Raw genomic sequence first — 522,567 nt, 5'->3', positions numbered from 1 at the left:
AGTGCCCCCAAAGATGACAAAACAAAGTGAATAGGAGCCCAGAGGAAGGAAACAGTCCTTGTGGTCTGGATGCTTAAGGAGCAGGTAGAGGTTACACCATCTCTACTGATACCCTTGAAAGATAGGGAGATTTTTAATCAGGGATGATGGTAGGGAGAAGGGAGGTGCTGGAAAATGGGAAGATGGGAAAAATGAGCATGCCAGGGTGGGGGAGGGGGGAGGGGCACAAAAGCGCATGCAACACAAGTGATGTGGGTTTGGGAAAGGCAGGTATCCTTATTGGATTCCTACGATAATCTCTTATCAACATGAAGCCATAAATAACATCAAGCAAGTGCCAAGTCATACAAGGAGGGAGCAGGACAAGGGCAGCTCCCAGGAAGAGAGACCTGAGCTGTCTGTGTAAGGAAAAATGTCCATGCATGAGCAGGGTGGAGCAAACAGGGCAAGGGGTCTGGGGAGCTGGCCCAGTTTCATGGTTTACAATCCCTAAATACCATTATTAAACAGAAACAGTTTCTTCAATGAATAAATTGCAACAACAACAAAAAGTCATGGAGAGAGAATCTATTGTTGAAGAGAGCTAAAGGACATATCAATCTATTGTAATGTGTGGATTCTATTTGAATTGTGATTCAAAGTGTCAAACTAAAAGAATATTTTATGACGTTTATGAGACAATTGAGTACTCAGTATTTGAAGATGTTAAGAAATTATTGTAATGTTTTAGGTACTGATTGTGGTTATATTTTTAAAACGAGGCCTTTTCTTTTGGAGGTATATTCTGAAATATTTATTGTTGATACGATGTCTGGGATTTCAGACATGAAAAAAATACAGGGAGTAGAGGAAAGGTATAGATGAAACAAGATTGGCCATGATTTGATAATTGTTGCAGGTTGGTGTTGAAGGTTAATCATACTATTCTGCCTGTATATGTTTGAAATTTGTCATAATAGAAAGTGTATATGTTTGAAACTTGTATATGTTTGGAATTTGTCATAATAGAAAGTGTGAAATGAACTATATTACAGTAGGATGTCTAGGACTGAATGTCCCTCGGGGAAGCTCCACCCACTGAGCTTGGTAGGCCCCGCCCCCTTCGGCCCCGCCCCACCCCTTCAGCTTCAGCTCCGCCCCGTCAGCTTCAGCACCACCCCCTTAAGCCCCGCCCGTTTCAGCCCAGCTCTCCCGCCATCTGCTCTCAGGGTATGCAGTTTATGGTGTGTTCCGACTTCCTCATGTCCGCTCGGGAATTCGTTGTCTTCACACGCTATAAGTCGCTCTCTTTGTTCTTTCCCAGGCCGCAGAGACTGCTCCGAGTCCCCAGAACTGACCCACGGCCTCCAGACCTCCAGCAGCGGCCGCCCGGGTCCCCCCACGTCCCAGGGGAGTTTGGTCGCGTCCGGTCGTGACCCAGGGAGCGCGTCCGCGTCGTCATGGCGACGCTCGGGGAAGGTGGCGGCGCCCTCGGAATCCCACCCGGGAACCCGCTCCGGGGTGAGCGGCCTGGGACCTGGGGTCGTGAAGGCAGCCTGAACCCCGGACGGGTGTCCAGCCGCAAGTCAGCCTGGGTGGGGGGCGGAGGAGAGCTCGGGCCCAAAGGGTTAAATGAGGATGCGGGTGGCACGTGGGTCTGGGTTCGACCCTGCTCTGGGGTAAAGGGGTGCTGAGGGGAGCAGGCGTTGGCCAAGGGTGAGAGGGCCTGCCCCGTAAAGCATGGGGCCGCAAAACCGAGGATGCCTGGCGGGGGGGAGCGGTGGGGAGGTGGGGGGAAGGGGGACAGTTCACCTTGGGGGTGAGTGACCTGGGATGGGAGCTTGGATGACAACGGTTTAGCTATTGTGTCTCCCTGAAGTACAGGCAGGGAAAGTGAGGGGAGGGGCTGGAGAGTGAACCGGGGCGGGTGTTGAAGGGGTGGAGGGGAAGGAGCTGGGCGAGGTGAATCTTCAGCCATGCTGGCGAGAGGGGATGGGCCGAGAGTAGAAAGGAGAACCTTCCTTCAGAAAGTGATTGTTAAGCACCTCTTCAATGTGGTCAGTGTATTTTGCTTGATGCTGTACTCTTTGGGGACTCTAAAGCTATGAGCCTTCTCAAAACAAAAAACAAAAGAACACACGTAAAGATCCACACGTGATTTCACGTCAGTCTCAGGGGCTTCACAGAGCAGCCCCCAAGCTTAGAGACGCAGCTGCGGGAGATATAAAGATGTGTGGGATTTGTAAAATGCCATCACAAGGCAATACATTATTAATGCCAGAAGTAGTGGAGGCAGCAATTGCTAAAGAACGTTAAGGGGCATTGGGATCAGTGTGAACTTTATGAAGGCAAGCCTGGCAAAGGGTGTGACGGAACCGGGACCCTCGGTCCTAGGACAGAGCTCCTAGGAAAGCACCCAGTGGCGGGGGAGGAGGTCTATGGCTCTCCACCTCCTCTCCCCAGAGAGGGGCCCAGGAAGGTGGCTCAAAAATGCCAGTGTCTGGGCTTCCCTGGTGGCGCAGTGGTTGAGAGTCCGCCTGCCGATGCAGGGGACACGGGTTCGTGCCCCGGTCTGGGAAGATCCCACATGCCGCGGAGCGGCTGGGCCCGTGAGCCATGGCCGCTGAGCATGCGCGTCTGGAGCCTGTGCTCCGCAACGGGAGAGGCCGCAGCAGTGAGAGGCCCGCGTACCGCAAAAAAAAAAAAAAAAAAAAAAAAAATGCCAGTGTCTCCCAGTGTTGAAGGGTTTCATGGTCACGTCCATCCAAGAAACTGATTCGGAGAAATCTCAGAAAGAAAAGCTCCGTTTAACTGCTGACTTCAATATTTTCCAAACTTCATCAACTGTGAGAGCCTCAGGAAGCATCAGGGCTACATTTTGGGAAAAGCTCTTGAACAGAATGAAGGACCACGGAAGGGTTTTGAGCAACGGCACAGCACTGGGTTCCATGTGTGACACAAGATGAATGGGACCACCTGTGTGGGAACGGAGCGGCGAGAGAGGAGAGGCGGGGGTGGGGGGGGGAGCCCTGAGCCACAGTAAACCACACAGTGACAAGAAGTACATTTGTCAAGGGTTGAGAAAAAACAGTGTGTGGTTTCCTGTGGATGATTATACGACTACTGTTTTCTTCCCAGGAAATGACCTTTGGCTCTAAAAAGAAGGCTCCATTTTTCATAAAATGGCAGCGGTGAAAACCCCCAGCAGAGAAGTAAAGAATGCTGAAGAACCATTTCATGATGTATCGCCCCTCCTTTTAAGGAGCCTAGTGGAGGAACCCAAGAAACCAAAAGAAGTACCTAATCACCTCCTGGAATCAAGTAGGTGGTTAGGAAACAGATTTGCTTTACAACTCACATCTTCCCAGAGGATCCAAAGTCCAGAAAGCATAAAGGAATGTTGGGTGATTTATCTGTATTGTTTTACAGGCTGGTGATAGTGTTCATCAAGAACAATGGTTCCATTTAGATCCATCCACTTCACTGGTAGACTTTTTTTTTTTAATATTTATTTATTTATTTTTGGCTGCATCAGGTCTTAGTTGCAGCACATGGGGTTTTCCGTTGCGGTGTGGGCTCTTCGTTGTGGTGCTCGGGCTTCTCTCTAGTTGTGGTGGCGGGTTTTCTCTCTAGTTGTGGCGCTTGGGCTCCAGAGCGCGTGAGGTCTGTAGTTTGCGACACGCGGGCTCTCTCTTTGAGACGCGTGAGCTCAGTAGTTGTAGTGCGTGGGCTTAGTTGCCTGGCCACATGTGGGATCTTGGTTCCCTTGACCAGAGATCAAACCCGCTTCCCCTGCATGGGAGGAGTGTGGAGTCTTATCCACTGGATGGCAGGGAAGTTCTGTAACTGGTAGACTTTTGTGGTGGAAATTGGTCGCCAAGTTCTGCCACCTCCACTTCCTCCAGTATCTTTCCTCTATGTCCCCATTGCATCCTCAGCAGGTCACCAGGACTATTGCAGGGCCCTCCTCCCTGGCCACACTCTTCACAGCCCTGGCATTGTCCTTCCTAGAATCCATGCTGGCTCCTGCCCCCATCCTGTTTGGATGCTCTCAGGGGATCCCCTGTGTGCAGTTCCTTTGCTCGGCACTTGGCCCTCTTTGCCGTCGGTCTAAGCCTGCCCACCCAGGGCCCCTCCAGTCCCCCAGCTCCGGCCATGCCTGTTACTCCTGCTTCTTCAAGGATACGTGCCTTTTCCCACGCGCATCCCTGAGCCTGGAAAGCCTGTTAAATCCTATGGCTGTTGTGCAGAAGGCTAATCATTTTGCCTGCGGTCTTCTCACTGAATCCATCACATCATCATGATACCGTCTATGTCCATTTTACTGTTGGGGAAGCTGGGGTGGCCCAGCTAAGCGGAGAGGTGGTGTTCAGCTGTTGCAGCCCAGTGTCCCGCTCCCTACGTCCCACTAGCTTGCTTCCCACTTGCCGTTCAAGGCCCATCACAAATGCTGGAAATGCAGCATTTGCTGTGGCTCTGTTGTCACTGAAGAACACACTGAGTGCGAGTTAGTATACTTGACTATTTCTGGGCATTAACAGAAAAATGCCCATTTTACATCTGTTTTGTGGCCCTACAAACAAAATCTTCAGCATTAAAAAAAATTACCAAGGGACTTCCCCGGTGGTCCAGTGGGTAAGACTCCACGCTCCCAATGTAGGGGGCCCGGGTTTGATCCCTGGTCGGGGATCTAGATCCCGCGTGCGTGCCGCAACTAAGAAGCCCACATGCCACAAGTAAGACCTGGTGCAGCCAAAATAAATATAAATAAATAAATTTTTTAAAAATTACCAAGTAATGTTCAATACTTAAAAGTAATTACCAATACTTACAAATTTACCAAATAAACTACGGAGATCATAATCCCCCTGAGACCCCACCCTTACCCCAGTCCAGCCCTTCAGTTTGGCCCACAGTTGATGACAGTGACCATTCGCCCGCAGAGGAGAAAAACACCAAATGTTTCACACCCACTGTAGATGGGTACGAAACATGGCGGGCGAAGGGTGGGGTCAGAGTGTCAGTAACTCACAAGATTTAGCTATAGCCAAAGGGGAAAGGTCGTCATTTGTAGGCAACTGGACAGGACATTCATACCGCAGGAGGCAGTTTACTGGTCGGAACCAGGCCTGGGTTTGATTTTTAAAAAATGGAAAGAACGGGGGGTTATAAACAGATGCCTGGCGTGAAGCACGGAAGGCACGGAAAGGCTTGTGACCCAGTGTCTTCTCCACACATCTCAGTTGCTGCTGCGTGAAGAGCCGGGACAAGTTCTGTAGACCTGGACTCTTCTGTGAGCTCAGCTGTCCTAACCTTGTTCTCAAAACTGGGAGCAAAAAAAGACACTCACGTGACAAGAGCAGTTCGAGACTTTACCGTCCAGAGGCATAATTTTTCAGAGCCTTAGGATTACTCTGTATGGCACTGTAATTCAGTTCAGAGGAAATCAAATGATAGCAGTTAAATACGCAGTAATAAAATTAAACCCTTGCTGTTTGGATTCTTTGAAGTGGATATTCATTACATAATAAGCAATTGCAGCGTTATACAGAGAAAACACAGGGTGTGTGCTCTTCACAACCTTGTTTTATTATGAAGACTTGTATAAAATGTGTACAGAGCAAGTTATTTTAATAGATAATAATAAATGTGAATTTGTATTGTGATGATAATATCTCCCAAGTGATGTGTAAAAATAGAGGGAGAAGCAGTCCAGTTCTTGTGGAACAATCATTAATCTTGTTGACAGCTGTATCCTCTGTCTGAAACCTTTGTATGCTTAAAATACCCTAGATTAAAGGGAGCTCATGTTGATAGGATCTTCTTTCATTTAATATACGTTTTTATGTCTAAACTCATGATATACTTAATCTGCATTGTTTTTATAGAGGTTTATGCAAATCTTCTGAATAATAAGGTCATACAGGCAAAACCTGGCATATTGCATTTTGGAGGCTATCAAGTAGAAAAACAACACCAGCAGATACTGGTAGGTACTTTAAAAAAAATTTTTTTTTTAATTTCGTTGAAATATAGTTGATTTACAATGTTGTGATAGTTTCTGCTGTACAACAAAGTGATTCAGTTATACATATATATACATTCTTTTTCATATTCTTTTCCATTATGGTTTATCCCAGGATATTGAATATAGTTCCCTGTGCTCTACAGGAGGACCTTGCTGTTTCTCTCTGTAATAGTTTGCATCTGCTGACCCCAAACTCCCGATCCATCCCTCCCCCACCCCTGGGTAGGTACTTTCTAAGTGGGATAATTAATCATAATAATGAAATGCCATGAATGTTCTACATTTATATTACTCATTCATCTAAAGAGAAGCATAATCAGCAGAAGTGCAGATGTAAATTGGACCAGAAAGGTAGTTCTAGGATGAGAAATTTTAAAGTTGCATCAGTGTCCTTGGACAGCTTTCCTCCCCCTGCCAAAGGCTCCTCCCATCACTCTCTCCAAACTGGTGCCGTTGCTGAGTGACCGTAGGGGCCAGGAACTGTGCTTTGCATCTCACGTGGTCCAGTTTAGTCTTTATACTAGCTTTGTGGAGGTTGTATTGTGGCTCTCTTTGTAGAGATGAGGAAACCGTGATTCCAGAATGTTAAATACAGTACTTGCCTCAAGAACACAGGGACAGAGACAGAGTGACTCTTAGGCTGCCTGCCTCCCAACCAGTGAACTTTTTTTTTTTAGATTTATTTTATTTATTTATTTTTTGGCTGTGTTGGGTCTCTTGCTGTGTACAGGCTTTCTCTAGTTGCGGCGAGCAGGGGCTGCTCTATTGCGGCGTGCAGGCTTCTCATCGTGGTGGCTTCTCTTGTTGTGGAGCACGGGCTCTAGGCGCACAGGCTCAGTAGTTGTGGCGCACAGGCTTAGCTGTTCCATGGCACGTGGGAGCTTCCCGATCCAGGGTTCGAACCCGTGTCCCCTGCATCAGCAGGCGGTTCTTAACCGCTGCGCCCCCAGGGAAGCCCCTCAGGTGCACTTGCGCTCCACGCCTCTACCACCAGGGAAGGGGTGTCCCTTTCTTAGAAGCGCCCAGCAAAGCTTCCGTTTTGCCTGCTCAGGTCAGATGCCCAGGCCTAAATCAGTCACTGTGGCCAGAGACACTCTGGCCTGACCTGGGGCAGCAGCTCCGCTGAAAGGGCTCGGGAAGGGACAGGTGAAAGGACGCACCGAGGAGTGGCTGAAGCTGTGGGGACAGCAGTCCACCGCAGAGCCACATGAGTCCGGGCCTTTCTGGCTCCCCGTCCTTGACCCGGATGTCCAGACTGGGGAGGGCCCGCAGTGGCTACAGCACTCCTAATCCGCCACGAAAAGGGGGCCTGAGCATTAAAGCAGCTGTAACGCCTCAGAGACCCCGCCGTGACCCTCCAAAGTCACACTGAGCAGGACGTCAGAACTACGGCAGCCGGCCGTGGAGCTGGGCTAGACTGGGCTGCGGGCATGTGCTGGAGTGGGGCTGATAGGCGTGGGCCCTCTCATGTGGGCCCTGCGGCTCCGGCTTTGTGGATGGCGTCCCCTCCCAGCGCAGGCGTCTCTGCGTTTACGCGCAGTGCGTTCTTATCAGCCATGTCTTTCACTTATTTATTTATTTTTGTTTTCACATAGCGTCTTTTCTAAAATTTTTTTAATTTAATTTTTATTTTATATTGGAGTATAGTTGATTTACAATGTATTCATTTCAGGCGTACAGTGAAGTGATTCAGTTATACACATACGTATATCCACTCTTTTTTAGATTCTATTCCCATATAGGTCATTACAGAGTATTGAGTAGAGTTCCCTGTGCTGTACAGTAGGTCCTTGTTGATTATTTTATATATATAGTGTGTATATGTCAATCCCAAACTCCTCATTTATCCCTCCCGCCGAAACCGTGTCTTAAAGTGGATCATTTAGAGCCAGAATTCCAACTATGGTGTTAGACTCATCCTCAGAGTGAGGAAAATCGCTGGAGGAAACTGACAAATGGTAAAGCTGTCAGGAAGTGAGGCCAGGTTCTATGGGGCAGACCCCTGCCGACAGAGAATGCAGCTTCCAGAGAATGCAGCGTCTGCAAGTCCTTACGCATCCAAGAGGGTGGAGAGAGAAGGGATCGGGAGAGGAGCTGTTAGATGCCCAGTGCTTCCTCCTAGGAAAAGGGTCAGGATTCAAAACTGCAATTGGGAACTTTACCCCTCAATCTATCGGGACACATTCCTTAGAACACAGCATCAAAGACCAAAGTTAATCATTCATTTTGGAACTTGCTTTTCCTGGTTATTAGGTTTGCTATCTAGATGATGGTAGGGTAAATCTAAAATAATTATTGTTCATAATTACTCATTGTTTGCAATGAGTGAACAATTCACTACCCGTTCCCACCCGCCTCACTCTCCTCATTCCTTTACCCACCCACCCCCAACCTGGGCAGCCACTGATCCACCTTCTGTTGGTATAGATTTGCCTATTCTGGACGTTTCACATAAGTGGAATCACACAACATGTGGTCTTTTGCGACTGGCTTCTTTCATTCAGCATGTTTTCCAGGCTCATTCAATTTGTAGCATGAATCAGTACTTCATTCCTTTTTATGGCCAAATAATATTCTGTTGTATGGCTTTATTACATTTTGTTTTGTTTAAAAAATTTTTTATTGAAATATACTTGATTTACAATGCTGTGTTAGTTTCAGATGCACAGTAAAGTGATTCAATTATACATATCTATGTAACTATATATATTCTTATTGTACATTCTCTTCCACTAAAGGTTATTGCAAGATATTGAGTAGAGTTCCCTGTGCTATACAGTAGGTCCTTGTTGTTTATCTATTTTATATATAGTGGTGTGTATCTTTTAATCCCAAACTCCTAATTTATCCCTCCCCCACCTTTCCTCTTTGGGAGTCATAAGTTTGTTTTCTATGTCTGTGAGTCTATTTCTGTTTTGTAAATAAGTTCATTTGTATCAAATTTTAGATTCCACATATAAGTGATATCATATGATATTTCTCTTTCTTTTTCTGACTGACTTCACTTAGTATGAGAATCTCTAGGTCCATCCATGTTGCTGCAAATGGCGTTATTTCATTCCTTTTTATGGCTGAGTGGTATTCCATTGTATATATGTACCACATCTTCTTTATCCATTCCTCTGTCAATGGACATTTAGGTTGCTTCCATGTCTTGGCTGTTGTAAACAGTGTTGCTGTGAACATTGGAGTGCATTTATCTTTTCAAGTTATGGCTTTCTCTGGTTATATGCCCAGGAGTGGGGTTGCTAGATGATATGGTAGCTCTATTTTTAGTTTTTTAAGGAACCTTCACACTGTTCACATTTCATCGGTTGACGGACGTTTGGATTTTGTCTTTGGGGCTGCTAGGAATAATGTCATCGTGGACATTCGTGTCCATGTTTTTTTTTTTTTTTTTTTTTTTTTTTTTTTTTTTTGCGGTACGCGGGCCTCTCACTGTTGTGGCCTCTCCCGTTGCGGAGCACAGGCTCCGGACGCGCAGGCTCAGCGGCCACGGCTCACGGGCCCAGCCGCTCCGCGGCACGTGGGATCTTCCCGGACCGGGGCACGAACCCGCGGCCCCTGCATCGGCAGGCAGACTCTCAACCACTGCGCCACCAGGGAAGCCCTATGTCCATGTTTTTGTGTGGATATATTTTTAATTCTCTCGGATATATATTAAGAAGTGGAATTGGGTTGTATGGTATGCTAGTTTTCTGTGGCTGCCATCACAAATTACCACAAATTTAGGGGCTTAGAAAACTAGAAACTTATTCTGGAGACCAGAGACCGAAGTCAGCCGGGCCTCGCTCCTTCCACGGGCTCTTGGGAGGAATCTTTCCTTGCCTCTTCCAGGTTGTGGTGGCTCTAGGTGTTCTTTGTTTTGAGGCTTCATGACCCTAAACCTTGGCCTCCATCTTCACGTGGCTTCTCCTCCCACTCCCTTTTGTCTTCTCTTCTGTCTCTAAAAGGATACTTGTCGCTGGACTTAGGGCCCATCCGGGTAATCCAGGATGATCTCATCTCAAGGTCCTTAAATTAATAGCATCTGCAATGAGTCTTTTCCCAAATAAGGTCCCATTCACAAGTTCCAGTTGTTAGGGTGTGGCTGTATCTTTTTGAGTTCACCATTCAACTTACTGTTGTTCTATTTGCATTTCCTTAATCACGAATGATGTTGAGCATCTTTTCATGAGCTTACTGGTCACATTGCACCAAAGGCTTGTGGTGGAGAAGCCATTTGGGATAGCCTAAGAGCAAAGTGAGAGGTGGGGAGCTGACACCCAGGGCATAGAGGGAGACGAGGAGAGAGGCTCGGAGGGAAAGCATGTGGCATATTTGGAGACCAGTGTGAGGTCTGCTTTACCCAGATCGTAGGCTTTTTGGAGGGAGGTAAAAGCTTCATTCTGCTGAAGAACAGAGGCCGTCTCTGTCTTTTGTACAACACAATGCCTAACACACACAAGGCACTCAATAAACACTTGTCAAGATATTGACCTCACTTTATTGGAAGAGAGTGACTTGGTAGAGACTCGTGAATTCCAAGTAAATACAGGCTAGCATCTAAATAATCACACTGCTTCTATCAGACATTGAAACAAGCAGAAATGGATACAAGTACAAAATTATTTCATCTTAATAGCGTTCTGGGAGAGCCAGCCTCCTGTTTCTATCAGCAAACTTAAGCAGAAACCTAAGGGAATTACCTTGAGACTCTTGCCAAACAAGGGGGGGAAATCCAACTCTGCCTTTATCTTGGTTTTGTTACAGGAAACGGTGTAAATTACCCAAGAATGGAATGATTGAACGTGTATTTAAAAGGACAATAAATTGTTCATTAACATTTGAGATTGATCCAGATCTGGTTAAAGGCTTTAAAGCCTTTTACTTGGATTCATATCAAAATCAATCTTTCGATTGAAAAGTTGAAATAATGGTTCCCACTTTTCTCAAAACCAAGACCTCTTAAAATCCCTTTCCCTCTGCGGAAAGATGTTGTCTGGGAAACTATATTTATTAAGGAAATAATTAATCCGTTTTCCCATGAGACAACCAGTGTTACTGTGGCCAGCCCCAAACAAAGTTGTCAGCCTCTACAGCCTTATCTTATGCAGAGCAGCATTCCCTTCAGGCTTTCTGCAATAATTGTATTCGTTTCCAGGCCCCCGTTGCAGCATTCAGAGACACCCCTGCCCCAGGATCTTGGTTCTCGAACTGGAGCCACGAATCCCAGTGGCTTCTAGTCAGTGTGCGAGGGTGGGGACTTGAAGCTGCAGTGTAAAAAACATGCTGCATCCTTCTGGAGCATCAGTTTTACTCTCCCATTTCGGAGAAATGCAGTATAGAGCAACATTTTAGAGTAAAATCCATTACCAACCTGCATTTTAAGGTAAAACTGTTACTGACCAGGGTTCTTGGACTCCGCAATCAGTAGAAATTAATAGGGGCCAGAGGAGACATTCAGGCAAGGCTTTACTGGGGCCCTTGCTGTAGCAGGGGGGAGCGAGAACAGGTAGCCGGTCCCCTGTTCCCATTCTGGCTCCTCGAGGCGGTGCGGGCTGGTCCCTTATATGGGGCGAGGCTGGGGCAGGTCCAGGGGTCGGGCCTGCGGGGCGGCCTAGGGGCTCTGCCCACCCCCTTGGTGGGCCGTGTGCAGGCATCCTACGCAGGGCCCTGCCTTTGCTCCTGGCTCCTCAGAAGTGGCACTTGGGTTTTTTGGTCTGTTTGTGTTTTGTTTTTCTTTGGTCTTTTTGTATCTTGTCCACAATTTGCCCCAGCTACACATGCACGCGGTTACTTTTAGTCCCTTATAGTTTCTCTGTATCTGTTGCTCCAGGAGACGTCTGTCCCCATGCCAGCACTGCAGCAAAGGGTCCCAGGTCCCAGGTCCCAGGTCCCAGCCTGTCTCAAAACACTTTAAAGAACTTATAGAGCTGCTTGCACTTTGCCCCCAGACCCCTGGCGTTGGGTATTAACCTCTGAGAAGCTGTGTCCCTGAAGGGAGGGGTCGAAGGACCCCGACTTGGAGGCTGAGCTGTGTTTGGAAAATACTACGATTAGTGCCCGGGGTTGAAGGTTAGGCCCGGCGCTCTGCCCGGTGGAGGGGCTGGAAGGAAGGAGCAGAGTGGGGACGGAGGGGCGGGAGCTCTGAGCAGCCCTTGGGAGAGCCCTGTGACCCTTGAGTAAAAGCTGTTCAACCCGGGACTGCCTGGTTGGTGGTCCCATGCTTGCTTGCCTGTTCTGGGGGCCCGTTCTGAAACCCTGAAGCGGGGGCTGTCAGTTGGGGCCCGGGGGGGTCAGGGGAGGGAGTGTCAAGGTCGTGAGGACCCACGGGGCCAGGAGGAGGTCAGCTCCCAGGGGCGCAGAGAGCTTGCGGGGGGAAGTAAGGACATCTATTGACCCCAGAATTGCGGGACAGAATAGGGTTTTAGGTGAGTTTATCTTGTCTCGCCTCAAGGGCAATCCTGGGTTGCTCACGTTTTCAAATAAACTTTCAATATTAATTTAACATACACTTTCTAAACACTTGATCTTCCCAAGGCTTTTTTTCCCCTTTCAATGATGATTATTTCACCCCCAGTTTTAGTTATAAATGAAAAGGCAGGAATGCCATTTTAGCCCTGAAAGCATATTACTTTTTAAAAAGAAATCAAACTGACCTGCTGACAAAGTGTAAAAAAAAAAAGATAGATAGGGAATGTAGTTTGGGTACTGAGACATCCTGAGCTCTGAGACGGGAAGAGCCCTAGGTTCCAGGCTTCCTGGGCTCCAGCATACCAGTGTCTCCTGGAAGGACCATTCTCCTGGGTAGGAGATCCAGGAGCCCACACCTCACCAAGATTCCCCCATGCAGAACCCCTGGAGGTCAAGAGAGGCCTGGGCAACTTTTATTTTTTCAGGCTTCTCACATATTAAAGAGATATGCCAGACTTCCCCGGTGGCACAGTGGTTAAGAATCTGCCTGCCAATTCAGGGGACACGGGTTCAGGCCCTGGTCCGGGAAGATCCCACATGCCGCGGAGCAACGAAGCCCGTGCAGCACAACTGCTGAGCCTGTGCTCTAGAGCCCGCAAGCCACAACTATTGAGCCTGCATGTTGCAACTATGAAGCCCACATGCCTAGAGCCTGTGCTCTGCAACAAGAGAAGCCACTGCAATGAGAAGCCCGTGCACCGCAACAAAGAGTAGCCCCCGCTCACCGCAACTAGAGAAAGCCTGCGCACAGCAGCGAAGACCCAACACAGCCAGAAATAAATTTTAAAAAAAAGTAACTTTAAAAATAAAATTAAAAAAATAAAGAGATATGCCATGTTGCTGCAAACGGCAATATGTCCTTCTTTTTTATAGCTGAGTAATATTCCATTATATGTGTGTACCACATCTTCTTTATCCATTCATCTGTTGATGGACATTTAGGTTTGCAGCAACACGGATGGACCTAGAGATTATCATACTAAGTGAAGTAAGGCAGAGAAAGACAGATATTATATCACTTATATGTGGAATCTAAAAAAAAAATACAAATCAACTTATTTACAAAACAAAAACAGACTCATAGACAAAGAAAATAAGCTTATGGTTACCAGAGGGGAAAGGGGATGGGGGAGGAGATAAATTAGGAGTTTGGGATTAACAGATACACACTACTGTATATAAAATAGATAAATAACAGGCTTTTACTATATAGCATAGGGAACTATTTTCATTATCTTGTAATGATCTATAATGGAAAAGAATCTGAAGCTTGAATTTGACACTTGAAACTGACACAGTATTGTAAATCAACTATAGTTAAATTAAAAAAATTTTAAAAAGATATGCCAAAACAGGGTCACAAAAATTGTGGTCCTTTAAGAATATTCACAGGTGAACAGATAACTAATAAGAACCTGCTGTATAAAAAAATAAAATAAGATAAAATTCAAACACATATATTCACAGGTGACAAATGAGAACTTTTAACAAATGCAAGCATTGGTATAATCTCATCAAGAGATTGTGTCTTAAGTCTGACTTAGGGCCTCAGTGAACTCGAGGCCTTGGGCAGTGGCCGTGTGACAGGCTCAGCCTCTGGCCTGGACTTTGGAGACCAAGAGCCTCTTAGCTGTCCTCTGGCCCAGGTGAAGGCCACATCCCAGAACCCAAGGTCCTTGCTCTCCTTTCATGTAGAGGAAGGAAAAACCCCTCTACTCAGAGACCTTGTTAACTTACCCAGCAGGTTGTCCTGCCTTGAACGAGGGCCTCCTCCCGACCCCATCAGAGAACTCCTGACTTTGTGTTCTTTTTTATCAGCCCTAGCAATGGATTGGAGGCTGTCCTCTCCACACTTCTTTTCCTGATTTTTTGACTGCCTTAGTGTCACCAGGTCCCCAGGACAAGTGGCATGTAATTAGAGAAACTGGGAGTGGGTGGGTGGCTGGCTTCTTAGCTCAGCTGAACCACAGGACTAAGTTGAGTTCAACAAAAAGGTGCACAGGTAACCAGTCAGGGCAGGAGGAGGGGAGTGTGCAAGGCCATGCCGGGGGGTACCTGGGGCTGTAGCTCTGGAAAAGTCTTAGGTTGGGCAGAGACACATGGGCATATTTCAGTATTCTTTAAGTGGTGTTGTGTTTATTTTATTATTCGTTAAGTGGTGTATGATAGATTTTGAATCTCTTAAAGCGTTTAAACGTGCACTGAAGCCAGAGCAATCTTGAGAAAGAAAAAATGGAGCGAGAGGAATCAGGGTCCCTGACTTCAGACTATACTAGAAAGCCACAGTAATCAAAACAGTATGGAACTGGCACAAAAAGAGACACACAAATCAATGGAAGGGGATAGAAAACTCAGAGATAAACCCACACACATATGGTCACCTTATTTTTGATAAAGGAGTCAAGGATATATAATGGAGAAATGACAGCCTCTTGGATAAGTGGTGCTGGGAAAACTGGACAGCCTCATGTAAAAGAATGAAATTAGAACACTCCCTAACACCATACACAAAAATAAACTCAAAATGGATTAAAGACCTAAATGTAAGGCCAGACACTGTAAAACTCTTAGAGGAAGACATAGGCAGAACACTCTCTGACGTAAATCACAGCAAGATCTTTTTGGATCCACCTCCTAGAGTAATAATGAAATAATGCCATTTGCAGCAACATGGTTGGACTTAGAGATTATCATACTTAGTGAAGTAAGTCAGACAGAGGAAGACAAATACCATATGATATCACTTATATGTGGAATCTTAATGATACAAATGAATTTATTTATGTACAAAACAGAAATAGACTCAGAGACATAGAAAACAAACTTATGGGGACTTCCCGCGTGGCGCAGTGGTTAAGAATCTGCCTGCCATTGCAGGGGACACAGGTTCGATTCCTGGTCCAGGAAGATCCCACATGCCATGGAGCAGCTAAACTGGTGCGCCACAACTGCTGAAGCCCACGCGCCTAGAGCCCGTGCTCCGCAACAAGAGAAGCCACCGCAACGAGAAGCCTGCGCACCAATGAAGAGTAGCCCCCGCTGGCTGCAACTAGAGAAAGCCCGCGTGCAGCAACGAAGACCCAATGCAGCCAAAAAAAAAAAAAAAAAAAAAAAAAAAAAATCATAAAAAAAAACCCTTATGGTTACCAAGGGGAAAGGTTGGGGGGAGAAATAAATTAGGAGTTTGGGATTAATATATACACACTCCTATAGATAAAATAAACAACAAGGATCTACCGTATAGCACCGGGAACTCTACTCAATATTCTGTAATGACCTAAATGGGAAAATAATCTGAAAAAGAATAGATATATGTATAACTGAATCACTTTGCTGTACACCTGAAATTAAGGCAACATTGTAAATCAACTATACATCAATATAGAATAAAAATTTAAAAAATAATAAAAGTGCACCGTATCTCCTCACATCCCTTTAGGAACAAGATGAGGTAAAGATAAATGAGGAGGTGCATGTGCAGGTAGATAAAGCAGTGTATTCATGTGAATGCTTCTTTTTCTCTCCAGCACGTGGTCAATATTTGCAATGAAGATTTACACGTTCATATTTTACCCCCACAAACCAAACACTTTCAGATCAAATATGTGAAAAAGGTAAGTGTCCCTGGGGGGCATATTCTCCCAAGGTGTTCATTGCCAGGTGTGGTTTTGTGTGCCGCAGGTCTGCCCGGGGCGGCATGTAGCGTGTTGTCCCCGTGGTCCTGCTCCCTTGGGCGCTGGGGCTCGTCCGGACAGGAACCCCCTTGTCTTCTAGGAGCACCGCCTTATCCCTGGCTTGTCCCTCACGGTCACCGTTACATTTACTCCAGATGAGTGGCGATACTACTATGATTGCATCCGCATTCACTGTACGGTATGTCCCTTAATATCGGGGGTTTTTTGGGGCTTGGGGGTGGCATCAAACCTTACATCTTCAAGGGAAGAAGAGAGATGGAGTGACAAGTATGAAGTTTCTCAGCCTGATGCCTTGGGCAGCCGGTCTGAGTGGCTTGAGGGTCCTGGTCCGGTGACGTGGGTCCCAGCTGGGGAAGCTCCAGGCTGCCGAGAACTGGGGCAGAGCCAGAGACACTGCTTGCTGCAGGTTCCCACCTGCCCTGGCCTAAAAATCTCATCTATCTTGTGGTGCTGGGAGTTGAGGAAGGCTTGTCAAATAACTTAAACATCGTCCTTTAAGAGCTAGGTGAGAAGATCAGCAACAACCCCGAGTTGTCACTGGGCACCAGCAGCAAATGTTCTCCGAGGCAGCCCTGGGGGTCTGCAGGGAGGCTACTTGTGTGGTCCGACCCCAGAGGCTGTGCTGTAGGAGCTCCCGAAGGCCTTTTCCAGGTCACCTAATTCATCCGCGGCCTCCAGCCTCCAGCCCCACGTGCTGTCAGTCCTTCCCTTAAAACTGGCACCTCCACACCCCTCCGCCCTGGGTTCCACGCCCAGCCCTTACAAGCTGAGAAGCCTTAAGGTCAAGGAAATTTGCCTTTTCAAAATTGAAGTGGAAGAGTGTGCTTTAGTAACAGATGAGTCTCAGTTTTTAAAAGGAGGGGGAAAAAAAACTAAAAATGAAACCAGAATAGTGCTTTCAGGAGGAATATTCTGTACCAAGAACAAAAATCCTTAGGACAGGCATTGCGTAGAGCACCAGGGCAGGCGTCCTGCTACTTCATAGCAATGCTATTAGTACCTTGTATTTATGTGGTGCCTTAAACTTTTTAAGGCCAGTGTCTGCTTTAATTCTCAAAAATACCTTTAAAGAAAGGTGGCCTTATCCCCACTTGAAAGCAAAGGAAGAGACGAGCTGTGGAGAGGTCAGAGGTCTTACTCAAGGTCACGCACTGTGCAGGTCTAGAAGCAGGCCTCTGTGCCTCTGGCTGGTCCAGTGCTTACTGTTCGGCACTGTCTGGATCAGCTGATTCTGTGCTGGTTTCTGTTTATCTCAGGCCGCTCACAATTGTGTTTCCCTATAACTTTCTGAGATCGAAACAGATGACTGTTTTCATCTCTACGTGAAGGCATCATTAGCTTTCCTGGATAATATTGAATATCATTTCAGTGAAATACGCTAAAAATTTTCTATACTTTGTTTATAGCTAAGAAAACTCAATATTTCAACTGTTATATTTAAGCACTCAGTGTTTTTTTTTTTAAGGAAATGTTTTCCCTTTTTTTCTGGAGGTATTTTTTAATGATAGAAAACAAGATAAGAAATAAAGGATCTACAAATTCATCTTTGAAAATTATAGTCTTGGGACTTCCCTGGCAGTCCAGTTGTTCCAAAGCAGGGGGCGTGGGTTCAACCCCGGGTCGGGGAACTAAGTTCCCACATGCTGCGAGGCGCAGCCAAAAACAAAGAAAAAGAAAAAAAGAAAATTATAGTCTTAAGCATGGTAAACTTGACTTTTTTCCCATTAATTTTAGGGAGATGAGACTTTGCTTGTCCCCATCCACGCCTATCCTGTCATAAATAGACTGGACTTTCCCTCATTTATAAATCTATCAAATGTTCTACTTGGTGAAAGGTAAGTTATCAAAATGAATTACCAAACTGTCATGGGATGTGAAAAGTTAAGAGAGACTCACATAGATAAAAACTTAGATTTCTGTTTTTCCTAATGGAAAGTTTTCCTTCTAGCTGAGTTAGACTGGACTTGTAGTTGCAAAGGCAAAGCAAACAACCAACAAACAAACCCAACCGAGTCAAAATATCGTTAAGCAAGAAAGGAATTTATTGGGTCATCAACCTGAAAGGTGCAAGATGGCACGCACCTTCAGGCATGGCTGCGTCTAGGGGTTTAACAGGGGTTGCTGGGACCTGACCCTCCCCGGACCTTGGTTTTGCTGCCCTGCGCAGGCTTCTTTCTCCACAGGCTCCCCTTCACAGGGCAGGGTAGCTGCCAGAAGGTCCAAATACTGTTGGCAACAGCGGTAGTTGGAGGGCCTGCAGGGTTGGGAGTATTAGTGTCGGAGTCCCAGGGAGGCATCTCATGCCTGTGCATTAACCAGCATGTGTTTTTGGACGGAATGGCCACAGGGAAGGCCAAGACCCTGGACAGTCACTATGGAAGCCAAATCTCAAATCCACCCTCCTTGTTGGGAAAATAGTTGATGACTCTAGCTGTATTTCAAGGTGTGTCTTGTTTCAGCAGTAAATATTTACTAAATACCTACTACCAGGCACAGTGCTGTCTGTCCCTAGGGACATAAAGAAGGTGACTGTTGAGCTGTTAGATACCGAGATACAATGGCCATGCCGGTTGTTAAAATCTTGTTAAACGCTGAAATATTTCTGTACTGGTTGGGAAATATATACTGTCCTGAGCCCCCAGTCCCTCCCTGCCATCTGCTTGGCCCCTCTCCTGCCGCCCCTCACCTCCAATGATTCTGTAACTAAGTTGTTAATACCTAGCCATCTGGTGGTGGTGGGGTGGGGGGGAACGGACCTGCAGGACCTGGCTCCAGCTTTGTATCCACACTAGTGGCACACTGCCCGTGAAGTCCTGTTTGGGTGATATTTGGAATATCACCTGTGGTAAAAAGATGAATAGACAAAAGTTCTCATTCTGAAGGTCTTAAAGTCTGATGGGGACAGAACCACGTCACTGATTAATTACACCGCGTGCCCGCGTTGTAATCAGGGCACACGCGGGGTCTCGTGCAGGAGGGATGGGGAAGGTCCTCACGCCTAAGCAGGGGACGTCCGGTTATCCTATCTGGTTAGCCACCACGGGGCGGGCTGTGAGGGTGGCATTCCAAGCAGGGAAACAGCACGTACAAAAGCACAGTGGTGGCAAAGAGTGTGGACTACGTCTTGCAGGTGATGAAGTCACCCAGTAGCTGGTAGATACTAGATGCCTTGTGGTCTAGGCCCAGACAGTGAGCAAAGACTGTGGGCTTCAGTCTGTGTTTGGGGGTGAAAGCAAGTTCAGGTGCCTGCAGGCAGCTCTGAGCAGGGGATACAAGTTGCTAGTGACTGGGTAGTAGAGGTAGAGAGGGGGCGACTGAAGCTTTTTGGTGCTGGCGGGGGACCAAGGTGTGTGAGCTTCAGAGCCCTTGAATGAAACTCACCATCTAGATCTGAACAATCGCGTTGGTTCAGCTGACGTGAGATCCCATCCCCCGCCCAGCGGCTTCGCATGAGCTTCTGATGCACCATCTCTCTTTACTTATTTTTTTAAAAACAGCTCTTTAAGAATTGTCAATAAGGGACTTCCTTGGTGGTCCAGTGGTTAAGACTCTGCACTTCAAATGCAGGGGATGTGGGTTCAATCCCTGGTCAGGGAACTAAGATCCCTGCACGGTGTGGCCAAAAACTAAAATTAAAATAAAATAAAATAAAAATTCCCCCCAAAAATAATTGTCAATAAATTATCCATACAAAAGGGGCTAATAGAGGTGAATCCCTCCTGGCAGGACCCACTCACTCTATGCGTTTTGAGGCCAAACATAGCTATTTCCTTTAAATGGGTGAATAAGCAATTTTTAACCAAAATTGAAGTGGCAGGAAACAACTAACTTCCTAGTTCATCTGTCTTCCTCCCTCCCTCCCTCCCTCTCTCCCTTCCTCTCTCTCTCTCCCTGTTTTTCTTTCTTTCCCTCCACAAATCACTCCTTGTCTGGACCGTAAGCAAGGCTGTTGAGGTTGAGAGCACTGGTCCATAGGCAGGAGGAAATGATGCAGAAATCAGCCTTGGTTCTTCTTCTTATTTTTTTTAGTGGGGTGTAATTGCTTTACAATGTTGTGTTAGTTTCTGCTGTACAGCAAAGTGATTCAGCCATACATATACATACATCCCCTCCCTCTTGGACCTTCTTAACAGATAAATCTGCCCACTTCCCTGGAGGCTTCTCCCAAGCTGTTTTATACATCATGCCCTTCATTTGTAATCAGAATGAAAATTTCAGCTAAACAGGTTATGAAGCTGAGTTACTGTGTGTAACACTGTGATATTTTAAAATTTTTGCAAAAGATAAGCGTGCTACTTTGTTTCTCCAAGCATTCTGGCAGCAGCGCCTTCCCAAGACTTGATGCACTTGACTTAATGGCTTTTCCCCAACCTTTAACTATGCAAACTGCCCAGCACTGCATTCCATCCACAATGTCTGGCGTCGGGGGCGGTGGTGGTGGTGGTGACTATTTGAAAGGGTTTTCACCTGAAATGTCCTCTGTTAATCCTAGGCCGCCTTGGGGGTTGAAGGTATTATTTGGGTGGGTTCTTTATTCAACATTCATTCATTTAACAAACCTTTATTGAATGCCTACTGTGTGCCAGGCACAATGGTAGGTACTAAGGATGTAGAGGTGATTAAACCCTCATCTCATGATTAAATAGACAATTCTTTATTTGTATTTTATTGAAGTATAGTTGATTTACAATGCTGTGTTAATTACTGCTGTATAGCAAAGTGATTCATATATACACACACACACACACACACACACACACACACACACACACACACACACACATTCTTTTTTTTTTTTTTCTGGCCGCACCACATGATATGCGGGATCGTAGTTCCCCAACCAGGGATCAAACCCGTGTCCCCTGCAGTGGAAGTGTGGAGTCTTAACCACTGGACCACCAGGGAAGCTCCCTATACACACATTCTTTTTCATAGTCTTTTCCATTATGGTTTATCACAGGATATTGAGTAGAGTTCCCTGTGCTCTGCAGTAGGACCTTGTTGTTATCTATCCTCTATGTACTAGTTTGCACCTGCTGACCCCAAACTCCCACTCCTTCCCCCCACACCGCGCTCCTCAGCAACCACAAGTCTCTACATCTGCAAGTCTGTTTCTGTCTCGTAAGTTCATTTGTGTCATATTTTAGATTCCACGTATAAGCGGTATCATATGGTATTTGTCTTTCTTTTTCTGACTTACTTCACTTAGTATGAGGATCTCTAGGTCCATCCGTGTTGCTGCAAATAGCATTATTTCGTTATTTTTTATGGCTGAGTAGTATTCCACTGTATATGTACTACATATTGTTTATCCATTCCTCTGTCGATGGACACTTATGTTGCTTCCATGTCTTGTCTATTGTAAATAGTGCTGCTATGAACATAGGGGTGCATGTATCTTTTTGAATTACAGTTTTGTCTGGATATATGCCCAGGAGTGGGATTGCTGGAGCATATGGCAGCTCTATTTTTAGTTTTTTAAGGAGCCTCCATACTGTTCTCCATAGTGGCTGCACCAATTTACATTCCCACCAACAGTGTAGGGGGTTTCCCGTTTCTCCACACCCTCTCCAGCAATTATTGTTTGTAGACTTTTTGATGATGGCCATTCTGACCTGTGTGAGGTGGTACCTCGTTGTAGTTTTGATCTGCATTTCTTTAATAAGTAGTGATGATGAGCATCTTTTCACATGCCTCCTGGCCATCTGTATTCTTCTTTTTTTTTTTAAATAAATGTATTTATTTATTTTTGGCTGCTTTGGGTCTTCGTTGCTGCACGCGGGCTTTCTCTAGTTGCAGCGACTGGGGGCTACTCATCATTGCCGTGCGCAGGCTTCTCATTGCAGTGGCTTCTCTTGTTGCGGAGCATGGGCTCTAGGTGCATGGGCTTTGGTAGTTGTGGCACGTGGGCTCAGTAGTTGTGGCGCACGGGCTTAGTTGCTCTGCAGTATGTGGGATCTTCCCAGACCAGGGCTCGAACTCATGTCCTCTGCATTGACAGGCAGATTCTTAACCACTGTGCCCCCAGGGAAGCCCTGTATGTCTTCTTTGGAGAAATGTCTATTTGGGTCTTCTGCCCATTTTTCGATTAGGAGGTTTGCTTTTTTGTTGTTGAGTTGTTTGAGCTGTTTGTTAACTGGACGATTCTAATTTCTAATTCAGTGTGTTCTGAGGAAGGACACGTAACCCAGCTCAGTGTGAAGTGAGTTGGGGGCAGGTGGGACGGCGGAGCTCAGACAAGACTTCCTAGAGGAGAGTGCACCTGCCCTGAGCTTTTGAAGCGTGACTAGACATCAGGCAGCGGAAGGGAGCAGGAGGGAAGAAGGGTGTTTCAGGCAGTGTGGAGGCTTGGGCACAGGCAGAGGTGTGGAAGGAACGGCACCTGTGGACTGCTCTGGGGCGTTCGTGAGCCTGGACCTGGGTTATCAGCGCTGTGGCAGGGCAAGGGCTGAGCGAGAAGGGCCTCAGAGGCTTTGCTGGCAAAGGTGGATTTCACTGAGGCCACCACTGAACAAGGGAAGCAGAGAAATGCACGGTCGTGTGTACCTTGTAGAAACTGCACTCTGGGGACTTCCCTGGTGCTCCAGCGGCTAAGGCTCGGTGCTCCCAATGAGGGGCCCAGGTTTGATCCCTGGTCAGGGAACTAGATCCCGCATGCATGCCGCAGCTGAGTCCACGTGCCGCAGCTAAGACCAGCGCAGCCAAATAAATATTTTTTAAAAAGAAACCGCTTCTCTTTGAAATTTGGGCCATATTATATTGCATGTGATTGTCAGACTTTTAAGAGTTTGACTTTTCAAAGCTTACATTCACGTCATATTTGTGTGGGCTTATGTGACTATAGTAAAACTGTTTTGTGCCTTTCTTTAAAATTTGCTTATAAGAGGTAAAAATACTACAACGATCATCAGAAGTATAATCATTTCACTGGTGTCTTTGAGCTAATGGATTGTATCTGAAAGCTATGTGAAAGCCAGGCGTTGAATAGAAGAGATTGTGAATTGAAACAGTGTTTTTATTTATTTACTTATTTATTTACTTATTTATTTATTATACAGCGGGTTCTTATTAGTTATCTATTTTATACATGTTAGTGTCCATGTATATGTCCATCCCAATCTCCCAATTCGTTCCACCCCCACCCCCCGCCCACTTTCCCCCCTTGGTGCCCATACGTTTGTTGTCTACCTCTGAAACAGTGTTTTTAATTAATTATAAATATTGCTGACATATTGTTTATTTTAAAATTTGGATTTTTTTTTTTTTTTCGGTACGGGGGCCTCTCACTGTTGTGGCCTCTCCCGTTGCGGAGCAACAGGCTCTGGACGCACAGGCTCAGCGGCCATGGCTCACGGGCCCAGCCGCTCCGCGGCATGTGGGATCTTCCCGGACCGGGGCACGAAGTCGTGTCCCCTGCATCGGCAGGCAGACTCTCAACCACTGCGCCACCAGGGAAGCCCAAAATTTGGATTTTTTTATACTCTTTACCTACCTCAGTGAGTTTCAGAAGGGGGCTTTGAAGTATAATCTTATGTTCTACTTGATACTGTAGCAATTTCTATATATAGTATAACAACTCTATTAAATAAATACATCATGTACTTGACACTGCTGTGGAGATGGGCCTGGGACACCTCAAAATCAGGCACTGATTGCAAGTATTTAAATGTAGTCGTGGGGCCTTAGGTTCCTTAGAAGCAGAAACAAGGATTCGTTGCACCTGACTTCCTAAGGCATAACCCATAAAGGAGTGCAGGACAGGGATGGGGTGCCCAGCCCCTCAGCCAAGGGCACTTCTCTGGAGAAGGTCAAGGGTGAGTCCTCAGCGCCAGCCCTCCCAGAGCCGGGCGATGGGTCCACCAGCTGGCCAAGGGGAGGGCACGCAGCAGCACCACAAATCCACAGCAGGCGGACAGGCCCTCGATTCACACACTCGCCTGTCCACCCTCCGTCCGGCTTCATCGGGCTCTGGAATTGTCCTTCTCTGGAGTGATGGTGTGGATTTGTGCGAGGTTGAGCTGATGTGAGCTGCTGCCTGGCAGAGGGGACGGTCTTCCGGTGGACGGTGTCATGATGGAGAGTGTGGGGTGACTACGTGGCGGTCCATCTCTGGGCTGCCTTCCCTCCCTGGGGCAGAGGGGCGTTTGAATGTGACCATGCACCGTTCAAAGGTTATTTATTGTTTTAGCTGGTATAACACTTGGGTAGTTGCTGCGTTATTTATGTAGATTTTTCTTTTTTACATTACATGGCGATGTACACTCTTCTGATACATACAGTACATAAAATAAGATTCTTTAGAACGGTTATGCACAAGACATGCAGTACTGGATTTATACATTAGGTCCCAGGATGTGATTAATTGGAGGAAAAAAACGTTGGACTAGGCATTTTGACTACAGCAACCAGAAGTTATATAACACAGAGCAGACACACATCTGGTTTGAAGGGCAGATGCTAAACATTATCCGTGAGAAAACACTCCTCCCACAAGGGCGGGTTGGCTGCAGCCACTGCTGGGTGCATAAGAAGCGGCGATGCCTCATCTGTGACCTCCAGTCTCACTGTGGTCCCAAGGTCCCAAGCGTGCCACTCGCCTCGGAGCCCATCAGCCCTCACCCTCGAGGCTGCATTGCAGTCCGGCTCCTGCTGTTTCTCTGCCTCAGGCCCGCAGCCCCCAGTCCCACGCACACACGAATACCCCCGCTCTGCTCCGTCACTTCTTCAGGGGCTGCTGGTGAGGCCCGGCTGCGGGACCAGGAAGGACACACCTGCAGGTGCTGCGTCTCTGTGCTTGTCCCAGCTGCTCGGCAGCTTCTGCGCCCAACCTCACCCACTGTCGCCCCCACCCCGCCCACCCAGAGGACCAGCACGCCCTCCAGCAGCACCGCCAACCTGTCACTGTGTCTTACGAGGTGGGCATCTGGCTGCTGGCAGCTGTACCTCTGGCTCCTTCGCCCATCTCATCCCCTCAACCTCAGTCTTTCCCTTTGTAGCTCCCTGTGGGGAGTAAAGTCCAGGATGGTTCTCTGAGGAATTTTTAGATTGTTGGGGAGAGTGGGGAGCGTCCCACCAATCCTCCTGTCTAGTCTGGTGCAGACAGTTTATCCCTCAGCCTGCCAGCCATCCATCCGTTCTGAATTTGTGGCTCTGATCTCATTAAACTGCTGACCTGCTTCATTTGTTCCACATGGTTGGGGACCACATGATTTATTTTTTGTAAACATTTCAGGCTTGTGGTTGCCAAAGGGGAAAGGTGGGGGGGGGGTGGACTGGGAGTTTGGGATTAGCAGATGCAAACTATTGTGTATAGAATGGGTAAACAATAAGGTCCTACTGTAGGGCACAGGGAACTATATCCAATCTCCTGGGATAAACCATCATGGAAAAGAGTATGCAAAAGAATGTATACATATGTATAACTGAGTCACTTTGCTTACAGCAGAAGTTAGCACAACATTGTAAATCAACTAGACTCCAATAAAATAAATTTTAAAAATTTCAGTTAGTTGCCAACATTTAGAAATCAGAAGATTGCACATGAAAATTTAGATTTCCACTCTTCGTTAAAAGAAAAAAAAAAGAGGAAGATCCAGCAGTACTAGGCACACATTCCTGCATGACCACAATCGGTTCCTCAGGGACGAACTGGAAGCTGCCCCGTCAGAGGGCAGTACCTTTGCCAGGCTGCCGCAGTCCCCACCACTCCCTGTTACCTCACACGTAGCCCTCTCCTCTCACTGTTACCTGCCTGGCCTGTGAGGACCCTCAATAAAGAAACTAAAAAGGAGACGAGGCAGTGCAGTGTCTAGATTCCAATCCAGGCTCTGCTTCGTGATGGCTATACGACCCTAAAAGTGACCCAAAAAGTTAGGGGTTTTTTTCAAGTTTTTCTCACAAAATGTTGAATCCCAGACTTTTGACTCCTGGAGAAAGCCATCAAAAGGCTGAAAAACTGAAATTTGGGAAAGTAATACTGACCTTATTAGAACCTAGCTTGGAAATTGTAATACTGGATACTGCTTTTCTCCCTTTGATTTTGTGCAAATTTTTTTAAATTTTATTTATTTATTTATTTATTATTTTTGGCTGCGTTGGGTCTTCTCACTTAAAATTCTTAGAGACTGCAATTTCAGAACCAAAAGTATTTGAAAATACGCTGCTTTGCTTTAAAAATTCATTTCTTATTCCACTGCCGAGTGATTTTTTGTCCTTATAATTGCTGGTGGGTGAGCGGCAGGGACTTGGAGCTGTAGCTGGGCGCCCGGCCGGCAGGACAGGTCATTCATCTCCAGCCGAGTGTGTGTGTGTGTTTTTTTTTTGTTTTTTGTTTTTTTGCGGTACGTGGGCCTCTCACCGTTGTGGCCTCTCCCGCCGCGGAGCACAGGCTCCAGACGTGCAGGCTCAGCGGCCATGGCTCACGGGCCCAGCCGCTCCGCGGCATGCGGGATCCTCCCGGACTAGGGCACGAACCCGTGTCCCCCGCATCGGCAGGCGGACTCTCAACCACTGCGCCACCAGGGAAGCCCCAGCCGAGTGTGTTTTTAATACCTTCAGTGTGGGCTTGCTTCTCCCTTGTCTCCTAAAAGAGGAAAAGACCGTCAGTAGTTCTTAGTGTGTCCTCTTATCATCTCCCAATAAGTGCTATATTTTTCTCAACTAAAAAGGAACTCGATCTGCAGGAGGCTTTTCAAGCCTTTTCAAGGCCTTTTTGGTGACGGTTGTATAACAGTGTGAATGCACCTAATTCCACTAAAGTGTACCTTAGAAAATGGGTGAAATGGTAAATTTTATGTTATGTACATTTTACCACATTTTTTTAAAAGGTGTTTAACCAGTGTGAATAGGGTACATACTGTCTCTGCAGACGACATGTCATCTGGTCACCTCTAACTTTTCCAGAATTCAGTTACCTTCCACCTCCCAGAGAAATACCGTAACTTCCTTTACCAAGTATGCAAAGGGGACCTCATTTAATTCCCACTGTTCCCTAGTGATTTCAGCAGAACTCCACCTTTTCCTAAACTACTGGGGTGTGGGAGAGGGTGAGGTTTTACCAGTAGGAAGAACTAAGTAGGGTTGGGGAAGGAATTGAAGTAAGGGCAAGAAAGGAGCTTGAAGGCCAGGCCAGCAAGAGAAAAAACATCCAACCTCCCTGACACTTTGATTCTTTATCGGTCTTTGCCTCTAACACTGGTCTAAACCTAGTCTGAAATGAGTGTGGCGTTTAATTCTATAAGGGAAAAAGAATAAGAAAGAATAGACGCCTGTTCCCTGAACGTTTCTTTATGTGAATTTGTGCTTGTCTTTATTTGACTATATCATTAGGATCATGGGTCCACTGTGCTTCTGGTTTCAGGCCCCAATCCCAGTGAAGTTAATTATGTCTTTGAAAACAAGATAAGCAGCCTATGAAAGTTCACAAGAACATAAATCATCTGAGATAAAAGAGCGTACTTTGAAATTTGAAACATAATTTACTCTCCACTCTTTGTATCTTTTCAAATTGTGGCCCATTCGTTTGGGGGTTTGGGGGTCTGGTTTATCCGGAAACTAATCATTATGTCTGATTTCTTTCTGTTTTTGTTGGTCGTATTCTGAATACAGCAATGTACATCTCAAGCTTAAAGGAAAATAACTGGCCAGGCCCCAGATTTCCCCCTTTCTCTCTACATGCATGCCAGGACTTGAGGGGAGGTGGGTAACATCTGAGAAAAGGTCTTGGGACTTTATAACCCTTTGTTGCTGATGGGCTAATTAAAGGACACGTCTTTCAAAAAGCTCAATAAATAAAGCACAGAGGGATCAGGGTTTTTTGTTTGTTTTGAATTTTATTCTATTTATATTTTTATACAGCGGGTTCTTATTAGTTATCCATTTTTTACATATTAGTGTATATATGCCAATCCCAATCTCCCAATTCATCACACCACCACCCCTCCCCCTGCCACTTTCCCCCCTTGGTGTCCATACGTTTGTTCTGTACATCTGTGTCTGAATTTCTGCCCTGCAAACTGGTTCATCTGTACCATTTTTCTAGATTCCACATATATGAATTAATATACGATATTTGTTTTTCTCTTTCTGACTTACTTCACTCTGTATGACAGTCTCTAGATCCATCCACATCTCTACAAATGACTCAATTTTGTTCCTTTTTATGGCTGAGTAATATTCCATTGTATATATGTACGACATCTTCTTTATCCATTCTTCTGTCGATGGGCATTTAGGTTGCTTCCATGACCTGGCTATTGTAAATAGTACTGCAGTGAACATTGGGGTGCATGTGTCTTTTTGAATTATGGTTTTCTCTGGGTATATGCCCAGTAGTGGGATTGCTGGGTCATATGGTAATTCTATTTTTAGTTTTTTAAGGAACCTCTATACTGTTCTCCATAGTGGCTGAATCAATTTACATTTCTACCTACAGTGCAAGAGGGTTCCCTTTTCTCCACACCCTCTCTAGCATTTATTGTTTGTAGATTTTCTGATGATGCCCATTCTAACTGGTGTAAGGTGATACCTCACTGTAGTTTTGATTGCATGTCTCTAATAATTAGTGATGTTGGGCAGCTTTTCATGTGCTTCTTGGCCATCTGTATGCCTTCTTGGAAAAAATGTCTATTTAGATCTTCTGCCCATTTTTCGATTGGGTTGTTTGTTTTTTTAATATTGAGCTGCAACAGCTGTTTATATATTTTGGAGATTAATCCTTTGTCCATTGATTCGTTTGCAAATATTTTCTCCCATTCTGAGGGTTGTCTTTTCATCTTGTTTGTAGTTTCCTTTGCTTTGAAAAAGCTTTTGTTTCATTCGGTCCTATTTGTTATTTTTGTTTTTATTTCCATTACTCTAGGAGGTGGATCAAAAAAGATCTTGCTGTGATTTATGTCAAAGAGTGTTCTTCCTATGTTTTTCTCTAAGAGTTTTATAGTGTCCGGTCTTACATTTAGGTCTCTAATCCATTTTGAGTTTATTTTTGTGTATGGTGTTAGGGAGTGTTCTAATTTCATTCTTTTATATGTAGCTGTCCAGTTTTCCCAGCACCACTTATTGAAGAGACTGTCTTTTCTCCGTTGTATATCCTTGCCTCCTTTGTCATAGATTAGTTGACCATAGGGTGTGGGGTTATCTCTGGGCTTTCTATCCTGTTCCATTGATCTATGTTTCTGTTTTTGTGCCAGTACCATATTGTCTTGATTACTGTAGCTTTGTAGTATAGTCTGAAGTCAGGGAGTCTGATTCCTCCAGCTCCGTTTTTTTCCCTCAAGACCGCTTGGGCTATTTGGGGTCTGTTGTGTCTCCACACAAATTTTAAGATTTTTTTCTTCTAGTTCTGTAAAAAATGCCATTGGTAATTTGATAGGGATTGCATTGAATCTGTAGATTGCTTTGGGTAGTATAGTCATTTTCACAATATTGATTCTTCCAATCCAAGAACATGGTATATCTCTCCATCTGTTGGTATCATCCTTAATTTCTTTCATCAGTGTCTTATAGTTTTCTGCATACAGGTCTTTTGTCTCCCTAGGTAGGTTTATTCCTAGGTATTTTATTCTTTTTGTTGCGATGGTAAATGGGAGTGTTTCCTTAATTTCTCTTTCAGATTTTTCATCATTAGTGTATAGGAATGCCAGAGATTTCTGTGCATTAATTTTGTATCCTGCAACTTTACCAAATTCATTGATTAGCTCTAGTAGTTTTCTGGTGGCAATTTTAGGATTCTCTATGTATAGTATCATGTCATCTGCAAACACTGACAGTTTTACTTCTTCTTTTCCAATTTGTATTCCTTTTATTTCTTTTTCTTCTCTGATTGCTGTGGCTAGGACTTCCAAAACTATGTTGAATAAGAGTGGTGAGAGTGGACATCCTTGTCTTATTCCTGATCTTAGAGGAAATGCTTTCAGTTTTTCAACATTGAGAATGATGTTTGCTGTGGATTTGTTGTATATGGCCTTTATTATGTTGAGGTAGGTTTCCTCTATGCCCACTTTCTGGAGAGTTTTTATCATAAATGGGTGTTGAATTTTGCCAAAAGCTTTTTCTGCATCTATTGAGATGATCATATGGTTTTTCCTCTTCAATTTGCTAATACGGTGTATCACATTGATTGATTCGTGTATGTTGAAGAATCCTTGCATCCCTGGGATAAATCCCACTTGAACATGGTGTATGATCCTTTTAATGTGTTGCTGGATTCTGTTTGCTAGTATTTTGTTGAGGATTTTTGAATCTATATTCATCAGTGATATTGGTTTGTAATTTTATTTGTAGTATCTTTGTCTGGTTTTGGGATCAGTGTGATGGTGGCCTCATAGAATGAGTTTGGGAGTGTTCCTTCCTCTGCAATTTTTTGGAAGACTTTGAGAAGGATGGGTGTTATCTGTTCTCTAAATGTTTGATAGAATTCACCTGTGAAGCCATCTGGTCCTGGACTTTTGTTTGTTGGAAGATTTTTAGTCACAGTTTCAATTTCGTTACTTGTGACTGGTCTGTACATATTTTCTATTTCTTCTTGGTTCAGTCTCGGAAAGTTATACCTTTCTAAGAATTTGTCCATTTCTTCCAGGTGTCCATTTTATTGGCATAGCATTGCTTGTAGTAGTCTCTTACGATGTTTTGTATTTATGCAGTGTCTATTGTAACTTCTTTTTCATTTCTAGTTTCATTGATTTGAGTCCTCTCCCTCTTTTTCTTGAAGAGTCTGGCTAATGGTTTATCAATTTTGTTTATCTTCTTAAAGAACTAGCTCTTAGTTTTATTGATCTTTGCTATTGTTTTCTTTGTTTCTATTTCATTTATTTCTGCTCTGATCTTTATGACTTCTTTCCTTCTACTAACTTTGGGTTTTGTTTGTTCTTCCTTCTCTAGTTCCTTTAGGTGTAAGGTTAGGTTGTTTATTTGAGATGTTTGTTCTTTCTTGAGGTAGGATTGTATTGCTATAAACTTCTCTCTTAGAACTGCTTTCGCTGCATCCCATAGGTTTCGGATCATCGTGTTTTCTTTGTCATTTGTCTCTAGGTATTTTTTCATTTCCTCTTTGATTTCTTCAGTGATCTCTTGGTTATTTAGTAATGTATTGTTTAGCCTCATATGTTTGTGTTTTTTATGTTTTGTTCCCTGTAATTGATTTCTAATCTCATAGCGTTGTGGTCGGAAAAGTTGCTTGATATAATTTCAATTTTCTTAAATTTACTGAGGCTTGATCTGTTCCCCAAGATGTGATCTATCCTGGTGAATGTTTCATGCGCACTTGAGAAGAAAGTGTAATCTGCTGTTTTTGGATGGAATGTCCTAAAAATATCAATTAAATCTATCTGGTCTATTGGGTCATTTAAAGCTTGTGTTTCCTTCTTAATTTTCTGTTTGGATGATCTGTCCATTGGTGTAAGTGAGGTACTAAAGTCCCCCACTATTATTGTGTTACTGTTGATTTCCTCTTTTATAGCTATTAGCAGTTGCCTTATGTATTAAGGTGCTTCTATGTTGGGTGCATATATATTTACAATTGTCGTATCTTCTTCTTGGATCGATCCCTTGATCATTATGTAGTGTCCTTCCTTGTCTCTGGCAACATTATTCATTTTGAAGTCTATTTTATCTAGTACGAGTATTGCTACTCCAGCTTTCTTTTGATTTCCATTTGCATGGAATATCTTTTTCCATCCCCTCACTTTCAGTCTGTGTGTGTCCCTAGGTCTGAAGTGGGTCCCTTGTAGACAGCATATATATGGGTCTTTTTTTGTATCCATTTAGTGAGCCTGTGTCTTTTGGTTGGAGCATTTAATCCATTCATGTTTAAGGTAATTATTGATATGTATGTTCCTATTACCATTTTCTTGATTGTTTTGGGTTTGTTTTTGTAGGTCCTTTTCTTCTCTTGTGTTTCCCACTTAGAGAAGTTCCTTTAGCATTTGTTGTAGAGCTGGTTTGGTGGTGCTGAGTTCTCTTAGCTTTTGCCTGTCTGTAAAGCTTTTGATTTCTCCATAGAATCTGAATGAGATCCTTGCCAGGTAGAGTAATCTTGATTGTAGGTTCTTCCCTTTCATCACTTTAAATATGTCATGCCAGTCCCTTCTGACTTGTAGAGTTTCTGCTGAGAAATCAGCTGTTAACCTTATGGGAGTTCCCTTGTATGTTATTTGGTTATTTGTCTTTTTTCCCTTGCTGCTTTCAATAATTTTTCTTTGTCTTTAATTTTTTCCAGTTTGATTACTATGTGTCTTGTTGTGTTTCTCCTTGGGTTTATCCTGTATGGGACTCTCTGAGCTTCCTGAACTTTGGTGGCTATTTCCTTTCCCATGTTAGGGAAGTTTTTGACTATAATCTCCTTAAATATTTTCTCAGGTCCTTTCTCTCTTCTCCTTCTGGGACCCCTATAATGCAAATGTTGTTGCATTTAATGTTGTCCCAGAGGTCTCTTAGGCTGTCTTCATTTCTTTTCATTCTTTGTTCTTTATTCTGTTCTGCAACAGTGAATTCCACCATTCTGCCTTCCAGGTCACTTATCCGTTCTTCTGCCTCAGTTATTCTGCTATTGATTCCTTCTAGTGTAGTTATCATGTCAGTTATTGTATTGTTCATCTCTGTTTGTTTGTTCTTTAATTCTTCTAGGTCTTTGTTATTCATTTCTTGCATCTTCTCGATCTTTGCCTCCATTCTTTTTCCAGAATCCTGGATCATCTTCACTACCATTATTCTTTATTCTTTTTCTGGAAGGTTGCCTATCTCCACTTCATTTAGTTGTTTTTCTGAGGTTTTATCTTGTTCCTTCATCTGGTGCAAGGTTGCCTATCTCCACTTCATTTAGTTGTTTTTCTGGGGTTTTATTTTGTTCCTTCATCTGGTACATCTGCCTTTTCATCTTGTCTATCTTTCTGTGAATGTGGTTTTTGTTCCACAGGCTGCAGGATTGTAGTTCTTCTTGCTTCTGCTGTCTGCCCTCTAGTGGATGAGGCTATCTAAGAGGTTTGTGCAAGTTTCCTGATGGGAGGGACTGGTGGTGGGTAGAGTTGGCTGTTGCTCTGGTAGGCAGAGCTCAGTAAAACTTTAATCCACTTGTCTGCTGATGGGTGGGGCTGGGTTCCCTCCCTGTTGGTTGTTTGGCCTGAGGGGACCCAACACTGGAGCCTACCTTGGCTCTTTGGTGGGGCTAATGGTGGACTTTGGGAGGGCTCATGCCAAGGAGTACTTTCCAGAACTTGTGCTGCCAGTGTCCTTGTCCCCACAGTGAGCCACAGCCACTCCCCGCCTCTGCAGGAGACCCTCCAACACTAGCAGGTAGGTCTGGTTCAGTCTCCCCTGGTGTCACTGCTCCTTCCCCTGGGTCCCGATCCACACACTACTTTGTGTGTGCCCTCCAAGAGTGGAGTCTCTGTTTCCCCCAGTCCTGTTGAAGTCCTGCAATCAAATCCCGCTAGCCTTCAAAGTCTGATTCTCTAGGAATTCCTCCTCCCGTTGCCAGACCCCCAGGTTGGGAAGCCTGACGTGGGGCTCAGAACCTTCACTCCAGTTGATGGACTTCTGTGGTATAAGTGTTCTCCAGTCTGTGAGTCACCCACCCAGCAGTAATGGGATTTGATTTTATTGTGATTGCACCCCTTCTATCATCCCACTGTGGCTTCTCCTTTGTCTTTGGATGTGGGGTATCTTTTTAGGTGAGTTCCAGTGTCTTCCTGTCAATGACTGTTCAGCAGTTAGTTGTGATTCTGGTGCTCTCGCAAGAGGGAGTGAGAGTACGTCCTCCTACTCCACCATCTTGAACCAATCCTCAATTGAGTTTTAAATCGAGGGATCGGTTTTAAAGAGAAAGTCAATAGGGAAGAAGACGGCAGTGCTAACAGTGAGATGTTCTTAGCTCTTGGTTGCTATTAGAGACTGAGAAGAGAGGTATAGTATCGCAGTTAAGGGTCCTGGGGTCCTGGCTTTAATTTCCACCTCATCTCTTATTAACTGTGTGTCCTTGGACGGCCCCACAGATCAGTTTATTTGTCCATGAAATGGGCATAGTAATAGTACTCACCTCACAGGGTTGTTAAGAGGGTTAGCTGAGGGGCAAGCACAGTGTGACTGGGACATATGAAGGGCTACTACCAAAAAGAGAAAAAAGACTTAAAAAATTGCCAAATTATTATTCCAACCAGAAATGGGGTAAGGTAATCATTCACTAAAGGAGAAATGAGATGAGAAAGAGAGAATGCTGTTTGGGTCCGTTTTTTCCTTACTGCTGTGTAACAAAACACCCTACAAGTAGTGGCTTAGAGTAACAGCAGTCGTTTTTTTTGCTCCTGGATCTACTATTTGAATATGGCCTGATGGAGAAGGCTGCTTTGCTTCGTGCAGAGTTAGCTGGGGACTCAGACATCCACTTCCGGAGATGGTCCACTCACACGCTGGCCATTTTCTGGGCTCAGCTGGGTGGAGGGCGGGAGCCTCAGTTCTCTCCACATGGGCCTCTCCACAGGCTGCTTGGGCTTCCTGAGGGCATGGCAACGAGGTGAGTATCCAGGAGGAGCGAGAGATAGCAGTTTCCCAGGTGTGGCCTTTAGAAAGCAGTATGGCATCATTCCACTGCATTCTAGTAGCTGAGTGGCCAGAGAGCCCAGATTCCAGGGAAGGAAATCTCTCAATAGAAGAAATGTTGAAGAGTTCATAGACTTTTTTGTTGTTGTTTGTTTGTTTTTTAATATTTATTTATTTATTTATTTGGCTGTGCTGGGTCTTAGTTGCCACATGTGGGCTCTTAGCTGTGGCATGCAGGATCTAGTTCCCTGACCAGGGATTGAACCCAGGTCCCCTGCATTGAGAGCACAGACTCTTAACCGCTGGACCACCAGAGAAGTCCCAATAGATGCGTTTTTAAACTGCCATAATATGTAGTCCCAAAGCTTGCTCAGATTTGATTTTCCCATGAGTCTTCTGTACATTTGGTAGGGAATGGATGTCACACAAACATCATTGCTGTCCACATCTTCTGATCTATAAATGGTTCCTGTATCAGTGAGTAGTTGACAAAGGAGAAGTCCTGCTAAATTGACATGTTATAGTCTACGTTATAGTTTAAATTATACATATGTCTCTGTGGGAAGGCTTCCCTTTTTCTTGATGGTGTTTCTCTCAAAGTTTTGTACATGTGTAATAGCTAATGATTAATTTATTGTGCTGTCTGAATCCAGCATCTTGTAATAGTTAGCATTTGTCATGCTTATTATTGTTATCGAACCAAGCTTGGATCTGCTCACCCATGTGCAGCAAAGCCAATCTACAGACACCGGGTCGTGGTGAAGGAAAGTGCAGCATTTATTGCAGGTGCCAAGCAAGGAGTCCAGGCAGCTAGTGCTTAAAAGGGCCAAACTCCTTGGAAGATTTCAGAGAAAATTTTTTTAAAGACAGAGTGAGGGAGGGGGGTTGTGGGGTGTGTGATCAGCTCGTGGGCATTCTGCTCGGCTGGTGGTGAGGTGATTTGGAGTCAGCGTCATCAACCTTCCAGTTCCAGTGGGTCTGGGGTCTATGTGCTTGTGGGCAGTGTGCAGTTAAGCTCTCCCACTTGGCGGGGGTTTCAGTATCTGCAAAACAGCTCAAAGGACATGGCTCAGAATATTCTCTACAGCCCTTGAGGAGGAACTAAAGATCCTTGAGATTGTATAATGGCTAAACTATTATTGTTTTGTCTTGCTTGATGGTTTTCCTTCCTTTCTGCATTTTCTCACTTCTCTTATTAAATTTACTCTTTGGAACTCAGGGAAGGCCTAGGAGGCTACAGGTTTTCTACAGCAAAGAAGCAGGTAGAGGACGTGAGTGGGGGGGTGTCTGTTCCGGGAAGGCCCCATGGTGTCCTGCTCACTTACATTATCAGTTATTACCATAATTCTCCAAAAAGGAGTCCAGCGCTATTGATGGCAAGATGGTTCACTCATTCCACTCTCTAAACATTGAGACTTTTTAATTAGGGAGGAAATTTGATTTTATGTTATATACAATAAGTTCACAAGATGATTCATTCTCTCAGAAAAACCTTGATTACTCCTGAGACAAACACAATGTTAGATTTTAGGGTAAATGATAAAATAAGATCAGAGTAAAGTAAAAACAAATGTTATATAATTTACTAGAAATTACTGTGGTGTCTGGCCCTCTACTTGCATTTATTTAGAGAAGGGACAAGAAAGAAATTTGAGTTTATGTTAAGTTATTTTATAATATTTCCTTTCTGTGAGGCAAATTTATACTCTTTTCTTCTAATAGGCACAGAGTTTGTACATGATCATAATGTATACGTCTAGTATTTAAAAGGTGTGGGTTGGATTTTACTAAAAATAGGGAATAATTCTTTTAAAATACTTAATATATTTTTATACAGAGCCTTAGCATGTTTGGTTAAATGTTTAAATACTAAAGTAGCAGGGGACTTCCCCGGTGGTCCAATGGTTAAGACTCTGCACTTCCACTGCCGGGGGTGCAGGTTCGATCCCTGGTCGGAGAAGTTCCGCATGCCTCGCAGTGCGGCCAAAAAAAAAACCACATAGAGTATCAGGGATAAAAGTTGTCATTACCTCCAAAAGGACTAACTTCTACTGCTTTACTATGTTAATTGACTGCTTTCTATAAGTTATGGAAGAACGCTTAATTCAGGCTCCTATTTGCATCTGAAGATTAGTAGGCATAAGATATGTATATTTATTCACGTTTCTTCACTGCAGATCAGTTTTAATTGTATTTAGCAATGGGGATTTCGTTGATAATTTTTAAGTTCCCCCAGGATTTAACGGTATTCTGTTTCTTGACATATGGAAAACTTCTAAAAATACTAAACTTCATATTTGCCAAAATTGCTCTTGACCCAAATTAATCTAGACTGTCCTTGATTTATGATGAAGGAAGCCAGCCACACTAATTTGACATCCGTAATGTGAACAGCAGCAATGAAAGCAAAGGTCAGTGCTTCCACTGAATTGGCATTCCTTGCACTGCTGTGTCTCTTTCTGAATCAAGGCCCTTGGAATTTTGTGCCCTTAAGGAACTGTTTGTTTTTCCAACTGGTTAATGCATCAGGAACTTGGCTTCATGTAATCATCATTAAACAAATACTCTGACACTTTTTCTATGGGAATTATCAGAGCTCTGAAATTAGCTACAGATTAGGCATACATAAAAAGCCCTAGCGGTTTTTGTTTGTTCAGGAAAATGCAAACGTTCAGCTTCTAGCAGGAGAACCCTGAGAAGCTGCTGGGGTAGCTCTGAGCAGACCCCTGGGGGTACCAACTGGAGGGCCACGTAGCCCAGGTGGCCTGGGGGTCACTGGCCTGATCTTCAGGGACCAGGTTTGGGCAGTTTCATGCTTCACGTTGACCATTACCCAAAGCTGCTTACATCTTGAGAGGCATGTGTAATTTGTAATGTTAGTTTTATCTACCCAGTGCTGTAAAGGACCTGATGCTCAGTGGGGCCTGAGTGTCTGTTAGGTTGAATTGCCTTGAAAATGTAACGACTTTTATGTACCCTGTATTTCAGAATTAGAAAGCGTCTCAGAGTGTTAAGATGGATGAACTGATACTTCTAGTAGAGCCTGATTTAGGACAGAGTCTATGAGTTTGGTAAGACAAAACAAAACAAACGAACAAACAAAACTATGAAGTATTCATCTCACTGTTGGCTGAAGTGATTACTCTCTATAATGACCCTTGTCTAGAATTTATACCAATGGATGTAATTGACAAAATGAATATCTAGAATTTCCAAATTAATAAGAGAACAGAACAACCCAATGGAAAAATGGGCAAAGAATATGCACAGACAGTTCATAGGAGAGCGAACCCAAATGGGTACCCATGAGCAGAAGCTCAACCTCAAAGAAATGAAAATGAAAATAACATGAGATACCATTTCACCCCCATCAGGTTGGAAGAAGTTAATATGTCTGAGAATGCTGTGCTGGTAATCACATGCTGCTTGTGGAAGGATAAATTGGTCCAAGTGCTTTGGAGGGTGTTTTGGCCGTATGTAGTAAAGCTGATATTTTCACTTTACTGCTAACCAGTAATTCCATTTCTTGGTTATAGCTAGAGCAGCTCTGGTCCAGATGCATAAGGAGTCCCACCCAAAGACTGTCCCCACCACATTGCAGTAGCGAAATGGTGCAAACAACCTAAACGCTTTCAGCACGAGAGTAGAGAAACAAGGATGATGTCGTCATACAATGGGCTACTCGTCACTGGTGAAAACGAACCAACAGAACTTCATGGGTCAACCTCAAAAGCATAGTGCTGGGCAAAACCAGCACGTTTTAGAACCATATGGTTGAAAAGAAATAGTAAATATTATACATTTTATGGGTACATACGTATGTGGTGATAGTATAAAAATCTGTGGGATTGATGGTGCATCCAGGTGAGGTCACCCCCGGGAAGGCAGGAAGGATCAGAGGCCCCAGGACAGGGGGACAGGGAGCTTCAGCTGTTCCGCAGTGTTTTATTTCTTTACGAATATGACATTGATTTACCCAAAGCAGAAGATTTGATAGAGGTTTGTAGTGGATAAAGGGATCTTTATTTATTCTTCTCAATATTTTTCTTTATATTTGGAATATTTCAGAAATGTTTAAAAGATAAGGAGTTTAAAGCCAAATAAAAATGCTCTTGGCATCGTTTTTCAAACCATGTTTGCACTGTACTGTATCCCCAAAGTCCTACTGACAAAGGGTGATTTCACTTTGCTCCAACAAATCCTCGTTGGGCTCTGTGCGGGACTCGGGGGCTTGGCTGAGGCCGAGCAGGGGAAGCCAGTCAACTCGACTGTGCCTTCAATGAAGCTTGGAGCTCCCAGGCAGACGGGCGCTGGCCGCTGAGGGAGTGGGCCGCGATGTGAAAGCCCACAGCCAGCTCGGCGGCAGCACGAGAGCTGCCCAAACCCCCTGCGATCGAGCTGGCTCTCCCGGAGTCGGAGCCGGGTGCGAGGGGCAGAGCGGCCGCGCGCGACGGCGGGCGCTTTGGGCGTGCGGAAGGGAGCACGCAGCCCCGGAGGGGGAGGAGCTGCCGGACGGGCCGGGGTGACCTGCCCCAGCCGCGCTCCGGATGCCACCGAACGCCTGGAGGGCTCTGTTCTCCTGCAAACGCGTCCCGCACACTCGGGCCGCCCGGGCGCGCCCCGTAGAAGGAGGGGCCGTCAGGGGAAGCGCAGGGCTCTCTAAGGAGAGCGGGTGGCCTTGTCCGCGTGAGAGCATTTCTCTCCAGCTCCTCTGCTGGTTTGCAGCTTCTAACCGAATAGCCTCTAGCATATTTCGGCCAACGAAAGCCACCGTGTGGTTTCTTCAACACGGGCCAGTTCCAGGCTCTGCAGGGGCCACGGCTTCCCAGGCTGTCCATGACGCCCGCTTTTGCAGCGTCCCCAGGCTCCCCGGGGCCCATCGTGTGGCAGAGACGCCCTTTCCCTGTGACTGAGCACCCGTAGGTTAAAGCTGCCCGACTCGACAGGTGGCCGACAGAGCTGTTGTCGGGACAGTGGACCTGCACTGAATCCTGGTTCTGTCGCAAACCAGCTGTGTCCCCTTGGACAGGACAGAAACCTGCGCGGCGCCTTGGTTTCCTCTTCTGTCAGTGGAGAAATCATCTTACCACCTGACGGGATTAGCCTAGTTTACTATCGGCTAGCCGTCACCCGGGAATTACTGTATGAGTGTTGGCTGTCCTCATGGTTGTGATTGTTTATTACATAACCTGAGTTTCTTTTCCTTGATACCAAAACATCTAGTTATAAAGAAAAATAATATTTTCCATTTTTCTTTTCTTTTCTTTCTGCAGCAAAAGCTATGTGATTCCTTTGCAATGCAGTTGTCCTGTAGATTTCGAGTTTCATGTTGCGTTGGTTCAGTCTCATCAAGCCTTTACTGTTGAGCCAACGTCAGGTAAGGAGAATTAATTCTCAAGTTGCCAGAGTTCTCAGATCGAAGATGATTTGGAAAGTAGCTCTCAAGTTATGGAGAAGAATAAGCCACATTTGAATAGTTATTTTCAAATGTGTAAGAGTAGCAGACTTTACATGTCTGACATAATGTGAATTGGAACCAGCAATTTGGGAGTAAAAACAGTTTGGGATAATTTGTGTCATGCAGATAATTTATAATAATGCCCAGGTAAATTTCTCCCAGAGTAAAAACTTGAAATCAGAAGTTAACCCATTCTAATTCTAGTTTTGACTCTTGGTACATCCTTGGTTTTGTAGTCACCTTTAATTCATGTTCAAATAAAATGGGAATATTATTTCTTTCCAAGCCTTCAGAATCTTAGTGAAGGGTCTAAGGAATCTGTCTCACAGGTGGCGTAGACCATCTGTCTTTGCACGCCCCAAAGGATATAGATCCCAAAGATGCTCAGGACCTCTGAGAGTGAAATCTCCACCTGAGCTGACTTCTGCTTCCCAGTTTCTGTCTCTTGACGTTTAGGTTTCAGATTTAAATATCTGCCCACTGTGATCTGCTGTGAATGCTAAAATCGTTTTGTTTTTATTTTGTATTTTTTCTTATTTTTTGAGGTATAGTTGACACATAAAATTGTTATCTTTTTAAAGTGTACAATGTGATGATTTGGCATATGTACACATTGTGAAAGGATTCCTTCATTGAGTTAATTAATATATCCATCACATCACATAGTTACTTTTTTTTTTTTTTGGGTGAAACATTTAAGTTCTACTCTACTCTTAGCAAATTTCAATTATACAGTACGATGTTACCAACTATAGTCACCATGTTTTACATTAGGCCCTCAGACCTTATTCATCCTGCAGTTGGAAGTCTACACCCTTTTATCAACCTCTCCTTTTTCCCTCACCCCTCAGCCCCTGGAAATCACTTTTCTACTCCCTGTTTCTAAGAATTGGGCTTTTTTCTTTTAGATATGCATATAAGCGATACCATGCAGTCTTTGTCTCTGTCTGGCTTATTTTACTCAGCATAATGCCCTCCAGGTTCATACATATTGTCGTAAATAGCGGGGTTTCCTTCTTTTTTAAGGCTGAATAATATTCCATTGTATATATGTACCACATCTTCTTTTCCATTCAACTGTTGATGGACACAGATTGTTTCCATACCTTGGATATTGTGAATAATGCTGCAATGAACATAGGAGTACAGCTATCTCTTCAAAATAATGATTTCATTTCCTTTGCATATATACCCAGATGTAGGACTGCTGGACCATATGGTAGTTCTATTTTTTTTTAACGTTTTGAGGAACCTCCATACTGTTCTCTGTAGTGGCTGTGCCAACTTGTATTTCCAACAGTGCACAGGGCTCCCTTTTCTCCACACCCTCACCAGGATTTGTTATCTCTTCTTTTCGATAATAGCCATTCTACTAGGTGTGAGGTGATATCTCATTATGTTTTTATTTACATTTCCCTGATGATTAGTGTTGTTGAACACGTACCTGTTGGCCATTTGTATATCTTCTTTGGAAAAATGTTTATTCAGGTCCTTTGCTCATGGAAAAAAATTGGGTTATTTGGGTTTTTCTGCTACTGAGTTATATGAGATCCTTGTATATCTGGGGTGTTAATGCCTGACTGGATATGTAGTTTGCAAATATTTCCTTCCATTCCATAGGTTGCCTTTTCATTTTGTTGATGGTTTCCTTTACTGTGCAGAAGCTTTTGAATTTGATGTAGTCTCACTTGTTTATTTTTGCTTTTATTGCTTTTGCTTTTGGTATCAAATCCCCAAAATCATTGCCAAGACCAGTGTCAGGGAGCTTTTTTCTGTGTTTTGTTCTAGGAGTTTTATGGTCAAGTCTTACATTCAAGTCTTTAATCCACTTTGAAATCATGTTTTTTAATGTTTTAAATTTTTATTGAAATATAGTTGATTTACAATGTTGTGTTAGGGTAGGGTGTACAGCAAAGTGATTCAGTTATACATTCATATATATATTCTTTCTTAGATTATTTTCCCTTATAGGTTATTACAAACTATTGAGTAGAGTTCCCTGTGCTATACAGTAGGTCCTTGTTGGTTGTCTGTTTTATATACAGTAGTGTGTACATGTCAATCCCAAACTCCTAAGTAATCCGCTTCCCACATTCACTTTTGTATGTGGTATAAGATAGTGGTTCAGTTTTGTTCTCTTACATGTGGCTGTTAAGTTTTCCCAACACTATTTATTGAAGAGACTGTCCTTTCCCCTGTGTATGTTCTGGGATCCTTTGTTGCCAATTAATTGACCACGTATGCATGGGTTTATTCCTGGGCTCTCTATTCTTTTCCATAAATCTATTTATCTGTCTTTATGTCAATATCATTCTATTTTGATTACTGTAGCTTTGTGATAGGATTTGAAATCACAAAGCATGATGCTTTAGCTCCATTCTATCCCAAGATTGTTTTAGCTACTCTGAGTCTTTTGTGATTCCATACAAATTTTAGAATTGTTTGTTCTATTTCTATGAAAAGTACCGTTAGAAGTCTGATAAGGTTGCATTGAATTTGTATATCTCTTTGGATAGCATGGACATTTTAACAATATTAATTCTTCTAATCCATGAACATGGAATATCTTTCCATTTATTTGTGTCTTCTTCAATTTCTTTCATCAATGTCTTATAGTGTACAGGTCTTTCACTTCCTTGGTTAAATTTAGGCCTCATCACAAGAAGAATTTTTTCTTTTCTTTTTATTGTATCTATTTGAGATAGTAAACATTAATTAAACCTGTTGTGGTCATCGTTTCACAAATATGTAAATCAAACCATCATGCTGTGTACCTTAAACTTATACAGAAATGTATGTCAATTATTTCTCAATAAAACTGGAAAATATTTATTCCTAGGTATTTTATTCTTTGTGTTGCTATTGTAAATGGGATTGTTTTGGGGGGTTTTGTTTTTAATTTTTATTTTATTTTTGGCTGTGTTGGGTCTTCATTGCTGTGTGCGGGCTTTCTCTAGTTGCGGCGAGCGGGGGCTACTCTTCATTGCGGTGTGTGGGCTTCTCATTGCGGTGGCTTCTCTTGTTGCGGAGCACGGGCGCAAGGGCTAGCGGGCTTCAGCAGTTGTGGCTCGCGGGCTCAGTAGTTGTGGCTCGTGGGCTCCAGAGAGCAGGCTCAGTAGTTGTGGCTCACGGGCCCAGCTGCTCTGTGGCATGTGGGATCCTCCCAGACCAGGGATCAAACCAGTGTTCCCCGCATTGGCAGGCGGATTCTTAACCACTGTGCCACCAGCGAAGTCCCCAGTGGGATTGTTTTCTTAATTTCACTTTCTGATGGTTTGTTGTTGGTGTATAGAAACACAAGTGATTTTTCTATATTGATTTGTATCCTGCAACTTTACTGACTTTTTAAATTAATTCTAACAGGTGTTTTTGGCGGAGTCTTTAGGGTTTTCTGTAGTTTTCTGAAGCACCGTGCCTGGGATCTGGGAAGATAAAAGAGCTCTGGGGCCTGGTGTCTGCCTTAGGGGCTTGCAGTCTAGTTGGGTGACTGGTAAACATAGCAGGGTGACAGCTGGGGTGGCACCCGGGGATCGCAGGGTGATGGAGTGTCGGGGGTGGAGGCTCCTGGGGGTGGTGCTGTAACACATAGGCTGACGCAGGCTTTGAAGTTTTATTTACGGAGCTGGGACACCTGTAACGAGCAGGCACTTGCTTTTGTGAGGCTTAGTAGGGGAGGCAGACGGCAGAGAGATGGTTTCAGGGGTGGGAATCAGCGGCTGAAAGAAGACTTGGAGGAAGGGCTTTCCAGGTCGGGGAACGGCGATGCCAAGGCCCTGGGGTGCAGGACCCCGTGTCTGGGGATTGGAGCAGAGGCCGCTCTCCTCTTCACCTGAGCCTGATGTCCCCGGCGCTCAGACAGCTCCTTGTGCTTCACTTGCTTCCCCAAGTCCTGCTCTGTACTCATGCCATGACTTGGGAGTTTATCTTCACTTGCTTATTTCTTTTTGTTTGCTATCCCGACTAGCATGTAAACTCTGGGAACTCTGGGACTTTGCTTTGTTTCTTGCTGTATCTCAAATGCCTAAAAGAGTGCCTGGCACCCAGCAGTGCTCAGTGAATGCTTGGATGGCGGTTGGCACAGAGAGAAAGGCAGAGAGTGTACCACGATTCAGAGACCATGGATGGGAAGGGTGGTGCCAGGCATTTATGAGGGGGTACAAGGCCTCTGCAGGGGCCATAGGAAGGCCCGATGCACCGGACAGAGGGAACCACCTAGAAAGCAAACCAGAGAGCCTTCAGTGGAAGTCAGAAACATTAGCCCCTCTCACACTTAGGGCATGGATCCTCCCTCCCTCCCTGCCTTTTATTTTCCTTTCCATGTTTTTTGAACACTTACTGGGTTCCAAGCCCTGCTGGCGCCAGAGATACAAAGGAGAAATAAACATCGTGTGATATCTGACTTTGGAGAGAACAGTCATCCATCCTGAAGATTTGAAAGGAGAGAAGCAAATTACACAAAAATATAGGGAACTGAATAATTTGGACACGAGCTTTTATGTGTGTTCCTTGCTTTTCCTTGTGGCTTACAGCATGAACATTGACATGTGGGAATTAGCTTAAAGATTATGGTTCTGGGAATTCACTTCTGAGTCAGTAACGCTGATTGATAGGTATATGTTTATATAACTGACACAATCGAGTTATTATTATAAAGAATTAAGGTAGTAGTTGGATAAATAAGATCAGTGTAAACATGCAGCAGTTGATTCACGTGTATTTAATGAAAAGACTATATAAAGGTAGTAGAAACACTGATGCTTCTCACGGGGAGAATGTATTTGTGTGTGTGGTGTGTGTGGTGTGGTGTGTGTGTATATGGTGTGTGTGTGTATGGTGTGTGTGTGTGGTGTGGGGTGTGTGTGTGTGTGTGTATGGTGTGTGTGTGTGTATGGTGTGGTGTGTGTGGTGTGTGTGTATAGTGTGTGTGTATGATGTGTGTGTGTGTATGGTGTGTATGGTGGTGTGTGTGTGTGTGTGGTGTGTGTGTGTATGGTGTGTGTGTGGGGTGTGTGGGGTGTGTGTGTGTGTGGTGTGTGTGTGTGTGTGTATGGTGGGGGTGTGTGGTGTGTGTGTGTGTGTGGTGTGTGTGTGTATGGTGTGTGTGTGGGGTGTGTGGGGTGTGTGTGTGTGGTATGTGTGTATGGTGTGTGTGGTGTGTGTGTATAGTGTGTGTGTGTATGGTGTGTGTGTGTGTATGGTGTGTGGGGGGGTGTGGGGTGTGTGTGTGTATGGTGTGTGTGGTGTGTGTGTGGGGTGTGTGTGTATGGTGTGTGGGGGGGGGATGTGGGGTGTGTGTGTGTGTGTATGGTGTATGTGTGTATGGTGTGTGTGTGTTTATGGTGTGTGTGTGTGTATGGTGTGTGTGTGGTGTGTGTGTGTGGTGTGTGTGTATGGTGTGTGTGTATAGTGTGTGTGTGTATGGTGTGTGTGTGTATGGTGTGTGTGTGGGGGGTGGGGTGTGGGGGTGTGTATGGTGTGTGTGGTGTGTGTGTGGGGGTGTGTGTATGGTGTGTGTGTGTATGGTGTGTGTGTGTTTATGGTGTGTGTGTGTGTGTGTGTGGTGTGTGTGTATGGTGTGGTGTGTGTGGTGTGTGTGTATAGTGTGTGTGTATGGTGTGTGTGTGTGTATGGTGTGTATGTGTGGTGTGTGTGGGGTGTGTGGGGTGTGTGTGTGTATATGGTGTGTGTGGTGTGGGGTGTGTGTGTATGGTGTGTGTGGGGGGTGTGTGGGGTGTGTGTGTATGGTGTGTGTGTGTGTGTGTGGTGTGTGTGTATGGTGTGTGTGTATAGTGTGTGTGTGTGTGGTGGGGTGTGTGTGGTGTGTGTGTGTGTGTGTGTGGTGTGTGTGTATGGTGTGTGTGGGGTGTGTGTGGGGTGTGTGTGGGGTGTGTGTATGGTGTGTGTGTATAGTGTGTGTGTGTATGGTGTGTGTGGGGGTGTGGGGGGTGTGGGGGGTGTGTGTGTGGGGTGTGTGTGTGTATGGTGTGTGGGGGGGTGTGTGGGGGGTGTGTGTGTATGGTGTGTGTGTGGGGATGTGGGGTGTGTGTGTGTTTATGGTGTGTGTGTGGTGTGTGTATGGTGTGTGTGTGTTGTGTGTGTATAGTGTGTGTGTGTATGGTGTGTGTGTGTATGGTGTGTGTGGGGGGGTGTGAGGTGTGTGTGTGGGGTGTGTGTGTGTATGGTGTGTGTGGGGTGTGTGTGGGGTGTGTGTGTATGGTGTGTGTGTGGGGATGTGGGGTGTGTGTGTGTGTGTGTATGGTGTGTGTGTGTATGTGTGTGTATGGTGTGTGTGTGTTTATGGTGTGTGTGGTGTGGTGTGTGTGTATATGGTGTGTGTGTGTGTATGGTGTGTGTGTGGTGTGGTGTGTGTGTGGTGTGTGTGTGTATGGTGTGTGTGTGTATGGTGTGTATGTGTGGTGTGTGTGGTGTGTATGGTGTGTGTGGGGTGTGTGGAGTGTGTGTGTGTATGGTGTGTGTGTGTGGTGTGTGTGTGTGTATGGTGTGTGTGGTGTGTGGGGGTGTGTGTGTATGGTGTGGGGGGGGTGTGGGGTGTGTGTGTGTTCATGGTGTGTGTGTGTGTGTGGTGTGTGTGTATGGTATGTGTGTATAGTGTGTGTGTGGTGGGGTGTGTGTGGTGTGGGTGTGTGTGGTGTGTGTGTGTATGGTGTGTGTGGGGTGTGTGTGGTGTGTGTGTGTGTGGTGTGTGTGTATGGTGTGTGTGTGGTGTGTGTGTATAGTGTGTGTGTGTATAGTGTGTGTGTGTATGGTGTGTGTGTGTATGGTGGGGGGGTGGGGTGTGTGGGGGGGTGTGTATGGTGTGTGTGGTGTGTGTGTGTGGTGTGTGTGTATGGTGTGTGTGGGGGGATGTGGGGTGTGTGTGTGTGTTTATGGTGTGTGTGTGTGTGTGTGGTGTGTGTGTGTATGGTGTGTGTGTGTGTATGGGGTGTGTGTGTGTGTGTATGGTGTGTGTGTGTTTATGGTGTGTGTGTGTGTGTGGTGTGTGTGTGTGTGTATGGTGTGTGTGTATAGTGTGTGTGTGGGGTGTGTGTGTGTGCGTATGGTATGTGTGTGTGTATGGGGTGTGTGTGTACGGTATGTGTGGGGTGTGTGTGTGTGTGTCAGCCTCTTTGCTGGGACTTGGCAGGAAGAGAACGCATCACGTTTTCTCATGTCTTTCCTCCCAGGAATAATACCAGCGAACGGGAAGATGGATGTGACAGTGACGTTTACCCCCTTTCAGTGTGGGATCGCACAGATAAAAGTGCAGCTGTGGATTGCACAGTTCAACTCGCAACCATACGAGTGTGTCTTCACCGGCACGTGCTACCCCAACATGGCTTTAAAGTACGGCTGCCTTGGGGGGCTTCTGTGTATTCTTCAAAGTTTTTCAAAACCCCAGGTCTTCCTTCCTTCCATTCTGTGTTTCTTTCTTGTAGCAGAATGCCATCAAAAGCGTACTTACTATGCCTGAAACTAATATACTGTTTTCTGTCAATTCTATGTCAGTTTTAAAAACTTATTTAAACGATGAACCTTCATAAAATACACTTAAGATACAACAGCAATGCAGAGGATAGCTCTGCACTTGTAGCCGTAGTTGCTTCTGGCAAGAGGGGAAGAGATGACTGAGGAAAGGAAAATTTCACAGTATAAACCCCAACCTTGGAAAACCCTTACAAATATTTTGAAAATGGTAAAGAAAAAGTTTGATTTTCTCCCCTCCACGCACAGGTACACATCACACAGTAGCATCATTAGGCATATTAAATAAAGTGGAGTAACAACCTAGTATCAAAATAAGAACTAACTCCACGGTTTATTATATATTTATGTTATTATTCTTTTTCTAAAGAGCCAAAGCAGCTCAAGTCAACTATAGACTCTTCGTGTGGCCCGCTGAACCCAAATCTTGGAAGTTCCCACAGTAGAACTAAAATGAGTCAGCCGATGAAGAAGTGGCATTGGATGTAACTGAAAAGCAGTGCTCATTCTTCTGGTGTCAGTTACTGGCCGAGCAGAACACCACTGGCCAGCTCGGGTCACGTGCTGCGACACACAAACTGCCTCCTTAACGGCATCGCCTGAGTGGGACGTTGACTTGCCCCTCTTTGACCTTGACTTCCACAGGCGTGTTCGTACATACAATGGCGCAGTGCGCGGCCCAGGCTCCGTACGAGAGTGGGAGCAGACCTTTCCTAACTGATGTTTTGGTTTCCCAACTGGAGTTTAACGTCTTGTTTAGAGCACTCTTGATGTTTTCCAGGACTGTGTCTCCCCAGGCTGCAGGTGGGGCTAGAACAGACATTCCACCAGGAAGGTGAAAAGTGACCCAGCTGCAGTGTGTTCTGAAGGTGTCATAGTTGCTTTTTTGTTTCAGGGTTGGGTACGTGATGGATGCACTCACGTATGTCCTGACTTTGGCCCTGCCAGTTCCACATAACTCTTGGGTTTCTCGTTTTCTCATTTCCATCCTTAACACTAGCAATTAGACTTCCTAAGGAGACTGGGTTTTTTGCTGTTGCTGTTAATTTTCATTGGAGTATGGTTGCTTTAGGAGACTGGTTTTTAACACCCTCAGAAATTTGGGGTTGTTTCCCAGATATTTACGGCAGAGGTGGTATCAGAGCTCTCTTGAGATGCAGATGCCGGGCCACAGCTCACTTGTCCCTGCACCTCACAGCGCGTCAGTCAGTGTGGACAGGTTCTCCCGTGCCGTGACCTTTCAGGACTCTCACACAGGCCACGTTAAGTTTGGGATCGCAGGCCTATGGCCCGTGTTGTGCAGTGGGGCCGGGTCAGTAGGCGCTAGGCCAATGCACCTGGCATGTCAGAATGCATGAATGGTCGCAGTCTCTCATCTTACCTCTGTAACGTCATGGACACGTGTCATCCCACCAAACACGTGTTCACACATTCTTGCTTAAGAAAATGCTTTCATGGGTAGCATTCATAAACATACGTGGTTCTACTACATCTCATGATAAATAAGCAGCTTCTGCAGACATGGAAGCAGCCCTATCTATACCTGCCTATGTTTAAAGCAGTTTTCATTCGCAGAAAAGATCTCAAACATTAACCTGAATCACTTTTCTTTTTAAAGATCTTGCTACAAACAGTGGGAAAAATTATTCTTTTACTAGGAACATAAATCAATGTAAGAGTTTTTCAATGTGGTAAGTAAATTTAGCTGTGGAAATCCAACAGCCCAGAAATGATTATGCTGGACGCTGAGAGCATTTTTCAGCATGTCCTGTTTTCCACTTGTTAGGTTCTTTGAGAACATAAGGAAAACAGCCATCGAGCAGCTGTTTGTATATGATTATGCTCTGTTATCCTGACCTTGCATTTATTTTAGTAAACCACTGTTTTAGCACTCAGATTGATTTTTAGTTTAGATATAGTATTGATATTTAATGGACTATAAGTCATGGTATTATTGGAAAGAACTAAAATTAGGAGCCTTGAGTTGTTGCATTACATACTAATTTAATAATCTGTTTTCAACTCTAGGTTAGAAGAATTTGAAAGATTAAATACTCTTTCTAGGAAAGTAGTTGTTCCTCCAGAAAAGGCAAGGACACATGTACATTTTCACCGATTGCCAGCAAAGGCAAAGCCTCCCAAGATTAAGGTAAAGTGGGCGTTATGTGAACCACGATGGAAGGAATGACAGAGAAGGCAAATAATGACTTTTCCCTCCTGGTTTGGTCTCAGGAAATCGAATATCAGAACTTGAGATTTCCAGTAGATTTATCGAATCCATTTGCTGTGGCAACTGTTCTAAACCAAGAACCAGGAAAATTGAAGATTAAAGAATTAAGAGAAGGTAAGCAGTTGATCCTCCGTAAATCAGCCCCTGGGCAGAATCTGAAGCAGCAGCAAAACTCAGTTAGATCGCTGTTTTGTTTTGCCATTAGAAATGTGTTTTTCTCTCAGCCAGTGATTCTGATTTGATTACTGGTATAATCGTGTTTGCTCCCTCCCTCAGTTTTGGACCAAGGCACTGAGGTTTCAAAAACAAGACAGATGAAGGAAACACTCTTTGAACAGAAAGTCAGACAGAACACTTACGAAGAGCTCAGAAATCACCTTAAGTGGTAAATATCGCACAATTATTTGCATCAAGTGACGGTGGTTTTGGTAATCCATGAGACATGAGACACAATGAAATGTAATACCTTTTTATGCCCTTTGAAAATTTTGATTATTCTCTCCCCTTTAATGGACCTTCTGTTTCAGAGTGAAGTTTCTATTGGGAATAAACTAATGTGACCAAACCATGCTGTTTCCTAAGCATGACCAGTGGCAGAGCCAGAGTGCACCCCCCTTGCTCAGGACCGATCTGGGTGACAGGCACCCCGGGTCTTGCCCCGTCACCTCTCACCCCAGCCCGAGCCCCCTGTGTCCTGGGCTGTGTGCCTCAGAGGCCATCCGGGGATCCCGGCAGTGCAGGCTGGGCTCGGGGAGGCTCCCGGTGGAGGTTTTCAAACTCAGATGCGAGGCTTCTTCTTTGTGCTCCTGCAAACAAAATGGAACCCTTTTTACAAATTTTTACCAGATCATACCAGGCATATCTACGTGTACAGATTCAGCTGAAGTAACTTTAGAAACTCTTAAACTGAGTTCAAAAGGAGACTCCTGGAGGAACTTCCCTGGCGGTCCAGTGGTTAAGACTCTGGGCTTCCACTGCAGAGGGTACGGGTCCCATCCCTGGTCGGGGAACTAAGAGCCCACATGCCGCCCAGACAGGCCACGCACCCTGAGCTCTGGGGCCGGCCCAGGTGTCCCCACCCTGCCACCCCCTCAGGAGAAACAGCCCCTTCTGTGAATTCACAGAATCCTGTGTGAGCCTGTACTCGGGGTCTGGCCTCAGTTGAACAGGGCGTATGCCAGGTTACCCAGGACCATTTTTTAAAAATACTCTTTCCCTGTTGTAAAAAATGTGGACACATTGTCATTGTAGAAACTTGGAGATTTTATTTTGAGTGTAGAAGAGGAAAAAAAAAATCACTGTTAGTACAGTGACCACTGTTAACCCTCGTGTTTTCCCTTCCACCTATGCTTCTTTGTAACAGACTCAAAATCACATCCTAAATTTTGTTTTTTGTTTATTTATTTATTTATCTATTTATCTATCTATTTGTTTTGGGCTGTGTTGGGTCTTCGTTGCGGTGCGTGGGCTTCTCATTGTGGTGGCTTCTCTTGTTGCAGAGCACGGGCTCCAGGTGCGCGGGCTCAGTAGTTGTGGCGCATGGACTTAGTTGATCCGCGGCATGTGGGATCTTCCTGGACCAGGGCTCAAACCCGTGTTCCCTGCATTGGCAGGCGATTCTTAACCACTGCACCACCAGGGAAGTCCCTAAATTCACTTTTTTTTTTGCAGTACGTGGGCCTCTCACTGTTGTGGCCTCTCCCGTTGCGGAGCACAGGCTCCGGACGCGCAGGCTCAGCGGCCATGGCTCACGGGCCCAGCCGCTCCGCGGCACGTGGGATCTTCCCAGACCGGGGCACGAACCCGTGTCCCCTGCATCGGCAGGCGGACTCTCAACCACAGCCCCACCAGGGAAGCCCCCTAAATTTACTTTTGATCATGTGTTGTTCACTTACTACTTTCTCCCTACTTTTTTGTTAAAAGATTTTAACCCCGCCAGTAAGAGGCACACACATTGATGTAGGGTCAGTGGTTAACGCCACGCGCGTGCACACGCGCACAAATGCACAGGCGCAGACACACCCTTTATCCCCCTGAGCCCTTTGAAAGCGAGTTGCAGGTACAAGTGCCATGAACCCTCGCCCCTAAAGGCTTTAGCATGTAGCTCCTAAAAGCAGGGACATTCTCCAACATCACCATAATCACTACCAAGAGGTTTACCATTGATGAAGCACCAAATAATCAGCCTATATGCAGATTTACCTTGTTGTCCCAGTAATGACTCTTATACCAGGGGGTTTTGGGTTTTAAAGTGGGGAATCCAAGGTCCAATCAAAGATCATACAATTTGTGTGTAGTTTTCATATCTCTTTAGTTTCCTTTAATCTAAGACAGTTCTCCAGAACTTTAAAAACCACAGCTACTGTACCCTTGTTTTGTTCTCTTTTTTTTTTGGCCACGCCGTGCAGCTTTCGGGATCTTAGCTCCCCAACCAGGGATCGAACCCAGGCCCTCGGCGGTGAAAGCCGAGAATCCTAACCACTGGACCTCCAGGGAACTCTGCTACTATATACTTTGAACACATATCAGACTCCATGATGGGTACATTACATACCAGAGGTGTTTTAAGTGTGATGAAATTCACATCACATAAAATGAACCATTTTAACCATTTTAAAGTGTACAAGCCAGAAATTATTAGCACGTTCACGGTGTTGTGCAACTGTCACCACTTTTTTCCAGAACATTTTCATCCCTCCAGAAAGGAAGCCCGTCATAAGCATGAAACAGTCACGCCCCGTCCTCTTTCCCCAGCCCCTGGCGACCACTAATCCGCTTTCTGTCTCTGTGACATTGCCCCTTATTTCACATGAATGCAATCGTAGAACACATGGCCTTTAGTAACTGGCTTCTTCCACCATTCGTGTGTTCAAGCTTCATCCACATCACAGCACCTGTCAGTACTTCATTCATTTTTATGGCTGAATAAGATTCTATTTTAGGGACATACTACATTGTGTTTATTCATTCATCAGTTGATGGACACTTGGGTGGTTTCCACCTCTTGGCTATTTTAAATAATGCTGCTACGAACATTTATATACAGGTTTTTGTGTGAACTTATCTTTTCAGGACACTTGGGTGTATGCGTAAGAGAGGAATCGCTGGGTCGTACGGTCATTGTATGTTTACCTTTTTGAGAACGGCCAAGCTGTGCTCTACGCGGCTGCAGCAGTTTACATTCCCACCCGCAACGTGCGAAGCTTCCAGTTTCTCCCCCTCCTTGGCATTCCTGTTATTTCCCTTCATTATGATTGTTGTCACCATCATCATCATGAATTGTCACCCAAGGGGGTGTGCAGTAGTGGTCCATCACTGTGCTTTTGATTTGCATTTCCCTGATGGCGACTGGGGTTGAGCATCCAGGTTTCTTTATTCATAAATATTTTGGTGTGTGTCACTAGAAGCTGAGCTTCGTCTTGTGGAACACATTATTCACCCGAGTTGTGTTGCTGTGGTCTCTGCAGCTTCTCTGCCCCACGGTGTGTCCTCCCTCTTCAGCTGTGCAGTATGGCTAAGACACTCCATCCTGAAGTCGACTGTGGTATTCTGATGGGTTCTGGAAGCTGGTTTTTTTCTCCCCAGGCAGGTACACCTCGGTAAAGATCACATGTCCCTTAAATTTAAAAAAGACCTTACTGAGGAGCGGCAGAGAGTAAACAACAAATACAAGGTCAGGATCACTGCTAATTCGATGTCATTTATTTCACTAAATATTGTTAATTCCTGCTGTATGCAAGATGTCATATAAGGAGAGAAAACCTTACAATTAAGTTGGGACGGGAGGCTGATAACCAGCCCTTGGTTAACTGTAAATCGAGGCTGCCTGTAACTGTCACCGAGACCGCTGCTGAGCAGCGTGGGGCTTCAGAGTCCAGCTAGCAGGGGACTCATCTAGCTGGAAAGCTTCCTAGAAGACACGGTATATGTTTGAAAAGCAGTAAAGAGGAGAAAGGCGCCCAACTTAGAGGCAGGGAATGGCTCCGGTTTGGGCTGGAATGCTGGGCATGAGCTGCAGACCACGAAGGTAAGAGAGACCCAGAGACGGTGACCAGGAGCGAAGCCAGAGCCAAGTCCAGACCAAAGCTGGAGGCTGCGCCCTGTGGCAGGAAACCGAGCAAAAGCGAGAGGGAGGGAGGGTGCAGAGCAAGTGGGCACGGGAACCACGAGGCCCAGACCCTCGGGGGCGGCGGCTTCTTGCTCAAGGGAGACGGCCAGTAATGCTACATTCTGAATGTTCATCGTAAATGAGTAGAGTCTACATAGAGGTACAAGAAGTTTCCCTCCTCTTTCGTCTAACAACGCATTTGCCAATCCCTTCTTTAAATTCCCTCTATTTTATTTGACTTTTAGTCGTCATGGAGTTCAGGGTCTCTCCCCACGGAATCTGTATTTTGAACCTAAGGTCCCCCGTCTCAAACTCAACCTCCTGCTGCGTGCAAATCAGACTGGACAGCTCACCACCCTGGTGACAATCGTAGACATCTGTTATTTCTTGTTTTCTTTGATTGCAGTAGAGTTGATTTACATTGTGTTAGTTTCAGGTATACAGCTCAGTGATTCAGTTACACACACACACACACATACACACACACACACACACACACACACACACACATCTATTCTTTTTCAGATTCTTTTCCCTTAGAGGTTATTACAAAATATTGAGTAGAGTTCCCTGTTCTCTCCAGTAGATCCTCTCATTTTCGAGTAGGGTGTTAATGTTTTGGTCAGATTTCTTCCGATTTAGTCTATAAAAATGTTTGTGAACAGCATACCTGAAAGCCAAGCTAGTTTTAGAAGTTACCTAACACAGAAATAATAAAAACCCAGAGAGGCAAGAGCTAACACATGTGTGCAGGTGCACGGCCCTCTTACCGTGGAGGCAGGTGTGGGGAGACACTGAGCCAAGCCCGGCGGCCTTCCTGGGAGCAACCAGGCAGTGCCAGTGGCTCCGGGGTAGGGGAGATGGCTCGGGGGCCAGGGAGCAGGCGGCGGGGACACCTCTCCACGGAAGGGACAGACCCCCAACTTCCACCACCCAGGAAAGGGAAGGGATCACGTGCCTTTGACCAATGGCTTAATGGGTTTCTACCAGTTTCAAAGAGAAATACAGTTGTGTGCCTTTGTATTCCATTTTAACATTTTTGATGATTGAAAATCCCAGCTAGATAGAGGAGATCCTGTTTTGGATGACGAATTCCAGCGACTCAAGACAGAAGTTCACCCGAAACGGGTTGTACGCGACCTGGAAGAAGTAAGTAACTTTCTTTATTTGGAATCTAATTATCAGGAGCTCTTTATATGCTTATTTTTTAAGCATATAAACAATTTTATAGAAATCCTTTTACCAAGAGATTTTTAATAGTTTTTAATTTGCTTACCTTTCGGGGTGTTTTTTCTTACGACATATCCACAAGTCAGGCATCAATTTGTAGTTGTTTCCCTTGAAATTAACAGCCTTGTATATGGGCCCCTGCTTCCCACACCTCCGATTTCTCCTCTTGGTCTCCTTTGTTCTTCCCCTTTGCTGCCCATGCCCCTGTCCGCAGGTCCTCAGGGTGGGTCCCTGGGTGGGTTCCTGGCCCCCTCCCCTCCCCTTGTAAGAAGACAGCCAGTCAGACGCCAGAGCTCTGGTCCCAGCTCCACCTCAGATTTGGGACCCGGGAAGAGCCCTCTGAGCCCTCGTGCCCTGGTGTCCTCAAGCGTGAAGTGGGGACAGTAGCCACCCCACCCCCTGGAGTTTCCTCTGTCATGTGATAGTTTCTGGTTAAAACCCCAATTTTTAATCTTTTTTACTTAAAGAAATTTTTTTGAAGCATAGCTGATTTACAATGTTGTGTTAATTTCTGCTGTACAGAAGTGATTCACTTATACGTATATATATACATTCTTTTTCACATTCTTTTCCATTATGTTTTATCACAGGATAGTGAATATAGTTCCCTGTGTTCTACAGTAGGACCTTGTTGTTTACCCCAATTTTTAATTTTAACAACGAAAAAATGCTTCCCAGTCTCCCCACCTCCACCATTCTCAGTTTTCTCTTCTGGGTCTGCACGCCTGCACTGTTTTTACCTCTTTCCCCCCCCCCCGCCCCGCCCCATCTCATCTGGCCACACAGTTGTGCTAATCGCTCTTCCACGAGGCCATCCGCCGGTCCACCTTCACGGCTCACCCTCAGCTCATCCTGCAGGTGAATCGTTTGTGTTCCGCCCCTCTGCCCTCTCCTCCATGGCCCACTGCCCGGGCCAACGCAAGACTGACTCACTTCCGATGACTGTCTTCACGTTGCTCCCCTGTTCAGTGACCTGCAGCGCCCAAGGCTCTGGCCGGCGTCACGACACCCCCAGACACCCTTTCCTTCCCAGTCATTACTGATCCACACACGCTTGTGCCCCCGGTGCGTGGGCTCCACTGGGGACCACACGGTCTGGCCTCCTGCTTCTGCAGCATCCCAGCACCCGACGCAGGGTTCTGATTTCTGTGTGACTTTATTCTTCCTCTCTAGACTGTACATTTCGTTCTTTCTTTTTTTTTTTGATGTAATAGTCACAGTTTTCTAAAAAGAAAACTCTTAACAAATGAGGGAAACAGAAGCTTTTGTAAACTCATAAATTGATTTTTCAAAAAAATTACAGTAAAAGTCATTCTAATTGGCGAAAAATTAGAGGTACTGTATATACAAGCAAGTACAAACTCTTTTATTCAATATTGTGTTAGAGGTTCTGGATAGTACAGTATGATAAGAAAGATACAAGAAAAGTTATAAGTATTGGAGAGAAAGAAATAAAAAGATCATTGATTTTTATATGATATAATTAACTATGATTGTAGAAAATCTAAAAGCGTCTATTGCCAGATTAATTAAACCTACTGAATTTGTAAGAGAATTTGGGAATTGCATATAAAATCATTATACAAGAATATCTACTGTATTTTCATATACAAGAAATGAAACGTTAACATATACTTTAATAGACATGTAATTTATAATAGCAAGCAAGTACCTAGAAGCAAATCTAACAATTACAAACTTTACATTAAAACAATAACAAAGATCTAAATAAATTGAAAGATATTTATAGATGTCTTATGGAAGAGAATAAGCATTGTAAAGATGTTACCTTTTTCCAAATTGATCTACAGATTAAATGCAATCCCAGTTAATACCTCAGTAGGCTTTGTCATGGAATTTTATAACTCTTTAAGTACATATATATGTATATATACACAACACGAACATGAATATTATGTATATATACGTATATATATGAAAGAACAAAGGCTCAAGAATTTTTTTAACTTAAAATGAATAAACCGGGGGAGAGGACTTTCTCTGAAGGAGACAAAGCTTTTTGACCAAGTTGGATCATTAAGGCAGTGTGGTATTATTGGCATACGGATAGGCAAAAGAGAAATGAAACCAAATAGAAAGACAGAAACAGATCCACGTATGTATCGAGTCTTGATATATGATAGATGTGGCATTGTAAATCACTTGGAAAATGAGATTAGATTGTACATTTCTTTTTTTTTTAATATAAATGTATTTATTTATTTATTTTTGGCTGTGTTGGGTCTTTGTTGCTGTGCGCGGGCTTTCTCTAGTTGCAGCGAGGGGGGTTACTCTTTGTTGCAGTGTGCGGGCTTCTCATTGTAGTGGCTTCTCTTGTTGTGGAGCACGGGCTCTAGGCACGTGGGCTTCAGTAGTTGTGGCTCGTGAGCTCTAGAGTGCAGCCTCAATAGTGGTGGCGTACGGGGCTTAGTTGCTCCGCAGCATGTAGGATCTTCCCAGACCGGGGATCGAACCTGTGTCCCCTGCACTGGCAGGTAGATTCTTATCCAGTACGCCACCAGGGAAGTCCCTAGATTGTACATTTCTTGAAACCCAAATCTTGTCTTCCACTTTTGGTCCCTAACCCAGGAAGTATTCCCTATAATGCTGTGTACACCAAAAGTGCTTAATAAGTGCTCATTAAATGGAAGAACAAATAATAACTTGGTTTGGGATCCAACTCTGAAACATTTTTATTAAATGCTTTTATGCCAGGAGTTAAAATTTAAATCTAACATGCACCTATATTTTGTGTTCACAGAAAACCAGGGAATTTCATCCTAATTTTGATCCGCTCGTAAATAACACTTGGGTCAACAGGTTCTGGGCGCAGAGACGGTTTCAGCAAGCAGCACGCAAGGTAAGTTTCAGCACCAGGTTGAAAATTTAATTTCTTTAGTTATCAGCACAGGGAAATTGAACAGTGAGTTTTTTTTATAGCAGCTTTATTGAGATGCAATTCACATGCCTTAAAATTCACTCCTGTAAAGTGTACAGTTCAGTCGTTTTTAGTGGAGTACGGCCATCACCGCTATCGGATTTTAGGGCGTTTTTATCACTGCTTAAAGAAGCCTGGTCGCCAGCAGCAGTCGCTCTCCACCCCCCACCCCCTTCCCTGTTCACTTTCTGCCTCTGTGAATTTGCCTATTCTGGACGTTTCGTATACACGGAATCCTACAATACATGGCCTTTCGTAACTGGCTTCTCTCACTTAACATGTTTTCAGGGTTCATCCACGGTGTAGCATGTTTCAGTACCTCATTCCTTTTTCAGGATGAATAATAGTATTCATCCTTGAACGGAGATACCACACTCTTTATCTAGTCATCGGTTGAAACATTTGGGCTGTTCTCACCTTTTGGCTGTCATGGTGAGAAAAACGGCGCTACAGACATTTATGTGCAAGTTTGTGGACATGTTTTCAGTTCTCTGGGGTGTGTACACCTAGGAGCAGAATTGCTGGGCCATATGGAAGGATGCTGGTTAGTGATTTCTAGAGAGGACAGTGGGGTGCTCCTGTGCCCCTCGGCCTCTACAGTCCACAAAGGGTGTGAGGTGGCCCCCTGGCCTGGCTCCGCTCCCCCCGCAGCTGTCCCAGTCCTCTGTGTGGCCCCAGTCCTCTTCTTCTCCCAGGACACCACCTGAAACCCCATCCCATCTCCCTTCCCTCCACCCACACCTGTCCTTCGGCCAGCTCAGCCTACCCCTCCTCCAGCAAACAGTCCTGTAAGCACTAGCGCTTGGCCGTCTTGGGGTGCCTCTTGCATCTTATGCTGCCTGTCGACCTCTCGTCCCAGCCACTGGAGCCTGGCTGCCTGGGGGGCAGAAGCCCTCCTGCCCCCACCCCGGCAGGGAGACCAGCGGTGGAGACACGGACTCTGGAGACAGACTGCTTGCCCTTCATTCTTTTTTCTTTTTCTTTAATAAATTATTTCATTTTTATTTTAGATAATCATTTTACTCTTTTTTTCCACTAGTAAATGTATTTGATTGATGGATGGATGGATTGATTGATTTTTGGTCACACCGTGCAGCATGTGGGATCTAGTTCCCCAACCAGGGATCAAACCTGTGCCCCCTGCAGTGGAAGCACAGAGTCCTAACCACTGGACCACCAGGGAAGTCTCTTGCCCTTCATTCTTGGTGCTACTTCTTTTTTTATGGTTTTTAAAAGTTTTTTATTCAAGTATAGCTGATTTACAATGTTGTGTGAATTTCTGGTGTACAGCAAAGTGATTCCGTTATACATATATATTCTTTTTTTTATTCTTTTCCATATGGTTTATCACAGGGTATTGGATATAGTTTCCTGTGCTCTACAGTAGGACCTTGTTGTTTATCCGTCCCTTGGATAATAGCTCACATCTGCTAATCCCAAACTCCCAGTTCTTCCCTCCCCCTCCCTCCCTCCCACTTGGCAACCACAAGTCTGTTTTCTACGTCACTGAGTCTGTTTCTGTTTTGTAGGTAGGTTCCTTTGTGTCATATTTTAGATTCCACATGTAAGTGATACCATGTGGTATTTGTCTTTCTCTGTCTGACTTACTTCACTTAGTATGAGAATCTCTAGGTCCATCCATGTTGCTGCAGATGGCATTATTTCATCCTCTTTGATGGCTGAGTAGTATTCCATTGTGTATATGGACCACATCGTCTTTATCCATTCCTCTGTTGGTGGACATTTAAGTTGTTTCCATGTCTTGGCTATCGTGAATAGTGATGCTATGAACATTGGGGTGCACGTATCTTTTCAAATTAGAGTTTTGTCCGGATGTATGCCCAGGAGTGGGAATGCTGGATCATTTCACAGCTCTATTTGTAGTTCTTTGAGGAACCTCCATACTATTCTCCATAGTGGCTGCACCAGTTTACATTCCCATCTTGATGCTACTTCTCATGAGTTTTCCAATCTTGGACAAGTTCCATGACCTCTGTGCCTTCGTTTCCTCATCTGTCACTGAGGAGACCAGTAAGACCTTTCTCAGGGCTGTCATGAAAGTCAGGTGAGTCAACACATAGAAGACTCCAAGAGTTTACGTTGCAGGTGATCTCTCAAGCAGTGCTTGCAGCCTAGGCTGATGTCTGTAAACCAGTGTCCCTGCTGGGGCTTTGTCTGGGTGGGCTCTGCGCCTGTGCAGGACAGAGGTGGCTATGAGACACTCGTGGGACAGCCCCGGCCACTCTGGAGCCAGTCCTCCTGGGTCAGCAGCTGTGTGTCTGGCTCTGAGTGGAGGCTCCGTCTTTCCCACACACTCCCCAGCAGGTGCTGCCAGTTAGATGTGCCAACACGTCCCCAGCCCGACGGCCCCTGCCATCCCCCCGGCCCAGTCACAGCCCCATCCTCTCTGCCTGGGCCACCGCAGCCAGAAGAGGCCTCCCAGAGCTTGGACGTGATCGGACGTTGCCCCTGGGAAAACCTTCCAAAGGCCCCCCATTGCAATTGGAATAAAAGGCGCAATTTTTATCGAGGCGACAAGGCCATACTGGGTTTCTCTCTGTCCTTTAAGCATGTCTCCTTTGTTCCTGAATCAGGATCTCTGCACCTGCTGCTTCCTCTGCTCAGAACTCTTTCCAAGGCCAGTGTCTCCTCATTGTTCAAGTCTCAGATCGAACCTCACCTCCCAGAAAGGCCTTCCTTACGTCGTCCCTGCGGCAGTGGCCAGACCCCCTCCCAGCCCCTCAGTCACGCCCCCGTGTGTTTAGTCTTCTTCATTTGCTTCATGGTGTTTAGCTTGTGTGCTCGTTTGTCTCCTGCCATCCCACTCCACACACACGCACGAACAGGACGTCAGCTCTGTGCGGGCTGGACCCTTGTCCGCCCCCCACTGTGTCCGCAGTACCTGAACAGGACTGTGCGCGGAGCGGCCACCTCTTCACACTGGATAAGTGGCAAGGCCGTGGGTGGATGGGAAGGAGTGGCCCCAGCTCTGGGCGCAGGGAGCGCTCACCCCCAGCAGCGCCTGCTCTGGACGCAGAGCGTGCGGTGTGCAGCCAGCGCCGCCCAACCCACTGCCCGATGTCTATGGAATTGTCTGCTTAGTTTGTCCTTCAGCTCTGAAAATAACATGGCAGCAGTGTCACGACTCAGATATACCGAGAAGAAAGACCGTAGAACTAGTCACTCTTCCACTCTGGAAAGATGAGAAAACTGGGGCTCATAAATTGGGAGGGTCAAGACCAGACGACAGCCGGGTCTCTGCGTTCAGGCAGGTCTGCACTTCCCAGACCTCGATGCCCGTGGCCTCGTCCAGGGCACTGTGACCCTCCCTGGGAATTCCACATAGATCCGTGGCCTCAGCCCCTGGCTGTGGTTGAGGAAATTGAGCTAAACTAAATGCCAAACTGAGCCCCGACGAACAGTGTGAGATCATTCTTCTTTCTAATTCCAGGTCGTGATTCAGCGCCGCTTGCTGAACATGCTGACTGCGATCCGTAACATGCACAGAGACGCCATCAAGAAAAGGTTCAGTCACGGAGGACAGGCCATAGCACAAGGTAGAGCCGGCTGCGAACAGCTGCGCTTCCATCCACATGTGTCCTGAGCAGCGGGCTTCTCTGTTAGGAAGTCAGCTGGGTACAAATGCACGGCTTCCTCAATCACATGTACTGGATTTTTAAAAGTGTTACTGAAGTCTAGTTGATTTACAGTGTTGCATTGATTTCTGCTGTACAGCACAGTGATTCCGTCAGTTATACACATATGTTCATATTCTTTTGCATTGTGGTTTATCCCAGGATATTGAATATAGTTCCCTGTGCTCTACAGTAGGACCTTGTTGTTTAGACATCCTCTATATACTAGTTTGCATCTGCTGATCCTAAACTCCTGATCCTTCCCTCCCCCAGCCCCCTCCCCCTTGGCAACCGCAAGTCTGTTCTCTATGTCTGTGAGTCTTTCTGTGTCGTAGATAAGTTCATTTGTGTCATATTTTAGATTCCACATATAAGTGATACCATATGGTATTTGTCTTTCTTTTTCTGACTTACTTCACTTAGTATGATAATCTCTAGGTCCATCCATGTTGCTACAAATTGCATTCTTTCATTCTTTTTTATGGCCGAGTAATATTGCATTGTATATATGTACCACATCTTCTTTATCCATTCTTCTGTCGATGGACATTTAGGTTGCTTCCATGTCTTGGCTATTGTGAATAGTGCTGCTGCGAATATAGGACATTTTATTACATTTTAATTATCCTTTTTCCTCCTATATTATTTTATCTCTGATGCTGATGTTTCTAATAAAGAAACTCTTTTAAAAAACATTGTAGGGCTTCCCTGGTGGCGCAGTGGTTAAGAGTCCGCCTGCCGATGCAGGGGACACGGGTTCGTGCCCCGGTCCGGGAAGATCCCACATGCCGCGGAGCGGCTGGGCCCATGAGCCATGGCCGCTGAGCCTGCGCATCTGGAGCCTGTGCCCTGCAATGGGAGAGGCCACAACAGTGAGAGGCCCACGTACCGAAAAAAAAAAAAAATTGTAAAATTTACCTGTGAGTTACATATGGACACCTGTAAAATGTCTTTACATGCTTCTTAAATTTGATCTTTTTCTTTGATGACAAGGGCAAAGAATATTCATCAGAGAGACTTCACTATGAATTATAGTTTTTTGGAAGTAAAAATAAAATTTTTAAAAAATTGGAGAAGGGGTTGGGGTAAAGAACAAAAGAGAAACTAAAAACGAGACTACACACATACATACGTACACACACACGTTCTTTCTGAAACGGTGTGTGCCGAGGACGCAGCAGCTGGTGTGTGGCAAACGCACACACGCACACAACCAGAGACGGTGGTTTCGCACGAATACCTTACGATTCTCCCAAAGCGCTGTTTCGTTTTTCACCCGCAGACGAGAATTCCTCCAGACACCTTCCGGCGCGGGTCAGTCAGGACGATTACTGCAGCTGCTTCTCTGTGTCACCCCAGCAAGTGCTGCCCTTCGCCTTCCCGGCCTACAGCGCCCCCCAGGGCTCCGACGAGCTGGTGGGTGTGCAGGGCTGCGGTGGCCCAGGCTCCATCAGGGTCGCAGGCAGGTGCCAAGGGGAGCCCCGCCCTGTCTCTGCCCCTCCGCTGCCTCCTTAGAGGCTCCCAAGTCAGACCTGCGTCCAAGTGATTGTGATGAACGGGAAACCGAGTGGCCCCTGCTGCCCCCTGCCTGGCCCCCGGGATGCCTGTGCTCAGGCTCTGCCCAGCCTGGAGGCCGCCGGGCCCTGCCACACTGCCGGGGAACAGGGCCTGAGGGCCGCGGCAGATGTAGGACTAAGAGGCAGGCCCAGCCCAGCCGAGCCCTCGGGTGCGTGGGGTCTGCGGGGGCCGGGGGTGGGCGGCCACAGCCTCTAACAGGCCAGCCTCGGACTCACAGGTCCATCCCTCTCTCCCTCTCGGTGGCAAGAAGTGTGACAGTTAGCCAAATGATGCATCGTCATAATTCAGATCGTGGCCAGACCACGAGTCAGGCAGTTTCTTAAGCGCTTCAGTTCTATCAGTTCATTTAATCTTCAACAAGTCCACATGGTAGGTTTATCCTCTTACAGCTGAGAAGGAGCCTGGGACACAAGGTCACAGAGCCAGTAATGAAATGTTGCCCGAGTTCCCCAAGTTCACGTAGTTAGCAATAAAAAGTGTGTTTTAATCGATAGTGAAAGGGCACAAGCAAAACAGTTTTTTGGTTTCAAAGAAGGAACTTGCCATTCACATCCTGTAAAATGATTTGAGCCTTGCAGGTTAATCTACTCAAGAATTACAGGAGTGACTTTAGAAATTCCATGTGTTTTCCGCATTAGAAAATCAAATGACTTAAAAGATGAGCATATTTAGTTCCTAGGAAATGATAAATCTGAGATTTTCAAGCACTATCAAGAATTATCTGATACTCAATAATTAATGGGTGGAAAGAGTGATAGGGATGCAAAGAGATTATCACTGTGCTGTGGAGCCCGTCTTTTTTTTTTTTTAATAATTCAAAGCTTATCATTTCATTTGGTACTTGAGTTAGTGCTGCAGAAATTTCTGTACTGCTCAGGGTTGATGAAAAACAGAATGCTCAGCATTCCTGTCCATAAAGAATTTTGTAATTCATTCCATAAATACTGTATTTCACCTATTCTAAGGTCACGTTTTAAAATATACAGCACCTTTGAGGTTGGGAAATGTCTCATAATTGGTGGCACATTCGCATTGCATCGTATCAGTCTGACGACGGTGTCTCAGCTCGGTGAGCCGTAGTCGTTACTGAGTGCCTGTCACAGGTGGGGGCTGTTGCAGGCTCTGGGTGATGCAGCAGATCCGCCTGCAGGACATTTGTGAGGTGGTGCTTCGGGATTAGCACCCGTGGAAGGGAAGCGGCCGCAGTGGGCAGAGGAGAAGTTAGGCTGCATCCTTTGACAGAGGCCTCAGCTGCCGTCCTGAGAATCACACCCTAAGAGACAAGGGGGGCGGGGGCCCACGCTGCCTCCAAGCCACTCGCAGGAAGCAGCAGCTGTGGTCACGGGAAGGGTCACTTAGAGGGAGGAGCCGTTCGTGTAACGTGCAAAATGTGGAGAAATAGAAGCATAGCTGCCCTCGCTCCGCGATGATCATGTGTCACTTTTTTGAATTTTCACATTTTAGGCTCCTGGTGGCCTTGGACCTGTTCCAATTAAACCTTCAGAAATTCAAATCAAGCAGGCCTATTCCTTCTTCAGTCTGCAGGTTAGACCTGTCATGTGGTTTTGTTAATTGGGTTTCTTATGAAATGAACAGAATAGTCTTGAATTTGAACTGCGCTATTTTTATTAGTTTTGTTCTATGACGGATTATGCCACGTAGCATACTGTGTGTTTTGCTCTGATGTTATTTTATGCGACGTGCGAAGTGTAGCAGATTCTCTTTTCCTAATGTGGCTTATGGAAACCAGGGTCTTTATTTGTGGATATACCATATAGTATGCATATCTGAAGCTGTCTGAACTGCATATGTTAGAAACTTGAAGAAAAGACACAAGTGAACAAAAGTGAGTCAGCCTTTGTGTATGACCACTTCTGTTTTTGAAAATATGCATGCTTTATTTCTTTCTTCTTTTCTTTTTTTTAATTGAAGTATAGTTGAATCCCAATATCTTGTTAGTTTCAGGCACACAGTGCAGTGAGTCAGTTACACACACACACATCTATTCTTTTTCAGATCCTTTTCCCTTTTAGGTCATTGCAAAACGTTGAGTATAATTCCCCGTGCTGTCCAGTAGGTCCTTGTGAAATATGCATGTTTTAAACTGACGAACCAGTGTTCAGTGTATTGCAGAGTTAAGCCCTAAGACAGGGGCGAGGAACTGTGAACACCGCTGTGTGCTGGGACCCAGAACGGGGCCCAGGACGGCACTGACAAAGCTGCTGCTTAAACGTGGCGCTCGTCTTCCTTTTACCCCCAGGCGGCTGGGAAGTGCCTCCCAAGGGCTTCGAGCGCCTGCCTTCTCTCCCCCAGGTTCCTCAGCTGTACCAGATCAAGAGGTACCAGCCGGTCTCTGTGCAGAGGTCTTCAACCAGCTACTGGCCTCAGAAGCTTGCCCGGGCCCTGAAGCCAGGAGCTGAGGTGACAGGTCCCCACCCTTGGGAATGTCCCATCTTCCCGCCGCCCTGGCGCGTGGACTAACGTGCTGTCCTTGGTCTTGGTCCAGGACGAAGCCACCGCCGTCATGGCCCTGCCCAAGCAGGACTCCGCGCCCCAGCTCCCCGGCGAGACCTCCGTCCTGAGCATACGACTCCCTGAGGCCTTGGCCCGGGCTCCAGAGTACGACCCACTTTATATCTTTGTAAGTGACATCAGCAGAAGTCATTGTTCCCTGTCCCTTTATCCAGCAGTTACTTCATAAGAAAGCAGAAGGGGAAAGGGGGGAGGGGTAAGCTAGGGGTGTGGGGTTAGCAGACACACACTACTGCACGTAAAAAAGATAAGCAGCAAGGACTGACTGTGTAGCACAGGGAAATGTACTCACGGTCTTGTCATAACCTGTAGGGGAAAAGAATCTGGTAAAAATATATATATATAACTGAATCACTTTGCTGTATACCTGAAACTGACACAATATTGTACATCAACTATACTTCAGTTTTTTTAAAAAAAAAACATTGAGAAAAAGAAGACAGAAGCACTAATTGGGAATATTTTTCTCTCTTTGGAATTTCAAGGGTTAAACCATATCTCATCTTTGAAATTGCTTTATCATTTGGAGAATATCAATGTTTTTGTCTTTTAACAACTCCAGCACTTATTTTTTTATGACAATAGCTTTATGATCTTTTCTAATTATCTATAATATGCACCTGTGTATTTTTGTGTTTCTTTTAAGTATAGTTGCTGTGCAATATTATGTAAGTTACAGGTGTATAATACAGTGATTCACAATTTTTAAAGGTAGTATATATGTATATATATGTGTATATATATATATATATATTTTTTTTTTTTTTTTTTGCGTTACGCGGGCCTCTCACTGTTGTGGCCTCTCCCGTCGCGGAGCACAGGCTCCGGACGCGCAGGCTCAGCGGCCACGGCTCTCGGCCACTGCGCCACCAGGGAAGCCCTGTATATATATTTTAAGATGAAAATACAACAGAAAAAAAGTAAAGTCACCCAGCCCCGTCCCGCGGCGCCTAGTTGATTCTTTATCCCATCTTCGGGCACCGTGGCCCTGCCACACCGACGCCTGATTCCCTGTCTTCTACCAAATGGAGTCCAGTCTCCCAGCGATGTGGGGTCCAGCCGGTTCTTCCTCCTCCCCTGCGTGTGTCCTCCTGTCACCTGCCCTCAGGGGCACCCCCTTCCCCCTTATCCTTAAGGATGCAGTACCCAAGCCCTAAGAGACTGAAGGCCAGACAGGAAATCTGAGGAGGTTCTATGTAAGAACGGAATCATCGGCGAAATGCCACGGTAGTTGCCCTAGTTACAGTCTGTTTTGTAAGGACACGCACACACACACACACGAACACACACGCACACACGCGCGCACGCACGCAGTATGAGGAAGGGCCTCAGACACTACCTGAGAAAGGCTCCTCTGGGAGAATCTACACGTGAGCCTCTGAATCTCTGACAGGGCAGAGATGCCGGTGGTCGCACCCAAGGGCAGAGCAGGGACAGACGCCTGCCTGTTTCCTGGTTGTTTGCCTTGGGGCTACTCCTCTGAGCTCTGCTGCTTTCCTCCAGGGAGCTGTGCTGTTTGTGTTTTGGCCAAACACAAACACAGCGTGTTCTGGTAGTCTCATTGCGGGGTGGGGGAGGGCTGTCCCTCACAGACATAGAGTCAGGGCTGGGATGGCCTCACCGGGCATCTAACTCGGTGATTTTCAAACTTCACTTAGCACCAGCACCCTGTCGCCAGCTGAAATTTTACACAGCAGGGCAATATGTAAAATAGGGTCCCGGTTGCTGGGCTGGCAGTGGATAAGGGGCTTTCCTGAGGAGGGTATCCCTGCAAAACCCCAGGGTCTTCACAGTCTCCCCCAGACCCACCCTCTACCACCCCTCACCACTCTGCAAGTGAGAAAGCTGGTCTAGAGACCGGTTTTGCAGATGTAACATACATCAACATTTACCAAATTACATACTTTTCACATGGGCAGTTTATTGCATATCACTTACACATCAGTATGGCTATAAAAGAAAGAATTCGAAAAGCCTAAGAAAAGAAAGAAAAACAAAAGGCAAGCAATGCTGGTCGCAACGAGTAGAGCATTGCAGTGGAGTCTTGGTTGAAGTTTTTGTTTTTTTGGTTTTTTTTTGCGGTACGCGGGCCTCTCACTGCTGTGGCCTCTCCCATCGCGGAGCACAGGCTCCGGACGCGCAGGCTCAGCGGCCATGGCTCACGGGCCCAGCCGCTCCGCGGCATGTGGGATCTTCCCGGACCGGGGCACGAACCCGTGTCCCCTGCATCGGCAGGCGGACTCTCAACCACTGCGCCACCAGGGAAGCCCCACAGTGGAGTCTTGGGGTGATATCTGTGCGCTGTCTGCAGGAGATGGGGTAGAGGGCTCTGGGGAGGAGATGTTGGGGCAGTGTGGACCCCATGCACCGACGGTGCAGCTGAGGCCGTGGAAACGCTGGAGGGTTTTACAGAGGCGCGTTACTAAAGCAAAACGCAAGGCCGTTATAAACTCCAGGGGGGAGAGTCAACTAAAAATCCATGTATGTTCCCAGTAGGAAGCCAAACTGAAATCGGCATGATTTTTAAGACTTGATAGAAAATTGAAAAATAGAATCCACCTGGCCTTGATACTAGAACTTCCCTCTGCCTCTGACCCAGAGGTCGTGATAGTGAACCTTCACCAGAAAGCTATAATCCAGGCCTCGGCTTGGCCTGGCGGAGCGACACACTTAGACAGTTAAGACAAACTAAGTGCTGTTTGCCAGTTCCAGCAGAGACACCTTGCGAGCAAAGCGCGCAGGTCTTGGTGCGGCCCCAGAATGCAGCTGTCGGCGCTCTCGGGGGTGAAATTGTGGGGGGGGGAGGGGCGGGAGAGCACGGGGCGGGCTGCCCTCACTTCACGGGGAGCTGGGGTACGCAGCTAAAGATGATGAAACAGCGAGCAGGTGGATCGGTGGGCCACTGCAGGCCGCAGCCAGACTAACAATAACCATGTGATTTTCAAAGCCCACAAGGAGCATCTGTGCATGCGAGCAAGACCCTTACCTTACGGGGTAATGAGTCAGCAGATGCTGTGAGGTCGACAGGCAAGAGGAGGAAGAAGCAGCGCGATGCTCAGAGTTAGTGACCATCCCAGGCACAAACCCAGACCCGAGCCTGGGGTAGGAGGGGCCCGCACGAGCCCCCTTGCTCTTCACCACGAATCCTCCCAGCCTGGGTGAGCCGCTCCCATATGCACGCGGTGGTCTGAGGGAAATGAAAATTAAAATAGTCACGGGCTGACCGCTCAGACCTCCTGCTCTGGTAGCGATGGCCGCCCTGGGGGAGGTGAGGTGTGACAACTGTTAGAGACGGTGGCATGGCCATTTCCAGAAAGATTTCATCCGCTGCACTTGACCCAAGGCAGGTCCAGAGAGTTGGCCACACGGCGGGTGTCCCCCCCACCCCAGGGCTGTGCACCTTTGCCCCCCGTCCCCGTCCCCGTGAGACTGCCAGCCCCTCCCCCATCAGTGACTCCACCTCTTGGTCACACTGTGACCAGGCCCAGCTGGGGTCTCTGTCATCCTGCCCCGAATCCCTGAGGCATCCCTTCCCAGGGGCTGTCCCGATTGTCCTTTGTCACCACAGGGGTGACTCCTGGTGGCGGAGGCCAGCAGCCTCCAGATTCTGGCCCTCGCCCCATTTCTGGGGAGGTAGTTGTGCCCAGAGCACCTGGGCGGCTCCGGCTGGGTGCTCACCCTGCCTCCTGTCCTTTGCCCCTCCTTCCGGCACGTCCTCGCACGCTGGGGGATTTAAGGGGCCCTGCGCGGCGGCAGGACGCGTCCCCCACTTGCCCACCCACACCCGCCTTCCTCTGCATCCTCAGTCTCCCCGGCTTTGTCTCACCACGCCCCACCTTTCCCCTCGTTCCCTCCCAGCCCTCCAGCCCTGACCTGGGTCCGGGTGGGGACCCAAGGTTTGCCTTCGCCTCTGTCCCTGTCCCCATTCCGTGCGGCCCTGTGAGGGACGGGAGAAGAGCTGCTGTGGACACACAGATACTCCACTCCTGACTCCCTCGAGGGGTTATCGCCTCCCTGCCGTCCTGCTGCCTTTACGTCCGTGCGTCGGCGCAAGAGCTTCTCCGTGGCCCTGGCTGCAAGTCAGCCTCCCTGCATGACTGGAGGACAGGCAGCCCAGCGTTCGTGGCCGGGACGCCTTCATCACACGCACGATAGCCGGGCCCTCCTCTGGGTGCTGTCACGTCGTCTTCAAGTTGTTGGGGACATTTGTTTCTTGGCGCTGAGACTGGGTTCCCGTCAGTCGTGTGGAGTTCTGTGGGTTTTTAAAAAAAAAATTTTTTTTTTAATTCTTCAAACAAACAAAAAGAACAGAATCTCAACTTAGTGGTTCCTAAACATCTGTGAGTAAACAACCACAAGGGAGCTAAAAGCTATGTTGTCTGGGAGAAGAGCTGGGTTTTTGTTGGACAGGCCCCAGAAGGAACATTAAAAGGCTCCACATTTTTGTACATTTTGATATAATTGCTCTGTGCCTCCATTAGTTCTGCTGGAAAATTAGTAAAAGACAGGAACTCCCTTAAAGCCAGATACTTCATCCAAATGGAGCCTTCCTGAAGTAAAAACATCACCAAAACAATGTTAAATGCTGATGTTTCCTGATATATCACATGCCACCCTCTCCTTTGTCTTTTTCTTTTTTTTTTTCTTTTTTGCGGTACGCGGGCCTCTCACTGTTGTGGCCTCTCCCGTTGCGGAACACAGGCTCCGGACGCGCAGGCTCAGCGGCCATGGCTCACGGGCCCAGCCGCTCCGCGGCATGTGGGACCTTCCCGGACCGGGGCACGAACCCGTGTACCCTGCCTCGGCAGGAGGACTCTCAACCACTGCGCCACCTGGGAAGCCCCTGTCTTCTCTTTAAAGTTACTTTTTAGAAGCTATTCTTTTGTTTCCAAAACCAGAAGCTCATTGCTTTTTAAAACCAGTTTCCTTATTTAATAAATCCCCCTAATTGATCAAATTCAGAAACAAATACTTTAAGCTCTTTAAGCTGCAGTTTCATTTGTACTCGTTTCCATGGAAGATCAGTGAATCCGCGTGGTATGTAATGAAGCGCTTCAACCGGAAAAGTGACATTTGTGAATGACCGTGACCACTGCCCATCTGAAGCCACCTCTGCTCTCCTGCTTCTCTTTCCCAGACGGGCTGACAGAGGCGGGGTCAGAATGCGCGTGCCGGGGGAGGGGGGGCCGAAGGGAACCTTAGCTGACGCCTGTGCTGTGGCAGAGGAGGAAACCGGTCAACAAAAGAGACCCCGTTTTTCGTCTCTCCCGCAGAACCCCAGCCCAGGGTTATTTGCCGTGAAGCACCCGCTGACCTACGTGGAAACCTCGATGGATTACCATCTGTGCACCCACCCCAAATACAAGTTCACTAAGGAGTCCCACTGCAGCTCCAGCATCCCCCTAACCCAGAAGCAGTTTCTCCATCACATGGTAAAGCCATCCCGGCTCAGCGGCAGGGCTGGCTCTGGGCTGCGGGGCCGGGCAGGGGACAAGGAGGGAGGGTCACCGCTGGAACCGAGGAGTAGAGGGTTTGCTGCCACAGCTGCAGGACGAGGACAGTAACCGTGGCGCTGTGGACCCTGTCATGCCCCAGCCCTGAAGGGGGGCAGGTGGGGACTCAGCACGATCCCCATCAGCCCGTACCCAGCTCCCAGGCTTCACGTTGCCCCCTTTTCAACGTTCTTAGTCTCTTTTTCCTTGAAGGTCATGCCTAATATTCATCTTATCCCCGCTGCAACCATGGAAAAACAGTCACGTGGCGGCCATAACCCTGTGGGATGACCCCCCTCTTTGTTTGATCCCCAACGAGGACAGAAACGTCATAATGGGCAAGGTGGTGATGTGACAAATGCACAGTGAGGAAGAGGCCCCCGAGAGCTCCTTCTTCCCCCAAATAACCAACCTGACCTCAGCCTCCAGGCACCTCCTGGGTGGCCCGCACCCTCCGCTCGGGATGAAACCCTAACTTAGGTGGGTGGCTGTCTCAGCCCTGGCCCCGCCAGCTCCGCCTCATGCCTCTTCCCGCATCACCTTCCTGCCTCTTGGTTCTAGGACTCCAGCCTGATCCCCGTGCTCCTTGCTTGCTCCCTCTTCCCCAGCCCCACAGGCAGCCGCCCCTGGGCCCTCCCTGGATCCCACCGGCTGGCCTCACGCGCCATGTGACTCCCTGTCCTGCACCCCAGGGCCCAGCAGCGCACCGTCACCCTCCTGAGAAGCCTTCCTTCCACACAAATCCGATCCAGTCGTTTTCCAGTTTGGAAACCCTCCGTGGTCCCTGCTGCCCCTGGGAGCAGCTCCAGGCTCATTAGCTTGGCCCACGAGGCCCTTCACAACCAGCCTGCCTCTCCAGCCTCATTTCCTGTCACCCCCGTCACCCGCCCTGCACTCGGTGCTCTCCTGATAGCACCCTCCTCGCATTTTCCATGCCTTTGCGCGCGCTTACCCCTGCCTGGACAGCCCTCTGATGAACTGACCCATCCTCTGAATGTTGCATTAGCATCACATGCACAGTAGTCAAAACGGGTGGAAAGGCCAGACCTGTCCTCCAGCACCAGGGCCGTTGCCCCTGTGCCACATAAGACAGGGGCGGGAGCCTCTCCGTCCTCCCTGCCTTAATGCCTGTTGCCTTGTTGCAGCAGTTGCTGGAGCAGCTGTCGTTTTTAGCCTCAGAAAAGTTCTACTAAACTTAATGGAATGATACATTTTGGAGCTCAACTTGGATTGAAAAATATTCAGTTGAATGAAACGGAAGTCTTTCCTGAACTTTACATGTGGTCCCCCTGTGCCGGCTCTATTACAGGATGTCATTCCTGGAGTGATGACCTGGAAGAGGTTCCAGTGCCCGGTCCTCTCGTCCCTGCCCGAAACCTCGAAGACAGAGGTGACGCAGAGGTAAGCCCAGCTCCCCGTCGCCTCACGGAGGTGTGTGTGCCCTGCAGAGTGCAGAGGCTGCAACCTCAGAAGTTACCTGCCGGTAGTATGTCAAAGCATACTTTTAGTGCATCGTGAGGGAAGTCTGCTCACCAGAGGAATATGATGGTGTGTATAAAGTCATATCTTGACTTTATCTTAATTGAGATATACTTTATTTTTTTAACTTTTATTGAAATATAGTTGATTTACAATGTTATGTTAGTTTTGGATGTATAGCAAAGTGACTCAGTTATATGTGTGTGTGTGTGTGTGTGTGTGTGTGTGTGTGTATATATATACATATATTCTTTTTTACATTCTCTTCCTTAATAGGTTATTACAATATATCAAATATAGTTCCCTGTGCTATGCAGTAGGCCCTTGTTGTTTACTTTTATAAATTAGTGGCGTGTATCTCTTGATCCCAAACTCCTGATTCATCTCCACCCACTTCCTCCACCCCCTCTCCCCCCTGGCAACCACAAGTTTGCTTTCTAGGTCTGTGAGTTTATTTCTGTTTTGTAAATAAGTTCATTAGTATCATTGTTTTAGATTCCACATATAAGTGATATCATATGACATTTGTCTTTTTCTTTCTGACTTGCTTCACTTAGTATGATAGTCTCTAGGTCCATCCATGTTGCTGCAAATGGCATTATTTTGTTCTTTTTTATGCCTGAGTAATATGCCATTGTATATATGTACCGCATCTTTTTTTTAAACATCTTTATTGGAGTATAATTGCTTTACAATGGTGTGTTAGTTTCTGCTGTATAACAAAGTGAACCAGCTATAGGTATACATATATCCCCACATCTCTTCCCTCTTGCATCTCCCTCCCTCCCACCCTCCCTATCCCACCCCTCTAGGTGGTCACAAAGCACCGAGCTGATCTCCCTGTGCTATGCAGCTGCTTCCCACTAGCTATCTATTTTACATTTGCATTTGGTAGTGTATATATGTCAATGCGACTCTCTCACTTCGTCCTAGCTTACCCTTCCCCCTCCCCGTGTCCTCAAGTCCATTCTCTACGTCTGCATCTTTATTCCTGTCCTGCCCCTAGGTTCTTCATGACCTTTTTTTTTTTTTTAGATTCTATATATATATGCATCAGCATACAGTATTTGTTTTTCTCTTGCTGACTTACTTCACTCTGTATGACAGACTCTAGGTCCATCCACCTCACTACAAATAACTCAATTTCGTCTCTTTTTATGGCTGAGTAATATGCCATTGTATATATGTGCCACATCTTCTTTATCCATTCATCTGTCGATGGACACTTAGGTTGCTTCCATGTCGTGGCTATTGTAAATAGTGTTGCTATGAACATAGGGATGCATGTATCTTTTCGAATAAGAGTTTTATTCAGATACACACCCAGGAGTGGGATTGCTGGATCACATGGTAGCTCTTGAGATATACTTTTAAAAAGTCAATGTCACAGGTGGCTAGTTGTCCATGCTTCCATAAAAGCAGACACCAATCCATATAATTCAGCCGAAATAGCCATGGTCCATTTTTAACATTGTAGAGTTGCCAAGATTCGCCGTCCACACCCTCCATATCCACTCCCAAATGATCCACCTCTCTCCATGCCCCAGCCTGGCCGTCTACCGGGCGGCCCCACAGCTGTCATCACACAGAGACAGAGCAGGTAGATGAGAATATTGTTAGACCAAAGAAGGAGGAAATTTAGAGTAAGCACATTTTTGCTAATTTGCTCATTTAACACCTCTCCAGAGCCCTAGGATCTCAAACAAGTAGACTGATGCCTTTTCTTTAAGACACGGCCTGGTCAGTGACCTACTCCTGAGCCCTGGAGTTTGCTTCTTTGGCCCATTGTCCTTATAAAACGTAGTGAAATGAGTCGCTGGTGAGCAGATGTGACTAGTGTCCCAACACAATGACCATCAGCAGCGACATTCTGCTCAAACCCTTCGATTCAGGGTGAGGCCCAGCCCAAGTGGGGGCAGAGCCCTGCCACGGCCCAGGAGTGGCCAGCTCTGCCGGAGCACCGCCGCCAACCAGGGTCGGCAGGGACACGCACCCTTGACTCCCACCAGCGAGTGCAGGCTCTTCCCCGTCACCAGAATGGCTCGCAGCCTCCCGGAGCTGTGTGGCCCCGGCCACGCTCTGTGGCCAGCTCTCTGGGCCCAGTCCTCTCGTGCAGAACACAAGCCGCTCGGGCTTGCTGTGAAGACCCCGCTCAGCCTCGACATTTTCGTTTTAGCAGAGGTAGGAAGGCTTACCCCGATGTGCACCTACCCCGTATGTACCACCCGTCACCTGCCCCTCCCCGGGTATTTGAGGAGATCGTTGCAATCCAGTTTGTGACCCTGGAACACTTACCTTTACTTCTTCCTGCACTGCCAGGCAAAAAGCTCTTCCTGAATGAAGCAGAATCTAGGCTTGTCCACCTGCTGTTCCCTTCGGGTTATTTCCTCGGTGCTTCCTGCCCCCCTCTGCCTGGAGATTAACATGAGACCAAGATTTGGCCCATGGTAGGGGCTCCAAAATATTAGTTCCTTTTCTGTGAGTTCATGTTACCGAACCAAACTTGGGTCCACTCGCCTGTGCACAGCAAAGCCAATCTACTGACACCGGCTCGTGGTGGAGGCAAGTGCAGCGTTCGTTGCAGGCGCCAAGCAAAGAGTCAGTCAGTTAAAGGTCAGGAAGCCCCAACTCCCCGATGGCTTCCAGGGAAGCATTTTTAAAGGCCAGGTGAGGGAGGGGCATTGCAGGGTGTGTGATCAGCTCGCGCACAGCTCTCTGGGTGGTGTTGAGGTTACAGGGTGGTGTTTCATCGTCAGTCCTCAGGTGTGGGGGCTACGTGCTCATGGGCAAGTGGTCAACTTCCGCTTGACGGGTTTCGGCATCTGTAAGACAGCTGAGGAATGTGCATCAGATACTGTTATCTGGGTACACCTCAGAGAGGAGCCATGGCAGAGGACATAGGGAGGGGTCTGTACCTCCCCACCAGCCAGACAGAAGACGGTCACACACCCTGCAGCCCTCACCCCAAATTTTGCCTTTAAAAACGCCTGCCTGAAAACCACTGGGCAGTTCTGGGTTTGGGGGGCACAAACCACCTCGTCTCCTTGCTGGCCCTGAACCTCTCTCTGCTCCAGACTCCGACGTTTTGGGTTGCTTGGCCTTGCTGTGCGTCAGGCACACGAAATTGTTTGGTAACATTAGCATATTTCTAGAATCTGAAAACTCCAGAATCAAGGGCTGGGTGGAACAGTGACCTTGTAGGGAGAAGGAATGCTTTGGTGTCTGAGAGACCTGCCTCGTAACCCGCTAGCCCTGTCACCCACTCTGTTTCCCTGGGCCACATTTACCTATTACTGAAGCCCGTTGAGCAGTCATTTCCTCATCTGTGAAACGGGGACGGTGAAGGGGTCCTCACGGACCACGTGAGTTGTGAGGACTCAAGTGGTGCATCTAGCCCCATCCTTAGTAACCCTTCCCACTTCTGCCCTCCCCCACCCACTAAACCTTGCGGTAACTCTGCTGCCACCATACGGCGATGGCCCGCCACCAGCTAGACACACGGCCTCATTTTGCTGTGGGGTGAGGGCACTTCCGAATGGACCGCAGTCATCAGCAGACCAAACACAGCTGGTGTGGGTACCGTCCAGAGGCTGAATACGCACATCGAGCAACGGCAGGCAGTGGACACGCCGGGGTCCACCAGCTGTCGGCAAGCACTGGTCTCGGGAATTAAGAAAAAAAAAGCCTGTTTTTTTTTCCAAAGCAATGTTCTTGGAAAAATCTCACGAGGCTGTTCTTTCAAAAGGCACTCAGAACGCAGTCACCTTGGGCTTGAACTAACCATGAATTAAATGTGAATTAAACAAGAAACTCCCCAACTAGGACTTGTTACCTCCAGCTTCTGTGCCCAAGTGCTCTGTTGGCCAATTTGTTTCATAATAAACCATAATTGCACCACAGATTATAAAATCAAGAGAGGATTCTTTATTTCTTTATCATGGATTTCTATGATGTAAGACCCTAGATAATGTTTTTATTTCTAAAAGAGTTATAGAATTATAATAGTATTCCCTTTTAAACTTCCTACACATCTGCTAATGATATTTCAACTCTGCGGTCATTTTTCTTGAATAGATTACCTATTTCTTAGCTGCTATTTCCCCTGTATTTCTGCCCCTGAGAGTTGCTGTTAAACCATGCAGTATCCTTAGTTAATGTTTATTCACTCCAAGTTATTTTTGCATTCGTAATGATCAAAACAGCTCACTTGGGTTCTTTGCTCATTAATAAATTCAGAGAGAATTTACTGAGTGTCTGTGACTTTCATGCAATCTGAGTAAGTAGCGATAAAGAAGTCATCTAATCCAGTGGTGCCCAGACTTTGGGGTTTTATAGACAACTGAAATTTCCAGAATAATCTTAGGAATTGACTTAGAGTTGTCGGCGTTTTACTTTTCCAAGAAAGGCATGAAACAAAACAAAGCAAAACAAAACCCCCAATCTCCGTCCACTGCCACCACCCTTTCAATTCCAGAGGAACATATTAACACATGGAAAAGTAAGCAGGACATGGTCTCAGAATTTTAAAATTAGGTAAGTTTGATCTCATGAAAAACCCTTGGTTGTTGCCATTCTGTCTTCCAGACCACCCTGGCCCCTGGGGAGTGGTCCAGGCTTCCACCTTCTCCCACCCTCCTCTCGGCTACACGCGCTCTGAGGTCTCAGTGGGATTGTCCGTTAGAACCTGTGTTCTCTGTCACCAAGTCAGTAAATAGGACTAATCTCTGGGTGGTGGAAGCCAGGTCCCTTTCCAGTGAGGAATGGTGTTAGAGACCAAAATCTGGGTTCCTGGTGCACACATCATTACTGGGGGTGGAGCGGAGGAGTCATCTCTTGGCCTCCTCGGCGGACAAGCCGGAGTGTGTACGTGGGGAAATGCATACATATATATGCACACACACACACGTATGTACACATTTATACAAAAATACATGACTGCATACATCTACACACATATGCACATGTCCATGTGCACGTAGGCACCCATACACACACCTACACCCATTTTAGACATCATGAATCCACACCGGTGCCTGTAATCCCAACCCACATTCATGGAGTTGCTGCTTGCTTTTCCCCGGTCCATAGTTGTCTGTCTCTTCTTTCCCCTGTGAGAACCCCTGGTCTCCTAACACACTCACTCCCTCAGTTTTATAGAACGTCAAAAATAGTTTCAGAATTGCTTCACCTATAACCACTTTAATAAACAAGCATTTTTGCTTATTAAACAAGGAGAAGAAACTTATCTCCAAGACGTATCTGCACGCACCAAGGAGGCTTCAATTAACCTCCTGGCTTTCCGTTCCTGCCGCCTGCCTTACCCTCTGCCTGCAGCCTTTCTAGAGCCTGCGAGGAGGTCAGTTTCCTGCTGTGGGTCATTCTTTACTCTCTTCTATGAGACAACACTCCTCTCAGCTTCTAGAAACTTATTCCAGAAAATTATTTTAAAAGTTTATCCATTTGTGACTCTTTTCCTATTCTCTTTGCTGTTGTGGGTTCCTGTAATATCATTTGAGAGGCATGTTAAGAAGGTGTTGAGACCCAAAAGAGGGGAAATTTTTTTAAAAGGTGAGTGTTTGCTCCACCAACTTGAAACAGAAGTCTGCCGCCGACTTTAAAAATAACAAAATGTCTTTTCTCCCCATCTCAATTCTTTTGATGTCCTCAACACCCAGTAATTTGTATATGAAGCTGTAAAATCATGATACCAAACAATATATAAGGGGGTGGGGAGGAGGTTTGAAACTGAATAAACAGCTAAGGAAGAGTATAAACGTGGGAAAAAATATTAAGAACAAAAAAAGCGAACTAACTGCCCCACGCCAGCCCGACCCCCGGGAAATAGCGTAAGTTTAGACACCACAAGTTTGACAGTTCTGTTTCTAAACTCTGGGAAATGTCTTTCTCAAAACCGAAGTATAGTTGATTTACAGTAACACCGGGAAGCGTCTTCTTTGGCCCCATTCTCTTGGGTTTGACTGGTACCTATCGCAGCCCCGCCTTTACCTCTAGGGAGACATGAGTGGGTTTGCAAGAACGAAGCAGGGCAGAACAGTAGCGTAAAACACCAGTGGTGGAAAGGAAAGTGCTTTAGGAAATTGTGTAAAGACCCCGAGACTACAAATGTGTGATTTTTCCACAGCTGCGATTCCTTCAATTTAGCCATGCTTCCTATAGACGTCCCTGCCGTTCTTGATGCCTTACCAGAGGAAGACAGAATGGAGACCCTCGAACGGTACTCTTTTACTTTTGGTATCTCGTGATGTCTATTTTCCAGAAATAGTCCCGGTGCTGTGAGAGATTTCCAAGGAGCGCCCAGTGCCCGAGCTTGCACCCCGGCCGAGACACGGCTAACACCCAGCCATACGCCCAACTAGATAGGATGCTGGATTCGTGGTGGAGAACAGCCTAAGGTCTCACACTGGCTGATCTTTCCGTGCTGCAGGCGCTCAGGGGAGGGGTGAGCGGAGGGGGAGCTGAGTGGGCTTCCAAGGCTGCAGAGTCGCCTTGACTGGGGTTAGTACTCGAAGGGTGGGTGGGGTTTGGAGGGGCATAAAGAAATAGAGCGCCCCCAGATAAATAAAAAAGAGAAAAAAGAGAAAAACGAAAACAAAGGAAATTTTAAAAGAAAGAGCAAAAACAAACAAAAAAAAAAAGGAAGAAAATAAAAAGAAATATCAGCCCCAAACTAAGCTGCTTAAACTTGACTTTACTGATGAGCATCCAACATCCAGTGGGAATGCATCCTTGAATCTCCTGTGGCTGTACCCACTCGACCATTTTTCCCTGTAGATAATCAGTGAGTGAAGTCCTGAATATCTGAGGCGTGTGTCGGTTTTCGTGAGACCTGCCCCCACCCAAGTGTGACACTTGAGCGCCTGAAGCTTGGAACCCAGGGTGAACAGGGAGGTTGAGTGTCCGCCACTCAAACCCCGGAGCACGAGGGCGTTTCCTGAGGACACTGTAGCCGGGCGGGCGGGGATGACACACGGTTACTTGAGGGTCAGCGTTGGGGACAGCTGGGGAGATGCTCGGCAGACCCCTCCCCCATTCAGCACTGATGCGCGGACCCCTGGGGCTCGGTTCCCTCATCTCTGAAATGGGAAGAGTAGTACCTGCTTCTCAGGGGTTGTCACCCAGGACGACGGCGGGGGGGGGGGGGGCGGTGACCGACGTCTACTGCGCACTAAATGGGCATCTGGCAAAAGCCTCGCTCACCCGCAACAAGGTCTTGCTATTTTCCACTCTTGAGGGGTGAGGAAAGCGCTAAGGGGAAGGCGCTCTCCGCACAGCGCCGGCTTCACGCGAGACTGGCCCGGAGCCGCTGCTCAGCGAAGCTTACGGATCAGAACGACCCTGTGGGTTTCAAGGTGTTTTCCCAACAGAAAACTGCTCTGCCCACCTCTGTTTACGCATCGCTGTCAGCAGAGGGTTCCTGCTGCTAATTCTAAATTTTGAAGCCTTCGTTGATCTTGGGAGCATTTCTCTGAGTGTAGCAGAGACGGCCTCTCTCAAAAAAACTGTCCCTTCTAAAGAAATAGACTTGTGGAGACCGGAGGCTCACCGTCCCAGCCTCCCCTGCAGTTACGTCATCCATGTCACTCGGCCTGTGCCAAAGGGACAGGAGCAGACGTGAGATCTCCTCCCGAGGGCAGGGCCAGGAATGGAGTGGGCTCCTGCACCCTCTCGCTCGCTGCTTCGTGGAGCTGGAACCCACATGTGCAGGGACCCAGCTGTAACCATCCAACACCCAAGCTCGAGGCCAGCGGTCCGCAAACGGCCGAATCCGGCCTGCCACCTGCTTTTGCAAACCGTTTTATTGAAATACAGCCACACTCATTCATGGATGTGTTTTTCCATGATTCCTTTCATGCTGCAACAGCAGCGCTGAGTAGTTGTATAAGAGACCCTACGACCCGCAGAGGCCTTTACAGGAAAAGTTTGCTGACCCCTGCTCTAGGGGATCGCAGAGCCCAAGATAAAAATAACCTCGGTCCCTGCGATGTCTTCTCTCACCCATAGGTTATTTAGAAATATACTGTTTCATTTTTAAAGCAGTCGTGGATTTTTTTACTCTTCTTTGCTATTGATTTCTATTCGAATTCCATGTGGCCATAGAACATTCTCTGAATGATTTCAATCTTTTGAAACATTCATGCTCTCCTTATGGTCCAAGGTATGGTCAATATTGGCAAATGTTCCACGTGCACCTGAAGAGAATATGAATTCTGTAACCGCATTTCTAAACTGCTTTTTTTTTTTTTTTTTTCGGTACGCGGGCCTCTCACTGTTGTGGCCTCTCCCGTTGCGGAGCACAGGCTCCGGACGCGCAGGCTCAGCGGCCATGGCTCACGGGCCCAGCCGTTCCGTGGCATGTGGGATCTTCCCGGACCGTGGCACGAACCCGTGTCCCCTGCATCGTCAGGCGGACTCTCAACCACTGCGCCACCAGGGAAGCCCCCTCTAAACTGCTTTTTATTCTCTGCTTATAAATAACCATTCCCACTACTGTGGGTTGGTAAAAAGCTATTTGTCAGCCTTATGCTTTTTAACGTAGATTCCAGAAGAGTAGGTGGGAGGAATGGTGAAAGAATTGCGTAACTCTTAAATGACGACAATATTTCTCGATTTTATTCCTTTTCAGCGAGCTCTGTGAGCAGAGTATAGACATCATGCTGACCCCAGAAATGATGGCGGTGGAATTCCCTATGTTGAACTACAAGGACACCAAGAAGGAGAAGTAAGTGGATGCTTTGATGGCTTAGGAAGAGGCAGCCAGGATAAAGTTCACCCTACGGGACGCACAGAACTGCCGTGCTGTTTGGATCTAAGAACGTGTCAAAAGGGGCACGTTTCCAATGCTTCAGATGTTTAGATGTGTATTTTATGCATAGCGACGCTCCCTCAAATGTTGTTGGCAAATAAACCTTTAGAACAGAGTCCAGCATTCCCATTTGCTTATCGTGTGATTTCAGAGCTGTGTTTGTTTCTTATGAGTAGCTGAATGAGCTTCATGCAGTATAAGAGGCCCAGGCTCTGGAGCCTGGCGAGACCCGGGGCCGCAGCCCATTTAGCGCCCGTGCCACCTCCAGCTGCATTGCTCATCTTAAGTAACTGGGCAGTTGTGAGGGTTAAATGAGATGCCAGTGCGAAGACACCTCTCCAGCTGCTCGATGTGAACTCGCTTGGCACACGTGAATTCTTCTCTTTGCCTCTCCCTCAGGGGCCAACTAGCCGAGCAAACCGTCACCCTTCAAGAATTGGTTTTGAAGAATACTTTGGTAAAGTAAATAACCACCAGAGTTCATATGGTTTGTCAGTTTGAAATTCCAGTTATCCTTTTTAGAATTCTTTTTCTCTTTAAAAAAAAAAAGTCTTTTTTGGGACTTCCCTGGCGGTCCAGTGGTTCAGACTCTGCACTTCCACTGCAGGGGGTGCGGGTTCAATCCCTGGTCGGGGAACTAAGATCCCGCATGCTGCGTGGCCAAAAAATAAACAAAAATAGAAATAAACAAATCAGTGATTTTAAAAAAATTCTACTGAAAAAAATAAAAATAAAGCCTTTTTTTTACTATTAAAATGTTAGAAAATACAGAAAAATATAAAGAATAAAATAAAAACAATAATCCTACCACCCAGAGGCAGTAACTTGTACATTTTGATGTGTGGTCTTCCAAGGATTTATTTGTTTGTTAGTTTAAATAAACCATAAACACCTATTATATTTTGTTAAACCGTACATACAGTCATCACTCGGTATCCACAGGGGATTGGTTCCAGGACACCCCCATCCTGAGTACCCAAATCTGTGGATGCTCAAGTCCCTGTATAAAATGCTGTAGAATTTGCACATAACCTACGCACATCTTCCCAGATACTTTAAGTCATCTCTAGATTACTCATAATACCTCATACAATGTAAATGACTTGTAAATAGTTGCCAGCGCACGGCAAATTCAAGTTTTGCTTTTTGGAACTTTCTGAAATTTTTTTTCATCCGGGGTTGGTTGAATCTGAAGATGCAGGACCTATGGATACAGAGTGCCAACTGTATGTGTTGACATATATTCATACATGCGTACCTTATATATATATGAATTCAATCATATTGTTTTATCTTCTAGAATTTTATTTAGCAGTATAGCATAAACATAGCTGTATAGACACAGACATACACCTTTGCATCTCATTCGTGGATGTGCCATCGTGTGTTCACACGCCCTTCTGATGATCACATCACCTCTTTCCAATGTTCTGCTGTTGCCAGTAGCGCTGCAACAAACCTCCTTGTGTCATAATTCCTTGAAAACTTATCAGACTGTCTCCTTGGGATAAATTCCTAGACACATAAATGCTAGGTTCATGTTCATTTTAAGGTTTTAATATATAGTGCTTCACCACCATCCAGAAAGTTCATCAACAAACCTCCTACCAGCAGAGGTCAGGATGCGCACATTCAAATGCCCTGAACAACGTGTTACGGTATCAGGCTTTTTTCTTTACCAATATGATAGGTTTTTAAATGACCATATCATTGTTTTAATTTTAAACTTCTTTGTTTACAAGTGATGGTAAAAAATTTCCTATGTTTATCAGTTGTTTTTCTTCTTTTATGAAGGGATTTTTTACCTATATTGTAGAAAGTGTTTATCTTTTTCTTACTTATTTGTAAGAGTCCCTCATATTTTAGGGATAATTACCCTTCCTGTGTATACTGTAAATTTCTCAGTTTGTCTTCCTTGTTTGGGGTGTTTTGGGGAGGCCCTGCCTTGTTGGAAGGGAATACCCACATATCTTAGAGGAGCATGGGGTTCCTTTGGTTTGTTTGTGATAGTAGCAGAGGCCTACAGCAAACCAACACTCTCAGAAAGTAGACTGGCAGTTTCCCGTAAAAGAAAATCGAGGAAATAAAAATTTTAAATAGAATTTCAGTGAGCATCGGTTTTAAGCAGCTAATTAACAATAAAATATCATGTTACACTACATAGCACATAGAACCTCTGACACCTCAACAAAGAGATGTACTTTGCATTCTGTTTCAGGTTTCAAACAAACAGTTGACTAAGAGGTTATTTTTCAATTAATTTTTTTAAAATTATTTTATTTATTTATTTTTGGCTGCATTGGGTCTTTGTTGCTGCATGTGGGTTTTCTCTAGTTGCGGAGAGCGAGGGCTACTCTTCATTGCAGTGCACAGGCTTCTCATCGCGGTGGCTTCTCGTTGCAGAGCACGGGCTCTAGGTGCGCGGGCTCAGTAGTTGTGGCTCGCAGGCTTAGTAGTTGTGGCTCGCGGGCTCTAGGTGTGCAGGCTCAGTAGATGTGGTGCACGGGCTTAGTTGCTTCACCACCTGTGGGATCTTCCCGGACCAGGGCTCGAACCCGTGTCCCCTGCATTGGCAGGCAGATTCTTAACCACTGCGCCACCAGGGAAGTATCCCTGACTAAGGGATACTTTTTTTTTTTCAATTTCAAAAATTACCCCTGGACTTAGAATGGTTTGCCCCATGAGTGGGGCAATATCTAATACCTCTTTGCTTACTTGGTATTTAACCTGGTTTTTCACCATTTTCACTACAGAAGCTAATACTGAATGCCATTGGATTATCAAATGATTATTGAATGAAGTAGAACTTATTACTTTATATATTCACCCAAAGTGGAAGATCTTCTTTTCTTGTTTAATGTATTTTAGCTACTTTACCCAAAAAAACAAAACAAAAAAAACCCAACAATGAACTCTAAACATTTTCTGCACAACTTAGCTTCCAATTTTTTTTTCAAAATACACATACATTTCACACATTTTCAATAAATAGATCCATGGCCATTTGAATTCATCTATTTTGCAGTTTAAATTATTTTTTGTACGTTTTTTCATGTGTCAAAATTGTCAATGTAATTATCAGTTTATTGGCTGCATAGTATTCCAACTGATTGATATCCCACAGATGATTTTGTTTCATTTTTTTCAAATTTTTATTGAAATATAATTGATTTACAGTTGTGTTAGTTTCAGGTATACAGCAGAGTGACTCAGTTATATATATATATATATATATATTCTTTTTCAGATTCTTTTCCCTTATAGGTTATTACAAGATACAAGTAGAGTTCCCTATGCTGTACAGCAGGTATTTGGTTCTGAAATTCTCTCCAGCGCATAGCAGGCATGACCCAACGCTCAGCTCTGTCTTCTCTCTCCTTGTGCCTTTTCCTCACCTCCTTCAGCCTCAGCCAGAAGCAGACAGAGTCAGACACACACACACCAGAGCTTGGTCAGACAGGGATAGAAATAAAGAACCCATCAGTGGGACTTATTGTCCCCATGAAGACTGCTGTCTATTGGGTTTGTGGCAAATATTTATTTTCACGGATGCAGAGAATCATCTGCTCTCCCTCGATGGCTGTAATCAACCCGAGAGATTCTTTGCTGCCTTGATGGTGATCGCACCCTCTCAAGACCCGCTAAGGAGAATCATATTGCAAACGTCCAAGGAACTGTGAGAGTGACTTCAGTTGCCAACATATCATTCAACTCCCCTTAGATTATCATATCACTCAATCATTAATATCTTTAAGGGCTGACATGATCTATATATTTTTACACTGATTCCATAAGGTGGTGCCAATTTTTTTTTTTAATTATACACATTAGGGAACATTTTAGTTCTTCATTTTCAGATATTTCTGCTTTTTCAAAACTTTCGGGTATTTGCCAAAACTTCACATTTCACCCTCTTTAGGAAATGTTTCAGAAGCACTTAATTTTATTTTTTTAATTTTACTGAAGTATAGTTGATTTACAGTGTTGTGTTAGTTTGTGCTGTACAGCAAAGTGATTCAGTTATACATATATATATATTCTTTTTCATATTCTTTTCCATTATGGTTCATCACAGGACATTGAATATATCTCCCTGTGCTATACAGTAGGACCTTGTTGGTTACCCATCTTATAGCTAATAGTTTGCATCTGCCAATTCATCCCTCCCCCACCTTGGCAACCACCAGTCTGTTCTCTATGCCCATGAGTCTGTTTCTGTTTTGTAGATAAGTTCATTTGTGTCGACTTTAGATTCCTGCTGCTGTGAATATAGGGGAGAAGCACTTAATTCTGTATTGAATTCTTCTATCTGGTCAGATCGTATAGCTGAGCTCACAGTCCTTAGACATCTGTGCTTCCAACCAAATACACTCATCACGTCCTCCCAGATATTTGGAGAGTTCTACCCCTCGCCACACCGGCGACATCTGGCCTCCACATCAGCCACTGCTCTACCCAGGTGCAGAGCCCTCCCTCTTGATTCCCACCTTCTGGAACTATGGCCAGAGTCAGAGATACTATGCGTCCACTCAACTCATAAACATGAAGAACCAGAGACAATGTGCGTCCACTCGACTCATAAACATGAAGAACCGGCTCCCGCCAACTGAGCCTTCAGAAGCCATCATGCCGGGATGTGTAGGAGTAAGTTCTCGTTTCCCCTTTGCAACAATCCTGGGGGACGGGATGCACACCAGGTGTGCGTCTGGAAACGGCGGCTGAGAGCTTAGGTCACGTGGCTCTGCTAAGATACTGGTGCGGCTCAGACTGGAAACCAGGCTTGAGCCACTTACCAGTTGGGTGTTTCCACTGGTAACTAAGTGATCGCTAAGCGGGGTTTCAACTGTGTATGCGGATAAACAGCCCTCCGACCTTCGCAAGGCATCTCTCGCACCGCTGGGCCCGGCAGCAGGTTGGTGGTGTTTCATGAGGGCCCCGATGCGCCTTGCCGGGTCTGTGTTTGATGGATATACTTAGAGAGGCGAGAGACCAAGCACAGCCACTGGAGAAGGCAGGAGAAAAGGTGTTTGAGGAGATGAAGACCCTGCGGGGCAAAGCTCTCAACTCGTTGACTCTAGAATAACAACAGTCACCGGGAGGTCAGTTCCGCTCACTTGCTTTCTGCAGGTCACCGTGGTCCTCTTGGTCTGTTTACGTTCCAGCCATTTGGGGAATTAACGTTTCCAGAGGGAAAAAATAATTGAAATGTGGATGATGTATATATTTTTAAATTATTTTTCTCTGTAACAGTAAAATGTCATCAGTATGATGGCAATGTTTGGAGCTCCTGGCTGCAAGCTTTAGCGTGGGAGCAAAGGCTTCCGGAGTGCGAGAGGCCGAGCGCCCTCTGGGGGGCGGGGGAGGGGCTGCTCCCCCCCCCCCCGCGCCGTGACCGCCAGCTCCCACGGCCCCCCAGCACCAGACCCTGGCTTTGGCGGCCGCTCCCGGAAACAGCAGCTCCCCAGCGGCTGTGACGGGGGCAGACCCAGGCGGGGGGCGACCGGAGCCCGCAGACTGGCTTGGGAGAAGAGGGTGAGGCCTCTGCAAGGGTTCTCGGGAGCAGCTGGGGCGCGAGGGCGTCGCCTCGGGCCCAGGAGTCCCTGCGAAGGGTCAGTGGCAAGCAGGCCTTTTGACCGTGTGTGGCAGCATGACTCCAGTTCTTATGCATAGGCTGGCTGCACGTCAGAATCACTTGGAGAGCTTCAAAATCAACAGCTGAATCACTGCTATTCTTAAAATGGATAACCAACAAGGACCTTCTCTACAGCACGGGGAACTCTGTTCAATATTCTGTAATAACCTAAATGGGAAAAGAATCTGAAAAAGATTAGATACATGTATATGTATAACTGAATCACTTTGCTGTACTCCTGAAACTGACACAGCACTGTTAATCAACTCTACTCCAATATAAAAAACAAAACAAAACAAAACCAAGAAACAGCTGAGTCAGACTTCCTGGGGTAGGACCCAGGCAGTAATCATCTCTAGAGCTCTCCGGAGGATCTGATGTGCAGCCCAGACTGAGACCCACTGGCCTCCAGGATAAAGTCCAGATTCCTCACGGGGGGCTGCAAGCCCCTGCGTCTCTGGGTCCCGCCTCTAGCTTCCTCTGCCCTGGCGCCAGGCTCTCCCTGCGGGGCGGTGGGGGAACTGGCCTGGGCAGCCATCTGGTCCCAGGTGAATCCTGGTCCTGTTCTCATCAACCACACGGCTTCCTTAGTGTCTGTGAGCTTCCACTTTCCCCGTATGACCGGCTCCAGGGCTCGCCTCCCATGGGGCTGTGAGGATTACATTAGGAAATGCGAAAAGTGTACCTGGCATTAAACAAGTGTTCAGAAATCTGAGCTCCCCTTAACTCACAGGGCAGGACCGAGGCAGCAGTAATTTCAAAATTCTTTTTAATTTTGAAATAATTTTTTTTTTATGTTCCCATATCTCTTCCCGCTTGCGTCTCCCTCCCTCCCACCCTCCCTATCCCACCCCTCCAGACGGTCACAAAGCACCGAGCTGATCTATGTGGCTGCTTCCCACTAGCTATCTACCTTACGTTTGGTAGTGTATATATGTCCATGCCTCTCTCTCGCTTTGTCACAGCTTACCCTTCCCCCTCCCCATATCCTCAAGTCCATTCTCTAGTAAGTCTGTGTCTTTATTCCCGTTTTACCCCTAGGTTCTTCATGACATTTTTTTTTCTTAAATTCCATATATATGTGTTAGCATACGGTATTTGTCTCTCTCTTTCTGACTTACTTCACTCTGTATGACAGACTCTAGGTCTATCCACCTCATTACAAATAGCTCAATTTCGTTTCTTTTTATGGCTGAGTAATATTCCATTGTATATATGTGCCACATCTTCTTTATCCTTTCATCCGATGATGGACACTTAGGTTGTTTCCATCTCCGGGCTATTGTAAATAGAGCTGCAGTGAACATTTTGGTACATGACTCTTTTTGAATTATGGTTTTCTCGGGGTATATGCCCAGTAGTGGGATTGCTGGGTCATATGGTAGTTCTACTTGTAGTTTTTTAAGGAACCTCCATACTGTCCTCCATAGCGGCTGTACCAATTCACATTCCCACCAGCAGTGCAAGAGTGTTCCCTTTTCTCCACACCCTCTCCAGCATTGATTGTTTCTAGATTTTTTGGTGATGGCCATTCTGACTGGTGTGAGATGATATCTCATTCCAGTTTTGATTTGCATTTCCCTAATGATTAATGTTGTTGAGCATTCTTTCGTGTGTTTGTTGGCAGTCTGTATATCTTCTTTGGAGAAATGTCTGTTTAGGTCTTCTGCCCATTTTTGGATTGGGTCGTTTGTTTTTTTGTTATTGAGCTGCATGAGCTGCTTGTAAATTTTGGAGATTAATCCTTTGTCAGTTGCTTCATTTGCGAATATTTTCTCCCATTCTGAGGGCTGTCTTTGAAATAATTTTAGACCTAAGGAAAAGCTGCAAAGCCAGAATGGAGAGCGCGCGTACACAGTACTCAGCTTCCCCTGGTGTTAACCCCTACTGTGGCGCAATCACCAAAAGCAGGACATGAAGACGCTCTGCGCTGTCGACTCGGGCTTTCACTGTTCAGGAGCCACGTGGCGTTTAGTCTCAAGTCTCCTTACCTTCTTCTCACCTGTGACAGCCCCTCAAGTCCCGGAGCCAAGCAGTTCCCAGCCAGCCCGCTACCAGGGCCCCGCCTCACAACAGCCCCTCTTTTCTGGAAGAAGTTTGAGGGCGTCCGTGTCTTACACCAAGGAGCTGAATCAGATCTCAGGACTCAGCCAAGACATGGACACGGGGGTCTGGTGACACGTTCTCCAACAGTGGTGTCTTCAACAAATGTTTCTTTTCAGATACTCTGTTTGCGGGAAGTTTGTTAAAGCCCTTGTGAAAAGAGGGGAAGCGATGCAAAGGAAAGAGCTAGAAGCATATACAGAAGATCAACAGACAATACTTAGACTCCCCAAGCCCTTGTGTATGCACACACACATGCCCTTCCCAGGTCCAGCTCAATGTCTCGCCAGCTAGAGGCCCGCAGAAGGTGGGCCCTTTTTGATACACTTCCTCTCCCTGATGGTAGAGTTGACCTGAACCTGAGGACAGGCTACTCTTCAGGTCCCCACTGCCTGGAGCTCGGCCGGCCACCCCTGGGGCACCAGTGGCCCTGCTACTCCCCCTCCCACCCCGGCCTTCCAGAAGCTCTCCCCTCTGCGTCAGGCTGATGCGTCTGAACTGCAAGCCTGCACAGGATGCCCAGGGCCTGTCCTGTAATTACTGTCCAGCGAACTACTCTGCACCTTTCCCTGGATCCCACGTCTAGAGGACTTACCAAGACTAATCTCCTCCTGCCTCGCAGTGCCGAGGCACCTTTAACCTCCAGCACCGCCAGAAGTCCAGCTGGATTAGCCGAGATGGCTACAGCAGAGACAGGAAGGTGGTTACCACCAGCCTCGGCTGTTCACATCATGACCTGCAGGAAGGAGGGCCGCCAGTGAGCAGTCGTGGAAAGAAACATCGTTCTTCCTCTTTCTGTCTTTCCCACCAGCTGAAGAATCCCTAGGACAAGCGCTGTGGGCGAGAGTGCAGAGCCTCTGTGCCCACCAGAGCCAGTGGAGCCACATGTCTAGTCTTTACTGGGGAGGGTGCTGACATGATGGGGGCAGTGCTGGGTGAAAGATGAAACTGAAGTTTCAAAACAGACAACAAGCCTCAACCAAAATGATACTGTCCCAGTAACTGATACTGACTGACAAATTATAGATTTGGACTGTGTGTCCTTAAGGGACCCTGTCAGTAAGCAGGGGATCAGTGAAGAGTACAGCTGGTAGCAATCACTGGAGAAATAAAGTCATTTCATTTATCCCTCAATGAGCTGATATCACTCAGTCAAACTGTCCCCACTACAGTCACCACCAAAAGTACCAGCTTCTGATGTCAAAAAGATACCAAGGAATGACAGTCAGTGGAAAACTAGGATCTCAGAAGTGAGAGGGGGCTGTGCAGTGCAGCCTAGGCAAGGGGCCCAGGGTCTGATTTGGTCTCCGCGGGTCGGTATTATAATAGACAGCATTCACGTTAAAGTTAGTAAAAAAATGTTGTATTTGTGGCAATAGGGAAGCTGGTATTCAAGAAAAGACAAAAAAAAATTTTTATATTAGAAGGTTTAAGTAGTCCATTAAATTGGAGTTAAATTTAAAATGATATGATTCCATGACATGTTAAAAATATCTTTTCGGGGCCTGCCTCTAAAGTGGCCTCCGTGCTCTCACCCACTCCCAGGGCCAAGCAGAGTGTGGTCTAACATATGCCCAAAGCGCCTAGAGTTTGGATCTCAAGTACAGCTCCCCAAAAGGAAGCCAGGAGCCGTGGAAAGTGTCTGATCCTGTGTCTTAGGGCAAGGATAATTAAGGTGGGCCTGGAGTACCAGTGTGTTGCCAGAAAGAAAGTATGCTTTCAAAATGATCCAGGGCAATTTTAAAGGATAAAGGAGCCAGTTGAAAGGGGCTCCCACTGAGCAGCTGGTGACAATTTGGGGACTAGAAAGAAAGCAGTAGTTCTCTGCAGAGCCATACGAGGCATGCTAGAAAAACAAAAGAAAAGAAAAAGAAGGCATGTACAAGTTTATAATGATGTTTACAGTATGTTGACAAAGCCAGACTGTGTGTATACCATATACTATATTCAAGTTTTGGTCAGCATCAAAATTTCATCATTACAAATCAAACAGCTAAAATATTCATTGCACCCCTAGTAGGGGATGTAGAATCTTATCAGCTCTACTCAGGCAATGAAAAATTATGGAAGATTTCACTATTACAAAAGAAGACACAGGCTTGGGAAGTCCAATTATCTCCACAGTGACTCAGCCTAATAAATACTGACTCATGATGAATCATCCTGGAAATCATGCTGGACCCCAGTCCTGGGCAAGAATATCCCACCAAGAGTTCAGCCTCCAGCACCTCAGTGTGAAATGGCCCGAGAGGATGGCTCTGTGCCCTTGGGTTAGGAAAGCACATTTGTGGTGTCCAGATGAATAAAAGCATCTGCCTGGGTTGATATTTGGGTGCTGGGTAGGCTATCTGTAATAATGAGTTTTATTCCACTGTTTTATATGTACTTCATTTAAGATGTTTAAAACAGGTAAGAGAATCTGTTAGATTTATGTCTATTTTATTAGATTTATAGGAGTTGCTTAATGGTTTAGTAAGGTTTTGCTTATTAGATTTGGCTCGGGAATTAAACTCCTTGGGACGGGGTGGCTATTGGTGTATTTAAGAGTCGGCTAAGTCAAATTTGAAAGTATGGTTTGAGATGCCCGAGGGAATTTGATCAACTGAGTACAGAAGTGTGGGGTAAAATTAAGGAAGATTTAATCTGTAAAGCCCGTGGTTAACTGAAGGCTAACCAAAGAACACGGAGAAACAAAATCTTATTTTCATACAAAGATCACTGAATTTATTAAGATAACGGTATTTGCAAACTGACGTTTTAGGCTTTTAGGCTTAAGAGATATGAGATATTTAAACTTGATACTTTAATCAACTGAATAGTAATTAAAATATAAGTGGGCTTCCCTGGTGGCTCAGTGGTTAAGAATCCACCTGCTGCCAATGCAAGGGACACGTGTTCGAGCCCTGGTCCGGGAAGATCCCACGTGGCGCGGAGCAACTAAGCCCGTGCGCCACAACTATTGAGCCTGCACTCTAGAGCCTGCGAGCCACAACTACTGAGCCCGCACGCCACAACTACTGAGCCTGCGCTCTAGAGCCCGTGAGCCACAGCTACTGAGCCTGCGTGCCACAACTACTGAGCCTGCGCGCCTAGAGCCCGTGCTCCGCAACAAGAGAAGCCACCACAATGAGAAGCTCATGTACCGCAACCAAGCGTAGCCCCTGCTCGCCACAACTAGAGAAAGCCTGCACGCAGAAACAAAGACCCAACACAGCCAAAAGTAAATAAATAAATAAATTTATAAAACATAAGTAACTCTTTAAGTATTCCTTTCATGCCCAAAAGCCCCCTCAGAAAAATTTTTAGGAAAAAATAGAAAACCTGAAAAGCCCTATAACAAGTGAGGAGATTGAATCAGTAATCAAAAATCTCCCAACAAAGAGAAGCCCTGAAGCCTACGGCTTCACTGGTGAAGTCTACCAAATATTTAAAGAACTAACACCAATCCTTCTCAAGCTTTTCCAAAAAACTGAAGAGGAAGGAATGCCTCCTGATTCATCCTAGAGGCCAGCATCACTCTGATACCAAAGTCAGATAAAGACACTACAAGAAAAGAAAACTTCAGGACAATATCCCTTATGAACATTGATGCAAACGTTCTCAACAAAATAGGAATTCAGCAGCATATTAAAGAGATTATACATCATGACCAAGTGGGATTCATTCCTGCAATGCAAGGATGGTTCAACATATGAAAATCAATCAATATAATACACCACATTAACAGAATGAAGTACAAAAACCACATGATCATCTCAACTGATGCAGCGAAAGCATTTGAGGGACTTCCCTGGTGGCACAGTGGTTAAAGCTCCGTGCTCCCACTGCAGGGAGCCCGGCTTCGATCCCTGGTCAGGTAACTAGATCCCACATGTATGCTGCCACTGAGAGTTTGCATGCCACAAATAAGGAGCCCGCGTGCCACAACTAAGACCCGGCGCAACCAAATAAATATTAAAAAATAAAAGTATTTTAGGGCTTCCCTGGTGGCGCAGTGGTTGAGAGTCCGCCTGCCAATGCAGGGGACACGGGTTCGTGCCTCGGTCCGGGAAGATCCCACATGCTGCGGAGCCTGCACGTCTGGAGCCTGATCCCACATGCTGCGGAGCCTGCACGTCTGGAGCTTGTGCTCCGCATACGGGAGAGGCCAAAACAGTGAGAGGCCCGCGTACCACAAAAAAAATAATAATAAATAAAATAAATAAATAAATAAAAGTATTTTAAAAAAAGCATTTGAAAAGTTCAACTCCTTTTCATTAATAAACACTCAACAAACTAGGAATAGACGGAAACTGCCGCAACATAATAAAAGCCATATTTGAAAAATCCACAGCAATGGTGAAAGACTGATTTTTCACTAAGATAGGGGACATGACAAGGATGCCTACTTTCACCAGTTCTATTCAACATAGTACTAGAAGTTCTAGCCAGAGCAATTAGGCAAGGAAAAGAAATAAAAGGCATCCAAATTGGAAAGGAAGAAGTAAAATTATGTCTGTTCATAGATGATATGAAATTATGTTTAAAAAACCCTAAAGATTGCACGAAAACCTGTTAGAGCTAATAAGTGAATTCAGCAGGATACAAAGTCAACATACAAAAGTCAGTTGCTATATACTAACAATAAGCAATCTGAAAAGGAAATTATGAAAACAATTCCATTCACAACAGCAACAAAAAGGAAAAATACTTAGGAATGACCTTAACCAAAGAGGTGAAAGACTTGTACACTGAAAACTACAAAACATTGCTGAAAGAAATTAAAGAAAACATAAATAATGGAAATATATCCCATGTTCGTAAATTGTGGACTTAATATTATTAAGATGGCAGTACTACCCAAAGTGATCTAAAGATTCAATATATTCCCTGTCATTTTTTTTGTAGAAATAGAAAAACTCATCCTAAAATTCATATAAAATCTCGACTGATCCTGAATAGCCAAAATAATCTTGAAAAAGAAGAACAAAGCTGAAGGATTCATACTTCCTGATTTCAAAACTTACTACAAAGCTACAGTATTAAAACACTGTGATTACCAGCATAAAGACACACATATATAACTGAATCACTTTGCTGTACACCTGAAACTAACACAACATTGTAAATCAACTATGCTCCAATAAAAATTACAAAAAAAAAAAGGCATACATAGAGACCAATGGAACAGAATAGAGAGTCCAGAAATAAATTCTGGTATATATGATCAAATGATTTTTGACAAAGGTGCCAAGACCATTCAATGAGGAAAAGACAGTCTTTCAGCAAGTGTTACTGGGAAAACTGCATATCCACATGCAAAAGAATGAATTTGGACCCTTACCTAACACCATGTTTAAAAATTAACTCAAAATGGATCGAAGACATAAACGTAAGGCCTAAAATTATACAACTCTTAGAAGAAAACATAGGGCAAAAACTTCACGACACTGGATTTGGCAATAATTTTCTGGATATGACACCAAAGACATAGGCAACAAAAGAAAAACAATTTGGACTCTAAGAAAATTTAAAATCTTGTGCCTCAAAAGACAATATCCTCAGAGTAAAAAGGCAACCCAAGAATGGGTGAAAATATTTGCATCATACATCTGATAAGGTATTAATATCTAGAGTATACTGAGAACTCCTAAAACTCAACCACACACAAAAAAACCCAAACCAATTCAAAAATGGACAAAGGTTTTGAATAGAAATTTCTCCAAAGAAGATATACAAATGTCCAATAAGCACAGGGAAAGGTGCCCAAAATCGCTAATCATTAGGGAAATGCATATCAAAACTACAAAATACCACCACACACACATGAGAATGGCTACTATCCAAAAAAAACAGAAGATAAATGTCGGTAAAGATGTGAAGAAATTGGAACCTTGAGCACTGTTGGTGAGAATATAAAATGGTACAGCCCCTGTAGAATACAGGATGCCAGATCCTCAAAAAATTTAAAAATGAAATTAACACATTATGCAACAAGTCTACTTCCGGGTACATACACAAAAGAATTGAAAGCAGGGTCTTGAAGAGATATTTGCACACTCATGTTCATAGCAGCATGATCATAGTAGCAAAAATGTGGAAGCAACCCAAGTGCCCATCAACAGGTGAATGGATAAGCAAAATCTCCCATATTCATGCAATGGAATATTATTCAGCCCTAAAAAGGAAGGAAATTCTGACACATGCTACAACATGGATGAACCTTGAGGACATTATGCTAGGTGAAATAATCCAATCACCAAAAGATAAATACTGTATGATTCCACTCCCATGAGATACTTAGTGGTCAGAATTATAGAGACAATGTAGAACGGTGGTTGCCAGACAGTAGAGGGAGGGGAATGGGAGTTACTGTCTGATGGACGTAGAACTTCAGCTTTACAAGATGAGTTATGGAGAGGGACAGTGGCGATGGTTGCACAATGTATTTAATACCACTGAACCATACGCTTTAAAATAGTCAAGATGGTAAATATTATGTGTACTTTACCACTATGGAAAAAAAAAAAAGCAACCATCAGATGCCCTGTAATCCGTCATTCCCCAGGTTCTTACCCCTGTATTTATTTCCTGTTTATCCCCTAATGTAGTCCCAACCACCCACACCTTGCAGACCTCCCAAACTGCGCTGTGACTTTACAATGTTTGGTCCATCACCAGCAAATTGCCCACACCTTCACCTGTACTTCAGGGGTCCACAGACCTTTTCTGCAAGGGGCCGGAGAGTAAATGTTTTAGGTTCTCTGGGCAGACTGTCTCTGTCCTCGCTACTCGACTCTGCCCTTCTAGGGAAAAGCAGCCACAGACAGCGCAAAAAGGAAAGGCCTAGGAGCAGGCAGGGCTGACCCCTGACCCTCTCACAGAGCAGCTGGGAAAGTGAGCTGACAGGTGTAACGCTGCTCCGTGGACTGTACAGTGCGGATCACCTGGGAGGAGCCGGGAGCAGAGGCCATGGTAATAAAAATCCTGCTCAGAGCCTCCGCCAGCAGAGAGTGCTTCCCGACGGGAAAGGACGGGACCCGGCGGAAGGACGGGGCCTGGGTTCCGACGGGGGTTCCGCCAGTGGCCACCTCCTGACCCACGCGGAGACGCTGGTCCTTCCAGAGCGAGACGGGAAGGTCCAGGCCGCCTGTGTGGAAGGACGCTCAGCCCCGGCCCCGAGCGTCCCGCCCCTTTGCCTCCGCCCTCGGGGCCCCGCCCCCATAGCCGGGCCTGCGTGCTTTGCGCCCAGCCCCGCCTCCAAGAGTCCCGCCCTTTTGTCTCTCTCCCGGGGCCCCGCCCCCAGAGCCGGGCCGGCGTGCTGTGCGTCCCGGCCCCGCCCCCAAGAGTCCCGCCCTTTTGCCTCCGCCCTCGGAGCCCCGACCCCGGAGCCGGCCGGTGAGCTTTGCGCCTGGCCCGGTCTCACCCTGCGCATGTGCTCGGCGTCCTGGGCTGCTGCGGAGGCGGAGGTGAGCGCGCGGAGCGGGCCGGGCTGACGTGCGGCTGCGGGCGGGCTCCCTCGGAGGTGTGTTCCAGCCGCGGGGCGTAGCCTAGGGGTTGGGCGTGGAGCGAGGGTCCTGCGGCCCCTTCTCGCCGGGCTGCCCGCAGGATGGGCGGCACCACCCCCCAGGCCTCCTTGGAGCGCGCGGCCTTGGCGCTGGTGGTCCTGGGGACGTTGGGACCTTCGCCTGGCACCTTTCTTCCCCGGCCTCAGTTTCCTCGTTGTCGAAAAGGCCCAAGTGATGTGACTCCTCAGGACTCTGCTGCCCCCTTGTTTGCAGCAATTAGTTTGCTGATTAAACACTTCTCGGACAGGAGGACAGGGAGCTTCAGCTAAAGTTAAATAATTGTGAATTTTTACTGAAATATTTTCGGATGAAATAATAGGATGCCCCGAATGTGTTGCAAAATAAACCAGTTGGAGGGGAGTATGTGTGGGATTAGAGGCAAAGCAAGACTGGCCATGACTTGATAGACTGAAGTTGGTTTATGATGTACTATTTTGTTCACCTTTCTGTATGTTTGTAATTTATCATCAGAAATACTCTATAATGAAAAATCTGCTGTGGACGCCTGTGTTCAAATACTGGGCCTGTATTAGTCTGCTAGGGCTGCAGTGACGAGAACTGGGTGAGAGACATGTCTTTCAAGGTGTCAGCAGGGCTAGTTTCCTCTGAGGCCCCTCCCACTGGCTTGTAGATGGTCACCTTCTGGCCTGTGTCTTCATGGTCCTTCCTCTGCGCCTGTGTCCTAGTGTCCTGTTCTCGTAAGGACACCAGTTATATTGGATTAGGGCTCATCCTAATGACCTAGTTTTAACTTAGTTGCCTCTTTAAAGATCCTATGTCTAGATACAGTCACATTCTGAGGTCCTGGGGGTTAGGACTTCAGCATATGAATTTGGAGGGACACAATTCCGCCCACAGCATGGCCGCTTTACGTTTGGGATTTTGACCAGTTAGCCTGTCTGTGCCTCGGTGTTCCCTGGTGTAATGAGTCACAGAGGTGTAAGGAGTCCGTCATTAAACAATGTCTGCAGCGCTCTCAGAAGCGTGTCGAACACGTAGTAAGACTGAGTGAGTGGAACATGCTTCATGTGTCAGTTAGGGATCGTGCTCAGTAGGGGTGGGTGGTGGAGTGAGGGGTTGGTTGCTTGGTGCTGTGCCTAGCCAAGGGCATCAAAGTTGTAATCACAGCCATTTCCTCAAGGGTGTCTGCTCCTTGCTGGGCACCGATTGTTGCGTGTGTGTTCACTGACAGCACAGACACCCTCTGGTGGGCCGCTGTCACGGGCCCATCTGACCCGTGGGGAAGGCGATGCAGAGATAGAGCTGGAGCCTGTGCTCTGACTGCCGTGCGTGCGTATTGCCTCCGTTAAAGGGGATGTGGCCCTGGGGGTGTTCCGTCTGCAGGTAGACCCGAGGAGCTGTTGGCTCACTTCTCTTTCTCTTGGCCCAGGTTTACAGAGGTGGCAGCCCTCATGGCAGGTCCCCTGTGGCGGGCCACAGCCTTTGTGCAGAGACACAGGACGGCCCTGTTGGTGGGTTCCTGTGCAGGCCTGTTTGGGGCTCAGATCTCGTACCACCTCTTCCCGGATCCTGTGGTCCCGTGGCTGTACCAGTACTGGCCTCAGGGCCAGCCAGCCTCCCTGTCCCCAGAGCTGCAGAGCCTGTTCGAGGAGGTGCAGCAGGATATCGGGGTCCCCTCGGGCCACCGCTTCAAGGCCTTCACCACCTTCACCTTCCAGCCTGTGAGCGCCGGCTTCCCGAGACTCCCTGCCGGGGCCGTGGTGGGCATCCCCGCCAGCTTCCTGGGTGACCCAGTGACCAACACTGACCGGCCCGTGGTCGTCCACGGGCAGCGAGTGGACTGGCAGAGCCCAGTGGGTGCCCGGCTGAGAGATGCCCTGACTCTGTCCCACGACGCCCAGAAGTTCGCCTTGGCCAGGGAGGTGGTGCACCTGGAGAGCGGGGCGGCCGCCCTGCAGGCCCTGCCAGCCCCCGCCTGCCTGGTGGGCACCTGGGCTCTGGGCGTGGGAGCCAAGCACGCCCTGGGGCTCTACGGAGGCCCCATGAACTTGCGAGCCGCCTTCAACTTGGTGGCGGCAGTGGCGGGCTTCGTGGCCTATGCCTTGTCCACGGACTCTCTCACTCACTCCCTGGAAGCCTGGCTGGACCGCCGCACGGCCTCGCTGTCCGCAGCCTATGCCCGGGGCGGGGTGGAGTTCTACGAGAAGGTTCTGTCGGGCAACCTGGCCCTGCGCGGCCTCCTGGGCCGGCCCGGAGAGAAGCTGTACACGCCCAGCGGGAACGTGGTTCCCAGACACTGGTTCCGCATCAAGCACCTGCCCTACACGGCCCGCCGGGACTCGGTGCTGCAGGTGTGGAGGGCGGCGCTCAGCCCCCGCAGCCCCTGAGGGCCTCATGGCAGGGGCGGTTCCAGCTGGAGCAGGTACCACCCCGCCCTGGACTTGGGGGGGGAGGGGGGAGGGGCGCTTCTGGGGCCTCTGCGCCCGCAGCCCGGTGTCAGCAGACCTGCCGGCTGTGGAGCTCAGCAGCCCAGATTCTCCCGCCTTGGGCCTGACGGGGAGAGAAGGTGTTGCTGGAACCCAGCAAGACCTCCTGGTAGGAGCGCTGGCCGAGGGAGGGGAAGGAACAGGCCTGCGAAGCCGAGGCCCTGCAGTCAGGAGCCTGGAACGCGCAGAGCACAGAGCGGGCTTGGGGAGGAGCTGCGGTGAGGGACGATGGGGGCGAGGCGAGCGGGGCTCACCGGGAGGTGAGGAGGGCGGAGCGGGGCAGGTGGGCAGTGGGCCAGGCCTGGTGTCCCGCTTGGGACCCAGCGGAGGCTGCGGCCTTGCCCGCTTGTCTGCCTCCAGCCCTCTGGATAAAGCAGACCCCACTTTTTTTTTTTTCCTATTTTATCTTTTTATTTTATTTTTTTAACATCTTTATTGGAGTATAATTGCTTTACAATGGTGTGTTAGTTTCTGCTGTATAACAAAGTGAATCAGCTATACATATACATATATCACCATATCTCTTCTTTCTCGTGTCTCCCTCCCTCCCACCCTCCCTATCCCACCCCTCTAGGTGGTCACAAAGCACCGAGCTGATCTCCCTGTGCTGTGCCGCTGCTTCCTGCTAGCTGTTTTACATTTGGTAGTGTATGTATGTCCATGCCACTCTCTCACTTCGTCCCAGCTTACCCTTCCCCCTCGCCGTGTCCTCAAGTCCATTCTCTGTGTCTGCGTATTTCTTTTTTTTTTTTCAGTACGCGGGCCTCTCACTGTTGTGGCCTCTCCCGTTGCGGAGCACAGGCTCCGGACGCGCAGGCCCAGCGGCCATGGCTCACGGGCTCAGCCGCTCCGCGGCATGTGGGATCTTCCCGGACCGGGGCACGACCCCGTGTCCCCTGCATTGGCAGGCGGACTCTCAACCACTGTGCCACCAGGGAAGCCCTATGTCTGCGTCTTTATTCCTGTCCTGCCCCTAGGTTCATATCCTTTTTTTTTTTTAGATTCCATATATATGTGTTAGCATACCGTATTTGTTTTTCTCTTTCTGACTTACTTCACTCTGTATGGCAGACTCTAGGTCCATCCACCTCACTACAAAATGACTCAATTTCGTTTCTTTTTATGGCCGACTGATTGTATATATGTGCCACGTCTTTATCCATTCCTCTGTCGATGGACACTTAACGTTGCTTCCATGTCCTGGCTATTGTAAATAGAGCAGCAATGAACATTGTGGTACATGACTCTTTTTGAATTATGGTTTTCTCAGGATATATGCCCAGTAGTGGGATTGCTGGGTGTTATGGTAGCTTTTTTTTTTAGTTTTTTTAAGGAACCTCCATACTGTTCTCCATAATGGCATTCCCACCAACAGGGCAAGAGGGTTCCCTTTTCTCCACACCCTCTCCAGCATTTATTGTTTGTAGATTTTTTGATGATGGCCATTCTGACTGCAGACCCCACTTTTGATCCTTGGGCAGGAGACCCCAGCAGGAAAGGTGAGGAGGGTTGTGATGAGCAAGCCAGGCTCACTTGGTCATTTATGTGTTCTTTTTTTTTTTAATATTTATTTATTTATTTGGTTGTACCGGGTCTAGTTGTGGCAGGTGGGCTCCTTAGTTGCAGCACGTGGGCCCCTTAGTTGTGGCACACGAACTCTTAGTTGCGGCGTGCATGTGGGATCTAGTTTCCTGACCAGGGATCAAACCCGGGCCCCCTGCATTGGGAACACGGAGCCCCATCCACTGTGCCACCAGGGAAGTCCCTCATGTGTGCTTTTTTTAAAATTTATTTTATTGAAGTATAGTTCATTTACAATGTTGTGTTTATTTTTGCTGTACAGCAAAGTGACTCAGTTATACATATATACACTCTTTTTTAATATTCTTTTCCATGATGGTTTATCACAGGATATTGAATATAGTTCCCTGTGCTCTACAGTAGGGCCTTGTTGTTTATCCGTCCTATATGTTTAATAGTTTACATCTGCGAATCCCCAACTCCCAGTCCTTCCCTCCCCCAGCCCCTTCCCCTTGGCAACCGCAAGTCTGTTTTCTATGTCTGTGTGTATATTTCTGTTTTGTAAATAAGTTCACTTGTATCATTTTTTTAGACTCCACATATAAGTGATATCATATGGTGTTTGTTTTTCTCTGTCTGACTTACTTCACTTAGTATGATATTCTCTAGGTCCATCCATGTTGCTGCAAATGGCATTGTTTCATTCTTTTTTATGGCTGAGTAGTATTCTATTGTATATATGGACCACATCTTCTTTAGCCATTCATCTGTCAATGGACATGTAGGTTTCTTCCATGTCTTGGTTATTGTGGATAGTGCTGCTGTGAATATTGGGGTGCATGTAATCTCTTCAAATCAGAGTTTTCTCAGGGTATATGCCCAGGAGTGGGATTGCTGGATCATATGGCAGCTCTTAGTTTTTTGAGGAGCCTCCATACTGTTCTCCACAGTGGCTGCACCAATTTACATTCCCACCAGTAGTGTAGGAGGGCTCCCTTTTCTCCACACTCTCTCCAGCGTTTGTTATCTGTAGACTTTTTAATGATGGCCATTCTGACCAGCATGAGGTGATACCTCGTTGTAGTTTTGAGTTGCATTTCTCTAATAACGAACCACGTTGGGCGTCTTTTCAAGCCATTCATGTATTCTTTTTGTTGGTGGTTATGTTTTCCCTGGAAGAGTTGAATAATTCAGGCCTGGTGCCTGTGTAACTCGGGACAAAGGGATTAAGCCACACCCAGGAAGGGCACAAAGCCAGCCCAGGAGGCCCACTCAGAGGCCGGGCGGTCCCTGCATAAGACTGTGGATGCAGAGAGCAGGCAGGGGTGGCCTGATTCCTGCTGGGTCCTTGACCGTGATCTGGGCTCAGCACTCTGGCCCCATTCTGGGTGAGCCTTGGGGTCCCCGCCCTGGGCCCCGGCAGACGGGTTTCTGAGGGCAGAGCATCCGCTCTCCCAGGGCCTGCTCTCAGTAACGCAGGAGCCGGGAGGAGGCCGGCGTTCCTGCTACTCCGTCCAGGTGGGAGGGTAAGGGGCCCCGGCGTGGGTGGGGCGGGGAGGCGACCCCCTGAGACGGCCCCTTAGTTGGCTCCGTCCACCCCAAGTCACCAACTTTGTCTCCACTCAGGGGCTGTTCCCAGACCTCACACGCTTCCCGTGGCCCAGCCCCAAACCTGGGCTGGCCGCGAGCCCCGACTCCCGGGCATCCGCGCAGCCCCGCATCCCACGCAGCCCTGCCATCTGGCTCAGGCCGGTCCACTCCCAGGCAGAGCTCTCCCGCCGCAGCCCTGGCAGGCAGCTGTTGCTGAGAACCTGCTCTGGGCTGGACCTCCCCCCACCCACCCCTCCATCCCACCTCGTGTCTAAACCAGGTCCCGGCCTTGTGATGTCCCTGCCCAGCGGCTCCCGGCTCCATCCCTGCCCTCCCCAAGCGGTTCCTCATGTGGGCTTCCTGGCCATTCTCCCCACCTCCCCCAGCTCTTAGAAGCTCAGGTCTGACTGGGTTCTCTCCTGCTTAAAACCCTTTGCAGGCATCCCTTTGTTTTCGGCCAAAGCCGAGCCTCCAAGCCTGGGCCGCTCTGTGGAATCCGGCCCTACAAGCATGTGGGTTCCTCGACTGCCCTCCCCTCCCCACATGGGCCTCCGTCTGGGGCCCTCTCTGCTGGCCTGCCCTGTCCTGGAATTTTCGGTGCTCCCTCGGCAGGAACCCTCAGGGACCGAGCCCACCGCGCCCTGCACCTCTTCGTAGCCTCTGCTGCCAACGGTGATTAAGTAAGGGAGCGCGGCTTAGCATCTCCTCTGCTGAAATGTACTGTCTGCAAGAGCAGCGTATTGTGTGTCCCGTTGACAGCTCTGGACTGAAGCTCTCCACGTTTTTGAATAAATGAATAAGGCTCTTAAGCTCCGACACACATGGGCCTGGCACCTTAGGGTCTCTGAGCAAGTACAGTACGGCTGGCTGGATGCCCCGGGCAAGGCCATTACGAATCCTGTGACCCTGTCCTAGTTTCCCAACTTGGGATGCTTTCCAAGGGCACGGCCTGGCCCCGCTCTTCCATGGTTGCTGACTTCATTGGGGAAACCAGGACACTTGTGGTTCCCTTTCTTTCCTATAGAGCACAGATCAGTTCTCAGAGCACCAGGGACCCCAAGAGGCTTTAGGGGAGGCTGACCCCCCGAAATTCTGTGGTATTTTGTGCCCCTACAGGCGGTTCAGGGTCGATCCCAGAAAGGCTTTGAAGCTGGGCCAGGTGGCAGGAATTTACCCTGTAAATGCTGCCCTGCACGTTTCCTTCTCAGATGCCTGCTGCAGACCTTAGTCGTCAGGCTCTGCATGGGACCCCAGAGAACGCTGTTCTAGTGTGTTATGCCCCCCACACATTCATGGTTCTCGGAGCTACATCAGCACGCAGGTACTCCCCCCTTCCCCCGACACGGTCAGAATGCGGGGAAGGGAGTCCCAGGGTCCCGGCGCCGGCACTGGCCCTGACCCTAGCAGGCTCCACTGCCTCTGTCCCCACCAGCCACTGTCCACGATACAGGGCCGCGTGCAGCACGCCTGGAGCTGGGCGCATGCATGTGGGCTCCTGGTCTCCACGTGTGCACGTGTCAGAGGCTAGGTCCCAGATGGGTGCGTGGTCCCCACCCCGTGAGACCTCCTGCCTGTTGCATCCCCGGAGTCATGTTCATGGGGCCTTTATTGGGCACCAGACACTGTGCTAGGTTCTTAGAGGTATTTTCTTAAATTTACGCCCAAATTGGAACATGTAGTTGGTAACATCCTTTTGATTTTGCAGGCAAGCACATAGCACAGAAAGGTGAAGAAATTTTCCCCAAATCTCAAAGCTTTGTAAGTGGCAGAACCAGGATTTGAAGCTGGCAGTCTGGCCCCAGATCCCGTTCTCACAGCCCTGGACTTACACTGTCCTGTTGATCCTGAGGGCTCCATGGTGCAGACTTGTCCTGTGGCCTCTCTAGCCTTTCTCCCCATGCCACTGAGAGGTGACTTTGCAGCCTCCCCTCTTTTATCAGGAAAAAATGGTCCCGAGCCGAGCCTTCTGGAGCTTCCAGGGGAGACCCTTCCAGCTAGCTGAAGAGGGGCCGCCCAGTCCATCATGCCTAGGGCTGCGGTGGGGATGGGCAGAGGGGAGGGCTGTTACAGAGCCTTAGGAGGCCTCAGCTGAGGAACAGGGGTGCTTAGGAGGTGGAGAACACGGGGGGGCGCAGCCGGGGCGGGCTCAAGTCCTGGTCCTGCCGCTTTCGCGGGGTGACCCCAAGCAAGGGACTTCACACCTCTGGTCCTGAGTTTCCTGTCTGTACAATGCGGACATTAATGTGTATCGTGCAGCATTCTTCTGACAAGGAAAGTAAAATAAAACTTGCAAAATGTGAATCCCAGACAGGGTTTACAGTAAGCTTTAAAAGAAGATTGGTTCCTAAATGTCAGTGCTTTTAAGCGGTCCAGGTAGCAGGGTGTTCAGGTCTTGCAGTTGTGCCCAAATACCAGCAGTTTCTTGTGGCTGGAACCTTCCCAGGGAGCCCTCACCACCTCATACAGGGCTCCACTTCAAGCTCTCAGAGCCGCGGTGGGGGCAGGTCCCCACCTTGCCCTCAGCTGACGCCTTTTGGGAAATTACTCAGCAGCAGCTGAGAGCAAAGGACCCAGGGGGCCCTGGGGAGACAGCAAACGGGAGAAAAGGGCATTAAAATAGGAGATGGTGGGCTTCCCTGGTGGCGCAGTGGTTGAGAATCTGCCTGCTAATGCAAGGGGACACGGGTTCTGAGCCCTGATCTGGGAGGATCCCACATGCCGCGGAGCAACTAGGCCTGTGAGCCACAACTACTGAGCCTGCGCGTCTGGAGCCTGTGCTCCACAACAAGAGAGGCCGCGATAGTGAGAGGCCCGTGCACCGCGATGATGAGTGGCCCCTGCTTGCCACAACTAGAGGAAGCCCTCGCACAGAAACTAAGACCCAACACAGCAAAAATTAATTAATTAATAAAGTCCTACCCCCAACATCTTCTTTAAAAAAAAGTAGGAGATAGTGGGGTTTCTTTAATTGAAGTCTAGTTCATTTACAATGTTGTCTTAATTTGCACTGTACAGCAAAGTGATTCACTTTTATATATATACACATTCCTTTTCATGTTCTTTTCCACTATGGTTTATCACAGGATACTGAGTATAGTTCCCTGTGCTCTGCAGTAGGACCTTGTTGTTATCCATTCTCTGTGTAATAGTTTGCATCTGCTCATCCCAAGCCCCCAGTCCATCCCTCCCCCAGCCCCCTCCCCCTTGGCAAACACAAGTCTGTTCTCTATGTCTGTGGGTCTGTTTCGTAGATAAGTTCATTTGCGTTATATTTTAGATTCCACATATAAGTGATTTCATATTTGTCTTTGTCTGACTTCACTTAGTATGAGAATCTCTGGGTCCATCCATATTGCTGCAGATGGCATTGTTTCATTCTTTTTTATGGCTGAGTGGTATTCCATTGTATGTGCACCACATCTTTATAAAATGGGAGATGGTCTTTTACACCTACTACACAGGTAATGTTTAAATCCTAGAACCTCTGGATGAGTGAGGGTGTGGTAAAGTCGGTACAGCGTGTGCCCTTGGTGACACTGTAGGAAGCAGCCTCCAGGGTGGCCCCCAGTGGTCTCTGCTCCTGCTGTTCTCAGCCTGTGTCATCCTTTCCTCTTGCTCTTGGTTTAAAACAACAGAATAAGGCAAGTGTGATTATGTTACAAAGACTGGCTTCCGTCTTACTAGCAGACTGTTAATCTTCTCAGACACGTGCTTTGATGAAGCGTCTTGCTGCGCTGGACAGGCCCACGTGGCTCGGAAGTAAGGGCGGCCTCTGAGCCACAGCTGGCGGAGCGGTGAGGCCCTCAGTCCAGCAGCCCACAGGGAGCTGAATCCTGACAACAGCCGTGTGAGCTTGGAAGAAAATCCCTCCCCAGTCAGGTCTCAGATGAGACCCCAGCCTTGGCCGGTGCCTTCACTGCAGCCCGTGACACCCCGAAGCAGAGGACACAGCTAAGCTATGCCTGGATCCTCAACCCACAGAAATGCTGAGATGGTCGTCGTGGGTTATGTTAAGCCTTCGTTTTATGGTAATGTTTCATGCACAGTAGGTAACTGACCCACATGGTTAATTGACATACTATGTTTAGGAAGCAATTTAGCAAAAGTTGACACGCCACATGGGTAACTTCAAACCTAGAAACTCATTCTAGAGCCATCATCCAGCAGAGACTAAATCAGATATGCCCAAAGATGTGCATAAGAGCACTACCTATAATATAAAAAAAATAGGGATAATGGAAATACTGATAAATAGCGACTTAGGAAACTTTGGTATATTCATTTGTTGAATATTGGTCAGTCACTAAGAAGCATAAGTATGAAGACTATGGTAGAAACATGTAGAAATAGTCTAAATATCAAATGTTCTTAAAAATATGAAGTACAACGTGCAAGAGGATTGCAATAATGTAAATATGGTAAAAGACCTGTAAGGAAATTTGCAAAATTTCTGAAATTCAAAATTTCATAAGAGAAAGTAATTCTGTAATGGTGGAATTTTGAATGGCTTTATTCATCAGTATATATATAAGGACTTACCTCTATAGCTGTATTAATATAGATGTGTATGAAGGCTCCCTCAGAGGGGTCCAGGGACCCACCCCCTCTCCCTGCATCAAGGTGACAGATCCTGGCATCCCTGCTTTTGGCCTATATCCTTGGGGTGTGGCCAAGCTTCTGCCTGTCAGTTACCACAGCAATCAGGAAATGTGCTGCTCAGATCTGCTGTGGGAGCAGAATTGACTGACAGTCCCAGCTGCTGTTTCTCTAGATCCACCACCATGCTTTCCCTGAGGCCGTGCCTCTCGCGTGCTGCTTTCAGGCAGGGGTTGATCCTGGTGCAGTACTCACACAAGCCCATTCTGGTGAACTGTGGGGCTCCTCCAGTGGCGGACTGTGGCTCAAGGACACCCTAGTGGCCTGGGCAGACCTTTCTTAGAACTGCTCTGAGGTCTGAGACCCTTCTACCCAGGCCTCCTTCCTTCCCCCCCTCCTTCACAGATGTCAGCCCTGCTTTGTGGTTTGACGGCTCTCCCCGCATTCTCTTCCCCCCAACTCTGTCCTCACAGGCATGTCCCCCAGCACACCTCTTACTCAGGTAATCCCGTCTCGGTGTCTCTTTCTCAGAGGATCTGAACTAACAGTTACCCCTCCCTCAGTCGGGTGCTCTGTGAGGCCCGGGGGGCGCACCCTGCCCTGTCTGCCTCTGGGGTTCGCAGACCTGCAGAAGTAAACCTGCAGTGACAACACGGTGCAGTGAAGGTTAGTGTGGAAGCACAAGGGAGGGTGTCTAACTCAGCCTGGGCTGGAAGTGGCCAGAAAGGACTCCCCAGAGGAGGGGCCCCTGTTGCTGAAACCCTCAGGGTGAGTTGAAAGAACCCAGTGCTGATAGTTAATATTAAATATGTATGTAACACAGATGTGCCAAACCCTTTACATGTGTTAATTCACGTTATGCCTGCAACAGTCCTCTTATCCCCATTTTACAGATGGGAAGATCCAGGCATAGACAGTTGAAGTGGTTTTCCTCCAGCCAGTGCTAGACTTGGGGTCTGAACCCAGGTGGTCTGGCCCTAGAGGTTGTGTTCTTAGCCACTGGACCATGTTAGCCAGAGACAGGCTATGGGAATAGCTTGTACAAAAGCTAGAAACAAGACAGTTTGTGTGGTTTTTGTGTCAGCCAGAGCCCAACTGGGAGACTGAAAGCCCACAGTAATTTGAACAGGGAAAGCTTAACATGAAGAATTATTATTGTTGACAGTGGGTTGAGAGGCCCAGGCAGGAGCAGAGAGACCAGTTTGCGGGGCAGGGGGCGGGGGGGGCACTGCGATACCAGAGGAGACATGAGGCTGGCTTGAACTTGGCAGTGGAGGTGGAAAGAGGCAAGACTCAGACTACATTTAGGAGGCAGTATGGGTGAAATTCGGTGATAGACTGGGTCTGGGGGGTGTGGCAGAGGAAGGTCAGAGGTCAAGGGTCAGGAATGTCTCCTGGGTTCCGGGTTGATAGATGGGTGACTGAGGTCTGCCCTTCTCTCTGCTGCAGAGCTCACAGACACTGGATCCCATTCTCCTCCTGTCTCCTGGACATCCCTCCTTCCTTATTGATTATGCCTCCTTGGAAACGCAGTTTTGTTGTTAATGATGATGATGGTGGTGATGATGGAGATGATGATGGAGATGATGGTGGTGATGATGATGATGATGGTGGTGATGATGGTGGTGATGATGGTGATGGTGATGGAGATGATGGTGATGATGGTGGTGATGATGATGGTGATGGTGATGATGGAGATGATGGCGGTGATGATGGTGATGATGATGGAGATGATGATGGTGGTGGTGATGATGATGCTGGTGATTGAAGCCTTTCAATGCACTGGGAGCTTGAGAGTTCCCAGGTTGAGGCAGCACCCACAGATTGTTCAGAGCAAAGGCCAATGGGGATGAGTAGCTGTGCCCATAGGCTTGATCCTGCTGATCCAGCAGGCCTGGGGGACACAAGCTTATCTTTTGCAGTTCCTGGGGCCACCTGGACTCAAAACCATCCTGACTCTGGACTTCTTCCAGTCCCACCCCCGTACAGCCTTTGTTCCCCAGAGGGCCCTCTACAAGTCAGAGGTAAACTGCATCAGTGGATCGACTCATGCTGTCGCCCACCTGCACATACCCCTCCCCCGACCTGCTGCAGGGACAGTTGCCCCTGCTGGGCACTGCCGACCTTGTCAAGGGCTGGAGGGTGCTCAGCTGGGGCCAGAGCCTACGTGGAGGGAGGGAGGGGGCCGGGCATCCACACGCTGCACAGACAGCAATATCATTGCTTTATAGTCAGACCCTCTGTATTGATAGACTTTACTGCTGTCACCAAACAAGACCAACCAGAGTCTGATACCTTGACACTGACCCTTTGACCGGCTAGTTCAACACAGACATTTCCAGCATGACTGTAATTAGGCTCTCACACAGCACAATCTGGTGGACGCCCTGTATCTGCTTTCTGGCTCGGTTTTCCAAGCACTCAATATCAGTTTTGAATCTTCCCTACATTATCCACACGTGGATCCTAGGCCTTTTCCCCAGCAGAGGGTCTCCCTCACTTTCCTGGGTCGCTGAGCTTACCTGCCCTGAGCGGGTCCCCTTCAGAGCTGAGCACACCAACTGGAGGCCCCTTCTGGTTCCCACTGCTTGTGCGCAGCCCTGTGGCCTGAAGGAAGTGTGTCTTTGTCGATGTGCTTAGGTAAGAAAACACGGGAATCAGGGTCCTGGGAGACTGGGGTCGACGGGGGGGGCCTCGGCCAGGGGCTGACCCTGCAGGTGCATCTCCAGGAAGCCTTTAGCCTCAGGACCAGCCCAGAGCCTGGTTGTGCAGCTTACTACCACGGGCACATTACTTACCTTCTCTGTACCTTGGTTTCCCGTCTGTAAATGGGAATAATGGCAACGCCCATCTCCTGGAGTTTTAAGAGGTTAATGAGTTGGTACTTGTAAAGCACTTCGAACAGTGCCTGGCACAGAGTTAAAGCTAAGGAAGTGCAGGATGACTTGTATTCCCCGAGATGCCACGCGGAGCCTTTGGAAACGTCTCCGGTGGTTGTGATGGGGGTCGGGCTGGCAGTACTGCCCTGCACAGGGCTCTCACCCCCCAGCAGAGCCTCATTCGTGTGTCTGACACCTCCACCAGCCCCCGGCCTCTCTAGGGGCAGCCACCGGGCCACCCCAGCCTTTATTCCCTGGACCTGACATCGTCTTCGGGGTTCAGGAAGTGTTGGCCAAATCCAGGACTGAGTCGCGACTGGCGGGAAGACCTGTGACAAACGGGCAGACAGACCCCAGCGGTGCTGGCCTGTGAGGGTTGGCTCAGCCCGCGTTTCTCAGGGGTGCACGGGGGAGTGGCTGCTGAGCAAGGCGTCTAAACCCCAGCCTTGTCCCCTCTGGATAAAGCACCTCCAAAGCGGGCCCAGTGCCTTCGGACACTGCTCCCAGCGGCAGCTGAAGGCTGCCTCGGCATCAGCCCGCAGGTCTGGACCGGCTGACTGCCCTGTGCGGGCGCCTGCAGAGGGAGGGTGTCCCAGGCCTGAGACCTGGACTGGGCCCCTGCCGAGGAAGCTTGTCAGATGCCCCGGGTGGCAGAGGGGCACATCTCAGAGCCCCAGTGGGAATCAGGCCAGAGCTGCGCCCCCGCCCGCGCCGCCCCTCCTGCAGACCCAGCGCTTCCCCGCCTCCAGCTCCTGTCCAACCCGTTTTGGATCTGGGCCCTAAGGCTCCCCCTGCAGGCCGAGCGAGTGCCAGGAGCCATCTGCTGCGTAAGCCTGCGGGCTTGCATACGCACCAATTGATTCTGGTTTGCCTCCTGATGAGGTCTTCAGTTGAGCCAAGGTATCAGAGGCTACGTTAACCTGAGGAATGCAGGGGAAGGGCGGGGGCAAGAAGCCCAGGGACAGCCGAGGCAGCCCAGCAGGCAGGAGGCCTGCGAGAGCACGAGGCCCACGGCCCCCTGCCCCTGCCTGGCCTGACGCTGGGCCGGCCCTCCGCAAAGCTGGCAGAGCCCCCTGGCTTCCCCAGGGCCTGGCGGGCAGTCGTCCCCTAGGCCTGCCCGGTCCAGTCCCCCGTGGAGCTCCCTCCACAGATCAGTATCACCCCCGCACGTAGGAAGCAGCCGCTCCACTCCGGCTGTTGCCTTACATTATCTACTTAAATGACCGCAACCCCCTTAAAGAGACGCAGGATTACGCCCCTGGTGCAGTTGGGAAGCAGCGGCTCAGAGAAGCTAGGGAACTCGCCCATGGACACACAGCTGTTGCTGGTGCAGCCACTACGGGCCCCCCGGAGCCCTGACATGATGCCTGTGCTGTTTCCTCTGTCAAGGCTGCAGCCTCACCGGGGAAGCAGGGATCACCCTGGGTTTCCACAGCTGGGACAGCAGCACCCTTTTGTGAAGCAGCAAAGCCTCCTGCGGACCCCAGGGAGCCCCAACCCCTCCTGGGACATCCGTGGTGAACAGATTCGGAGGAGTAGCGCGGGGGGCACCCAGGAACCCCGACTAGAGCATTTCAGTCGCCAGGTCACTGCTTTGTCCTCTGGGGATACGATGCTGGCCTGAGGTCTCTCTTTGAAGCACAGTCCCCCTAAAACCGAGTTCCCCTGCCGAGTTTATGAGTGATCTCTCAGTCCCGGACCTTATTCCCTCTCTCGTCTCCTCTGACCTCAATCCTGTGCTCACTGGACACCGAGCAATCAGAGTCAGATGAGAACAGTTGCTGTTGTCGGCAGTGTGATAACAGTGTTAGTGAACTCAAATTACCGGTGTAGACGTCACCGCTGAGGTACACACGCAGGGTGTCTCTCCAGCACAAGATGAGCTCACACACCCGTCACTGCTGGGAGTGGGTTGTGCTGTGTGCATTTGTGTATCGCTGTGGCCGAGGTGCTGTCCCCACCTGCTCCCTCCCCCTTTGAGGGCGGCTGTGAGCCATGAGGGGTCGCTTCCCTGGGAAAGTATCTGACAGCCAGGGGTCTCCATCCCCCCTTTACCCAGCCCGCGTGGTTTTACAGCCCAGATTTGGGGGTTACTTGTTACCACTGAATTAAGTCCTCCTTCCTGCCACTAGACCACACGGAAGAGCCCAACTACAAGAGTCAAACTCTCTTGGCTTAGACAGTTCATGTTCACTGGGGGTGCGAGGCGCTCATGAATAGGAGGTGAGGCTTCTGCTCACGGAAGCAGCCTGCAAATCCTGCAAATTCTTACCGCTCAGACCCTCACAGCCTGGTGTCAGCTGATGCCGCAAAGCCTTTCTGAAAACAAACGTCAAGAAGTGATTGTGCAAGACAGAGCCGCTAGAAATGCCTCGTTTATGGGTGTGTGAGAAGGTCTTTGTGTCTTTCTTTTTTTTCCATTGGAAGAGCATAAGCTCAACTAAGGTGACAGCCCTGGAATGCGAACAGAACCGGCCGGGTCCCCCTCCCCCCCCCCCCCCCCCCCCCCGCCACCCGCCTTCACACCCAGCTCTGAAACGCTGAAAGCAGACTTGAGGGGCTGTCTTCCTGCACGCGGTTCGAGCACCACCCCCGCCCCGTTCCCATGGCAGCCTGGCACGTTCCACTGCACTCTTCACACTGCACCCCGTCTGGTCCCTTGTCAGTCTGTCCCAACTGGGCTGTGAACGCCTGGCGCCTGGCGAGCGGGGCGAGCCTTCCTGCCTCTCGGCCACCTGGCTGAGCACCTGGCAGGCTCTAGGTGGGAGCGGGGGTGGGCAAGAGTGGAGAGGCCAGAGGAAGCCCCAAGAGGGGAGGACCCCCTGTGGGCCGGAGGGCCACCACAGCCCAAAGCATTTACTGAGCACCCTGGGTACCGTCGCAGTGCATGGCTCTGGGGAAAAGTCCAGCTTCGTAAGGTGGAGGCATCAGCTTACAAACACTTGCACGTGTTTTGAACTTCACACACTGTCATGAGTAGATTGTACACAGTCAGCTTGTTTACCTGAGAGGAGAGTGGTTCTGCAGCGTTCACATGGGGTGTAACAGAAGGGGCGGGAGCCTTGGGCCACGCACGTGTTTTGAGCCCCCAGCCAGCCTCGGACCTGGCGGAGCTTCATCGCCCGGGTTTCTGGGGATGGGAGCTCTGCAGACACACCCCTCTTACCGTGCCCCAGCCTGGCCTGGGACCTAGGACAGCAGGACTTGCCAGACAAGACGTGCACGGGTGCCCTGAGTCAGGGCTGGCCCAGGCCTGCACCACCTCACGCCCAGGTCCACAGAGCACCCTCCAGGGCCCAGCCGAGGAGGCAGGCAGCAAATACATGCAGGAGCCGGGCAGCCTGGATGGGGCGTGTCTGGAAATCCCAGGGCCCAGAGGCGAGATCCGACGCGAGGGGCCGTGCCCTGGGAGCTGGGGCTGGGTGGACAGCGGCTGAGTTCGTTGCTGAGAGCCCTGTGTGTCCTAGGACTGACCCGGGGAACCGTCAGTTGCCAGTATTGTCACCCGCCTCACGGTGACCACGGGGGTAGCCCGACCCTCCATCCATCAGCACACAATTCTCAAGCCCTGACCATGCACCAGGCTGTGTTCTGGGCCCTGCAACCATGGCGATGGAGAAACATCCCTGCCTTTACATTCCCTGAGGGGCACAGACAGTAAGCAAGGAACAGGCCGTCGTGGAGCCTGCGAGACCACGCGCAGGGCTGCTGTGGGACAAGGAGGCAGAGGTGCCGGCTCGGGGGGTGAGAGTGGCCGAGAGAGGTCCGTATGGAGGAGGGGACCTTGGGGCAGAGCTGAACGGAGTGAGGGAGCCAAGTGGACACGGGGGTGGGGGGCGTTCCCAGCAGAGGTAGGGGCCGGGCCAAGGCCCGGGGGCAGGGGCGAGCCTGGCACGCCTGGGGCAGCGGGAATGGGAGATACCGCGAGAGCCGAGGGGGGCGAAGCTCAGCGCCCCCCCCTCGCTGGGGCGCCTTCGTTGCTCTGCGCTCTGCGCTTGGAGTCAGCTGTCTTTGGCCAGGGAAGCAGCCTGCCTGGACGAAACTCCCCACGGTTGCCTGTGGCCTGAAGCGGCCACCTGCAGGCCGGTGCTGAGCGCCCGGCGCACCTTGGGGTCATCCAAAGGCGCGGCCCCCAGGGGTGCCCGTCTCACCCAGCTTGCGCTTGAACGGAACTGCCGCAAGCCAGGGAAACCTTGGAGGGGTGGAGGGCTTCTGCCCCTGCTCCGTCCGCCGCCTGCCTTGGTCACCAGCTCCATGTAACCCCGGGCTGTCTTCCTCACCTGCAGGCGTTTCCTCTGCAGCCTTCTGGCCTGCTCTCCGCCCCCTGTCTGTGCAATGCAGCCCTCCCCGTCCTGCCAGCCTGGGGGCTCCTCTGCGGGCAGCCTCCCGGTCTCTCTCCTTCTCCTGAGGTGCCTGTTTCGTCCCCTTGTACGCAAGCACCCAGCATTGCTGCCGCTGCAGGAGAGAATCTCTAGAAATTCTGGTTGAACAGCGGGGAAAAGAAGCTGGCTGTTGGCTCGCTGGTTCTGGTGACCGGACCTCAGGGTGGACGGAACCGGGAGATGGGGACACAGGCCGTGGAAGGAGGGCGGGGACAGGAGGGGGCCGTGCAGGGGTCTGCAGGCTCCTGAGGTGACGCATCCCTGAGTCCGCAGTTTCCTTGTGCTGGCTGGGAGCCTGAGGGTCCCGCGGCGCTGGCCGAGGCGTCCCCAGACACTCAAACCAGGCTTGTCCACCTGGCGGGCATGCACGTCTGCATCTGCCAACAAGTAGCCTGTGGTCCCTGCTCATCTGTGCTCATTTATCCTCACAGCAGCACACAAAGCAGAAATTCTGGACTCCTCAGAGGTTACATGCCGGCCCACGTCACACCCGCCGCGGAGCCACGGCTCATGGGGCAACGTCAGCTGCAAAGACCAGAATTTCTTCTGGCTCCCCTCCCGGACTCAGTGTGTTCTTGGTTGGCCTCAGCCTGCAGCGGCTTGAAGCAGGGTTTCGGTTCCCGGCCAGAGATTGAGGTCGGGTCGTGGAGGTGAGAGCACCGAATCCAAGCCACCTGACCGGCGGTCAGTGACAAGGCCCTGGCCCTTCAGCTTTGCAGAAAAGAATTCCCACAAAGACAGAAGGTAGAGAAGCAAAGTGTTTATTAGGAGAAAAGAAGAGTGCAGTACGTGTGGATAGACACACGGGCGGGCTCAGAGAGAGAGTCGCGCCCTTGTGGCCATTTGAATCACTTTTATGGGGCATTTCTGCCGGGTTTCCTCTGGCCAGTCATCTCGCTCTGCCTGCCTCTGTGTCCGTATTTGTTTATCTCAGGGTCCTGGCCTGTGCGTGCGCATCTCTTAGCCGAGGTGGATTCCACCGCAGAGGCCTACGGGGAGTTGCCATCACCTACTGCGGGGCGGTGCCCCTCCCTTTTTGACCTCCAAGGAGCTTCCTAGCCGGGAATGTCTCCTTGACTTCGAGAATGAGGAGTATGTGGTCTCTTATCTTCTGTGGGGCAGGGCCCAGCCTCCTCTCTCGATTGTCCTGCTGATCTCGTCTTGGAGTATTGGTCCACAGGGAATGAATCTCCAGTTGCTTACCCTGGGGCGGCCCGTGGTCAGACCTGGCTCCAGGCGAAACTGAAGCACGTGTTCAAGGTCTCACCGAAGGGCCCCAGCTCGCGGCAGATCTCTTTTCTCCCTGCGCTCTTCTCTCTGCCGCTCACCTTCTCGGCCTCTCTCTTTCACGAGCGGATTCCCTCCTTGCTCTCTCTGGTCGTCTGAAGATAGCTCCTGACAGCAGGCACGGCCCTGCAGCTCAGAGCTCCAAGAGGGCAAGTCCCCTCTGCAGCCCCGACCCTACAGGAGGGGTGAGGGAGGGCAGGGACGCGGGGGCCGTGCCTTAGGAAACAAGCTCTCTCTTCCACCCCCTCCTTTACTCTCCTTCCGTGCTTCTCCCCATTTAGCCGCTGTGCCCCGGCCCTCTGGAAAGACAGGCAGATATACAGAGCAGAAAGCAGAATAAAAGCAGTCGCTTCCTCCCAGACCATTAGGGGAAGAGAGTCACTGGGAGCAGACAAAAGATCTGGGAGGAAACCACCAGGGAGTGGGAGCTGATTCCCTGCGGAGGAACTGGAGCGGAGGTGAGAGGCGGACCTTGGCCCTGGGCTGTGGCAGGACCAGCTGGGGCGGTGGGATGTGAGGGCAGAGCGGACCTGCCCTCATCTACCTGTGAGGCACTGGGTGTGGGGAGGGAAGAAGTTGAAAAGAGCTGAGCTTTTTCTTTTCCTTAGCTGTCCTGTCAGAAAACCAGGTGCCCCTGTGAAGTGATGGAGCCGCAGGCAGATTCCCGGGAATCCAGAGGTAACCAGCGAAGGAGTCCGCTAGCGGGAACGTGGGCCCTCTCGGTGGGGACTCCCTGGGTGCTGCCTGCAAGGACAGATGACAGGAGGCGGCCCGGTGGCTGCACACCGTCTGTCTTGGCTTCACGAGCATTCCCTCTTCCCTCTACCTGCCTCGAGGACATAATCCCAAGGAGAGGGCAGAGAGAAACCCTGAAATGATGGAAATCAGGTTGCTACAAATACTTGGTGAAATTGGAGTTCAAAAACAGAGCAAAATAAATTTACTCTTCTTGACCTGGGTCAGAGACAAGCAAAAACGCTGCAGGGAAAAGGGGCATAGATTACACTGCAGGGAAAAGGGGCATAGATTACATAGATTACAAAGGGGCATAGATTACGCTGCAGGGAAAAGGGGCATAGATTACACTGGGGAAAAGGGGCATAGATTACACTGGTTGGGGGTATGTGGACATGGAAGGCTTCCTGCAGGAGGTGAGGCTGGATCAAAAATTGAAGGCTCTTGGGACTTGAAGAACCTGGTAGCGCAGTGGTTAAGACTCGCGATCCCAGTGCAGGGGGCCAGGGTTCGATCCCTGCTCGGGGAACTAGATCCCACATGCATGCCACAGCTAAGAGTTCGTATGCCACAACTAAGGAGCCAGTGAGCCACAACTAAGACCCGGTACAACCAAGTTAATTAATTAATTAGTATTGAAAACATTTTGAAGGTTCTTGATATGTATGCACGTTTACATTTCCACCAGTGTCCGAGAGATCCTGCTCTAACCAAGACAGCTCTCGTCCCCAGGGATGTGAATCCAAGCATCCCTCAGGTGCTCAGAGCCCTGTGGGAGCTCTTCAGGGGACTAGTTCCAGAGCCCGCGCTCATGCCAGGGACTGTGCTCAAGGTGGCTGGTGCTTGGCGCCTGCAGGACCAGCGCTGGCAACGTTTCTCGCAGATGCCTGGCTGGCCGGCAGGGGGCGCAAGCTCGCCACAGCCCGGGGCCCAGGAGCCCCCGGGAGCCGCCGGGTGGGTGGAAGCCAGGATGCTGAGTCTCCTGGCATTTAATAGCCTTCGAGGGCCCACCCCAAGGCATCCCCCCCGCCCTCCCCCAGCGCTGAATCCAGCCCTGCGTCTTCTGAAGAACAGTTCCTTCAGGGGCCGCCCAAGCCGCCTCCTGACTCGTAATTCGAAAGGTAAGAGGTGATGACCCAGAGTGGTTTCCAGGGATCACGGGATGGCTGGGGAGTGTTCTCACCTGGGCTCTCCAAGCCTGCAGAGTGTGGAGAGACCTCCATGGACTGAGTCACTTAACATGGCAGTTGTAGAAAAATAATTCCGGGCAAAGATGCTGGTTGTAGTAATTGAGCAGAGACCAATCTAAGTATCTTCTAATACTACTGCTGCTGCTACTACTAATAATAAGTCATAGACCGACCAAATGATGAAATAATTCTTAGCCATTGAGAACCCTGTCTTCCATGGAAGCAACCTAAGTGTCCATCGACAGATGAATGGACAAAGATGTTGTTCATATGTACAATGGAATATTAGCCATAAAAAGGAATGAAATAATGCCATTTGCAGCAACATGGATGGACCTAGAGATTATTATACTAAGTGAAGTAAGTCAGAGAAAGACAAATATCAAATGATATCACTTATATGTGGAATCTAAACTATGACACAAATGAACTTATTTAAGAAACAGAGGGCTTCCCTGGTTGTGCAGCGGTTAAGAATCTGCCTGCCAATGCAGGGGACATGGGTTCAATCCCTGGTCCGGGAAGATCCCACATGCCACGGAGCAACTAAGCCCGCAAGCCACAACTACTGAGCCTGTGCTCTAGAACCCATGCTCCACAACAAGAGAAGCCACTGCAGTGAGAAGCCCGCTCGCCGCAACTAGAGAAAGCCCGCGCGCAGCAACGAAGACCCAATGCAGCCAAAATAAATAAATTAAATAAATAAATTTATTTAAAAAATAAACAGAAACAGACTCAGAGACATAGAAAACAAACTTATGGTTACCAAAGGGGAAAGGGGGTGGAGGAGGGATAAATTAGTAGTTCGAGATTAGCTGATGCAAACTACTATATAAAAAATAGATAACCAACAAGGACCTACTGTGTAGCACAGGGAACTATATAAAATATCCTGTAATAAACCATAATGGAAAAGAATATGAAAAAGAATATATATATATCTCTGAATCACTTTGCTGCAGTCCTGAAACTAACACAACGTTGTAAATCAACTCTAAGAGCACTGTCTTCAAGAAATCTCTAATGACATAGGATAAGGCTCATAATATCATATGCTAATTCTCCATGTGTCTTTCCAGAATCCGTTTCTGCTCTGCCCTGCACCCCAGTGCACTGCTTCATCCCAGTTCCCTTTGCTTCTGGCTGCAAGTCAGACACACCAGAGGGAGGCGTGGGAGGAGAGAGGCTGGGCAGGGTCTTCTCCACTCTCTCCTTGCCTCAGATGCCTCCAGGACTACAGCTCCCTCTGGGCAGCCCGTCTAAGTCTGCACCCTCTCTGGACTCTGATACCTCCATTTTCTTCTCTTGCCCTTTTGGCCCTGAGGGTGGTACGAGCTCTCTGCTCTGGACAGCTCCTGGGTGCCTCAACATCCTCCGTTTGTTCCCTTAAAACGGAGGAGGTAAACTTGTCCGTGTCTCTGCAAGTCGTCCTTCACTAAGCGGCTCTCCGTTTGAACCATCAGAGCAAATGCTTTTCCTTCCAGGGCTCTGAGTGACACACATGTTAAGTGTAGAGAGAAGAATACAAAGCTGTGTACAGGAAAAAAAAGGCCTGGTGCTTCATCTGCATCATTTCACTGCACCCTCACAGCCATGCAGCAGAATGCAGTCAACAGGAATGTCGACACCAGATTCAAATTCAGAAAGCGTTTGAAGGAACATTCTAATCATGCCTTTATGGAAGGGAAGAAGATGCTGACAAAGGAAAAGTGAAAAAGGCACACTAGATATGTATTCCGTTTTTATTTTTTAAAGTTTATTTATTTATTTATGGCTGCGTTGGGGCTTTGTTGCTGCGCGTGGGCTTTCTCCAGTTGTGGCGAGCGGGGGCTACTCTTCATTGCAGTGCCTGGGTTTCTCATTGCGGTGGCTTCTCTTGTTGTGGAGCACAGGCTCCAGGCACGCAGGCTCAGTAGTTGTGGCACGCGGGCTCAGTAGTTGTGGTTCGCAGGCTCAGTAGTTGTGGCTCACGGGCTTAGTTGCTCCGTGGCATGTGGGATCTTCCCAGACCAGGGCTCAAACCCGTGTCCCCTGCATTGGCAGGCGGATTCTTAACCACTGCACCACCAGGGAAGTCCCTATTCCATTTTTAAACTGCCATAAGTTACTACTAGATTGCAACTTTTAATGCATAATATTTTAACTCTTTTAAGAATGAGCCTCTGAGAAGAGGAGGGGGCCACGTGAGCTCAGATGACCTGATTTTTCCCAACGCGATATTCTAACCCCACTTAGAATGGGAGGGACTGACTTAACTTCTTAGAATCCCAGCTGTACCGCTATGTGACGTTATGCAACTCTGTGCAGTGATGATATAAACCCCTGCCTCCGGGGTCACTGTGATGGTTGACGAGTCTGTGCTGTGAAGCGTCCGGCCCTGTGTCAGGTCACAGTGGGGACTCGGCTGCCTTGTCTGGAGTGGACTTACCGCAGCAGCTGCGTGGTGAAGAAGAGATGGGGTGTGAGAGGCAACGCTTCGTGCCGTGACCTACGGCTGGCACATAGCAGTGGCCCCTAATAAGCTGTGGACAAGCCAGTGGTGAACAGATGGATGCTGTGCCCAGATCTGCCCTCCCCAGGCTGGGTCCCAGCAGCACTGTGCAGCCGCCTCTGTTTCACAGGAGGGTCTTCATTCTCTAGGCCACTGTACCAGCTTTTATTGCTGTGTAAGGAATTTCCTCAGGCGGTGGCCTGGGACGTCATGGATTTATTATCTCGGACTTCTGGGCACTGCCCAGCTGAGTCTGCTGCTCAGGGACTCGCAGGCTGTGATCAAGGTGCAGGAGGGGCTGCACTCCTACCTGGACACTTGACCAGGGCTGGCCTCAGGGCCTCGGCCCGAGCTGTCCACCAGCCTCAGTGCCTTGCAGGCTCATTCTGGTTGCTGGCAGAGCCCATCTGCTTAGCTGCAGGACTAAGGTCCTTGTTCTCATGCTGGCTGGCAGCGCGCGATCCTCTCGGCTCCTGGAAGCCGCCCACACTCCCTTGCCAAGTGGCCCTCTCACCACATGGCAGCTTCCTTCCTCAGAGTCACCACGAAGGAATCTCTCTCTCACTCCAGCCTGCTCAGAGCTGTGACTGTGTGTGTGTGTGTGTGTGTGTGTGTGTGCGCGTGTGAGTCTGTGTGTGTCGTGTGCACACACACATGTATGATCACCCTGCCGTATGATGTAATTTATCAGAGGACTGACAGCCCATCGCTTTTGCCATATCCTGTTGGTTAAAGGCAAGTCCCAGGTTCCACCCGCACCCAGGCTGTGATTCACTGGGGGTCACCTTAGGGTGTGTGTGCCACACCTATCCCCTCAGAGTTCTGTTATCTGTTGGGTGATGAACAAATTTATGTATTTTCCTTCCACGTACACTATTTGCATTTTCCCCAGGATGTTCAGGAAGTAATTTCCTATCTCCAGATAACGTGATAACATCGGGTATCCTGGCAATGTTCGGACTGGTTTCCTTTGAGGCAGTGGAAGAGGTGGCCTCACTACCAGAAGCCTTCTCACTCTTCAGGTTCACTGCCCAGGTGGCCATCCACTTGCCATATCAGTTCACCCATTTACTGGTTTATATTTCTTGAGCATCTGCTGTGTGCTTAGCATCGTATGCAGAGATAATGCTAGTCTCTTCCTGGGGAGCCGACTTCTTTACTTCCTTCTTTTCCTTCTGCTGAGTAAAAGCATATTCCTTTGCTTTCAGTCAAGATACATGTTCAACCACAAATCACAGAAAGCCCAACAGTGACTTCAATAAGTAAGGATGGATGTTAATCACCTAACAAGAAGCCCAGGACCAGGCAGTCCAGGGCTGGTGCAGCTGCTCAGAGATGTCATCCTTGTCCCAGACTCCTTGCTCCAGCGTCTAACTTAGTCTTCAAGGTCACAAGACTGCTACCACAGCACCAGCCGTTGCAGCCATATTTCAAACAGGAAGAAGCAGGAAAGGCAAAGAGACTGGCCTTTTTGTCCTAGAAGGATCACCCTTCCTCAGGACTTCCGCCTACATCACATAGGCCAGAACTCGGTCACATAGACACTAGTAACTCCGAGAGAACTGGGGGAAGTGGATTTTGTAGCTGGGCACCTCGTCATCAGGAAGAAAATCAAGCAGGAAGATGCGAAATGGATTGGGGGTTGGTCACCTGCGGGACCACTGCGGGGCTTTGGGCCCAATCTCACAGCCTCCCAAAGCTCAGAAAATACATCTACAGTTTCCTGCAGTGACAGCGGCTGAGTCTTTCTGGGTCCTCGTCGACAGGCTGTGATGACACAGGGGTGTTCTTGCTTTATTTGCCAGGAAGGCATAATCTGAGCAAAAGCAGGTGTCTTAAAATGGAACTCATGGTCTTGTGGCCCAGGAGCCCTGCCGTCCAGAGCTCACTAGGGCAGGAGAGGTCTTGCGCCAGCAATGCTTAGGGGAGAGGTCTCTTTTCCTTTTCTTCTGAAAAACATGCACAAATGTAAGGGAATTCTGTGCAGGCCCTGGCCCTGTCTGCCCTGAGAGCCAGCCCACTTGCTCACCCCTGCGCCGCCCTGGGTCCCGGCGGCGGTGACCCCTGCTGGCTTTGTTGTGATTGCAGCCTGAGCCTGGCTGAGGGACCCTGGCAGCAGAGTCGGGGTTGGGAGGAAGGGAAAAGCAGGGGCTTTCCTCTCCCTTTTGACCTCGGGCCCTGTCCCCACCGCAACTGTAGCTCCACCGTGGCCCCAGTGTCCCCAGAAGGCCTGCTGAGGTTTCCACTTTGCTCAGCGACCCCAACCCCCGAGCCCAGTGACACCACCGTTTTGTGTTGCTCTCTGGCCCGGGGCCGGCAGCTGCTGGCATTGATCTCGGTTCTCTGTTGGCTTCCTAACCCTAACCCGAACTCTCCCATCCCCTCGGTGTGACCAGTACTTCGCCTAAGTCCCACTGCCTTAAATATTCAAGTGGGTTTTGCCCGCTGGCTAGATCCCAACTCAGGGAAACAGTACAATAAACACCCATCCCTTTGGTTTGACAATGATTGCCACTCCACGATACTTGTTTCATCTTTTTTTGTTTCCGTGGGAAAAAAATCCGAGCCCTCCTGGTGTTGCTTAAATGAGTTCAGTATGTATCTCTCAAGAATAAGGACATTTTCTTACATAACACGTATATTCAAACTGCTCCCCCCTGTGTTCACACATTAACACACCTAACAAAAGGAGCAAACGTTCCCTGTGCTCGCGCACTCCCCAATACACAGTCAAATTCTCCCAGCTGCTCTGAAGGTGACTATTTTACAGTTGGTTTGTTTGAACTAGGGTTTAAACAAGACCCACACATTGCGTTGGGTCGATGTGTTTCCCGGGTGTCTTTTAATCTGAAATGTCACAAGATGTCACACACGCTCACAGTAGGGGGCACAGCCATACTGAGCCCCCGACTCAACCTGTGTGTGCCCGCACCCCCCGCAGAGCCCCTTACACAAACTGCTTCCTCTCCCGGGACATCTCTGGATGCCACAGCTGCGTACTGAACTCTGCTCCCTGCCGCAGGCAGTAAGGGGTACGTTGTCTGTAAAGAACTTAAAAACAAATAATAAAACCATTTGCTATAGGCTGAAATGTGTCCCTCCCCCAAGATTCATAAGTTGAAGCCTTAATCTCCAGTACGATGGTGTTTGGAAGTGGAGCCTTTGGGTAACGAGGTCACGAGGATGGGGTCCGCATGATGGGATTAGTGCCCTTATAAGAAGAGAGGACAGAGAGCTTGTTTCCCTCTCTCTGTCTCTGTCTCTCCCTTCCCCCTGCCATGTGAGGACACAGTGAAAAGGCCAGAAGAAGGAGCTGAATCTGCTGGCACCCTGACCTTGGACTTCCAGCTTCCAGGACTGTGAGAAGTAAATGTCTGTTGCTTAAGCCCCCCAGTCTGTGGTATTTTGTTACAGCAGCCTGAGCTAAGACACCACTAAAAGTCAGTCAGCTTTTTGGTACCAGCATGTACCAGCAGTTCTAAAGAACATCAGTGATAAAATACTCCTTCCTGCAGCCTACAGGGCTCCCATCACCCCCTCTTGTTATGTCATTGGTCAATGTGACTCTTGTTAAGACTATGCCAGGGGCTTCCCTGGTGGCGCCGTGGTTAAGAATCCGCCTGCCAGCGCAGAGGACATGGGTTCAAGCCCTGGTCCGGGAAGATCCCACATGCCACGGAGCAACTAAGCCCGTGCGCTACAGCTACTCAGCCTGCTCTCTAGAGCCCACAAGCCACAACTACTGATCCCATGTGCCACAACTACTGAGCCCATATGCCACAAGTACTGAAGCCTGTGTGCCCAGAGCCCATGCTCTGCAGCAAGAGAAGCTACCGCAATGAGAAGCCCACATACCGCTATAAAGACCCAATGCAGCCTAAAATAAATAAATTGAATTTTTAAAAAAGGACTATGACAAAAAGATATTACTGAATCATCAAGAAGCAAAGTTAGTGTGTTGAATATGTGACTAAAATGTCAGTAGGTAAATCTGATAAGGATACGTACCGTAAATTAACATTTATCTAAAGTCTAAAAGCACACAAAATAATACTATTATTATTAAGATATATATACATATATAACCAAAGTGTAAGGACTTTCCTAGAAATACCAGACACCAAATTTAAGACAGTGGTTGTCTCTGGGAGAGATAGTAAATAAAAGAGGAGAGACAAATAAAAGAGGTCCATAGACATAAAGGTAGCTTTTCCTGTCATAAGCTAGGTGGTTTGTTAAGTTATTCCCCACACATTTTTTTTCTAAGGTATAGTTGATTTACAATATTGTGTTAGTTTCAGGTGTACAGCACGGCAATTCAGAGATATATATATATATATATATATATATATATATATACACACACACACACATACATCTCTTCTTTTTCAGACTCTTTACCCTTAAAGAAGGGTAAACTCTACCCATAATATTGAGTAGAGTGCCCTGTGCTGTACAGTAGGTCCTTGTTTATCTATTTTATATACAGTAGTGTGTGTATGTTAATCCCAAACTCCTCATTTATCCCTCCCCCCCTTTCCCTTTTGGTAGCCGTAAGTTTGTTTTCTATGTGTATCTCTGTTTCGGAAATAAGTTCATTTGTATCTTTTTTTTTTTTAGATTCCACATATAAGCGATATCATACGCTATTTGTCTCCCCCTACGCTTTTGCATGGTTTAAATATCTTATTCAAAGAATGCCCGTTGATCAGCCGTGTGCTGGTCAGGCCTACCACCAGGCTCGGTTTCCAGTTTCTATGACGTGGCTTCTGTCCTGGCCTGGGGGCATGACTGAGCCTGGTGCTTCTGAGCCCAGGGCTGGAAACAAGGCAGGTATGTGGCTGAGCAGGTGGGCAGTGGCCAGAGCTGGAGGGTGGTGGTCACCATATTGGGACCCTGGGAGTCATTGGGGTAGATCAGTGGCTGGGCGCCAGGGAGGTGGGTGACCTTGAGAGCACACAAGGGACAGTGAGGGTGGGGTCTGCAGGAGTGGAAGGGTGTGGAGAGAGGGGGGATGGGCATATCCAGCCCCGTGGCTGGTCTGCTGTAGGAGGGCAGCCGTGGTAAAAATGGAAGCAGCCAGAGATTGCTATTTATAAGAATAACTACAAAGGCTTGACAACCCAGAGAGAGCGCTGAAGAAGTAAATTGAGGGCTGCTGGGGAAACGCTCAGGGCTTCTCATCTTCAAAGCATTTCTGAGACACGAGCTCATGAATCCTCCGCCCAGGGCTCTGAGCGAGACACGGGAAAGAAGGGAGGTGGGGACAACGCGTGGGTGACCTCCCCAAAGCAGCGGGAGCTGGCGGGTGGCTCACGGAATGCGCGCTCGTCCCCTCCGGCCGGCTCCGCGCCCTGGGCCTCACCGGCTGCCAGGCTGGGTCACTGCGGGCCCGTCGATAAAGGCAAGCCGAGGCTGCTGGTCATGGGTCCAGGTGTGGGTCCAGGTGTGGGTCCAGGTGTGGGTCCAGGTAGAGCCCTGGCTGAGGCCCACGGGACTCAACACACGGGCGAGGGCTGCTGCGCAAACCCCAGGCGGGAGGCGGGTGTGAAGCAGACGAGGCGCCGGGGCGGGAAGGAGGGCAGAGAAGAGCCAGGAACGTGTGCCCCTACACTTGGACGGGGGGCTGTCTGGGACTTTGGCTGCACTGCCGGGAATTCTAGGGTCCTACAGCAGGGAGGCCGTGATCACGCTTCCCTGGAGGAAGAGACCGAGAGAACGAGTGTCTCTCAGGGTGGCAACGGTGGGGTTTGAACCTGTGTCCCTTTGCACGAATCCCCTGGCCCCTGGCAGTCCCCACTCATGCCTCCTTTCTACCCAAGGGCCTCTCCTCTGGAGGCTTTCCCGGCTGCCCCAGGGTGTCCCCAGCGGCTGATCCGAAAGCACCCACCACGCTCAGCTGGAAGCGGCTCGTCGCTCGTCGCCCACTGGACGAGGGGCGGGCTTTCCGCTTTCCGCTCGCTGGCTCCCCGCCCTGGCAGCAGCCGGGCTCGCCCCCGGTATCCTGCGGGGTGACCTCCAAGTGGCAAAGCCTTTCCCTGCGTCTCAGGTCCAGGGGAGAAGCTGGGGGTCAGAAGTGACTGCCCTGCGGCCGAGGGGGGCTGGGCGGCCCAACAGGCAGGCGCCCCGACCGATGGTGCGGAACAAAAACACGCTGTCCCCGCGGTGAGCCCTGTCCTAGTGTCGACGGAGCGTCCAGGTCCCAGATGCGCGGATGCATCCACGAACGAAACAGGGACGGTGGTAACAAACTCTGCCCCACGAAGCACCATACCCAGACCCAAAGGCATTGCCGCAGTTTCATGGTTCAGCACGTTCTCCCCCGGCATCCGTGGTGAAGACTATTCCATCGTCCTCCACAGAAGGCGTATTTGTGTGTGCATATGCTTGAGAGAAATTTACTGCAAAGATACGGGTACGAGGCCAGCTGGCAGCACTTTCCAAGCCAGGAGCCTCTTTGAGCAATCTGCCCTAGAGTTCTTGTTTGCAATGCTCAAAACCCCGCCGGGTAAGGAATACACAAGCGCAAAATTGCACTTACCCCGGAGCCCCTCACCCAGCAAAGGAAGGGAGGGCCTGGCCTTGGAAGGAGGAATGGAATGGTGACTTTGCAGGGAAATTTAAGGGTCTTGGGCAATTCATTTGGTCCAGAGCATACATTTCACGTTCAGAAGTGAAAGACAGAAATGCAGTTATTCACAAGGACCTGCTGTATGGCACGGGGAACTATACCCAATATTTTGTAATAACCTATAAGGGAAAAGAATCTGAAAAAGAATATATATGGCAAATATCATATGATATCACTCATGTGTGGAATCTAATATTTTAAAAAGATGAAACAAATGAACTTGTTTGCAAAACAGAAACAGACTTACAGATACTGAAAACAAACTTACGGTTACTAACGGGCAAAAGTGGGAGGGAGGGATAAATCAGGAGCTTAGGATGAACATACAAACACTACTATATATAAGATAGATAACCAACAAGGACCAACTGTATAGCACAGGGAACTCTACTCAATATTCTGTGATCACCTCTATGAGAAAAGAATCTAAAAAAGAATGATTTTATATATATATATAACTGACTCACTTTGCTGTACACCTGAAACTAACACAACATTTGTAAATCAACTATACTCCAATAAAATTAAAAATTAAAAAAAAGAATATACATATATGTGTGTGTGTTTGTATGTATAACTGAATCACTCTCTGTATACCAGAAACTAACATGATATTGTAAATCAACTATACTTCATTTAAAAAATGAAAGAAAAAAAGAAATGCAATTGTTCAAGCGTCTCTCTTATATTCTCTTTCTAAAAGGCCTTTTCTAGGGCCTTGGTTGTTTTCCCTGCTCAATGAACATAATTCCTACCACCTTCTCATAAGTGATTTTTTTAGCTTTAAAATTTTGCTGATCTTGGAATATGTCAGACATGGTAGCGCTAAAAAGAGATGGAGATGGTGAAGGGAATAGCAAAATGCAAAACCGTGAATTGAGAGGCTGTCAAAATGTTCACCAATTCCTTCCCCTCCCTACCCCCCTTTTTTATTTTTAATTTTTATTGGAGTACGGTTAATTTACAATGGCGTGTTAGTTTCAGGTGTGCAGCACAGTAATTCAGTTTTATATGTGTGTGTGTGTGTGTACACATATATGTATATACACACATGTATACATATCTATCTATTCTTTTTCAGATTCTGTTCCCATCATAGATTATGATAAGGTACTGAGTATAGTTTCTGTGCTGTACAGTAGGTCCTTGTTGTTTATCTGTTTTGTATACAGAAGTGTATATCTGTTAATCCCAAACTCCTAATTTATCCCTCCCCCCCACCTTTTTCTCCCCTTCCTTTTTGCATCAGTTTCTCTTTAAGGCTCGTTTGAAGGAGCTTCATGGAAAAAAAAGCCCTGGGCAAAAAGCATGCCAAGGGTTGAAGAAAGAAGGATAAAGACACAGTGACGTGGGCAGAATAGTGACCCCTCCGCCCCTCGGCCACCAAAGACGTCCACATCCCAATACCTAGAAGTGCGAATGCGTTGGGTTGTACAGCAAAGGGGAATTAAGGTAACTAGTCAGTTGACCTTAAGTGGGGAGATTATGCAGGAGGGCCCGACATAATCCCAATGGTCCTTGAAAGTGGAAGAGGGAGGCCGTAGTGATGCGTGTGAGAAGGGCTCCCCCGCCCTTGAAGGCTCTCCCTGACGCCTTGAAGGTGGGTCTGGGAGCCAAGTTGTGTGGCTGACCTCTGAAGCTGAAAAAGGCAAAGACGCGGATTCTCCCCTCGGGGCCTCTAGAAGACACCTTGGTTTCAGCCCAGTGAGAGCCATGCGGGACTTGTAACCTAGCCAAGGCCTGAAGCAGGAAGCTGGGGAACAGAAAGGCAGTTCTAGGGGCAGGAAGACACAGGAGCAATTGAACTGGATTCTTCACAGAGAGCACCATGGGCCTCGGGGCAGGAGGGAGGCTGCGCACCTGCCTCGGCTGGCCCTTCTCATACTCAGGACTGGCTGCATAGTGTGTGGAGCTCACGCACAGTGAAAATGCAGGGTCCCTTGTTCAAAGTTAGGAAGACTTCTGAGACAGTGACAGGGCTCTTCTGAGCCTGGGGCCCCATGTGACTGCACAGGTCACGGGCCCACGGAGCCAGCTCTGCTTATAACTATCTGTCACTTGGTACTGATGGAGTACCAGGGTATTCAAGAGCTTCTCCTTGGGTCCCCGGCTGCTGACAAGCTGTTTGTCTGGTCTCAAGCCACAGCTCCCTTGAATCTCACCCAGTTCTCCCATGGCTGTCCTTTGCCCCAGACTTTAAAGGGAGGATGTGCCCGGCACATATTAACAGAAGCCCCTGTCTGTGCTCCTACCTGCCTGGCCGCCCTCTGAACTGGTTCCTTCCGCTGTTGCTAAGGACGTTTCCACATCCACAGGTGGGGCCCCAACAGATCTGAGAGAGCTCAGATTGGAGACAGGAATCATAAGCAGAATTTTTATCTGAAATTGGAGCAAAAGGAATAAACTGCACAGTTCCTAAAATGCCCATGTTTCTGGCATTTAGAATCCCTGTTGACATTCCTCCTGGAAAAACCTATATTCTTGCAGGACCCACATAAGATTTACCCACGTGTGACTCCACGCACCCACCTGCCCGGGCTCCCCGTTCCCGCCTGCCCAGGGTCTGGGGCTCTGTGTTCAGTCTGCTGGATCCAGCTGAGGTGGGCCCGAGTTCACCCCGTAATGATTTTCCATTGCTATTTTCCTTGGGCCTGAATTTCTACTTCTATTTTTATTTTTGTTCTTCCCAGGAGCAGTTTGCTGTGTCCTTGCTGTAAGCCATTTTTTTGTTGAAAGAGATAGGGCAAAAACAAACAAGTAGACAAACCAAATCCTAGCTTTAAAAACAAAAAGGCCGCTGAAGACATGTCAAGGCCTTCCTGCTATTATCGAGCGAACTCTTTCCCAGGCTGGTCTGAGTTGCACCCAGACTTTACATTAGGCTTTGTTCCAAGGGGCTGGAGGTGCCAGAGGGGAGACTGCAGCCCGAAAGAGGTTCAAGGAAAAAGGCTCCATTTACAGGCGTGCCCACATCATACAGTTGGCAGTGCTGAGCTGAACGGTCTCCCAGCTTCCAGGGGAAAATGAGAGACATTCCCCCTACAGCTTCCCTTTCAAGCTCTCACAGCTGGAAGGGCCGGACAGCCAAGTTCCTCCCTTTTCAATGCGGGTCGTCACTCGGATGCCAGGATCTGCTGATCTATTCGCCAAACACCCAACGCGAGATCACGTCTTCTCGCTTATCCATCATTAAACGCTCCATTTAATGCAGAAGAACCTCACTTTCCCTTTTCCTCTTCTGCCACAGCTAAAAGAGAACGCCTCCACCAAGAGATAAAAATTACAAAGGAAGTAAAAGAAAGGAACACGATTTCTGAGCAGGCCCCTCATTTGTAATTCCGCACCAGAGGCTATGCGTTTCATCGAATCTGAGAACAGGAAGGGGGCTTGGGGACCCTCTTGTGTAGCCCCCTTATTTTACCGATGGAGAAGCAGTCGCCTGGAGAGGTAAAGTGGCTCACCCTGGACCACACAACTAGTCAAGGACACGGGCAGTACCAGATGCACATCACCCGACTCCAGCCTTTACCCGCTGCACCACGGACATCTTTATCAGACCACAGTCACAAACTCCTGTGCGATTTAATGCCCTTGAAGAAGAACAAGGTGAGAAATAGCCCCGCTGCTTCTAGGCTATTTTAAACCAGCAACCCCAGCAGTCACGCTAAAGAGCCCAGCTTATTTTTCTTGTCACACGGAATCAAAGCGTTTCAGGCAGACTTTCCTAACTCACAAATAAGCTGTGTTCCAACAGTGTGTTTGGAATTTGCTATTTAGGACGCAGCATGTGTTTTCTTCCCGGGAAGTCACATGATCCAATGTGGTTAGAACCCCGGGCCAGGTCACAAAGGCTGACTTAACCAAGAAGTAACCACAGTGGAGTCGAAGCAAGCCTTCACCCTATACTTTCCAAGCAAAGGCACATTCCAAGTTTCAGATGGAACTAGTGGGAACACAGCAAGCCCACCAGGGCTCCGGCAGGAAGAGGTCTGGCTCAGATAAGAGCTAAGAGGCCCCAGGGCTTCCCTGGTGGCACAGTGGTTGAGAATCCGCCTGCCAATGTAGGGGACACGGGCTCGAGCCCTGGTCCAGGAAGGTCCCACGTGCCGCGGAGCAGCTACGCCCGTGCGCCACAACTACTGAGCCCGAGTGCCGCAACTACTGAGCCCGTGTGCCGCAACTACTGAGCCCACGTGCCGCAACTACTGAAGCCCACGCGCCTAGAGCCCGTGCCCTGCTACAAGAGTTGCCACCGCAATGAGAAGCCCGTGCACTGCAAGGGAGAGCAGCCCCCGCTCGCCGCAACTAGAGAAAGCCCACGCGCAGCAACGGAGACCCGATGCAGCCAAAAATAAATAAATTACTGAATTATTTAAAAAAAAAAAAAGGAGCTAAAAGGACCCAGAGAACCTTGAAACTGGGCACGCACTTCGGATGAGGCTGCAGCTGGGGTCACCTCTGCTAGTGAATGGCTGGGCTAGTTCCTCAGCTTCTCTGAGCCTCTGGACAGATGAGGGTGATTATAACACCTCACAGGTGAGACAGAAGGACAAAAGGAGACAATGCACAAAACGGCCTACTAAAGCGTCTGGCGTCTGGAGCAAGCTATCGTTTATTACTGTAGCTGCTCGGCGGAGGGGAGGGGTGGCCCTGGCAGTCTGAGTGGCTGGGGTGCCCCACTGGGGCAGGGGCTCTGTGGTGGAGTAGCGGACCTGAGGTGGCAAGGGGGCCCTGCGCTCTCAGCCGCACGCCTGCGCCTCGGGTAGCAGCGGTGGCAGCAGCCGTGGCTCCACCCGGCTCGGGCTGCGGCGGAGCGGGGCCCTCGTGGGCCCTCCGCGGCGACTGGAGGGACCTAGTTATTGAAGGGCCAGGCCCCACGGTGTGCAGCCTCTGCAGTCATCCGCCCATCCCCAGGGACGATCTCCCGAACCTCTCACCGTGTTTCTGGGCCCTTTCAAGTCTCATTTCAGTGACTAAATGCACCAGCCAGTGTAATAATCAAACTCGAAACTGTGTTAGATTTAAGCTCTGCTCCCTCTTCCTGCAGAATGAGGCCTGCTTCAGGCCTAGACACCTGCTTCTTCTCTCCCCCGCTCCACCCCAAGCCCCATACTCACTAACTGGGTTTCAAACCATCTGGGGTCACACCTACAGGTGGAGGTCCTGGGGGCTCTGGCACTGACCCCTCTGGGTCGTGGGCTAGAACTGGCCAGACCAACTTTATGGTCCCTTAGCAGGTCCAGCAGAGGGGGTCTGCCTCGCCCTAGGGTGTAGATTCTTGGCCTCTTCTAAATGGTCCTCTCTGAGACCTCTGCTTAAATGGAAACCCATCCTCAAACATGGGCCAGAGGAATTTTCAGTGCCGTGTGCGTCCTGAACTGTACGGTCCCTCTGGGTGCTTAAGGACACCTCAGCAGGGATCTTTGAGAGAGAAATTTTGCAGCTGGGTGTAGGCCATGGCCTGGGTTCAGATCTTAACTCATCCTTTCATTGCCTTGGGCTGTGTTACCTCGAGCGGTTTATTTAGCATCTCGTGCCTCCATTCCCTCACCTGTGAAATGGGTTGACAATGGTCCCTACCTCCTAGAAGACCTAGAAGATGACAAGTTAACCCATGTAACACAGTGTCTGGGACGTGGGAACTGCATAATAAATATTAGTTCTATCGACATTATTACAGCAAGCTGGCATTGGGTAATAAAAAACTATAATAACTTTCAAATCTGTTGCAGGCCTGTTTTCTCAAGCTGTTTTCTCAATTTTAAAACAAATTAATGAGTCAGTGTTGCAAAGGCTCCAGGGAAAGGGCATGCACTGCTGTGGGGAGTTTTATAGTCTCCCTGGAAGGTCGTTTAGCAATAAGTTTCAAAAGCCCTACAAATGCCTTTGACCCAGCAATTCCACTTCTAGGAACTTATCCTGAGGAAACAGAGAACTGGCTAAAGATTAATGTGCATGAGTATTCACTGCAAATATACTTAACAAGGAAATGCTTGGAAACAATCTAAACATTTTAAAGTAGGAGATTGGTTAAATTTTGGTTCATATATACAATGGAATGTAGTACCATGCGACTATTAAAGGTGATATCATAGATCTATATTTATTGACATGGGAAGATGTTCATGATATGTATAGTGTATGTATTTATAGAGTGTACATTTAAAAGTAATGTGTATTCCAGGATTTTTCTGAGCATAGGGATTATTACCATCTAGCTGAAATGAGAATGTATATATAATTTTGTAACTTGCTTTTAAAAATTTTTTTTCGCTTAACATTATGTAAGAACAATTTAGCACCATAAAACAAGTTTGCGTCTGCAAACTTCAACAGTAATAATACCCATCAAGTTGATGTTGCACGATTTAGATAATCATTTATTATTAGAGCAGGTTATTCCAAATGGTTTTTTGTTAGCAACATATTGTTAACATTTTTGTGCATAAAATATTTTTTCATTTGCAGGAGTAGTATTTTCTTAAGAGTAACACCCCAAAGTCAAATCAAAGTGTGTTTGAGGGGGATATAAATATTTTGAAGGCTTTCAATGTATGCTGCTTTCCAACATGGTTATCCCAGTTCACACCAAGCCTAGGTCTGGAGTCCATGCTTGTCCATTTAATATAGCTTGTCCGCTCTTCTCTGCAAAGAAAGGAGGTTGCCCTGCTCACATGATGCCTTTCAAAGGTTTTCTGTTTCAGCTGAGGAGATCACCCTGAGAGTGACGCTCCTATCCTGATGAACTCTGGTGGTTCCAGATGAAACTGTGCACCAAATTACCACAGGTACAGAAAAAAAAGTATCCCACGGTAACCAAACCCCTACACATACTCACCAATAGATGGGTCTATATAGAAGAATAATTGATTATGCAATATTAACTCAACAAAACATTTCAGCAACTTTTCAATACTTCTTTTTAACATCTTTATTGGGGTATAATTGCTTTAAAATGGTGTGTTAGTTTCTGCTTTATAACAAAGTGAATCAGTTATACATATACATATGTTCCCATATGTCTTCCCTCTTGCGTCTCCCTCCCTCCCACCCTCCCTATCCCACTAAATACTTCTTTTTTAAAAAAAATTTCAGTTCAAGCTATCTTAAGCGCTTTTGGCTTGCTCTTGAGTAAGCCTTTATTTCTGATTAATTTTGTATATTTTTTCCAGAATTCCTTTTTTTTCAAGACCAACTTTAAAAAAAAATTTCACTGGACTATAGTTGCTTTACAATGTTGTGTTAGTTTCCACCGTGCAGCAAAGTGAATCAGCTATACATATACATACATCCCCTCTATTATGGATCTCCTTCCCATGTAGGTCACCACAGAGCACTGAGTAGAGTTCCTTGAGCTATACAGTAGGTTCTCATTAGTTATCTATCTTATACATAGTATCAATAGTGTATATATGTCAATCCCAATCTCCCAATTCATCCCACCCCACCCCTTTTCCCCCTTGGTGTCCATGTGTTTGTTCTCTACATCTGTGTCTCTATTTCTGCTTGAAAAATAAGATCATCTATACCATTTTTCTAGATTCCACATATATGCATTAATAGATGATATTTGTTTTTCTCTTTCTGACTTACTTCACTCTGTATGACCGTCTCTAGGTCCATCCACGTCTCTCCAAATGACCCAACTTCATTCCTTTTTATGGCTGAGTAATACTCCATTGTATATATGTACTGCATCTTCTTTATGCATTCCTCTGTTGATGCACATTTAATCTACCCTTTTTATTTATTTATGTATTTATGTATTTATTTTTTGGCCATGCCACACGGCTTGCGGGATCTTAGTTCCCTGACCAGACATTGAACCCGCACCCTCAGCCATGAAAGTGCGGAGTCCTAACCACTGGACCACCAGGGAATTCCCTCAGAATTCTTGGTAATACAAAATTCACATGCATTAAGAAAGAAGCATCTTAGTGGAAGCCTCTGACAAAAATTGACTAGAAGCAGCTTCAAAATGTCAAAAACCCTCTTGTTCTATCACAAAGGAAGCTAAAAAGTCTAATTGACAAAAGCATGTAATTAAGGGAAAGAATCGTATAAAAAATCACAACTAAGAAAATATAAATCATGAAAATGACAAGACAATATCATAAGAATCAGATCATGCCCAAAGCAGTACTTCATTAAGAGGAAGAGAGAAGTTTTGAGCATAAATAACGTGTTTGAATAACCCAATTTAATGAGGAAGAAAGAATCTTATGGATATATTTTTTAAAGATTTGCATTCTTGGTGATTTGATCACAAAATATTGACATTAACAAGGATAGCACAGACTCATAATAGGCCACTACTAAAAGGACACTGACCAGACAGTGTCAGAAAATAATCTAGCAGAAAATGTAGCTTATATATAGCGCATTATAGCGATTTGTCCTTTAGTTGAACACTACAAATATTATGTTATTTTTCTGGATTTTATGATGTTTGTTGGTATTTGTTAGTTTTTAAAATGTTGTACTTCCTTGTGATTTCCCCTGAATCAATATTCACATTTATGCCTAATTTGGACTTCACCATTTAATTTTCTTTTTCTCAGAAAGGGTCCCAGTCTGTATAAGCCTCAGGTCCTCCAAACGTGGATCTGCCCCGGCTGAGAACATACATGCCTGCAAACATTCTCAGAGAAGATTCCAGAGGCAGCTCTTCTCCGTCATCATACTGGGCGTGCTTTGTAACAAGAAGGCTTAGCATAGCCAAAGGACCTTTGTGAAGGAGTATACAATGGCAGGAAAACTCTCTCTCCATAGCTTCTGCAGGTGAAATAAAGGGTTGATTCACTGAAGGCCTTGACGTTCAACACTCAAACATTTACTGAAGATCTTCTACGTATACCAGGCACTGGAGACACAGGTAAATAAGAGGATGCTAGTGAAAGAGATGAATACAACGGAGAAACCAGCCTGAGACACAGCGTCCCCAGCAAGGCACAACCACAAAGCAACTCTATTCTTCCAGCCGCTGTCATTCAGTCCAGCGCCAGGGTCTGCTCCTTCCCCGGCTCTGCATGATGCCTCAGGCAGACAGCGTCCCTGGGTCCCTTTAAGTCACACGAATAGTGGCTGTTTGGGAGTCTGGTCCGGGTGATTATCCAAATACTCAGTGTCACTCCAGGTGTCTCCCTCCGTCCTCCAGCTTGGAAGCGGCGGTGGTGGAAGGGTGGGGGGTCATCTCCTGCAGGGACCCTCCCTCCTTCTTCCTTCTCCCACCCACCAGCCGGGGTTACTGATGAGGGGTGGGGTGGGGGAGGGGCAAGGAGCAGCAAGGATCTTATTTGATTGCTTCTGCAGTGACATGACCTTGGGGTCCAAGAGCTAACGTCCATTTGGGCCACTTCTGTGGATTTCCTGGAGAAGCCACAAGGATTTCTGCCACAAAGTTTCCAACTCAGTGTTGCCAGATAACATACAGAATGGCCAGCTAAATTTGAAGCTCAGATAAACAATACTGATACTTTTTTTAAAGTGTATCTCTATTTGAGATACTGCATGTGATGCATTAAAAATGTACTAAGAGCCCATTCATCGCTTATCTGAAGCTCAACTTTAAATGGCCACCTTGTGTTTGTGGCTGTTAATTCCGGCAACCCTAATCCAGCTGCCGTTTTCACTGTGAGGTCGTGGGGTGTGTGTGTGTTGGGACGGGGTTTGCAGCCGCCCTCCAGCTTCTGGTTTTCTGGCGGTCCGTCTCCCTGCTGGTCCCTTTGCCCTCCCGGCCCAGGCAACCCTCTGGGGTGGGGTCCCTTTCAAGGAGGCTCCAGCCAGTCTCCCCACTAGTGACCCAGGTCTGGTCCACGGGAACCACACACCTTTGCCTCACTGCCCTCAGGGACAGGGCAGTGTTGGCCCAGCGCAGTCCCGACTACTTGGACCGGTCCTCACGTTTCCCCAAACACTTAAAGGTGCAAGGAAACCCCCCCCCCCAGAAGCCCCTCTCACTCACCTGGAGGAGAGGGGGAGGCAACTGTCTGCCCTCCCCCACGGAAGGGCACTGGGGATGTGGGAACACAGCCTCCAGCCAACCCTCTCTCTCCAGGGAAACCCTCTGACTTGTCCTTCAGAGGCTGGAAGTGGGGAGGGGCTAGTGCTGACAGATGGAGTTTCACTTTCTCTGAGCTTGACCTGCATGGGGTCTCAGCACCCCACATGGAGAGGGGGCTTCTCTCCCTTTGAGGCCTCTGCTGAAACTTCTAAATCACAGGAAAAGTCCCCTTTAACATCCAGTTTTATGCCCTTCCTATGAAAGTAGTCCAAGTGGAGCACAGTGGGAGCTGGGGAAGAGCTTAGGTAGCTGGGTCTGGGGCAATCAGGAAGGGCTTCCTGGAAGAGGAGCCACCCGGCAGGCCAGCATCCAGTGCCGCTCAAACCTTAAAGCGCCTGTGATCCCAGGAATTCAATGAAAAAGCAGATTTGAACAGATACACACCCCTATATATAAAACAGATAAACACCAAGGATTTACTGTATAGCATAGGGAACTATAGTCAGTATCTTGTAATAACCTATAATGGAAAATAACCTGAAGCTGTACAGCTGAAACTAACACAATATGACTTTTTTTTGTTGTTTTATAAAGACTTTTTTAAAAGATTTTTTTGATGTGGAACCTTTTTTTTTAAAGTCTTTTATTGAATTTGTTACAATATTGCTTCTGTTTTCTGTTTTGATGTTTTGGCCCCGAGGCACGTGGGATCTTAGCTCCCCGACCGGGGAATGAACCAGCAGCCCCTGCACTGGAAGGCGAAGTCTTAACCACTGGACCCCCAGGGCAGTCCCCTAACACAACTTTGTACATCAACTATAGTTAAAAAATAAATAAATGGGAAAAAATTATTTTTAAATCAGATATGGCTTCGGTAGGCCTGGGACTCTGCATTTCCCGCAGCTCAGCTGCTGTCCCCACAGGCACATTGGGCAGAGAGGGGGTTGCTCGGTCCCTGGGGTGGGGTGGGAGGGGCCGGCATGGCAGTGTGAACACAGGAGGAGTTCAGGGTGGGTCAATGCACCTTTGTGGGCTCAGCCTGCAGGTCAGAGGCTGAAAGGGCCCCAGCCACGCTGGTGGGAGGGGGATGGGGGGTTAGCAGTAGATGAAGGTCCAGGAGGGTCCAAACTACACCCGGCAAGGCTAGAACAGGAAAAGCGGCTGAGCGGGCCCTAATTGTGTCAGATCTTGTAAAAAACCACTTTACCAGCGGGCCTGCTTAATTGCGTTTCACAAAGCCGTGTGAGTGTTAATTACGTGGTGAATCTGACGGCTTGACTGCAAAGTGCCTGGGACGCTGGCATTCAAGTCTTACTTTGCACAATGCCCTGGTTTGCCTGGGTTCATGCAACACTGTGCCTCTCAACACGCGTGGGAGACGCAAGTCACCTGCTGCAGGTCTACTGTCACAATGTGACTGAGTCCTACCCACACATGAACAGGAAAACGGATACTCCCCTGGAGCCTCTGGAGAGGAGCACGACCCCGAGGCCACGTGGGGACCCGTGTCCGACTTCTGGCCGAACTGTACGTAAACTGTGTGGTTTGCAGCCACTAAGTCTGCAGTGATTTGCTGAAGCAGCAGTGGAAAACCACTGCCCTGCCAGGAATGACGTCCCTCTTACTTGACAGAGGAAGGCCTCTGGCCTAACTCTGGGGGAGCTTCCCTGGACTGTCACACCCAAAGGCTGAAACTCCCGGAAGGAGCTGCTCTCTTCTCAGAACAATGAGTTGCTTGTCAGCCTGGGAGAACAGGATGATGAATCCGCACCGGCAGGCCCTCCCTCGAGGGCAAGTTGGTCCTTGAAAGCTCTCCTTCTGTCCTGCTCCCCACCTGGCTCATTTGGTCTTCTAGCTTTGTGCGGAAAGCCCTCTCAGTTCTTCTTGGAGAGCAAAGCCGTGTGGACATAGCAAGCGGAGTCCCCACACACCTCCCTAGGTGACTTTGGAGAGGGACCCCTGCCCGCGTGTCTCGAGGGCACCTTCATTAGACCCATGGGGCAGTCAGAGCAGGAAGGGATTTGGAGCTGGTCCAGCCCCGCCATGTCATTTTGCACAGAAGGAGGGAAGGAAGGAAGGGATAAAAGGAGGAAGCTGGGGTCAACAGCTAGAAAACCCCTCTTCCAGGGGCAGGATTCCAATGGATGGCGTGACATGGAAATTAAGAAGGCAAGGAGAGCTTCCCTGGTGGCGCAGTGGTTGAGAGTCCGCCTGCCGATGCAGGGGACACGGGTTCGCGCCCCGGTCCGGGAAGATCCCACGTGCCGCGGAGCGGTTGGGCCCGCGAGCCATGGCCGCTGAGCCTGCGCGTCCGGAGCCTGTGCTCCGCAACGGGAGAGGCCACAACAGAGAGAGGCCCGCGTACCGCAAAAAAAAAAAAAAAAAAAAGGCGGCGAGGAATGTTGGGAACTGCGGGACATGGTGCCATCAGCCAAGAGGGCATCCCGGAGGGCTAACAAAGCCGTCACCCCAGGAGCCACCAGGGCTCAGAGAGTCGAGCAGCCAGGATGGGCTGGTACAGGGCTTCAGTGGCTTCTGTCACCTCCCTGGCGACCAAGGTCACGCACCAGATAAACAGAGCTGCGAGGACCTCAGACTGCAACTTCCACGAATGGTCAATCTGTTCAAGCCACGAAATGGACACACTGTTTCTTCCACATACATTGTTTTCTAAAGGTTAACTTAATCTCTCCAGAAGTGAATGAACGTCCACCTGCTGATTTTCTGAGCAAATTCAACTTTCTCTCTCTCGCTCTCTCTCCATTTATAACATGCTTTCGAGCCTGTTTGTGAGTTTAAATCCCCCAGCATTGGGCCAGTGTCCGCTTTGCCCTTTGTGGCCGGCAAAGGAAGGCTGGCTCAGGTACCCTCTTCTACGGGGGCGGCTTGTGTCCTCCGAGGGAGGCCTGAGGTCCCCCTTTGGCGGAGTGGCCATTGGTGAAGGGGCATCGCTTGGGCTCAGAGGCGGAGGAGCCTCGACGCTGGGCTTTGCGGGGCCCCCGCAAGGCTCCGCCGCGCGCCCTCTGCAGAGCCTTTTAGGAGCCGCCCCGACCTCAAAGACTCCTAGGCTGCAGAAGTATTAAAGTAATTCCTTCGGCACACACTGTTCGTCTCCCCTGTGCCAGGCACGAGAGTCCTGGCTCCTCCCTTGAATCTTCGTCCCTGCGGGCTCAGGACACCGACCCCCTGGACCCCAGTTCTTCGACCTCCCAGCCTAGCACAGGAAGCGGCCTCTCTTCGTCCGACCTCTTCTTCCTTCCGGGATCTATTTTTGATCCTCCTCCTTGGCTCAGTGGGTGCACGGAGCATTCCAGGCCGGCCTCGCGCGCAGGCGCCTGACCTCCCCCGCCGTGGCCCGGATCCTGGTCCCCTAATAAAGCCCTCGGAGCTGCAGGCCAGGCTCCGCAGGGGACCGCGGCAGACCGCGCGCTCGCCCTGGCACCGCCGAGGCCCCCAGCGGGCCCGGCATGGCAGCCCCGACTTCCCATCACCGGGGGCCCCAGACGGCAAGCACGGGATGCACAGCTCCCCCCAGGTAGCTCCCGTCCGCCGCACGGCCAGGCCCCGCCAACCCGTGACGCTTCGCGCCGGAGCTCCCTTTCTACCCCGCGAAATGCTTTTTCAGCGGTGCGTTCAGACAAAGGCTTCTGCAATCTGCAGCGGGTCTGTGCGGAAATGTGGGGAAACGGCCATGCGTTTATTTCTGTCGCCCATTGTTCGCTAAGAATATCCAGGTGTTCTCATAACGGAGGGACCAGCCAGCACAGGAAAGCGTGTGGGATGGTGGAAAGGATGCCGAACTCAGGATGAGGAAAACAAGCCCCACAGCCCCGAGCTCAGTGGCCTCAGCAAATCTCTTAGTTCATGAGCCTCACTTTCTTCCTGTGGGGAAAAAAATGAGCCTCCGGTACGTGCTGTGCCGATCTCAGAGGGATGTGCTGGCAACCCAGCGCGGGTCCCACCTTCTCTCAGGCCCCAGCGGCTGGAAGGACAGATGAATCCAAGTTAAAGACGTCACAGCTCCTGCTTACAGCACTCCTCCACGGAAGTCTCAGTAGAGATATTTGGGGCGAGGCTCCCGGGGGTGTCTCAGGAGAACCCCCCAAAGTTTCTCAAGCGCCTGCGAGGCCCTCCATACAACTACCCATATTCCCTGGGGAGGCTGAATTCCAGGGTTCTCAAAGCTGCAGATACCAAGAGGTGTCAAAAAGGATCTGTGCGCTCTCCGGCGCCCCACCGGGTCCTACGGCCTCACCGCCCCAGCAGGGCGCGCCGGGAGCGTGGAGCCCAAGCACGGGGCGAGGGTGCAGCACCAGGCCCTGGGCTGGGGTCTCACCGTGCCCTCACCGAACCCGGACGGCTGCCCCCTGACATGAGCACCCACGTGTCCTCACTCAGCTGGTGGTAGTAGGCGGCGGGGCCATGTGGTGAACGTTGTCGTTTTGGCTACTTAGCGTCTGGATGTACTTACTCTAGGCTTTCTTCCAGAAGTTTTGTACTTTTCTTTTTTTAAAAAAAATTCTTTTGTTGACGTAGAGTTGATTTACAGTGTTGTGTTATTATTTGGTGCACGGCAAAGTGACTCAGTTATACATATATATACATTCTTTTTCACATTCTTTTCCACGACGGTTTATCACAGGATATTGAATATAATTCTCTGTGCTCTACAGTAGGACCTTGTTGTTTATCCATTCTGTGTATAATAGTTTGCATCTGCTGACCACAAACTCCCACTCCATCCCTCCCCAACCTCCCCATCCCCTTGGCAACCACAGGTCTGTTCTCTTAAGTCTGGGAGTCTGTGTTTTGTAGATAAGTTCATTCATGTCATATTTTAGATTCCACATATAAGCGATATCATATGATATGTGTCTTTCTCTGACTTACTTCACTCAGTATCTCTAGGTCCATCCATGTTACTGCAAACGGCCTGATCTCATTCTTTTTTATGACTGAGGAGTATTCTATTGTATAGGTACCACATCTTTATCCATTCATCTGTCCATGGACATTCAGATTGCTTCCGTGTCTTGGCTGTTGCGCAAAAGACACACTTCTCTTAGAGGGTCTGAGGTTAGAGAACACCCTAGACGGCGTGGACCCCTCCCGGGAGCCCCCAGCAGGTTGTCTCCAGCCACTGAGAGCAGAGACGGAGGCCCAGCATGTGGTACGACAAGACGCGGACAGGAAAAAATGAGGCGGCTCAGTTTATAGTGACGTGAAAAGTTCTCCAAGATTTACTGGAAATGAAAAAAGCAAGCATGATTGTTTGATCAGATTTGTATAAAAAATGAATAGGTATGACTTAGCAAAACACAGATGGATAACTTCTGAAAAGAGACACAGAAAACAGCGAACAGGATTAGGATAGCAAGGAGGGAGATTTTTTACTTTTACATTTCTTATTACGTTTATAATAAAAAGTGAAACTGATTTGTAAACAATCCAATTTCTATGGCATTTTCCCCAGATCTGGGATGGGTGTGGCTTCAAAATCTTTTTATTTTTTTTTTATTTCTGTTTGTTTGTTTCTTTTTCTTTTTTTTTTTTTTTTTGGCTGTGCAGCTTGCGGGATCTTAGTTCCCTGGCCAGGAATCAAACCCACACCCTCATCAGTGAGAGGGCAGAGTCCTAACCACTGGACCGCCAGGGAATTCCCTATTTTTTTTAAATTAATGTATAGTTGATTTACAATGCTGTATTACTATCAGCTGAACAGCAAAGTGATTCAGATATATATATATATATATATATATATATATACTTTTCATTTTCTTTTCCCATACAGGTTATTACAAAATATTGAGTAGAGTTCCCTGTGCTATACAGTAGGTCCTTATTGATTATCTATTTTATATATAATAGTGTGTATATGTTAATTCCAAATTCCTAATTTATCCCTACCCCCCTTTCCCCTTTGGTAACCATAAGTTTGTTTTCTCTGTCCGTGAGTCTGTTTCTGTTTTGTAAATAAGTTCATTTGTATCATTTATCATTTTTTTAGATTCCACATATATGGATGTGGAATAAATTAAATAAATTCTCCCTATGATTCTCATGTGAAGCCAGAGTTGAGAAACCCTGTGTTAAGGTCTTAAGGTCCCCAGCGGTGTATTAACTGGGAGAGGTGGCGTGATCTGCTGCTCTTGTAGGATGAGTCACCCTCTCAGATTAGCTCCTGGGGGAAAAGGAGGCTGACAGAATTCAACAGACCTATGTGATGTGTTTCAGGGGACAGAAGTGAGTTTCTCAAGTAGGGCACCCCAGGGGCAGCCAGAGGGCACTGGCCTGTCAGCTGGGGCTGCCAGGGCAAAACATCACAGACTGTGTGGCTTAAACAACAGAACCTTATTTTGTCACAGTGCTGGAGGCTGCAAGTCCCAGACCAAGATCTGGCAGGCTTCAGTTTCTGCTAAAAGCTCTCTTCCTGGCTTGCAGACGGCCACTTTATCGCCACATGACCTTTCCCCTGAGTGTGATTGGATGGAGAGAGCGCCCTGCTGTCCTTTCTTATAAGGACACGAATCCTGTGGGATCAGGGCCCCACCCTTAGGACCTCATTTTGCCCTAATTACCTCCTTAGAGGACCCATCTCCAAATACAGTTCCATTTGGGGTCAGGAGTCCAACGTGAATTTGGGTGCCGGGGGACACAAAATTCAGTCCATAACAATGCCCAAGAAGTGGAAAAGGGAGAAGTGGAAGACAGGCCGGCCCACAGGGACAGCCTCAGAGGCCTCACTTTGTCTCCAGAGCTGGCCCTGTTGGCCTCCATCTTCTGTTCTCCCCACCACCAAGCAAGGACTTGTAACTTTGGAACCCACAGGCAGTTAGGGTATTTGTTTTATTTGGAAGCCCCCAAATTATGTTTAAAAATAATTCTGCGTTTCTTAAGAAAGACAGGTTGGGGGAAAACATCTGGAACGAAATAACATCCAACAGACCATTGACATAGACCAAAAGAGAAAAAAATAAAATAAAACCACTCCAAATTATGCTGTTCTTAACAGTGCCAGGAAAGGCATGAACGCACGGAAGGGGTAGCAGTGGGAGGGAAACAAACTTCTAACCAGTTGCAAGAGAATGTGGCGGAAGCCAGCGTGTGGGTAGGTGTGGAAGCCAGCGTGTGGGTAGGTCTGGGAGCCTTCACTCTCACATTACTTAAAGAAAGAATTTTCATTTAAGTCATTTTGAGTCTTTCTCAAAAAAGTAACTTTTATGTGTGGTTCTAAATTACAGACCTGAGTCAACTCTGAGGAACTTCACACAAGAACTTGGTATCCAAGTTCCCCTCCTCCCCAAAGCCCTGGCTCCACGGGCTTTGTCCTGCCCCCAGTAATACTGGTTATCCTCTAAGGATAAGTGTGCTTCTGGGAGACGTCCTCCTCAACAGCCGTGTCGCTGTGTGAGGCTCTGATATAATAAGGAATATATATTCGCTCTTTATCCCTGGTTCCTGGCACAAGAGCTTCTAAAACCCCTGGAATTTCCTGCGTGATTGAGGTGCCTTTGGTAAACTAATGAGTTGACTCTCAGCTGAGGGGCTCCTAGGTGGCTTCAGGATGGGGGCCTGAAAGATCAACCATGGATTAGAGGATTGGAAATTGCAGTCTCACCCGTGGTCCTCCAGGAAAGGGAGAAGGCCTGGGGATTCAGTTAATCATCCCTGGTCAATGACTTAACCAATCATACCTATATAACGAAACCGTCATAAAAACCCCTAAACCGGGCTTCCCTGGCGGCGCAGTGGTTAAGAATCCGCTTGCCAATGCAGGGGACACGGGTTCGAGCCCTGGTCCGGGAAGATCCCACAAGCCACGGAGCAACTAAGCCTGTGTGCTGCAACTACTGAGCCTGCGCTCTAGAGCCTGCGAGCCACAACTACTGAGCCTATGTGCCACAACTACTGAAGCCCGCGCACTGCAACGAAGAGTAGCCCCCACTTGCTGCAAATAGAGAAAGCCCGCGCAGCAACAAAGACCCAATGCAGCCAAAAATAAATAAAGAAATTGATTTAAAAAAAGAAAACCCTAAACCACAAGGTTCAGAGAACTTCCAGGTTGGTGACCACAGTAGGGTGCTGGGAGGGTGGCGTGTCCGGAGAGGGCATGGAAGCCCCATGCCCCACCCCAGACCTTATCCTATGCACCTCTTCCATTTGGCTGTTCCTGAGCTGTAACCTTTATACTAAACTGGTAATAGTAAGCAAACTGTTTTCCTGAGTTCTGTGAGCCATTCTAGCAAACTATCAAGCCCAAGGATGGAGTCATGGGACCCCCTCTTTATGGCTAGTTGATCATAAGTACAGGAGGCTGGTGACCTGGAATTGGCAGCTGAAGTTGGGACAGTCTTGTGTGACTGAGCCCTTAGCCTGTGCGGTCTGACACTCACTCTACGTAGTTAGTGTCAGAATTGATTTAAAAGGTAGGACACCAAGTTGGTGTCCACAGTGGTGTAGAACAGGGTGTTGTTGCTGTCTGAGAGCTGGAATGTGAAAACCACCTTCAGTGCTTCCACGTGTCCAAGGTACTGATTGAAAAGGACTGACAGCGGCAAAAACTCTTTCCAAAGGGACAGTGAAGGACCCCCAAGGCCATAATAGTGATTCCTCATTGCTAATCGGTCCATCGGGGAATGACCTTGGGGACAAACCTTTCCCGAGAGCCTACTGCCCTGAAAGTCTGTGTTGACTACTTTAGAAGGGAAGACAGCGGGAAGGGAGCCTCATTGTCGGGCATCTGTTAGGGGCCTCATAGAAATTATGTCTCATTCTTGATCAGTTCCACAAGGTTGTTATCACTGTGCACATTTCACAGATAACAAAGTTGAGTCCCGGAGAGTCTGGGCTCCAGAATCAAGCCCTTCCAGCCCCTCCACCCACTGGCTGTGACTTTGAGCAAGTTACTAAACAATCTATGTCTTGGGCTCTTCATCTGTAAAATGGGGAGAACGATACATCCTCTCCTATAGGGTGCCTGAGGGGACAGAGCTAATACATTGTGTTTAGCAGACTAATAAGCGATCAATAAATATTAGGTACCATTATTGTCATTGTTATGACTAAAAAGGTGACACAGCTTGCTCAAATTCAAATTGCCATTAAGAGCTGAAGCCGGGGGACTTCCCTGGTGGCTCAGTGGTTAAGAATCCGCCTGCCAATGCAGGGGACATGGATTCGAGCCCTGGTCCGGGAAGATCCCACGTGCCACGGAGCAACTAAGCCACAGTTGTGCGCCACAACTACTGAGCCTGAATTCTAGAGCCCTTGAGCCACAACTACTGAGCCCGCGTGCCACAACTACTGAGCCCGCATGCCACAACTACTGAAGCCCGCGCGCCTAGAGCCCGTGCTCCACAACAAGAGAAGCCACCACAATGAGAAGCCTGCGCACCTCAACGAAGACCCAACGCAGCCAAAAGAAAAACAACTGAGGCTGGGATTTGCATCACTGCCTCAGTCCAAAGCATGCATTCTCCTCATGATTCAGCACTGTCTTTCTAAGCTGAGGATGAAAGACAGACAGGCAGAGACACCCCATCCTCTTCCCCTAAGGAGAGTTACAGTAGCTAAGGGTATGGATTTGGTTGATGTTACCTTCTGGCCACAGGGTTTATTTTGTGGCTCTGGGTGGGAAAGGGAGGCTGGTTCCCTGGCACCTGCTGTAACACAGGCCCAGGGTGAGGCCTGGGAAAACCGGGCTCAATGGGCAGGGCTGGAAGCTGGGCGGTGCAGGCCCGGTGCCAGAGGGGGTACAAGGCCCAAGCACTGTGTCTGTGGGCCCCATGGGCCAGCAGCCCAGGACCGTCGGGGGACGTAGTCGGAAAGGCAGGCCGAGGGGGGACTTGCCGGAGTCGGCGTTTATGGTTGAGCTGGAGGATCTCGCCTGTGGCGCTGAAAGCCGGTGGGTGACCTGGAGCAGTGAGGGGTGGGGTCCGTGTCTCCTGGGCACCCTGGGGGAGGGCGGCGCCGGCTCCCATGTCCCTGGCCACTCCTAGCTCTCCCAGTGAGGGCGTAGGGGCAGTGGGGGCGGGACGGGGGTGATGACGTGGGTAAACACCCCGTGGGAAGAGAGAAGCCAGGCACCGTCCCTTACACGCCAGGGAATCCACTCGCGCCGTCTCAGCCCTCACCACGGGCTCATTTAGCAGCTGGTCTAACCCCAGGGCACCAGCACGGACACCAAGGCTCATACAAGTCAGGTAATAATGCTCAAGGTCAGTGTCAGTCTAACAAGCTATTAAAAGTCTGCTTAGGATACTGCAAAGTAGGAACATGTAAAAACAGAATGTCATTCTTTTTTATGGCTGAGTAGTATTCCATTGTGTGTGTGTGTGTATTATATATAAAAAATATATATATATATATATATATACACACACACCATGTCTTCATTTTTGCTGTTGTTGGTTAAATTAATTTCAGTTTATTTCTTGTACATCTCAGTCAAATAATTACCCTCACTTAAATAGTAAGATGCCACTTTTGTTAAGAACAAATTTTTTAAATTTATGTTTTTAATTGAAGTATGGTTGATTTACAATGTTATCTTAGTTTCAGGTGTACAGCAAAGTGGTTCAGTTATACATATATATGTATTCTTTTTCAGATTCTTTTCCCTTATACGTTATTACAAAATATTGAGTATATTCCCCTGTACTGTACAGTAGGTCCTTGTTGGTTATCCATTTTATGTATAGTAGTGTGTTTATATTAATCCCAAACTCCTAATTTATTCCTCCCAACCCCTCTCCCTTTTGGTAACCATAAGTTTGTTATGTCTGTGGGTCTATTTCTGTTTTGTTTTTATATAAGTCCATTTGTATCATTTTTTAAAATTCCACATATAAGTGACATCATACGGTATTTGTCTTTCTCTTCCTGACTTACTTCACTTAGTATGATAAACTCTAGGTCCATCCATGTTGCTGCAAATGGCATTATTTCATTCTTTCTTATGGCTGAGTAATACTCCATCGTGTATATATACCACATCTTTTTTATCCATTCATCTGTCACTTAGGTTGCTTCCATGTCTTGGTTATTGTAAATAGTGCTGCTATGAACATAGGGTTGCATGTGTCTTTTAGAATTAGTGTTTTCATTTTCTTCAGATAAATACACAGCAGTGGAATTTCTGGATCACATGGTAGTTCTATTTTTAGTTGTTTGAGGAACCTCCATACTGTTAAAAACTTGCTTTTTGAAATAATTTTCAATTTGAATTCTCTAAACATGCATCAAAGGAATCATTGTTGGAAAAAAATCACAACCTTGTTGGACTTCCTTACAATTATTTTTAAGTCCTAAACAGAATGGAAGGAGAAGGATGGAAAAATGGCTTTCTCCTCATTTTCCTCTCTTTTCAGGGGGTGAGGGAAGAGGAGGAAACCTTTTCCAGATGCCCTCAGCAAATTTCCCCCAGCATCTCACAGGTAGAACTGGGTCTCTCACACACACACACACACACACACACACACACACACACACACACACACACAGCAGACCAGTTACTGGAGAAGGGAAACAGCATAACATTAAATGTCTTAGAACAATCACAACTTATACTATGGGGCTGGGCAAACTGTCACACCATAAAATTGGGTTCCGTTAGCAAGAAGGAGGGGACAAAAGTTGTTGAGAGGCAGGCGATGGAGCCCTCACAACCCTCCAGGCTGCTCCAGAGTCACTGGGGAGCTGGTGAAGCGCGACTATTCGTTTACCAAAAGGTTACCTTGGGTTAACGTTTATTAACTGTGATTTTTTAAAAGAGACTATTCACTGACTCTCATGGAAACTCGAACCCCATGACACAGCAGTGTTGGCACAATGTTCTAAGCAAAGTTTCCCCTCAGTCCTGTCCCCTCCCTTTATTCCTCTCACTTCCCTTAATCAACGCAGCTGCCTGTAAGCTGTCTTCACTCTGTCTCTGCTTCCCACTCCCTATTCAACTCAGTGTCGTCTGCCTTGCACTCCCACCTCTTCCCTGAAGCTGTCTAGCAAAGGTCATGAATGAATATTAGACTCCCAGTCTCGGGCATCCTTTTCCACCCACAGCTTCCTCGGCTCCGGAGCACATTGTGCTGTCAACCTCTGTGGTGGTCTGGACAGGCTCTCCTCCCTTGAAGCCTGTGACCCTCCTCTCTCCCCACCCCGACTGGTCCAGCACAGGGGCCTATTCCCAAACGCTGGAGTTCACTCCGCAGGATTCTCTCCCTTCCTTCTTCTCGTCCCCCTCCAGACACTGTCCTTATGACCTACCAGCTCAAACCTCTAACTCCGGTGCAGGCTGGAGACGGGGGCTGGGACTCTGTATATTTCATTGACTTCTGGATGGTTCTACCTAGAATCTCGCAGGTATCTCCAGTTCAGCTTCTTCTAAATTGGATTCACCGTAATCACTTTCAAATCCGCCCCCCTTGATCTTGTGCTCCTGACCCTGGGGACTGACACTGTTCCCATCCAGCCCCCGGGCAAGCCAGAAACCTGGGTCTCGCCTGGGTCATGTAATAAATGATTGAGTCGTCCACTTCATATCTCAAGGACCTCTGTTCTCTTTTATATCCACAATTTCCACCCTGGCTCAAGCACTTATCGTAAACCTCTGGGACGTTACAAGGGTCTGACCCTCCTCACCCCCCAGTCTGTATTCCCCTATCATCACAGTGGCCTGTATAGAACATCCAGGTGGTCACACCTCCTTCTATGGCTCTTCTCTGCTGTCGACACCAAGTTTATGACACACAGATGTGAAGGCGGTCCACCTCTCCATCCTAATTCCTGTTCTTTCCTCTTGGCTTAGGCTCTCTCCATGCTGGCTGCGGACAGCACACTGCTGTACATTTGACAATGTGAGTGGCTTACATTCATGTATAACACTTGTCAATTTTTATAGCTCCATGGTGGGAGGTCAGTATTAAATGGGATTGGGCTTGCTGAAACCTCCAACTTCGAATTTCCTTATCTGCAAAATGGGTATATATGTCTTGCTCAGAGGGGAGATGGGAGCCGTAATTTAATAGGCATGGCACATGGTAAGCGTCCAATCAGTGCTAACAGGGCTAGGTGCTTCGTGTTTGCTAGTTCCCTTCATCTTCATAACAATCCTCTGAGGTAAGTGCCTATATTATTATTCCCATTTTGCGGATGCAGAAGCAAGCACAGAGGGTTGGAGTAGTGTATTCGTTGTCTAGGGCTGCCATAACAAAGTACTGCAGACTCGGTGGCTTAATCAACAAAAATTGGTTTCCCCACATCTCTGGAGGCTGGAAGTGCAAGATCAAAGTGTGGGCAGTTTGTTTTCTTCTGAGGTCTCCCTCCTTGGGGTGCAGACGGCCACCTCCTGCAGCGTATTGACCTGGTCCTCTCTCTGTGCGTGTCTGTGTCTAAACTTCTTCTTTTTAAAAGAACAGCAGCCACACTGGATGAGGGGCCACCTTACGGACCTCATTTTAACTTACTTCTTTAAAGACCCCCATCTCCAAACACAGTCCCATTCTGAGGCATTGTGGATTAGGATTTCAACATACAAATTTTGGGGAGGACGTAATTCAGCCCAGAACAAGTACCTTACCTAATAGCACACAGATGATGTCGGGGAGGGGACACCAGACACCATACCCTACATAGTTAAAGCAAATGGATTAATTTGAATGGTCTCCAGTCATAAAGAGGTAGGGTTGCTTTAACTATATGCACCACTGGAGTTTCTAATAAACATGTTACAAATTATTTTGGGGGGACACAAAAATCTAAGAACTAATTTCTAGAATGTTAGTATAAAGTCAATAACATGTCCTCAACCATAACAAAAAAACCCCCACTTCTTAATCATTTAAAAGCTCTTTTCCTCCACTGAATTGATCCAGTAACTAATTGGTTTGATGTCATTGATATCAAAATAATTCAGACCAAAGTTAAATCTCTCATCCTGTGAATGGAGGATTTTGAAAACTGCCTCAAAGCGACTTTGACATTTTTTTGGTCTTTTCAAAACTGCCATTTTACATTGCCTTCATTTCGTAGGAGCTTTAAAACAGGGGGACCTGCGACTGCCCATTTGCATAAACTTGGATTTTATCTGGAGCAACATGCTCCACGCTCACGGTTGGATTTTAGCCAAACTTTCAACAATCCGAGGGTGACTTTAAAGGCATATCCCAGGAACTGGAGTCTGTGCCTTATGTCAACACACACAGATCTCCCATACTTGGTCTCAGCTCCATGAATACTTAGAGACTTTACCCCATGTAAAGAGAGGGAGAACGAATGTACAGGCTTTAGATCAACGCTTTCTCCACTGGTCGGCAAAGTCTTTGGGGGGCGGGTGCTGTGTTGTATTCATCTCTGCAAGCCCAGATCCTGGGGTGGCGCCCGGCACACAGAAGGCACTGAAGTAAGTCGAGTGTTCAGTCCCGCTGGTGGGGTTAGAGGTCCTAGGATCCCTCCTGCTTCAACCAGGATTGGTTCAGAATAGGGGTTGGGGTGGCAGAGTACCTTCAAGGGACAGATCACAGCATCCTCTCATAAAGGAACTTGGGTGGTAGAGATGAACTTAGAGGGAGGTTGACGGTATTTGAGAAACGGTCAAGTTGTTGGAAAAACATATAGTCTCCCCGAATGAGGAAGTTGGAGGACTGCACTAATTTAGATATGTAGATTCTGATAATATATGCTTGTAAAGAAAAGAGATACACCTTACAGTTATCACCCTTTATAATGACACCTGCTCCCTCTTCTCTACAAGCTAAATGAAGATACAATTGCAGATCTCTCCTGTTTGGATTATATTTCTCCTACTCTTTTTCCCATAATGACCATACCTGTGATCCTGAAAAAAAATCCTTCCTTCCCTTCCTCATCCCCTAGGCATATAAAACATCCATGGATGGAAAGATTCTGATACGTATGATCATTACAAGTGTTGTATGCCCAAAACAGAAACAAGGCACGGGGGACTTCTCTGGTGGTCCTGTGGTTAAGACTTTGCCTTCCAATGCAGGGGCTGGTCAGGCAGTTAAGATCCCACATGCTTTGTGGCCAAAAAACCAAAACACAAAACAAAACCAATATTGTAACAAATTCAATAAAGACTTTAAAAATTGTCCACTTCAAAAAAAAAAAGATAAAGCAAGAAACAAGGCACAGCCTTGGAAAAATTCTCAATTTACCACTGTGATTAAATCGGGGTATCTTAAAGCACTAAAAAAAAAAAAAAAGGCTTAGGACAAAGATCCAGTTGTAGAAGCAAGTGGTAACTTAATCTAGTGTATTGAGCCTGCCTGCTGGACAGAGGTACAGCTAGAAGTGACAGCTGTCAGTGACAGAAGTACAGCCGTCAGTCTGCCTGTGTTTATTTATTAACCACTGTTCAAGAGAGAGACACCTGCGGGGAGTGGGCGTGAGCATCGCATCGCTGGACGGAATGCGCCATCACGGGGCAGGGAGGGCATCACCCTCTGTTTCCTAAAGAATCATCTCATGCCTGAGGACCTTCATCCCGGAAGGAGGGTATCCTTACAGCAAACATCAGTGTCTGGTCCCTGGAAAGGAACATTTGCTTTAAAAAGAGAGTGGAGTGACCTTTGCTTTATAACCAGTTTCCAAAAAACTTCTGGCCCATGGACAGTGCCAAATGCCTGATCGTGTGGGTGCTCTGATCAGAGCAAAGTTTGGCTCCGGGGAGCTGAGGACTGGCCCTCGGCCCTGGTGGCCCCATGGGCTCTGCCGGTGGGTTTTGCATCCTGTCTTCCCCTCGCCCCCACCTCCGTCTAGGGCAGCGGTCCCCAGCCCTCCCGGCACCAGGGACCGGTTTCGTGGACGACAGTTTTTCCACGGTGAGGGGGGCACGGATGGTTCAGGCGGTGATGCGAGCCACGGGGAGGGGAGGAATGGGGAGCAGCAGGTGAAGGTTCGCTCGCCCGCCCGCCGCTCACCTCCTGCTGTGCCGCCCGGCTGCTAACAGGCTGCCCACCGGTACCAGCCCGAGGCCTGGGGGGTTGGGGACCCCTGATCTAGAGCATAACCAAGCGCCGTCCTGCAGGTGGTTTGTCACCAGCTCACAAGTACATACATTCAGATTAAGCTGTCAGAACCTTTTAGAGAAATTTAACCAAGAAATTAATTTCTGGTGAATCTAATGAACATTTGGGGCTTGGATTTTATTATATGTCTTTGCCTTCTCATATAATTTTCTAGGAATTTCCTTTTATTTGTATCTTACGGAAATGTGTGTCCACAAAGACTGGTCCTTCACCCCAGGCAGTTTGAGAAGCACGGATCTCGGAGGCAGACAGTCCCGTTTTACACTGATGCCCCATTACATCTGGTGCCTGTCCAAGTGGGAGCTGTGGGTCTCAGCCCTGCTGCCCGGTAGGATCCCCTTGGGAACTGAAAAAAATTATATACCCGTATCTATAAGAGAAGGCTGGGATCCACCCCGATCAACTAAGTAATCATGGAGGTAGGGTAAGGGGGGGCAAAGTCTTCTATATTTATTAAAAACGCCCTTGGTGTTTCTAATGTGTGGCCGGGGATGAGAATCCTGAACGTGGGTGAGAGCCAATCTACGAGCACAGGTTGAATGAATGATTAAACATGTCAGCCACACACCAGCAGGTGTTTATTACACACCTGAACCACACCTGAAAGTGCTGTCCCAGGTGCTGAGTAACAGGCTGCAAAGGCGTGAGGTTTAATCAAGATGTTCTAATGTGATGAGCAAGCCCCTTCGGACAAAGCCAACACATAAAAAAAGAGCACAGACCACTAAACCCACAGGATTCATCTACAAATAAAGGAACACTTATACACTGTGCAGGAATGGAGCCCTTTTTTTCTCTTCCCTTTAAAGCAAACAGCTTATCCCATATTACTCCACCTAATGGGGGATTCCTGAGGCTGGTGCCGCCCATTTGGTCCAAGAAGCCACTAGATGTCACTCAAGGTCCCCCAGGCTTCACTCTGCCCAGCCTTCAATTCTGCATCTGATCAAGTTCCTCTCCAGACCTGTCCCCACAGCCCTCAGCTCCCAGAGGAGTCCTGCAAAGGTAAGGACAAAACGTGCTCGTCTTCTGGCCTCCTACTGCTTTCCCTGGCACCCCAGGCCCACCTCATTCATCCATTTACTCGGGAAGAATAACCGAGGGCTGATTATATATCAGACATTAGGTCAGGCTGTGATGAGATAATGGTGAGTGACACAGCCATGGTGCCGCCCTCATGAGGATTAATCTATGAAAGCACTTCTCATACAGATTTGTATTGTTTGTGTGCTTATTCATTCTCCCTCAACTAGAGGCTCTCAAACTTTTTTGGCCACCACCTCCAAAGTAAGAAAGACATTTCACGTTTCATGTCGAAGTTCACATACATACAAGGGCACAAACACATACCTGAAGTTTCACAGTCCCATGTTTACTTTCGCTTTGTGCGGTGCATTCTGATGTTTTCTGGTCTGTACTAGTTCATTTCTCTTTTAAAATACTAGTTGTGATCCACCAAACTGATTTCACAGCCCTCTGATGAGTCACAACCTAAGAATGAAAAATTCTTGCCTTCAGGGCAAGGGCCACCTGTTACCTGCATTCCCAGTGCCTCGCAAATAGTATGTGAGCAATGCATGTGTTTTTAAATAAGTGAAAATTATGACAATTAAATTTGCATTACTATTTAAAATAAAAAGACTGAGATACAGGTTAACCAGCTTATAGTATGGATGACCAGTGTCCTATGAATGCACTTATATGGATTATATTCACCTACATTTACAAATAATTTTTTTCAGATAATATATAGATCCCACACTAGGCACACCATATGTGCCATTGATGTAATTTAATATTTTAGTCACATTCTGGGACTCATATATTTTATTATTTTTTTCTTTTTTAAAAATCGATTTTATTGAAGTAGAGTTGATTTACAATGTGTTAATTTCTGCTGTACAGCAAAGTGGTTCAGCTATATATATATATATATATATATATATATTCTTTTACATTTTCTTTTCCGTATGGTTTATTACAGGATATTGAGTATAGTTCCCTGTGCTCTACAGTAGGACCTTGTTGTTTATCCATCCTGTATATAATAGTTTGCATCTGCTAATCCCGAACTCCTAATCCATCCCTCCACCACACCCCCTCCCCCTTCCCAAGCACAAGTTTGTTCTCTACGTCTGTGAGTCTGTTTCTCTTTCATAGATAAGTTCATTTGTGTCATATTTTAGATTCCACATATAAGTGATATCATATGACATTTGTCTTTCTCTTTCTGACTTACTTCACTTAGCATGATCATCTCTAGGTCCATCCATGTTGCTGCAAATGGCATTATTTCATTCTTTTTTATGGCTGAGTAGTATTCCATTGTACATATATACCATATCTTCTTTGTCCATTCATCTGTCGATGGACACTTAGGTTGCTTCCACGTCTTGGGTATTATAAATAGTGCTGCTATGAACATAGGGGTGCATGTATATTTTTGAATTATAGTTTTGTCTGGATATATGCCCAGGAGTGGGATTGCTGGGTCATATGGTAGTTCTATTTTTAATTTTTTAAGGAACCTCCATACTGTTCTCCAGAGTGGCTGCACCAATTTACATTCCCACCAACAGCGTAGGAGGGTTCCCTTTTCTTCACACCCTCTCTAGCATATATTATTTGTAGACTTTTTCATGATGGCTGTTCTGACTGGTGTGAGGGGATACCTCATTATAGTTTTGACTTGCATTTCTCTAATAATTAACGACGTTGAGCATCTTTTCATGTGCCCCTTGGCCATCTCTATGTCTTCTTTGGAGACATATCTATTTAGGTCTTCTGTGGGGTTCATATATTTTAAATTCATATGACTAAAAATATGTTCATCTTGGAAAAAGAAGTCATGAGAAGAAATTCACTCTTTCAGATATTACAACTTATTTGAGACTCTAATAGCTAAAAAGTTTGGTGTTAGAGACTGTGACTCACCGAGTAATGGTTTCCAAAGATGCTCACACCCTCATGCACAGGGTGATTGTGTGAATACGTAGCTGACATGGCAAAAGAGACTTTGCTGATGTGATTGTAAATTAAGATTACAATCTCAAGATTGTAAATCTTGAGATGGAGAGATTGTCCTGTGTTATGTGAGTGGACCCAATGTAATCACAGGGCCCCTATAAGAGGGACGCAAGAGGGCTTTGGAAGACAGAGAAGGTAACAAGACAGAGGGACGTGAACCTGCTAGGCTGCTGTGTCTGAAGACAGAGGAAGGGGGCCTCTAGCAGCCGGAGAGACGAGGAAAGAGACTCTCCCTGGGCCCTGTGGAGGAGCACAGCCTGTCAACCCAGTTTGGATATTTCTTATGTCCAGAACCGTAATATAATACGTTTGTGTTGTTTTAAGCCACTAAAGTTGTGGTGATTTGTTACAGCAGCAAGAGGAAACTAATACAGACTAGATAGCTCTGTGAACTAAAAAATTTCCAATTCAAAATTTAGAATTTAGTATTTGAAGAAAAAAATTTACCAAACAGTTGTTTGTGTGTGTGTGTGTGTGTGTGTGTGTGTGTGTGTGTGTGTGTAATGGATTATTCAATAAGGTGATACTGAGACAACTGGAAAACCATTAAAAAGAATTACGCAGGATCCCTATTTCCTTACATCAGCATTATTTCCAGATGGGTCATAGATTTAAGTATTAAAAAAAAATACTAAAAGTACTAGAAGAAAATGTGGGTTTGCTTCTTTTGTCATTGTTGTTTATTTTGGTTTGAGGAAAATGCAAAACCTAGAAATGATACAGAAGAGATGAATAATAATAACTCACACATAGTTGGTGGGTGCAATTGGTAATGAAGTTGGCAACATTTATCAAAATTAAACATGCCCGTACACTTCAAGCCAGCGACTGTATTTCAAGAAATTTGTCTTAAAGAAATGCAAAAGCTTTGTCGTGAAAATGTTCTTTACAGAGTTGTATATCATAGCAAAGAACCAGAAATGGCCTAAATACCCATTTATTAGAGAAGATTAAATACAGTGTGATACAGCCCTTAGAGAGAATGACATATATCCGTATATGTCATTAATGACATTTGTAAGTAAAATATAGTATGTATGGGAAAAAGACGTTGTAGTTGGGGAAAAAAGATACTAAGCTTACAGATGCAGAGAAGATTCTGGAAGTATACATAAGAAGCTGTTAATAGTGCTTACCTTTGGAGAGTGGGACTGGGAGTAGGAGGAAGCCTTTGCTTTTAAAAATTTACATTTTAATGCATAGTGCTTGATACCAGGGATTGCTAATTGGGGTCTTCTCCTGCTATAGACAGGAAGGAAGGGAGGAAAGAAGAAAGAAAGAGAGAGGGAGGGAGGGAGTGGGGGGAGGAAGGAAGGAAGGAAAAGGGAAAGACTGAGAAAGAAAGAAAGCAGGAAAGAAAAGAAAGAAAGAAAGAAAAGAAGAAAGGAAGAAAGAAAAAAAATTGCTGGCAAGAGAAGAGGGAGAGGGTCATATCGACAGAGTGACTAATCTGGGCCACCTTTCTCAGAGATACATGTAATTTTTAAAAATAAATACCTATTTTCAAAAGTACATTTAAGGGAGCCCTGTGATTAAAGGAAGCCCAAGCCATAGGATTCTGAACTTCTTGGGAAAATGCATGACACTTCTTCAAAGGTTTAAGTCTAAATTTGTTTGTCTTGTTTTGCTTTGCTTCAAGTTATGCCTGAAGACCCCAGACAGGAGAAAAGATGAAATTCCCCTTCATTGTCCAGCTAAGGCAGACAGATATCCAGTTAAGGCCACATGTCAGAAAGCAGGTGTCTGAAAGCCAGTGTACCTTGTATGTCCCACCTCACCTCACCAGCTTAGGCAACAAAGTTGAGTCACTTTAAGTCTTTCTTCCTTTTTTTTTTTTTATTTGGTTGCACCGGGTCTTAGTTGCAGCAGGCAGGCTCCTTAGTTGTGGCATGCAAACTCTTAGTTGCGGCATGCATATGGGATCTAGTTCCCTGACCCGGGATTGAACCCGGGCCCCCTGCGGTGGGAGCGTTGGAGTCCCAACCACTGCACCACCAGGAAAGTCCCTTAAGTCGTGTGTTTTTAATGTTAAATTCATATCACTCTTGAGTTCTACCCAGCAAGCTGAGTCCAGCTTTCCTGTGGGGTTCTCTTCCTTGCAGATCCCCAGTGACCCAAGGGCTTATCATTCTTCCAAAGGGGTCCTCCCAAGTTGCTGATGTGGAGGCGGGGGTGGGGGGAGCACAGTGGCTGGTCAGTTGGCCACAAGACCTGGTTGAAGCTCCCTCCCTGCTGCCTTGTGGCTGCCAGAGGTCACCGCCACAGCCCAGACAGCCTGGCTTGGCTGCACAAGCTAGAACGAACGCCTTTTCCCTTCTGGCTATAGCTACCCGGGGTTGGGCGTCAATCACACAGTGCAAGGCCAGTCCTCTCTGCCAACACCCTCCAAGTGTGGACACAACCCTTGCTCTTAACTCTCCCAAAGCACAGCCAAGGGCAGGCACAGACAAAGGGAAAAAAATCAGGGCTTCCCTGGTGGCGCAGTGGTTGAGAGTCCGCCTGCCCATGCAGGGGAAAGGGGTTCGTGCCCTGGTCCGGGAAGATCCCACATGCCGCAGAGCGGCTGGGCCCGTGAGCCATGGCCGCTGAGCCTGCGCGTCCGGAGCCTGTGCTCCGCAACGGGAGAGGCCACAGCAGTGAGAGGCCCGCGTACCGCAAAAAAAAAAAAAAATCAGTTAAGAGCAGTGTCTGTCAATATCTAGTGATGTTTGAGGCCACTCTGAGCTGAAAAAAAAAATCTTGCCAACTCTCAATTTAAATTCTTTAGATTATGTTTCTTCATTTTGTGTAAATACAAGATTAGGTATAAAGTCCTTATTCTCATAGCCTTTCTACACCTATAAAACGACAACAACTTTGCACATTAACAAAATTAAAATTTCAATTAATGTTAGGTATGTAATGTAGATGAAATTTTGCTGAAATTAAATTGTTCTTTGTGATGAGACTATGAAACTCACTGCTATGGTATGGTGTTTTTTAAAATTTTTATTTTTATATTGAAGTATAGTTGATTTACACTGTTGTGTTAGTTTCAGGCATACAGCAAAATGATTTAGTTATACATATTCATATATCTATTCTTTTTCAGATTCTTTTCCCGTAGAGGTTATTACAGAGGATTGAATATAGTGCCTTACGCTATAGTGCCTACTTGGGCCTTACAGTAGGTCCTTGTTGTTTATCTATTTTATATATGGTAGTGTGTATATGTTAATCCCACCTCCTAATTTATCCCTCCACCCCACTGGTACGGGATTTTTTAGGCGAGCTTATAATTGACTTAATTACCCCAATATTCTGTATTTGAATTTCTGTGAAACTTTTGCACAGTGTGCCATGAGGACGCTTGACCTTCGTCTAGCTGGAAGGCTATCTCTACAAGGAGTATTCTATTTTTTTTCTCATTAGCCCAAGAAGGTTAAAATTATAGTTCTTGGTGCCAAGTACTAAATCAAGTGGCAGTGTTTGGTGACAAGGTGGTCATCAAAATGATCCAGAATAGGCATCTATTAATTTTTTAAAGGTTATAATTTAAATAAAAGCAAAAATGTACGCATTTTCAGAGAGAATTTGCAGAACGTACGATTCCATTTATACGAAATGTCTGAAGCAGGCAAATGCCTAGAGACAGAAAGTAGATTAGTGGTTATCAGTGGCTGGGGGAGGAGGGACTGGGGAGTGACTGCTAACGCGTATGGGGTTTCATTTTGGGGTGATGAAAGTGTTCTGCAATTAGGTAGTAGTGATGGCTGCACAACTTTGCAAATATACTAAAAAGCACTATAGTATGTCAGTTATATCTCACTTTTTGAAAAGTGACTTCACAGTTTTCCTAAAGAATAGTAGACAGATAGGAGGCTTCCATCCATTTACCTTAAATGATTCATCCTGTGCCGTTTCCCAAAGCAAAGGGTATCCCCCTCCTGTCCCTCCAAGGTTGAGACTCCAGCTATATTTATATTATAAGTGAGATTTCTATTTGTATGAAAGGTCACTGTGGTTTACGGATGAGGGTAGGAAGAAGGGGCTGAGGGAGAAGGTCTGGAGGTAGGCAGGTTAGTTGGGGGACTAGTTACAAGGCTCTACAGGGCATCAACAAAGACAGATTCAGACCAGATGTGAATCGCTCAGAGACACAGCAGTTTACCAGGTTTGAAGCTGAGTAAGAGCCTGCTCTGTCTCAAGTACCTTCTCGAAATCCCACCAATTAAAGTTTTAAGCATTTCATTCTTTCAACAAACTTTTTGGACACCAGGCAATGTCACTGTCATCAGGCATAAGAGGGACACAAAGACGGCCAAGACAGGGTCCTCACCTCCAGCAGCTCCCCATGGATAGCGGCAATAAGACCCACACGGGGATGAGGATCCTATATTCATTTTATTTTATTCATTGTTTCTGGCTGTGTTGGGTCTTCGTTGCCGCACGTGGGCTTTCTCTAGTTGCGGCGAGCGGGGACTACTATTCTTTGTGGTGTGCGGGCTTCTCATTGCGGTGGCTTCTCTTGTTGCGGAGCTCGGGCTCTAGGCTCACAGGCTTCAGTAGTTGTGGCTCGCAGGCTCTAGAGCGCAGGCTCAGTAGTTGAGGCACACGGGCTTCGTTGCTCCGCGGCATGTGGGATCTTCCCGGACTAGGGCTCGAACCCGTGTCCCCTGCATTGACAGGCGGATTCTTAACTACTGCGCCACCAGGGAAGCCCGGGATCCTATAATAAAATGTAATAAAATGTGATAAGAAAAAGGGAGGTATAAACCTAGAAGTATCATGTCAGAGGAGGAAGAAATTCTTACTTCCGGTGGCAGTCCTCTGTGATCTGCGGTTGGCGGATGACTTGACTGTTGACAGGTGGAGATGAAGGGAAGAGCATTTCGGTAGAGGGAATAGCATGAACAAAGGCACAGAAAACGGAGAAGTAGAGGCAGGAAAGCCTGTCTGGGAAGGACGGATGAGCACGGGCTGGAACTAAGCTCTGGGAAGGAAAGTCATTCGAAGAGGTAAAGCAGAGCAATACGGACTGACAGGCTGTCTTCTTAAAATGGAAAAACTGAGCCGGGGTGCGAGGGAGAAGAGGCTCAATGGAAAATGCCGTCTTTCACACATTTGTACAAATTTGCAAGGTTTCATCTTGCAAAAACCACCCCTGATTAGCGGACAGGCCTTTTGTCGGCTTGGAGGGAAAGTGATTTTTGAAAGGACGTTTTAAGAAGGCCGGCCCTGGTGGGGTGCTGAAGCTAAGGGCGAGGAAGAGCACGAAGGTGGCATACGACAGGAAAGGGCTCTGACAAGAATGAATTTGGAAAGGAAATGTGACCGCCCCCAAATTCCCCCTGGCATCATTTCAGCTACCACCCAGCCCGCAGGCATCTGTCTCACCGCCAATACATTCGTACCATCAGTAAGATTTTAGAATGCACCTGGCTAAAAACCCCGGCTGGTAACACCCAGTTCATACGCGTGTTTAGAATGAAAGAATTCCACCTTTAAAAGCACACCGGTTCCTGGCACACAGAGGCAACCAAACGTTTGTTTTAGAGATGAACGCTGTTTGTTCTTTGTTTCAGGGTCTATATTTAGGAGAGGAAATGATTCAAAACTGCATCCTAAACCTGTATCCTCTTTCAGCATTGAAGTGCGGACCACCTGGGGCCAAGAGGTCTGGTTTTCCTCTTCAAACTTGGGTTTTTGCCCCTCAGGTCAGTCGGTCCTGCGTGGGGGGGGCGGCGGAGGGGTTTCGCAGTTTCAGTGACCAACAGCCGCGGGGCCAAGGGGTGGAGCCACGGCACTCCACCCCCTCCTCCAGCCCCTCCCACCTACCCAGGTCCCGCCTCCCTCGCACCTGCGCGTCCCCCGCGCTCCGGCTTGTGCAGCCGCTTCCAGCCCGCGCCGGCGGGAGGGGGCTTGGCCTCGCCTCTCGCGAGATCGCCTCCCGTGGCCGCCGCCGCTGCTCCCGGCCGCTGACTGGCGGCGTCTGCGCAGCCGCCATGTTCGGTTGCTATGCTGTGGCCTGGGAGACGGGGTGTGCTTGAGGGAGGAGGAGACGGCGGGGGGGGGGGGGCAGGGGGAGGAGGAGGAGGGAGGGGCCGAGCGCCCGTTGCACGCTCGCACACAAACGCTGCCCGGGATTGCTGTCCGCCCGCTCGCGCCGCGGTGTTCCGCTCCTCCTCCTCGCGGCCCCACATTGTTCTCTCAGGACGCCGGGGTCCCCGGGCCGCCTTCTCCGCGGCCCCACTGCGGGACTGGATTAGCTCGTCCCCGCAGGGAGGTGCGGGAGCGCGCGGCAGCCCCGCAGTATGAGGTGGTGCCGGCGGCTCGGGGCCGTGGCGCGGCCGCTGCGGCGCCGGCTGCTGGGCGGGCGCTGAGGGAGCCCCGGGGGCGGCGCGGCCGGGCCTCCAGGCTTTTCTTCTGCAGCCGGGAGGACGCGGCTGGGGCACGAAGGTAAGAGGCTCTGGGTCCCCGCCGGCGGCCGGCCCTGCGTGGCGCGCGAGGCTGGTACCTGCGGCCGGATCTCAGGGGAAGATGATGCTTTTGGCCCCCTCCCTTTCTTCGAGGGGCCTCTGCTCTCCGACCTCCTGCGGGTTTTGGTTGCAGTCTCTGTTGTGGGGCAGCCGGGGGGAGAGGGGATGGAATGTTCCAGGGCCCCTAAACTCGAGGTGAGGTTTTAGAGTCTTCTGAGTTTTCCATTGCTGGTAGGATTCTTTTTTTTTTTTTTTTAATTGGCTCGTTTGAGCGCTTCCTGCACGGACATACCGTCCCTACCCTTGAAGTTTTAAAAAACCTTTTATGATTCTGCCGGTGCATACTTGTATTTAGGCATCTGCAGTTGAGCCAGAAGGAAAAGTTGAGGACGTGCGGATGCGTGTCTCATGGTTGCCTTAAGATGAAGCGGTTTACAGTGGCACGCGTGCGTGTACGACGGTTCTGGGGAACTTAGAAAAGGAGACTTTATGCCTGCGAGGCGTTAGACAGCGAACCACGGTGGACCAGTGCGATGTGTAGGATTTTCAAGCGCCTTTTCTAGGACAACCGGTACGTCTGCAGTATACCAACTGCTTTTAGAGTCAGAGGTTGGAGTAATATTGGGTTGATGTGACCGGATCTCGGGCCCAGTTGAAACAGGACAGTTTAAGCCGTGTTTATGGAGAAGAAAAAAACCAAAAAGCCAAAGTATCCGACTTGTATAGGATGGTTTGCGTAAAAAGAAGACTGGAACAGGAAAGCCAGGGCATTTTTTATCCGGATTTATATACTTCTCATTTTTTTAAGGGGGGGGAGGAGATGACCTTAAAATAAATGATTACTCAAATCCCAAAAGGTGCTTAATGGAATAGAGCTAAATATTCGAGTTAAATCTTGAATTTGAGAAATTCAATCTACGGATTTTTTTTAAAAGGCTTTTTGTAAGCAAAAGTTTGTTTTCTGTACAGAGCTTTATTACTAACTCATAACGAAAGAGTGCAATCATTTTGTGGATCCCACCATTTTTTGTCAGAATAAATTTATGCTCCAGTTACCACAAAAGCCATTTTTATGTCTCTCTTTTTTTATGGCACACATATCTCTGTCACCGTTTTTCACTGAAACATGCGCATGGTCCCACAATATCATGATCTTGAGTGGTTTATAAGAAGAGAAACATGGTCTTTTTTTTGTATACGGGAATATTTGTAATTTAGCTAATCTGTTTCGGACATTTGGCAAGAGATTTGAAAACACAAGGAGCCATCACTCTTTTGTAGTTTTATTAATATTAATTGAGTAGGTTAAAGTTTAAGTTAGAAAAATCACAGGTTCCTCCAAAGTAGCAATGGATGAGGTTGTGGCTTTCTTATTGCCTCTAACCTGCTTAGATTCTAGGCTGTGGGTATTGAATTGTTTAAACCTTGTGGGTTTTTTTCTTATCTTCTAATTGAATATCTTTAAAAATGTCCCTAATAACTTTGTTACTTTAAATTTGTGACACCCAATTTCTAATTTAGGCTAGTCATAAAACCAGCATTGATTGAACACACTTGCTAAAAATACTTTCTGGGTCAGATGTACTTAGGATGCAGCATCAGGAAAATTCAGTTGAACTGTTCTACTGTGACCAATGTACATTTCATTATTATAGAAGTACTTTAAAAAAATTATAGACTCTCACAATTAGATTTCATCAGTTCAGGCATAGAAGCCTAACTTTAATGTATAAAGTACTTCATGTGGGATAGTAATAAAAACTTTTTAAATGCTTTTTTTTTTTAACTTATGTGACCCTCGTAGACTTCTTAAGCTCTGATTTGTATACTTGAAATATTTTAGTTTTGTCTGCTAAACATAATCAATTTGTATTTTAGTGTGACAATACAGTGTGCAGTGTTATCTATTTAGTATTTGTTTATGACTTATTCTGAGCTCTTTAAGGGGGGCCGTCTGTGGTCATGTTTTTGAGCAAATTATCTTTAAGGAACAAAGTAAGAATGCCAGATAATTTCAAGGAGACGCTTTTATTAATTGTTATTGAGAGGACTCCCTCCTACCCGCCCCCCTTCCCCACCCCCCAAATTTATATGGTCAGTTTTAAACAACAAGGAAGCTTTAAGAATATGGAGAAATCTTGTTTGGTGGATGTTTAAAGACAAATGTTTTAAAGCTGTCCTTTAATTGTTAGTTATTAGGAATGTAAAATTAGTGACCTCACTACAAATGGCAAGTCTGTGTGACTTAATGTGGCTAAGCATGAATTGTTGCTCCTAAATAAAATTTACTATTGGCAGAAAGTCACTGGTTCCAAACTGAGTTGAATTTTGTTGTTTTTCTGGGTAATAACATGCATGTTATGAAGTAGTTTATGCTGTAGTCTAGATTTGTCAAATTAGTTTACTGCGTTAAGCTGTGAAGCCTTGAAGATTGGTTTAGCATTCTGGAAATCCTTTTTATTGTTTGCCAGAAAAATACTGTAGGAGGAAGGTGTTATTTCTTCATTTAATATTCAGTTCGTAGCCCAGATGGTGAGAAGGAATATAGTGAAGTATTGTAGGATCTTCTCTAGTGGTGTGGAAGTATGGTACCTAGGAGCAGTGCAATTTATTTCTTTAACTTTGTATGATCGGTCAGTACAATCATATTTAAAATAGGATGGGAAACGAGAGGGGAAAATTATTACATTCTCCTCCATTTCATTAGAGGCAGTTTCCCCCCCACCCCGTTCATTCTTCATTTCATTATTCCTGAGCAGAAACGCTGGAAGAGAGGTGCAAGTATTTGGTGGGAACAGAATGAAAATTAGGTACTGTGGATTACCTTGCCGGGAAGATATTAATTTGGGTGAGTTATTGTGCTTGTATGTTTTAACAAGGAGGTTTTATAGAGGAGTAGGAAGAGAAAAGGATCCAGAGGGATGTGTTTATTGTCTGTTACGTGCCAGACAGTGTAAAGGGGCTTTTCATGTTATCCCACATAATCATCAAGTACACTATGTGAGGTAAGTATTATTAATCCCCTACTCCCCCTCCCCTCCCCCAAATGGGGGCCAAGGGAAATTAAATAACTTGTCTAGGATCCCCCTGCTAGTAAGTAGAATTCAAGCTAGGTCTGTCTGACTCTGAAGCTTATTCATTAGATCATGCTGTCCAGTTAAACTTTCTGCAGTGGTGGCAGTACTCTTATTTGGCATCGTCAGATGTGGTGGCCATTAACCACGTGTGGCATGGAGCACTGGAAATGTGACTGTCGTGCCTGACGACCTGAATTTTACTTTATTTTATTTTTTAAAATTTTATTTTAGTTTATTTTTTTAGGCTGCATTGGGTCTTCATTGCTGCACGTGGGCTTTCTCTAGTTGCATCGAGCGGGGGCTACTCTTCGTTGCGGTGCTCGGGCTTCTCATTGCGGTGGCTTCTCTTGTTGCAGAGCACGGACTCTAGGCGTGCGGGCTTCAGTTGTTGCAGCACACGGGTTCAGTAGTTGCGGCACATGGGCCCTAGAGCGCGTGGGCTCAGTAGTTGCAGCGCGTGGGCTCTAGGGCGCATGGGCTTCAGTAGCTGTGGCGTGCGGGCTCAGGAGTGTGGCTTGCGGGCTCTAGAGCGCAGGCTCAGTAGTTGGGGCTTGCAGGCTCTAGAGCTCAGGCTCAGTAGTTGTGGCGCACGGCTTAGTTGCTCTGCGGTATGTGGGATCTTCCCGGACCAGGGCTCGAACCCATGTTCCCTGCATTGGCAGGCAGATTCTTAACCACTGCGCCACCAAGGAAGTCCCCGGACTTGAATTTTAAATTGTATTTAATTTTAATCAGTTTAAATTGAAATAACCAGATGTTACTAGTAGCTATAATATTGGACAGCACAACTTTAGATCTTTAGATCTTGCTGCCTAGAAAATCTTAAGTTTTTTTTTTTTTCTTTCTTTCCAAGCTGCACCGTGCAGCTTGTGAGATATCAGTTCCCCTGCCAGGGATTGAACCCATGCCCCCTGCAGTGGAAGGGCAGAGTCCTAACCACTGGACCACCAGGGAATTCCCGATAATCTGAGTTTTGATATTGAATCTGCCGCTGGCTCGTATATGACATTAGGCAAGTTACTTAGTTCATGAGCCTCAACTTGATCCCTTGTGAAAATGAAGAAGAGGTTATCACTAAAAGATTATCTCCAGCATCCCTTCTTACTCTAAAGTTCTATGATTCTTATTAAAATGTACAGTAGCGTTTAATATTTGCAAGCATTATATCTGAAGGTCCCCTTCTCCTTACACTCCTTATATAAAGACTTTTGTTTGTTTAGTCAGTTTCTCTTTTTGAAAAGTGTATGTATTGATATAAAGCACACATAAAGGATAATGGATTATTTTCCCCCCAGTTGTTTGGCGAAAACATTGTGTAACCAAAGGCAGTACTTTACCTTGGAACAAAGTTTGAATCTTTAAAGATCTTATTTTCAGCATGCCACTTACCATTTGAGAATATATTACAGTTCCCTGTTGCTTATCAATTGATTCCAAACTTGTTTGCTTGTCCTTAAAAGTTTTTTACCAACTTCATCTCAACTAACCCTGCTTCTCATTTTTACTTAAGAAGAAAGCATTCTTTTTCTTCCCCTTCTGCCCTTGTTTCTTCAGTTTAAACATTCCTGTCTCCAATCCATATGCCTCTTCTTTAAGTCTTCCAGAGAATTCACCTTTTTTCTGGAAGAATGCTGCTTAATCCAGTCATAATGATCAGCTTTTGAATACTGGTAATAAGTACCCTGGTGCTAATATATGATTGCTTAGATGTAGTTAGTTGAGTTTGTACTTTTTAAGTTTTTATATGTTACCTACTGTGTGTCCTTAATGAACATGTAAAAAAATTAAAAATGGGGGTTGTTTCTTTTGTATTGCCTTACGAATTTAGTCCATTGCTCAGCAATTCTGCTTTTAAAAAGTTGCTAATAAAAAAATTATAAATACTGTAACAACATTCACCCTTAATCACTACTCTAAAAGATATTTTTGTTTCCTTCCAGGCCATTGTCCTATTGTATTTTTTTTATAAAGTTGTATGGTAGAGATAACAATTTTGAGTTTAATATATTGGAAACATTGTATTGTAGAGGAAGAGCAATGTAGGGAAAAGGTGACAGACTTGGGGTTGGAATCTGGTCTCAAAAACCTTGGACGAACTGTTTAACCTCTGTGCTTACTTTCTTGTCTATGAAATTAGGATAATAATACTTGCCCTTGAATTGTTGTGAAGATTAGGATAATATATGTAAAGCATCCAGCATTATTCTTTATTTTTTCATTTTTAAAAAAAATATTTATTATTTGTTTTGGTTATGCCCTGTCTTAGTTGTAGCACACAGGATCTTTGTTGCGGCATGCAGGCTTCTTAGCTGTGGCATGCAGACTTCTTAGTTGAGGCATGTGGGATTTAGTTCCCCGGCCAGAGATCGAACCTGGGCCCCCTGCGTTGGGAGCGCGGTCTTAACCACTGGACCACTAGGGAAGTCCCCCAGCGTTATTCTTTAAATAGAAGAGATGATCAATAAATGGCAACTGGTATTATTTTCCCATCATCATGAATATAATTTAAACAATTGCTTAGATATTCAGGTGATTTATCAATCAGGTGATTTAGTCATTTACCTCTTGTTAAATATTTTGGTTGTTCCTAAAGTTTCCACTGTTATAATCTGCAGTGAATACCTTTGTGCTTACAGCTTGTTTGTAGGTTTGTTTCCTCAGTCTAAAACTCTACGACTAGGATAATAGTTTGAATATTTCTGTGCCAAGTCTCTCACAGAACAGTGGGTATTCTTGTTTAGGAAAAGATGCTAGTTTTATTATAAAATTATACTTCATTGTTTTAGTTAATGTATTTTGAGAATTTTGGTTTACTGGGGAATGATATAGTGAACATTGATTTGTGTGTTAATTAAACAGACATTTGAATGTCTGTTATAGGGATCACTGGTATACCGGTAAATAAGAAATGATTCTTGTCCTTGAGCTCAAATTCTAGGGTGGTAACATATGTCAACAAACAGTTACAGTTCAGAATGACAAGTGTAATAAGATCTGGGGAAAGGAGAAGTGGCATTTGAGCGATGTCTTGAAGGATGAGTTGGAATTGATCTCTGGGTATAGAGAACAGCAATTGCAAAAAGACAAGTATGAAAGGATGCATAGTGTGTTTAGAGAAATGGTCTGTCTATGAGATGCATGTTGGTGTCTGATTTTGTGTGTGAATACAAATACAGATTTGTGAATCCGTGTGCTTGTATATGTGTGTTGACTGTGGTGGGAGATAAAACCTTGTGAGAGTCCTGTTTGGTCTGTGAGCGCAGTCGTATTAAGACCTTTAGAATAGAGCTTCCCAACTGGGGTGCCCTGAATGGTTTACCATTGTGCCAGAGAATAAGATATCTGTCAATGTATGTGACCAGAGCATATTGGACCCACCCAGGGTGGTTGCTTTTGACCTAGAATAATCTCTTTGACTTGTCCTAGTGTGCTAAAAATTATTATTTTCTTTGGTGCCAAATTGGGAAAAGCATGGTTTTAGAGGCTCTTAGTTTTGAAGAGTTGATGGTACCCACTCACCCCCTGGCATTCTCAGTATATATAATCAATAATAAAACCAATACCAAACCTGAGAATAAACATAAAGAAAGTCCAGTCAAAGTCCTCCACTTTTCTCCTTCTCCCCTCCCTGTCCCCTGCAGGAATTGCTTCACTGTTTTGTGTGTGTATCTGAGATACCCTTTTTGGTGCTCCTGCCTGTCTTTTTAGTGCCCTACGGTTGGGAAATCAGCGTTTACTTTGGGAGCAATTACAGGTATTTAAATGAGGGACGATAACTCCTGACTTCTAGATGATGATGCAGAGATACAAGAATGGTGCCAAAATGATGTTAGAAGGAGCAGAGAAGAAACCAGTTAGGATGCTCCTGCAGCGGTCCAGGTGAGAGATGATAAGAGCCAGAAATGAGCACGTAGGCCTAGAACTGAAAACTGACTAGGCAGTTTCACGAGAACTGAGAGTCCATTTGGATGTAGTGAAAGAGGAAGGCTGATGATGATGCTAAGATTTCTTCTTTGGGCAACTGGAAAGGGAAGACCAAATAATTTTCATTGAGTACCCATAGTGAGCCAGGCGTTTGGCTAGGCACCAAGGTTGTCATGAGTGCTCGTTGAATTTTAAAAATTAATTTATTTTGAAATAATTTCAAACATACAGAAGAGTTGCAAGAACAGCACAAAGAGCTCCTGAATCCCCTTCAACCAATTTCCTTTCCCTTGAACTATTCTTGCAACTTAAAAAATATGTTTTTATAAGGCTTTACTTTTTTATAGCACCTTTAGTTTCACAACATGATTTAGGGGAAGGTACAGGGTACACTCCTTATATAAAGAAGGTACACTCCTTATATAAAGACTTATATAAAGACATTTCCCATGAGTCTCCTCCCACCCTCTCCTGTTTCCACACATGAACTTCAACCAGTTTTTAACACTGTACTACGTACACTGTGTGTATATGGAAGATAAGCCCACATCTTGCTGTGCTTGGCTCTCTGTAGTGCGTGCAGTGAGGCCTTCCCTTTCAGATGCCCGAAGAAGGAACCTTGACATTGTCTTCAACCCTTTTCCTCTTCTGTTATTGGATTCTCAGATTTCAGTGAAACTACCTAATCATCTTATTTCTGGTCTCTCATTTTCATCTCTACTTCTGTTTCAGAGGAATGCACCATTTCGCATCTAATTAGACTTTTCTGAACCATTTCAGAGCAAGTCGCAGACCTGATGCCTGTCATTCCTAAATAATCTAGTGTGCTTTTACCAAAACATGGGCAGTCTCTTACATAACTCCCAAATCAGGAAATCAGCATTGATACAGCACTACCTTCAAAACCCCAGATGCCTACAGCTCAATATCAAAAAAAACCAAAACCAAAAACCAACCCAATCAAAAAATGGGCAGAAGACCTAAATAGACATTTCTCCAAAGAAGACGTACAGGTGGCCAAAAGGCACATGAAAAGATGCTCAAAATTGCTAATTATTAGAGAAATGCAAATCGAAACTTCATTGAATATTACCTCACACCAGTCAGAACGGCCATCATCAGAAAGTCTACAAATAATAAATGCTGGAGAGGGTGTGGAACATTCCCACTCTTGGTGGGAATGTACATCGGTGCAGCCACTCTGGAGAACAGTATGGAGGCTCCTTAAAAAACTAAAGAGCTACCGTAAGATCCAGCAATCCCACTTCTGGGTGTATATCCGGAGAAAACCATAATTCGAAAAGATACATGCACCCCAGTGTTCATTTGCAGCACTATTTACAATAGCCAAGACATGGAAACAACCTAAGTGTCCGTCACCTGATGAATGGATAAAGAAAATGTGGTGTATATGTACACAATGGAATATTACTCAGCCATAAAAAAGAATGAAATAATGCCATTTGTAGCAAGATGGATGGACCTAGAGATTATCATAATAAGTGAAGTAAGCTAGACAGAGAAAGACAAATATCATATGATATCACTTACATGTGGTTAGGGTTACCAAAGGGGAAAGTGGGGCAGGGGGAGGAATCAAGAGTTTGGGATTAACAGATACACACTACTGTGTATAAAATAGGTAACCAACAAGGACCTACTGTACAGCACAGGGAACTATACTCAATATTATGTAATAACCTATGAGGGAAAAGAATCTGAAAAAGAATATATAGGGACTTCCCTGGTGATCCAGTGGTTAAGAATCTGCCTTCCAGCGCAGGGGACGTGGATTCGATCCCTGGTTGGGGAAGGAAGATCCCACATGCGGTGGGGCAACTAAGCCCGCGGGCCACAACTACAGAGCCCATGTGCTGAGGAGCCTGCACGCCACAACTAGAGCTCCTCCACACCGCAACTAGAGAGAAGCCTGTGCACCACAACTAGAGAGAAGCCCACGCGCAGCAACGAAAGATCCCATGTGCCACAACTAAGACCCGACACAGCCGTAAATAAAGTAAATAAATATTTTTTTAAAAAGTATATATATACACACACATATATAATTGAATCGCTGTGTTGTACACCTGAAACTTACATAATATTGTAAATCAACTGTACCTCGATAAAAATTTTAAAAACAACCCAGAGGCCATTCAGAGTTTTCCACCTCTCCCGGTAGTGTCTTCCTTTCCCTTTTGGTCCAAGATCCAGTTCAGGATCACACACTGGGTTTAATTGTCATGTCTCTTTAGTTTGGAACAGTTCCTTGATATTTCTCTGTCTTTTATGGCCTTGACTTTTCTTGTTCTGTGAGATGTCCCTTAACTTCGGTCCACTCAGTAGTTGCTCATGTGTGGACTGAATGCGTTGTTGCCAAGAATTACCATAGGAATGGTGTGCTCTTCGTAGTGTATCACTGGGAGGCATACGGTGTTGTCCCACCACTGGCGATGTTTAACCTTGAGCACCTTACTGAGTTCATTTCTGCTGGGTTTCTTTATCATACAGTCATCATTTTCCTCTTGTAATTGGTAACTCTTTTGTGGGAAGATTTCCAAGATTTTGTTAATGTCCTATTCCTCATCAGACCTCTGCCCACTGGCTGTCGGTCCACTGATGCCTCCTGCCTGGATCAACCACTGCTATGAAGGTTGCCACCTGCATTTATTAATTGATTTTTTACTGAAAAGTTTTCTTTCTTTCATGTATTTGTTCATTCATTTATTGATGTAAATAAATAAGGGAATTTATTTCTTTATTTACATCAATATATACCCATGGATTCCTGTTCCTATTCAGTGGGTTTTATTAGTTATTATAATTTTATATTTTATTTTGATGCTTAAATTGTCCTAGATTTGGCTAGTGGGAGCCCCTTCAAGATGGCTCCCATCTTTTTGACACATCCCCATCCTTTGAGTGTTTCCTTACTTTCTGGCACATCAAGATGTTCCAGACTCATTTTGTACTTTTCCTGTCCCAGCTCTGGAATCATCCATCGGAATCCTGATTTCTTTTAGTGGAGGTGGTATTTAGAAACCAAGGTTTGGATGCTCAGTGTGCTCATTTCTGCTGGGGTGTCCTTACATTTAGGGCAGACAGAGCTAGGAAATATGTGTATATATGTACACATCTGAATCTCTTTCTTCATCTCACTGTGTATATATTTTAAAAGTTCACACTGATGTATCCATTTCCAGTCTAACACTCCAGGTTTCTTTCTGTCTTTCTAGTCTTCCCATCTCTATATTTCTACGTACCATCTTCAGCAGTGAGATTCGGCTCCCATTGTCCTCAGTACATTTACTTACTTGCTCAGTCCCCTTGTAACTGCTGGTCTCCCTGCCCCAAGCTAGTTGTCTCCTGCCTGCCACCTCGAGGCCCATGCATGGGGTCCTCAGGGCATGCTGTCAGTTCTGTGCTAGGAAGGGAAGGGAACTTCTCATTTAACCTTTTTATTTCCCTCATTGAATCCAAACAAAAATTTGTCAGAAAGGTGTTATCCCCAGTTTTAAAGGATAACAAAGCTGAAATTCAGAAAGGTGTGTGACTTTGGACGTATTACCAGTAAATAGCAGAACAGATATTTTGAATTCAGATGTGCATGACGTTGAAGCATCTTTTTTTCCCCCTGTACTGACTGAATAGCCTCCAGCTTCCTGAAAATAGTTGGGAATTCAGAGTGTCAGAATTTAGGGTTGTATAGGTGGTAGTTGAAGCAGTGGATGTGACTGTTACTGCTTATGAATGGTGTGTAAAGTTAGGAAGAGGGCCACTGGCAGGGCCCCCACCAGCATCATTTAAAGGATAAGGGCTCAGAAGAGAGAGGAGAGTCCAGTTGTGTGGGGGGAAGGTGATGGAGGAAGGAGTTACAGGAAGGTGTCAGATGCTGCGGAGAGATGAGAACAAAAGTGCTTTGAATTTGACTGATGGAAAGTTATTATGACCTGAGCTAGTTGGTTTTCAGGTGTGTTCAGGCAGGCCACCTGTATCAGAATCAAATGAGCTACTGAATAAAAAATACCCATTCCGCAAGTTTCATCTCAGACTGTATAGATTTTTTGAAAGGATGAGTGAGGAATGCGGAGGTGATCACACAGGGAATCTGCCTTAATGCTACTGTTGCTACAGTTATTCTGAGGTATAGTAAAGTTTGAGATTCACTGTAGCAGAAGAGTTACAGTAGGGGGTGTGATAAGAAAGTACATAGAGGAAACTAGACATATGGTGAACGTAGACTAGATAACGCTAAGAAATTTGGTCATAAGGGGAAGAAGGAAGATCTCTTAGGTCATGGAGGAATAGGGAACAGAATCAAGAAAACTGTTTTTTTTTTTTTTTGGTCGCGGCTTGCGGGATCTTAGTTCCTTAACCAGATATTGAACCCGGGCCCCTGCAGTGAAAGCACCAAGTCCTAACCACTGGACCGCCAGGGAATTCCCGAAAAAATATCTTTTTTTTTAAGATTACATATACCTTAACATTTTGGGGGGATTAAGAGAAAGAAACTGTAGTGATTATTTGAAAGATGGGTAAGAGAAACTGTGTAGCAACACCTAATATCAAAGAAATGCCCTGAATGAACTTCAGTAGGCATCTGGGCTAGCTCCCTGCCCCCATTTCAAATGATTACCATCTTATGGTGAGTTTCAGAGTTATTCAGGAGTCATTGTTAATCTTGTTTTATTATTAATTTAATGTATATATTGCCTTTTTGTGAGACAGTTGTTAAGTATGGCTACTTCATTCAAATTTCAAAATAATATAAAAAAGCATATATTGAGACTTCTTAGTACTACTCTGTCTCTGTCTGTCCCTCCCTTCCCTGCTCTCTATAGGTAAACACTTTTGTTTTCGTGTATTTTACCAGTATTTATGCTAATAGAAACAAAATATAAATTATTGTTTCCCCCTACCTTTCTATGTAGAAGGTAGCATACTATATTAATGTTTTATTTAGTAATTCTTTCATTTAAAATATACCTTGGAGATCCTTTGACTTCCATATACAGAGAACTCCCCACTTTTTTCCTTCTTTTTTTATGTAAATATAGTGACATATTCTGTTGTGTCGGTATACTATTAGGCTAACTGATCCTAATTATTTAAACTTTTACTCTGCTTTAGTTTTTTATGCCCTTTTTACTTGTGTAACTCCCTCACTTTCACCACTTCTGTATGAACTAGTGCTCCCATGAGACATTTTTCATTAATGACCTGCCTTACTTTCTTTACCTGAAGTCCTCTGATGCCTAGTTGGATAAAAGTTGCCTTTCCAACTTTGTGGCCAAGGAAAAGACTTCCTGATTTCAGTAGCTCAGATGAAAAACTCAGTAAGAAAAAGAGAAAAGGACAAAACTAATATTCATTGAACTGTACTGGATGTTTTAATGTATGAGATTGCATTTAGTTCTCCCACCAACCCTGTGGAGTAGGTAGTGTTATCCCCTTTTTATAGATGAAGAAGCTGAGGCTCAAAAAGCTGAGTTGTCTAGACCTTCACAGCTAGAAAATATCAGATTTAGGTTTTGAAAGTAGGTTAATTTGAGTCCAGAATCTGTGTCTTTTCTGCTGCTGTCCTATTTTCTGTCTCCTACTTTTGAATTCCTGAACTCCAGTCTTACAGCTGGAGTGCCTTTCATCAAGAACCGTGAAAAGAGACATGTTTCCCTACTGTGTGTTTCCGACTGCTGGGATGCCACCTGCTTGTCTGCCCTCTACAGCTAAGGCCCTGCTGGCCTGGGGCACTGCCTTGCCTGCTACTGTAAGCTGTGGATATCATTTTCTCATTGCCTGTCCCAATAGCCTCTCATCAGCACTGTTGAGTTTCCCTTTCTACCCTCATTTACCTTGTTGTAGCCCTGTCACCACTTGGCAGTATGAAGCTTGGGCACAACTTATGAAATTGTGAGGGATGATTTTTTTAAAAGGTCATCGTGTCTTGTCTGGACTTTTGCAGTAGTCTCCTTAAAGTGTATTCTGCCATTGGTTTTGCCCTTTTTTTAACCCTCCTCTATACTATAGCCAGAGTGATCTGACATGCACATCTGATCACTTTATGCCCCTATTCAGAATTTTTTTAATTGCCTTTCCATCTGTGTGTAAGATAAAATCTAAACTCATGGTCAGCCCCTATCTACCTCTCCAAACCTCACTCCTGGTATTATCTGGTATGCACAGTGCCTTGCATATGATATGTGCTAATTAATATTGACTACACTTTGAGTGAATAGAATAAATGAGTTTTCCAAGGAGATTAAAATTTGGGAAATAATCAGTTTTTAAAGTAAGGTTGGTGTTCCTTTTGTCTGTTTCTTTTTAAGGTATTTCTTATTGCATGGAAGTAAAATATTTTTACAAACTCCAAGGATTTCCGAATTGTTTTACTTACATTGGAATTTTACAACTCTACTTGGTTTATTTATATTTCCAGCTGGATCCATACTACAGTCAGTTACTATGGCGACAGAAGCTACTAGGGAAATGGGGAATCTTCACTGGAAAGGGTTTTGTGATTTGGAAAAGTTCTCCCAGGTGATTCTGATCTTGTGACCCACCTTGCGTCCGGTTATTTTTATGGTTTTTGGTCTATGTTAGCATAATTGTTTACAGAAGAATTGTGTAGGTCAACAGTTCCTTACATGAAATTCTGAGATCCCCAAGCCCCTGAAAAACAAAAGTTTTTGTAATTAATTTGGCAGCCAAACTTGACATATACTGATGTGAGGCTCTTTATACATTATTTATTCCACCTAGAGTGAACATTCTTAAGGTTCTCTACAGAAGTTTTAAATAGCAGTATGGTTAATACAGGGTGTTACCGAGACAGACCCAACCAAGAATGTTACTTAATATAAGGTAGCTGTGCAGTATCACCTCTTTATAATTTAAATATTCTGAAGTTCAAAATACTTCTGAAGGGGCTTCCCTGGTGGCGCAGTGGTTAAGAATCCACCTGCCAATGCAGGGGACATGGGTTCGAGCCCTGGTCTGGGAAGATCCCACATGCCGCGGAACAACTAAGCCCGTGTGCCACAGCTACCGGGCCTGCGCTCTAGAGCCTGCGAGCCACAACTACTGAGCCTGCGCGCCACAACTACTGAAGCCCGTGTGCCTAGAGCCCGTGCTGCGCAACAAGAGAAGCCACCGCGATCAGAAGCCCGTGCACCGCAATGAAGAGTAGCCCCTGCTCGCCGCAACTAGAGAAAGCCAGCAATGAAAACCCAACACAGCCAAAAAAAAAAAAAAAAAAAAAAAACCCACTTCTGAAAGTGTTTTGAAACCAGAGGTTTCAGATACAGGATTGTAGACCTGACCCAATTTTTACTACCACCAGTTTCCTTAGCAATGGGTGATAAATGGCACTTTGTTTTATTTTGAATGTCTTTTTAGTGATAATGTAGTTGGGCTTTTTAAAAAAAAATGAGTGATTTCATTTCTTCTTGCAAACAGTCTGTAAATTTTTTGTTCATTTATCTGGTAGAGTCTTAATTTTTTTTTCTTACCAATTTATAATGTAGACATTAACTGATTTTTCTGTGAGCACAGTAGCTTGCTTGTACCATATTCTAAGCTTTTTGTATGTAGCATATCGATAGGAAATGCTGCAAGTCGAACACCCATGTGTCACTGCTTGTAGTGTAAGGGAGGTGACTGTGTTCCTTTGCTCAAATTCCTGTGTTAGAGTGAAAACTAAGGTTTTCACCATGGCCACCAAGGCCCACGTGACTCGAGGCTCCTGCTTTCTCTCTGACCCTGTCTCTGACCCCTCTCCTTATCCACTTTTCTCAGGGTACACTGGCCTCTTTGGTGTGCTCCAGGTCACGTCTTCTTGCTGTTCTTCCCTCTGCCTGAACACCTTTCTAGGCACGGGCTCCGGGCCAAGCATCCATATGGCTCACTCTTTGACTTCCTTTCAAGTCTGCCAGAAAGTGAACTTCTCAGTCATGCCTGCTCTGAATACCCCATCTATCTAAAACTGCTCCCTGCCCCACATTCCCTGCTCACTACTTTATAACATTTATGTCATTTTTTTCCTTTCCTCATTAGAGTGGAAGCTCCATAAGGGCAGGAGCTTTTATCTTGTTTTATTTGTTGATACAGTCATGTTGCTTTTCTCTGTCTGGCACATTATGGAACATTCAGTAGATAACCTGAACAAGGGAAGGGTTAGGGGAAAGTAAAGAGGAACATTAATTGTCTAACATGTATAGACACTCTATTTGAGGCTTTTATTTTGTATAAATTTCACAAATTTTTATTGATGAAATCAAAATATAGTAATTGAATATAATATTTTGTTGTATTGGTCTAGTAATGAGAAGAATATAATCAGTTTTTATGGGATAATATTTCCCTTAAGTAGGGTTCAAAGTTAGCATCCCCTCTCATCAGATCAATTGAGAATGTTCATCTGTAAAAACCATTCTTAACTCGTGACCCCAAAACAGACAGTGAGCAGGTTTGGCCTGTGGGCCATAGTTTGCTGGTCCCTGGACTGTGCGACTTTTGCCCAAATTAATGCAAACTCCTCCTCGATACGGTCCCAAATATCTTTCCACCTATAATTGTTGCTGTTCCTCTGATGAATTGTTTTCCATCTAACTGGATTACTGTTGTTTCTTAGATTTCTCTGGTTTCTGAGGCTTTTAATAATACTCTGTTTTAATTCTGCTGTAACTAGAATATTTTAATAAAAGCATAATGTGCAGTTCCAAATTTTTTCCTAAAGTCAGTTTTGACTATTTAGAGGCAGCAATGATGATGATAATATGGCTAACAGTTATTAGATACTTTTAAGTGTCAGGTGCTGTGCTAAAGGCCTCTCATGTATTATCTCATTTCACCTCATAGCGACTCATTTTATAGATGAGGTAACTGAGGCACAGAGCGGCTCAGCAGCTGTCCAAGGTCATATAGGTAGTAAGGATTTGAACCTTAAAGCAGTCTGATTTCTGAGCCCACAGTCTTACCTATTACGCAGTATTCCCATGTGTACTAATAGTTTGTATTTTTATAGTCTTGGCCCCTTTGCAGAGTGCCTTCTCTTTTAATCTAACTTTATTTGTGAAAGACTGATAATCAGTTCTTTACAACCAAAAAAAGGATCCATGAGAACATGAGGCAATAAGTAGGATTGGATGGTATTATGAGGAGATGTAAAGTCAGTAGCTTTCCCACTGTTTACGCTTTACCCCAATTAAGAGGTATCTTTTATATCATGCTCTTGATAGCTTCTCTTTTACACTATTCTATTTTGTTAAAAAACGTAGGTGTTTGATCCACTAATTTGATTTCATAGCCAATGAGTTTCAAATTATAGTTTGAAACATTTCATTACAGTTAGATGCTATAAACTCTATTGTTTGTGTTCAGTTACAAAGAAAATTCTGCTTATGTGAAACAGTTGCTTTCTAAAGGAAGGATAGAAACTCTAGAGGCCAGCTTTCTTTCTCCATTTCTTTCTTTCTTTCTTTCTTTCTCTCTCTCTCTCTTTCTTTTCTTCCTTCCTTCCTTCCTTCCTTCCTTTCTTTCTTTCTTTCCTTCCTTTCTTCCTTTCTTTTTTTCTTTCCTTTCCGTCTAAAAATGCTCTACGCTAAACCCCTAACTAGTAAGAAAATAGTTTTTGCTTAATAAGAGGGGAACACCAAAGCCCAAAAGATGATAACCACATATACTACACGGCTGGCCCTTTTTAGACAAGAAGAAAGCAATTTGCATTGGCTGTTGGTACTTTTGAAGGATTGACTTTATTTTTGGAGTCTCCTATAGAAGAGACTAGATCAGAAATTTAGAAAGTGAAGATGGAAAGAACTAGCGGCTGCTGAAGTTGTTTCTAGTACTTAGGCAACGAGCTACAGACAGGAGAGACAGTAGTTCTTTGACTCACTAGGACAGTTTGTTTTATATCTTTTTTTAGTATACTGTTTCACTGAGTTATTTAAAGTCTCTTTCCCAACTAGACTGTGAGCTCATTGAGGGCAGAGAGCTAGATGTATATATATTTATATCTCTAGCATCTAGTGTTGTGTCTAGTAACTAGGAGCTGCTGACATGTTTACATGAGTAAACAGGTGTATTGAGGGCCCAGGATTAGGGAACTCTTTAGAGGCCTTAGCGGGTTAGGTCTCTCTCTCTCTCTCTCTCTCTCTCTCTCTCTCTCTCACTCACGCACTCTCACAAACACACAGTACTTTCAATGCTATAATGTATAAATAGGAAATAATGAAATGTAAAATATTAAGTAACAGAAAAGGAAAAGCCTCAGGTAAATAAATTTGATGCAAGAAATAGTTCGGATTAGTCCTGTGTTTATAGTTCACAATGAATAGGGTATTTATTTTGGCATGGTAATTCAGCATTCTTAGAGGTCAGTAGCAGTTGAATAAAGGGTATCAGAGGACATTTGGAAAATGCTGCCTGTATATCAGCGAATCAGTGTGCATGTCCAGTGCTCATGTCTCAGGTGATTGGTTTGTGCATGATTAACTGAGATATTTTTTTGCTGTACTATACCATTTGTTAAATAAGAAGCTTCTTGTTTAAGTTATTGTATAATAACTACTATGCGAATGTGTTTGGTATATTAAATATATATAGAGAAATTTTAGATCAAAACTATTGCTACATTTGATTTTTTTTTTTTCCCCTTCTACAGGGTAACAGTGTTCTAGCTCATAGTATTTATTTATTTATTTATTTAGGCTGCACTGGGTCTTAGTTCCAGCATGTGGGATCTTAGTTGCGGCATGTGGGCTTTTAGTTGCGCATGTGTGCAGGATCTAGTTCCCTGACCAGGGATCGAGCCCAGGCCCCCTGCATTGGGAGCACGGAGTCTTACCCACTGGACCACCAGGGAAGTCCCTATAGCTCATAGTTTTAACAGTACTGTCCTAAGAGAATCTGGCCTATTCAGTGTTATATTGCCAAGTTAAGTTCAGAGGGCTGAAGGAGCCTTCACTGAATAAGTGTTATAGCAATAAGCTAAGTTATGCAGTCCAGTACTTACAATACCAACATTTTAATTTGTAGTTACATCCATATAAGAAATTAAGATTGTAGCAAAGCATATGGTTCATTGGAGAACATCCCATACAAAATGATAATGGTAAGGGATTGTCAGTTATCCTGAAAACTTTTTGTGAGTGGTTAATTGCTTCATAATTTTGGATAACAAAGGTTTTGTTTTTATCTGCTTCTTTTAAGTGTGAAAACAGAATTTGAAAGGAATTTCTTTTTACTCTTTCCTCACAACTTTTTATTTTGAAAAATTTCAAGCTTACAGAAAAGTAGCAAGAATAGTATATTGAACACCTGTGTACTCTTCATATAGATTCACCAATTGCCAACGTTTTGCTACTTTGCTTTATCTCTCTCTGTGTTTATATATTAAAAATTTCTGAACTGTTTGAAGGTTGCAGACATCATGATCATAACACTTTACCTCTAAATGCTTCAGCGTGCAAACATGCATCTTCTAGAAATAAACACATTCTCCTGTATAACCACATGATCACACTCAGGGAATTTAACATTGACACTATATTATATAGTACATTGACACTGTACTATAATCTGAAATACATTCTATGTTCAAATTTCTCCAGTTGTCCAAGTCCCATAGATATAGATACAGATATAGATATGACTTTTTTTTTCTGATTCATGATTGGATCAACGACTACACGTTGCCTTGCATTGTTACGTCTCTTTTAATCTACACTGCTTCCCCAGCCTTCTTCTAATCTCTTTCTTCTCCCTTTTTCCTCATCCCCCTCACATTTTTGAAGAATCCAGGCCAGTTGTTTTGTAGAGTGTCCCTCAATTTGGATTTGTCTGATTGTTTTAATTTATTTTTTTCATAATCAGATTCAGGTTAAACATTTTTGGCAGGAATATTACATAGGAGTTGTGTTCTCAATGTGTAACATCATGGTGCCTATTACGGTAGTTTTGGTGAGGTTAAATATGATCATTTGGTTAAGGTGGGATTTGACAGATTTCTCCATTGTAGGGATACCTTTCACCCTTTGTAAGTAATCAGTGGAAAAATACTTTGAGATTATGTGTGTATCTTGTTCCTCAATAAAATTTCACCCAGTGATTTTATCATTCATTGATGATTCTTGCCTAAATCAGTTATGGTAGTTGTAAAATGGCAATTTTCTATTTGTGTTATTCTACATTTATCATTTGACATTATTCTACAAAGAAGAGTTTTCCCTTCCCTGACTTAAATTAGTATCAGTTTAGACCTATGGATTTTTGTTTTATTCAGAGTATTATCTATTCTTGTTACTATTTACCTTAAAACTTAAGTTGTCTCATTTAACTGGTGGGAGCCCCTTTTAACTGCCTCTCATGTTTTTTTATTTGTTCCCATCAGATTTTTAGGACTTCTTTACTTACCAGCACAAGAGATTTAGCCTGACCTTGTATCTTCTCTGCCCCAGCTCTGGAATCAGCCTTTTCTCCCAAGAAGTCCTGGTTTCTTTTAGTGTGTAGTAGTATATAGGGCGTTATGTACGTTCAGTGTTATTGGACTATTGCTTCTAGGTTCTAATAGTGGACAGAGATAGCAAATATATATAAATTTTAATTTTTTTAAAAAAAGTTTTATTTGAAGTATAACTGATTTACAATATTGTGTTAGTTTCAGGCGTACAGCATAATAGTGATTTGGTATATTTGCAGATTGTACTCCATTATAGGTTATTACAAGATAATGAGTATAATTCTCTGTGCTATACAGTATATCCTTGTTGCTTATCTATTTACATGCAGTAGTTGATATCTCTTAATCCCATATCCCTCATCACTGAGTATATTAGCAGTGGGTTTGTCATAAATAGCCTTTATTATGTTGAGGTATGTTCCCTCTATACCAACTTAGATTAGTTTTTATCATGAATGGATGTTGAATTTTGTCATATGCTCTTTCTGTGTCTGTTGAGATGATCATGTGATTTTTTTCCCCTTCCTTTTGTTAATGTGGTGTATTACAGTGATTAATTTGTAGATATTGAACCATCCTTGCATCCCTGGAATGAGTCCTACTTGATCATGGTGTGTGATCCTTTCTATGTATTGTTGATTTCGGTTTGCTAATATTTTGTTAAGGATTTTTGCATCTGTATTCACCAGAGATATTGACCTGTAATTTTTTTTTTGGTAGGGTCTTTGTTTGGATTTGTTATCAGGGTAATGGTATCCTCATGGAATGAATTTTGGAGGGAGTATTCCCTCTACTTCAGTTTTTTGGAATATTTTGAGATGGATAGTTGTTAGCTGTTCTTATATGTTTGGTAGAATTCCTCTGTGAAGCCATTCAGTCCTGGACTTTTGTTTGCTGGGAGTTTTTAAATTACTAATTCAGTTTCACTACTAGTGATTGGTATGTTTGGATTGGTTCAGTCTTGGAAGATTGTATGTTTCTAGAAATTTATCCATTTCTTCTAGGTTGTCCAATTTGTTGGCATGTAAATGTAGTATTTTCTTATGGTTTTTTTGTATCTCTGTGAGATCAGTTGTAATTTTTCCTCTTTCATTTCTTACTTTATTTAGGCTCTCTTTTCTTGATGAGCCTGGCTAAAGGCTTATCAATTGTGTTTATCTTTTCAAAAATTCAGCTTTTGGTTTCATTGATGTTTTCTATTGTTTTTTGTTTTGGTCTCCATTTATTTATTTCCTGTGATCTTCCTTCCTTCTGTTGTCTTTCAACTTTGTTGTTTTTCTAATTCCTTTAAATGGTAAGTTAGGTTGTTTATTTGAGATTTTTTGTTTTGTTTCCTGAGGTAGGCCTGTATCACTCTAAACTTCCTTCTTAGAACTGCTTTTGCTGTGTCCCATAGATTTTCGAAAGTTGTGTTTTTATTTTCATTTGTCTCCAAATATTTTCTGGTTTCCTCTTTCACTTCTTCATTGACCTAGTGGTTTTTTAGTAGCATGTGTTTAGTGTCCACGTGTTTATGTTTTCCCATTTTCCTGCCCTGTGATTGGTTTGTAGTTTCATACTGTTTTGGTCAGAAAAGATGCATGCTATAATTTCTGTCCTCTTAAATTTGTTGAGACTTGTTTTGTGGCCTAGCATGTGATCTATCCTGGAGAATGTTCCATGTGCACTGGAAAATAATGTATATTCTGCTGTTTTCAGATGCAATGTCCTATAGATATCTATTAAGTCCAACTGGTCTAATGTGTCATTTAAGACCACTGTTTCTTTACTAATTTTCTGTCTGGATGATCTGTCCATTGATGCAAGTTGGGTGTTAAAGTCCCCTAGTGTTATTGTATTATTGTCAATTTCTCCCTTTATGTCTGTTAATATTTGCTTTATACATTTAGGTGCTCCTGTGTCAGTGCATATATGTTAATGAATGTTATATTCTCCTGTGTTGATTTCTTTATCGTTATGTAATGCCCTTCTTCATCTTTTGTTATAGACTGTTTTAAAGTCTGGTTTCGCCAGCTTTCTTTTCATTTCCATTTGCTTGGAATACCTTTTTCCATCCCCTCACTTTCAGTCGTTAGCTCTGAAGTGAGTCTCTTGTAAGCAGCATATAGATCATTTTAATCTAATCAACCACCTCATGTCTTTTGATTGGAGCTATTTATTGATTTATTTCTGGCTATGTTGGGTCTTCGTTGCTGAGTGCGGGCTTTCTCTAGTTGCCGCTAGCGGGGGCTACTCTTCGTTGCAGTGTGTGGGCTTCTCATTGCAGTGGCTTCTCATTGCGGAGCACGGGCTCTAGGTGCGTGGGCTTCAGTAGTTGTGGCACGTGGGCTCAGTAGTTGTGGCTCGCGGGCTCTAGAGCGCAGGCTCAGTAGTTGTGGTGCATGGGCTTCGTTGATCTGCAGCATGCGGGATCTTCCTGGACCAGGGCTCGAACCCATGTCCCCTGCATTGGCAGGCAGATTCTTCACCACTGTGCAACCAGGGACGCCCTTGATTGGAGCTTTATTCCTTTGACATTTAAAGTGATTATGGATCAATAAGTACTTATTGACATTTTTTTTACTTGTTTTCTGCTTGTTCTTGTAGTTATTCTCTGTTCTTCTTTTAGTTTCTTCCCTTGTGATTCAATGATTTTATTTAGTGGTATACTTGTGTTCCTTTCACTCTGTTTTTCTGTATCTATCGTAGGTTTTTGAATTATGTTTACCATGGGGTTCATATATGTTGACCTATAACTATATCTGCTTGTTTTAAACTGATAGCCTTTTAAATTCAAACACATTCTAGAAGATCTACATTTTTTACTCCCTTTCCCCACATTTTTGTTTTTTGATGTCATATTTTACATCTTCGTGTTTATCCCTGAATGGTTCATTGTAGTTATGGTTGATTTTATAATTTTTGTCTTTGAATTTTCATACTAGCTTATTTAAGTGCTTGATCCACAACCTTTACTAAATATTTGGCTTTTCTAGTGGGGTTTCTCCTTTCCTATAAATTCTTCTTGTTGTAGCCTTTTCTTTTCTACTTAGAGAAGGTCCTTTACCACTTCTTTTAGGGTCAGTTTAGTATTGATGAGTTCTTTTAGTTTTTGCTTGTCTGAGAAATTCTTTATCTCTTCTTCAATTCTAAATGATAATCTGGCTGAGTAGAGTATCCTACGTTGTAGGTTTTCCCCTTTCTGCACTTTAAATATATCATGCTACTCCCTCTGGCCTGCAAAATTTCTGCAGAAAAATCAGCTTATAACCTTATGGGGGTTCCCTTGTATGTGACTCTGTTTTTTTCTTGCTGCCTTTAGAATTCTCTCTTTATCTTTAACTTTTGCCATTTTACTATGATATGTCTTGGTATGGGTCTCTGTGTTTATCTTGTTTGGGACTCTGTGCTTCCTGTACCTGGATATCTGTTTCCTTCTTCAGGTTCAGGAATTTTTCGACCATAATTTCATCAAATATTTTTCAACCCTTTTTTCTCTCTTCTCCTTTGAGACCTCTATAACGTGAATAGTATATGTTTGATGTTATTTTAGAGGTCCCTTAAACTGCCCTCATTTTTTAAAAGATTGGTTTTGTTTTTGCTATCCTGATTGGGTGATTTCCATTATTCTATCTTTCAGAATGCTTATGCATTCTTCTGTATCACCCAGTCTGCTGTTAATTCCTCTAGTGTGTTTTTCATTTCATTTATTATATTCTTCATCTCTGATTCTTCTTTATATTTTCTAGTTCCTTGTAAAATTTCTTACTGTCTTCATCTGTTCTTTTCAGGCAGCATTTTTACTATGAATGCTTTGAACTCTATCTGGTAAGTTATTTCTCTTTCATTAGGTTTTTTTACAGGGCTTTTTTTTTTTTTCTCCTTGTTCTTTCACTTGAAACAAATTTCTCTGTCTTCTCATTTTGGTTAACTTTCTCTGTCTATGAAATCAGGTGAAACACATTATCTGTCACAGTCTTGAAGGAGTAGACTTGTGTGGGAGTGTCCCTGTACAGCCCGCAGACAGTGGCTTTGGTCGGAGAGCTGGATCTGAAGTGAGCACGGGTCACACCTCAGGGTGGACTCGCAGCTGTCACCTTGGAAGGAGGTGGGGCTGGAGATGGGGGTGCTGGAGCTAGAGCCAGGTTTGAGCGAGAGCTTCTGTGCTCAGTGGTTGTCACCGCCCTGTTTGGCACGGGGTCAGCTCCCGACATGCTGGAGCAGGAGCCCTGAAGTTTGGGTGCAAGGTGGTTCTGTTCCCTTTCAGTGTGAGCTCTCTCTCCTCTCAGCAGCGGCACGTTCGCCCCAGAGGGGAACAGCCCTGGAGCAAGAGGGGCTGGTGCAGGCCAGGACTGTGCCAGGGTGGGCCCAGTGTGCCAGTCAGAGCTCAAGACAGTTCCCCGTCTGACGTCTCTGCTAGTAGCAGCAGTGGCCGCTCCCTCCCTATTCAGATGCAGTGTCTTGTGCAAGCCACTCTGTCCCCTGCCGGGTGTGCACTGCCTTTAGCAATGGCAGCCCTCACACTACTGCTGGAGCTGGAGGGGCTGGAGCGGGTACTTGGTGTGGGTTGGGGCATGCCCTGGGCTGGTCAAGAGAAACTTTCCGGACCCCTAGGTGGTTTCAGTCTTCTCCCTCCACCTTGTTCCCAGGAGTTAGTAAGCGTGTGTGTGCTCTTCACAAATGGAGTCTCGATTTCTTACAGACCTCCTGTAAGTCCTACTGGTTTTCACACCAGCTAAGTGGTGTTGGACCCCAGGGTCGGAGTGCTCAGTGTGTGGTTCAAATAGCTCACTCCTCAGGGAGGATCTCCAAGCCTATAATCTCTCTCTTCTGTGTCCCCTCCTAGGGTTGTGGGTCCTAACCTGATTGCTTCTCCTCCCTTCCTACACAAGTCCACGTGAATCTGTCTTTACAGCCTCGTTGTAGAAGAGTCTTTTTGCCAGTCTTATTTGCTTTTAGTGGGAATTGATCCACATGTAGGTGTGTTTTTGATGCGTTCACATGAGGGAGTTATGCTCAGCACTCAAGAGTCGTGGTACTCTGCCATCTCCTCCCACAGGATGTTTTTTCATCTGTATCTTCTTTAATTTCTATGCCTCAGTGTTTTGTAGTTTTCACCATATAAATCTTTTGCCTCCTTAGTCAAATTCATTTCTAAGTATTTTATTATTTTTGGTTTTACTGTAAGTGAATTGATTTTCTTACATTCCTTTTTGGATCATTAATTGCTAGTGTATAGAAATCCACCTAATTTTTTGAGTTAAGTTTGTATTCTCCAACTTTGCTGAATTTGTGTCTTAGTTCCAACCAGACTGATTTTAATAGTTATTCTAGCTCTGTTGTTACTATTCTTCTAGTATATCTTTTTACATTCTTTTACATTCAATTTGTTTGTGTCTTTGAATCTGAAATGTGTCTTTTGTGGAGAGCAAATAAATGGAGCAGGGTTTAAAAAAGGATCTATTCTGCTGGTCTGTGTGTTTTGATTTGGGTTTTCAGTCCATTTATATTTAATGTTGTTATTGATAAGATAGTGCCGTTTTGCTAGTTTTCTTATGTCTTTTGTTCCATTTTTCTCTATTCCTCCGTCTTAGCCTTCTTTTATTTTAACTAGATATGTTCTAGCCTGTCATTTTAATTCTGTTGTTTATTTTTACTTTATTTTGAGTTTATTTCTTAGAATAGTTGTTCCTCTGTATCTGTGGGAGATTTGTTCCAGGAGCTTCTGCAGATGCTGAAATCCATGGATGTTCAAGTCCTTTACAGTTGGGGTTCCACATCTGTGGATATGGAGAGCCAGCTGTATATTTGTTGAAACATATTCACATACAAGTGGACCTGCACGGTTCAGGCCCATGTTGTTAAGTGTCAACTGTTGTTTCTCTGGGGGTTTACTTATAACCATATAGTTGGGGATAATACACGTTTAATTTCAACATCACATAGAAACTGTTCCTATATGGTTCACTTTTCCTTCTCCTTTTGTACTATTGTCATACAAATTACATCTTTTTTTTTTAACATCTTTATTGGGGTATAATTGCCTTACAATGGTGTGTTAGTTTCTGCTTTATAACAAAGTGAATCAGTTATACATATACATATGTTCCCATATCTCTTCCCTCTTGCGTCTCCCTCCCTCCCACCCTCCCTATCCCACCCCTCCAGGCGGCCACAAAGCACCAAGCTGATCTCCCTGTGCTATGCGGCTGCTTCCCACTAGCTATCTACCTTACGTTTGTTAGTGTATATATGTCCATGCCTCTCTCTTGCTTTGTCACAGCTCACCCTTCCCCCTCCCCATATCCTCAAGTTTGTTCTCTAGTAGGTCTGTGTCTTTATTCCTGTCTTACGCCTAGGTTCTTCATGACATTTTTTTTTCTTAAATTCCATATATATGTGTTAGCACACGGTATTTGTCTCTGTCTTTCTGACTTACTTCACTCTGTATGACAGACTCTAGGTCTATCCACCTCATTACAAATAGCTCAATTTCGTTTCTTTTTATGGCTGAGTAATATTCCATTGTATATATGTGCCACATCTTCTTTATCCATTCATCCGATGATGGGCACTTAGGTTGTTTCCATCTCCGGGCTATTGTAAATGGAGCTGCAATGAACATTTTGGTACATGACTCTTTGAATTATGGTTTTCTCGGGGTATATGCCCAGTAGTGGGATTGCTGGGTCATATGGTAGTTCTATTTGTAGTTTTTTAAGGAACCTCCATACTGTTCTCCATAGTGGCTGTACCAATTCACATTCCCACCAGCAGTGCAAGAGTGTTCCCTTTTCTCCACACCCTCTCCAGCATTGATTGTTTCTAGATTTTTTGATGATGGCCATTCTGACTGGTGTGAGATGATATCTCATTGTAGTTTTGATTTGCATTTCTCTAATGATTAATGATGTTGAGCATTCTTTCATGTGTTTGTTGGCAGTCTGTATATCTTCTTTGGAGAAATGTCTATTTAGGTCTTCTGCCCATTTTTGGATTGGGTCGTTTGTTTTTTTGTTATTGAGCTGCATGAGCTGCTTGTAAATTTTGGAGATTAATCCTTTGTCAGTTGCTTCATTTGCAAATATTTTCTCCCATTCTGAGGGTTGTCTTTTGGTCTTGTTTATGGTTTCCTTTGCTGTGCAAAAGCTTTGAAGTTTCATTAGGTCCCATTTGTTTATTTTTGTTTTTATTTCCATTTCTCTAGGAGGTGGGTCAAAAAGGATCTTGCTGTGATTTATGTCATAGAGTGTTCTGCCTATGTTTTCCTCTAAGAGTTTGATAGTTTCTGGCCTTACATTTAGGTCTTTAATCCATTTTGAGCTTATTTTTGTGTATGGTGTTAGGGAGTGATCTAATCTCATACTTCTACATGTACCTGTCCAGTTTTCCCAGCACCACTTATTGAAGAGGCTGTCCTTTCTCCACTGTACATTTCTGCCTCCTTTACAAATTACATCTTTATACAGTATAAGCCTGTCAACACAGTGCTATAAATATTGCTTTATGCAGTTGTCTTTTAAGTTCCATAGATTAAAAAAGAGTTACAAATACAAAATAAATTTATACTGTTGTTTATATTTAGCCATGTAGTTACCCTTACTGGTAGTCTTTATTTTTTCTTATGGATTTTAGTTACTATCTAATATACTTTCATTTCATCTTTAATTTTTTTCTAATATAGATCTGCTAGTGACAAATTCTTTTTGTTTATCTTGGACTATCTTAAGTTCTCCTTTATTTTAAGTATGGTTCTACAGGATATTAAAGTCTTCTTGATAGTCATTTTCAATTAGTAATTTGGATGTGTCATCCTCTGCCTTCTGACCTTCATGTTTCCTAATTAGATATTGTCTATTAATATAATTGAGGATCACTTGTAGGTGATGAGTCACTCTTCCCTTGCTGCTTTCAAGATTTTCTTTTTCTTTGATTTCTAACAGTTTGACTACTGTGTGTCTAGATGCAGATCTCTGAGTTTATCTTTTTGGAAGTTATTTGATTTTATTAAAAGTCAAATTTGGGGACTTATATGCCATTATTTCTTCAAATATGTCCTCTGCCCCCTTTTCTGTTGACTTTCTGAAACTTCCATTATGAATATGTTGATATGCTTGATGGTGTCTTTCAGGTCTCAGGCAGTTCTCATTTTTCCTCATTCTTTGTTCTTTCTGTTCCTCAAACTGTATATTCTCAATTGACTTATCTTTTAAAAAATTTTTTTAAAAAAATATTTATTTATTTATTTATTTATTTGTTTGTTTATTTGGCTGTGCCAGGTCTTAGTTGAGGCACTCGGGATCTTCGTTGCGGCATGTGGGATATTTTAGTTGCAGCATGTGGGATCTTCCGTTGTGACATGCGGGATCCTTAGTTGTGGCATGCAGGCTCTTTTAGTTGTGGCACGCAAACTCTTAGTTGTGGCATGTGGGGTCTAGTTCCCTGACCAGGGATTGAACCTGGGCCCCCTGCCTTGGGAGCACAGAGCATTAGCCACTGGACCAGTAGGGGAATCCTTCAATTGATTTATCTTCAAGTTTGCTAACTCTTTATTATATTAGCTCAAATCTGTTAAGCCCTTCTATTTTAAATTTCAGTTATTTTACTTTTTAATTACAGAATTCTGAATTGCTTGTTTAAAAAGTAATTTCTGTGTTTTTATTTATATTCTCCATTTGGTGTGATACTGTTTTCAGCTTTCTTTTTGTTCTGTAGTTGCGGTTTATTTTATTTAACATATTTATAACCCTTGATTTTTGTTGAGTAAGTTCATTGTGTGAGCTTCCTCAGGGACAGTTTCTATTGAACTCCCTTTTTTTTTTCTCTTTCTCTCCTGTATGTAGGTCATTCTATCGTGCTTTTTTCTTTGTTTTGTGTTTACATTTTTGGAATTTTGCATGTTGAATTCTGTACTTTTAAAATAATGTTTTATCAGCTCTAGAAATCGGATTCCTTCCTCCCTGGTCTTTTATTGGTGCTCTTTTTGTTTTTGTTACTGTTTGTTTATTTAGTGTTGCTTTGATTATTTAGTTTGTTTAGTGGCCTTCCTGAACTAATTTTATAAAATCTGTATGTCATTGTGTTGCTGCACTGTTTTTGCTCAGTTAACTTAGTAGTCAGCTAATGAATGGACAGATTTTCTTACATACCTCGAACGACTAAGTTTTCCAACCTTTGGTGACGTGGCTTTCAAGGCTTTTACAGCCCTGCTTTAGCCTTCACATCTTGTTTTTGCAGAGCTTCAAGGTTATCAAAAAGTGAGAGATTAGGGCTTTTTCAGCTCTTTCCTGGGCATGTGCATAGTTCTCACATGCTGATGGCCTTCTGGATTCCCAGGCATCTGTTGGAGCTTCTCAAAACCCTTTGTGAACATCCCACTCCTCCAGTTTTGGGGGTTTGTTTTTGGTCATCCTCTTTTTCATCCCAGCTGTACTTAGATCAGTGCCTGGCACAGACAACAAATTTTTGTTGAATGGCTGGATGAATATATGAATGAATATACTGGTAATCTACTTAGAAATTATTCTTAGTGTTTTTTAATGGAAAATATATTTTTCACATACATGAGTGTAAAACTCAGTTTATTCTTCTAAGTTTTTTTTTTTTTTCAAGAAATTTTTTTAAAATGTAAAAATTACTTGAACGCTGGCGAGGGTGTGGAGAAAAGGGAACCCTCTTACACTGTTGGTGGGAATGTAAATTGGTGCAGCCACTGTGGAGAACAGTATGGAGGTCCCTTAAAAAACTAAAAATAGAATTACGCTATGATCCAGCAGTCACACTCTTGGGCATATATCTAGAGAAAACTGTAATTTGAAAAGATACATGCACCCTAGTGTTCATAGCAGCACTATTTACAATAGCCAAGACATGGAAACAACCTAAGTGTCCATCGACAGATGAATGGATGAAGAAGTGGTATATATATATATATATATATATATATACACACACAATATATATATATATATATACTATATATATATATATATACACAGCCATAAAAAAGAATGAAATATTGCCGTTTGTAGCAACATGGATGGACCTAGAGATTATCATACAAAGTGAAGTAAGTCAGAGAAACACAAATAATATATCACTCATATTTGGAGTCTAAAAAAATAATACAAATCAACTTATTTACAAAATAGAAACAGCCTCACATTCATAGAAAACTAACTTATGGTTACCAAAGGGGAAGGTGGGGGAGGAATAAATTAGGAGTTTGAGATTAGCAGATACAAACTAATATATATAGGATAGATAAACAACAAGGATTTACTGTATAGCACAGGGAACTATATTCAGTATCTTGAAATAACCTATAGTGGAAAAGAATCTGAAGCTGTACACCTGAAACTAATACATTATTATAAATCAACTGTAGATAAATAAAATTTTAAAGAACTTAAAGATTACTATTTGATGAATTTAGTTTTTCCTCAGTGGTTGGAGGTTAACATCAAACCAAATAATCAAATAAAATTATTTAAAGCTCTCAGCAGGGTCTAAATTAAAAAGGTTTTATGGTAAATAATAGGATACCAACATCTTGTGACAATCCATATTTGAGAGTATTAAATATTTAGAACAGATAGTGCATTTCTGTAATTGGGCTGAGCAATGCAGATTTCTCCATTCTTTTAAAGTTAATTTACAGCTTAAGACAACACACATTTATTTTCTCCCAGTTTTTGTGGGTTAGGTGTATGAGCACAGCTTGGTTGGAGCTGACAAAGTTGCAAGCTAGGTGTCGACTGGACTGTGGCAGCTTGGGAAGTTGAGGTCTTCAGTCCCTTGTTGACTGTCAGCCCACAGAGGCCCTGTGCTTCCTTGCCACATGGCCCTGTCACGGGCCCTCTTGCTGCATGACAGATAATGTCTTTAAAGCCTGCAGCAGAATTCCTTTCACTTCAGGACCAGTCTTCGTTTTAAGGGCTTTCACTTGGTTAAGTCTGAGTTCTGATCTATATTATTTTCTTTTTATCTCTAAAGAACTTCTTTTAACATACCTTGCAAAGGTCCACTGGCAACAGATTCCCTCTATTTTTAAACTTTTGTTGGAGAAAGTATTCGTTTTTCTCTTTTGAAAGATAATGTTGCAGGGTACAGAATTGTAGGTTGAGGGGTTTTTTCCTCAGCATTTTAAGTATCTCACCCCACTCTCTTCTTTCTTGCTTGGTTAGGAAGTCAGATGTACTTCTTATATTTGCTCCTCTATAGCTAAGGTGTTTTTTCCTCTGTCTTCTTTATCTTTGATTTTCTGTAGTTTTAAAGGATATGGCTAAGTATAGGGTTTTTGGTCTTGGATTTGGTTCTTGTGGGGGTTTTGTTTGTGTTTCTTTCTCTCTTGCTGTTGGTGGGAATGTAAATTGGTGCAGCCACTATGGAGAACAGTGTGGAGGTCCCTTAAAGAACTAAAAATAGAACTACCATATGATCCAGCAGTCCCACTCCTGGGCATATATCTATGCCCAATATATCTATTGGTGGCTGCACCAATTTACATTCTTCTTACATGTATGTTACATCATTTGTATTTGTCCCACAGTCCTTGGGTATTCTGTTTTGTTTTTTTCAGTCTTTGTTCTTTTTGCTTTTGGGGATTTTATTGATACATCCTCTAGCTCATAGTCTGTCTACTAATAAGTCCATTATTATAAAAGGCATTTTTCATATGTGTTGCAGTGCTTTTTACCTGTAATGTTCCTTTTTAGTTCTTTCTTAGGATTTTCTTCTCTTTGCTTGCATTGCCTATCTATTCTTGCATTCTGCCTATTATAGCCTTTAGCATATTATTATTATTATTTTTTTTTTTTGCGGTACGCGGGCCTCTCACTGCTGTGGCCTCGCCCATTGTGGAGCACAGGCTCCGGACGCGCAGGCTCAGCGGCCATGGCTCGCGGACCCAGCCGCTCCGCGGCATGTGGGATCTTCCCGGACCGGGGCATGAACCCGTGTCCCCTGCATTGGCAGGCGGACTCTCAACCACTGTGCCACCAGGGAAGCCCTTAGCATATTATTAATCATAGTTGTTTTAAATTCCCTGTGTGGTCATTCCAGCACACCTTCCTGTCTGGTTCTGATGCTTGCCTTGTTTCTTCACATTGTGTTTTTTTTCCCCTTTCAGTATACCTTATAAAATTTTCTCGATAGGCAGACATTATATATATTGGTAAGAGGAAGTTCAGTAAATAGGCCTTTAGTAATGGGGGGGAAAGGAAGCACTCTGTAGTCTTGTGGTTAGGTTTCAGTATTTTAGTGAGCGTAGGCCTCTGGACTATGAACTACAAAAGTATTTCTCAGTTTTTTCTCTCCCCTTATAGGGGGACAGGATGGCTAGTGTTGGCTGGACTTGGGTATTTCCCTTCTCCCTCTAGAAGGCTAGAGTCAGCTGGAATTGAGTATTTTCCTTGCCCCAGGTCAGTTAGGTTTTGGTTAACTAGTTTTCTCCTAAGAACAGCCCTTGTTAAGAAGAACAGAGTGCTCTGGTGTACAGTTGACCCTTGAACAACCTGGGGGTTCAGGGTGCTGACCCTGCACAGAGTTGAAAAATCATGTAGAGTCGTCCCACGGGATCCATGGGGGATTGGTTCCAAGACCTACTGCAGATAGCAAAATCCACCAATGCTCAGTCTCATAATCAGTCCTCTTTATCCATGGATTCAACCAACTGTGAATCATGCAGTACTGTATTTATTGAAAAGAATCCACGTATAAGTGGACCCTTGCAGTTCAAACCTGTGTTGTTCAAGGGTCAACTGTATTTCATAATGGTCTTGTGTCCCCCACCTCCACCATCCCACCCCTTGTGGGAAGTTCGGGTACTTTTCTCTGATATTTACTGTGGGAATCTGACGGAGCTCCTGGAGGTCAATCTCACAATATTGTGTGAGGCCTGCTATGACTGGCCCCCTGGAGTTTTTAAAAAACTCTGGGAATTATCCACATTGAGCTTCCAGCAAATCATCAGTTGGATTCAGGCTTTCCTACTCATGTACTGGTTTCTGTGGCAGTTTCAAGTAGAGGTTTGAAGTCTCTACTCCCATAAGCTGTGACTCTTTGTGTTCACCTGTCTCTCCAGTCTTTGGGACAGCAGTTTGCCCTGTGTCCTCTCATATGGATCCAAGAATGGTTGCTGATTTTCCAGTCTGTTCTGCTTTTTTTTACTTGTTATGATGGAGTGGGGACTTCCTGAGCTGTTTACATGTGAAACTGGAAACTGCCAATCACTGTCTTTTAATTGGTGAATTTCACTTGGTTAGCCTCTCTCTGTCAACATGCCAAAGCTATTTTCCTCTATACCATTTTGTTTTTTGGGGGAGGTACGCGGGCCTCTCACTGTTGTGGCCTCTCCCATTGCGGAACACAGGCTCCGGACGCGCAGGCTCAGCGGCCATGGCTCACGGGCCCAGCCGCTCTGTGGCATGTGGGATCTTCCCGGACCGGGGCACGAACCCGTGTCCCCTGCATCGACAGGCGGACTCCCAACCACTGCGCCACCAGGGAAGCCCCCTCTATACAATTTTTATACGTGTGTAACATTGACATTTACTTTTAGCTTGAATCCTTTTGATGTTAACAGTACGATGTCAACTGCAGTTACTGAATACCATGTATTTGAATTGCTATTTCTTTTTATTATTCATTTTTACTTATTAAATTTCTTAGTACTTATTGCTTACTTACATTTTAAAATTCTATATAGTTGTGTTTGTAGTGTAGTTTGTTTCCTTTATCCAGTTGTGTTTTATTATTTTTATATTTTAAAAAATATTTATTTATTTATTTGGTTGCGGTGGATCTTGGTCGCGGCGGATCTTTGTTGCGGCGGGCTGGCTCCTTGGTTGTGGCAGGCGGGCTCCTTGGTTGTGGCACGCGAACTCTTAGTTGCGGCATGCATGTGGGATCTAGTTCCTGGACCAGGGATCGAACCAAGGCCACCTGCATTGAGAGCATGGAGTCTTAACCACTGCGCCACCAAGAGAGTCCCCCAGTTGTCTTTTAGAGGGAAGTTTTATGGATTTTAAACTTCGAATTTTTGAATGTCTGAAAATGTCTGTAACTTTATTCTTTCACATGAATGCTGATTTGGGGGGAACATAATTCTGTTTCAAATAATTTTCTTTCAGAACTTCAAAGTTACATCTTCATTGTCTTTTAATGTCAATTGTTGCTGAAAATGATGTGATACCTGTTTTTTTTTTTAATAAGCAGTCTTTGTTCCCTCTTAGGTTAAAAAATTGAGAAACAAAGATCTGTAGTCTTAAGTTTTCTATTTTGTTTTTGTTTTCCTAAGAATAGTTCTATTAGAATTAGTTTTCATTTGAGGATAGTTAAAATGAAAGGGTATTGTTATATTAAAAAAAAAAACCCAACTAATAAACTCCCGTGTTTCCCCCAAATCTTAAGCTTGAATAAAAGGAAAGGCCCTTGAGAGGTGAATAACCTTCCCTCCTGTTGCCATCCTCCAGTGTCTTTTTAATGCTTGCATCAATGAGTAATGCCCGGCTTCCTGAGGTAGCATATTTTCCTTCCTCCTTTTTGGCTGCTCCTAAATTTATATATTTTGAATTGGAATATGGCTACCTCCGCAATTTGTGTATTGTCTTCTTAATGGGCAGTTCAAAACAAAACTCCTCTTCCAGGCAATTGTAATTTTAGTTTACATGATGAACTATATATGGTGTCTTCTTTTATACTTACAATTCCTATCCAGGTGTTTCAAAATCTGTAACTGCTTTTTAGCTAAGGTAAAAATATGTAATAACTTTGTACCTTTTTATATAAATACTTTGTATCTTCAGCTGCCCCTTTATTTAGTTAATTTTTTTTTTCAACTTAGACCTTGTGTGGACAGTAATGACCTCACGTTTCCGATTGCCTGCTGGCAGAACCTACAATGTACGAGCATCAGAGTTGGCCCGAGATAGACTGCATACAGAGGTGGTTTGCAACATCCTTCTTCTGGATAACACTGTACAGGCTTTCAAAGTTAATGTAAGTATTTTATGTCTTTTTTAATTTTAATAATCTGGTTATAAATCTGAATTTAGATTAAATTTTAAAACTAAAATTGTTTAATCATAGTACAGTTTGAAAAGCCTTCTTCAAAGAGGAAGGTCTTGTTAGTTTGGTTTTTGTAACTATCAAATACACATTCTAATTCAAGGTCTTTTAAGGGGTTGACAAACCAGCAGCACATTATTAGTGGAGCAGGTCAATAGTATGTAGGTGGTTTTTATAAATGTGCTTGAGGGTGCGGGAAAGGAATCTTGTTCTCATAAATAATTTATACATTCCCATTGTGATCTTATTCTACTGTCTGTGAAGAACATTTTTACTAAACAAAGATAAATAGCAGCCCTGATCTTATCTGAGCCTTATCTGCAACATTTATTCAACAAATGTTTGTTCATCCTACCTGTGTCCAGCTTTATTTGCTCAACATTGTGAGTTTCACCTGTGTGGTGTGTTAGCAGTAGTTGGTTCATTTTCATTGCTGTGTAGTACTCTCTTGTATGAGTACACCACAGTTTACTTATCCATTTATTTATCTCCATTTATTTGTCCAGTTTATCGTTTGTGTATATTTGGATCGTTTCCGCCCTGGGCTCTTATCAGTAATGTTGCTGTGAACATGTCTTGATATATGCAAAGGCATTCCTCTTTTTTATTTAGATGATTCCACACCTACAGAAAGGGGAGAGACTAGTGTCATGAATACCCACTTACCCTTTTCCTAGATTGACCTGTTGTTAACATTTTGCTCATTTCCTTTATCTTTCTTTTTTTCTGTGTGTGTTTTCTGACCCTTCTGAAAGTAGGTGGTACACTTCACCTGTGTTTCAGCAGCCTCAGGATCTCATAAATTACAGCTATATCATTATCACACACCAAAATTTAATATTATGAATATAACAGTATCTAATATATAGTCCATATTGAAACTGGAATTCCTCATTCCTCATTTCCACATCTCCAGGATAACACCTTCATTTGTTTCCTGCTATGTTACACAGGTATTTCTAGACTTTGAAATCTTGAAGTAATCTAAAATATTGATCTTCTGAAATCCTGCCTTTTGTGACAACATGGATGGACCTTGGCATCATGCTAAGTGAAATAAGTCAGACAGAGAAAGACAAATACAGTATGATTTCACTCATATGGGGAATCTAGAAAAGCTGAACTCAGAATGGTGGTTGGCAGGGGCCGAGGGATGGGGGAAATGGGGAGATGTTGGTCAAAGGGGACAAACTTCCAGTTGCAAGATGAATAAGTTCTGGGAGCTAATGTACAGCATGGTGACTAATGGCGACAGTACTGTGTTCTACACTTGAAAGTTGCTAAGAGAATAAATCTTAAATGTTCTCACCACACATTATGTTTATGCTGTATTTCCCATCTAGCATAATTTTCCTATTGGGCACTTTAGTTGATGATAGTATTGTATTTTTCAGTGTGGAAATCAATGTGCTGTTTAATTACCCTTATAGGAAGACATATTTATTTTATTTTGGTTTATATTTAGATCTTTTAATATATATTATATTGATATATTTATTGATTTTTTAAAAGATTTATTATTTATTTAATTTATTTTTGACTGCGTCAGGTCTTAGTTGCTGGCACACGGGATCTTTGTTGAGGCATGTGGGATCTTTTTTTTTTTTTTGCGGTACACGGGCCTCTCACTGTTGTGGCCTCTCCCGTTGCGGAGCACAGGCTCCAGACACGCAGGCCCAGCGGCCATGGCTCACGGGCCCAGCCGCTCCGCGGCATGTGGGAGGCGGACTCTCAACCACTGCGCCACCAGGGAAGCCCCCATGTGGGATCTTTTATTGCGGCGTGTGGGCTTCTCTCTAATTGTGGCATGGGGGTTTTCTCTTCTCTAGTTGTGGCCCACGTGCCTCTGTAGTTATGGCGCGCAGGTTCCAGAGTGCCTGGGCTCTGTAGTTTGTGGCATGCGGGCTCTCCAGTTGAGGTGTGAGAGCTCAGTAGTTGAGGTGCACAGGCTTAGTTGCCCTGTGGCATGTGGGATCTTAGTTCCCCGACCAGGGATCGAACCTGTGTCCCCTGCATTGTAAGTATGTCTATTCCTCTGAGTGTCAGGGCTGGAATCATTCAGAGTGTCTGAGCTGCTTTGCATTTTTATTACAGATGCTGATTATTTTAATCTACATGAATGGTTCCCTAGTTATGTAGCTTACAGCCTGTGCAGTGGTTCATGATAGGCTGCAAACTAGTAGGGGAGCTTGAACCTCTGCTAGTTATTCTCTCATGTCCATTAAATACCTTTAAGTCTCAGAAATCCTCACTGTTGGCAGCTGCTAGGCTCACCAGCATCTCTGTTCACCAGGAAGGAGAACCACTTAGTTTCCTTTGGAGACTACCGGCGGATGATTTGTAACGTCTTAGCTGTTGCAGGCATTGCTTTCCCTAAAAGATTTCTGTACTACAGATCAAATATTCATTGTTGCCAAAGCCTGCTTTTTTTCCATCTGGTGTTTATCTCATCAGAGTTTTTCCTTTATATTTTCCTGAGAGAAAATGCGGTACTAAAGGAGTTGATACAACTTCATGAGTTTTTTTTCTCTTTCTCTTTCTCTGTTGTGGACATAGGAGTGAGGTAAGCCCATAAGTGTTGCTTCAGCTTCAAGTTCTGTTTACACAGCCATTCTTTTTACTGTAGCCAGCCTATGGAATTGTCTCCCTCATGCCCTAAATTCATCATCAGTTCACCAAAAACTTGTTTCCATTAATATTTTTAAATGTATAGTATCTGTACTGCCAGGATTGATTTCACCAACCTATGAGGATTTTTTGCCTAAATTTTGTTTTTATTTTTACTTTGGTACACCTGTATAGCAAGCAGTAGGCTGTGTGATAAGGAAGAGTTCTGTAGAACCAACCTGTTCCAGTTATTAGGACTGCATAAGAAATTACCCCCAAACTTAGTGGCGTATTTATTATCCTCAGGGATTCTGTGAGTCACAGATCCAACAGGGATGATTTTTTTAAAAAAATTCTTTATTTTTTTGCGGTACGCGGGCCTCTCACTGCTGTGGCCTCTCCCATTGTGGAGCACAGGCTCCGGACGCGCAGGCTCAGTAGTTGTGGCTCACGGGCCTAGTTGCTCCGCGGCATGTGGTATCTTCCCAGACCAGGGCTCGAACCCGTGTCCCCTGCATTAGCAGGCAGATTCTCAACCACAGCGCCACCAGGGAAGCCCCTATATATTTATTTTATATGTGAATGTATATGTATAAAATTGACATATATAGAGTTATATTTGGAAAAACTGAAATAATATTCAAAATGTATGATCATTTATTCAGCACATGTGATTCAGTGCACAGTTCTGAGGCACTTCATAGGTAGCAGTATTTAAAGACAAAACTAAACTTGTGCAGTGAGGATTTTTGTTTGTTTACTTTCATTTTTGTCCACATTGCATTTTCCCTCAGTTTCCTTTTTGTTCTTTGTAATGTATCTCTTATGTACTCAATAAAGAATAACTGATAACTTCTTTTATTGAAGTACAATTGATTTTATAATATTGTGTTGTTTCTGGTATGCAGCATAGTGATTCTGTGAGTCTGTTTCTGTTTTGCATATATATTCATTTATATTACTTTTTTAGATTGCACAGATGAGTGATACCATATAGCATTTGTCTTTCTCTGACTTACTTCACTTAGTATGATAATCCCTAGGTCCATCCATGTTGCTGCAAATGGCATTACTTCATTCTTTTTTATGGCTGAGTAGTATTCCATTGTATATATGTACCACATCCTCTTTATCCATTCATCTGTTGATGGGCACTTTGGTGGCTTCTTTGTCTTGGCTGTTGTAAATAGTGCTGCTATGAACATTGGGGTGCATGTATCTTTTCGAATTAGTGTTTTTGTTTTTTCCAGATATATACCGAGGAGTGGAATTGTTGGATCATATGGCAATTCTATTTTTAGTATTTTAAGGGATCTCACCAATTTACATTCCCATCAACAGTATATGAGGGTTCCTTTTTCTCACACCCTCTACCACATTTGTTATTTGTAGGCTTTTTGTTTGTTTGTTTGTTTTTTTGTGTGTGTTTTTTTGCGGTACGCGGGCCTCTCACTGTTGTGGCCTCTCCCGTTGCGGAGCACAGGCTCCGGACGCACAGGCCCAGCGGCCATGGCTCACGGGCCTAGCTGCTCCGCGGCATGTGGGATCTTCCCGGACCGGGACACGAACCCGTGTCCCCTGCATTGGCAGGCGGACTCTCAACCACTGCGCCACCAGGGAAGCCCTGTAGGCTTTTTGATGATGGCCATTCTGACAGTTGTGAGGTGATACCTCATTGTGGTTTTGATTTGCGTTTCTCTAATAATTAGCGATATTGAGCATCTTTTCATGTGCCAATTTGTCATGTGTATGTTTTCTTTGGAAAAAATGTCTATTCAAGTCTTCTGCCCATTTTTTGATTGGATTGTTTGTTTTGTGATATTGAGTTAAAAGAGCTGTTTGTATATTTTGGATATTAACCCCTTTTCAGTCGTATCATTTGCAAATACTTTTTCCCATTCCATAAGGTTTTTTTTTGTTTTGTTGATAGTTTCCTTTGCTGTGCAAAAGCTTAATTAGATCCTATTTGTTTATTTTTGCTTTTATTTCTTTTGCCATGGGAGACTGAGCTAAGAAAATATTGCTACAATTTACGTCAACGAGTGTTTTGCCTATGTCCTCTTCTGGAAATTTTATGGTGTCGTGTCTGGTATTTAGGTCTTTAAAGTGTTTTGAGTTTATTTTTGTGTGTGGTGTGAGGAAATGTTCTAAATTTATTGTTTTATGTGTAGCTGTCCAGCTCCCAGCACCACTCACTGGGGCAGCACCAGGCAGTTGAAGAGACTATCTTTCTCCATTGTATTACGTTCTTGCCTCCTTTGCTGTAGATTAATTGACCCTAGGTACATGGGCTTGTTTCTAGGCTCTCTAACGGCTAATTTTTAAAAATGATACCAGTACTTCAGTTGTTAGTGTAAGATGCAGTAAATCATAGATTTTTCCCCCTTGAAATAAAATGAAATTCAATTAATAATATTGTAGTTATGTTACAGCTTGGGTTGATGAATATTTAGTTGGCTGAACCTCACCTTGTTTCATCTGGTAAACTACTTGTTAACCACATCTGTAGTACAAACTGGATTATAGAGTTGGGGTTAGCAGGTGGCTGCTGATTGAAGTGGGAGGCAAAAGGAGTGTAAGGATGATGGATTTACCTAAACGGAACATACTTGGAATCATTTTACAGTCATATTTGTAAAGGAGGATAGGGTTTGGGGGATTTTTTCCTAGTTATTGTTCCACTGTCTTTATTTTTCACATGAGAAGATAAGTTTAGAGTCATTAGGTTACTTGCCAAGTTGGTAGCAGAGCCAGTAATGTGTGTGTGTATGTGAGAAGGTGTGTTTGGACCTGTTATTTTCAACACTTAACCATTTTATTAAGTATTATTTCTAGCCCTACTTACATTTGATAGCTTTTTTTTTTTGGCCACACTGCGTGGCACACGGGATCTTAGTTCCCTGACCAGGGATCAAACCTGTGCCCCCTGCAGTGGAAGTGTGGGGTCTTAACCACTGGACTGCCAGAGAAGTCCCTAAATTTGATTTCTTAATTCCTTTAAAAATACTATCGTTTACACATCATCCAGATTCCCTAAGAAATTTTTTGTTTTTACATTTATTGGTTTATTCATGTACACAATTTAAAATAATTGTTCTGTAAAGTGTCACAACAAAAACTAACAGAACCCTAAACCTACCCTGTTGCCCCTTAGAAGTAACTGCATTTGACACGCTTAGTTTTTCTCTCGTATTTATTACCATGGTTCTAAGAAACATCTTACAGTATGTCTGGTTTTGTCTGGTTTGTTTTTTGTTGTTTGTATTATGTATTGACTTTGGAGGATGAGACTTTACTTCTCCTTCCCCTCCATACACACATACTTCCTCTCTATCATCCTTTCAATAAACAAAGTAGTTATATAGTAATATTTGGTTAGTTCAGAATGTCTTTTCGCTAGAGGGAAATCCTTCAGTCATCTGCCTGGAGCTTGTGGAGCCCTGACTGGGACTTCTTAGAGCTGAGGGAGAGAAGGGGACTAGGGAGGTCTCAGCTCTTCCGTAGGTAGACTTCCATTTATCATGTGGATTTCCCCTGTTTTCAGCTCAGTGAAAATTAATCAGCTGTACCTGATGTCTCTGAGTCCAGATTATCACTGGCTCATTTTCTTCAGAGAGTGACTCTCTAGTTCTTGCATGATTGGCAGAGGGACGGGGAGTGAGAGCTGGTCATGAAGAGCTGTCTCAGACTTGCTCTGAGTGCTGCCCTCTCAGCATCGTCGTGGATCTTAAGCACACATTTGTGTCCAGTCTGCCTCGTTTATTAACCTTGAAGTCTCTCAGATTGATTTGCAACATCTACTCTGAAGGAGAACTTACTATTTACGAAGGTGTTTTGAGGAAAATCAGATGTTACAATGGAAGTGGACATACTTAGTGCAAAAAGATGTAATAATTGGCCAATTGTCGTAGTGTTTGAAAATTCCAAGATTGTAGTATGTGATAGGTTATTAAATCTTTTCTCTGTTTTGAATTTTTTTCCCTAAACTATATCATGTTAAGCACAAGAAAAGTATCAACGAGATTTATAATTGTGCACAAAGTTACCATATTTCTTGGTTTATTCTTTGATTGTTTTTGTTTTTATCAGGCATGTATAGTTCTTAGGTCTTAATATATTTGTCATGCATAAGTCTTTACTGATAAAGACATTTACTTCTATTGAAAGAATTTCCTAGGCAGTTATCCAGTGATGAATTTATAGGTTTTTATTTTGAAGATTTACTGGTCCTGTGATGATACGCAAGTTGCTCTACCTTACTGTATTGCAGATTCATTTGTTAGGAAAGAACACCTGTCTTGCATAGGATGTTTAGAATTAAATGAGAGTATTTTGAAGTGTTGTTTATGTGTCTGACTCACATTACACATTTAGAAAGGTTGATTCTTCTTTGCTTTATTGCTTGTGATCCAGTCGACCTATTCTCTAGTTCCAGAAATGTTTTCTTGGAAGAATATTATTATTAAAATTTCACAAAACAGCAGTCTCCTAATTGCTTTATGTGTATATATGATATTCTTACCTGTGTACTGTTGTACATGTACAGTTTCCAAAACCCAGTTTGTTTCTGGCATATTGATTAAAAATACATGTACATGGGAATTCCCTGGTGGTCCAGTGGTTAGGACTGTGCTATCACTGCCCAGGGCCCGGGCTCAATCCCTGGTCAGGGAACTAGGATCCTGCAAGCTGCACAGCATGGCCAAAAAAAAAATAAAAATAAATAAGAATAAAAATACATGTACATGGAAATTGTAAAAATGCAAGTTTATTCTTAAAGCGTAAAGAGGAGGGACTTCACTGGTGGTCCAGTGGTTAAGACTTCGCCTTCTAATGCAGGGGCTGCAGGTTCGATCCCTGGTTGGGGAACTAAGATCCCACATGCCTCGTGGTCAAAAAATCCAAAACATAAAACAGAAGCAATATTGTAACAAATTCAATAAAGACTTTAAAAATGGTCCACGTCAAAAAAAACTTAAAAACAAAAAGTAAAGAGGAAACAGTTGTCAAATATTACATTTTTGAGGACTTCCCTGGTAGCGCAGTAGTTGAGAATCCGCCTGCCAATGCAGGGAACACGGGTTCGAGCCCTGGTCTGGGAAGATCCCACATGCCGCGGAGCAACTAAGCCTGTGCACCACAACTGCTGAGCCTGCTCTCTAGAGCCCGTGTGCCACAACTTCTGAGCCCGCGTGCCACAACTACTGAAGCCTGTGCACCTAGACCCCAGACTCTGCAACAAGAGAAGCCACCGCAATGAGAAGCCTGCGCACCGCAACGAAGAGTAACCCCTGCTCGCCGCAACTAGAGAAAACCCGCTGCCCGCAGCAACGAAGACCCAGTGCAGCCAGAAATAAATAAATAAATAAATAAAATTTAAAATATATTACATTTTTGAGAATTAGGTATATTTTATCTTGGCACTAGTACAGTAAATTAAGTTGTCATTGTTCATGTACTTTAATGACAACAGTTATTTAGTGCCTCATATATTATGAGAAAAAGTTTCAGAAAATAGCTGTAAGCCATTAAAATTTTGATAAATATATGATGGATTCTATTTAGAAAGATTCTGTAGCCTAGTGTCCCCTACTCTAGAAATTATGTATAGTTGTTGTTTATTATAATATGTATAATACATTATACACTCTGGTGCACAGATCTTTACTGTACAACTCAATGAATGTTTATGTATGTATACATCTGTGGAACTACCACCAGATTAAGGTATTGAATACTTCACTCACCAAGAAAGATTCCCTTGTGCTCTCTAAGTATTTCTTACTCCATTTTATCTCCTTTATTAGCTTTTCTTGATTAACCTTTTAATGTCATACTGTTAGTGATTACCTTAGAAATTGCAAAATGTGTCATGACTTACAAAAGTCTGCCTTTATTTAGTACAGTTGACTGTTGAACGTGACAGGTTTGAAATGTGTGGTTCCACTTATACGTGGATATTTTTCAATGAATACATACTTCAGTGAATACATACATATTTTCCAGTGAATACATACACAACCCACATTTGGTTGAAACTGCAGATGTGGAACCGTGGATATGTAGGCTGACCACAAAGTTACACACATATTTTCAACTGTGTGGATGATCAGCACCCCTAACCCCCAGGTTGTTCAAGGGTCAACTGTACTTCTACCATGTTCCCCCCCAAATGCAAAAACCTTAAAGCAGTTTGAATCCATTTACCTGCCTCCTACTTTTTTGCTATTGTTCTTATGTATTTTTGCCATCCTCCTCATATGTTATAAACCCTACAAGACATTGCTATTATTGCTTTAAATAGTTAACAGTCTATTATATTTCCCTTTATATTTAAACTTTTTGCAGCTCATTTCTTATATATCCATGCTTCCATATAGAATCTTTTCCCTTCATCCGAAAGAACCTCTTTTATTATTTTCTGAAATAGAGACTGTTAATACAGTTTTTCAACTTTTTGTTTGTCTGAAAATGTATTTACTTACTCCTTATTTTGGAGGATATTTTTGCTGGGTATAGAATTCTACATTGATAGTTTTTTTTCTTCGTAGTTTAAAGATGTTGTTTCATTGACTTTTTCTTGAGGAGCCATCTTGAGAACTCATTTTTCATTCTTACTGTTCTTGAGCAGGACAAGAGATATGTCCTTTCTTCCTCTGTTTTTGAGCTTTTTCTCTATTTTTGACTCTAGTGTCTCATCTATAATATACCTAGATATGGTTTTGTTTTTATCTTGCTTGTGTGTTTGTGTGTGTTTGTGCATTTATCTTGCTTGGTATTCACTGAGCTTCTTAAATCTGTAGGTGGTGTCTTATACAATTTGAAAACTTCTTGTCCTTTACAGATTTAAATATTGCTTCTGGCCCATTTTTTCCTTCTCTCCTTCTGGACTCCATTACATCTGTTAGACTGACTACATCCCACACCTAACATATGTTCTATTTTGTTGTTTATAATTTCTCTGTGTTTTGAATAGCTATTAACTTGTTTTTGAGTCTGCTAATTCTTTTCTTTTGCTGTTAAACCATCCAACAAATTCCTCTGTTTCACATATTATATTCTGCAGTTCTAGAATGTCAGTATGATCATTTTTATAGATTATAATTCTGTTTTGAAGTATTTTATATTTTAATCCACTTTCTCTGTTCTCCCTCTGTTGTCTTTAATATGTAATCATAATTACTTTGAAGCCCTCACAGACCAAGACCAATATGTAGATCCCTTATAAGTCTGTGTATTTCTGTGGACTGCTTTGTCTCTTGATTATTAATCACTTTCCCTGCTTCATGTACCTACTAATTTAGCTTCGTATGATTGATATTGTGAGCGTAATGTAGAGCAGCAGATAGCAAACTGTGACCCATGGGCCAAATCCAGCCTGGTGGCTATTATTGTGTGGCCCATGAAGCTGAGAATGGATTTTACATTTTTACAGGTTTTTGGTTTTGTTGTTTTTTTTTTTTAAAGAAGATGTTGGAGGGTAGGAGTTTATTAATTAATTAATTTATTTTGCTGTGTTGGGTCTTCGTTTCTGTGCGAGAGCTTTCTCTAGTTGCGGCAAGTGGGGGCCACTCTTCATCGCGCTGCGCGGGCCTCTCACTATCGCGGCCTCTCTTGTTGCGGAGTGCAGGCTCTAGATGCACAGGCTCAGTAGTTGTGGCTCACGGGCCTAGTTGCTCCATGGCATGTGGGATCTTCCCAGACCAGGGCTCGAACCTGTGTCCCCTGCATTAGCAGGCAGACTCTCAACCACTGGGCCACCAGGGAAGCCCGGTTTTGTTGTTTTTTAAGAGAATGTGCAACAGAGACTATTTATGGCCTTCAAAACCTAAACGTATTTACCTGCTGGTAATTATAATTATAGTACACTATGTGGCTTAGCAGTGAATTACCTTGCATAATCACAAAAAGGTAAACAATGAAGTCAATTAAGGAAGAAAGTGCTAACTGCCTCTGTCATAACCCGTTTTCTTGTTTATTTATTTATTTTGGCTGTGCCAGGTCTCAGTTATGGCATGCAGGATCTAGGTTCCCTGACCAGGCATCGAACCTGGGCTCCCTGAATTGGGAGCCCGGAGGCTCACGCACTGGACCACCAAGGAAGTCCCTGTCATAACCCATTTTCTATCATTTCTTTATAATAAAACTTCAATATTGTTTGGGATAGCAACAGGAATATAAAATCCCAGCCCTGCAGCCCAAATGAGGGCCTGTGACTAAATTTTGGTCAATAAAATGTAACTAGAAGCTGCAGGGTATAACTTTTAAGCAAAGCTCCTTAAGCTTGGGAAGGAAACGCACAGGTGCCGTTTGTGCTTCTCCACCCTCCCCCTCTCTGCTCCCCAGCGCTCCTCCCCTTCCCTCCCTGCCTCCACCTGCCTGAAAACTGACCTAACTGCTAGGGGCCTAACAGCTATCCTGGACTGTGAAGTGGTCTTACAGAGAGCCATGCTCTCAGAAGAGTGAAGGGAAGAACACGGAACCTGGTTCCCTGATAACTGTGAAGTTGCTATCCCATTTCTTGGACTGTCTGTTTCTAGAATTCTTTTATGTGAGAGGAAAATGAACTTTAGCTCATTTAAGTTACTGTTATTTCCAGTTTCTTTTACTAGAGCCAAATGTAATTCTGATACATAGAAAATTTAACTAAAAATTATGACCTAAGAATTTGAGGAGGGGGAGTGAGGGCATAAAATAGACTAAAAATTAAATTAAATTAAATTAAATTTAAAAAATTGAAACCTGCATAATAGGAAGTCAAGAGATAATGTCCAAAACAGAAAATATAAACTGAAACTGAAAACGGAAGAGGCAATGCACGTGATTTTCTCTTTACTTTGCTCTATTAATTATTCAAGGAAGAGTGTTGAAGTCTTTAACTATAATTGTATAATTGAACACTTGTATATTTCTCTCTTCAATTGTTCAATTATAGTTTAAGACTTCAACACTCTTCCTTGAATAATTACATTAGGTTCACTTCATGTATTTGTATTACTTAACCTTTTTTGTTGTATTACCCATTTTTTCTTGGTTATTTGACTCTTTTATCTGTTATTTTATCTTGGTTATTTGACTCTTTTATCATTATGTAGCGTCCCTCTTTATTTCTGGTGATTTTCTCGTTCTGACATATGTTTTGATAGTACAGTCCATCTTGCATTTGAGTAGTGTTTGCATGTGATATCTCTTTTCATTGTTTTTGCTATCTGTGTACTTTTTTTTTTTTTTTTTTTTGGTACGTGGGCCTCTTACTGCTGTGGCCTCTCCCGTTGCGGGGCACAGGCTCCGGACACACAGGCCCAGCGGCCATGGCTCATGGGCCCAGCCGCTCCGCGGCATCCGTGGGATCTTCCCGGACCGGGGCACGAATCCGTGTCCCCTGCATCGGCAGGCGGACTCTCAACCACTGCGCCACCAGGGAAGCCCTCTGTGTACATTTTTTTTTCCCACAGTACGTGGGCCTCTCACTGTTGTGGCCTCTCCCGTTGCGGAGCACAGGCTCCGGACGCGGAGGCTCAGCCACCATGGCTCATGGGCCCAGCCGCTCTGCGGCATGTGGGATCTTCTCGGACCAGGGCACGAACCCGTGTCCCCTGCATCGGCAGGCGGACTCTCAACCACTGCACCACCAGGGAAGCCCTGTGTACATTTTTATATTAAAGTGGATTTCTTATAGACAGCATATAGTTGGGTCTTTTTAAAAAAAATACAATATTGTGATAGTCAATTTCTTTTAATGAAATTACTGAATTCCAACGTTTAATTTAGTCCTTCCATTTTTAAACTTTCCATATGTCCCTCTCTTTTATTTGTTCCTTTGTTCCTTCTTTCCTGCCTTTGGATTATTTGAATATGTTTAGTATTCCATTTTAATGTATCTGTTGGCTTCTTTTGTTTGTTGCTTTTTTGAGGTTGCTCTAGGGATTATAATATATATACCTATTATTACAGTCTACTTAGAGTTCATCTTTTACTACTTTAACTAAACCTGGACTTTCATTTATATAGTTCCCTGTTCTCACCCCTCCTTTTTGGTTATGGTTGTGGTATGTAATACTTTTATATAGAATGAAAACTCCTTAGACATAAATTTTGCTCTCAATATTAAAGCATATTTTAAATAATTTAGCAGGAGAAAATAGTCTATTGTATTTACCCAGATATTTACCATTCATTTTGGTTGAAGTTCCAGATTTCCCTCCAGTATCATTTCTGTTCAGTGAAGAACTTCCTTAGCATTTCTTTGAGAGCAAGTTTTCTGGCAATAAATTCTCTTAATTTTCCTTTATGTGAGAATGCTTTGAGTTGCCTGCTTTCATACCTGAAGGATATTTTCAGTGGATGTAGAATTCTGGGTTGCTAGCTTTTTTCTTTCAGTACTTCAAATATGTAGTTCAACTGTTTTGTGACTTCCAGTTTCTGATTCAAACTCTGCATTCATTCAAATAATTGTTTCCCTATGTGAAACGTGTTACCTTTTTTTGCGGTCTCCTTTAAGATTTTAAAAAATTTATTTTTAGTTTTTGGCAGCTTGCTTTTGACAGGTCTGAGCATGGTTTTATTTAACTGAGATTTTTTGAATCTTTAAATCTATTCCACCAAATTTGGGTACTTTTCTGCCATTACCTTTTCAGTTATTTCTCTCTTTTTTTTGTGGTACGCGGGCCTTTCACTGTTGTGGCCTCTCCCGTTGCAGAGCACAGGCTGCGGACGCACAGGCTCAGCGGCCATGGCTCACAGGCTCAGCCGCTCCGCGGCATGTGGGATCCTCCCAGACCGGGGCATGAACCCGTGTCCCCTGCATCAGCAGGCGGACCCTCAACCACTGTGCCACCAGGGAAGCCCTCAGTTACTTCTTATGTACCATTTTCTTTCTCGTTTCCTTCAGGAACTCCAAAAATGTGAATTTTAATTTTGTCCTATAGGTCCTGAGTCTCTGTTCATTTTTTATAAACTTTCTCTCTCTTTATTTCAGATTAGATATTTTGTTCATTTACTTTCAAATTGACTGACTCACCAATTATCTTCCTTCTGCTATTTAGCCCATTTGGTGAGATTTTTATTTTAGATTCTGTATTTTTCAGTTCTAAAATTTCCATTTTACTCTTTTTTAATAGTTTCTATGTTTTGCTGAGAATTTCTATATATTCCTTCATTTTAAGAGTGCTTGCCTTCCTTACTTATGGAGGATGGTTATAATACCTGTGTTAAAGTCTTTGCCTGATAATTCCAACATCTGAATCATCTCAAAGTGTTTGTCAGTTGACTGCCTTTTCCCTTGAAAATTGTTCGGTTTTTCCTGGTTCTTAGTGTATCAAGTAATTTTTATTGTCCCTTGGACATTTTGGAATGTTATGTTGTGAGACTATGTGCCCTGTTAAAATCCATCCTATGATGTTGATTTTGTTGTTGCTGTTGTTATTTAGTGGGAGACTAACCTGGTTCTCAAATTCTGTCTCACGTTTTCTGGGCAGTGGTTCCAATGTCAATTCAGTTTTCAAAGCCTCTGCTATGCTGCTTGGGTCTGATCGTTGCCAGCAGTATTCGACGGTTAGTTTGAAGCTTGCATTGTAGTTCAGTTCTCAGAGTCATTGCTGTGTTTCTTTGGGGGTATTCTGCATATGTACAGTTTTGGCATGAGCCCAGGGCTTGTGTCAATTTATAATCTCCTGTACTTTGCAGGCTTTTCCTCCACACTCTCTGGCTCCCAGCAGCCACTTTTCACAGTTACTCTAGCCAGAAGGACGAGGTTCTCTGAGTTTTAGCCTTCTGTATTGCTGTGTAGGCCTTCAGGATTGGGGCTGCCTTAGGGTGCAATGCTGAGAGACGAGGAAAGAAAAAACCAAAACCAAACAGAGACTACTCCCTACTCTTCCACAGACCAGGTACCTTTTTTCTGGTTCTCCTGTGCAAAGAGGTGGGTGTCCTCTTAGGGTTTCAGTTCCCCCAGTGTCATCACCAGGGCTGGGCCTTTCTGGGACTGGGGCGCTCCCCTGGGGAAGGTTGGTGGACACCTCTCCCCCCCAAGTTGATAGGGCTCCTTTTCTGGTCCTCTTACCAGAAAATTCTGTTTCCCTGTCTCTCTTGCTGCCTGTGCTCACTGTGCATTTCTCTAGTGCAGCCCATCTTGGAGTCAAAGCAGAGGTACAGAAAGTTAAAGGAAAGAAAACATAGAAAGTTCACCATACTTCAATCTGTGATTTCTTTTTTCTCTCTATACCACCTGCTATAATTTACTGCTTGGATTTCTCATATAACTGCTTTTTGTAATTTTATCTGGAGTCTTAGTTGTAATCACTGGGAAAAGCAGCCTCTAGTGTGCTTGTGTCATACTGGTATACACTGGGAACTGAAGATAAGTCTTTTTTTTTTACTACATTATACCAAAGTAAGTTTTTCTTTGGTAGTTGTGCAGGATCCTTCCTACTCACTTAGTTGTTTCTGTACAGTGACACCTGACTGTCCTGTCAGCTTCTCATCTGTAGAAATTCTCTGAGAACTTATTAGTATGTTCTCCATCTTTCAACTTTCTTAACCTAGATACCCTGTGAATATGCTTTTATTTTTAATAGTTTTGAGTAATATTTAGGATATATTTCTGCAGACACAGGTTTTTTTCATGTATCCTACTTAATATTGCATTGGATAATTTTACTGGAATATGGCTCTCAATTGTAGCTTTGAATTAATACCTGTCAAGTGATAACTAATCTTTCTTATAGGTGCTGTATAGTCTCTCAGAGCTTTCACATCTGTTTTTGGCCCTTTTTTTACAATGTGGTACAGCAATTATTTCTTTTATACGGACAGAGAATTCAAACCCAGGGATTTTGTGCCTTGCTTATAACTACATGCCAAGTAAGTGGTAGAACTAAGGCTAGAATCCTGGTCTTTGACTGTTCACACTGGTGTTTTATTTTTCACACCATCTGCTATCAGTTGAACAGTCTTCTGTTGCTTCTCCTTGTGATCAGTGACACAAATTTAAAATGTATTGAAAGTGTGGTCATGAAAGGTTGGAGATAAGTAGCCTCTGGTGCTGTTTTTCTTACATTTTTATATTTTATAAGACTTTAATGGTGAGGGCTTCCCTGGTGGCACAGTGGTTAAGAATCCGCCTGCCAGTGCAGGGGACAGGGGTTTGAGCCCTGGTTCGGGAAGATCCCACAATGCTGCGGAGCAACTAAGTCCGTGCGCCACAACTACTGAGCCTGCGCTCTAGAGCCCGTGAGCCATAACTACTGAAGCCCGCATGCCTAGAGCCCGTGCTCCACAACAAGAGAAGCCACCGCAGTGAGAAGCCACGCACCACAACGAAGAGTAGCCCCTGCTTGCCGCAACTAGAGAAAGCCCACACACAGCAGCGAAGACCCAGCACAGCCAAAAGTAAATTAAGAAAGAAAAAAAAGCGTCTTGCTCCTTAAAAAAAAAAAAAAGAATTTAATGGTGAGTTCTTAAGGAAGACTTACTGGAAGTTCACATTGCCTGCCCCACACCTCAATTTCATAGGTCTGTTGGGGCTCAGGAATCTGTATTTTAAATGCGTACACAAGGTGGTACTGATGCATGTAGTCTGGCCTTGCAGAGAAACAGTTGGGAGGGATGGAGATTGTGTGGCCTCATTAACATTCTATTATTAGCCATTCGTCATAGAGCACATTTTCTTGTTTGTTCACTGCATATACTAAATGGGACAGAATCAAAATTCATGTTAAATCCCAGCCATATTATACTTCTTTTTGCCATCACTCATAGAGTAGGGTTTTCTGTTTAGTATTTTTCTAAAACTGAATGAGAAACTAATCTGTAGTTTTTCAAGGGTAGTCTTTAGTAAGAGGTTTTGAGCCCAAATCCAGAACTGTAAATGTACCTCTTTAACAGTGATTTTCAAATAGGACTGATTTGGCAATGTCACAGCATTCTGGGTTGTTTAAGTTGGGTGGGAGCTACTGGCATCTAGTGGGTAGCAACCAGGAACACTGCTAAATGTCCTAAAATGGACAGGACTGTCGTCCTCCCCCAACCCCCCACAATGAAGAATTATCTGACAAAAAAATGTCAACAGTGCCAAGGTTGGTTGAGAAAACTATACCCTAAAGTTAATGTTTAATAAATACTTTTTGATGAATACATTAATTTTTAAAGAATCTTCTCTTAGCAGCAATTTTCTACCAGTTAGGAGTTTTAACTTTTTTTTTTTAAACACTTTATTTATTTATTTGGCTGCTCCGGGTCTTTAGTTGCAGCATGTGAACTCTTAGTTGCGGCATGCGGGATCTAGTTCCCTGGCCAGGGGTTGAACCCGGGCCCCCTGCATTGGGAGTATGGAATCTTAGCCACTGGACCACTAGCAAAGTCCCAGGAGTTTTTACTTTTGAAAGTTGAAAGAGTTAAAACATTTTGTTTTATCCCTAAAAACACCCGCATACACAAACGTTTGCTTCCTAAGTTGATAGTTTGCGTTGTGCATTTGCATATTAATCATACTGTATAAATGGGAATGGCTAAATTAAGACAGATCGATGTGCAAATCTGTCATCTCCCTGTGAAAAAATCTATTTGAGTTCAGCTTTTAAAGAAGGCAAAATAGGAAAGTAGAATGTTTCAGGTATTAATTTTGAAGTAGGGGGTTTCTAATAGGCAAAGAGTAAAATTTGCAAGTTTTGTGCGCATCAGCAGTACATGAGAGTTCCCATTGGGCCATTTAAAAAAAAATTTTTTAAAATTTTTGCGGTATGCGGGCCTCTCACTGCTGTGGCCTCTCCTGTTGCGGAGCACAGGCTCCGGATGCGCAGAGCCCAGCCGCTCCGCGGCACGTGGGATCTTCCCGGACCGGGGCACGAACCCGCGTCCCCTGCATCGGCAGGCGGACTCTCAACCACTGCACCACCAGGGAAGCCCTCCCATTGGGCCATCTAATTGCTAGTTTTCCTTGGATAAACAGAAAAATTTTACCAATTTGAATGAATATGAACTGTTATTTCTTTGAGGGTTTTGGTAGTGTGTGAGGGGTAAAAATAACTTTTTATTTGAAGTATAGTATACATACAATAGAAATCAAATCTTAAATAAATGTAAGATTGGGACTTCCCTGGCAGTCCAGTGATTAAGACTGCGCTTCCACTGCAGGGGGCGCGGGTTCGATCCCTTGTCGGGAACTAAGATCCCACACGCCACACAGCGTGGCAATAAATGAATGAATGAATGAATGTAAGATTGATAAGGATCGCAAAGTGCAGTACTTCGTGAAACCACCATTGGCTCCAGTTGTAGAGTATCACCAATACCTTAGAAGGGTCCCTGTACTTCCTCCTTGTTAGTATGCATTCTTTGCCTAAAGTAGTCACTGCTCTGACATCTGTCACCACAGATGAGTTTGTTTTTTGAACGTAGTTAGGATAAACCATATGAATTGTTACATATATAGGCCATCATGTTAACAGCAGCTTCATTTCGGGTTAAACATAAACATCTCTTTTCTTCCTCACTGCCCTATAGTACTCCATCTGTGGTGGCTAGTCTCCGAAGACAGAACCCCACCTCCTGCTGTTCACACCCGTGCAGTGTCCCTCACCCTTGAATCTTGCCTAGTCTTTGGGACTCCCAGGAAAAAGAAGCCTTCTACCTTCTAGATGGATCTCTTAGGACTCCCCTTCTGGAACAGTTCATCTCAGACTCTAGCTGTTGTGCTGTGAGAAGTCCATCCCATATGGAGAGGCCATGTACAGAGGCTCTCTGGTTAACAGCTGTAGCTGATCGTCCGGCCAGCCGTCTGCATCAGTTTTCAGCCACGCAAGTGGGCTGTCTTGTATGTCAGGTCCAGTCAGACTTCAGGACTTTAATAGCTGCCATCTAACTGCAGTCAAAAGTGAGAACCAAAGCTGGGCTCAGTCAAGCCACCGAAGCATGAGAGATATTAATACTTAAAAAAAAAATTTGGGTGTGTATTAGCAATGGATAGTGAGACATCACTTCATTAGTGTATGAAAATTTATCAAATTTACCCTTGGTTTTTTCATAGTTTAGGGCTGCTATGAATACTGCAGCTCTAAACAGTTCTCGTACATGTGTATATTTGTGTATATAGGTACTTCTGTTGGGCAGATATCTAAGAGTGGAAATCTGGATCAAGTGTTATGAAACAGTTTTCCAAAGTGGTTATATGTATGTACATTTTCACCAGCAGTTTATGAGATTTACATTTGCTCCACATTCACACCAACACTTGGCATTTAACTTTTTTTTAGCCATTCTGGTGCTTGTGTTATAGTATCTCATTGTGACTTTTCCTTCTACTAATGAATTTTTCCGACATTTGAAGAATAATATCACTCTCACGGCTCTTGCAGAGAATAAGATTCATAACTCATTTTACGATACCAGCATAACTCTCATGTTAACAGCTAATAATCATTATACAAAAAAGGAATATTATAGACCAGTCTGTCATGAACAAGAATTATAAAATTTCCACACACACACACACACACTGTCATATAAATGTGTTAATACCAGGTGAGGTTTATTCAAAGAATGAGATGTAAAATAAAGGAGATAAACCATATCATTTTCTTCAGTGTATAAAACAAACAAAAAACAACAAAACAAAACAAAACTTAGTGCACTAGAAATAGAGAAGAATTTCTGTTAACTTATGAAGGGTATTTACAAATATCCTAAAGCAGACATCATACCTAGAAATGAAATACTGAAAATTTACCCCTGAAACTGGAAACAAGACAAGAATGTCCACTATCACCACTTCATTCTGTGTTTTATATATTTGTGTGTTTTTTTCCATATAATTATTGATTATTTAGGTTTCTAGCTCTTACCTCACTCTGTAGTTCATCAGTAATTTGGTTTCCCTTTGCTAAAGTTTCCTATGAAGGAAGATTTATCAGTTTTTCCTTATAGGGCCTTTCAGCTTTTTATACTATGTATTTTTTAACATCTTTATTGAGATATAATTCACATTTAAAATATACAGTTCATTCTTTTTAAGTGTATAATTCAGTGGGTTTTGGGGTATATTTTTTGGTATTTACAATATTTTTAAATATTGTAATATACATACAAAACATAAAATTTATTACCACTTTAACCATTTTTAAGTGTATAGTTAAGTGGCATTAATTACATTCACACTGTTGTTCAGTCATTACCACTGTCTATTCCAAAACTTTTTCATCACTCCCAACAGAAGTTTTGTAACCATTAAGCAATAACTCCCCATTTTCCCTGACCCCAAAATCTGTGAATTTGCCTGTTCCAGATATCTCATATAAGTAGAACTATACAATATTTGCTGTTTTTGGAAGAATGTCTGCTTGAACCCCTTGCTCATTTTGTAATTATCTGCCTTTTATTGTTGAGTTGTAAGAATTCTTTTTATATTCTGGATTCAAGTCACTTATCAGGTATACAATTTGCAAATTTTTTCTCCCGTTCCATAGGTTGTCTTTTCACTTTCTTAATGGTATCCTTTGAAACACAAAAGTTTTAATCTTTGATGAATTATACTTTATCCTTTTTTCTTTTGTCACATGTGCTTTTGGTATCATATCTAAAATACCATTGCCTGGTCCATGATCACAAAGATTGTTTTTCCTCTAAGACTTCTTTAGTTCTAGCTATTAATTTGAGGGCTGTGGTTCATTTGGAGTTCATTTTTTATTTTTTTTTTATAGGGGTCCAATTTCATTATTTTGCATGTAGATATCCAGTTTTCCCTACACCATTTTTTGAAAAGACAGTTCATTCCCATTTAAATTCTTGATACCCTTATCACAAACCAATTCACTATACTCTCTTCTATTCCAATGTCTATCCTTACGTGAGTACCCTTTTGTTTTGATTTCTGTAGTTTCATTGTTTTAAAATTGGGAATTGTGTTCTCCAACATTTTGTCCTTCTTTTTCAAGGTTGTTTTGGTACATACACATTTAAGGTTGCTGTGTCTCACTGGTGGACTGACCCTTTTGTCATTATATAATGTCCTCTTTGTCTCTAGCATTTTTTTCCTCTGAGGCTTACTTTATCTAACATCAGTATAGGCACTCCTCCTCTCTTTTGGTTAATGTTTACATGGTATGTCTTTTCTATCATTTACTTTCAACCTACCTATATTTTTATATTTGGAGTTTCTTGGAGACAGCATATAACTGGGTCATTTTTAAAATGTGCTCTCTACCAATCTGTCTGAGTCCTGGTTGAAAATTGATTTCCTCCAGAGAAGACTTTTATTTGCTTTTGCCAGTCACCTGGGGGCACCATCATCCCAGGGCCACGTTTAAGTTTATTGTTTAACTTGGGGTTCTCAGGCCACATTGTAGCTGAATTCTGACCAGATAGGCGAGTTTTATTTTTACTTTTTTATTTCTTGTTTTGTTTTTCTGTGCTATTCTGCATGGCATGACTTTTTTGTTCTTCACTTTTACTCTGTAAGTATAGCCAATATAAAGTTTGTGGGTCTCTTGTTATATTTCCATCTTGGAGAGAACCTGGTATCACTTCTGATTCCTATGTATCCTGTGGTCAAAGTAGAAGCTAGAAAATTTAAGGGCTAGAAACTGACTTTAACATTTCTGAATAGCTAGGCTTCCTGATTTCACTTTGTTTTGGATCTTTGTTTCTACCTTTTTAAAAAATACTAGCTCAGGGCTCTCCTGGTGGTGCAGTGGGTGGTGCAGTGGGCCCCCCAATGCAGGGGGCCCGGGTTCCATACCTGGTCGGGGAACTAGACTAAGAATTCCACACGCCACAACTAAAATCCTGTGTGCTGCAACTTAAGACTCGGCGCAGCCTAATAAATAAATAAATAAGCAAACAAACACACATACATACATACTAGCTCAGTAACAGATTAAAACAAAAAATTTTCTGAAAGTTTTTACCTAGTAATTTAGCTGCATTTCTATGGATTTTTCTAGAATTTATAATCTACTCTACTACCAGAAATAGAAGTCATATTTATGTATTATTTGCACAGAAAGTTTTTATTTCATAGTCACATATTCTGATGGTGTGTTCTCATCCAAGGAGGTGATCAAAGGCTACACTCTACTAGGAGTCTGAAGAGGTTCACTGTTAGGAGTCGTTACATGCCTTTGGCCTGAACATTGTGGAAGTAGCTCCTGCAGCCTTCTAAACCTTCTGACCTGACTAATCTGTTACATAATTGGATTTTTTTCTTATGTGAAAATACTTGTTGTTTTCATCTTCAGGAGAGCATCTTTAGAAATAAGGAATCTCAGAGCCACAAGGGAGCTCAGAGATCATCTAATCCAGTTGTTCAGACATTTTAAAAAAAGAAATCCTTTGTATCACTATGTCAATATACCTGAAACTAATATAACGTTGTATGTCAATTATACTTCAATTAAAAAAAGTATGGAATCCTTTCTTCCCCCGTGATGACACACACGCACGCACACACGTCTGTGTAAGTGTGGTGAGTGTAATGGGTCAGTTATAGTTACTGTGGTTGAATCGGGAAGCTCAAATTTGCCTTTCTTGGACTCTTCTCCCTCAACGCACCAGCCCCTAACCCTGAGTACACTCACTGAGCAGCCCTAAACACTGCACAGGATAGTTCTGTAACTCCTGACCTAGTCTATCCCGTAAGGTAAAGCTGGCCAAGTAGAAACGAAATTCACCCAAGACTACATACTCACTGGCCAAATAAGGACTTGGCCTGACCGTTTGCTATTTGCATTTTACCATTCTACTCTCGGGAGTACTTACCCTGCCGCAGGTCTATAGGGAGGCTGCTTAGCGTTTCCTGCAAACCTTTCTCTATCACAGCTGTCCTGTGGTTGGTCTGCAACAAGAATCTCGGTTTTGCCTGGCAGTTGTTATTGACTTAAAGTTCTGATGGTAAACCTAAATAAGTTCTGTCAGGGACAGCCTCTTCATCTTTAGAGGAACTATTTCCAGTGAGTTCGTTTCTCTGCAGATGTACTTGTGTGTTTTAGAGATTCCCTCAAATGCCTTGTTCTCTAACTGGACCTCTTGTGAAGTAAGAAAAACTGAAGGACCAGGAATGCTTGCAAAGGGACTTGAAAACCAATATACTTAAAAAAAATTTTCTGTAGACTATTTTACCATTCACTCATTCAGCTAACCAAATATTTGTTGATTGCCTTCTTTGGCAGTACTGTTCTGCCTACTAGGGATTTTGGTACATGTCAGGTGTTCTCTGTTAGCTGTTCTCTTGCTCTTTCTTCTGACCCTGGGTAGTTTCATCTGCTTCATGGCTTCAGTATTTGTTTTACTTTCTGTGATTGAGGTATATAGTCTTTGCCCTATGAGGGAGGCCTCCAACTTCTTGGCCATACCATCCTGTGATTTAAAATTTGTAACAAAGAATTGGAATGCATGAGAAATGCTGGCAACTTCCCCGTCCTGCAGAGATGCCATAACCCTTGACTGGGATGTGAGGGTAGAGGGATTCCCAATTTCCTGGCCACACTTTTCTGGAGCAGAGATTACATAGTGTTGGTCTGGGCGGAAGAGAGAGGAAGTGGATGATGGCTCAAGTGCCATGGACTCTCACTATTTTTACCAAGATTTAGTAGACTGTCTTGAATAAATGCTGTTTTGTACCCTTAGGACAGTTCCCCAAGACTTTAAATTCTTGGGTTTTTAAATTATTTTCACCAGCAATAGTTGTTTTGCTGGGGAGCAGGTCCATGGCACTGCTTTCTGGGCATCACTAGGAGATTGACTCTTGAGCACTAAACCAGCCTTGTACCTCTGGAAATTCCATTTAGTGATTCTGTATCATCCTTTTGAGATACTGCTCAATTCAATCTGCTAATATTTTATTAAGGAATTTTACGTCTATGGTCCTGTGAAGGATATTTGTAGTTTTTTTTTTTAATACTTTCTTTGTCCAGCTTTGATATCAGGGTTATCCTGGTTTCATAGAGTGAATTGATTGAGTAGATTAGGTAGATTTGTTCTTAATTCTTGATTAAATGTTTCCTAGAATTTTCCAGTGAAAGCATCAGGTCCAGGAGATTTCATTTTGGGGGAGGTTTTTTTTTTTAAAGTATTTCGTAAGTATCTATTTCATATTGGGTGAATTTTAGTATGTTTTTAGGAGTCTGAAGAGGTTCACTGTTAGGGGTTGTTACATGCCTTTGGCCTGAACATTGTGGAAGTAGCTCCTGCAGCCTTCTAAACCTTCTGACCTGACTAATCTGTTACATAATCCAGCTTCTTGAGGAATTAGTTTATTTCATCCATGTTGTCAGGTTTATCTGTGTAGATTTGTTTCTACCATTTACTTACCTTGTAAATGTTTTTGGAGTGTGTAGTAAAATCCTGTTATAGCTCTGTAGCTGGTCATTTGTGTCTCATCTCTTTTCATTACTCTTGCTATAAGTTTGTCAACTTTATTGATTTTCCAAAGAACCAGATTTCCATAGATTTCTGCTCTTACCTATATTGCTCCCTTCCTTCTGTTTATTTTGCTGTTTTTCTGGTTTTCATTAGGAGGGAGTTTAGACTATGGATTTGAGACCTTTCCTTCCCCCCCCCCCCCGAGTCCTCTTTATCCCATAGGTTATTTAGAAATGGGTCTTTTTTTCTCCCAGGTGTTTAGTTTCTAAATTTTTCTTCCTGTCTTTCTGTTACTGTTTTCTATTTTGATTTAATTATGGTTATAGACCATGCTCTATATGATTTCAGTTTTCAATTTAGTAAGGTTTGTTTTATGACCCCGGATATGATCTGCCTTATGGATGTTCCATGGACACTTGAAAAGAATGGGTATTCTGTTGTTGAGTAGAGTGTCCTATAAATGTCAGTTGGATCCTGTTAATGTATCATTGAGTTCTATATTCTTGCTGATTTTCTGTTTAATAATTCTAGCAATTGCTTAATTGTTGACATCTCTAGTTATACTTACGCCTTTTCTATTTTCTACTTCCCATTCTGTTAATTTTTGTTTCATTAATTTTCCAGCTGTGTTCTTTAGTGTGAGAACATTTTGTAATGTCCTTTTTTCCCTTGGTAAAGTTACTTGCTCTCAAGCCTACTTTTTAAAATTAATGTTTACATGGTATATCTTTTTCTATATCCCTTTACTTTCAAAACTCACGTATATATTAATATATTTGAAGTAAATTTCTTTTAGATAGTATATAGTTGGATCATGGTTTTTTCCCTACTCTGTCAATCTCAGCCTTTTAGGATAAGCGACAAGGTCCTACTCTATAGCACAGGGAACTATTCAACATCCTATGATAAACCATAACAGAAAAGAATATTAAAAAAAGAATGTATATATATGTATAACTGAATCACTTTGCTGTGCATCAGAAATTAACATAACATTGTAAATCAACTATACCTCAGTTAAAAAAACTGCCTTTTAATTCATGTATTTGGACCATATATTATACTTTCCTGTAATTATTATTATGTTAGAGTCTAAGTTTGCCATTTTATTACTTTGTTTGTTATGGTTTTCATTTGTTTCCTTTTTCCTGCCTTTCTAATAGATTATGTGAACATTTGCTAAATTTCATTTTTATTTATTTTAGTGTTTTTGAGTAACTCTTTGGGTAGGTTTTTTTTTTGTTTGATTTTGGGGTGTTTTATTTTTGGTGGTTGCTCTTGTTATTACATTTTACATATATAAATTATCATAGAATATTGGTAACAACATTTTACCTTGAATGACGTATAAAAAACTTACCTACCTTTAGGTACTTTTTCCTTCCCACCTTCATAATTGTCTCAATTTTTTTCTGTACACACATTTGGCAGCATATCAGATAAAGTTCAATTTTTTGCTTTAACCATCAAACATAATTTAATTTAATACTGAAGAGGATAGGCTTTTATTATTTTCCTCAGTTTCTCCCATTTCATTGCTCTTCCTTCTTTTCTGTTTTTCCAAGTTTCTTTATGTTATTATTTCCTTTCTGGTTGGAGAACTTCTTTTAGGCATTCTTTTAGTGGTAGTCTATTGGTGACAAATTCCCTTAACTTTTCTTTTTTTCTGAGAATGTCGTTATTTACCCTTCATTGCTATGCAATATTTTCTGTTAACAGCGAATTCTGGGTTGATAGTTCTTCTCATTTAGCACCTAGAAAATGTTGTACCATTTCCTTCTGGTCTTACGGTTGCAGATGAGAAATCTATTCTAATTGAATTGTCACTCCCTATAGGTAAATTCTTTTTTCTAGTTGCTTTCAAGATTTTTTCCTCTTTGCTTTGTTTTCAGTAGTTTGATTATGATGTATCTTGGGTGGATTTGTTTGGATTCATTTTGATTGAGGTTCACTTGGATTCTTGAATCTGTGTTTTTGCTTTCTGCTAAATTTGTGAAAATCTCAGCGAATGTTTCCTCAAATATTTTGTCATCCTGAAGCTCTTTCTCTTCTCTCTTAGGGACTCCAGTGCCATGACTGTTATACCTTTTTTTGTTGTCCCACAGGTCTCTGAGGCTCTGGTCATTTTTTTTTTTAGTTTAACTTCTCTGTCGTTTAGATTGGGGAATTTCTATCGATTTGTCTTGAAATTCATCGATTCTCTTCTTTCTCATCTTCGTTCTTCTATTGAGCACATCTAGTCAGTTTTCATTTCATGACTATGTTTTTTAGTTACATAATTTCTATTTGGTTCTTTTATATCTTCAGTTTTTTGCAAAATATTCTATTTTTCAAACAACCTTTATAATGGCTCATTGAAACATTTATATGATGGCTGCTTCAGAACACTTGTTAGGTAATTCCAACATCTGAGTCATGTCAGTGTTGGTGTCTGTTGATTGTTTTTTCTCATTCTAGTTGAGATTTTTCAGGTTATGATTGGTGATTTTAGGTAGTATCCTGGACATTTGGGGCAATGTATCATGAGACTCTGGATTATACTGAATCTTCTCTGTAGCAGGGAGTCACTCTGGTGTAGTATCCAGGTCCTGGCCTGCCTTTGTGGGTTGTGGTTCTAATAACAATCTGGTTTCCAGAACCTTTGCATTACTCTTTTGGTCTACTTCGTGTGTGTGTGTGTGTGTGTGTGTGTGTGTGTGTGTGTGTGTGTGTGTGTGTGTGTGTGTGTGTGTGTGTGTGTGTGTGTGTGTGTGTGTGTGTGTGTGTGTGTGTTTTATCCAGAGACCTTACTGAAAATTTTGCACGTATTCCACACTGTAATTGAGTTTTAAACCTTTGCTCTTTTAATTTTGGTCAGTTTCACTTGTGGTTCCTTATTTGGATTTTACTTCCAAGGTTTAACTGTCCCTTTTTCTACCTACCTCCTCTCCCAAATCCTCCTGTTTATTTCTGTTTGGCAGATGCCACCTGCTACCGCTGGGTGGTGGTGGGAGTGGAAATCTAGGCTTCCCTCTCAGCTTCTGCTGTCACCACTCCCATGGGGCCGTCTGAGCATTGCCTGTTACCGCTAGGCTGAGGTTCAGACTGCGCACTCAACTTCTGCTGATACCACCCCTGGGAGAGACTGTGTATTGCAGCGTGCTGTTGGCTGGCAGAGAGTAGAAGAGCAGGCTTCCCACTTGCTGCCAGCAGTACCAGGAGGCACATGGAACCCCAGGCCCCTGCTTGGTTTCCATGGCGCTGCTGGAGACGGGCTCAGTTTTTTTCCACTGGGTTTGGCAGGATTGGAGTCAGCATTGTTAGTAAGGTTTCTGTCCTGCATAGAGACTCTTTTCCTGGTCATTTGCTTGAGAAAGCAGGCTTTTTTGGTCTCTTTCCATCGGGCCTGTTGGTGTTTCTGGGTTGTAGGATTCTCCAGTACCAAGTCTATGGTATGTGTGAGGTAAAAAGAAAACTTGATTGAGAGTCTAGAAATAAACCCCTACATGTATGGTCAACAGATTTTCAACAAAGTTACCGGGAGCATTCGGTGGGGAAAGAATAGTTTCTTCAACCAGTGGTGCTTGGACAATTGGATATGCACATGCAAAAGAATGAAATTGCATTCCTACCTAGGTTCTATACCTACCATATACAAAGATAAACTCAAACAGGCTGAAGGAACTACATGTAACATTTAAAAGTATAAAACTTTTTGAAGAAAATATATGGTTAATTCTTTATAACCTTGGATTTAGCAATGAATTCTTAGATATGACACTGAAAGCACAAGCATCAAAAGAAAAACATGAATAAGTTGGGCTTCAGAAAAATTTAAAACTTCTGTGTATACAGGTAGTGATCAAGAAAGTGAAAAAACACCTATGAAAAGGGATAAAATATTTGCAAATCATATATCTGTTAAGGGCCTAGCATCTAGAATATAAAAAGAACTCAACACACAACAACGGAGAGATTATTAACCCACTTTAAAAAATGGGCAAAAGACTTTATTAGACATTTCTCCAAAGATATACAAATGGCCAACAAGCACATGAAAAAAATGCTCAGCATCATTAGTTATTATAGAAATGCAAATCAAAACCACAGTGAAGTACCACTTCATACCCAGTGGGATGGCTTTAATCAAAAGAATAGAAAATAACAAATGTTGGCAAGGATGTGGAGCAATTGGAACCCTCATGCATTGCTGGTGGGAACATCAAATGGTACAGCTGCTATGGAAAAGTGTTTGGTGGTTCCTCAAAAAGTTAAACAGAATTTGCATGTGATCCATTCATTCCACTTCTGTGTATATACCCAGAAGAACTGAGAGCAGATACTCAAACAGATAACTCGTACGCCTTTACCAAAAGGTGGAAGTATCTCGGGTGGCCCCAGCTGCAGTGGCTTGAAGCAGGATTTTGCTTCTCCAGCCGGAGATTGAAGTCAGGCCGTGGCAGTGAGAGCACTGAATCCTAGCCACTAGGCCAGTGGCCAGTGACAAGACCCTGGCCTGTCGGCTTTGTAGGAGTGAATTTCCACAAAGAGACAGAAAGTAATGAAACAAGTAAAGTGTTTATTAGAAGGAAAAAGGGTTCATGTGGATAGACACACAGATGGGCTTAGAGCAAGAGCTGTGCCCTTGTGGTAGTTTGAATCACTTTTATGGGGCATTTCTTCTGGGTTTCCTCTGGCCAGTCATCTTGCTTTGCCTGGCTCTTGAGTCCGTATTTGGTTTATCTCAGGGTCCTCCCCTGTGTGTGCATGCATCTCTTAGCCAAGGTGGATTCTAGCAAAGAGGCCTATGGGTAGGTTGACATCACCTACTATGGGTGGCGTCCCCTCCCCTTTTTGACTCCTGAGGAGCCGTTCTGCGCGTGTGTAGTCAGGAGGGTCTCTTTGACCTCGAGAATAAGGAATGGGGTATCTTTATCTCTTATCTGGTCAGGACTCAGCTCTTCTCTGCTCCCGCTATTATCTTTGTCTTGGAGTATCTGTCCACAGGGGACAGACTCCAGCTGCGCAGCCTGGGGCGCATCTATCTCCTGCCTCAGAAACAACAGTACCCAAAAGGTGGAAGCAACCCAAGTGTCCATCAACTGATAAACAAGTTGTGATATATTCATATAATGGAATATTATTTAACCATATAAAGGGATTAGATGTGGATACATGCTACAACATGGAACCTTGAAAACAATGCTGAGTGAAAGGAGCCAGACAGAAAAGGTCACATGTTCAATTCCATTTATATGAAATATTCACAATAAGTAAATCCATAGAGACAGAAAGCAGATGTGTGGTTGCCAGGGTCTGGGGCAGGAGATACTGTTCAGTGGATATGGTATAGTATTCTTTTGGTGTGATGAAAATGTTTTGGGACTAGGTAGAAATGATGGTTGCACAGTATTGTGAATGCACTAAATGCAGAAGGATTGCGCACTTTTAATGGTCAGTTTTACATTATGTGAATTTTACCTCAATAAAAAGAAATGGAAAGAAAACCCAAGGAGTTCCCTAGCCAGGCTGCTACTTTTATTTTTTTGGTACGCGGGCCTCTCACTGTTGTGGCCTCTCCCGTTGAGGGACGCGCAGGCTCAGCGGCCATGGCTCACGGGCCCAGCCGCTCCGTGGCATGTAGGATCCTCCCGGACCGGGGCACGAACCCGTGTCCCCTGCATCGGCAGGTGGACTCCCAACCACTACGCCACCAGGGAAGCCCCAGGCTGCTACTTTTATCTTTCAGAGTTTAAAAACAATTTTTCTGCATTTTGTTGTTGTTCGTTGGTTTCACTCAGCTGGAAGTATAGGGAGAAATGCATCTACTCCATCTTGTCTCTAGAAGAGTACCTTAGGCTCACCTTAGCAGCTTTTTAAAAAGACTAATGCTCCTTCTCCACCCTGGGCCAATTTAATGAGAATGGGAGACGGGTGGGGGAGGTGAGTTGCATCAGTACAAAAAATGTTCACAGGTTATTCAAATGGGGACCACCATTGTAAAGCATTGTTTGAGGCACATACTTCCTGCCATTGATGAGTTTTGGAAATAGCTATTTGACACACTGAGACGTGAAGGGAAGCTCTTTACAAGGAAGGTCGTTCTTTTGAACATTGTCATCTGCAGGTGTGAATTTTGAAATAGCTCTGACCATCTCACTAACAGCCTATGAATGTAGCTGACAGCAGGAATGTGGATTAGAGAGATGAAAGAAACCTGGTACTTGCTTACACCGTTCATCTACTGAACTAGCCAACTCTGGAGTCTGTCGTCTCTCTCTGCTTTCTGCCGTATGAAAAAAATACTTACGTCCTTATCGTTTCAGCTCTGAGTTTTGATTCTAACTTGTAGCTGGAAGCTACCAAACTATCATAGCTATTGAGAGGCGAAATTGGTGGAAAAATACACCACTGTTCGCTAATGTGTTTTCCTAGTATTTGTCTCATGTAAATAACACTGCACTGAATGTGCTGGGGTGTATAGCTGTTTCTCCCAAAGTTGGATTTTATTTTTCACTCAGGTTAGGATGACAGAAGTAGCCAATACTGTTACCGCTCTTGCTAATGTTTCCAAAGTGCTTTCCCAACAGATGATACCTGTCCACAATGTTAGCAGCGTTAGTTTTTTTTTTTAATTTAATTAATTTATTTTTTATACAGCAGATCCAGCATTAGGTATTTTTTATCTTACTAGATTTTACTTTTTGGATTGTTGTGTGTTCATGGTGTGTCATTATGGTTTCCCACTGTGATTTCTTTTATTGCTGAACATGTTAGCAGTTTCTCCATGTTTTCAGTGATTAGCTACATTTCTTTTTAGGAAAGTTCCAATCATGCCCTTTGTGCCACAGCTTGGTAGCTACGGGACTTAGGGAAGCCACAGCATGATGCCCACATGATAAAATTGGTGTGAGATGGAAAAGAGACCTTTTCCTAAAGTTCTCTGTATTCTTTGATAATTAGAATGTTATCAGTTTGCTGCACATAATTTTCACTGTTTTATTTCCCTTTTTGTGGCATTATCTATCTTATACACACAAATTTTAAATTGTACTTAGTCAAATATGTCACTTTCCAGCCATAATTTAAAGGTAAGAATAAGACAGTAAGACAAATGATATGGATACATACATGAGTTAATGTGCTAACAATATAAAATTACAAAAATGCCACGAGAATAGCCTAAAAGCAGAAGACATTTTCAAAGGCTTCCCTTATATCTTCATCTTTATTATGTACCCCTTGAACCAGTTTGCCCAGAGTCAGACTTTTCTAAGTACGATGTAACATGTGGAGTCTTTATTGCTCAACCAAGTCGTTGGCGTGGAACCAGTTGCCAACTTAATAAAAGAGGAGAGTCCAAGAGTTTCAAAATGTGAAAGGATGTAGCCTGTCAGTTTGATTTCCTGTTACTTTTCTTCCAGAAACATGATCAGGGGCAGGTTCTGTTGGAGATGGTCTTCAGGCACCTTGATTTGACTGAGCGTGACTATTTTGGTTTACAGCTGGCTGACGATTGCACAGATAACCCAGTAAGTGTAAGCTGCTGTTTTTCATTGCCATTGCAATTTTTCTCTCTTCATAATAAGTCCTTTCTGATTTATAATGTTCACTGTTTGAGTTTTTTAAAATTTTTAATTTGAACGATTACAGGTAATTCTTTTGCCTTTGAACTTCAGTTTCTTGATATTTTAATCTGTTGGGTTATTAAGGTTTTTCTAATCGTAAGTCAGTCTATAGATCGAGTGCCAGTTTCTTTCTCTACTTGTCTCAGACACTGAGAAGCAAATCTTGGAGAGAAAATGGGCATAAAGGTTAAAATGTTAACATTACAATATTGAAGTAAATACTTAATGTATCTTGAGTGTTACATAAATTAGCCTGCATTAAGATGAAATTAGTTTTTCATCTTAAAATTGTGAATTCTTTGTAAATTTATATGGTTATACAGTGAGGGTTTTTCACAAACGAATATGATATCCTTTTGCCTAGTACAGGAGAATGACTGTTTTGAAGGAAATGTTTTGTATAGTTGAGAAAAATTGGGAGGCTGAAGAAATGGTTCTCTGAATCAGTTCTTTAGAAATCAGTTTGTAAGGTCTTATATGGAAAATACGAGTAACGATTGGGAGGAAAGTAGGGCTTCTATCTCTTGCTCTCGTTTTTTCTCATGGTTACGTCCTAGGTCTCTGAAAGAATGGTTAGTGGAAAGTAAATGTGAAATGTTAAATATTACTTTTTCTTGGCATTACTTACTGATTTTGTATGAAAAACTGTGAAGATGAGGTGGATAAAATAAAGCAAGGTCCAGCTAGTCTCAGTGGAAATAAAGCCTTTTACACTGAACTGAAATAAAAACAAACTTTCCTCGTACTTCATCAGATGACTTGAGCTGCTCCAAGGCCTAGAGAAATAGTGTTATTTCTTAATAAATGAACGCGAAAATATTGATAGAAGTGAGTAGAAATGTCAGTAATGCTACCTTTCACAGAAAGATAAATTGTTAGCCAGGCAAATACGTGAAAGGTGTCTGCTACTATGTGCAATATTGAGATTTAAAAAAATAGATAATTCTTAGATTATCTTGCTGACACTCATAGGTCAGACCGTTTAGATAGAAGCCTGTCTTTAGATGGTTTGGAGAAGTGACAGACAACAAAGAAGAAAGAGACCAGTTACTTATCACCATAGTCACTAAGAAAGTGTTCCAGAAGGACTAATAATTGAGACCACATACGTTACAAGAAGTAAAAATTCTGTCTCATAAATTTGTACACAAGAAGACATTTCTACTCTAAAACAATTACAGCAGGATAAATGTGGGGAAGCAGAGGTATCAGTATTTTGAGCTGCGTTGATCTCTTGGCTGTAGGAGTACTTTTTCTTACTTTGTCTTACTTTTCCATCTTGAGCATCCCTTCTGAAATAAGGTATTATATTTCCAGGTCCCAGGGACCAATTGCTGATGATCCAGAATAATTCTTCCCCCCAGATTAGAATCATACAGTTTTAAAGACGCAAAAGAAGCCTTAGAGATTATTTTGTCTCACCACACTTATTTTTCATGAGAAATTATCCCAATCCAAGGAGATAAAGCCCAAGCTACTTTGCTGGTATTAATGAAACTAGACTTGGGTCTCCTAACTCCCCCTGCAGGTCTTTTCCGTACACAGCACTACAACTTCAGTATTTAAATATTCAGAAGAATCTGTGAAATGCCAAAAGGTGTCTAAGGAGGGGCCTTTAGAGCACAAATGTAATTATTGTCCCATTTCTGGTTGTCAGTGTGAAATATGTCAAGACTTTGAGGATAATTAATGGACTGAGGAAAAGAGATGCCATTTTAAAAAAGAGAAGGAGTCAGGGTGTAACGTTTATTAAATATCTATTGCGGACTTGTTAGTAAACCAAATTCTCACAATAATCTTATGAAACTATCGTTAAAATTCTCTTAAAGATGAAAAACTGAGGCTTACAAAACTCGTTTAATCACACAGATAATTAAGTAGCTGCAGAAGGATTTGAAGTCATATTTATCTGACTCCAAAGCCTTTATTTTCCCTTCCCAAGAGAGAATGATGCAGATGCACAGGACTTATAAAAATGAGCATATGGAGGAGAGGAGGTACTCATGCCATAAAATTACCAGCAGTGACCAAAAGGGACTTGGTAATATCCCCGAAGAATTAACCCCTGTCAATTCTTACTAGTTAAGAGTTTCTTCATCTTAAAGCTCATATATGTTATATATACATGTGTATATATATAGTGTGTAAATGTATGTGCTGCATATATATTTTATATGTATAGATACTGAATATTCGCCTTTGAGGATCAGCATCAGTATTGTCTTAGGCGTGTAGATGCTGAAATTAGTTTAATTGGATTTATAACTGATAAACTGAAAAAGCACCTGGCATTTGATTGTAGTCTTATATGTAACAAACACAGAATCATAGTTGACTATCCTTTGCTTTAGAATCTTCCTCGGCAATGAATTCCAGTGCAACAAACAAAATTACTTAAAAGAAAAGCTTTGGCTTTTTGAAATTTCTTCTGCTTTCATTTAAAACCTATTTATCACAGCTTTCGCTCGTAGCATAATGTCTTGTATAATAGTTGTATTCAGTAAATGTGTATTGAGTGAGTGGGCAAAATAATGAGTAACATGGTTGTAATTCATTACCCATAATTTCTTTAATTTTATAAGCACTTCGAGGTGGCTGTACCTTAGTGGCTTTTATCAGCGTGATATTCATCAGAGCCTCGAGATTGTTACTCCTGTGCATCATGAGTAATATATTTACTTTCTTTTTTTTTTTGGCCCCCAGAGTGAATTACAGTGCCCTTCAGTGGGACAGAGAGTAGATTATGATTACTGTTGACTTGTTCTTTCTGCAGTTTCATCCTTCTGAGAGTTTTGTTGTGGTTATGATATTTACTGGTTTACTACTGTTTCCGTATCCCCTAACCTTGTGACTTTCAAACTTGAACTTACATCAGAATTACCTGAAGGCTTCTTACAGTACAGATTTCTGGGCCCTATGCCTAGAGTTTCTGATTCAGAAAGTTAGGGGTGGAGCTCCGGTAATTCACATTTCAGACAAATTCCCCTGTAATGCCAATGCTGTTGGTAGTTCAAGGCACCACATTTTGAAAACCACTGCTCTAACCCAGTAGACTGTTAATTAGGTAAGAAATGATTCATAGAGAATAGCTTGGTCTACTCTTTGAAGATTAATTTCATATAACTCAGTGTTCTTGAATTATTTCATCTGGTTTGAAGAAATATAGAAGTCACATAGAGAATGACTTATTTCAACAAACCATGTTTTAGTACCACATGATTGCTAAAATGCTTGCTTTTATTTCTCTCATGTTCTCATATGGTATTTCTCTCATGTTCCTTTCATCTGTTTCTACTGTAATACCTTAATTCAGGCTCTTACTACCTACCTTTTGTATAAACCTCTTCGGTAGCCTGCCAAATGATAGATCTTTGTTTTTGTTCTCTTTAAACCCGGTTCCATTTTGGGAGGGAGTGACAGAGGGATCTGGGGTGCAGAGAAGTATTTCAGAGAGAATCAGTAGCATATGCAGGGTTCCAGAGTGAAGAGAGAGGACTGTTGTATTTGAGGAACTGAAAAAGAATTTTTTAATACCTGTGGCTGGAATATAGAGCAGGAAGAGAAGATGGGTCACAGATGAGATACGAGTAGTGCAATAGATCATCAAGTGCTTTTGATCTGTGTTAAGATTGTACCAGCCTAAGGATTTATTTACACAATCAACATGAAAATTGTATTTTAGACATATCACTCTGGGTACAGTATAGCCAGTGGCAAGTAAAGTGGCAAACTAGAGACAGGTGAGAGATTGTTGCACTAGTGAGTTACTGGATTGGCTCTGGTGGTGGGTAAGTGCTCAAGAGAGTCAGGAGAGAAAGTCAGCAGGGCTCATGAGGGAAAGAGTGAACTCAGAGAGTCTGGTATCTCAGATTCTGTCTTTGGCAACTTGGTAGATAGAAGAACCATGCAAATGGTATTGTTGGTTTTCTTTTTCAGTTACCAGTTTGTTTTTTTCTAGCATATAGAAATACAGTTTATTTTTTTTATTGTGTAACCTTTCTAAACTCACTTATTAATTCTAGTCACTTTTTGTAAATTCTGTAGGATTTTCTACATAGAGAGTTTCTGATTCAGAAAGTTTGGGGTGGAGCTCCAGTAACATGGGGTGGATGGAGCTCATGTAACATGTTTACATGACAATCTTTCTACATAGATTGTCATGTAAACATGCTTTTTTCTGTGTAAATCATGTCATATGTGAATAGGGAGTTTTACTTCTTCCCTCCCAGTCTTTATTCTTTTTTACCATTATTTTTTATTCTTTATTACATGAAAGCTGAGGCTACCAGGACAATGATGAATAGAGGTGACTGATGGCAGCACACTGCCTTACCTGTTCCCTGTCGTAGGAGGAAGGTACTCAGCGTCTCACCATTAAGTGTGCTTCTGGCCTCTAGAATTTTTCTTTTAAATCAGTGTAATTGAGGCATAATTTACATAGAATAAAATTCAGCATCCATTCATAATGAAAACTCTTAAACTTGGAAAAGGACCATTCTCACTGTGATAAAGGACATCTGCTGAACACAGGTGCATCAGGGAATTGTAAAACCACAATGAGATGTCACTGAACGTCCATTAGAATAGTTAAAAAATTAGAGTCTCACAATACCACACTTTGGCAAGGATGTGGAGCAATTATTAAGGATTGCTGGTAGGACTTTAAAAGGATACAACCACTTTGGAAAGTAGAGTTTGGCAGTTTCTTGTAAAACTAAACATAGATTTAATATATACCTCCAAGGAACCCCTCTTTTGGATATTTATCCAAGAGAAATGAAAACATGTTACACAAAACCTTGTACACAAATGATCATAGTAGCTTTATTCATAATAGCTCATTCCTGAATTAACTTTAACATCTGTCAATAGTGAATGGATGAAAAATAATTGTTATATTTTTGCATGATATACTCTATTATTTCATTTATATTAAATTGTAGAGCAAGCAAAACTGGTATATAGTGACTGAAAGCAGATCAGTGATTGCCTGGGCTTGGGGGACTGGGTGCAGAGGGACACAGGGAACCTCTCAGGGTGATAGAAAGAGCTTGGCTATGGACAGGGTAGTGACGTCCTGTACGACTTGGACTGTGTTATTGAGGACGAGTGGATCTGGACCCACAGTCCATACCCTGCTTCCCTTTGGGCGAACGGTTATGTCTATTCATTTCTTTACGTTTGCAACTGCTTCTCTTTCCTGGGGCTTTGGGGTCTTCCTGTGCATGTAGAAGTTGAACTGTCAGCCAGAGTTGAGGTGGCTTTTATATCCGGATTTTAGAGTTAAGCCCTTCTGCTGCCTCCCTCTCTTTCAGGATTTCCTCCTCAATTTTCTGGGTACCCTGCCACTCCTGCCCGAACTCTGTCCACTGACACCTCAAGTTTTAGTGAGGCTGTCCCCTGCCTGGTGCAGGATTTGAGATTGCTCTCAGGCAAAAAACTGCAACTATAGAAATCTCACCCGTTGCAGTTTTTGTTTTTCAAGAATAGACTTAGGTCCAATTTCTTCTGCCTGCTTTTTGTTGCTTTCCAGTGAGTGCCATGAGCAGACAAGAAGTGTTAAGGATTTCTTAGAAGATTCAGTGCTTGCAAGGATTGGTGGAAAAATCAAATAGAGGAAACCGAAAAAAGAATGTAGCAAAGAAATACAGTAGAGGCGGAGAGTTTTCAGGGTCAGGCAGCACAGTTTATCAAAACGATTTGAAACAGCTACGCTGCTTAGCCCTCTTCTCTTTCTCTGGTTCAACGAGGGCAGCAGGTGCAGTTCCCTGTGGAATAAATATGTTTGTGTGTTTGGGATGAAGGTGCAGAGAACTCATTTCTTCTTAGTGATAAAATGAATCTGCCTTGAGAGTCCAAATGAATCATTTGGAAAACTTTTTACAACTAGTAGGACTTAAAGCTGAAGAAACAAATAAATATCAATATCTTTCAATATATCAATTAGGGAACATAATCCAACAAAATAGCAAATTAAATAAGTTTTCTTTTAAAAACCCAAATCCATTGAATACCTATGAATAAACTTTTGACATTAGGGGTGTCAAAATCTATAGGAAGAAAACTATAAAACTTTACAGGAAGAGATAATAGAAGACACGAGTAAATGGAGAAATAACACGTTCAGGATGAGGGAGACTCACTGCTGTGAAGATTTCACTGGTAAAGTCAGTGCAGTTGCTAGTTAGAATCTGAACTGAATTTTGGGGTGGCATGAGTGAAGTTGACCCTGTGACCCTCAAGTTCATCTGGCTCCATCTTCATGGTTTAAGCCAAGAACCTACGTCCTATCTAATTGACGTCATTGAGGAAGTATTACATTTCCCAGTGCTTGTTAGTGTACTCCTAGCTGTGTCAGCCTCACACATCTACTTGTGTATGTAAATATGTCTGCATTTCTGGTCAGGAAGGCAGGCTTTGGGGCAATAACTGGTCCCAAATTTCGATTTTAGACAGACATTAAAATAAATGTAATTTATGTTATTTTTTTTCTAGAAAGTATGGAGGAAGCAATCACCAGATTGATAGATGGGTGAGACTATGGATACATGGGTGGATACATAGGGGGAACAGATGTGTTAAGTAGGGGTGAAAACCATCTGATTATTGGCACAGAAACAGATTCCCCCGTCCCACTGAGTCATTCAGCAGGGTTAGTCCTTCACCAGGTATTTTTAGTAGGTGTTATATGCCATGTTCTGTGCTGGGTACTGACCCTTCAGCTATAAATCAGATTTTATTCCTTACCTTAAGGAGTTCAAAATCTAAGAAAGGAGATAGGCAATAAAAAAGTAAAACAAATATGTTGCAATTAAGAAAATGTTATGAAGGAATTTAACGTTCCTTACCCGAAGGAAAATAACTAAGTAGATAGGAGCTTTGTGACATACGATACTTTTGATAGATAAGGCAGTCCATGAAGGCCTTTCTGATGAGGTGGAATTTAAGCTGAGACTTAGATAACGAAAGACGTCAGCCATGGGAAAAGCCAGAGAGGAACATTCTGTGCATAAGGAAGCTTAGAATTGAAGGCCCCAAGATGGCATCTTGGGGAAACAGAAAGGAGGCCATTAAGCTGGAGCTCAGTAAACTGAGGTGGAGGAAGTGAGGAGAGAAGTAACACATGATATCACTTACATGTGGGTCTGCAAAAGGGTACAAAGGGACTTACCTACGAAACAAATACTCACAGATGCAGAAAACAAACTTATGGCTCCCGGGGGGAGGGAGAGTAGATTGGGAGACTGGGATCGACATGTACACACTCGTACGTATAACATAGATAACTAATAAGGACCTGCTGCACAGGGAACTCTACTCAGTGCTCTGTGGTGGCCTACATGGGAAAAAAATCTAAGAAAGAGTGGATATATGTATATGTTAAAAAAAAATTGTGTTAGCCACAGATTTGGAACTGTCAAAACTGAACTGGACACCTATTTTGATTGGTATTTTAAGGCTTCCAAAACTTATCAGGAGTCTAAAATTGCCTCTTTGAAATATATATTTTTAAAATTAACTGAGGCAAATAAAACATTAAAGAAAGACCAATAGAATAAAAAAAGGAAGTAGGGAGAGACCATGTAAGCCACAGTAAGGCCTTTGGACCTTAACATTGAGAAATTATCAAGAGATGTTAAGCAAAGGAGTGAGCCTTTTAAAAGACTACTGTAGCAAAAAAAAAAAAAAAAAAAAAAGACTACTGTAGCTTCGGGGGGAGGGAGGATGATGGTAAGAGGCAGAGCCGTAGGTAAGAGGCTGTGGCCAGGGCTGTCCCAGAGACATGGATGGTGGCAGAGTAGATGGTGAAGAATTATTCAATTCTAGGGACGGTTTGAAGGTAGAATTAGTTGGATTGGATATGTTGGATGTTATGGATAATGGAAAGGAAGGATTCATGGATGACTTTCAGCCACTTGTTACTGAAATCTGTTTGTGTGCTCTGCATGGAATCAAGTATGGGTGGTAGGAGGACAGTTTATAAGTAACGATATATAAGCTTATATTTGTGTAGTGCTTTGAAAATACTGCCACGTCTATCACCTCATTTTGGATTCTTTAATTTTTTTAACTGAACGTTGGCAGTTGAAATGTTTTCTGAATTTAGTTATAGTTCGCCTGAAATAGAGCTTAACTGGCATTCAAAAGTGTCGAGACTACTTGAAAATTTCATATACAAAAAGCAGTCCTTCCCCAAACTAAACATTGTCTCTTAAAAAATTAGTATGGGGTGTTATGGGGGGGGGTATTTTGTTTTTTGTTTTCTTTTTTAAGGGAGTTAAAACTTTTCATAAGAGTAGATTTTCATGATGTGTAGTTAAATTTTGTCTGAATGAGAGCATAAAGCCAAGCATATTTTTATGAAAGATAAAGAGAATTTTAAAAACTTGATAGACTATTATATAATATAGTTAAATTAACAGAATCACTTCATATTGCAGTGATTATTAAGCATTTTTTACTTTTGGAATGGAGGTTATTGCACACTATATAACTTAATGAGAAATTGAAATCAAAATCTTAAAGCACAAGTACATTCAATACTTTCTAGCATAATTTTGTTATATTTGATATGAGTCTGTAATTTAGTGATTCTTTTCCCCCTGCCTAGGCCTTTTCAAAAAATGGAATTTTTAGCATTAATCTTCAAATGGAACAGACTTGCAAGAATTGATGTATTAGTTCCTCCAGGAAAAAAAGAAATCAGTCTTATTTATTTATTTTTCAGAGGTGGCTGGATCCAAACAAACCAATAAGGAAGCAGCTAAAGAGTGAGCAAACATATTTATTTGATGTTATACAAGTATACTTTATAAAGATGAAGGACTAATATAATCTAATTAATTAGAACTGCTTTTATTAATTCTAGGAGGATCTCCTTACAGTTTGAACTTTAGAGTCAAATTTTTTGTAAGTGACCCCAACAAGTTACAAGAAGAATATACAAGGTGGGTTTTTATGGAGCATGTTTTTACTTGAAAATATTGTCAAAACCATTATGAAATTTTGAAATTAATTAGGTAAAAATAGATTACCATGACATCATTCTGAGCTTCCCTGCCAGCACACAGAGTGGGTTCTAGACGTTTCAAGCTAAGTCTCCTCCTCTGTTGGATGGCTGGGAGGGCTTCAGGAGATTGAAACCCCAGGGCCACCCCGTCCAGCCACAAGCAGCTTCCCGAGCCATATCAATATTAACTTCTCTACTTGTGAAGAATGGTTCAGAAGCACTGCTGTAACTAACTGAAGTAATTAGATGATGCTGCAGTTGTATTCAAGGCATTCTGCATAGTGAGAATTGTCTGCTGTTTTTTTTCTTGTAAAAATATATTCTATATATACGTTATTTCCATGGAGGGGGGACATAGGCTTTATAAACTGTACGCCGTTAAGTGTAGGAGTGCTGCACTTTACAGAGCACAGCAGGCATCTTTGTAAAGGGAGTTGGCAGAGCGCTCTAGCATGTTCAGGCCTGTAAATGCCCCCTCTACTGGCCGTTGTAGGTCTAGTATTAATTTACAGCTGATTTTGTTGTCCCTTCTACTTGACAAAGTACACACAAGAATGACCCAGATGAGCGTTTTGGTAGTGTGTAAATGTTAGGTGAACTGTTTAAGGTGGAAATAGTGGGCAGTGATCACAGTGTGGTAACTGTCATTGTTTAAAAAAACCTGAGTGATAACCTTGTGTATTGCTTGAAAGACAGAATTAGTAATTAGTTTTTTTAAAAAAAGACAGAATTAAAAATTAGCATATTATACCTTCCTTAAGATATAAGAATATAGGTAACACTATATTCAGAATTACTCTGAAAGATGGGCGCCAAATTAAAAACCCACACCTAAAGCCACCTGTAGGTAGGCTCCTAGATGGTAATGTATTGGTTACCCTTTAGAATACTGTGGTGAAGTGGAGAAACAAAGAACTTTTGAGAGTCCTTTTCTGTGTGTTTGTTGGGGGTCAGGCTGTCACCTTTCTTCTAACAGGAGGACTCAGGAATATAGATCTGGGATTAGGCAGTCCTAACATTTGACCCTAATAACGCCCAACCTAATTTATCTTGAAAAGCCAAGTTGTATCATGTAAATATTTAGTTTAATATTGTAGCTCTTAGTCAGGTTTTGTTGTTGTTGTTAAATAATTAAAATAACAAGATCTTTTATCTTAAATAATTCTCAGTGGAGTCAAACTTTCCCTAATTTTGGAGGAACTTCAAGGAAACTACTCTCAATTACTGAAAATTGTGAATTATAAAGGATTTTAAAATGCATTTTTTTTTTTTCCCCCGGTACGCGGGCCTCTCACTGTTGTGGCCTCTCCCGTTGCGGAGCACAGGCTCCGGACACGCAGGCTCAGCGGCCATGCCTCACGGGCCCAGCCGCTCCACGGCATGTGGGATCCTCCCGGACCGGGGCACGAACCCGTGTCCCCTGCATCGGCAGGTGGACTCTCAACCACTGCGCCACCAGGAAAGCCCAAAATGCATTTTTTACTAGTACTTGTAACTTGAAATCAAGTAACAAAGTATTCCATAATATATATTTATGTAATTAGATTTTTAAATTATAAGAAATATTTGTAAATAAAAGACCAATAATTTTTAATTGGATTTCTAATGTATTTAATGCTTATGAAAAGTTTGTTCACATAAGCAATTAAAATATTATCAATTGTAGCCATATTCGTAATTTATTTCACTCAGAAAACTGTCTTTAAATTTCTTAATGAGCTTGAATCTGTTGGTTCTTTTATGGCCTGTGTTGAAAACATAACCAAGGAATAAATGTGTCTCACTGATAATTAAAGTCAAACTATCTTCATGAAGTAGAATAAAGTAAAATCACGTTTGGTAGAAATTGAGGAATTGTGCTGTCCATCAGTCTAGAATATTATCTTTGTTCTGCCTAGAAATAATGCATTGTTTCAAAAATCCTTTATAATGGAATGTCCTGGAACCTTGTAACTGGCGTTGCTTGGTAAAATGGAGTGAAGGGCCGATCTTATTTTTATCACCATTGTGTACATCAAGGATTCTCTACCCTGATTACAAGTTAGAATCACTTACAGGGGAGCTTTAAAACGTGCTGATGCTTTGGCAACGCCCCTGGAAACTGATTTAATAGGTCTCAGATGGGACCTGGGCATAGGCTTCCAGGTGATTCCACGGTTAAAAAAATACTCCTTTAAAACTTTAGTGCTTGGGTAGCCTTCTTGTTATGGTCATGATTAATTAATTAATAGTAGGATACCCTTAGCCACAGTTAGCGGCTAAATTTTAAGGACTAGTTTAAACCCCACAAAACAAGAAATTACTGCTACACCTCCTTGCCTTGAGATTCTATTTTGGATTAGTGGTAAAAAAAGAAAGTAGTTACAGACCTTTCGTCAGGTTAAATGTCATTTGTATTAACAGGTGCTGGCGTAATTAGAATTGGCATTTTCTTAGGAGTCATCAGAATACAAATGACATTTCTTTCATATCTTTTTAGTGCTTAGGTGTACTCAGTACGTAATAGGTGTTTAGTGCATGGTATGTTATTGTATTTTTTTTATAGCTTAAACATATTTCTGCATTTAGCTCAATCATTATTAATCTACCTTAAAGGTCTTAATTGTCTTTAAAAATTGGGCTTTTATCACCATATATAGGGCCCCTGGGATACATATACCAGGCAAGTGATGTTACTTCCTTTTTACAAATAGAGAAACTAAGGCTCCGCCCAATTTTAAGTAATTTGCCAAAGATCACAGGCTGGTTTAGCTTAGGACTTTTAATTCCAGTTTCTGCTCTATCAGTCCTTATTGCTTAGTGTGTAAATCAAATTCAGGAAACATAGGTGTTATTTGTGTAGGATTTACAATATTATGTCAAGGATATACACATTTCAATCCTAACTGTAAAACTTTCCCACCAGGGACTTCCCTGGTGGTCCAGTGGGTAAGACTCCAAGCTCCCAATGCAGGGGACCTGGGTTCGATCCCTGGGCAGGGACTAGATCCCACATGCCACAACTAAGAGTCCACATGCCACAACTAAAGATTCTGCATGCCGCATTGAAGATCCCAGGTTTCACAAGAGAGACTTGGCGCAGCCTAAATAAATAAATATTTTTTTAAAAAAAGGACTTTCCCACCAGACACCTTTAACTTTTAATTATGAAGCCAAGTAGGCCAGATAGAAATATGTTGTCTTGGATTGAGTACATAGATAATAGTGTAATACTATGTATTAAGCCTAACAGAGCGTTTATATACTTCATTCATTAATATATGAAGCCAGGGTATTTGTATCAGCTTTTTTTATCTGATTCTCTGAAAACCTTAATTACATTCTTTGGTAATTTGAATATTGTCATGGAACTCTTTAATGACTTTAATCAGCTAAACAACTAAAATTTTAAATAATTTTTGCCTCTTGGAGTATGTGAACTTTTTTTAGTTGGGTGAAATGAAGGTCTTAAGATTCTCTGTTTAAACATTAAAAGCCACAGAATTTTATCTTCTGCCAACATGATACAGCACAGGGGACTTTACCCAGGCATTGATAAATCTATGAAGGGATGACTACCCACTAGCAAGGACAGAAGGGGAGTGCCATCTTGTAAGCAACTTCAGCAGTCTTGTTACAGGATACTTACATTTTTGTTGGTTTTAAAGGAAATTGGGTACTTGGCAATTTTAATAGTAGAGCAATAGTAGGGAAAGGAACTTACCTTTCTTTTCTGTTTTTTTTTTTTTTTTGATCAAAGAGAGCTTTCTTAACCCAAATGAAGATGGAAAGTGCTTTCTACAATTAGCAGCTTCCTGCTGCCTGATGATACGGTGATCAACACATAGGCCTGTCCTTGCAGCTGGCTTCCTGGCTCAGCTGGAAGAGTGATTTTCTTTAGTTGGTCTCTAGTGTTGCTACTGTCAGCTCTTCTATGTCTCTGACTTAAGTTTTCTGTGCTTCCCAGTTCTACTTTCTGCATACACCAATCTTTAGAGTATTTGTTTTTTTGTTTTTTGGGGGGGGAGGGCTCTGCATTGGGTCTTCATTGCTGCGTGCGGGCTTTCTCTAGTTGCGGTGAGCAAGGACTACTCTTCGTTGTGGTGTGCGGGCTTCTCGTTATGGTGGCTTCTCTTGTTGCGGAGCATGGGCTCTAGGCACATGGGCTTCAGTAGTTGTGGCACGCAGGCTCAGTAGTTGTGGCACACAGGCTTAGTTGCTCCGCGGCATGTGGTACCTTCCCGGACCAGGGTTCGAACCCGTGTCCCCTGCATTGGCAGGCGGATTCTTAACCATTGCACCACCAGGGAAATCCCACTTTAGAGTATTTCTCCCTAATCTCCCTCAGTCATGTAATTCTTAAATTCGTGAAAGTTTTATAATAGAAGCTAGGGAAACAAAATGTAAGTATCAAATTTCATTTATCAAAGAATTCTAAATGTTTGGATTCATGTATTTATGAAAGTTTATTTTAAAATATCTTTACGTGGGCTAGTATGCATATTATAAAAGCAAATACTTAAATGTTTCAGTTTTATTTGTTAATGTAAATATACAGTTTTTAAAACTCTAAATGTTATAATTCCAGTAAACGCTATCTTTTTTTTTTTTTTTTAAGGTACCAGTATTTCTTGCAAATCAAACAAGACATACTTACTGGAAGGTGAGCTGTTTTAAGTTTTTAGTAATGGGCTTTAAAAATACTTCCAATTCTGTATTAAGTAGTTCATGATCATTGCAAACAGATTATCTACTGAAAGATGGCTACATGTAGCATGAATTCCTTTCATCAGATAAGTTCATTACTTAATAGTTAAAATGTAAGTCACACAGAAACTTCAAGTGTGAATAGTATAATATAAATTATATTGCTTTTAAAATTATTGTGTTTAACCTTGAGTTATTTTCTGTTTTATTAGATTGCCCTGTCCTTATAACACTGCTGCTCTTTTGGCTTCATTTGCTGTTCAGTGTAAGTATCAGTCCACCTTTGGGCCAAATAGCATGTGATTGCATGGTCTCTGTTGGTAGTACGGCCTTTAATGTATGAGTTATTTAAACATATGTTACTATGCAGAAAAAAGTGACTACACAGAAAGTGTAATGAAACATCCAATTAGTTAGCACTTACTTTGATTCCTGAAAATAATTTTTCTGAAGTTGTTTAAGACCTAGGAGAACGTTAAATGCATTGTTATAATTTGCTTAAATGGTAACAGTAGAAACAAATACTTTACTTCCAGAAATATAAAGGAATTCTTGACATTGCTGATTTGGCTATAAACCTTGAAAAATGTGTTTATTGAAGTGTGAATATTTTCTTTCCATTTATTAGCTGAACTTGGAGACTACAATCAATCAGAAAACTTGCCAGGCTACCTCTCAGATTATTCTTTCATTCCTAATCAACCTCAAGATTTTGAAAAAGAAATTGCAAAACTACATCAGCAACATACGTAAGGATTTACTTACTTTTCTGCTTACTTGATAAACTTCTTAATGGCATCTTTTCTAGAGAAATGTTTTAAATTATTTCTAATGTGATTACTTAATATAGAATAGTTACTATTATATAAAATAGTATGATTACTGTAAAGAAATGTAGGTAATCTATACTAAAAAAAATCATAGACTATATGAGGCTTGTTTTCATGTCTGCTAAGAAACACAAAGCTGTATGTAGACAGACATGTATTGGCTATTATACAAAGTCGCCAGTTCTTTAAGAAGGAATTTTAGAATATTAATAATATGTTCACAATATACAGTTCAATCTCCTTAGCAATTCTTTCTTAGTTTTTAGCTGTGTGAAAGGAATCTATTCTGTTTGGTAATGAGCCAAGAGAAGAAAAGGAACTTTATGTAGTACTAAATTAATAAAAAAAAAATTCTTTTAAAATAGTAGCATTTTTTCATTTATAACAATATTCAACTTTGATATTTTATGAGTCTGATTTTCTGTGACATGAGTTTTCAAGAAGAGGTTTATCGCTTGGAATAGAAAATTGTATTGTTTCTTGGTTCAGAGTTCAGTTTTGCTTTACCATACAATTCAAAATACTCATGGAGGAACTAAGGCAGTGTTACATATTGGCTGAGAATCTGAGCTAGACTCTAAGAATCTGAGCCAGACTCATTTGGCCTCGTTTGAAATTCTGATGAGGCTACTTTACTTACAATCTTGTAACCTCAGCCGAATCACTCTATGTCTGTTTCTGTTTCCTTACATGTAAATTGGGGATGATAAAACTATCTACCTCTGGTGTTATTATAAGGATTAAGTGAGTTTATATATACAAAGTACTCAGAACAGTGCTTGGCACATAGTAAGCACTGAAGAAATATTAGCTCTTATTAATAAGGAGACTCACTTTCATTCGGTAATGGCCCATGTGTCTACAACATGTTGGCAAACTATGGCCTGTTGCCTCCTTTTGCATGGTCTACGAGCTAATAAAAATGGTTTGAGATAGTTGAAGAAAATCAAAAGAAGAAGAACATTTTGTGGCACATGAAATTTTGAGAAATTCTACTTTCAGTGTCCTTACGTGAACAGTCATTGGAACACAGATTCCCTCAGTGGCCTACACATTGTCTGTGGCTGTGTTCACGTAACAGCAGAGCTGAATTGTTGCAGCAGAGGCCATGTGGCCTGAAAGCCTGAAGTGCTTACCAGCCAGCTATTTCCAGTAAAGGTTTGTGGACCCTAATCTAAAACAAGATTAATGAGTGAGAATTTTAACGGACCGGCTTCATGTGGTATGGGGGCTGTTGTGGTCTAAAAGCAAATGCCATTTATTGTGGAAGTTCTACACATTGCATATCTGAACCAAGGGTTTGAAGATAAACCAGATTTTTAAAAAAAATTTACCAATAATGACAAGTCTGTTCTGTCAGGAAAAAGTTTGTACATTTCACAAGGTATTTATTATATATTTCTATTTGCTTTAAAGAAATGGTTCTGCAAATTTTTAAAGAAAGAAAAAATAGAATCATCCAGTTTATAATGCAGGAGGGTGGGGAAGAAAGTAGAGTATTTATTTAACTTAATTGAATTTTATAGAAAACTGAAGTATATCTCTTTTTTGAGGAATCCCATTTTTATGATCATACATTGGCAGGCTGCTTGCTCCCTGATATCATTCATGAATGAAGGGTGATATCTTTGCATTTTTAATTTGTTGCTTTTGCTCTGCTATAGCCTGATAATATCAGATAACCAAGGTTGTTAGAACTATATATAATATAGCCTTTTTAAAGGCTTTGCATTTACAGTAGTAGTCCTCAAACTTGTGTTCATAAGAATCACCTGGAATATTTCTTAAATATAAACAATTTGGACCCATTTGTTCTATATCAGTTTCTAAAGAACAGTACATCTGAAACTACCTGTGATGAAAGACCGGTTTTCCCCTCAGTCTCTCATGGAATGATGCTTCTGAAAAATATAATAAAAATGAATTACTAGAAAAATAAAATAGAGAAATAAACAAAGGCATAAAAAATTAACACGTACTTTTTTGTTGTTAGATGCAACAGACATAAAATTACTCTGCCAAAGTGCTACAAAAGGCTGTGACACTCTCAATTTCTGTTCTTGTTATGAGTCAACACCTGTCTGTGCACCACACCCTGAGAAGCCCTGCTCCAGAGTTCGCCCCAGAGACTGCATGTGTCAGAAGCACCCTGTGTGATTACAATGCACATATGGAGTGTAGACCAAATTTTGAAAAATATTTGTTTTAAGTCTGAGAGTGGCTTCGCAAGTCTGAGAGTGACTTTTTTTTAAGTTAAGTCTGAGAGTAGCTTAGAACTTTAAAAAGCTGGTGCCTTCTTGTGTTTCTGGAAAATAAGAAAATATGCTACAAAATAATAATTTGTGTTACTGAAAATGTACCTTCCAGAAAAGTTAGATGTTACTGCACAGAACTAAGAGGAGCGCCCTTGCACATGGCGTTTTGTAAAATAGTCAATCAGAATGCTGGAAAGTTTCAGACAAATCGCCTTTTTGTAATTTGGTCATATCTGTGATAGTGATAATTTTTAACCTAATGATGTTTTTACAGAGGCTTATCTCCTGCAGAAGCAGAATTTAATTACCTGAACACAGCACGTACCTTAGAACTCTATGGAGTTGAATTCCACTATGCAAGGGTAAGTGAAGAAAATGCATTTTGATATTGTTGAGTTAGGCACCATTATTCAGCAAAAAAAATCTTTAATGCCCTGATAGGATTAGGCAACAAATGGAACAGTGAGTGCTGCCAGCATAGTCGCACTGAAAATTTCCTCTGAATATAAGTATTTTCACAGTTACAATCACTTAAGATTCAATACCTGACAAGAAGAGTGGTTGAAGTGGATTTTTCATGTTATTTTTCTACAAGGTAGTGTTTTATGTTATAAGGATAATTTTTGCTGACCATAAGAGACAGTACCTTTAGAATTTTTATTTTGCAAAATAAAAACTGTTACAGTGGGCTTCCCTGGTGGTTGGTGCAGTGGTTAAGAATCTGCCTGCCAATTCAGGGGACACGGGTTTGAGCCCTGGTCCAGGAAGATCCCACATGCCCTGGAGCAACTAAGCCCGTGCGCCACAACTACTGAGCCTGCGCTGTAGAGCCCGCGAGCTACAACTACTGAAGCCTGTGCGCCGAGGGCCCGTGCTCCTAACAAGAGAAGCCACCGCAATGAGAAGAAGCCTGCACACCGCAACGAAGAGTAGCCCCTGCTTGCCGCAACTAGAGAAAGCCTGCGCACAGCAAAGACCCAATGCAGCCAAAAATAAATAAATAAATTAAAAAACAAATTAAAAAAACTGTTACAGGAAAAGTAATTTGAATTTTTAACTTTTATGAAATCATTATCATAAAAGATGCTTTCACCTCACTGAGGCCTGTATTACTACACTCCTTTCATCATTTAGTAACATCATTATAAATTTTTATTTATAAAGCACAAAATCAGTTGTATTTACATATTTTGGTTGCCCCTCTGCCATTCCTTTGTTAGGATGGAATTCTATAATCACTGGCTTTTCCTGTACAACACCCTAACTTTTTTTTTCTTTTTTTTTTGGAGGAGATAAAGCTTTTATTTAGTTTATTTTTTTGATTTAATTTATTTATTTTTTGTACAGTGGGTTCTTATTAGTTGTCTGTTTTATACATATTAGTGTATATATGTCAATCCCAGTCTCCTAGTTCATCCCATCACCATCCTCCCTGACTTCTTTTTCATTGTGTCAATTTGCTGCTTCCAAAAGACTGTTATCCTCCTGCCATAAGCGTATTTGTGAGTGACTATCCTTCATTTGTGCGTCTCTTCACCTAGATTCCTTCTCATGATTGTTTCATCAAGAGATTATATTCCTTTAGAAGTACCTGAAGTACAGCTATTCTCTATACCTAATGAAAAGTGGAATTATAGGTAATCATCAGTTTAATTGGTGACAGGTTTTATATTTTCTTGGGACAAACTACTAAGCCTAATATGGATCCCAGCCTGAAAGGGAGTTAAGTTTTCCTTAGATAGTTATTTTTAATTTATTTTAACATATAGACATATGCAGACCCATTCCTTTTAAAAAACCAAATGACTTGCTTTCCTCACATGACTGGATCTGGTAATTCTGAGCATTTGTGACTTGGAAGTCTGTCTGGTTCCATTTAAAATGTTTAAGTCTCCCTTGAACTTCTTGTGTTCTTTAGAATGGGCCCTTCACCCTCCCTCCCTCTTTGCGGGCTATTACTTTTGAACGTGATTCTCCAAAGGTAACGTAGTGGTCACTAGATTTTGTTTTTATTATAGTACAGTCTAAAACAAATGGAACCTTAAATATGTACACTAGACTATGGTTAACAGTAAAAAAGACCACTAAAATCAGTCATTGTAGTGCTAAACAGTTTTCTAAAGGTGGTTTAGACTGCTGTTATCGTTGACTGCTGTCAATATAATACAAAGAATCTTAGACTTTTTTTAACTTAAGTGACATGGCTGGATCTCATACATAATTAACCATATCATTATTTATTGATTTGTTTAAGTTGTTTTTTTATTGTTTAAATTAGTAGATTGTAAAACTCTTTCTCAGAAAGCCGTAAATGTAGAGTGCCAAATTAAAGGAATTTAAATTTTAAATATTTTGTACAGACCAAAAAAAAAAAAAAGAAAAAAAACCCCACAAAACAACCCAGCTAGGAAAAGGTGTTTCTGCTGTATGTGGATGTGGAGAACTTCAGAAAATGTGCAAATGTTCAGTGAACATGAAGGGAAGTTTTGTAGCCTCAGGAACAAAAAGGACAAAAGGTAGAGGGGAGAGGACATAAAGAAAATACTTAAGTTTTAATTGAATATCACAAGCAAAAGTATGTTTGAAATAATATTTTATTTTGAAAAGCAAGGTAAGATCTTTTCTCTCTGCCTCCAGAATGTAGGCTGAAAAAATTAGAGTAGAACTAAGTTATTTATAGCAATCTGCAAGATGCAAATAAGTCTTAGAACCGTCATAGCAGTGCATCTGTTATGTGCCTTGCACAGTGTTGGCACTAAGGGTGACTTAGTGAACAAAACATCAATTATCCCTGCCCTCATGGAGCTCACAAGATAGTGAGGGGAAAGAATTAGAGCATGTATGAACAGGTAAGTATTTGAGAATATGAAGGGGCAAGTACAGAATGCCACGGGACCCTGTGGCAGGAACTTCTAATCCAGCCTGGCAGCAGAGGGTAGGGAAGGCTTCTTAGTAGTAATTTACTGAAGCCAGAAAAGTTAATAAGAACTAGCCAAGGGAGTAGTTTTCACCATAGAGCCATCAGGATGAAGGAAGACCGGGAATCAAGAGAGAACATGGCCTATTTGACAAAACAAAACATTTAGTACGCCTGCAAGATTATATGAATAAGGGAAAAGGAAACTATAGAAAAGAAAAGAATGAAGGACAGCTTCAGGATAAAAAGGAAAGAAGAAAAGATTTGAGGGGGCTTCCCTGGTGGCGCAGTGGTTGAGAATCCGCCTGCCAATGCAGGGAACACGGGTTCGAGCCCTGGCCCGGGAAGATCCCACATGCCGCAGAGCAGCTAGGCTCATGTGCCACAGCTACTGAGCCTGTGCTTTGGAGCCCGTGAGCCACAACTACTGAGCCCACGTGCCGCAACTACTGAAGCCCGCGCGCCTAGAGCCCGTGCTCCACAATGAGGGAAGCCACTGCAATGAGACGCCCGCGCACCGCCACGAGGAGTGGCCCCCTGCTCGCCGCAACTGGAGGGAGCCTGCGTGCAGCAACGAAGACCCAACACAGCCAAAAAAAAAAAAAAATATTTGTTTCTTAAAATAACATCATAAATCGATTTTTTTCTTGGTGTTCAGTTGTATGAGTTTTTAACACATGTGTAGTGTTCATGTAACCACAAACAGAAACAGAGCAGTTCCATCACCGCCACCCCCCACCCCACCCCAAAAAAATACACTGCCTCGTGCTGCCCAGCCTCCTACTGGTAAGTCCACCCTCATACTTACCCCCGGTTCCTGGCAACCCTGGTCTGTTGCCTGACTCCATAGTTTGTCTTTTCCAAAATGTCTTATAAATGGAATCCTGCAGTATGTAATCTTTTGAGACTGGCTTCTTTTACTTACAGTAATGCATCTGGGATTTATCCTAGGTACTGTGTAGTTCAGTAGTTCATGCCTTTTATTGCTGAATTGTATTCAGTTATATGGATGTACCATGGTTTGTTTCTCCAGTCACCCACGGAACGACATCTGGGTCGTTTCCAGTATTTTTTGTTTTGTTTTGTTATTAATAGTCCTACTGCAAACATGCATTTATAGGTTTTTGTGTGAATTTAAGTTCTCATTTCTGTAGGGTAATAATCCCAAAGTGGGATTTCTGGGTCATATAACAAGTGTATACTTAGCTTTATATGAAATTATGGAATTGTTTTCTAGACTGACTGAACCACTTTGCATCCCCACCAGCATCTTTGCAAGTTCCAATTGTTTTAGATCCTTTTAGCATGTGGCACTGTTTTGTTTCTTTTTAAGCTTTTCTGATAGGTGTGTTTTATCTCATCATGGTTTTCCTTTGCATTTCCCTAATGCCTAATGATGTTGGGTATCATATCTTTTCTTTGATGAATGTCTGTTCAGGTGTTTTTCCCATTATTTAATTTGTTCTTTTCTTTTTTTACTCTTGTGTTTTGAGAACTCTTTATATATTCTAGATACACTTTTTTTGTTGGATATGTGATTTGCAGATATTTTCCCCACTCTTTGTTTTGCCCTTTTGTTCTCTTAACAATGTCTGTCACAGAGCAAAAGAAAGTGATAGATTCTCATACCCCTTATTCAATCACTGATGGAACAGACATTTTAAAAATCAGCATAATATAGATTTCAGCAACATAGCAAACTGTAGAATACTGTATCCGACAAGTTTGGAGTACATATTATTTTTAAATATGCAGAATATAATTTCTGTTCATGGTACATTTAAGCTAAAAACAATAACAAAACGATGACTTTAAAAATCCTCCGAGTATTTGGAAATTAAGAAATATACTTCTAAACAAGCCATGGGTACAAATACTATCATTATTTCTACCCAACAGCCTCTGTGCACTGCTCTCAGACTCACCTAGAAAGAATAATAATTAGTTACCCCTAAGTTTGTGGTTAGGATCAATTGATAAAATAACAGATATCAAATTAATCTTGAAAATATAAAATAATTTGAACATATTAAATTAATACCAAGGAACATTGTGGGAGCTAAATTTAAATATTTATAAAGAATTTCTGACCTCTAAAAATGGAAGAAGCACTATCTCAGGAGTAATTGTTGGCCTAAGTGACTTGTTAAATGAATGGCTTGAGGGCTCACTAAATTCCTATCATCTTTACTAGAAAATCAGTCAATATTTATTACACTGTGAGAGTGGAATAAAATAGCATAATAGAGCTATACGATATCTATACCGTAGATCTTCAAGTTTAATCTCTGTTTTATAAAGAAGTTAGCATGATATAAACTCTTTGTTTTCCTAAGAAACTGATTCCTGGTTATCTAGATGTAAATGTAATCACAGAAGGCTTGGCCTTAGGTTTTTGTTAGGTATAGGATGCTCTAAATTGACCCTAAAACAGTTCTACCCAAGTTTTGGGCTTAATTGTGAATATCTTATTTCCATAGGTGTTTGTAATAATGATGAAGATAATTCTACTGAAAAATAACTTTTGCCCTTCAAAGTTTCAAGAAAAGGAAAGCTTAATGATGCTATTTTGATTATTCATTTATTCATTCAGTGAACATTTATTGAGCACCTTCTATGTTGCAAGTCCTGTTTATAGACACCATGGATACAGCAGTGAGTAGATAAAATCCTACCCTCATGAAGCTTGCATTCCAGTGGGCAAGACAGACTATAAGCAAATAATTGAGTATCTTAGAGTACATAGTATGTGATTCCATGGAAGTAAAGTTCAAGAATAGGCAAAATACCAGTCTATATCAGCAGAAGTCAGAACAGCAGTTCCCTCTGCAGAGGTGTTACTAGCTGGGAGGCTCCTGAGGGAGCCTTTTGGGATTTGGAAAAATGTATATGTTGGTTTGTGGTGGTTACATGTAAGTGTATATACTCAAGTTATGCAAGTTGTAAAATTTTGAGTTGTACACTTAAGGTTTGTGCATTTTACTGTATATTCTATTCAGTTTTCTTATGATTAATTAAAAGGTAATATATCAGATTGTGATAGATGCTGTGGAGAAAAATTAAGGTGAGAAAGGGGAGTGAGACAATCAAAAATGGGATATCAGAGAAGGCCTTCTGAGAAGGTGTTGTGCAGATGTTGAGGAGTTGTGCAGATATCCGTGGGGAGAATGTTCTAAGCAGAAGAAACAGCAATAAAAGGCCATGAAATAGTGTGCTTTGCACCTTAAGGAACAGCAAAATTCCATACCAAACAGTATGGCTGGTACAGTGAGCTGGAGTGGAGCGTATTGACATGGTCCAGGTGGACCAGGACTTTATAAGAATTTTACAGACTTTGGCTTTTAATTATAAGCAAGGCCAGTTGAGGGTTTGAGGAGATAAAAGACATGGTGTGATTTACATTTTTTTTAAACTGTTTTTGGCCACGTCGTGTGTCTTGCGGGATCTTAGTTCCCTGACCAGGGATCGAACCTGGGCCCCTGCAGTGGAAGCGTGAAGTCCTAACCACTTGACTGCCAGGGAAGTTACCCAATCTACATGTATTTTGAATATGGAAGTGACAGCACTGACTGATGTATTGGCTCTAGGGTGTGAGAGAAAAAGGATTCAAGGAATGATTCTAACGTTTTGGCCTGAACAGCTACAAGGATGGAGTAACTTCAGTAATTTGTAACAATCAGAGAGAAGCAGATTTGAGAGGGTGGGTCAGGAGCTAGTCTTGGGACATGCAATTTTAGAATACTTTTATCAATCGAAACGAAGGAAGGCAGGCAATTCAGTATATGGAACTGGAGTTCAGAGGCGAGGTCTGGACTAGAGCCATACATTTGGGAATTGTCAGCTTACAGATAATATTTAAAGCCGTGACACGGGAGCACTGAAGGAACATAGCTAGTAGCAATTGAAGATTAGAGGTCCTCAGAGCTGGAACACTTCAAATTTTAAAGGTTAGATGAGGAAGAAATAGCCATTTAGATAGAAAGAACGCCTTTCAAAAAGAATGCCTTTCTTTCTGTCAGACACTTGTGTGTCTTTGAAGCCAGGTGAATCAGGCGTGGTCAACTATGTCAGATGAGAATTGGGTTAGAAATGTGGAAGTTATTGTAATATTACCAGTATTGACTTTGTAATAGCAATTTTGGAGCTATTGTGATGGCCAAAGGCTGATTGATTAGAGAATATTCAAGAAAGACTGTGAGAACAGTAATTTTGAGAGATTTTACTGTGCAGGTTACAGATAATAATCACAGGAAACACCTTTGTAACATTTACTATGTGCCTGACAACTTTCTTAGGGCTTATATATATTAATCTCATTTAATCCTTAAAACAGCCCTGTGAAGTAAGAGTATTATCATCCTTACTCTCCAGATGAGGAAAATGAGACACAGAGAAGTTAACTAATTTAATCATATGATATCTGTTTCTGTTTTAAGGTTCTTCAAAAACCTTGTTTTTAACCTGCATATATTTGAGGACTTTTGGACATATTTGTTCGAATAATCAAATAATTTAAAAATATAATCCCTTGAAACAGAGAAAAGAATCTCTTCTGTACAATAGAGCTATATATATGATTTCATCTGTGTCACCCTAAAATATTCAGATCACATAGTGATTTTCCATATTCTGCTATGTGCTTTTTACTCATCAGGACCTGTCTAGACATAGCTTTTTTTTTTCTTTGCCCTTTTTGATTCTTCTGTATCTTTATGAAAGTATCAGTAGGTCATTACTTGTATTCACTTTCATTGAATAATTTGAGAGCACATAACACTGTTAGACCTATATAGGGCACACAGAAATATTTTTTAATTATTAATGAGTGTGTATTATGGCTAACTTTATACCTAACTACATGAAAAATATACAAACATAATAATTTTAAACTAATGATATATATAGGGGAAAATCATAAAGCTAAAAGGTAAAAGTGAAAACAATTTCAACATATATTACAGAAAGTTTTTTAGTATTCATATTTTATAAAGAGTCCCCAAAATAGAGTCATTTTTTAAAACATATAAGTAGAAATACAGGAAAAACAGAGATGAGCATGTTGAAGTATAACTTGGTATATAACCCCTTTGGAGTGCAAATACTGATATGAATATAATATTTGACCACTTCCATTTCTCAGACTCCACCCTTTTTATAGAGGTGTTTTAAATAATGTGTTCAAGGATTTTTATTACAGCATTGTTTGTAATATTAAAAATTAAGAAATCTCTAAATGAGTCAACAGAAATGGTTAAGAAATTGTGATAAATCCATATTTTGGAATAATATGCAGCAGTTAAAACTGATGAGTTAGAGGTATATATATTGATATGAAAAGATATCTACAAAATGCTAAGTGCAAAAGAAAAATTACGCAGTAATATTTCCCAGTTTTTGTTGATTAAAGAAATTGTGTGGTTATAAATACTACATATTTATATTTTGTATATATAAACAAAGATCTAGAAAAATATACAGTGGTCCCCCCTTATCTATGGTTTCTGTTTCTGCAGTTTGTTACCTGAGCTCACCTGTGGTCTGAAGATACTAAATGGAAAATTTTAGTGGCTTTGTGTTATTATTGTATTCTTACCATGTGACTGCAGAGAGACTAGAATGGTTAAGTGGTCCCAGCGACTTAGTGGAGAGTAGAACTGTGGTCTCCACCAGAAAGGAGGGGAGGGCACACTGCAGGGCAGAGTGAATGGACAGTTGAGGCATGGGTAGAGAATATTAGAATATCTGTTCACAGTCCTCCGAAATCTCATCCTGTTTACATTGCTGCTTTTTAACATGTTGTAAAATAAAGCGCATACACCTGTGTGTATATCTTAGTGAACATCTTTGTAAATACTACGCAGGTCAGCAGTAGGCTTTAGCCAGCCATTCCAGAAACGCTTTTTATATACTGTACCAATCATAGCCCCTTCCTACATTGTTCTTCTGTGGTTTTATCACACAGTGTGCCTTCCTGGATACTAAAATTTGGTCTTGCTTTTGGTTTGTTTTAATTGAATAACTTTAAATGTGTTTTAATCCCTTCTTCCCTTACCGTTCCTTAGAATTTTCTTGTTAAAGAACTGCACCATTTCACCTGTAGTTTCACATAGTCTGGACTTTGCTGATTACATATTCATGGTACAATTCAGTACATTCTACTGGGCTAATGAAGTTTTCACAGAGAAGGTGGACTTGATCTAGACTTTGGTTAGGTTTGATTTGATTCATCAGAGAGACGTGAAGAGTTGAGAACAGCATTAATTAAAACATGTCATTATGGGTACACAAAACACGTGGAATGGCCTGATGGGAAGCAGGTTTTTACTAATTATAAAGGGGGAAATGAAATGGGACGGGGTGGTCATTTCAGTGCCAAGCTAAACAGCGGAGATATTTTCCTACAGATAATAGAGATCCATTCATTTCACAAATGGGTAGGCCTTTCTACATCTAAAAACCTGAAAGGGCGCAAAACAAAGGCCCTGCACTCTGCTACTTAGGTTCTAGTGAAGAAGAGAAAAAATAAACAGATTAAACAAGTCAGTGTATAGCGTTATATTAGATAGTAATAAGTGATAAGAAAAGCATAAAATAAGGTGGTCAGCGTTCGTTTTTCTATACACTGGAATTAATAGCATTTGTATCCATAAAGGACGTAATACTTATTTTCTTGGTTCTCTTGCCCAACTCTGGCAGTACCTTGGGAACTGATACCTCAGTCTAGATAACTATGATTTGAGAATTTGATAGCTATATAGGTAGCTATAATTTGAGAATTTGAATTCCTAGATATCCCTGCAGTGTTTTTTTAACGTTTTTCTACCAACATAGCAGCCTGACTGCTTTACGTATTTATTGAGTTTTTCATATCTCTTTAATGGCATTCGTTCCTCTCAAGTGCTTGGTGGCCCTTGGTTGTATACTCCTTTCGTATTTGTGATTGCTACTTCACTTGGTCACGCGTGATGTTTGTCCTTACTGTGGCCTGTTTTAGGTGCTGGAGGAGGGAAGGAAGGAACTGCCGGGTAGAATGTGCCTATAGTTTGCTTTTTCAGTTTGGGGTTCTCCATGCCTTTTGGGGATCATTCTGTTCCTGTCCCCAGTATCCACACTTGCTCCACACTTGTAGACAGGCTGCACACACTTCTGTGTCCTGTAGCTCAGTCTAGATTGTAGGGTTGATAGGAGCTAATTATCTTCCTGCTCCTACCTGATCATCCTGACGGGAATTTGAGGCTTCCCCTTGGGCTGCGGTTTTCTGGAATTATTTTCTCTCCATAAATCTGATCTTATCCACTTTGTCTTCACAGACTCCTCAAAATGTCTGGCCCACTGATTACATACCTTTCAGTGTTATGGATTGTTTTCAAGTGTTAGGGATGTTTTCTGTTTTCATATATCTTCTCTGATGTTTTATGAGATTGGGAGCAGAAGGAATAAGCAGAGCGTATATTAAGTCGCCGTCTGTGAGGCTGGACCTGCCATCTTGCTTCACACTTCTGATTGACGTCCTTTAAACAGTGATTTAAGACTCTGATAATAGTGTGCAGTGGTGCTGGTTATTGCAAAAGAAAAGGAGCAGCCAGACAAATTAATATACACTGCTGTGTTTGGCCACTTACTACACGTTAGCTTACCTAACAGGCTAATTTAGTAATATTTCATTTAATTAGAAATTATTGAAACTACATTTTAAAGGTTTTTTTCCTAGGGAGACAATTACAAAATCTTGATTATATTTTCATTAATTAGTTCTATCTTCTGATCACATAAATGCTAGGGATAAAAGCATTATTGCTATATTAGTTTGCCTGGAGTATATTTCAAGTCAAGAAGCAGAGCTATTTCAAGACTGATTAGCAGCTGAGAAAAGTTTTAATTCCACTCATTCTCTTAATAGTGCAGGTCAGCTGTTCACGTTGGATCAGTCAGCATGAGAACTCACCCATCAAAGCACAATTCAAATTTCCTTCTCAGGAGCCTTCCAAACTCTCCAGCAATTGTCCCCACTCTATACTCCCATAATGTTTTTGTTGTATTATGTCTGTTACAGAACTTCTCATTATATTGGAAATATTATTTTATTACAGGTTGCCCTTCACCAAACTCTGAACTCCAGGTTTTCTTCACTTTTGCAATCCTACCACCATATTTACACAGTAATTGGACCTTAATAGTTTTAGAAATGGAAAGATGGGTACTAACTTGTCATTCTATAAGATGAGAAGGTCTTTGATTTTCTATATCAAAGAATCAGTCCCATTTATGAACTGTGGGAAATCCTGAAATCATTTTTGCTTTAGATTAATAAATTTTAATAATGCAACATTTAAGTTTGATTTGAAGTATGTCCTTTATTTTTATGATGTAACAGTTACCATATGGATTTGTAAATATTCAGTTAACTGTTGCCTTTGATGAAATGTCACACTGTGTAAAAAAAACTAATCATATTTTTAAAATATAACTTTAACAGTTTATTTTAGATTTGCCATTTTCTTTTTTTTTGTTGTTTTTTGAAGGATCAGAGTAACAATGAAATTATGATTGGAGTGATGTCAGGAGGAATTCTGATTTATAAGAACAAAGTACGAATGAATACCTTTCCATGGTAAGAACTTCCATCAGTACTTTTGCTTTTACCATTATATTACCAAATACAATTCATATTAAAGAAAGTGGTTGTTGAGCTATTTAATGTTGTCATACAACTTTGTCCCACTTACTTGGAATCTACCAGAAGATACCTATTAAAATAATTGAATTATTTGTTTCCGAAGTATCTTAGTTTAAAGAAAATACTCCTTTGCGAATTTTTCTCTTAGTCTCTAAATCTGTACTGTAGTGTAATAGCTAATATTGTCATATTTACTCTGCGTCTCACGCTGTGCCAGTTGTTTTGAATACAGTACTTCACTTAAATGCATTCAGTGGGTGCTGGTTTATTAGTTGGAACATGGGCATGGTTGCTGCAACAAAGGCCCCTTATTACAGTGGTTTAAATTGGTACTGGGAAAGTATGGTGGCTCCATGGGGTTTAAAACTCATGTTTCTTTTGTGTTATTGCTCTGCTGTCCTTAGCATGCTGTGCTTATCCTCGTCGCCCAGTGCCTCACTCACTGTCACTCCTATGTCCCAAAGTGAGGAAGAAGGGGAGGTAGCATCTGCCATTTCCCTTTAAGGGGATAACTTGAAAATTGTAAAAATCATATTGATCACATATCCCTTGTGTGAATATCATATAAGTAACTCGGGTTTTTAAAAATAAACACAATGATTTTCTCTAGGGGAAGAAGCAAATACAAAAGAAATATATTGTATCAATCTGTTTCTCTTTATATCTCCTAAAAGAATTGGTCCAGATGTTTCAATATCTCTGATTATTATTTAATAGGTTTTTGTAATTAGTCACTTATATAACACTAATAGAAATATGATAACTGACAGAAGCTATTATTTTAGAAAATTGCCACAATTACGTTGAGAAAATAAACATAAATTTCCCCAATAGGTCACTATCTAGGAAAACATGAAATACAAAATATAAAATTGATGAAATGAACTTCATCAAAATTAGATATTTTTGCTCTCCAGAAGACACTGTAAAGAAAATGAAAAGGCAAAAAACACTCTTTTATAAAATACATATTTGATAAAGGACTTATCAAGAGAATGTAACGGACTCTTATAGCTCAGTAATAAGACAACTTGATTAAAAAGAATAGGCAAAATATGTGAATAGATACTTCCCCCAAAGGAGATATACAGATGGCAAATAAGTACACAAAAAGATGCTCAGTCATTAGTGAAACGCAGATTAAAACCGCAGTGAACTATTACTGTTCACTCACTACAATAGTTCCAATTAAAAAGAATGATAATACCAAGTAATGGCAAGGAAGCAAAGCACCTAGAAATCCCATATATTGCTGGTGGGAATGCAAACTAGTAGACCAACTTTGGAAAACAGTTTGGTATTTCTTCAAGGTTAAACATAGATTTACCATATAATCTGGCAATTCTATTCCTAGATATTTACCCAAGAGAACTGAAAATACAAGTTCGTATAAAGATTTGCACACTGTGTTCATAGCTGTATTATTCATAACAGCACAAAACAGAATTCCAGATGTCCATCAGTTGGTGAAAGGACAAGCAGATTACACTTGCATTGGAATACTGTTTAGCAGTGAAAGAAATGAACTGTTTTACACACTAAACGATATGGGTGACCCTCCCCTCAAAACATTATGCTAAGTGTAAGAAGCCTGACACAAAAGATGACGTACTCTTTGTTTCTATTTATATGAAATTCCTGAGAACACACAGTATAAAGACAGCAGACCCTTGGTTGCCATTGGAACATTTTCAGGTGATGGAAATTGTTACATGGTGGTTTGGGTGGGTGGTAGTTACACAGCTGAATACATTTGTCAAAACTCATTGATTTGTTTGCCTAAAATTGGGATATTTCATTTTATATATAAATTATACCTCTATAAAGCTCATAAAGAAAATCAAAGGTCATTTAGTGTTTCATCTCACATCTTTTAAGTTCTTCCTGTATAATTCAAATTGTGTTATGTTCAGAGGAGAATACAAAACAGTTCAAGACATAGTCCTTGCCTAAAAGTGGGCACATAAAAATTAATTACAAAACATAATAAGACAATTTGTAACTTAAATGCTTCAGAAGAGATAGTTACAATTGTTGACTTTCATAATGGTAAATGTGCATCTTCAATTTTAATACTTTTCTGATTTTACTAAAGACAGTTAAAATACTTTTTATTAATTTTACATTTTCTATGAATGTCAAAATCAGAAATAAATTCTTTTCAGGTGATGTGGTTAAAATGCTAATCTAAGTTTTTCTGTATTTTCAAAATTGTACAATAAAGATTCTAGAAGAGTTTTTGACAAATTACTTTGGAAACACCAAGGATATAATTTCACTAGGGAAAATTGTAATGGCCCTATGGTATTTGAGATGGTTTTTAAAGGATGAATAGAAATTTCTTCAGTGAGGAGGAAGTATGGAAGAGGTATGTGTGTATAGAGGGTTCAGTCAGGGAATTCAGGGTAAAGGTACCAAACATTTGCAGGAGCCTAATAGTAAGAAAGGACGTGGCAAGTTGAGGAGATGATGGGATATTTGGTTTGATTTTTTTTTTTCAGTTGTCTTCACTGAGGACAGAAGCAAGGGCACAAGAATTTAAGATATAATAATGTTGCTTAGGAGAGAAATTAGATTCAGATTGTGAAGGATCTTATATATTCCATATGCTGAGGAGTTGGTATATTATTTCATTATTAAATATTCTTGAAGGTAGTTTCATGTTGAGAAATAGAACTCATGTTTATAAGTCTTTATCACACAAGTTAGGTTAAAAAGAAGAATGTGAGCATTTAAGATATTGATTGGAAAATACTATATAGTATTCCTTTAAACTTTTATTTTCCAGAATTAAACTAAATAGATGGGATTTAAAGTTGTTAAAGCTACTAGACCTACATCATCCTGGAACATAAGGATTTCTTCTGATCCTAACTACTCATAGCAGTACATACTACAACATTAAGAGTACATTTATACATATACCACAAATTGCCATGATTTAAGATCCAATATCAATTGATTTCCAAAGAAAATCAATCATTAAGTTGTGTGAAAATCATCAAATACATGGTTTACTTTTAGTTCTTAAAGTATGGATCTATTTTCACAAAAGCAACATACTTCTTATTAATACTACATGTGAATAAGGAACCATTTCAGCCTCATCATCTTTATTCAAATTAGTGTTCGTAGAATTGCCATTGCCCTTAAATTGATATTTTAGCAAAGTATTGTGGAAGTCTCCTTGAGGAAATCATAAAAATCACTTGATAAAAATGGAGTATGATTACAGCTCGGAATTACCAAATTTCTACATGAATGAAGAGTTTTGAGTAAAGGTGGAAGTTTTAGAGCTGATAGTTTTATAAGATTAATAAGGTAGGAAAAAAATCACTTGTGGATTTTAATGCATTTTATCTGTACCTTATAACCCCGCAACTTGGGTGTTGTTAGCATTGTTTTTATGGATAAGGAGTGAGAAATGCCAGAGAAGCTGACTGGGCCAGTGTTAACAAGTATGATGAGTATGAAGCAGAGCTTTAAATAAACCTGGGTCTTTCAGTTTCTGAAACACTAGCTTCTCACTTACCTCTTCTCTCAAAATTAGAGCTATGTGTAGAAAAAGTAGTGTTCCATGTGATAGATTCCCTCATTTCTTTCCACATACGGTTATCCCTAAATTATCCAGTTCAAGTTCATACTTTTAAACTGTTGAATACTGAATTGGGAGTTACTTGGATTCTGTAATTAGACTTCATTAAAATTAATGCTCATCAAAAAACATCATTAGTAAAATGAAAAGGGATGGAGAGAGTTCTGGTTCCCAGTCCAGCAGGTAAAGACTTTGGAAGTTGTCACCCCCTGTCCTCACAAGAAAAAAAAAAAAACACTGAAAAAACTCAAAATCAGCAACTCTTTTGAGATCCCTCAGAGAATTGAGGACACAGGGCATGCTTACTGCAGCTCTGAAGACTGGAGAGACAGGTGAATGCAAGGCATGACAACTTACCAGGGCTAGAAACCACCGCTGCGGCCACCCCTGGCAGGAGTACATGCAGGGTGATTGACAGATTGCTGGAGATGGAGCAGAGACTAGCTTGGACTAAGTTACTTAGGAAGGACCCCTCGTTCTCATGAGTTTTACTACCAGGCACCCCACCAGGATCTCAGGGCGAAGATTGGAGAAAAATCCGCTTGTGTTCGAAGGGCAGGGATGGAAGTTGAGCAGGAAAGTAACCGTTTTGAAATACGCTCAGAGCTTTCTGCTCTCCTTAACAAAGATCTGCCCTCAAGGAAATCTATTTTACCAATACTTAACCAACATGTGTTTTACCAGAGCCTAACCAAGGTGGGGGAAGGGAAGTACCCATTTCCAGCCCTCTCTGTACTTCCTGTTGCAGCTAGGGAGGGGTGAGCTGACGGGCACCGAAGGGTGCAGCCAAGGGGCTCAGACCACTAAACCCGAGACCTAATCACAGGATTAAAGACGAGTTCCTCCCCAGCCCCAGACTTAACTGACACATCACCAGGGCTCCTGTATAATAACAAAGCGTCACAACTTAAGTCACTGCAAAGCTCAGGCTAATTAAGGACTGTCTTGGGAAACCCAAAGACAACAGGAGAGACAGAAACCAGGATAGTAGAGGAAATAGCGTCAAGTGCCTGCCTCAGAGACTGTTCCTTTGGAACAGTCACAATTTGATTGAATTCGTTCCTGAAGCAATTCATGGCCCAGGGCGCTGCTGAAAATAATAGAGCAGTGTGTTGGCAATTAGAGGAGTTCTCAGCTGGGTGTGGTTTTTGAGAGAATGGGATGATTAGTACCCCTGGTCATCTCAGTATTCCTGTGGGCACACCCAGAGCTGTGCTTTCCTGAAGAGCAACAGCAGAAGCCTAAACTGGAGGTTGAGGGTGAAGATAGAGTCCATGTACGTAAACTACCAAATAACAGGAAGCTGGGAAGATGGGAAACAAATACTTACACTCACTGCGATGCAATATGTAAAACATCTGGTTGCCAGCAAAATATTACAAGACACACAAAGATAAAGGAAAGTATGACCCATACACCTGATAATAGACAAGCAACAGTTATAAGTATACATGTGCATAATAACACAGTTTCAAAATACATGAAGGAAAAAATAAGGAAAAATAGACAATTCTACAATCGTAGTTGGAGATTTGAGCATATCCCTCTCAGAACTCAATACAAAAACTAGACAATAAAAAATCAGTTGAAATAGTTTCAAGCACTATCAAATCTCGTGGCTTAATTGATATACAATACTGAAACTGTGCGACTCAGCTTGCACTTGAACCTATGGGCGGGGACTCAAACCCAGCCAGAACCCACTGTCTTTTAATTGAGATCACACACATGGTCTCAGGACTTACTGAAGCTCAGGTTCTTTATGTCTAATCACAGAAGGAATTCAGTGAGAGACAAAGTGATAGGTAAGAAGTGGATTTATTTAGAGAGAAACACACTCCACAGGCAGAGGGTGGGCCATCTCAGAAGGCAAGAGGCCCCAAAACATGGTGTGGTTAGTTTTTATGGGCTGCGTAATTTCATAGGCTAATGAGTGGGGATTATTCCAGCTATTTCGGGGGAAGGGGCAGAGATTTCCAGGAATTAGGCCACCACCCACTTTTGGCCTTTTATGGTTGGCCTCAGAACTGTCATGGCGCCTGTGGGAGTGTCATTTAGCTAATGCATTACAATGAGCATATAATGAGGCTCAAGGTCTACTGGAAGTCGAATCTTCCGCCATCTTGGATCTAGTTGGCTCTTACCAGTTTCTGTCATATCCTATGGCTATGTCATTCTTTCAAAGGTTGTGCCCTGCTCCCCTTCCCTCCTGTTTCAATACTATGCCTAGTAACAGCAAAATACACATTCCTTTCAAGGGTACATGGGTTGTTTACTAGGAGAGAAAATATGTTGAGCCATAAAACAAGTTTCAATAAATTTTTTATTGAGTTATAATTAATATAACATTATATTAGGTTCAGGTGTACAGCATAGTGATTAAATATTTCTATACCTTATGAAACAGTCAGCACAGTAAGTCCAGTTATCATCCGTCACCATATAAAATTATTATAGTATTATTGACTATATTCCCTCTATATACATTACATCCCCATGACTTATTTTATAACTGGAAGTTTGTATTCTTAATCCATTTAACATTTTTGTCTTTACCTGCACCCTTTTCTCTCCTCTGGCAACCACTCATTTGTTCTCTGTATCTGAGTCTCTTTTTGTTTTATTTTTTAGATTCCACGTATAAATGAAATTATAAGGTATTTGTTTTTCTCTTTCTAGTTATTTCACTTTCATAATACCCTCGAGGTCCATCCATGTTGCCATAGTTGGCAAGATTTTATTCTTTTTTATGGCTGAGTAATATTCACACACACACACACACACACACATATACAAACACATCACATCTTCTTTATCCATTCATTATTGATGGACACTTAGGTTGTTTCCATATCTTGGCTGTTATAAATAGTGCTGCAATGAACACAGGGGTGCATAAATCTTTTTGATTTAGTGTTTTCATTTTCTTTGGATACATACCCAGAGGTGGAACTGCTGGATCGTATGGTAGTTCTATTTTTAGATTTTTGAGGACCCTCCATACTGTCTTCCATGGTGGCTGCACATATTTACATTCCCACCAACAGTGCACAAAGATTCCCTTTTCTCCACATCCTTGTCAACAGTTGTTGTTTCTTGTCTTTTTGATAATAGCCATTCTGACAGGTGTGAGGTGGTATCTCATTGTAGTTTTGATTTGCATTTCTCTGATAATTAATGATGTTGAACACCTTTTAATGTCCCTGTTGGCCATGTGTATGTCTTTGTAAAAAATGTCTATTCAGGTCTTCTGCCCATTTTTTAATCAAATTTGTTTTTTGATACTGAGTTGTATAAAAAAGTTCTTTATATACTTGGATATCAACCCCTTATTGGATATATCATTTGCAAGTATCTTCTCTCATTTGGTAGGCTACCTTTTTGTTTTGTTGGTTTGCTTCACTGTGGAGAATCTTTTAATTTGATGTAGTCCCATTGTTTATTTTTGCTTTTGCTGCCCTTACCTGAGGAGACATAACCAAAAAATATTGCTAAGACTAATGTAAAAGAGGTTACTGTCTGTGTTTTCTTCTTGAAGTTTTATGATTTCAGGTATTACATTTAAGTCTTTAATCCATTTTGAATTTATTTTGTATATAGTGTGAGAAAGTTGTCCAGTTTTCATTTTTCTGCATGTAGCATCCAGTTTTCCCAACACCATTTATTGAAGAGACTGTCTTTTCTCCATTGTATATTCTTGTCTTCTTGTCATAGATTAATTGACCATGTGAGCATAGGTTTATTTCTGGGCTGTCTATTCTCTTCCACTGATTTATGTGTCTGTTTCTATGCCAGTACCAGACCGTTTTGGTTACTGTAGCTTTGTACTATAGTTTGATGTCAGGAAGCAGGATTCCTCCAGCTCTGTTATTTCTCAAGATTGTTTAATTATCCGGGATCTTTTGTGTTTCCAAACAAATTTTTTTTTTAACTTTTCATTTTATTTTGGAGTATAGGTGATTAGCAATGTTGTGATAGTTTCAGCTGTACAGCAAAGTGATTCAGTTATACATATACATGTATCTCTTCCATGCAAATTTTGAAATTATTTGTTCTAGTTCTGTGAAAAATGCCATTGGTATTTTGATAGGGATTTCATTGAATATATAGATTGCCTTGGGTAGTATGGTCATTTTAACAATATTAATTCTTCCAATCCGAGAATACAGTGTATCTTTGCATCTGTTTGTGTCCTCTTCAGTTTCTTTCATCAGTGTCTTATAGTTTTCCAGGTTTTACATCCTTAGGTAGATTTATTCCCAGGTATTTTATTCTTTTCAATGTGATAGTCAATGGGATTGTTTCCTTAATTTCTCTTTCTGATAGCTCGTTGTTAGTGTATAGAAGTGGAACAGGTTTCTGCATATTAATTTTTTATTTTGGGGTCCTTTTTTATGATTTTCATTTCTGTGTTTACATTGCCCATCTGTTCTTTGTTCTTGCTTTCTACTTTATCCTTTGGAGCTCTTAGCCTGTTAATCGTAGTTGTTTTAAACTCCCAGTCTGATAAGTCCCACTTTCCTCTCATATCTGGTTCTGATGCTTACTCTGTCTTTACATTGTGGTTTTTGCCTTTTGGTATGCCTTGTAATCTTTTCTTGATGGGCAGATAGGATACCCTGGTAACAGGAACTCTGTAAATAGGCTCTTAGTAATGTGGTGGTGAGGTGTCGACAGAAGGGGGTTTTCTGTAGTCCTGTGATTAGCTCTCAGTGTTTTAATGAGCCCAGGCCTCTAGACTGTGAGCTTCACAGTGTTTCTCATTTTTTTTTTCTCTCCCCTTGGGTGGGACAGGATGGCTAGAGTGGGCTGGACTTGGGTATTTTCCTCCCCCAGGTCAGGCTCTGGTTAACAAGATTCCCCTAAAGGTAGGCCTTGTTAAGAGCAGAGTGCTCTGGCCTAGTTCAGCATGGTTTCTTTCCCTTTCCCTGTCGGAAATCTGAGGGTACTTCTCTTTGGTATTTATTTTCGGAATCTGTTTGAGCTTCTAGAGCTAAATCTCACAATACCGTGAGGTCCGCCCTATGACTGGGGCCTCTTGGGGTTTTTAACTCTCAGGGTTGACCACGCTGAGCCTTCCACAACTCATAAAATACAGTTCAGATTTTCCTACCCTGGCACTGCTTCCTCTGGCAGTTTCTGCTCCTGAATCTTCTCTGGGAAGCTCTGATTCCCTGTACTCAGCTGTTGGTCTCTCAAATCTTGGGGGTAGCCGTTTGCCCTGTGCTCTTCCCTTCCTTGTGTATTTAAGAAGAGTTGTGGATTTTTCAATCTGTTGAGCTTTTTACTTGTTGCCAGGATGGATTGGTGATTTCCAAGCTCTTAACGTGCAGAAAACTACTTGCAGTTTTAAAGAGTAAATAACTATATTATTGGTATTCTTAAAATTTTAACTTGTGATATGTGTTTTTATGTATTTCTTTAGACACAAAATTGGGAAATGTATAGTTTACAGCAAAATGTTCTGATAAAACTAAGCTCAGTTGAGCATATAAATTCTAATTATTTTTTCACGAAGCACCAAAAACTTTAATAGATTCTTTATGTACTTTATATATGTATATATAATTAAATATTTAGACATTACTAAACATACAGTTAAAAGATTATTTTTTAATTTTTTAGATTAATATTTTTATCTTTGTTCAATATTTTAAATACTCCAATTCATTCTCTTTTTATCCAGGTTGAAGATTGTAAAAATTTCTTTTAAGTGCAAACAGTTTTTTATTCAACTGAGAAAAGAATTGGTGAGTTGATCTTATTAACATAACTTAAGTCCTTTAAGAAATAAGTCGTCATTCATTACAGAACTTTTAGTGCAAGTAAATGTGTTAATACTGTTAATAACTGCCTACTCAGTTAAGTAATTCACATTTTATGACAAAGTATATCCCTAATGTTTCTGTGGTTCTGATCAGAAGTTATTCTAGATATCTGTTCTGCTATCTCTTGAACTTAGAAACTGGTCTCAATTGTGATGTTCATTGTCGTCCCCAGGGTCCATTCATGAGGTCAGTAACTGAGCATTTATATGTCCTTTTTCTTTCTTTCTTTTTTTTTTTTAAACTAAATCTACAACACTTCCTTTCACATAGGAGTACATTTCATTTGGGGGATTCTGAGCGTTTAGTTTTGTTCCTAGTTAATGAACGTGTAGTACATTTCCTCCCTTTGTTGGACTGATGTCCTTTTTGTGTATTAAATACAACACATTATCACAGAAAGTACAGTGTTGGAAAGAATTTCATCTTATAAATGATTTTATCTATTTCATCAAATTAAATTAACCTTATCCTTTGACTGACATTACTAGAAGTCTTGACAAATTAATGCACATTTCAGGACGTGTATATGTGTATATGTGTATAAAATGTATTCAGGGACTTCCCTGGCGGTCCAGTGGTTAAGACTTCGCCTTCCAGTGCAGGGAATGCGGGGTCGATCCCTGGTCGGGGAGCTAAGATCCCACATGCCTCGAGGCCAAAAAACCAAAACATAAAGTAGAAGCAATATTATAACAAGTTCAATAAAGACTTAAAAAAAAATGGTCCACATCAAAAATACATAATAAATAAATAATAAAATAAAATGTATTCAAAGCCTTAAAATATATTTGAATCAAATGTATTTTATAGAGGATATTGATCTACTGACTATGATTCATCATTATACTCACAAAACATAGACGTTTTATTTCAAGAGAGTTTTTATTGAAATAAAACCAACAGAAATTAAGTACAGTGCTTGATAAGTATATAATATACAATGTTATTATGTAGAACATTACTACCACCCTGGCAGCTGGTATTATTACTAATGGAGTTGACGCCCACTAGCAGTCATTAACTCTCCCAAAAGGTAAATATTATTCTCATTTGTATCATCGTGGATTAGTTTGCTTAGTTTTGAATTTTAAAATCTAAAATCATACAGAACGTTTTCATTTTTATCTGCCTTCTTTCCCTTAACATTGTGAGATTCATTCGTGTTGTTACACCTAGCGATAGTTTGCTCCCTTGCTGTGGAATTCTACTGAATGAATATACCATACATTAGTTATTCATTCTTACTATGTTAGTGGACAGTTTTGCCATTTCCACGTTGTGACTATTATGATTAATGCTGTTAATGAGCATTCTTGTACATGTTTCAATAAATGTTTAGAGGAATAAAATATAATAAATCATATCTGGAAACTAGAGAACAAACATTTTACTTTGATAATTATATTGGTAGGAGGCGGTGTTTAAGTCAACTTTTCCAATTTGCTCCCCATTATAGTGCTATTGTTGTTAGTAATACTAATAATATAGTATCTAACATTTCTTAAAGTCTTACTGTGTGCCTGGTAACGTATCAACCGTTTTCATATCATTTAATCCTCACAACCATTCTCTGAGGGAGTGTTAATGCATACAAAGCAACTGTTACACAGAATTAAGAATTCTCTGGTGATCAAGAAGTGATATTTTAAGCATATCATCTTCTAATATCACAGCTTAATATTTATACATGGGCATTTTACTGTATTTTAGTCATAGAAGGTATCTTCATGACCTTTTGATAGGCAAAGATTGCTTTAATAGGACATAGAAGGGAAACTAACATTAAAGGAGAAGATCAGTAACTAGAACTGGTTAAAATTAAGAACTATGTTCGTCAAAAGACATGATTAAGAAAGTCAAATAGCACAGAATATGTGTATGATACACACACACCATCTATGTCCTTGGTTGTGTATCCAGCCCAACCCAGAAGTACGCTAGTGACTTGAACAGACACTCCAGAACTGAGAATATCCCCGTGGCCAGTAACATGAAAAGCTGTTGAACCTCAATTAAGCATCAGAGAAATACAGATTATAACCAAAATGTGATAATTTCACGCAACCACCAGAATAGTGGAGCAAAAAGATGGGGAGCCAGTGACCGGGGAGTGTGAAGAGCATGCGCTGCTGGTAGAGGGGGTGCCTGTCAGGCTGATCATTTTGGCAACGGCTGGGCGGCACCGACCAGAGGTGAGCGCATGGCATCTATGGCCCAGCAACAGAAATTCGCACCTACGCGCATCTGACAAAATACAGGAATACACACAGGAACAACATTTTCACATCACCAAACTAGAAACATTAAATGTCTGTCAACGGTAAACAGGTTAATAAACTGTGGTCTGTTCACATGAGAGAATAGTGTGTAGAATGAAGTGAGTCAATTACTGCTTCACAATTACATGGAGGAATATAGAAACATAATATTGAACAAAAGAAGTCAGACCTAAAGACATACATGTATGAGTCCGTGTATGTAAAGTTGAGAAACAAGCATGATAACCTGTGGGCATAAAAGTCAGAAGGGGGGCACACGTGTACAGGTTATGTGGTATTAACCTGTGGGCATAAAAGGCAGAAGGTGGGCACGTGTAGAGTTTATGTGGTATTAACCTGTGGGCATAAAAGGCAGAAGGTGGGCACGTGTAGAGGTTATGTGGTATTAACCTGTGGGCATAAAAGGCAGAAGGTGGGCACGTGTAGAGGTTATGTGGTAGAGACGGGAAGACAAGGCGCTCGGAGGCGCTGCTTAACGGTCCATTTCTGGACCTGGTTGCAGTCACTGTGTGAAAATCATAGCTGTACACCTATGATGTATGTATGCCTTGCTATAGATAGTTCAGTGAAACCATTTATTTAAATAGCAATTTGTGCCAAATTTTTAAAGAAAAATTAAAGAAATGCTTCTGTTGCTGCTTATTTTAACTTTTTAATTAATTAATTAATTTTTGGCTGTGTTGGGTCTTTGTTGCTGCGCGTGGGCTTTCTCTAGTTGCAGCAAGCGGGGGCTTCTCTTCCCTGCGGTACATGGGCTTCTCATTGCGGTGGCCTCTTGTTGCAGAGCACGGGCTCTAGGCACGTGGGCTTCAGTAAATGTGGCACGCAGGCTCAGTAGTTGTGGCTTGCAGGCTCTAGAGCGCAGGTTCAGTAGTTGTGGCGCACGGGTTTAGTTGCTCCACGGCATGTGGGATCTTCCCGGACCAGGGCTCAAACCCGTGTCCCCTTCATTGGCAGGCTGATTCTTAACCACTGCGCTACCAGGGAAGTCCCTGTTGCTACTTATTTTAAAATAAGAATTTCAAAATAGTGTTCAGAAGTGCTGAATGTTTTTATTTACTTATTTACAATCTAGACAGATTTATAAGTTTAGAGATATTGTTGAAAGGTCTGTTGATGTATCTTAAAGTTTAATTTGTGGGCCAGGATTGTATTTTGAAATAACTATAGCTACTAAGTTTTGAAAATAGATACATATCAAGTTTTAAATTTGTTTCTAACTGTGTTCTAAAATAACAGTTCCTATGAGTTGTAATATTACCAAATGAGGTCCACATTTTGCAAACCTTTCCATTAATTTTACTGCTTTTTTATGGGATAAGCAAAAAAGACACAGGAAGGGTTAGTGTTTGTAAAGGTAGAGTATTTACCTGTAAAAAATAAATTAAATGGAACATTAGATCCTGACATTCTCATGATATTCTCTGCATTTTGTCATTTATTACAGCATGAATCTAGAGAAGCATTATTAGGATTTAACATGGTGAATTACAGAGCATGTAAAAACTTGTGGAAAGCATGTGTAGAACATCACACATTCTTCCGTTTGGACAGACCACTTCCACCTCAAAAGAATTTTTTTGCACATTATTTTACATTAGGTTCAAAATTCCGGTATTGGTAAGTATTGCTTACGCTTTGATACTTCAGTGTTGGATTTTTTCCTCCTTTTAAAGAAAAGTCTAGTTTACTGAACCATAGAATCTGTTACTCATGTGCGCCTACTAAGTCAAAGTCTTCGCGGGGTTTGGCCGCTTTGTCTAATCAGCAGAAAGTTCTGTAGGTTCTCATTATAAAGCCAGACTTGAGAAACCTGTTCCATTACCTGTATTCCAGGTCGTTATTTCCGAAAGTAAATCAACTGTATTTAATTAGTTACAATCTACTCCTGCTATAATTTCCATTGTCTTTGTTAAATATTTGTAAGATGACTTTCTCGTGAAGAAAATATTTAGATGTGGCCCAGAAAAGATTTGTATTGTAAACCTCAGGCATTTATAAATGCCCCATTTGTAATCAGAAAATAAAACACAACAGCATAAAGCGTCGTACAGGATATACCATTAAAAACACATCCTCCTTCCAAATAAAAGTAGCCCCAAAATTCAGTATCAGCACTTAACTAGAATTAAGGAAATTGTAACCATAAAAAAGGCACAGCAGGTTCTTAAGTGGCTTGATGTCATGATTGGCTCCCCTGTCACCATCCTAAAAGCAGTACTGGGAAAGTAAGGTGTTGGTACTTGTAAATTTAAAGGTAATTAGGTTTAGGGAATGAGTATGACATCGGTAGTGAGAGTCAAGGAAAAATCTAAAAGTCTTATCTATTGGTACTAAATCTTAGCAGGTACAGAAGAAATCTCCAGTGAGAGAACAGTGCAGACCATACTGGTATTCCTTCAATAAATTTAATTCCTTACCTAAACGACCACCGGGGTTGTTATACAAGAACTATACTTAACTTTAGCAGAACTGTTTCTTCCCTCTGACCTTGAAAATATGACATACACGTCAGTATACACACACCACTTCAATTAGGCAACAAAGAAATTAATAGAATGTAGTAACCAGCCTTTAACCATAATTTAAACCAGTCTCAGATGAAAAAAAAAAAATCAAGTAATTTCCCCAAACTATACCACAGAAAACAAAATCTAGTCACGATGACTACAGATACCAAAGACATTTGAAGAAACCTGTTTGGGAGAAAATCATCCCTGAAACAGGATGAAATTTCTACCTGATATTAACAAAAAGAAACTAGCTCAAGGGACTTGCCCAGCGGTCCAGTGGTTAAGGCTCTGCACTTCCACTGCAGGGGGCATGGGTTCGATCCCTGGTCAGGGAACTAGGGTCCTTCATGCCACATGTTGCAGCCAAAAAAAACCAGAACAAAACAAAAAAGAAGGGAAATTTCTCATCATGGAAGTTGAAGCGCTAAACAGTAAATTAAATAATTCTTTAAAAAAAAAAGCTCAAGAACTATCTAATTAAAAAAGAAAATACTGGTTGAGGGCAGCAACACTTGCCGTTCAGGCTGTTATTGCCCTTGGGGGAATATGGACCTAGTACTGGCAGATTTTACATTTTTAAAACAGTTTTATTAAGGTATAATTGACAGAATAATTTACCATATTTAAAGTTTAAAATGTCATGTTTGGGGATGTATATACGTCCATGAACCCATTACCACAATTAAGATAGCAAGCATATCCACCCCGGGATTTTCCTCTTACCCCTCTGAAACCCGTTTTCTCTCTCCTCTCTTTGTCCCCATGTATCCGCTGGCCCGCTTTCTGTTTCTATAAATTGGTTTGCATTTTCTAGGGTTTTATATAAATTGAAAACATATATTTTGTTGTTGCCTGGATTGATGGTTCATTTCTTTTTATTGTAGGGTAGTATTCCATTGTGTAGATATATAACACATTTTGTTTATCCATTCACTGAATTATGGATATCAAGTGGGTTGTTTCTCTGTTTGGCTTGCTTCCGGACTTGGGCTATTACAAATAAAGCTGCTGTGAACATTGATGTGGAAGGGTTTGTATGGACATTTGCTTAAGTTCCCTTGGTTAAATACCTAGGAGTGGAATCACTGGATCTTACGGTAGATGTATGTTTAACTTTGCAAGAATCTGCTGGTCGTTTTTCCAAAGCACGTGTTATCGTTTTACATGCCCACCATCAGTGTATGAGAGTTCTAATTCCACCAGATTCTTACCACTGCCTCCTGGTATCTTTTCATTTGACTAGTTTTCTGAAGAGCATGTAATTTTGATAAGTTCAATTTACCAGTTTTTTCTTTCATGGATCTTTCTTTTGGTGTCATATCTAAGGAATCTTTGCCTAACCCAAGGTCACAAAGATTTACTCCTGTTTTCTTCTAAGAGTTTTACAGTTTTAACCCTTACGTTTAGGTCTATGATCGATTTGAAAGTAATTTTTGCATATGGTGTGAAGTATGGATTGACGTTTGTCTTTTTACATATGGATATCCAGTTGTTCTAGCATTTTTTGTTGAAAAGATTATTCTTTCTCCACAGCATTGCCTTTACACCTTTGCTAGAAATCAGTGGTCCACATTTGGGTGGACTTATTTCTGGACTTTTTAATAGTAAGTCTTAAGTCCAGTAGTATTAGTCTTCCAACTTTGTTCTTTTTAGAAGTTGTTTTGAATGTTCTAGGCCCATTGCGGTTTCATCTGAATTTTAGAATTAGCTGATCAGTTTCTACAAGAAAGACTTCTGGGATTCTAACTGGAATTGTGCTGAAACTATAGATCAGTTTCAGGAGAATTGGCATCTTAAAAATATTGAGTTTTCTCTACTAGAGCTAAGCAGTGAATTTGGTAGGGTTGCAGGATACAAAATTAATGCACAGAAATCTCTTGCATTCCTATACACTGACAATAAAAGATCAGAAACAGAAATTAAGGAAACAACCCTATTTACCTTCGCAACAAAAAGAGTAAAATGCCGAGGAATAAACCTACCTAGGGAGACAAAAGACCTGTATGCCGAAAACTATATAAGACACTGATGAAAGAAATCAAGGATGACATAAACAGATGGAGAAATGTACCATGTTCTTGGATTGGAAGAGTCAACATTGTGAAAATGACTCCACTACCCAAAGCAGTCTACAGATTCAGTGCAATCCCTATCAAATTACCAATGGCATTCTTCACAGAATTAGAACCAAAAATGTTATGCTTTGTATGGAAACACAAAAGACCCCGAATAGCCAGAGCAATCTTGAGAAAGAAAAACGGAGCTAAAACGTAGGAAAAACGCTCTTTGACATAAACCACAGCAAGATCTTCTCTGACCCACCTCCTAGAGTACATAAACCACAGCAAGATCTTCTCTGACCCACCTCCTAGAGTAATGAAAATAAAAACAAAAATAAACAAATGGGATCTAATTAAACTTAAAAGCTTTTACACAGCAAAGGAAACCATAAACAAGACAAAAAGACAACCCTCAGAATGGGAGAAAATATTTGCAAACGAAGCAACAGACAAAGGATTAATCTCCAAAATACACAAACAGCTCATGGAGTGCAATATCAAAAAAACAACTGAATCAAAAAATGGGTGGAAGACATAAACAGGTATTTTACCAAAGAAGACATACAGATGGCCAGGAGGCACATGAAAAGCTGCTCAACATCACTAATTATTAGAGAAATGCAAATCAAAACTACAACGAGGTATCACCTCACACTGGGCAGAATGGCCATCATCAAAAAATCTACAGGGCTTCCCTGGTAGCGCAGTGGTTGAGAGTCCGCCTGCCGATGCAGGGGACACGGGTTCGTGCCCCGGTCCGGGAACATCCCACATGCCGCGGAGCGGCTGGGCCCGTGAGCCATGGCCGCTGAGACTGCGCGTCCGGAGCCTGTGCTCCACAACAGGAGAGGCCACAACAGTGAGAGGCCCACGTACCGCAAAAAAAAAAAAAAAAAAATCTACAAACAAGAAATACTGGAGAAGGTGTGGAGAAAAGGGAACCCTCTTGCACTGTTGGTGGGAATGTGAATTGATATAGCCACTGTGGAGAACAGTATGGAAGTTCCTTAAAAAACTAAAAATTGGGACTCCCCTGGTAGCGCAGTGGTTAAGAATCGCCTGCCAATGCAGGGGGCACAGGTTCAATCCCGGGTCCGGGAAGATCCCACGTGCCACAGAGCAGCTAAGCCCGTACACCACAACTACTGAACCTGTGCTCTGGAGCCCGCGAGCCACAGCTACTGAAGCCCTTGTGCCTAGAGCCCGTGCTCTGCAACAAGAGAGGCCAGCTCAATGAGAAACCCATGCACCGCATGAAGAGTAGCCCCTGCTCACTACCACTAGAGAAAACCCATGTGCAGCAACGAAGACCCAGTGCAGCCAAAAATAAATAATCGTATCTTTAAAAAATGTATGGATGTACTAATTAAAAAAAAACCAAACTAAAAATAGAACTACCGTATGACTCAGCAATCTCACTCCTGGGCATATAGCCTGAGAAAACCATAATTCAAAAAGATACATGTACCCCAGTGTTCATTGCAGCACTATTTACAATAGCCAGGACATGGAAACAACCTAAATGTCCAATGACAGATGAATGGATAAGGAAGATGTGGTACATATATGCAATGGAATATTAGCCATGAAAAGGAAGGAAATTGGGTCATTTGTAGAGATGTGGATGGACCTAGAGTCTGTCATACAGAGTGAAGTAAGCCAGAGAGAGAAAAACAAATATTGTATATTAACGCATATGTGTGGAATATAGAAAAATGGTAACAGATGAACCTGTTTTCAGGACAGGAATAGAGATGTAGAAATAGAAACCGATGTGTGGACACGGGGGAAGGGGAGGGTGGGAAGAATTGGGAGATTAGGATAGACATATATACACTGCCATGCGTAAAATAGCTAGCTAGTGGGAACCTGCTGTATAGCACAGGGGGCTCAGCTCGGTGCTCGGTGACGAGCTACATGGGCAGGATGTGGGGTGGGGTGGAAGGGAGGTCCAGGAGGGAGGGGATATGTGTATACACATAGCTGATTCACTTCATTGTACAGCAGAAACTAACACAACATTGTAAAGCAATTATACTCCAATAAAAAAAATATTGAGTTTTATGACTCGTGAAACATGGTATATCTTTTTATTTACTTAAATTTTCTCTCAGCAGTAGTTTTCAGCATATCTTTTCCAAATGTATCTTTCACATCTTTTCACATCTTTTCCACATCTTTTCCAAATGTATCCTTAATTATTTTCACATCTTTTCCAAATGTATCCTTAATTATTTCATGTTTTTGATGCTATTATAAATTGTCTTATTATATTTTAATTTCAGATTGTTCATCACAGTTAATTAGAAATGCAATTGATTTTTTTTTTTTTCTTTTTTTGCGGTACACGGGCCTCTCACTGTTGTGGCCTCTCCCGTTGCGGAGCACAGGCTCCGGACGTGCAGGCTCAGCGGCCATGGCTCACGGGCCCAGCTGCTCCGCGGCATGTGGGATCTTCCCGGACCGGGGTACAAACCCGTGTCCCCTGCATCGGCAGGCGGACTCTCAACCACTGCGCCACCAGGGAAGCCCGCAATTGATTTTTTTATGTTGATCTTGTTTTGTTAAACTTCGCTTTTACCTCATTTATTTTAGGAGCTTTTTTTATAGTTGCCGAAAGATTTTCTTCCTAGAGGCCAAAAACGGTTTTAATTTTTCCTTTCTATTCTGATCCTTTTTATTCCTTTTTCCTTACTTGTTGCCCCAGCTAGAATCGCCAGTATAGTGTTGAGTAGAAGCGGTGAGAGCAGATATCCTTGTCTTGTTCCTTATCTTAGGGGAAGCCACTCAGTATTTCACTGTTAAGTGTGATGTTGGTTGTGAGCTTTCACACATGCCCTATATCATGCATGTTGAGGCAGTTCCTCTGTTTCGCATTTGTGGGAAGTTTTTATTAGGATTGGTTATTGGTTTTTGTCAAGTGCTTTTCCTGCAGCTATCACAATGATCATATGAGTTTTCTTTTTAGTTGTTTATTTGATGAATTATATTGATTGACTTTCAAATGGTAAAGCAGCCGTACATTCCTGAGAGAAACCCCACTTGGTTATGATCTGTTATCCTTTTTATATATTATTTTGTTTAATTTGCTTACATTTTGTTTAGAAGTTTTGCATTTATGTTTGTGAAGGATATTTCTCTTTCGTTTTCTTTTGTAATGTCATTATCAGGTTTGGTGTCAGGATCATTTTGGCCTCATTGAATGAGTTGGGAAGTATTTCCTCATTTCCAGTTTTCTAGAAGAGTTTCTCTAGTAATATTATTTCCTTTTAAAATGTTTGATAGAATTTTCCAGTTCTGTTCTTTTCTAAGGCAGAAGCGTTATTTATAGGAGGCTTTTGAACAGCACATTCAGATTCTTTAATACCAATGAAGCAGTTCAGGTTTTCTCTTTCTTCCTGGGTGGACTTTGATCATGGTTTTCAAGGAATTTATCTATTTTGTCTAAGTTCTTGAATATTTTGGCAAAAAGGTTGTAATATTACCCTATTATATTTTCAGTATCTCTAGAATCTAGTAAGGTCATTTCTCTCATTCTTGATATTGGTAATTTGTGTCTTCTCTCTTTTTCCCTTATCAGTCTTGTTAGATTAAATATTTGGGATTAAATATTTTTAAACACTGTGAATGCTAAATAAAACCTTTCTTCAGGTTTGTATGTAGCTTATGGGCCACCCTTTGTCTGTCAAGTCTTAAAGGAAACAAGTGACCGAAAAATACTGAACCAGGTTCCCGTTCAAGCGTAGAGTCAATAGCTAGACAGTATCAAATATACAAAACCTCAGGGAATATAACATCTCTGAGCCTATTTTGAAAAAAAATTTAATGGTAAAGTTAAGCCATCTAAGAGAGAATTCAAAATGACTCAAGAAGCATCTTGGTGAAAGAAGTCAGAATAAAGATTAAATTCTTTAAATATGGAACGAATCCTTGACAACTATGAGAATTATAACTACAGAATAGTATTAAAATGTTATAAACTTGGGCAAAGTAAAAGTAATAATATAAGAAAGCAAGAGGAAGCAGGGACTAGTGAACTATGTGAATCCATATTAACAAAAATTAAATATTAATATAATACACTAAGCTTTTAAGATTTTCCCTGGCCTTTTTTTTTTTTTTTTTTTTTTTTTTTTTTTTTTTTTTGTGGTACGCGGGCCTCTCACTGTTGTGGCCTCTCCCTTTGCGGAGCACAGGCTCCGGATGCGCAGGCTCAGTGGCCACGGCTCACGGGCCCAGCCGCTCCGCGGCATGTGGGATCTTCCTGGACTGGGGCACGAACCTGTGTCCCCTGCATCGGCAGGCGGACTCTCAACCACTGCGCCACCAGGGAAGCCCTTCCCTGACCTTTTTATTCTTCTCCTCCTTCTTCTTTTGTAAATGAATGGTAGCCTTTTTCTTTCCTTTAATTCAAGAAAAATCCATTTAGTATTTTCATTGTGGCATATATAGCATAATCACATTGTAATAGAATTATATCCATATTTGTAGCCTTTTCTATGTATGTATAGAGTTTCAGAATGATTTTTCCCTGCTCATAATGGAGATTATTTCTTAGGGGTATGGCTGTGGCTAAATCTGTTTACTTTTTTTGTTATGCTTTTCGATATTGCTTGAATTACTTACAAGAAGCCTGCATGCTTTCACCAGTTGGTATATTCTCACTGTTCTTAAGATAAGTATCTTGCTGTCGGAATTTAGTGTTCTTAGATTATGTTACAGTTTTACATTTTGTTCTAATTATACTAAACCCTGTAGAATAATGTGGATAATATGACATATAAACACTTCATTTTCCCCTCATATTTGAATTTAATCTTTATATTTTTATTATGAAATGCAACTTGTTCATTCAGCCTTTTGAGTAATAATGTCCCATTTGAATCCTCGTTCCTGGAAAATTACTCTATCAGTCCGGGAAACAGGAAGCTCTTTTGATTTTTCAAATAAAAGCAATTTAATTGAGGCAGTTGGTTTCTAACACAGGTGTTAGAAAGGCTAAGAAAACAAAAGGGAGGGGGTTTGGAGAAGCAGCAGGAAGAAGGGGTAATGCCTGAGGGTCAGAAGCTTGTGTCACTCTGGGCTGGAGCCCACAAGCTGAGACCTGCTGCCGCACTGGTGAGCTGCTACCGTCGATTCTGGATCTCCAGGGCGGTGCTGCTTTAATCAGGGGTGGCATCATCTGCGGGGTTCTGTTTCTTTCTGTGCCCTGTCCCTGCTGCTGTTACAGCGGCTGCCAGCATCTGACGGTCACCTGCTTCTGACTTGCTCCGCTTTCTGATCTCCCACCAGAAAAAAGGCAGAACTGACAGAAAGCCAGCCTGCAGGGGAGCCTCCCAGATGCGGGGCGTAGCAGACAGAGCAGGACAGGACTGAGGCCTGGGCAGCTCGGTTAACGTGAAGTTAAATTCGTGTGTATAAGCAAGCCGTAGATGTCTGTAGTTGTGAAAGCTAGGCTTTCTGTTTATAGTCCTTAAGAACTTCAAAAACGTATCCAGAATACTTTTTAATCACCAAAATGATTAATAATCTTGTGAGCGATGTAGGAATGGCAGCATGACATGTTCATCTGGATACAGTCCTATCCCTAATGGATACACATTGGATAAATGCTTTTCCCCCTCATTATCAGCAATGGTTGGGAATACTAGCACTCTTGTCATCTCTCACGAAGACTGAGAGATGGAATTTTGAATATCAGGGGATTTAATACTTCCTTTACCAGCCTCCTCACACACACACACCCCCTTGTTATCTCTGTTCCAAAATGTCCAGGGGATTACAGTCCTTGTTCTAATGTGGAAGTACAAAGCAGTGGTGAACCTAAATCTGTTACCTTGTTCACAATTGCAAGTGTAGCTCATCCTTCTTAGAGGAAATATATTAAGAAACATCAACTTATCTAAACTTTAAAATCGTGACAATGTTTCTGACTTTCCATTAAAACTTGAACAGATGTGCCATTCTATTCACATTTATCTATACTTGTCCATAGAAGATGATCTTAAAATTGCTTATTAGCTTTGGAAAACCTATATTTGTATGCTTTTATATATATTAAATTTCCATCTATGTAAATGGTTATATTTGATATTCTAAACATTTGTGTTCATTCACTCAAATAATGTGATGTGTCAAGTAACAGATTCTCTGAGAACCAAGTTTTTATTTACAAATTTGCTCTCAACACATTGGAGTACCACCGAGGAAGCTCAGTTCCCAGGCATAAACGGTGTGCTTGGAAGACAAATCACCTTCCAGATAACCCCCTGTAATGCCCAACTCTTAACCATATTCTGACCTTCATTCCTTCTTATATAAAAATATCTGGAGTTGCCTGTATCTGGACGTGGAGGGATTTGAGGATGTGTCTGTGATCGTTATCAGTAGGTGAGGAGGAAAAGCTTGCTCAAGGAAAGAGCAGTTCTTCGAGATCTCCCCCAATGTGTCAGGCCCTTGTTGAAGGAGTAGTAAAGACACTAGCCAAACCGCAGACGTGGCAGGAGGGCAGGGCTTAGATGAGCTGGGACAGCGCAACCTGTTTCTGAGTCTAGAGGGAGTGCCTTTCCAGGGTATAGCAGAGGAGGACTTCCTCTCAGACAGAATTACTTCTTTCATACTCACTCCCAAACAAAGGAGTATCTGAAAACAAAGTGTCTTTGGAACACATCCTTGTTCATTAATGGAAGAACTGTAATTAAGCTTCATCCATCCAGGTAGAAGTGGAATATAGTCCATTCTTTCCTTCTTACCCTCTGCTCCCTTTTCTCTGCTAGAAATATCTTGTCTCATGTAATTGTAGTATAGTCATGCTGTGTGTTGTCATTTTATCTTGTAGTTCTCTTTAAGGTTTTCTTATTGTACATATTTATCTATTTCAGTGGGAGAACTGAAGTCCAGTCAGTTCAATATGGCAAAGAAAAGGCAAATAAAGACAGGGTGTTTGCAAGGTAAGCCACTTCTAATTCAGTGTCTGAATTTTTTTTAAAGCAAGGTTAAAACTGCTAAAAACTCTTTTTCCAAATATGATTACAGAATTATCACGATTCCTTCTTTAATTAAATGATAAATTATGTTGAGCGAATAATGAAATAGTTTGTCTAGTTTACTCAATCAGGTTTTTTTAGTGGACCAAGGATTGTAACCCTGACTAGGCAGAATCAAGTATTATATTATTAATATAACATTTTGTTGGAAGGCTTGTTTCCCTTTTGTTAACATTTTTGAGAAACTCATCTCATATATTACCCAGCCCATTTTTTCTTTCTTTAAATCATATTGTTAAGAAGTAAGTTGCTTTTTATTCGGGTGCTATTTTGTTATCTTCATTTTTTAAGATCTGTTAATAACCAGTTTGCTTTTCAACCAGTGAGATGACATGATCAGATTTATGGTTTAGAAAATAGTTTTATAAGCAAGTATAGAGAATGAATTAGAAGTAAGGCTGGGTACCCAGAGACCGGTTAGGTTATTGCAGTAATCCAAATGAAAATAACAAAGGTCTGAACTAAAACATTGACAGTGAAGTGGTTACTAGGGAACAAATTTGAGGAGCTTATTTTGCGAGTGGAACAGGCACAAGTTGTTGACCCGTTGGTGGAGGTGTGTGAGAGACAGGAGTGTCTGGAGAGACTTGTCAGCTTGGAGTGACATAAAATGGACAGGGGCTACAGGAGAGAACAGACTCGTAATAGAAGACGTTAAATTGGCACAGGTCTAGTTTGAGATGCCTGAGCAACGATCTAACCAGATTGTCCAATAGATGATTGAAAACTCAGCCAAGAGCTCTGACGAGGGAGAGTGACCAGATTGGTGGCAGCTGATCTTTACTGAAGACCTACTGTGCCGAGCATTGTTTCAGGCCTTGGGAGCACAGTGAAGAACAAGTGACCCCTCTTAGTCTCATGGAGGCTGCACTCTGATTGGTGGAGCAGGCGCCTCATATAGTGAGGGCTGAGGCAGGGAAGGCCCTGGGCCGGAGCCAGTAGTGGGCAGGGTGCGCATGGCAGTGATCCAGGAGATGGCTAGACAGGCAGGCAGCGGCCGGAGTCTGTGTGGCCCTGTGCTGGGAACAGTGAGGACTTAGGATTGTAAATGGAGGCCAGGGGGACTGGGGGCATGGGAGGGATATAAACTGACTTGCATTTTTAAAATGTGGTAGAGTTCTTGTGCTTTAGAGTGATAAACTGAAGTGTCTACAAGTATCGTATGGTTTCTGGGATTTGCTTCAGAATAATTGGGGGGCGAGGTGAAACAGGATTCTCATGATGATGCTGTTGAACCTGGGGCCTGAGTACACAGGGTTTATCAAACTCTTCCTTCTACTTCTGTTTATATTTGAAATGTTCCAAAATAAAAAAGATGGGGGAGGGTGGGAGATTAGCCTGGCTGCTGGGATAGAATCACTCTGTGGGGATGTGAGTGGAAGAGGGTGACCAGTTAATCTCATAATGGCTAATGCTTATTTTGTACTTACCTGTGCCAGGCAGTTTTTGTATATTAACTCACAACCCCCAAACTCAGTGAGGTAATAAATCCATTACAGATGAGAAAACTGAGCGAGTTTGAATAATTTACCTGAGATTGTACGGAGAGTGAGGGATGCAGCAAGATTCTAACCAGGCATCCCAGGTTCTTACCCACACTTTTAACCTCTGTGCGGTAGTTTTTGCTGTTCTGCGTGAGAAGCTTGACTCCTTCCCTGTCTCACATGTGAAAGATGATCCCGTTTATTGTCTGTCTCCTTCACTAGGTAGGATGTCAGCTCTAGGAGGACGGGAGTTTGTCTGTCTTAATTCACCACAGTAGCCACAGTTCACTAATGAGTGGGGTATGGTAGATGTTTTTTAAATGAAGCAGTGTATTTTCAGTGAAAATAGCTTAGAGAGGGTGAGTCCTTAAAGAGGTCATGAGCTTAGAGTCTGCTGCCAGTGGAGGCCTGAGAGTTTTAATAAACGAGAAGTGGAGAATTTTGCTTTTGACTTTAATTTTGCTCTTAGTCTTTGTCCGAAAGACCTCCTGCTTTGTGTTTCTAGGGTAAAAAGCTGCTGTTTTTTTCTTTCCTCCAAAAGCAGAAACTGCTTTATTGCTCCACAAGTGATGGCTCATTTTTTTTAAAGCTCCAACAATGCCAAATAACATAAAGGAAGATCGTAGGGCTTCCCTGGTGGCGCAGTGGTTGAGAGTCCGCCTGCCGATGCAGGGGACACGGGTTCGAGCCCTGGTCCGGGAAGATCCCACATGCTGCGGAGCGGCTGGGCTCGTGAGCCATGGGCTCGTGAGCCATGGCCGCGGAGCCTGTGCTCCGCAACGGGAGAGGCCACAACAGTGAGAGGCCCGTGTACCGCAAAAAAAAAAAGAAAAAAGAAAAATCGTTACCCCCAACACAATCATTTAAAATTGTTTTGTATTTACTATTCAAGATTTTGCCATGTATATACTCACAGAGATATTGATATGTGTGTCTGTATTTTATTTGTTTTAAACATTGTTTCATACTTTTTGTTGCTTGTTTTTAGCACTTAGCATATCATAGGAATTTTCTTCGATGTTGAAAAATCTGCAGTCATTCATGTCAGTAAATCTTAAACACGTAAGTCCTTTTATCCTGAGCTGTAGATTTAATTGCAAGATCCTTCCCTTCGTCCTGCCACCGGTCCGCGTGCACAGTCAGAGTCACTTCTGGGGCTGAGGCTGTGCCAGCACTGTGCCTGGAGTGCTTGTAAAAATAAAAACAAACAATATTACGAGTTCCTTGGAGTAAGGACATTTGAAACAAAGATCATTAGAACATGATTTTTTATGTGTTTGAATAATAAAATTTACTTGGGTTTTTTTTTTCCCCTTCATTCCTGGCTTACCCTCATCCTGATTTGTCTATGAATGATCTCTCCAATCAGAAAACTGTCAATGAAAAATGCCTTGATGTAGGAAAGATTTCACTGGTCAGGGCATACAGCATTTTGCTGTGATAAGTTTAACTTGAATTTGAATGATGTAATTCATTTCAGCATTTGTTCAAAAAAGTTTTGAAATTGATTTATTTTGGCTTTATTTTTAGATTTATTGAGGGAAATATTGTCAGTTTCTCTATTAAATATAAATCTTGGTGTCATATTAGTGGCTTGGTTATTTCAGAAGGGAGAAAGAAAGAAAGTAAAAACACAGAGATGTCTGCCCCAGTAGATACAGCTACTGAAATTACTCAAATTCCTCCTTTCCACAGTCATACTTTTTTTTTTTTTTTTTTTTTTTGCTGTACGCGGGCCTCTCACTGTTGTGGCCTCTCCCATTGCGGAGCACAGGCTCCCGACGCGCAGGCTCAGTGGCCATGGCTCACGGGCCCAGCCGCTCCACGGCATGTGGGATCTTCCCAGACCGGGGCACGAACCCGCGTCCCCTGCATCGGCAGGCGGACTCCCAACCACTGCGCACCAGGGAAGCCCTCATAGATACTCTTGTTTCCAGTTTGAAAGTATTAAGGACCTGTACAAAGGTAAAATGTACAGTAAAATGTTAATTTGAAACCATTTTCCTTGAAATTGCTCTTGAGAAAGGAATAGTTTACTTCCTATCAACTTTGTTTTAACTTAAAATGTACATATTTATTCTAGTTCTTAGTACTATAACTTTTTTGCAACACTCCTTTCAGACCTGTTAAAATCAAAGTAAATATTTTTCTGATTCTTCTGTTAAAATAGCACCATAACAAAATACTTGCACTTTTTTATTCTTTTCCTAACAAGAAGCTTAACTTTTTGTCTTGCTTGATATTTGTAAAAATACTGAACATGATTTCATAACTAGTTCTACTGTAACATGATATCCTAATAGGAATACCAAGTCGTAGGTGTGTTTATATATTAATGTTAATATCACATGCAAATGACTTCCTTTATTTATATGTGTAAATGCTTTAATATTTTGAGCATATCAGATTTTGAAAGATATACAGATAGTTACACCTGCATCTTACTAGTTCATTTTTTTTTCCAGAGCAGTTCCCAATGCATTTTATTTTATTTTATTATTTATTTATGTTTTAAATTTAATATTTAAAAAAATTTTTTTTAAATTTTATTTTATATTGGAGTATAGTTGATTAACAGTGTTGCGTTAGTTTCAGGTGTACAGCAAAGTGATTCAGTTACACATATACAAGTATCTTCATTTTCAAATTCTTTTTCCATTTCTGTTATTACAGAATATTGAACAGAACTCCCTGTGCTATGCAGTAGGCCCTTGTTGGTTACCTATCTATCTATCTATCTATCTATCTATCTATTTATTTATTTGGCTGCACCGGGTCTTAGTTGTGGCATGTGAACTCTTAGTTGCGGTATATGGGAGCTAGTTCCCTGACTAGGGATTGAACCCAGGCCCCCTGCATTGGGAGCGTGGAGTCTTAGCCACTGGACCACCAGGGAAGTCCCTGGTTATCTATTTAAAATATAGCAGTGTGTACATGGGAATCCCAAGCCCCAGTCTATCTCTCCTCCCCCACTTTTCTCTGCCTGGTAACCATAAGCTCATTTTCTAAGTCTGTGAGTTTGTTTCTGTTTTGTAAATAAGTTTATTTATATCATTTTTTTTTAAGATTCCACATATAAGTGGTATCATATGATATTTGTCTTTCTCTGTCTGACCTACTTCACTTAGTATGATAGTCACCAGTCAGATAGTTCTTCATTTTATATATGCATTATTAAAATGTGAAATTGTTTAACAGGTTATCTTATAAAACAAATATGCATTATTCAGTGAGTAGTAGAGATAAAATTCCAATATGATGGGCCCCAAATAACTTCCTGTTTCTTTTGTTGTGCTGGAATTGTATGAATCTACTTTGAAATAATAAGTCATCATCTAGGACAAGTACTGTTTTAATGATCCCATTAGCTCTGAAAGACTAAGCTTTTCTGGGATTGTGATGATCTGATGCATATCTATCAAAATACCCTAATGGTTTTAGCAATTATTAAATTATTCTGTTAGCGTATTAGAGAATTCTAGAATTCTTGTCCACTCCTTGGAATTTTAGTTGGCAGTATAAATAGTTAGAAAAGATTTCTCCTTAAACTTTTTATGTAAGGTTGTTTTTTTCAGCAATAATAAATGTTAACTTATTTTTCTGATACATCAACTCTTTGAATTGCTGTCAAACTTTTTCAGTTATCATATAATATCTAAGAAGAAAGCAAAAGAATGTTCCCATGCAACAGAAAAATAAGGTGCCATGGTCAGAAAATAAATTTACCACATTGCAAACACTGATGAAGTGTGGTATTTTTTTCTCTGAAGTTTCCACACTCAACAGGAAACATAGACAGCAAGCTTGAGTGGGTGGGTCTCTGAGGTTAAAACTGTTAATAAAATACCTTGAAATTTAGTTTTAAATGCAAAGCATTTCCAACCATGTTTAGTTCATTAACAACAGTAAAGTGTTCTGATGCTTTGTATTAGGTGAGTATAACTGGATTTTTTTCCTCCTTCAAATGACTCTTTCCCTCTTTTAGAAAATGAAAATAGTTGATCTCCTGACTGTGGCTAGTGAACTCACTTAAACAGTTTACATTTAATAATCCAATATGTGAGTAATCTGTTTACTAACATTAATAGAAGAGCCATAAATGCTGTTTATTTTAATAATCTTTACTTCATTTAAAAAATCTAATGCATGAGATAATATACTTTATTTTTATTTTATTGTGACTGATGAGGTGGTTAGACTAAATGGTATCCTGACTTGTCTTCAAATCAGAAAATCCTGTAATTTAAACTCATGGTAATGGGAAATGTTTATGTTTTAATGACTTCAGATTCACTTATGAAAAATGAAATCTGACTCAATGACTTTTTAAAAAAATTGATAACATTACATCTCTTTTAGAAAATGTTCAATGTTCTTAAATTAAGGAGATGTCAGTCAACTATATTTCAATTTAAAAATAAATAAAAGAAAAAAAAGCAACATCATTAGGCCAAACTAAAAAGATTTTAGCTATGAATACATGAAATGATAGGGCATTTGTGTGCTTTAGATTCAGGAGTCATTTAAGTTACTTGTGGTTTAGTAAAATGAATAAACTAAAACATTCCACTGAAAATGTAGATACTCATAGATCATTTCAGAAGGTAGGGAAGGACCGTAGGAACATACATTTTACTAGTAAATTTTGATATTTAGATGTAGAAACTTAAGTGGTTTGTCTGTGGGAAGGTCAAAGCTAGGATTGATGGTCCCCACTCATTGTTTTTTTTTTTTTTAAATAAATTTATTTATTTATTTTTGGCTGCGTTGGGTCTCTGTTGCTGTGCACAGGCGCTCTCTAGTTGCGGTGTGCGGGCTTCTCATTGCAGTGGCTTCTCTTGTTGCGGAGCACAGGCTCTAGGCGCACAGGCTTCAGCAGTTGTGGCACACAGGCTCAGTAGTTGTGGCTCGTGGACTCTAGAGCACAGGCTCGGTACTTGTGGTGCACGGGCTTAGTTGCTCCGTGGCATGTGGGATCTTCCCTGACCAGGGCTCAAACCCGTGTCCCCTGCATTGGCAGATGGATTCTTAACCACTGCACCACCAGGGAAGCCCCCCACTCATTGTTTTAATGCTTCCTACTATGTATGTAAATTTTCTTGAGTACTCGTGGTCAGTGTTACCATGCTTTGTAGTTTAGTCTGTTTGTATGTGCTTCAGTGAGTTATTACTGAAATATAAAACTGTCTAAGTTTAGAAGCTGATATATTATGTGTTTTTATGTAATTTGCTTAATTCATTGTATTAACCTTCATATGAACTCTGCATGTCAAAAAGCTAGGCATTTAAATAGATATCATGTATTTTCCATGAACTTTGGCCACTTTTTGAATTTGCATAAAAAATGACTTCAGTTGCTAATTCACCTAAAATTCTAAGGGTTTTTGACCTCAGTAAGGATCAATATCTTTTCTGAAAAGATCATTTACTCTCTTTATCACTATAATAACTGACAATATACAGGTTAGAAAACATACGCTACTCCCCACCGTGAGACAAAATAATTAACCTTCCAAATGTTTCCTAAAGAAGAAAAGAAAAGAAAAAAACCCACTGACCTACTGTATATAAAAGGGGAAAATTTATAAATAAAATATACACAATTATCATTTTTATCTTGTCCTCATTGAGGCAGAGGGCCAGGGTTTAGGTTTAAGGACACTCAGGAGATGATGTGTTAGGAATTGTTTAAAACACCACAAGATAAGCTCAAGTCCCAGAGACGCTGGGACAGAGACAGACAATGTCTAAAATATAATGTTGGCAGTATCTGGGAAAACTTGATAGCCAACGATTCCATTGTTTTTTTTCTTTCGTCTTTCTTTCTTTGTTTCTTTCGTTTTTCTCCTCTTCCCTGTTCTCTTTCCTACTTTTTCTTGCCTTCTTTCTTCATATAAAGCAGATTTCCTTTCTTAGGAAATTGTTTGGTAAGTAGCCTCCAAATGCATTAATTTCTTGTAAATAAACGTGTTGTGTTTACTCATCTAGAATATGATGTATTAAGACAAACTGTAAGGTTTGGTACATAGTTTGGGGTAAAAAATAAAATTTTTTGCATATTATTTAAATTATTACTCCAGATCCCCAAGTAAGCCCTTGGCACGGAAATTAATGGATTGGGAAGTAGTAAGCAGGAATTCACTATCTGATGACAGGTTGGAAACACAAAGCCTTCCATCGCGATCCCCACCTGGCACTCCAAATCAGTAAGTACATCAGGTGTACGTTTTGCTAATTTCTAAATGTTTGGCTGTATGTTTCCATTGCCTGAAGATTATAATATGTAAAATTAAAATTTTTCAGTTAGACATGATTTTCGTTGCTCCAAGGCATTATTTCCTCTCAGCCTGGAGCTCAGTGTGTAAGCAGAGCATGACATAAAGATGCTCACTTAACTACAAAGCTGACTTCCACAGTCAGGGTCACTAGCCAATATATCAAGGCCTATTAGTAGACTTAAAATCTGGGAATATGGTTGTAGCTGACATAAGTCTTTTCCATATGTATCTCCAGCATAATTTCGAGGAGAGTGCATATTATTTGAACATGCTAAGTGTTGTGATTCTCTTGCTGAAGCTCCTACCCTGCTTCTGCTGTGCCAGTGTCTGTGGTCTAGGAAAAGGGATTTCCAGCCTCAGTTCCCACCAGCTCAGCCACAGCTCAGCTGAGAAGCACATGTTACTCAGCACTTACTGTGTATGCACTTCATCCTAGCATTTCTCACAAAAGCTGGATGCTTGGGTGTAGGTAGTAATAATAAGATAATAAACGTGTACTGGCCAAAGATGTTATCTTAATTTCATAATGTTAACAAGTGTGTTGTATGTATTATACGTATGTGATTAAGATAATGATAACAAAATGAATGTCACCATACTGACCGTCCTTGTTAACCCAAAAGGTTGATATAAGAAATATTTGAATTTTGGCATGGAATATAATATTTAAAGAAGTCTTCCTCTGGACATATTTCATACACATTCATGTTCAATAAATGTGCACTAAATTCTACAAGTTGTTTCACTGATGGGTGTTTGTCAGCTTAAGAGTAAATTCCTACCATATTGGAAGTGAAGTGTGTGCACAAACAGCTTGGTTCACAGCAGGTTACCTAATAGCTAGGTGTCTTCGTCACTACTTAGAAACAAAATAGACTCAAAAGTTTGTGCAGTGTCTTGCTAATTGCAGAGTGCTAAGCCATCTTTTTTATAATAGACTGCATATAAATTCAAAGGCTAATCAGCTTGTTGGAGAAGATCCAGAACCTTCTTTCTCTGGTCCCTTTTCCAGCCAGCCGTTCCTTATTTGTTACCAGTACCCCACTAAACAATTACAGCAAATTATGGAAGACACATCAAATTTAAACCAGATGGTTGAATTAATTAATTGTCACTAACTCTGATCAGACTTTCTGTTAGTGAAACAATTTTATGTATGATATGCAGAAAATTGTTCTTGCCCTAAATCCTAAAGTGACTGTGTCACTTATGAAGATGGAAATATGGTATTCAGTATCTCTAGTCTTAGAAATTATAGAAAATCCCATAAATAAAAGTATTTATTAAAGGGTTAAAAAAGAATTCAGACCAGAGGATATTTCTGAATTATTGGGTTCTCTCCTTTTATTTTGTAAATGCTGATTAAGACGCACATTTGTAGTGACCGAAACCTAGAAACATTAAGGTTGGTGGGGATAATAGATGATTGAAATAGATAAAATCCCCGTGGCAGATTGCTAACTCTAGCTCAGATCTTTTGACTTCCTCTTCTGTGTTTTTTCTGTTTATACCATAGTGTCTTTGTCAGAGACTCAGCTTAGTAAAATGTGGTCAGTCTTAAAAACACACACCCACTTTCTACTGCAATCATATAAGAAAGAAACTTGAACATACTGAGTTACAGTACATTTTTACTCAGTTTTTGTTCCTCTTCTCGTAGTCGAAATTCTGCATTCACCCAAGAGGGAACCAGGTTACGGCCGTCTTCAGTGGGCCATTTGGTCGGCCACGTGGTTCACACCTGCCCCGGCGAGGCGTTCGTGAGGCATCGGTCTCCATCTTCCACGCAAGCTAACAGCATTGTTTTGGAATCATCTCCGTAAGGCCTTTTTGCATTTAGCTTCCTTTTTATGAGGAACAATGCCCCAAATTGTTTCATTTGAAATAATCTGGGAAATTATAGTATTTGATACAAGACTTTATGTGATGTTTTAAAAATTTATGTATTTGTAAATGTGCTTATTTGTTCCTGAAGGTCTTGGTGACCCCCACCCCACAAAATCGCTGCTATTATTTTGTTGGCTCTGTATATTCTTGAACTTTTAGTGCACATTGTTACATATTTCTGTAGATAAATGCATCACTGTGGTCAGGCAGTAAGGTGATGAAAGGTAGAGTTTTCTTAATATTTTTCAGGAAGGGAACCATAAGGATGAATAGACAGTGTTGGGGAGATGAAGTAGCAAGGGAGAACGTCACATTGAAAATAAGTTACAGAACGTGTGCATACCTCCTTCTAAAATTCACTCCTATCTCATTACAAGTTGATGCATAAATTAAACTTCATAGTTCAGTATATCAGTTTAATGCACAACATACTTACCTCACATTAATAGGCAGTCTTGATTTATTGGTTCATACAATACAGTTAGTTCATATGCAAGTAAAAATACAGTGCAAGAGTTAGAAAAAAAGTAAAATACTTTATAAGATACATAGGTAGGTAAGAGGATTCATTAATTGCTGAGGAGGAAAAAGGGGTTTCAGATACAGTGAACGTGATGAGGGTTGAAGAAAGGGTGGGTCTGAGTGATGGAGAGCAGGTGGAGTGGCCAGCACAGCAGCTGTAGGTGCTCCAGGAAAGCGCGCCTGGTCTGTAGGAGCGACTGCCGTCCTCTGTGGGCGCCAGCAGGGAAGGCGGCCAAGCTGTCGGTACCAGTGGGCGTTTAGTCTGGCTAACGTGTATCTGGGTGAAAGATTTGGATTGTGTGTGGACATTTTAAAGGTTGGAGGAATAGAAAACTATACACTGCACAGTGACACCTGTGGAGCATGGGTGGACAGGAGTTAGGATTGGTGGAAATTTAATGTTATATTACTTTAAAAATTATAACTCTAAACTTTTTGATTTTTAATAAGCATGTATTTTCTACTTCTAAAACTTTAAAAAATACAGTAATTAAAGACGTGATTGAAACGTTAACTGATTAAATTTTCAAATGACATGCTTTCGGCACATGAAAGCCGACCACTTGGAGGAATCACAAAGTCCGTGTCATCACAGACAGAAGAACGGTGTCACTCCTGGGGCCTGACCACATGATCTCAGTCTAGTTTTTGTAGAGCCCTTTCCGTAGAGCCCATACACATCTGCCTATGCATACAATTGAGTATTTCCTTTCATAAATTTTATAGATTCACAAACCCCCCAAATCACTTACCTCTTCAGAATACCTTTGTTCTCTTTTCCTGACCTGAAGTGGAGGAGGAGGTTCAGGATAGGTTGGAACCATGCAGAGTTTTTCTTCCCCTGCCCAGTCCACCAGAATTTCAAATGCTTGGGGCTTTCTCTTTGGACATCTGTTTTATGAAGCTTAAGTATTTGTATTCAGTTTTGAATCTATAACACTGCGTTGGAAATTCAGCCAATCCTCACCTTAAGAATAATGAGAGAGTTCTGAAAAGACAAGCTTAATGGTAAACTAATAAAAATAACTTACATTGGTAGCTTACAGTCAGCTTTTTCATAAATTATCTCATTGTTGTATTCAAGAGAACTCAATAAAATAGGAAAGCTATATAGCCCCCCTTTACAGATGAGAGAGCCACACTAACAGCATTTGTCCCAATTTATAGAGCTAAAACTCGGGTTTTCTTACCTGAGCCACTCTGTAGAACTGTGTATCCTGGACAAGGCTTTGTTGATTTTTTTTTTTCAATTTAGAGGAAATATCTTTCAACTTGGAATCCATAGATTTTAGTTTTACATTGGCCAAATGTGAAAAGAATGCAAACAATATGTTGGATTAAGCACAGAGCATTTCAACGTAGCACAATACATTGAAATTGATGTTGCGATATCTCACCAGTTTCCTGCTCTTTGAGGGAGTCCAGGGGCGTTCAGGTGAGCCTGACTTCAGGCACTGGGTGAGCTTGCCCACTTCCCAAGGAGAAAACGCTATTAATTCGCAGGTGTGTTTACTGTGGAAGCAAACAGGAGGCTGTTGGACTGCTTAAAATTACTGTTTGTAGGCAGGGATGATTGAGATTACATCCTACCATTTCCTTCCTTTCTTTAAATGATCCACAGAAAATTAGACTGTTTTTAGTTTGTGATTTTTCTGAGATAAACATTAGCCCTAAATTAATTTTAAAATACTTAACAGATTAAAAAATAAATAAATTCCCACCACAATGCTAAGACGTAACGGGGAAGCTCAGGTATTTCTACAAAATAATTGCAAAGTGTGTGAGTGGGATGGATACGGTTTTATTTTTTATTATGATACAGATTGCTAACAGCTGCAACAGAGAACTGTTTTGAGTGCCGAGGAAGCTGCCTCACTGCTGACCTTGAAGCACTCAATGAGGAAACTTACAGCCACCTGGACTGAAACAAGTCAGGAAAGCTTTGGCCCACCTGGCTTGATTGACAGTTTTAACAACCATTTATCTGTTGTATGTTTGAAGTGTGGATATCTGGTTGAACACAGAGAGGAATTCCCCATGTTCTCAACTTCATCCTTCAGTTCCTAATCACCAGAGACTATGCAGATTTCGTAATCCTCAAATGTTAAATCCAGTTCCCTGAGCTATTCTTTCCTAGACTGTCCCGTTCCAGTCTTACCTTTATCCAACCTAATCAGTTCCTTTTGCTTCGTCCTGAAAGCTTTGCCTTCCCTCTGCCCCTCTGAGCTACTGGCACTGATAACTTCACCTGCAGGCTCAGCGTAACCCAACTCCCATGCCAGCCTTGATCAGGTCTAGTGATATATCATGGACCATGCAAATACTAGGCTGCTGTAGGACAAGGAAATAAGAGAAGCAAAGGGGGTGGAGTGGAAGGAGTGTTGAGCCATGGGGCCTCAGAGGGCGCACCCTGTTAGATGCTGTACCTGTGGTGGCAGGACTAAGCACGGATCCCTGGGCTGCTGCTCTGCAGCGTACTTACCCGCAGTCCACCTCTGGCAAAAGCCTCCCTTACTTGCAGTTGGGAGCTGAGGTCAGAGACTTGGACTTTGGCCGAAACCAGGAACCTCAGGTCTGGGACCTTGGTTCTGGAGTAGATTCCTACTGATAGAATAATATGACATTTTCAGTTCTATTCTATTAATCATATCCCCGGGAGTTTCTATGCACTTTAATTGCCTTGAGCATCAATTAGTAATCAGTCTGAAATGGTGTTTACTTTGAAATACTCTGAATGTCACTATAAATTAGCCAAAGTATCAAGAAGCCTGAATTTTGAACCAGAATTTTATCTGTATCTTACGGAACATAAGTATGGCAGGGGTAAATGCCCAGTGAAGACTTGGATGACGCTAGTGATTGTAATTGAGTGAGACAAGAGCTGCTGGTATGTATTTTAGGAAATAAGGTTTTAAAAGGAGCCATCATTCCTGGCAAGTTTGTATTAGTGTCTGCCAAGAATATGGTTTTTGTTTTCTAGTCTTACATTAGAATAAACTTTATGCTTGTATGAAGGGTGTATTTGTACAGTTAAACCTTTGGCAGCATTTTTTTTTAATTTACAGTTTTAAGAGTTTATCCTGCTCATTTTTCTTTTTTATGAGTAATTACAATAATCTCTTTGGAACTATATTTTCTACACTCTCCCTATGACAGATTTTTTCCAGCTCCCATACTTAACGCCAAATGACTACCTCTACTTGTAAGACTCCAGGCACAGCCTTGATCCCTGCTTCTTTCTTTGGTTCCTATTTCCCTCGTCCTGTCTAAACCATCTGATAGTAGATGCTCGTCTTCTTTTAGGTTATAGGTCCCTTCTCTCAGGTACCAGCTGTTATTTCTAGTGGGGCTGTGTCCCACTATGCTGCCTGGTTGTTCTTTCCAAGTATGTGATGCCTTTTCATTCTGTTTTCCTTGGTAGTTTTTGTTTATTTGTTTGTTTATGTTTTAGCCTAGAAATAGTACCTTTTTATTTTATTTTTTTAATTAAAAAAAATTTTTTGGCTGCAGATGAATTGGGAGATTGGGATTGACATATACACAATAATATGTATAAAATAGATAACTAATAAGAACCTGCTGTATAAATAAATAAATAAAATTTAAAAATAAATAATTTTTTGGCCGCTCCATGCAGCTTGTGGGTAGGGTCCTGGTTCCCCTGGATCCCCGACCAGGGATCGAACCCAGGCCCCGGCAGTGAAAACGCCAGGTCCTAACCAGTGGACTGCCAGGGAATTCCCAGTGGTACCTTTTTAAAGAACTGGCCTATTGCATGATATTATTTTAAATGTATTATAATTTCAAATTACAACACATGGTTTACCTTTGGAAGTCATCTTCCTAGATAATTGTTTAGTAGATTGACTTCGTATGATACTTATACATTAAATATGAACAGGGAAGTTACTTGTTACGATAAATTGAGTTAATATGAGTATGTCTTTAAAATGTAATTGATACCTTTTGCCCAAAATAAGAATTTTAGAAGTCTGTGTTGATAGCCTTGATTACTTTTATAGACAGTAGTTAGATAGGTAGATAGACAGATAGACAGAAAGAGAGTGTGTTGGGTTATTGAAGCTGGAAACACAGCAAGGGGAAATTGTCACCAGGATTACTGGGAGAGTGCATAATTAGTTTGTGAAAAAGCTCCCCAGATCAACCTTAACCTCTGCAGTGACCAGGCCCATGGAGAGCTTGTCCATCACTCTCTGTGAAGTTACCTTAACAAGAAAGTTACATAAAACAATGAGAGAAGGCAGGTAGCACCTGTCCTGAAATCCAAAATTATATCACCCTTTCCTCTCTTAGATCTTGGCTGACCCTCTGCCTGTGCTCCATTCTCCTCACCCTTTCTTTAGAGCTTGGCTCAAATCCCAGCCCGAGCCTCTACGCTTGGACTCTTCCTATCTGGGCCTTCTTGTGGACTTCAAATGAGTAAAGGAGAGGGTGTATTCAGATGCCCATTGGAGTCCGGCAGGTAACACTGGGTGGGATTCATGTGGCCTGGAATGCCTGTGGCCCATCTAGAGGCAGCAGCTACCACTTGGCTTTTTCCGGTTGTCGGCAACCTGTAATGCAGGTCTGTTCTTTCCAAAGCTTCCACGTTTTTCATTCTGGAAATCCAGATTTTGTATGCAATTTTTAAAATGTAGTCAACTCACATTTTTAAAGTGAACAGGCCAAATGTATGTTGGCAAAAATCGGCCCACAGGCCATGAATCTGCAACCACTGTTCCTGTACAGTGATTTCTAATCAGGAAGTAGATAATAAAAATCACTTCTGGAGCTTTTTGGACTGTATACGCCGGGTCTCTAACCCTGGAAACGCAGACTCAGCAGTCTAGCAGAATGTCCCGTGGTGTCAGTGCCGTCCCTCTCTTGCAGCTGAGTATTGCCATCATGGTACCCCTGCCCACCAGGCCTGGCTCGCTTAGCTACTGGGCTGCACAGCAGGCTGGGGTTTGTCCCTGTTGTTTGTCTCGGTGCTGTGCTTAGACTGTTATCTGAACCAAGAATAAAGTTGTTCTGACTCCATTCCCACCTGATCTCAACCTTATACTCTTCCCCCAAGGCCTTTGGTTTTTATAAAAATTTATTTATTTTATTTTATTTATTTTATCTTTGGCTGTTCATTGCTGCACACAGGCTTTTCTCTGGTTGCAGCGAGTGGGGCCTACTCTTCGTTGCAGTGTGCAGGCTTCTCACTGCGGTGGCTTCTCTTGTTGGGAGCATGGGCTCTAGGTGCGCAGGCTTCAGTAGTTGTAGCATGCGGGCTCAGTAGTTGTGGCTTGCGGGCTCTAGAGCGCAGGCTCAGTAGTTGTGGCGCACGGGCTTAGTTGCTCCGCAGCATGTGGGATCTTCCTGGACCAGGGCTCGAACCCGTGTCCCCTGCATTGGCAGGCGGATTCTTAACCACTGTGCCACCAGGGAAGCCCCAGACCTTTAGTTTTGAGACTGAACATTTCCCAGGTGTGGCAACTGTATGCAAAACTAGAGGAAAGCTTCTCTTTGCCTTGCCTGAGTGGCTATACTTAGTCCCGAGTAAGGGGTGAGACCTATTGGTTGATCCATGTGGAGTCCAGTGACGTCCAGCTTTCGTAAAGTCTTGGAGGCTTCTGACCAGCTGCTTGTTAGAGATTTCCCATCGGAGGCTGTACCAAGGGTTGCCCGCCTCTGTCTGCCCTGGTCCCTGCAGCAGGCCATGGCCAAGGCACGCAGAGGCTGTACCAAGGGTTGCCCACCTCTGTCTGCCCTGGTCCCTGCAGCAGGCCATGGCCAAGGCACGCAGCTCTCTCCTAGCAGTTTCTTGCACAAGCAGCGCTTGAATGCATCGCCTTATAGAGGCTTGGGTTCTTGGCAGTTGAAATTAGCAGAATAAAAACTAGTATGTTTGGGATCTGGAACCTCTGGCCATCAAGGTAGACCTCAGAGAAGCTTTGGCTGAAAAGGGGAGGTGTGCTCTCTGATGCAGTCCTCATAGACTTATCAGAAGCTAGAGCATTTTGTGCCCTGAAGACTTCTGGGTAGAAAGCTGAGTGGTTATTATTGTTCACTGCGTATTTAGTGATTATATTTTACACTAGATTATGCAGTTGGAGGAGGGCTATATTTTCTCTTAGGGGAAGTGAGACCATTCATCGTTAATCCTGGCTGACGCCCTTGGTGCTAAGCAGATTTTAGCATCGCTACCACATCTGTCACGTGTCTAGCAGCAAGTCTCTCAAGAAGTTCACAGCTTCTCTACCAAGGGGAGCATATGTTTCCAAGAGCCACTCTGGCAGTAACCTCTGTGTTAGTTATCTTGGGCTAAATTATGCTCTGGTAGCACATTCCCCCAACTTACAGTGACATACAGCTACAAGGGTTCTTTCTCTCTTACATTCTGCATACGTGGTGGATCACCTGTGGGTCTGCTGCACGTCATGGTCATTCTAGGGCCCAGACTGACCGCAGCCCCTGTTTGGGACTTGGCTGGTCTCCTGGCTGAGGGAAGAGAGAAATACAGAGCTTCCTTTCAAAAGAGGCTACTCACATTTCATTGGCTAGAGCAAGTCATATGGCCAAGCGTGATGTCAGCCAGGGAGGAGTAGAGGGTAACTTTGAACAATAATATGATCTAATACAGTTTTGCTTCCTCAAGACCTTACAGCTGTGTCTTGGGTGTCAGTCATCAGTCAACAAAAATAAGCAGGATCTGGCTGAAGCTTGTGCCTGGTTACCACAGCAGCTGGCAACTCTTTCCTCTGCCCTTAGGCAGTGGGATAATAATGTTTCTATTTCCCCAGAGGACCTCCTCCCACCTCAGAGGTAAATAATAACCCCTGTGGTGATCAGTACTCTTGACGAGAACCGTTTTCGCCTTGCCTGGTCCCTTAACCTCCATGACTTCCACGGACGCAGGCTTCCTGGGGTCCAAGTTTTGAACCACTGGTTCCCCCTTCTGGCCTTCGTGAAAAACTCACCTTGTTACTACATGCAGGGTGCTCGGTTGTTTCTGTTTTTCTTTTTCAATTTTTGAATTTTATTTTATTTTTTTATACAGCAGGTTCTTGTTAGTTATCTATTTTATACATATTAGTGTATACACGTCAATCCCAATCTCCCACTTCATCACACCACCCCCCCCTGCTGCTTTCCCCCCTCAGTGTCCATACATTTGTTCTAAACATCTGTGTCTCAATTTCTGCCCTGCCAACAGGTTCATCTGTACCATTTTTCTAGGTTCCACATATATGAATTAATATACGATATTTGTTTTTCTCTTTCTGACTTACTTCACTCTGTATGACAGTCTCTAGATCCATCCACGTCTCTACAAATGACCCAGTTTCCTTCCTTTTTATGGCTGAGTAATGTTCCATTGTATATGTGTACCACATCTTCTTTATCCATTCTTCTGTCGATGGGCATTTAGGTTGCTTCCATGACCTGGCTATTGTAAATAGTGCGGCAGTGAACATTGGGGTGCATGTGTCTTTTTGAATTATGGTTTTCTCTGGGAATATGCCCAGTAGTGGGATTGCTGGGTCATACGGTAGTTCTATTTTTAGTTTTTTAATGAACCTCTATGCTGTTCTCCACAGTGGCTGTATCAATTTACATTCCCACCAACAGTGCAAGAGGGTTCCCTTTTCTCCACACCCTCTCCAGCATTTGCTGTTTGTAGATTTTCTGAGGATGCCCATTCTAACTGGTGTGAGGTGATACCTCATTGTAGTTTTGATTTGCATTTCTCTAATAATTAGTGATGTTGAGCAGCTTTTCATGTGCTTCTTGACCATCTGTATGTCTTCTTGGGAGAAATGTCTATTTAGGTCTCCTGCCCATATTTGGATTGGGTTTTTTGTTTTTTTAATATTGAGCTGCTTGAGCTGTTTATATATTTTGGAGATTAATCCTTTGTCCGTTGATTTGTTTGCAAATACTTTCTCCCATTCTGAGGGTTGTCTTTTCATCTTGTTTGTAGTTTCCGTTGCTTTGCAAAAGCTTTTGTTTCATTAGGTCCCATTTGTTATTTTTGTTTTTATTTCCATTCTAGGGGGTGGATCAAAAAAGATCTTTCTGTGATTTATGTCAAAGAGTGTTCTTCCTGTGTTTTCCTCTAAGAGTTTTATAGTGTCCGGTCTTACATTTAGGTCTCTAATCCATTTTGAGTTTATTTGTGTATATGGTGTTAGGGAGTGTTCTAATTTCATTTTACATTCAGCTGTCCAGTTTGCCCAGCACCACTTACTGAAGAGACTGTCCTTTCTCCATTGTATATCCTTGCCTCCTTTGTCATAGATTAGTTGACCATAGGTGCGTGGGTTTATCTCTGGGCTTTCTATCCTGTCCCATTGATCTATCTTTCTGTTTTTGTGCCAGTACCATATTGTCTTGATTACTGTAGCTTTGTAGTATAGTCTGAAATCAGGGAGTCTGATTCCTCCAGGTCCGTTTTTTTCCCTCAAGACTGCTTTGGCTACTCGGGGTCATTTGTGTCTCCACACAAATTTTAAGATTTTTTTGTTCTAGTTCTGTAGAAAATGCCATTGGTATTTGATAGGGATTGCATTGAATCTGTAGATTGCTTTGGGTAGTATACTCATTTTCACAATATTGATTCTTCCAATCCAAGAACATGGTATATCTCTCCAGCTGTTGGTATCATCTTTAACTTCTTTCAGCAGTGTCATAGTTTTCTGCATACAGGTCTTTTGTCTCCCTAGGTAGGTTTATTCCTAGGTATTTTATTCTTTTTGTTGCGATGGTAAATGGGAGTGTTTCCTTAATTTCTCTTTCAGATTTTTCATCATTAGCATGTAGGAATGCCAGAGATTTCTGTGCATTAATTTTGTATCCTGCAACTTTACCAGATTCATTGATTAGCTCTAGTAGTTTTCTGGTGGCATCTTCAGGATTCTCTATGTGTAGTATCGTGTCATCGGCAAACAGTGACAGTTTTACTTCTTCTTTTCCAATTTGTATTCCTTTTATTTCTTTTTCTTCTCTGATTACCGTGGCTAGGACTTCCAAAACTATGTTGAATAACAGTGGTGAGAGTGGACACCCTTGTCTTGTTCCTGATCTTAGAGGAAATGCTTTCAGTTTTTCACCATTGAGAATGATGTTTGCTGTGGGTTTGTCGTATACGGCCTTTATTATGTTGAGGTAGGTTTCCTCTGTGCCCACTTTCTGGAGAGTTTTTATCGTAAATGGGTATTGAATGTTGTCAGAAGCTTTTTCTGCGTCTATTGAGATGATCATATGGTTTTTCTTCTTCAGTTTGTTAATATGGTGTATCACATTGATTGTTTTGCGTATATTGAAGAATCCTTGCATTCCTGGAATAAACCCCACTTGATCATGGTGTATGATGCTTTTAATGTGTTGTTGGATTCTGTTTGCTAGTACTTTGTTGAGGATTTTTGCATCTATATTCATCAGTGATATTGGTCCGTAATTTTCTTTTTTGGTAGTATCTTTGTCTGATTTTGGTATCAGTGTGATGGGTGGCCTCATAGAATGAGTTTGGGAGTGTTCGTTCCTCTGCAGTTTTTTGGAGGAGTTTGAGAAGGATGGGTGTTAGCTCTTCTCTAAATGTTTGATAGAATTCACCTGTGAAGCCATCTGGTCCTGGACTTCTGTTTCTTGGAAGATTTTTAATCACAGTTTCAATTTCATTACTTGTGGTTGGTCTGTTCATATTTTCTGTGTCTTCCTGGTTCTGTCTTGGAAGGTTATACCTTTCTAAGATTTTGTCCACTTCTTCCAGGTTGTCCATTTTTTTGGCATAGAGTTGCTTGTAGTAGTCTCTTAGGATACTTTGTATTTCTGCGGTGTCTGTTGTAGCTTCTCCTTTTTCATTTCTAATTTTATTGATTTGAGTCCTCTCCCTCTTTTTCTTGATGCGTTTGGCTAATGGTTTATCAATTTTGTTTATCTTCTCAAAGAGCCAGCTTTTAGTTTTATTGATCTTTGGTATTGTTTTCTTTGTTTCTGTTTCATTTATTTCTGCTCTGATCTTTATGATTTTTTTCCTTCTGCTAACTCTGGGTTTTATTTGTCCTTCTTTCTCTAGTTCCTTTAGGTGTAAGGTCAGATTGTTTATTTGAGATTCTTCTCATTTCTTGAGGTAAGCTAATTGTCTTGCTATCAACTTCCCTCCTAGAACTGCTTTTGCTGCACCCCATAGCTTTTGGATCGTCATGTTTTCATTGCCATTTGTCTCTAGGTATTTTTTGATTTCTTCAGTGTTTAGCCTCCATGTGTGTTTTTTACTTTTTTTCGCCCTGTAATTCATTTCTAGTCTCATAGCGTTGTGGTCAGAAAAGATGCTTGATATGATTTCAGTTTTCTTAAATGTACTGAGGCTTGATTTGTGACCCAAGATGTGATCTATCTTTGAGAATGTTCCATGTGCACTTGAGAAGAAAGTGTAATCTGCTCTTTTTGGATGGAATGTCCTATCAATTAAATCTATCTGGTCTATTGTGTCATTTAAAGCTTGTGTTTCCTTATTAATTTTTTGTTTGGATGATCTGTCCATTGGTGTAAGTGAGGTGTTAACGTCCCCCACTATTATTGTGTTACTGTCGATTTCCTCTTTTATAGCTGTTAGCAGTTGCCTTATGTATTGAGGTGCTCCTATGTTGGGTGCATATATATTTATAATTGTTATATCTTTTTCTTGGATTGATTCCTTGATCATTAGCAGTGTTCTTCCTTGTCTCTGGTAACATTCTTTATTTTAAAGTCTATTTTATCTGATATGAGTATTGGTACTCCAGCTTTCTTTTGATTTCCATTTGCCTGGAATATCTTTTTCCATCCCCTCACTTTCAGTCTTTATGTGTCCCTAGGTCTGAAGTGCGTCTCTTGTAGACAGCATATACATTGGTCTTGTTTTTGTATCCATTCAGTGAGCCTGTGTCTTTTGGTTGAGCATTTCATCCATTCATGTTTAAGGTAATTATCGATATGTATGTTCCTATTACCATTTTCTTAGTTGTTTTGGGTTTGTTTTTCTAGGTCCTTTTCTTCTCTTGTGTTTCCCACTTAGAGGAGTTCCTTTAGCATTTGTTGTAGAGCTGGTTAGATGGTGCTGAATTCTCTTAGCATTTGCTTGTCTGTAAAGCTTTAGATTTCTCTCCGTCTAATCTGAATGAGATCCTTGCCGGGTAGAGTAATCTTGGTTGTGGCTTCTTCCCTTTCATCACTTTAAATATGTCATGCCACTCCATTCTAGCTTGTAGAGTTTCTGCTGAGAAATCAGCTGTTAACCTTATGGGAGTTCCTTTGTATGTTACTTTTCGTTTTTCCCTTGCTGCTTTCAATAATTTTTCTTTGTCTTTAATTTTTGCCAATTTGATTACTGTGTGTCTCGGCGTGTTTCTCCTTGGGTTTATCCTGTATGGGACTCTCTGCGCTTCCTGGACTTGCGTGGCTATTTCCTTTCCCATTTTAGGCAAATTGTTGACTATAATCTCTTCACATATTTTCTCGGGTCCTTTCTCTCTCTGTTCTCCTTCTGGGACCCCTGTAATGCTGGTGTTGTTGCGTTTAATGTTGTCCCAGAGGTCTCTTAGGCTGTCTTCATTTCTTTTCATTGTTTTTTCTTTATTCTGTTCTGCAGCAGTGAATTCCACCATTCTGTCTTCCAGGTCACCTGTCTGTTCTTCTGCCTTAGTTATTCTGCTACTGATTCCTCCTAGTGTATTCTTCTTTTCAGTTATTGTATTGTTCATCTCTGTTTGTTTGTTCTTTAATTCTTCTAGGTCTGTGCTAAACATGTCTTGCATCTTCTCGATCTTTGCCTCCATTCTTTTTCTAAGGTCCTGGATCATCTTCACTCTCGTTATTCTTTATTCTTTTTCTGGAAGGTTGCCCATCTCCATTTCATTTAGTTGTTTTTCTGGGGTTTTATCTTGTTCCTTCATCTGGTACATAGCCCTCTGCCTTTTCATCTTGTCTTTCTTTCTGTGAATGTGGTTTTTGTTCCACAGGCTGCAGAACTGTCGTTCTCCTTGCTTCTGCTGTCTGCCCTCTGGTGGATGAGGCTGTCTAAGAGTTTTGTGCAAGTTTCCTGATGGGAGGGACTGGTGGTGGGTAGAGCTGGCTGTTGCTCTGGTGGGCAGAGCTCAGTGAAACTCTAATCCACTTGTCTGCTGATGGGTGGGGCTGGCTTCCCTCCCTGTTGGTTGTTTGGCCTGAGACAGCCCAACACTGGAGCCTACCGGGCTCTTTGGTGGGGCTAAGAGCAGACTCTGGGAGGGCTGACACCAAGGAGTACTTCTCAGAACTTCTGCTGTCAGTGTCCTTGTGCTCACGGTGAGACACAGCCAGCCCCCGCATCTGCAGGAGGCCCTCCAACACTAGCAGGTAGGTCTGGTTCAGTCTCCTATGGGGTCACTACTCCTTCCCCTGGGTCCCAATGTGCACACTACTTTGTGTGTGCCCTCTAAGAGTGGAGTCTCTGTTTCCCCAGTCCTGTCGAAGTCCTGCAGTCAAATCCCACTAGCCTTCAAAGTCTGATTCTCTAGGAATTCCTCCTCCCGTTGCTGGACCCCCAGGTTGGGAAGCCTGACTTGGGGCTCAGAGCCTTCACTCCAGGAGGTGGACTTCTGTGGTATAAGTGTTCTCCAGTTTGTGAGTCACCCACCCAGCGGTTATGGGATTTGACTTTATTGTGATTGCGCCCCTCCTACCGTCTCATTGTGGCTTCTCCTTTGTCTTTGGATGTGGGGTATCTTTTTTGGTGAGCTCCAGTGTCTTCCTGTCGATGATTGTTCAGCAGTTAGGCGTGGTTCCGGTGCTCTTGCAAGAGGGAGTGAGGGTGCTTGTGCTAAGCATCTACCTTGAAGTTGCCCTGTCAGGCCTAGCTGGTCAGATCAGCTCCCGCTGCTATGGCCTGAGGTTATGCTCTCTAGTGTCTGTTGGTTTTTAGCCCCTTCACCTGAAATCGGGTTTTCCGACATACGTACTCATCCAGTGTTGTCTCCTCAGTGAGCTCAGCACTCTTCCTCGCTGTGTTCATCACTTCTGTGAATTGTGTTTTACCTGTAAATAAAACAGGCAACCCCTTGAGTTCTCTGGATGGTACCGGGTGTTTTGTCTTTGGAGCAGCTCGGCCCTCAGCTCTGATTTCTCCCTGCCTGCCCACATGACTGCTGAAAACCTTAGAAAGGGGTTTTTATGGTAGATTAATAAATATCTTCATAGAGATACCCTTAAAGTATATTTTATTATATGTGAATTGTTTACAGATTTGATAAAGTAGGAAATGAGATTTGTTACTTTAAACTACAAAGTTAAGGAAGATTTCATTAAACAGTGGCACTTGCAAATAAACATGACATTTAAAGCTTGTCTCCTATTAGACATCGTAATAAAATAATAATTCTAGGCTGGGAGGAATTGGAAGATTGGGATTGACATATACACTACTGATACTATGTATAAAACAGATAACTAATGAGAACCTACTGTATAGCACAGGGATCTCTACTCAGTGCTCTGTAGCGAACTAAATGGGAAGGAGATCCGTAAAAGAGGGGATATATGTATACGTGTAGCTGATTCATTTTACAGTAGAAACTAACACAAGCTAACGTAACGTTGTAAAGCAACTATACTCCAATAAAAATTAATTAAAAAAATAAAATTCTACCATTACTTTAAAAAAATAAATAAAATAATAATTCTGTAAGACAACTTCCAAAATATTTATTTTTTCTCTTTTTTTCTATCTAGATCACAAGAGACCCCTGGAGATGGGCAGCCTCCAGCTTTACCACCCAAACAATCAAAGAAAAACAGTTGGAACCAAATTCATTTTTCACATTCTCAACAAGATCTGGAAAACCATATTAATGAAACATTTGATGTTCCATCTTCCCCTGAAAAAGCTACTGTAAGTAGTTTCTTCAAATATTCTCACATTTCTTTGAAAATGTTTAATTGTAAATGAAATATTTTTTGTAACATAGCCTGTTTTATCTGTAAATTATATTATAGTACTTTCTCTTTTTCATCATGTGTTTGCTCATGAATTGTGCCACCATATAGCCCAATTGTGGAATTTCCTTTTATCATGTTTATAAAACGTTCATTGCTCTAGAAGTTAATTTTTGACAAATTTGTTGATTTCTGCCTTGCAAAACACACATTTCCAGAACAAATGCTAATAATCCATTAAATGCCATTAATTTTATTACATAATTGACTGGGTCCCGAGACTTTATCATTTTCATCAACCTTTTGAAATTGAGCACAGGCCTGCAGAATATGTAATTACCCTGTTCTTCAAGATATATTCGTGAGTTGCTTTGGTACTTTGTACCAAACAAAATGGTAAATTCTTAGAATCCCCTGATTGATGAATTTTCATTGCTTTTTCAAGTAGATGAACCAAAGGTGAGATCGTTAATAAATTTTAAGGATACACTGTGTTCATGAAGATGTATAATGACAGACAGAAATATGAGTGTATTTCAGGAAACTTCAAGGGACATCAAGGAATAAAAGAAGATGCAGGTAGAGGAAGTCCCACAGCAGGTGCTGGCAGTGCCAGAAGTCTCTGCTGGCCATTGCACTCTTCCCCCCTCGTTTTTCGCCCATAGCCCTCCCACGTTTTCGAAAATTGAAAAATAAGAGGCAGCCACTCTATTCTCCCACACTTATGGCCCCACAGACGCATCAAAAAGAGATCAAAATCCTTACCCAAGATGAATGACAACTCGAGTGCTACCTGCGTGGTGATTCTTACGCATCGTGCATTCATCGGTCCATAGTCACTGAGGTCTTTTTGTGTGCCAGGTACTTAAGGAGGTAGTGGGAGTATGCAGACAAATCAGATGTGGTCCCTGCTATTAAATAATTCATAGTCTAGTTTGTTTTTTCCTTCATGCAAAAATGACTTATTGAGTACCTGTTGTTATAGGCTCTGGGAATACAATAGAGTAAAATAAAAAATTAAAAACTCTGCCTGCAAGGAACTTGTATTCTGGGGATAAGGGTGAGACAAACAGTAAACAAAATATGTAATTTAAATATATAGCGTATTAGATAGTATAAATGCTAGAGAGACAAAGCAGAAAAGGGCTAGGGAATTTCCAGAGTGGAGTGTTCCAGTTCTAGATAGTGTGAGCCAGAGGTGAGTTTGGTGATAAGCCGCATGGATACCTGGCGTGAGAGCAGGTAAGCCGAGGGAGTAGCAGGTGCCAAGGCAGGGGTATGGCTGTGTGGTCAGGGGACACCAAGGGGGTCAGCGAGGACAGAGCAGGACGGGGACAGCAGAAGGCCAGATCCTAAAAGCCTGGTCTTGTAAATGTTTCATTCTTCAACCCTGAGTGAGATTGGAAGCAAACGGACATACCTAAGGAGAGAAGTAACGTGATGTCACTTAAGTTTTAACGGTTTCACTGTGGCTCGTATGTTGGCAGTGGACCGCAAGCAGGGTAGCAGCAGAGAAGCTGGCTGTGAGGTGTTGCAGGGCCCCAAGAAGCAGCCGTGATTGGAGAAGGTGGTGCCAGTGGAAGGGATGAGACACAGCTGTGTTCTGGGTGGAGTTTTAGAGTAGAGCTGACCTACTCTGCTGAGGGGTTGGCTGTGGGAGACTAGAGAGAGGGGCATAACAGCAGGGATAGCAACAGCAAGGTTTTGGGCCTGAATAAATAGGAGGAGGAAGTTACCATTTGCTGATGTGGGAAGGCTACAGGTAGAACAGGGGTGGGTGGAATGTCGGGAGCTCAGCTGGGACACGTTGATATGTCTAGTAGGAGTCCGTTTGGATTCTGGAGTTGAAGGGGGAGGTCGAAGCTGAAGGTATAATGTTGAGAGTCGATGGCATGTAGACAGTATTTAAAACCATGAGACAGGAAGTGCAGTGTGTACAGATAACAGAATAAGAGGTTCTAGAAATGGAGCCTTAGTCCTCCAAACTGTAAACATGAGGGAGTTGAAAGGAACCAGCAAAGGAAACTGAAAAGATGCAGACCAAAAGGTAGGAAAAAAACGAGTCAACTGGCTGATGAGAAGGCAGCCACAGAGAGAGTAACCAGCTGTGTCAGGTGCTACTGGTGAGTCGAGGAAGGTGGGGACTGAGAACTGAACAAGCTCTTTAATTAGAAGTGACTATGGGAATTCATAAGTGTATAAAAATAACTAATTCAGCTGTGGCGCTGAGGGAAGACTTCCTAGAAATGGTCACATCTTCGACCTGTGTCTCAAAGGCTAAACAAGAATTAGCCAGCTACTTACCCCCAAAGAGCAGGCATACGACACGTTAAGTGAAAGAAGCCTGTAACAAATGACGTATGTTGTATAATTTCATATATGTGAAATGTCCAGGATAGTCAAGTATATAGGGAGGAAGTAGCTGAAGGGTTGAATAGGACTTGGGGATGGGGGTGACCGCTCATGGACACAGGGTTTCTTTGGGGGATGAAGAAAAGGTTGTAAAATCAAAGAGTAGCATTTTAACAGGTCATTGACATGCCTGTCAACTTTTTCCTCTGTGATTTCATGTGCTACTTCAAACCAGAGAATTGCAATCTCTGAATTCATCTTAGTTTCCACCAAATCAAATGCTGCCTCCAAAAAAAAAAAATAGTCGTGATGTTCGTACAACTCTGTGACTATGGTAGAAATGACTGAATTATACACTTTGAATGGGTGAAGTATAGTATGTGAATTGTATCTCAGTAAAGCTGTTTTTAAAAAGCAGGGGGAGGGCTATCCTGGTGGCGCAGTGGTTGAGAGTCCGCCTGCCGATGCAGGGGACACGGGTTCGTGCCCCGGTCTGGGAATATCCCACATACTGCGGAGCGGCTGGGCCCGTGAGCCATGGCCGCTGGGCCTGCGTGTCCGGAGCCTGTGCTTCGCAGCGGGAGAGGCCACAACAGTGAGAGGCCCGCGTACCGAAAAAAAAAAAAAAAAAGCAGGGGGAGTAACATGAATTCATGTAATACTTACGAGTATTTTCTCCGTGCAGAGCTTTGAGGCAGGTTCTAGAGACACTGAAATTAATTAGTCAGGTAATTAGTAAAGCCCCTGTTGCTCTTGGCACTTACTGTCTAGCATGCAGGTAAGGCACGAGAGAGACTTAAATTGTGATTCTTTATATACTTTAGATAATATCAATATACAGGAAGCATGCTTCGTGTATATCTGAAGGATAGGCTATAAATGAAGAGCGTGACAAGTTATTTATTTTTGTCTTTTAAAGCCTAATGGTGGTATTCCACATGATAATCTTGTCCTAATCAGAATGAAACCTGATGAAAATGGAAGGTTTGGATTCAATGTAAAGGTAACTTAGAATTTATATTGTACTCAATTTTTAAATTAAGGTGTTTCTGTGTTGGCAATACTGACTGATACTCGATTTGCACTGTTTTGAAGGGAGGATGTGACCAGAAGATGCCTGTGATCGTGTCCCGAGTTGCGCCAGGAACACCTGTGAGTCACAGCAGCCTTCCCAGTGAATCCTAGCTTCGAGAATACATGCGTATTTTTATTAGTATAAATAAAGGAGTAAAATGAATCATTTAATTTGTCAAGTAGCACATGATGTTGGCTGAATCTCTTTAATTGCTGGGAAGTTAATTTTTATTTATTCCCTATCTATAACAGTTTTTAAAATCCTTGTTTTTACAAAGAAGCTAGATTCTATGAAAATAACCCCTTTAAACAGCAAAATGTAGACAGAGGTATAGTTTTTGTTTGTTTGCTTTTTTTGTTGGCTTCTGTTTTCATTTAGAATTGTTTAACCTACGTTCTATTTGTCTACTTTCTGTTTAAAATATGTATTTTAAGTTCTTTATTATGAACATTCTAAGCAAAAGTAGAGAAAAGACTGCATGAACCCATGAGGATGAACCCCCTGTGCCCCATCCTTCAGGTTCAGCACCCATGAACTTTCTGCTCATAAGGACAATTCTTGATAAATTGTGGGTACATCATCTTTATTGATCCTGTGTATAGCAAATATTGCTTTCAGATCCCCATTTCTGTTGTTGTCTCCTCTGTTTAACTGCATTTCTCTTACCTAAATGGTCTCTAAGGGCTTGGAGCCAGCACCCATTGTCATTCAACCATCTCTGTGTCCCGGGAGAGGCAGGAACCTGCAGCCTGAGGGAAGAGGCTAGTTATGGGGTCTGGTGCTTTGCAGCAACCTCACAGTTGATTTGAAGATCGCAGTCAAGATTGATCAAGGATATCATGTTACATGGTTTTAGTTCTGTTTTTTAAGGACTTTGTTGGTTGCAAATAACAAGGAACTCATGGAATACCCCTGGCTTAACCATAAATACAGAATTTATCGTATAGCTGTAGAGGTGTGTCACAAAACCCAAGGACAGGAATGCACTCAGACTTCTAGAAAGAACTTGAAAAATCATCAGGACTCTATTTTTCATCTCTGTTTCTTTTTATGTGAATGTTCCATTCTTCTCTCTCAGTGCAAACCAGTTTGTACACTGAATTAGCTTCATTTCTCAAGCTACTCCAAATAAAATACATTCTAAATGAGAAGTGTACTTAGTAGCAGCTTCAAGCCAAGTCCTGTAATATTAGCACCGCAGACACACTCTACCTGCAGAAATGGTTGTGACTCCAAAATCTGTACTGAATAGAAATTGTGTAGCTACCACCATTCTGCCCCTCAGTCCACGTGGGGTGATGTGACCACTAGCGACTTCGGGATTTGTGCGTTACCAGCTCAGCAACAGACTCATTAGCTCCCTCAATCCAACTTACAGACTCCTAGGAAGCAAACCCTTCATAGATCCAGCTTGGACCAGATGTCCTCTTTTAAACAAATCCCTTGTGATCAGAGGTGACAAGACAGGGATATGATGTATAAAATGACTACTGAACCTACTACACATGTGAAAGATGGGGGAAATAGTCCAAAATTATTTGTTCAGTGTGTATTGGGAAGTGTGTGTGTGTTTGGGAGTGCAGATGAGGAGATGAACGATTGCTAAGTTCTCATCTAGCAAGTAGAAAGTTAGATAACGTCTGAAATGAAAAATAAAATTGGAACGTTATTTAGAGATACCGAGGTAAATACAAAAGATGTAGCTAAAATGTTGAAAGAAGATGCCTCAAAAGAGGGGAAGATAGGGGAGAACATAAGAAATGGTTTCTTATCATAATAATCTTATAGACCTAGTCAGCTCTGTAAACTGTGTGGTGTATCGCTTTCCCAAAAACAAAAATTTTAAGTAAAACTTATTTTTAATTAAATATGTCTTTTACCTGACGATTCCACTTTTAGGAATTACCTCTAATGAAACAGTTGGAACAAAGGATACACAAGGACGTTCATTGTAGTATTGTTTGTGAAATTTAAAAATTGGAGGGAAAATCAAAATGTACATCATTAGAATTGATTAAATAAGTTATGCATTGCTTTGCAGCTCTTAAAATGATAGATGATGTAGCATATATAAGTATGGAAATATTTTCATAAGATAGTATTATGAAAGGTGCATATTTGACAATGGAATACTACTCAGCCATAAAAAAGAATGAAATAATGCCGTTTGCAGCAACATGGATGGACCTAGAGATTATCATACTAAGTGAAGTAAGTCAGACAGAGAAAGACAAATACCATATGATACGACTTATATGTGGAACCTAAAAAAAATGCAAATGAATTCATTTACAAAACAGAAACAGACTCCCAGACATAGAAAACAAACTTATGGGAATTCCCTGGCAATCCAGTGGTTAGGACTCCACGCTTCCACTGCCAAGGGCACGGGTTCTATCCCTGGACAGGGAACTAAGATCCCGTAAGCCACGCGGTGCAGCCATAAAAAAGAAAGAAAGAAAACAAACTTATGGCTACCAAAGGGGAAAGGGGCAGGGAGGGATAAGTTAGGAGTATGGGATTAACAGATACACACTATGATAAAGAACAAAGACCTACTGTATAGCACAGGGAACTATATTCAATATCTTATAATAATCTGTAATGGAAAAAATCTGAAAATATATGTATATATTTGTAACTGAATCACTTTCCTGTATACCTGAAACTAAATTAACTATACTCAATTTAAAAATGCATATTATACTTTCATATGTTTGTTTTATCCATTTTTAAAAATATGAGTTATGTAAATATATTTTAAAAATCTGGAAACATGATAAAAAATGTTAGCAGTATTTAATCTGGGTAGTGGAATTACTGTTATTACTTGCTTCCATCTTCCCTTTTTTTTTTTTTTTTTTTTGCTGCATTGGGTCTTTGTTGCTGTGCCTGGGCTTTCTCTAGGTGTGGCGAGCGGGGGCTACTCTTCGTTGCAGTGCGCGGGCTTCTCATTGCAGTGGCTTCTCTTGTTGCGGAGCACAGGCTCTAGGTGCGCGGGTTTCAGTAGTTGCAGCACGTGGGCTCAGTAGTTGCAGCATACGGGCTCAGTAGTTGTGGTGCACGAGCTGGTGCTCTGCGGCATGTGGGATCTTCCTGGCCCAGGGCTCGAACCTGTGTCCCCTGCATTGGCAGGCGGATTCTTAACCACTGTGCCACCAGGGAAGTCCGTGTCCTTTTTTTTAAATTGTCTGAAATCATGACAATGAACATGTATTGCTCTTATAATTAGAAAAAACCAATAAACCTTTTTTTACTTGTATGCCAATTGTAATATTCATAAAAGAAATATTGATTTTTCTGAACAGTGAATATGGATAGTTTTCAATTAAGTCAAGGGTGTTCTTGAACATTCTATAGAGAGGTTCATTTCCAAACAAAATTTTATGACTATAAATTTTCTTTTTATGCTATACAGATTACTATATTGGTAATTTTTCCTTTCTGCTACATAGAACTATGTTTCATAAATAGTGACTGAATTTAGAACAAATTAAATAAATAGAAATGTGTCATTTTTATATTATTTTATTAATTTAAAGACTATTACAGTTTTCCAGTTAGAAACCTCATTTTAGGTGATTGAGGGGAAAGGACAGTGTTTCAAATATTTTAGTGTCATTTTTTATATCGGAAACCTTCTAAAATGGGTAATTTCCAAAATCATGTTTTTCTTCCTACCTGATCATATTTGAGCCAATAGCTCTTGCCCCAGCAAAATTCATTTTATCTAGACTTGCCAGATCCGAATGAAATACAAATAAAAATCTGCCCTGATAAAAGGCAGATTAAGTATGAGAGTGTTACTCCAGTTATAATGGGTAACCACTGTGCTATAACATTCAAAGATTTTTTTTTTTTAACCACTACAAGAAGTAGAGAAAGAAGCAACTAGAGAGAATGGTCCAAACCGTAAATTTGAATTGTCCAGATTTTAATGCTTTGCATTGAAATATCTCATTTTAAAAATTTCACAACGATGAATAGTTAGGACAGATACATGTTCCTTTCTCAGAGTTTCAGGTGTTTAAGATCACACATGTCATAAGCGGAAAGGAAGAACTTGGCTCCTAGACCAGTGCTCTTTCCACTAGTGACAGTACCTTATTGGACTTTGTTAACTTTCTTTTACAGTGAGTTTAGTTGTGCTTCCATCTTTCAAGCCTTTGCCACGGCCCTTTCTGAAAGGTCCAGCCCTATCATTTCCTTCGCGGTCTGAGCTATCATCCTGCAAACTTGACTCCCATGAGTTCTCATTCCTGTGTCCCTGGAGCAGGCTGTCCATATTTCTGTTGATCTCTTTTACCTTATTTACTTGTTTGTTTTCTCAATAAAATACAGGCAGCCCTCACGTGCACGGTTGTGCAGGGCTGTAAAGATAACCGTGCAGTCTGAAACCATACAAAGTGCTCTTGACAGTCAGTGGGGAAAATTATGTTTGTTTCCATGGCCTTTAAATTTTTCATCGAAACTTTAAAATTTCTGATGCTTTCTCCTGTAAGTGTATAGGGAAATGAAAAAATAGTAAAACTCATGCTGATTTAGTATCCTGTAATTCCAAACATTAGAAACATTGAGAATTAAAGTGTTTTATTTCATTGTGAAAACTTACCACAGGTAATTTGTGAACAGTGCTTGTCTCCTTGTCATATAGGTTAAATTACAGAGTGAGCATTTTTTCTTAACCTTGGCAAGTGGTCATAATCCTTTCTAAGTCTGAATCCACTTCCACTTGTCCTTTGCACTTTCAGTGATGTGAAATATCTCCCAGGAGTGCCCGTATTGAGAAGTTTTTCGCCAGCATCACTTCCTCAGACATCTTCATCCTTCTTGTTGCAGCCACTTTCATCATTTATGTTGATAAATTCACCTTCTCTAAATTCCTTCCCCTGCGTATCTGGGGTCTCTCAAACAGCAGAAGTGTCAATATTTCCATAGTCAACTATTTCTTCTATAACTCAGTTTATGTTCAATTTGAATTTCACTTCCAGCACCGTCCCTTTTTGTTTCTTTGCTATACTTTTAACTTTTTGGCTAGCTCGCTCTTTAAATTATCCATTTTTACGTGGGTTTATCACTGGGAGACAGAGACAAGTACCCGCTTTGCTGTCTCTACATGAACTGAATAACCAATGCCCAACGCCAAGTCACCAGTAGCCTTTGAAAGAAGGGATGTGATTGCTCACTGATCATGGTGCATATTTATGATTTACATAGTGATTTTTGGACTGACATGGGCTAGCGGCGAATTTTGTACTTTATGCAGTTATTCATAATTAATTTATCAACAGTTACTGAAGTTTGAACCATGTTAGGAGACTGGTGTTATTTAACTCAGCTGTGGTGACTGAAATTTGTATGTATCTGGACAGTGCAAAGTGAGGGCTGCCTTGATCTGTGCACCTTGAGAATGTTAGTCTTCTCTGTATATCTAGGTATATAATAGGGCATTAGGGGAAAAGGTATTAATGAAGAAGGAAAAAAGGAGTGTCTGTGGGAAAGTGAGATTCCTACTTCTGCTTTCTTAATGGATGGATGAGCGAAGAAGACTTAATGGATGAGCGAAGAAGACTTCTACATGTGGTTTTAGTTCTGCTGCAGCGTCTATAAACGTAAGTTCCTGTGCCTTACTTCCAGAAAGCCGGGTGCAAATCGGAGACCTTATTCTCATCCCATTACAGGCCGACCTGTGTGTCCCCCGACTGAACGAAGGGGACCAAGTGGTGCTGATCAACGGTCGGGACGTTGCGGGGCACACCCACGACCAGGTGGTCCTGCTCATCAGAGCGAGCTGCGAGACGCATCCTGGGGAGCTCGTCCTTCTAGTTCGACCCAATGGTGAGTGCTCTGGGTCGCACTGGATGTTCTTATAATTCCTTCATGTTTATGCCTAGACACAGAGGCCGGAGCGGGCTTCTTAAAACACAGGTCACGTCATGTCAGTCTCTTGCTCAAGGCACAGCGGCTTCCGTTCACATGTGGAGTAAAATGCAGATTCTTGGCCACCTTGCCCACCCCCGGCCTTGCTCCCTCTCCAGTCATCTGTGCTGGCCTTCCCGATGGCCCTTCTGCCCGAGGCACTCCTCCCGATGTTCGTGGAACGTATACCCTCACTTCGCTCGGGTCTCTGCTCAGATGTCAGCCTCGGCAAGTTCTGTCCTGACCGCCGTGGCTGAGATTGCCTCCCTTGCCCCCAGGTGCTTGAGGAGTCCTGGGTCCTTCCTCAGGTATACTTGCTGTTCCACGTGCAGAAAGCCCTGCAACAAGCTAGAGTTCGGTTTCTACGACAATCTCACGAATATGCTGCCACATGGAGTGCTCAGGGGCTCCTGAAGCCATCCATTGCCCTTTTGGACAGTGTTCCTAATTCTCTCACTTTGTGCAGAATAAATGTGGTGCGGAGTAAAGCTCAGCCTCAGCAGTGTCCCGAGCAGGGTTTTCGCAGAAACTGTGCCTTCCCTCCAGGCTCACGGTCCCAGGCCCTCAGCCTGTGCTCATCATAATGGCACTGCTGTGGGTCCCACAGCGCTCACCAGTCCCCTCTGAGAAGCATTCGTAAATGCCATACCTCCTCCTGGCAGGAGACACGCTCTTCTAGTTTTGTTCCCAACAGTTATGTTCATCACAGCTTTAGCCACAAGAGTGACTATTGGTTAGGGCCACATCACCAGTTACATACCATAGAGAAGTAAAATGTGATTAGAACTCTACCGATTCTCCCCATGTACCCATTTTGCCTCTTGGGTACAAACAGACATTTTCATTTTACCTTCTCTGCAGGCAGACCTTGGAGATATTGCAGGTTCGGTTCCAGCCTACCGCAATAAAGAAAATACTGCAATAAAGAAAACACCGCAGTAAAGCGAGTCACATGACTTTTTTGGTTTCCCAGTTCATATAAAAGTTACGTTTACACTATACTGTAGTCTGTTAAGTGTGCAATAAATCACATTGTCTAAAAAAACCAATATCCATACCTTAATTTAAAAATACTTTATTGCTAAGAATTGTTAACCATCATCGGAGCCTTCAGGGAGTCATAATCTTTTTTGCAATAGTAAGTCAAAGATCATTGATCATAGAGCGCTATAACAGATACAATAATAATGAAAAAGTTTGAGATCGCGGGAATTACAAAAGTATGACACAGAGACACGAAGTAAGCAAATGCTGTTGGAAAAATAGGACCAGTAGACTTGCTCAACACAGGTTGCCATAAACCTTCAATCTGTTTAAAAAAAAAAAAATACCATAGTTAGATATCTGAGAAACACAATAAAACGAGTTTTGCCTGTACTTTGTGTTTTTCTGCGTTCATGGTTTAGAATTGGCTTCCTAGGAAAATTCAGAGGACTTCAACAGAACATTCTATTTTGACTTTTAAAGGAACTCATTTATTTAGATCTGTTATTTAGGTGATTCATTTTTAGGCATTTTCCGTCACATAAAACAACTTAAACGTCATACTAAGAATCATCTCTCAATTTGTTTTTTTCTGTTTTCTCTTGATAACAGATCCTAAAGAACTTAATATTAGCTAATAGTTTTTAAATGCTTTCCATAGACCTGAGCTCTTTTATATATTCTCATTTAACCTTTACAGCCATCCAATGATAAATTATCCCCATTTTATAGTTGAGGACATTTAGGCACCAAGACATTTCAGTTATCTGCTCACAAATTCATGACTAGTACAGAAGCAGAATATGAAGAAAAGTCTATATAATGGAAGAGGCATGGCCTTTTTGCAATTCCAAATCACTCCATTTATACTTTAAATTAGGAGAGGAACCCACCTAGGGCCTACATTTTTTGGCAACGATCTTTCTAATATTGCTTTATTATCAAACAAAATCTAGACCAGGATTCATTTTCAGTGTGGGTTTGTCATGTCTATTTTTAAAAAAATACTGTATAATCAAAATTTTAAATTATGTTTGCCAAAACGTAGCTTGTTTTTCCTGGTGTTTTCCCCTTTAAATCTTATTTCTTCTTAGACAAATTGCATTTCCATCCTTTTGTCTTTACATTCTTCATTTCAGAAATCTCTTCTTCTCAAAAGTACATATGTATTTGAGCAGGAACAATACTTCTTAAACAAGGCCAGAAGCTTGACTCCATCCTTAAGGGGCTCTTTTCTGCTTCAGCTTTGCCTTTTCCCATGGGGGTCAGGATTTTGTGGGACCAAGGTCACAGCGTCTGTGACCTCCCCGTCCTTTTAGACCACCTTTTTCAACCCTCAGTTCTCTGACCAAATAACTCTGAGCCCATTCCTGGGCCTCTGTGGCCATTTTTCCCAGATCCGTTCTCCCAAAGGTTGATCACATGATATAGGCCAACAGGGTAGCGCAGAGGAAGCAATTTCCAAAGGGGTGTAGAATGGGCTTCCGTGTGGGCTGTGAGGTTCAGGGTGTGCTTATAGGCCCCCACGTTGAAGAGTGGAGCTGAGGGTGGCCTAAGGGTCACAGTCTAGGGGTGGCTCCCCTCACTGCCACAACCATGCATTCTGGCCTAGAATTCTCCTTTGAAATCTGACCTCTTAAGTTGTTTGGTAGATACATCAAGGAATGAGAACAGAAAGTATTTTGTTTAGTATTCTGTTCGGCTTATGTGTAGCTTTTCACGTCTAGACCTATGGTGTGTATAGGCCTCTATTGCTGCTCTTGTCCCAGGTCCACAAATTAAAGATCCGGTCAGAGCTGCTTCTTGGCCTTCCTCTTTTTCCTACTGTCTCTTCAAGTTACAGACGTTTTCAGTAATATGGCCAAGAACCTTCTTTTCCCCGGAGGTACTTCTTCTACTCCACAGCCACTCTCAACCCATACACAGTGGCCCCAGACTCAGATCTGATGAGTTAGGAATAAATGAATATTTTTCCTGACACAGAATTAAATAATATCTGGTAAATTCCTTTTGCCAACTCATTAAGGTTTCCATGAGGCTTTTTTGATTTGGGTTTTGGTTTTGTAGCTGTGTATGATGTAGTGGAAGAAAAGCTAGAGAATGAGCCGGACTTCCAGTACATTCCTGAGAAAGCCCCGCTAGATAGCATCCATCAGGATGGCCATTCCCTGCGAGAGTCGATGGTCCAGCTGGCTGCGGGGCTCATCACTGGGACAGTGCTGACACAGTTTGATGTAAGTAACGTTGTGTGGGAAAGGTGTTTGCCTGTATTTTCACGGCTTCTTAACTGCCTGATCTACTGTCAGTTAAAATTTATAAACTAAAATATTATTCTGAAAAATACTTGATATAAAAAGAATTCTAAAATGCAAAGTTTTAAGAAGTTGCTTCCAAAATACTAGCTATGGTTTCATTAATAGATATCTGTTTAAAACGGAGGGATAAGGAGATTTTATAGGTATGTCATCAAGCTACATTTTCTCTGTAATTAAATAGCTGTTTTAATGAAAGGTTGCAGATAGACTATTATAGATGTAAAAATACTGAGTTAAAGGAAAATAATTTTTGTACCTTGTACATAAAAATATGTACCTACCTCATATTTAATCCTTCTCTAATTTTTGTCAGGGTAGTTAGCTATCATTAATATTTGTTGCTCTGAAGTGTATGTTGAGGGTAGGTGACTATAAAATATTTAGGGCACGTCAATTTTTCTTTTAAATATCTCTAAAGTAAATGAAAGCTAGGTGTTTCCTACAGATGTGCTATTTAAAACTTCAGGTACTTTTGCTGTAAGGAAAATCGTTTTTACCTGTTTTACTATTTTTCAAAATATATATAGTTCATGTCAGAGATTTTGCAAAATTCAGCTTTGCAAATCTGGTTCAATACCTTACTAAACCTAGGGTACATCATTGTATAGATGTGGTATTCCAAGGAAAAATACCTGTTTCTTGATAGCATAGAAGTCTGGAAAACAAAAACAAAACAAACTCTTGATGGCTTTCTGGACACGTTCTTTTTTTTTTTTTTTTTTTTTTTTTTTTAGCAACTATATCGGAAAAAACCTGGAATGACAATGTCTTGTGCCAAATTACCTCAGAACATTTCCAAAAATAGATACAGAGATATTTCGCCTTGTGAGTATCTACCCTCTCTGTATGTTATGTTTAATCTTCTTAACATAACTTTATTAAAACATTCTTTCTTTTAAATTTTTTCAGATGATGCTACACGGGTCATTTTAAAGGGTAAAGAAGACTATATCAATGCAAATTATATAAATGTAAGTTTTTTTTAAATTATGCCTTTGTCATTGGGAATAAGAGGGACCACTCTAAACTTCGAGATTTATTCCAGAATCCATGATAATGACAATCAGCTCTTTTAGTATGTACCTCTGATAAGGACTTTTTTTTTAAGCAAAACTATTACACTGTTATAACACTTAGAAAAATAACAGAAACAAAGAAAAATAACAGAAACAAACACTTAAATGAATAATATGCTCAACTTAATTTACATAAAGAAAAGTACATGTCAAAACTGCAAGGAATTACTACCATTTTTCACCTATTAGATTGAAATATCAAAAAGTTTGATAATACCCTATACACGTCTACAGCCTTTACCTGAAACCTTGGGGTCAAATATGCTTTGGGATTCAGAATTCGGAGGATTTTTGAAAGGTTATTCGGTGCATATACTGTAATAAGTAATGTCCCCAGCAGGCTATGGGACGTTACCCTATAATCAATATGTTGATACTCAACAGCAAACAAACTATGGATATTCCCACGAAATAGGACTGATAGACTATAAACAGGTTCAGGTCGGATACTGTTACGAAATAAGTCAAGGTTAGGTTAGGTATACCAAAAAAAAAGAGAGAGAGAGAGACAAACTTAACGCTTCAGAACATTGCGAGTTTCAGAATGCGGAGAAAGGATTGTGGGTTATTAAGGAGTTTACTGAGGAACAAGCTTTCCTCATACATTCTTGGTGGAAGTATAAATAGGGACGACCTCTTTGGAGAGCCATTTGGAGCCGTCTGTTAAAATTTTAAATGCAGAGCTTCCCTGGTGGTGCAGTGGTTAAGAATCTGCCTGCCAAGGCAGGGAACACGGGTTCGAGCCCTGGTCTGGGAAGATCCCACATGCTGCGGAACAACTAAGCCCGTGCGCCACAACTACTGAGCCTGTGCTCTAGAGCCAGTGTGCCACAACTACTGAGCCTGTGCTCTAGAGCCCGTGCTCCGCAACAAGAGAAGCCACTGCAATGAGAAGCCCGCGCACTGCAACAAAGAGTAGCTCCCGCTTGCCGTGACTAAAGAAAGCCCGTGTGCAGCAACAAAGACCCAATGCAGCCAAAAATAAAATTAATTAATTAATTTAAAAATATTTTTAAACGCACATGCACTTTGATCCAGCGTTCTCATTTCTTCCTGTTGCCTATACAAATATATTTCTTCCTGTGTGCAGAAATGTTAGGTCTACAAATTATTCAGTGTAGCCTTGGTTATGATAGCAGATAAATTGGCCACAACTTAAATGTTATATGAATTTACGGTACGTTTATACAGTAGAGCCATTACACAGTATGAAATTTTATGTACTAATCTGACATGATTTTAAAGGTAAAGTAGAAAAAAGGGAAACAAGATGCAGAACAACATTATATGCTACCATTTATATTTTACAGCAAAAAAGGAAAGTAGTTTTACGTGTACATTGGTGTGTCGTGTGTAGTATATCTTCAAAAGGACATGATAGGAGCTAGGAAAAAGGATTGCCCTCCTGAGTGTAAACTGGAGGCTGGGATGGGAAGGAGACATCTTTCCTCACCCTTTGGTATCCTTCCAGTTGCCATGTACACGTCACCTTTTCTTTTTTTTAATTCAGTCTTAAAAATATAATAAGATGATGGTTCATCTTCCCCAAATACTTACAGTCTTACTTTCTGAAAATAATGAACTTAAAATATTTTTCCAATCTTTTCATGTTACATATATTATATATATAATTATGTGCATATTACATAATATTTATACGTCATATTATACATATATACACATATATAATATGAAAAATCTCAACTAAAGCCAATGGCAGAATTTTTGCTTCTCACAAAATTTACTAATAAGCTGGTTAGAGACAGTTTTTTTTCTTTTCCATTATAATTTATTACAAGATATCGAGTATAGTTCTCTGTGCTATACAGTAGGTCCTTGGTTTTTTATGTATTTTATATAGTGTGTATATGTTGATCCCAAACTCCTAATTTATCCCCTGCCTTTTCCCTTTGGTAACCATAAGTTTGTTTTCTATGTACAGGCAAACATTTTTTATTTCTATATCAATTCTCTGCCTCTGAAACAGGATTCTCTGTAAAGCTGCGCTTAAAAAAACCATAAGAGCGCTTTGGAAAATATTTAAATTCCTGTTTCCACTGATTGAAAGATAAATATGTATAACTACTGCACATTGCCAAGAAATTTCTGCTGCAAATAAAATAAATTGTTGATAAAGATTTGTTTTACTCACTTTGCAATATATTGAGATTAGTTGTATTCAGTTATCATTCAGTCGATGATTTTCGTGTGTTTGATCCTAGTAAAAAGTAATAATGCAAACGATTTTGTTTTTGTGTCCTTTTAGATGGAAATTCCTTCCTCTAGAATAATAAATCAGTACATCGCTTGCCAAGGGCCGTTGCCACACACCTGTACAGACTTCTGGCAGATGGCATGGGAACAAGGCTGCTCCACGGTTGTGATGCTGACCACACAGGCCGAGCATGGCAGAGTAAGTCACGCTGCCCAAAGCTTTTCTAGGCTGCATCGCGTGCACAGTCAAGAGAGCCATGTCGTGTGGTCTCTTCTGTCACCTCTAAACGTCCTTTCTTACGGGGTCGTGATTAAAATCATCATGGATAAGCGCTTAACCGTGACTGACACATAATAAGTGTGTTATAATAAATGTGATATAAGTGTTAGCCACTGTTATTTAAATGGACTGATATATACTTGATAAGGGATTTGTATCTAGAATATATAAAGAATTCATACAACTTAACCATAAAATAACAAATACCCCATTTAAAAATGGCCAAAGGATCTGAATAGATGATTCTGCAAAGAAGATATTCAGATGGCCAACAAGGTCACGAGAAGATGCCCAGCATCATTAGTCATCAGGGAAATGCGAATCAAAGCCACCATGCGTTACTACGTCATATCTAGTAGGGTGGCCAAAGTAAAGATGACGGAAAATCACCTGTGTTGGTGATGATGTGGCGGCAGTGGAACCTCCTGTACCGCTGGTGGGTTTGTGAAATGGTGCAGCTGCCTTGGAAGACAGCCTGTCAGCTCTTTAAGAGGCTAAACGTAGAGGGACTGTAACTCAGCAGTGTCACTCCTAGGAATACCCGAGAGAATTAAGTCCACGTCCACACAAAAACTGGTGCACAAACGTTCACAGCTGCATTATTTTTAATAGCCCCAAAGTGGGAGAAAACCCAGATGTACCAGATAAAATGTGGTATATTCATACAGTTGAATATTATTTGGCAAGAAAAAGTTATGAAAAAATAATACATGCTGCAACATGGATGAACCTAGAAAACACTGTGCAAAGTGAACAAAGCAGTCACCAAAGACCGCGTATCTTATGCTTCTATTATATGTGATGTCCAAAGTAGGCCATAGGGGACAGAAAGTAGATTAGTGGTCACCCAGGCCTGGCCTAGAGGGAGGAGAGGGGGCCAGAGGGACACACAGGGATTACTAAGGGCTGTGGATCTTCCTTTGGGGGTGACGAAAATGTTCTAAAAGTGATTGTGGTAATGGTTACACAGCTCTGTGAGTATACTAAAAACAATTGAATAGTGTATGTTAAATGGGTAAATTGAATGGTATGTGAATTGTATGTCATGAAACCTTTTTTTAAAAAAAATCTTAATTATGAAAATACATGGATTGCATTTGGCATTTTAGTTGAAGATTCTTTCTCATTGTTAACTTAAATCTAAATTAGTGTAATGGTAAAACAATGGGTGGAAGCTTGTTGTAAACAGGATATTCGCAGTCTCAAAATATATCCAAACAGACTATTATTACAAAGAGAAAAAGTGGCAAAGAAAAAAATGATACTAGTTGGTAGATCTAGGTGAAGGGTATATGAGAGTTCATTAAATTATTCTTGTCACTTTTCTGTCAGTTTGAAAGTTCTTAAAAATTAAAACATTTTAAAAATTGGAGAACCTGAATTATGTATATTTCTAAAATCTATTGATACCAGGTTAAGTGTCACCAGTATTGGCCGGAACCCACAGGAAGTTCATCCTATGGGTGCTACCAAGTCACCTGCCACTCAGAAGAAGGAAACACTGCATATGTCTTCAGGAAGATGACACTGTTTAACCAGGAGGTACGAAGGCAGGGCGTCTGTTGGTTAGAGCTGTTTTGTTTAAGGTAGAGGCTTTGACAGATGAAAATGTTTTTAGTCTGAGTCCTAGTTACTAAGAAATATTAAAAAATTGCTTCATTGGGATACTTCGGAATCTTATGAAATGTATTCTCCTACTATAATATTTCCAATTTCTGTAAGTAAATACGAATGATCAGTGAAAAAATAGTCTAGTAAATAATACTTATTACTATTAACATTGTACTCTTCCTATTCATAAAAATTACGCCAGGGGTGTTGGCTATAGATTGTTTCCTCCACGTATTATCAGTAAGGTACTGGAGTCCATCTGTAGAAATGGAAAGAAAAATTGAAAGCTATCAAATTATTCCCCCCCCCCCTTTTTTTTTTTTTTTTTTTTTTTTTTTTTTTTTGCAGTACGCGGGCCTCTCACTGTTGTGGCCTCTCCCGTTGCGGAGCACAGGCTCCGGACGCGCAGGCTCAGTGGCCATGGCTCACGGGCCCAGCCGCTCCACGGCATGTGGGATCTTCCCGGACCGGGGCACGAACCCGTGTCCCCTGCATCGGCAGGCGGACTCTCAACCACTGCGCCACCAGGGAAGCCCCCTATTCCCCTTTTTTAAGAGTGGAAGAGAGCAGTTTCACAGTCTTCTCAGTATTAAGGAGGAAAAGATCGTAGGTAGGCAGGACCTTCTGACCTCAGACAGATTATAGCTTTCAAATTGTTAGTTTTTCTTACTGCTGCCTGGGTCAGTCCACGTGGCTTCCAGATCAAAGCCAGAGTGGAAACCGACGAGGAGACGCCGGCTCAGTAACCCAGCTGGGAGATGTGTGGAGGGCAGCACGTGCCTGTCCTGTTGGGCTGCCAGAGCCTGGACCAGCCACCTGGGGCAGAGGGGCGGTCGGGGCTTTGGGGGCTGAAGGCAGAAAGAAGTGATGCTGGAGAAGAGCAGACAGCACAGCATCAACGGCCAAGCCTTTGGAGACGAGACCACGTCTCCCCTGGTCCCACACGCAGGCTGCCGCCACCGCACCCTTCCCCGAGGGTGATTACAGGAGTCCAGTGAGACAGGGCCTTACTGACCAGAAAGGGAAGGAGCGCCATGTTGTGCTGAAGGAACCTGGCCCTGGATAAAGCTAAAGTTACAAGAAAGTAAAGTTTTCAAAATCTTACGGGCTAGAGATAGGAGAATGAATTTGGGGTTTGGGCGTGGATACTGTATAGCTTGTGGTTGTATGACAAGGCAAGCCAATAAGCTGGTTCTTCACTTTCCTAAATAGACATGACAGATGAGCGTGTAGAGGGTTGCATCAGGTGACATGTGTATCCCGTCGTTCTCCACCGGCAGATTATCCATGGCAGTTGTATATATTTTAGTGGCTTTTCTTTGCAACGCTGAGTACCTCAGAACTATGCTAAGACACAAATTAGTTTCTAACGTTGGAGCCAATTATAATTGGGAAAATTAACTTGCTACCATCAGTACATACATACATGGGTAGATAGATGAATAGACAGATAAATGCTACCCCAAAACTTAATAAAATATGATTTTACCTTACCCATTCTTGTAGATTATTGGTACCGTTAAGTTCTTTTGTTAACAATAATAGTCAAAGGTAATCTGTGCTAGATACCTTCAATTCATCTGAAAAATTAGTTATCAAATTAAACTGAGGTCTCTTTGGGAATTCTTCTCTCTTGATTACCTTACTTTCACGTTCTTTTCTGGAAGCTCCATCTAATGTAAATGATAGTAACCAGATTTCATAGTGTTGAATGACTATAGCTACCAAGTATTGAGCATATGATTCCAAACAGCTGTGACTGGGTGCTTTGCAGGTCCTCTCACTGAATCCTTTTAACATAAGACTATCCCTCTGAGGTGTAGATGTCATTTCATTTTTCATTTGGAGAAAGTAAGGCTCTGAATTAGCATCCTTACTGGCAAAGTTGACATTTGAGCCAAGATGTATAAATTCAGTACCTTACTTTCTTCATTATACCAACTTTTGGCTCCCCAAAAAGAATTAAGTCCTGATTGATTTTGTGTTTTTATGCTCTCCAGTGTTTAACCTACATTTATTTTGAGATTTTATTTTTCCTGATTTCCATAATTTCACTTGCACTTATCAATAAGTATTAGCCCAACTTTGTTCATTAAAAAAAAGATTTTTTTTTTACCTTACTTTTTGCTCACCTAACAATTCTTTAGTTTTCTTTTAAACATTTCTCTGGGATCTTAATCTGTTTTTGCCTGTTTACTTGATTATCATCCTAAAAATACTCTACAAATACAGAAATTGAGTTGTAAGAAGAGTAATAATCCAAGTGACTGATACTTAAATGTGTACAGCTGTTTCTGTAAAATGGTTTCTTTCCTTTTCCTTGAACTTTTGGGTTTTATTGAGTTTATACATTACTTTTTTGGCAGGGGGGAATGAGAGTGCTTTCTTTTGCTTTTCTTTTGTTTTTTCTAAAATTTATTTATTTTTGGCTGCGTTGGGTCTTCGTTGCTGAGCGCGGGCTTTCTCTAGGTGCAACAAGGAGGGGCTACACTTCGTTGCGGTGCACGGGCTTCTCATTGCAGTGGCTTCTCTTGCTGCGGAGCATGGGCTCTAGGCGCACGGGCTTCAGTAGTTGTGGCTCACGGGCTCTAGAGCGCAGGCTCAGTAGTTGTGGCGCACACGCTTAGTTGCTCCGCGGCATGTGGGATCTTCCCAGACCAGGGCTCGAGCCCGTGTCCCCTGCATTGGCAGGCGGATTCTTAACCACTGCGCCACCAGGGAAGTCCATTGCTTTTCTCCTAAAATTAAAGTGACATGAATATTTGTTTATATTTTAAGGATTATTTCTAACTCAGGTGCATAATTTTTCATTATACATAGAAAAATGAGAGTCGTCAGCTCACTCAGATCCAGTATATAGCCTGGCCTGACCATGGGGTCCCTGACGATTCAAGCGACTTTCTGGATTTTGTTTGCCATGTACGAAATAAGAGGGCCGGCAAGGAAGAACCTATTGTTGTTCATTGCAGGTATTTTATTTTCTGTCTATTATGATTTGAGTAACTGACTAGATGTGTCATTTTTAAAAGGGAATACGTCCTTCAGTTACGGTTGTCACTCTGATAGATCTCGAAGCTAGGCTCTGAAGGTAGAAGGCAAAGGGTATGTTTTAACAGATGACTGACAGAAATTTTGTCATAAGAAGTAAGAATAATACTGTGCTGATTCTTGGCAGTTTGTCTTCTTCATAGTTATGTCCTAAAGTTAATGGTTTCATAGATTTGATGAAATACAGCATTGCAGGAGCTAGGTTGCATCCTGAGGTTTGGATTTCCTGCTTCTGGCCCCTCCTAGGACGTTTGGTGAGCATCTCACCTCCTTGGAGTGGCGCTGCCCAACCCTCTCAGGGGGGACTACTTCCAAGAGCCCCGGTGAATGGCGGCTCACACCCTCCTTCCTTTCACACTGAACCCTTCTGCCCTCAAGGGACCAGATACAATGCTACAGCCTTGCAGAGATTAGGAGCCAGAAGTTATTTTCTCCTTATCTAAGTGGTTTATTCAGAGGATGTATTAAGGTATCTCTTTATCCTTAAACTTTCCAGCACTTTTTAAGAGCAAACTTTCAAATCATCAAAACAGACTGTAGACCAAATATTGGAGAGGCAAAATGGCAGGAGTGGTGGACACGTTTGGCTATTTCATATCCTTAGTTCCCAAGAGCTACTTTATCCACATTCACAGAGTACTTCACAAAGTTGTTCTTAACTGTGTCAATGGTGAAGTTTAATGAAAATTAAACTTGGTTTTAAAAATTGATTTTTGAGTGTGTAAAATAGTTGTCTTCTGTACATTTGTTAATGATTTATTATTGTAATCCTCTTATTTTGTATTTTAATGCTGTTTTCTCCAGTAAGCTTCTATACCTTGTTCAGATTTTACAAACTGACGTGTAACTTTTAAAATTGTATATTTGCAACTAACAGTGGGGGAGGGGTGGTTACAGACCATTTAATCTGTATTAAGTGACTTTTTTTTTTTTGGTTTCCAAAATAGTTTCCACTTGGCTTGCTACTTTTATTAATATAAAACATTAAAATCAAAATTGTTCTTCTACTGTAATATGATTCAGTACAAAAGGCACAAGAAGTGTAACAGAATTGTATCAGACCTTGCCCCATATTTGTCTTTTTTAGTGCTGGGATTGGAAGAACTGGGGTTCTTATTACCATGGAAACAGCCATGTGTCTCATTGAATGCAATCAGCCAGTTTATCCACTAGATATTGTGAGAACAATGAGAGACCAACGAGCCATGATGATCCAAACTCCTGTAAGTACTACATGCCTCATGTATGAGGGTGCATTCTCAACGTGATGGTTTTTGTTATCAGTATATATTTCAAACCATACTTTTCTCTTTTTAATTCTCTGCCAGGAGCTAATAACCTTAGCACAAGGACCAGCAAATACTGCCAATGAGCCAAACTCGCCACTTGTGTTTATAAATAAAGTTTTATTGGAAACAGCCAGTCATTTGTTTACGTGTTGTCTATGGCTGCTTTCACATTACAGTAGCAGAGTTGGGAAGTTGCAGCAGGCACCATGTGATTGCAAACACGAAAGTATTTGCTATCTGGTCTTTTACAGAAAACGTTTGCTAACACCAGCCTATCATGCTAGTTCTGAACTGCCTAAACAGGTGCAGAGGAGGAACGTGCCCTGGGTTACTTAGTCAAATGGAGTGCTGAGAACGATAGTGTCCCTAGACTGGAGAATCTTGATAGACCTGTTTTCAGTGAAACAGCTGTGGGGAAATTGCCTTTCTTTTTTACATAGGAGCTTAAATTGCAACAACAAAAATCATCAACATTAAGCTACTAACTTACTAGATTCTATACCGACTCTGAATTATGTTCCGAGAATCAAAAGAGGAATCATGGAATTTTAGAGTTAACGCTAAGATTATTTTTTATATTAAGCCATTGTGAAATGTTAGCACTGTTGGTGGCATTAAGGTTACTGAAGTGAACTGACCTATGTGGTAAGTGCCTGTCATTTTTTTAGCTTTTAATTATGGAAAATTTCAAACATACACAAAAGCAGACAATATAATGTAATCAACACTGTGTTGCATACTCAGCCCCAACACTGGCTGTGGTGTTTCCTTCATACTGCCACCTGTTGTCTGCACATTTGAAGCAAACCCTACACATCATATTGTTTTGTCCATACATACTTTAGTGTGTCTCTCTAAAAGACAAGGAGTGTTTTTTTCTTCTAAACAAAACCACAACACCGTTATCACACCAAAGTATAATTAACAGTAATTCCCTAATATTAGCAATAGCCAGTATTCAGATTTCCGGTTGTCTCATATAAATCATGTCTTTTTAAACTTTAGAACAGCTTTATATAATTCACATGCCATAAAATTCACCCTTTTTAACAAGTGTACATTTCACTGGGTTTTTTTATATCACAGAGTTTGGCAGCCATAATTGCTATCTAATTTTAGCATATTTTCATCACCCCAAAGAAGACATCCTGTACCCATTTTTCCCTGTTACCTTCCCCAGGCTTCCCCCAACCTAGCCGTAGGCAACCATTAATCTACTTTCTGTCTCTGTAGGTTTGCCTATTCTGACTTTTCATGTGAATGGAATCATATAATTTGATCTTTCATAAATAATTGGCTTCTTTTAATTAGCATAATATTAAAAGGTATATACATTCTGTAGCATATCTCAGCACTTCATTCCTTATTCATTGAACAGATACACATTCATCTGTTGATGGAAATTTACACTGTTTCCACTTCTTGACTATTATGAATAATGATGCCATAAGCATTTGTGTATATGTTTTTGTTTATAAATGTTTTCATTTCTCTTGGGTATATACCCAGGAGTGGAATTGCTGGGTCATGTGGTAACTCTGTTTAACCTTTTGAGGAACCGTCAGACCGTTTTCCTCAGCAGCTGCACCATTTTGCAGTCCCCTGGCAGTGTGTGAGGGTTCCATTTTCTCCACATCATTGTCATCACTTGTCATTATCTTTTATTTTAGCCTTCCTAATGAATATAAAGTGGTGTCTTGTGGTTTTGATTTGCATTTCCATAATAACTAATGATATCAAGTATCTTTTCATGTGGCCATTTATTTGTATACCTTCTTTCGAGGACTGTCCAAATCTTTTCTGCCTGTTTTTCAATTTGTTTTTTTTGTTTTATTGTTGAATTGTAAGAGTTCTTTATGTTTTCTAAAAACAAGTCTCGTCTTATAGTTCTATGGTTTGCAAATGTTTTTGTTTATGCTATTCTTTCACTTTCTTGATTAAGTCATTTGAAGCACAAAAGTTTTTAATTTTGATTACATCCAGTTTTGTTTGGTTTTTAATCACATACACTTTTGGTGTCATAGCTAAGAAATCATTGCATAACTTAAGGTCACAAAGATTTATTCCTGTTTTTTCTTCCAAGAGTTTTATAGTTTAGCTGTCACATTTAAATGTCAGATCCGTTTTGAGTTCATATCTGCATGTGGTGTGAGGTAGGGGTCTACCTTCATTCTTCTGCATGTGTATTTCCAGTTGTCTCAGCCCCGTTTGTTGAAAAGACTGTTCTTTCCCCATGAATTGTCTCTGGGTCCCTTGACTGCAAATGTAAAGGTTTATTTCTGGACTTTCAGTTGTATTCCATTGATTTACATGTCTCTTCTTATGTTCATACCACACTGTCTTGATTACTATAAATTGGTAATAAAATTTGAAGTCAGGAAATCTGTATCTTGCAACCCTGTTCTTCTTTTTCAAGACTGTTTTGGCTACTCTGGGTCCCTTGCATTTCCATAAGAATTTTAGAATCAGTTTGTCCTCTCTGCAAAAAAAGCAAGACAGGGATTGCATTAAATCTATAGATCATTTTGGGGAGTGTTGCCATCTTAATGATATTCCGTCTTCAAAAGCATGAACACAAAATGTCTTTCCATTTATTTATGTCTTCATTAATTTCCTTCAACAGTGTTGTGTATTGCACAGTCTTATCATTCTTTTGTTAAATGTATTCTTAAAGTTTTTTTAGTCTTTTTGGTCCTATTGTAAGTGTACTTGTTTTCTTGATTACATTTTAGGACTATTCATTGCTTGGATATAGAAAGAAAACTGATTTTGCATATTGATCATGTATCCTGCAACCTTGCTAAAGTCATTTATTAACTCTAATAATTCCTTAGGATCCTCTATATACAGATCATGTCATTTGCAAATAGAGATAGTTTACTTCTTCCTTTCCAGTATAGATGCCTTGGTTTTCTTTTCATCTTTTCTGGCCCTGGCCAGAATCTCCAGTACAGTGTTAAACAGAAGTGGTGAAACCACACATCCTTGTCTTGTTCCTGGTCTTAAGGGACAGTTTTCTGTTTTTCACCGCTAAGTACTATAAGGTGAGCATGGATTTTTCATTAATGCCTTTTATCAAGTTCAGAAAGTTCCCTCCCTTTCTAGTTTGTTGAGTGTTCTCATGATGAAAGGGTGTTCAGTTTTGTCAGGTGCTTTTTCTGTATCTGAGATGATAATGTAGTTTGTGTCTTTTATTCTATTAACATAATGTATTAGATTGATTGATTTTGGGGTGTTAAACTAACCTTACATTCCTGAGATAAATCTTACTTAGACATGGTGTTTAATTCTTTTTATATGTTGCTTGACTTGATTTGCTAGTATTTTCTTGAGGTTTCTATATCTATATCCACACATAATAGATTTTTTACTTTTAATTGTAGTAAAATACAAAACGTAAAATTTACCATCTCAACCATTTTTAAGTGTACAGTTCGGTAGTATTAAGTATATTCACACTGTTGTATAACCAATCTGTAGAACTTTTTAATCTCTATAGCCATTAAATCCATTTTTCTCTCCCCCAGCCCCCGGCACCCACCATTCTATTTTCTGTTGCTGTGAATTTGACTGCTCCAGATACATCCTATAAGTGGAATCACACAGTTTTTATCTTTTGTGACTGGCTTATTTCACTGAGCATAATGTCCTCAAGAGTCACCCATGTTGTAGCATGTGTCAGAATTTCCTTCCTTTCTAAGGCTGAAAAAAATACTTCCTTGTGTGTATATACCACATTTTTCTTATCCTTTCATCTGTTGATGGACATTTGGTTTATTCCCACATTTAGGTTATTGTTGAATAATGTTGCTGTGAACATGGATGTATAAATATCTCTTTTAGACAGTGCTTTCAATCTTTTCAGATATATATCCACAAGTCAGATTGCTGGATCATATCATACGTAATGAGTTTTTGTTTCTGTTTTCACAGTTTGTGTGACGTCAGGATTCGAATATGGCCCACACATTTTGATTGGTCTGTGTGTCTCCTAAACCTCTTTCAATCTGTGTCTTCCTCCTGTGTCTCTCTTCTTTCTTCTTGCAGTTTATTTGATGAACAACACAGGTTGTTTGTGCTACTTGTTCTCCCATAGTCTGGATTTTGCTGATTGTGTTCCCAAGATGGTGTTCTCTGTCTTTTCCAGAACTGGTAAATGGATCTGTAGGTTGCAGCAGCTTCCTTCAGAGGGTACATGATGTCTGTGTCTTCCTTTTTGTGATGTTAGCAGCCTTGGGTGATCAATGTCTGCATCATTAATTCGTTGGGCTTGCAAAATGATGATATTCTATCATTCCTTTGTTATTTATTAGTTGGAATACTTCTGTAAAGAGAAACTTCTCATCTGCTCTTTGGTTAACCAGTGGTACAGTCTGTATAGGAAAGACAAGATTAACACTTGATGCTTTCCCTTTATTTATAAGTTTTCAATATAATGAGTTGGTTCATTGGCCTCTCCAGGGTTGGTTCGTTCCCATTTCCTTGGGGCCAGTTCTCGGAATTGTGGCAGCTTATGTCATGGCTACAGCCTGGTCATCGTGTAGTTCACTTCTTCCACCTGGCGGGGGTTTCAGTATCTATAAGACAGCTCACAGGATACGGCTTAGAATATTATCTACAGCCCTTGAGGAGGAACTAAAGGTCCTTGACTCTGCTTAATGACTATATTATTATCCAGTCGCCTTTGACTGTTTTCCATTGTTTCTGCATTTTGTCATTTCTCTGATTAAAGTTACTCTTTGGCTAAAATTTTTCCACAGACAAAAGGCAGGCTGAGGACATGGGGGGCATAGACCATAGGGCCCTGCTCTGTTTCACGGCTTCCAATACAGACTCAGACCACAGTGTTTTCACTTACCATTTTCTGCTTATGTCTTTGTCCCTTTTCTTCTTTAACAAGAATGCTGGTTCTCTACAATACCAGAAATGAAAGACTTAGCATATCCCAAGTCCTCATTTGTTTTATTCCAGATTACCCGACAGCTGTCTCAGAATAACAAAACTAACACTACCAACAGTATCGTTACCAAAAAGAATTTTCACTTCTTTCCACAGTGCTTTTTGCTTTGGGATATATATTCTACAGAGATACACAGTTAAATTACTGTTTCAAAGTCCTTTGAAATAGCTCCTCTGTATGTGGTTATGCCATCAACTAGATACATACATTGATATGTTTTATATTTTCAATTTATAGAGGCTTTTAAAATTAATGTTCTAATTATGGAGTATCTTTACATGGTTCCAAAGTAAAATCTATAAAAGAAGTATATTCTCTATCTCTCTCCTTCACCCTGTTCACTCCTTTCCTTATAGGAAACCATTTTTTTTATGATTTATCCTTCCCTTGCTTTTTTCTTAACATACATTTTGAGATAGTACATATTTGTATTCCCCCCCTTTCTCTTATAAAGATAATATGTTGTATGCACTTTTCTCTGCCTTGCTTTTTTTACTTAACAAAATATCCTGGAATCAGTCTGTAGCAGTCTGTAGACTTCTTTTCCTTTCCCCCCCATTTCATAGTACCGCACTTTGAGGATGTACCAGATTACTCACCCAGTCCCTTACTGATGATGATTTGAATTGTTTCTACTTTTTTGTCATTATAAGTAATTCCGCAGTGAATAGCCTCATTTCTGAATAAATATTTTAATTTCTTTTTCTAGTTTGTCTTCTGGATAGATTCCTAGAAGTGGAATTGCTGGGTCAATAGGTAAATCAATGTAATTTTGTCAGATGAGGCCAACTGTCCATCCATAGGGATTGTGGTATACACATTCCTACTAGCAATGTATGAGTGGGTTTTGCCGACAGAATATGCTGTCAAACTTTGTTTGCCAGTCTCTTGGTGAAAAGTGGTATCTCTGTGCAGTCTTACTTTGTATTTCTTGTATAAGCAAGCCAAGTGAGATGTTTGTCTGTCTTTGTTTGTTTTCTAGTTTTTCTGATCCATTCTACTTTTTTATATTTTATTTTTCAGAGTCAATACAGATTTGTATGTGAAGCTATTTTGAAAGTTTATGAAGAAGGATTTGTTAAACCTTTAACGACATCATCAAATAAATAAGAAAGCAAAGGTCTGGGATATGTGTTGGAAAACTGCTTTCCATTATATTCACTGTGCCATAATACTGCTTGCAGGAAATGGCATCTAAACAGACAAAAAAAAAAAAAAAAATGAAGAACTAACAAAAACTGAAAACTTCAGCACTGTTGCACTTTATGTTTCAAAAAAGAGTCACTCTCTCAAAATCTGTCATTCATGTGTTTGAAGACTCTTTCATGCTTTGCTCCAAACAAATAGTGAATAACTGAGTATGTTCAGGGTAATTTACGAAATCTTGTGGTGGTGCCATGCAGTCCCCTTCTGGTAGAATTGCCACAAACAAGGCTCAGAATTCTCATCGTCTCTGTTGTACACTTGTATCTTGAAAGCAAAAAGAAGTCAACATCAGGAGTCAGCTCTGGTGTTTCCCAGTGATTCATGTTCTTACTATACTGGTTACCAGATGTTACTTTTTAAATGTTAGCAATATCATTCTCAATATTAGCCAATACACTGCCTATGGATGCAGCACATCTTTCCCTACACTTCCCCCCATAGAGACCTGCTGTTTGGAAGAAGAAAGGTGGAATTTGCTTTTCCCAGGAAATGCTGCACATTGTCAATTTACCAGCATCTTATAGAAAGTATAAATAAGAATCTACAATTTTTCTTTTCTTTTCTTTTTTTTTTTTTTTTGCGGTACGCGGGCCTCTCACTGTTGTGGCCTCTCCCGTTGCGGAGCCCAGGCTCCGGACGCGCAGGCTCAGCGGCCATGGCTCACGGGCCCAGCCGCTCCGCGGCATGTGGGATCCTCCCGGACCGGGGCACAAACCCGTGTCCCCTGCGTCGGCAGGCGGACTCTCAACCACTGCGCCACCAGGGAAGCCCTACAGATTTTCTTGAATTTAATAATGTAACTTATATTTATCATAAGGTTGGCTTATTCCAAATCATGTGATTTCACATACTTGATGTAAAGGAATGCATGCATTGTGTCTTAACCCCTTAAGTGCCTTGAGACGTCTTTGTATGTCTAATGAAAAGGCACTCCTCCTTTGACCCCACTAGGAGGTACGTATGTATATTGTACATTTACAGTTTTATGCATTTTGAATCAGTTCACATTTTTAAAAATAGCTTCTCGTATTGAGAGTTATGCAGTCAAAGAAGAGTAATGAAATTCTATTTCTTGCTCAATTCCTGTATTTTGCCACAAGAAGCCAAGATAATTTGTGTTCTACTGAGTGAACGCTCTGCTGCTATGGAATTATTCAAAACCTGCACATTCCTTTCCTGAGGGACAGGGGTTACAGTTTAGCAGCTGAAGTTAAAAGATGCTTTATTCTTCAAATTTCTTATTTATTTTATCCCTGACTTTAGAAATAGCATCTACTATACACATTAAAGTTAAACATATGGAAACTCTAAACTAAAGTTAGAGCAGCTAATTGTGACTTGTTTCTATCACTAAGTAAATGATCAGCATTCATTTCATTTCTTACCAAGCTTTGTTCACACTGGTCTGTTGGTTGGCAGACCACAAACGAGGGATGAAACGTCATTGAGTGTTTCTGATTGTAATCCCTCAGTAGCTGAAATGAGGGCTTTCTTGTCATTTTTGTGTACAATTAAGTTGCTCCAGTTTATATATACTTATTAAGTTATAAGCATGTTACTATGGAGAGTTTTGATTGTCCAGCCTGATGGAGGACCTGATTCCCTTTAAGGATGTGTATATTCTCCTCTTCAGGTTTTTTAATTTTTAAGTCCTCAGAGAGATAGAACTTTGAAATTGCCCAATTTTAATATAAGTGGAAATTTTCTCAGCTATTGAAATGTTATATTACACAATTACTTTCTATGGATTATGGTTAAAATAGATTCACTTACTAGCGGTTTCTGAATATTTCTGTATAGTCTTGATAAAATTTACAGTTGAATGGTAGATATTTTGGAATGTCATTTAGTATGAGCGGGAGAATGTACATTTTTAAATCTTCAGTATAATCTAAATGATGTTATTTCAAATATTCAAAATCCATAATAGTAAATTTTAGGAAGTTAAGTCCTAAACATTAATAGCCAAGATACCAAATACATTACTGTATTAAAATATTTTACCTTTTTTTAAAAGAGAAAAGTAAGCATGACCTTTATGTCAAAGAGAAATTCTTGTATCTATTTCTGAATTTCACAGTCAAGACAGTATAAGATAGTAAATAACTCTGTAGTCTTTCTTGAACATTCCGCTCTTTGCCAGCAGATAGATGTGATTCAGGCTGCTGTACAACACCATGGTAAGTTGGAAAGTGAAAGAATAAAATGTCAGGGATCTAAGAATTAATAACTGTTTTGGCAGTAGTTTTTCACCTGAATTAAAAAGAAAACCTATCCTAACTATATGGACAGAATATGACAACCATAGATAAAAAGATACAAGTTATATAGACATAAACAGACAAATGTCATGGTTGGCATGTTCTTTGATTTAGGGCTCTGTTTACACTTCTGAGAGTAACTCTAATAATTTGTTGGCAGTGAGCACTTCTGCCTTTCAGTGGAAGCACCGGGTCCTAACCACTGGACGGCCAGGGAAGTCCCTGCCTGAGAATGTTTTTAATCTGTTTGTCAATCTAAATAGGGTTCTAGGAATAATCCCAGCTTTCATACACCAAGTAGTTCTAGATTCCACTCATATCAATGTAATAGTGTGTAACAAAATGCCAGATTTCTTTAGCTAAACTACCCTCCCCCTCCAGCGGCCAGTTTCCCCCCCACCCCCCTGCAAGACACACACACACTCAAGAAATCAGTGCTGACTGTTATTCTCACAACTGGAAATAGGTATTGGTGAATCAAGGGGCTTTTGTAAATGCTAAGAAATGTTTGTAAAAACCTTTCCTCTCTGATTTAGGATGGTTTTACCAGGTTCATTTTCGGTCTTATACTGAACATCTGGTTTGTGTCAGCACTGTGTACATAGGTTGAGGAATATTTTGGAATAGACCGCATTCACAAGAGGAATACCTGGTAGTATTTGTTAAACCAGTGCATACATCCAAAACCGAGGCAGAGTAATTAGCATAAGCAACCCTTTCCTTTGTGCGGCCTGCCCAGCACAAGTGGGGGGGCGTTGACCATGTTGGTTAAGAGTAAAGAGAAAATTTACAGATTAAAAACTGACTTCAAGTGTGTAAGCTATGTTAAGCCATTAAGACAGTTACTTGAAGGTTTCAAGTGCTAATATATACACATAGAGATGCTTTTGTGCGATGATGCATGTGTTGCTTCACAACGGCTAATACTAACAAACAGGGGTAAAGGACTGTGGTACCTGTAGAGTTGTTTATTATCTGTTGGCAGGTCTGACCAGGTCTGATCAGGTATTGGAACAAAGGCCTCCCGTCTGCACCACAAGTACTACAACCTGAGCGCTGAAAGAAACTTGAAAGATTTTATCCAGTCTCACCTTCTATTCTTATAGGCAACGTATGTGAATATCATAAATTCTAGTGAAGTTTAGTCTATTTCAGTTCAAGAGTTATACTCAGGCAGTGTTTTTACTTAATAACTTGATGACCTTAGAAGATGTCATTTAATTTAGAGAACAAGTAGGCTTTAAAAAGCAATCCTAATTAGGGCCCCAACTCTGCTTGTTTAGGCTGATATACATGCAGTGTGAAAACATTCTGAAATGCAAATTAGAGGTCTAAGTTTTAAAAGCACTTAAAACATAGAACTAAGGTTTAGAATGTATGTCCACTTACAATTAAATGATTTATGTTCATAATGTGAACGTGCAGTAGAATTAAAGCATTACTTGTTTTATGGTCTTATCGGAAAGGGAGAAGGAAACAAGAATTTTTAACAATGTTCTATTTAATACCCGTGTTTTGAATATTTAAAGGTATTCTGATGGTAAGATTGCCAAAGTAGTTTTGAATTCATAAAAATTATTTATGCCACAATAATGTGGGGTATGTTTACACCTCTTTTATTTTGTAGTAATTATTTTGTAGTTTAGGTGAATTTGCATTTGTCACCTACATTAAGGTAAATATTTGTTGAAACCAACATCTTTTAATAATAAGAGGAGAGAGAGAAATTACGCCACAGCTTTCTTGTACGTAAGCTGCCATATCAACAAAGTAACTATGTTAACACAGCTTACTTCTTCCCACGTTTGCTTCAGCTAGCCAACCACAATTTCTGCAACCATTTTTTTTTTTCTGGTGTTTCCTCTAAGTAAAATACCTGTTTTTAAAACCCACTGGATTAACTTCATCAAATATCAGAATTACTGATCTGTTGGCAAAGATTTATTGGGGTCTCTGTGATCACAACACAGCTTGTAGCAACTGTTTTATAAAGTTTTTAGAAAGTTGTATAGCTCCAAAGGAATTTGTATAATAACGAAACTTATTTGAGGGCTAACTGCGAATAGATAATTTCAGCAATTTTATAGAGAGACCATGAAATTAATCCCTAAATTGTACTTTTTGGGTTTAACTTACTTTACAAAATCTGCAACTATTTTCAACACAATGTTTTATTACACACAGACTTCACTTATTCTCAGCAGCAGTTCCTACAATGAGCCTTTCAATGTTATCAAAAACAAGCCCTATTTCAGTGAGAAATGAGACATTTTATTTTTATAATCTGGGTGAAATTGTTGTGGGTAGACACCAAATAGTTATTTCTGTTTCCATATCTAAATTTGCTGCTACTTATTTGTATGTTTTTCTACTGCCGTTTACTGTTGATTTCTAAAGCTTCCTAGTCATCGTTATCTTTATTGTAGTAATCCAAGCTAAATGCGCAGCCAGAGGTAGAATCCACTGGGGTACCATCCATCAACATTGACTAGGTAGGGCTCAGCGCATAAATAAGTAAACCAATTTTTTTTTTTAATTTACAAAGTGAAAGGTATTAGCAATATTGCAAGTTAAAGGCTACAATTTTAGGAGGAGGTTCTAATGTTTAACTTCCTGAAACCTTTTAAAATTTTCAGTACAGGAATGAAAATGTTTGAAAGCCTTGTAAATGCTCGTAGAAGTTTCAGTTAAACACTGTAGAATTTTCCTACCTGTTGTTGCATAAATGATATAGAAAATATTTTTCTATGGACAAAAGATTGAAACTGTTAACTTCTTTTGCTTCATTGTTTAAAAAGGAAAAAATGATATTTGTATGTCTTTCATGCTGTAAAGAAATGAATGTACCTTTCAGATGTTATTAGAATTAAGACTCGATTCTAAGGATACTCTCTTTGTTTAAAAAAAAGTTAGCAAGGGATTGAAAAGGAAAGGAAGAGTGTTTTCCACTTCGTTATACAAAATGCAATTTTAGAAGAAAAATGTAATTTTCTTTATAAATAAGAGCAATCATTATTGAAGTATATTTCAATATTTCAAATACCTTCTTTTTCACTTTGCTTTGTGTTAACTCTAGAAATTTTCAAAAAAATGTGTGCATACTGTTTTTAAGTGTAAAATAATTGAATTCTAGACTTCTGGAGTGTGTTAGGGGTACATGTGTTTGAGGGTAAGCGTTCTGCTCCGTGCGTTTACCGTGAAGGAAAGTTCTCAGGCTTTGTCACAGCCGCAAATGAGGACAGCACTCTGAGCGTGTGACTTCGGTGAAGCCAGAAAACCGTGCCTAAGTGTCACCACAGTAAATATGTGCAGAGGCCCTGACAAATAAATGGTTTGCTTTCTGTTCTCAGTATCTTGGACAGGTAAGACCACTGAGCCCAACTCTGACGTGTAACGGTGGTGTCTTGTATGGTTAAGGGCTTATTAATTTAGCGGAACAGAAGACAGAAAAAGCCCTACATTATAAACCAGCAAAATTTGTTCAGCAGTTTCTCTGAAAGGTAGTATTTATTATTCATCACGCACTAAGCTTGGCTCAGTGGGGCCTTTGTTATGTTGACTCCTACTTCCATCCCTCCAACTTAAAAAAAAAATTAATGATCTCCCTTTACGGTAGAGTCTTTGTGAAGTAAGGTAATCTTTTCCTTCATTGACTTTTGTTACAGTTGTTGAAGGATTAAAATCAGGCCCCCTCAACCCTGAGAGTTTCCAAAATTTAGCAACTACTGCTGCTGATAATCGTAACTAAAATGTCACATTGCTACATGAAGTTACCACCATGAAGCCGTCAAGGAGACTCAGCCCTACTTACAATCTTGGACTGAAAGAGGTGCTGATTTGTGGTTTCACTAAATCCACTGTAGTCACACTTGAACCCGTTTTACCTTTTATTGAAAGAAGCTTTTTCGTTTCTACTCCTGAATTTTTTGCCTTCCTGAGCAGGAAAATTTCAACCCAATTCTGGGAGTCTCTGGCACTTATCTTTTCCCACCCTTCAGTTAGTTGACAAGATTATTCATGCTTGCTTGTGTTCTGTAGAGTAGGTCAGATTTCAATGCTGAAATTGATTTCTTGAATTTCAAACAGCACTTTATTTCATGCTTACTACTGACTTAATTTATACATTTAAAGGTAAAATTTATCCCAGGAGTTTTGTAAATATGGAAAAATACAATGGATTAGCATGTAGAACTCATTGGATTGGACCCAAGTTTAAATGCTTTATGATCTCTTGATCATTTGATATTTAAAAGGTAACTTGTGTGATTTTAGCTTCGCCACTTTTTTGTAATTTATTTAGTACAATAAAGGCTACCCAGTTGATAGTCTTGCTGGACTCTGAGTTCTCTCAGCTAGCTTCAGCCAAGTTTGGTTCACTGTAACCATTCTGCTTTGCATTTTTGTACATTACTTGAACACCTGGAAACCCATCTGTTTGGTTTTGAGTTGTATTAGGCGTTATTTAAGTCAGTGCTTCATCACCAGTAAGTTGAAGGGGGCAAAGTCCTGACACTTCGAATACATGTTGAGGGGCAGGATTTAAGAGACTAAAAGTTTACATTAAGCTGTTTTCATTTTCTGTCATTAGCATATTTCTGCTTAGGCAAATAAAAGCTGTCCAGCCCGGTGTTCCTGTAGCGTCAGGAAGTTGCAGTTACAATCCATATGGCAATCTTTTCAAATAAGAAAAGCTAGTCTTTATTTTCTACAGTGTAGGCTTAATTTTAGGACAGATAGTTTACTATAGACTCATCAATGATATTTTTAAGTAGTAGTTTTAAAAATATTTCTATGTAGAGGCTGTTTTAATTTGGGAATTTTTTTTCTTGTAACAGGTGCTATATGTAAATATGAAGGGCAAAAAGTCATTTAGTTAAAAGTCTCGTTTATTTCCTAATTAAATTATGATTTTACATATGTGCTGCCATTTCACGTTTGATTGTACTGAACTAAATAGAATTAGCCTCTTAATTTTTTAAATTCTCTTTCCCTGTTTCACAAAAATAGCTCTTTCCATATGGTTTCCCATAGTTAGGAGACAAAGAAGCTTAGGGTTCACTTAAAATGTTTAAGCTTGAATTTGGTCAATACTGGATAATTTGAAATCATCACTATGCATTTGTCACTGCAGCTTACTGTGTGCTTGAAAGGCCTTGTGGATTTGTCTTAATTTCAGTGAAAAATTAGAATTCCTGCAATGAGTTTCATGTAAAAAAAAAAACTATGAAGACTGACAGCAAACAGGATAAAAATGTTGGTTTGCATTAAAACTGTTTTAACCCTAAGAGCAGTTTATGTTATGAAATGCTATTATTATACATATTTTGTTGGCCATAATTCATTTCGATTGAGAACTAGTTGTTCAGGTTCAAACGTGAAAAAACTCTAGCTGTGACTTTAAATTGTTCAACTGCAAAATAAAGATGTGCTTTAGTAATTTAAGTATAGGAGTTTTGAAGATTATTCTATGGGAGTTTTTGTTGTTGGGCTTTTCAGACAGTGGTTCGTTTTTTCCATTAGTGGGTGATTATAAGAGACTAGGAGAATGCGAAATGCAAAATTTATTTCTAGAATTACTCACACAGTGGCTGTGTTTGGGGGTGGGTGGGTCAGTCGGGAACTAAAGGGGATTTAGAAGGTTAAAGAATGTCTGATGAGAAGCTCCTCCTTCACTGTGGCCACTGCGGGATTCCTCTTCTCCCAGCCCCAGCCTCTCTACTCTGGTATTCCTACCCTAAGACCTTGTCAGTCAAGGTAAAGGACCTCTCTTCATGTGTCTGAAGCCCACTTGCCTCATACCTTCCCCAAGTGCAGCTAGGCATGCCATCTGTCATCTGTAAGAAAATTTCTTGGCGAAAATGATGTTTAATTTTGTATCTAGAAATAAATTAAGGCAAAAGTAAATGCCATGCCTCTAACGTACATGATACTAAAACTTCAAACAGTATAAGGAAGACTCAGGAGTTGTGAAAGCCTCTTTCCCATGCCCCGCCCCTAAGAATAGTACCCCCTCGTGCAAATATTTTCACTAATCATTGCAAGTCTACACATAGGGTCAGTTTCTAGCAGAAGGATTGCTAAGCATTGGGCACCTGCCTTTTTAAATGTGAATAGTTGCTCTCAGAGAAGATTATATCACTTTATGCTTCCACCAAACATAAGAATGTCTGTTTCCCCACATTCTGATTAGGACTGATATCAAACTTCATTTATTTGCTCATCTCATGAAAGAAATATCTTATTTTGACATACATTTTATTTAGAAAGAGGTTGGATAGATTTTCATATCTTTATTGATCTCTTGTATTTCTTGTTCTCTAAATTCCATATCGATATCCTTTGCTCACTTTTACATCAGGTTGTTTAATGTTTTATTTGCATGAGATGTTGGAAATTAAATTAGTCATTTGACAGTCATACGTGTTGCACGACCTGTTTCACATGGTGTTCTTTGTCTTTTGACTATTTTTATTTGGGACTGATGGGTATGACGATATTTTTAATACTTTTATAAAACAAATGTATCAATCTGCACCTTTAAGACTTCTGAATTTGGAGCATACTTGCAAAAGCTTTACTCTCATTCCTACTAACATTCTATCTGTGACTGAAGCTTTCTTAAGCACCATCCAAATAACCTACCAGTATCCTGCACTCTGCTTTCTGCTCTTGTCCCCTGCTTGCCACCACTGACCGCTCTTAATTATGCCAGAGTTCTGCTAGTTCCACCAAGCACGTTGTAAGCTTACTAAAACCAGCTGTGTTTATTTGCTAACCTACATATGCAAATTTACTTATCTTCATTATATCATTTAATTATATGTTACATAAGCCAATGAAACGTGCGTGTGAAAAGAAAAAGGGTCACATTTTTCCAAAGGCTTTATACAGGTGTCATTAATACTTTCTCAAAGTCTGAAAAGTGGTATGAACAAGACAATTATGAGAGACTAACAGAAAAAAATCGATATACTTGGGGTCTGTTTTTTGCAACAGACTAAGGGATTATAATTGGGCTCAAACACAAATGTATTCTTAGAGCCGGGCATGCACATAGCCCCGTGCAGACGAGTGGCCTTCGAGATTCCCAGAAATGTGTCAGCTTTCCAGAGCCCCTCTGCACATCTGACTCCCCAGCTTTTCATTTTGAGCTCTGAGTTAGGTCAAAGAAAGTAACAGTTCTCTGGGAATGGGCTTTGAAGGAGTCCTGACTGTTCTGCCCCCTCAAGTGACCCTTTGGCTGCTGGTTTCAAGGCTGCAGACGAACTGGGGAGAGCAAGCTGAGACCCAGGCCCATTAAAATGCTGCAAAACTCATTGCTCTTACCAACATTTAGCTATGTTCCTTGAGTAAACACCTCTGGATTGTTGCAAGCTTTTGCTTAATATCCAGAGTTCGAAAAAGTTAATTCTGACCATGTGTTTTGGACTTTTGGTTGCTTTTCTGGATCTTCCAAGGTCCCTACTCTGCCGTTTTCACGGACTGCACTTAACCCCTTTGCCTTCAGACTCCTGGTCTTTCAACACATTCACCCAACTGTGTTCTGATTGACTTCTGGCTGTTGCCAGGAACCAGATCCACCCTCTGAGGATAAAGATTTGCTACCACTGCGAAGATCCAGAAGCCTGTGAAGTAGTTTCCACCTAAACTCACAGCTTCACCTCCCACTGCTTTCTCAGGCATTATCAGCACGAGAAATGAGGTACAAAGCCCCTGAACTGCAACTGCCCACCACTGCATTTGACCCTCACAACTGTGTCTCCATTTTACAGACGAGGAGTTAAAACTCACTTTATTCCTTGGAAGTTAAGTAGCTAGTGTGTCTAGGAGGTGTCTGACTCTACAGCCAAAGTTAATATTCTTTGAGAGAAACTATTTTTAAGAGAACAGTACCAACTTACATGTTTGAAAAATCATTGTCATAACTTGGACCTCATATTTCTAAACCAATTTTTGGAAAATAGGCATTTAAAATGTGACGATTCTCTCTTTAAAGGAAATTTGAGGTTTGGTTTACTTTTAACAAAACTAAATTCAAATTTTTTTGTGTATTTGGTTTATGTAAAATTAAATGAAATTCTCTTATGTATTGAACTAGGTGTAGAATCACAGGTTTTAAGATCTGGAAGAGATCTCAGGAAGCATCTGTTCTAATTAACTCATTTTATTTTATTTTTTTTAAAAGATGTATTTATTATTTATTTTTGGCCGTGTTGGGTCTTAGTTGCGGCACGCGGGATCTTTGTTAAGGCATGCGGGACTTTCATTGCGGCACAGGCTTCTCTCTAGTTGTGGTGTGGCAGTTTTTCTCTCTCTAGTTGTGGCACGTGGGCTCTCTAGTTGAGGTGCACGAGCTCAGTAGTTGTGGTGAACAGGCTTAGTTGCCCCGTGGCATGTGGGATCCTAGTTCCCTGACCAGGGAATCAAGCCCGCGTCCCCTGCATTGGAAGGCGGATTCTTTACCACTGGACCACTAGGGAAGTCCCAAATTACCTCATTTTATAGACCAGAAAACTAATGCCAGGAAAGATGGATGCTTGTCAAGTGAATTCATGGCAGGGTAGTCACCACTGGTCTTTCTACTATGTGGTCTCCTGATAGCTTGGCGGGTCCTGGAATCACACAACAGTCACAGGTGCGGGTCAGTCATGTAAGGGCCACGAAGGACTCTGAGGCCCCACCCCAGACTTAACCTTGCAACAAGATCCCCAGGTGACTCACGTGCACTTAACATCTGGGCGCTGAGCCGTGGCTCCTCCCCTCTTCTTAAGTCTCTCAGTCCCTCGTGGTTTCACTGTTGGGCAAACCCAATGGGAGAATGTTTTCACTTCCGCCTCTCTGTTGCTCAATGGCAGGAACTTGCCTGGAGCCATCCAGGGTTTCCTGAAATTTTTTTTTCCTAGCAGAATGAAGAACGTGCGTCCGCCACCAGATCAGCAGGGCTCTGTTCCAGATAATTCTGAACAAAATGATACATGAAGTATGGATTCATGGAACATGAATGCTTAGGTCTATTGTCCTGAATCTCCAGAAGTAGGGAGAAGCCTGGCTTTGTGCTCTGGAGAAGGGAGTGACTTGTCTCCAGTTTATCTTGCATCTCCCTTCTCTGCACACCTCTACCCCAGCCCTCCCCCATTCTTTTAAGGTGTCCTTCAATTAGTCTATGTGGTTAATACTTCAGTGTGAATTAGTTTTAAGCTCTTACACGTGCCAGGAATACTTGCATGGAGAGAAAGGGTGAACTTTCAGACATGAGATTCTGGCTCAGGAAAGATTTAGCTGGGTAAAGGGAGCCATCCAAGAGTGTACAACCAGGCCCAGGCCACCGCCCTGTTCCAGGAGCCCCCATCTCCCACTGTCAGCGCAGGGATCTTTGTTCCTTGGTCTATAACTTTTATATTTTATGTAGTGTTGTGTGCTTCCAAAAACATTTTCAGTTGACTTATTTTATGTAAGTTTCATAACTACCCTCTTAGGAAGGTGGTATCATCCTCATTTTACAGACTTAAAGTTATTTTGGATTTTTTAGCTTCTGAACTGAAGTCTAGACTGCAGTATGCTAATAAAACTCTGTCTTAGTGGTGCTTCCTGATTTTTTTTTTTTTTAATTTATCTTACTTGTGTGCATTCTTGACTAGTCAGTGCTCTCCTGATCCAGTGTCTGGAAAACAAGTTATTCCTGATTCCCGCTCTCTCAAGGGTCTTTTCTTTTTTTTTTTTTAATTTTTTTCTTTTTTCTTTGTGTGTGTGTGTGTGTGTGTGTGTGTGTGTGCGGCTTAAAATAACAACAAGTATTTATTATTGCTTACAGTTTCTGTGGGACAGGAGATAGGTGGTTCTGACTCAGCCACAGTTGCATATTGGTGGGGACTTTGTCATATGAAGGCTTAAAGGACTCGGAGGATCCAGTGCAACATGACTCACCTACACACCTGGCAAGTGGGTGCTGGCTGTTGGTGGGAGGCCTCAGGTCCTCTCCATCCAGGTGGCTACACAGGGCTTCTTGAGTGTCTTCGTGACATGGTGGCTGCTGTCCCCCACAGTGAGCAATCTGAGAGGGCAAGGCAGAAGGGCACTGTCATTTATGATGGCAGTCACACACCATCACTTCTGCAATGTTCTACTAATCAGCAAGGGTCTTCTCAGTGGAGGCTTGTGGAAGCAGGGCCCCTTCAGCCTCCAGGAGGACTGACTCTCATACTCGAATTCTCTCTGCTTCACTCCGCTCAGAATGCCTCAGCATGAATGGCCCCACCCGTGTGGACCAGTTCAGACAAGCTGGCTGAGAAAGTAAAGGAGCTTGGAAATCAAGGGGAGAGGGTTTTGCAGACTTGGGACCAATGTCCTCAGTTATTTAAAGGGCTGTGGTGTGGGGACTTCCCTGGTGGCACAGTGGTTAAGAATCCGCCTGCCAGTGTAGGGGACACAGGTTTGAGACCTGGTCAGGGAAGATCCCACATTACGCGGCGCAACTAAGCCCGTGCGCCACAACTACTGAGCCTGTGCTCTACAGCCCATAAGCCACAACTACTGAGCCTGCGTGCCACAACTACTGAGGCTGCGTGCCACAACTACTGAGCCCGCACACCTAGAGCCCCTGCTCCGCAACGAAGAGTAGCCCCCGCTTGCCGCAACTAGAGAAAGCCCGCGCACAGCAACCAACACAGCCAAAAAAAAAATTTTAATTAATTAATTAATTAAAAATAAAGGGCTGTGGTGTGAAAGAGGGGCCATGTTGTTTCTTGTGGGCAAAAGTGGATTTACCGTGAAGATAATCAGCTTTAAGCTTTAGAGCTCCTGACTTGTATGGGCCTCTTCCAAGACCCTGTATCTCACTCTACTTTCAATCTTTAAATCTGCCTTATTTCACTTAAGCCTCCCCTCCCCCCACCAATTGTATTAAATGATTTTCAGAACTAATAAAACCTGTATCTACCCCTTTCTGTGACTCCAGAGAGAGCAAACCAGGACCTAAAATAGGAGTGGAAATCTAGGGTGAGGATGTTAGTTCAATAGAGGAAAATCTTTCCATGGCCAGGACTGTTCCACCAAAAGTGGGTTATTCTAGTAGGCACTTTCGATACCTTACCCACAGCCATTCTTCCTAACAACACGCCCTGCTTCCTGCTAATACAACTTGGATCTGCTCAAGAAGTTAAGGGTGAGCCCTTAATCTCAGAGGGAGCAGGCCCTTCCCCAAACCCCAAGTGTGAATTATAATTGGTCTAAACCAGTTATGGTATTCTCTCTCCCTGTGGCCAGTGTGGGCAGGTAATCCCATTCTCATCAATGAGACAGGGCGTGGGGGGACTTCCTTCCCTGAATTAAAGACAAGGCTTCGCTGGGAATTCCCTGGCGGTCCAGTGGTTAAGACTCGGTGCTTTCACTGCCGTGGCACGGGTTTGATCCCTGGTCAGGGAACTAAGATCCCGCAAGCCTCGCAGCACAGCCAAAAAAAAAAAAAGCTTCGGGAAGAGAAGATCTTTTCCCCTTTCCCTTTCATTTCTGAAACTCAGATAGGGGAGCTGATGATACTGCAGCCCTCTTGTGGCCAGTAGGCTAGAAGCATAAAAACCAGAGTCAACATACTAAGGATGACAGAACAGAAAGAGTAACAGTTTAGGATCCTATTGGACTGTTGAGTTGAACCAATCTCTAGATTACTTATGTAAGAAAAATAGTCTACTTATTTTTTAAGCTACAGTTAATTGTATTCTCTATTTCTTGCAGCCAAGTGCATTATAACAATTCAGCTGTGTCCAAGGAGAGAGCCTTCTGTCTCTGGTGGAAGGCAGAGGGCTAATTCACCACAAAACAAGAATGTTGCAGAGGGTGTCTATGCCTGGGGGAGAGGATCGGGGGAGAGGATGAATTGTTAGGAGGAATAATCTTTCATGATTAGAGCACAAACAACCTCCTATGGCTTAGGCCCTTGGCTTGCATCCTCCAAGACTTCATATTTCCTTCAGCCTATAACCATATTTCTCAACCTATTTCTCTCACCCCACCCCACCCTTGACCGAGGTAGAAAAAAGGATGGAGCAGAGGACTGTTCCTCTAAACGGGTGTGCTAGGCAACAATTTAGGACAGTGAAGCTGGTTTATAAGCATTGAGAGAAAATGCTTCCATTGTTGGTCAGTAAACAGGAAAAGTACAATACAGCTCTCAGCCCTGACAGACTCGGTGCGTGGCACTCAAGACCAGACAGTTCTCAAACAGGGTAACCTAACCCCAGGGAGACATGAAGGGTTTCCACGGGGTACATGGCCCAGAGAGTTGGTTTTTTGTTTTTGTTTTTTTAACTCTTTACTATGGAAAAAATTCAAACCTGCACATAAAATGGACAGAATAGTTTAATGTACTTATCACCCACCTTCACCCTGTGGCCCTTTATTGTTCCATCTATACATGAGCCACACTCCCCTACCCCTGTGTCAGCATCATTGTCATCACTGCTTTTTTTTTAATTGGAGTATAGTTGATTTACAGTGTTGTGTTAATTTCTGCTGTACAGCAAAGTGACTTAGTTATATATTCTTTTTCATATTCTTTTCCATGATGGTTTATCACAGGATGTTGAATATAGTTCCCCGTGCTCTGCAGTAGGACCTTGTTGTTTATGCGTTCTGTATATAATAGTTTGCCTCTACTAATCCCAAATTCCCAGTCCAAGCTACCCCCTCCCCCCTCCCCCTAGGCAACCACAAGTCTGTGAGTCTGTTTCTGCTTCGTAGATAAGTTCGTTTGTGTCATATTTTAGATGCCACATATAAGTGATATCATATGGTATTTGTCTCTGTCTGACTTACTTCACGTAGTATGAGAATCTCTAGTTGCATCCATGTTGCTGCAAATGGCGTGATTTCATTCTTTTTTATGGCCGAGTCATTGCTTTTTTATGGAGCTAAATTTCAGAGATGAGCACGCGCAGTTCCTCTCACCCCTGTACATCCGTGCTGCTCCTCCCACGAGAAAGTGATGAAAATGTCTATAATTAGGATTGTAGTGATGGCTGCACGACTTTGTAAATACGCAAAAATCGTTGAAGTGTACACTTTAAATGGGGGAATCACATCTCAATAAAGCTATTTTTAAAAAGTAGAGAAAGAAAACTTCTCTAATACTATTAAAAGAAAAAAAATAGAGGTGGAATCTTGTTTCCGTCCCTTTTGAAAGGGGTCTGGCCTTCTGACTCGCTTTAATCGGTAACCCGCAACAGAAGTGACAGCGTATGACTTCTGGGCGTTGCCCTTACAGGCCTTAGAAGCTTCAGTTCTCACTCTTTGAGGGGCTCCAGCCACTTCAACTGCCCTACTCCAGACGCCCAAGAGAACTCAGCTGCTGCTGCTAAGAGCCACCCCAGCTGAGATGCCACACGGACGAGTGAAGGCCTTTGGGCAACCCCAGCTCCTGTGGCACCGCAGCCCCCAGCTGTGTCTCCCCAGACGATGGAGAGGGCTTGGGGTGGTGTGGGTTCAAAGGGGCAGCGCCAAACCCTAGGAAGGGCCCTTCTGCTTTCAGCCAGCAGGTCCTCCACTGAAGCCCTCGGAGCTTTGCCCAGGGCCCCGAAGCCCCTTCAGCTCGGCCCTGTCCTCTCTGACTTGTCGTCTCGGTCCCCCACGGCCCTTCCCTCTGCCCCCGCCCCCAGGCACCTCGCTCAACCGAGCAGGCCGGGCCCAGCAGGGGCGCGCCTTCACCTCCTTCAGGCCCTTCACTCCAAGGAGACAGACCTTCCTCCTTCCCTACGGGTCTGTGTAAGACCACCAGTCCTCACTCTGTCCCTGTCCCCCTTCTAGCTTTCTCTTTGTCATTTAGCAGGGCCTAACCCTAGTGCCCAACTCTAACCACGGATACTTAATAGGTGGTACTGAATCTTACTAACTGATGTCACTTACTTTCTGTCTCTCCTGTCAGCTCGGAAGGCGCATGAGGTCTCTTCGTGTGTCCTGTTTATCCATCGTATCTCCGCTGCCCAGTACACACCCTGGCCCATCGCGGGCACTGACCTGAATTCTCTGTAAGGAGAAAGGATGCAACGTTCTCCGTTAAATAGAAATCTCCTATTTCCCGTCCGCTTTCTTACCGTTCTTCATGCATCTGTTCACCGTCTCTGTCCCCACTAGAATACAGCCGGGCAGTAAATATTTGCCACGTGAATTAACATGTTGAAGGACTCCCGGGTACCGGGCTCCGGCAGAGCCGCTTTAAACCAGCCGCCAGAGCTCCGGCCGGGTCGGCATCGCCGCTTTAACCCGAGCATCTCCCCGCCCCGCAACTTCCGGGGCGGTGTCGTTGCCCATTTAAGAGCGGCGTTCCCCGCCCTCGGGGCGGAGCTTAGGGGCTCTAAGGGGCGGGCCGGCGGCCGGGGTCTGCGGGGATTAGTGCGGTGGGCGCGCCTCTGGCCGCCATTTCTCGGCGTCTCCCCGGAGCCGCCCCCTGGCGCTTCGCGTGGGTCTCTCTCCCCTCTCGTGGCTGCGGGTGGTCGCCGCCAGGTAAGCGCGCCGCCCTCCCGGCTCCTCACGCCCTCCTCGCCGGCGCCGGGGCTGCGGCCTCGCCCGGGACCCTTGGGCCGCCCGGCGCGAGGGGCGGGCGGGCGGCGGCCGGAGGGCCGGGCGCGGAGGGAGGGAGGCCGGGCCGGGCCGGGCCGGGCCGGGCCGGGCCGGGTATCCACCTGCGGGCGGACGTGGCCGCTCGGGGACGCACCGAGGGCCGGTCGCGACCGCGCTGGGCTGAAGCGCTCCGGGGGCGGACCGGCAGGTGTCCCGGGGTGGGGGTGGGGGTGGGGAAGGGGGCTCCGGGGACCCCCGCCCCCCACCTCGCGGCCGGCCCGGACGCCGGGCTCCGGGGGGGTCGGCTTTGGTGGTACCTGCCCTTACGGTTCTGCCGTCAGGGCAACCACACCCGAGTCTTTTAGACCGTTTGGCAGCATTTTAAGTGGATATTACATGTTTTTTCCAGAATTGGGGGAGGGCTTCCCGTCGCTCCGTTGCTGTCCTACTGACACAGTGGATGGTTTCACAGGCGCTGGTTGGCAGGGTTTTCTCGTTCTTTAGAAAACGACCTGTTTGCTCCGTCTGCTGAAGGCCTTCCTTGCAGACGCTCTCTGTGCTGGGATCACTGGGAGGGAGGGTGTCATTCCCCTGGTGGTGGTGAGTAAGCCTGACCCTGGTCAACTAGGGTTTGTGCTGAGCCAGAAAGCCGGTGCGGGAGCCGGCGCGTAGGGAAGGAAGCGTCCCGGGAGCGCTCCTTACCAGCTGCAAGCGGGCGCTCTTTCCTTGGTGGGGAGCAGTTGCCGACCTTGGACTGTGGCCATCGCTCACGTAGCAGAGTGTACACGAATCACGGCAGACTTTTGAGTTTTAGGTGTGTATTTAAAAAAGCCAAAACTTCAGTTAGGTGGTAAACGGACGACTTGAGTTTGCATGATTCCGATTGTAAAGGAAGCCCGCGTTAGTTCACAGCTGAGAAGTTAGACGTGATGGATTCAAAACTACTGTGTAAGAAATAGGCAAAACCCTACCACCCCGAAATCCCGTTGTATTATTTCGGACAAGCTCTTTACACAGCGCCTGATGCGCGTATTGCCGTGCTGGCTGGGCCGCCGTGGGGAGCGAGTCGGACTGGGTCCCTGTCCTTGTGTGTGGCTTAGTGGGGGAAACACCTAGTAAAATGGACAGACGGCGTGGCGTTTAATTGCAGGTCCCTCGAGTGTTATAAAGAGCGGACTAGGGCTGCTGCAAGGAGACCCAACTCAGGCGGCACGGGATGCTTTTCTGAGGAAGAGACACTTCCAAGCAGCCGTCTGAAGGTGGCTGTGCGAAGTAGGAGAGGGTCGGGGAGCTGGCGTGGAGAGGGCACCCAGAGAGCCGGAACAGCTGGGGGAAAGGCTGCACTTGCGGGCTCTCGGGCTGAGTGGAAGCCTGACCCGAGCGGGGCGAGCGCGAGGGTGGGCGCCTGAGGGTCCCGGCGGCGGGGAGCGAGGCCGGTAACGCTGGGTCCTTCACAGGGGTTGGCGGGGTGGCCGCTCAGAATCCGCTGTTGCGCCTCGAAGGAGGGGGCTGGGGAGGGTGGACGTGGGAGAACGGGTCGGCAATACATTTATTAAACTTCGGACGTGTTCGTATGTTGGTATTATGCAAGAACTGAGAACCGCCACAGGACCCTCTCCAGAGATAACCTTGCTTGAGTGTACATGTCCTCGTGCTTTTGTGTGTGGACAAGGTGTAAGAATATGTATATGTGTGCGCCCCACCCCAGTGTGGAGTAAACTATGCTCCTTTTTCTGATTTCATTTTTCACTTGTAGATTTTGTCAGTGTCTTTGTCAACTGTACTTTGAAAACAACTGTCATATGCCATTGTATGAACCATCATTTAACTACTTGCATGTTGATAGAGGTATTTAAAACTGTCTTAATCATGCCCTGAAAATTCTTGTTTCCGTAACTTGGAGCACATATGGGACATTCCTTTAGGCTGTGCTACTAGACATAGGACTGCTGGGTGAAAGGGTGCGCACATTAACACTTCTCATGTGTGCTGACTTCTTCCTCCAGGGGACGTGGTGTGAGAGTGGTTGTTGTTCACATACCCTTTGCAGTACTGGGTATCTAGGGTCTTTTAAATGATAGACAGTATCCTAGTTTTTTAATTTGGATTTGCTTGGTTACTGGTGAGGTTGAACATCTTTGTGATGAATATATATATATATATTTTTTTTGCGGTACGCGGGCCTCTCACTGCTGTGGCCTCTCCCGTTGCGGAGCCCAGGCTCCGGACGCGCAGGCTCAGCGGCCATGGCTCACGGGCCCAGCCGCTCCGCGGCATGTGGGATCTTCCCGGACCGGGGCACGAACCCGTGTCCCCTGCATCGGCAGGCGGACTCTCAACCACTGCGCCACCAGGGAAGCCCTGTAATGAATATTTTTATTGCATGTCATCTTTGAGACCTTGTTTCTTCATATCTTGTCTGTTCTTTCTCTTCTGGGTTGTTTATCTTCACAATTTGTGATAGTTCTTTATTAAACTGCCTATTAATCCTTCAAGAATTTTTTTGCGGAATTTCACCCTAATATTTGTTGTTTTCTAGTACTCATTTCTTTTACTTCTTTAGTCCATCTGAAATTTGTTTTCATGTAAGTGCTTTCATATTCTTTTATAAAAGAACCTGTTATTTGTGGCATGGAGTTTCATAGTTCAAAGTACATAGTTATTAAAATTATAAATAAGAAGGAAGTTGTGTTTTTCCTTAGCAGGTTAATTCTGCTTGTGTGGTGAGTCTATTTTTTTTAATTAATTAATTTTTGGCTACGTTGGGTCTTCGTTGCTGCGCGCAGGCTTTCTCTGGTTGCGGTGAGCGGGGCTACTTCTCCTTGCAGTGTGCGGGCTTCTCATTGTGGTGGCTTCTTTTGTTGTGGAGCACGGGCTCGAGGCGCGTGGGCTTCAGTAGTTGTGGCACATGGGCTCAGTAGTTGTGGCTCGTGGGCTCTAGAGAGCAGGCTCAGTAGTTGTGGCGCACGGGCTTAGTTGCTCCCCAGGGCTTGAACCCGTGTCCCCTGCGTTGGCAGGTGGATTCTTAACCACTGCGCCACCAGGGAAGTTCAGTGAGTCTATTTTTAAGGTGTAGGGTGTGGTGAAAGAAAACTTGTTTTATAATTCATGTACTTCCTAGGAACCATAAAGTTGTATTTCACTTTGAACTTTTTTTCCCTTAGAGAAAACTTTTTTGTTATGGAAAAACTCAGCATATACAGAAGTAGTCAGAAGAATATAATTAGCCTTCATGTGCCCATCAGCCTCAACAGTTGTTGGCCAGTTAGTTATCTGGCCAATTTGTGTCCTCTCTCTTCCCGCTTAACTGCCTTCCTTGTATTATTTTGAGGCGAATACTAGACATCACATCATTCTTCTGTAAATTTTTCAGGATGTATTTTTAAAAGATAAAGACTTTCTGTTTAAAACGTATCTTTAAAACCACTGTTTTATCCAAAAGAAAGTTGGCAGTACTTCCTTGATTATCATAAACAATCCAGTTAGTGTTCAGATGTGTGTGTGTGTAGTTGTGTCCTTAGGAAGTTCCGATGACAGCTATCATGGTTTTGCCAGTTTATCTGATTACATAGGAGTATGTGTACTTGTAAAATGAGGCTGTAATTCTCAATTGATAGCTACTGAATTTTTTTAAAATATGTTATTTATTTTAACACTTCAGCTTTTATTTTTATCATGTTTACAAATGCATCTATCTAGTTTACAGCATCAGCTGGTTATGCTAGACTTCTTATAAATTACATGTATAATAACAAATGCGTGACTTGAGAAAATATTTTAGTTTGAAATAATTTTAGATTTATGCTGAAGTTACAGTAGTACAGAGTTCCCATATACTTTTCACCTAGCTTCCCTCAATGATAACATCTGACAACCTAGAAGAATTTTTAGTTGAATTAGGATCTAAAAGTAGGCCCACACATGGTGATTTTTTGATATGTTTCAAGTCTCTTTGAATCTGCAATTTCCTTTGCCACTCTTTTTTTTTTACCCCTTTGCAATTTATTTCTTGAATATGCTGAATTAAGTTTTAAGAAACAAATTCATCGTGTGTGATTTATGTCAGACAAACGGTGTACACCGTATGTCTGACATAAATTTATGATTTATGTTGTATCTTCATTCAGCATCTTTTTAGCTGTGATCTTTGATAATTTCTTTCTTATCTGTGTAATGTGAGTTTTGCATGAATAGTCCTATGATGTAGTAGAAAGGCCAAGATTTGGAGTCAGAAAATCAGAATTTGAGCCCCTGTCTTCAGTATTTACTAAATAATGGACTTGGTCAGTGGTTTAATTTCTGTGACCCTTAGTTTGCTTATCAAAATAAGACAATATTATTTGGGGAGTTTTTCTGAGTACCCAGTAAGATTATTTACTGAACGTTTGTTGTACCTGATGATGAAATGTGCTGGGTGGCTACCTGTTCAAAGTAGGAATTGTGTCCTCAAGGAGCTTACAGTAGGGACCTCCCTGGTGGTCCAGTGAATAAGGCCCCACGCTCCCAACGCAGGGGGCTTGGGTTTGATCTCTGGTTGGGGAACTGGATCCCCGTGTGCATGCTGCAGCTAAGACCCGGCACAGCTAAGTAAATAAATAAATAATAAAAATAAATAAATGAATAAGTAAGTAAATTTTTAAAAAATTTAAAAAAAGGAGCTTACAATAAAGGAGATGGACATGTAAATGAATAATTAAAATCTGATTAGTGAGGCAGCAAAACATTTTCAAGGTTCAGTGAAAGTGTGATGATGGGAGTGACTGACTCTTTAGATGTCAGAATATTCCTCAGGGGAGGGTTAGGGGGAGTTAAGTTAACAGGAGTTAGGAGGGGTTCTCTGACATAGGGCGTTAGAGGTCTGCGGTGACAAGTGCGACGTTTGACAGGCCGCTGAAATGAGACTGGCCAGCAAGGTGCAAAGGGAGCAATGCCTGAAAAGAAACCTGGGGAGAAGGAGACTGGGGCCACACGTTACGTATGAGGGCTTTGTAAACTGAAAAGCTATCTGAAATTTTATAGTAATTTATAAATTACTATTAAATTTATAGAAATTTCATAGTAAAATTACAAAAATAATCATCTATTTCAAATATAATTCAAATATAAGTTTTTATCAAGTATTTTATTACAGATTTTAAATTGCTACTTAATAATAGCTAATCTGGTCAGAGAAGAAATGGAACTTCTTAGGATGGTTGTTATTATCAAAGGGCACCTTAGCGTATGGCATCGTCTCCTAATGTTTGTAGGGGTATTTGGCTGTTGTACATATAAATTACTGGCCCAAAAGACCTGTTGAACTTCATAAATGTTTGCCCTTCTCTTACCAGATTAGCTCCTTACAAAAAAGTCCAGAAAGTTTAGAAGTGCTGTGAGCCGTAGCCCTATTTTAGGTTAAGGTCTTGAAAAACTCAACTGAAGTAGCCAGTATTAATAATATTTTTTTCAAATTTACTTGACCAGATGCTCTTTTAATAACGCATCTCCTAGTGTCCACAGAACTTTACTAAATTACACCGTTTGTCTGACAGCCAATTGCGGGAGACCTCTGACACCTTTTCCTGTCTTTTGCAGTGACAAAATGCTGAGCTTCTTCCGCAGAACGCTCGGCCGCCGGTCGATGCGCAGACAGGCCGAGAGGGACCGGCTCCGCGAGGCCCAGCGTGCAGCCATGCACATCCCTGCGGCCGGGGACGCGAGGGCCGTCATCACCTGCCGAGTGTCCCTCCTGGACGGGACCGACGTCAGTGTGGACTTGCCGGTACAGTTTGCTGACTTGCACGTTCGTGCTGAGGTCATGTGCTTCTCTGGAGCTGCGGGGAGGGGCGGGGGATCAGGTCACTTGGGCAGGTGGGATCCACGCCTGCCGCACAGGTGCATGGATCAGGTGGCCTTCGATAGCTGGAGCGCTGGGACTTCTCTGGAATTAGTGGCACTTAACTGGAACTTTCAGATGTTAGGGCAGTTGCTGGTGTGAGTCGTCTGTGTGTGTGTTTGTGTGTTCTCCATGGTGGCAGTATGCCGTGTACTTCCCGGGGCTTTCTCACAGTCCTTGTTGAGCAGTTATTAAAGCAGTGAGAATCTTTGGGGACGATAATGATACTTACGTGGATACTGTAAGACGTTTAGTTCTCTGTATTTTTTTGTAGTTTTCAAAACACTCCTCACTTTCCTCAAAACAAATACTTCTTGCCCACTTCGGTGTGCTTGTAGACGTTTTAATGGAATGAAGTGAGGAAAAGGACTTTGTTCATACCCCTCAGCTCTGGCTGCCCATCTCTTTGTTCCCAAAGTAGTTTGCAGGGTAGGTTTTCCATACACTGTAATTTCAAGATTGGATGTTGTAATTATATTCACATTTTGGGGAGTTTTTTTTTGCAGTTATGAATAATCACAACTCACAGTGTGAAACAATCCAATATATCTGAAAGGAGTTAACTTATTCCTTGCAGGTCTCTTTTTTTGAGGGGAGGGGAGGTAGCTCTATGGGGGCTGTGGAGCTTCTTTCTGAGCTGTTTGCTAATACCAAATCTCTTTCTCATGTCTTTGCCCTGTATTAAAAGGTTTACGTGACTAAGCTGTAAAATGTGCAATTTGAGGTGTCATTGCATGTTCCACAGTGTCTTCCCTCCCTACAGACTCTTTTTAGTGCACACTCATTCACCCAAAATGCAATAAAAGACCCCATAGCGCGAAGCGGTAGCCTGGGTGCTGCAGTGGTGCATGGTCGGATGAGCCGTGGACGGCCTTAGACTCGCAGAGAGATGAAGGGACTGGGTAGTTTGTTTAAACGAATATTCTGATTAACTGAATAATTTAAAATGTACTAGGTATGTACATTTTACGTTTTTAAAATAATAGAATATGATAAAATGAAGACACAGGATATCTTGAAGTGTTTTGAAGTCATCTTTTTGAGTGTTTATTATATTTGTACATTAGACCGGGCATTTTCAGGGATTTTGACTTTGAAAGACTTTAATGCATTTAAATTTTCTTCCTGTAAGGGCTGCTTGAGGGTTTGATGTTCCAATATGTGCTCCTTTGTGAGGGTAGTTTTCATGTTCATTTATTTGATAAGTATCTCAAGAGTTCTGTGTACTGTTCCACTGAAATATGCTTAGGTATGTGGTGAAAAGCTTGAGATTGCTGTGTAGGAGAGTAGAAGGAAGTTTCTTATTACCTAATGTTGGAAGTATGAAGTCTCGAGGGTGTTGATGGAGAAGCTGACACCAGGAAAGTAGAATAAATGGCTAGTGACTGGTTTAGAATGCTTCCCCTTGCTTGGTGTGCTCAGTGAGGGCATGTGTGATACTCCATCAGGCCAGAAACGTTAGCCCGCCTTGCACGCACACGGCTGCAGTGAAAAAGCCAGGAGTTTTACATTTGTCTCTGTGCAGCCAGAGCAGTTGCCTTTTCAGCTCCGCAGGGGAAATCCTCGAGTTAATAAGCTAACTCTGGATGCTTGCGTGGATATAAAATGGGCATTGCCCTCCCAGCTAAACTGCCTTACTAAAGAAAATGGCCAGAAGAATAGTAATTTCTGGGAAGAAAAGTTTTTCTCTCTTCCTTTAATTTTTTAATACAAACTTATTTATTTATTTATTTATTTATTTATTTATTTATTTTTGGCTGCATTGGGTCTTTGTTGCCGCACATGGGCTTACTCTAGTTGCAGCAAGCGAGGGCTACTCTTTGTTGCAGTGCACGGGCTTCTCATTGTGGTGGCTTCTCTTGTTGCAGAGCATGGGCTCTAGGCACGTGGGCTCAGTAGTTGTGGCTCACGGGCTCTAAAGCACAGGCTCAGTAGTTGTGGTGCACGGTCTTAGTTGCTCCGCGGCATGTGGGATTTTCCTGGACCAGGGCTCGAACCCGTGTCCCCTGCATCGGCAGGCGGGCTCTCAGCCACTGCACCACCAGGGAAGCCCCAGGTTTTCCCTTTTTTTGATTTAGCTTCTCAGCCAGTCTAGTATGACTCTGAAAGAAGATTTAGAGTTGACGTTAGAAATTGAATGAAGCACATACTTATTTCCCATTGGGCTTAGCGTCAGTATTGATTGTGGCAAGCAGCCTGGAACTCAGATGATGGTCCAGGCAATATGCGAGGGATTATCTGTAGTTAAGTAGAGAAATCTAGATCTATATACTTCAAATTAATATACACTTAGTAGTAATGGTCATTTTCTTTCTTCCGTTCTCCTTTCCTCTCAAGATTGGGGGAGGAATTTAAATAACCTTCTACTTCCTTTTTTTTAAGGAATTAACGTAGTGAGAGTGCCTTTCAGTAAAGGATAAGAGCAAGGCATCAGGTAGAAATTTCTAATTATCTGGTTTTTAAACTTTCTCTTTGGAAATGCCATAGTAACTCCTTCGATTTATGAGCTTAGTATTGTTTAGTAAATAGCCTGTCTTGTAAAACTCTGTGTCTCCTAAGTTTTAAATTAATGGGAAATATTTGATTAACCATTAGATGATAATTTTTATATATCTACTTTGCTGATACAGATGCTGAAATCTTTAAATTATATAGACCATTGTATCTTAAAATAACTGAAAAAACATCCTGTGTTCACGAATTGGAAGACTTAACATTGTTGAGATGGCAGTATACCCCAAACTGATTTACAGATTCAACATAATCCCCACCAGAATGTCAGCTGATGTATTTGTGGAAATTGACAAGCTGATTTTCAAATTCATATGGAATTGCAAGGGATCCAGAATAGCCAAAACAATATTTGAAAAAGAACAAAGTCGTAGGACTCACATTTCCCAGTTTTAAGACTTAACTGTAAAGCAGTAGTAATCTAGATGGTGTGCTTTGCCGGCGCAAGGACCAATGGAACAGAATAGAGAACCCAGAGATAAACCCACACATCCACGGTCAGTTGATTTTTGACAGGGTGCCAGAGCCATTCGATGAGGGAAAGAATGGTCTTTTCAACAAGCGGTGCTAGAACGTGCAAAGAATGAAGTTGGACCTTTAACTCCTAAATATACAAAAATTAACTCAAAATGGATCAAAGTCCTAAACATAAGACTATAATACTCTTAGAAGAAAATGCAGGGGTAAATCTTCATGACCTTGGATTTGATACCAGTTTCTTGGATATGACACCAAAAACATGAACAACAAAAGAATAAATAAATTGGACTTAATCAAAATTATAACCTTTGTGCCTCAAAGGACACCATCAAGAGAGGGAAAAGACTCTCACAGAATGAGAGGAAGTATTTGAAAATTATATATCTGATAAGTAACTAGAACATGTGAAAAATTGTTAGAACCCAATAATAAAAAGACAAATAACCCAATTTAAAAATGGGCAAAGGGGCTTCCCTGGTGGCGCAGTGGTTGAGAGTCCGCCTGCCGATGCAGGGGACACGGGTTCGTGCCCCGGTCCAGGAAGATGCAGCGGAGCGGCTGGGCCCGTGAGCCATGGCCGCTGAGCCTGCGCGTCCGGAGTCGGTGCTCCGCAACGGGAGAGGCCACAACAGTGAGAGGCCCGCGTGCTGCAAAAAAAAAAAAAAAATGGGCAAAGGATCTGAATAGACATTCCTCCAAATAGGATATGCAAATGACCAAGAAGCAGATGAAATGCTTGACATCATTAGTTGTCAGAGAAACGCAAATAAAAAACATGAGATACTACTTCACACCAACTAGGAAGGCTAAAATAAAAATGCCAGGTAATACCAAGTGTCGGTGAGCATGTGGAGAAATCTGAACTCTTACACGTTTTAGCAGGAGTGTTAAGGTGGTCCTGCTGCTGCTCTGGAGAACAGTCTGGCAGTTCCTCAAATGATTGAACATAGTTACCATGTGATCTGGCAGTTCCACTTCTAGGTGTATGCTGAAGAGAATTGGAAACACGTTTACACAAAAACTTGTACACAGGTGTCCGTAGCAGCATCATTCTGAATAGCCAGAAGGTAGAAGCAGCCCAGACAGGTAAGTGTCAGCAGATGAATGGATAAACAAAATGTGTCATATCTGTATAATGGAATACTATCAGTACTTGACCCTAAAGGAAATGGTACTGATACATGCTACATGGATGAACTTTGAAAACATTATGCTAGGTGAAAGAAGCCAGTCACAAAAGACCATATATTATGTGATTCCGTTCGCATGAAAGTCTAGAATACAGAAATCCGAAGGGGAAAAAAAAAGGACATTGGGGGTTGCTTAGGGCAGATGGGTGGGGACCGAGGGGATGGTGTGAAGGGTGGTTGGGGCCAGTAGCTGAAGGATGTGAGGTATCTTTTTTAGGCGATGAAGATTTTCTAGAATTAATTGTGGGGATGGTTGTATATATCTGTGAATACACCTTTGAATTATATACTTTTAATGGGTGCGTGGTGTGGTGTGTGATTTATATCTCAGAGCTGTTTAAGAATGCATGGATTTTTGTATACTTGTGTTTTATTCCACGTAAAGTTTTTTTAGTCGTTAAGAAAGATGATAAAAACGACATATAGCTTTGATTTAAAGGGGATAGGCTTGATTCATTACAGGGAAAAAAAGTAAGAGACTACAGTAATAAAGGCACAAGATGATGGGGCTGCACAATAATTGTGGCTGTGAGTTTGCAGTGGAAGAAATGCTTTGTACATGGATATGGGGGTGGAGAATGTAGATTAGAAATGAGTAAAATATAATTCTCGCTCTGGTGTAGAGGGTAATGTTGATTGTGTGGAAGGTCAGGAGAGGGTAGTCGGCTGTCATGCGGAGAAGGGGTAAAGGGATGAGGTGGGGAAAAGAGCTGCAGTGGGATGTGTTTGGGAGCCATATTTCAGAAGGTTTAAAGGAATTATTAGGGACAGTCTTATATTTTTTGGGTCTCTTATAGTCCCTTGTACCCAGTGGTTGCTTAATAAATATTGTTTAGTTGTCTGAGAGAGTGCATGAAAGGGAAAACGGGGGATTGACACGCGAGATTTGGCAAGGAAGAAAGAAAATAGCACGGCAGCTAGAGCATGGCTGGATAGGGGAGATCTGAGTTTGTCGAAATGGTTTTACATACACAGGTAGAAATGATAGGAACGTTCTAGGAGGAATACCATCTTATGCTGAGAAAGATAGAAGACTAATGGGAAGATGCTCTCTTGATGGTCTTAATTTTCCGCCAAAGAGGTTATGAAGTGAGGACTGTGTCTGAATGAGGTGGTGACCTAGAGGAATTTGTTAGGGAAGAAAAGAATATAAATAGCCAGTACTAGTCTAGATTTAACTGAAAAATGAAACTGTAGTTTGCCAGAGCTGTGTGGATCTGTTTCATTTTTTGTTTTCTGCTTGGTTCGTATTCAGTAGCTGCAAGATGAGAGGGTGTATGAAAATGAATAGGATGTTGACCCTTGGATCAGGGATTTCACATCCCTATTCTACACACTGTGGCCACACTGGACCTTGTTACTCTTTGCGCAGACATGGCAGACTATTTTACAACTCTGCCTATGCATAGGGTTTATACTAACTGGAATTATAGGTACAAAGTAGCCAGGAAGGAGGATTCAGGGTCTGGCTTTTTGGAAGGTAACATAGATGTACTCATTCTTGAAGTCAGAGTTCATTGGAGACCTAAAGGACGTTCTGAGCAGAAAGAACTGCATTCTGCTAAGGCTCAGAGGTATGACTTACTAGGGAAATTGTAAGCAGGTGAAAATGCTGGAGTGACAGGAGATAAGGCTGTAAGAGTGAGCAAGGAACAGTAGGAAAGACTGTTTATGCCCTGGAATTCGCACTTTAATCTGTAGAGGAAGAGGAAAAATTTTTTAAGGATGAGAGTGACATTCTGTTTTGCAGTTTTAGGAATAATCACATTGGCAGCTTCTGCCACTTTGTCTTCTAACTCTTTCCTGCCTCGCGTCTGTCTCTGTCCTCAACCCCACCATAGACTGTCAAGACTTCATATCTTTCTTCATTTTGTTTTTACCTAAGGTGGCAGAGTTGTATCAGCCCTTCCAGGCCCAATTTCAGATATACATTCCTCTGAAGCCTTTACTAGTTTTAAGCAGACTTAACTCACCCTCATTTCCTTAGCATTTTGTCGATACTGCAAGGATAGCACTCATATTTATTGTGTTTGAACTAGTTGTGTATGATTTTATTCTTAGTAAGAACCTTGTGATTGCTTGAGGACAAGAAGTATGCACATATTCATCTGTGTACCTCTAGCAGCTAATGCGTAACAGGTGTCTGTCCAGTAATTGTTGAAGAGAATTGAATGGTATATTATGTCAAAAATGTTATTTCCTGTGAATTATTAAGTACGTAATGAAATGAAAAACCCTTAAGAGAGTATGGAATGGGAAAAAAACAAAAACACTAATTCAAAAAGACACGTGCACCCCAGTGCTCATAGCAGCACAATTTACAATAGCCAAGACATGGAAGCAACCCAAGTGTCCATCAACAGATGAATGAATAAAGAGAATGTGGTACATATATACAATGGAATGCCACTCAGCCCTAAAGAGGATGAGATTTTGCCTTTTGCAACAGCACAGATGGACTTGAAGGGTGTTATGCTAAGGGAAATAAGTCAGAAACAGACAAATACTGTATGATAATCACTTATATGTGGAATCTAAAAAATAAAACAAATTAGTGAATACAACAAAAAAGAAGCAGACTCACAGATATAAAGAACAAACTAGTGGTTACCAGTGGGGAGAGGGAAAAAGAGAGGGGCAAGTTAGGGGGAGGGGATTAAGAGGTACAAGTGACTGTATAAAATGAATAAGCTACAAGGATATATTGTACAGCACAGGGAATACAGCCAACATTTTATAATAAGTATAGAGTATAACCTTTAAAACTTGTGAATCACTATATTGTGTACCTGTAACATATAATATTGTACATCAACTATACTTCAATAAAAAAATTTTTTGAGACAATATGTTTTTTAAATTAATTTATTTAATTTTGGCTGCATCAGGTCTTCAGTGCTGCGTGTGGGCTTCTCATTGCGGTGGCTTCTCTTGTAGCGGAGCATGGGTTCTAGGCACGCGGGCTTCAGTAGTTGTGGCGTGTGGGCTCAGTAGTTGTGGCTTGCAGGCTCTAGGGTGCAGGCTCAGTAGTTGTGGCGCACGGGCTTAGTTGCTCTACGGCATGTGGGCTCTTCCGGAATCAAGGGTTGAACCCATGTCCCCTGCATTGGCAGGTGGATTCTTAACCACTGCATCACCAGGGAAGTCCGTAGAGACAATATTAAAAACAAGAAAAAAGAAACGTAATGGGATAGAGCCAACTGATTTAGGAACCATTTCCAGGGTTGATAGTAACAGATTGGTATTTTTAAAAATTAATGATTGAGTCAGGTGTTCACCCACCCAGAATAATATTATCAAGACCACATTTTGCAGTTCGTCAGTGATGCATTTTATTTCTGGGTTAGAATCTGAAATTTTTATGAGATCAACATACTGCAGTTAACTTATTTACTTCTTGTCTGAGACTTATTTTCATGAAACAGTATAGTTCTTTTTCATGCTGACTGGACTCCAGATGAAAGTTTTTAAAATATTCATGCTATCCCCGAATTTCAAATAAAGATGTTTTGGGAGATTCTCATTTTGAGATGTCAGATTTCTGTTAGATTGAGCATTATTAACATCAGGAACCTGCAAATACCTTGTGTTCACTATCGGTTGGCCTATAATTAGCCTCTATTAAGGAGTCAATACATACCCTTGAAAAGACTTTTATTCTGAGGAGGCAGCTACCCGGCTGGCAGAAGCCCATTCTCTCTTTTCTCAAAACACAGCTCCCATGTTTCAAGAAGCTGGCAGATGATGCTTTGGCAGAATAAAGATGCGGATGAGAGCATGTGGGATCTTCCCAGGCCAGGGATCAAACCCGAGTCCCCTGCATTGGCAGGCAGATTCTCAAGCACTGTACCACCAGGGAAACGCTTTTTTTTGATGTGGACCTTTGTTTTTTTTTTTTTTTTTTGGGGGGGTCTTTATTGAATTTGTTACGAATTTGCCTCGGCCCTGAGGCACGTAGGATCTTAGCTCCCTGACCGGGGATCAAACCTGCACCCCCTGCATTGGAAGGCAAAGTCTTATCCACTGGATCGCCAGGGAAGTCCCTTAAAATTTCTTTACCTAAATTCCCTACCCCTCTTCCATCAAACTCTCAGGGAGTGATACATTATAATGAAAGGAATGTATCTAGTATTCCTTTCCCTTTCCCTTTGGAATGGGAGTGAATCACAGACCTGAAAAGTTGTTTGTTGAATGGGAAGTGATTGACTATGGTTTTCTGATTCTTGGGCCTCTCCTCTAGGACTCATCTACACCCCCACTAATTTCTCAGAGCTAAATGGAGCTGATACAGACTAGGGTTGAGCTCTTTCTGTTGTTACACATAATCCAGAGAAGCTTATTCATCCTAATGAATATAGCAAAATAAGGAGACAAATTTAAAATAAAGGACAAATTAGTGAGTGGGAAGATCATATTTAGGAACTCTTTTCATAGGAGGAAAGAAAGTACAAAATAGGAAGCATAAGAGAAAAGTTAAGAAATGGAAGTTAAGTCTCTATTCCCCTAAGATTAGGAACAAGACAAGGATGCCTGCTTTCAGCACTTTTATTCAACATAGTATTGGAAGTTCTAGCCAGAGCAGTTAGGCAGAAAAAAGAAATGATAGGCATCCAAATTCTAAGGGAAGAAGTAAAATTACTTCTGTTCAAGATGACTTGATCTTATAAGTAGGAAACCCTAAAGATTCCACAGTAAAACTATTAGAGCTAATAAAAGAATTCAGAAACATTGCAGGATACAAGATCAACCAACAAGAATCAAGTGCACATCTATACACTAGTAGTGAGCAATCCAAAAATGAAATTAAGACAATAATTCCTTTACTATAGCATCAAGGAGAATAAACTACTTAGGAATAAGTTTAACCAAGGAGGCAAAAAACATGTACACTGAAAACTACAAAACATTACTGAAATGAAAGAATATCTAAAGAAAAGATAGCCCACGTTCATGGATTGAAAGGTTAATATTGTTAAGAGGACAGTACTACCCAAAGTGATCTGTAGATTCAGTGCACTCCATATCAAAATTCCAAGAACATTTTTTGCACACATAGCATAGGACAGATCATCCTAAAATTCATATGGAATCTCATGGGACTCCAAATAGTCAGAACAGTCTTGAAAAAGAAGGAAAAGGTTGAGTTTGCATGTCCTGATTTGAAAACTTATTACCAAGCTATAGTACTCAAAACAGTGTGGTTCTGGCATACAGACAGACCTGCAGACCAATGGAACAGAATGGCAAGTCTAGAAATAAACCTTCAAATACATGGTCAAATGATCTTCTGCAGAGGTGCTAACACCATTCAATGAGGGAAGAGTCTTTTCAACAAATGATGCTGGGAAAATTGAATATCCACATGCAAAAGAATGAAGTTGGATTGTTAAGTTACACCATACACAAACATTAACTCAAAATGGATCAAAGACGACTGTGGTATTGTGATTTATAATAAACATATATTTGATCCTTGTCCTGTTTCTGGCACAGAGCTCCTAAAGCCCTTGGAATTTTCTAAGTCAGGAGAGCCCTAAAAGTGTTTTTGTTATGTTAACGAAGCCCACTGATAGGGGTTGGTTGACTGGGGGGACTCACCATGTGATTAGGAGGTTGGAAGCTGGCACCCCCGGCCCCACCCCAGCTGGGAGGGAAGAGGGGCCAGAGATTGAGTTCAGTCCCCAGTGGCCAGTGATTTAATCGGTCATGCCTATTTAATGAGGCCTCTGTAAAGATCCAGAAGGACAAGTTTGGAGAACTTCTGGGTTGGTGAACCAGAACACTTCCACGTGCTGGGTCCCAAACTCCACTGGGACAGAAGCTCTTGTGTTTGGGACCTCACCCTGTGTATCTCCTCATCTGGCTGATAATTTGTATCTGCTGATAATCCTTTGTAATAAACTGTTAATCTAGTGAGTAAACTGATTTCCTGAGTTCTGTGAACTGTTCTAGCAAGTTAATTGAAGCCAGGGAGGGGGTCATGAGAAGCCGGTAGCCAGTAGCAATCTGGACCTGCGATTGGCATCGGAAGTGGGAGCAGTCTTGTGGGACTGAGCTCTTAACTGGTGGAGTCTGATGCTCTCTCCAGGGAGACAGGGTGAGAACTGAGTTTGTCTGACACGCAGTCAGTCTCGTTGGAGAACTGACTTACTTGCTTGGTTGTGAGGAAGACACGGACACATCAGAGTGGGTGTAGAATCAGAATGACAAAATTTTAAGTGTGAGAGCTAAAACTATGAAACTCTTAGAAGAAAACATAGGGGAAGATCTTCATAACATTAGATCTGGCAATGTTTTTTTGGATATGACAATAAAATGTAGGCAGCACAAGAAAAAATAAATAAGTTGGACTTCATCAAAATTAAAAATTTTTGTGCATTAAAGGACACTCACTATCAAGAGAGTAAAGAGACAACCCACAGAATGGGAGAAAATATTTGCAAATTGTGTATCTGATAACGGATTAATATAGAGAATATATAAAGAACTTCTACAATTCAACAACAAAAAAGCAAGTCAAATCAAAAATAGGAAAAGGACTTGAATAAATATTTCTCCAAAAAAGATACGCAAATGGCCAGTGAGTACATGAAAGTATGTTTAACATCAGTAGGCATTAGGGAAATGCAAATCAAAACCACATGAGATACCCTTTTACACCCATTAGATTGGCTATTACCAACACAAAAAAAGAAAATCCAGAAAATAACAAGTGTTGGTGAGGATGTGGAAAAAGTGGAACCCTGTACATTGCTGGTGGGAATGTAAAATGGTGCAGGTACTACAGAAAACTGTTTGGCAGCATCTCAAAAAGTTAAACATGGAATTACAGTATTCTACTCCTAAGTATGTACCCAAAAGAATGGAGAGCAGGGACTCAGATACTTGTAAACCACTGTTCACAGCAGTATTATTCACAGTAGCCAACGGGGGGAAACAACCCAGTGCTCATCAACAGATGAGTCAGTAAACAAAATGGCCCGCAGTTGTCCCTCGGGGTCTGTGGGGGATTGGTTCCAGAACCTGCTGCAGATACCAGAATCCAAGGATACGGAACCTGCCGTATGGAGGGCCGACTGTATACGTACCGTGGAATATTATTCAGCTTTAAAAAGGAATGAGGGACTTCCCTGGCGGTCCAGTGGTTAAGACTCTGAGCTTCCACTGCAGGGGGCACAGGTTTGATCCCTAAGATCTCACACATGCTGCACAGTGCGGCGGGGGTGGGGGGGGGTGGGGGAGGGAAGCTGAAATTGACATCACACTTTTCAGTGACAACATAGACTGTAGGAGGACGATAGAGTAATATATTTTGAGTGATAGAGTAATGTATTTTGAGTAATAGAGTATTGACGGAAAGTAACTTTGAACCTTGAATTTTATATCCAGCCAACTGTCATTCAAGTATAAGAGCATGATTAAAATATTCTCAAACATAGAAAGTCCCACATGGGAAACATTTCTTGAGGAAAAACTCAAATGAAGAGAGAAATCTAGCAGATGCTGCTAGGTATGTGTAATGTACATGTGCAAGACATGTAAAGAATGATTGAATACCAAAGTAAAGTTGTTGTCTTAAAAACAGTTAGCCATGACCAAAGAAAAGAAAAATAGAGGAAGTATATCCATAAAACCTGATGAGGATTGGGTGGAGGGGAGGCCGGGGGCATGAGGCCCTGGTAAAGTTCTGTCTTCATAAAGGGGTGAGAGTTTACCAAATAGAAAGGATGTAGAAAGTGCAGAAAAAGCGGTGGACAAGTCGAAATAATCAAGTTGTCAGTTAAAAGGCAGAAATTGATGATTTAATAAAAAAATCTACATTTTTTTATGGGAAATTCTAAATAATTTAAAACTACGGGGAGGGGCATGGGTACAACATACATGAAAATTGAGGATCTCAACAGTGCTTTTACTTAAAAGGTTATATTTATGGATAGTTACCATATTAGAAATTAAAACAGAAAAATTAGGGACTTCCCTGGTGGTCCAGTGGTTAAGACTTCGCGCTTCCATTGCAGGGGGCGCGGGTTTGATCCCTGGTCAGGGGACTGAGATCCCACATGCTGCAGGGTGTGGCCCCCCCAAAAACCCTGAAAAATTAAAGAAAAACTTTACTGGTTAATTTAAAAATAGCAATAATATACCCCTTATAGGTTAACAGAAGTAACATTTTTATGAAAAATAACTCTATTACTAAACAACAAAAGAATTTAGTGTAAGGGTAGCATTATTTTATGCACTTTTGCCAGTCTCTTTAATGCTTGATTTAATAGACCAGTACTTAGATTCTCTCATCTGCTCCTGCATTCAGTCTGTTGCAGTATGTTGTTTTGATTGAGGGTACGTGAGGAGAATCCTGGGACCGTGTGGATCTTTCATCTGGGGATCCCTCAGGGGCCCTGAGAGCACACTCTGCGACCTGCTTTTTCTGCGCAAGCTTCTTTGTTATCACCCTGACTCCCTCCAGTTTGGTGTCTCCTGAGTTTATCAGTAGTTTTCTTGCTGTCCATTTTCCCTCCCACCTTCCATTTCTGCTTTTGCTATTTCCTACCCTGCATTCTTTCCGGTTTAAGACCGATCTTCAAGCCTTCACTGATGATTCTAGTGTCAGTGACTCTCTCTTCTCTGGCAGATATAGTTAGTTCCACATGGTTTGTGCTTAAGTGTTCTAAGATTTCTTGTTTTCTCTTTCCAGTTATTATAAAGCTCCTTTAAAGTAGGGACCCTAAAAATTGACAAGCAAGAGTTTCTTCTTACACACAGTGTTAGGTACACAGTAATATTTGTTGGTTGATAGGAAGTGACACCATCCAGCAAAGCACATAATAGATCACAAATTCTCTTTTGGCCTTAAATGGTTTATTGGAAAACCATGGTATCTTGCCCATAACTGGCTACATAGTAATACTTGGTGTTGCAACTATTTTTTTTTTTAAGAGATCTTGTGTAATTAAAACCATCTTCAGTTCAGACTTGTTGATCTTATGAGTCACTTACTGATTTATTTTCTTGCCATTTCAGAAAAAAGCCAAAGGACAAGAGCTGTTTGATCAGATTATGTACCACTTGGACCTTATTGAAAGCGACTATTTTGGACTGAGATTTATGGATTCGGCACAAGTAGCAGTGAGTATCTGTTTTTTGGAGGCTCTAAAATGGGGACAGAAATGAAAATTGTCAGATGATGTGCTAAGTGCTACAAGGCTATACATATACTCAGTGTCTTCTTTTTTCCTGTGCTTTTCTTCTTATGGCCTGAAGCTTTGACCCCTTGCTTAAGAATAACCTGAAGTGCTTGTTTTTTTTTAAAAAAAAAGAGTTCTGGCCCTAAGCCAAATTGCTAGAGCATGATCTTTGCAGATGAGACTTGGAAATCTCAGCTGGTGGATTGGTCTCGGGCATACTAGAGTTACCACTGTGTCTTGAGGATGCTGGGATGGGAGGTTTCTGGGCTCTTGGGTGGATGAGTGACAGAAGTTCCTAGTTTGCAAATTAAGGTGAGAGGACTAGGGCATCCCTTCCAGATCTCTGATTATCTAGATGTTCTTTGACGTGTGCATTTCAGATGAGAGAACAGCATATGTAATAGGGCAGGAAGTTGGAGGCTTCTCAAAGAATTGAGTACTTTACTAGGATTTGACTGGAGGGTATTTGCAAGAGAGTAGTAGTTAAGATTGGAAGGTGGATTCGTGGCCAAACTGAATAGCAAAAATGTTAATAATAAATTGGCACTATTCTCTAATAATTGGGATTAGGGATTTTTCAGGCAGGGAGGTTATATTTTTCTTCAGGAAGTTTTACATCTGAATATTGTGTAGGATTGCTTGGAGTGGGCAGAGAACGAAGTCAGGGAGAGTCAGTGCACACACTTCGGGGATCAAAGTAATATTAGGGCCTAGAGTAAGGCATTCACAGTAGCCGGGAGAGGGAGGGAGCAGGGAGAAGGATATCAAGACCTTGAGGCTTGTTTTCTGGAAGTTTGTGATGGTGTGTGTGTGTGTGTGTTTAGTGACATAGTAATTGCAGTGTTTAGGACCCGACCCATAGGGACAAATATATTGCGTAATAAGAATTCTCAAGTGCGTTTTGGAGTGAGTTTTCGGCGGTGGGGAGGCGTTTGGTATGATTGATAAATTAACTGGAATACCTCTGTAAGATACTTTATAAACCCACATGTCTTGGAGATGAACTCCTAGGATGGTTTTATAGAGCATCTTAGCTAAGTGTACAGCTGTTAATGTTAGTTGCAGCTGTTTTCTTGATTTCCCCTGATCCCCAATTAAAAAAAAATAAGCATGAGCATTTAGCTACAGGGTATTGGTTAGGTAAATTTTGATACATCCTTACAGTGGAATACCTGCAACTCATGAAAAACAGGTATTTTTAAGTATACTAATTGACATGAATGATGAAAAAATAAAAAGGGTTACAAAACAGGGTGATTGAATTTTTCTGTTTTTAAAAAATCTGGATATGTGTGCACCCATAAACCTGAAAAATTTTGAAAAGCTGTTTTCCATAGTTTCAGAGTTCTGATCGCTTAATAGATTTAGTATAGGAGGCATGTCTTTCATTCTTCTTTTGAACCTTATTTCTTGTCTATTAGAGGAAACCCCCTAAGGGCAGGGAATGAGTCTTAGTTAACCTCTGTTACCCAGCATGTGGTAACAGCCCACAAGACCATTTACTGAATTGAATTCTCCTCTGCTACTTAGTTCGATAAAGGCTTGGTTAACTGGTGAGTTGAATATCATTAAGCTCTCATCTCTAGAATAATGGAGTTAAAGTCTTACAACCAGCTGAAAAGAATAAATCATTTTGGGGGGAATCACACAGCCTCCTGTTTTTTGAGGGGTTGTGTGGGAAAAGAGGTAGAAGTGTGCCAATGTTACGTTTCAGGTACTTTCTTTCCATTTCTTAAAGTATTTAAGTAATTGTGGAAAGAAGCAGACATGCAGCCATTCCTAAGTTGCAATACTTATTCTTTGCTAATAATCAGCAATTACTGAATTACTAGATCCCATATTTTTTCCTCTCATTCGATACACATATAGTGCTTTTCTTCTGGTCATAACAAGTGTCTGGTAAAGCCAGCATTAGAATTTTTAATCCCTACTTTTTTTAGTTTTAGTTTCTCCCTCCCAATGCTCAGAAATCTAGGCATTTAAGATTAAATTTACATAGTCTTACGTTTTTTTCAGTTTCTACTTGTGCCGTCACTAAAATACTCTTTGTGAATTGAGCTGGAAGAACAATAATTGGTGGATGAAAGCTATGGAAGATGAACTCTAGATAGCACTTTAGGTATTCTTAAAGTGCTGACTCACTTGCTTCCATAACAGTCTTGTGACATAAGTGAACGTAGAGATGAGTGTCAGTTATTCAGAGCGTGGCCAGATTTAACCCCAGAATTAAACAAAATTGATGCTTTACGACAGTTCAGTTTGTTGGTGAAGATAATGAACGTGATAGATCATGTGGATTTTTGGCCAAGATCATCTATGTAAACTAAGTGGTTTCCATAGCTCTTTTTCTGGAACCATTTGAGAGACAGTTGCAGATAGGATGTCCCATTACCCCTGAATTTCCTACAAACAAGCATGTTCTCCTGCGTAACTCAGTACAGTCATCAAAACCAGGGAGTTATCATTGTGACATTACCACCATCTAATCCTCAGACCCCATTCAAGTTGTGCCACTTGTCCCTAGAGAGTCATTTATAGCCAGAGGCTCACTATTCACCAGTCACTCCCCATTCCTCCCCCACAGCCCCTGGCAAAGGCTAATCTTTTGTTTGTATGGATTTGCCTGTTTTGAGAATTTCATACAAATGAAGTTATGTAATATGTGGACTTTGAGTCTGGAAATGCACTTGGCATAATGTTTTTAAGCTTCTTCCATGTTGTAGTACGTGTCAGTGCTTGATCCTTACAGGTGAGTAATATTCCACGGTAGGGATATACCACATTTTTATTCATTCACTGATAGACATTTAAGTTATTTATATAGACATTAAGTTTATTCATTTTTGGCTATTCATTTTTGGCTATAATGCTGCTGTGAACATTTGTGTACAAGTTTTTGTGTTGAACATAATTCTCAGTTCTTCCGGATCTGTATCTAGGAGTAGAATTACTGGGTCATAAGGTAACTTTCTTGTATAACTTTTTGAGGAACTGCCAAACTGTTTTCCATAGTGACTGCACCATTCCACATTCCTATCTGCAGTGTATAAGGGTTCCAATTTCTGCATATCCTCACTAACACAACATTTCCCCTTCTTTTTGATTCTAACTAGTTGGTATGAAGTGGTCTCATTGTGGTATTGATTTGCACTTCCCTAATGGAAAAGATGTGAGCATCTTTTCATGTGTGTATTGACCATTTGTATATCTTCTTTGGAGAAATGTCTATTCAGATTCTTTACCTACTTTAAAATTGGGTTATTTCCTTTTTATTGTTGAGTTGTAAGAGTTAAACTATTGCCTATTCCATAGTCACAAAGATTTAGGCATGTTTTCTTCTTTATCCATTTGGAGTTAATTTTGGTATATGCTGTAAGGTAGGGGTCAAACTTCATTCTTTTACATGCAGATATCCAGTGGTCCTAGCACCATCACTTGTTGAAAAGATTATTCTTTCCCCATTGAATGGTCTTGGCACACTTACTGAAAGTCAGTTGAGAGTAGATACACAGGTTTATTTCTGGGTTCTTTGTTCTGTTCCATTCATCTATATGTCGATCCTTATGCCAGCACCACATTGTCTTGATTATTTTAACTTTGTAGTAAGTTTGAAATTGGAAAGTGTTGAGTCCTTCAATTTCATTCTTCTGTTTTAAGATTGTTTTGGCTGTTCTGAGTTACTCATATTTCCATATACATTTTAGGATCAGCTTGCCTGTTTCTGCAAAAAAGGCAATTGGAGTTCTTTGTTTGCTTGTTTGTTTATACAGCAGGTTCTTATTAGTCATCAATTTTATACAGGTCAGCGTATACATCTCAATCCCAATCGCCCAATTCATCACACCCCCACCCCCTGCTGCTTTCCCCCCTTGGTGTCCATACGTTTGTTCTCTACATCTGTGTCTCAATTTCTGCCCTGCAAACCTGTTCATCTGTACCATTTTTCTAGGTTCCACATACATGCATTAATATATGATGTTTGTTTTTCTCTTTCTGAGAAGAGAAAATGCTTCACTCTTTATGACAGTCTCTAGATCCATCCATGTCTCAACAAATGACCCAATTTCATTCCTTTTTATGGCTGAGTAATATTCCATCATATATATGTACCACATCTTCTTTATCCATTCATTGTCGATAGGCATTTAGGTTGCTTCCATGACCTGGCTATTGGAAATAGTGCTGCAGTGAACATTGGGGTTCATGTGTCTTTTTGAATTATAGTTTTCTCTGGGTATATGCCCAGTAGTGGGATTGCTGGATCATATGGTAGTTCTATTTTTAGTTTTTTAAGGACCCTCCATACTGTTCTCCATAGTGGCTGTATGAATTTACATTCCCACCAACAGTGCAAGAGGGTTCCCTTTTCTCCACACCCTCTCCAGCATTTCTTCTTCGTAGATTTTCTGATGATGCCCATTCTGACTGGTGTGAGGTGATACCTCATTGTAGTTTTGATTTGCATTTCTCTAATAATTAGTGATGTTGAGCAGCTTTTCATGTGCTTCTTGGCCATCTGTATATCTTCTTTGGAGAAATATCTATCTAGGTCTTCTGCGCATTTTTGGATTGGGTTATTTGCTTTTTTAATATTGAGCTGCATGAGCTGTTTATATATTTTGGAGATAAATCCTTTGTCTGTTGATTCGTTTGCAAATATTTTCTCCCATTCTGAGGGTTGTCTTTTCATCTTGTTTATGGTTTCCTTTGCTTTGAAAAAGCTTTGAAGTTTCTTTAGGTCCCATTTGTTTATTTTTGTTTTTATTTGCATAACTCTAGGACGTGGATCAAAAAAGATCTTGCTACGATTTATGTCAAAGAGTGTTCTTCCTATGTTTTCCTCTAAGAATTTTATAGTGTCCGGTCTTACATTTAGGTCTCTAATCCATTTTGAGTTTATTTTTCTGTATGGTGTTAGGGAGTGTTCTAATTTCATTCTTTTGCATGTATCTGTCCAGTTTTCCCAGCACCACTTATTGAAGAGACTGTCTTTTCTCCATTTTGTATCCTTGCCTCCTTTGTCATAGATTAGTTGACCATAAGTGCGTGGGTTTATCTCTGGGCTTTCTATCTTGTTCCATTGATCTATATTTCTGTTTTTGTGCCAGTGCCATACTGTCTTCATTACTGTAGCTTTGTACTATAGTCTGAAGTCAGGGAGTCTGATTCCTCCAGCTCTGCTTTTTTCCCTGAAGACTGCTCTGGCTATTCGGGGTCTTTTGTGTCTCCACACGAATTTTAAGATTTTTTTGTTCTGGTTCTGTAGGAAATGCTGTTGGTAGGGATTGCATTGAATCTGTAGATTGCTTTGGGTAGTATAGTCTTTTTCACAATATTGATTCTTCCAATCCAAGAACATGGTATATCTCTCCAGCTGTTGGTATCATCTTTAATTTCTTTCATCCGTGTCTTATAGTATTCTGCATACAGGTCTTTTGTCTCCCTAGGCAGGTTTATTCCTAGGTATTTTATTCTTTTTGTTGCGATGGTAAATGGGAGTGTTTCCTTAATTTCTCTTTCAGATTTTTCATCATTAGTGTATAGGAATGCAAGAGATTTCTGTGCATTAATTTTGTCTCCTGCAACTTTACCAAATTCATTGATTAGCCCTAGTAGTTTTCTGGTGCCATCTTTAGGATTCTCTATGTGTAGTATCATGTCATCTGCAAACAGCGACAGTTTTACTTCTTCTTTTCCAATTTGTATTCCTTTTATTTCTTTTTCTTCTCTGATCGCTGTGTCTAGGACTTCCAAAACTATGTTGAGTACAAGTGGCGAGACTGGACATCCTTGTCTTATTCCTGATCTTAGAGAAAATGCTTTCAGTTTTTCACCATTGAGAACGATGTTGGCTGTGGGTTTGTCGTATATGGCCTTTATTATGTTGAGGTAGGTACCCTCTGTGCCCACATTCTGGAGAGTTTTTATCATAAATGGGTGTTGAATGTTGTCAAAAGCTTTTTCTGCATCTATTGAGATGATCATATGGTTTTTCTTCTTCAGTTCGTTGATATGGTGTATTACATTGATTGATTTGCATATACTGAAGAATCCTTACATCCCTGGGATAAACCCCACTTGATCATGGTGTATGATCTTTTTAATGTGTTGTTGGATTCTGTTTGCTAATACTTTGTTGAGGATTTTTGCATCTATATTCATCAGTGATATTGGTCTCTAATTTTCTTTTTTTGTAGTATCTTTGTTTGGTTTTGGTATCAGGGTGATGGTGGCCTCATAGAATGAGTTTGGGAGTGTTCGTTCCTCTGCAGTTTTTTGGAAGAGTTTGAGAAGGATGGGTGTTAGCTCTTCTCTAAATGTTTGATAGAATTCGCCTGTGAAGAAGCCATCTGGTCCTGGACTTTTGTTTCTTGGAAGATTTTTATTCACAGTTTCAATTTAATTACTTGTGATTGGTCTGTTTATATTTTCTATTTCTTCCTGGTTCAGTCTCGGAAAGTTATACCTTTCTAAGAATTTGTCCATTACTTCCAGGTTGTCCATTTTTTTGGCATAGAGTTGATTGTAGTAGTCTCTTAGGATGCTTTGTATTTCTGTGGTGTCTGTTTTAACTTCTCCTTTTTCATTTCTAATTTTATTGATTTGAGTCCTCTTCCCTCTTTTTCTTGATGAGTTTGGCTAATGGTTTATCAATTTTGTTTATCTTCTCCAAGAACCAGCTTTTAGTTTTATTGATCTTTGGTATTGTTTTCTTTGTTTCTATTTCATTTATTTCTGATCCGATCTTTATGATTTCTTTCATTCTGTGAACCTTGGGTTTTGTTTGTTCTTTCTCTAGTTCCTTTAGGTGTAAAGTTAGATTGTTTATTTGAGATTTTTCTCGTTTCTTGAGGTAGGATAATATTGCTATAAACTTCCCTCTTAGAACTGCTTTTGCTGCATCTCATAGGTTTTGGTCGTCGTGTTTTCATTGTCATTTGTCTCTAGGTATTTTTTGATTTCCTCTTTGATTTCTTCAGTGATCTCTTGGTTATTTAGTAACGTATTGTTTAGCCTCCATGTGTGTGTGGTTTTTACTTTTTTTTTCCTGTAATTCATTTTTAATCTCATAGCAGTGTGGTCAGAAAAGATGCTTGATATGATTTCAGTTTTCTTAAATTTACTGAGGCTTGATTTGTGACCCAAGATGTGATCTGTCCTGGAGAATGTGCCATGTGCACTTGGGAAGAAAGTGTAATCTGCCATTTTTGGATGGAATGTCTTATAAATATCAATTAAATCTGTCTGGTCTGTTGTGTCATTTATAGCTTGTGTTTCCTTATTAATTTTCTGTTTGGATGATCTGTTTATTGGTGTAAGTGAGGTATTAAAGTCCTCCACTATTATTGTGTTACTGTCGATTTCCTCTTTTATAGCTGTTAGCAGTTGCCTTATGTATTGAGGTGCTCCTATGTTGGGTGCATATATATTTATAATTGTTATATCTTCTTCTTGGATTGATCCCTTGATCATTATGTAGTGTCCTCCTTGTGTTTTGTAACATTCTTTTTTTTAAAGTCTATTTTATCTGATATGAGTATTGCTACTCCAGCTTTCTTTTGATTTCCATTTGCATGGAATGTCTTTTTCCATCCCCTCACTTTCAGTCTGTATGTGTCCCTAGGTCTGAAGTGGGTCTCTTGTAAGCAGCATTTATATGGCTCTTGTTTTTGTATCCAGTCAGCAAGCCAGTGTCTTTTTGTTGGAGCATTTAATCAATTCACGTTTAAGGTAATTATCAGTATGTATGTTCCTATTACCATTTTCTTAATTGTTTTGGGTTTGTTTTTGTAGGTCCTTTTTGTCTCTTGTGTTTCCCACTTAGAGAAGTTCCTTTAGCATTTGTTGTACAGCTGGTTTGGTGGTGCTGAATTCTCTTAGCTTTTGCTTTTCTGTAAAGCTTTAGATTTCTCCATGGAATCTGAATGAGATCCTTGCTGGGTAGAGTAATCTTGGTTGTAGGTTCTTCTCTTTCATCACTTTAAGTATATCATGCCACTTCCTTCTGGCTTGTAGAGTTTCTGCTGCGAAATCAGCTGTTAGCCTTATGGGAGTTCCCTTGTATATTACTTGTGGTTTTTCCCTTGCTGTTTTCAATAATTTTTATTCGTCTTTAATTTTTGCCAATTTGATTACTGTGTGTCTCGGCGTGTTTCTCCTTGGGTTTATCCTGTATGGGACTCTCTGCGCTTCCTGGACTTGGGTGGCTGTTTCCTTTCCCATGTTAGGGAAGTTTTTGACTAAAATCTCTGCACATATTTTCTGGAGTCCTTTCTCTCTCTCTTCCTCTTCTGGGACCCCTATAATGCGAATGTTGTTGCGTTTAATGTTGTCCCAGAGGTCTCTTAGGCTGTCTTCATTTCTTTACATTCTGTTTTCTTTATTCTGTTCTGCAGCAGTGAATTCCACCATTCTGTCTTCCAGGTCACTTATCTGTTCTTTTGCCTCAGTTATTCTGCTATTGATTTCTTCTAATGTAGTTTTCATTTCAGTTATTGTATTGTTCATCTCTGTTTGTTTGTTCCTTAATTCTTCTAGGTCATTGTTAAATATTTCTTGCATCTTCTCGATCTTTGCCTCCATTCTTTTTCCGAGGTCCTGGATCCTCTTCGCTATCATTATTCTTTATTCTTTTTCTGGAAGGTTGCCTATCTCCACTTCAGTTAGTTGTTTTTCTGCGGTTTTATCTTGTTCCTTCATCTGGTACATAGCCCTCTGCCTTTTCGTCTTGTCTGTCTTTCTGTGAATCAGGCAATTGGAGTTTTGACCAGAGTTGCATTGAATTTGTATATCCATTTGGGAAGTATCATCATCTTAACAATGTTAAGTATTATACATGACCACGGAATGTCTTTCCATGGATTAGGTCTTTATATTTCTTAAAACAGTGTTTTTCACCTTCTTGGTTAAACTTACTCTTATTCCTTTGATGCTATTGTAATATGTGATTTTCTTGATATCATTTTTGTATTTTGTTTGGATTCTAGTATATAGAATTCATTTTCACATATTTATCTTGTATCTTGCAACCTTGCTGAACTTATGTATTCGTTTTTATGTGTTTTATGAATAAGATCATGTCATCGGCAAAAAGAGGTAAGTTTTACTTCTTCCTTTTGAATCTGAATGCCTTTTATTTCTTTTTCTTTTATCTCTTTTTCTTGCCTAAGTGCCCTGTCTAGAACCTTTACCAAAATGTTGAATAGAAGTGGTAAAGGTGGACATTCTTGTCTTATTCTTGATCTTAGGGGAAAAGCGTTAAGTCTTTCACCAATCAAGTATGATGTTACCTGTGGGAGTTTTATAGGTGCCCTTTATCATTTTGAAGAAGGTCTCTTCTATTCCTATTTGTACGTTTTTATCGAGAAAGGGTGTTGGGTTTTGTTAAATGCTTTTTCTGCATCTGTTGAGATCATATGGTATATTTCCTGTATTCTGTTAATATGATGTATTACATTGATATTTTTGTTGGTGTGTTGAACCTTTCTTGCATTTCTGGGATAAATTTCACTTGGTCATGGCATATAATCCTTTATATATGTTGCTTGATTTGATTTTGTTGAGGATTTTGAAGTCCATATTCATAAGGAATATTGGTCTATAGTTTTTTTTGTTTTTTCCCCCTTGCAATATCTTTGTCTGGTTTCATTCAGAATGAATTGGAAAGTCTTCTCTCGTCTATTTTTTGGAAGCTCTCACGAAGGATTGGTGTTCATTCTTATTTCAACACTTGGTAGAATTCACCAGTGAAGCCATCTGGGGCCTGGGCTTTTCTGGGAAGTTTTTTGATTAGTGACTCAATCTCTTTACTTGTTATAGTTATATTCAAATGTTCTGTTTGTTTCTTCACTTTTTAAACCAGACCACTGTAGAGTGCCAGAGGTGGACTTACTGGATGGAGAGGTTGGGATAGTAGGCCTAAACCAGGATTATTCTGGCATACTAGGATATATGGTTACCCTTGTTTTTAGTTGACTGCACAATACTGCCCCGTTTCTATTTTCAAATCTAAACTTAATTTAGTATCATTTTATATAGTCCAGTGATGATCTTAAACCTTGAGTTATGATGACAAAATCTATGGATGCTTTCCCTAGAAAAAGGCACGTACATATAACATTCCGTGCACATGTATAGGTAATTCAGGTATTCCAGAAGCCCACCTATGGACTCTTATTTAGTAATAACTCTTCTTTAGCAAATAAACAACCTGTGGCTTAAGGAAAAACAGATGATGGTATTCATTTGCATGCTTTTTCTTCAAGTCTTTATGATAATATTGTTTTTGAAAATTTATTATCTTTTATACTGTTGGTGAAACCTTGTTATTAAATCTCATTGTATGACTCTGCAAAAAACTTTATGGTAATTTAATGAATCCTTCCTTCTTGATGAAGGATTTTGGGAAACTCTCTCATAGAAATAACAGGATGTGTAAAGAGTTGCCTTATGGCAGCAGAACTGTATACATCAATGGTTTTTTTAAAAAGGGTGATTTGGGGTAATTTTCTTGTACAATAGAACTTTCCAGCATGGAAGTAATATATCTTAAGCCAGGCAAGAAGGAATTCTTCTTTTGATACTGTGTGGTTTTAGGTTAGTACAATAAGAATTTGCAGAATTGTTAATTGGAATTAACTATAACGATTTGCTAGAGAACATGTATGATTTATTTTGTTTTTGTTTTTGTTTTTTTGCGGTATGCGGGCCTCTCCCCGCTGTGGCCTCTCCCGCTGCGGAGCACAGGCTCCGGACGCGCAGGCCCAGTGGCCACGGCCCACAAGCCCAGCCGCTCTGCGGCATGCGGGATCCTCCCGGAACGGGGCACGAACCCGTGTCCCCTGCATCAGCAGGCGGACTCTCAACCACTGCGCCACCAGGGAAGCCTTGTATGATTTATTTTGAAGGAATAATATTCAGTCTTAAAATCAAAAAGCTACAGGAATCAGGAGAACAAAAGGGAAGCGAGATGGCATGCATATTAAAGACATGGGAGTGTTATTTATTTCCAAGAAGAAGTATGGTTTTTCTCTTTTTTTGAATCATACTACCTGCTTGGTATGGTTTCTTTTCTCATTTTTGATAGATACAGAGACAGAAAAAGACAGCACCGTGATAAATTGTAGCTGACACATTGATTGGTAGAGGAATTGTGGTGAAGTAGGGAGCATATCACTTTTGCCTGCAAAAAGGAGGCAGAGGGGCAGGTACCACCTAGCTCTAGCCATTTGTTGCCAGATAGCATTGCTGGATCTTCAGGTATTTCAAGAGAAGCTGGAAATCCAGATCTTTAGAATAAATCTTTCATTTTTTAAAAACAGTGGTTAAATTTTAAAAAATAGAGTGGCTGATGGAAGAAATCAAAAAAGAGCTAAATAAATTGAGAGACATGCTGTGTGCATGGATTAGAAGACTCAGCAAAGTTATCTGTTTTTCCCTAATTAATATACAAATTTAATGCAGTTTGTATCAGAATTCAAGAAAATCCTTTGTAGATATAGACAAAATTATTTTAAAACTTATATGGAAAGGCAGAGGCTCTAGAATAGCTAAAAAACCATTTCGAAAAAGAAAAATAGTGAGAGTACTTGCTCTGCTCAACTTGAAGAGTTACAACTGCCGTAAACAGGACCGCATGGCGTTGGCAGAACCTCAGACATGCAGATCAGTGGCACAAAATGGGGAGCTCAGAAGAAGCTGTGCATGGCTGTGTCCAGCTGATTTTTGACAAAGATTCCAGAGAAGTTCAGTGAAAGAAGAGTAGTGTTAATAATGGTGCTGGATCAACTGGATATCAGGTGAAAAAATGAACCCTGGCCTAAACCTCATACCTATACAAAAATTAACTCAAAAATAGATGGTGTATGTAAGCATAAGATGTAAAACTATAAACTTAGAAATACATAGCAGAAAATCTTTGAGACCTAGGATTGGAGAAGATTTATGAGACGTGACACCAAAAACATGATCCATTTTTTAAAAACCGATAAGATGAATTTTATAAAAATTACAACGTTTTGCTCTGGGAAAGGCCCTCTTAAAAGGATCAAAAGCCAAGCTATAGATGGGGAGAAAATATTCACAAACCACATATCTGACAAAGAACTCATATCTAGTGTATATAAAGAACTCCTAAACTCAACATTTAGAAAACAAATAATCCAGTTAGAAAAGTGAACCAAAGACATGAAGAGACATTTCACCAAAGAGGATATACAGATGGCAAGTAAACACACACAAAAAAGTTCAACATCCCTAGACATCAGGGAAATGCAAAGTAAGACCTTGGTGAGCTGTCATCACTGTACACCTGTGAGAACAGCTGAAATAAAACATTGTGACAACTCCAAATGCTGGGGAGGATGTGGGGCAACTGGATCTCTCATACACTGCTTTGGGGAGCGTCAGAACGGTTCAGCTGCCGCGGAAAATAGTCTGGCAGCTTCTTAAAAAAGCCAAACTTACATTTGCATGTGACTCAGCAATCGTATATATGGTCATTTATCCTAGAGAAATGAAGACTTATGTCTTCACAAAAACCTGTGCATGATTGTTCGTGACTTTATTAGTAATAGCAAAGAACTTGAAAAAAACCAGTGTCCTACAGTAGGTTAATGATTAAACCAACTGTGACACATTCATACCTTGGAATACTACTCAGCAATAGAAAACAAAAATCTGTTGACACACACAACTTGGATGGGTTTCAAGGGCATTATGATGAATAAAAACAGCCAATCTCAAAAGGTCATATGCTGTATATTTCCATTTATGTAACACTCTCAACAAAATTAGAGAGAGAGAGATCAAATTAACGGTTGCTGAGGTTTAGGGATGTTGAAGGTGGGAGAGGTGTGTCTGTAGAGGAGTATTACCTGAGAGCTCTTGGTGCTAGTGGAATGTTTCTTTATCTTGGTTGTGGCATCAGTTCAGGACTCTAGCCGTGTGATAAAGTGACATAGAACTGTGTATGCACGTTGTACCAACGTGAGTCTCCTGATTTTAATATTGTACTATAATTGTGTAAGATGTAAGCACTGGGGGACAAAGGGGAAGATAGGCCCTCTTGCAGCTTCCTGTGAACATTTCATAATAAAAAATTTTTTAAAGCATTTGAAAAGTATAGTATGGACCAAACAAAATACGTTTTGGCCAAGATTTAATCCTCTGATCTATCTATACGTTTGTGACCTCTGGTTAATGAAGTTTCTCAAACTTCATATTTAGAGCTTAGAATTTTAACTGGCCCAATCAAGTTTTTAAAAAAGAATGAGTCACCTAGATTGTAGACACTTACGTTCAGTAAAGGGAAACATAGGTAGCATTTCTCATAATCCTCGGAAAAGAAGGAAAAAACACAATAGTAATTATTTTTTGCCTTTTCCTTAAATCAATTTGATAGCTTGTATTGGTTCATTATATATATACATATATATGTATATATATTGATATATTAAACTTCCCTTGTTCTTTATGTAAAAAATCCTAAATAAAATACCAGCACACTATGTTCAGCAGCCTATTAAAAGTATAAATAATACATTATGATCAGGTGGAGTTTATTCTCAGAAATGCATGGATGATTCAATATCAGTCATTATAATTCATCAGATGTTGTATTGTATATCATGGGATCGTCTCCTGCCTTTGCTGTTAAGAGGATGATACTTTCTTGCTTAGTTGGTGCTAGGTTTTGACCACGTGACTTGCTCTTGGCAGTAGAATATAAGTCTGATGTGTGCCACTTCTGAGCAGGCTACCTAACCCTTCATTTATGCTGTTAACTGCTTCATCATACACTTAAGTGAAACTACATTCAGAAAAGATTGACACTCAAATCTCTACCACAGAAGAAAGTAAGAGAAGTAACTTGATTACTTGAAGTTTATGGCATTTAGTTTAGACAACACTGAGTGCAGATGGAAATGAGATGTTGAATCCAAAGCTGAGAGGTAGACAACATTTTAGTCGTCTGGTGGAACACTGGGGAAATACTGTGCAAGTGCACAGCTGGAGACAGCAAGAGTGGACCCTCCGTGGCGGGTCCTAGATCCCTGAGCCAGGGGAAGGGGCAGGCCTTGTTCCTGGCACTGCGGGTGTGATGTGGTGAGCTGTGTTTGCCTCATCTGAGGTTGGGCAGATAATACTCCACTCTCGACTTCCTTTCGTGTGGGTTCAGTGACCTTTGGAGCCTCTTCCTGGCCCCAGAACCCCTTGAATAAACCTCATGGACTTTGGCCTGTACAGAATTGACCTCCCTTCTCCCTGCGTAGATCTAGCCTAGTTTTGGAAGCTGCGCCCGTCTCCAGGGTGATGGTAGGTGTTCGGCAGACAGGTGGCCCAGCAGGCGGCACCTGTGAGAACAGACCTGGTAGTTGCTCAAGGGCTTTGCTCAACTTCTGTACAGATTTTTGGTGATTAAAGTACAACAGACAAACAACTTTACATTAATAGAGAAACAAACAACAGAAGCATTCCTACTACAGACAGGCAGGAGACAGAGATGCCCCTTATTACCACTGCTATTAAATTTCATAACAGACGTAACAGCAAATGCAGTTATAGGAGTTATAAACGTTGGAAAGAAGGAGGTGAAATGATCACTGTTGGCAGCTGATTTGGATTTTTGGATTGTTACTGAGAACTTAACACAAACAATAGGGTCGATAAAGTAGTGGGGAGTGAAAAATATATAGAAATAACCTATATGTTAAATATACATATGTATGTATTCTATATTGTGACACGCACACAGGCACATATATTTGCACATGTATTTTTTTTTCAAAAAAGTGTATTTCCAAAATAGATTATGTGCTGTATTTCCAGAGAGTGAATGTATAAGCTACCTAACTCATCTACATTTCCATTTTAAATTTGACTTTAAGAGCCCTAAGAAGGCATACTAATAACACACAGAAAGATACAGTGGAAAATATATTTTAATGGCTCATCTAAGGCTTCATTTGGAATGTCTTATAACACAGACTTAACGCCAAGAAAGTAATCAGCCAGGTAGAATTTATAATGGAACCTAGAGTAAATTGAAGTGTTTTCAGTTAGATTGATCTTCTGTTTTCATGGCATTCATTGATTTTTAACATTTGTTAATTGTTTAAAGTGTTAAAATTTGCTTTAAAATAATCCTTTAATGCAGAGCATGAGCCTCTACTCCTCACAGGAGAAATATTTTTTGCAGAGGCAGTTGTTTGGAAAGATGGTTAACATTTGTCTGCCATAAGCTCTTTGCTCTTTGAGCAGAAGCAGTGGAGTCATGTGGGCATTAGAAGTCAGAAATCATTCATTTGAAGAGCTGTTTACAGACTGGCTATAGGGCCTGGATAAGGGTGTGTGTTTATTCATGTTTTGGAAGCTCCCTAGGTGATTCTTTTGTTTAGTTTAGTAATACCTGTTGTTCTGTTTGTGATTATTATGTATATTTTAAGACACACAAGTAAGTAATTGTTCTTTCATGCCTAGCTCAATAGGATGGAAAAAAATGTAGCTTCCCATATCCTTTGAATTCTAATTTTATCAACCAAACTTTAGGAAATTAGAAGGGAGTTTGTTTCCTTTTTAATGTCCATGAGGAAAGAGAGCCATATTAGTTCCACACTGTGCATCCAGGAGTCTATGTCTGCATGCTCTCACTTTTATCTTCTGCTGTAATTTAAACTCAACTCCTAGAGATTCAAGGAAAATACTATCAGTGCCTGTCTCTGAGCTCTGAATTTTCCAGTCCCTGGGCTTGGAATGTGGAGGAGATGAAAGAAAACAGACTAGAGGATATGCAAACATGAACTCAGACCTTTCCCAGAACGTCACCAGGAATTCCCCCAGCTCCTAAATTTTACTTTAAACTGTGCTTGATGCTTTACCTGAGTTTTGGGTTGTCCAAAGGGAGTGCGGAGTGTAGAAGCTATTACATGCAGGTAGAAAACAGACTAAAATGCCTGCTTGGAAGAAAACGCTGATCCTTTGTCTCACCAGGATGATTGTATGTTTAATGTGCTTCTTAGAGCATTAGGGCACAAAGTAGAGATTAAAGGTCCATTTATGAGACTGGCCCTAAATGTTCTTAAACTGGAAGAAATTTGTTACAACTGTCTAAGAAAGACTAAGTTGTTATTGAAATAGTATTGGTCTGTCTTACATTAATGTTTCCTTCTCAATATCCCTTAAATTTATTCTGTCAAAATTTATATTTAGCCTGTTGATTTTCAGCCCATTATTAATTTCTTTACTCTTTACCAACACACACAATTTTTTTCTTTTCTTTGTTTGAAGAAACTCTGGAAGGAATCAGAAACCAGTAAATATCTTGGTGGGTGGGGAGTGGTGCATATGATGATAGAAGTTGGTATTGCAGGGGTTGGAGGGACTGTTGACCATATACCTTTTAATATTACCAAAAAATTAAGCCACATGAATATATTACTCATATGAAATATTAAAATAAGGGGGTCCATGATTATTGTTTTAAGTAAGAGTGTGCTTGTTGTAGACTAAGTTGAAAATACAGGAAAACACAAAGAAAAATGATCACCAGCCGTCTCAGCCACCTAGCTGTACCATCTCTTACTGCTTTGTAATAGATTGCCTCAGTCCAAAAGAAAAGGCATTTTTAAAAATTAATTAATTAATTTTTGGCTGTGTTGGGTCTTCATTGCTGTGCGCGGGCTTTCTCTAGTTGCGAGCGGGGGCTACTCTTCGGTGTGGTGTGCGGGCTTCTCATTGTGATGGCTTCTCTTGTTGCGGAGCACGGGCTCTAGGCGCCTGGGCTCAGTAGTTGTCGCACGTGGGCTCAGTAGTTGTGGCACATGGGCTTAGTTGCTCCATGGCATGTGGGATCTTCCCAGGCCAGGGCTTGAACCCGTGTCCCCTGCATTGGCAGGCGGATTCTTAACCATTGCACCACCAGGGAAGCCCAAAAGGCATGCTTTTATGTACAGTGGACCCATGACCAGTGTGGGGTTAGGGATGCAGTTGAAAATCAGCGTATAACTTCTATAGTTGGCCTTCTATATCTGAGGTTCTGCATCTGTGAATTCAACCAACTGAGGATTGTGTGGTGCTGTAGTGCACGTTTTAGTGAAAAAAATCTACGTATCAGTGGACCTGCAAAGTTCAGCCCCTTTGTTCAAGGATCAAAATGTACAAATTTGTACATTTTGAAAAAACAATTTATAATATGTTGTAATTTGCCTTTAACAATTTTAATGGGACTTCCCTGGTGGTGCAGTGGTTAAGAATCCACCTGCCCGTGAAGGGGACACAGTTTTGAGGCTTGGTCCGGGAAGATCCCACATGCCACGGAGCAACTAAGCTGACGAGCCATGACTACTGAGCACGCACACCACAACTACTGAAGCCCGTGCACCTAGAGCCCATGCTCCGCAACAAGAGAAGCCACTGCAATGAGAAGCCCTCGCACCGCAATGAAGAGTAGCCCCCGCTCGCCACAACTACAGAAAGCCTGTGCGCAACAACGAAGACCCAACGCAGCCAAAACATTTAAAAAATAAGAAAGAAAAACCCCAAAAAACAAAAAAACCATTTTAACAGTATACTATAAATAATTTTCCAGGTTCTTAACTACTTTTACTTTCATTATTTTTCATTGTTGCACAGTTCTATAATGTTGAAATACTTTATTTAACCAGTTCACTATTGCTGGATATACAGATTTCTTTCTTTTCTCTGATATAATTCCTTGTGGGTTAAATCATCCATAATGGTTTCTAGATGCAGAACTGCTGAGTCAAAGGCACATAGTTATTTTAAAGGCATAGTCAGATTGCCTCTCAGAAGGTGTGTGCTCATTGGTGTTCATTATGGTGAATGAGAGTCTCCCTAACTGTGGCTGCATGAGATGCCTGGGTGACCAGCATTCACTTCCGAATTCACTGCAGTATAATAGATGAAGCCTGAAGATAGGGCAACTCCCAGATCCATGGTTGTGGGGAGAAAACAATCTAGGGCATATAAGCAAAATTTATCTCATACCTAGTGTGTGATTGGCATTAGGCTGTAGTAGGTATTTTGCACAACTAAGTCTGGGGTTTTTGTACAGTAGATTCCTGGGCTTGGCAGTGATGGGTGAACTTGTCACTGTCCTAGTTGAACTCTTTCCAGCTGATAGATTGAATTATGTTCTGCCTAGTGGCTGGCCAAACATTGTATTAATGGAAAGATGTGTAAAACTGAACAGTTGCCAGATTAAAGTGTGCTTAAAAGTAGATGTCCGACTGCATTTATTGAGAGATGAGAGATGGCTGACTGAGTAGCCTGCACACGTGGAATCCAGAGGAGATACTGCGCTGTATTTAATTGCCTTTGGAGATGTCTGCTGACCATCTTGCGTCCACACGCAGAGGTACCTTGCCGGCACACTGGCAGTTCTGTGAATTTCACTTTTGGATCTTGGCAGAGAATGGAGAGAAGAGGCTAGGCAAATAATTGGCAAGAAAAGCAAATGGTTACAAGTCCGTTAACAATGCAGCCTCGTTTACCCACACTTTGCCTGTCTGGGTTTCTGAGACTGGAATCCTTAGCTCTGTGAGCTGTAGCACAAGAGCACTCCTTTGGGTTAGGGTGCTTGGAATTGTAAGCATGCTGAAGAGAACACAGTCATGTGTGTCTTAGTGCGATGAGTGCGTCCTGTCCCTGTTAGGACTTGGTGTAAAGGGATTAATAGTGAGAAGTGAGCTGGGAGTGGTTTATCAGTGGAAGTCTCTGGAATCGGTTCTTAGGTCTGTTTGTGTTTTTGGGCATTTCAGAGTGAAGAGGTTACAGAAGTCAGAAAAGGCTGTTACTGTTGAAACCAGAAGTCTGCTAATCACAATGTTACCTTTTTTTATTTGTAAAGCAAAGGAGCAAAGACTGCTTATTTAATAGATAGGGCCTTAGTTATGAGAGAGATCTAATTTTATTGTGTAAGGTCTTTCAGAGACCACTACTCTGAGTAGTACCTATTTTGTAAAACATAAGTGACATTGTTATTTCACCTAATTTGTGGTTATGATCTGTTAATAAATCTCACATTTTTATTACAAGAATGAACCAAGTACTAGAATATGAGGATACTTCTAATTTTATCAGTTTTGAAAGAGTCATCTTTTGGGGAACAGTGAGAAAAACTGAGGGCAAAATTTAGAATATCATCCTTGTTACTGAGAGAGCAGAGGAGATGGTTTAAGAAGTCATATATCTGGTTTTAGGGTTTTTTGTTGTTGTTGTTTATATGTGTCATAAGCTTGCTGTGGATTCTGGCCAGATTAACACTCCCCTGCTCTCCAGTTTTCAGTCTCACATTTGTTTTTCTCTTGTGAAATATTTCTGTATCCTTATCAGCAAAAGCATGATGAAAATTAACTTTTCGTAATTAAAATGTTAAGTTCTCTCATCTGCTTAAGAGCTAACTTTTTGTTTTTGTTTTCAGCATTGGTTGGATGGTACAAAAAGCATCAAAAAGCAAGTAAAAAGTAAGTGTTGAAAAAATTGTGAAAAAAATTGGAAATCGAATTATATATAATTGTATGTTAGAAACTGATTTCTCGTCGTAGGGACATAAGAAATCATGTTTCCAATGAGTTTCTTAGCATCTCCACTTTCTAAAAATAATTTCAATCCAATATACTGACCCACCCTGTAAATTATATAAGGTTGATGGTAATCTAGATTCAAGTGCCTTACAGTTTGTTTCCAGGAGAAAGGCTTGCAGTTTGGAAATGAGATGTGAGTTCCCATGAGATGCTTAACTTTTCTTTAGTAATTACTTATATTGGAATTTTTCTGTTTGGTGTCTGCCCTGCTCTAGAAAATATTTTGAGAATTTAAGGCTGTAACTTTTTTCTTTAATTAAGAATAATGAAAAGAAGTCATTCACATAAAATGTCAGTATTGTTCCTAGCGATAGTCAGGGGACAATACCAGTGTCCAGTCCGTAATCCATCATGTTTTCTGTAGTAACAGAGATTTTTAGGGCACCTCAACTCTTTTTACAAAGTAATGGGGCTTCTGAGAATGTCGAGGTTGGTGAAGTGGATTGGAAAGGATGTGGGCGGACTTGCCACGCGCAGTTAATAACAGGCGTCCCTCCTTGCTCTTGAGAAACAGAGCTCGGCAGGTTTTTAGGGCTGTCAGAGTGCATAGTCAAGACTTTTTCATTCAGCGTATTTGGCCCTGAACTATTAGACTTAATCTGGAGCTGTCTGTTCCTGGGAGGACAGATATGATGTGACACTGCTACATGGTGGCTGGTATACTTACAACGTCTGTTGATTGTGTTAGGCTTCATTGGGCCCGCAGTGGAACCTGAATTATTGCCACAATAATCTGTCACCTTCTGTCCACTTCAGTAGATTTTTGACAGATTTACTGACTGAAAATTCTTACTTATTTAAATAACCATATTGAAAAGTTACACTCCCTGTTTTTTCTTTTGATGGCAGTTGGTTCACCCTATTGTCTGCATCTTCGAGTTAAGTTTTATTCCTCAGAACCAAATAATCTTCGTGAAGAACGAACCCGGTAAGCCCAATGTCTGGAGCTGTGTGCGAGCGTAAAGTTTTGGTCAGGCTGGCTAAAGATGTCGGGAGGTTGCCTTTACAGTTCCTTCCAGTGTACAGACAGCTAGTGAAATGGATACTTTGCCCCTGGTAACAAGATACCAGACAAGATAATTTCATTTGGGGCAGTATTTTTTTAAGCGTAGAATGTTTTCCTTTACTTACCAGTTTTCAAAACAAACAGTTGGTTCTCTAGCATCAAGCAAACGTAACCAGTGAGTTCTGTTTTTAAGTATCATTGTCAACTCATGAATTTTAAATAGGACTGATGTGCTTCAGTACATTATCATATTGTGTCTATTGATGTTCAAAATGATCTATTTTCGGCCACTGAGAGTTGTTTCAAGTTGGCTCCTGACTTTCTTTATTGAAATGCCATTGATTATTGAAAAATGTTGAATCCTGATTTTGCTTGAATAGTTTTCAGTAACTTTAAGTAAGTTACAAACATTTATTTTTATTTTGTCTTGCCTCAGTATTTATTCATGGACTCTGTATTGCATATCTATGACCATGCACACATACTATTTTTATTAAGTAAAAAATTGAATTGCTGAGTCCCTTTAGAAGGCGTTCCTCTTGAACACTCTGCTAGTGGACAAGATTAGAGCTCTTACCCCTGCGTACATTGCCATATCGTTTTACGTATGAGGTGGCTGTGTCGTCACAGTGAAGGTGAAGCAGATCACAGAGCTCATTCGCAGTAATTTGCGAAACCTTTTCTTTTGAGGGGCTACCCTGTACGCTGGCCCATCCTCCTGACACTGAGTGCCCCTTGTTTCATATTCTTTTTTCCTTTACAGACTTTATTGTGGGTAAAGTTTTGTAATTAAGAATGTTTCTTCTCAGATTAGAAGAGCAGGATTATTTTTCATGGTAGATTGATCTGTTTAGTTAAATTTGTGCCTTTTATTTTTCTTAGGTACTTATTTGTTCTTCAATTAAAACAAGATATTCTCAGTGGAAAGTGAGTATTAGTTTAAGGTAAACCACATTTTCTTGAGTAGTTGAAAAATAAGTTCTTAGTTAATTATGAAAAAGAAATGGTCAAAGTATGTCTTATTTCCATTTATCGTAAAACAAAGGTCATGACACTGGCGTGTTTAACACATTTGTGTTCTGCTCTCAGATTGGAGTGTCCTTTTGATACAGCGGTTCAGTTGGCAGCTTATAACTTGCAGGGTAAGCAGTTTTTTATGTTGCCTGTTAAGAGTGAAGCATAATTCTTCTTTGTGTGCATTTGAGGAATTTCAAGAAATTCAAAGTGGTGTGTGAGAAAAGAACAACCACGGTTTGTGTCAACATGTATCAGGACCCAGCTCTGCTTTTCCCTCCTTTTAGATATTGCCTTCTTTTTCTTCCCTTTGTCTTTACTTGCTCCCTTTCCATCTAATAGTGTTTTCAAACAGAAATTGCAGTCTACTTGATAATTCAATATCTGTTTTAGTTGGATCCTCAGCTAATTTTTTTCCTTCAAAAAGAATGCAGGGATATATGAGCAAATTGTTGCTGTACCACCTGGTTTGCTTTCTTTAGTCTTATCCTTAAAAATAAATCCATGAAAGAAATACTTAGCATGTATTTAAAAGTTCCTGATGGTTATTTGAAGAATTTTTTAAGAAGCGTTTTCCAGTCAGTGAGATTAATGAAAAACTTACCCTTTTGTACCTTGTTACACTGATCAAATATTTGTTGAACTTAGGTATTCTCTTCTGAAAAATTGATGCTTTGGGAAAATAATAATCTTCAGTCCTTGTTCACAAAAGGGAAAGAAATATCCTGACTGGAGTATCCGTATATACTAGAATAAAAGCAATATTTAATGATTATTAAGACATTACTAATTTTATGCTTTTTTGGGGTGATTCCATATTATCCCCAGTCTGTCTAAGATCAGCAGTATTTATTTTCCATTGTGTGGATAATAATGAGACTAAATTTTCATGTTTTATGGTAAACCTATTATTTTGCTTATTTTGTACTTCTCCTATTTTAGAAAGCATATTTTTCTGTCGATAGAGGGATTGGTGACTGAAGGAAATTTCTGTACTTCAAAAATTTGCCGCTAGTGTAAATTGTAGTCTGTCTACAAACTAAAACTCGTTTTCTCATCTGCTGGAAAGTCAAATAGATAGTAGTTTGGAAGTATTGTGCCTCTAGCACTGTAATGATCACGCTGTATAATTGCGTGCATCTTTTCTTGAAAGCACATTTTTTGTTTTATTAATTGCTGTGTGAGGTTGTTAATTCTGAAACTCTCAGATCTACAGAAAAGCTGTCACTTTCAGCATCTGTGTTCCACCACTTACTGCTTCTTATATTCTGTGTCTCATAAGTTTTGTGACTGCCAAAGTATACACTTCTTGAAAATATGATTTTTATACATTTTTTGTCTATTTAACAAAACACTCATTCAAAGTAATGCTCACTAAGTACTCATTGTCTGATTCATGCATGTGGCTGTGTAATATTCTCTCTTAGCCCTACCTATCATATTTTTTCCCTGAATAAAATCTTTCCTCCTTTTCTCTTGCATCCATGGCACCTTTTTTTGTTTGACAAGAAAGTAGGATGTATTGGTGGGCACACACAAGGAGGGACGGCGCCAAGGCTGTCGCGAGGGCAGGGCCCGCTGCGTGTCCAGGGGCCACGGTTAGGGGTGTACTCGACCCCACAGCCATCCGGCGTGAGCTGGGTCTCTGCCACCGTGCTTTCAAATTCATCCGCGTTAAACTGCGTCAGTCCCCACATCTTGGAGATGAGGAGAATCTGTGGTGGCCAGGGAACTTGAACTTGGCCCTGTGGAGGGCCTCGATCACATGCTACTTGTTCTGCAGCTTGGTGCGGGTGACATTGTGACTTGGCCAGTGTGGACCCTGGCCACTGTGCCCTGGGCTTTCCAGAGGCCCCTTGCATACCTGTCTGGAGCCCATCAGCTCCAGCACAGGACAGCATCCTGTTGGTGCGGATGACGTGGGAAGGGTGGGGCTGCACGCAAATGTGAACAGCATCTTTGCCCCGGCGTTTCACCTGGTCCTCGTTGGCACAGACACGGGCAGCCTCCAGGGCTTCGGAGCAGAGCTGCTCATCCTCATCCGACGCCATGTGGCCACACAGTGGGTGTGGCACTGCTACTGTTGTGATTCCTCCAAACTTCAGACTACGTCTTAGGCATCCCGTTGTCCCGTGTCTAGTAGCTTACCAAGTCCTACTAACTATTAAGGTCCTGAAGAGTGATTCAGCTGGAGTGTTACTCCCATCTTCATAAAATGAGCTCCTTGCTTCGCATTTATGATTTTCTGTTTTATCAGAATAATCTTTATCACTTTTCTCACACTCTCAAGTTCAGTTTTTCTTTACCATTTTAGTATATATCCTGAACAACATTATGTAGCAGATTTGGTTTGGGGCTTCTTAAAGAACTTGTGATCCAGACAGAAGAGCATTTTGTTCAGCAGTGAAGTAGGAGTGAGAATATTTTCCAAGGTTGTTGTGAAGTTCAATGACAGTACATCTGTAATATGTCTAGTGTGTAAATTAGATGCTCAGGAAGCAACAAATTATTACCATTTTTATGATCAAAGTAGTTCTCATGTACTTTTTCTTTCCACAGCCAAACTTTTTATCAAAATGGAAATATTTTAATTAGAGTAAAATATTTTTTTAAAGGAAATATTTCTAAAGAATAGAATATTAGAATCATTGTTTCCGCTCCTTCCCCAAGCCCAGTTCAGAGATAACCACAGATGGGCACATAAATGTCTGTTCATTGCCCAGTTCTTTTCCTGCTGCCTTCACAAGGTATTTTTTAGTAACTTTTTTTTTGTTATTTCTTTGGGATTAATAATTTAAAATTCCAGGAAGGACGGTGATTATTTCTTACAGTGATATTTGATGTCATGTTCTGTGCATATTAGCTTCTTAACAGATGCCAGCTAATTGTTTTTTAAGGATTGCTAATATTTTTGTTTATTCAATATACGATCAAAAGGTATTTCTCTATGGAAGTCTAAAAGAGGTTTTCAAAAGCTAAACATTATAGCATATGAATAAATTAAGAGAAAGACATTTAATTGAAAATACACTACCAACCGCAAGTGCTTGATTTGTGTGTACAGACAGATAAGTCTTAAGTCAAAGCTAGATTTATTTTTGGGAATGGTCTGGGTGTTATGAATGCCTTGTAGTTTAAGAAAGAATCTAATCTTCTTAGCAGTTTTTATTAATATAATGGGTCTTGAAGAAGGATTCAGCAGGAAGTAAACTTATTAACAAAACATAACTGTGAAACTTACGTTTATAGCTGAACTTGGTGACTACGACCTTGCCGAGCACAGTCCTGAACTTGTGTCTGAGTTCAGGTTTGTGCCCGTTCAGACGGAAGAGATGGAGCTGGCTGTTTTTGAGAAATGGAAGGAATGCAGGTACCGTCACATCACCGCAACAGTGATTTCCTATGTTTTCTTCTGTTTCTCTGCTTGGTATAGAATTCATTGTATATTCATAATCATCTTAAAATTTTTTGTTTTTTAAATTTCAGAGGTCAGACACCAGCACAAGCTGAAACCAATTATCTGAATAAAGCCAAGTGGCTAGAAATGTATGGGGTTGATATGCATGTGGTCAAGGTAAGCACTGTGTGGTGATACTTCTTAAAAGCGTTATTCCTTCAAGACTCAAGGTGATTATGGATTCTTTCAGTGTGAGGGGGAGTGTGGAGTTTGCAGGGCCTAACACCGGGTTCTTTGAATGAGTGGTTATGAAGATGGAGGGTAAATACTGAATGATGGGAGTCTCACACAGAAATTCCTTATAAGAGAGAGGAGAAACAGCCAAAATCTCCAAAAAGGTATGTCTTTGGTTTTAAGCTGTTGCTGTTGTGGTTTTTTTTGTTTTTTAACCCACTTTTTATTCTTTCACTTCATATTCATTTCATCTTTTATCATGTAAGCTGAGTAGGCTCTGTAAAAATGAAAATAATTTAGAAAGTAAAGTTAAAAATTTGTAGCTTGAGAGGACTTTGATAAGCTGTAGTCTAGTACAGCTTATGTAGTGATTTGTTATTTTTAGTTTAAGAAGCTAAATTTTCCCAGAAAGGCAGTCTTTTTCAAAATCTGTGATTTAAATAGTGACTAGAATTTGGGAAGACTCTGGAAAGCTTTCTTTGTCATGGGAGTTAATCACTATGTATTTCCAGTGAAGACATACCTTAAAACTATAGTGTCTATTAATATGCATGAAGTTTACTGAGAATGTGATTTTGGGTTCTTTAATTGTTGAAAACACCTTCATATTAATACTAGTCTGTATGTAATTAATATAATTCAATATGAAAAGAAAATTAAGCAGTTGTGTGAAAATGTGAAACCTGTTTTATTCAGGTAAAGCTAACACATGTTGCTCCCCTAAAATTAGGCCAGAGATGGGAATGACTACAGTTTGGGACTGACCCCAACAGGAGTCCTTGTTTTTGAAGGAGAGACCAAAATTGGCTTATTTTTTTGGTAAGCAGAGTTAATGTCAAAGATAATTACTGTTGTTTTATTTTTTTTAATGAATAGAAACACTTATATGAAGTTAGTACAGAAAGCAGAATTTGGAAATAGTTCTGGCAAGCTTGGAAGTGAACTGCAGCTATCTCCTGTCATCCTCCTGTTCGTCTTTAGTCTTCTCCCCCGAGGCAATTTTTTAAAGTCTTCTAGTTGCATTTTCCATTAGTTTCAAGGTATGTCAAAATACATGCCTTAACATAGATAGCATCTAGTTCTGTGTATTAAGTGTTCACATGGCCACTCCCTCCGTCCCACAGTTATGTTGCTGTCTTGAGTGTGCTTTGTTTCACGGTCTTTCACTCCCCACCCACCCGCCCCTTTTGTGTGAAAGAGATAGTAATACTTCTGCCCTCCTTTAGAGCTGTGCTTCTCTTCCTGGGTCCCAGCTTCTGTCATCCATACTTCTAACTTATATTTCATGTTACTTTTACATCAAGGGTAGATATTACTTGGGTTTCATAACCATAATTAAGTTCTTCAGGTTTTGTCTGGTTGTTTCTAAAAGCTGAAAATCAGGAAATAGTGTTTATATTATTATGTGTTTGTCAGAACCAGTGTGGAGCTAAGTAGTAGCCTGGGTTATATACATGGGCTGAAGTTGGCTGTTGGATATCAGTTGTTTACTTCTTCATAACATGCCAGGACCCTTAGCTCAGAGCCCGCCAGTGCCAAACTCAAATTCTTACACATTCAGTTGCTTTAAATACAGCCCAACAAGTGTAGTTTTAGCCATTCAGAGCATGCCTGGTTTTGCATATCTCACTGCAAACTGCACTTCACATCTGCTAGCCGTGGATAAGCAAATGCTGTAGCTGTAAGAGACCCCAGACCTCTCCTGCTCTTCGGAGCTCTGTGGCTCAGAGACCTGTCCCCCTGCCGCTGGATGCCAAGCCCTAGACGTGGAATTCCCCTGCCTCTCTGGTCTTCCTCCCTCCTGGGAGTTCCCTTACCCTCTTCCCCTCCCAGGTGGGAGCCCTGGGCCGCTTCCTCTGGAAGGTCTGCGGCCTGAAGGGACCCCTCAGCAGAGCCCCGCTGTTCAGTGCTGCTGTCTCCTGCTCCCGTCTTTTTCTTCATCAGCCCTGAAATCCTTGAACTCACAACTGGGATTATGTTTCCTTTGTTTTCCTGGAGCTCTTGGCTCTCATGCACCCCACACATCTCTTTAAATGACCTGCCTTTGTCTCCTTGAGTTTTTTCAAATCCTCCGGGGTTGCCTGAGCTGACTCTTTTCCAGTTGGAACTGTTGACTCTTCCAGGCTGCTCTCCAGGTTTTATCTTGGGACTTTGTTTTCCCATTTTCTCAGTTATGAATCTGTGTCGTCTTCCATATTTTCTTGTCTTTCCTTCTGTTTTTCTGATACATCCTTAAGTAATGCCTAAGAAAAGGGTGTACGAGGTAAATTATTTGAATCCTTTGATGCCTTAAAATGGTTTATTCTTCTCTTATGCTTTCTTGATAACTGGGCTGAGAATGGAATTTTAGGGTGAAAATTATTTTCCCTCAGAAAGGTGAAGATAGTATTTCATTTTTTTTTTGTACCTCCTAGAGATTCCCTGGGACACTTGAGTGTAACACCTTTATACTTGTCCCTTGGGTGAGAAAGCTGTATTATGTATTTCTCTAGTCCTTAAGTGTGAACTCTCTGAGCCTTCCAGCTTGCCCACTGGGCGGGTGGAGCATCCTTCATGGCCAGAGAATGCTCCAGGTAGAGAGATAAGGAAAGCATCATTTGTACTACCTCATAAGAATCAATTGAATTAATACATGTAAAACACTTAGTAGAGTACCCGACACTTACTAGGCACTGTGTAAGTATTTGTTAAACTTAAATGCTAGATTCTCCCCTCCTGTTATACTTCTTTATTTACTTACTGTTTTAGTACAGCTCTTGTAAACAAGTTCTGTTTTACAATTCTATTTTAGATAAGTTATATTTAAAAATTAGTGAGAGTGAGAGTCATGTTGTTTTCACATTCACAGGTCATAGAAGTACAGAGATAAGTTTGGTAGGTTGCTTAGGATTTTTGTACAGGTGGGAGATGGAAAGTGGGCCATAGAGTGAAGTTTTAAAAATTTTTTATTTCTTAAATTAAAGATGTCTTTAATCAAAATTGCTATAGAAAATAGAGTTGAAGATCAGTAAGTTTTTTTTTATGCCTTTTAAAAAGCTTTATAGTTTTTCCTATATCCAGTTCCTGTGCTGCTACTGTGACATTAGGCTTGGAGAATCTCTTCCACCGTCGTTAGGGGCCTATGAATATATATGATATATAGATAGATCTTCATTTTCTCTTTTCTTAACATTTTTAATGTCTTACATATGTGCAGCAGAAATTTTGCCAAAGGTATTGCTTTTGAAAATTTTTTTTCTGTTACCTTAACTATTTTTTAGATTGGAGACTTTTTTGCTGGGCAGTGCAGGTTATGTTTACCCTCTTATCCAGCTTTCAATTCAGAAGTCAGATGATTAATATGCTTGAAGTAACAACAAAGTTTTTAAATTCAGAGAACATTTATTGAAATCCGGCTGTTACTCTCACATTGTTATAGGCCCAAGATAACCAGATTGGATTTTAAGAAGAATAAACTAACCTTGGTGGTTGTAGAAGATGATGATCAGGTAGGAATTATATTGTATTACATATTTAACAGTGACTGTGTTATATGGTAACTTAAGGCTCTAAAAGGGGGAACACATGTTGTTTTATAGAGCCATAGAACAGAAACTTAGTGTAATTAATAACTTAATTAAGTAATTTCCTGCTTTAGGTCATACCATCCTAAAACTATAGATTTCTGTCTTTAAGGTTAAAGATTAAATAAAAGACTTCTCTTGTTCCTTTGTTGACAATATATCTCAAATATGTAAAAATTTATATTTAAATGGCTTTAGTCCCTGATCAAAAAGATTAATCAAAAAGATCTACCTAATAAATTCTTTAATAAAGCCTTCTGTACTAAGGATTATCTTTTTTTCAGTTAAATCTAGTTCCTGATTGATAAACTCATAACAATACGAATGCATCTCAGATGAATTATGCTAAGTGTAAGAAGCCCGACTCAGGACTTCCCTTGTGACCTGGTGGTTAAGAATCCTCCCACCGGGGCTTCCCTGGTGGCACAGTGGTTCAGAATCCACCTGCCAATGCAGGGGACACTGGTCCGGGAAGACCCCACATGCCGCGGAGCAACTAAGCCCATGCGCCACAACTACTGAGCCTGTGCTCTAGAGCCTGCGAGCCACAACTACTGAGCCTGTGTGCCACAACTATTGAAGCCTGCCTGCCTAGAGCCGGTGCTCTGCCAATAAGAGAAGCCACTGCAATGAGAAGCCTGTGCACCACAAGGAAGAGTAGCCGCCGCTCGCTGCAACTAGAGAAAGTCCACACACAGCAACAAAGACCCAACGCAGCCAAAAATAAATAAATGAAATAAATTTATAATAAAAAATGAAGCCCAACTCAAGAGATTATGACTGTATGATTCCATTTATATGACAGTCTAGGAAAGGCAAACCTGTAGGAATAGAGAATAGCTCACTGATCCTTTGAGACTGGCGGTGTGAAGATGCTTCACTACAAAGGACCAGCACGGGGAATTTGGGGGGGTGAGAGAACTATTCTGTATCCTGATTTTGGTGGTGGTTGCATGATCCTCTGCATTTTCAAAACCCACAGAATTGTGAGTAAATTTTAAAAAAGTAATTTTACTGCATGCAAAGTAATAAGTTTGAAATATACGTATAGATGGATACAAATAAAAGGAAATAGGGGAAATGTTAAAAAGATTTGTTTGCACAGTGAAGTGTGAGTAGTGCCACTTAGCAGAACCTAAAAAAAGAAGATCCTGAAAATTAGATGAAGCAGTTACAAGTTTTTTGAAAGTTTTAGGTTATATTACTGAGATGCACGCAAAGGATTGCCCTATCACACAGGTTGGAAGAAAATCAGAGACAATAAGAGAGCATTTTAAAAAGAAATCTCTTGATGGCACAGATGATCATTATGTTATCAACAAATGAGTTGAAAATGATTCAGAAGAGGCAGATTTCGCATCTAAAAGCAATCTATTTTACAAATATTTTCCTTTTTATGTAAGCACAGATGCGATTAAATGATATTTGTATGTAAATCTAAAGGAATCGTTCAAGAAGAATAAAATACAGTTCTGTGTGATAAGAAAATATGGTCATAATTTAATGGGTGATACCTGTTCTTACTGGGTCATAAAATACTTGTGCATCTCACAATTGATAGCATTTTAGATTTGATCTAATATAGTATTAGCTTCTTGGATATCTTTTTGAGGATACATATAAGCAAATGTGTATATCAATTCTCTTTTTTAAAATTTATTTATTTAATTTATTTATTTTTGGCTGCATTTGGTCTTTGTTGCTGCGCGTGGGCTTTCTCTATTTGCGGTGAGCGGGGGCTACTCTTCATTGTGGTACTCGGGCTTCTCATTGCGGTGGCTTCTCTTGTTGCGGAGCACAGGCTCCAGGCACGCAGGCTCAGTAGTTGTGGCGCGCGGGCTCAGTAGTTGTGGTTCGCAGGCTCAGTAGTTGTGGCTCACGGGCTTAGTTGCTCCGTGGCATGTGGGATCTTCCCAGACCAGGGCTCAAACCCATGTCCCCTGCATTGGCAGGAGCATCACCAGGGAAGTCCCCCTCAATTCTTTTTTATGCAGAGGTTGCCATACTTACATACAGGGTTCTCTACTTATCCTTTTTAAACTTTATGTTCTAACTTGGAATGTTTTCTACGTCAGTACCTAAAGTTGTTCTTCATTCTCATAAAAGCAAACTAAAATGCATAGTATTCTAGTGTATGGTGTACTCTAATTTATTTAATCAGTTCTCAATTAATTGACATTCACTCTTTTATTCACTATATATAATTAATTTGTACACTGGCAGGTAACTGTAGGATAATTTCCTAGAAGGGGGTTTGTGGGGTTGAATGGTTATGTGCATTTGTCCTGGATATAGAGAGGTCCTACCAGCTTGCGTAGTTTTTAGTGTACAGGCCTATTTCCTGAGAAGGAGTTAAACACATTTGTATCTGAAAGGTAAAAAATGGAATTTCATTGTAGGTTTACATGTTATTTCTGTTATTATGAGTGATATTGAACATCTCTTCATACATTTGAGTTACTTGAGTTCCTTTTTTCTAAACTGTCTATTCCTTTGCCCATTTTTCTTTTGGGTTATTGGCTTTTTTCTTATAGGTCTTGCCCTTTGTCACAGACATTATAAATATTTTATCTAATAGTTGTTTTTCTTTCAACAGTGCTTATTGTGGGTTTTGTCATGCACTTTAAGAAATTTTAAATAGGTGAATTTATTAATCTTTCATGGCTTCTGGGTTTTGTGTCATAGAAAGTTTTTCCCTGTTTTGAGGTTATCTATTTTCTCATGTTTTTTTCTATGTGTAGTTTCTGTTGGTAAATTTCATTGAAGTATAACATTCATTCAGATAAGTGTAAAAATAAATGTACAGCTTGTGTTGAATTCTTATGTATACTTGTATGACCAGCACCAGGATGAGGAAACAGAATTGCAGCAGAATTAAATTTCTCCTGTGCTCCGCCCCACAGGTACAGTTCCCCAAGGGTAACCACTCTCCTGGCCTGGCTTTAAGACCAGAGATTAGTTTTTGCTTATATTTTGGACTTTATGTAAATGAAACCTGGCTGACTGTTCTCTTTGTGTCTTGCTTCTGTATTATTTCAGGGCTGTAGCTGTGAGCTTTCACCCCTGCTGCAGCAGGTGGTTATAGTTGGCGCATTCCTGCTGTTATATAGTATTCAGTTTTGTGAATACACTAGTATTATCCATCCTGCTGTTGATGGACATTTGAGTTGCTGTTAACTTTTGGCTAGTAAGAAGAGTGCTGCCCTGAGCCCTGGCATGTGCGTGTGTTTGGCTGTTGTGGAGGCCGCCACACTGTTTGCCAGCCTGTCTACACACTCAGCTGCACTCCCACCCTGAGTGTCTGAGAGTTCCGTTTATTCTTTGCCTTGTGTTTGGAGTTCTCGTTCTCATTTTACCCATTCTGGTAGTAGAATCATTTTGTGGCTTTAGTTTGCATTCCTCTGATGACTGCTTCAGTTTAACACTTATTTATATATTTATTGGATGTTTGGATAGTCTTTCTAATGAAGTGCGTGTTTAAGCCTGTTGTTGATTTTTCTGTTGGGTCGTGTGCTGTTTGTCTCATTCAAGAAGTTCTGTTTGATACAGCTAAGGTCTGAGCCATAGCTTCTCTCTTTCTTCCTCATTCTCGCAGGGTATCATTCTCATGTTTTCTAACCTGTTGTAAATATAACCACATCATGAAATGTGGTAGAATGTTTTATAAATCTACATATATATTATATATAATATACATATGTATTAGGGTGGGGGTTATTTTTGCAGCTTGCTTATTTTGCCTAAACAGGTAGACCTAGTTCATTCACTTTAACCCATGTATAGTATTCTGCAGTATGAATAAACAATACTGCATTGGTTCATTCATCTTTTATTCATTTATCTCTCTGTATAGTTTGTAAATAATATCATTGTTTACTTTATTACATTTCTCATGTTTTGGACATTTAGGGTTTTGTTCCAGTTTTGACTATTATAAATGAGACTGTGAAGAAAATCTTTGGGTGTAAATTCTGGTGTTGAGAAAGTCTTTTCCCCTAGAGATACAGGATAGCTTAGTGGTTACAAAGGTAGGCTCTGGACCAATGGTTAGGTTCAAATTCTGGTTTCCTCTCTTAGTAGCTTTGTGACATTGGGCTTAATTTCTTGAGCCTCAGTTTTCTTATCTGTGAAATGGAGATAGTGATAGTATCTACTCATTGAAGCAATTCATGTGAAATTCTTGGAAGAGTGTCTATGAATGTTAACTAGTGTAATTAGATTCCTGGTTACTAATTAGATTATGGTTACTATAATAAAGAATGTGGCCACTTTTAAGGCTGTTACGTATGTTGCCAGATCTTATATGAACCTTTAAATTATATTATACATTTATCCTGAAGTATGGCAGATAAAGGCTCATTTTATGTCTCTGAGAAATGAGATCATGTAAGTAGAGAGAAAATAGGAATAATTTTGTATTGGCTGAGAAAATGGGCAGCTTGATTTTAACTCTGCCGTTTTATGTAGTAGCTCTAAAGAGTGTCAGAGTCTCAGGGAGCAAACTAGATGCTTTATTATTTGATTCTTGCTCTTGCTGTGCTTGTATTCATAGCTGAATGCGAGGGGACAGGACCATTGGAGCTAATAATTACCTCTGTTAACATGCGTTTCTTTCTCAGGGCAAAGAACAGGAGCATACGTTTGTCTTCAGACTGGATCACCCCAAAGCGTGCAAACATTTATGGAAGTGTGCTGTGGAGCATCACGCCTTCTTCCGCCTCCGAGGCCCTGTCCAGAAGCATTCTCACCGATCGGGATTTATTCGATTAGGGTCGCGGTTTAGATACAGGTGAATGTTTATAGCTGCTTGCTCTGCCTTTCATTATTTCATAGGGGCCAGAAAATTTAGCCCAGCTTCTCATTTTACAGATGTGGAAACTAGGGCACAGAGAGGTGAAGTGGTTTGCCAGTGTTTTCCATTGGCCAAAATAAAAGAAAAAGTGGTACATATTGTTATTGTTTGTAATTTCCTGAATAGACAGGAGAATATTGTAATGGTGTAATGGATTTCATATCCTTCCTGATGTTTTTGTTTCTTCCTTTTTTCTTTTTTTTTAAGGAGTAATTAACAATTTTTCCAGTTAAAAAAGTTTTTTTTATTGAGGTATAGTTGATGTACAATATTATGTAAGTTTTAGGTGTACAGCATAGTGATTTATAATTTTTGAATGTTATATTCCATTTATAGTTATATAAAATGTTGGTTAAGCTTACTTATTTTATACATAATAGTTTGTACCTCTTAATCCTCTACTGCATTGTGCCCCTCCCCACTAGTAACCACTATTTTGTTCTCTGTATGTGTGACTCTGTTTCTTTTTTGTTATATTCACTAGTTTATTTTATTGTTTAGATTCCACATATAAGCGATATCATACAGTACTTGTCATTCTCTGTCTGACTTACTTCACTTACATAATACCCACCAGGTCCATCCATGTTGCTGCAAATGGCATTATTTCATTCTTTTTTATGGCTGAGTAATATGCCATTGTGTGTGTGTGTGTGTGTGTGTGTGTGTGTGTGTGTGTGTGTGTGTATACCACATCTTCTTCATCCATTCACCTGTTGATGGACATTGATGTTTGCTTTATGTATTAATCCCCAGTTTAAATCCACATAACAAGAGTTTTAAGGGGTCTCCATCCAACAGCTGGATACCATGTAGAAAAAGAGTATGATGCAGTACTGGGAAATTAATCTGGATGACATTTCTGGTCCTTATAAACCTGACGTTCCATTGTTCTTACGACTCCTTGTTTGTTGGTCATAAGGTAGAAATGTTTTGGTTTACCTCAGAGTAGCTTATTGATGGTGAGTTTTCGGCATGTCACAAGAATCGTCAGTGTAATTTAAAGAAGGAATGGATAATATTAGTAATGTGGCATCTTCACTGTGTGTGGGGTTCATGCAAGAGAGCTTCTATTCTACTTACATTAAAAGTGGGGAGGTGTTTTCTTAGCAGAATTTAAATGGAAATGAAGGTGAGTAGGACAATAGTTTTAATATTTCTGGAAAAGTGATCTGAAAAGTATATCACAGTTAGAAAAAGTAACTGAAAATCTTGAGTTAATTGTACATTTTGCATTGAGGAGTGTGGATGGGAAAGAGAAGGGAGTTCCATAAAACGACAGATATTTTAAATTTATTTATTATGTTCTTAGGTGATGTGCATGATTAAGAAAAAACAATATAATTTGTGTTGCATCTTTCACACAAGCCTAAAGAGTGAAAGAATGGTGTGGTAAAGAGAGACGTCAACACTGTTTTTCATAGGTCATTCAGGAAGGAAGTTCAGGATGGTTCTCTTGAGGAGAACCTCAGTGTAGACTTTCTCTCATTTTTGTGTATCTGACTACTGTAGGCCTCAAATTCTCTTATTCCTGTTAATATGCCTCATTTATTTTAGTGGGAAAACTGAGTATCAGACCACAAAAACCAATAAAGCAAGAAGATCAACATCCTTTGAAAGGAGGCCCAGCAAACGGTATTCTCGACGAACTCTGCAAATGCAAGGTGAAGTGCAGCCCTGTTTCAAAGGACTATTCTTCCTGGCAGTGCATCCTGTGCTGGTATTGTTGGCTGGAGAGGAGGCTGCCTCGGTCCTCTTAGTCTTTTCCAGACAACTAAAGTACTCTTCTTTACTGAATTTGGTTCTAGCATAATCAGTTTTTAAGAATACACGGGGGAAAACTGCCTATACTGTTGCTGAGATCAGACTTTATGCTAACCCCAGTTCTGACACTGTGCTGAGTTTGTGTTCAGTTTTTGTTCTTACTATTTTAGTTCTTCTCTAGAGCAACATTTTCCCTCCGTTTTTGACTTCCAGGTCTCATTCATAATAATCTGTTAAATCCCCGCAGATATATTTTAAAACATTTGTATATGATGAATAAATTTTTTATTTTGTATGTATTATAATAATATTAAAGGTTCTGTTAAGTACAGTTTTTATATTAATCATCAGTGTACATGGTACATAGACATTTCCAAATTCATAAATGTTACTTGCTGTTTGTTACTTTAATTATGTAATACAGAGAATGGTTTACTTTGACCAGTAAGCTGAAACTTGTGTTTGGTTTCAAATCTGAGTTTGTATTAAATTACAGATTGAATTTTAAGTATGTCCAATGTCAGAGTTATCACCAGTTATCCAAAAACAACTTCCGTGACCTGATGTTGGCAGTATCAGTTTTTTAAAAAACTGATTTATAGCTATAATTTTTGATGTATCTATAAATTAAATAATATGTAGCTATAAATGAAACCATTTCAATTTGTTTAAAACCCTTAGTTACCTCCTAGACTCCACTGATGATTTTTCACTGTCAGCTCACTCTAAAGGCTTGTGGATGGTTCTGTTTTTTTAAACGTATGCTCATTTTATTGCCTTACTTAAAAATTGGAGATCATTGTCATCATTTACTTGAATGGCGTGAGCCATAGAACACTTTTGTGAAGTGAAGATTTTTAAATCTGTAGTTGGGAAACAGCTTACAAAGCAATGAGTCAAGATTTACTTTTGTGAATAGTAAAGCAGTTTACCATGTTGGAGGAATCTAATGGGATGTTTTCTGTTTTTTTCTGTCGGCAAGTACAGGAAAACCTGAAGAACTCAGGTGGGTAATGTCTTGCAACTTAGGAATTGAAAACCGAATGTTTTAATGTTTCTGTAGTTGCATCGTTAATTGAACCAATGTCTGTTGAAGGTCTGTCACAGTGTTCACTTACCCCTGAGCACGGTGGATCTAGCAGGGAGCAGATAAACACATCATAATGCTGGGTAAAATGGACAGAAAGAAAAATAAAGCAGCTTAAAGAAAAAGTGTGGGCTTGGTGGCTGTGCTATTCATAATGAGAATGACATATTGTACGTTTGTTATTGGCCTGTGACTGAGGATATAAAGATGAATAAACTGTAGCCCTTGCACACAGGAAGCTCAGAGAACAAAGGTTGATTTGTACACAAGCAGTTCATTTTATTCCTGGGAGAAATCCCACTTGGTCATGGTGTACAGTCTTTCTTTATATTACATGTTGCTGGATTTGGTTCACTAGGTTTGTTGTGGATTTGTGTGTCTGTATTCATCAAAGACACTGGTCTATAGTTTTCTTGTACTGTCTTCATCTGGTTTTGGTATCAGGGTAATTCTGGCTTCACAGAATGAGTTGGGAAATGTTTCTCTCTATTTTGGGGGAAGGTTTTGTAAAGAATTCTTTAAATGTATGGTAGAATTCACCATTAAAGCCATCTTGCCTGGACTTCATTTGTGGCAAGTTTTAAAATTTCCAGTTCAGTGTCTTGTTGTAGATCTATTCATATTTCATTTTCTATCTTGAGTCAGTTTGGGAGTTTGTGTCTTTCCAGAGTTTGTCCATTTTATCTAAGTTATCTAACTTGTGGCATACAGTTGTTCATATTATTCTCTTTTCCTCCTTATTTCTATAAGCTTTGTGGTGATGTCCCCTCATTCATTTCTGATTTTAGAAATTTGAGTTTCTTTTTCACTTGGTCAGTCTAGGTAAAGGTTTTTCAGTTTTGTTGGCCTTTTCAAAGAACCAGCTTTTGGTTTCATCAATTTTATCTGTTCCTCTATTTTCTATTTTATTAATTTTCTCTCTGGTATATTATTTCACTCCTTCTGCTTGCTTTAGGTTTAGTTTTCTTTTTCTAGTGTCGTTAGGTGGAAGATTGGTTTATTAGTATATGAGATCTGTATTCCTTTTTTTTTTTTTTTTTTTTTTTTTTTTTGTGGTACGTGGGCCTCTCACTGCTGCGGCCCCTCCCTTTGCGGAGCACAGGCTCCGGAGGTGCAGGCTCAGCGGCCATGGCTCATGGGCCCAGCCGCTCCGCGGCATGTGGGATCTTCCCGGACCGGGGCACGAACCCACGTCCCCTGCATCGGCAGGCGGACTCGCAACCACTGCGCCACCAGGGAAGCCCTGTATTCTTTTTTAATATAACATTTATAGCTATTAATTTCTCTCCAAGCACCACTTTAATCATATTTCATAAGTTTTGGTATATTGTATTTTCATTTTTATTCATCCCAAATTATTTTCTAATTTCTCTTGTGATTTCTTCTTTGACCCGTTGGCTACTTGGGAGTGTGTTGCTTAATTTCGACGTTTGTAGCTTAAATTTTCCCCTCTCCCCTTTTTTTTGTTTGTTGTAATTTATTCCATTGTGGTTAGAGAATGTACTTCACATGACTTTGATCCCTTTACAGTTATTGAGGCCTCTTTTATGTCCCAGCATGTAGTTCATCTTGGAAAATGTTCCATGTGCAATTGAGAAGAATGTCTGTTCTGCTGTTGAGTGTCATGTCCTATGAATGTCTGTTAGGTCTGCTTGGTTTTTACTGTTGTTCACTTCTGTTTCATCACGGGTCTTGACTTAGTTCTCTCCATTATTTAGTGTGGACTATTGAAGTCTCCAATTATTGTTCAGTTGTCTGTTTCTTCCTTCAATTCTTTGTGCTTCATGTATTTGGGGCTTTTTGTTAGGTGCATGTATTGTTTATAATTATTTTATCACAAAAAAATGTTCCTCTCATTCTCTAGTAACTTTTTTGTTTTGTTTTTTTAGATCAGATTTTTTAAAAGTTACTAGGTTTTCTTAAATAAATGTTTCTCCACTTGATGTATGCCTTTTAATGATTTTTTTAAAGAATAATTTTCAGCAGCTACATGTTTGTTTTGCTGGGGAGAGGGTCTGCTGTTGTCCTGCAGTCACTGTTGTCCAAGTCCTCCTTCTGATGAATCAGTATTAATAGTGTATATTACAGTGTGGAGTTTCACGTAATGCTTCTCAACCACTGTTGTACCAGAGCCTCCTGCAATGCCTGGTAAACTGTGAGATTCAAGACCTACTCACAAATCTAGTTTTTGTTAAAACAGTGTCTACACTCCTATATGGAGATGTGTCAGTATAACTAGAGCTTCTTCAAAAGGAGAAGTCGTTTGTTTTGGGTACTGAGTAGGGTGAGCCTCAGCTGGAGGTGTCCTATTCAGTTTTGGGTTTTTTTCCACTTAGAGAGCCATTAAAGCCAGGCTGTGATTAGTGACTTAATCACAAAATCACTCTGCTTTTTGAGTAAGGATTCCCCTGAAGTCCCTTTAGCGGTCAGGAAGCTGTTAAAAATAAATAAGTGGGTAGAGGAGAGAGGAAGTGTGAGGAATTCTGTCCACCGTGAGTTTTTATTTTTATTTTATTTTTAAATTTACTTATTTATTTTTGGCTGCATTGGGTCTTCGTTGCTGCGTGCGGGCTTTCTCTAGTTGCGGCGAGGTGGGGCTACTGTTCATTGTGGTGCATGGGCTTCTCACTGCGGTGGCTTCTCTTGTTGCGGAGCATGGGCTCTGTGCGCTCGGGCTTCAGCAGTTGTGATGCGCAGGCTCAGTAGTCATGGCTCGCGGGCTCTAGAATGCAGGCTCAGTAGTTGCGGCGCACGGGCTTCTTTGCACCGCGGCATGTGGGATCTTCCTGGACCAGGGCTTGAACCCACATCCCCTGCATTGGCAGGTAGATTCTTCCTGTGTCACCGGGGAAGTTCCGTGAATTTTTAATTAGGTAAAAAACAAAATTTGCTGCCGTTTCTGGGCTATACACTATAATTTTTCTTGGAGTTAATTTTTAAACTGTGCTTTTAAGAAGAATGGTGGAGAAATGTTAGAGGGGTTCTGTATATTTTAAAGTATTTTATTTGTTTGTTTAATGAATCATGTCTTGTTTTCCTGAAAAGGAGGCTGGGACAGAATGTTAGAGCTTAAAGTGAAGAAGATTCCCTGATGAAGTTAGCAGAAATGTAAACAAAGCATTCAAGCTATGATACGTAGTTGAAAAATTAAGGCTTTTATTTGCAAGAGTTTGTCCTCCTTTAAATTTTTTTGAAATACAGATTTCTGACCGAAGAGTGAGTATGACTGACTATATAATCTCCTAGCATTGAGATTACTTTAACTTTAATAAGTGAATTTTATTGTGTCTTCTTGAGTGATGCTTTTTGGCTCTTTAAAACACAGCAAAAATGGAGTATTTAAGCAATGATCCTTTATTATTTTTTAGTTAGAATAATTTTTAGGAATGACGTTCAGAGGGGGACCCACTCTCCTGAAGGTTATTGAGCCCTGCCCCTAACATTGCTTGAGAGAACCTGAGCTTGCACTGGCAGGAATGCCCTTTCACTCCTGCCCTCAGAGTTCTGTTCGCATGAACAGTTTTGCTCCAGTGAACCATGGCAAACGGTACTGTTAGAAAAAGCACAACTATTTGACCTAAAAAGCTTCTTGACTTTGTACTGTGCTTACTTGAATAACAGGTTTTTAAATTGGCTGATGTTAGTTTTCCTCGTACTCTTTCATTTCTAACTACTCCCTGTGAGTCTTGACTAACATAAAGTATCTCAGAAAGAGGTGACATTTTAAAGGACAGTTCACTTTTCACTTACTAGTACTTCTTGTACAGGCTTAGTGGGCAGTCTTGAAGACAGAAGAGAGAGGAAAAGAAATGGTGGAGGAGATGATGCATAGAGGGGGCAAGAGCAAAATGGGTCCGTTATTGCAGACAGTCCTTCGAAAGGGAAGCTTGGATTGGTCAGTAACGGAAGTATTTGTTCCCTTCACATTAGTGGAAGTGAAAGAATAAGTGTAATTATGAGAAAATAGTGCTTCCTGCATTTCAAATTGTTTTAGAACAGGGGGCTAGAATCCGGTGATCATCACTTACCATCAGCGCTTTTTTCTCATGTTATTCTTCATCTTCTGCTTATCACCTACTGGACTTATTCCCAGTTCAAGGAGAAGCTTCAGAGCGTAACCCCTGGGGCCGTAGCATAATGAGTCTAATTTCTGTACAAAGCAGGTTGGAGGAGGTTTCATTAATGTGGGGTTATGAGTTACTTAATACAGAGCAGTGTATCCTGGGAAGAACAACAAGGTTAGTAAAAGAAACTGTGCCGGATAGGTATATTCTTTACACCAGCCTTGGCAACAGAGCTACACTAAACAAGATGTTTTTTTAAAGATTTCGTCGTTGGTTAGTTTTATTTGTCATTGTTCTTTGTGCTTTGCTAACATTTATTCGATCCCCTAATGCGAGTCCCATGTGAGTGAGGAAACTGCGGTTCAGAGAGCAGAGCTAGTGGCGCGGTTTGAATTAGAACCCAGGTAGTGGAGGTGCAAATTCTGGTGACTTAACTTGTAACAGAGATGTGGTTAATAAAAAATGGGGGTGTGTAGAATGGGTTACTCCTTCTCACCCAGCCTTTTAGCAAGGCCTCTTAATTCTTGAGTTCTTTCTTAATTGGTTGTCTTTCATCATCAGATACTTTTGTTTTGTTCTCACTCCCCTAAGAAAGGCTCCTGGATCCTGTATTCACAGTCTGTTTTGTGTTTGTGAAGCTTTGCCCATTTCCTTTTACTAGAATGACGTCTTGTCTGGGTATAGTGTTCTTTGAGTGTTGCCATGGAGAATTCTGTGCCAACCCGATGCTGGCAGTGATGTGCTTTTAAATCTCCTTAGGGTACCTGAAGTATTCTCTCCTTATCGTTGAAAGTCAGTAATATAACAATAAGGAATTGAATGTATTTAATTCTGTATCTCATCTCTCTGGAACACAGTGTTCTTGCTAAATCTGTAGATTATTTTCTCACTGTCAAGGAATTTTTTTATAACATTGAATATATTTTCAGTTACCTTAGTTGAATTTTTTACCTCAGGATACTAGTTATGCTTATGTTAGAAGGTCTGAAGTCAGTAAACTCTTCTATTTGCCTTATTCTGTGTTTTAGTATCTCATCTTTCAGTTCTTATTTCATTGAATATTTGTTCTTTTTTTTAGTTGTTCTGAGGTTTGTTTCTATTTATTTTGTTGCATTATATGCTGAGTTTTTTCAGTGCTTTTTTGCGGGAGTGGGAGAGGAATGAGTGCAGCCTAAACTAAAAATTTTAAAACATATTTTAAATCATTTGGAGGAGAAGGGTATGCAGAGAAGTTTCTAACTTTAAGTTTATACTAAGGCCTTTTGAGTTATAAAATGCTAAGCTACTGCTGACACCAGAAAATCTTGAGAGGGTAGGGATATATAAAAGAAGTGATGGGTAAGGTTATGTGGGTGTTTGTGCTGAATGCCTTGAATTTAAGGGATCATTTGTGCTGTTGGTTTTATTTTGTTGTCTTTGACAGATGTTGTCCAATGAATAAACAAGATTAGTAGTGAAGTATATATCTAAAGCACAAGTAGAATATAGGTATATGGAAATAGCAAATGAGCAGAAAAGCAAGTATTTGCCTGTAAAAGCAGATGTTTTCTGGACATCTTACATTCTTAGTTTTAGGTACCCACGGTAATTTTTTCTTTATTTTTTTCCCCCATTACAGTGTTCACAGTAATGTTTCAGCTCAGAGTAATGGCTCCCGACAGGTAAGACAATATTGAGCTTCTAAAGCACTGGAACAGTGTAGTTAAGTATGACAAACAATAGTATTATTAGTTGAATTTTCTTAGTGGTATAATCTCGGGAAAGTTCTGTGCATTTTCGTTTTCTTATCTGTAAAATAGCTCAGTAATGTGTGACCTGTTATTTTATTCTAAGATGTTACCATAGAACAGGTATAATGTTATAATGAAACATTTTCTGTCCCTGTAAAATAAATAAAATACTAATATTCAGTTAGATTATTATCTATCCCAAGGATGGTATATAACATTCAAGCATTTGTTTTTTGCTCTCTTTACTATTATATCTGTTCACTATGTAGATAGTATTCCATTTTAATGTTCCATTTAGTGGTGAAGAGATCTTTTATCTAGGCAGAATAGATGATTTTTATAATTTGTGTCCAAAGGCTTGGGGTGTGAGATCCACTGTGCCTGTGATTCCTTCCGTTCCCTCTGGTCCTTTGCTCGTGCAAGTTGAGAATCTTCCAAGGAGTCCCGGAGCAGACCAGCATGACAAGAAATGGTTTGTTCACTCATTGAGCCAAAATTAAACACTGCTTGCCTAAGGGCGTTTTGAATCCCCGGCTGTAGAGTACTTTAAATATGATTGAAAGCAAATTATTCATATTTGTAAGCTGAAAAGAAGCACGTTATGGAGCTGTCACGTTGGGATAAGTAAGGCTGTGGATGAAGCAAGGAGACAGTCGTCTAAATGAGGCACATCAGACAGCCCCCCGACTCTGGTTAGCATGAGCTGGGAGTGGTGGCGCTTCTCTGTTGGAAAGGACTTCAGTGCTAGTCGGTAGGGCCTTTTCCCAGACCCCTAAGGGCAATGTATTCGTTACACGATGCTACTGCTTTGGGTGTGTCTTCTTCATTAAAGACTGAAGATAAAGCCAAAACAGAAACGTGATTATAGTCCAATGAAACAAAGCAGGAAATACTCCACTGTGGGGGCGGGGAGAAATAATCTAATGACAGAGAAGATACTTCATTTGTTTAGATTCCCAGGGTCTTTTTTTAGACTAATAGTGCACAAATATGGATACTTTGTGGCTTATTGGGGTTAATCAGTGGGGTTCATCGTTTCCCAAATGTATGTGGCTTGGGGGCTGCTGGGGAATTATTTGATTGAATGGTCATGTCGGTTGCATCATCTGTTCAAGTTTTGTGTCTGCTTATGAAATGAACTTTGATAATTCATAGGATTTTTTTCTTTTTCTCTTGCTCTTAGTTTGTGTAGTACCTGAAATCTAATGAGTTTCTGTGGTGATCTCAAGGTTTGGGTCAGCTTTCTGTGCAACCAGCTCTTCCTTCATGGTGGTGGGTCAACAGTGGTTGGTGATTATTTTCAGTCTTTGCTATGTAATTGTTTTTCACTATTATTTTGGCTTAACTAACTGCAAGGTGCTTTGCTTTTGATGATTGGGCATACTTTTACTTCAGTTCCAAATAACTTGATGAGTTTCTAAGATGGAGGGGATTCCCCACCTTGTTTTCCGTTATCCTCTTTTTTCCCTCCCCCCACCGTGTTTTCCGTTATCCTCTTTTTCCCCTCCCACCGCCGCCCCCCCCCCCGGGTTTTCCATTATCCTCTTTTTTTCCTCGCACCCCTGTTTTCCGTTATCCGCTTTTTTCCCTCCCCCACCCCGGGTTTTCCGTTATCCTCTTTTTTCCTCCCACCCCCCGCCGTTTTCCTCTTTTTTCCCTCCCCCCCATTTTCCGTTATCCTCTTTTTTTCCTCGCACCCCCGTTTTCCGTTATCCTCTCTCTTGCCTCCCCTCCTGTTTTCCATTATCCTCTTTTTGCCCTTTCTCCTTGAGAGTGTGGTGGGGGTAGTGTGTGTGTGTGTGTGTGTGCATGTGGGCACACGCTTAAAGTATAAGCAGTGAGGCTTCTGAATGTCACATTTTAGTCTTTATTTTTTTAAGCCATTAAGAACAGTGTTTTCAGTTTCTACTGAAGACGCAGCTCCAGTAATGTTACCACCAAGTCTTATTGGCAAGGAGACATAGAGCTGAAACTTCAACTAAAAAAGAGCTCATTTAATATGTGCTTACCTCTTAGATTAATATGGAATGAGAGTCTCGTTTTGTTTGCATCTGTATTATGACACTAAATCTTTTTAGTTTTCCAGTTTTAATTGGTACATATTTAGGCATTACTCAGTTCCTTTGATGCAGCCTATATAAAGAGAGAATGCTGAATCTAAGAGTATTGAATTTCAAGAAAAATGAAAAATTTGGAGCTGTATGTCCTTCTTTATGTCATTGTACTGAGGCCTCCTTTGTGGAAATGGAGCAAAATGGTGACCCTCAGGCCCAGGCAGCCTCAGTGTGTGGCAGCAGGCATGGGACTGAGTACGGAGCTGGCCTGTCTCGGAGCTGACGGGTTCCCCAGCCTTAACCTAACGTGCATTCTGCGTTTCAGCCTTTGTTTCTGCATGGTTTGATTCTTATTAATACTTTCACATGAATTATAACAGTCCTCCTTTAGAAAGTGGTACATTAATAAAATTTGGAAATGCTCCCTAGGTTTGGACAGTTGGGCAGAATAGTGGACAATTCTATTTCTGGCAGATAACTTTTAACCAGTTTAGTCTAAACCTACTCCCTGTTCGGTTCTTTAGCTTTTTCTTGCCATCTTCTAAATGACACCATTATTTCAGTGAATGATTTGGTATGTCAGTAACCTAGAATTATCCAATATTTAAGCTATCTTTTGAGAATTAATGTATTTTAAATCTATAAACTATTTATAAACAAAAACTGAATAGTATTTGGAAAAGCTTGCATATGTAGGGGAGAGCATAAACCTAATTTAACTTTCTAAATTTTCAGAGACCCTATATTGAAGGTTGTGAGTTTTATGGGTTAGATCTGATGAATAGCTTGTATTTCAGTTGAAGGAAAGATGATAATTTTATTGTAAAAAAAAAAGAAGCTTCCAAGTTTGTTCTGAAAACCTTTTAGCTAATTTATTTTCAGTTTCCTTAAGGAAAAAAGGTGAAGATTCATGTTTTGGTTGAAGAGAATGTCTATTCTTAGACATTTTTATAATTGGGGTGATGTTTTTTCCTTTGTAGTTATCTTAAATATGTGCTGCCCTTTTTGTCACGTCACAAAACCTAGGCAAATGTTTTCTTTCTACTGGAGGACTCTGATGATTTCTAACCAGAAACTGCTTGTGTGCATGTGTCCCTCTCTTACTTCAATAGGCCTGTTTACAGCTGTGAGAAAAGGTATCTAAGATGCTCACTAAACTCTCCTGGAGGAGCTTAATCTCATCACATTATCTGTACCTGTTGAATTTCATGCATTAGGGAAGGAACAATGTTTCTCCATTGTTAATTGGAAACATTGATGTCAAATTACGTGGCCTCTGCTGTGAGGGGAGATTTTTTTTAATGCTCTTTCTGAATTTTGTTTCCTGGATTTCAGTTCTGTGAAGTCAGTTGATCAGGGAAATAACTTTTCACAATTGCCATTTTCTATATCTGGCTTTGTCGTAATGGAGAATTGTCCTTTCAAATACTTGAATTAAGTAGATAATAAGTATTTTTTCTTGTCTTTAGAACCTCAGACAGCATTTCTGCCTTTGATTTTTATAGCAACATCAGGGACAGATGCAGAGCGTCTTGCTCTCTGTGAGAGTCCCTCTTTATTTCACTCACCTAACTGACTCTGATGGCTTATTCGTGTCTCTGTATTGACGCGTGACTTTGTGGATTTTCCCCTTTGTCGTTCTTGAGCGTCTCACTGCGCCGGGGCGTCCTTGTAGCAGCAGTGCATGCTGGTCACACAGCCTGCTTCTTTTTTACCTCTCACACCTCTTCCTGCATCTCACTAACTGTGCTCCCCTCCCACCCAACCATCCAGGCTCCCGGCTGCCGGTGACGCTGTCAACGTGGTGAAAGCCAGTGGGACACAAGGGCCTTGTCCGCACCCCAGCCTGCACACAGAAACTACCCTGACCTTGTCCATGAGCACAGTGTGAAGAATGTAGGAGTCCAGCAGGATGCTCATTTTCCTGGCCCTGCAGCCATGACTGACATATGGGTGTTGAGCCTCTCAGGCCTTGGGACTCTGTTGTGCAAGTTGATGGTGTACCTTTTCTAGAGCTTATAGAGGATTGATCACATTAGGCAAATTTGGGAGAAGTTATTTTATACTGAATCACTCGTTGGGTAGTGTTGTTTGTAATTGAATTCTTCTCTGAAAGGGAAAGGGATCTGAAGACGCTATATGCCATCAGTGATGATGACAAATATTTCTGTGTTGCAAAGGGTATGTATATCATAATTTTGGAAAGGTTTTTCGTGATTTTAACATGTTAACACATCACTCGGAAGAAGTCTCAGGAGAAGGTTTGTGTTTATGAACAAGCTGCCCGTTATCGCCCCCACCCCATGCCGTGCCAATAGATCGAGGTTAGCAGAATCAGACGCTGAAATCACACACAGAAGGAAGCATGTCGAGGCCTGATGCATCGGCCTCTGGTGATATTTTTATAAAACTGCTCTGATACACTATTTTTAGTATTTCTGAAGTGACTCAGGCCTTAATTTCAGTTAAGTGCCTAAGATTCTATAATTTTAATTAATGTAATTTTAAATTAAGAACTTACTTTTTAATAAACACTAGTATTTTAAAAATAGCAGAAGATCTAGAAATCACAGGAATGTGACTCATATGGAGAGAGGAGTCTGAATGGTTACTTCTGCATGATGAACTGAATAAGCAGTGGTGAACTGAATGGTTATATTGCTACTGAATGGTTGTACAAGATGGAACATGTATTTACTTTTGTCTTTCACTTTTCTCATTTATCTCATGCATCTGATAGATTTCCCAGGTTTGCAAACAGCCTCGTAATCTGGCCTCGTACAGCCTCTAAAATAAAATTCTGAAGCCAAAACCATATCACTTGTAATACGTAATCACTCTCACCTTTTGCATAGGTTACTATTTTTGGTCCTTTATGAACTTCCGAATGTAATTGTCCAATGTAATTGTCCAAGCTCTTTGGTTTAATTCATAGGGCAGATTAACTGGAGGAAGTATATTTCTGATGTAATGGGAAATGATGTAAGGGAACCAGTGCTTTTGTCTTTTTAGAGTTTGAAAAATTTTAACAAAATTTTCAGGCTTTTAAACTATATATATAGTCCTTTGAAGGTGTTTTATAGTCTGAGAATTCATAATACTTCAAGATAATGAAGCTTCCTTATAGACAACGTAAGCTGTTTACCGTCCTGCCCACCTCAGAGGTCAGTCTTACACGTCTCTGCCAGACAAAGGTCAAGTTTCAGAGGGCCTTATTACTGGGCTCTTGGTGGCAGATACATTACAACTTGTCAGTAGAAGACGTAAGTAAGCAGAAGTAAGTAATATTTAGGGGATGAAATTTATAGGCAGGTTTCAATCTGAATTTCTCACAGTAATAATTATTCTTTAATGCATCTAAATATGAGCAGATACACATCTTAAATAGTCCAGCTCCCTACCTCTGCAAGTCCATCATCACAGTGTGCTTACAAATGGCCACTAATGGTACCCCTCGTAATTATTTTAGACTTTACATAGCTCAGATGCTAATTGTCAAGTGTTGTCGCTGGTGATTTCTTTCTTAAAGGAATTTGAACCATAACATTTTAAGCACAGAAACTCCGATTTATGCCATTCAAGAAAAGATTTCGTGGGTATGAATATGATTAAGATCTTACTATTTCTGTAAAAGAGGCATAGTAACAACACAACTTTCTGGTCTCTTAGGAAGTCCTAAAGTTTGACTTGTATCACTTTAACATTAATCTTGAAGCCTGAAGGTCAAACTGCTGATACAGTGCCACACATGTGTCTTACCAGAATCACAACTTTGGGAAATATGGAAGGATTGTCAGAGTAAAGCTCTTCCCGTTTATATGGAAAGTGGTCATTTCTATACTTAGAATTTAAGTTAATCGATACTGTTACATTTAAGTGATGGGAGAATCACATCATGGTTTTTCTTTGTTTGAAAACCTTGTTATAAAATAGTTTATTTGTAAATTCCTGATGGTAGAAACTGGGTTGGAAGGGTGATGGGGCAAGATGGCAGCAAAGGGTGGGGGGAGAAAAGGGCTAAGCCTGAATGGTGTAGAATCAAACTTGTCTACTTTATACAAGTTCGTATGCTCCAGGATTTCATAGCAAATATTCGGAATACTTGTTGCTACTGGTATTTTCAAGATGGATATACACGTTATTTCCAGAGGTATGAAGAATTTACAGGTGGCTCAACCTAAATTAAATGAACTATCACCAATCTGTTTATACTCTGCATTTTATTCTGCCTAAAGGGTCAGTGATCACACATTCTTGATTAGGGACCTAATATACCCCAGAAGCACCTTACTTGGTTATTTACTATCCTTTTGATCCGAGGGAGCCATCAGCCTAGAATGCTAGGATCATGTGATTCAACTTCAGTGCTTTGGCTAACTTAACATAATTAATTTTAACATCTTGAATTAAGTTGATTATGTTTCAACTGCATTTTTATAGACAGAGAAACTTATAGAAACAGCAAAGTTAGTCACCTTCACACTTCACACACGAAAATACATGTGCTGTTAAGATCATTATTTCTTTTGATGGTAAAAACACTTCTAAGGCATTTACCTATCCCTAAGTATAATCTAACCTTTCTGATGTTGATAGGGTAATCATAGAGATACTTTTAAATGAATTTACAGAGAAAAACGAACTTTATTTGTCCTGTTACGTATATCTCAATATGTTAAAAAGCAACCAGTATACAAATATTGTAATATCAGTATAATTCAAATAATTTTTAAGGGAAGAGCTTTTTTTTTTTTTTTCCTTCGGTACGCGGGCCTCTCATCGTTTTGGCCTCTCCCGTTGCGGAGCATAGGCTCCGGACGCGCAGGCTCAGCGGCCATGGCTCACGGGCCCAGCCACTCCGCGGCATGTGGGATCTTCCCGGACCAGGGCACGAACCCGTGTCCCCTGCATCGGCAGGCGGACTCTCAACCACTGCGCCACCAGGGAAGCCCAAGGGGAGAGCTTTTTAATTAAAGCGTTGACCCAGAAAATGTTATTAGTTATAACACTTGGGTCATTCTTTATTGTTAAGATTGTCTAAGATGTAAAGGTGCCGTGTGAACATGTCAGGGTTATAAAACTGAAGTATCTCCTGAATGGAGGGCAGGGACACAGCTTATTTTGTAGGATAAAACCATTAGCTAAATCTTAATTATGGAAGTTTCTCTTAATTACTAGATTTTTACATATTTACTTGGTTGATATGCTAAAAAATATTTTGATTAGTAACCTTGCTTAATAACTTTCATGTGTCCTGATGTCATGTGTTTCATCTTTCCATCTTGCCAGACAGGAAGATAGATGACAGGGGTGGGGAGTTGGGGGCTGTGGTGCTTTGGGGTTTCAGGATGAAGAAGGGTTTTGTGGGAATGACTCTGGCTTTACAGACACGAGCAGACTCATCCTCAGCTTTGACCCCGTTTACTTCCATGTGTACTCACAGCTGCGAACTGAGCAAAGTGGGAAGATGGTTGTCCCACGTGAATGCAGCATGCTCTGATGGTGGGGTAGTCATTGTTTGAACCATGATGCTTTAACTGCCTTGGTCAGAACAGACCCTTCACTTGTAAATCATCGTTAATTGCTTGGAAACACCATGATTTTTTTATGTTAGGCTTTGAGTATTGGGTTTGAAAATAATATCACATTGCGTTAATTTATTTTATATCTTTGGTACATAGGACTTATATGATTTGCAAGAATAAAATCACCTTGCGCTAATGACATTTAATCCCTTTAGCCCCACACGCCTCTTATATTTTAATACGCGTTATACCACACTGTCAGTTATACCTTGCTTCCAGGATTGTTGCGAATGCTTGCCTGTGAGATGCTTCTATGTAAGGGATAGAATTTGAAGATACTTCTGTGGTGGGGAAACCCCTCTCTCCATGTGCGTCTGTCTCATGCATAAAATGTGACTTGTCAGATCTTTTCTAGATGTTGAACCGTGTGAATTTAGGTACGGTATTCTTCCTCAGCTCCCCCTTCTCAAGAACATAGAAATTTCTCCTCCTCTCTTCATATAAATTACCTTTTACTTGAGTCACATGAAATCGTGGTGAGAATTTTGTCTTGCTCAGTTGACATTTGCTGTGGTAGTAAAGATACTAGGACACGGGCATGTGGAAGATGTGTTACGTAACTTCATTTCATTCTTCAGTTCTTTTTTTTTTAAAAAACTTTTCTCTTGTTCATCTACTCTTTATGTCTCTTTTGGGGGGGCGGGGGGGCCTCATCGCACGGCTTACAGGATCTTAGTTCCCTGACCAGGGTTTGAACCTGCTCCCTTGGCAGTGAAAGTGCAGAGTCCTAACCCCTGGACTGCCAAGGAATTCCCTTTTGACCCTTGCTAATTTGTAATATACTAGCTGCTTTGAGCTATTTGCATTCATGGGAAGGATCATAATATTAGCCTCAGAGAATTAGTGAATTAGTAAAGAGAAAATTTCAAAAGAAATTTGGGAAAGGAAAGAATATTTCTGTGGCTTTTTAAATGACAGCCTTTTAATATTTATGCTGAAATGGAAAAACAAGTGTTCCTGCTTTTCCTGAAGGAATTGTTCTCACAGACTTTGTTTTTAGATAATTACCTAAGCCCCTGTGCTCCTAAGAACAAGCAGTGGCCTTAATTCTAGGTGAAGGTGCTTGAGTGAACTTTTTCCATTTTGTCCCTGACAGCTGGCCAGCACTCTGTTTACGCTGGCGTGGAGGAGAGATACCTGACCTGGAGCACAGCATTCTCCAGGGAGTGTGACTGAACCTCCCTCGGTGGGGTAATAAACCTGTACCTCCTCCTCTTGAAAACAGGTTCAGCAGCTGCAGACCTCATTTCTCATTGTTGAAGGAATTCTTGTTTGTTTGTTTTTAACTAATTTTAATAAAGCAAAAAGAAATGAGATACATACCAGGGTATGGTTAGGATTTGTAAGAAGTTGCAGATTTCTTAATAAAGGTTTGGTCTACAGACACGACTGATTATTGTTAATATTAAATGAAAAATATTTTTAATTACTAGGGGTGGAGTAAAAGAAAAGAATGAAAGATAAGAGATGATACTAGGAAGAGAATTGCTGGCTTGATTTTTCTTGTGGAACTAGTTAGAGGGGTATCCAGAGAAACCATGGAAACATCCCAGCATGTAAAGTACCACTAGAATGTATATTATTACACAGAAGTGTCTTATAATAAAGTTATGTTTGTAGCCCAGCCACTAGCTTCAGTGATGATTTAATTGCAGACTTGCTAAGAGTTTGAAGATAAGACCCACTTTTAACAACTTGTATTACTAATTCTTTCTGGCTGGGGAGCAACTTCTTTCTTCCAGCAGAGCCCTTGGAAACCTTTAGAAAGACCTGGGAAGATTTGGTACCATGGGGTGTGCAGGTTATCCCTGTGGCTGGAATAGCAGTGACCAGTATTTGTGTAGGTTGGAAAGGCGTCGACTGGCCGTCTGAGGAGTTTGGATTTGGTGAAGAGGCCTGTGGCAATTATTGCAAGGTTTTAAGTGAAAGAGCTTGAGAATCTTGTATCCATATCTCCTTTTTTGATTCACCTCATTGTTTGCTGAATATATACCAGAGCACCTCCTTCTTTCTCGCTTCCTTACACAGTCACTTACAATTACTCCTTTGCATGGATCCTCAAATCTCAAATTTCTTGGCCCTTCTGCTATGGTACACATCTAGTTAAATTCTGGATTTAATCCTGGTTAAATCCAACTCTGCTGTGCATATAGATGGTAAATGTGAAATGCAGTATCGTTAAACAGTCCTTATTTTTTTTTTAAGATATATTATTTTTATTTATTTTTGGCTGCGTCAGGTCTTAGTTGCGGCACGTGGGATCTTTTGTTGTGGCGTGTGGGCTCTTCTCTAGTTGTGGAGTGCAGGTTTTCCCTCTCTAGTTGTGGCTCGCAGGCTCCAGCATGCAAGGGCTCAGTAGTTGCAGCATGCGGGCTCAGTAGTTGCGACGCACGGGCTCAGTAGTTGTGGCGCATGGGCTTAGTTGCGCCATGGCATGTGAGTTCTTAGTTCCCTGACCAGGGGTCGAACCCTTGTGCCCTGCATTGTAAGGCGGATTCTTTACCACTGAACCACCAGAGAAGTCCCTAAACGGTCTTACTTTAAATGTTGGCCATTGAGCTCAAGTTGGGGCTTCAGTGGCGCCTGAAATCCTGTCACATTGCCTTAATCTGTTGACTTTCCCACTGTGCCGGCAGTAGTTTCTCCTCCTTCAAACCCCAGCCATCCCCTCACCTCTCACTCCTCACTCCTCACTCCTCACTCCTCAGCCTCAGGTCACGCCCTGGCTTCCTGGTTCACTGAGAAGATAAGTGATGAGACGAGATCTGCTGTGCCCTCCCGCCGCCTGATCAGTTAACTGCTCTCTATCGGGCGTCTGTACTGGGCCCTCCCACCTGTGCCAGCGGCGAACCGGCCCCGGCAAAGCCCGCAGTCTGTCTCACGTGCCCTCCTGGAGATTCTGCTCACAGGGAAGCGGGAGACCCACTGGCCTCGGTCCCAGAGCCCTGTGCTTGTCTTGACCCCTGTGTCTCTCCCCATCAGCCAGCAGGTCCTGTCAGTTCTGGCTTCACAGCACGTCCATAGGCCGCTTGTCCCCGTCTCTGCTGCGCCCGACCCGTCTCCCTTTCCTCTTGCCTGCCCCCCCACCGCCGCCCTTGCCTCCTTCCTGTCTCGTGTCCCCCCCCCACCACCACCGCCGGCAGCCACGGCGCTGGTGGCTGAGAACAGTCACGTCCCGCCTCTGCACACTCCAAACCCCAAATCACACACTGACAGAAACGTGGCTTTCCCACTCCTTGACTGCGCTCACTTTGCTCCGAAGACTCGCTCCGCCGTAGCCAGCGCATTCCATTTCTGGGCCTTTGCACTCCTCTGCCTGGGTGGCCCTCCTCGATCGCCTGTGGTTCATTCTGACACCTTCAGGCCTCCTGTCAGAGCACTTTCCTGACCTCTCTGCCCCAGTCTCATTGTCCCCCTTACCTTGCTTCACGTTCTTCTCACCTCACTTCATTTTACATGCATGGTTACGTGTTGGTCGTCTTTATATCCTTCAGTAGAACGTCAGCTCCATCAGTGGAGGGCGCTTCGTTTACTTCTTCTCCCTGCCCGGAGCGGTCCCGGGCTCACTGCTCCATAAACGGTAGTTGATGGATTGAGTGAATGAATGCTGAGCTCATCTTGGCAAACTTGGTGGTACAGAGTTTGTCAAAGTGCTGTCCCCGGCTTCAAGAAATTTACTCCAGGTGTGGAGAAGGGCAGTTTTACAAATTACAGGTACAGGTGCTAAGTCGTTAGGTAGTAAGCAGGGCCGTAGAAGGCAGACGAGGTTGAAGCCAGAGAAGGCTTCCTGGTGGACAGATCATTATGGACCAGAGGGCTGTAGCAAAAGAAAGTTTTAAAGTAGCCAAGGGCAAGGCATAGTTGGGGAATGATGAGTGGGGTGGGGTAATGAGCGTAGAATTCATGAGGGTGTTTAGTAATGACGGCAAGCAGGCATTGGAGCGCTTCTGTGCCTGGCCTTGTTCTGCAGGCGTCGCAGTTACCACTCACTGGAGCAGGTCATCTGATCCTCATAGGAATCTGTAAAGTGTTTAGGTCAGTGAAGAGAGATAGAGCATGTAATTTCTCCAAAGCCACATTGCTAGTACATGGTAAGGCTGGGCTTCAAACTCAGACAGCTTGGTCCTAGAGCCCAGACTGATGTCTGCTACACTGACTCCATAACAGTGAAGAGTTGGGTGAGGCCTACACCGCTTTAGAAAGAGGACTCTGGCGGCAAGGAAGAACAAATGTCAGTTGGTGGAAGACAGGGGTAATTAAAATGTGCTGCATCCATACTGTAATTTTTGAGGAATGAGGAAAATCTACACGAGCTGCTTATTGGAGTCTTGTCAGTGCTACATTGTTGAGTTACAAACTCAAGTGAAGTGTCTGTGCGAGGTGTGTCCCCATTTTTGTAAAAGCCACCAAGCCATATATCTATTTATAAGTGAACAGAAAATGGACCTGGATAAACAGTGAATTTTCAGAGAGTGGGGATAAGGGAGACATTGCTTTTCTTAGCTAGCATGTACTACTTTATATAAGTAAATACGGATTAAAATGCCCTAAAATGTAATGGAGAACAAGGCAGATGGCTTCAGTTCATGCAGGTAAGTGTCCCTGGAAAGGAAGGAGGTGGACAGACGTGATAATGTCCTTGCATGTCCCTTTGTGCATTTGTGAGGAATGCATGTGTCCTGGGTTGTTGCCAGGAGCCACAGAGTGAAACTGATGTGTAACTGTGTTTGAAGGCTTCAGCATATTCACAGAGGTGTTACAGCTGTCACCAGTCTTCAAATTTCGGGACATGTCATCATCCCCCAAGGAAACCCTCACCTGTTAGCAGTCTGCCTCGCCCCGCAGGCCTGCAAACACCAATCTGCTTTCTATCTCTGCGGACTTGTTCATTCTGCACATTTCCTGTAGGTAGAATTGTACAATATGTGACCTCTTGTGTCTGGCTTCTTTCACTTAGCACAGTGTTTTCAGGGTTCGTCCATGTTGTAGCCTGTATCAGTATTTGATTCCTTTTAGTGGCTCAATAAATTCCCTTGTATGATATACAGCGTTTTGTTTGTCCATCATTTGGTGGACATTTGGCTTTCTGCTTTTTGGCTGCTGTGAATATTCACGTACAGGTTTTTCTTTTTTTATGAACATGTGTGTTCATTCATTTTGGGCATATATATACATAGGAGTGGAATTGCTGGGTCATATGGTAACTATGTTTAACTATGTTTAACTGCCAGATTGTTTTCCAAAGCAGCTGTACCAGTTTACATGTCCACCAACAGTTGTATCTTGTCATTTTCATTATAGCCATCCTAGTTGTTGTGAGGGTGGTGTATCCATTGTGGCTTTGATTTGCATTTTCAGGAGGCTAATGATGTTGGATTTTTTATAAACATATTGGCCATTTGTGTATCTTCTTTGAAGACATGTCTATACATATCCTTGCCCATTTTTACATTGGGTATAATAATCTCATTTCTTTATCTGTAGCATCTGAAATTCTGTCTCCTTTTTAAAAATTAATTAGTTATTTTTGGCTACATTGGGTCTCCGTCACTGCACGCAGGCTTTCTCTAGTTGCAGCAAGAGAGGGCTACTCTTCGCTGTGGTGTGTGGGCGTCTCATTGTGGTGGCTTCTCTTGTTGCGGGGCACGGGCTCTAGGCACATGGGCTTCAGTAGTTGTGGCACGTGGGCTCAGTAGTGGTGGCTCGCAGGCTCTAGAGCGCAGGCTCAGTAGTTGTGGCGCACGGGCTTAGTTGCTCTGCAGCATGTGGGATCTTCCCAGACCAGGGCTGGAACCTGTGTCCCCTGCACTGGCAGGTGGATTCTTAACCACTGCGGCACCAGGGAAGTCTTCTGTCTCCTTTGTTGTTTGTGGGTTCTTTTCTGGAGGCGAATCTGTTTATCAAGTCTTTTCAAATAACTAATGTTTTACTTAAATTTTCTGGTGCATTGTCTTTGTGAGGTGGAATGTGTGGAGTGAAAGTAAGGCACTGTGACACTTACATTAAACAAGTCTTCAAGTTGTGAACAGCTCTTGTACCAGGACAACTAGTATTAGAGAGAAAAAGTAAATTTTGTAGTTTACATCTACGGAAGGTGGGATGCTCAGGGGTGAATTACTCATTTTATCAAATTGTATTTTTTAAAATTCTGTCTGTTGAATATTACTTATTTGTAGATTATAATCCCATGTCTATTTGCAAGTTGCAGTGGGACAGTTAAATAAAACTTTCTGGATGAAGGGCAGTAAGAATGTTCCATTTGAATGATGTACGTATTTCCCTCGGGAAGACAAGATAATGTACAGTGAGTCTGTTCAGGTGGTTACTGAGTGCTGGGTGCCAGACTCACGGATGTCTCCTTCCTGTCGCTGTGTAATGACTTACCTGGAAATACGGAGATAAAAATCCTCAGGTGTTTTTTGCAGACAGGCGTCAGTCAGGAGAGGTATTTTATCTGAAGTTACCTATGAAAATTTCAGTAACAGCAGCACACAAGCAACCTGGAGATGAACCACAGCCTGTCCTAAAAGGCGGGGTGTGATGGGTGAGTGAGGAAAGATGGTTCACTCTTAGAATCTTTGTGACTCAAATGTGTCAACCATGGTTTTCATAGAAGATGAGAAACAAGGGAATCCTGTTGTTTTCTTGGCTTTGTTTTGAGACAGAGTGATTGAAAGAGAAACCCTTGCTGACACCACTCACAACAGATGTCCTTTTTTTTTTTTTAACATCTTTATTGGGGTATAATTGCTTTACAATGGTGTGTTAGTTTCTACTTTACAACAAAGCGAATCAGTTATACATATACATATGTTCCCATAACTCCTCCCTCTGTGTCTCCCTCCCTCCCACCCTCCCCATCCCACCCCTCCAGGCTGTCACAAAGCACCAAGCTGATATCCCTGTGCTATGCAGCTGCTTCCCACTAGCTATCTACCTTACATTTGGTAGTGTATATATGTCCATGCCTCTCTCTCGCTCTGTCACAGCTCACCCTTCCCCCTCCCCATATCCTCAAGTCCGTTCTCCAGTAGGTCTGTGTCTTTATTCCTGTCTTACCCCTAGGTTCTTCATGACATGTTTTTTTCTTAAATTCCATATATATGTGTTAGCATACGGTATTTGTCTTTGTCTTTCTGACTTACTTCACTCTGTATGACAGACTCTAGGTCTATCCACCTCATTACAAATAGCTCAATTCCGTTTCTTTTTATGGCTGAGTAATATTCCATTGTATATATGTGCCGCATCTTCTTTATCCATTCATCCGATGATGGGCACTTAGGTTGTTTCCATCTCCTGGCTATTGTAAATAGAGCTGCAATGAACATTTTGGTACATGACTCTTTTTGAATTTTGGTTTTCTCAGGGTATATGCCCAGTCGTGGGATTGCTGGGTCATATGGTAGTTCTATTTGTAGATTTTTAAGGAACCTCCATACTGTTCTCCATAGTGGCTGTACCAATTCACATTCCCACCAGCAGTGCAAGAGTGTTCCCTTTTCTCCACACCCTCTCCAGCATTTATTGTTTCTAGATTTTTTGATGATGGCCATTCTGACTGGTGTGAGATGATATTTCATTCCAGTTTTGATTTGCATTTCCCTAATGATTAATGTTGTTGAGCATTCTTTCATGTGTTTGTTGGCAGTCTGTATATCTTCTTTGGAGAAATGTCTATTTAGGTCTTCTGCCCATTTTTGGATTGGGTTGTTTGTTTTTTTGTTACAAGCATGAGCTGCTTATAAATTTTGGAGATTAATCCTTTGTCAGTTGCTTCATTTGCAAATATTTTCTCCCATTCTGAGGGTTGTCTTTTGGTCTTGTTTATGGTTTCCTTTGCTGTGCAAAAGCTTTGAAGTTTCATTAGGTCCCATTTATTTTTGTTTTTATTTCCATTTCTCTAGGAGGTGGGTCAAAAAGGATCTTGCTGAGATTTATGTCATAGAGTGTTCTGCCTATGTTTTCCTCTAAGAGTTTGATAGTTTCTGGCCTTACATTTAGGTCCTTAATCCATTTTGAGCTTATTTTTGTGTATGGTGTTAGGGAGTGATGTAATCTCATACTTTTACATGTACCTGTCCAGTTTTCCCAGCACCACTTATTGAAGAGGCTGTCCTTTCTCCACTGTACGTTCCTGCCTCCTTTATCAAAGATAAGGTGACCATATGTGTGTGGGTTTATCTCTGGGCTTTCTATCCTGTTCCATTGATCTATCTTTATGTTTTTGTGCCAGTACCATACCGTCTTGATAACTGTAGCTTTGTAGTATAGTCTGAAGTCAGGGAGCCTGATTACTCCAGCTCCGTTTTTCGTTCTCAACATTGCTTTGGCTATTCGGGGTCTTTTGTGTTTCCATACAAATTGTGAAATATTTTGTTCTAGTTCTGTGAAAAATGCCAGTGGTAGTTTGATAGGGATTGCATTGAATCTGGAGATTGCTTTGGGTAGTAGAGTCATTTTCACAATGTTGATTCTTCCAATCCAAGAACATGGTATATCTCTCCATCTATTTGTATCATCTTTAATTTCTTTCATCAGTGTCTTATAATTTTCTGCATACAGGTCTTTTGTCTCCTTAGGTAGGTTTATTCCTAGATATTTTATTCTTTTTGTTGCAGTGGTAAATGGGAGTGTTTTCTTGATTTCACTTTCAGATTTTTTATCATTAGTGTATAGGAATGCAAGAGATTTCTGTGCATTAATTTTGTATCCTGCAACTTTACCAAATTCATTGATTAGCTCTAGTAGTTTTCTGGTAGCATCTTTAGGATTCTCTATGTATAGTATCATGTCACCTGTAAACAGTGACAGCTTTACTTCTTCTTTTCTGATTTGGATTCCTTTTATTTCCTTTTCTTCTCTGATTGCTGTGGCTAAAACTTCCAAAACTATGTTGAATAAGCGTGGTGAGAGTGGGCAACCTTGTCTTGTTCCTGATCTTAGTGGAAATGCTTTCAGTTTTTCACCATTGAGGATGATGTTGGCTGTGGGTTTGTCATATATGGCCTTTATTATGTTGAGGAAAGTTCCTTCTATGCCTACTTTCTGCAGGGTTTTTATCATAAATTGGTGTTGAATTTTGTCAAAAGCTTTCTCTGCATCTGTTGAGATGATCATATGGTTTTTCTCCTTCAATTCGTTAATATGGTTTATCACATTGATAGATTTGCGTATATTGAAGAATCCTTGCATTCCTGGAATAAACCCCACTTGATCATGGTGTATGATCCTTTTAACGTGTTGTTGGATTCTGTTTGCTAGTATTTTGTTGAGGATTTTTGCATCTATGTTCATCAGTGATATTGGCCTGTAGTTTTCTTTCTTTGTGACATCCTTGTCTGGTTTTGGTATCAAGGTGGTGGTGGCCTCGTAGAATGAATTTGGGAGTGTTCCTCCCTCTGCTATATTTTGGAAGAGTTTGAGAAGGATAGGTGTTAGCTCTTTTCTAAATGTTTGATAGAATTCGCCTGTGAAGCCATATGGTCCTGGGCTTTTGTTTGTTGGAAGATTTTTAATCACAGTTTCAATTTAATTACTTGTGATTGGTCTGTTCATATTTTCTGTTTCTTCCTGATTCAATCTTGGCAGGTTGTGAATTTCTAAGAATTTGTCCATTTCTTCCAGGTTGTCCATTTTGTTGGCATAGAGTTGCTTGTAGTAATCTCTCATGATCTTTTGTATTTCTGCAGTGTCAGTTGTTACTTCTTTTTCATTTCTAATTCTATTGATTGATTTGAGTCTTCTCCCTTTTTTTCTTGATGAGTCTGGCTAATGGTTTATCAATTTTATCTTCTCAAAGAACCAGCTTTTAGTTTTATTGATCTTTGCTATTGTTTTCTGTTTCTATTTCATTTATTTCTGCTCCTATCTTTATGACTCCTTTCCTTCTACTAACTTTGGGTTTTGTTTGTTCTTCTTTCTCTAGTTCCTTTAGGATTAACGTTAGATTGTCTACTTGAGATTTTTCTTGTTTCTTGAGGTAGGCTTGTGTAGCTATCAACTTCCCTCTTAGAACTGCTTTTGCTGCATCCCATAGGTTTTGGGTCGTCGTGTTTTCGTTGTCATTTGTCTCTAGGTATTTTTTGATTTCCTCTTTGATTTCTTCAGTGATCACTTCGTTATTAAGTAGTGTATTGTTTAGCCTCCATGTGTTTGTATTTTTTACAGCTCTTTTCCTGTAATTGATATCTAGTCTCATGGCGTTGTGGTCGGAAAAGATACTTGATACAATTTCAGTTTTCTTAAATTTACCAAGGCTTGATTTGTGACCCAAGATACGATCTATCCTGGAGAATGTTCCATGAGCACTTGAGAAAAATGTGTATTCCGTTGTTTTTGGATGGAGTGTCCTATAAATATCAATTAGGTCCATCTTGTTTAATGTATCATTTAAAGCTTGTGCTTCCTTATTTATTTTCATTTTGGATGATCTGTCCATTGGTGAAAGTGGGGTGTTAAAGTCCGCTACTGTGAATGTGTTTCTGTCGATTTCCCCTTTTATGGCTGTTATTATTTGCCTTATGTATTGAGGTGCTCCTATGTTGGGTGCATAAATATTTACAATTGTTATATCTTCTTCTTGGATCGAATTCTTGATCATTATGTAGTGTCCTTCTTTGTCTCTTCTAATAGTCTTTATTTTAAAGTCTGTTTTGTCTGATAGGAGAATTGCTACTCCAGCTTTCTTTTGTTCTCCATTTGCATGGAATATCTTTTTCCATCCCCTTACTTTCAGTCTGTGTGTGTCTCTAGGTCTGAAGTGGGTCTCTTGTAGACAGCATATATATGGGTCTTGTTTTCGTATCCATTCAGCCAATCTGTGTCTTTTGGTGGGAGCATTTAGTCCATTTACATTTAAGGTAATTATCGATATGTATGTTCCTATTCCCATTTTGTAAATTGTTTTGGGTTCGTTATTATAGGTCTTTTCCTTCTCTTGTGTTTCTTGCCTAGAGAAGTTCCTTTAGCATTTGTTGTAAAGCTGGTTTGGTGGTGCTGAACTTTCTCAGCTTTTGCTTGTCTGTAAAGGTTTTAATTTCTCCATCAAATCTGAATGAGATCCTTGCTGGGTAGAGTAATCTTGGTTGCAGGTTTTTCTCCTTCATCACTTTCAGTATGTCCTGCCGCTCCCTTCTGGCTTGCAGAGTTTCTGCTGAGAGATCAGCTGTTAACCTTATGGGGATTCCCTTGTGTGTTATTTGTTGTTTTTCCCTTGCTGTTTTTAATATGCTTTCTTTGTATTTAATTTTTGACAGTTTGATTAATATGTGCCTTGGTGTGTTTCTCCTTGGATTTATCCTGTATGGGACTCTGTGCTTCCTGGACTTCATTAACTATTTCCTTTCCCATATTAGGGAAGTTTTCAACTATAATCTCTTCAAATATTTTCTCAGTCCCTTTCTTTTTCTCTTCTTCTTCTGGAACCCCTATAATTCGAATGTTGGTACGTTTAATGTTGTCCCAGAGGTCTCTGAGACTGTCCTCAGTTCTTTTCATTCTTTTTTCTTTATTCTGCTCTGCAGTAGTTAGTTCCACTATTTTATCTTCCAGGTCACTTATCCGTTCTTCTGCCTCAGTTATCCTGCTATTGATCCCATCTAGAGTACTTTTAATTTCATTTATTGTGGTGTTCATCATTGCTTGTTTCATCTTTATTTCTTCTAGGTCCTTGTTAAATGTTTCTTGCGTTTTGTCTATTCTATTTACAAGATTTTGGATCATCTTTACTATCATTATTCTGAATTCTTTTTCAGGTAGACTGCCTATATCCTCTTCATTTGTTAGGTCTGGTGCATTTTTATCTTGCTCCTTCATCTGCTGTGTGTTTTTCTGTCTTCTCATTTTGCTTATCTTACTGTGTTTGGGGTCTCCTTTTTGCAGGCTGCAGGATCGTAGTTCCCGTTGTTTTTGATGTCTGTCCCCAGTGGCTAAGGTTGGTTCAGTGGGTTCTGTAGGCTTCCTGGTGGAGGGGACTAGTGCCTGTGTTCTAGTGGATGAGGCTGGATCTTATCTCTCTGGTGGGCAGATCCACGTGTGGTTGTGTGTTTTGGGGTGTCTGTGGACTTATGATTTTAGGCAGCCTCTCTGCTAATGGGTGGGGTTGTGTTCCTGTTTTGCTAGTTATTTGGCATAGGGTGTCCAGCACTGTAGCTTGCTGGTCGTTGAGTGAAGCTGGGTGCTGGTGTTGAGATGGAGATCTCTGGGAGATTTTCGCCGTTTGATATTATGTGGAGCTGGGAGGTCTCTTATTGACCAGTGTTCTGAAGTTGGCTCTCCCACCCAGCACTGACTCCTGGCTGCAGCACCAAGAGCCTTTCATCCACATGGCTCAGAATAAAAGGGAGAAAAAGTAGAGAGAAAGAATTAGTAGAAGTAGGAAGAAAGAAAGAAGAAGGAAGGAAGGAAGAAAGAAAGAAGAAAAGGAAAGAAGGAAAGAAAGAAAGGGAGGGAGGGAGGAAAGGAAAGAAGGAAGGAGGGAAGGAAGGAAAAGAAGGAAAGAAGATACAGTAAAATAAAATAAAGTAAAATATAATAAAGTTACTAAATTAAAAAATAATTATTAAGAAAAAAACCGGACGGCTAGAACCTTAGGACAAATGGTGGAAGCAAAGCCATACAGACAAAATCTCACACAGAGGCATACACATACACACTCACAAAAAGAGGAAAAGGGGAAAAATCATAAATCTTGCTCTCAAAGTCCACCTCCTCAATTTGGGGTGATTCGTTGTCTAAAGGAGGGAAGGGAGGGAGGGAGGAAGGAAGATAAAGTAAAATAAAGTTATTAAAATAAATTATAAAGAAAAATAATTTTAAAAAAAACGGACAGATAGAACCCTAGGACAAATGGTGGAAGCAAAGCTATACAGACAAAATGTCACACAGAAGCATACACATACACACTCACAAAAAGAGGAAAAGGGGAAAAATTCATAAATCTTGCTCTCAAACTCCACCTCCTCAATTTGGGATGATTCGTTGGCTATTCAGGTATTCCAGATGCAGGGTACATCAAGTTGATCGTGGAGCTTTAATCCGCTGCTTCTGAGGCTGCTGGGAGAGATTTCCCTGTCTCTTCTTTGTTCTCACAGCTCCCGGGGCTCAGCTTTGGATTTGGCCCCGCCTCTGCGTGTAGGTCGCTGGAGGGCGTCTGTCTGTTTTTTGCTCAGACAGGACGGGGTTAAAGGAGCCGCTGATTCCGGGGCTCTGGCTCACTCAGGACGGGGGGAGGGAGGGGCGCGGAGTGCGGGGCGAGCCTGTGGCGGCAGAGGCTGGCGTGACGTTGCACCAGCCTGAGGCCCGCCGTGCGTTCTTCCGGGGAAGTTGTCCTTGGATCCCGGGACCCTGGAAGTGGCGGGCTGCACAGGCTCCCTGGAAGAGGGTTGTGGATAGTGACCTGTGCTCGCACACAGGCCCCTTGGTGGTGGCAGCAGCAGCCTTTGCGTCTCCCGCCCGTCTCTGGGGTCCGTGGTTTTAGCCGCAGCTCGCGCGCGTCTCTGGGGTCCGCGTTTTTAGCCGCGGCTCACGCCAGTCTCTGGGGTCCGCGCTTCTGGCCGCGGCTCGCGCCCGTCTCTGGAGCTCCTTTAAGCAGCGCTCTTAATCCCCTCTCCTCGCGCACCAGGAAACAAAGAGGGAAGAAAAAGTCTCTTGCCTCTTCGGCAGCTCCAGACTTTTTCCCGGACTCCCTCCAACCTAGCCGTGGTGCACTAGTCCTCAGCAGGCTGTGTTCATGCTGCCAACCCCAGTCCTCTCCCTGCACTCCGATCGAAGCCCGAGCCTCAGCTCGCAGCCCCGCCCGCCCCGGCGGGTGAGCAGACAAGCCTTTCGGGCTGGTGAGTGCCGGTCGGCACCGATCCTTTGTGCGGGAATCTCCCCGCTTTGCCTTCCGCACCCCTGTTGCTGTGCTCTCCTCCGCGGCTCTGAAGCTTCCCCCCTCCGCCTCCCGCTGTCTCCGCCTGAGAAGGGGCTTCCTAGTGTGTAGAAACCTTTCCCCCTTCACAGCTCCCTCCCACTGGTGCAGGGCCCGTCCCTATTCTTTTGTCTGTTTATTCTTTTGCCCTACCCAGGTACGTGGGGAGTTTCTTGCCTTTTGGGAGGTCTGAGGTCTTCTGCCAGCATTCAGTAGGTGTTCTGTAGGGGTTGTTCCACGTGTAGATGTATTTCTGGTGTATCTGTGGGGAGGAAGTGATCTCCGCGTCTTACTCTTCCACCATCTTCCCCTCCGCCTCCAGATGTCCTTCTTTTAATACCCCTCCCCTTGCTTCCACATTCTGCTCCCGTCCCATTTAGTTTGAAGCAGATGGTGGCTCAAGGGCATGCGTGGAATGCGTGGTCTCTGTGTCTCCTGGCCTGGCGGGGCATGCTCACACAGTGAAAAGGTCGCAGGCTCCCTGTTTTCTGCCCTTTTTCCTCCCCAGCACTAGCCACTTCAAGTTGGGTGGTTTTGGATTGTTGTGTGCTGCTTCGAATAGCTCGAATGACCATTTGAGATTTCATTAGGGTTTCTACTCTTGTTAAATGGTAGTCTCCATGCTGGGTGCGTATAAAAGTTAGTAGCTCCATTATTCACTGACTAGTTGTTGAGTGCCTGCTGTATACAGGCGCTGTCCTGTGTTCTGGAAAACAGTGATGACCAAGACGTAAGTTCCTCCTCTCATGGCACCTACATTCTAGTGAAGGAGACCGAAAGTAAATATACAAACAGGGAAAGGTGCTGTGGTTTCCATAGTAGTAGATGCTGCAAAGAAAATAAGGAAGTGTCGGTGCAAGCAACTGCAGGGTGAGGGGCAGGCGGGCCTCTAGGAGACGCTTCCATTGAGGTCCGCATGGCATGAGGGTCAGCCGTACAGAGGAGGAGGAATGTGTCGGGAGAGCCAACAGCTGGTACAGGGGCCTTTGAGTTGACTTCTGAGGGTAGAAAGAAAGCCATGTGGACGGAGCGTTAGTAAAAGGAAGATGTGGGTACGATAAGGGTTCTGAGGGCACTAGGCAGGGGCCCAGTCAGGTGGGCCTTGCATTCCAGGGGCAGTGATTAGGGTTTTATTCTAAGTGCACTGGGGAGCCTGTGGCGGACCTTAAGTAAGGGAGCAGCGTGTCCTGTACACTCTTTCCGAAGATGACTTTTTGTATGGAAGATACAGGGCAAGTGTGGACTTTTGTTCCTGACCAGCTGAGAGTAAGTTTCAGAGATTGTGAGCCCACACATCCAAATTCTTCAGCAGGTATTTTTTTTAAGAACAGTAACATTCTTGTACTGTGTACGAGGCACTTACCACGTGCATCCAGGGAATCAGATATAATATAGTACTATTACCTAATATATGCTGTCCACATTCAGTTTTCCTGGTTGTCCTAATCCTGTCTTTTAGTGCAGCTTCTTTGGTCCAACTCAGGATTCTATGTTAGCCTTTTGCTGTTTCTTGAGTGTCGGTCTGCAGCAGTTCCTTGCCTTCTCTTTACCTTTCATAACATTTGCGTTCCTAAATAGTGCAGGTTTATTGTTTCATAGAATGTCCCTAATTTGGATTTAAGTGATTGTTTCCTCACTATTCAAGTTACGCATTTTGGGCAAGAAAAATATGTATCTGTATGCGTCTGTCCAGACGCCACGTGTCTATAGTGAATCACGTCAGAGGATACCTGGCGTCACTTTGTCCGTTAACCCGTCCGGGTTAACTTTACTTGGTTGAAGTGATGTCCATCATGTCTTCCCACTATATAAGTTATCTTATTTTTTTTTTTTTTTTTTTTTTTTTTTTTTTTTTTGGCGGTACGCGGGCCTCTCACTGCTGTGGCCTCTCCCGTTGCGGAGCAACAGGCTCTGGACGCGCAGGCTCAGCGGCCATGGCCCACGGACTCAGCCGCTCCGCGGCATGTGGGATCTTCCCGGACCGGGGCACGAACCCGTGTCCCCTGCATCGGCAGGCGGACTCTCAACCACTGCGCCACCAGGGAAGCCCAAGTTATCTTATTTTGACAGTTGAAAAAACTATCAGGTACTTTGTGTAAAGTTATCTTCTTTTGTAATTGAAAAAATATCAGATACTTCGTCTAAAATTCTGTCTGAAAAAATATCAGATACTTTGTCTAAAATTCTGTCTCCCAACAAATTTTCACCTAATGGAGAAAATTAATTATTACTTAACGATTGTTCCAAAATATGCTAACCATCATTCTAAACTGATTAGTTGTTATTCTACAGGGAGAACTTCTGCTTATCTATCTACTTAAACGTGGATTCATGAATGTTCTTATTCAGTTTCAATTCAATGTATTATATAGTCCATGACCATTGTTATTTCTTGTGATGGTCAGAACTGGCCCAGATTTGGCCAATGAGAACCCTGTCAGACTGAATCCTATACGTCTTAACGTGTGCTCCCATTTTTAAACCACTTTCTTTTCGGCATAAGGGTTTCCCTACACTTCTTGTACTTTCCTTCCCTTAGCCCTGAAGTCAGCCATTTCTTTAAGAGCCCCAGTTCCTTTAAGTTAAAATGGTATTTGGGAACCAAGATCTGGGCACTACTTATGTTCATTGCTGCTGTAAACATCATTATCCAGTGGATAGAGTTTAAAAATTGATATTTATGTTTAAATCACAAGTTCATACAGATACTCTAATTCCAGTCCAATACCTAGGGTTCTTCCCCCCCACCTCTGTTCTTGATTTCCATTTCCCTTCTCTCCTGGTGGGAGACCTAACTCCCAACAGCATTCATATCTCCATGTCTGACCACTTGTGTAACGTATGCTCAGTAGTTTCAGAATTGCTCTATCCGTACCATCATCAACAACAAACCTACTAAGTAATGTTCAGTATTTCTTCAGTTCTTCTTCCTTATGCTGAGAGTAAATAGGTAAAGTACAGTGCTTAAAATTCACTTGGATGAATTCCTTTTTTCTCCCTGTGATTATGGCATTCCTTCTTGGTAAACACATCTTAATTTTTCTAGGTATTGCGATACTCCCCTTCACTGGAGATGAAGTGTATTTTTCTTGCAGCTTTATTGATATACACTGATGCACAATAAAATACCTTTGTTTACCGTGTTTGATAAGTTGTGGCTCACACAGGCCTGTGACAGCCGCACCATGAGCAAGATTAATGATGGATATGTTCAGTGTGGTGTCGCTTACATTTCTCTTTCTATGAGCATACTTTTGTATGTTTGAGTCATTTGCATATTCGTTTCTGTGAATTGACTGACTGTTCTTATCTGTAGTGTCCCCTCCCCACCTTTTAAAACAGGGCTGTTGGCCTTTTTCTTCTCTATTTTTAAGAGGTTTTCAATGTCTATTAGGGATATTAACTCTATAATATCAGTCACTCAGAAAATACTAATTGCAAATATATTTTCAGTTTGTCATTTGTCCTTTTACTTTGCTTTTAGTAAGTTTTAAATTTTTATGTAAGTGAATCTATCCATCTTTTTTCTTTAATAGTTTCTGGATTTTAATAGGAAGGTTTTTCCCACTGTCACATTTTAGAGGAATTCAGCCATTTTTGCTGGATTAGGGTTAGGGTTGCGCTTGTATGGTTTCATTTTTCTTATATTTGAATCTCCAGTTCACTTAGAATTACCTCATTTTAAGGTGTGAATAATGAATCTGTTGTATTCATTTCTAGATGGCTTTCCAGTTGTGTCAACACTGGTTTTTAAAAATTTTATCATGGTGCTGGGACAACTGGATCTCCACATACAAAAGAATGAAATTGGACCCCTACCTCACATCATATAAACAATGAACTCCAGATGGATCATAAACTGAAAATTAATAGCTAGAACTATAAAAGTCTTAGAGGAAAACATAGGAGCAAATCTTTGTGACCATGGATCTAGCAGAGGTTTTTTTAGATGTGATATCAAAAGCACGAGACAAAAGAAAAAATACATTGAAATTCATCAAACATTAAAACATCCTTGATGTTTCAAAGGATGTCATCAAGAAAATGAAGAATAACCCATGGAATGGGAGAAAATACTTGCAACTTCTCCTGAGTTCTGTGGAATGACTTAGGTTTTTTCTAGGCTTTTCCTACTCCTAGAGAGGGTTTAGCTTTCTACAGTCTTTCTAATCAATGACCACTTGCTCATCAGTTCCACTACCTTCATATTTTTTTCTCTTGCCTTTTTGTGTTCCTTATGCATGATTTGTTTTCTTACACTGTCACTTTAGACTGGTTTTATGAGAAAGCAGGAGTAAATCTTGCATGTTCCGTTTGCAGTGTTTAATCCCAGGTAGATGTCTTTTGGAGACTTTCTAGTCACATCTCCTCTAATACTGCCCCTCTTCCGTTATCTCTTTCCCATCTTCAGTGTCTATTAAATGTATGTTGCAGCTTTCAATCTATGTTGGTCTCTGTATTTCCTGTCTTTCATATTTGCCATGTCTTTATATCTAGAGCCTTCTTGGAGGTTTTCTTAATTTTTATCTTCTAATTCAATAATTCTTTAACTCTGTCTAGTCTGCTGTGTTCCGACCTCTGCTGAATGTTTAATTAACGACTCATTTAATTTCTCATTTCTTAGAATCTACTGTTACAGTTTCATAAGCTCCTTCCCTGTTTTATTGATTCTGTCCTTCCTTTATGTCTTTCAGCACATTTAATATACTTACTTTAAACTCCTTTTTAGATTATACTATTCTTTCTACTTCCTAAGCTGTAAATGCTCCTGTTTCTTGGGTTCCTTTGGTTGTCTGTCTTAGCATCAAATTTCATTACATGCTTTGTCATTTTTGGTTTGTGAGTTCAGCTTGCCTTGTTTTCTTTCAGGGGTTTTTTCTTCTTTTCTTCTTCCCACGCTCACCCTTTCCTGTAAGGCAGTTCTGAAGTTGCCCCAGCCTGACTTTTTGAAATCCTCAGCTCCGAAGAAGGTCTTGCAATAGGGTCTTTCAGAGAAACTGCCTCCAGTACTGACCAGCATGTGGTGCTTTGATTGTCTGTTGCACAGATACTTCTAATTCTTCCTTCATTGCAGTCAAGCACTTTCTTTTCATTTGAAATTGGAGTAGTGACTTGAGCTTTGTCACCTCTGTGCCTGTCTAGAAGATACAGTCCCGGGTCTCACAGCATGAGTCTGTTCACTGCCTCACAGGAGCAGTCTCAGGTTTCATTTCCTCCAGGGAGTTGCATCTTTGACCCCAGTGCCTGTTCCCCCTCTCAGCTCCCTGAGTTCCTCCTGGCTCGAGCCCCAGTTCACTACTGGGAGTTTATCACTGTTGTTTTTGGAAATGGCTGAATCCTCTGCTTTGAATACAGTATTCATCTATTCAAGGTCAGCTGTATTCATCTATTCAAGGTCAGCTATTCAAGGTCATCTATCAGGTACTTTGTGTACCTGACAGTTGGACCAGTGCAAAAAGGATTGAAAATGAGCTGATGAGATGGTTTTACAGCAGTAGATTTTTATAGTGTTAAAGATGGAAAAATTGCTGAAGTGCCTTTACTCCAGTGGTTTCCAAATGACTTTTGGCTAAGAAACCCATCTAATTAAATTTATCTGGGAATTCCAAATAAAAGCCCATGGGGAAACCAAAACTCTACCACCTTTTCCACTTTTTATGTAAGTCGTAGAAGTCTGTGGAATCCCTTGGGCTCTGTAGAACATATTTTGAAAACCAAGGTAAAGTAACTTGTTTAAAGTTGTATAGAGATAGGACTAGGACATAGATCTCTTTTTCTTTTTGGTACATTTTGATTGATTTCTTTCATTTTATCTACAACCATACCAGTTCTTATATCACCGATACTCAGACTTTTGTCGCAAGAAAAAAATGAGCAGATACTGCTCCCAATATACTAACATTTTACGCCAAGTAGAAGCTGAGTGGTTGGTTCACCATATCACGTATCACACCAGGCAGGGTGTTTCAGTCTCAGTCACTGCGGATGAAACCCTCTGTAGAGGAGAATCTGCCAACTGCATCTCAAATGTGTGTGAACGACAGATTTTCCCTGCCTGACATTAATGAACTGCAGATGGTAAATAGTTTTTCCCTTTAAAAAGTGCGTTTATTTCTCAGTCTGTTAAAATGGCAAATGCCCAAAACAAGCACACAGCTCCCTGCCACTGCAGGCTTGCCAAACTCTTTTTTCTTAAATAATCTTAAATATAACTGCCCTTTGCAGAGTTAATACTCTTACAATAGTAGCTAGCATTTAATGCTTGGAGAATCAAACTGATTTTGTCCATGATGCCATGATTATAATTTCTAAGTGAAAAATATTATCAGTCCTGATAGGAACTCTCAAATAGAAGATTTGGAGCTGCATTCCTTTTGTCTCCCTGAAAGACAGATAGATAGACAGACGGGCCAGCAATTATATAATGGATATGGATATAGGGGATAAAAGAAAAAGGGGCAGAAACTGATGTCACATAGAGCCATAGTGGGTAGGCAGCTGGGGACCAATGTACCTGTGTGACAAGAAAGAATGAACAAGGGGAGAAACAATAGTTAAACTGCTCAATTAGAAGTGCTGGCAAGAACAACTTGGGGAAGGCAGCCTGCCTGTGTCCTTTTTTTTTGAATTTTTGAATTTTATTTTATTTTTGTATACAGCAGGATCTTATTAGTTATCCTCTTTATACATATTAGTATATATATGTCAATCCCAATCTCCCAGTTCATCACACCACCACCCCTCCCCCGCCACTTTTCCCCCTTGGTGTCCATACGTTTGTTGTCTACATCTGTGTCTCTATTTCTGCGCTGCAAACCGGTTCATCTGTGCCATTTCTCTAGGTTCCACATATATGTGTTAATATATGATATTTGTTTTTCTCTTTCTGACTTAACTTCACTCTGTATGACAGTCTCTAGATCCATCCACTTCTCTACAAATGACCCAATTTCATTCCTTTTTATGGCTGAGTAATATTCCATTGTATATATGTACCACATCTTCTTTATCCAGTCATCTGTCGATGGGCATTTAGGTTGCTTCCATGACCTGACTATTGTAAATAGTGCTGCAGTGAACATTGGGGTGCATGTGTCTTTTTGAATTATGGCTTTTTCTGGGTATATGCCCAATAGTGGGATTGCTGGGTCATATGGTAATTCTACTTTTAGTTTTCTAAGAAACCTCCATACTGTTCTCCATAGAAGCTGTATCACTTTACATTCCCACCAACAGTGCAGGAGGGTTCCCTTTTCTCCACACCCTCTCCAGCATTTGTTGTTTGTGGATTTTCTGATGGTGCCCATTCTAACTGGCGTGAGGTGATACCTCATTATAGTTTTGATTTGCATTTCTCTAATAATTAGTGATGTTGAGCAGTTTTTCATGTGCTTCTTGGCCATCTGGATGTCTTCTTTGGAGAAATGTCTATTTAGGTCTTTTGCCCATTTTTGGATTGGGTTGTTTGTTTTTTTAATATTGAGCTGCTTGAGCTGTTCATATATTTTGGAAATTAATCCTTTGTCCATTGATTCGTTTGCAAATATTTTCTCCCATTCTGAGGGTTGTCTTTTCATCTTGTTTGTAGCTTGCTTTGCAAAAAGCTTTGAAGTTTCTTTAGGTCCCATTTGTTTATTTTTGTTTTTATTTCTATTACTCTAGGAGGTGGATCAAAAAAGATTTTGCTGTGATTTATGTCAGAGAGTGTTCTTCCTATGTTTTCCACTAACAGTTTTATAGTGTCCAGTCTTACATTTAGGCCTTTAATCCATTTTGAGTTTATTCTTGTGTATGGTGTTAGGGAGTGTTCTAATTTCATTCTTTTACATGTAGCTGTCCAGTTTTCCCAGCACCACTTATTGAAGAGACTGTCTTTTCTCCATTGTATATCCTTGCCGCCGTTGTCGTAGATTAGTTGACCATATGTGCGTGGGTTTATCTCTGGGCTTTCTATCCTATTCTATTGATCTATATTTCTGTTTTTGTGCCAATACCATATTGTCTTGATTACTGTACCTTTGTAGTATAGTCTGAAGTCAGGGAATATAATTCCTCCCGCTCCGTTTTTTTCCCTCAAAACTACTTTGGCTATTCGGGGTCTCTTGTGTCTCCACACAAATTTTAAGATTTTTTGTTCTAGTTCTGTAAAAAATGCCATTGGTAATTTGATCGGGATTGCGTTGAATCTGTAGATTGCTTTGGGTAGTATACTTATTTTCACAATATTGATTCTTCTAATCCAAGAACATGGTATATCTCTGCATCTGTTGGTATCATCTTTAATTTCTTTCATCAGTGTCTTATAGTTTTCTGCACACAGGTCTTTTGTCTCCCTAGGTAGGTTTATTCCTATGTACTTTTACTCTTTTTGTTGCAATGGTAAATGGGAATGTTTCCTTAATTTCTCTTTCAGATTTTTCATCATTAGCATGTAGGAATGCAAGAGATTTCTGTGCATTAATTTTGTGTCCTGCAACTTTACCAAATTCATTGATTAGCTTTAGTAGTTTTCTGGTGGCATCTTTAGGATTCTCTATCTATAGTATGTCATCTGCAAACAGTGACGGTTTTACCTCTTCTTTTCCAATTTATATTCTTTTTATTTCTTTTACTTCTGATTGCCGTGGGTAGGACTTCCAAAACTATGTTGAATAATAGTGGGGAGAGTGGACATCCTTGTCTTGTTCCTGATCTTAGAGGAAATGCTTTCAGTTTTTCACCATTGAGAATGATGTTTGCTGTCGGTTTGTCATACATGGGCTTTATTATGTTGAGGTAGGTTTCCTCTGTGCCCACTTTCTGGAGAGTTTTTATCATAAATGGGTTTTGAATTTTGTCAAAAGCTTTTTCTTCATCTATTGAGATGATCATATGGTTTTTCTCCTTCAATTTGTTAATATGGTGTATCACATTGATTGATTTTCATATACTGAAGAATCCTTGCATCCCTGGGATAAACCCCACCTGATCATGGTGTATGATCCTTTTAACGTGTTGTTGGATTCTGTTTGGTAGTATTTTGTTGAGGATTTTTGCATCTATATTCATCAGTGATATTGATCTGTTATTTTCTTTTTTGGTAGTACCTTTGTCTGATTTTGGTATCAGGGTGATGGTGGCCTCATAGAATGAGTTTGGGAGTGTTCGTTCCTCTGCAGTTTTTTGGAAGAGTTTGAGAAGGATGGGTGTTAGCTCTTCTACTAAATGTGTGATAGAATTCACCTGTGAAGCCATCTGGTCCTGGACTTTTTGTTTGTTGGAAGATTTTTAATCACAGTTTCAATTTAATTACTTGTGATTGGTCTGTTTATATTTTCTATTTCTTCCAGGTTCAGTCTTGGAAAGTTATACCTTTCTAAGAATTTGTCCATTTCTTCCAGGTTGTCCATTTTATTGGCATATTGTTGCTTGTAGTAGTCTCTTAGGATGCTTTGTATTTCTGCGGTGTCTGTTGTAGCTTCTCCTTTTTCATTTCTAATTTTATTGATTTGAGTCCTCTCCCTCTTTTTCTTGATGAGTTTGGCTAATGGTTTATCAATTTTATCTTCTCAAAGAACCAGCTTTTAGTTTTATTGATCTTTGCTATTGTTTTCTGTTTCTATTTCATTTATTTCTGCTCCTATCTTTATGACTCCTTTCCTTCTACTAACTTTGGGTTTTGTTTGTTCTTCTTTCTCTAGTTCCTTTAGGATTAACGTTAGATTGTTTACTTGAGATTTTTCTTGTTTCTTGAGGTAGGCTTGTGTAGCTATCAACTTCCCTCTTAGAACTGCTTTTGCTGCATCCCATAGGTTTTGGGTCGTCGTGTTTTCGTTGTCATTTGTCTCTAGGTATTTTTTGATTTCCTCTTTGATTTCTTCAGTGGTCTCTTGGTTATTTAGTAATGTATTGTTTAGCCTCCATGTGTTTGTGTTTTTTACGGTTTTTTTCCCCTGTGATATATTTCTAATCTCATAGCATTGTGGTCAGAAAAGATGCTTGATGTGATTTCAGTTTTCTTAAATTTACTGAGGCTTGATTTGTGATCCAAGATGTGATCAATCCTGGAGAATGTTCCATGTGCACTTGAGAAAAAAGTGTAATCTGCTTTTTTTGGTTGGAATGTCCTATAAATATCAATTAAATCTATCTGGTCTGTTGTGTCATTTAAAGCTTGTGTTTCCTTATTAATTTTCTGTTTGGATGATCTGTCCATTGGTGTAAGTGAGGTGTTAAAGTCCCCTACTATTATTGTGTTACTGTTGATTTTCCCTTTTATAGCTGTTAGCAGTTGTGTTATGTATTGAGGTGCTCCTATGTTGGGTGCATATATATCTATAATTGTTATATCTTCTTCTTGGATTGATCCTTTGATCATTATATAGTGTCCTTCCTTGTCTCTGGTAACATTCTTTATTTTAAAATCTATTTTATCTGATATGAGTATTGCTACTCCAGCTTTCTTTTGATTTCCATTTGCATGGAATATCTTTTTCCATCCCCTCACTTTCAGTCTGTATGTGTCCCTAGGGGTCTGAAGTGGGTCCCTATATATATGGGTCTTGTTTTTGTATCCATTCAGTGAGCCTGTGTCTTTTGGTTGGCGCATTTAATCCATTCACGTTTAAGGTAATTATCGATATGTATGTCCCTATTACTCTTCTCTTAATTGTTATGGTTTGGTTTTTTTTTGTAGGTCCTTTTCTTCTCTTGTGTTTCCCACTTAGAGAAGTTCCTTTAGCATTTGTTGTAGAGCTGAATTCTTTTAGCTTTTGCTTGTCTGTAAAGCTTTTGATTTCTTCATCGAATCTGAATGAGATCCTTGCCTGGTAGAGTAATCTTTGTTGTAGGTTCTTCCCTTTCATCAGTTTAAATATGTCATGCCACTCCCTTCTGGCTTGTAGAGTTTCTGCTGAGAAATAGCTGTTAGCGTTATGGGAGTTCCCTTGTATGTTATTTGTCGTTTTTCCCTTGCTGCTTTCAATAATTTTTCTTTGTCTTTAATTTTTGCCAGTTTGATTACTGTGTGTCTCGGCGTGTTTCTCCTTGGGTTTATCCTGCCTGGGACTCTCTGTGCTTCCTGGACTTGTGTGGCTGTTTCCTTTCCCATGTTAGGGAAATTTTCGACTATAATCTCTTCAAATATTTTCTCAGGTCCTTTCTCTCTCTCTTCCTCTTCTGGGACCCCTATAATGCGAATGTTTTTGCGTTTAATGTTGTCCCAGAGGTCTCTTAGGCTGTCTTCATTTCTTTTCATTGTTTTTTCTTTATTCTGTTCTGCAGCAGTGAATTCCACCATTCTGTCTTCCAGGTCACCTATCTGTTCTTCTGCCTCAGTTATTCTGCTATTGATTCCTTCTAGTGTAGGTTTCTTTTCAGTTATTGTATTGTTCATCTCTGTTTGTTTGTTCTTTAATTCTTCTAGGTCTTTGTTTCACATTTCTTGCATCTTCTTAATCTTTGCCTCCATTCTTTTTCCGAGGTCCTGGATCCTCTTCACTATCATTATTCTTTTTCTGGAAGGTTGCCTATCTCCACTTCATTTAGTTGTTTTTCTGGGGTTTTATCTTGTTCCTTCATCTGGTACATAGCCTTCTACCTTTTTATCTTGTCTATCTTTCTGTGAATGTGGTTTTTGTTCCACAGGCTGCAGGATTGTAATTCTTCTTCCTTCTGCTGTCTGCCCTCTCTTTATTTTTTTTAATTTATATTTTATTGAAGTATAGTTGAATTACAGTGTTGTGTTAATTTTTGCTGTACAGCAGTGTGACTCATATATATATATATACATACACATACACACATATATGTATGTGTGTACACACACACACACACACACACACACACACTCTTTCATATTCTTTTCCATTGTGGTTTATCACAGGATATTGAATATAATTCCCTGTGCTCTACTGTAGAACCTTGTTGTTTATCTATTCTCTGTATAATAGTAGTTTGCATCTGTCAACCCCAAACTCCCAGTCCAACCCTCTCCTCCGACCCGACCTTGGCAACCACCAGTCTATTCTCTATGGGACACAGATCTCTTGACTAACAAGGAAGTGTTCTTTTTTGGTTCTTACTATTCCTTTTAACAGTTTTCAAAATAATTTCTTTCTTATTTGGGTCCCAGACACAGGGTATATAATTAAAATATGGCCTTCATTCCTGTAGGAAAGCATGGAACAGAGGCATTTTCTTTCCTTCTCCCTAACTCAGTGTGTCTACGACCTTTGAGCTTTGCCACAGCAGATGAATTGTGTTGAAAGTTAAAATAGAATACATTGGGTTTCTAGATGGAATTGTTTTCTTAATTTCATTTTCCTGTTGTTCATTGAATGGATATGGGTGAACAGTTGATTCTTGTATATTGATCTTGTATCTTGTAACTGTTGAACTAGATTGTTACTTTCTAGTTTTGATACCCTAAATTTGAATAAGATTTTTAAAGCAAGTTTATGTTTTATTTTTACATATTTTAAAGTATTTTTACATATTATGAAATTCACCTACTGTAATTCCATGATTTTTAGAAATCTATAAAATCATACAGTAGTCACCACAATCTAGTTTTAGAACATTTTCGTCATCCCCAAAAGTTCAGTCTTTATAAATTCGACTTTTCTATACATTTTATATGAATGGAGTCACACAGTATACAAGGTTTCATGTCTGGCTTCTTTCACCTAGCAGAATGTTTTTGAGGTTCGTCCAAGTATCCTAGTGTTCTCCTTTCAGTTGCTGAATAGCAAGACAGTTTATGGATATAGCACATTTTGTTTATCCATTCACCAGTTGTTGGACATTTGCAGTGTTTCCGTGTTCTGGCTCTGAATAATGTTATGGATATTCCTGTTCATGTCTCAGTGTGGACGTAAGGTATGGGTTCTCTTGGATAGACTCCTAGGGGGAAAATTGCTGGGTTGCGTGGTGAACTTACATTTTAACTTTCCGCGAAATTGGCAGACTGGTTTCCAGAGCGGAAATAACGAGTGTTCCAGGTCCCCACACCCTCTCCAACGCTTGTTATTTTCTGCCTTTTTGATTATAGCTGTTGTAGAGGGTGAATAACGGGATTTCATTGCGGGTTTGATTTGCATTTTCCTGAGGGCTAGTGATATTGAGCATCTTTTCATGTGCTTGTCAGCTATTTATAGATCGTTTCTGGAGATGCGTCTATTTGGACCTTTTGCCCATTTTTATGTGGGTTGTCTTTTTAACATTGAGAGTTCTTTGTGTAGTTTGGAAACCAGTCCCTTATCAACACATGATTTGCAAAAATGTTCTCTTAATCTGTGACTTCTCTTTTGGGGTTTTTTTTTTTTTTTTTTGGCCGTACTCGGGCCTCTCACTGCTGTGGTCTCTCGTGTTGTGGAGCACAGGCTCCGGACGCACAGGCTCAGCGGCCATGGCTCACGGGCCCAGCCACTCCGCAGCATGCGGGATCCTCCCGGACCAGGGCACGAACCCGCCTCCCCTGCATCGGCAGGCAGACTCTCAACCACTGCGCCACCAGGGAAGCCCTCTTTTCATTTTCATATTAGTGTTTTTTAGAAGCTCAAGCATTTCATTGTGATGTAGTCCAACTTACCAACTTTTTATTTTATGGATGGTACCTTTGGTATCATATCTCAGAACATTTTGCCAATCCAAAATCACAGAGATTTCTTTCCCCCATGTTTTCTTCAAATATTTATAGTTTTAGCTGTTAACGTTTCAGTCTATTATTCATTTTTTAAAATATTTATTTATTTCATTTTTGGCTGCATCATGTCCTAGTTGTGGCATGCGAGATCTTCATTGAGACATGTGGGATCTTTTGTTGTGGTGCACAGGCTCTTCGTTGTAGTGTGTGGGCTTCTCTCTAGTTGTGGCATGCAGGTTTTCTCTCTCTAGTTGTGGCGTGCGGGTTCCAGAGCGCGTGGGCTCTGTACTTTGCTGCACACGGGCTCTAGTTGAGGCACGCGAGCTCAGTAATAGTGGCGCGCCAGCTTAGTTGCCCCGCGGCATGTGGGATCTTAGTTCCCTAACCAGGGATCGAACCCATGTCCCTGCATTGGAAGGCACATTGTTTACCACTGGACCACCAGGGAAGTCCCTGTTATTCATTTTGATTTCACTTTTATCTATGGTGTAAGGTTAGCATCTAAATTCATATTTTTGCATGTATTTCTAGTTGTCTTGCCACCGTTTGTTGAAAGTCTATCCTTTTTTCCGTTGGTTTGTTTTGGCAAAAATCAACCATAAACATAAGGAATTCTGGACTCTCAATTTTGTTCTTTTGACTTACATAACTATTTTTGTGCCAATACCACTGTCCTGATTACTGTGGCTTTATAGCAAGGTTTGAAATCAGGTAGCATGTATCCTCCAACTTTGTTCTTTTTCAGAATGCATTTGGGTATTCTAGCTCCTTTGAATTTTATAAATTTTAGGATTGGTTTGTCCATCTCTACAAAAAAGCCTGCTGGGATTTTGATAGTGAATGCATTGAATTTATAGATCAGTTTGTGTAGGATTGTCATCTTGACAATATTAAGTGTTCAGCCCATGAACATGAAACGTCTTGCCACTTATTTAGATCTCCCTTATTTATTATAGTTTTAACTGTACAAGTCCTGCATATCCTTTATTAAATTTATTCCTGTTGCTATTCTTTTTTCTTAAATATTTATTTTGTTTATTTTTTTCTTTGGCTGCATCGGGTCTTAGTTGCGGCATGTAAGGTCTTCATTGAGACACGTGGGATCTTTTGTTGCAGCACAGGCTCTGTTCTGGCGTACAGGTTTTCTCTCAGTAGTTGTGGCATGTGGGCTTAGTTGCCCCACGGCATGTGGGACCTTAGTTCACCGACCAGGGATTGAACCTGTGTCCCCTGCATTGGAAGGAGGATTCTTTACCCCACTGAACCACCAGGAAATTCCCCTGTTGTTATTCTTTTTGATGCTATTGTGAATGGAATTGTTTTAATGTCAGTTTTCTGTTACTTGTTGCTAGTGTATAGATATAATTGATTTTTGCACCTGCAACCTTGCTGAACTCGTTTATTACCTTCTAGTAGCATTTTGTGGATTCCATTGGCTTTTCTATGTATAGAATTCTATCATCTGCACATAAAAACCTCTTCCTTTCTAATTTGGGCCCTTAATTTACTTTTCTGTTCTTTGCCTTTTTTTTCTTATTGCACTTTTTAGAACCTCCAGTATATTGTTGAATAGAAGTGGTCAGGGTGGACATCCTTGTTATGTTTCTGACTTAGAGGAGAAAGAATTCAGTCATCCATCATTAAATATGATGTTCACTGTTGATTTTTTTGTAGATTCCCTTTATCAGATTGAAGATGTTCCATCTATTCTTTGTTGAGAGTTTTTGCCATGAGTTTTGTTGGATTTTGTCAAATGCCTTTCCCGTATCTATTGAGATGATCATGTTTTCTTTTATTAAAATGTAGTATTACATTAATTGATTTTGAAACATTAAACCAACTTTGCATTCCTATGATAAATCCCACCTGGTCATGGTGGACAGTCCTTTTTATTTCTTGCTTGATTTTTTGTTATGTGTTTGGAATGGCTCCAGTATCAGGGTAATACTGGGCTCATAGAATGAGTTGGAGAATGTTGCCTTTCCTCTATTTGTGAAATAGTTTGTTGAAGATTGGAATTATTTCTTCTTTTAAATATTTGATAGAATTTACCAGGGAGGTCCTCTGGGCCTGAGCTTCTCTTTGTGAGAAGATTTTTAATTACTGATTCAATTTCTTTACTTTTCTGTGTCTGTTTTCCTAGTGAGCTTTGGTAGTTTGTGTCTTTCAAGAAATTTTTGCATATCATCTAAGTCATTGAATTTATTGGCATAAAGTTAATAATATTCTCTTATACCATATTAGCATCTGTAATGTCTGTAGTGATGTCACTCTTCCAACTCTTGATATTGTAAATATGTATTCTCTCTTTTTATCAGTCTAGCTAGAAGTTATTAATTATATTGAGCTTCTCAAAGAACTAGCTCTCAGTTTAATTCATTTTTTCTATTATTTTTCCCTTTTATCTTTATTATTTCCTGCCTTCCACTTCCTTTGCATTTAATTTGCTCTTTTTCTAGTTTATCAAGGTATAAGCTGAGGTCATTGATTTGAAAACTTTCTTCTTTCCTAATATGGATGTGTTTCTTTTTTGTGTGTGGTACGCGGGCCTCTCACTGCTGTGGCCTCTCCCGTTGCGGAGCACAGGCTCCAGACGCACAGGCCCAGCGGCCATGGCCCATGGGCCCAGCCGCTCCGCAGCATGTGGGATCCTCCCAGACCAGGGCACGAACCCGTGTCCGCTGCATCAGCAGGCGGACTCTCAGCCACTGCGCCACCAGGGAAGCCCCATAATATAGATGTTTAATGTTATAAGTATTCCTCTAACTATTGCTTTAGTGGCATCCTACAAATTGGGATATGTTGTGCTTTCGTTTTCATAGTTCAAAATTCATTTCTAAATTTCCTTTTCATATCTTTTTTTTAAAATAAATTTATTTTATTTATTTTTATTTTTGGGGGGCTGCGTTGGGTCTTCATTGCTGCGCGCGGGCCTTCTCTGGTTGCGGTGAGCAGGGGGCTACTCTTCCTTGTGGTGCGCAGTCTTCTCATTGCAGTGACTTCTCTTGTGGAGCATGGGCTCCAGGCACATGGGCTTCAGCAGTTGTGGCACTCGGGCTCAGTAGTTGTGGCACGCAGCCTCGGTAGTTGTGGCGCGTGGGCTTAGTTGCTCCACGGCATGTGGGATCTCCCCAGACCAGGGCTTGAACCCGTGTCCCCTGCATTGGCAGGTGGATTCTTAACCACTGCACCACCGGGGAAGTCCCTCATATGTTTTTTGATCCATGGGTTATTTAGAAGTGCATTACATAGTTTCCAAATATTTGGGGATTTTCCGAGGAGCTTTCTGTTTTGGATTTCTAATTTAGTTATGTTCTGGCCAAAGAACACACATATGTTGTATGATCTGAGTCCTTTTGAATGTACTGACTCTGTTTTATGGCCCAGAATATTGTCTGAGTGACTATGCTGTATGCACTTGAGAAGAACACGTGTTCTGATGTTTCGATGGAGTACTCTCTGAATGTCAGTTAGGTGAAGGTGGTGGTCAGTGCTGTTCAGGTCTACTGTGCCCTTGCTGATTTTCTGTGCCGGCACTTATTGAAAGAAGGGTATTGAAATCTGCAACCATAATTGCTCTATTACTCTTTGCGGTTCTTTCAGTTTTGGCTTCATGTATTTTGAAGCTCTGTCATTAAGTTCATAGATATTTAGGAATGTTATATTCTCTTGATTAAATGACCCCCTTATCCTTATGAAATGATCATCTTCATTTTAAGTACTATTCTTTGCTCTGAACTCTACTTCGATATCAGTATATTCACTGTAGCTTTCTTTTGACAAGTGTTAGCATGGTATATCTTTTTCTATTTTTATTTTTAATCTTTGTTAATTTGTTTCTTCATATTTAAATTGTGTTTCATGTATGCAGCACATAATTCAGTTTTGCTTTTTAAACCTTAACTGACAGTCTCTGCGTCTGAAAATTGGTATGTTTCAGCTTTGCACAGTGGCAGTATTATAGCCAATGAGGTTTATCTGAGGCATGATTATTGTTAATTGAAAACTCTTCCGAATACCCTGCCATGATGACTTGAAATACAGTCAGCATTGGCAATTTTTGACAGTTCCTACAGAGACTGAATTTTTTTTAAATGGTATGTTTATACTACTTCCTTTTAATATGATTATTGATATGATTGTGTCTGTCATCCTGCTATTTGTTTCCTATTTGTCCCATATGTTTCTTGTTCCCATCTTCCTCTCTTTCTTTTTTTCATTAATCAGGTGTTTTTTTAAAAATTCCATTTATATCCTCTTCTTACTCCTTAGCTATAACTCTTTGGATTTTTTTTTTCACTTTAATCGTTACTTTAGCCTGTACAACTTTCGCTTATCACAGTCTGCTTTCACGGGATATTATACCATTTCATGTGTCGTATAAGAACTTTACAGTAGTGTACTTCCATTTCTCCCCTCCCAGGCTTTGTACTGTCATTTGTCAAGCATTTTATTTCCATCTGTGTTTTATACCCCACAATACGTTGTTTGTTTTACTTCTGCCTGTAGGTCTTCCTTTAGCAGTTTTTAGTGCTGGTCTTTTTGTCATGAATTCCTTTTATTTGTCTTTCTTTTTTTCTTTATTAAGATATAATTCACATACCATACGATTTACGTATTCAAAGTGGACAATTCAGTGTTTTTAGCACATTGATAGAATTGTGCCACCTTTATTACAGTTTTACTTTAGTTTTACCCCTCCCCCAAAGAAACCCCATCCCCATTATTAGTTGTTCTGCTCCTCCCCTATTCACACTTTTGGTGAGGGAGGAATCCCCCACCCTAAATACTACAAGATGGCCAACACACAACGCCCAGCCCTGGACAGGTGAGACAAACAGCACTTTATTAGACACATACTCATGGCTCAGGGGAGGAGGAAACCCCACAAGAGCGGGGCCTCGGACGTGTTGCGCTTGGGAGCAGAGTGGACAAACATGGACTTTGGGAGGCGGGCTTTATAGGGACATGAGAATGAGCCACCCTGGTTCCCATGAGGGGACGTGATTGGCTCGTCTGAACAGTTTCACGGGCTGGCAGAGAAGTGAAGCTTGTGGGATTAGGAACTTGGTAGGATGGGGCTGGTACAGTTGAGGGGAACCTTTTTCACTGGGAGGGCATATCTGGTGAGAGCCGGGAAACTCATGGTGGTTGGGCCTTTGGGGCCCCGTGAGGCTCAGGGATGTGCAGGCAGCCCGTACTGTTGAAGCTTAACTTCAGACCTTACACCACAGCAGTCAGTCCCCTTTCTTCTCCAGCCCCTGGCAACCACAGATCTACTTTCTGCGTCTGTGGATTTGCCTCTTCTGGACATTTCATACAGATGGACTCATACGATATGTGGTATTTTGTGTCTGGCTTTTTCCCCTTAGCATTATGTTTTCAAAGGTCCTAGCATGTTATCAGTACTTCACTCCTTTTATTGCTGGTTATTATGCGACTCTGTGGATTTACCACATTTTATTTATCTATTCCTCAGTTGATGGGCATTTGGGTTGTTTCCATGGTTTTGGCTGTTATGAATAATGGTGCCATGAACATTTGTGTATACATTTTTGTGTGGATGTTTGTTTTCACTTTTATTTGGTATATACATAGATTTTCCTTTATTTTTGAAAGCTTTTTGGCTGGATATAAAATTTGGGTTGATACACTTTTTTCTTTCAGTGCTTTTAAGATACTCCTCCACTGTCCTCTAGTTTGCATTATTTCTGATAAGAAATCTGCTGTCATCCTTTTTTCTTTTTTAAACTTTTTATTTTATATTGGAATATAGCTGATTAACAATGTTGTGATAGTTTCAGGTGCACAGCAAGCAACTCAGCCATACATATACATGTATCCATTCTCCCCCCAAAGTCCCCTTCCATCCAGGCTACCACATAACATTGATCAGAGTTCCCTGTGCTATACAGTGGGTCCTTGTTGGTTATCCATTTTAAATATAGCAGTGTGTACACGTCAGTCCCATACTCCCTAACTGTCTCTTCCCCCTATCCTTCCACCCTGGTAACCTCCCTTATTCTCCAAATCTGTGAGTCTCTTTCTGTTTTTGTAAATAAGTTCATTTGTATCATTTCTTTTTAGATTCTAAATATAAGGGGTATCATACGATATTTCTCTTTCTCTGTCTGACTTACTTCACTCAGTATGAAAATCTCTAGGTCCATCCATGTTGCTGCAAATGGCATTATTTCATTCTTTTTAATGGCTGAGTAATATTCCATTGTATATATGTACATCTTCTTTATCCACTCCTCTGCTGATGGATATTTAAGTTTCTTCCATGTATTAGCTGTTGTAAACAGTGCTGCAGTGAATATTGGGGTGCATGTATCCTTTCAGACCACATTTTTTTCTGGATATATTCCCAGGAATGGGATTGCTGGGTCGTATGGTAGTTCTCCATAGTGGCTGTATCAATTTACATTCCCACCAGCAGCGCAAGAGGGTTCCCTTTTCTCCACACCCTCTCCAGCATTTATATTGTTTGTGGATTTTTTGATGATAGCCATTTTGACTGGTGTGAGGTGATACCTCATTATAGTTTTGATTTGCATTTCTCTAATAATTAGCGATGTTGAACATCTTTTCATGTGCCTCTTGGCCATCTGTGTGTCTTCTTTGGAGAAGTGTCTATTTAGGTCTTCTGCCCATTTTTTGATTGGGTTGTTTTTTTTTTGATGATATTAAGCCTCTTGAGATGTTTGTAAATTTTGGAGACTAATCCGTTTTTGGTCACATCATTTGCAAATATTTTCTCCCAACCTGTGGGTTGTCTTTTCATTTTGTTTATGGTTTCCTTTGCTGTGCAAAAGCTTTTGAGTTTAATTAGGTTCCATTTGTTTATTTTTGTTTTTATTTCCATCACTCTGGGAGACAGATCAAAAAAGATATTGCTGTGATTTATGTCAGAGAGTGTTCTGCCTATGTTTTCCTCTAGGAGTTTTATAGTGTCCAGTCTCACATTTAGGTCTTTTATCCATTTTGAGCTTATTTTTGTGTATGGTGTTAAAGAATTATCTAATTTCAGTTTTGTACATGTAGCTGTCCAGTTTTCCCAGCACTATTTGTTGAAGAAACTGTCTTTCCACCATTGTGTACTCTTGCCTCCTTTGTTTTAGGTTAATTGACCATATGGTTTATTTCTGGGCTTTCTATCCTGTTCCCTTGATCTATATTTCTATTTTTATACCAGTACCATACTGTTTTGATGACTGTAGCTTTGTAGTATAGTCTGAAGTCAGGGAGCCTGATTGTTCCAGCTTCGTTTTTCTTTCTCAAGATTGCTTTAACCTTATGGACACCAAGGGGGGAAAGCGGGGTGGGGGTGGTGGTGGTGGTGGTGGGATGAATTGAGAGATTGGGATTGACATGTATACACTAATATATATAAAATAGGTTAATAATAAAAAAATAAAATAAAAGATTGCTTTGGCTTGCTGTCATCCTTATCTTACTCCTTTGAACATACAATGTTTTGGCTGCTTTTAAGTTTTTCTTTTCATCATTGGCTTTAAACAGTGTGGTTACGATATGCTTTGGTGTAGTTTTCTTCATGTTTCTTGTGTTTAGGGTTTCCTGAAATTCTTGGATCTGTGGGTTTATAGTTTTCATCGGATTTGTAAACACATCAGCCATTGTTTTCTTCAGATATTTGTTCTGTCCCACCTGTACTGTGGGACTCCAGTAGGTTGCTTGAAGTTGTCCCACAAAGAATAACTGACATTCTTTTAATTTGGCAGATTTCCTTTTTCCCTGTGTCTTTTATTTTGGATAGTTTCTATTGCTATGCCATTAAGTTCAGTATCTTTTCTAAAATCTAATCTGCTGTCCATCTCATCCAGTATATTTTTCACCTCAGATATTGTGGTTTCCATCTCTAGAAGTTTGGTTTGTGTCTTTTTTGTATCTTCTAGTTTCTGCTTAAGTTTTGAGGATATGGAATACAGTTACAATAACTATGTGTCTTTGTCTGCTAATTCTAGTATCTGTGTCAGTTTCTCTTGAGTGATTATTCTCTTTAGTATGAGATGTCTTTTTCTGCCTTCTTGCATTCCTGACAGTCTTTGACTGGGTGCCTGACATGTGAAATTTACTTTGTTGGATGCCAGATCATTTTGTCTTCCTCTCAGTCTTCTTGAGCTTTGTCTTGGGATGCAGTTAAGTTACTTGGAAGCAGTTTGATCCTTTCAGGTCTTTTATGATGTGTTAAGTGGGTTTGTTGCCATGGTCAGTCTGGGTTAATTATTCTGTGCTACAGAGGCAGAACCTTCCTAATACTAAATGCCCTTGAATTACATGTTTTTACATGCTGTCTGTGGAGGGGGCACTGTGGCCCAGTGTGAGTGCCACTAGTTCTTTCCCAGCCTCAGGGAGTTTCCTTACACATGTTCCCTGATCAGTGCTCTCCTGCATACTTGAGGGGGGCCTCTGCAGACCTGTAGGATTCTCTCCTTGCAGGGCTGCTCTCTTCTGTCTGGTAGCCTGTGCTGTGAACTCTGGCTTGCCTTGGTCTCCCTGCGCTGTCAGCCAAGGGAGGCCTCTGTGCTCTGCCACACTGCACTCTCTCTGCACCCCGGCCCAGGGACTCCCTCAGGTCAAGCACAGGGCTCCTCATTTGTTCTCCAAAGCTCAGGATCACTGCCTTCTGTTCTTTGAGGTCTTACTCTTGAAAATTGTTTGTTTTCCCCTTAGATTATTTCAGTTGGGAAGCTAAATTCAGTTCCTTTTACTCCATCTTGAATGGAAGAGAATCTGCCCAGAGGGTTTTGACAGATGAATAAACTACTTGGGATCCAAACTATTAAATGAATTATTTTTCCAGCAGAGATTTTTGTTAGTATTTAAAATTCTTTTCCTGATAAACTTCTTGGTTTAATTAAGTTTTCTGTTACCTTTATAGCTTGCCTCTGAAGATTGATTTGCTAGATAGTCCAGACTTACTGGAAACAACCATTGATGATGTAGTTGGGGCACCTGACACCATGGCCATGTCCCAAGCCCCAGGTGAAGTGAGCACAGCCACCAGGCAGGCTGGATTAGAGGGGCTGGAAGGTGAGTGAGGAGTAACTAAACGTTCTGTGTAACATCACTGGCATCGCCCTAGTCTGCCCGCCTTTGAAATGAGCTTAAACAGGCAGTTCCTCTAAGAATATTTTATGCAGTGGTTGGATTTGAAATGTTACTGTAGAATAGTTATGCCTTCTCGCCTTTTTGGCTTAAGGGTCCATTGAAATATTTAAGATCACATAATTGAGACCATTAAACATTTGTATCATTTATAAGTTCTTAAACATTTTTGAATTTTGAAATTTGCTTTTTACTTTGTTCCTTGAGTGAAAATTAATAGTAAAAAGTTTCCTTAGAGATCTAGGGCACAGGATTGAATGAATGTTTGGACATTCCATTAGTTCACAGATAGTATTTTGTTATTAATGAGGGCTGTTGTTGCCCAGACCCACAAAAATAAATAATCCAGAAAGAATGCTGCCTTCCTTAACTTTTTAGAAGGTTAAAAGGAAACAGTAAATTGCACATTGAAAATTTCTATATACTTGGGAGTTTGATTTGATATTAAAGCATAAACTGTCTTTAAACAGGAGCTTTCTGTTGAATCTCAGTGTGTTCATTGAAAAGCAGCTTATGTTTATGTGGCTCTTGCCAATTTTGATTTCTGTTGCTAAAATTAAGACACTCTCTTTAAACAACTTATTGGAAATTGGCAGTGAGTATGCTGTTGTCTCTGAGGAGTGTAGAATACAGCAATAGTATTTAGTAATTTAGAAAGAAGCATTAATGAAAAGTTGCACAGTGCTTCTGCTTCATAGAACATGCTGAAGTACTGCTGGTAACTGGAATTAAAAATTTGTTCTGGGGCTTCCCTGGTGATGCAGTGGTTAAGAATCCGCCTGCCAGTGCAGGAGACACGGGTTCCAGGAAGATCCCACGTGCCGCGGAGTAACTAAGCCCGTGTGCCACAACTACTGAGCCTGCGCTCTAGAGCCCGCGAGGCACAACTACTGAGCCCACGCGCCACAACTACTGAAGCCCACACTCCTGGAGCCAGTGCTCCAGAACAAGAGAAGCCACCGCAGTGAGAAGCCCGCGCACTGCAACGAAGAGTAGCCCCCGCACGCAGAAACGAAGACCCAGTGCAGCCAAAAATAAATAAATAAGTAAATTTATTTTAAACAAGAATCACCTGGAGAATTTTTAAAACTACCAATACCAGAAAACTACATTCAGAAATCTGATATCATTGTTCTAGGGTCAGCTCTGGGAATCAGTATTTCTTAAAAATTCCACATCTTATTCTAATGTGTAGCCAAGGGAAAGATGTACAGAATTAACTGATGGACACTTTTGGAAGATCCCTTTGACCAAGAGCAAATGATTTCATAGTTTTTCCCTCCCTTCTTCTACCTGATTATATAGAAATTATTAGGCATTCAACAGCTTCTTTGTCGAGTGGACAGTGTAAAATTTCAAACTCCCACCAAATTGGTCCCTGCAAAATAAGATTAATACAACTAACAGTTGTTAAATAGAACTCATTTAAAGCTAAATTGTCTTTAATGTATCATCTTTCAGTGGTTGGAGGATTTTATGTGCAATGTGTTTTGCATGTAGTGAAGCTAAAACGCTTGCCCTTCATCACACCTGACGTCACCAGTATGTAATAGGTTGAGTCAGCGAGTGCATAAATGTGTGTCCTCCATCAGTTTGCTCCACGTAAGTTTAGTTGTAGGCTGTGTGTAGTCAGGGCCAAGGAAAGGAAACAGCTGAGTGCTGAGCTTTGCAGCGGGGAGCTTGGGTTGTACCTAGGAAGGAAGGCCGTGTCACAGGTGCTCTGTGCCTTTTCCTCTACTCTCATGACTGAGCTTTCTTAGCCACACATGCCATGGGGATTCCACATCCAGCAGAGCAGACACAGGGTGATGTTCCTATTTAGGTTAGCTCTTAAGCAAATTAATGGAGAGTTTCTTGGTGATGGAATATCTGTTCCGTAGTGATCTGGGTTATTACCTGTAATTGATGGTAACTGATGTTGAGGGGTGTGGAGAAAGCCTAAGTCTTCACCCTTACACGGCTGTGACAGCCTGTCAGACTAAGCGGCTGTTTTCCGGTTTTTTTCCAGCATTAAAAGATGTCTCAGAGAAGCTCAAACACCTTGAAATGGAAAGTGATCCTTTGCCAGCCAGTCATCCCAACAGGGACGTTAACATCAGCAACCAGGTATTCAGAGTCCTCCTTTGTTTGCCTGTCACACAGCTCCAGACCTCTGAGAAATCATTTCCATCGAAAGCCATTACTTTTTCTTTCCTTTCACTGGGAAATCTGTCTGTGCTGAACGCTTATAAACCTGTTTTACCATTTACAAAGGTGAAATTCGTGGATGTGCAGGAGGAAACATGGGCATCAACGTTAAGACCTATAAGGTCATCGCAAGTTTTTTTTAAACACAGTCAAAAGTGATATGGTTATTAAACTTTTATTTTTATTCAGCCCAGCCATCCCTGTTGAATGAATTTTGTTTTGGTTTGGTTTTAAAGAGGGAAGGGGAACATCTGACTTGCAGCTCTTTCATCCCTGGACCACTAGCTGGGATTCCTCAGAGACCAGGATGGAGCACAGAGTGATGTCCTTTCTTATGTAGCCATTGTGAAGATTGTCCTTTTGAATCCAAGTCTTTTTTTTTCCCTTCTATTATGTTTTTTCTTAGAAATGTCTTTTAGAAGCTGATTGAATTTCAGAAAGTCTTTCCTGTTTTTGACCCCTCAGTATTTTTCAATTATATTGGTCTGTTTCCTTCACATTGTTATTTTTTTCTGCTGACTCTGTAAGGTAGGGGAATGCGGGGTCAGAGACAGAAGGGTTAATTGAAAGCTTTAGATGCAAGCTTTAGGTAGTTGACAATTAATCTGACAAAAATTTGGTGGAGGCCTGGAGTGATCATAAAGAAGAAAGAAACCAGGTAAACCCTGGCTGGGTTGTGAAGGTGGGGAGCACACTTTGCTATAATGTAACTGAGCCTCTCAACCAGAGGATCTGTTAAATGCGTTGTGAAGCCTTGGGAAAATGAGTACAAATGTGGGTTTAAGATAGGACGGGGAGTAAGAGAGTGGGTTAGGTGAATGGTATGCCATCAAGGCGTATTTTAGGGCTCACATAGCTAGGAAAATAATAGCTAATACTTAGTGAGGGCTTACTCAGTGCCAGGCAGGAATAACAGGAAAGAATTTAGTACTGTACTAATAAATAAGGGATATCAGACTAGTTAATAACTCTTCAGCTAGTGCTGTGTACAAGTTTGTCAACTGAAAAAAAAGCACAACCTAAAAGTTGAGAGATATGTGTTATTTGGTGGACTTTCTTAGTACTTTGAACCTGGGACACAGCATCTGAGATAGCTCTGAGGGACGGCTCCAAAGAGGCGGGCGAGGATCTATAGGAGTTTTTGCAACAAAGACCAGGTAGTGGGAACATCAAAAGATTACTGTTAATAAAAGAAAACCTGGGGGCTTCCCTGGTGGCGCATTGGTTGGGAGTCCGCCTGCTGATGCAGGGGATGCGGGTTCGTGCCCCGGTCTGGGAAGATCCCCCATGCCACGGAGCGGCTGGGCCATGGCCGCTGAGCCTGCATGTCCGGAGCCTGTGCTCCGCAACGGGAGAGGCCGCGGCGGTGAGAGGCCCGCGTACCGCAAAAAAAAAAAAAGAAAACCAGGCATCTCACATTAAGGAATCCAGTGCTTTTCTATATATGGGAAGATGCAAGAGTCTGGGCTCACTGAAATCATTCTTTTGATATGTACCTCAACTGTCTGGGGCCAAGATCCTGTGCTTTTCCATCCTGAGTCCCCTCAGGGTGCACCGTGTTGGGGGAGGGAGCTGCAGTGGCTGTGCTAGATGAACTTGACAGTGGGCAGCCCATTTGTTTCAGTCCTGAGTTCCCTCAGGGCTCACTGTCAGGCAGCTATAATGTGGTGGCTTGATGGCTGCAACATCCTTTGCTGATATGGCAGCAGCATTTTATCTGATTTCTCTACCTCTGCCATCAACAGTTAATGTTTGCTTAAGGAAACATGTAAGAAATTAATCTTAATATCAGCTTTACTGAGTAATTTTAGGCTGAAAAGCCTGTTGTAAATAAAATACATTCTAAAACCAAGTGTCAGTTGTCGGATGATTAGCTCTAAGAATTGGGTAACTGAGAAGCTCTAAGCCAGCCACAGAATCGCGAGGCTCGGACTAGTGCTACTGAAAGCAGAGTGGACCGCAAGCTCGTGTCTTGAGAAGCCACTTCAGAGCGCTCTCCTCCCCGTCAGACCCGCGTCACCCAGGGTCGGTAGGGTCACTTGAGAACCGTACACTGTTGATTCAGTCCTACAAACCTGTTCATTGTTTACTTTTTATCAGATATAAAATAATAAGTATTGCGGGGAATCCACAGAAGAATGACAAAATCTTGGCCCTCTGGAAACTTGGACCTGTCTCACCCGTAGAAATACCGCAGATCTCCTATGCTCAATTTTCAGTTGGCAACAGCTGGGAAGTACAGTTTGAAAGACAAAAGTCAGGATCCACGAAGGCCTTGACAGGCTGGAATGATGGTTTGGATTTAAGAATATATATTATGCCAAGTCTGACACAAGTGTAGGATTAGGGTCGGGAGGTAGAATGTAACAAGCATGTGTGAAAAATGTTTGAGAATCTGTAAACGGAGTGTGAAGTGTGGCTGCTGAAACGTCTCTGTTGTGTTACCTGAAAGGGCTTGAAAGGGGGGATCCAACCACAGTATGACAAAGTGAGAGAGAGAAAAGCAACTTAGGCAAACGAAAGGGGTTTGAGAAAGTATGGTGAGGGGTCTTGAGACACAGTTACGGCGGAGGATCAGTAACTCAGGATTATCTGAAGAGCTGTGTATGCTGTGACACAGGAAGTAAAGTGACTTGATCTTTAGTAGCCTCAGAGAAGAGTTAGGGTCAGCGAGAATGATAGAGTTATGCAGATCTCACCTCGGTGTAGGAAAACGCGTCCTAAGGTACCTGCAAATTGAACAGGATGCCTTAGGAAGCAGCAGGTTCCCCAGCGTGGGAAGTTCCTCAGGCTAAGACTAACTTAATCAGCTCTTTGGATTTTTGGTGGTGGCGTGAGGCAAGCCTGGGGATGCTGACACTGATGACTGCCAGTGTCATTGTGGGGATTCTCCCATTCCTTGGGGCCTCCTCGTGTTGGAAATGTGTTCACAGTGTCTGCCTGACCTCGTGTTGGAAGTCCTTTAGGGCTTATGCTGTGTCAAGATGAATAGATTTTTGAGTTACCTTCTTCTTCTTAACTACTTGAGACAGTTCCAGAATTTTCTTTATCTTCAAATTTCATTTCAAGAATCATTTTTTTCTTGTTCCTTGATCAGAAAATTTTACAGAATGCTTAAAGTAACAAAACCTAACCTGCGCTTGTTAGTGGGATCGGGGCACAGTGAAGGCGTGGTCTTTAAACGCTCATCTTTTTAGAGAAAGCATTAAAAATCAGGCACGATGACTGTTCTCTTGACCACAGGTTGGCAGCCTGTTTCCTTAAAAGGTCAGTAAATAGTTAATCTAGGCTGCCGTACAGTCTCTGTCATTGTACTCGACTCTGCCACCGTGGCAGGAGAGCAGCCACTGGGCCTGGGGGTGGCCGTGTTCCCATCAGGTTTACTTACTACAGCAGGTGTGGGCCAGGTTTGGCCTGCAGGTTGCCCTTCTCTTGTTGGGAATGTAATCTAGCAGCAGGTTGCTACCACACAAGATTTGGAATAATCTGTGTCGTTTTTACGCTTTTGATTTTCTTTGTATCCGAACCTTAATAGGGTATAACCAAAAAGTATAGCAAAACCCAAAACCTGCACTCTGAATAAAACAAAGCAAAAAGATGAACTTATTGCAAGGATTTTGACCTGCAAGCCTGGAAACTCAAGACTGTGGGAGCAGTAAGTTCCAAATTGCTGACAGATTAATAGGGGTTTTATGGGAGAAATGCAGAATTTTTTTGTTTTTTTCAGCTACTTGGTTGCCTAGTGGTCTTCTTTCTTATTTGGATCAGAGTAGCTGAGTTAGGGGAACAGGAAGCCCAGAGCTGGCTTGGACGGACTTGGTGTGTGGGGCTTGGCTGGCGTCTTCTGCTGACCTCAGAGGAAGAGCTGTACGTTCTGTGCAAGCTTAGGTTAAGTGTCCTTTGTGTGCCCGTGTTGACCGTCTCCATTTTGTCCCTGACACAAGTGATTCCAAACGTTTTATTGATAGTCTGGTTCTGTAAGTGGTTACTTTCTTTCCCTCTACCCTCAATTTGGACACAGAAGGTGTGGTGATGGGTGTGACTTCCCTTTGGGGAAGTCTTCAGATATTAGCCATGCAAAGGTCACCCTTGTCCAGGGATCTGTGAGCTGTTGTGTATTATGTAAGTAGTAAATAGAAATGATACTTTTACAAATGCAAAGGCAAATACTTCCTATTTGACAGTAATTGCTGTAGGGGAGAAAAATAATTTCCTCCTCTACCATTCTCAGTTCTTGGCTGAGACCTCTGTTTCAAAAGACAGATTAACAAGAGAAAAACAGAAGTTTATTGATATGTGTATCTCAGGTATAGATGAGAAATACCAGGGAAGAATGAGTAACTCTCAGAGGTGGCTTAGAATTGCAGCCAAATACCATCTTCAGCTGAAGTCAGAAAGAAGAAAGGTGTAGTTGGTGGAGAGTACATGGAAAGGCGGGGTAAACAGCAGTAAGGCTTGTTATACAGCTTTAAGTCCTTGCTTTTCATGGTAAGGGTTTGAGTTGTTTGCAGGGACTAACATTTGTCCTTCCTGGTAGAGAGGGAAGGAGGGACTCCTTTGTAAATTTCCATTCTGCTTTTAGGCACATAGGGTAAGGACAGAGCGTTTCTTCTATCTGCTTCTTCTCAATTGCCTTCAGCTCAAAATAATATGCCCCAAAGTGGCATATTTGGGGATGGCGTATTCTGCTACCTCTTGACATTTTCAGCTTAAAGAATAATTACTAATATTATACTAATATTGTTGGTGCAGGTTTTTTTATTTTTTTAATTTAAAAAATTTTTAATTTTTATTTTATGGCCGCACTGTGCAGCATGTGGGATCTTAGTTCCTCAACCAAGGGATCGAACCCACGCCCCCTGCAGTGGAAGCACAGTCTTAACCACTGGACGGCCAGGGAAGTCCCAGGTGCCAGTTTTTTAAAGAATAATTCTTAAGTCTGGAAATCAGGCCGTTAAGCTGTTGGTATCTTAGCATTTTTTAGTTTACGTGGTAAGCTAGCTCTAAAAGTTCACATCTCTTTTATCATGATCTCAGGGACTCTTCTGGCTTCATTTAGATACATTCAGCAGTTGAAGGGGAAGAAAGTTTATAAAGTGGTTAAAACTTTTGTGTATATTTAGGTAAAATACAAGGCAAATTGTGTATTCTTCTGAAGCAAGATTCTTGCAAATCATGGATCTGCCCATGAATCATTATAAGGAGTGCCTTAAACCCTATGAAATTGAATACATGTTCTTGTCTTTGATTCACTTATACGTTTTTCTGGAAAGTGGGTCCAAATTTTATTAAATTCTCAAAAAGAGTGAACCATACCAACCTTAAAATAACTCTTTGCGTCTCTCCAAGGTTAGAACTAAAAAGAACTTCACTTTAGTTAAAAGGCTTATGTAATTTTTTTTCAATTAAACAGTTTCAGTTTTTCTGAGCCATTTAAAGAAGGAGCTCTCCGAAATAAGACTTCTCTTCTAGCCAGGATTGTTTCAAGAGTGGTTTTTTTGTTTTGTTTTGTTTTTTGCCGTACGCGGGCCTCTCACTGTAGCAGCCTCTCCCATTGTGGAGCACAGGCTCCAGACGCGCAGGCTCAGCGGCCATGGCTCACGGGCCCAGCTGCTCCGTGGCATGTGGGTTCTTCCCGGACAGGGGCACGAACCCGTGTCCCCTGCATCGGCAGGCGGACTCTCAACCACTGCGCCACCAGGGAAGCCCTCAAGAGTGGTTTTGAGTTTAGATCTGATGGCATTCCGGTTGAGAACTTCAAACACTGAGTGGCCCTGCTGAGTTTATGATAAATCTCTCTATCCAAAAACTTCATTCCCTTTCTTGTCCTGCCCCTGTTCCCCTCAGGATTGAGGAGGATCAAAGAAAAGGGGGGACTGAAACCAAGCAGGACCCCGTGGGGCCCTCCCAGGAACAAAAAGCCTCTCCATGTCCCCCGTTTCTTGTTTGTGGGAAACAGGCTGTAGCCTCCTGGGCCTTTCCTGAGTTCCAGAGAGCTGACTCTAGCAGCTAATGATTAGGACAGTAGAGTCACAGGGCTCCTAGCTCCTCCTGAAGGGATGTGGATAACCGTCTGCTGCATATCTCTGAGCTGTTCTGCAGAAGCTGAGACCCCCACCCTCTGCGGGATGGTGACGACATTGCTGACCACAAGCATGTCAACCCGAGACTGGTTGGAACCAGAAGGTTGAGGTTCCCGAGTCATCACCCTTTTTACCACCAGCCAATCAGAAGGAGGTCCACAGGTTGATCACGTATCCTGGACCCTCTCCCCTAACAATGTCTTTAAAGACCCTTGTTTGAAAGCCGTCGGGGAGTTCAGATCTTTCGCACATGATCTGCCCGTTCTCCTTGCTTGGCACCCTACTTTGCTGCAAACACCCACTGTCAGAGTTTGGCTTGCTGTGCTGCGAGCACACGACCCCTTGCTTGGTAACAAACTGAAGCAGACTTTGGATGACTTTAACCCGACTTAAGCTTCTAACTAAGCTGACTGATGGCAGCAAGGACAGCTCTACAGGAGAGTTTGAGCATCCAGTCTTGTTAGAACAGGTCTAATTTGGGGTGTTTAGGAATCAGAGTGTCTTTTTAGTTCTTTCGGTCTTCTGTTTGCACATTTTGGCTATCCAAGGCAGACATATCAGCAGCATAGTAACACAATATACAGATTTTAAAAAGCAGGACATTATCTAACCTCCGTTATCCCAGTACTAAGAGGTAACTATGGTTAACATTTTAAACCAAACCTTGCAATGTGATATATATTTTTTTAAATAAAAATGCACTAACACTTTTTTATAACCAATCCATTATAACTCTCTTTATTTTCAATAACATATTACTGATAATAGTTGAATGGCATGCATATATCATCACTGCATTTACTCAGTCTCCTATTAGTCATTTAGATTGTTGCTAATTTTCACCGTCATAATCAGGGCTCTGATAGTCTTATGTAAGTATCTGCCATCATCTTTGATTATTTTACTGGGGAGTAGAAGTGTTAGGTTTGGGACTTCCCTGGTGGTCCAGTGGTTAGGACTCTGCACTTTCGCTGTCTGGGCCAGGTTCAGTCCCTGGTCTGGGAACTAAGATCCTGCAAGCCGCATGGTATGGCACAGTGTTAGGTCAAATTTCAGGAATAATTTTAAAGCCTTTGGTACTTTTGCAAAATTGCCTTCCAGAAAGATGGTAACAGTCACGGGTACTTTTACCTGTGATACGTGTGTTGAATTCTTGTTTTTGTTTTTAATATAGGCAGGAAAATAAAACACTTGCCTATATCAGAGGCAGGTTGCTCTGAGAATCCTGTGATGTGCAAATATAAATGATTAGCAAATAATCTCAAGTCTGCAATGTAATTGTCTCTGAAAAGAAAATGTCAAAGCATTTGAACTAGCCATGATACTTTCCCAGCTTTACTGAGGTATAATTGACAAATAAAATTTAAATACCTTTAAAGTGTACACCTTGATGATTTGGTGTAAGTATACATTGTGAAGTGATTCCTGCTGTCCAATTAGTTGACATATCTGTCACCTCACATAAGTTACCTTTTTGTTTTGTTTTTTTGGAGAGAGCACTTGAGATCTACTCTCTCAGCAAATTTCAAGTGTAAAAAACAGTATAATTAAGTGTAGTCACCATGCTGTACATTGGGTCCTCGGGATTTATTCATCTGATAACTTGTACCAACCTCCCTCTGCTCTCCCACCCCCTAGTCCCTGGCAACCATTCTGCTCTCTGTTTCTGATTTGGAATTTTTTTTTAGGTCCCACATCTGAGTAGTGCCGTGCAATATTTGCTGTTCTCTATCTGGCTTGGTTCACTTGGCACGAGGCCTCCAGCTTCATCTGTGTTGTTGAAAATGGCGGGATTTCCTTCCTTTTAAAGGCTGAACAGTATTTCCTTGTGTGTGTGTATTTATGTGTGTGTGTGTGCGTGTGTGTGTGTTTTGCATCCTCTTCATCACCTGTTGACGGGCCCTCTGGTTGTTTCCATGGCGTGGCTGCAGTGCACATCGGGGTGCAGGTTTATTTGGGATAGTGATTTTGTTTCCTTTGGATGTAAGCCCAGAGGTGGGCTTGCTGGGTCATCTGCTGGTGAAGTAGGTATGGTTGAGAAAGGGCATCAGGTCTTCTTTCACTTGCTGAGAACCACTCTGAAGACTAGGAAGTTAGGGCTTCCCTGGTGGTGCAGTGGTTGGGAGTCCGCCTGCCGATGCAGGGGACGCGAGTTCGTGCCCCGGTCTGGGAGGATCCCACATGCCGCGGAGCAGCTGGGCCCGTGAGCCATGGCCGCTGAGCCTGCACGTCCAGAGCCTGTGCTCCGCAACGGGAGAGGCCACAGCAGTGAGAGGGCCGCGTACTGCAAAAAATAAATATAAAAAAGACTAGGAAGTTACAGTCTAGTGCAAAGTAGTGATTCTCAAGCGTTTAAAGGTATCAGAATCACACAGGGAAGCTTGTTAAACATTCACATTTTAGGATCCCGCCCAGAGGCAGTTGTGTGGAGACCACACTTAGAAAAAACAGATTAGAATAAGCACATTAGTTAAATATTTTCAAACGTGAAAGAGCGGTGCAGTATGTAATCCCATACGTGGCAGCTAGCCTGTTTTATGGAACAAAAGCTGTATCTGAGACGAAGAAAGTATTTAGAGTGAGTTTGTTATTTAGCCCAGCGTTAAATGGTAACCATAGTAATGATAATGGTAGTTGTTGTTGTTATTGATTGGCATTCAGGTCAGGTAAAATATCAGTTGTAGTGCAGATAATTTAAACTTATTAATTTGCTTTCTCCCATTTCCTTTCATGATAGTTAATTTATATTGTTTCAATTATGATCTTCATTCAGTGGACTTGGACTTTATCATTTTCGTTAAGTCTTTACCTGATAGTGACCTCCTTCTGGCCATGTAACATAATCTCAAACACAGTCATCTACCTGGTGACAGTTCCAGAATCACAGGGTTTAGCCTGCGTAGGGCCTGACCTAAAATCCAATTGAAATTAATTACAGCAAAAGGCACACATTTTGTGGTTTATTTCAGGCATTTGTCCAGGGTGGTATCGTTAGTTATTCAGTTGCTTAAAGACAGGAAATTGGGCTAGATGATTTCCAGGGGTCCCTGCCAAGTCATAGTTCTTGTTTGTGATTACTGTGCCTTAGTTTGAAACCCCATGTAAGAGTCGACTCTTCCTGGAGTAGGATATGACTGCCGGAGACACATGATTCCCTGATTGTCTGAATATGAAATTTCATCAGTCCTTTTCTGTTTCCATTGAGTTATATTCTCTCAGAGTTGCTTACAGTATATTTTTAATATCTAGGAGGAAGTGGTGAAGTTAACTGAGAAATGTCTGAATAATGCCATTGACAGCCCAGCACTGAATGCCAGGAGAGTTCCTCCTGACTTGAAGAGTAACATTTTGAAGGCTCATGTAGAAGCAGTGCAGAAGGTAAGCTGCCTTTACGAGGGTCCTGGTGAAGTGGAAGGAGACCCTGTAGAACAAGGAAAGTATACAAACGGTAGACATGAGTGACTTGGCCGGTGATTAGAGAGAGAGTAGTACCAGGAAGCACACTCAAGATGGCAATGCCGGAACTTGCCTGGCGGTCCAGTGGTTAGGACTCTGCGCCTCCACCGCAGAGGTGCGGGTTCCATCCCTGGTCAGGGAACTGAGATCCCGCATGCAGCACAGTGCGGCCAAAAAAAGGAAAAAAAAAAAAGATGGCACATGCCTTCCCAACTCCAAATTCTACTCGGGCAAGATTAAGAGCGGGGAGTCACAGGATAAAAACAGTAAAGATGCTGCTCTACAGTATAAGAAGTTTAAAAAAAAAAGTCAAATTCCTGTAGAAGTGAGTCCCTAATCTTTGTCACTTTTATAGCTGGAAACTCTACAGTGATTTTTAGGTTCCTGTCAATATTAAGTCTATGACTCTAGGTCTTTCTTTATCAATTCATTGTTCCCCACCACCCATCTACCCCCAATTCAACAAAATTGTGATGTTATTGGCAACAGAGTGATGGTTATAAGGCGAAGAGTTGGCTGTGTCGTCTCATGAAGGGTGCAGTGGGTAGGGACCAGCCCCCATGAAGTTGATGGCGTCCATGCTCTCAAAATCAGCTTTTCCTTGGCCCTCCCCAACTTTCAGATTATCGTCTGCACTGAAGCAGGACAGAAGCCTGTCTCACCAAGTCCGGTTGTCAACTAGGATTTCAAAATAATCCTGTTGTTGGGAAGGGGCTCTTTACCCATTGTGTTCCCAGGCACAGACCTTGAAGAGAGCTGAGAGGACTTGAGGAATGTCGTTCATGCACTTTATGTACCTTCTCACCCCAGTGTAAAGATAAAACATAATATTTATATATAAAATACGGCAGTACACGCTCTGGAATCAGACAACTGGAGTTTGAATCCTGTTTCTAATCTACTAGTAGCTAGTCACCGATTAGCTTTGTGACTTGGCAAGTTAGTTACTTTCCCTGAGCCTCAGTTTAATTATGTTTAAAAAGGGGTAATGGTAATACCTTCCCAAAGGTGGGTCATAAGGATGAAATAAAATGATAAAGGTAAAGGCCACAGAATGGCTTCTGGCACAGAATTAGTGTTTAGTAAGTGTTGGTCCTGATGTTGACACTACCTATTGTAGCAGCAGTGGTGGTGACAGCTTTTCGTCACCTTACGTTTCAGTTGTACTTTGGATCTGTTCTGACTTGAACAAGAGAGAAATAACTTGAATAGCCCTAAATGAAAGATTTTGTTTTATAGTTAAAATCATCCCACAAAGAAAAATTCAGGACCAGACGCCTTCATTGTTAAGGCCTACTGAACATCTAAGGCAGAAGTAATGACAGTCCTACACAAGCTCTTTCAGGAATTAGAAGAGCAGGGAGCACTTCCCAACTCGTTTTATGAGGCTAGTCTTAGCCTGACACCAAAGCCAGAGAAGGAGAATACAAGAAAAGCAGCTACAGACCAGGACTGTTCTTGAACATGGACTCGAAAGCCCTTAACAAAGCGGAAGCAAATCATACTGAACAGCTTATAAACAGGATAGTACACCATGGCCAAGTAGGGTTTATTTCAGGAGAAAAGTTGGTTTATCGTTCAAAAACCAGTATAGTATAACATATTAAAAAATAAGGAAAATTGTCTCAATTTATTTGGAAAAGGCATTTCACATTATTTAACACTTGTTCATGATAAAAGCTCACAGCAAACTAGTAGTAGAATGGAACTTCAGCCTGATAAAGGGTATCTATGAAAAAAGTCTACAGCTAACATTGTAATTCATAGCTAAAGTTAACAACTGACAGGCCTGTGACTGCCTGCAATGCACGCAGCTGGTAAGAACATAAAATGTTCCAAGTACTTTATAAAAGAGTTGGTAAGGGCTTCCCTGGTGGTGCAGTGGTTGAGAGTCCACCTGCCAATGCAGGGGACACAGATTCGATCCCTGGTCTCGGAAGTTCCCACATGTGGTTGAGCTGCTAAGCCCGTGTGCCACAACTACTGAGCCTGTGCACCTAGAGCCCGTGCTCCGCAACAAAGAGCAGCCCCGGCTCTACACAACTAGAGAAAGCCTGCGCGCAGCAACAAAGACCCAATGCCGCCAAAAATTAATGAATTAATTTTGAAAAAAAGAGGTGGTAAAATAGTAAACGTACACTTAGCATGTGACCAGCAGCCCCACTCTCAGGCATTTACTCCAGAGAAGTGAGAGCGCAGGTTCACACAGGCACTAGTACGTGAGTGTTCCTGGCACCTTCGTTTGTAATAGGTGAACACTAGAAACGATCCAAATGTCCATCAGCAAGTAAACAGATAAACAAATTGGGGTGTATCCATGCAGTGGAAAGCTACTCAGCACGCAAAAAAGGAACGCATTAGTGACACATGCAACACCGTGGGTGAACCTCAAAAACATCCTGTTAGTCTAAAGAGGGAGCCCCAAAAGGATGCTATGATTCCATTTATATGAAACTATGGAAAGCACAGATCACTGCTGGCCACGTGTATGGGTTTTTGGTGGGATTGTATCGGAAGCCTCAAGGGAACATTTGGGGTAGTGGAAGTGTTACATATGTTGATTGTAGTGTTGATTATGTACCAAACCGTACATTTAAAATGTGTGCATTTTACTGTATGTAAATGATACCTCAATAACTGACCTCATTAGAATTCTCCTCTGAAATATTCCTTGTACTCAGGGAAAAACAAAGCCAGATATGCAGCTTAATATGTTTCTGCTTTTTATCATGTAAATTTGAAAAATTCTGGCATTGAATCTTTTTGGATTCTGTGTACATTGACTAACATATCATTGTGTCTTAAATAATTTAGAGCTGTCCAGTAAAGCGTATGGGTTCATAGACCAACATATTGAAGTGGAAACTTGGAGTATGAATTTGGGCGTGGGATAGGGCTGTGCTGGGTACAGTACTGATATTTCCATAGATGAGTTGTGGTTACCTCTTTCTGGAACTGAAGCAAACAGATTATTTCTATTTTTACTGGAAAGGAATGTAAATTTATTACTTCATTACCCACGAGAGAGATTTAATTTTTTTAATTAATTTTTATTGGAGTATAGTTGATTTACAATGTTGCGTTAGTTTCTGCTGTACAGCCGAGTGAATCAGTTAATATATCCACTCTTTTCTAGATTCTGTTCCCATATACGTTATTACAATGTATTGAGGAGATTTAATTTTTATGATTTCTTTTTCTTAGGTTACAAGAGAAGATAGCTTATTAAGTCATAAAAATGCCAGTGTTCAGGATGCTGCCACCAACAGGTACAGTTGTGGGTAGACTGAATTAAATTGGTGTTCTTTTCCTCTTAACTTTCTTTGGGGGGTGTTTTTTTCCTCTTTCCCACTCTGTGATCACATGGTTTCAGGATATCTATTTGAAAGATAGCCTGAAATCACTGTTCTATCCACTACATAGATTCTTAGGACCTAATTTTAGATCATTTGAAGATACTCCTAATTAATCTTTTCATCCTGATTCTTCTTCAGCTGATTCAAACTGTAGAGCAAAAACAGCCTTTGAAGATATTTTTAATCTCATAAGATACCTGGTGAAGAATGTGTACTATTTCTCTTAGGTGTGGTAGTTGCCTTAGTGCCATGCTGTTGGCAGGGTGGGATTGCTCTTATAAACTGTCTTACTATGGGCTCTCACATGACGCAAGCAGATTTCTTTGCTGTTCCCTCTGAGTTCCTTCTGCCTGTCTTTTCTTGTTGAGTGTTATGCCATGTCTCTGTCTTACTAGACTTCCATCCCCTGCTCTGTTGCAGTTTGTTTCGTTCGTCCCTGCGTATCCAGTGTTCTGTGCTTAGTTGGTGCTAAACATTGATGAGTGAATGTGTTTCTTTTCCCGTTATCCAGAACTTATGCAGTGAAGAGTTTTCTGATTAGTGATATTCAGTTCCAGGTGCTGTAATTAACATAGCACTTAATCACATGCTTCGTGTAAAGGACTTTACAGTTAGTACTCAGCAAACCTACTACTTGGTGATCGGGGTACAACTGGAATTACAACTTAACCTTTTCTAAGAAATCAGTTTGCCCACAACATTTTTAATGCTATTGTTGTTTTTATTGGAGCTTTTTAGAGTAACCTCATCACAGACTTTTTTGCCAAGAGGAGGATGATGGGGATGTGACGACCCAGTTGTTTATCAGAAATTTCATTGAACTCTGGAAGGTGGACAGGTCCTGGAATGGACTCCAACTTCCGGATTTGTTTTTCCAAATGGCTGTTGGTATTTTGAAGAATCTGTTTTCCGCCCAGGATTTGACATGGATCCTTTAAGATATGCTTATGTTCTTAGACAAACCTGGGTCTGTTTCTGGATCTTTTCCTTTTCTGGTACTGTTTTTTTCCTCGTGCCATACCACACTTTTAAAAAGTTGCTGTACCCCCTTTTTAAAAGGAAATATTTCAGGCATACAGAAAGCTATGGAGACTATATAATACATGTCTGTGTACCAAATGTCAAGCTTTGTCATGTCCTCATATTTTGCTGTAGTAGATTTAGATCATTTTGCTTTTATCTTTTTTTTTGAGCTGTAATTCCTATACAGAACCCTTTAAAAGTAGGCAATTTAATGCATTTTACTGAATTGACAAAGTTGTGTAACCCTAACCACACTCTGATTCCATAATATTGTCCCCTCACCCCTAACGGAAGCGCCCTCCGCATACGCTGGCTCTCCACGTCGCTCCTCCAGCACCTGGGAGCCACCCACCTACTTTCTGCCTGCACTAGATTTGCCTGCTTCGGACAGTTCATATAACTGGACTCATACAAATATGTGTCTGGTGTTTTTCATTTGACATAATGTTTTCAAGGTTCATCCATATTGTAGCCTGTATTGGTACTCCATGGCTGCATAATATTCCATCGTATGTCCATGTGTCAATGGATGGACATTTGTGTTGTTTCTGCTTTTTGGCTACTGTGAATATAGCTGTTGTTGAACATTCCCACACGAGGATTTGTACATTTACAGTGTACGATTCAGTCGCTTTTGTTTTGATATATCTGAATCTTTAAAAACTTATCCATGGTTTCTTCATTTCAGTTGCCACAACATATTCATTTTTTAATTTATGGACAAATGTTTGTTCCCAATTAACATTGCGCATGTTCTTCATTATACACACATGTTGTAAGGATTTTTCATCTGCTTTCTGTGTTTTGCAGCAGTGTAAACTACATTAAGACTAATCTTTTTTTCTCCTTTTTTTTTTTCGGTTTGGCCTCAGGATTCTTTTTTTAAAATTGAAGTATAATTGATATACAATATTATGTTTGTTTAAGGTGTATAATATAATGATTCAATAGTTTTATAGATTATACTCCATTCTTAAATTTATTATAAATTGGGTATATTTATATCCTTGTAGCCTATTTATTTTATACATAGTATTTAGTTTATACTTATTGATTTCCTATCCCTATCTAGCCTCTCCCTACTTCCCTCATCCCACTGGTAACCCCTAGTTCTCTTTATCTGTGAATCTGTTTCGGTTTTGTTATATTCATTTGTTTATTTTTTAGATCCCACATATAAGTGATAATATACAGTATTTGTCTTTCTCTGTCTGGCTTATTTCAGTAAACATAATACCCTCTAGGTCCATCCATGTTGTTGCAAATGGCAGAATTTCTTTTTTATGGCTGAGTAATATTCCACTGCATGTATACACCACATCTTCTTTATCCATTCATCTTGATGGACGCTTAGGTTGCTTTGTATCTTGGCTATTGTAAATAATGCTGCTGTAAACATTAGGGAGCGTGTATCTTTTTGAATTAGTATTTTTGCTTTCTCCGGATGTATATCAGAAATACAATAGAATTGCTGGACTGTATAGTAATTCTATTTTTAGTTTTTTGAGGAACCTCCATACTGTTTTCCATAGTGGCTGCACCAATTTATATTCCCACCAGCAGAGCGCAAGGGTTCCCTTTTCTCCACATCCTCACCAACATTTGTTATTTTTGCTCTTTTTGACCATAGCCATTCTGACAGGTGTGAGGTGATACCTCATTGTTTTGATTTGCATCTCCCTGATGATGAGCGATGTTGAGCATCTTTTCATGTGCCTATTGGCCATCTGTATGTGTTCTTTGGAAAAATGCCTATCCAGATCTTCTGCCCACTTTTAATTGGTTTGTTTATTATTTTTTTAATATTGAGTTGTATGAGCTATTTATGTATTTTAGATATTAACCTCTTACTGGTCATATCATTTGCAAACATTTTCTCCCATTCTGTAGGCCATCTTTTCATTTTTTCAGTGGTTTCCTTTGCTCTACAAAAGCCTTTAAGTTTAATTAGGCCCCATTTGTTTAGTTTTGCTTTTGTTTCCTTTGCCTTAGGAGACAGATCCAAAAACAATATCGCTATGATTTATATCAAAGAGTGTTCTACCTTTGTTTTCTATTGGTTTTATGGTTTCTGGTCTTACGTTTAGGTCTTTTATCCATTTTGAGTTTATTTTTGTATATGGTATGAGAAAGTGTTCTAATTTCATTCTTTTACATGTAGGTGCCCAGTTTTCTGAGAACCATTTACTGAAGAGGCTGTCTTTTCCCCAGTGTATATTCTTGCTTCCTTTGTTGTGGATTAATTGACCCTAAGTGCATGGGTTTATCTCTGGGCTCTCTATTCTGTTCCATTGATCTATGTGTCTGTTTTTGTGCCAGTACCAGCCTGTTTTGATTACTGTAGCTTTGTAGTATAGTTTGAAGTCAGGGATACCTCCAGCTTTATTCTTTTTTCTCAAGATTGCTTTGGCAATCGGGGTCCTTTGTGTTTCCATATAAATTTTACGATTATTTGTTTCAGTTCTGTGAAAAATGTCTGATAGGAAGTTTGATAAGGATTACATTAAATCTGTAGATTGTTTTGGGTAGTATGGACATTTTAACAAGATTAACTCATTTAATACATGAACATGGGATATCTTTCCATTTCTTTGTATCATCTTGAGATTTCTTTGTCAATGTTTTCAGAGTTTAGTTTTCAGAGTATAGGTCTTTTGCCTCCTTGGTTAAGTTTATTCCTAGGTATTTTATTCTTTTTGATGCAGTTTTAGACAGGGTTGTTTTTTTGATTTCTCTTTCTGATAGTTTGTTATTAGCGTGTAGAAAAGCAGGACTAATCTCTTGTTGAGGGGTTGGGAGACTTCATTGTGAAATGTATTTCACTCCTTTCGGGGCTCACTCCTTTAGTCTCAGCTGTTTCTTTTCTTTGGAGCACAAAGTTATCTTTTCTCTCTGGTAGCTTTTAGGTTTTTCACTGCTTGAGATTCTGCATTTTCATTACTGTGCATCTAAGTATAGTTTTATTTTTCATTCTTGTTAGTATTCAAGGTGGTGTTTCAATCTGAAGACCTATGTCCTTTTTTTAGTTTTGGAAAGTCATAAGCCCTTATCTTTGTGACTATCCAGCATCTGTTAGACATTAGCTGAAATGCCCCAATCCCTTCTGTCTCTCGTAACTATTCCTTCTTACTTTTCATCTCTCTGCCTCTGTGTGCCTCGGTGCTGTGGCTGCAGTAGTCCTAGCTTCCGTCTAGCTCCCGAGGCTGACTTTTCCATCTAGGATTTGCCTCTTGTTTTTTCTCAGTCTCCCTGTGGGATTGGACGGGCACTGCTCCTGTCACTTGCATGCTTTCCAGTGATGCTGGAGAGGACTGGGGTCCCTGCCGGGTGTGTCATCCTGGTGGGTGGCAGTCTCTTGGCTTCCCCGTCTCCTCCCTGGCATCGAGGCTGCCTGTTCTTGTGATCCTCACCTGGGGTTGACATCCTTGTCCTTCCTGCTGGCATCCTCTCCCGGGCCGATCCTGCCGCCGCGTCTGGAGCCCTGGAGGTGGGCCGCTGCCCCGTGCCGCGGAGTGTGCTCCCACCCGCCTCCTGCAGGGGCTTCCTGCCTCGTTCTCCGCGCCTCAGGTGTTCCGTGTCACTGAGCTGTCCTGTTCCTGATCTGTCTTCTTCGTGTATCTGTCTGTCTTGTTTTGTGTATCTGCCTAGTCTTTTACATGATTTCTCTAGATCGGTTGCTCTTTGGAGCAGACTGTAGCATCTGATCTGCCCATAACCCTGAAATCACCTCTTGTACTGTGTGTTTCACGGTTTTCGGCATTTCCTCAAAGCTCGTGAGCTACCACTGACATCCTTTATTGGTTCTGAAGTTTTATGAGTTTATTCTTTTGTTAAAAAGAAATCTTTTCTGTCATTTCATTGAGCTTCAGGAGGGAAGCAAAGCACTAGTGAACGGGTCTGACCTGGTTGCGAACCTGTTATGCAATGGGTGGGGAGGGGTTCATGGTGGTGTGTGGGGCAGCGCGGACCACTGTCTGCCCCCCCCACCCCTCGCTGTCTCTTCCTTCCGTGCGGGGTAGTTACCCTGCTTCCCCGAGCCGCCTCCTTCAGCACACTGCCTGTTGCTCCTGCATCGGTCGTCCGTGACACAAACCTGTCTTTGTCTTCCTAGTGCTGAGTTAAATGAGAACGCCATGCCCGGCCCTGGAGGGTCTCTCATTCCGATGCGAACCACACCTGCAGAAAATGGGCCTGCTCTAAAGGTAACGATTCCTTCCACTTTCAAGGTTGCTCCACAGAGACTCCCTTGCCTTGAATCCTGGTTGTACAGGACACCTGGTGATCTCTGACGGCCACCAGAACGTCAGCCGTGAGAAGAGCGTTGAGCCTCACTTCTCTAGGGAGAATCCAATTGTCACATCCCTCCCAAGAGCAGCTCAGGGTTTCTTCTCCATTTTTGAGGTATTTGTTGGTAGTTTTGTTTTTAGGGGGTCTCGGTGTTTTTGGGTTTTGGATTTGGGCTATGCTACCCTGGTGTCTCAGACTTCACATGACACATAACAGGCACTAAATAAATATTGATGGATCGAAATTGACTTTCTGACACTGATTGTGTTTGTAACATAACCAGCTTGTCTCAAATTCTGCCTCTCCTCTATCCATCGGCCGTACAGTCTTAGCAGGTCACAAGTCACAGAGACCCAGCTCATGCCCAGTGAACGCTTTCATTTGCAAGTTAAACAAAAAATTATTTTTGTAGATGAACATTTACCATTTTGTTCTTTTATAGTGCAACCACATTTATTGTAGAAGTTTACCAAATATTTCATGAAAACAACACATTAGAAATCACCTGATTCCCACTACCCAAAGACAGTGTGTAGTTAATATTCAGGTGTATAGTATTTCAGGCTTAGGGGTTTAAAAAAAAAAACTCAACCTAAAATACCTTTAATCAGGAGATTTCTTTCTGCTAATTAAAATTCTAAAAAGATACACTGACATCTCTGATCACTGAAAATTGTTAGTTGGAACCCGAGATGTTTTTGGTACAGAGAAGGACAGTTAGCCCAAAGATTTATTGCATATTGTACCAGACAGCGTGATAGGCTTTGAAAATTCAAAAATGAGTGAAACATGGCCTCTTCTTTCAAACTGCTTCCAGCACAGTTGGAGAGAGAATTTTGATACGTTGTGGTAGAGATATGCACAGGCCACCTGGGGGGCCCACTCAGGTCACAGGGTATGAGGGGGTGGCGGGGGAGGGGGTGGGGGAGGAGACAGGCAGGTTTTCATATGTGCAATTAAAATTCAGTTGACATCGCACAGGAAACACACGGTGGCCTGAAGACAGGCAGAAATGTATAAATGAAGGGCCTTTTTTGTTATGGACTACACCCTGGATACTTACTTCTCTTATTTCCAGACTGGAATTTTATCTGTTATCCTTTTAAAATTCTTCCTGTGCCCAGAAACACACACACACACTGCAGTACAGAACTCTGTTTCTATAAGGTGCTTCAAATACTAATTAGACAAAAGTATTAACATTTATGGGGGGGGGTTATATTATACTCTTTGTGAACAGTGAAGCATCCATGTGGATAAAGAAGCATTCCAAGTTCAGGCATGTCCTTAGTCATCGTCTCCTGGGCTGAACCTTTAGCCTCTGCCATCTGGTTTAAGAACTGAGAGCCGGGACGGTCCTAACCCTACGCAAGTTTTGTCTCACCAGAAGGAATAGTTGTATGAAAATTCACATGACACTTCAGCTTTTTAAAGTTCTGACTGTAGTCTAGGTTCCCCTCCAAACAAAAGTGGAATCACTAATAATCATGATTCCTGAGGGTCCCCTTCGTCACCATCCAGGCCTGGGTCCAAATTATACATTGAGAGGATATGGAAAAAATCTAGTCTGGTGACTAATGGGTCATTTAACATCCGTGTATCTTGTCTTCTGTAGGATGCTACAGATGAATTGGATGCCTTGCTTTTATCTCTAACTGAGAATCTCATTGACCACACAACCACACCTCAGGTAAATAGGCTTTAAAACAACAGGATGGAAAGGTATTTCTGTTTGAAAATGTTCCCAGTAGATTCCAGTTCTTGCCTTTTCTGCAGTTTAGTAAAACTTTTCATTTAGTAAGTGTTTATATTTCGGTAGCCACCTAGCATTGCCTTGTCTGTAGGGAAGTTCTGCCCTCTTGAATCTGTGTGTCACTGGACAGCAGCCACATGTTGCCGAGCCTCCTTGTAATTCAGCACCCTGTGAAGTAGTGTGAGAGGGACATGTGGGGGTAAGCCAGCTTCTGAAGAGTTCAGACAGTAAGACCTCCAGTTGTTAAAAGCATTTACAGAATGGTGGGAGCATAAGAGCGGTTGGCGTTAAACATATTGATCGTTATTTGAGTTTGGGAGATACCGTGTTAAGTACTGTGACCATAATACAAAGAGGAAGCAGTCACTTCCCTCCAGAGACATACTGGGGTGCAAGGTACACAGATAGTGCATTTAGTGCCTTGTGAGTGGCGTGGCAGGAGTTGCCGTAGGGGTCACTTGAAGGCTTGCAAGTGAGGGCAGTCCTTCCCCTGATGTTTGCGTAGGTCACCAGCCCTCACTCAGGTGTGTGTCTGCATCACTGGAAAGAGTAGGAAAGCACAGATTGCTGGCCTCCACTCTCAGGCTTTTGGATGTGGTGCATGTGGTCTGGGGCCCAAGAAGCTGCATTTCTGACACGTTCCCAGTGATGTGGGTGTGGGCCGGGAACCACCAGCTTAGGGCCATAATCACAAGAGACTTTACCAGGTGAGCAAGCAGAAAATGAAAGGGATGTTGGCAATATCGGGCTGCAATAATCCTTTAACCAGATGAAAGAGGTAACTTCTAAGGCCAATGCAAGATGGCCTGAAGCCCGGAGAAGGAGTCCTTCGGGCCCAACTCAGAACACTTACTGCTTGTTTGTGCTGTCTCACAGGTGGGGGTAATACCGTGATGAAAATCAATTTGATTAAAGACTTTTTTTTATCACTAATATATTTTTCCTTCCCTACAAATTTAGAATGTTTTAAAAAGAAATGTAGACTATGATGCATTTTAGATTCTACATATGAGCTATCTATTCTATTACACTTACTGATTTTTCTGTTGTTAGAACTGTAATACTCTTCTAATAATTTATTTTTGGCTGCGTTGGGTCTTCGTTGCTGCGCGCAGGCTTTCTCTAGTTGCGGCAAGCGGGGGCTACTCTCGGTTGCGGTGCGCGGGCTTCTCATTGCGGAGGCTTCTCTTGTGGAGCACGGGCTCTAGGCGCATGGGCTTCAGTAGTTGTGGCATGCAGGCTCAGTAGTTGTGGCACACGGGCCCTAGAGCACAGGCTCAGTAGTTGTGGCTCGCGGCCTCTAGAGCGCAGGCTCAATAGTTGTGGCGCACGGGCTTTGTTGCTCTGCAGCAGGTGGGATCTTCCTGGACCAGGACTCGAACCCGTGTCCCCTGCATTGGCAGGCATATTCTTAACCACTGAGCCACCAGGGAAGCCCTCTAATAACTTTTTAAGTGATTTTGATACATGTTGAGGCCAGTCCAGCATCATTATGCAGGTGTTTTGCTGTTTTTGCTTGTTAATTCTTTCAGATGATTTTTAGAATAACTTTGTCAAGTCTCACTCCCTCTGAAAGCCTTTGAATTTTTATTTGTAATTACGTTAAATTCATAAATTAACGTTAAATTCATAAATTATAAGAACTGATATATTTCTGATAATTCGTCTTAGCCAAGAGTACAATATGTTTTTCTCATCCATGATTTCCTATTTCTCCTAGAAGTTTTGTAGTTACAGTCTCCCCAATATAAGTTTTATATTTTCCTATTTTTGTTATTTCCAGGTCCTTCATGTTTTTTTGCTATTGAGATTTTTTTCCCCATTATATTTAAAGAATTTAGGATTTAACCTAACAGAAAATAGAGAGTCTCTAAATGTTCTCTGTAAGTCTTCTCTATTCTTCATTAGGTTAACTCCTAAATACGTCATAGTTTTGTTGATATTGTGAATGGTATTTAATTTTTTTACTATTGAATTCATAAGTTAATTTTGTGTCTGGCAAACTTGATGAATTCTTTCAGTAGCCAATCTGCTGATTCAAATATTCTGTCAGTTTCTGGGGTGTCTTTAGTATCTCTGTCTGCAGTTATTGATTAATCCATTTCTTACCTATTGCTGGATCTTCCAATTTTTTTTATATTTTGAAGATAGGCTGTGAGATGCATATACGTTGATGGTAATTATACTTTCTGAGCTCCTTTTAGCACTTTAAAGTGTCCTTCTTCGCCCTTTTTTTCCTCTCTTTATTTCCCTTTTGACTGATAAAAAATTGACACCCTGGCTTTAAGTTTGAATCACCTTATGTATAATTTTCTGTCATTTTATTTTCAACCTTTTTCTATCTGTTGGTTTTAAGTGGACCTTTCAGCGTTTTGCTGGGTCTTGTATTTAAAATCTTATTCGAGAGTCTGTATCTTCTGATTGAGTTTAAATCCATTTATATTTACTGTAATTATGGTTATTATAGGACTTGTTTCTGCCAAACCATTTTTGTTTACTTTTACCATATTTCTTTTTTCTCTCTCTTCTGTTTCCTGTGGTTAGAAGTTCACTTTCTTAATATTGGTGGGAAAGTCATATTTTGTATTTTTATTCTTTTGTTGGTTACCTAGATTACTAAAACCTGGACTTATATTAATTTTTTCTTACCAGAATCTGTCACCAGTGCAAGGACTAGTCTAAGCTTCCACAAAATAGGGGGGAGTCGGGAGTTCATTAGATTACAATTCTACATGCAGAAGTAAGATACAGAAAATTAAACCTTAAAAAGAATATAGCAGAGGCCCTGTGAGTCAGGAGCAGCGTGGGTGTTTTCATTGCTCTCTCCTCCAGGCAGAGTTAGAAAATGGCCTGTAGCTGGACAGAGCTTTCTTCTGTCTTCATTTGAGTTAGCCACAGTCCGCTGTGCAGCATGCTACCAAGAAGGCTATGACTGTTTGTAGTGGACTGAAATGAAGTTTCAGAAAATAAATCTTAAATTGGATGCTAGGGGTTGGGGACAGTCCTAGTGAATGACCTGAAAGTAGTAGTAGCATTAGTAGCATTCTGGGAGTAGTAAGTTTTTAGATTAAAGAGGTTCTCGAGATTATGACAGTTTCTTAAGTGGTGACACATGGCGTGTGTGCTGTAGAAAAGGACCTCGGGTTCAGAAGTCCATGTCAGCTCAAGGGCACCATTAAGACCTGCTCCCTGCCCCCCACCCCAGTGCATTTCATAGTAGAAGAAAGCATTATGAGTATAATTATGAAAATAAGTCAGTCTTCCCTAAAAATAAATATACATGTACAATTTTTTTCAGGTATCTTCCATATCCACGATCACACCCCGTTGGATTGTGCCAGTAAGTTAATATTTGCAATTTTTCTTTCCATTACCTTCAGAATGAGGCCTGAAGGGATACCAGGTTCTTATTTGTCCTTGAAAACATGGGGTCATCATCAAATCTCTACTGATTGAACCTACTGGCTTCAAACTAGAGGTTTAATTTTTCTGTTTGTAAATACTTAAGGGTGCTGACAAAAACAAAAATATAAGTCTGATGTGAAGGATGGTAGAAAAACAAAGCAGCTGTCACGGTGAACATCACCCTTCTTATCGCCGTCATCACTGGAGAAGATGACGCGGGGCTGAGTGCTGGCTGCGGGGCAGGTGTGGTCACCTCCGCTCAGACGGCCCGCGTGTTTCCCTCAGCAGAGCGCTGCCCTTCCTAACGGGCTTGCAGGAGACAGCGGGCTCTCGCCGGCCGGGAAGGAGGGGCCTGGCAACAGAGGTGTGGTCTCCCTCATCTCTCCCCCAGCGCCGTTCTTCGTGGATGCTGTGACCAGGTGAGGAATCTTTTCTCAGTTGCAGTTCTCAGGCCTGTGTTAAGAGGAAAATATAACGAAATTAATTGTACTTAAAGCAATAATGTCAATTCTTCTCTAGTTGAACTTAATTGAAACTGAATAAATCTTTTCTGCGATTATTATTTAGAGTAGTGTTTTTTTCTTTTTTCTTGTCAGTAGCAATCTTCTACAAAATTATGAAGTAGACCTTACTTTCTTCTTTTATGAAGTCTTTATTAGATAAAGATATGAGCAGGTTTATCTTTAAAACTTTGTATTTGTTTTAAAATTGATTTACGTCTTTTCCTCTCATGCTTTACGTTAGGTTGTCCATGAATACAGCGGAAGAGGCTCAGATAAGGGTGGGGTAGGGGATTCCCAAAGTGAGGGCTCTGATGTAGCTTTTACCGCAAGCTTATTTTAGCATATCACTTGCCACAGACAGAGCTTTTGTTCAGCATGTAGTTCTTCAACTTTTAATTGTTAGGATCAAGACTGTGCCTGTTTTTCAGAAGATCTATAATTGCCTCATTTCTCACCTCAGACGTCTTCCTGGTATGTCTACTGTTTCTCACATCCTCCTGGTGTTGAGAATGCGGGTTGGTTGAAGTAGATACTAAAGAACAAAATCCCTGATTATAACAGAAAAGTTATTAGAGATAATTAACTTGAGAGAAATTCATAGTTTCATTTTAAAATTGTTGTCTTATCTCCATAGTCTTTAATATAATTGTTCACTCAGCAAACACTTACTGTCTGCTAGGTACCAGGCATTGCTTGTGTCCGGCACTGAAGGTAGGCGTGAACAGGACAGACATGGGGCCTATTTTCCTAAATATCTGTATGATTGGTAGTTCCCACTGCAAACATAAGGATTGTGTGCAGAGGGCCAGGTGATAATTCTTCGTAATTGAGTTCACACAGTAAAATGCGAGTTCGTAAGGACTTCCAAATGAGAAGTTACAGATGACATCAGAGCTTGTCTCCATTCCTTCCCAAAGCAAAGTAGTCATAAAGGAATTAGATCAAAGATGACAGGTAGTACACCTGAAACTAATATAATATGTCAGTATCTCAGTAAGGAAAACATGGCCAGTAAATCAGTGAAGCAGTTGAGTCCAGAAACAAATCACACAAGTATAGTTACCTGATTTATGAAAAATGATAGTACAATGCTGAAGGGAAAGAGCGGTCTTTCAGTAAATCAGCCCGACAAGTTAAATATCCTTGGTGGGAAAAAATGTTGACCCAACCTCACACTACACACCAAAATCTACTGTAGGTGGATTGCAAATCTAAATATGAAATGTCCAATAATAAAGCTTTTAGAAGAAAATATAAGTGAACATCCTATGGCCTTGAAATAGGCAAGATTTTTTAAACAGGTCACAAAAAGCTTCAGTCATACAGGAAAAATTGATAACTTGGATTTTGTCCAAAACTCCTATTCAGGGACTTCCCTGGTGGCGCAGTGGTTGAGAGTCCGCCTGCCAAAGTAGGAGGCACGGGTTCGAGCCCAGGTCCGGAAAGATCCCACATGCCACAGGGCAACTAAGCCCGTGTGCCACAACTGCTGAGCCTGTGCTCTAGAGCCCATGAGCCTCAACTACTGGGCCCACGTGCCACAACTACTGAAGCCTGCGCTCCTAGAGCCCGTGCTCCGCAACAAGAGAAGCCACTGCAATGAGAAGCCCACATACCGCAAGGAAGAGGGGCCCCTGCTCACTGCAGCTAGAGAAGGCCTGCATGCAGCAACGAAGACCCAACACAGCCATAAATAAATAAATTTTTAAAATTAAAAAAAAAAAACTCCTATTCATCGAAAGATATTATTTCAAGCACTCAAAAAGGAAGCCACACAGTGGAGAAGACAACCGCACTTCCCCCTCCCCCTGACTCTGTCTGTGTCTCTCTCATAAAGAACTCATATCCAGAATATATAAAGAGCTCTTGTGAATCAATAAGAAAAAGAGAGCTCAATAGAAAAATTGGCAAAAGAGTTGAATAGGCAGTTCACAAGAGGGTATCCAGGTGGCCCATCTTGAAAAGTTATTGAGAAATACAAATTCAGACCACTGTGTGATACCACTGCATACACCTAGAATGGCTCAAATGAAAATACACATAGTACCAAGTATTGGTGAAGTTATGGGGCAACTGAAACTGTAAATTGAAATAACCGTGTTGGACATAGATTTGGCTGTATCTACGAAAGCTGAAAATACGTTTACATGCGTACCCAATAGAAATACACATATGTGTCCATCAGAAGGCATGTACAGGAATGTTCACAGCAGCTGTGTTCATCGTAGCCCAAGCTGAAGACTTTTTAAAAGCCCACTGGCAGTTAACTAGATAAGTACTGGACTAGAGCAGTGAAAACTAACGAACTGTAACTGCGGTAGAGAGATACAGATGAGTCGCGCACACACAGTTACATGAGGTATTTATTGATCTGTAACAGATCACCACACGTTTAGCGGCTTACACCCCATTCCCTGCAGGTCAGGGGTCTGGTACAGCCTAGCTGTGCCCTCTGCTGCGAGTCTCCCCCAGGCTCCACTCAGGGAGCCGGCTGGAGCTGGGCTCTCATGTGAAGGGTCAGCTGGCGGAGGGTCTGCAGTCATGGCCGTTGGCGGAATTCAGCTCCTGAGGGGCTGCCCGCTGAGGGCTGGCTCCAGGCCGCGCTGCCCTCGCTACTTGCCTGGGGCCTTTACTTCAGCAGAGCCAGCAGACCAGGAAGGCGGTGGGACGCCTGCCAGCCGGCCAGAGGTCGCCATCTGTATACTGTAATCGCGGAGTGACAGCCTGCTGTTACCTTTGCTCATTTGCATTGGTTAGAACAGACCACAGGGCCTGCCGTGCTCAGGGGGAGGAGGGGGTCATTGGGGTCATCTTAGAGTCTCCTCCGCATGATGATGGGAAGGAGGCACAGCTCTCAGAGACCGAAGTAATGGTTACCCTGGAGGTGGCTAGTTTCAGAGTGCTAGTGACTTTCTGTTTCTCATTCTGCGTGCTGATTGCACAGGTGTGGTCAGTGTGCACAGGGTCCTCAACTTACAACTCCTGATTTGTGCACTTCAGCGTATGTATGTTATAATCAATAGCGTGTTTTTAAAAGAATGGTGATGGGGTTGCATCTGTACAGATTCAGATTTACTTGGGGTGTGCGCTGTGTAAATTTTATTTTAAAGTTAAAGAACAGGAGAGGAGGGCTTCCCTGGTGGCGCAGTGGTTGAGGTTCCGCCTGCCGATGCAGGGGACGCGGGTTCGTGCCCCGGTCCGGGAAGATCCCACGTGCCGCGGAGCGGCTGGGCCCGTGAGCCATGGCCGCTGAGCCTGCGCGTCCGGAGCCTGCGCTCCACAACAGGAGAGGCCACAGCAGTGAGAGGCCCGCGTAACCCAAAAAAATAAAAACGAAAGAACAGGAGAGGAAACAGAAGCAGTTGAGATTACCGAGCAAGTTTTAGGAGCAGCTAAATGACAGATAAGTAAGTGGTGACCAGCTTGGCAGAGAGGAGAAAGCTGAGATCTAAGCCTGAAAAGGGGAGGGGGTGGAAACTGGGAAAATACGAAGCCAGTCCATGCGCTAGCACCCGGGCTGGCTCAGGAGCTGAGGCACCAAGTGTTGGGAAGGTGGGTCCAAGGTGGGGCTGCGAATGTGCCCCTTCATACACTCCCCCTTCCCGCCCTGCCGATGCCGGCCTCATTCTGGAGGCTCCCCTCTGGAGGAGCTGGGCGGGCAGGGCCCTGGGTCTGGGGGCCCTGTTGGGAGGAAGGCCCTGACCTGGGGGGGGGGGTTAACTCAGTGTCCACACGCCAAGGGGTGAGACCCCCAGCCTTCCTTCTGTTTCCAGCCTCCAGAATGCTGTGGGCCACGTATAAACGTCTCAGGTGAGAAATTCAGAGGATTGCTCTCTAGAGAACCTGACCGAGCGAAGAAAAAGGCCCAGAGAGACTGACATTTGTGGATCGCAGGAAATCTGGTACCTCGACTTGGAAGCCCGTAGTTAGTGGATTTTGCCCACACGTGCACAGCTTTCAGACAGCGTTCCAGCGCTTCATGCTCAAGTGTGAGCATGCTGCTTCCCTCTTAAATGTGAACAGAGCCAACGATTGTCAGATGTTTGAGGGAACACCAGAGCAGGTCAACTTGAAAAAGAAACAAGGAGGAAATAAAGGAATGTGAGCGTCAAAAACTTTGCGAAGTGACAGTGTGAGAAAGAAGATACTGCATCCATGCAGCAATAACAGGGAATTAAAGAAGGAACAGAAAATGAAGTATTCTTGGAAGTTATTAACCATGTTAAAAATAAAATTCAAAGGATGCACGGAAGGTAAGATTGGAGAAATCCCCCAAAATGTAGAACAAACGTTGAGAATTGGGAGAGAAAAGAAGATTGGAGATTGGTCTAGGAAGTCCACTATGTGAATCATTGGAGGTCCGGAAGAAAGAACACAGTAAATAAAGTGTCCAAGAAAGAAATCAAGACTTCCCAGGACAGAAGCACTTGAGCTTTTAGATTAAAGGAGCCCAGTGAGTATCCAGTAACAGAATGAAAATAGACAACAGCAAGGAACATCGTGAAGTTTCAGAACGTAAGAGAGGATGTTAGTGTTCAGAGAGGGGAAAAAGAGTTCATACAAAGGACTGGCGATCTCAATGGCAGCAGGCTTTACTGAAAGCTAGAAGATAACAGAGCAATGCCTTCAGAATTCTGGAAGAAAATCATTTCTCACCTCATGTTTTGTACCCAAGCTATCAATGAAGTGTGAGATTAGAATGAAGACATTGTAGGGAGTTGCCTGGCCGTCCAGTGGTTGGGACTCGGTGCTTTCACTGTCAGGGCCCGGGTTCAGTCCCTGGTAAGATCCTGCCAGCCGTGCAGCACGGCCAAAAAAAAAAAAGAAATGAAGACATTTTAAAACGTGGAGTTTCTCTAAAATACATGCTTCTAAGGCGGCCTTCCTCAGGAAGCTACTTAAGTGGAGGATGTGTTCCATCAAAACAGGGTGACTGTCCAGGAAAGAAAACGGGGAACCCAGGAAACAGGTGCCGGAATTTACCAGGAGGAGAGTGAAGGGAAGTTCCAAGCAGGCCTAGGAAGGCTCCTGTACAGATTGGAAGGGGAGGCTTTGGAGCCCCAGGAAGGGTATTGCCAAGGGAGAACGAACAACACGTGGCCCGCGCCCAACTTTACCAAAGGACCTGAGACCAGAAGCCTGGTTGCGTTTGGTTAGGGATAAATTAGAAACGAAGTATTGGACGCCGAGCAAGCAGTTACAACGAGAAAACAAATTGTACAAGAAAAGAAATACAACACACCCATAGTGAGCTGTGGAAATATTTATGTAATTATAGCAGACGATGACTGTTAGGGAGGCCTGTGTGTCATTGTGGAAACACCCCCTTGAGAACAGTGAGGATGGACGGCAGCTGGCGGGCCCGCCTGGAGGGCTTGTTAGAGCACAGGCGCTGGGCTGTCCTGAGGCTTTGGGCCAGTGGGCCAGGGGCGGGGCCTAAGAACTTGCACTTACGACAAGTTCCAGGACCACGCTTTGAGAACCAGGGATCCAGAACAAGAAGGGAAGTACCAGGAAAATCCAGTCGGCAGTGTCGTCTCTGTGGAGTGGAAACGCGGAAGGGGGGGGTTCCAGTGACAGCTGTTTCGTTCACACGTCTTGATAGCACATCGATGATGTTAACCTCTGGCCTTGGGACTTCGGTATCGTTTTCAGTCTCCCTGAAGCCTGCACCTCCGCGCACGCCCTTGCCCTGCGGCGAAGCGTCGCACCCTTACTCTTGCTTCACCTCTGACGCAGCAGGGGAGGTGGCGCGGGGCTCAGAGCCGCCGCAGGGGCCGCGTGAGGACACACAGGACCCCCGGCCCTGGTGCTTGCCGAACGTGTTGCCATGGTGCTCGGCACAGCCCTGTCCTCCGTGTTCTGTGACAGCCCTGGCTCAGCAAGAGGTGTCTGTTCGGTGTATTTTATCCAAGGAAGCAGGGGAAATTGATGTCTTTAGGTTCCATTTCAAGATGGAATAAGCATCAGTTATCTAGAAAATTACCCTCTGCAGAATCGCCTACGTTAAGTGCTACTACACACCCCTCTTTACTCTCCGCATGCTCCGCGAGGCGCCTGGGAGAAACGCAGGTCGCTTCCGCCTTGGATGGTCTTTGCATTTTCCAAAAAGTGAGTAACGTGTTCTTTCTTCCTGTCAGCTCGGCTCCAGCCTCTGCTGGAGAAGCCACCTTGAAGCAGAAGTGTTTGCTGACAACAGAGCTCTGAGGGGCGGCCACTCCTCACCGTGACCCGAGGCCGGGCCCTCCAGCCGTCCGTCCTGGAGTCCGCTTCTGCTGGAGCTGGTTCTGCACTTGTGGGTAAAAGAGCTCACCCGGGTGTGACCTCACCTCTGAAAAAGCAGTTACATTTCCGTCCAGCTGGAAGGGCGTAATTACACTACACGTTAGCCCAAGTGAGCGTCTGTGATCTTTTACTTTCTCTCATTTCGTTTGAAGTTGTGAATTCTGCCGCGGGGGATCCCTTTCCCTGTGGCTTTCTCCGAGCTCTTTGCTCCGCCCAGTGGTTGTGACTGTTCATGACGCCCCCCTGGGTGGGCCGTCCCTGGTGGTCAGCAGCCTTGGGAAGGTTACTTCTCTCTCTGGTGTCAGGGTGAGTGTCCTTGATGTGAATGCCTGCTATAGAAATTGTACCCTTCTGTGCATTGCCTGGAAATCAGGAATTGAGGTAGATTAATTATTACTAAAGAGAGGTTTTTAGAATACAGAGGGTTTTCAGATGTCTCCCATACTTTTGACTTTTTGCTGGACTGGCTATCTTAATACTCCAAGTTTACATCAAGGTAAGATAGACCTTGAGAAGAATTACAGAGGAATCAGTTGCCCGGCACAGTTTCTCAGCCCAGCCGTCCCTTGGGAAGCACACCTGCGTGGAGCGCACGCGCATCCTGTAGCTTTTGGCCTGGAAGGGGTGGGGTGGCTGCAGAGACCTCCAGGCGTCCACACGGCTCCCTGGGCTGCGTGGGGTTGAAGGCTGAGGTCGGCTCAGGCGGCGAAGGAGAGCACAGTAGTTTCCAGGTCCCCATTTGGACGTAGGCTCCATTTCCTTTTAATGTAAGCTGAATAAATTCAGATGGTGTAAACTGAAGGGAAAAAAATGCCAGGATAGAAATAGGGAATCGGGTTGAGGGGATTCATGTCTGAAACTAAATGCAAGGTACTGCAAGAACGTTAGGGATTTTGTGTTAGTTAAAAAGGGTTCTCTAGAATTTCCTCATTACTTTCCATCTGCACAAAAAATTCTGGATGTTAAAGTAGTATATGCTCATTATAGAAAATAGAGAAAAGAATTTCAACACCCAGAGAAGCACTATTTTAGCTTCAAAACTTTGGACTGCGCAAAGGAAACCTCAGTTGCTGTGGGGAATGAGGGTGATCTGGAAATCGCATTGGTAAAGTTGTTGTGAATCCCTGTTACCGAGGGCTGATGTTAAACTACCTCCTGGAATTTGGTTTTGGTCTGCTGGCCTGCGGTGTGCACGTAATTGAGTGTTAGTGTCTGCTGTCCACCAGAAAAGAACATCCAGTTTTCAGATCTTTAAAACTCCATGTTCTGGATGGTCCTGGGTTCCCTGTAACATAATCACACTCGGGCAGACGCACACTCTTGTCTGACTGGAAAGCCTTGGGATCTTGATCTTGTGCTGTTCCCAGGGGGCCGCAGAGATTGGAAACGACTTTTTCACAAAACAGTTCTGCCGAAGGAAAGACAGTTGGCACTTCTTGTTGGCTGTCTCCCCTTAGCTGTTATCCTAAGCTCGTGGATTTCGTTGGGGGAGTTCGTGCCACTTCGTAATTGTCAAACAGATTTTCTCGCAGCTCTAATGACACCTAGAACCAGGGACTTGACCTGGGACATGCCGGACTGGACATCGAGTTTTCAGCACACCAACGACCCTGAAGGTAGAAGGTTAAGGTTGTGCTTCTGGTCACAGAGCAGCTTTCTAGATTTTGGAATTAAGTTGTTGAAAACATTGCGTAAGCTTTGTGTCTTCAGGTACCTGTATTCTTGCCAGTCAGAATATTGATAGGGACTTTCTTGCAGTGCATTTGAATCTCAAGGTAAAAGGAAATTCTGTCTCATGTCCTGGCAAGAATGGTACATATGGAAATTAATACTTTAATGAACTAGCCCTGACAGAATAGATACCTGTCAGGTAGACCTTTCCTTTCCTGTCTGCTGCAGGTGCCGTCCCCGGGCGCCTGTAACGTTCACCCTGTTCCGCTGACCTGAGAATGGGACGGGGGGGGGGGGGGGAAGCAGCAGGTGTGAGTCAGGGAAGGATGCTGGCAGGGAGCCAGGTGTGCGATGGCCTCTGGACCAGGACGCAGGCGGTTACACTGGGGGAGGGCACCTCGCTGTGGCAGCCCTGCAGGCCGCTGGCCCTCGGCACGGTTTCTGGTGACAGAAGATCTTAGCGTCTTCCTGCCCACCGGAACTACCCGACCGGCTGAGTGCAGCTCTGGTCCCCGGATGAGCTGAAACAGCCCAGTAGCTGTTCTAACCGGTGGCTGGCTGGGCGGGAAGTTTCTCTGTGTCTAGAGAGGCTCCCACGCAGTAGGACAGTGTAGCTATCAGGAGAGCCCTGGCCGTGTTGGATCCAGTCAGGAGGGGCGAGCACGTATTTGGAAAGAGCGGGACGACGGGTTTATAGCTGAGCTGACAGAGCCGTTCAGCAGAAATGACAGGAGCCTGCTTGAGCCACAGACTCAGCTCTGTGTCACTTTCTTGCCAGGCTTTCCAGAACCAGCTTTCGCTCTGCTAACTCACTAGGAGCCGGGATGATGGAGTTGTGGCTGTGAGCAGGTTTAGGGGCTCAGGTTGGGGGGCTGCGTGTGTCCTCTTGCTGTTGCCTCGTTGGTCTGCAGGGGTCTGCGCTTTCTGATGGTTTGCAGGGGGCACCCTGCTGCCGCCTCTGTCTTGGTGGGTGGGGAGTGGAAAGGGCGGGAGCTCGGATCAGCTGGCCTTAGGTCCTGGCCGGGGAAGGTCAGGTCAGGGAAGGGAGAGCTGGCCCTGGGGGCTTACGATGAGCTGGGTAGGTGTCGGTTTTCTCCCCTAGACTCCTCTTCAGAACTTGTGGAATATCCTGTTTCTCGGGGACCTCACAGAGGTCGTAGTGTCCCCTTTGTGTACACAGGAAGGATTCATCGCCCTTTTATTCCTGCCCTTGAGGAAACCCTGGTGAACAACAGAGTGATTAGATGCCTTTGCTCTTGATAAATTTAGACGTACCCTTAGCTGCTTGTCTAAAATGTTGTTTTGAGGAAAAATCTCGTTAAGAATGTGTCTTCTAGTCTACTAGGCTTTTGTCTTTACGTGTGTGTGTGTGTGTGTGTGCGCGCGCGCGCGCGCGGCCACACGTGTTCTGTGGCAGGTGAGGGTGGAGCCCGGGGCAGCCCTGCATCTTGGCTGCTTGCCCTCCTGTGTCTCGGCTCTGGCCGCCCTGCCTGTCTCCTCTCAGACCAGCGCCAGGGTCACTGCAAACACCTCCGAGAGCAGAGCTGTGTGGCAGCCACTGACACGGGAAAGGCTCTCTTGTTCTGAGTCAGGCCCCAGAGAAGCCAGGGCCTCAGCTTCTCCTCGAGGGCGGGCCAGCAGGCAGTTTTGTCTGGAGCAGGGCTGGTGAGGGCCCGGCTGCGTGCGGCCCGTGTTCAGATGGACTCCGAGGGTGGGCTAGCCCTGGAGGCCCCGGCACCCTCACTCACGTGTGGGCCGGGGCAGGCCTGGCCTCCGTCCCCGAAGGCCGCCAGGTCTCCGCACTTCTGACGCATCTCGCCCTCAGCCTTTTGGTTGCTTGAAACCTGGAGACCTCTAGTGCATGAAACACACTGCCACATCACTTGTTCTCTTTTGCGCTCGCCACGTGGACGCTGTGGCTCCTGAGCGGTCAGAAGAAAGCGGGAAGCTCCTGCTACCTGTTAGCCTCCAGGATGAGGGACGTTGCTTGGTTCACAGAGATTTACCCCGAGCCGGCTGGGCCGAGGTCGCAGGTGCGGAGCTGTGCTTGTCTCCAGCTCTGAGACGTGGTGTCCGGGGACCCCCGTGTCGCCGTGGTGCGGACACCAGCTCAGGCACGCTCCAGGTTTCTTTGTCGGAGAGGCGTTCGGGCACAGAGCCCTGCTCTTTGGATCTTCATAGCTGGATACGATAGCCAGTTACAAGGACCTCACTAACTGTTTTGTGTTTACTTTTTATCTGTGTAAAGCTTTGCAGTAGCTTTTAAAGTGTAATTTATTTTTTTATCAAGTGCACTCTTCATGCCACGTGTCCGCGGTTTTATACGACTTGTGCTAGAAGCGCTGCACTCAGCTGTGAGCTGTTTGTACGCTGAGGTGACAGCTGTAGATGTGGCCACAAATAAAGCTTTTGTGAAACACTCACGCTTGGCGAGCTGTCCCGGTTTCTTGGACGTGCAGCACCCACCCACCGGCTGGGCGTTCCTCTCCTCGGCGGAACTGTCAGCAAGAGTCGCTGCCGCACGAATGCGAGCGGTGAGCGGAAGCAGCCCCGTGCTGTGTGGCGCTCGTTTCAGAGCGATGGTGTAACTGGGCTAGAGGCATCCTGAAAGTTTGGGAGCACCTCGGCCGCCCCCAGCGCATCCTGGGAGGAGCAGCGTGGGCCAGGAGAAGCCCCGCTCCGCTGCCCACTTCCTGCGAGACCTGGTGGCCGGCCGCCCCCGTGCCGCTGCCCCTTGCGCCCTGTTCTCCCTCCCTCGCCCTGCGGTCATCTCAGGCCCAGGGAGGACACCTTTGAACTGAGAAGAGGGCTTGTCCTGGAGCAAGGAAAGCCACGTCCGACCTTGCCCTGTGTCCCCCGAGCTGCAGGGCTCCCCCTGAAATCAAAGGCAGAACGAAGTGGGGCAGCCGAGGGAGCCTGGGCCCTCCAGGTCTCTGCATCTGGGAGGGCATATCTGCCCCCAGGCTTCCAGGGTGCCGGTGACGCCGGTCCCCAAGACCCGGTTGGCCTGCTGTCTCAGCAGCCCTGGTTTTCCTGCTGGGGTCCCGGGTTCCCACACCCCGCAGAGTGAAGCCGAGAGGCGCGCGGGCAGGGCTTTGCTTTTCCGAGCCCAGCGTGCTTGGGTGGGCAGACAGCACCCTGTGACTTAGCACCTCCTGGGCGCCAGGCTGTTCTGCACAGGGGCGTCGTGTCCCCACCAGTAACCCCAAACCTCCCGCCACCCACCAACGCGGGGGAGCTCCTTCAAACTTCGTTAGGTGACCAGCGGACACCACGCTGCAGGACACACAGCAAACAGTGGGCCCCGGGCATCAGACCCCGAGCCCCAGGCCTGGCACCTCCTGTGCCCCGGGGACCAGGAAGCCTCAGGGCGCTTCTCGAGCTGTGTGGAAAAGTCGGGTTTGGTGATCCCCGCGCGGAAACCGCAGGGGCGTCGTCCTGCGTGTGCTGCTGTGCTGTTCTGGTGGCCTGCCCCTCTCCTTCACCACGACCCAGGAGCAGGGACTCGGAGGGCCGTTGCCCTCTCCACCTCGGACCCCAGGGTGCAGGGTGGGATGCCGAGCCACCCCTCCGACCTGCCTGAGGGTGGGGACCAGGGCGGGCTTACGAGACACACAAGTTTCTCTCCTCCCGTCCGGCCACAGACCCAGAGGGGGCTTACGGGCCAGCTGCTGCCCCGGGCTTGGCTGCGTTTGAGGGTGCGGGGTGGAGGGGCCTGGGGGCACCCGCAGGCAGGCGCCGTCTAGCCCGGGGGGCCGGGGCAGGGAACGGCCGGCTTGGTGGTGGCGCAGAGGGAAGTGGCTCTGTGGTCGCCCTTCCGACGGACAGCCAGGCCCGGCCCGGCCCGGCCTGTGGGTCGGCAGCGCCCACGGGCAGCCCCGCCAGAGCCCCAGCTGCACCGAGTTGAGAGAGAAGCTACAGGAGGCCGCCCGGCCCGGGGGACACCCGCGGGGTGCGGTTGTGGACCGATGGCTCTTCTGCGAGGACTGGACACGCCCACGGGTGTTCTCACGCCGGAGAGAGCTTCAGGACAGCCCGGGCCGGGCGTGGCCCGCGAACGCCCCGTGGCCGTGAACTGGGGCAGGTGGGGCAAGGGGCGGTGGCCGTGTGCACGCGTGCCGTCAGAGCCCCGGGAGGCCCGGGGCTTGTGTTCCATCAGTCCTGCAGGAGCCACCCGACAGACCCTCAGAAGGCGCCGCGAGCCTCTGTGCCCTCTCCTGCCGCCAAGCGCGCCCGGCCCGGGGACGGCGGAGCTGGTGGCGGGATGCTCCCCACGAGGGGACCCTTCCCGAGGGCGGCCGCGGCGGACGGCGGGCGCTCAGCCTCCAGCGCCCGGGGCCGCGGGAGGACACGCCCGGGAGCCCCGGGGTGGGCGGTGCGCAGGGCTCGAGGCCTCAGGGCGGGACCCCGACTCTTGCAGTCTCAGCCGCTGGGTAGGGTGGGGGCCGGCGCCCTTCCTAGTCTCGGGTGGACGTCCGCCCTCCCCGCACCCCTGCCCTCGGGCCCCGCTTCGCCCGGAGGGCTGACAGGGGGCCGCCACTGCTGCCCTGAGACGGGCAGGGACACAGGGTGGGTCAGCGGCCCCCCGGTCTGCACCGCTGCCCAGGCACAGGCCCCACTGCCCCCCGCGGGCCTCTCTGCAGGGCGGCTCTGTGGCTGCGGGGAGGCCGGGGGCCGGGGGCTGGGGCAACTTGCCGTTCCTGCGTTTGCACTTCTTTCTCCCCTCCAAGGAGCTTTTGAAAAGTTTTTTATTAAAAAAAAATTTTTTTATTGTGGTGGAAGCTATATGATGTAAAATTTATTACCGTTTTACAGTTTAAAATTTTTTAATTAAAAAATTCAAAACCTGGGATAAAATATGTGATTCACCAGTTTACCCATTTTAACAATTTAAATTTAAAAATTTTAAACTGATACAATATGCATAAGATTTTCCACTGCACCCTTTTTCAGTGTCCAGCTCAGGGGCACTAAGTACGTTCACGTTGCTGTACAGCCATCACCGGCATAAGCTCCAGAACCTTCCCATGGTTCCCAAACTGAAACTCTGGCCCCATTAAACACCGACTCCCCTCCCCCAGCCCTGGCACCCACCCTTCTACTCTCTGTGTCTATGAATGCGCCTCTTCTAGGTGCCTCATGTACGTGGAATCCTGCAGTGCTGCTTTTCCGGACTGGCTTACTTCACTGAGCCTAATGTCCTCAAAGTCCATCCATGCTGTAGCAGGTGTCAGAATTCCCTTCCTTTCTGAGACGGAATTATATTGTGTGTACAGACCACATTTTGCTTACCCTTTCATCTGTCAAGAGGCATTTGCCTGTCGGGGAGGAAGAGATTCCCTCCGCCCTCCTAGGCTCTTCTTTCTGGTCTGGGAATTAAACTGACATGAAACAGATTAACAGGAGAAAATCCAGCAACGTCTAGTAACATGTGGACCCGGGAGAGACCCAGACAACCTGAGTACCTTGTTCAGACGGCCGAAGCCCTCACCTTGGATACCGTCCTTGCCCAAAGCAGAAGAGGATGTTGAGGATGGGCAGAGTCGGTTGTGAGAGGTGACCAGGGAAGACCGGGTAAACAAGGGCAAGGTTCTTGAAGTCCTTGCCTTCTCCGCCCCTAGGAGCTGCTAGAGATTCGGTCGTCCTCGTGTCCTGGTACAGCGAGGGGGACGCCCTTGCATAGGGACATTCCCCTGGTAAATGTCCCTGTCCCTTACAAAACGGTGACTCCTACTTGGTTTTCAGAATTTCTTCTACACCTGCTGTTTCCCGGAAAATAACCAGCTTAAAACTCTTAATATGCCAAAGAGACCTATTCTGGGATGGTACCGGCTCCCCTACACCTTTTAGCTGTTGCTGTGAACATGGGTGTATGAGCATCTGTGCACGTCCCTGCTTTCAAATCTCTGGGCTATAAACCCAGGAGTGGAATTGCAGAACGATATAACGTCATTCTTTCTGGGGAACTGCCAAACCATTTTCCACAGCAGCTGCATCGTTTCACGTTCTCGTCGGCAGTGCCCCTGTGCTCCAGTTTCTCCACACCCTCACCGATGGTTATTGTTTTCTTCTTTTGTTTGTTAGTTTGTTTTTATAATAGCCATCCAGATGGGTGTAGTGGTATCTGATTGTAGTTTTAATTTTTGTTTCCCTGTTGATCAGTGGCGTTGAGTATCTTCATGTGGCTTGTTGGGCATTTGTGTATCTTCTTTGGAGAAATGGCTCTTCAAACCCTTTGTCCATTATTAAACTGAATTGTTTATTTTTTGTTGTTGAATTTTAGGAGTCCCTTATACATTTTGGATGTTAATCTCTTATCAGATAAATGATTCACAAATGTTTTCTCTCATTCTGTGGAATGCCTTTTCACTCTGTTGATGATGTCCTATGATGTACAGATTTTTAAATTTTGATGAAGTCTAATTTATCTGATTTTCTCTTGCGTTGCCTGTGCTTTTGGTGTCACATCCAAGAAATCACTGTCAAATCCAATGTCATGAAGATTTCCCTATAACCTATATTTTCTCCTAGGAGTTTCATATTTTTTAGCTCTTACATTTATGTCTTTGATCCATTTTGAGTTAATTGTTATGCATAATAGTCACATTGCATGTGAATATCCAGAGATAATTTTACTGCTTCCCTTTGATTTTGGGTGCCTTTTATTTCTATTTCTTGGTTAATTTCTTTGCCTAGGACTTCCAGTATTCAGTACAAGTGGCAAAAAAAGGCATCTTGTTTTTTCCTGATCTTAGAGGAAAAGCACCATGGACTGAGTGTTTGTGTCCCCCCAGAATTCACTCGTTGAAGCTGTAATCCTCATTGTGATGGTGTTTGAAGGTGAGGCCGTTGGAGTGTGATTAGGTTTATATGAAATCATGAGAGCGGAGCCCCCGTGATGGGATAGATGCCCTATACAGAGAAGAAGAGACGCAGATGCCTCTCTCTGCACGCATGTGCCGAGGAAAGCCGCATGGGGACAGAGCCAGGAAGAGGGCCCTGGCCTAGCACACCACCAGGCTGGCATACTGCTCCCGGCCTCCCAGCCTCCAGAGCTGTGGGAAGGAAATGTTTGCTGTCTAAGCTGCCCAGGTTATGATCATTTGTCAAAGCAGCCTGAACCAAGACAAAAAGCCTTCAGTCTTTCACCATTGAACGTGGTGTCAGCTGTGGGTTTTACGGCCTTTATCACGTTGAGGTAGTTTCCTTCCATTCCAACTTTGTTGAGTGTTTTTTCTATGAAAGGGGATTGAGTTTTGTCAAATGCTTTTTCTGCATCGATTGAGATGACCATGTGTTTTTACTTTCTTTCATTTTGTTAATGTGGTGTCTTACATTCACTGATTTTTGTATGTTGACCCTTGCATCCAGGCCTAAATCCCACTTGGTCATGGTGTATAATTGTTTCAACATGCTGCTGAATTGAGTTTGCTGGTATTTATTTTGTCGGGAATTTTTGTATCAATATTCATAAGAGATATTTGTCTATAATTTTCTTTACTTGTAGTGTCTTTGTCTGGCCTCAGGCCCTGAGCTCTTGACATTAACTTCCAAGTCCCAGAGCCTTCATTCATGTGCCGTCCCTAAAACTTGCATCACAAAGATGCCGAGCCTTTAGCCATCGCTCACTTATTGCACTTTTTGGGGGACCCAGCCCATAGGGGCTTACGAGGCATGTTAGGAAGATACTGAGAGAATGATTCAATCCCTGGCTTTGAGATGTTTCAGTCCAGACGTTTTCAAAGTTTAGTTCGGGGAACCTGGGGGCATGGGAGGTCAAAGCTATTTATATAATAATACTGAAATTCTCCTTTTGCTTTGTTGACATTTGCGCTGATGGTGGATAAACAGGGGTGGGAAAAGCGGACGCCTTAGGAGGGTCAAGGTCAGTGACACCGGGTGGTGCGAGGATTCTGTTGCCACGTGGTGGGGACTTGGGGGGGCCTAAAGAGAGGGTTTGGGAGTAGAAACGGCTCTGAAAAACGGAGTTTATGGAATTTGAGTCCAAAGGGGTCAAAATGGCTGCTTACAGAAATGTGTGTAATTTTCAGCCTGTTGTCATGTTGCTTAAAATGCAAACAAAAGTTAGAGATTTCCTTGGCTTCACAAGCATCCTTGTTCATCAGTTATTTCTGGGGCGTGTGGGCTTGGTGTGACACATGCCGTCCACTCCCCTGGAGGACAGAGCCTTTCCCTGGCCTGCACGCACGTGTGCTCGCTTGTGCGTGTGCATATGAGATGGGGGGTAGGGGGTCAGACCCCTTGGAAGCCTGGTGCCCTATCAAGGGAGGACAGGCGTGATCAGAGTGACAGAGGGCAGTCTTTGAAGCCGCTGAGGATCCTGGGGCCAGAACGTAAAACAGTCCTGGTGGGGAGGCACCAAAGATATGCTTGGCTTCATGGCACTGGAAGGTTGCTGCCAGAAGGTGGAAACAGCCAGGTGTCCGTCAGTGGGTGAATGGATAAACACAGTGTGCTCTGTCCGTACAGTAGGATAGTACTCACCCATGGAAAGGAATAAAGTACGTGCTACAACATGGGTGCACCTTGCAAACATTGCGCTGTGTAGCAGAAGCCAGATCCCAGTCGCATGTCGTGTGATTCCATTACTGTGAGAGATGCAGGGCAGGTAAATCCACAGACACAGACAGCAGGTCAGTGGCTGCCAGGAGCTGCAGGTGGGGGACAAGCTTAATGGGCGTGGGGTCTCCCCTAATGCCGAAAGCTCGGCCTCGGCGCACCGGTGCCGAATCGGATCTCAGAGACAGAGTTTTGGGGTGAAGCAGAAAAGAACAACTTTATTGTTTTGCCAGGCAGAGCGGGGACACAGCAGGCTCGTGCCCTCAAAACTGTGTGTCCCAAACCGGGGCGGGGTGGGGGGTGGATTTGGTGAGGAGTTTTACAGCAGTGGTTCAAGGGCGGGGTTGCTGATGAGGACCAGGGCGTGTGCAGGGCCTGCGCTCCTTTAATCTGGCCTCAGGGTCTCCTGGTGAGCTTTTGTTGGGGGTTTTACTTCTGCAGAAGAGCTCAGAGATCCTGTTCTGTGTATCCCTTGAGGCGGGGCCAGGACCTGCCCCAAGGCTGCACTAGTGTTTCTTGACCGCTTCTCCCTTGTCTCTGCATCCCCTCCCTTCCCTGATTAGCCGCTGTTTGAACCTGCCCTTTGGAACTCAGGGAAGGTCATGGAGGCTGAATGAAGCCTGTTCCCTACAAACAAGAAACCGTGGGACACGGAAGGGCTTCCGTGCCCAGGAGCCCCACAGGGTCCTGCTCGGTTTCGCTTTGGGGATTCTGAAAATGTTGACACTAGACAACATTTGATGTTGTCAAATGGTGTCTGCACAGCATTGCGAATATACTAAATTCCAAGTAATTGTACACTTTAAAATGATTTATTTTATACTTTGTGAATTTCACCTCAATAAAACAAAAAATAATGAAGTCAGAACAAGGAAAGTTACCAGGAATAAAGACAGACAATAGGTAATAATAAAAGAGTAACTTCACCAAAAAGACATAATAATCTTAAATGACTATGCACTAAATGACAGAGCTTCAGAATATGTGAAGCAAAAACTAACAGAAGGGCTTCCCTGGTGACGCAGTGGTTGAGAGTCCGCCTGCCGATGCCGGGGACACAGGTTCATGCCCCGGTCCGGGAGGATCCCACATGCCGCGGAGCGGCTGGGCCTGTGAGCCGTGGCCGCTGAGCCTGCGCGTCCGGAGCCTGTGCTCCGCGGGAGAGGCTACAACAGTGAGAGGCCCGCGTACCGCAAAAAAAAAAAAAAAAACTAACAGAAGTGTGAAGAGAAATATACAAATCCTCAGTTATATACAGAGATTTCAATACCCCTGTAGTATAAGTGCCTGAGAGTTCACTTTTTTTATTGTAAGTGCCTGACCTTAAGCTTTTCACTGCTAAGGCATCCATTTCAAAGACACATTGCCAGCCACACAGATAAAGAATGAGGCCACCCCACCCGTGAAGCTCCCTTTTAGAAGGCCCTGGGTCATTCAGACAACTGGCCCTTGAGTGACATTGCTTTTCCCTTCTCACACTTTAATTCCTGCTCTTGGTTTTACGTTCACTAATAAAGACTGAACCCATGAAACCCTAGGGCGCCCATTCTCAACCTCAATAAAGGTGGAACCCAAGGCCCTGTCCTCTCTCTCTCTGCCTGCATCTCTGTGTGCCCTGGATGTGCCGGTGCCCTCCAGGACCTATGAGTAGCAGGCCTTGTTTCTTCCGAGTTCCCTGCTGCTTGTTGCTGAGATGCACCTTGCAATCATAGTAAGAACCACAAGGGCCTGTCCGGCCACAAATCGGCCCTGGTGGGGGGTGGGGGACAGTGTCTGTGGGGCCCAGGTGAGTGCCCTCAGGATAATAGATATAGATATAGATAACTTGGAGGACACCAGCAATCAACTTGACCTAGCTGACATCCATAAAACACTTTCTCCCGGTAACACTAGAGTACGTATTACTTTACAGTACACACTGAAGACTTGCCAGGAGAGACCATATCCTGGCCACTAAGCAAGTCTTAATGAGTTTTAAAACATTCAAATCATACAAAGTATATTGTCTGACTATGATGGAATTAAACTAGAAACCGGTGACAGAAAGAGATCTGGAACCTTCTCAAGTATTTAGGGACTAAATAACCCACTTCTTTTGTTGTTGTTGCCATCATATGCTTTATTTAAATAAAATTTTTTTTGATTGCTGCTCATTTTTTTATATTTTAATTTTATTTAGAGTATAGTTGATTTACAATGTTAGTTTCAGGTGTACAGCAAAGTGATTCAGTTATACATATATATCCTTTTTTAGATTCTTTTCCATTATAGGTTATAAGATACTGCGTATAGTTCCCTGTGCTATACAGTAGGTCCTTGTTGGTTATCTATCTTATATATAGTAGTGGGTTTGTGTTCATCCCAGGCTGCTGATTTATCCCTACCCCCACCATGTTTCCCCTTTGGTAACCATAAGTTTGTTTTCAATATCTGTAAGTCTGTTTCTGTTTTGCAAACAAGTTCATTTGTTTCATCTTTTTAAAAAATTAGATTCCACATATGAGTGATATCACATGGTATTTGTCTTTCTCTGTCTGACTGACTTCACTTGGTATGATCATATCTAGGTCCATCCATGAAGCTTCAAATTGCATTATTTCATTCTTTTTTATGGCTGAGTAGTATTCCATCATATATATGTACCACATCTTCTTTAGCCGTTCATCTGTCGATGGACATTTAGGTTGCTTCCATGTCTTGGCTATTGTAAATAGTGCTGCAATGAACATTGTAAATAACCCACTTCTAAATGACTTACTGGTGAAAGAAGAAATCAAAAGGGAAATTTAAAAGTATTTTGAATTGTATGAAAATAAAATCACAAAATCTCAAAATTTGCTGGCTGCAGCTAAAGTAGTAAACAAAGGAAAATTGATAGCACTTAATGCATATATTAGAAAAGAAGGACTCAAGTCAGTGACCCCAGATTACACCTTACAAAAATAGTAAAAGGAGAAGGTAATTGATTCCAAAATAAGCAGAAGAAAGAATATAATAAAGAGAAGTAATCAATGAAAAAGAAAACCAAAAAAATAATAGAGGAAATAAAAATAACCACAAGGCGGTTCTTTGTAAAATCAGGGAAAAAAGAAGTCACAAATTACTAATAGAGAGGTTGAAACCGAGCGGGACCCTGTGGGGTTGCTGGGTACAAGTCCTTTCTGTGTCCCCCTGATTCTTGTTTGTAGGAAATAGGCTTCATTCAGCCTCCACAACCTTCCCTGAGTTCCAAAGGGCAGGTTCACACCGCTGCTAATCAGGGAAGGGATTGCAGGGGATGCAGAGACAGGGGAGGAGCGTCAAGGAGCAATAGTGCAGCCTTGGGGCAGGGCCCTGGTTCTCCTCACGTGATACACAGAACAATATGTCTCTTGAGTTCTTCAGGAACTCAGGCCGCCTCCCAGGCGGAGGATGGAATGATGATGATGACCCTCCTGATTGCAGTCAACTAAAGCTTGGACTCTGTTGACCTTTGCCCCAATTCTATGCTGAATTCTCCTCTGCTCAAGCCGCCTCATGAATATGCATGTACTCTTAGCTTAAGACGTCCCCAATTTTGCTGTTTGGGTAGACACTGCTTTGGGAAGGATCCCCGGTGCTCTCCTTACTTGCTGCAAGTAATAGTAAATCCTTCCTTCTCCTGATCTTGGCTTGGTTGTGTTCGTTGGCTCGACACCCACCGAGAGGCAAACCCAGTTTTCAGGTAGCAAGGTGACATCACAACAGAATCAATATACCCTGAAGAATAATAAGGGGGATTATATGAAATTATGTGTGTGAAACTTTTGAAAATTGTAAAGCCCTGTAGAATTTAAAGGATCTTTCACTCAAGAGAAACAAAATAAATTTTAAAAATTTTTGAAAAAACAATAAGGGAATGTTATGAGCAACTTTATGCCAATAACGCTGACAATTTAGAAGAAATGGAGAAATTCCTTGAAAGACACAAACTACCAAAGCTCATTCAGGAAGAAATAGATAACCTAAGTAGTCATATCAGTATAGAAGAAATTATGGGAAAAAAACAAACTGAGAAAATGAGAGTCTACGGTAATAGTCTTAGGCTGGAGATGAAATAAGCCTTATAGAAGGCGTTGACTGTTGGTATTTCTTCTAGTTTACAGATAAGGAAACTAAGGCTCATTAGTGCTAAGTAACTTTCTCTGAAATTTCACTTAGGAAAATATCTGAGATTCATATGTAACTCCATCAGTCAACTCTTAAACTCAGGCTTCATCCACTAAACCAGGAGTCTGCAGACTTTTTCTTAAAAGGACCAGATATAAATATTTTAAGCTTTGCTGCCCATATTGTCTCTGTTGCAGCTACTATCAGTGTCGGACAAAGGAGCTTCAGACGACATGTAAATGAGCAAACAAAAGAAAGTGTATCTGTAGTTAAATATCTTCCCACAAAGGAAACTTCAGGCCCAGATGGTCTCACTAGAGAATTTTAACTAACATTTAAGGAGGACGTAACGCTCATTCTACACAGTTTTGCAACAAATGGAAGAGGGAGTACCCACCCCCCAACTTATTCTACAAGGCCAGCATTTCCCTGTTACTCAAACTAGACAGAGACCTAACAACAGAAAGAAAACTACAGACCAGCATCTTTTACAATCACAGGTATAAAAAATCTTAACAAAATTTGAGCAAGTTGAATCCAGTAATACATTTAAAAGGATACAACATAATGACTAAGTAGGATTTATCCTGGAATGAACACCCATCGATGTAGTTCACTGTTCACCCAGGTCAGGCCAGTGAGATGGGAGGAGAAACCTTCTGGGAAGGGTTTCCTAGTTCGCAGCCGAGAGCTGGCGATGAGATACTCCCTTGTTTCTCCAACCCCGGCATCTGGAGCGGCCGCGGCATCTTGAGTCTAAGCTGAGAACGAAGCCACTGCGAAGGCAGCAGCAGACAGAAGGATCCTTGCTAATGTCATCAAGCTGCTGAATCAGTGGGCTGAGAAGTCAGTCCTGTCCTGGGGTTTACAGTCATGTAAGATAATGCGTTTCGTATTGTTCTTTTTTGAAGGCAACACAAACACTGGAGACAAGTAATAAAGAGCTCGAAGATCCCAATCTTTACTTGAAGTTAACATAGAGAATTTTCAAAAAGACCTGAAAGGTGCGGAATCTAGGTATTCAGACACATTGGGATTGGGCTGTGGCCAGCCTCACCAGAAAGATTGAGCATATGCGTGGAAACACCTCCCATTTCGAGTAACTGTGACCAAAACAGCCGTCAAAAATCCATCAAGAGAAAGAAGAACTGCAGACACCACTGGAAGGTGCTCTGGAGGACAAGCCCGTCTTCAGGGAAGCAGAAGAAGCCAGAGGACGGAGAGGAAGAGAGCACACTCGGGGCCCGGAGAGAAAGGCAAAGGGGGGCAACTCGGGGCGCGATGTTACGACCGAGACCTCCTGGAAGGTGAACCCTTGTTCCAGTTCAACCCTTATTTGAAATCTGTCGCAAAAAGGAATAGGAGAGGGAAGGCACACCAAGTTACCTGAAGAAGATAGAATAACGGACCACTTGAAGATCATAGTAAAAACCTCCAAGCTGAGAAATCCACGCCGTCGAATCGCAGTTGGGAAGGGGGAGGTAGAAACTTCAAGTCCTTCCTGAGCTCGCGGGGAAAGGGTGAATTTTCACCGAGTAGCCGTCTTTCCGAAGCAGCTGGGTCTCTGCCCTCCCAGGGCGCCTGCCGGGAGCTGGGAGTCGCAGCCGTCCTGACGGTGCGCGTGTGGCTCTTTCGGAAAGGGAGCTGCCCCGTGGGGCTGGAGGGGAGGAGGCCCGCAGGCTGAGGGGTGAGGTGGGGCTTGGCACCGTCCTGTGCCTCCCGTCCGGCCCACCGCGGGGCGTTGCGGCAGCCCCGATGCGGCTGGAGGCCTGTGAGAGGGCTCGTTGCTCAAGTCTGTCGGAGGCCCCGGGGGGCGCGCGGGGGCACGGGCTGCGGGGGAGGCTGGAGGGCGGGCGGGCTCGACCGGTGCCGGTGCCGGTGCCGGTGCCGGTGCCGGGTGATGGGCGGCCGTCCAGCCCCTGAGCCGTGGGGGCAGCAGGGACGGGCTCACTGACCTGGGGGACTTCCTGCCTGGGCTGCTCTGTCTGGCAGGTGTGGCCCTTCTGTCCCCCTCCGGGTCCCAGGCCGTCGCTTTCCCACGCTCTGTGCGCCTTTGAGCTGAGCCCCTCCGGCGCATCCAAACTCAGCAGGATGGTCCCCTAGCCGGAAGAGGTGCCGGGGCCCCTGTGGGGGGCGGCACGCGGGGCCGCTCCGGGTCCCCGCGACCCTGCACCGAAGCCCGCGGGGCGCTGCTGGGGCAGCCGTGGGTAGGGGTGGCAGGGCTTGGCCATGGCCGGCGGGTGCGCGGCCCCGGGGAGGGGCTGCCATCAGACCCCAGCCCAGGCCGTAGCGCCCTCTGGCTGAGCAGCCTGTGTCCCTCCGGCAGAACCTGCTCTGTCCACGGAGATGGAAGGTCCAGGCCGCACCAAGAGGGCCCTGGGCTTGGCCCCGCCGCTGGGGCGCGGAACAGACTTTTGGACCCTGGTTGGCCTCCTGGGGCTCGAGGCGGCGGCCTGCGGGTCTAGAGGCACGTCTGCACCAGGTCAGCGCTGCCCTGGGAGCCCGGGCTTAGCGCCCCGCGAGGCCCCTGGCCGTGCCTGGCACGGCCGCGTCACGGCTCTGGCCGGCCTTTGCCCGTCTCTGACTGTGGCCTCGGGAGCTTTGCCCTCCCCCCCACCCCCGGGCAGCCGAGCCTCACGTGTCTGTGAGGGGCTTTGGGTGCTTCTCACCACCCTTGCTTCCTGCGCCCCAACCTCCCTTCTCTCTGATTCTTCTTCTCCCTTCTCGTCCCCCACGGCCCGTCCAGGGGATGCCGGCTCAGGAGCTAGAGCCATGCCCTGTCTATCCTTCAGCCGCAGCGGGCCAGGCCCGCCCTGGAGGGGTCAGGTTCCGGCCGCGGCGGGGTGAACGCGGTGAGATGGATGGGGAAGGCGGGGACCCTCAGCATCCCCAGTGGGAAGGAGAGCTTTCCGGGGAAGACGGTGCTGGCTTTCAGCATCAGCTGCAGGCCTTCAGCAGGACCCCAAGCCGAGAGTGCTGGGGTGACGCCTGCAGGTGTGGCCGATGGGCTGGCAGCTGCCGGCCTTAGCAAAGGATGCGGCCCTCCGCTCCGTGCGCGCGGCTCTGAGAGGAGCGATGGGGTGGGGGCCGCAGCACCCCTTCTGGTGCCTCTCTGAGCTTCTGCAGACAAGCCAACATCGGTCACCTGCCCACAGCCCCTGGTCACACAGTGAGCCCTGCCTCTCAGTGCTCCGAGCCCTGCACCAGCCTGGGTATCCGGCTGAACTTACCTGGGTGGGATTTGAAGCAAGACCTCCCGACCCAGGACAGTTCCGCTGTTCCCGTCCCGGCAGTGATCCTCGAGCCTCGCCTGCAGGGGCCCTCAGGTGAAGGGTGACCTCTCTGTGAAGGGGCCCGTGTTGTTTGGGGCCGGCTGGGAGCTCCTCCCCTCCTGGGGAGCTGGGAGCAGCTGCTGCCATAGATCCCAGGGAGGGCAGGGCCCCGTCGCTGTGGGGCAGCCGTGCCTCTCACCTGGCACCAACGGCCAAGCCAGGGAGAGGCGTCCCGAACGGGGGTGGGGAGGCTCCCCAGCAGGCCTGGGGGGAGGTGGCTCTTCCAGTTGAGAAAGTCTCCCCAAACTGGCAGAAATCCTGCCACTTACAACTTAGACTCACTAGCTCCTGGAGGTTGGGGCCACTCTCCACGACCTTCGTGTTGGGGTGGGATCGCCCCCTCCAGAAAGATCTGGTCAAGTCCTAACCCCCAATACCAGCCATTGTGACCTTGTTTGGAAGCGGGGTCCAAGTCTGGGAGGGTCCCAAGCACAGGAGCTTCTGTCCCCATGGAGCCCAGGAGCATCGCCCTCCTGGTTCCTCCACCTGGGTGCTCTCTGACCACATACCAGTGGGAGTTGAGGCAGGCTTCCTCACGTGGGCGTCATCCAACACTGACTCCATTTCCAGCCCCTCTCCTCTCTCTGGGGGACGGGGTGAAAATTCCAAGCGTCTAATCACAATTTGGTCTTTCTGGTGACCAGCCCCACCCAGGAGCCACCCAGCATCACCTCATGATAACAAAAGATGCTCCCAGTACTTTTGTCACTTAGGAATTTACAAGGGGTTCAGGAGCTCTGTGTCAGGGACCAGGGACAGAGACCAGTGTAGATGTTTTCTGTGATCTCACATCACTGCCCTTGGTACTCGGAAGGTGCTCGGGATGTGTGAGCTGAGTGAGTGCTAGGCTTGGTCCCCTGCCTTTGGGCCTTTCGTGCTTAGTGGGTGGGACTAAATTGTGTTCCCCCCCCCCAAATTCATAAATCGAAACCCCACCTACCAATGTGATGGTAACAGGGCCTTTGGGAGGTAATTAGGGTTAGATGAAGTCATGAGGGTGGGGCCCCGTGATGGGGTTAGTGCCCTTATAAGAAGGGGCACCAGAGAGCTTGCTTCCTCTCTCTCGGCCCTGTGAGGTCACAGCTAGAACGGGACCATCTGCCAGCCAGGAAGAGAGCCCTCACCGGAATCTGAAGGAGCAGGACCTGGTCTCAGATGTCCAGCCCCCAGAACTGTGAGAAATAAATGTGTTGTTTACATCACCCAGTTGTTGTTAAGTCGCCCAGTTTATAGTAGTCTTTCATGGCAGCCTGAGCTGAGGCTGTATTTTGGGCACATGGTTGTCACTTGACCTTGCGTGTGGGGACTGCTGCCCTCCCGAGGGAGGGGCCTGCGCCTTCTTCCTTTCTGGGTCTTTCCCTCCCACGGACCCTGGGGCTGGCCCCAGGCCATCAGTGGAGCGCTGGGTGGCCTGCTGGCCTGCTCTCACCTGCCAGGAGTCCTCAAGCAGCGTCCATAGGGCGGCAGGGTCTCGGGGACGTCCCAGGCAAGGCCCTGCCACCCCACCCATGACTTCTGCCCGAAGCCTCTGGGGAGGATGGTGGCCGTTCAGAGGCTCCTCCGCCTGCACGTCTGGCCCCGTTGGCCTCCCGAGCCTGGGACCTGGTCTCCCAGCTCTTCGGGGTGTGCCTGATGCTTCAGAGCCCTGTGGTTACAGCGTGCACCCCTGGCCTGGGGCAGAGTCCGGCCTGGTCCTCAGGGTCAGCCGGCAGACCGGGCTCAAGTGGCCTGTCCCAGGGGACAGGAGCTGGTCAGGGACCAAGGAGAGGGGCAAGTCAGGCCTTGTGCGGAGAAGGGGCCTTAAGTGATGCTCAGAACACTTAACCACCAGGACCGCAGGCCCCGCACCCCCCAAGCGAGAGTCCTGTCATCAAACAAGCTCACTGGGGGTGGGGGCGTGGCAGGGCAGCCCAGGGTCGGGGGTGGGAGTTGGGGCAGGCCACAAGGGGCGGGACTTCAGCCACGTCCCATTGTCTTTCCGGAGAGTTGCTCAGGCCAAGAAGAGGATGGGTGGGGAGGGGTGCAGAGCCGGGGATGGAGGGCTGGCAGCACCCATCCGCGGGAGGGGCAGCCCCTGCGACCCGGCTGTGAGGGGACCAGCAGGGGCTGGGGGGGACAAGAGGTGCGATGGACCGCGTGGCCACGTGGCCAGATTCTGCACAAGGTGTCTGGACACAGGGTGGAGGCTGGGGGCGGCAGGGGAGCCCTGAGCCACTGGGTGGAGGGAGGTGTCGCGCCCCACTTCCCCTCCCCGGCCCTTCAGGCAGCGATTTAACCACAGGACATCCTGAGAAGACAGAGAAGGTGGCCCGTGAGCGCCGGGGGGGCCCGCTGTCCAACCCTGCTTCCCCTCGGCGGTTGGGGTCACTGCCCCCCCAGCCAACGCAGCTGCCCTGGGGGGGCCCTTGGGACAGTAGTGTTGCTGCCACAGAAGGAGCGGGGCTTCTGGCCAGACCCCCGGCGCTCCGCCAGGCCCCTCATTGTTTTAGGTGAAAATAAATGAAAAAGCAGCAGGACCAGCAAAGGGCTCGGGCTGAACCCAGAATGATGGTGGGAGTTACCCCACCGGTTACGTAACCGGAGCACCCGAGGTGCCCGCGGAGGACAGCAGGGTGGTGGAGGGTCGCCGGGGAGGGCGCACCCTATGAGCCGTGCCCGTCCGCCACAGCATGCAGAGTTGAACGCGTTTCACCCGATGTTCATTTTCCTTCCTCTCTCTTCCCCCCACTACAGTACAGGGCAGCGGTTCTCAAAGTTTCTGGTCACGGGACCGCTTCAACACTCTTAAACATTGGTGAGGACCCCAACGCACTTTTTTGTGAGTCGTAGCAGCATTTTCCATGGTACACGGGAAAGCCAATGACTTTAAAAAATATCACTTCTTTTAAAAACAATAAGTCCATTACACGATAACTTTTTTTTTAATGAAAAATAACAAGAAAGGTGGTGAGTAGAGGAGTGGCATTGTTCTTGCACATTTGCAAACCTTTAGCGCCCGGCCTGGTGGAAGGCAGCCGCGTCTGGGACCCGCGCCTGCGTCTCACCTGCTGCAGAGCGTCGTCTCGGCTGAAGAATGGGGAGGGTCTGCTTCCCCCAGAGGTGTCGTGGGGAGGGAGGTGCTTGTGGACCCTGGGGTCCTCGGACTGCACTTGGAGGCCTGCTGTGGTGGTAACTTGAATCCACACGTTCTAGGATATACGGAGAACATGCAGAGGAGGGGAGTAGGCGGCCTGGATTAAGAGGAGGACGAGGGAGTCCATGGGGCAGCTCTGAGTCGTCGCCTCCTCCCTGGGGGAGGGTGGAGCCCCTGCTTGGCGGCGAGGCCAGCTGTGTCCGGCCAGACGGGAGCCGTGATTTTGAAGCGTGAGCTCACGAGGACGACATGCGTCGGCTCTTGTCATTGGCCTTGGTCACCCAGCAGCTGCACACCCTCCCTCCTGGGCAGGTCCTCTCCAAGCGCCAAGGGGACCAGCTCACTTCCCCTCAGCTCTGGGGTCTGCGGGGCAAATGCACGCCTGAGGTTTGCCCATCACACCTCCCTCCTGGTGCCTGAGTCTTGACCTCATGGCAGAGGCGCCTGAGGAATTCCTCATGGCAGCAGGGACCACACTGGTGGCAGTGTCTCGTGGCCGGTGGTGGGGACCAGCTGCAGCATCGTCACCACGTGGCCCCTGAGGTGCGAACTTGCTGGGGTTTCTGGCAACACGACTTCCCTCGGCCCCCACATGCCTGCTGAGCTTGGTGCCGGCCTTGCTGCCAGCGTGCGAGCTCCCCAGATGCCCCTGGCAGCGTCCTGTCCAGCTCAGGCCTGGCGGGAGGCTCTGCTTCATCCCTCACCAGCTGTGCCGCCAGGCCCGTCTAGACTCCGCTTCTTCCTTGTTTCCCAGCACCTCCTACCCGGCTGGTCCCCCTGAGCCCAAGCTGGACCTTTCCAGAGCATCCCGCAGGGCCCCCAAGGAAACCCTCGGAGTCCAGCACTGTCATAAACCCATCCCGGGCAGCGCCCCCGTGACCCTCCACACTTTACAGAGGGCTGTGAATGCAGGCTCTTCCTCTTCTCACCTCACATCCCCTCCCCACCCACCCCAGAGGAGTCCCTTCTAATTGTTATTACAATATTAAACAGTGAACTTTAAAAATTACAGAATGTTTTTAAAATGGGGAAAATGTTTTACCACAAATTTTGTGATTTCTTTCCAGCCTTCAACACTATCTTGCAACATCTGTGCAGACTGTGTCATTGTTCTTTGGGCTTGAATTGGCAACCCCCTGAGGTTGGGCTTGGCCTTGTGCTTGGGCCAACAGAACAGTGCACTTGTCGTACAAGAGCAGGGGCTACAGGGGTGCTTGCAGGATTGGCTTGGCCTCTTGTGCTTCTGCCTTGAGAAAGGACATGCCGCTGGGACCCGGAACAGAATCAGGAGGGATGCGGGATGCTTCGTGGGACAGACCTGGACCACAGCCATGGCCCGGAGCGTAAGTGCCAGACGCCCCAGAGCGAGAATTTGTAATTGGTAGGCCGCTGTGATTTTTGAGGTTGTTTGGCAGTAAAAGCTAAGCATCTTAACAGGAGAAACTAAAGAGTTACAGAATTTGACCCATGCTAAATACTGTGGATAGTCGAGTTGCAGCAGCAATTAAGTAAATCCCCAGGCACAGCTGAGACTGTATTATTAACTTTTACAGATGAAACAACTTGCTACAAGCTGTGACTCCCACTGTTTCTACTTAGTGGACTTGAGGCAGGAAAGAGGCCTGATGGGATGAGCAAGCTTGTCACTGCATCCAAGCAGTGGCTCTCCAACACCGGGCCACCTAGGGGTAGGAGGAGAGGAGGTGGGCTGGTTGAGTGTGGGGAGAGACCCCCCCCCTCAGGTTAGGAGGGATTGTTTTAGGTGTCAGCAAGCCCCTGGCCTCAAACTGTAACTAGGAGGGGCTGGTGATCCCACGGCTGCCCCCAAACCTGCCCTTCAATTCCTTCAGCAACCTCCTCCTTTGCTCCCATGTCCCACCCAAGGGTAAGCCCAGGCCTTTGAGGTATCATTGGGGGCGGAAACAAAGGCGGGCCTGAAGTTCCGGGCAGAGGTCACCCCGAGGCCGGTAGCACCCTCCCAGGCATTCAGCATAGCCTGCTCTGGGCCCGGCCCCTCCCCCAGGCCGGCGGCTATGACGAGCACCACCTTCCCGTCAATTTTAATTGCGTGCTTTGTGCGTGCGGGCCGGGGCCACATTCGAGTTGCTTTCCGATGGATCTGCACATCCATGTCTGGCTCAGAGTAGGTCCTCAACAAATATTTGCTGAGAAAGCAAATGAATGAATCCTTGCTCATGAAATGTCACACCCACTGCTGCTCAGGGCTGCCGGCTGGCAGAAGGTGACTGTGTGCACGTGGTGACCTCGGGGCAGTTCTACGTGACTAAACTGAGCTGCGGCACCCTCAGGCTTCCAGGGACCCAGGTTCCCATGGGTGGCTTTGCTGCTAGCGTGTCCTCTCACCAGGTAAATTGTTTACTTAATTCATACGGAGCGCAGCTGAGATCATTTTTACTAGGTTGCTAGTAAGAGAAACAGGTTCCCTCCAGCCTTCTCCCCAGTAATAACATCAATACTCCTTTTAATTTTAACCTTCTTTTGGAAGTATTTATTTGTTCTCAGTCAGAAGAACATTACTCTCCCAGGATCTGGTTTTTGCCCTTCTGATTCCCTGGTACCACCAGTACCTAAAGCAAAATTAAAAAAATAACCTGAACTATTTCTTCCCTGTCGCTGCCAGACCAAAACGTTTGGACCTTAAAACAATACTTGATCCTGCTGACCACTTCCGGTTAAGGCCGCTCTCTCCAAGCTTTCCAATGACAAGTACCAACACCACTTTATATCACGGCCAACCAATATTCTAAGATTCTTAGAAATGGACAAACCACCTGCTTCTTCTGGTTGTTCCTGAAGAGAAGAATTCAAGGTGCTAAGTAAGTGTCTGGTACCACACTGGAGCATGTCACGTGTTCCCAAAGGATGCGGCTCCTTCCAAGAGAGACCTCCAAGCTGTGCAGACGGAACCATCTAACACCTGAATATGAAGATCCCTGGGACTTCCAACCCCCATATTCACGCCTAGAATTTTAATAAGACCCCATGCCAGGTACATATTCAGGTTTTAAGCAATCTTTAACAACATCTGCAGTAGACATGTATCTTCACATATAAACTTAAAAAAATACTTTAACATACTACACCGTACTGCACAGAACTAGAATTCAACATGTTACAGTGCTAAAATAGTCATATAAATATCATATATGGATGTATTCACTGCATTAGAAAAATTCACCTATTAGGCTATTAAAAACCAGTATCTGCAAAACCCAAAGAAAAATCATTCTAACAGTAGGAACACTAAAAATAACAACTATGAGGCTTATATGCAAGCGGTGGGAAAGAGGATTCTTTACATCTGCTACTGTCACAACAGGCACAATCTGAAATACAGTTTTACGTTAGCAGTGTATAAAAATACTTTTCAAAACAATACTTTTGATAGGTACAGTACCACTTTAAAAAAAACCCAGCTGTGTCGTCACTCCGTTTGAGGACCTACCTAAACAATTCTATTTACTGCTCTCAGCGAGCTCGCAAACACCAGCCTAGAGAACAAGCTCCTCACATATGGAGGCACACTGCACGCACACACGGCTGTACAGTCAAAAAACCTCCTACATCTCTGGTGAATACTGATGAGTCACTGACAGGCATCAATCTCAAACAAGGCATGAAATGACGTTTGCAGCCTGTTTTCAGTTCCAGGTTTGGCATGGATGAGCAAAAGAGGACAAGGGAAGGTGGATTTTGTGTATACGGTTTCTCTTCCACTAGCGGACACGCCCCAGAAGACGGGTTTAATCTGGCATATCAATACTTAACTTGGGGGGTGGGGGAACATATTTTCCAGGGCTCTGGGTTATCACCACCCTGGCCTTCTTTCCAAACATCGGAGCGATTTTAGGCGCTTCCGGAGCCGCTGTTTCTTCAGCATCTTCACTATCTTCATGATGGAGATCATAGGAAATGTTCCCATATTCTCTTAAAAATGGGAAAACTTCGAGCAGAAACTGACAGAAATCCCTGCGAATACCAAACCACCAGTGGTTGCCCCCTTTCCGCCTAAACGTGGTGGCCGTCAACGTGAGTAACGAAAGCCAAAGGGGAACGAATATGGAGATGAAGGAGAACGCGTTGTGGCCGTCCAGCCTGTGCACCAGCAGAACCTCGAAGGTGAGCAGGGGCACCACGATCGTTATCCAGCTGATGGCCATGGTCACATGTGTTCTTCGCTGCTCGGCAACCACATCCAGGGAGCGCAGAAACAGGAGGGACCAGACGATGTAATACAGGACCACCAGGCAGAGGAACGACATGAGGATCCAGAGGGGCACAAACACCACCAGCCACGGCCAGTGGATGATCCGGTCCAGCCTCAGGGCGATGAAGATGAACTGCAGGATGTTGACGGAGCACAGGATCTCCAGCTCCAGGGACCGGTCGTGTCGGAAGCCCCACACGCAGGCGGCCACGGACACGGGGGACACGAAGAAGAGCGGCATGAAGACCAGCAGCCAGAAGTGGGTCCCCCGCTCCACCCTGTCGCAAACCAGGACCTCGAACATGAGCAGCAGCAGATGGATGCCCACGGCGATCAGCATGGCCTTGAACTCCACGCAGGCCTCCCCCTCCGCGCGGTAGCGCGGGTTCCGCGCCCAGACGCCCGCGCCCACCGAGGCGCCCGCGAGGACCAGGAGCTTCCACAGCCAGATGGGGGCGAACACGGCCCAGTAGCTCCACTGGATGACGCCGTCCAGGCGGAGGGGCAGCAGCACGGAGAAGAGCAGCAGGCAAGCGTAGATGAGGAACTTACTCGGGTTGAAGTCCTGGAACAGGCCCCTGGGGTTCATGGCGAGGCCGCTGCCCGCTCCCCGGCGGGCGCCGCGTCTGCGCCGTTCCCGGCCCGCCGCTTCCCCCGCCGGCCCGCGACGGCTCTCGGCGGGCAGCAGCCGGGAACCGGCCGGGAGCAGCTTCCGGCCCCCGGCGCCGAGGAGCCGGAACACGTGCGCGCGCGGTCACGTGGCTCGGCCGGAAGCGCGTTGGGCGGGGCGTGCGCGCCCGCCCTCCCCCGGCGGCCGGCGCGGAGTCGGCGAGCGGGGTCCTCTCTCCGCCCCGGTGCCCGCCTTCACCCCGTACCCATTTGCAAAGCAGCTACTGCGTGTGGCGCCGGGAGGGTCGGGGCGGGCGACTGGGGCCGGGTGCCTGGCGCGCTGCTGACGCCGCGGCCGGCCCGTTGGCAGCGAGCGGGCCGCGACCTCGGGCGGACGCTTCCTGGCGGCGCCGGGAGCAGGGAGGTGGGAGTGAGTTCACATCCTCCGGGCCGGGGCAGGGGCGGGGCCGGGGCGGGGGCGGGGCCGAGGAGCGGTGGGCGCGGCCTGCCGCGGATGCCCCACCCTCGCCCGCTGCCGACCCAGGGGCTCCTGCCCCCGCCGGGGAAGCTTGGCGCCGAGCGCGCTGAGGCGGGGAGCGGTGTGGGCGCGAGGCCGGTCGCGTGTGGGGGGGGGTTGCGAGCGGGGGAATGGGTGCCGTGACTGTGAAAGCGCTGGGCGGGCGTGCGCGCGCACGTTAGGTGGCGGGTCTGTGCTTGTGCCGGGGTCGGGGGGGCCCCGTGGGTGCGGGCTGCGCCGGGAGCGGGGTGCGGGGCTGTGCCTGGAACGGACGGCTTCGGGGGCCGGGCCCCACCTGGCGGGGCACCGTCAGTCGTCGGGCTGCCACGGTCCAGTCTCGGGAGCTGGCTTCCCCCAGTCGGCATCCACATGGTGTTGGTGAGGCCGGGTGCGGACCCCTCCCAAAGCTCTCCCAAAGCTTCAGCACCCTCACCTCAGCCGGGGCAGCTGGGCATTCTCGGGAAGGGACTCCCGGCCGAGTGAGCCCTGCCAGGCCTCAGGGTTCAGCCCCGACCTCAGACACGTGCCTTCAGGGCCCCTAATTTGTGAGGAGCCCCTTGGGAGTCATTGTGGGGAGACCGTTAGCTGAGTGGGGTGCCAGCCTCTCACCCCCAACCCCTTCCTCCCATCCTGAGTCGCTCTAACATGTCTGTCTTGCACCTTGGATTTTCTTTTACTGTTCCCTTTCAGAAAGGGATTTGTCAGCTAAAACAAAATTTTAAATTCCAAACCCCTCTACCAACCCAACTATGAAGTGGGCTAATAGAAGCACTTGGGACCGTTTTGAGGGTGAGATGAATGAATACATGGAAAACACTTTGCATTTAAAGACATGTGAGATGTCGATGTTACCACAGTGGGGGAAGTACAGCCTCCAGAGGGGAGGGGCCGGCTGGCAACTCCGCAGGGAGATGGTGGCCCAGCCAGGTCCTCTGGACCCTGTTGAGACAGGCAGGAATCCTGTGGCCAGATGACCTCAGGGCCTTTGCTGCCGGCTTTGTGGCAAAGATGGGAGTTTGGAGGGTGTTTGCTCCTCTCTGCGGCTCCTCAGGCGCCTGGTTCTCCTCGTCCAGGTAGGGGGATCTTGCCATGGCCCCTCGCCATCTGATGTGTCCTTGCTGCCCCCCTCCTGAGAGAGGTCAGAGCCCACTTCCGGGTTTGAGGTGGGGCCACAGGGAAAGGGCTGCTGTCTGCCGGCCCCTTAGCCGGCTCTCCCGGGCCCCCAGGCCTGGGCCCTCTCTTCTGTACATGGACGCTTCTCCTTGGCTGTTTTCCCTAATGTGACCAGTCTCTCAGGGACCTGCTCTTGTTCTTTTATTTTTTGGCCGGGCCACGAGGCGTGCTGGACCCTAGTTCCCTGACCAGGGATCGAACCCAGGCCCCCTGCAGTGGAAGCGCAGAGTCCTAACTACTGGACCGCCAGGGAAGTGTCTGCCCTTGTCTTCATGTTGACCGTTAAAGCTAACAGATCGTTGCTCTGTGCCCGGGGCTGGCGAGCCAGCCACCCCTGAGACCGGCACCCACCTCAGAGCATAAAGGCTTTCATTTACAGAGCACGTGTGTGTGTGTCAGCGCCCGGGTCCCCCAGCGCAGGCCTGCCATGAGGAGTCAGCGTGCGGACGTGAGATGTGTCCCCATCCCACCACCTCACCGTGAGTCCACCTCACAGTGGACTCTCAGTTTCCAGTTGTGGCCGTCACAGCTTGCTGCAAACGTAGCAGCTGACAACAGTGCCTGTGGGTCGGGAGTCTGGGCATTGGGTGCTCAGCGTGTTCTCTGCTTGAGTCTCACGGGCCGGAATCGAGGACTGCAGTCCCTTCTGGAGGCTCTGGTGGGAATCGGCTTCCAGGTTCATTTAGCTTCTCTGAGTTCAGTTCCCTGGAATTGTGTGTGGGACTGAGGTTCCCTTTTCCTTGCCAGCCGTCAGCTGAGGATGGCTCTCAGCCACCCGCATCCCTGGTCGGTGACCCCTTCACAGCCACCGATGTTGGGCTGAGTCCTTCTCCCACTGTTGAATCTCTCCGGCTCAGCCTCCTGCGGCCTCTCTGCTGCCTGCCTTTTCTGTTTTTAAGGACTCGTGTGACTGCGTTGGGCCCAGCTAGATGGTCAGTCCCACCGCCCCGACCCTGAGCAGCTGGGACTAGGGCAGGAGTCTGGGTGGGACCACAGCCCCCTGGCCCCAGGAGGCAGGATCCCCCCGCTGAATGTCCTCCAAGTAGGTGGCTGGGGCAGGGGGCTGACCTGGACAGAAAGCCCAGGGACATCTTCCCTTTCAGGCCCGTTTGGATTTGCTTACATCGGCTTCTTCACAAGGAGGCCGCAGCCCACCTGGCCCTTCGTGTCACCCTCGGCGCCCCAGTGCCCCTTGTCCCCCATCCCCCAGGCTAGCATGCAAATCCTGGCGCTGCTGTCCCTAAGCTCCGTGACCTTGGCAAGCAGCCCAGCCTCCGGCCCCCATCTGTGAGATGGAGATAACCTCACAAAATTGTGAGCGTAAAACGAAACAATGTGCTCACTGATCCTGCCCCGTGGGCGGCTGTCGTTTCTGTCTTGGCCGTAAAGGAGGCATCCCTCCTTCGGGAAGCCTGTCCTCCCTGCCGTGCGATCAGTCCCGGGGCTCACGGCACTCTCCTTGCTCGCCCGGTTGTGCCTGGCACCCTCTGCATCTCCCAAGGGCAGGGCCCCATCTTTCATGTCCGTATCCGCAGTTTCTAGCACAGGCCTGTACACAGTAAACGTGTCCGGGAAAGCACAGGCAGGCAGGAAGGACGCAGCTGATGCGGCATCTTTTCCACGTGCTGAGCAGCAGGCCAGAACAGCTTGTGAGCCCAGAGGTGCTGGGTTTGCAGGGAGGAGTCTGGGCTCCCACAAGGACACCTTGGAGCAGCTCAGCCCCTCGTACCTGCGCCGGGCTCAGTATTTCAAAGCTCTGTGTCATCTGAAGCTCGTGTGGTGGCAGAGGTGCGACTCTCATTTCACAGGTGGGGAAGCTAGACGCGACCACAGTCTTCTGCTGAACTTGTAGCTGCAGACTTTCTTCTGAGCCCTGCTCTTGGCTCCGCTGGTAGCCCGGCCTGTGCGGCAGCTCAGTCTGGTGAGAATGGCCCCGTTAAAGACCCAGACTCTGGTTGGGACCCCTGGAGACTTAGCCTCACGTTTTAGCAGCTTCTCCTCAACTAGTGTATTCATTTAACAGATATGTATCGAGCATCTGCCCCGTGCCCTGGGCCCCGTCCTGACATGGGATGCAGCACTGCTCAGCTCCAACCGCTTCTCCCGTGCAGGCCCCTTCCCAGTTCAGGAGTCACCTCCTCCAAGAAGCCCTCCCTGACCAGCCCCTCCTTACATACATCACCCTGTTCTGTTTCTCCTGTTTCCTATATGGTCACTAAATACATGCTCACTTTAGGAAAATCCAGAAAGTGAAGAGTTGTTTAGAGAGAGAGAAAACTCTGGTCTTACTACCTACAGAAAATCCATATTAACATTTTAGTGTAGTTCCTTCCAGCTGGTCACGTCTGCAAAGACATGTCATTATCCACATGCCATTTTATTCTGCTTTTTGGTTTAACACGAATTCTGTGACTCACTTATTTACACATCTCTGGATCATGCACCGAACAATTGATGGTGTCTTACAGGTGCCGTCAGCCTGTGTTGAAACTCAGCTCTTCCAAAGGGCTCCCGTTTGCTTCTGACGGTCACCTGGGGGCACTGCCAACTCCAGAAGACTTTGCATTAAATTTCAAATAAATTCGGTTACAGCATTTGCTCGAGGTGTTTTCAGACCACATCTGTAGCGCAAACTCAGACTCCAGCCTGTGTGAGTCCTGGCTTGTTCTGTGTGTTCCCTCCCCACACCCGGGGCCAAGGTCGACACACCATTTCTGACAGGGCTGTTTATCATTCCCCTTCCGTGCAGGGAACAGCCCCTTGGGGTCCCAGCTTTACTTAGATGCCTCTTACTAGCTACCCCATGCTGGGAATTCTTTTTCCTTCCTGGTGCATGAGACAGCGGTGTGTCTTATAATCAACGGTGTCTTCAGTGTGATGAAATATACCACAAAGAGAAGCGCGTCTCAGATGCCCGTAAACACATCTTTATGAGCACCTACGTAACGGCTGCACATTGCCTCCCGGGGTTGCCTGCCGTCCTCTCCTAGTCCCTTCTGTGTCTTGGGGTAATTTGTGTTCTTTTCTGCGGTCTTTCTTACTCGACACAGCTTCCTCTGCACTCAGATGATTTCTTTCAGGTAATTCCTGGAAATCGAATTGCCAGACAGAAGAAATGAATATTCCAAAGACCCTTGACACATAAAGCCTAGTGTTTTTGGAGGTTGATTTTTTTTTCTTTCTTCTGTGTCATCTTTGCAGAAACAGAGTTGGTGCAAATCTGCCTGTACTGGCAGCAGCTGGCCGAGTGCTTTCGGGCTGGGAAACTCCACAGAGGTGAAGAATTAACATTAACGAGGTAAAAAGGCCGAAATCAAAGGTAGACTCAGGTGTCGGGCTGCATAAGATTGAACGTCAACTGAACGCTAGGACTGGCTTTGACATGTGTGTGTGCGGTCAGTGGTTTACTGGGGTCGATCCAAATGTTAGGAACCCATAAACTGAGCCCTGGGATAATTTAATTTAATTAATCCGAATAGAGTTAAACCTTATTTATTTATTTTTGGCTGCGTTGGGTCTTCGTCGCTGCTTGTGGGCTTTCTCTAGTTGCAGCGAGCGGGGGCTACTCTTCGGTGCGGTGCACGGGCTGCCCACTGTGGTGGCTTCTCTTGTTGCGGAGCACGGGCTGTAGTTGTGCGGGCTCCAGTAGTTGTAGCACACGGGCTCAGTAGCTGTGGCACACGGGCTTAGTTGCTCCGCGGCATGTGGGATCTTCCTGGACCAGGGCTTGAACCCGTGTCCCCTGCGCCACCAGGGAAGTCCCAGGAGTTAAACTTTATTAGTTCAAACTCTTTTTTGTGGTTGTGGTTAGAAGCTTCCTGAATGATGGAATGTTGTTCAACAAATGGTAGGCCGCTCAAGCATCCACCGTTTGTACTTAAATTGGCACCACCAGAACTTCCCTGGTGCCCAGTGGTTAAGACTGTCCTCCCAGTGCAGGGGGCCCGGGGTTGATCCCTGGTCCAGGAACTAGATCCCACATGCCGCAACTAAGGAGCCTGCTTGCTGCAACTAAGACCCGGTGCAACCAGAAGAAAAATAAATAAATATTGAAATAAATAAATTGGCACACCTCGATATCTTCAACAGTTTGCACGTGTCATCCGAGCCTTCTCCAGTCTCATGTACGCTATTAATTTACTCGGCCAAAGAGTCCTCTGTGACGCTGAGGTAACCCTCACTCCTGCTGTCGCCTGGATTTGTTGTAAATTGCGGGCTGGTGTGTCGTGGATGGATGCTGTCTTTACCGGGGCAGAAACAAGACTGTCCAATTTGGGTCACAATTTCACCCTGGGTGCCTCTCATTCTTTCACTGACTGGTGTGAAGTAGCAAACAATAATAAACACACCAGTAAACACAAGAAATGCCTCTGCCTGTCCTTCAGAGCCAGGCCCTGCAGTCACCCCAGGAACCGTAGGGGGCTCCTGCCTTTAGAAGGCTGTCAGTCTGGCATGTGGGGCAGAGGGGGACACGGGGTCACAGGGCGTGGTGTCCCTGCTGCACAGCTTCAGTGGCTTCTCGTTTCTCAGGACCAAAGCCAAGCTCCCCGCTGCCCTTCAAGGCCTGGTGGACCAGCCTCCGCCAATCTCTCTGGCCTCATCTGACCGCTTGGCCCACGGCTGCCTCAGGGGCATCGTGGGCTTGCCTGCCTGCGCAGATGCCTCCCCGGGGGACGTGGCACTGAGCCTGGCCCCGCACACGAGCTTCAGGCCGTCCACGCGTCCCCCATCTGTGGTCCCCTCTGGGACTGGTAAGTGCCAGGCCCGTGGCCTTGGCCCCAAGGACTGCTTACTCTGTCATACAGGCAGAGGGCACAGACACGGCACACTGTGTGTGCACAGTGTGTGCACGGCACACCCAGAGAGCCGTCCAGAGGTCCCTGGGCTGAAAGGGACTAACAGTCAGCTGAAAACGAGAAAAAAAGAAGCACTGGGAGTACACCGTAGGGTGAAGGTTGGGTGATGGGGGCAGGAAGCTGGAACAGAGCCTGGAACTAGACCGATGCTGGGAGGCCCCTGGGGCGGCAGTCCCCAACCTTCCCGGCACCAGGGACCGGTTTCGTGGAAGACAGTTTTTCCACGGTGAGGGGGGCACGGATGGTTCAGGCGGTGATGCGAGCCACGGGGAACGATGGGGAGCGGCAGGTGAAGGTTCGCTCGCCCGCCCGCCCGCCGCTCACCTCCTGCTGTGCCGCCCGGCTAACAGGCTGCCCACCGGTACCGGTCCACGGCCCGGAGGTCGGGGACACCCGCCCTGGGGTATTTAAGATGAGTCACGGAAGGGACCGCCTGGATTCAACTCCCAGCTCTGTCATTCAAGCAGACGACCCAGCGCCTGTGAGGCTCGGGTTTCTCCTCAGTGGGCCGGGGGTGGTAGTGTTAGCCTCATGGGATGGAGGTGGGAAGACAGAGGTGTAGGCCTGGCACATCCGGTCCATGACCAGTATCCGTACACACACCCCTACTTCCTCTATCACCTAAAGGAGAACTTCAGTTCTGTTAGTTAAATAACTAACCCAGATGACTGGCAACTAATTCACTTCTCCACCCTGGGCCCAGGTCTGCTTTACCAGGGGCCAGGGCAGGACAGAAGTCTCCAAATTCAGGTCCCAGTGCAGCCCTGCTGGCTCACCCTCAACCCAGACTCCCCAAATCAGAGTCCTGGGGGACAGCTGCTGGAATCCAAACTTTTTTAAAGCTCCCCAGATGATTCCAGCATGCAGCAGGCTCTCAGAACCCTCGGCCAAATGGCCCCTGAAACGTCGTCTTAGCCCTGAGGGTCTGTGTTTCTCTTCCCACCGAATGCCCCGTGCCGCCTCTGTGGGGGTCTGGCGTCCATGCATCTGGTCCAGAGCTCACCTCCTGCTTTCATCAGAGATGGGACGGTTCACCTGCTGCTGACTCAGGTGATGAGACCACGAGGAGGGACCACTAAGTCTAGGAATAAATCTCTAGCCCCCGCCCAGTGCCCAGCCCTGGAGGTGGTTCAAGGAGAGGAAACAGCCAACCTCTGAGCCCGGTGCTGCTTTCTCACCACGAAATATCTGAATCTAAATGGAAAATACATCTTTAGGCTTGGAGATGCCTTACAGGATCAAAACTGAGCCCAAGCAATCCCTTCTTTCTCGTGTAGCAGAGAAAGTGAAATTCTGCAGCGTTCCTGCTGGTCTTAGACTTTCCCTTTTAAGAACATAAAATTACTTACCTGTCGCTGAGGTTCGTTCCAAGTTGCCCCTAACCGCTGTAAACTTCCCGGCTTTATCTAGGGAGCCCTCAGGGCGGTGAATTACTGTTCACAGAATGAATTCCTATTGCAAATCCAGCATTAGCAGATTTCCCCCATGAAGACAGATAATTTCTTGAACTCCAAGTGATTTTATGGAGCAGGGGGTTGAGGGAAAGAGGTTTTACTTTACAGTCTCTAAGTGGATGATTTAAAAAAGCTCAGTAAAATGGTTTTACTGGCCATCAGGGCCACCACAACAGATGTATCCACAAAGGAAACGCCATCAATTACCCGTTGGGATGCTGGGGTGTGTGGGGAGCGGAGGTACGAAGAACACCTAGGATGTTTTTTCTTAATTAACAACACACGTGAACGCATCTGGAAGTAAATAGAAGGCCCAGTTTTCCCCTTTTGGGCTGAGAGGGTCTTCGGGAGCGAGAGGCAGGAAAACAGTTTTCACTGTTAAATATGATACCGATGACCATGGCAGTGACAGAGTAAGAAGAACCGCGGTTTATTCGCATGGGGAGGGGGGCGCTCACATTCCGGGCGGACACTGACCGAGTGTCTGACCAGGGCCACGGCCGGGCTGTGGGCCCGGGGTCACTGCCCTTCGCTGCCCTGCCTGCACAATAGCGCAGGGAGAAGACAGAGCACCGTCCACGCTAGCGCTAAGTCGGACACACAGCCAGGAAAAACCCAGAGGGTTTCTGCCAAACAGCTGGTGAGAAGTTGTTTGTTTGCTTGTTTGTTTTTTCCTGTCATTTTATTACAGTGAAGTTTAACAGCAGAGAAAAGTCACATGACCTTGGTGGATCGAGAAGTTGGCTTTCAGGAATCATTTGCTAAATAATCAATTTCTCACCATTAAAAAAAGTATGTTTTGACCTCGGGCAAAAACAGAGGGCGGTGGATGAGAACCTCTTTTCTGACATCATAATACAGGCAGTGCTGGGAGGGGTCCTTGCCCCTCCCCCAGGGCCCCGGGTACTGGGAGACCTGCTCACCCATCGCAGTCACGGCTGCCCGGAGCAGCGAGCTGGGTGAGGTTAGTGGCCGGGCTGGCGGGGAGAGCAGGTTTTTCTCCTTTTCTTGTGAGCTGGGCGGGAACGTGAAATTCCCGTATCTGTCCTGGGTAGCGCAGTCCAAGCAGCAGACTTTGCCGGCTTCCCGTGAGCGAGGTTCTGCAGCGGCTGCTGCATTGTCCCCATCTTCCGGTGGAGCAGTCTGGATGGAATCACCCCTTCGTTTCCACCTGAACACGGGGACCAGAGGAGGTGGGGCGGGGAGAGCAGGGCCTCAAACCCGGGCTGGGTCTGGCTTCTCAGCACACGGAGCAGGCCTTGGCATCAAGCCGCGTTTCCTCCTCCCGAAAAGCAAACACCCTCAGCAGAGCTGGCGAAGGGCATGGTTTGGGGCCCTGCTTCTTCCAGCTCCTTCGTCCGCTGTTGTGGGTCCCTGTGCTTATCCTGCCACCGCCCCTGTCTGCTGGCCGGGCTGCTTCCCGGCCTAGTGC

General features: G+C 43.0%; 7 protein-coding genes and 1 non-coding gene across 19 annotated transcripts in view; 6 read left to right on the top strand and 2 right to left on the bottom strand.

The window, feature by feature from the left end:
* The first annotated feature begins 3,161 nt into the window (after window positions 1–3,161).
* CFAP221 (cilia and flagella associated protein 221) lies at window positions 3,162–86,755 on the top strand. Its single transcript, XM_060153164.1, has 23 exons — window positions 3,162–3,300; window positions 5,868–5,968; window positions 15,991–16,077; window positions 16,238–16,336; window positions 17,893–17,993; window positions 39,960–40,063; window positions 47,329–47,488; window positions 49,655–49,775; window positions 49,859–49,970; window positions 50,133–50,241; window positions 53,442–53,529; window positions 55,024–55,113; window positions 57,956–58,054; window positions 61,584–61,689; window positions 63,050–63,183; window positions 64,810–64,890; window positions 65,659–65,766; window positions 65,852–65,986; window positions 71,151–71,309; window positions 72,679–72,770; window positions 78,991–79,083; window positions 81,493–81,588; window positions 86,650–86,755. The coding sequence occupies exons 1-23, from the start codon at window positions 3,162–3,164 to the stop codon at window positions 86,753–86,755; spliced, it is 2,520 nt and encodes an 839-aa protein (XP_060009147.1).
* A 10,002-nt stretch (window positions 86,756–96,757) lies between these two features.
* On the top strand, window positions 96,758–137,315 carry TMEM177 (transmembrane protein 177). Of its 5 annotated transcripts, XR_009541217.1 has the most exons (4): window positions 96,758–96,855; window positions 98,345–99,337; window positions 106,217–106,540; window positions 121,281–123,975. XR_009541217.1 is itself a non-coding variant. In XM_060153161.1 (3 exons), the coding sequence occupies exon 2, from the start codon at window positions 98,367–98,369 to the stop codon at window positions 99,300–99,302; it is 936 nt and encodes a 311-aa protein (XP_060009144.1). In that variant the 5' UTR covers window positions 96,758–96,855; window positions 98,345–98,366; the 3' UTR covers window positions 99,303–99,337; window positions 135,265–137,315. The 5 variants fall into 5 exon arrangements, 3 of the variants coding, with proteins under 3 accessions (XP_060009144.1, XP_060009145.1, XP_060009146.1); XM_060153161.1 differs by lacking the exons at window positions 106,217–106,540; window positions 121,281–123,975 and adding an exon at window positions 135,265–137,315; XM_060153162.1 differs by lacking the exon at window positions 121,281–123,975 and having other exon boundaries at window positions 106,217–106,838.
* A 24,274-nt stretch (window positions 137,316–161,589) lies between these two features.
* LOC132521567 (proline-rich protein 2-like) lies at window positions 161,590–165,431 on the bottom strand. The gene is made up of 2 exons (XM_060151195.1): window positions 165,359–165,431; window positions 161,590–162,272 (listed from the first exon to the last, which is right to left on the bottom strand). The coding sequence occupies exons 1-2, from the start codon at window positions 165,429–165,431 to the stop codon at window positions 161,590–161,592; spliced, it is 756 nt and encodes a 251-aa protein (XP_060007178.1).
* On the top strand, window positions 161,918–332,674 carry PTPN4 (protein tyrosine phosphatase non-receptor type 4). Its single transcript, XM_060153152.1, has 27 exons — window positions 161,918–162,214; window positions 196,517–196,671; window positions 228,102–228,209; window positions 237,034–237,076; window positions 237,175–237,253; window positions 241,913–241,957; window positions 242,214–242,266; window positions 242,630–242,750; window positions 245,361–245,448; window positions 256,526–256,614; window positions 265,962–266,025; window positions 269,830–270,002; window positions 279,837–279,905; window positions 287,566–287,691; window positions 289,424–289,582; window positions 303,910–304,069; window positions 307,385–307,468; window positions 307,561–307,617; window positions 313,222–313,378; window positions 316,511–316,677; window positions 317,493–317,583; window positions 317,668–317,729; window positions 320,101–320,247; window positions 321,742–321,870; window positions 324,760–324,908; window positions 326,075–326,210; window positions 332,260–332,674. Exons 2-27 carry the CDS (start codon window positions 196,534–196,536, stop codon window positions 332,344–332,346), a joined length of 2,781 nt encoding a protein of 926 aa, XP_060009135.1. The 5' UTR covers window positions 161,918–162,214; window positions 196,517–196,533; the 3' UTR covers window positions 332,347–332,674.
* On the top strand, window positions 326,076–491,548 carry EPB41L5 (erythrocyte membrane protein band 4.1 like 5). 8 transcript variants are annotated; one of them, XM_060153156.1, is made up of 25 exons: window positions 326,076–326,210; window positions 354,828–355,014; window positions 368,331–368,435; window positions 387,936–387,978; window positions 388,948–389,026; window positions 389,987–390,031; window positions 390,194–390,246; window positions 393,368–393,488; window positions 393,605–393,692; window positions 394,480–394,568; window positions 397,168–397,237; window positions 401,932–402,101; window positions 403,722–403,828; window positions 404,916–404,934; window positions 410,698–410,740; window positions 411,166–411,281; window positions 454,890–455,041; window positions 457,125–457,222; window positions 466,636–466,764; window positions 470,047–470,111; window positions 475,333–475,423; window positions 477,124–477,198; window positions 480,560–480,601; window positions 480,952–481,085; window positions 482,538–482,846. In XM_060153156.1, the coding sequence occupies exons 2-25, from the start codon at window positions 354,835–354,837 to the stop codon at window positions 482,638–482,640; spliced, it is 2,217 nt and encodes a 738-aa protein (XP_060009139.1). In that variant the 5' UTR covers window positions 326,076–326,210; window positions 354,828–354,834; the 3' UTR covers window positions 482,641–482,846. The 8 variants fall into 8 exon arrangements, with proteins under 8 accessions (XP_060009139.1, XP_060009137.1, XP_060009142.1 ...); XM_060153154.1 differs by lacking the exon at window positions 326,076–326,210 and adding an exon at window positions 342,373–342,405 and having other exon boundaries at window positions 480,955–481,085; XM_060153153.1 differs by lacking the exon at window positions 326,076–326,210 and adding an exon at window positions 342,375–342,405.
* Window positions 449,923–450,063, top strand: LOC132522524 (U4 spliceosomal RNA). The gene has a single exon (XR_009541265.1). It is a non-coding gene; the product is annotated as a U4 spliceosomal RNA (small nuclear RNA).
* Window positions 491,549–510,778: 19,230 nt separating the features above from the next.
* TMEM185B (transmembrane protein 185B) lies at window positions 510,779–513,542 on the bottom strand. The gene has a single exon (XM_060151555.1). It carries the CDS (start codon window positions 513,113–513,115, stop codon window positions 512,063–512,065), a length of 1,053 nt encoding a protein of 350 aa, XP_060007538.1. The 5' UTR covers window positions 513,116–513,542; the 3' UTR covers window positions 510,779–512,062.
* A 572-nt stretch (window positions 513,543–514,114) lies between these two features.
* Window positions 514,115–522,567, top strand: part of LOC132521566 (uncharacterized) — a 10,376-nt gene continuing 1,923 nt past the window's right edge. Inside the window, exons 1-6 of the mRNA XM_060151194.1 lie at window positions 514,115–514,725; window positions 516,361–516,633; window positions 518,027–518,123; window positions 519,356–519,576; window positions 519,876–520,042; window positions 522,031–522,099. Coding sequence (XP_060007177.1) covers window positions 514,623–514,725; window positions 516,361–516,633; window positions 518,027–518,123; window positions 519,356–519,576; window positions 519,876–520,042; window positions 522,031–522,099 — 930 coding nt within the window. The 5' untranslated portion in view covers window positions 514,115–514,622. The remainder of the gene's footprint in view (window positions 514,726–516,360; window positions 516,634–518,026; window positions 518,124–519,355; window positions 519,577–519,875; window positions 520,043–522,030; window positions 522,100–522,567) is intronic.

Source organism: Lagenorhynchus albirostris, chromosome 6, assembly GCF_949774975.1.
Source record: "Lagenorhynchus albirostris chromosome 6, mLagAlb1.1, whole genome shotgun sequence".
NCBI lineage: Eukaryota > Metazoa > Chordata > Mammalia > Artiodactyla > Delphinidae > Lagenorhynchus > Lagenorhynchus albirostris.
This window is presented reverse-complemented; position numbering and strand designations above follow the sequence as displayed.

What these genes read in the sequence shown, in the direction of transcription:
- CFAP221 (XM_060153164.1), top strand. Translation starts at nt 3,162, where the DNA reads ATGGCAGCGGTGAAAACCCCCAGCAGAGAAGTAAAGAATGCTGAAGAA. An exon ending in AGGACAGGCCATAGCACAAG is followed by an intron (nt 61,690 to 63,049) that starts GTAGAGCCGGCT and finishes TTTCACCCGCAG; the next exon opens with ACGAGAATTCCTCCAGACAC. An exon ending in AAGGACACCAAGAAGGAGAA is followed by an intron (nt 81,589 to 86,649) that starts GTAAGTGGATGC and finishes GGATATACTTAG; the next exon opens with AGAGGCGAGAGACCAAGCAC.
- TMEM177 (XM_060153161.1), top strand. Translation starts at nt 98,367, where the DNA reads ATGGCAGGTCCCCTGTGGCGGGCCACAGCCTTTGTGCAGAGACACAGG.
- LOC132521567 (XM_060151195.1), bottom strand. Translation starts at nt 165,431, where the DNA reads ATGCCAAATAAGAGTACTGCCACCACTGCAGAAAGTTTAACTGGACAG. An exon ending in TCTAATGAATAAGCTTCAGA is followed by an intron (nt 162,273 to 165,358) that starts GTCAGACAGACC and finishes ATCCGGCCGCAG; the next exon opens with GTACCAGCCTCGCGCGCCAC.
- PTPN4 (XM_060153152.1), top strand. Translation starts at nt 196,534, where the DNA reads ATGACCTCACGTTTCCGATTGCCTGCTGGCAGAACCTACAATGTACGA. An exon ending in AAAGACAGGGTGTTTGCAAG is followed by an intron (nt 279,906 to 287,565) that starts GTAAGCCACTTC and finishes TTATTACTCCAG; the next exon opens with ATCCCCAAGTAAGCCCTTGG. An exon ending in TCAATGCAAATTATATAAAT is followed by an intron (nt 317,730 to 320,100) that starts GTAAGTTTTTTT and finishes GTGTCCTTTTAG; the next exon opens with ATGGAAATTCCTTCCTCTAG.
- EPB41L5 (XM_060153153.1), top strand. An exon ending in ACGTCAGTGTGGACTTGCCG is followed by an intron (nt 355,015 to 368,330) that starts GTACAGTTTGCT and finishes TTGCCATTTCAG; the next exon opens with AAAAAAGCCAAAGGACAAGA. An exon ending in CACCCCGTTGGATTGTGCCA is followed by an intron (nt 480,602 to 480,951) that starts GTAAGTTAATAT and finishes TGTTTCCCTCAG; the next exon opens with CAGAGCGCTGCCCTTCCTAA.
- TMEM185B (XM_060151555.1), bottom strand. Translation starts at nt 513,115, where the DNA reads ATGAACCCCAGGGGCCTGTTCCAGGACTTCAACCCGAGTAAGTTCCTC.